Source organism: Canis aureus, chromosome 26 (assembly GCF_053574225.1).
Source record: "Canis aureus isolate CA01 chromosome 26, VMU_Caureus_v.1.0, whole genome shotgun sequence".
Taxonomy (NCBI): domain Eukaryota; kingdom Metazoa; phylum Chordata; class Mammalia; order Carnivora; family Canidae; genus Canis; species Canis aureus.
In genome coordinates, this window is record NC_135636.1 from 27,444,480 (window position 1) to 27,875,100 (window position 430,621).

The 430,621-nt window shown below is 48.4% G+C and overlaps 9 protein-coding genes, 4 long non-coding RNA genes and 1 pseudogene across 40 annotated transcripts in view; 9 read left to right on the plus strand and 5 right to left on the minus strand.

Annotated features, from left to right (window-relative positions):
- Positions 1 to 4,696, plus strand: part of LOC144298182 (uncharacterized) — a 10,669-nt gene extending 5,973 nt beyond the window's left edge. The window contains exon 3 of the long non-coding RNA XR_013365152.1: positions 3,926 to 4,696. This is a non-coding gene — a long non-coding RNA (uncharacterized LOC144298182). The remainder of the gene's footprint in view (positions 1 to 3,925) is intronic.
- A 14,478-nt stretch (positions 4,697 to 19,174) lies between these two features.
- On the plus strand, positions 19,175 to 26,568 carry LOC144298183 (uncharacterized). Its single transcript, XR_013365153.1, has 4 exons — positions 19,175 to 19,614; positions 20,771 to 20,846; positions 25,899 to 26,000; positions 26,438 to 26,568. It is a non-coding gene; the product is annotated as an uncharacterized LOC144298183 (long non-coding RNA).
- A 7,440-nt stretch (positions 26,569 to 34,008) lies between these two features.
- COMMD7 (COMM domain containing 7) lies at positions 34,009 to 126,891 on the minus strand. Of its 3 annotated transcripts, XM_077872734.1 has the most exons (10): positions 126,647 to 126,891; positions 118,474 to 118,639; positions 96,274 to 96,327; positions 96,077 to 96,179; positions 86,303 to 86,359; positions 86,183 to 86,220; positions 85,644 to 85,734; positions 85,262 to 85,311; positions 84,438 to 84,486; positions 83,179 to 83,907 (listed from the first exon to the last, which is right to left on the minus strand). In XM_077872734.1, the coding sequence occupies exons 1-10, from the start codon at positions 126,739 to 126,741 to the stop codon at positions 83,831 to 83,833; spliced, it is 780 nt and encodes a 259-aa protein (XP_077728860.1). In that variant the 5' UTR covers positions 126,742 to 126,891; the 3' UTR covers positions 83,179 to 83,830. The 3 variants fall into 3 exon arrangements, with proteins under 3 accessions (XP_077728861.1, XP_077728860.1, XP_077728862.1); XM_077872735.1 differs by lacking the exons at positions 83,179 to 83,907; positions 84,438 to 84,486; positions 118,474 to 118,639; positions 126,647 to 126,891 and adding exons at positions 34,009 to 34,256; positions 34,487 to 34,561; positions 105,024 to 105,174; XM_077872736.1 differs by lacking the exons at positions 118,474 to 118,639; positions 126,647 to 126,891 and adding an exon at positions 105,024 to 105,174.
- Positions 126,060 to 170,664, plus strand: DNMT3B (DNA methyltransferase 3 beta). Of its 12 annotated transcripts, XM_077872722.1 has the most exons (23): positions 133,786 to 133,930; positions 134,134 to 134,256; positions 143,781 to 143,943; positions 144,890 to 144,951; positions 147,329 to 147,436; positions 148,566 to 148,691; positions 149,363 to 149,572; positions 150,316 to 150,474; positions 152,909 to 153,016; positions 153,920 to 154,064; positions 155,713 to 155,892; positions 156,011 to 156,055; positions 158,062 to 158,141; positions 158,431 to 158,543; positions 158,963 to 159,146; positions 159,754 to 159,838; positions 160,851 to 160,996; positions 161,878 to 161,968; positions 162,309 to 162,457; positions 163,560 to 163,645; positions 166,539 to 166,608; positions 167,335 to 167,453; positions 169,048 to 170,664. In XM_077872722.1, exons 3-23 carry the CDS (start codon positions 143,787 to 143,789, stop codon positions 169,187 to 169,189), a joined length of 2,565 nt encoding a protein of 854 aa, XP_077728848.1. In that variant the 5' UTR covers positions 133,786 to 133,930; positions 134,134 to 134,256; positions 143,781 to 143,786; the 3' UTR covers positions 169,190 to 170,664. The 12 variants fall into 12 exon arrangements, 11 of the variants coding, with proteins under 11 accessions (XP_077728847.1, XP_077728848.1, XP_077728846.1 ...); XM_077872721.1 differs by lacking the exons at positions 133,786 to 133,930; positions 134,134 to 134,256 and adding an exon at positions 126,060 to 126,202; XM_077872720.1 differs by lacking the exons at positions 133,786 to 133,930; positions 134,134 to 134,256 and adding an exon at positions 140,369 to 140,521.
- A 6,667-nt stretch (positions 170,665 to 177,331) lies between these two features.
- MAPRE1 (microtubule associated protein RP/EB family member 1) lies at positions 177,332 to 211,164 on the plus strand. Of its 2 annotated transcripts, none has more exons than XM_077872733.1 (7): positions 177,332 to 177,481; positions 182,170 to 182,293; positions 194,518 to 194,663; positions 197,735 to 197,942; positions 201,708 to 201,829; positions 207,505 to 207,657; positions 209,424 to 211,164. In XM_077872733.1, exons 2-7 carry the CDS (start codon positions 182,173 to 182,175, stop codon positions 209,478 to 209,480), a joined length of 807 nt encoding a protein of 268 aa, XP_077728859.1. In that variant the 5' UTR covers positions 177,332 to 177,481; positions 182,170 to 182,172; the 3' UTR covers positions 209,481 to 211,164. The 2 variants fall into 2 exon arrangements, with proteins under 2 accessions (XP_077728859.1, XP_077728858.1); XM_077872732.1 differs by lacking the exon at positions 177,332 to 177,481 and adding an exon at positions 177,906 to 178,048.
- Positions 194,212 to 194,415, minus strand: LOC144298189 (copper transport protein ATOX1 pseudogene; annotated as a pseudogene).
- Positions 211,165 to 211,312: 148 nt separating the features above from the next.
- EFCAB8 (EF-hand calcium binding domain 8) lies at positions 211,313 to 286,462 on the plus strand. 13 transcript variants are annotated; one of them, XM_077872705.1, is made up of 27 exons: positions 211,313 to 218,800; positions 223,415 to 223,466; positions 225,731 to 225,884; positions 233,354 to 233,472; positions 234,885 to 234,988; positions 237,280 to 237,415; positions 240,549 to 240,654; positions 240,876 to 240,960; positions 241,895 to 242,019; positions 244,449 to 244,522; positions 246,923 to 247,053; positions 251,827 to 251,894; positions 252,236 to 252,387; positions 253,735 to 253,872; positions 254,347 to 254,460; positions 255,619 to 255,846; positions 256,766 to 256,836; positions 257,781 to 257,985; positions 258,794 to 259,027; positions 260,166 to 260,300; positions 268,170 to 268,391; positions 268,926 to 269,063; positions 275,800 to 275,968; positions 281,799 to 281,931; positions 283,135 to 283,339; positions 283,423 to 283,521; positions 284,438 to 286,462. In XM_077872705.1, the coding sequence occupies exons 1-27, from the start codon at positions 218,712 to 218,714 to the stop codon at positions 284,843 to 284,845; spliced, it is 3,894 nt and encodes a 1,297-aa protein (XP_077728831.1). In that variant the 5' UTR covers positions 211,313 to 218,711; the 3' UTR covers positions 284,846 to 286,462. The 13 variants fall into 13 exon arrangements, with proteins under 13 accessions (XP_077728831.1, XP_077728832.1, XP_077728833.1 ...); XM_077872706.1 differs by having other exon boundaries at positions 258,794 to 259,018; XM_077872707.1 differs by having other exon boundaries at positions 258,794 to 259,006.
- A 15,775-nt stretch (positions 286,463 to 302,237) lies between these two features.
- Positions 302,238 to 318,615, minus strand: SUN5 (Sad1 and UNC84 domain containing 5). The gene is made up of 13 exons (XM_077872738.1): positions 318,415 to 318,615; positions 317,050 to 317,108; positions 316,675 to 316,833; positions 315,675 to 315,741; positions 314,697 to 314,758; positions 311,709 to 311,758; positions 310,347 to 310,381; positions 309,649 to 309,757; positions 305,528 to 305,606; positions 304,623 to 304,738; positions 303,934 to 304,101; positions 303,360 to 303,446; positions 302,238 to 302,423 (listed from the first exon to the last, which is right to left on the minus strand). Exons 1-13 carry the CDS (start codon positions 318,477 to 318,479, stop codon positions 302,298 to 302,300), a joined length of 1,182 nt encoding a protein of 393 aa, XP_077728864.1. The 5' UTR covers positions 318,480 to 318,615; the 3' UTR covers positions 302,238 to 302,297.
- Positions 318,616 to 321,300: 2,685 nt separating this feature from the next.
- On the plus strand, positions 321,301 to 340,726 carry BPIFB2 (BPI fold containing family B member 2). Its single transcript, XM_077874080.1, has 16 exons — positions 321,301 to 321,403; positions 322,175 to 322,318; positions 324,605 to 324,698; positions 326,496 to 326,600; positions 327,462 to 327,608; positions 329,367 to 329,427; positions 330,904 to 330,964; positions 335,269 to 335,360; positions 335,608 to 335,793; positions 336,015 to 336,068; positions 336,639 to 336,809; positions 337,377 to 337,444; positions 337,647 to 337,692; positions 338,387 to 338,450; positions 338,774 to 338,850; positions 340,382 to 340,726. The coding sequence occupies exons 2-16, from the start codon at positions 322,204 to 322,206 to the stop codon at positions 340,421 to 340,423; spliced, it is 1,383 nt and encodes a 460-aa protein (XP_077730206.1). The 5' UTR covers positions 321,301 to 321,403; positions 322,175 to 322,203; the 3' UTR covers positions 340,424 to 340,726.
- Positions 340,727 to 347,546: 6,820 nt separating this feature from the next.
- BPIFB6 (BPI fold containing family B member 6) lies at positions 347,547 to 360,091 on the plus strand. Its single transcript, XM_077874081.1, has 15 exons — positions 347,547 to 347,646; positions 348,949 to 349,033; positions 350,128 to 350,232; positions 350,740 to 350,889; positions 351,038 to 351,101; positions 351,554 to 351,614; positions 352,391 to 352,482; positions 353,288 to 353,464; positions 354,544 to 354,597; positions 355,117 to 355,290; positions 356,076 to 356,143; positions 357,581 to 357,626; positions 358,495 to 358,558; positions 359,164 to 359,240; positions 359,876 to 360,091. The coding sequence occupies exons 1-15, from the start codon at positions 347,547 to 347,549 to the stop codon at positions 359,906 to 359,908; spliced, it is 1,350 nt and encodes a 449-aa protein (XP_077730207.1). The 3' UTR covers positions 359,909 to 360,091.
- Positions 360,092 to 367,710: 7,619 nt separating this feature from the next.
- BPIFB3 (BPI fold containing family B member 3) lies at positions 367,711 to 384,199 on the plus strand. The gene is made up of 15 exons (XM_077874082.1): positions 367,711 to 367,825; positions 368,560 to 368,716; positions 370,144 to 370,248; positions 370,686 to 370,826; positions 372,792 to 372,855; positions 374,646 to 374,706; positions 375,462 to 375,553; positions 375,673 to 375,870; positions 377,556 to 377,609; positions 379,515 to 379,685; positions 380,516 to 380,583; positions 381,794 to 381,836; positions 382,540 to 382,603; positions 383,102 to 383,178; positions 383,954 to 384,199. The coding sequence occupies exons 1-15, from the start codon at positions 367,711 to 367,713 to the stop codon at positions 383,981 to 383,983; spliced, it is 1,440 nt and encodes a 479-aa protein (XP_077730208.1). The 3' UTR covers positions 383,984 to 384,199.
- A 5,289-nt stretch (positions 384,200 to 389,488) lies between these two features.
- Positions 389,489 to 417,875, plus strand: BPIFB4 (BPI fold containing family B member 4). Of its 2 annotated transcripts, none has more exons than XM_077872739.1 (17): positions 389,489 to 389,600; positions 391,154 to 391,277; positions 392,151 to 392,213; positions 392,991 to 393,510; positions 394,449 to 394,553; positions 395,360 to 395,503; positions 396,825 to 396,888; positions 397,339 to 397,399; positions 398,595 to 398,686; positions 400,266 to 400,469; positions 401,942 to 401,995; positions 404,779 to 404,949; positions 406,822 to 406,889; positions 408,203 to 408,245; positions 409,978 to 410,041; positions 412,174 to 412,250; positions 415,968 to 417,875. In XM_077872739.1, exons 2-17 carry the CDS (start codon positions 391,172 to 391,174, stop codon positions 415,989 to 415,991), a joined length of 1,860 nt encoding a protein of 619 aa, XP_077728865.1. In that variant the 5' UTR covers positions 389,489 to 389,600; positions 391,154 to 391,171; the 3' UTR covers positions 415,992 to 417,875. The 2 variants fall into 2 exon arrangements, with proteins under 2 accessions (XP_077728865.1, XP_077728866.1); XM_077872740.1 differs by having other exon boundaries at positions 389,503 to 389,600; positions 391,157 to 391,277.
- On the minus strand, positions 412,565 to 419,532 carry LOC144298193 (uncharacterized). The gene is made up of 4 exons (XR_013365156.1): positions 419,049 to 419,532; positions 417,220 to 417,462; positions 415,885 to 415,987; positions 412,565 to 412,744 (listed from the first exon to the last, which is right to left on the minus strand). It is a non-coding gene; the product is annotated as an uncharacterized LOC144298193 (long non-coding RNA).
- A 223-nt stretch (positions 419,533 to 419,755) lies between these two features.
- On the minus strand, positions 419,756 to 421,808 carry LOC144298192 (uncharacterized). The gene is made up of 2 exons (XR_013365155.1): positions 420,789 to 421,808; positions 419,756 to 420,130 (listed from the first exon to the last, which is right to left on the minus strand). It is a non-coding gene; the product is annotated as an uncharacterized LOC144298192 (long non-coding RNA).
- Positions 421,809 to 430,621: the final 8,813 nt, after the last annotated feature.

The following is a 430,621-nucleotide window of genomic DNA, read 5'->3' on the forward strand; positions in this document are numbered from 1 at the left end:
CAAAAAGCCTAGAGTCACCCTTACCTTCCCCCTCCTGTCCCTTGCCCTGCCACCAGATCTGTCAGCAGATCCCTTCAGCTCCACCTTCAAAATATAAGCAGAGTCTGACCACACCTGTCCTGGCCCTGCTGCTGCCCACACCAGCACAAGGATGGCTACACCCACCTCTCCCCGCCCCCACCCTGGCCCACAGCGTACCCTCCATAAGACAGCTGGAGGGAAACCATCCCTCCCCTGCTCCGAAGCCTCTAGTGGCTCCCCACCTAGGCTCTGAGTGAAGTCCTGACCTTGACCCTGGAGGCCTTCATGCCCTGGCCTCCCCGTGCCTGTCCGGCCCCCTGGCCCCCAGAGTGTCACTGAGCCGATGTTCATGCGTCACATCATTCGCACATGCTATACCCTTCCCAGGATTCTGCAGGGCCAGCTCCACCACCCGCTCCAGGTCATCAGATGTCACCTTCTCAGGAGGCCTCCTGTGACCACTCTATTTAAAAATGACAACCCCTTTCCCACCTCACACACATCTCTTTCTCAGCTTCGTTTTCCCTGTAATTCACCTCACTTTCTAAGCCACTGTTTGGTTGCCCTACCCTACTGCTCGTTCTCCGCCTTCTGGACGGTCTCACCCCACATCAGGGCTTCGGCTTCCCCAGGGCAAGAGTCCTGGAATCACCAGCGGTGTCCGGGCCACCGCGATTAGATTCGTGGGGTTCTAACAAGGTGAGAGGCCGCCTTAACCTCCTGTCACAGGTTGAGGAGACGGAGGCTCAGGACCGAGCTGGCCCAGGTCACGAGGCCGGGACACCGTGGGGCTGGGACCCCTGCGCCTCGGGCTGGGCGCGGGCTGGGAGCCGGCGGCGGGGGAGCAGCTCCCGCCAGCCCCCTGCGGTCTCGGCCCCCCCCAGGAGCCCCGCGCCCGCCCGGCAGGGAGAAGGCTCCAGGACGGTGGTGTAAGAGGGGCATTGAGAAAGGCCCAGGGGCACCAGGTCCATTCTACGGTTGCCCAGTCCTCGGCGCCTGAACGGCCATGAGTGAGAAAGGAAGTCAGCAGGATCCAAAATAGGTCTGTGTTTTGGGAAGTGAAACTGGGTGCTGGGGACACTCGGGCCAGGGGAAGACCTGGGCCTCCTGGGTTGAGGCTGTCGGGGTTGAGTCTTCTCCTGCCTCTTCAGCCCAGGAAATGGCTCAGGCCCCTCTCCCAAGCATGTGACCCTGGACCTGTCACAGTTCTCTGATCCTCACTCTTCTCATCTCTAAAATGGGACTAAGGTAATGGGGACTGGAAAGGTACTGTAAGACCATGTCCTGAAGCCCGAGGCTGTTGCTCTAAAGATGGCCGGTATTCCAGATGCATCTCAGTGCCTCCTCCTCCAGGAAGCTGCCCCGGATCCTTAGGTCAGAATGAATCTCTTCTTCTCATTAACTTCTGTGTTTCTGTTCACATGATCTTTTCCACCAGAGGAGGTGAGGACCCCATCTGAGTCCTCTTAGTGGTCGGTCCCCAGTGCTCAGGACAGGGTCTGGCACATAGGAGATGCCACAGCCTGGGATTGAGTGGGGGGGACCAGGGCAGAGGCTTCTCTATGCCCTTGAGGGTCTGATATCTGCACCCGAAGAGCCAGCAGCTCAGGGTGGCCCGAGAGTTGTGGCAAGAGGAGGGCTCTGAAAAAAAAAAAAAAAAAGAGGAGGGCTCTGAGGGTAAGGTGAGTTATGTTTCCTCTGAGGCTCAGTTTACTCATCCATAAAATGAGGACACTTGGAAAATAGGCCCCACAACTTCTCTGTCCTGGATCAATGAAACACAGGCCAACACCTCAGAGCTGCCCCAAAGTGGGATCCTTCAGGCCCAGGGTGCCTTGCATTCTGCTGGCTCTGGAGAGAAGCAGGCCTTCGAAGCTGAAAAACTCCTCAGGTGCAGCTGGAGATTTGCCAGCTAATGAAATTGGGAAGCTCTAAATGGTGATGGAGTCATCAGTCTGCAGGAACACTTATATCATCCAGGTTCTACAGCTAAGGCCCAGAGAGGTTAGGCTACTAGTTCAAGGCCACACAGCAAATGAGATCAGAGCAGGTAGGTACCCTGCCTGCCTGAATTCCGGTCCCAGGATTCAGTCAGCACATGTTATGGTCCCCGCATCTCTATAAGGCAAGAGTCCGGCCACCCATCCTATAGACAAAGACCTCAGGCTTCGAGAAGTAAAACCATCCGTCCCCTGCTCCAAAGCCTCTAGTGGCTCCTAGAGGTCTTTCCCCCAAAGGCTCCACCCTTGGAGCTTCTTAAAGGCCCTCGGGTCCCTTGAAGGCTGTGCCTTCAAACCCAGGGATGATCCAGGAGCTGAGCTTGTCCGGGAAGGACCCCAAAGGGTCTGTGTGGCCCTGAGTTTCCCATCAGCCCTCTTGCCCTACTAGGCTCACCCGTGAGCCAGCTGCTGGTGCATATTTCTGGGTAGAAGTCCCACTGTGCTTCCAGCCAGCCAGACCCAGAGTAATGAGGGCCGACACACTACTTGGCATTTATTGGGTGCTAGGCCCTCTTCGAAGGGCTTTACCTACCTCTACTCATTTGAGTGTCAATGACTCAGTGAGGTCAGCACCATGTCCCATTTTACGCTTGGGAAAACCCGTGCACCTCCCAGACTGAACCCAGCAGCTTCTGAAAACCTGCTTCTCTCCCAGTCCCCAGCCCTGGGAGAAGCCGCTCTTTCAGCTTCGTTTTCTCCATAATTCTGCTCTGGGTGCCAGAGTCACTCCTGACACCTCCTGCTGCCCCTTCTTCAACCTCACATCAAACCTACCTCCTAACCCAGCCACTAACCTGCTCTGTGAGCTGTTTCTAATGACTGAACCTCTTTGAGCCTTATCTGTCAAGTAGGATAACAGCCCGACCTATCAAGGGGAAGGCAGAGTTGTGGAGATTCGCCATCTCTCCTAGCTGTGTGACCTGGGCCAGGGCAACCAACCCTCTCTGGGCTGCAGTTCCCACACCTGTAAAGCGGAAAGGGTAGCATCGCTCATCTCCTGGGGTCGGCGGGATGATTCGGGGATGTGTCCCCTCTATGTTCCCGGAGATCCTGCTCCAGCAACTCTCCCCTCTTAGAACTCATCAGCATTTCCCTCTCTGCCCACTCAACCCAGGCAACACACCAACCGAGTCACACGATCTGCTGGGTTTTCTCTTGGAGCCCACACTGCCTCCCCTGCAGTTCCCGCCCCCTCCCACGGGAGCTCCTTGAAAGTGTGTCTTTCCTGCCGGCCCCTTCTCCTCCCTCGAACTCGCTCCCCTCAGCCTTTCACCTCCCCTCCCAGGAGACCAAGGACCTCGATGTGGCTAAACCAGTGCCTTCACTCAGCCCTCGCTGCCCAGGACCGGCCAGCAGCAGCCGACGAGGCCAAACCTCCTTCACCGCTTTACTTGCTGGCAGTCGGAATGTTCTATCTGCCTCCTACTTCCTTGGCTGCTCCTCCTCGGCCCTTTTGCTGCTTCTTTTGCCATCTGCCCCCCACCTCTGTGGGTGGAGGGCCCCGGTCAGGCTTCTTCCATCCACCTTCCCGGGCTTCTCTGCGGGCGACCCCCACGCCGAGACTGCCCACCTGGGCATCTCCCCGGAGCCCCGCAGCTCCTCGGTGCCTCTCTAGCTGACTTGGTTCCCGTCCGATCTCCTGACATCTGCACATTGACCTGTTCCACCTGCAACTTTCCTCACCCCAGTGAATGGCAACTCCAGCCTTCCCACGGCCCACGCCAAACGCTGGCTGACATCCTGAACTCCTTCCTCCCGGACTCGGGCTCTGGCTCCATCTGCGTGTGTGCATGCGCGTGTGCGTGAGTGTGTGTGTGTGTGTGTGTGTGTGTGTGTGTGACCCCACATGGGCAGCACCAGCAGGTCCTGCTGGCTCCAATTTCTCGATTCATCTCTGTTTCCAGCACTCCTCGCCAGCCCCTCACCTCCCCCTGGCCCAGCCTCATCCGGATCTTCCCCCCGCCAGCCGCCTTGCTGTTGGCCTGCTCCTGTCCTGCTGCCTGCAGTCTATTCTCCACGTGGCAGCCAGAGGGACCCTGCTCCAAGGAGAGTCCCACAGAGCCTCGGGAGCTCGCTGCCCCACAGTGGCCGGGCACGCAGACAAGCCCCAGTCCTCATGAAGACCTTCAGGCCCTGCAAGCTGTGCGGCCCTCGGGCCGTCTCCCTCCTCTCGCCCAGGTCTGCCCCACTCCAGCTCCTGCTGCTGGGTGTTTGCTTCCTGGAACATTCCTCCCGTGGCAGCAGGCAGCATTCACGCAGGCAGAAGTCTCCTTCTGGGGAGGCCTTCCCTGGGGCCCTAGCCACAATCTCGACCTGCCACCTGCCACTCCCTTCTCCTCCACATTTTCTCTCTCTCCCCTTAGTACTTACCACAGTCTCACAGACTGTGCACTTTACTTACTGTGTTTATAGCCGTCCCCTCCCAGGTGGGCAGGGATTTGTCCTGGGCTCAGACGCTCCTGAGGCCTCCTTTGGGTCTCGAACAGGGTCTGGCCAGGCGGTCAGAAGGGCTTTAAAAAGCCTGGATCTAGGGATGCCTGGGTTGCTCAGTGGTTGAGTCCTGGCCTTCAGCTCAGGTCTTGACCCTGGGGTCCTGGGATGGAGTCCCACATTGGGCTCCCCACAGGAAACCTGCTTCTCCCTCTGCCTGTGTCTCTGCTTCTCTCTGTGTGTCTCTCGTGAATAAATGAATAAAATCTTTGAAAAAAAAAGAAATCAAAAGCTTGGATCTAATCATGTCATCTACTCACCCAAAACTTCAACGGCCGCCCTTGGCCCTCAGGATAATGTCCCCATTCCCTGCATGGCACAGAAGACCCCTGAAGACTAGCCCCGGCCACCAGCCTGCCTCTTCCTTCCCTGCTGGCTCTCACCACCTCTTTGTGCCCACAGACAGGTTCTCCAGCCGGCTCCTCCTGTACCGGGGCCATCAGACCCCTGTGTGGGCCAGGGGCTCCCCAGCAGAGCACATTCCTTCAGCTACTCGCCGTGACAGCAACGCCAGGCTTCCGTTAAGCACCTACTGTGTGCGAGGTGCCAAGAACAGAGCTATGGTGAAGATATGCCTCCTCAGGGGCCTTCGCCCCCACATCTTTCCCACAGATTGCAGACCCTGCCTCTCCTTCAGGTCCTGCTCCTATCTCTGTGAGTCCCCTGCCCCCGAATTCCCCACCCTCTCACCACTTTCTTTGTCTTTGTGTCACCTGCTAGAATTGTACCCTCTGGGAAGGGTAGGCAGTGATTGCCCTCTGCTCTCTCCCCAGCACCTAGGACAGTGCCAGGCACAGAGGAAATATGCGTTGAATGAAGGAGTACAATCTAGAAGGAGTAGGAGCACATCAAGCACCACAGGGATACAGAGTAATGGGGTGGCTCTGTTTTGGCTGGAGTGGTCCCGGAGGCCTCTTTGAGGAGGCAGCAAGAGCAGAGACTCAAGATATGAAGACTGAGCCTGAGGAAGAATGTTTCAGGTGGAGAAAGCAGTGAATTGCAAAGGCCCCCAGACAGGCTGAGCTCCAGGTGTCACCAAGAAGCAGGTGAAGCCAGAGCTGAGTGAGCCAGAGAGTGGGCTGGGCAGGGGCCTGAGGAGAAGCCTTCCTACACCCTTTTCCAGGAGGCTCAGCGGAGGCTCAGGGAAGCTAAGTGACTTATCCAAGGCCACAACACAAGGAAGTGCCAAAGGTGGCACTGGATTCAGGCCTGCTGGGATGTGGGGTCCCCTCCCCAGGTGGGGCTCCTCTCGGTCACTCCTGGGGCTCACCTGTGCTCTGCTCATTAATAGCTAACCCAGGTGGGGCCCTGTTGGGTCAGGAGCCAAGAGGTGTTGGCTCAACCCAGCAGCCTCCGGGGCCAAGCTTAATGGGTGAGCAACCAAACAAGGGGCCCACTGTGGGGGCAGCTGGAGCCATTGTCCCCTGCCCCATGGAGAGGCCCAACTTGCTGGAGTCGAGGGTGACTGGCTGGGACAGGAGACATCACAGCCAGGACTTGAGACTGCAGAAGTCAGACCAGGTGGCCCCAGCTCAGAACCTTCCTGGGGCGGGTACACCTGCAGGGCACTGTGGGACTGTCTCCCGTCCCCTTGCCTCGGCAGTTATGTCCTGCTGGCCACTGGGGCCTTCTTGCTCCTCCCGGACAGCAGAGGCCATACTCATGCACCACCCCCACAGTCCCCCTGCCAGGGATTCTCTTCCCCCTAGTGCTGCATGGCTGGCTCTTACTCCACCTGGGGCCTCAGCTCAAGTGTCACCTCAGAGGCCTTCTCTGACCCCCTGTCTGAAGCAGGTCAGCCCCCACTCCCTCTTACCCTCCATTAGAGGGCACATTTAGGTCTTTCACGGCACTTAACAAAAATGGCAGCCAGCCCAGGTGCTGTTCCCTCCTATTGTCAGTGTCCTCATCCCGACACTGGGGTGTGAACTCCCCCCCACCCCTGGTATCGTGTTCCCTGGAGTCTCCTCCCTGCCATAAGGCCTGGTGCACAATAGACAATCAATAAATATTTATGGAATGAGAATCTACCCCCCTCATTGTACAGAGGCAGCAACTGAGGTTCAGAGAAGGTGAGTCATTTGCCCAAGGTCACACAGCAAATCAGAGGCAGAACTAAGGCAGGACCCCAGCTTGGCTCACCTGACGCTGTGTCCCCTCTCCAGCCTGCACCAGAGCTAGCACTCAAGGATCAGGTCGTGGCCCAGCCTCTCATATAGGACCTCTGTCCCTCCCCACTACCTTTTGGTTCCGGGGAGAAGGGAGAAGTGAGTAGAAAGGGTGGAAGGGAGCAAGCAGGGAAGTGAGTGTCTAAGAAGAATGGGCCTTCGGGAGTTACCTAGTCCCACCTGATGGGGTCCGGTAAGGCTGAGCGTCTGGCCAGGGCCTGTGGGCCCACAGTCCACTCTTGTCCTTGCCTGCCTGAGCTGGAAGGGGTTAAATTTTGTGCTGCCTCCTGGCTCACTTGGACTGTGCCTGGGACAGAACATCTGTCTGTTGCTATGGTTGCCGTACATTTGAAGGGGATGGCTGGATAATTATGGCAAGCGAGGCCGAGTGAGTGAGCAGGTGCCCAGAAGTGGCTCAGGACCCCTGCCTGCCCAGCATGGGCGGCTGCAGGCCCCGCGCCTGGTCAGCTCACCGTCAGCCCTGTCCCCAGGTTTCAGCTCCTAGGCCGGGTGTGGGGAGTCAGCCAGAGCCACCTTGGCCTTTGCACAATGAATAGGCTAGGCCATGGGGCTTCTGGGAACCCCGGAACAGGGCAGGCACTGGGAGCCTGAGGGCAGTCGGCCAGCCAGCATGAGTGGTGGGCTGTGATAAGGCCCAATGCCTCTGTGTCCTGGGGAGGAGCCCTGTCATCTGTCCCTGTCCCCGTGTGTCCCTGGGAGACTGCTCTGCTGAGGCCCACTGGCTTTTCTGAGCCTCAGTTCCCCTCTGCCTATGGAGGATAAGAGGCTAAGGAGCTCAATGTGGGACAGGGCCTGGGCAGAGGTGGCTCTGGGACAGGAAATGGTTGCCCCACCGGCCTGCTCAGGTAGCTGGTGAACGTCAGCTACTGCGGATTTATCACCTGCAAAGTGTGGTCTCACGCCAAGGCTGGAGGCTGCTCAGCAGTGACCAGTTGCGTGATTTGCCCTTGGATCCAACCCTGGCCCTGATGAGCTGTGGACAGGGCAGACGGGCTTTTGCCAGGAAGGGCCCTTCCCAGACTCCCTCACTCTATCCTGTCCCCAAGGCAGGGATCTCAGCTTCCTGCAGACTCTGTGCAGACTCAGTCCAGCAGACCCCAGAGGCCCGAGAGCTACTGCCTCTAACTTCCTCTGCGCCAGCCGGAGACAGAGGATAGACGTCTTCCCCAAGGTCACCCTTACAGGTTCCTGGCTCTCCCTTTGCCACTGCCCCTCCTCCTGGCAACTTCTCCCCTCTCCCCCATCTGCTTCCCTCACATAACAATTGCAATAATAAGAACTGCCATTGTGCAGGTGCCGGGCTCTCCGTGCATTTGCTTATTTACTTCTTTCAACACCTGTAAGGAAGATGTCATTTCGAATGCTGTTTTCAGATCGGGAATATCGACACAGAGCAGTAAAGTGATCTTCCCAAGTTCCCCTGGCTGGCAGTAGGATAACCCAGGAGGTCAAAACGGGGCCACTCTGGGCACCGCCTCTTCTTCTGTCTCCCCTCCCCCTGAGGATGACCTCTTGATGTCAGAGATGGGTCTGGTGCTTCAGTTTTGCCAGCTCTGTGCATACTTTCTTGTTCATTCATTTACGCATGCATGCATTCATTCACTATGCCCTGAGCACCCCTTATGTGCCACGCCCTGTGCTGGGTGAATAGATGGATCCCCTTCCTCACATTGGCCAATCCTGAGGTCCCCAAGGACATCTGACCTCAGTGCACAGAAACTAATTCAAATGAAGGATCAGTTCGGGCAGCCTGGAAGCTCCCACTGGCCGGAGGGAGGCAGAGCAGTGGCCCTGGGCTCACAGCTGTGGAGATGGAAGAGGATCTGCCCAAGGTCACACTTGCCCCAGGTGGGGAAGCCCCTAGGACCCAGGAATCTGCACCCCACAGAGCTATCAGCATGGGGATTGCTCTGGCCTTGATAGAGTGCTCTAATAGAGTGACCAACTTGTCCTAGTTTACCCCCTTGGCCTCAGGCAAACTGGACAGTAAGTCACCCTTGCCCAGGACCTCCTAGGTGCCAGGGACCCAAGCTTTGGAGTGCAATTGCCTGGTCTGGAATCCAGGCTCCCTTCCTTCCTGGGGGTCTGATCCTGGGAAAAGGAAGGCCCTTTTGAGCTGGGGGTGCCTCCCAGGTACCCAGGGACCTGTGGTCCCCCTCCAGACTGCCGTAACAGGTTGGAGCCACTAGGTCTACCCCAGGGAGACACCAGGCCTGCCTGGTTCCTGTCCTCAGGGAATGCTGGTTGGGTTGGGAGGCCCAAGCCCTCCTTAAAGAGACAGGCGCAGGCCATAGCCAAGCTCTGCATATTTAACAGGCAGCTCTTGTGAGCCATGAATCAGCATCCCAGGGGCCTTCTGGGCATCACAGAAGCATTTTCCTAGTCAGGCCCCTCCTGCAGCCATTGGGGTGGGTAAGGGGTGGGACAAGGAGGCTGCAAGGAGGGGCCTGTGGGCCCAGGAAGGTTACTTCCTCCCAGCTGCGGGGCCTCTTTAGCGATTAACAGGTCCCAGGCAGGACTTCTAGGAGACCTGTGAAGGGGCTGTGGTGGGAGGCATGGGGGCTCTCTGGTTCCAGGCCCTATCCTCCTGCTTCTTAGCCGTGTAACCATGGACGGGGACCTGAGCTTCTCCTGGCCACGATGCTCCTGGAACAAGGGCATCGGGCCTCTGACCTCTCTGGCCCCTTCCAGCCTTGCTAAGATTCTCTAACTGAAACCAGACTTCCGGATTCCCAGTGAGAGTTGGATGAAGGCTGGGCTTTCTGATACCTCAGTCTGATACACAGTGGGTGCTGAGAAGCACAGAATAGAAAGATGGATGGGTGATGGATGTGTGAATGGGTGAATGGATGGATGAATGGATGGATGGGCAGGTGGATGGATGATGGTTGGATGAGTGGGTAGTTGGATGGATGGATGATGGATAGATGGATGGATAAGTGGATTCATGGATGAACAGATGGAGAGAGGGACCCCTGGGCCAGCAGACTCCTCAGTACCCAACAAAGGACAACTCAGTGGGTGAATGAATGCTTGACTTCTCCCTTGGTCTTAGCCTTGCATTCACTCTACCTTCAGGGCCATCCATTTAACCTCTAACTTTCTTTTCATCTCCCCTGCTACCTCCTGGCTAAGGACACTATCCTCTTTATCCTGGACAACCATAGCACAGTTCTCACTGGGCTCCCTGCTGCCTCCCTCACCTCTTTACCCCTTTCAGCTCATTCTCCAAGAGCAAGAAGAGCCAGGATAGAAGTTAGCTCCCACTACCCCCTGCCTCAACTCTCCCCCTGCCCTCCTCACCCTGGTCCACAGGCCTCACATGATTGAGCTCCCAGTCACCTCTGGACCTCACCTCCTGCCCCCGCCACACACACCTCCCAATCTCTCCATGCTCTTCCACACTGACTGGGCTCCAGTCCACTGTCCAGCCCCTTAATCACAGCACCCACACTCACTTCACCAGCTTACCTCCTACTCCCTTCCAAATCTCAGCTAAGCAGCCGCTTCCTCAAAGAAGCCCTCCTGGACCCCAGCCGGTGCCAGGCACTCCCCTGTATACTCCCACAGCTCCCGAACCTTGAGTTTACAGTTCCCCTTCCAGCTGCAGGAATGTGCTTGTGTGACTAATACCATCTGTCCTCAGTGGACCTGAGTGGGTGGGGCCCTGTCTCATTCCCTCCTGGGCCCCCTGCACTCAGCACAGGGGCTGGCACATAGGTAAGACTTACTGAGGATTTTCTGAATGAACAAATAAATAGATGGAAGGAAGAAGGGATGGGAGGAAGATGGGCAAATGGAGTCAGAATATAAAGGTTGAAGTCACAGCTGTTTAGACAGTGCAGTTGGGGGCCAAGGAAGCCTTGGTAAGGAGGTAATGTATGGGAAGGGTCACAAAAACAGGGAAGCATCTAAGCAGAGGGATGAGCATTGCCACCTCCCCCCCCCCCCCCCAGGAGAGGCCAGCACCAGCACACCCTGCCCTGCCCCAGTGTGTTCCAAGGCCATGAGAGTGAGAAGGAGCACAGGACCAGAAAGAGTGGTGAGGGGCCAGGCAGGGCCTGTGGACTCTGCAGCTTGTCCCAAGTGTGATGGGGGGAGCCTTTTGTGCCCTGAACAGAGCGTGGCTTTGTCCACTTGTTCCTTCCCCCTCTGCCCCCCGCAGGGGAATATAGGCCCAGTGAGGGCAGGCCCGGGTCTGCCCTGCTTGCTGCTGTGTATGTGGCACCTGTGGCCACTCACAGGACTAGCTGTGGGCTGGGGGAGCAGCTGAGTTGTCCTTATGCAGGCATCTAAGGAGACATCCGCCATCTCTCGCCCTGATACAGCCCATTTTCCACCTAGTCAGGTCATACCTTCCTTCTGCTTAAAACCCTCCCTCGGCTTCCAGATCACTTGGAGCAAAAGCCAAAGGCTTTGCAGTGGCCCAGCAGGGCTTCTCCAATAGGCACTAGTGATGTTGGGAGTCTGGTCACTCCTTTTTTTTTCTAAGACTTTATTTATTCATGAGAGACACAGAGAGAGAGAGACAGAGAGAGAGAGAGACAGAGAGAGAGAGAGGCAGAGACATAGGAAGGGGAAAAAGCAGGCTCCTCGCAGGGAGCCTGATGCGGGACCTGATCCCCGAGACTGGGATCACGCCCTGGGCTGAAGGAGACGCCCGACCGCTGAGCCACCCAGGGATCCCTCAGTCACCCCTTTGTTTCAGGGCTGCCCCGTGGGCCCCAGGATGTCAGCAGCACCCACCCACCAGGGCGACAACCCCAAATCTCTGGACGCTGTCAAATGTCTGTTTCCGGGGAGTGAGGGGCAAGATCTTCCCTGCTGGGGTTGGGGATCTGCCTTGTTGCCCCACCCACACTGTCCAGGATGTCCTTCTGAATATAACCTGTCCAGCACTTCTCATCCCTACCCCGGCCTTATTTTCAGCACTCACTAGCATTCAACATTTCTCTAGCTCACTCGTGTGGTGCTGGCTCGGGATCTCAGTGGCTAGCACGATGTGGTCTATGTATTTGTTGAGTGCATATCTGAATTCAGACCATCGGCCCCTGATTTTGGGATGAGAAAACTGGATCAGGAAAAAATAAAAAGGAACTGGATCAGAGAGGTTTTGTGACTTACTTCAGGTCACTCAGCTAAGTCTGTGATGCCAGGATAATCCAAGGCCTCTGCCGCTAAATCTGGGCTTATTTTACTGTGTGTGTGCCTTCGATGCCTGGGACAGGGTAGGCAATGCAGAGGGAGGCCAGAGTAGCTGCGTCCCAGGAAACAGGACTCCCCTGGGGCTTGAACCCAAAACCACCTGGCTATGAACCCCATATGTGATCTCCCTACCAGGTGTCACAGTGTGGGGCCGAGGGAAAGGGGGCATTGCTGGGTCGGGGGATGATTAATTCATCCTAATTGATGGGGTTTTATTGAATTCCTAAAAGGCCCCAGGCTGGACATTTCAAAAAATATGGTTGCAGTGACTCCCTGGGAAATGTCCTCCAATATCAGGCAGAAAAGCAGACGCACTTTAAGATAAAAGTTTGTTGCCTTTACCCAGTAAACATTCCAGTTTGGGGTGGGGGGAGGCGGTGCTGAGAAGGGGGTGTGATTTCCTGAAGAAGGGAATGCACTTTTCATAAATTACCAGGAGGAAAATTGTATGTGTTGGAATAAACTCTGTCAAGAAATATAGCTGGGCTGCCTGATAGTTAATAATTCAGAGCTGTTCCCCAGCACGACGCAAGATTTTAAAAATATTTCCTTGGGATCGTTGTTTAAAAATACTGTTAATGGCTGGGAACCTTCTCCTTGCATTAGATGGCCATAATGGGCCAGGCTGGGTGGCGTTCCCAGTGGACAGAGGACAGGGACCCATTGTGGCGTGAGTCAAGCTGCGCTCCCCGGGAAGGTGCCATGGACACCCGTCTCACTTTCCTCACCCTCCCTCACAGGATGGAAGGTGAGCTGGGGCTCAGAGAGGGCAAGAGGCCAACCTGGACCACACAGCTGGGAAATGGAGGAGGGATTCGGAGCAGAACCTGGGTTGGGGTGAATGAACTGCAGTGGCTCCCCACTGGCTTTGGCCAAGGGATTTCCCTCCTCCATGCTTCCATCTCCTCCTCTGTAAAATGGGGATCTGTTTCTTCACCAGACAACTGTAGTTGCTAAGCATTTGTTAAAGTCCAAGTGTTGGCTTAGCGTTTGACCAAGACAGACCCAGTGCCCCACTCCGTGGAGCCTGGTCAGGTAGAAGAATCAGATGCTGAGCAATTACATCCCACCACAAATGGTAATCAATGCTATCAAAAAGAAAGGGGAGTGAAGGGATAGGGTGGGAGAGTGGATGCTTTGGTTAGGATGATTGGGAAGAACTCTCTGGGTAGGTGCTAATTGAGTAGAGACCTGAAAAGAGAGAGAGAGAGAATTTGTGGAGGCAGAGAGCAAAGAGAACAGCAAGTGCAAAGGCCCTGGGGTAGGACTGTGCCTGCCACATTGGAGGAACAGTGAAGAGGCCACAGTGCCTGGGGCAGAGTGAGTCAGTTGGGGGGAGAAGGTGTCAAGGTTAGAGATGCTGACTGTGGCCAGATCACAGAGCACCCTGTGGAAGTCTGGATTTTATTCTGAGAATGCTAGGGATCCACCAGAGGGCTGGTTTGCAGGGGAGGGACCAGTTGAACTATTTTTAAAAGACCCTTGAAAAATCTCCAAATTGATTGTCAAGTAAAAAAACAGCTTAGGGCAGAGCCATGTCCATGGTATGTTACTGTCTGCTTAAAAACAAAAACAACACAAAAAAAAACAAAACAAAAAAACGGAGATTAAGATTTGCATTCGCTTTTATATGCATAAAATTATCTGTGGCATGATAGATGAAAATAGGAGGAAACAGCGCCTGCCTCTGGGGAGGAGTTCTGGCTGGCTGGGACTGGGTGGGAGGGATACTTTCTTCTTTCTACATTTTTTCTTGCACCTTTCCAATTTTGAGCCGTGCAAATTTGTCACCTATTCAAAAAATAAATACTTTTTTGGAAGTGAAAGAAAGAGGGAAAAAGAAAAAGAAAGGCCCCTCTGGCTGCCATGTGGATAATGGATTTTAGGTGTGTCCAGATGATGGTGGCCCAGAGCTGAGGAGGAGGCCAGGTGGGGCCCCTTGTCAGGATGTTTGGCTCCCCTTTACTGTGAGGACCGTGGAGCTCAAGGGGGCAAGCGCTGAGCCCCCAAGGCACACAGCTAGGAAGTGGAAGATGGCCCCAGATGAGAAGCCATGCCTGGGTTCCCTGGGATTCCTCTCTGCCTCCTTCTGTTCTCTGCTTTTGGATCAGTGGCCCTGTGATGTCCTCCTCAGGGTCGGGTGTGAGGGCTTTGGTTCCCAGGCCCTGTAGCGATGGCATGATCTTGCCCAAGTACATGCCCATAAATATTTGCTGAGTGATGAATTCCATCTCTTGTTCATTCGCTCATTCATTCATTCGACAATCGTATCGAGTGCCTTCTCTGTGCCAGGCACTGCGCTAGGCCCCAGGATTCAGCCATGAGTGAGACAGGCCCTCACCGCGGTGACACTGGTGTTCTTGGGGGGCAGGGTGCGGGGAGGCAGGCGATTACATGGAGCTATGTATAATAAACGCACTAGGAAGAAAACTAGGGAAAATAGTGGGGAGGCACCCTTAGATGGTCACCAAGGGCTCCTCTGAGGAGGGGGCATTGGAGCAGAGGCTTCGAGGGCATGCAGGAGTTCGTAGGGACCTGGGGGAAGAGCACTGGAGGCAGACGGAACAGTCAGTGCAAAGGAGTGAGAGGGGCTGCTTGGGGCGTCTGAGGGACGCAGACAGGGTGGAGCAGAGTGGGCCCGAGGGAGGGGTAGCCGTGCAAAGCTTGCAGGAGCTGAGTGACTCCTGATGACAGAGCCATCTTGGAAGTTGCTGAGTGGGGACTTGACATGCTCCAAGTGGGTTTTGCAATATATGCAGTTGTCCCCTCTGTACTGTTTGTGGGATGGGGATGGTGTGGCCTCAGCTGCCCGGCCCATCTTATAAGAGACTCTGGGAGAAGAAAATCCCAGAGTGGTGAGGCCAGAAGGGATTGTCGCATCCCTCGAGGATTCTGGGTTGTGCTGGAAAGGGCCAGGTCTTATGGACAGAAGCCAGTGACGTTCCTGGGGACTCAGCTGTCTGCCTTGTCGCAGGGAGACTAGGTCACAGAGGAAGAGGGTCTCCTGAAGGCTGGTGAGATCAGCGCCACGATCAGCAGTGTGACCACCACCGGGAAAGACTGACCTGGGCAGCTGAGGCTCCGCCAGGAGGAGGGGAGGGCCTGGAGGCTGAGGGCACCCCTCGGCCACCTCGGTGGCCCGTCCCACTGCAGTCCTGGCTCTGGCTCGGGAGACCCGGGTCTGGCCTCCCGTGCTGTTGCCATCTGTGCGCCACGGCTGGCCAGGCGTGCCCTGCTCTGGGGTGCCCATCTGGACGCCAAGCTGACAGCACATCCGGCGCAGGCAGGGCCTCTTACAAACAATCATTCCCAGACTCATCAGGCTTCCAGGGACTCTGTGTTGTCTTGCATTTTGGCCCCTCTCCTCTCCTGGTTGTACGGCTGGGGAATGGGAGGGGACACAGGGCTCACACTCCGGTCTGCTCCGGGCAGAAGCCGGCTGGCCTGGCCATTCATCATCTCACCCTGTCCTCTACCAACCCCCCTCTACAGGTGTAGAAACTGAGGCCCAGAGAAAATGGTGGCTTGTCCAAGGCCACCCAAGTGTTCAAAGCAAAGCCGGGAATTCTACCTCAGGCGACTAGATTCCAGACCAGCACTTTCTACCAAGTCCTGGTTCCTCACTGGCAGCAGACACATGGAAGGGGCTCAGGGTGTGGGTTGGGGGTTGACAAAGCATGGCCTTCATCCCAGATTCTGGGCCAGGGAAGGCCCCGGGCCATGACTCCTCTGAGTTATGAGGAAGCCAGCCAGCTAGCTGGCTGTGTGGGAACAGGCTCACTCCTCCCCATAGAGCAGCCACGACCTGGGCTCAGGTGACACGGCACCTGCAGCTCGAGCCACCGCCTACTTGGCCTACCGGCTACAATATTCCCAGAGCAGCGGGCAGGCGGCCCAAGGGCTTCAGTTCACTGGCCCAGCCTCAGGAAGCCCAAAGAGGGAGGTCAGGAATGCCGTTGTTGGGCTTCCAGAAGCTTCTCCAATTTCTGTAGCTGCAGCAACCTCTGGAATGGACCCAGGGTGGTCTGACCCCTGTGCAGACCCCTCCTAAATGCGGGTTCCCAGGAGCACACTCAAGGGTCACTACCACCCAAGCATGGTGCCTTGTGCCCTTGGCCTGTTAGGGGCCTTGGAGACTCTGGGGCAAACCCCAGTGGTGGCCCTATGCCTGAAACACTACCATCAGCCAGCATCACTTTAGGTTAAGAAATGCCTTGTCCCAGCCACCTTTAGAGAAAAAAATCCACCTGTAATCTCACAAGGCAGAGAATGCCAACTCTTGTACATATTAGTGAAATAGTAACCGGCCAGAGGGGAGGCAAGAGCACCAACTTCAGGTTAGGCTCATCACACTTGGTCTAGCCACGAGCCATGCCTACGTGCCAGGGGCCTCTCTCTGCTCACCTGGCCTCACCTCTGCCCTTGGGCCTTCCTCAAAGGCCTCCCTCTGTCCTGCCCCAGGGCCCCGCTGTGGATGAAGCCCTCACCATCCCTCATTTGCACTGCGGTAGCAGCCTCTCAGCCAGGCTCGGTGGCTCTATCTACCCTCCCCAGAGGCCACAGAGTCTTCCCTCTGAAACAAAGCTCCAACCCTCTCTCACCCCATCTCCAAGTCCCATTGTGGCTCTCCACAAGCGCCAGGACTGAGTCCTGATGTTAGCTTGGCCTTCAGGGCCTTTTATGACCCAGCGAGGATCATCAGGCCAACCCCACCCCTGAGTGCTAGAGGGCATGGGTTCGGCTTGGCTGTGTGACCTTAACAGGCAAGTAACCTGACTTGTCTGAACCTCGATTCTTCATTCTGAAAGGTGAACCAGGCCTCTGCCACAAAGGGAGCCAGGTTTAAACTGTGTGATCCCCCGTGAGCTCATGTCTGTGGCCGGGGACTAGACATATAGGAGTGCCCTGTAAAGGCAACTATCCTTATTTATCACTGGCCCTATGAAAATACTTAAAAAAAAAAAAAAAAAAAAACCCACCATGCTGTGCTGTTTCCTGTTTCTGAGCCTGTGCAGATGCTGTGTCCTCTGCCTTGGCAACATAGTGAACTCCTATTGATCCTTCAACACCCCTCTCAGACAGTGCCCTGACCAGTTTCAACTCCTCCTTTCCCAAAATACTCTTCCATATTGTCAAAGCAACTGATCTGGAATTTTTCTATTTTTTTTTTTTTTGCTGATCCTTCACCATATGACCATGGGCTCCCAGGGCAGCAGCTGACAAATAACTGAACTGAACCAGCAAGGAAGGGCTGAGGTAATGATGGGAGGAGGAGGGGGAGAGGGGGAAGGTGAAAAGAGAGGGTCTCTGTGGTCGGCCAAGGCAAAATAAAACTTCCATTCATTTAATCACACATTAATTCACTCATCCATTAACAAATATAGACTGATCTCCTTCTCTGACTAAAACCACGTGCTAACTTTCTACAGCTTCTAGAATCACATCCAAAAACTCTCCTCCACAGCCCATGAAGCCCTGGAGATCCAGCCCCGTGTGACCTTCCTGACCTCAGTTTTCCTGTCCTTCTCTGCTCCAGAGCTCTGCCCCCTGCCCCCATTCAGTTCCTCAAGCAAGGCCATGTTCTAAAACATCCTCTTCCTGCCCCCTCCAGCCTGGCCCCCAGGAGAGGCCATCCCTGCTCGTGCTGTGTAAATAGGGTCTCAGCCCTGCACAGTGTGCCCCATCTAAGCCCCATGTGTCTCCTTCCTCACACTCACAGCCCACACCCCAGACACACTTGTGGGATTAGGCGATTAGCACCCGCCTCCTCACTAGGCTGTGAACTCCCCACTTCCCAGCCCGCTCATCCTCTCTGCTGCCTGCCAGGGAGGCCTCGCCTTCAGAAAGCTGCCTGGAGAGCCCCGGAAGGCCGCAGCCAAAAGGGGCTTTGGTGAGAGTGTAGGTCCACCTCCTCATGTTGTAACAATAATAAAAATAATCATAATTCCAACAATAACAACAGCTAACACTTCCCACGTGCCAGGCGCTGCTCTTTCCATGCACTGTTTTCTTTGATCCGTGCACCAACCCCATAAGCGAAGGTTCATTATATCCCCACTTCACAGAGGAGAAAGCCGAGGCTGGGAGAGGTTGACTCACATCACCCCCCCCCTTCCCCGCCCAGGCCAGAGTCTGCACTCTTAGCTAACCATCGGGCTACTCCGCCAGATGACAGCGGGTTGGGGAATAGCCATAGCAAATGCCACAGCCATGGCAGGGCAGTGACAGGACTGGACTGGGTTGAGAGTCCGTGTTTTTAGCTGTGTGACCTTAGACAGGCCACATAACCTCTCTGGCTTCGGCTTCTCCATCTGTAAAACGGAGGTAAACGCTGCCCCTTTCATCAGAGCAAACGTTCTCAGGAGGGAGACCTACAGAACCTTTACTGTTGAGCAGAGGGGGCTGGGTGCCATGGGGGCAGGATTCTAGGGGTCCCGGAGAATTCCCCTGGGCCCCCCCAGGCAACCTCACACAAAGCCAGTCCTGCCCCAGGCAGCAGGGACGGCGGGACTGGAGTCATAAACACCCCCCCACGGGCGCCCAGTGACCACGCACTAGCCCCGGAGAGGGGAGGCGACGTGGGGGGCGGATCACACCCAAGGGGCCCGGGCGTCGGCGGGGGGTGGCAGCCCCACGCCCCGAGTGCATCCCTGAGCCACAGGGACCCCCCTGCGCCCCCGGCCCCGACACCTGCGCCCCGTGCCCCACGGGGCCTGGCAGCGGATCCCGCGTCTGCTGCGCGCTCCCCGGGGGCGTGCCCAGCTCCCTGCGCCCAGGCCTCCGGGGAGGGGGCAGGCGGCAGAGGAGCCAACAAAGCTGCCCGCGGGGCTCGCCGGCCCGGGGCCCGCGCCCCTCCCCGACCTGCCCGGGCGCCGCGCCCCCTCCCGCCTGGGCCGCGGCCGGGGCGCCGGCACCGTTGCTATGGCGGCAGCGCCGGGAAGCTGCAGCTGGGTAATTATTGCGAACATCCATCCTGCCTCCTGCCCGCCCGGGGGAGCAGGGGAGCCACCGCCGGGCCAGGGCAGCCGCTCGCCAGCCCCTCCTCGCGCCGGCCGCACCCCGGCCTGGCACGCCGCCGCGGGGGGGGGGGGGGGGGGGCAGGGGCTCTCCCGCCGCCCCTCGCTCGCCCCCGCCCGCGCCTGCGGCCCACCCTTGGAGCGACCGGCCAGCCCGGAACTTGTTTTTTCTAACTATAAACACACCCCGCGTACAGCACCAGCCAGAGAGCCTCCTTTGTTCAAACAGAATCTTTCCTTGGCCTTTTTTGGGGGCAGTGGGAGCCGACAGCGCCCGGTCTGGGTTACGGCCTCTTGCACAGGGACCGTCCCCCTAGATGAGGAGGTGCCCCTGGGGCCCCCGCTGTGGGCTCCGCCGCCTCGGGCCCAGAAGCTCCCCCTGGCCCCGGTGTCTAAATATAGCTCAGCCTGGCTGAGCCTGGGCTCATCCACACTCCCAGCCGCCGGGGTGGCCACGCGCAGGGCGGCCAGGGACGTCCGCTCGTCTGGGCATCAGACGCACATTTCAGGAGCCAGACAGTGCTGGGCTCAGAAGGCCAGCCCGAGGCCGTGTGCCTTTCCCTCCGGGCTCATGGAACCCTTAGGGAGACCTGCAGCCAGGGCAGGAGGAGCTCCCTCTGTCGACCCGGTCTGGGTCCCCTCGCACAGGCTGGAGGCAGCATGGGAAGACGGCCTGAGGGGGGCTGGATGCAGGTGAGGAGATGGCAGGTGTGAGGGGAGGGATGGGGTCCAGGCCCGCTGCACCTGGGACGGCCTCCTGTGGGCCGGAGTGTGGGGTGCGTCCCAGTCATGGCCCAGGGCCCAGGAGCAGTGGGAGGCCACTCCAGCAGGCCAAGGGGTGGCAGGCTACAGAGCATAGGGACACTCTTCCTCTCCTTTGGGCCCTGTTGCCCCTGGGGCTCGACACCAGCCAGGACGCTTGGCAGAGGGCACCGAGCAGGAGACACCTGCCTGAGTCCTTGACTTCCAGAGGTCTCTGGTGGCAAGAGTGGAAATGGAGGGGACGTGCGGGAGGTGGGGAAGCTGGCAGGGGGCCCTAGGTAGGGCAAGTCCCACCCGGGATAGCAGGTTAGAGGAGAAAAGGGAGATTTTTCTCTTGGGGCTTGGCCTGCCTCTCCAGGCTTATCCAGGGGTTTCAGCTGCCTGTGTATCTTCTCCAGACCTGGGCCATCTAGGTGCTAACCCTGCATGGGGGATGCACATACCAAAATAAGAGGCGAAATGTTGGTTGAAGGAGCCCAGTCCCGGCTGGCGGGCTGGCGTGCCACCAGATGCCAGGGCCCTGGGGAGAGGGTTGTCTGCTCCTTCATCACTGATGGAGGGAAAGAGGCCTGGGCTCCAGCACAGCCTTCTGGGTAGGGGCCATCAGGCCCCAATGGCCTTTGGACCTCACACTTACAGTCGCAGCAATAAATCTTCCCAGTGGGCCAAATTTTCCATCTGCAAAGCTCTTTCCCATCCGGTGCCTTACACTGGCTTCAAACAGCCCTGGTGCTAGGCCGGGCAGGGAGGAACAGCCATTGCAGATGTCCAGAGACGGAGGCCTGGAGAAAGGACTTGCTCTGCCCGGACAGGGAAAGGAGGGATGGCGATGTCAAGTGCTCCCTGAGTGGTGGGCACCTGGCACACTCAGGCTGCAGCGACAAGGCATTTGGAACAGAGCTTGAGCTTATGGCTGACCCTTTGGTCCAGAGCTGCTCTGTCCTCCTGAGACTGAGGCTTAGCAAGGGTCTGAGCCAGGGCCAGGCTGTTTTCTGAGACTAGAAGCCGGAGGAGCAGGGGCCCAAGACAAGCACAAACACCAAGAGCAATTGTACAGTCTGACAGTGAATACTTCTATCTTACACAGGAGGAAACTGGGGTCCTGGCTCGGGCCAGACCCAAAGAGCCTACTGTTTTCCAGATCCTGGAGTAGCTGGAACTGGGTGGGTAAATCCCATGGATTTCCAGAGCTCTGCGGAATCCAGTGGTCCAGCAGCGCTTGCATGTGGAGTGTGGGAGAAAGAACTCTGGATGCAAATTCAGGAGAGAGAGTTCTGGGCCAGCCTTGCAGCAATATCAGCCCTGGGGATGCACAGGTCACTGGGTTCAAGCAGCTCAGGTCAGGAGGGCTGAGATGGGCCCACCACAGCCAGCACCATCCAGTTCAGAAACCTAGACAGTTCAAGCAGCGATGATGGTAGGGTCGGGGGCCCCACGTCCCTCATCCTTCACCCCTCCACCTGCTTTCCTCCTTCCCTTCCCCCTTCCTCTCCTCCAGGAGGGCAGGTCCAGGGCTGGGTGCAGGGCATCCCAGGGTAAGTCAGCAGCCCTGATCCTGCCCCCCTGAGCCTCCCTAGTCAGTTTCCTCATCTGTGAAATGGGCACCATGGTGGCCATGGCCTGGAATTGTTGGAAGAATCAGCTGACACATGGACGGCCAGCGTGATAGCAGCTGTCTTGGTGCTGGAGATGTCACTGACCATAGATAACAGGGACGGTGGCAATTAGTTATAAGCCCACTCCCTGCCTGGCATCAGGGCCCTCGGGGCAGGCCTGGCCTCTCGCAACTTCCAGCTCGCACCTCACACGATGACCCAGACCAGGCCTTTCTACCATCAGCATGCCAGGTGTCCTCCTGCCTTGGGCTGTTGTCCAGACTGTCAACTCAGCTGGTAGGCCCTTCCCCTCCCTCCCAAATCCCACTCATCTCTCCAGATCCCTTTCCTCACCAACACACACACATATACACACGCTTCTCCAGCCTTCATTTATCTCGGGCTCCCCAGGGAGTCAGTACCAGTACCTTCTGGCATACATTTTGGCACCTTGCCATCACAGGACCTGGGCTGCATAGGCCCGAGTTCAACTCCTGCTCCCCTTCCCTCCGAGCCTCAGCTCCCTCATTTGCAAGGCTGGGAAAATTGCAGCACCCACTGCAGAGCGTGTGCCAGGCTGGGTGTGGTGCCAGGGGCAGGGGAGGCACTTTGTAAGAAATAGGCCATTAGTATGGTTCTATTTCTTTTGCCCCCCACCCCTCATGCTTTCTACCTCCCAAACCCACCCCTCTTTGTGCCTTGCTGCCTATGTGGCAGGAAGCCTTTGGAAAAAGAGTTCACAAAGGGAGGCAGGGCCTTCGAGAGCCTCTTCCTTTAAATGGGGGAGAAATTTGGGGACTGGGGAATTTCCCCTTCTCCCTAAAATCACCCCAGGTGGGAAGTCACTCAGTAGCAGGACAAACCAAGAAGGCTGGGAAGTTCCTGTAATGCACATTTCAAAACCATTCCAGGTGGAATGATTGGAGGCTTGGGAGGTGAGGATTATGCTGGGGGGGAGACGGTCTGATATAGAGATGTGACACACTGGGCAGCTCAGTGCTGGCGGTGTGCACAGAAACAGGTGGTCTATGTCCTTGGCTGGGAGTGTGGTTAGCTCGGCTTCCCCGGGCTGCACTTTGTTAGTACCTCGTGAAAAGTCGGGACCCAGCCCCAGCACCCAGCCCCTCTGTCAGTACCTCACGGCAAATGCAGTACCCAGCTCCCTCAGTAGTGCTGGGAGGCGAGCCAGGTGCCTATCCTGGAGAAATCGGTCAGTGCATGATAAGGCCTGCCCAGGGCTTTGATCTTGCAGAAGCAAAACAATAGAAACCATTTAAATGTCCAATAGGGGACTGGACAGAGAAATGAGGGGCCAGCTCATGTGCTGGAATACTGCTCAGCTGTTAAAAGGAGGTGGTTGTATATGTACTGACCCAAAACAATGTCCATGATACATTCAGTGAAAAATAAGGCACCTGGAATGTTACAGAATGTTACCATTTACGTGAGGAGCACACACACCTCTACTTACACGGTTACATATACAGTTGGCACAGATCAGATAAAGGGGTAGTTACAGACAGAAGGGTACGGATAGAGGACTAGATACAGATACACACGCATGATGGTAAAAGGTTCAAAATAATACCCACTAACTGCCAGTCATGTTTGAGGGGAATGTGGTGCAGGAAATGCAGAGGAATTACTCGGGCTTTTATTTGCTACATTTTATTAATGTTTGAGATATTACAGTGAGAACATTTTTCTGAAATATGTGCATAATGCTAAAAAATTAAAAGAAAAGAGCCTGGCCACATGTCTAGAAGCTCAAGGCAGGGACCCCTGGGTGGCTCAGTGGTTGAGCATCTGCCTTCAGCCCAGGGTGTGATCCTGGAGTCCTGGGATCAAGTCCCGCATCGGGCTCCCTGCATGGAGCCTGCTTCTCCCTTTGCCTGTGTCTCTGCCTCTCTCTTTCTCTCTCTCTCTCTCTCTCTCTCTCATGAATACATAAATAATACATAAATAAAATCTTTAAAAAAAAATAGAAGCTCAAGGCAGGGCTGGACTGGGAACTCAGGGGAGGCTGGTCAGCGGGGGGTCGGGCCCGCTGGGTAGTCTCAGGCTGAGCCTAGAACCTCTTCCTAAACCAGCCGTGGCCCTTTCTCCCCAAGGCCAGAGGCAGAAAGAACTGGCTATAGTGGCTGCAGCAGCAGATGTGGGTTCCCTAGTCTGGAAGTATGTGAGACCTGAGCCATTTAGCCTGCAAGATGGGCTTTCCTCAATCCCAAGAGGCAGGGAAAGGCCCTGGAACGGGCACACGGTGACTTTGGACACGCATGCACAGAAGTGGGTGAGGTTCCCGTGGGCCCCAGGCCTGCAGGCAGGCTGCCTCATGGAGCCCACACGTGTCTTCCCAAACTACACTTGCACCTGAGCCCCTAGAAAATGGTGCCCCTTGCACACTCAGCCCAGTGGTCAACGAGCTCACAGGTGGGAGAAGGGAGAAGGCCATTCAGGCACCTCCTGGGTGTGGGACCCTGAGTTAGGCACTTTTCCTACTCTGCATTTTGGGCCTTTTCATGGTTTAGAATAGTTTTGGGGTTTTTTGTGTGTGTGTTTTAAATCTGGACACACAGAAGTTGAGACAGTTTTTCAACCTGATAATGACAGCAAAAGGTTAATCTAATTCCAACAACGCAAAAGGATATAGACTGAAAAAGCAGATCTTTCCCCCACCTTTTCTCCCCAGCCCCTAGTTCGCTCCCCAGAGAATCCACACACACGTGAGCATGTGTGTGTCTGTTCATACCCCTCCTTCGATTCTGGTGGAAGCACTCCACACAAAATGTTCTGTACCTTGCTTTTCTCACTGAGAATATGTATCGTAGAGCTTCTTCCACAGCAGTACCTGGGAGCTGGCTCCTTCTTTCTCATGACTGGACTCCCATTGCACACAGAATTCTTCAATATTCATGTAATCGATCCTAGAATTCCTCTCCCCTGGTTCTCTGACTTTCCTATGGGTGTGCTTCTGTTCTGCACAACAGCCACAGGAGGCAGGTGGTTCCCCGGGTGACAGATGAGGAAACACCCATCCCTGTTTGCCTGGGACTGTCCCCATAACACTAGAATCCCATATCCTGGGAAAACCCTCCTTCCTAGGCAAACCAAGATGGTGTTCACCGTAAAGGAGATTGAAGCTCAGAGGGGTAGGAACGTTCTCCAAGACCTGACGGTAACGATGCTGTAGGAGGGTAGTGACAGCGGCTTCTGCTTGGGAAGTGTCCCCTGTGTGCCAGCACCTCCTGCGGTCCCACAGCAGCCTGTGCGGTGGCCTGCAGGGCATCATGAATGGAACCTGTGGCTGCCAGACCCAGGTTCCATCTCGGCTGCAGGGCTTGCTTGCGTGAGTGACCGTGCTGGTCAGCTCCCTCTCAGCTTCCGATCCTGAGCCCAGAACAGTCAACAAGTGTAAAGTGAAGGAGAAAATGAATGACTGAATGAATGAATGAAGTACTAGAATTTGTCATCCACATTTTATAGATAGAAAAAACATTTTTTAATATTTTATTTATTTATTAATGAGAGACAGAGAGGGAGAGAGAGGCAGAGACACAGGCAGAGGGAGAAGCAGGCCCCATGCAGGAAGCCCAATGTGGGACTCGATCCCAGACCCCGGGATCACGCCCTGAACCAAAGGCAGATGCTCAACTGCTGAGCCACCCACGCATCCCTTTATAGATGGAAAAATTGAGACACAGAGAAGCTAAGTCAGTAGCTCAGGGTCACACAGCTCCTAGGCAGCAGAGTCAGGATTTGAATCCAGACACAGGGCTCCAGAGTGCATGAAACCTTGCCCTCTTCTGGAATGTTCTTGCCTGAATTACCCTGCACAGCACTGCCCGGGCCCCTGCTTCCTTCCAGCTTCCTTTCACAAGAGCCCTGCTTCCCCTCTTCCTTGCTCCTGGCTCAGGGGCCCTGCTCTATGGTGTCCCCCTAGACTGGATGCTCCTCTGAAGTCCAGCGTCTGCGCTTTAGCCTCCCCCATGGACTTTGCTTCATTTGTTCAAATCATTTGTCCAACTCTCCGTTCCTTTGCTCAACAAACATTTACTGAAACCAAAAGCAGCCAGCTCAACCCCCTGATACTAGAAATTCAGAGATGAATGCAGCTTGGGCCTTGTTCTCAGGGGACAAGGAAAACCAGACAAAGGAGTAGTTCTTGTAACCCAGCGAGAAAGCACCGGGAAGGAGGTGGCCCAGGCACGGCCGCTGAGGGCATGGCAGCAGGGGCTCAGAAAGCTGCCTGGAGAAGGTTATGTGGGCATCTGGAAAGATGAGGAAGAGTTAGCAAGACAGAGAAAACAGGGAAGAGAGAAAGCTGGGGGCGGGAGTTTATAACACCCGGACAAACTGGCCTGGAGGTAGGAGAGAGCATGAGGCATTCAGAAAGTGCAAGTTGTTCCTTCCAGCTGGGGCCCAGGCTGTCCTCAGGTGGGGGCATGTGCCCCGGGAAACCCACCCCCTCTCCCGGTTACCCAGCCAGCTCTGCACTGAGCAGGGCTTCCAAGAATCTCATGTCTAGGAATGGTCAGAAGGAAACCCAAAATAATCAGCGATGTGGACATGGAGTTGTGGATGGATGGGGGCTGTTAATCACGGTGTTCTCTGTCACAGCAGACAAGTGCAAACAGCATCAGTGGCAGGGGCCAGCCAGGAGAATCACCACGTTAGCCAAGAAGCTACCACTGGCTGGAGTCATCCAAACGGCTTAGAAATCAGGTTAGCAGAGACTATTTAATGGCCCTAGAAAAATGCATCTGATGTAATGTTAAGTAAAAAACACCAACATGTAGGGGCCCCTGGCTGGCTCAGTCAGGGGAGCATGTGCCTCTTGATCTAGGGGTTATGAGTTCAAGCTCCATGTTGGGGCTGGAGGTTACTTAAAAAGTAAAATCTCTAAAAAAAAAAAAAAAAAAAAAAAATCACAAGGGATGCCTGGGTGGCTCAGTGGCTGAATGTCTACCTTTGGCTCAGGGCGTGATCCTGGTCTGGGGATTGAGTCCTACTTGGGCTCCCCATAGGGAGCCTGCTTCTCCCTCTGCCTATATCTCTGCCTCTCTCTCTGTCTCTTATGAATAAATAAATAAAATATTTAAAAAAATAAAACAATGGGGCACCTGGGTGGCTCAGTGGTTAAGCATCTGCTTTTGGCTCAGGTCGTGATCCTGGACACCCCAGATCGAGTCCCGCATCGGGCTCTCTGCTGGAAGCCTGCTTCTCCCTCTGCCTATGTCTGTCTCTCTCTCTGTGTCTCTCATGAATAAATAAATAAAATCTTAAAACAAACAAACAAACAAACAAACAAGGGTGCTTGGATGGCTCAGTTGGTTAAGTGCTCTGCTTTCAGTTTGGGTCATGATCCCAGGGTCCTGAGATCAAGTCCCATGTCGGGCTCCCTGCTCAGCAGGGGTCCTGCTTCTCCCTCTCCTTCTGCCCCTCCCCTCTGCGTGTGCTTGCTTGCTCTCTTAAATAAATAAAATCTTTAAAAACATACACACAAAAAAAAACCCAACAAGATGCAAACTATTTTATTATTCTAAGTTATGAGATATATATATATATCCATACATATCCAAGTATATGAAGATATTAGGAAGAAATGCATCAAATACTTCACAGTGGTTATCTCTGGTGATGGGCTAACCTAGGGGGTTGTATTTCCTTTTTTAAAATAATTTCCTGTGTTCTCTGATTTTGCAACAGTGGGCCAGTCTCACTTTTATTTTCAGAGACCGATTCAAGGAGACAAGGTTCACGAGGCCACAACTTCCCTTTTCAGCCTCTTTCCAACCCTCCACTGAGCCACACAGAACGACCTGTTGCCTCAACATCCCTGCACACCCAGGCTCCGGGTTTTTGCCTCTGCTGCTCCTCTGTCTGAGTGCTCTTCCCTTTCTCCTCCATCCTGCACAACTCCCCTGGCCTCCCAGGCCTGCCTCGAGGTCCTTCCTCTGAGGACCTCGCACACACAGAGCACCCATGCCAGCTTGAGCTGCTGGAGGGAAGGACGTTGCCTCATCCATGCTCTCCCTGGATGCTTTATACGTGGCCAAGAATTAATTTTTATTTATTCCTCCCCATGATGTTTTTTGAAAATGTCTGAACCTACAGAAAAGAATGCAACAAACACCCACATATACCTTTTCCATAGATTCTCCACTACTTGCTCTATAATTCTCTCCCTGTCTGGCTGACCCAGTGCAGACATCAGTGCTCACCAGAATGAAGGAAAGAAAGGACAAGGACATGGTATTGCTCTTTCTCTAGCCTCTGCCTTGGGGAGAAACCTTGCACAGTGAAGCACAGTTCTTGCTACAACACAGATACAGTTACCCACCGGCTCGGTGGCCTGCTGCCCGAGGTCAATGCAGCCCCCTCACAGATGCCCTGAGACCCCGTCATCCCTTCCCACCCATTGCCCACTGACCCTGGGAGGCAGCATTGTCCTCATACCTGCAGCCCCCACATGCGGTGCATTTGGGCTTTGGAGCCTCTGCCTTCCTAGTTCACGTGGCAAGGGCACCCAGCTTCTCCCTTCCTGGTCCCTCACAAGAGTCCCATCCTCAGAGAAGCAAGTGGATGCTTCTGCTGACCTTTCCTTGGGCCCCTGGGATGAGGGCAGTCGGTGAGAGGATGACCACTCGTTCTGGTTTGCACAAGACTTTCCGATTTAGCGCTGAAAGGCCCAAGTCTCGAGAACACCTCCGTCTGGGGCAGACCCTGTGACTCTTCCAGGGTGGGTGAGTGTGTTCCCAGCCCACTGCTGGGAGACACCCACCTGAGAGCCGCTCAGGGCAAGTCCACCTGCCCCCACCCACCTGGCCAAGGCCACAGAACAGGCCCAGGGAAATGTTTGCTGACTGCCTGGAGCCTGGAGGAAGGAAGGAAGGAAGGAAGGAAGGAAGGAAGGAAGGAAGGAAGGAAGGAGGGAGGGAAGGAGTGAATGAACAAATAACTTCACCTCCTTGAACTTTTTGCTCAGATGTCCCCTTCTCCATGGCCTTCCCTGGCTGCCCTGTCTCAAATGACAACCTCTCCGGCACCCTCCCTGGTGTTTTTGTGGCATTTATCACAAGCCAGCATTCTCCACGTGTCATGTCACTATTTGCTTCCTTTGGGGTCTGTCTCCCACACCAGAGTGCCAGGGCTCCCGGGGCAGTGGTTCTGCTGTTTGCTGCTGTGTCCCCATGGCCCCGCACAGCAGCTGCTCAGCAGATATTAGTTGAATAAATGAATGAATGATGGCTGAATGAGTGGACCTTGTATTTTCCCGCCAAAGGTGGAGCCTCTTGGCCTTCTTTTTCTGCATCTTGTCTTTTGTTTCATTTGTTCAACAGACATCAGCAGCCACCACATCTGTGCTGGTTGGGGGGAGGCTTGCCAAGCAGAGTGCCCAGTCCAACGGGCTGCTGGGGGGTGGGGCAGAGGCCAGGCTGGATGGGAGACCACGGATCTGGCTTTGGGGAAGGGGTCTCTGGGGCAGGACGTTTTGGGCCTAAAGGGCCAAGATCATAGGGGCCAACAGATCTTGATCACATGCTATGTCTCATCCACTGTTCTGAGCACTTGACAGGTATTTTCTCAGTGAATTCTCAAATCTCTGAGGTGTGGTTATTGTTCCTGTTTTGCAGATGATGAAACTGAGGCTAGGGAGGCAGTAAGTGGGACAGGCAGGCGGAATCAGGCCCTAGAGTCAGCTGCTAGCCCTGGTGCTACAGGGAAGGAAGGAGGCTCCGAGAGGTGGAGTCTCTGAGGTCAGGTTGCTGCTCAGAGGCAGGGCTGGGCTCTGGGCTCCGCAGCATGTCCACGGGACTCCACAGGCAGCTCAGGTCTCAGTGGGTGGCTGTCCTGGAGTTGGTGCTGAAGGCGACCAAAGGGAGATGGGCAGGAGGGCAGGAATCAGGGGACGATCACAGAGACCAGGCCAGGCCGGGTGGGATCGCTGTTCAAGAGGTGCAGAGCAACCACCAAGGACAGCGGGACGGGGGGACCTGGCCTGGCTGCGGAGATGGGGGCAGAAACACCAGCATGGGCAGCGGCCCCCACCCCGGGCTACTCCTCCTGGGCTTCCTGCATCGGTCCACTGACTCACCCTGCTGACACCAAAGCTCACCCCATGTCAGGAGTGACTCCAGGAACTCTAACTTATTCCATGCTTACACCCACCTATTACAGGGAAATCAAGTTCACAGTGGGGTTACTGCCCACGTCACCAGCAAAGTGGGGGCTCCAACCGTGACTGTCTGGTTCCAGAGCCTGTGCCCCTCACCACCACCCCCAGGAGTATGGCCCTGGCTCACCCTGGCTGCCACCCCGCCAGCCTGTGCATTCAAGCAAAACCACATTTAAGCCCCTACTGTGTCCCCACAGCCCAGCAGAGGGCTTAGGGCAAGTAGCCACACGTGAACACATCTTTATGATTTGAAACCTAGGAGCAGTGATAGGGTACCTGGGTGGCTCAGTCAAGCATCCAACTCTTGATTTTGTTCAGGTCATGATCTCAGGGTCGCAGAATTGAGCCCCGTGTCTACTTGTCCCTCTCCCTTTGCTTCTCCACCACTGCCCTCCGCCCCGCACTCGCTCTCTCTTTCTCTCAAATAAATAATAAAATCTTAAGAAAGAAAGAAAGATAAATAAATAGATAAATAAATAAATAAATAAATAAATAAATCCAGGAGCAGTGACTACCCCCTTTGGTACCTACACTCCAGGTCTGGGAAATAATAACCCGAATCCCTCATTTGGAGAAGATTCAAGACTTTTCAAAGCTGTACCCTCCTCGGAGGACAGAAAAGCAAGGACACTGACTTTCAACCAGACAAAACTGGAAATGGAACCTAGCTCCACCCTCAGCTGTTTGCAAAGGGCAGGTGATGGCACCTCCCAGAGCCTCAGTTTCTCTATCTGTCATATGGGGCCAATAATATCATTGTGAGGAAAAAACAAAACAAAACAAAACAAAACAGGAGCTTAGGCCAGGCACACAGTAGGTATGTGGGAGGGTAGCTTCTTTCCATTGAGGGTCACGACAACCTCCAGGGTCTGTCCCTGATCCCCCTGCCTGCTTGTAAATGGTAGATATTTTATTTTTTAGTATTTTCCTTCGATTTTATTTATTTATTCATGAGAGACACACACAGAGAGGCAGACACAGACAGAGGGAGAAGCAGGCTCCCTGTGGGACTGATGTGGGTCTCAGTCCCAGGACCCTGGGGTCACAACCTGAGCCAAAGGCAGACACTCAACCACTGAGCCACCCAGGTGCCCCACCATGGCTGTTTTAAACCATGATATATTAGAAACGTACAGAAGAGCACAGAAATGAGTTGAGCCTGGTGGGAGTGTTCGAGACGGGCAAGAATGTAATCCAGACAGGGCCTCCACCTTCAGAGCATTTCCCTTAGGCTGGTATCTGCACTGCATGCCTTAGGGATGCCATCTCCCTCTGGTCCTCATGGCTTCCCCTGGAGACGGGTCCTTGGGTTACCCCACTTTACAGATGGAGAGAGCCAGGGTCTGAGAGCTGAGGCGGCTTACCCACGCCCACAGCCAGTAAAGGGTGGAAGCAGATTTTGGCTTTATGTCCAGGTAGGTTTACTGACATGCAGAGATGTTTACTATGTGTTATTAAATGAAAAAGCAGCATGTAGGGCAACAGAGTATAATTTGGGAGCGTGTCACTAAAGCATAACAGGGGTTGTCTCTAGGTGATAGGATGATGAACCTTAACATTTTTTTCCTTTGGCTTATCTATACTTCCTAACTTTTTTTTTTTTTTTTTTTTACTTCCTAACTTTTTATAGCAGCCTTAGGGAGATAGAATTCACACAGCATACAATTCACTCATTTAGTGTTCAATTCGATGGTTCCTAGCATATTCGAGGAGTTGTGCAACCATTACCATGCTTGCTAATATGGTCACCATTCCAACCCCACAAAACCCTACTCATTGGCACTCCCCATTTCTCCAGACCCCCACCCCCAGCTCTTCTTATCTTGTCTTCTCGTCCCTACAGATGTGCCCATTCTGGACATTTCACAGAAGTGGATTCCTATAGTACGTGGTCTCTGTGTCTGACTTCTTGCACTTAGCCCATCTTCCGGGTGTATCCATGTTCTAGCAGGTGTCGGGACTTCATTCCTTTTAATGGCTAAATAACATCCTATATTGTGTTTCTCAGTGCATCAGTTGAAAGACATTTAGGTTGTTTCTACTTGTTGGCTGTTGTGAATAATGATCCTAATAACAGCTGTGTAATATTTGTGTGTGGACATGGGTTTTCTTTTTTTAAAAAATTTATTTATTTATTTAAAAGAGAGAGAACGCAAGCATGAGCAGGGGGACGGGCAGAGAGAGAGAGGGAGGAGCAGACTCCATACTGGGCAGGGAGCCCCACAAGGGGCTTGATCTCGGGACCCTGTGATCCCAGGACCTTGAGGTCATGACCTGAGCTGAAGTCAGATGCTTAGCCGACTGAACCACCCATGCACCCCGGACATGTGTTTTCAAGTCTCCTGGGTAAATGCCTAGGAGTGGAATTGCTGGGTCCTGTGGTAACGCTGTGTTTAAACTTTTGAGGAACTGCTAGTTTGTTCACCAAAACAACTGCGCCATTTTATGGTGCCACCAGCAGAGCATGAAGGCCACAATTTCTCTACATCCTTGCCAACCTTGTTATTATCTGTCTTTTTGATTAAAGCCATCCTAGTGGCTATGAAGTGATAACTCATGTGATTTTGATTTGCATTCCCCTGATGGCTAATAATGCTCAGCATCTTTCATGTCTTATTGGCTCTTTGCATATCTTCTTTGGAGAAATGTCTATTCAGATCTTTTGCACATTTAGAAAATTGTGTCATTGGTGTCTTTATTATTAAATTATTGAAGTAGGATTTGAACCCAGGTCCTGCTCTGCTGTCAAGCAATAGATCCTGCATGCAGTCATGCACCCCTGCCTCCAAGGAGATCTGGAAACACCCGGGAGTCCTGCCTACCCTCCAGGCACGTGAGGGCCAGCCCAGCTGGGGCAGGCCCACAACAGGTGTCCAGTGTCTGTGGATGGACAGGTAGACACACAAGTCCATCTCTAGGAATTGGTGAACCAAAGGAGAGGAAAAAACACCCAGAACAAAAAGTCCACACTGCAGAAGGAGGAAATGGCCGAGGCCCTACTCCAGGAGTTGGAAATAAAACCTGGTGGCCTAGAAGCCTCCATGGCAACTTCTTCTTGGTGGTGGTGAGCTATCTGCCTGTTTTTATGCTACTAACTGTTGGCCTGTATAAGGCTGAGAAGGGGAGGCCGAGCAACATTAGCATATCTGGAAAGCATATCTGTCTGGAGGGGGACTGTCATGGACCTGCAGGGGCCATGGCATGTCAGAGGAGCCCAGGGCCCTGGTGGGGTGTGGTCCTGCAGCTGTGCCACTGCCCTGGCCCCAGAAACCCACCGCTTCATCACGAAAAGCACCTGACTCCCCAACACCCAGCTCTGGAACCCAACTTCAGGGTTGGAACCCCAGCTTTACCATCTCCTTGCTGGGTGACTGGGGCAACTACTTCCCATCTCTGAGTCTTGGTTCCCCTCTGAGCCTCTCCTGTAAGAATGAAGAGAACCAGGGTGTGGATAAAATGAGACCATAACACAGCCTCCTGGTGGGGAAGCTGTGGACTGCAGGGCTCCTCCACTGGGCGCCCCCAGGGGTCGTCCTACGAAATGGGAACCAGATACTCTCCCAAGAACACTGAGGAGCAGCCACGTGCAGGAAGTTTAAGGGCCAGACAGGAGCTCCAGCATGTGGCTGCTGAGTGAGGGCTGTGTCACCAGCCCAGCCTCATGTGAAGGCAGGCCATGCAGGGATTACGAGTGTAGCCCCTCACTCGGGCAGCCTGAGTTCACATCCCACTTAAAGTTGTGAACTGTGGGGAAGGGTCTGCCTCTCTGTGCCTCTGTTTACCCTCTGGAGAATGAAGATGACAGCAATGTTTACCCTACAGAATGGCTGTGAAGATTATATGGGTCGATGCAGTAAAATACAGATTAAAATCTCAGCTTCATTCTTTCTTAATTTATTTTTAAACAATCTCTATACTCAATGTGGGGCTTGAACTCAGGAACCCGAGATCAAGATGCTCCTACTGACTGAGTCCCCCAGGTGCCCCAAAGTCTTAGCTTTAAAATAAAGGTTAGTGGGGTGCCTGGGTGGGTTAGTTGATTAAGCGTCTGCCTTCAGCTCAAGTCAGGGTCCTGGGATGATCACCACATCCGGCTCCCTGCTAAGTGGGGAATCTGCTTCTCCCTCTTCCTCCACCCCTCCCACCCCCACTTACATACTCTCTCTCTCTCTCTCTCTCTCTCTCTCTAGCTCAGATAAACAAAATCTGTCTCAAATAAACAAAATCTTTTAAAAATAAAATAAAATAATGGGCAGCCTGGGTGGCTTAGTGGTTTAGCGCCACCTTCAGCCCAGGGCGTGATCCTGGAGACCCGGGATTGAGTCCCACATCAGGCTCCCTGCATGGGGCCTGCTTCTCCCTCTGCCTGTGTCTCTGCCTCTCTCTCTCTCTCTCTCTCTGTGTCTCTCATGAAAAAATAAATAAAATCTTAAAAAAATAAAATAAAGGTTAGAGGGGAGCCTATCACTTAAGTATCTAACTTTTTTTTAAATAAGAAGGCAATTGTTTTTTTTTTTAAGATTTTTATTTATTTATTTATTCATGAGAGACACACAGAGAGAGAGAGAGAGGCAGAGACACAGGCAGAGGGAGTAGCAGGCTCCACGCAGGGAGCCCAACGTGGGTCTCAATCCCGGGACTCCAGGATCACGCCCTGAGCCAAAGGCAGATGCTCAACCGTTGAGCCACCCAGGCGTCCCAGTATCTAACTCTTGATCTCAGCTCAGGTCTTGGTCTCAGGGTCCTGAGTACAAGCCCCGCATCGAACCCCACACTGGGCTCCGTGCTGGGTGTTGAGCCTGCTGGATAGATAGATGATATATAAGATAAAGGTTAGTGCATCCTCCAAGTCCTTTCAACTTATTTGGCCCCCATATTCCCCTCGTGGTCTCCAGAGTCCCCAAGGTTCCTCCAGCTTCCTTAGGTGGAGGAGTGTGAGGTTTTCAACCATTTTTGCATTTCCCAAAGTGAATTCCATAGCTCTCTAAACTCACAAGATGTTTTTTGAAAAGATAATTGAAAAGAACCTCACCGTCCAACAGGCCTGGTTGCTGGGTAGATAGAGCCAGTGCCCTTCACCAAAGTGCAGGAACGGATCCGAGAAACCCTGCAGTGAGGAAACCCAGCGGATGTTCATGTTGGTGTTTTCCCAAATTTATTTGACCACGAATGCCCTTTTCTGCCCAATATCAATTTAGCATCTTCCTGGAAAAACACTGATGATCAAGGTCATTTCTAGCTCACAGCTTCCACCTTACAGAAAAGACAGAAGGTTTTCTAAAAATCATCATCCCTGCATTTGGGGAGCCCCTTCCAGGTTCTCAAGCACTGTCACACCGCCTCACAGGAGAGTGCCACCCTGCCATGTGTTCTCGGTCCTGCTCCATGGGTCAGGGAGGGTCAGAGCGTGAAGACCCCTCAGGGATGCCCAGCAAGGACTGACCCAGCTCCCTTTGACTCGCTGCAGCACCCTTGGCTCTTACAGACCACACACAATGCCCAGACGTTGTCGGGACAGAGGCAGCATCTTCCAGGAGTCTTCTAGAAAAAGGAGCTGCCAAAAAGAAGCCTCTGTGTGTTGGGCAAGCCCAGCCTCAGATAAGAGAGAGGTGTCTTGGCCCAGGAGTCTCCTGGCCCCTGTGGAGGAGGCCCTGGGCCACCAGGCTCCAGTAGCAGGGACAGCACCACTTGCAAACCGTCTCTTCCACCGCCCTGTAAATGTTCCAGTAATTCTAACATTTGGCAACTAAAGTACATATCCCAGACGGCCGTGTGAACACAGGACAAGCACCAAAGTTTGTCTCAAGGCCCTGTAGGGTTTCAAAAACAAGATTACTCAGCTAGTCAGTGGAGGAGAGTAACATTTATTGAGCACTTACTACCGATTGTACATTGTGTCAGAAGCTCTATTTTTAAAAAATATTTATTTATTTGACAGAGAGCGAGAAAGAGAGAGCAAGAAAAAGCAGGGGGGAGGGTCAGAGAGAGAGGGAGAAGCAGGCTTCCCATAGAGCAGGGAGCCCGATGCAGGGCTCAATCCCAGGACCCTGGATCATGACCTGAGCCGAAGGCAGATGCTTAGCTGACTGAGCCACCCAAGCATCCCAAAGAAGCTCCTTTTTTTTTTCCAGCTTTTTTTTTTTAAATGTATTTATTTGAGAGAAAGAGAGTAAGCACGAGCAAGGGGTAGGAGTAGCTGGAGAGGGAGAAGCAGGCTCCCTGCAGGGAGCCTGATGCGCAGCAGCTCGATTGCAGGACCCAGAGATGAATTGCATGACCTGAGCTGAAGGCAGAGGCATAACCGCCTGAACCACCCAGGTGCCCTACAAAAGCTCTGACTTTATGATGAAATTCCAGTTCTGATAACAACCCCATTTTACAGATGGGGAAACTGAGGCTCACAGTGATGCATTAACAAACCCAGGGGCATGGTAGAGCTGGAGTCAAATCTGAGCCTGGTTTTGCCCCCATGGTCCCAGCACTCCCCACTCCGCGGTGCTGTTCTGCGCCAGACTGGCTGGCACCCCTCCAAGACCTGGTCTATGCCTTGACCTCAGGGCCCCTTTCTCATTACTAACCCCTGTTCCCTCGGCCTGCGAGGAGGGGAATCCGACGGGACACTAATGTAGTCTGGCCCCTATCGGTCTGGCCCACATTGTGGGCGACAGAACCGGCATGTGGGTTCAACAATCTGATCACCCTTGAGGGGCAGGGCAGATAGATAAATCAGTTTCCTGAGCCTGTCTAGCTGAAGCCCAGCCACCAGCCTGAGGTGACCTTGCCAACGTGAAGACCCCCAGGAACCCGGCCCAAGTTGGCACATGGGCTAAGCCCCTTACCTTTCTGTCATTGTTGCCTGCCCCTGGCTGTAGCCTCCTCCCCTGCATCCTGCCCCAGCCCCCCACTCACCTTGCAGGTGCTGGCACCCAGCCTGGGGGTTGGGGGAGGCATCACATGAACCTTTGGGAAACCCCTCTCCCGTCTCCTGACTCCCCAGAATTCCTGGGTCAGCAGCATGACGGCATGTGGCATGCCCATATCGGGAGGTAGGGGAGAGAACTCCCCCCATCCCTCTCCAGGGCAGGCCCCCTGCTGTGTCTGCCTGGCTGCAGAGAAGGAAGGCCCCCCCTGAGCACCCTGAGACACCCTCCTGGCTGCGCCCTTCCTCCTGTACCTCATGGGAAGTGGCCACTGGCGAAGGGGTAAGAGTGGTGCCTGGAGTGTGCCCGCACCAGACCTCTCCCACTGCTCACACTCATCCTCCAGCCATCCCAGAGGCAGGCTTCCTTCTCTCTGTCCTTGGTGGGGGCCAGGTCGCAGGGAGGAGTGACTTGCCCGAGGCCGTGTAGCCAGGCAGAGGTGGGCATCACTCCCGGGTCTGAGGAGTGAGACTGCCGGACTCAGGTCCTGGCTCTAGAATCTGCTCACTGGGTCACCTGGGGCTGGTTACACGACCTCGCTGTGCCTCAGTATCCTCATCTGTACAATGCTGTCAGGGAATCCCTAAGTCTGAGCCCTGAGTGAGCTGTGCGGCCGTGGGTGAGTGACTTAACCTGCTTGTGCCTCAGTTTATTCTGACTTAAAATAGCTTGATATACATACAGCAAGGGCTGGTATGAGGATTAAAAAATACTACTGTGCATCTAGAGCTTTCTGGCTGGTGGTGCCATGGCGCCTGCTGATTGTTTGCCGATGTTATGGTCAAGGTGCTACCATCTAGACCAGCTCTGGAAGGATAACAGGGAAAGGTCTTAGAGGGTACCTCTGGGGAGGAAAAGTGGGTGGTCGGGGACCCAAATTGACCCTATATATTATTTTGTACTTTCAGAATTTTGTATTGCATACATGTGGTATTACTATTACAAAGCGGATTACATAACTATCATACAAAGGTGCTGCCTTGCCCTGACACGTGGTCTCATGGCGGCCAGAGACCATATCTGCTGGGTGCCCCTAGTCCCAGCTTCCCCAACCCTCCATAGCCACACTCAGGCCTTGCCCAGGCCCTGCCTGTTAGCCCACTCCAAGTCTCCCAGCAAGACCCCAGCACAACCTTAAGGTTGTGCCAGGAGGTGTCTCCTTCCAAGCACAGGCCTGTGACATGGGCCAAGTCTTCACTCCTCCACTGGTCCACTGGCTCACCTGTAAGTGAGGTGACCACACTGCTCTCACAGGGTAACTGTAAGGACTAAAATGAGGTACTAGAGTGGTGCCTGGCTGGTGCAGTCAGTGGAGCATGTGACTTGATCTCAGGGTCATGAATTCAAGCCCCATGTTGGACATAGAGCTTATTTAAAAAAAAAAAAAAAAAAAAAAAGGTACTAGAGTGCTAAGTACAGATCCTTGCAGAGTCTCCTACCTTCCTGTCCTCTGAAAGGGCAAAATGATGATGTTGAAGGGAAGCTGCATCCTCCTCTGGGCTCATCTCCCCCACAGAATCTCTCCCACCCTGCTAGTAGACTGCAAACCTACCAAGGCAATGGTTGCCTCTGAGCCTTTGCACTTGCTGGTCCCATCTGGGCAGGCCCTTCCCTCATCTCTCTGCGGTTGGCTCTTTCCCATCAGTCAGTTTCTCCCAAGAGTCACCTCCTCACAGAGGCCCTCCTAGACCACTTCATCTAAAGTGGTCCCCATACCCCCATCTATCTTACTCCTGTTTGTTTTCTGCATAGTACTTACTATTACTTGAAATTAAGTTGTTTAAATTATTTATTTATTTTTAAAAAGATTTTATTTATTTATTCATGGGAGACATAGAAAGAGAGAGAGAGACACAGGCAGAGGGAGAAGCGGGCTCCATGCAGGAGCCCAAAGTGGGACTCAATCCTGGAACTATGGAATCACGTCCTGAGCCGAAGGCAGATGCTCAACCACTAAGCCATCCCAATGTCCCTGAAATTATGTTTTTTTAAATAAACTTTTTTGGGGGGTAGGGGGTGCAGTTTTAGATTCACAAAAAAAGTTTCAAAGACAGTACAGAGGGTTCCTGTACACACTTCATCCAGTTTTCCTCATGTCGCCGTGTCTCCTCTCCTGTCCATGGTACATTTGTCAAAACTAAGAAATTAACCCGGTACATTACCATTAACTAAACTTTGTTCAGATGAAATTGTACTTTTCCTTAATTTATTTACTGGCTTTCAACTGCTTCTGCCCCTAGAAGGAAGACTCTGAAAGGTGGGGAGGTTGCCATACTTACTCACCACCAAGCCCCTCATACCTGGCCATAAATATTGATCGGTAAAAGGAGGAGAAGTATTGGTAAAAATAGCCAGTGATTGCTAAGGACTCCCTCTGCCGTGCAGCATTCTGAGTGCATGAAACACTGTAAATCATTTAATCCTCAGGACAGCCCACAAGGCTACTAATTATGGGGAAACTGAGGCACAGTACAGTTCAGGGCCTAGCTGAGGCCACACAAATGGTGTGGATGGACTCTAGCACTTCCCTCAGTATCAGAATAAGTGCCAATCCTTCCGTGTCCTTGGTCCACGCCAGAGCAGGGGGCCAGACCCTTCCCTGAGCAGGACGCGGAGGCCCCAGTGCAGCTGATTTGCCTGAAGCCACAGGATGGACGGGCTCAGGGCTGGGATGGAACCTGAGCCTCCTGCCTCCAGCTGGCTGCCCCGAGGCGGTGGCTCCCTGGCTCTGCCCGGAAGCATGTGAGGCACCGTTCCCAGGGCGGCCGGCTCCACCCTGCTGGGGGGACAGAGGGCAGGTGGTTCGGCCATAGTCTGGGGCTCTCTCCTGGGCCCCCGACTTCCCAGAGCGGGGCTGAGATCCCCCACCACCTCCCTTTGCCCAGAGCCTTACCGCCGCCTCCAGGATCTGACCCCGGGGAGGCAGGGGTGGAAGGGGGTGCCTCTCCATCCCAGAGGCTGCTGCCTTCCGGGCATTGCTGGGCTCTGGGACAGGGAAGACAGGGTCATCCCTGTCTGGATGGGGGCGGGGGCAGTGGAGCAACAGGGAGGATTATTAGGCTTCTCCCAACACCCTGGGACCAGCTGGAGAGGTGTCGGGGCACCTCCCAAGGGAGCACTTGGACAGGACGGAGGCCGCCCCCATCCCGCCTGGGTTCCGCCCAGCGCCAGGCTGGCGCAGACTCCAAGCCCTAATAATGTTTGCTGGATGCTTTGAATACAAGCGTCAGTGCCCAGAATCTCCTTGAGGTTTCAGCCAGGCGTGCCGCCCCATCCCCCCTTCTGGGGAGCAGAAGAAGTATGGGGGGGTGACAGGGGACACCGCGAGGTGGAGGCAGCCTCCGTGAGAGAGGCGGGCTGCTCCACCCAGAGCTGGGGGGTAGGGGAGCCTTGTGCGCGGCTAATTAAACAGTGACTGTGATGAATCGGGGAGAGGCTGCTGCTTGCTAATTAAAGGTACGGGCGGGCGGCTTGCCTGCCAAGGAGGGAAGGCAGGAGCAGTTCTGGAACAATGTCAAGAGGCCAGGCCAGCAAGGACAGCACTGGCTCTGGGCATCTCTTTCTTCCCTGGGCCCTCCCGGCAGGGCCCTGTGACCCCCTCCCCACTTCCCTATCTCTCCTACCCACCTTGCCAGAGCCTGGGGCCTTGGACTTCCCCTCCCCACCAACCCAAATTGCTTTCCTGATAAGGGCCCAGCATGGGGGAGGAGGAGCCTGCTGGCGTCCCAGGTCTGGGCTGGTGGGTGGGCATCATTTTGAACCTCTGAGCTACTTCCTTTCACCCCACTCCCAAGAATCTGGGTGTTTGGCAAATGAGCTACATCAAGATGGGAGGTTAGGGACACCTGGGTGGCTCAGTGACTGAGCATCTATCTGCCTTTGGCTCAGTGACTGAGCATGGAACCCCTGGATCCAGTCCCACAGCTGCCTCTCCACGGGGAGCCTGCTTCTCCCTCTGCCTTTGTCTCTGCATCTCTCTCTGTGTCTCTCATGAATAAATAAATGAATCTTAAAAAAAAAAAAAAATGGGAAGTTGGCTGGTGTGAATGAGTGAATGAGGCCCCCAAGATGACTTTTAGAATTAGAGATTCTGAGACTCATCGGGGCTTTGAGCATTACTCAATCTTCTTGCTGTAACAACACCTGATATTAGCTGTGGTCCTGTTCTGGCCCCACATGCTCTGGGGTGCTTGTGAGAGATTGAGAGACAGTGCTCCTCTCTGGTCTCCATACGCACATCTAGAAAAGAGAAGATGGAAACCAAGGATCTCTGGTCCTCAGAGATTCCTAGATAATGGACAAGACCCCAAACTGCCTATCCCTGCTCCACATCTACTCAAGGCAGGGAGTGGTTCAGTGGCTAGGGACCTCCAGGCACCAGAGGTCCAAGCCCCAGCCCCACCACTGCCTACTGGGTGACCTTGGGCGAGGTAGGTAATTGCTCCATGCTTCCGTTTCCTCATCTGCAAAGCTGAGGATAGTAATGCTGTCTACTCAAAGGGTCACTGAGGGGACTGAGAGAGATAATCCAGGTGAGGTACTTAGTGCAATGTCTGCTCCATGGAACAGGCCCAGAGAATGTCAGCCATTATTATGTGAAAACTCGGGGGACTTGGGTAGGTGTGGCCCAGTGCCCACCCCTCTTCCATGTGACCTCCTTATTGACGCCACAGCTGCAGCCCTCTCAGGACAATCTTATCAGACTCAGGGAGAGCATGTCACCCTTCATACCAGGGCTCTCACACCCTCTCTGACCCCCATAACCTTTTGGGTGAAGTAGAAGAGCAAAGAAGCAAACTAAGTGGATGCTCAAAAAGCTAAGTGATCTGCCTGAAGTCATACAGCTCAGAAAGGGGGCAGAGACAGCCCTGGTCCCTTGAGCCGGAGCAGAAGATGGGATCACGGTTCCCATGGTAACATGTTGAGCTTCTCCTGAATGCCAAGTCCTGAATCAGCAACCCTGGAGGGGATCTAGGGGAACTGGACACTCACTCTGCCCTCAAGAGGATCCAGTCTTGGGATCCCTGGATGGCTCAGCGGTTTAGCGCCGCCTTCAGCCCAGGGTGTGATCCTGGAGACCCGGGATCGAATCCCATGTCGGGCTTCCTGCATGGAGCCTGTGTCTCTGCCTCTCTCTTTCTCTCTGTGTGTCTCTCATGAATAAATAAATAAAATTTTTTTTTTTCCAAAAAAGGGGGGATCCAGTCTGGAAGGAAGGAAAACACACAGGTAACAGAAATGCAAGGCAAAGGTGGCAGGCATCTGGGTGGGCAGGTGCTCCTGTGCCTACCCATGCAAGGAGTGAGAGCTCCTTTGACTTGGAGCTCAATTTGAAAGCAAAGATTCTGTTTCTATCAGAAGAGTAAAATCAGCATGGGGGAGCTTGGAGAGGGCTGATAGAGCCCCTCTGGTGCTCCCTGGAGAGTCCTTCACAAAGGGGGTCAGATATTCTGCTCTGGGAAGTGCCAGATGGTCCCTGGCGCCTATGGTGCCTACTTCTGAGGTCTGGGGTCTGTCACGTGAGGTATCTGGGGGTCCCGGATGATGTAGTTACAGTATCTGCAACTATACCTCCAGGGACCCCCAGCAAGAATCCATCCATGTCCTAAAGGGGCTGTAATGTGTCCCTTCTAGGTGGCCAGGCTCTCACCAGGATGGAGGCTTTCTACTGCCATACAATGCTGTAGAAGGATGCAGTGCCCATAAGGGGCCCAGAGACAGCAGAAACCTTTCTAGGGTGAGATACTCAAGGCTGTTGGCCCTGATGCTGGACACCTGGACTTTAGGCAGCCAACCCAAAGCAAGCAGGAATGAGCACAAGGTCACTGGCCTCGGGGGGAGGGGGGGTGATGTCTCCATCTTCCCTCCTCAGAGATTAAGACTCAGCCAGAGAAATGGGGCAAAGGGCCTGGGCAGATCTCGCTACAAGGAAGCCTGTGCAAGCAAAGCTAGCAGCTCCTTAAAAACACACCCTGCCTCTTAACCCTCCCCAGGGCCCCTTGTGCCCTAGCTGGGCCAAATGCTGGTCTGGGGCGCCCTCTGGTGGCCAATTAGGGCAGTGGCAGAAGCAGCTGTGGGTTTAAGGGTGGATGGTTAGTTAGACTTGGAGACTTCAGAGTGGACCACTTCTCCCACTGCCCAGACAGGAAAAGGCCTGGGGGCTGTGGAAGATGGGGAGGGAGTAAGCTGCCCAAGGTCATGCAAGTAACTTGCCCAAGTCAGTGGCCAAGTCCAGAACAGAACCCAGACCTCCTTCTGCACCTGTGGTCACTCTTGATGTGTCTTCCCTTCCTGATGGGGTAGAGAAGACTAAGTGTCCAGAAGGCTCACTCCCCAGTGACCATGGACAATTGGATGGTAGGCAGCTGAGCAGCTATGTGATGAGGTACACAGCACTTCCTCTCTCTGGCCTTGGGCTCCTCACCTCTAAAACCTGGAGCTACTGTCAAGGGCTATGGGGACTGGAGTCCTTCTTATACACTGCTAGTAGTGAGGCTATAACCAACCAACCTTTCAGGAAATCCTAAACTGAGCCTTCCTACAGTGGCTATTCGGTATCATACTAATGGTGAAAGACTGGGTGCTTTCCCCCTGAGATTAGGAAGAAGATAATAACGTCCACTCTTGCCACTTCTATTCAACATTGTATTGGAAGTCCCAGCCAGGGCACTCAGACAAGAAAAAAAAAAAAAAGGCATCCAGATTGCAAAGGAAGGAGTAAAACTACCTCTATTTTCAGATGACATGATCTTATAAATATAAAATCCTGAAGAATCCACACACAAAAAGTTAGAACTAATAAATGAGTTCAGAAAGGCAGGATACAAGATGAATATACAAAAGTCAATTGTATCTCTGTGCACTTTGCAATGAACACTTCAAAAATGTAATTAAGAACATCATTCCAGGGATGCCTGGGTGGCTCAGCAGTTGAGGGTCGACCTTCAGCTCAGGGCATGATCCGAGGATCCTGGGATTGAGTCCTGAATCGGGCTCCCCATGAGGAGCCTGCTTCTCCCTCTATCTGTGTCTCTGCCTCTCTCTGTGTGTGTCTCTCATGAATAAATAAACAAAATCTTTTTTAGAGAAAAGAAAGAAAATAATTCCATTTATATTGCAATCAAAGAGAATAAAATGCTTACAAATAATTTAAAAAGTATAAAATTTTTACTTTTAAGATTACAAAATATTGTTGAAAGAAATTAAAGGAGGGACACTTAGATGACTCAGTCAGTTAAACATCTACCTTCAGCTCAGGTCATGATCCTGGTGTCCTGACACAGAGCCCCACATTGGGCTATCTGTTCCACGGGGAGTCTGCTTCTCCCCCTTCCTCTCCCTCTCCCTCTGTGTGCTCTCTCTCCCTCAAATAAATAAATCTTAAAAAAAAAAAAAGGTAAGAAAATAAAAGAAAGAAATTAAAGACCTAAATATATGGAAAAACATCCCATGTTCATGGATCTGAAGACCCAATATTGTTAAGATGGCAAGATTCTCAAAATTGATCTTCAGATTCAACACCATCCCCATCAAAATTCCAATTTGCTTCTTTGCAGGAATTGACAAGCTGATCTTAAAATTCTTATGGAAATTCAACTGACCACAAATAGCCAAAACGTATTGAAAAAAGAGGGATATTATTAGAGGACCCAGAGGAAGCTTTCTACAAAGTTACAGTAATTAAGACAGTGTGGTACCGGCATAGGGATAGACATGGAGTTAATGGAATAAAAGCCCAAAAATAAACCCTCACACTTATAGTTAATTGATCTTCAACAAGAGTGCCCAGGCAATTCAGTAGGGAAAGGACAGGCTTTTCAACAAATGGTGCTGGGGCAACTAGATATCCACATGCAAAAAAAGGAGGCTGGCGGGGGTGGAGGGGTAACTGGGTGGTTCAGTTGTTTGGGTGTCTGCCTTCAGCTCAGGTCATGATCCTGGAGTCCTGGGATCAAGACCTGTTGGTAGGTCAAGCTCCCTGCTCAGTGGGGAGTCTGCTTCTCCCCCTCCCCATTCATGTTCTTTCTCTGTCTAAAATAAATAAATAAAACCTAAAAAAAAAAAAGTAGGCTAGGCACTTTCCTCACATCCAACACGAAAATTAACTCAAAATGAATCTCGGATCCAAATATAAGTGTTAAAATTATAAAACTGACGCCTGGGTGGCTCAGTGGTTGAGTGTCTGCCTTTGGACTTGATCGCAGAGTCCTGGGATCAAGTCCCACATCAGGTTCCCTTTAGGGAGCCTGTTTCTTCCTCTGCCTATGTCTCTCTCTGTGTGTCTCTCATGAATAAATAAATAAAATCCTTTTTAAAAAAAACAAAAAAGGGATGCTTGGGTGGCTCAGCAGTTTAGCACCTGCCTTCGGCCCAGGGTGTGATCCTGAAGTCCTGGGATCGAGTCCCATGTTGGGCTCCCTGCATGGAGCCTGCTTCTCCCTCTGCCTGTGTCTCTGCCTGCCACGCCCCCCCTCCGTGTCTCTCATGAATAAATAAATAACATCTTTAAAAATAATTAAAAAATAAAAAGACAAAAAAACTGGGACGCCTGGGTGGCTCAGCGGTTGAGCATCTGCCTTTGGCTCCCGGCGTGATCCCGGGGTCCTTGCAGGGAGCCTGCTTCTCCCTCTGCCTGAGTCTCTGCCTCTCTCTGTGTCTTTCATGAATAAGTAAATAAAATCTTATAAAAAAAACAAACAAACAAACTATAAACTCTTAGAAGAAAGCATAGGCCTAAATCTTCATGACCTAGGATCAGTCAATAATATGACACAAAATCATGGTAACAAAAGAAAAAATAGGTAAATTGGACATCATCAAAATAACAAACTTCTGTGATGCAAAATACATTGTTAAGAAAGTGAAAAGACAGGGCCCCTAGTGGCTCAGTTGGTGAAGCATGTGACTCTTGATCTCAGGGTTGTGAGTTCAAGCCCCATATTGGGTGTAGAGCTTACTTAAAATCGTAAAAAAAAAAAAAAAAGGAAGTGAAAAGACACAGAATGGGAGGAAATATTTGCAAATCACACACTAGGTTTGCTATCATCAAAAAAGACAATAACAAATGTTGGCAAGGATGTAATGAAGTCATCCGCTCACACACTACTGGTAGGAATATTAATGGTGCAGCCACCTTGAAAAACTCTGTTCCCCAAAAGTAAATAGAATTACCAGGTGACCCAGCAGTTCCACACCTGGGAGGCAGAGATCCAAGAGAAATTAAATATGTTTACCCCAAAATTTACATGAATGTTCACAGATACATTATTCATAATAGCCAAAGAAAGTAAAAAACCCAAATGCCCATCAACTGATGAATGGATAAATAAAATGTGGTCTATCCATCCACACACAGAAATATTATTCAGCAATAAAAAGGAATTAAATACTGGGGCATCTGCCAGCATCCTGGGATGGAGCCCCAGGTTGAGCTCCCTGCTCAGTGGGGAGTCTGCTTCTCCCTTTCCCCCCACCCCCTGCTCGCCTTTTCTCTCTCTGTCTCAAACAAATAAAGAAATTTTTTTAAAAAAGGAATTAAATACCGATACATGCTATAACATGGATAAAGCTATTAAAAATGTGCTAAGTGAGGGAAGTCAGTCAAAAGACTACATATTGTATGATTTCATTTTTTTAAAGATTTTATTTATTCATGAGAGACAGAGAGGCAGAGACACAGGCAGAGGGAGAAGTGTGCTCCTTGCAAGGAGCACGATGTGGGACTCGATCCCAGATCCCGGGATCACGCCCTGAGCCGAAGGCAGATGCTCAACCCCTGAGCCACACTGGTGTCCCTGTATGATTTCATTTATATGAGAATTCCATAATGCTTAAACCTATACAGACAGTAAGAAGACTCCTTTATAGCAGTGGTTGCCTAGAGCTGGAGAGGGGGGCCACTAGGGAGAAATGGGGGTGGGGTTCTATAATGCTGAAAATGTCCTAAAATTGATTGTGGTGATGATTGCACAACTCTGACTATACTAAAAACTACTGAATTGTATGCTTTGAATGGCTGAACTGTATGGCAAGTGAATCATATCTCAATAAAGCTGTTTAAAAAAAACCTGGCACCTGGGTAGCTCAGTTGGTTAAGCGTCTACTTTTGGCTCAGGCCCTGATCTCAGGGTCCTGGGATTGAGGCCTCCCAACCCTCACTGGGCTCCTTGCTCAGCAAGGAGTATGCTGTCCTTCTCCCTCTTCCCCCCCCAACTCATGCTCTATCTCTCCCTCAAATAAATAAAATTTAAAAAATAAGTTAATTAGAGGCACCTAGGTGTCTCAGTTGGTTAAGCATCTGCCTTCTGCTCAGGGCATGATCCCAAGGTCATGGGATGGAGCCCCGCACTGGGCTCCCTGCTCAGCTTCTCCTTCTCCCTCTGCTGCTCCCCCTGTTTGTTCTGTCTCTCTCTGTCAAATAAATAAAATCTCTTAAAAATGTAAATTAATTATTTTTTAAAATCTTATTTATTTATTCATGAGAGACACACACACACAGAGAAGCAGAGACATAGGCAGAGAGAGAAGTAGGTTCCATACAAGGAGATCGATGTGGAACTGGATCCCGGGACTCCAGGATCACGCCCTGGGCTAAAGGCAGATGCTCAATTCCTGAGCCACCCAGGTGTCCCAATTAATTATTTATTTAACAAAAAACATTCTTCGGTCCCATGATGCTACTTCTAGAAATTTCTTCTAGGAATTACTGAAGCGCATAAAAACATATGTATAGGGCAGCCCAGGTGCCTCAGCGGTTTAGCGCCGCCTTCAGCCCGGGGTGTGATGCTGGAGTCCTGGGATGGAGTCCCACATCGGGCTCCCTGCATGGAGCCTGCTTCTCCCTCTGCCTGTGTCTCTGCCTCTCTCTCTCTCTCTCTCTGTGTGTGCGTGTGTCTCTCATGAATAAATAAATAAAATCTGGGATCCCTGGGTGGCGCAGCGGTTTAGCACCTGCCTTTGGCCCAGGGCGCGATCCTGGAGACCTGGGATCGAATCCCACATCGGGCTCCCGGTGCATGGAGCCTGCTTCTCCCTCTGCCTATGTCTCTGTCTCTCTCTCTCTCTCTCTCTCTCTCTCAATCTGTGACTATCATAAATTTTTAAAAAATTAGAAAAAATAAATAAAATCTTAAAAACAAAAACAAAAAACATATGTATAAAAATTTCCATCACAGTATTGTTTATAATAGCAAAAGTGTGAGAATAACCTAAGTGTCCATTGGTAGGGGAACCAGTCATTTATGTTCAAACCTGGAATCATTTACAAAAGATTAAAAATGAAAAGCACATTTACAAACATGGACAAGGTCTGGGATACATTGCCACATTAAAGAATAAATCTATAGATTAAAAGGGTCTTAAAAGACAGATTTTTTTTTTAAGACAGATTTTTTTAAGGACAAAATTATAGTATCTAGGGATTCACACTAGGTGATAACTAGCAAGAAAGTAATGACCTTGTAAGTCTCAATAACAGTAGGGCACCTGCGGGCTCAGTCCGTAGAGCATGTGACTCTTGATCTTAGTGTCATGAGTTCATGCCCCATGTTGAGTAGAGACTTTTTTTTTAAAGGAAAAAAAAAGTCAGGAGAACAGTAACCTTTCTTGGGGAAGTAGGAGGAGGGGGCACACCGAGAGCTTCTAGGTTCTGGCAGAGTTCTTCACTGGGCAGTGGTTCCAAGAGTGTTTGCCTTATAATAATATGTCAAACTGAACAATTGTTTTATATGGTCTTTCCGTGTCATATTTTGTAACAAAAAAGTTAAAAATCGGGCAGCCCCGGTGGCGCAGTGGTTTAGCGCCGCCTGCAGCCCAGGGCGTGATCCTGGAGACCCTGGATTGAGTCCCACGTCAGGCTCCCGGCATGGAGCCTGCTTCTCCCTCTGCCTGTGTCTCTGCCTCTCTCTCTCTCCTGTGTTTCTCATGAATTAATAAATAAAATCTTTAAAAAAAAAAAAAAAAACACTAAAAAAAAAAAGTTAAAAATCAAGTATACTCATTTTCATTTTTTTTTAAGATTTTATTTATTCATGAGCGACACAGAGGGGGCGGGGGGCAGAAACATAGGCAGAGGGAGACGCAGGCTCCATGCAGGAAGCCCGATATGGGACTCGATCCCAGGACTCCAGGATCATGCCTTGGGCCCTTTGGCAGGCACCAAACCGCTGAGCCACCCAGGGAGCCCTCATTTTAATTTTTAAAGCAAGTATCATAAGATTCCATTCTTGTAAAAACAATCTACTTCTATATGTGTATATGCACAAAAATACCTGGAAGTTTAGGATTTGGGGTGCTTTAATTTATATATTTCACAATTTTTGCATTTTTTTTCTGCGATGAACAAGAAATACTTTTACAGCCAGAAAAAACAACAACAACAACAACAACAATAAAGCTATGTGCTGTGTTTTGGGGCACTTCCTTGGAGCTCTGACATTGTGTGGGCAGAATGGTAGACTTGGGGCATTGGGAGATGGCACAAGGGCACGTTCCAGACCAGGATTCATCGTCTGCTCAGCCACCCAGAGCTTACCAAAACCCCGAGGCCCAGCCTCCATCGAAGCTTCCTGGAGACTCGGCCGGTCAGGTAGCTGGTGGCAGCTGCTGCACAGCTGTCCCACCCCGTGCTCCAGACACTGGGAATGCGGTTCTGACCTGGTAAAACTTGATGCGGGTAACTCTGTTCCCAAGCACACAAGCCTCCTATGGCAGACCTGAGGGAGAAGCCCTGGGCAAGGGGCTTGGGGGTAGGGGCCGGGTCTCACCCCAACTAGCTTTGCTACTAGCAGCACAAAACCCTGTAGTAAGGAGCTAAGAAGCACTTTTTATATGCTAGCCACTTGCACAGGTGGGTTATGTGGTTGGTTTTATGGAACCATCCCAATGACCTGAAACCATGGGTATGATCATCTTCATAGTACAGATGGGCAAACTGAGGTCCAGGGAGCCTAGGTGACAGGGCCCAAGTGCTGGGAAGCCCAGGTGCCTGGGGCAGTCACTACAGCTGAGGCTAGACTTCACAGGCATAGCCTTAGGGGCTTCTCCCAGGAATCCAGGAGGGTGGCTGCCCTCATTTTGTGGATGAGGACACTGAGGCTGAGACAGAGGAGTCACCTGTCCATGTTCCACAACGACTATGTGGCAGGGCCAGATACAAAGCCAGAGACACTCAGCAGCTCTGCCAGGTAGCCCCTCCCAGCGCGAGAGCCCATGGCACACTCCACTCCGTGGACTGGCTCTTCATAAAGTTAGTAGTTACCGTACTTGGGAGCATGCATGGCAGAGGCAAAGTGTGTCATTTAACTTCTCTTCTCCTCAAACCTGTAAATCTTCAGTCTGACTGTTCTCCCCTTTTTAAAGCCTGGGGGCTGGAGGCCCAGAGAGAGCTGAGTGATAGGTAGAGAGGGCACGGAGGGCCTCCACTGCACAGTCCAGGGCAGCCTAGTGTGAAAGCTCTCCTGGCAGTGCAGCCAGCTCCTCTTCCCATCACAGGGGCGCCAGGAGAGCAACTCTCCGGAGAGCAGTGGGCCTGCCCCAGCAGAGCCCGCTCCCCACACCCCCCCCCCATCCCCCAGCTATAGTATGTGCCTTCCCAGCAGGGAAAAGACACTGAATGACAGCCAAGGGCAAAATGCCAGGGACAGCGGCTGGGGTCTCAGGGGATCTGTAACCCTCACTGCCTCCCGCGGTAGCCCCAGCCCAAGACTATCCCATGCCTCTCCGACAGTCAAGTGGTCAGCTAGCTCATGTCGGAGCGCACATTGTGGACAGAGGGCCAGGCCACTGGCAACACGAGGGGCTGCTTCTTCAGGTACCCCCCACCTGCCAGGCACCAGCTATGCTATGTAATCTAGCACTAAGCCTCACAAAGCCCTTTCAATACATCATATCTGCTTCTTTTTACAGAAGAGGCAATGGGGCTCAGAGAGGTAGAGTGACTTGTCCAAAATCACACAGCCAGGAAGTCTCAGAGGTTCCTGGTGGCCAATTTCAACCAAGGAGGGACAGAGGAAGGGATCATCCAGGACCCTTCAGAGGGAGGGAAAGGACCTACTTTGGAGGGGATGTGGGGAGAAGCGAGAGCCTGCATCATGAGCTGTGACTCTCGAGGGACGTGACTTATTCACCAATCCATTTGTTCTGTTTGTGCATTTATGCCAGTGTCTTTGCTGGGCATTGAGGACTCAAGTAAACCAGGCTCATCTGTGTTCTCACAGAACTCATGGCCAAGCAGAAGAGAAAGGCAAAATGAGGCAGGAAGAGGCCACCACTTGCCTGGGTGTGCTAGTATTTACTAAGCGCCTACTGTGGGCCAGGCCCAGTGAGGAGAACTGAGGGCAGCAAGTAAATACAAAGCACAAGGCTCGTGCCCTTCAGAAGCATAAGTTCTAGGGGTTTCTGGCCCCAAACCTCCAGAAACCCAGCCTGCACACCCCTAGAACCCTGAACACGATGGGACGTTTCTCTAGGGGTACACCAGAGTCATACTTGGCCTGGTTCTGGGCTGCTCAGCAGGGATCCAGAAATGGCAGGAAATCTCAATCAGTACCTTCCCTAGGAACTAAATCAAGGCCCCGGGCAGGCCAGAGTTGTTCAGAGGGGTCTGCAGTCATCCAGTCTGAACAACTAGAAGGCAAACAAGGGCCACCCATGCAGGCTGTAGCCACAAACCCCTGGGGCTGGGGACACAATGACTCTCGCTGAATGGACGATACTTGCCCAAGGCCACCTGGGCCTTACTCTATCTTTGTTCCTTTGCTCCCCACTGAAAGACATCGATCCTGGTTCAGAGGCAGCGTCATGGCATTGGGTCCCAGCCGCTGCAACATCAGGTCCATTTCATAGCCTAGGAAATGGAGAAACGGGGCAGTGGGAGGACTCGTCCAAGATTCCACTAGCTCATGGCATAGGCAAAATGTGAACTAGGGACTGCAGGCCTCTCCACCAGCTCACACGGCAGAATGCCACCCGCAAGGATGTACACACTGACACCCAGGCTGGCGATGCTGGATGTCTCCAACGGGGGCACCGCATGAGCTGCAGGCAGAGGATAGCTCCTTTCCTAAGCGACCCTCTTGGTTCCTGTTTTTGTGTTTGTGTTTCTAAATGCTCGACCTTTGCTATCACCTGGAGCTGTTAAACAGAGGCGCCCCTCTCAGTGTGAATGGCAGAGAGCATATGCCAGAACTGCTCCATTTCAGCAGCCAAAAAGTTGGATTTATATTTTTAAGTGGAATTTTAAATGTTCAGGGTCTTTTTTTGAAGGAGAGCCAGAGCCAGAGAGAGCATGCAGTGGGGAGGGCAGAGAGAGAAGGAGAATCCTAAGCAGGTGCCACACACAGTGTGGAGCCTGATGCAGGGCTTCGTCTCACGACCCTCAGATCATGACCTGAGCAGAAATCAAGAGTTGGATGCTCAACCCACTGCGCCACCCAGATGTCCCTAAGTGGAATTTTAAAAACTGCCAAATCCCCTTATTAAAAAAGAGAGAGAGAGGAGATCCCTGGGTGGCTCAGCGGTTTAGCCCCTGCCTTTGGCCCAGGGCATGATCCTGGAGTCGCAGGGTCAAGTCCCACATCAGGCTCCCTGCATGGAGCCTGCTTCTCCCTCTGCCTATGTCTCTGCCTCTCTCTCTCTCTCTCTCTCTCTCTGTCTCTCATGGATGAATAAATAAAAAATCTTGGGTGGGGGTGACTGGGTGGCGGGCACTGAGGTGGGCACTTGATGGGATGAGCACTGGGTGTTATTCTGTTTTTTGGCAAATTGAACACCAATAAAAAATAAATTTATTATTATAAATAAATAAATAAATAAATGATCTTTTAAAATTTTTTTAAAAAAAGAGATAAAGCTAAATAAAATAGGAGAATGGAAAAAAAGTAGGAAAATGGCTAAGTAAATTATTAAGACAATATTACAAAGCCATTAACTTTAAAGAAAATTTGAACGTTGTGAGATAATATTCACCATATAATGAAAGGTGAGGGGGAGCCAGTTACAGAGTATTATTACAACAAAAATATACACTTAAATAATAAATAAAATACAATATACACTTATATGCATATGTATGATTGATATAGAAGAATGAAACTGAAGGGAAATACAACAAAACAGTAGTGACATTTATCTTTGGGCAGCGAGATAATAGACGACTTTCATTTTCTCCTTTGTACCTTTCTGTAGTTTCCAAATTTTACAATGAGTATGAATTGCTTTTATAATTAGATATAAAATAGAAAGGCGGGGTTGCCCTTGGCTCAGGCTCATCCCCCACCACCTCCACACACCCTCCACACAGAGCTGAGCCGCCTCTGTGCTCTGTCCTCACTGCCCAGCCCAGCACCAGCAGAGCTGAGGGACCCTGGCCAGGCCACTGGATGCTGAGGACAGCCAGTATGGAGGTCGTGGGATTCACGGGCCATCTCTGCCCATGGAGAAGCCAGCAAGGGGACACTGCCCTGCAAGGGTCAATGGCAGGCTGTAAATTTCCTGGCCAGGGACACTAGGATTTGATGCTCTTGGGGGCTGAGAATCAGAACATTCATTATCTGCTGTATGAGAGCAGTCATCTTTGTTCCTTGCATTTCTTTCAGAGCTGCTGAGTGCAGCAGGAAAGCTGGAGGAGAGCTGACCTTTGTCACCCTCCCACGGCGGGCTTAGGCAGGCTCTCGGCTTCCCAGCATGGGACCGGAGTGCCTGGCCCAACTGGTCTCCCTGGGCCCTTCTAACCTCCAGGCCTGGGATTTCTTCTAACCTGAGGAGTAGGTAAAGCCCAAGGTGCAGGCCTGTGTTCACCCACCACCGGGGTTTCTGTGCTCCAGGAACCACTAGCTCCACCTCCTGCCCCACCCCATTCTCACCCACAGGGGCTGGACTAAGGCAGAGTTTCCAGAGAAAGGCCTCCCTGCTCCCTGGAGCTGTGGATTTGGGCAGGTTCCAAAAATGGTGCCCTCACTTCCTTCCAGCTGAGATCCTAGCCGCCCCCTCTCTGTTCTGGAAGCTTCCGCCCTCCTCCTGGGCTATTTTAGCAATCAGGTCACCCGTTGGCTCACTCTGAGTTTGCGGTCAATTAAAACCCACAGGCCCTTTTCACAGAGATGGTGATATCTCTTCCTCTTCCAGATGCTGCCGAAGTCGGGGTCCTCAGGGTGAAAACACACGAGGTGATGGCTTGGTGATCCTCTTTAGCAGAGGGGCACTTACTCAGGAGCTGAGGCCGTGCATTATTTCCATCGCCACGGTGGCCAGTGCCTTGCAAAGGTGGCTGACAGTACAAAGGGGGAGCTGGTCACAAGGACGTTCAGATGGCCTGAATACTATGTGTCCCCGTGCTGTACCCTGCTGATGCTAGACACACAGCCCTCGCTCTGGTCCTCCCAGGCTCTCGGCAGGGAGCCAATCCCCACTGAGCAACCTCTGAAGGTCATCGTATGGTAAGCAGGAAGGCTGAGACGGACTCTGGGGTGCCCCAGCAAAGGCCAAATCCACCTCAGCTGTGCTGGCACTTCCCCTGGCACGCATGGTCGCTGACCCAGGGCTTCACATCCCTGGTCCTACTGACACAGCAGGCTCCCAAAACCTCACACAAAGCCCAAAGCCCCTCTCTTATAGTCCATGTGTGTTATGCCCGAAGCCTCTGAGGGTTCTGATCACGTGCTTCAGCTATAGCCTTATTAGCAGCGTGTGGACCCCTCTGGCTGAAGACCCCTCCCGTAGCTGCAGGCTGAGAAACGTGGCCTGGTTCCCAACCTTCCCTCCCCCGGGCATCTGATTGAGCACAGGCTCTTCCTGGCTAGCCCAGGGTCAGGTGCTAAACCAAGAGCACCGGGGGACTGCCACTCTACCTGGGGAAGAAAGGCAGCAAACAAGAGAGAGATTGCAGCTATGGTGGGGCACTGAGAGCAGGGGTGGGGGGGCGGGGGACATAGGCCCTGCCCACCTGAGGCTGAGAAGAGCTTGGGGCAGTCCAGGACCAGAGGGAAGCAGGTGTGGGGCTGCAGCAGCACTGTCCAGTGGGAATAAAATGCAAGCCACGCACAGAATTGACAATTTTCTACTAGTCATGACAAAAAAAGATAGAAGTGAAATTAATTTTAATAATGTATTTTATTTAACCCAATATATAAAAAATGTTATCATTTCAACATATAATCAATATAAAATTGTTAATGAGATATTTCACACCCTCTTTTGGACTACAGCTTCAAGAGCCAGTGTGTATTTTATTTTATTTTATTTTTAAGATTGTATTTATTTATTTGAGAGAGAGAGAGAGAGAGAGAACACAAGCAGAAGGAGGGGCAGAGGGAGAGGAGAAGAAGGATCCCCTCTGAGGGCAGAGCCCAATGTGGGCCTGGAGGCAGGGCTGGATCACAGGACCTTGAGATCATGACCTGAGCTGAAGTCAGGCAATAAACAGACTGAGCCACCCAGGCACCCCGCCTGTGTATATTTTATATGGACAAGCACATCTCAATTTGGACTGGCCACATTTCAAGTGCTCAGCAGCCCCATATGGCTAGTGGCCACTGGCTGGGACAGCACAGCTGGGCTACAGGGTGCTGAGTGAAGGGGAGGTGTGAGATGAAATCAGAGAGGTGGGCAGGGGTCACACTGGGTTTTATTCACAGAGCTCTGAGAAGCCACAGGAGGGCTTTAAGCAGGTGTGTAATGTGATCCATTGCTGTCTTTAGAAGCTGACTCTAGCCATGTGGAATGCTGCAGAGCAGATGAGATTGGCTCAGAGAAATGCCCAGGTCAGGGCCAAAGGTGGCCTGTACTTTGGTGAGGGCAGCCACAGGGGAGCTTCAGGGAACACAGAAGAGGCCATGGAGAGGCAGCGAGACAGGAGATAGGCCTTACCACCTGCTTTTTTTTCCTCCCTCTCTGCCAAAATTCTTCCCAAGTAATCCTGTCTCAACAGTTGCTTCCTTTCCAAGAAGAGATATGCATGGTTGCTACTTAACAAAGCCTAAAGGAACTCAACCAGAAACATTTTGCCCAGGGCCCGGAATTGAAATGGCTGCCACTTTCTGTATTTCATTCATAGAATCGTTCAAGAAAAGATAAACCTTCTAGATGCTCAGTATCATATGGCAATTAGGTGTCTGGGCTTGAACTGCTTGGGTTTGAATCCCTGCTACCCTCTAACTACCTGTGTGACCTCTGCTAGATACTTGACCCCTCTGGGCTTCTGTTTCCTCATCACACACTGGCTATGTGAATAATCTCTATCTCTGGGGGCAACCGGGAGGAGTTAATGGGTTTATACCCTATAAAAGTGCTTAGAAAAATAAAAATAAAAATAAAAAATAAATAAATAAAAGTGCTTAGAACGGTGCCTGACACATAGGAGGCGCTCATAACATGTTATCCTATTATTGTTGTCGTTGTTGTCATTGTTGTTAATGGATGAGACAATAAGGCACAGGGACAGGAAGGGACCTGCTCAATGTCACGCAGCTAACCTAAGGCAGAGCAGGAAGCAGAATCTAAATTTTCTAATCTCTGGCTCTTAGAGCTGCCTCACAATTGAAATTGCTCGTTATTCCTTCATTCGGACACTTACCAGGTTCTCTTCATGTGCCAGACGCGGTGCTGGCAGCTTGAGGGAGACACTAAGATGGTACAAGCCTGGGCAGCCCAGGTGACTCAGCAGTTTAGCGCCGCCTTCAGCCCAAGGCGTGACCTGGAGACCTGGGATCGAGTCCCATGTCAGGCTCCCTGCATGGAGCCTGCTTCTCCCTCTGCCTGTGTCTCTGCCTCTCTCTCAGTCTCTGTGTCTCTCATGAATAAATAAATAAAATTAAAGAAAAAAAAGAGAGAATTTCTTGGGATGCCTGGGTGGCTCAGCGGTTGAGTGTCTGCCTTTGGCTCAGGGCGTGATCCTGGATTCCCGGGATCGAGTCTCACATCCGGCTTCTTGCATGGAGCCTGCTTCTCCTCCCTCTGCCTCTCTTTCTGTGTCTCTCATGAATAAATAAATAAATAAAATCGTAAAAAAAAAAAAAAAATGGTACAAGCCTCATTTCTCCAAAATCAAGGCTTTCGCATTCGGAAAGAAAAAGCTCTTTTTCAATCACTCTGGCCCACGGGAGAAATTTTATTTAATACAGGCAGAGCCACATGCATTTACAGTATAGTCGAAACAGTGCTGGGGTAGCCCCGGTGGCGCAGTGGTTTAGCGCCGCCTGCAGCCCAGGGCGTGATCCTGGAGACCCAGGATGGAGTCCCATGTCAGGCTCTCTGCATGGAGCCTGCTTCTCCCTCTGCCTGTGTCTCTGCCTCTCTCTCTGTCTCTATGAGTAAATAAATAAAATCTTAAAAAAAATAAAAATAAAAATCTGTTTTTAAATAAAAAGAAAAGAGGGATCCCTGGGTGGCGCAGCGGTTTGGCGCCTGCCTTTGGCCCAGGGCACGATCCCGGAGACCCGGGATCGAATCCCACATCGGGTTCCCAGTGCATGGAGCCTGCTTCTCCCTCTGCCTGTGTCTCTGCCTCTCTCTCTGTGACTATCATAAATAAATAAATAAATAAATAAATAAATAAATAAATAAATAAATAAAAAAGAAAAGAAAAGAAAAAGGAAACAGTGCTGGCCTGAGAACTAGGAGAGCCTGGGCCGAGCCCACTTGGGCCTGCCTTGCTCCATGACGTGGGCCTCTCTGATCTAAGCATTCCTGGCTGCACGGAAGTGAACAAATGTTAACTGAGCACCTACCCTGTGAAGTCCCCACTCTAAAGTGTGGAAAAGGAACCAATTGCCGGGGCAGGCCAGGATGTGGCGTCCAAGGACATGAACCCTATAACCCAGATTTTCTGGAGCTTTCTTGACTGACCCATTCATCTCATAAGAGCTATGTGCATACTGGACTACACATCCTAACTTTTACACTATAACTGGACATTACAACAAAGTTATGAGGGTCTGGTTCACAGGATTTCACAGACCAGTAACATTTCTAAAGAAACAATGGGGAACATTTGTTATTCTGCCAAGGAAGGCCCTTAAAACCAAATAAATGGTGTTGGGAAAACCAGGTATCCACATGCAAAAGAATGAAACTGGGCCCTTATGTAACCACACACAAAAATCAACTCAACATGGGACGCCTGAGTGGTTCAGTTGGTTGAGCGTCTGACTCTTGATTAATTTTTTTTAAGATTTTATTTATTTATTCATGAGAGACACAAAGAGAGAGAGAGAGAGAGAGGCAGAGACACAGGCAGAGGAAGAAGCAGTCTCCATGCAGGGAGCCAGATGTGGGACTCGATCCTGGGACTCCAGGATCATACCCTGGGCCGAACGCAGGTGCTCAACTGCTGAACCACTCAGGCATCCCATGACTCTTGATTTTTGGCTCAAGTCATGATCTCAGGGTTGTGAGATGAAGCCCTGCATTGGGCTCCACAGTGAGTATGGAGCCTGCCTAAGATTCTATCTCCCTCTGACCCTCCCTCTGCTGTTCTATCTCAAAAAAAAAAAAAAAAAAAAAAATCAACTCAACATGGATTGAAGACTTAAATGTAGCACTTGATACTATAAAATCCTAGAAGAACACATAAAAGAAAAGCCTCAGGGGCACCTGGGTGGCTCAGTTAAGTGTCTACCTTCAGCTCAGGTCATGATCTCAGGGTCCTGGGATCAAGCCCTGCGTCGGGCTCTCTGCTCACCTGGGGGGAGTCTGCTTCACCATCTCTCTCTCAAATAAATAAAATCTTTAAAAAAGAAAGAAAGATGGGACACCTGGGTGGCTCAGGGGTTGAGTGTCTGCCTTCAGCCCAGGGTGTGATCCCAGAGTCCTGGTATAAAGTCCCACATTGGGCTACCTGTGTGGAACCTGCAACCTGTGTCTCTATCTCTCTCTCTCTGTGTCTCTCATGAATAAATAACTTAAAAATTTTAAAAAGAAAGAAGAAAGACAGAAAGAAAGAAAGAAAGAAAGAAAGAAAGAAAGAAAGAAAGAAGAAAGAAAGAAAAAGAAAGAGCTTCCTAACACTGGTGTTGGTAATGATTTCTTGGATATGACACCAAAAGTACAGACAACAAAAGCAAAAATAGACAAGTGGGATTACATCAAACTAAAAAGCTCCTACCAGGCAAAAGAAACAATCAGCTGGGGGGTATCTGGCTGGCTCAGTCAGTAGAGCATGTGACCCTTGATCTTGGGGTCATAAGTTCAAACCCCACCTTGGATGTAAGGCTTACTTTAGAAAAAAAATTAAAGGGCAGCCTGGGTGGTGCAGCGGTTTAGCGCCGCCTTCAGCCCAGGGCCTGATCCTGGAGACCTGGGGTCGAGTCCCACGTCGGGCTCCCTGCATGGAGCCTGCTTCTCCCTCTGCCTGTGTCCCTGCCTCTCTCTCTCTTGGTGTGTGTCTCTCATGAATGAATAAAATCTTTTAAAAAAATTTAAGAAAAAGAATCAACAAAATAAAAAGACAACCTACAGAATGAGAGAAAATATTTGCAGATCATATATCTGGTGTTTGGTTGATATCCAAAATATATAAGGAACTCCTATCAACTCAATAGCAAAACAAACAAAAAACCTGATTAAAGAATGGGCAAAGGGGGCAGCCCCAGTGGCGCAGTGGTTTAGCGCCGCCTGCAGCCCAGGGCCTGATCCTGGAGACCCTGGATCGAGTCCCATGTCAGGCTCCCTGCGTGGAGCCTGCTTCTCCCTCTGTCTGTGTCTCTGCCTCACTCTCTCTCTCCATGTCTCTATGAATAAATAAATAAAGTCTTTAAAAAAAAAAAAAAAAAAGGAATGGGCAAAGGGAGGGATGCCTGAGTGGCTCAGTAGGTTAAGCACCAGACTCTTGATTTCAGCCCAGGTCATGATCTCAGGGTTATGAGATTGAGCCCCATGTGGGGCTCCAAGCTTAGTGCAGAGTCTGCTTGTCCCTCTCCCTCTTCCCCTCCCCCTACTTGCTCTCTCTCTCAAATAAATAAAATCTTTTTAAAAAATGGACAAAGGACCTGAATAGACATTTCTCCAAAGAAGACGTATGAGTGGTACATGAAAAGATGTTCAACATCTCTAATCATCAGGAAAATAGATATCAAACCCCAATGAGATATCACCTCACACATGTTAGATGGCTATTATCAAAAAGACAAGAGACAAGTGTTGGAGGATGTAGAGAAAAAAGAAACCTTGTGCACTGCTGGTGGGAATGTAAAATGGTGCAGCTGCTAGGGAAAACAGTATGGGAGTTCTTCAAAAAAATTATAAATAGGGGCGCCTGGGTGGCTCAGTCTCTTAAATGTCTGACTCTTGATTTTAGCTCAGGTCATGAACTCAGAGTAGTGAGATGGAGCCCCGTATCGGGCTCCACACTGATGCTTTCTCTCCTTCTCCCTCTGCCTCTCCCCCCCACCCTATTTTCTTCTCTTAAAAAAATACAAATAGGGGATCCCTGGGTGGCTCAGTGGTTTAGCGTCTGCCTTTGGCCCTGGGGCGTGATCCTGGAGTCCCGGGATTGAGTCCTGGGATCAAGTCCCAGGATGGAGTCCCACATCGGGCTCCCTGCGCAGAACCTGCTTCTCCCTCTCCCTGTGTCACTGCGTCTCTCTCTCTTTGTGTCTCTCATGAATAAATAAAATCTTTAAAAAAAAAACAAAAAAACAAAACTAGAACTACCATATGATCCAACCATCCCACTTTTGGTATTTATCCAAAAGAATTGTAATAAGGAAGGATCTCAAAGAGGTATATTCCCTCTCATGTTCATTGCAGCATTATTCACAATAGCCAAGAGGTGGAAACAAAAAAAAAAAAAAAGAGGTGGAAACAACGTACCTGCCCACTGACACATGAATGGATAATGAAAATGTGGTCTATCCATACAATGGAATATAATTTGGCCATAAAAAAAGAAGGAAATCGGGACGGCTGAGTGGCTCAGTGGTTGAGTGTCTGCCTTTGGCTCAGGGCATGATCCTGGAGTTCCTGGATCTGACTCTCTTTCTGGTCTCTGACTCTCTTTCTGTGTCTCTCATAAATAAATAAATAAAATCTTTATTTATTAAGATTTTATTTATTTATTTTTAAATTTTATTTACTTATTCATGAGAGACACAGAGAGAGGGAGAAGCAGAGACACAGGCAAAGGGAGAAGCAGGCTCCACACAGGGAGCCCGACGTGGGACTCAAACCCGGTCCCAGGATCAGGCCCTGGGCTGAAGACAGAGCTAAACCACTGAGCCACCGGGGCTGCCCAGATAAAATCTTAAAAAAAAAAAAAAGAAAGAAAGAAAGAAAGAAAGAAAGAAAGAAAGAAAGAAAAAGAAATCTCATCACATGCTACAACATGGATGAATCTTAAGGATATTATGCTAAGTGAAATAAGCCAGTCACAGGACAAATACTACATGATCCCACTTATAGGAGGTATCTAAAGTGGTCAGACTCAAATTCACAGAAACGGAAAGTAGAGTAGTGGTTCTCAGGGACTCAGGGGAAGAGGAATGGGTACAGAGTTTCAGTTACAGGAGATGAGTATGTACTAGGGATCTGCTGTACAACATTGGACATTTAGTTAGCAGTACTGTACCATACACTTAAAAATTTGTTAAGAGGGCAGATCTCATCTCATGTTGTATGCTTTTTGCCACAAAAAACCCACCGCAGGGGGATCCCTGGGTGGCGCAGCGGTTTGGCGCCTGCCTTTGGCCCAGGGCGTGATCCTGGAGACCTGGGATCGAATCCCACGTCAGTCTCCCGGTGCATGGAGCCTGCTTCTCCCTCTGCCTATGTCTCTGCCTCTCTCTCTCTTTGTGTGACTATCATAAATAAATAAAAATTAAAAAAAAAAAACCCACCGCAAAAAAAAACGAAAAACAAACAAACAAACAAAAAAGCAAAGTACCTCTTGGAAAAGACATTAAAATACAAAAGAAGGGATCCCTGGGTGGCGCAGCGGTTTGGCGCCTGCCTTTGGCCCAGGGCGTGATCCTGGAGACCCGAGATCGAATCCCACGTCAGGCTCCCGGTGCATGGAGCCTGCTTCTCCCTCTGCCTGTGTCTCTGCCTCTCTCTCTCTCTCTCTCTCTGTGACTATCATAAATAAATAAAAATTTTTAAAAAAAAGGACAAAGTTTAAAAAAATTAAAATAAAAATTAAAATAAAAAATAAAATACAAAAGAATAAGGTCATCGTCGGAGACGTCTGGGTGGTTCAGGGGTTAAGTGTCTGCCTTGGGCTCAGGGCGTGATCCCGGAGTCCCTGGATCAAGTCCCACATTGGGCTCCCTGCATGGAGCCTGCTTCTCCCTCTGCCTATGTCTCTGTCTCTCTCTCTCTCATGAATAAAACCTTAAAAAAAAAAGATCATCTCAGAATAAAGAATAGTCCTTCAAATTAAATAGCTTTTAAATAAGCATAATATGTGTGTGTGTCTCGATCTATTGCTCTCTTTCTCTTCATATTGTCCCATCAACAATTTCTCAGCACACCAGGCCTTCTATTTGGAAATCCCAGGGAGGAAGCCATGGACTCTGACCACTACCCCTCCCTCCCCTTCTTCCCCCAAGCCCACGGCCCTCTGCACACACTGTTGCAGAAAACTGCTTCTCTTGCTCACTCAGGCCTGGCTCTGCTGTCTGTTCACTCGGCTGTGAGCTCCAGCGGGCAGGGCAGGGGGTGTCCCACTCTCTGTACCCCTCATCTACCCAGAACCGGCAGCGGGGATGAGCCTGCAAACACTGCTGGTGGGAGGTGGACTTTCACGGAGAGATTGGGGAGGCGAAGCCGGCATCGGCGGGAGACCACGAAAGGACCCGAGGAGGGGAAGAGCAACCAGCAGGGACCGAAAGGGAGTGTCCATAAAAGAAGCCGGCTGCCCCACACCCCTCCGTAGTGAGGAGTCCCGCCTCACAACCTGGGGGGAAGGTGGGGAAGGGAGGTGGGGAGAGTGGGAAGGTGCCCTCCTGACCGGACCCACGGCCAGGACAGAGGGCACTAAGGGGCTGACGTGGGCCCTCAGGACCACAAATTGGGAGGTGGGAGGCCCTGGGCGCCTCCCGGGCCAGTGGGCTGCTCCTCCAGCTCCCCTCCACGCCGCCCGAGATGCCTCAGCCCCACCAGCCAACCACATGGAGAGCAAAGGGCGGAAGTGGCTAGGAAGACCTAGCTAGCTGCCGGAGATGGGCCCAACGGCCATGTGCCCCCACACCGGGGGAGCCCGGCCACAACAGGTCCCGTGGGCCCGGGCGGGGGGGGGGCTCCAGGGGACATGCGAGGGCCAGGGAGACTCAGACAGCAACTTCAAAAACACACGGTGATCTTTCTGCTCACCCTTTCCCTCAGCCACCCACCCCTGCTGAAAACCCCTCAGGGTCACCTTGTGCTCAGAGGCTGTGCTGGGCCGACTGCAGGCCCCTTCCTCACTCTGCACTCATCTGTGCCTCTTGCTCTGGCCCTGTGGCTCTGTTTGCAATTATATGCTTCTCTGTGAGATTCTTCAAATTTGCATGGATGCATCTGCTTTTGCTCCCTGTGGGACCCCAACAGGAAGCAGAGAGCCAGGTCATCTTAGCCACTTAGATCTGTTTGTTGGTGGCATGAATGAAGGGGAGGGCAAGGAGGGAGCAGGGGCAGCAAAGGGTTTGGAGATCAGACAGGTCTGGGAAGCAGAGCCAGCTGAGACCCACTAGCCATGTGACCTTGGGCAGGTCACTGCCTGGCAAGCCTTTGCCAGGGGCCATTCCCCCAGCCTTTGCCTGCTCAGCTGCCCGTGGGTCTAACACGCCTGCCTCTTGAGCATAAGCAGGAGCCATGCTGTCCAAAGAAGACTGGTTCCTTTATTTTTTTAATCTACCTTTTCGGGATCCCTGGGTGGCACAGTGGTTTAGCGCCTGCCTTTGGCCCAGGGCGCCATCCTGGAGACCCGGGATCGAATCCCATATCGGGCTCCTGGTGCATGGAGCCTGCTTCTGCCTCTCTCTCTCTGTGACTATCATAAAAAAAATTAAAAAAAAAAAAAACACCTTTTCGTTTTATGGTCAGGAAACTTCAGGGAAGTGATCTACCCAGTCTCATCTTATTTATGTTTAAATGAAACCAAAAAGGGAGTGCAAACTGATGCAAACATTTTTGGAAAAAGGCTTAGGTGTAACTTGCCTACGTGTAAAATGCTCGTTTCCACCAATCCCGCCCTTGTTTTTCTAGGAATTTATCCCCTAGAAAATATGTTTTTTTGTTTGTTTTTTGTTTGTTTGTTTTGCTTTGTTTTTAAAGATTTTATTTATTCATGAGAGACCCAGAGAGAGAGGGAGAGAGAGAGGCAGAGAGAGAAGCAGGCTCCATGGAAGGAGCCCGACATGGGACTCAATCCCGGGACTCCAGAATCGCGCCCTGGGCCGAAGGCAGGCGCTAAACTGCTGAGCCACCCAGGGATCCCCTATAAAATATGTTGTATTTGGATTTATTTGTTTGGGACTCAGGAAGAAAATACAGTGCATTGTTATAATAAGGGAGAAAAGGCAAGCCAGAAAACATTAAGTGCTTTTAGAACCAACCACCAGGAGGCACCTCTGGGTCAGGGGGATCTGGTCAGGTTAGCCCACAGCGCCCAGACTTAAATGACAAAAACAAATGACAATACCCAGACCTTCTCAAAAAACAGGCCAGTCTTGCTTCATCTCATCCTCAGAGCTTTTGTTATTGACAGTACCTACATGTCCTCTCCATCCTTCCTCACAATGTCCCTTACCCTAAACAAACAGAAAGCAATTCTAACTCTTCTATTCTTCTATTGTACTGCTGGGATTATTTCTGTCCAGGCCTCCATCTCTCAAAACTCCTTGGTCAGGGGGTGCCCAGCTGGCTCAGTCAGTAAAGCACGTGACTCTTGATCTCAGGGTTGTGAGTTCAAGCCTCACATTGGGCCTAGAGCTTACTTAAAAACAAAATAAAACAAAAAACTCCTCGGTCAGAATTCACTTCATAAGAATTTGGAACTTGACTTGCACAAGGTCTTTCATGGATTTGGAGACAAACAGATGCTATAAATCTGATTTCTATGAACAGGTGGGGAAACCACGGCCCTGCACAATGGCCGAGAGGAGAGGATGTGGGGCCCCATAGTAATCTAGACTATGGACTTAGACTCTGGGTGCATCCTCAACCCTTGAACCTCTCCTGCTGCCTCCCCTGCTCCCTGTATTTTCGCCGTTTCCATGTCTGGTAATGCAATCTTGTCTTCTAGTCCTGTGGGAACTTGCCTTTTATCCTTCTCCCTGGGGTGAAAGTGTCTGTGCATTTGCTGTCTGCCTCAGGTGGGGGCGCCCTCTCAATGGGCTACAGTTCCCATCACCTTGCCCCTAACTGCACACATCACTGTGTCTCTACCTTAAGGAGTCCAGGCAAAGATTCCTTGCCTCCCTCAGAAACATCGAGATAAAATCACCAGCCAACAGGTTCCTTCCTACCCCTGTACCCTCTGCTGCAAACCCTCCCCACTGCACAGCCCCAGTTCCCTGGGCTCAGAGATGAGCTAGCAGACAATGGGGCCTGCTGCTTGCCTTGGGAATCTGTCTTATCCCCACCAGTGACAGGAGCAGGGGTGCCCCCTCTCAGGACCCAATCTCCCACAAGATACTCCTTCTGAGTTTCTGGGGAGCCCCTGGGTTTTCCTCCCACCCCTCTCTCTCCCCTACTGCAAAGACTCCTCTTGTGCTTCCGACAGCACCTTCCCTTCCAGTTTGGGCCAGACTGCTCCACGGGAGAACATTCACTACATTCACTTTTCTGCTGCACTGGGCATCAAGCTCTGTCCCAAGAGGCACAGGGATTCTCCGGCTCTTGGGGTGTCTCTCTCTGGGCCCTGGCCCCCAGTCCTGAGGACCCTATGCCCCTCTTAGCTCAGGCATGCCTTATTCTTCCCTCCCCCCATACAGCAGTGTTACATGATGCTAAACTTTTTTTTTTTTTTTTTTTTTTTTACTTTTAAGTAAACTTTTAAGGAGGAAAAAAAAATAATAATCTTTCTTGTTCCTGGCCTCTAGGCTGTTTGTAATGACAGTTCATGAGGAACTGGGCTCGGAGCTGAAAACACTCCATTTTGGAAGGAGTGAGACTTGAAGGGGAGGGAGTTCAGAGAGGAAAGAGGCTGCGACAGCCTCTATTCTGGTCTCCTGCCTCCCTCTCTCCTCACCCCTCATGGAGGCGTGACAGGAAGGCCTTTTGACAAAAAAAAAAAAAAAAAATCCTTCCAGCCTTTTCACCCTCAGGAGCAGTACTTGGTGTAGTGAGCAAGGCCCACCTGCTCGTTCACTCGTTCATTCATTCATTCATTCATTCATCAACTATGTATTCAGCACCAAGTCCTGGGCTGAGGAAAGAGAGACAGTAAAAGGTGCAAACACATCAATGTATTGTTGTATCTGATGTCAAAGGTCACAAAGAGCCATGGAGAATAGGAGATGTGGAGGCCTCCTGGAGGAGAGGACACTTGAGCTGACACCTGCCTAAGAAGGAGGTTAACTAGCCTGAGGGGCCACAGGACACCAGGGCAGCAGAGAGGGTGACGGAGAGGCTGGCAGGACAGGAGGCAAGAGGAGAAGCAGGTGCCTGGGGAAGAAAACCCCAGCCATGAACATGTATCCAGCAACCACATATCAAGCACCTCCTCGGTTTGGGGCCTTCTAGGATGCTGGGGGGCTGTGACGGGGAGTGGCTCTGGGCATCCCCACAGGCCCGTTTATCAGCTCTCACAGAGGGACAGAAACCCCCAATTCAGGATGTGGCAGGTGTGACTGTAAGAGGAAGTGCATGATCTGCAGCCTGGCTCCTTCCCAAGGCAGTCTGGGTGATATTCTGCTTCTCCTGGTGCCAGGGCTTTCTGAAATGAGCACATCAGCCCCACACTCCCAAGGGGGAACTCAGGAAAGTGAGGGGATGCATAGAGTAGTACCCCAAGGCTCAGAAGCAGGGGGAAAGAGCCCTGCCTCCCCTCCTCCCCCTGCAGACTGTCAAAGCATCCATCCAACAGTAATGGGTGTCAGCAGTGGGGAGCATAGCCCGAGGATTACAGGAGTTCACTGTCAAGTTGGGAGACAGATGCAGAAGGAAGCAAGTACAGGGCAGTTGCTCCAGTGGAAGTCTCAACAGGGTGGTGTTGAGGGGACAAAGACGATAGTCACATCCATCCGGGGACAGTGTCCAGTGTAATGGGAGGGCTGGGCTGGGCAGGTGTCCCGCCAACAAGAACAGCCACCCTCAGCAGCGATGGCTGTCACTGACTGGCTCACTGTGGGTGCCAAGAACACACACCCGGCTTATTTACTTTCCCAACAGCCCCAAAGTAGGAACTGCTCCCATTTTATTTATTTATTTTTTTATTTCATTTTTTAAAAGTAAGCTCTATGAGGGCACTTGGGTGACTCAGTCAGTTAAGCATCTGCTTTTGGCTCAGGTCACGATCCTAGCACCTGAGATCCCAGGACCTGGGATCAAGCCCCATGTTGGGCTCCCTGCTCAGAGGAGAACGTGCTTCTCCCTCTCCCTCTGCTGCTCCCCTGCTTGTGTGTGTGTTCTCTCTGTGTGTCAAATAAATAAATGAAATCTTAAAAAAAAAATTTTTTTTAAAGTAAGCTCTATGTCCAAGGCGGGGCTTGAACTCATGACCCTGAGATCGAGTCATATGCTCCACTGACTGAGCCAGCCAGTGGAGTCATTTCCATTTTAGACATGGACACACATTGAGGCACACAGAGGAGAGAGCAACTTGCCCATGGGGCCCCAGGCAGTAAGGACAGGCCTGGAAGGAGGAAGCCGGCATGCTGGTTCCAGAGATGTTTCCCCAAGGTACAGCCCCACTGACAGGGGCTTCCGGGAAGCAGATACGTTTAAACTTGCCAACTTGTTCATCTTGTTTCCAGCATCACTAGCCACCCTGGCCACTTCCAAGGCCTCTCAGCTAGTAGGGTGGGGCCTCTTTCCAGGGGTGTACCACCAAGACCAGGATGAAGGGGCAGGCCTGGGAGAAGACCTTGACCCAGATGCTCCTCAGCAACTAGATTTTCGAGGCCCTCAAGAGGCTCCCCCCCCCCCAACTGCCTGCAGCCGGCTGCAAATTGCTTCCAAATGTTGATAATTACAGCAGGCCCAATCTAATCAACACCTGAGAGGGAGGAACCAGGGGCTCCTCCTTCCAGAGTGTCCCAGAGCATTTGGCATCCTTATCTCCCCTGAGCTTTAGGTCGGAGGCAGGATGTGGGTCATGGACCCCATTCTCTGGTACAGGCTCAGTGACTTAACCAAGGTCATACAGACCTTTCAGGCAAAGGGGGTCTTAGACCTCAGCTTCCGCTTGCCAGCAATGTCTTTCCTTTCCTGAGCTGAACAAGCCTTGGAGAAAGAGTGGAAAACCCACAGGAAAGGACTCTGGTAGCCAGTCAGGACTCTTAGGCAAGCCAGTGTCCAGCCCTCTGCAAAGCTCTGGGCCTTGGAGGAGTGATTTCAAAAGGAAAATGTTTGGCACCAACAGAGATCTCAATAGCATCTAGTTTAAACCATTTCTGAGGGATGCCTGGGTGGCTCAGCGGTTTGGGGCCTGCCTTTGGCCCAGGGCATGATCCTGGAGTCCCGCATCAGGCTCCTTGCATGGAGCCTGCTTACCCCTCTGCCTGTCTCTGCCTCTCTCTCCCTGTGTCTCTCATGAATAAATAAAATCTTAAAAAATAAAAGAGAAAATAAACTGTTTCTGGTACAGGTGAGGTAATGGAGGAGCAGAAAGAGGGCACACTTTGCCCAAGACCACATAGCAAGTTAGATACAGATGGCGGACTGCCCCACCCCATCCTCTGTGGCACCCGGTAAGAGGGGCTCTTCCTCCAAATTTACCTTCTGCACAGGTTTCCCCTCCCAGAGGGAGTGCAGTGTGAGGAGTGGCTTTGGGGCTAGGCAGACTAGACTGGTTTGAAGCCTCACTCTCCTGCTCAATTCCAGTGTGTCTTTGGGCACATGAATTCCCCTCTCTGAGCCTGTTTCCTCATTTGTAAAATGGGGATAATAATAACTGCTTCTTTTTTTTTTTAAGATTTTATTTATTTATTCATGAGAGACATAGAGAGAGAGAGGCACAGACACAGGCAGAGGGAGAGGCAGGCTCCATGCAGGGAGCCCGACATGGAACTCGATCCCGGGTTTTCAGGATCACACCCTGGGCCAAAGGCAGACTCCAAACTGCTGAGCCACCCAGGGATCTCCTAATAACTGCTTTTAAAAAATTATTTATTTATTCATGACAGAGAGAGAGAGAGAGAGAGAGAGGCAGAGACACAGGCAGAGGGAGAAGCAGGCTCCATGCAGGGAGCCCGACATGGGACTCGATCCCGGGTCTCTGAGATCACACCCTGGGCCAAAGGCAGGCTCCAAACTGCTGAGCCACCCAGGGATCTCCTAATAACTGCTTCTTAATGTTGTAGTAAGAAATCAATGAAATAAGGTGTCCACAGGATGGAATGTTCCACCTGGCTCCTGGCAGTCCCTCCTGGTGCCTAATAGTGTGCCCTTCCCCCCTCCCTCCCTCACTACCCCAAGCTCAGAGACCCACATCTTCAGCTCAGGCTCTGAGGCAGGCTTGAAAATCCTCCCACGCTGGCCACAAGCACAGGGCTTCTCTCTGACCCCAGGGAGATGACAGAGCCAGTCAGGGGATCTCTGGGGAGAAAGCTCCCCACTCTGTGTCCTTGGGTCCCTGAGAGTTCAGCAACACCTGCCCCCCCCCCCCCCCCCCCCGCCCCGGTCCCCTCAAGAACCTCCTGGCTGCAGAGGCCTGCTGGGCAGAGGGGCCGCCCTCTCCGACCCCCTGCCCCCCTGCCCTGCCGCCCACAGGCACGAGGCTGCTGAGAGCTGCAACGGAGTGAGGCGGGCACTGGAGCTGAAAGCTGCTGACAGCAGGCCTCTGAGGAGCAGCACACGGGGAGGAGCGGGGAGGGGTGGCGAGGGGGGTTAGGGGGAGGAAGAGAAAGGAGGAGGGGAGAGGCCTGGTGGGTCCTGCTGCTCCCCCCCGCGGGCACGCACTGGACAAGCTAAGAAAAGCTCTGGGGAAGAAAAACCGCCAAAGATGCACAGTTGCCCTCCCCACCGAGCGGGAGGGCCCTTCCTTCCCTGGAGCCAGCTGCCCCAGGCAGATTAGTATTGGGCTCCGGAAAAGCAGGCCCCACACACCAGCCTGCGGGAGGCTGCCAGCTGAGTCAGCCTCTCTACCTGTCAGGAAATCATTCATAAAAAATGACACCTTCCCAGCGCCCAGCTCCTGGCCTCACCCCAACCACTCTCCCCGAGCCAGCTACACAGCACAACGACGTTGCTTCCAGCCCCCTTCCTCCTGCCTCTCTCCCACCCACTTTACACGTTCCTCCTGGGATAGAGAGGAATGAGACCAACATGAAATAACGCCAGCTCAGCCTGGTAAATCAGTATTTACTGGCTGCTTGCCCTGGGGACAACAGCACAGTCAGGAACAGCAAGGACTTCACTCAATTATGAACAAACGTCAGCGACATGGCTTCCAAAAGGTTTTCACTGTCACGGCCACACCGGTGGTGGACACTTCCTTATCTTCAGTTTCTCCTGGGACACCTTGATAGATGTAGGTCACTGGGCCAGCCCTCCCACAAAGGAAACTGAGGTCCACTGTGGGGACTTGCCCTGGGTCACACACACGCTCAGACTTTAAGCCCATGTCCCTCAAATGGAGAGGATATTCCAGGTTGTTGTTCTTACTTCCCATCACTTAAACCCCGATGTACTCTTACCTGGGACATAAAACCCAGGTTGGTCTCCTGAAGAATTGAATTACTTATCACAGCTCTGTGTGCCTGGGCCCTGCTAACCTCTGCTCTCATTACGTTCCCTCTTACTCTCCTCCAGCCACCCCAGCCTTCTAGTTTCTCAAACACACCAAGCATGCCTCAGGTCCTTTGCATAGGTCACCGCTTCTATCAAAGGTTGCTTCTAGCAAAGGTTACTTGCCAGGTTCCTTAACATCCTCCAGAACTAGGTTACTTGTCACCTTCTCAAAGAGACCTTCCCTGACCACCATAAGAAGCTCCCCCCAAGGGCAGCCCCGGTGGTGCAGCGGTTTAGCGCCGCCTGCAGCCCAGGGTGTGATCCTGGGGACCCTGGATTGAGTCCCACGTCAGGCTCTCTGTATGGAGCCTACTTCTCCCTCTGCCTGTGCCTCTGCCTCTCTCTCTGTGTCTCTATGAATAAATAAATAAAATCTTAAAAAAAAAAAAGAAGCTCCCCCCAAGACACACACACACACACACATTATTCCCTATCCTTGCCTGAAAATGGTTCCTAATCCATATTACAAAGTACTTCTTTACCTGTCTCCACATATAGAGAAACCTATAAGGTTGGTTTTGCTCACCATGATGTCCCCATGCCTGATGTAAAGCAGCCCCTCGGTAAATATTCGTTATATGAGTAGCTGAATGACTTATTGTATGTGATCAGAACTCCTCAGGCTGTCATTTTTGAGGGACATGGGCTTAAAGTCCATGCCACCAAGTTGACCAGTTAGATGATCACAACATGTCCATCTCATTCATTTGTTCTTGTTTTCTTAATCTTGATTTTTTTAAAAAGATTTTATTTACTCATGAGAGACAGAGGGAGAGAGAGGCAGAGACACAAGCAGAGGGAGAAGCAGGTTCCGTGCAGGGAGCCCGATGCGGGACTCCATCTCAGATCCCAGGATCATGCCCTGAGCCGAAAGGCAGACATTCAACCACTGAGCCACCCAGGCATCCCCCAATCTTGATTTTTTAAAAACTTATTTATTTAAGTAGTCTCTATACCCAACCTGGGGCTCTGAACTCAACAGGCTCGAACTCACTCAACAACAGGAGATCAAGAATTGCATCCTCTTCCAACCTAACCAGCCAGGCGCAGCCCCCACTCCCCTCCATTGTTCTTGTTTGACCTTCATGAGAGTGAGGCTCAAAAGAGCATTGGAGGGTGGGGGTGGAGCCTGAAGCCCACGTGCCAGGCTACTCTGACCCACAGGCTCAGACAAATGCCCTGGACGGCAGGGCCTGGTGGATGATGGTATGCGAGAGTATTCAGTCAGACACTCAGCAAATGGCCTTATTCTATTCTCTGTGGCCCCAAGAGGGGCAGAGCGTCGTCAAACACTCACAGCTTCATGAGAGTTTTTTTTTTTTGTTTAAGATGTTATTTATGTATTCATGAGAGACACAGAGAGAGAGGCAGAGGGAGAAGCAGGCTCCACTCAGGGAGCCCGATGTGAGACTGGATCCCGGGACTCCAGGATCACGCCCTGGGCTGAAGGCAGTGCTAAACCGCTGAGCCACCCGGGCTGCCCTCATGAAAAGAGTTTTGAGCTGGTCAACCTCTAATCCACTAGGACCCAGATCTATGGTAGAAGCCAAAGCAAATATATCCAAATGTAGGATCAAGGGTTCTGAACATTGTACATACATGAGAATCACCCAGGGAGTCTGTTAAAAACGAGGATACCTCAATCGCTCCCCATCCCATCCCACGCTAATTTCACAAGTCTGGGCTGGGCAAGGCAAATGCCCAGGGGGATTCTGATGCACACCAAAGACTCTAAGTGTTTCCAAACCCTGGGCATGCACTGGTACTACCTCCTGAGGAGCTTCTGAAAACACTGCTGCCAGGCCTGTCTGCTGCCAGAGATCCTGCCTCAAGGGCTGGGGACCTGCCATTGGTGTTTTCAAACATTCCTCAGATGATTCTGTGGTGCAGCCAGGGTTAAGAACTACTGCCTAGGGCAGCCCAGGTGGCTCAGCGGTTTAGTGCCGCCTTCAGCCCAGGGCGTGATCCTGGAGACCCCGGATTGAGTCCCACATCGGGCTCCCTGCATGGAGCCTGTTTCTCCCTCTGCCTGTGTCTCTCATGAATAAATAAATAAAATCTTTTACAAAAAACAAATACTACTGCCTAGATGCTTGTTTTCTAGATGTGTTCTAGCTGACCCAAGCCAGAGGACCCTGGGTCATCTTGTGGGAAGTGGATGTTCAGGGTGAAGACCACCCAACTGCTGTGCCCAGCACTCATGGTAACACGGAACACTTACTACGGCCCGGCCCGTGCTAGACACATCCCCTGCCCTGAGGCCTTTACTCTCATGCAAGCCAGGAGGCAACGAGGAGAAGGGCAAGACCAGAAGGCAGGATACAGATGCTCCTGTCACTCTCCTGCATAACATCTGGCCATGACTACCATTAGGACCAAGTCCTAAGGTTGGCCCGGTAGGATCTGGCCCCTTACTATCTTCCCAGCCCAACATTAACCCTGAGTCTCTGTCATTTTAAACTGTGTCTAGCTCTCCACAAGTGCCAGGCCCCTTCCCACCCCCCCTACAAAGGTGACACTGTTCCCCTCAGCAGTACCATCACTCCACCTTGCTGGCTTGCCTGGCTCCTGCTGGTGCCTCTCCCCAGTCTGAGTCAGACATGTCTCCTTGGGGTCCTAGGGCGTGCCCCGCAAGTTTCTCCAGTGGGCATCTGTGACACTGCCTGGAGTCACTGTCCCTAAGAGCAAAGTTGGGAATTCCCAGCATCCAACCCAGGCACCTAGGGGCCTGGAGAAGCAGAGGGTAAGCAGGGGCAGTAGATATGGCTTCAGGCTACTTTGGCCAGGTTCTTAGAGGACAGAGAGCCTCAGGCAGGGCAATCAGAGAGGAGACTATTCTGTACCAACCCAAAAAGTAGAAGGTTGCCGTAAGAATGGAAATCTATAAATTGACAGGCTAGGAATGACCAATTACTTTATCACCTGGTTAAAATCCAGATTTTGTACTAGCTGTGGGCCTTTGGGCAAGCTATTTAACCTCTCTGAATCTCAGTCTTCTCATCTGTACAATGGAGATCATTATAGCTCTAAGTCAGGTTTGCTTAAAAACAGTAAAACAGGGCAGCCCAGGTGGCTCAGCGGTTTAGCGCCGCCTTCAGCCCAGGGCGTGATCCTGGAGTCTGGAGATGGAGTCCCACATTGGGCTCCCTGCATGGAGCCTGCTTCTCCCTCTGCCTGTGTCTCTGCCTCTCTCCCTGTGTCTCTCATGAATAAATAAATAAAATCTTAAAAAAAAGAAAGCAGTAAAACAAGCTAATGTATATAAAGCACTTAAGGCAGTGCCTGGCATAAAGAACCACTCAGTAAATATGGGTAATTATTATTGTTATTATTACTCATGGAACACTCATGCTGAAAGGCCTTTAGAGATCATCTAAATGAACTCCTACATTTTATAGTTGGAACTGAGGCGGGGAAGGTCTCACTGGAGCTCTGTCTAGCCCTCGTGTACCCAGAGCAGGACCAGGTCGACAGGATCCCCTTCCAGGCCACTGGGGAGAGCTGGTGGGGGCTGCTGGGAATCAGCTGATATGCTGGCAGGATCCCAGCCTGGACTTTCCAATGACTTGGAGCCCAAAAGAGTCCCAACATCTTGGCTCTGTTTCCGGCAAAATCATTGAGCATATTTTAGGATCAGCAAAAACCCACAATGCCTTTGGCTGAGCACTTTTCCTCTTCTTGTTGAAGCCCAGGGGTATTTTCTAGGAAATTGAGTCCATCTGTTTCTGATTCATTTGTACTTAACTCATCACCAAGCTGTTTTGTAAGAGCCCTTTGATGTGAAAGCCGCCTTATCCCATAAGCCTCTGTAAGCCTTTATTTAGTCAACAGTAGGTAAATGGTCTCTCTGAAGAGGCCAGAGGCAGCTTCTTCATCTCCTTCAACACACTGGCCACAGAGGCAGCTTCTTGATCTCCCCCAACACACTAGCCAGGAGAAGGGAAAGTGTGGCCCTGGCACTCCCCTTCTTTGGGTCTGTCAGGGTCAAGTGACACCTCCTAACTCCGGTCCAGCCTGCAGTGAGGCCTCCCCAACCACCTACCTCTCCTCTGGGGCTGAGACTCCTCTTTGTCCACTGTGCACAGCCTGTCCACGTGGATTTACGATTTCCTGAGTTTACGACTATCTGAGTTTCTTGAACTTGATTTCAAGTTCCTCAAAGATGAGAGGCCAGGTCTCCTAATTCACCATGTCCCTGCCATCTCAGCATCATGTCTTGTACACAGTTATAGAGACCATTACTTCCAAACCAAAAATCTATGGAAAAGATCTCACAAGCTTAAGGGTTCCCAAAGGGACAAGGGGTCAGAATTTTGAAACTGGGCCTGCAGTATACACAGCAAGCAGCTCAAAGAACCATCGATTGAACTGAACATAGAAGAGTATAAAGGGAAGAATCTGTCTCCCCTTCTCTCTGACATCCAGACAAAGCACTCCACAGTCTCAAATCTCCTCTGTTTCATATAGCAGGATGAAAAAAAAATTGAACCCCCTAATCCAATAGATGAAACTATTCACTAAATTTAAGGGTGACTGAGTTATAAGGTACTCCTGGGAGAAGCCAAGCAAGGTGTTTTTTTTTGTTGTTTTTTTTTTTTAAGATTTTATTTATTCTTTCATGAGAGACACAGAGAGAGAGAGGCAGAGACACAGGCAGAGGGAGAAGCAGGCTCCATGCAGGGAGCCCGATGCGGGACTCGATCCTGGGACTCCAGGATCACGCCCTGAGCTGAAGGCAGGCGCTAAACCGCTGAGGACCCAGGGATCCCCCTAAGGGATATCTCTAAATTTCAAGGCTCCACAACCAATGTTCCAGAGGCATCTCTGTCAGAGGTAGGATCTCGGCGGGATCCCCACTGGGCTGGTCATCTTCTGTCATCTTTATTAAAGATGTATTTAGGGGTCTCTCAAAGGCAGGGGATGGTATATGCAATCCATGGTTCTTGAATTGGAGTATATATCATAATCACACTCTGACGGCTGGTTAAAACACAGATCACTAGGTCCCATCCCAGAGTTCCCGACTCAGTAAGTCTAGAGTGGGGGGTAAGATTGTATTCCTATCAAGTTTCCAGGTATTGCTGATGCTATTGGTCTAGGGACCACACTTCGAGAACCACTGGTCTATTCCTTCAGTCTGAGGATGAAAATTTTAGGGGAGGGGTGTAGCTACCCAGTGCCAATGATTTTGCTTTATTTCCCTTTTCCTCTGAATGCTAACAACCCAAAGACGGCTGATAGTGGTGACAGTGCACCAACCACTCTGAAGTAGGCACTGTGCTTGGTGTCTACTTCATTCAATTCTTGCAATTACCCTGTAGGTGGACACTCTCAATTTTACAGATGAACCCAAACGTGCACATAGGGGAAGCAAACATCCTCAAGGTCACCCGCACTTAGCACCTGAGCTGGTGCACAGCAGGTGGCCAGCATATTCTCACCAAACAAGTGTATCCATGAATACAGATGGTAAGAGGCAGATCTGAATCCAAGTCGGACTCCAAAGATCCAATTCATTCCACCACGTCAGCCGGAAGCATTTAAAGGTCATACAAGTTCTGTGAAGCAAAGGACTAAAGCTTTGTCTTTGTGTCTTTACCCTTCTCTGTCCCACTTTTTTTTTTCTCTCTTTCCCTCCCTTCCTTCTAGATTTTATTAACAGTAGTGTTACACGAAAGCTGTTCTGAATCGAATGTACTGTCAAGATGTTCAGAGTTCGGGGTGTCTGGGTGGCTCAGCCAGTTACATGTCACCTCTTGGTTTTTAGCTCAGGTCATGATCTCAGGGTCCTGATATTGAGCCCCAAGTCGGGCTCCACACTCAACCCAGAGTCTGCTTGTTCCTCTCCCTTCCCTCAGGTTCACGCTCTCTAAAATACATACATACATACTTAAAAAGAAAAGTTCAGGGCTGGAGGCAGCCCCGGTGGTGCAGTGGTTTAGCACCGCCTGCAGCCCAGGGTGTGATCCTGGGGACCCGGGATCGAGTCCCACATCGGGCTTCCTGCATGGAGCCTACTTCTCCCTCTGCCTGTGTCTCTGCCTCTCTCTGATGAATAAATAAATAAATCTTAAAAAAAAAAAAAGTTCAGGGCTGGATCTAGGGGAGTGACAATGGAAAGAAATAGTAAGGAGCTGGTTCTAGAGGGGCCATGGGAGAGAAGTGGGACTATCAGCTAGAAGAAAGGAAGATCCCCAGGTTATGGGTTCACCAGCCTGGAGAACCATCATGGAATTATTAGGGACAAGGCACTGAGAATTAATTCAGATGGTTGGCATGGCGAAAGTTCAACTGTTTTGGTTGGAACATTTTTTACAAAAATAATAGATATTCAGAGCAATCTGGGGGGCAAGGAAGAGAACTGTTTTTAATTTTCACCACTTTCAGCTGTTTGAACTTTCAACTGTACACCTTTCATGTTATTATCTGTATAAATAGAACACACTAATTTGTTTATATTGAAAAACTTAGAAACTACAAATAAGCAAAATAAAACTTAAAAACCTGTAATTCTATGTAAACATTTTTTTTAAAGACTTTATTTATTCATGAAAGACACAGAGAGAGAGAGGCAGAAACACAGGCAGAGGGAGAAGCAGGCTCCATGTAGGGATCCCAAAATGCGACTCGATCCCAGGTCTCCAGGATCACACCCTGGGCTGAAGGCGGCACTAAACCGCTAAGCCACCCAGGCTGCCCACTATGTAAACATTTTTTATGGGACCCCTGGGTGGCTCAGGGGTTGAGCATCTGCCTTTGGCTCAGGGCAGGATCCCGGATTCCCGGGATCAAGTCCCATATCGGACTCTTTGCATGGAGCTTGCTTCTCCCTCTGCCTATGTCTCTGTCTCTCTCTCTGTGTGTCTCTCATGAATAAATAAAATATTTTTTAAAAAATAAACATTTTTTATAAGAGTTCCCTTTGCTCTGTTTTGTAACTTGATTTTTTTTTGTCTATACATCATGACCATGATCCCTTTCATAATATTGTCTTCTTTAATGTCAGCTTCAGTGGCTGCATGCTATCACATTCTATACCTATACCATAATGTATATAACTGATCCTCTATTATCTAATTTTTAAAAAAGATTTTATTTATTTATTCATAAGAGACACACAGAGGGAGAGAGGCAGAGACACAGGCAGAGAGAGAAGCAGGCTCCATGTAGGGAGCCTGACGTGAGACTCCGGGTCTCCAGGATCAGGCCCTGGGATGAAGGCAGCGCTAAACTGCTGAGCCACCCAGGCTGCCCTCTATTACTTATTCTAATTTGTTCTCAATTAGTTGCTATTATGAATTTCAGTTTATTTTTGGACTATTACCTTTTAGTCATAATAGGATCACTCATGGTTTAAGAAAACCCAATTGGGAAAAAAATTGTTTAAAGATTCTTCCCAGGCAGCCCTGGTGGCTCAGCGGTTAAGTGCCGCCTTCAGCCTAAGGTGTGATCCTAGAGACCAGGGATCAAGTCCCATGTCTGGCTCCCTGCATGGAGCCTGCTTCTCCCTCTGCCTGTGTCTTTGCCTCTCTCTCTGTGTCTCTCATGAATAAATAAATAAAATTTATAAATAAATAATGATTCTTCCCACTTTATCACAGAATAAGAAATAAATACTGGGGAGATGCCTGGGTGGCTCAGTGATTGAGCATCTGCCTTTGGCTCAGGGTGTGATCCCAGGTTCTAGGATCAAGTCCTGCATCGGGCTCCCCGCATGGAGCCTGCTTCTCCCTCTGCCTGTGTCTCTGCCTCTCTTTTTCTGTGTCTCTCATCAATACATAAATAAAATCTTAAGAAAAAAATCTTTAGGGTCTCCCCGGTGGTCAGCGGTTTAGCGCCGCCTTCGGCCCAGGGCCTGATCCTGGAGACCCAGGATTGAGTCCTGCATCAAGCTCCTTCCGGGAAGCCTGCTTCTCCCTCTGCCTGTGTTGTGTCTCCTCTGTGTGTGTCAATCATGAATAAATAAATAAAATCTTTTTTTTTAATTTTTATTTATTTATGATAGTCACACAGAGAGAGAGAGAGAAAGAGGCTGAGACATAGGCAGAGGGAGAAGCAGGCTCCATGCACCGGGAGCCCGACAGGGGATTCAATCCTGGGTCTCCAGGATCACGCCCCGGGCCAAAGGCAGGCGCTAAACCGCTGCGCCACCCAGGGATCCCAATAAATAAAATCTTAAAAAAAAAAAAGAAAAAGAAAAAAATCGTTTTGTTTTTTTTTTAAGATTTTTATTTATTTATTCATGAGAAACACAGAGAAAGAGGCACAGACAGAGGCAGAGGGAGAAGCAGGCTCCATGCAGGGAGCCTGATGTGGGACTTGATCCCGGGTCCCCAGGATCACGCCCTGGGCTGAAGGGGGCGCTAAACCGCTGAGCCACCGGGGATAGCCCCAGAAAAAAATCTTAAAATAAATATTGGGGTACCTGGTGGCTTAGTCCATTAAGCATCTATCTGCCTTCAGCTCAAGTCAGGATCCTAGGGTACTGGGATCAAGTCCCACATAGGGCTCCCTGCTCAGCGGGGAGTCTCCTTCTCCCTGTTGCTCCCCCTGCTTGTGCTCTCTATCAAATAAATAAAATATTTTTTAAAAAGGAAATAAAATATTATTGGAGATGTTTCAGTAGGAATTAGCTTGTATAATACTTCCTAGTTTATGTAAGTTCTGTTAAAAGCTTTCCAATTTTATGGAATGTGGATTCTCTCTTAATAACAAACAAAAATCCTTTCTAGCTGGGAGTTAGATGACCCAGGCTCCAAATATTGCCCTGGGACCTCATGCAAGCATAACCTTTCAGGAGTCCTTCTCAGACCTGGTGTAACAACTCCCAGTTCTGAAAGGTGTCCTGGGCTTCAGATGAGATGATGGACAGGAAGGAATGAATACTGGAAACTATATTACTGTTCTTCATTCATAATCATCAATGCAGGAAACAACCCATTCCATGGGTCAGCAGTAAAAGGACAAAAATGAAACAGAACACCTGGATGTAGGCGTACAATGAAATATAAGTCAGGCATAAAAAGGAAAAAACTACTGATGGTCAATAACACAGGCAAATCTTTTATATATATATATTTATATATATAATTTTTTAAAGATTTTATTTATTCATCAGAGACACACACAGAGAGAGAGGCAGAGACACAGGCAGAGGGGAAGCAGGCTCCACTCAGGGAACCTGACGTGGGACTCGATCCCGGGACTCCAGGATCAGGCCCTGGGCTGAAGGCGGCGCTAAACCACTGAGCCATCTGGGCTGCCCAACACAGACAACTCTGAAAAACATTATGCTAAGCAGAAGAAGGTGGGCACAAGAGTTCATACTGAATGATTCTATTTATATTCTGGAAAATGCAAAAACTATGGGGACAGCAATCAGGCCAGTGGTTGAACAAAACTAGGGGTAAAGGGAGGGGACTGCCCTTTAAGAACATGGGGGAACTTTTTGGGGAGATGGAAATATTCTGTATCTTGACTGTGGTAATGGTTACACGACTATATACATTTATCAAAACTCATTGAGCTGCACACTTAAGAAGAGTGAGTTTTTAAAAAGATTTAATTCATTTGAGAGAGAGTATGAGAGAGAGAGAGCACAAGTGGGGTGACTGAGTCACCCAGGTGCCCCAAAGAGATTTTTTTTTAAGATTTTATTTATTTATTCATGAGAGACACAGAGAGAGAGAGGCAGAGACACAGGCAGAGGGAGAAGCAGGCTCCCTGCAGGGAGCCCCATGTGGGACTGGATCCTGGGACTCTAGGATCACGCCCTGGGCCCAAGGCAGGTGCTAAACCACTGAGCCACCCAGGATGCCCACCAAAAAGAGTTTTACTGCATGTAAGTTATGCCTTAAAAAACCTGATTCCCCTCAAAAAAGAAAAAAAAAAAAGGAAAAAAGAGGCAACACAAAACTATAGTACCATCCAAATACAAGGTTTCATCCATCAGACATTATCTGTAATGCTTTTCATAGAAATTCTGAATTATCTTTGTGAAATATAACAAATGCAAAAAAAAAATGCAATCCAGAAAAGACTAAATATGCTTTAGTTAAAAGATATCTGTTAAAAAAAAAAAAGGGGGGGGATCCCTGGGTGGCGCAGCGGTTTGGCGCCTGCCTTTGGCCCAGGGCACGATCCTGGAGACCCGGGATCGAATCCCACGTCGGGCTCCCGGTACATGGAGCCTGCTTCTCCCTCTGCCTGTGTCTCTGCCTCTCTCTCTCTCTCTCTGTGTGACTATCATAAATAAATAAAAATTTTAAAAATATTAAAAAAAGGAAGATATCTATTGTTGGGTTATCTGCCCTTTGGAAAGGCCATTTCTACACTCTAGCAAATGTTCCTGTGTGAGGCAGCTGCTCCCACTGTGGAGCAGCTGACCACTTGGACTGTTTGGGGATTTTCCTGGTCATCACCAGTTTGGTTTTGTTGTTGTTGTTTAAATCACCAGAATAAAAAGAAACTCTGTCAGATCCAAGTTGTAAATATTTCTTCTACCCCAGGACAGTCCTTTTTCCTCCAGGGAAAGAACACAAGTATTTCTGGTTGATCTTCTCTTGGTCTGACCATTGCCATCTTAATGAACACTGTGCTCCAAAAGCAAATAAAATACAAAATAAGAATGACCTGCAGCCAAAAACTAGGCTAACAGACAGATTTCGAGGCTGAATAGGAACAAGAGTGAATCGATGCGAAGATGAAGTGCTCATGCTAAGGAAGACCCTGCTCAAATCCCCCAGCATTGCAGCAAAATCCCTACCTAACCATCTAAAGGCCCTGATCAATACCCGTGATTCAATAGATTATATTTGTGACAAGATTCCAATACAATAAAAGTGACTGGAGGGGTTCCTGGAGTTCATAATGAAATCTGAACCAGTGCAAATGGGAGTGAGGATATACTCTCTTTTTGCACAGAAATAGAGGTGCTGAAAAGATAAAGTGTCAGTTATCTGTGCACGCAGTTTATCGCCCCACTCCCACAGGAACAGAGCTCTGGCACAAGAGCGTTTGTGGAATCACAGACCAAAGAACTCAGCTGCTGGTGGAAGATGGCTTTTGGAAGATGGGTGCTCAGAGTGGCTGGCTGCCTTATACTCAAGATTTACCTGTATGATCTCTGTTAAAACTAACCAATGATCAAACTGACTTCCCCAGATGTACTCTAAAGCTAGGTAGATGCGTTAACAGTCCTGCCATGGAGGATCTACACACGGCCTCATTTCATTTCATTGGTCAACAGGACCAGTGACCAGGTGGGGGTGGGGAGTAGTGGAGCTTATTGATGCCAAGTGTTAGGGTTACTGAGCTGAAAAACAAATCTTATCAAGAAGCTCACAGCCTATGGGGGAAGGGAATCCTGGAAAGAAATAATGACAATTTGATAATGAATAGCTCACTTAGTTGAGCAGGCATCCGGATCTGCCCAATAGCCCTGTGAGGCAAGAAATATACCCATTTCACAAATGAGGAAACTTAAGTTCTGAGAGGTCAGGAACTTGCCTGGGGTCACACAGTTGGAAATCAGAGGAGGCAGGACTAGAACCCAGCATTTTGACTCCAGAGCCTCACTCTCGGGTTCTGTAGCAGATGTATTAATTGAGGCCAGATCTCCTTATCATGGCCTGGAGATGTCAGGGGAGGCCCTCAGAAGTGCTCTGGATGCTACATTTTTTTTTTTTTTTTTTTTAAGATTTTATTTATGGGCAGCCCTGGTGGCTCAGCGGTTTAGCGCCGCCTTCAGCCTGGGGTATGATCCTGGAGATCCAGGATTGAGTCCCATGTCAGGCTCCCTGCATGGAGCCTCCTTCTCCCTCTGCCTGTGTCTCTCATGAATAAATAGAATCTTAAAAAAATAAAAAAAGATTTTATTTATTTATTCATGATAGACACACACACACACAGAGGCAGAGGGAGGTTTGAGCTTTACCCTAGATATCATGCAGAGTTATGAGCATTTGGATCTGTCTGCTCACATGAGACTTGCCCATAAGAATGCTCCCACAGGAAACAGGTCAGATTGCAGAAGCTATGAGGTTGAAGATGGGTGGGGCCATCAGGAAGCCACTGTTGTGACCCAGGCGGGGCTGGAAGGCCTGAATTGGGCAGGGAAAGGAGCTCTTTCATCAGAATCTGTCTAGTGGGGACGCCTGGGTGGCTCAGTGGTTGAGCATCTGCCTTTGGCTCAGGGCATGATCCCGGAATTCTGGGATCGGGATAGAGTCCCACATCGGGCTCCCTGCTTCTCCCTCTGCCTATGTCTCTGCCTCTCTCTTTCTGTGTGTCTCTCATGAATAAATAAATAAAATCTTAAAAAAACAAAAACAATGCACCTTTTGAGCCATGGGCATGTATTATCTATTCAAAAGTTTTAAAAATTCCTGAGGAGGAGGGAAGAGGTAAGAGGAGTAGAAATCACATGCTAGGTGGGGGCCTAAAGTCATAGGAACACGAAGCATTCATATGCTATGCTTTTCATGACTTTTTTAAAAATTTTTTTTTATTTTTATTTTTTTGAATTTTTTTGAAGACTTTTTTTTAAAGATTATTTATTTATTTATTTGTTCATTCATTCATTCATTCATTCATTCATTCATTCATTCGAGGCACACAGAGAAGGCAGAGACACAGGCAGAGGGAGAAGCAGGCTCCATGCAGGGAGCCTGACATGGGACTCAATCCCAGGTCTCCAGGATCCAGCCCTGGGCTGAAGGCAGCGCTAAACCGCTGAGCCACCAGGGCTGCCCTTTTCATGATGTTTTAACCTGAATCTGCCCTGAACTGCTCTTGCAAGTTCTATCTTTGGACCACAGCTAATTTCACTCAAAACTCAGGGCCTTCACCAAAACCAGGAAAATAATTGTTGGAAGATTAGAGGACTAGCACTTTGCAAAGGGATGACTCTTTCATGCACTGAGACAACTGGATTCAGACCTTTTCTTTAGAACCTTTTTTATTCATCATCTGACCAACAGAGAAGGTCAGCCTGAACCCAAACAAGTGAAAATAGCCTCATTACAACACAACACAGGGCACAACCCAAAATGAGAAGAGGTTGGCCTCAGTTCTTTTCAGAACAGAGGAAGCAAGTATTTATACACAGGTGCCCCATTAAAAGCTGATTAGCAATGCACCACCACCACCACCACCACCACCACAAACGCAGAGGGCGTAGAAAAATCGCTGGGGGCTCCCCACGTGTGTCAGCCATAAATAAGTCTTTCCCTTTTTGAGGGGAGGGTGATCAGCGTGCATCTTGAGTGATGGCACCATCTGTTTACTCTGAAATTTTGATGGGGAGGTAACCTCTGAATTTCCTCCCCTGAATTTGAGATGCAACAACAGCCTGTCTGAATAGCTAAGAAGCATCCTGGGAGATAGGTGGTGGAGGTTCCCCTAAACAAAGAATTCACAGAGTAATTGTGTGGGGCTCCTTAAGTACTTAATCCTGTTGTTTTCCAGAAACCTTTGCACCTGGGCTCCCAAGAAGCAAGCAGGCCCCATATCAGCACCCCACAGGCCTGTGAGTGAGGCGCCTCTCTGAGGAGCCACCATGGAAGAGAAGGGAGCAGGGAAGGGGCCAGGAATCAGCTCAAACACTCCATGCTGGTTTTGACTCGCTCCATCTCGTGCAGGAAGCTGTAGAACTGAGGCAAGGTTAATTCTGGGGAGAGAAAATTCAGCTTCAGGTAAATGTTTCCAACTCCACAGAATCATCCAAGAAAATGAATTTCCACCCAGAGATTTTTTTTTTTTCTTTTTTGACTTCGTACATCTAAGCAGCTCTTGATGGGTAATTGACCATAATAAAGAACTGAAAGCCTTGAACATAGAAAGGTTCTCGGCTCCATACAAAAGCGGAAAATTTAAAAATGGCATAACTCCACAGCACAAAGACATGAAAGGGCATTATTCAGGATGTTCAGCACGACTTTTGCAGCAAGAGCTGCTTGCTCTTCAGTCTTCGTCATCCCTTCTCCCTGAGCTTTCCGTTTTCAAAGAGGCTCTTCAACTGTGGGGTCTCTAGCCTGCTGATGGCTTATTATTTATGAGAGGAGAGGCAGTGGAATGGCTACTCCACAGCTCAGGTATGACTTATTTCCCAGAAAAAAATGATTTGTGGTGCTTCACAAGCCCACTGACTAAAGAGAACATGGAAAAAGTGAAAAGGTTCCAGTGGGAATTCAGACTCACCTATGTACAAATTTTCAGTTTGATTTCCTTTCTTAACCACCAACTTTAACTGATTAAAAAAAACAAAGGAAATAAAAAAATTTAATTAAAATGATGACAACTGGGCAAAGAAATTCTCAAAATCCTTTCACTTAAACATCAAAGCATCCAGCTTCTGACTTGAGATTCAAACAGGAGGGATCCCTGGGTGGCTCAGTGGTTTTAGCACCTGCCTTTGGCCCAGGGCGTGGTCCTGGAATTGGAGGATGGAGTCCCACATGGGGCTCTCTGCATGGAGCCTGCTTCTCTCTCTGCCTCTCTCTATGTCTCTCATGAATAAATAAATAAAATCTTACATATACACACACACAAATAGGTTTTTTGGTTCTGGATCCACAATCACCAAAACTTCTAACTATCTGCATGATTACAGAACAATCTAGCTTTTAAGAACAATATCAGGGGGATCCCTGGGTGGCTCAGCAGTTTGGCACCTGCCCTAGGCCCAGGGCGTGGTCCTGGAAACCCGCGATCCAGTCCCACATAGGGCTCCCTGCATGGAGCCTGCTTCTCCCTCTGCCTGTGTCTCTGCCTCTCTCTCTCTGTGTTTCTCATGAATAAATAAATAAAATCTTAAAAAAAAAAAAAAGAACAATATCAGGATCCTATTAAACTGAGAGCAGGTGTGTTAGTGACCACATTTTTGGCTGACAACACTGCTCTGAGATACACAAGGCATTTCAGTGAACATCCACTAAATTGGGTATTCAAAAAAATCCAATGTTGATTTAATAATTTTTAACCAAGTCAAAACTCTACCCATTTTCACAGATCAGGAGACTTACTTGTAAAAAAATACTTCCCACTTTCTCCAGTTCACTGCTTCCGGATGTCACTGTGACACAAAAGAGAAAAGGGGCGGGTTGACAATGGACCTATTCTGAACACCCCAATCTTGCAGGCTGTCCAGCAGAAGCCATGTAGAGATGAGTATGAGGACAGCAAAACATGCTCTTCAGGAAGTCAACTTACAGGGAGCCTTAGATAGAAATGAGCTGCCAAATGCCAGCGGCAATACAGAGAGGCAGCAGTTGTTGGTCCCAACAGCCTGTGAGGACTCAGGACATGTCCTCCCTATGGAAACTATGCAACATGTCCTCCCTATGGAAAGCCTCTGCAATCCCACCCTATCTCCCAAATGACCCAGGACTGGCTCTAACTAGTTACCTCCAAATTTCCACTCCATATCTATAAGCTGGTTAATCATCAGAGTCTGTCCTATGGCCCATCGAGCAAGGGTTGGGGCATTCTGCTTCCACTGAAACAAAAGCAAAAAGCCAAAGTCATAACAATGGGGGAAATACCCCCTCTTCATTCTGCCCCCAACACAGCAATGTTCAGTATTTATACAGACAAGGGGAAGAATGCACAGCTGAGCGCTTGGCCTATATGTACAGATCTGGGGGATGAGGGCTGTAAAGAGGGGTAGAAGATGATATCAACGTTTTCTTTCATTCCAAGATTTAGTCCCAGGTTGGGACAAAAACTGTGTGGTGATTAAAGTCCATCAAATCAGAGGCAAAAACTCAAAGATGCACTAAATAGTGCAATTTAAATGCTGTATGTATGTCATTTGCATGAAAGCTATTAAGCTGGGGAAATGACATAGAATTATTGATGGTTTTCCTTAGTCGGCATTCTCATTTGTTTCTTTTCATGAAATAAAAGCAAACAATCTTAACCTTGATTAAGAGGAATTATGATACCTTTTCAGAAAAGTAAGTGGCTTTCTCCTCACTAAGACCTGTAAGAGAACAAAAAGAGACTTTAACATAATAAAAAAGTTGCCAGGCCTGTCACCCCGAGCAACCTTGGTGATGACCTACCAAGAGTTATGAAATCAGCCCGGACCTGATCAGCTGTGAGACTCTTCTTCAAGGCACCTGGGAAACAGGGGAGTAATCAGTTAAAAAGGCAGTATCAGTTAATCAACTGGCAGTAAGTATCAATAGACACAACTGATATGACAGAGAGGGCAAAGGGGATGATACACAAAAGACTTGGCTAGCTCCAGGAAAAATCTCAATCCAGCTATGGAGAAAAGGCCCATAGGGAACAACTGGAGAATGGGACAGCATGCTTTATTTATTGTACAACACAAGTGTTTACCCTTCCAGAAAGGATGAAAGAAGTCAGAGAGCAGAAAGGACTTTATGGACTTGGGGTTGGGGGTACCTGATGTGAGAAAAGAATAAGGCCACGGATTCCTGGAGCAGAGTGGGGGAGCTCAATGTCAGGCTGGGCATAAGGGCAACAGCTTGGAGCTGCACTGGGCAATACATAACCACTTAAGAGGTGTGGTTATTTAAACTTTATTTTTCTCCTGGCACTCCCTTATATATATCTATCTATATATTTTTTAAGATTTTATTTATTTATTCATGAGAGATACGGGGGGGGGCGGGGGGGGCAGAGATCAGGCAGAGGGAGAAACAAGCTCTATGCAGGAGGCCTGATGTGGGACTTGATCCTGGGACCCCAGGATCACACCCCGGGCCGAAGGCAGGGGTTAAACCGCTGAGCCACCCAGGCTGCCCACTCCCTTATATTTTAATTCATTAAAATCAAACAAAATTTGGGCCACCTGGGTGGCTCAGTGGTTATGAGTCTGCCTTCAGCTCAGAGCTAATCCCAGGATCTGGGATTGAGTCCCACATCGGGCTCCTTGCAGGGAGCCTGCCTCTCCCTCTGCCTGCATCTCTGCCTCCCTCTGTGTCTCTCATTAATAAATAAATAAAATATAAAAAAAAAATCAAACAAAATTTAAAATTCTGTTCCTCAGTGGCACCGTTTCAAGTCGATAGCCCCATGGGTCCACTGGCCAGGGTACTGGATCAGAGACCACCTCCACCATTTAGATAGTTCTATTGGACAGCGGTGCCAGAGAATCAGCTTTCAGGAAGTAAATGAAGGATGCTAACAGTTGGCCTCTACAATTCACAAGTCACTTCCAGAGGAGTCTAGTAAAGCTTCCCCTTGCAAGCCCCAAGAGCACACCCCGTGGGGGCTGCTTTGTTCTGTTTCCCTGAGGTCCAATTCCTGAAAACAAAGTGTTGCCAGCAATCTGGGCTTTTCAACATTTAACATCAGGCTACAGCCCAGAATCACAATTTGGCAAGTGCTTTAAAATTTTCCACTTCTTAGTCTTCCAGAAGATGACTAATTAAAGAATAAGGAGACCTTTACCACCATCCAGGGAGGGCCCTGGAGTAATATGCTAAAGACCAACTCCCCACCCCAGCTCACTCCTGAAAAACAATCCTAAAGGCTGGCTGTCCCCTGCAAAATAAACCATGTCAACAAAGGGAGGAAATCTTTTATCGCCAAAATCAGACTGAGCAAGGAAGCCATAGGGAAATAAAAAAAAGGCAAGACACCAGGAAACCTTGGCCATGAAGGCCCTCCAAGAGCCACTTCCTAGCCAATTCAATTAATTCATAACTACCACATTTACATCTAGCTCAAATCTGATATTTTGCTTGATGATCCCAAAATACTCTGAAGTGGGGATTACTATTGAAACCTTTAATTTACCAGGAAACTAAAGATCAGAAAGATTAAGCTTTTGGGGAGAGAATATGGCAAAGCCACATAGTCAACAACTGCACTGCCAAAAGTCACCCAACAGATATGCTCCCAAGAGCACACTGAAATATCCATAGGAAGCTTTTTAGCAATGTCGGTACTAAAGATAAAATGTCAGGTACAGTGCACTGGTTTGGTGCATCCACACAACAGCCTGGGTGCCAAGGTGATTTTGTTAAAACTTAAGTCAGACCATGCATGTCTCTGCCCTGCTCAAAACCTTCTAATAGCTTCAGCTTCACTCACAATAATATCCAAAGCTCTTATAATGCCCTGCAGGAACTGGCCGCCTCTAGAACCCCTAAACTCTTCTCTGTCTTGCTTACTTGGCTTTTCCTATATGCCAGGCAGGTTCCTATCTCCTGATATTTGCCCTTCCAATTCCCTCTGCTAGGGACACTCTTCCTCAAATCTGCATGTGGCCTTCATATCATTCCAGCCTCTCCTTGAATCTTGCCTCGAAAAGGAACCCTGGCTACCCTATTTCAAGTGGAGTTGCTCTTCACTGGCACCCTTCTACTGCTGTATTTTTCTGCAATGCATTTTTAACCATCCAACTTCATGTTATGTATTTATTGTTGATTTTTCCACTAGAATATCAGTTTTATGAGAATAAGGACTTGGTCTGTTTTGCCCATTGTTGTTCCCAAGCCATATTTTATTTATTGTTTTAAAGATTTATTTATTCATGAGAGACACAGAGAGAGAGAAGCAGAGACACAGGCAGAGGGAGAAGCAGGCTCCATGCAGAAGCCCGATGTGGGACTCGATCCAGAGACCGAGGGATCATGACCTGAGCCAAAGGCAGACACTTAACTGCTGAGCCACTTAGGCATCCCCCCAAAGCCGTATATTTTTTTATTTTTATTTTTTTAAAATATTTTATTTATTTATTAATGAGACACACACACACAGAGAGAGAGAGAGAGAGAGAGAGAGAGGGGCAGGGACACAGGCAGAGGGAGAAGCAGGCTCCATGCAGGGAGCCCGATGTGGGACTCGATCCCGGGTCTCCAGGATCACACCCTGGGCTGAAGGCGGCGCTAAACCCCTTAGCCACCCGGGCTACCCCCAAAGCCGTATTTTAAAAATATATTTACATCATGCTAGGCTTCAAGCCCTTAATTTATTAATCTTCCCTTCTTTTTATTAAGATATAACTGGGATGCCTGGGTGGCTTAGCAGTTGAGCGTCTGCCTTCGGCTCAAGGTGTGATCCCAGGTCCAGAGATCGAGTCCCATATCGGGCTCCCTGTGAGGAGCCACTTCTCCCTCTATGTCTAACTCTCTGTGTCTCTCATGAATAAATAAATAAAATCTTAAAAAAAAATAAAGATATAATTGACATATGGATGCCTGGGTAGCTCAGTTGGTTGGGCAGCTCAGGTCATGATCTCCAGGTCCTGGGATTGAGCCCTCTGGCTCTACACTTAGTGGGGCATCGGTTTCAGATCCTCTCTCGCCCTCTGCCCCTCCCCCGCTTATGAGCACCCATAACATTGTGCAAGTTTAAGGTGTACAATATGTTGATTTGATACATTTATATCTTTTTTTTTTAAGATTTAATTTATTTATTCATGAGAATACACAGAGAGGAGAGAGAGGAGAGAGGCAGAGACACAGGCAGAGGGAGAAACAGGCACCATGTAGGAAGCCCGACATGGGATTCGATCCTGGGTCTCAGAATCAGGCCCCAGGCTGTAGGCGGCGTTAAACCCGATGAGCCACCAGGGCTGCCCTGATACATTTATATCTGACAATTGATTGACATTGTAGCACTAGCTAATACGTCTATCACATGACATAATTATCATTTCTTTCTGTGTTAGAACCTTTAAGATCTAAGCTCTTAGCAATTCTGAAGTTTACATATACTGCATTGTTAACTATAGCTCTTCTTTTTTAGCTTTCTGTTTTGGTGATTCCTTTGTCCTTTTTTTTTTTTTTTTTTTTGATTCCTTTGTCCTAAGTACAAGATAGGCCTGAAGCCTTGACTCTATGTCAGACAGAAAGAGAACTGTAAATCCAGGGCTGGAGTCCCTAGAATATGCCACTTAGGGAAATTTGAGGATGTCCTTCTTTAAACACGGATAAGCATCTGACAAGGTTTATAAAGTCCTTGAGCACTAACTCTCACTGAACAGTTGCCTTAGGCAAACCCTTATTGCCATCAAATAGTATGGGGAACAACACAAAGGTGTATGTCCAGGGTGAGGGTTTTACTTTTGCCAGAAAAGTTGGAAAATTAGCATATTGTTTTTCCAGCCAAAAAATCTTATCTTCTAGCCAAAGCTTCATCAGTGTTATAAGGGAAACCCAAGGAACATAACTAAGCATTGGTTAAAACTCCAGGAAAAGAAAGCAGGTGGTTGAGAGGGTAAGCCACATTCAGTCAGCGATCACTGACCCTGAAGGCTGCCCTGCTGGATCCACTCCTCTGAGGCTCATGTAAAGATAGAAGTCACAGTCACTGGACATGCATTTACTGAGGACCTGCTAGGTGCCAGCACGATGCTTGATGCTGGGAAACATCAATGAACACACAACAATGTCTGCCCTCATGAGGCTTACATTCTATTCGAGAAGCAAAAGACCACACCAAGCAGGTAACAAGGAAGGGAGCCATATGGAGAATGACTGAAAAGCTCCACAGAGAGAAGAGAGTGGGGTGAGGCTGGGAATCCTAGGGAACTCAGTTCAACAGCTGATTAAATACCATTTGTGACTACTGTTCAGTTCTGATTACTCTGTTTTTGCCCAGCCAGAAAGAACTTCTTTGGGAGAGGAGAAGGGGAGTTAGCAGCTTTTCTTAAAGAACAATCAGTTACTGAGGACCTACAGGGGCCAGATATCTTGTTAAGTATTAAAATAAAACCAGGCTTTCAGCCATTAGAAACGACAAATACCCACCATTTGCTTCAACGTGGATGGAACTGGAGGGTATTATGCTGAGTGAAGTAAGTCAATCGGAGAAGGACAAACATTGTATGTTCTCATTCATTTGGGGAATATAAATAATAGTGAAAGGGAATATAAGGGAAGGGAGAAGAAATGTGTGGGAAATATCAGGAAGGGAGACAGAACATAAAGACTCCTAACTCTGGGAAAAGAACTAGGGGTGGTGGAAGGGGAGGAGAGCGGGGGGTGGGGGTGAATGGGTGACGGGCACTGAGGGGGGCACTTGACGGGATGAGCACTGGGTGTTATTCTGTATGCTGGTAAATTGAACACCAATAAAAAATAAATTTATTATAAAAAAATAAAAATAAAAAATAAATAAAACCAGGCTTAAATAGTAGCCCTACAGTCAAGTTATCTGCAATCTAGGAATTATCTGTATCTAGCAAACAATCATAGTATTAGCAGCAGTGTACTGCTCACTGAAGTATTTCACATTCAATATCTTTCTCTATTCTTATAATGATGTATGAACTCCTGTTCAGTAACTTGGCTCTAAGATCTCAAAGCTGTTAAGTAGCCATGGTGACAAGTATGCAAACAAGGCCATCCAGCAACCAAATGCAATGTGAGGGCCCTCCCTGGATCCTGATGAGAGCAACCAGCTATAGACAAACAAAATGCATGAGACAATGGGGACATGTGAACACTGCATATTTTAATTTTAGATATGATAATGGCATTGTGGTTTGATAAGGGGGAAAAAGGGCCTTTATCTTTCAGAGATAATGACTAGGTATTCAGAAATGAAATGAATGACCTCTGAGATTTGCTTTAAAATAATCCAGTTTGGGACGCCTGGGTGGCTCAGCAGTTGAGCATCTGCCTTCGGCTCAGGGCGTGATCCCAGGATCCTGGGATGATCGAGTCCACATTGGGCTCCTCGCAAGGAGCCTGCCTTCTCCCTCTGCCTGTGTTTCTGCCTCTCTCTGTGTCTCTCATGAATAAATAAATAAAATATTAAAAAATAAATAAATAAACTTAAATAAAATAATCCAGTTTGGACACCAGTGAAAAGTGGGAGAGGTATAGATGAAACAATCTGTCTATGGGTTAACAAATGAAGTCATGTGTTTTTAAGAATTACATACTAAATAGTGAAAGAAAAACATTAAAAAACAAAAACAAGTTACTGGGCTCTACGCCAACCAAGAGAGGTACTGGTCCCAGCTTTTCCACTAAGATCCTAAGCAAGTCACTTCCCTCTCTAGGGCTCTGTCTCTATCGGTAAGACAAAGATTAGACTAGGTCAGAACTTACAAAAAGCTTTTACCTGATCCTCTCCCTGAAAAAGGAGGAGGAGGTGGGGAAAAAGGAGGGGGAAGAGGAGGAGAAGGAGGACAAGGAAGAGGAGAAGGAGAAGGGTTTCATGGTTAACTGTTTCTCAGATACTAGATAAGCAGGTCTTTATTGCGGCACTTTACAGAGCCTGAGATATGCTAATAAGTATGTCTCTCCAAGATTCCAAAGCTGGGGAGAGAGAAGGGGCAGTATTTCTTGCTTCTGGTTGACCACAGAAGCCTTTCCTGGATAAAAACACCAATTTGAGGACAACTGATCTGAAGGGATGAGGCTCCTCCAGCTCTAACAAACTGTACTTCTACAAGGAGGTCTTCTGGCAAGGCAAGTCCAGGATGAGGGACAAGGAAGTGGGTGAAGACCTGGAGGTCTTTACATTTCAGATGAGATTGGGAAAGGCTTGAATGCCACACTGAGGATTATGGACCTCACCATGCAGAGTAAATAGTTATTAAGTGCATCATGATGCTAGCTGTGCTGTAGAAGTGTACTCCAGGCCAGGCTGTAACCAGGGATGGAAGAGTAAAGGTGGAGGGGCACCTGGGTGCCTCAGCGGTTAAGCATCTGCCTTTTTGGCTCAGGGCCTGATCCTGGGATCTTGGGATCAAGTCCCACATCAGGCTTCCCGCAGGAGTCTACTTCTCCCTCTGCCTCTCTTGTTCTGTCTCTCATGAATAAATAAATAAAATCTTAAAAAAAAAAAAAAAAGGAGAGTAAAGGTGGAGATAGTACTGTCACAATTAGGCAGGAAGTACTAAGAACTTGTTCTGGGCTGAGGAAAAGAACAAGTGACTTATGAGCTATACCCTCAGATGCTTATTCCTCATAATCTGAGAAGGCACTTGACTACAACTAACTGAACTATCGATACATAAAACTAAAGTTTAGCCAACACTGTATTAAGTACTTTGTATATATTAACTTATTCATTCCTAAAGCCACAACCATATTGCTCTTACAATTCTGTTTTTCAGATAAGAAACTGAGGCTAATTCTTTTTTTTTTTAAGATTTTATTTATTTATTCATGAGAGACACACAGAGAGAGAGAGAGACAGCGACACAGGCAGAGGGAGAAGCAGGCTCCATGCAGGAAGTCCGACGTGGGACTCGATCCCAGGTCCTCAGGATCACACCCGGAGCCCAAGGCAGATGCTCAACCGCTGAGCCACCCAGGCGTCCCACTGAGGCTAATTCTGATTTGTCCAAGGCTGAAGAGCTACAAAGGTGATATGACTAACACTCAAATCCATGTGAGCCTGCAAAGCCCACCTCTTAAATGGTATGCTATGAGTTCCTCCTCAGGGTTCTCTGCACCTATAGAAAATGATCTGCTATAAACAATGACAATCAATCCTGCCTGAAAAATATATACCCAACGTCCCCTGAGAGGGTCACAGGATCTTCCAAGTTCCGTTCAACTCATGCAGCATGTACTAAGCATCTGCTTTATGTCATTACTTAACTTGTAACCTTGGCTCAGGAAAGAAGTATAAGATCCTCCCTTGACTTCAAAGAACAAGCTCTCTGTTAAAGCCACAAAAGAGACACATGTAAAACAGCATGAACAATAGCAAACTGTAAACCATTACAGGCCAAAATGATAACTGCAGATAAAAACCATCTCTTGGGAGCTGAGAGGAAGGGAGGTCACTGCAGATTGAAGTGATTTAGGAAGGCTTTCTGAAAGATAGCACAGGGGTCCAAGTGTCCTGGCTGGGGAGGACTGAGGCAGTTTGACAGGATTGAGGGGGGTGGAGAGCAGAGCTAGGGAAGACAGGAAAGAAGGGAGGCAGGGGTACCGGGAGACAGAAGCCACCTAGAAAATCAGTGCCCACAACAGCTATTGGGTAGACAGGTCTTCCCCCACTGACAAACCCATCTCCACAGGTGTTAAGCTAGAGAATGAGAGAGAAGACTCTGGATCTACATTCCGGGCACCTAGCCTACAGAAATGCTCACAGCAGGGAGCACACAGTGTCCCAAGGACGTCCACTGCGGCACTGTTTCTAAGAGTGAAAGGTTACGAGTAAGACGTACAACAACAGGAAACAGATGACTAACTGAAGAGACATCCAGTCCATGGCCCATTACAGCCCTCAGAAGAATGAAGTCGCTGTGGAGAAATCTCCACAACGTACCATGTGTGAAAAAATACAAGCCACAAGAGCACTTTTATGGTTTACTGCCATTTATGAAAAACAGAACTACATGAAGGCCTATGTGCATATCTGCCAGTGTATGCGAAAATACAAAAGGACATACACCAAAAGAAAAATGTGATGGTGTCTGGAGACAAGAGTGGCGTGAGGGTAGAAGAAGATGTTTCACTTCTGGCTCTCCAATTGCTCTGTACTGTTGTAGCTTTGCAATGAGTATTTATTCCCGTGTTACAAAGACTGCACATTCTCTTCCAGCCTTTGGTTTACAAGCTTTTAACCCTCCACGAGGGTAACAAATGCAAGAATTACCTAAAGGGGTGAGAAAATTTCACAGTTGGAAACCTCGGGATGTTCTGATGCAAGCCCCCAGAACATCAAGAGCATAGACACTCAAAGGAAAGGACCTGCATTAAGATGTGGGAAGGCACCCAACAGGAACAAACAAATTAAGCCCCCAACTTTCAGCGCACCACTGGGTGAGAGCTTGGGAAAATCAGCCTACTGCTAATTTGTAAATGTGCAAACCACACTACTCAGCAAGTGACAGACCCACATCTACCTAACTTAGGACCATGAATTTTTGACCATGATCTTACCCTGTAAAAACAGACCATAGTGCATTATACTAATCTCTAACCACTGGGCAATTTGTTTCTGATTTTTCTATGTCATCAAAATAGTGCTACAATGGATATCCCTATAGCTAAGCTTTTGTGCTCACCTTCCTCCTGGCTAGAACTTTTCCTGATTACTCTAGGCAAATTACTTCCTGAAACTATCTACAGTGAAAGACTTTTTAAAATTTCAATCCATTGTGGACTGATATTTTTATAAAATACGATGAAAAAAATTTAAAAACTGCATACAAAATATAAGCCCCAAATGGTCAAAATGGTAAATTTTACATTATGTATGCTTTACCACATTAAAAAAATATATATATAAGCCCATGGGGTGCCTGGCTGGCTCAGTCGGTAGAACATGAAACTCCTGATTTCAGGGTTGTGAGTTTGAGCCACACATTGGGTGCAGAGATTACTTAAAAATAAAATCTTAAAAAAAAAAAAAATACAGGGACACCTGGGTGGTTCAGTGGTTGAATGTCTGCCTGTGGCTCAGGTCTTGATCCCAGGGTCCTGGGATCGAGTCCTCCACCAGGCTTCACAGGAAGCCTGTTTCTCCCTCTGCCTATGTCTCTGCCTTTCTCTGTGTGTCTCTCTTGAATAAATAAAATCTTAAAAAAAAAAAAAATACAAGCCCCATTAAAAAAATCAGTGGATTCAAAAGATTTTGCCAAATTGCTATAAAAGCTTCTAAATGCTTACTCTTGATTTCTGTAATTACCATGCAGAGGACCAGATAGCAGTTTGGGAACCGAAGCTGGGATGCAGACTGTACTTTGAGCTGCACCCCTATTACATTCTACTGCAGTTATCTGTGTACCTGGCTTCCCTCCCTAGACTGAGAGTCCTGCCCACGTCTGGTCTGGTTTTCTACTGAATGTGCTGGCTCAGTGCCCAGAGCATGCTTGCTGACTCTGTGGACTGGAAGAATTCAAGTAACATCTCTGGCCTCAATTGCTAAGAAAGGCTACTCACCATTTGGAACCAGAAGGAGGCTTTTTACGATGCTTCTGAGGGGGGCAAGACTGATCTGGTTGGTGGTGGCAAACTCAGAGAGCTGAGCCAGAAACCTTTCCACCTGCAGAGAGGGAACAAACCAGGCCTTCAGTTCCTTAGCATCTCAGGGCTGTAGACCCACACTCGGGAACTTTCCTTATCTTAAGGTACTTTACCTCTTTTGGCTCAGTTAGGAAGTGGAAAAGCACTTCTGTCAAGGCCGAGAACTGCTGTAAAGAGAACAACACAGAATATCAGTAAAATTCTATTCCTGGGTCTGTGTTCCCACATCCCATCCAACTATAGACCCTTAAGAGAGAACACACAAGCATGGATACCTGTTTGATCATCTTAAGGTTCAAATATTCACAGCACCTACTACTCAGTATCAATATATCAGTATCACCATATTGTCTGAAAAACTCATATATTTTATTGGAACACATATGTGGGGATACATATTGAGACATTGCAAGTATATATATCTGAAGGGTCCAAGTACACACACACACACACATATACACACGGCCTGAGAGGAAAATCCCTGGAAGATTAATAGTAGTTGCTTTTTTCTTTTTGCTTATATATCCACATACTTATTATTTAAATTTAAGCCAACCCAAATATGTGATTTCTTTTTTTCTGCCCCACATAAATGTTAACATATTATATATAAACTTTTTCTCTACCTTGTCTTTTTTTTTATGATTTTATTTATTGGGCACCTGGGTGGCTCAGCAGTTGAACATCTGCCTTTGGCTCAGGTCATGATCCCAGGGTCCCGGGATTGAGCCTCGCATCAGGCTTCCCCTCGAGAAGCCTCCTTCCCCCTCTGCCTATGTCTCTGCCTCTCTCTCCATGTCTCTCATGAATAAATAATTAAAAATCTTTAGGGGATCTCTGCCTCTCTCTCTCTCTCTGTGTCTCATGAATAAATAAAATCTTTAAAAATAAAAATCTTTAAAAAAATATTTTTTGGGATCCCTGGGTGGCGCAGCGGTTTGGTGCCTGCCTTTGGCCCAGGGCGCGATCCTGGAGACCCGGGATTGAATCCCACGTCGGGCTCCCGGTGCATGGAGCCTGCTTCTCCCTCTGCCTGTATCTCTGCCTCTCTCTCTCTCTCTGTTACTATCATAAATAAATAAATATTTAAAAAAATATTTTTAAAATTTATTTGACAGTGAGAGAGAGCATAAGCAGGAGAAACAGCAGACAGAGGGAGAGGGAGAAGCAGGCTTCCTACTAAGCAGGGAGCTGGATTCCACTGGGGGTTCCATCCCAAAACCCTGGGATTATGACCTGAGCCAAAGGCAGACGCTCAACCATCTGAGCCACCCAGGCAGCCCTCTAACTTTTTTTTTTTAACTTGTCTTTTTTTATATAAGATTTTATTTATTTATTCATGAGAAACACAGAAAGAGAGGCAGAGACACAGGCGGAGGGAGAAGCAGGCTCCATGGAGGGAGCCCGACATGGGACTCGATCCTGGGACTCCAGGATTATGCCCTGGGCTGAAGGCAGGTGCTAAACTGCTAAGCCACCTAGGGATCCCCAGATTTTTATTTTCTTCTATCTATATTTTCTGGGTTTCTCTCCTACAATAAAATCTTATTATGTATATGACAAAACAGTAAAGTTTACACTTTATTATCTACTGTTCAAGAACAATCTCTTGGGCAGCCCAGTGGTGCAGCGGTTTGGCGCCGCCTTCAGCCTGGGCTGTGATCTTGGAGACCCGGGATCGAGTCCCACGCTGGGCTCCCTGCATGGAGCCTGCTTCTCCCTCTGCCTGTGTCTCTGCCTCTCTCTGTGTCTATGAATAAATAAATAAAATCTTAAAAAAAAAAAAAAAGAGAACAATCTCTTATTTTTAAAATTTTTATTTTTTTAAAGTTTTTTTTTTTTTTTTAAGTAATAAATGATTCTTCCTGCTCGCCCCCCTCAATATCAGTTGGAGGTGTCCACAGGTGGTTACTGCTAACACCTTTGTGGCCTTTCCAGAATTGTATTTGAATTTACTTTCTTTTAAATACAAACAAGATGATAGCGAACCTACACCCTTGGGGCTTGAGCTCACAACCTTGAAATCAAGAGTAGCAGGCTCCTCTGCCAAGCCAGCCAGGAACCCCCTACCCAATTCTTTTAACAACTGTACAGCATTCAGCTGTATTGACTTAGTGTAATTCGGCTCCCTAGAGATACATTAGCATGTGTGCGAGCTTTGTTGTTATTCTAAATAATACTGCAATGAATATCCTTCCACATATCTCTTTGTGACATGTATGTCTATAACATACATTTCTAAAATGTATCTTAGGTCAGGGGCACCTGGGTGGCTCAGTGTATTAAGCATCTGCCTTCAGTTCAGGTCAGGATCAGAGGTCCTGGGAATAAACCCAGCAGGGAGCCTGCTTCTCCTTCTCCCTCTCCCTCTTCCTCTGGTTGTGCATGGTCACTCTCTCTCTAATAAATACATAAAATCTTTTTTTAAAAATGTATCTTAGGTCAAATAATATATGCATTTTAAATTCTGAGAAAATGTTGCCAAACTGCCTTGCAAAGAAATTGCATGGATTTATACTCCCACCTGCCAATGGCATAGAGGTATCTACTTTCTCAAAAGTTCATGGATATTCCCTGGAAACATTTTAACCGAGGTTGATCCTGGGGTTGTCTTTCTGCAGTACTCATGATATTAGGTGTCATAAGATATAGGGTATCAGCCTTGCATAATTGCTGATTCTATATAGTAAAAACAAGAAAAGTGAGGGACTAGTTTCAGACTGTATCCTCAAACTGAGCTTTCTTTTACTTCATTTCTTTTTTTTCCCCCTGAAATCTGCAGACCATCAGATCTTTGGCTAAGTGTATTTCCTATGTCACCTTGGGTCCTTTCAGAAATGGAACAGCTAAGGAGGCTTCCAGTGGCTTTTCCATTTTCAAGCCTCAGCCTAGCATTCAGGCTCAATCTCCCCGTGAGGCCTCATCCCCCTATGTCTCCTCTCAAGAGGGGCCTCAACTTAATCTGGTCTGCAGGCCATGATGAGCCCCATCCCTATCTCCTTTTCCTTTTTTTTTTTTTTTTTAATATGTGGGAGATCCTGGGACCACAGGATCACACCCTGAGCTGAAGGCAGATGCTCAATACTGAGCCACCCAGGCGTCCCTATCTCAATTTTTCCAACCCACCCTTTATCCTTTAAAGCCCTGCTGCCAAGACTCCATGACCCTCCCAACAAGAAAGTGACCTACCCAGATTCTTAACTTCTGAGGCTCCCTCTTGGAACCTTGCCTGAGGGCACTTAGAATTTTAAATCTTGATAAGAAATACGGACTTGTCTTAGCAGAGAAGGTTCCTTGTACGCCTTTGTATGGTCACAGAGACCTGGTTATTGTCACGTGTGCAGTTAAGTATTTGTTGAATAAATCTTCCCTTAACACCTTCCCCATTCTTCGCCTTTGTATCTGGATAGCTGTCTTTCCCTGGAATGCTCACCTGCCCATCATCATCCATGAAACCAAAATCTTAACTATGCTCACCAATAAATATTTGGAAAGATGTTCAAGATCATTCCAGACGAGAAATGCAAATCAGCAAAATAAGGAAATACCACTTTTTAACTGATCAGATCTTCTAAAACAAAAGTTTGATGATACCAGTGCTGGTGAAAGTACCAGGAAACAGACATGCTTACACTGTTGATGAGAGGATAAATTGGAGCAACCTTTCCAGATGGCAATTCGATAGTCCTATCTAATTTTTTAAATGCTCGTATCTCTTGACCTAGTAATTCCATTGCAGGAAGTATACCCTTCAGATACGTTCTAAAAAGTAAACCAGACATATTTACACAAAGCATTGTTCATAACAACAAAAAACTGAAAGCAACTTAAGTGTCTATTAATATAGGGCTGGTTAATAAATTATGGTAAATCCATTTCAAGTAATACCATGCAATCCCTTCTGTGTAAAAAAAAATTCTAGGGGGATCCCTGGGTGGCTCAGCCGTTTAGTGCCTGCCTTCAGGCCACGGCATGATCCTGAAGTCCTGGAATCAAGTCCCACATTAGTCTCCCTGCATGGAGCCTGCTTCTCCCTCTGCCTGTGTCTCTGCCTCTCTCTGTGTCTCTCATGAATAAATAAAATCTTAAAAAATAAATAAATAAAATCTTAAAAATTCTAACAGATACTCATATATATACAGGCAAATGCAGACTTTTTTTTTCCTATTGAGAACACAAGAAATTATTAAAATGACAATTTCTAGGGCAGCCCAGGTGGCTCAGTGGTTTAGCGCCGCCTTTAGCCCAGGGTGTGATCCTGGAGTCCTGGGATCGAGTCCCACATCGGGCTCCCTGCATGGAGCCTGCTTCTCCCTCTGCCTGTGTCTCTGCCTCTTGTGAATGAATAAATAAAATCTTTAAAAAAAATGACAATTTCTGCAGATAAGCAAAATAGGTATTTTAATTTTATACCTTTGAATACTGTTTGAATTTTCTAACTGTATGTGTTGCTTTCATTTACAGTTAGGTGAAAAGACTGTAGACCATTTGTTTTCTTCTTTATATTTTTCTGAATTTCCTCTCTCATACCCATTCTAAAAATTGTTGTTTTTTAAATTCTACTCTTAAGGATGCACATTACCCAGGACTGGCCACAGGCATCAGAGAACACTTCTAGGTACACTGTGCTAGTACTGTGCTGGATCTCCATTTTCTGACCTGTTCTAGCAGATCACAACTTATCCAGCATAAGAGACTGTGTCCATCAAGCCTTTGTATACCTCACTGGGTTTAGTGGCTATTTGGTGTAGAGTAGGGATTCAGGAAAATAGACACTGAGTGAGCAATAAATGGTGATGCTCACATTGATACAATGATTCTTTTTCTCCTTGATGCCTAGGCCTCAGACTTCAAAATAAATTTAGCTAATAGAGTGGGTATTTGGAGAAATCCGATCATCCAAATGAAAGGGAGGGAAAGGACTCTGGTAAATTGCTCACCAGGCAAAAGCTTTCTGTGTTAAAAACAAAGGAAAGGAGCACCTGGTTGGCTCAGTCTTCAAAGCATGCAACTCTTGATCTCAGGGTTGTAAGTCTGAGCCTCACAATGGGTGTATGGAGTACTATAAATAAACAAACAAACAAACTTTAAAAAAAAAGGTAAAGATCTCATAGTGTTGTTTTGTTTTGTTTTGAAGTAGGCTCCATGTCCAACGTGGAGCCCAACACAGGCCTAAGTCACAACTCTGAGATCAAGACCTGACTTGAGATCCAAAGTCAGGTGCTCCTGGGATGCCTGGGTGGCTCAGAGGTTGAGCATCTGCCTTTGGCCCAGGGCCTGATCCCAGGGTCTGGGATCAAGTTCCGCATCACGTTTCCCTGCATGGAGCCTGCTTCTCCCTCTGCCTATGTCTGTCTCTGTGTGTCTGTCATGAGTAAATAAATAAAATCTTTAAAAAAAATTAAAAAAGTCAGGCGCCCAACTGACTGAGGCACCTGGTGCCCCCAGAGTGTGTGTGTGTTTGTTTTTTCCCAGAGTGTGTTTCAAAGTTAGAATATGAAGGCAAGATCTTATTATAAAGGATGTGGTTTATATTTTTTCCATGAATACCAAGTTGGAGGTAACCTTAGAGATCCTATCATCCTGTAGCTTCAAAAAAGATTTTTAGCAGTAGAATCTTTTTTATTCTCCAAATGAAAATCTTCCAGAAAATCTCACCACATAAACAAGTGAAAGCTAAGCTACCTACCTGGGGAGAACATCTACAAAGCTCTACTCTGTATGTTTCACTCCCCAGAATCTGAAGTCAAGCATCTGGTCCTGAATTCCTGGCTCCACAACTTCCTGACTGCCTAATCTTAAACACATCAATTTCTTTATCTGTAAAATGGGAATAATAACAGCACCTACCTTTTAAGGGTGCTACACATAAAGCACGGAAAACAGTGCCTACCACACGGTACATTCTCAATAAACAACAGCTACTTTTGTTTAACCACTCCGTGACTCTGTTTCCTTAATCTACAAAATGGGGATAATAATAACACCTACCTCCTAAGGTGGTTCTAAGGACTCAATGACTTAATAATATACATAAAAGCACTTAGAATTGCTGTATGATAAACAGTGGCCACTAGCCATATGTAGCTATTAAACACTTGAAAAAGTCTATTCTGATTTGAGATGTGCTATAAATGTAAAATGTGCGAAAAAATCAGAAAAGATATTATCATGGCACCTACGTGGCTTAGTCAGTTAAGCATCTGCCTTCAACTCAGGTCATGATCCCAGAGTCTTGGGATTGAGCCCTGCATTGGGCTCCCTTCTCAATGGAGAGCCTACTTCTCCCTCTTCCTCTGCCCACCCCTCTGCTCCTTATGTATGATCTCTCTTGCTCTACCTTAATAAAATCTTTTCTTAAAAAAAAGAAAGAAAAATTAGTATCAAAAAGTAAAATATCAGGACACACTCAAGTGGTTGAGTGTCTGCCTTCCACTCAGGGCGTGATCCCGGGGTCCTGGGAAAGAGTCCCACGTCGGGCTCCCTCCATGGAGCCTGCTTCTCCCTCTGCCTCTCTCCCTCTGTGTCTCTCATGAATAAATAAAAAAAATATTAAAAAAAAAGTAAATTAGGGGATCCCTGGGTGGCTCGGCGGTTTAGCGTCTGCCTTTGGCCCAGGGCGTGATCCTGGAGTCCCGGGATCGAGTCCCACATCAGGTTCCTGGCGTGGGCCTGCTTCTCCCTCCTCCTGTGTCTCTGCCTCTCTCTCTCTATGTCTATCATAAATAAATAAATCTTTAAAAATTAAATAAATAAATAATAAATTAAATACATTTATATTTTTGTATCAATTACATGTTGAAATGATATTTTAATATAGATTAAAGAAAACATTAATTTTGTTTCTTTATTATTTTATTTACTTAAAAAAATCTTTATTGGGATGCCTGGGTGGCTCAGCGGTTGAGCATCTGCCTTCGGCTCAGGGCGTGATCCCAGGGTCCCGAGATCGAATCTCACATGGGGCTCCCTGCATGGATTCTGCTTATACCTCTGCCTGCGTCTCTGCCTCTCTCTCTGTGTCTCTAATGAATAAATAAGTAAGATATTTTAAAATTTTATTTATTTATTTATTAGAGAAAGAGAAAGCACAAGTGGTTGAGTGGAGAGGCAGAGGGAGAAGCAGACTTCCTGCTGAGCAGGGAGCCCTATCTGGGACTGGATCCCAGGACCCTGAGATGAGGACCTGGGTTAAAAGCAGACGCTATTAAAAAAAAAAAAAAAAGGAAGGGCAGCCCAGGTGGCTCAGTGGTTTAGTGCCGCCTTCAGCCCAGGGCCTGATCCTGGGGACCCGGGATCGAGTCCCATGTTGGGCTCCCTGCATGGAGCCTGCTTCTCCCTCTGCCTGTGTCTCTGCCTCTCTCTCTCTCTCTCTGTGTGTCTCTCATGAATAAATAAATAAATCTTTAAATAAAAAGAAAAGAAAAGAAAAATAAAAAAGAGGATCCCTGGGTGTCTCAACAGTTTAGTGCCTGCCTTCAGCCCAGGGTGTGATCCTGGAGTCCCGGGATCGAGTCCCACATCAGGCTCCCTGTGGACAGTTTGCTTCTCTGTCTGCCTGTGTCTCTCTCTCTCTCTCTCTCTGGGTCTCTCATGAACAAATAAATAAAATCTTTAAAAAAAAATAAAATAAAATAAAAAAGAAAGAAAGCAGACACTGAATGGACTGAGCCACATAGGCACCCTTTTATTTACTTTTTAAAGATGATATTTTCAAGTAATCTCTATATCCAATGTGGAACTCAAACTCATGACCTCAAAGTCCAGCATTGCAGCTAGGCGCCTCTCTTTTTGATTTTCATTTATTTTATTTTATTTTATTTATTTTTAATTTATTCATGATAGACACAGAGAGAGAGAAAGAGACATAGAGACACAGGCAGAAGCAGACTCCATGCAGGGAGCCCTGATGTGGGACTTGATCCTGGGACTCCAGGATCAGGCCCTGGGCTGAAGGCAGTGCTAAACCACTGAGCCACCAGGGCTGCCCTCTTTTTGATCTTTAAATGAGACCACTAGAAAATGTAGAATAACACGTGTGACTTTCAGTTTATTTATTTCTATGTGACAAAGGGGCTTTCAGAATATGTCAGTTAGTGAGAAAACAGTAAGTTGTGGGGGATGCTGAGATGAAGGAGAAGGACCCCACCTCCTGGGAAGTCACAACCCAGTGGTGAGAATCAGCTGCACCTTTACCATGGTGGTGAGAAGTGTCATTTTAACCTATTTATTCTGGCTGCCTTGGGTGCTTTGAAAAGGGCATCCCAACCAGCACAGGGGCAGGAAGTTGGCAGGCTGGCATTTGCTGCTGGAATGAACAAAAAAAGGCTTTGCCAGCAGCTCCCCTACTATCAAGGGGTGTGTGTGCGGAGGGGGGCCCAACACTGCGAAGGGTACATGGCTCGCTTTTTGGAGGGCTCCCAGGTACTCCCCTTAGTTAGGGGCCCCCACAGCCCCCCCACCCCGGCCTGGCCACCCTGGGTCACCTGCCCCCACTGGACGCCAAGACCCCCCGCAGCCTCCCCCGCAGCCTCGCTGCGGAACATCTCCGGCCCGGCCTGGCCCACCGATCCCACAGCTCCCCAAACTCCCACTAGTGCCTCAGCTCCCCCAAACTCCCTTCAGCCCTGGGGAGACTCCTCCCAGTTCGTCTGCTAAGGCACCTCAATTTCTCCTGGTTCCAGGACTAGCCCTTAGTCCCGCCGCTGAGCCCCCCACGCGCCCCGCAGGCCCCCGAGCCCCCCGCCCGTCCCGGCCCCACCGCCCGCGCCCCGCCGCGGGCCCCACGCCCCACGCCCGTCGGCCCTCGGCCCAGTCCCTCCCTCGGCCCGCGCCCCCCGCGCCCTGAGCCCTCGGGGCCCACCTGCGCGCCCAGCTGGTTCAGCTGCTGCATGTCGCCGCCCACGGCCTCGGGCACGGGGTCCTGCGTGCAGTGCAGGCGGCCCATGGCGTCCGCTCGGCCCGCAGCGCCCGCCGCCTCCCCGCCTCCCCCCTCGCCGCCGCCCGCCGCCCGCCTCGCCGCGCTTCCGCAGCCGCACTTTCGCCACGGGCCGCCGCCGCCGCCGCCGCGCTCCTCCCCCCGCCAGCCCGGGGGCGGGGCGGGGCGCCCTCGCGGAGTCGCGGACGCGCGCGGACCCCCGGCGGGGGGGGGGGGGGCGCCCTCGCAGCGCCGCGCAGGCGCGTGCCGCTGCCACCGCTGGAGAGCCCGGCGGAGCCCAGCTGCCCAACGTGGGATTCCCTAGGGGATCCCCTCTGGGTGACCCCACAACACCGGGCGTGGCCTCCCTGAGCCTCAGTTTCGCTCTCTGTAAAATGATCCCGGGGGTGGCTGCTTAACTGAGAAGGTAGCCTGACACGCGGGGGTCCTCAGCCAACGGCTAGCCGCCAGGAACGTAGTATGAGGCACTCAGCAGACACTGCACACCTACTACGCCAGCCCTGGGGATACAGAAGTGAACATCGCAGGCCAAACGTCCCTAGGAGAGCTTACATTCAGAGCAGAGCAGGAAGGACGCAAACTTGGGCTTGCATTAGCATCTTCTTGGAGATCTTGCTGGGCCCCACCCCCAGAGTATCTGATCTAGAAGGGTCTAGGGTAGAGCCTGAGAATTTGCATTTTCAACGAGTTCTTAGGGACCACACTCTGAGAACCTCTGACCCAAAGAAGTGTGAGGACAGGGATAGTCATGGAGGGTGGTGCTCCGATCCATGCAGGGAGATTATCAGGACAGTGATGATCACTTTAACCTGAAACACCCCTGTATTGTCTTTTCCAAGGACCTCTCACAGCCCCAGGGTAACCATTACCCTGATCCCCACTGAACAGATGAGAAAACAGAGGTACTCCATGGAATCTAGGACATGACCCCCCCAGCCCAAAAGCTTCACCTACCCCACACTTAGCCTTGAGGGTGGGGAGGGGGTGCCTAGAAACCTGGGGTGGGGGATTGTGGAAAGGATTGGTTGGCTTTTCCCTACCAGGCTTTCTTTTCTACCCTTCATTAAAGATCCCTCTGGGGGCAGCTGGGTGCCTCAGTGGTTGAGCATCTGCCTTCAGCTCAGGTCATGATCCCTGAGTTCTAGAATCCAGTCCCCCATCAGGCTCCCTGCAGGGAGCCTGCTTCTCCATCTGCCTAGGTCTCTGCCTCTCTCATGAATAAAAAAAAAAAAAAAAAAAAAAATCCCTCTGGAAGTGTATGAACAAAATGTCTTCTACCTAGAGGCCAAACGCCTCTCCTTTGGTGATTATTTCATTCATGTACTAATTCAACAGATAATATCAAGTGGATACCATACTAGGTGCTGGGACGCCACAGGACAACTGGATGCAGTGCCTGGCATCCAGGGGGGAAAGTCAAGTTTAGTAAAGATGGCAGACACACGCATGTGAAATTCACATGCTTGTAAAATTATTAACTGATGTCAAGAAGTACAAAGTGCAGGACACCTGGGTGGTACAGCGATTGAGCATCGGCCTTCCGCTCGGGTCAGGGTCCCAGGTCCTGGGAGTCCCTCATTGGGCTCACCAAGGGGAGCCTGTTTCTCTGCCTCTCTCTCTGTGTCTCATGAATAAATGAATAAATATATATAAAAGAAGAATAAGAAGAAGAAGAAGAAGAAGAAGAAGAAGAAGAAGAAGAAGAAGAAGAACAAAGTACTTGGAAAATGTATGCAGGGCACTTGGCCAAGTCCAGGGTACCTGGAAGAGAGTAAGTCTTCTGACAGTGACTGAACTCAGACCCCCTGATTCACCATCCAGGACATTTTTAATTTAAAAAATGTATTTTTAAAGAATTTGGGGGATCCCTGGGTGGCGCAGCGGTTTGGCGCCTGCCTTTGGCCCAGGGCGCGATCCTGGAGACCTGGGATCGAATCCCACGTCGGGCTCCCGGTGCATGGAGCCTGCTTCTCCCTCTGCCTGTGTCTCTGCCTCTCTCTCTCTCTGTGTGTGACTATCATAAATAAATAAAAATTTTTTAAAAATTTAAAAAAAATTTAAAGAATTTGGGACGACTGGGTGGTTCAGTGGTTTAGCGCCTGCCTTTGGCCCAGGCATGATTCCAGAGTCCCTGGATGGAGTCCCACGTCAGACTCCCTGCATGGAATCTGCTTCTCCCAGTGTCTCTGCCTCTCTCTCTCTCTCTCTCTCTGTCTCTCATGAATAAATAAATAAAATCTAAAAAAAAAAGTGTGTTTCTTTAAATTATTTTTAACACTAAAAAAAAAAATCCTAGAGGAAACCACTGGATTTCCTTAATCTCTGCTCCCACAGTGCCTGGTGCTGAAGCACACAATAAATATTTGCGGAAGTGAGTTAGTCCATGTGACAGAAGAGAGAGAAAGAGAGAGAAATTCACTGGAAGCTGCTGTCCAACACTGTAGTAACACAGTAGCTGTCTTGCCTTCTAGTTTTCTTCCAAGTCACAGGTCTTTGGGGGTTGTGTGATTTGTTTTGTTTTTACATATTCAGAACTTCCTCCTTCCCCACCCTGTTTAATCTCTGATAATCAAAGTGTGGTCCTTGAAGGAATCTGGGAATTTGTTAGAAATGCAGACTTGTAGCTCCCTCCCACCCACCCAGACCTGCTGATTCAGGATCTACATTTTAACAATCTCCAGGTGACTCCTGGGTTTGAGGTATAAATGATAACAAGCATTTTTAGATGCTTACCATGTGCCAGACTTTATTTGAAGCACCTGAATAGACAATATGTATAATAATAATACTTTGCACTGTCTATTGTCGCTCATATTATTTCTATTTTAATGTTTATCACATTGTGTTATTGCTGTCATTTGCACATCTGTCTCCCTCACTAATAATGTTGTCTTGGGCAAATTACTAAGCTTTTTGTGCCTCCATTTCTTTTTTCATTTGTAAAAATGGAGACAATAATAGAACCTACTTGAAAGGATGAAATGAGACAATGCTCATAAAATACCACAGCAACTAGCCCATTGTAAGTGCTCAGTAAATGCTTGTTATTATTACGCCAATTTTTCAATCTTATGTTGAGAATATGGCAATAAGCATCCCAGTACACATTTTTCCCCCACATCTGATGATTTCTTTATGGGAAATTCCTAGAAGGGTCAAGGAATGTCATGTTCAGACTAACTGGGTTCTAAATAGCAAGAATGGCCAACCTTCCTAGGTAGGGATGATTGATCATTCTGAGAACAACCAGAAATTAGCATTTCACCCTGAATAGAGATCTGGTGGCAGGTTCATTTCCCATGATGACGCTCTTGAAAGCATCTCCCTCTCTTTCCTTTTTTTTTTTTTTTTTTAAGATTCTATCTATTTATTCATGAGAGACACAGAGAGAGGAAGAGACATAGGCAGAGGGAGAAGCAGGCTCCACGCACGGAGCCCGAATGTGGGACCGATCCTGGAACTCCAGGATCACGCCCTTAGCCTGAGCCGAAGGCAGACGCTTAACCGCGGAGCCACCCAGGCGTCCCTCCCCCTCTCCTTCCAACCTAGCTCTTCTCAACCTTGAGGACAATCCCAAGTCCTCTAAAGGAAACCTCAAAATCTCAGACAATGCCATTCTTGGCTTCAACTATAAATGCTATGTAAACATGATCATAAGACGCTACTATTCTACTGGCAAGAATATAATGCTCATAACTAATCCCCATGGTTGCCTATTTAGGTCTTTACAGTTTTTCAGTTTTTATTAAGAACTTGTCTGTTGGGGATCCCTGGGCGGCGCAGCGGTTTAGCGCCTGCCTTTGGCCCAGGGCGCGATCCTGGAGACCCGGGATCGAATCCCACATTGGGCTCCCTGTGCATGGAGCCTGCTTCTCCCTCTGCCTGTGTCTCTGCCTCTCTCTCTCTCTCTCTCTGTGACTATCATAAGTAAATTAAAAAAAAAAAATAAAAAAAAAAGAACTTGTCTGTTAACGAAAACAATAGGTAAAAAACGGTCTTTCCAATGTTTTCCTTCACAGTCCATTCTAGGATGAAGGAAGGGGGGTGATTATTGTTAATGTGATAACTTTGTCGCAGGAAATGCAGACCTGAGGCCAGACCGCCTTTCTAGAGAACCCCCCCTCCCCGCCCCCAGCAGCTCCCATTTCAGCCTTAATGAGGGACCTTGCTCCCTTCATTCACTTTAAAATGTCCCTGCGGAGGGCAAAGGAGGCGCCCCTCCCCCCACCCCTGCAAGTGAAAGGAGCTCATTAAGAAGTCCTTTCTCAGGCATGAGGATTCCCGCTGGGAATTTCACCTTGGGGCCAGGTTCTTCCTCCGAGAAAGGTTGACCCTTCTGCTCTGAAATACCAAAAAGCATTTTTTAAGTTAAATTTTTAATTTTGAGGTAATTGTAGGTTCATGTGCAGTTGTAAGAAATAATATAAAGAGATCCCCTGATGTACAGATCTCATCTTGCAAAATGAGATGCTGATATTGATGAGATACTGATATTGATACAAGATGCAGAACGTTTCCATCATCCCAAGTATCTAATGTGTGGCCCAAAGGCATTATAACAAAAGAGATAGATTCTAGATCCTCCTTCTACCAAATACTGGAGGAAAAAATACTACAGACATTTTCCTGTTTCTGTTTATTAAGATCCTCATCATACCTTCAATACTAGCTCCTTTATTATAAAATCACATCGCCAAATGCAAAGTTACAGTTGGCCTACACTTTTCAAAACACCTATGTCATAAAAGTAATCAACAAAGGAAGGCTGGGGAATTGTTCCAGATTAAAAGAAAGTAAAACAGACAAGATAACTAAATGCAATGTGTGGTCTTGGATGGAGGTAAACAGTTGCCATAAAATATGTTGTTGGCACAACAACGTGAATGTGTTTAACACTACTGAACTGTATGCTTAGAAATGGTAAAGACGGTAAATTTTATGTTATGTGAGTTTTTTTAACCACAATTTTTAAAAAGGATATTATTGGGACAGGTTTTTTTTTTTCAGGTTTTTAAAAAAAAGATTTTATTTATTTATTTGAAAGAAAGAGTGAATGAGTGAAAGAGAGAGAGAGCATGAGTAGGTAGGAGCAGAGGGAGAGAAAAGCTGATTCCCTTGCCAAGCAGGAAGCCCCACTTGGGGCTCCATCCTAGGACCCTGGGATCACAACCTGAGCTGAAGGCAGATGCTCAACTGACTGAGCCACCCAGGTGCCCTATTATGGGGACAATTGATGAAATTTGAACATGACTGTAAACTAAATAATAATATTGTATCGATGTTCAATTTCCTGAATTTGATAGTTGTACTTTTGCTTATGTAGGAGAATGTCTTTGTTCTTCAGAATTACAAGCTGAAAGTATTTAAGGTAAAAGGGGATGAAATCATTCTAGAAAAAAAAAAATGAAGAGGAGTTAAATAGCACAAACATGGCAAAGGTTAACAATTATTAACTCAGGGTAGAGTATATGGCTATTCTTGAAACTCTTTCGTAAACTTGAGTTTATTTACAGAATAAAGTGGTGAAAAGAAGTTAAATGATCTTTGTTCCCATCCCGTCACCAGGGAAATAAATTTCTATTTTAATATATCTTTGAGTACTGACTCTAGGAGAGGTGTTGAGCATTTACATGCATTTTCTTCCTTAATCCTCTCAGTAATTCCACCAGGAGGTCTTAACTCTTATCCTTGTTTTTTTGTGGGAGCAGGGGGATGGGTTTGAAAGAGGAAAGGTGCTATCCAAGGTCTCACACTGGTTAGGGGCAAAACTGAGATTGGAACTTCCCAGGATCATTCTAGAATGGCCTACACATCTTTTTCTGTGTTATTATTTTCCTCCAAACCATGGACTCCTGTATACACTTTTACACTATTTAGCATCTTGCTTTTTCACATACATAGTTATCTGTGTATACATGTATCTTATGAATGGTGTTATTAGGTCTTAGAATGGAATTGTTTGTTCATTGGCACCTTTCATGTGGGTAGGAGTTGCCAAATTGCCCAAGATTTGAAGTCAACCCTGTAGATATATTTGTGCATTCACGCAACATGTCTTTATTGAGCATCATGATGGGTGCTGGGACAGAGCAGTGAACCAGACAAAAACTCCCCTGTTGGGAGGCTGTTACTGGCTGAAGAAATGAGCCACCTAACGTAGGAGGATTAAAAAAAAAAAAAAAAAAAAAAAAGGTAAATCAGGACCAGGTAGGGTGCAAACTCATCAACATATGGAGCAGTGGGGGAGATTATTGATTTTCAAATAGGCTCTGAGCTTGCTGGAAGCCATGAGGAGTCCATTTCTCTTTTAGTTTTCTACCCTTGTATCTGCACATTAATGTAAACATCTCTCTGTTGCACTCCTAGGACAATTCCAGTTTTCTGATTTTTGTATGGGAGGTGGTGAAAAGAACCGGCTTCCTTGTTCAAAATCTTCCTTAATCTCGAGATTTTTCTTTGACAAAAATTCTAGAAGTGGAATTCCTAAGGCTAAGATCCTTGGCCTAAGCTCCAACAGACTTTTAAACTGCCCCCTCTGAAATTTGTTTTTTAAATGGCCCTTTGAGCAATTCCTAGTTTTGAGGGTGGGGATGATAATGCCTCCACCTTTGGGGATTCTCACCCCTTATTTCAAATTCAGGGTAGGAATCTCTTTGGCTGAAAAAATGAGGCCTCGGATCTCTATTGTCTGTTTTGTTTTTCTCCTCAGGACAATTATAAAATGAATGCCTGGCCTAGCCCAGTTTTAGGACTGCAATGCAAATTGCCCCAAGGCACTGAGAAGCGACCTGGGTGTAACCTGGGAGGGGCTGCCAGGGGAACTTTCTCTTCTAGACCACTTTACTTATCTGAAAGATGGAAAAATCCATTCAGTCATTTGGACAGCAGATATTTATTGACCACATTCTATATATGCCAGGCACCATGCTAGGTGCTGGGGCCATAGACATGAACCAAGACAGATTACTGCTCCGCCCCCGTGCAGGTCGAAATCTGATGAGACACACTGGATTTGTAGAGTCAAGAAAGGACATTGTGAAGCTAGGAAGGAGGGGGAGGTGGTGAGCAGGTTCAGTGCAGGTGAACCCTCTGGTGGGGGTAAGCCAACTGTGGGCAGACGTGAAAGATGAATGGAAGTTAGGTGGACTAAGTCGTCCACCTCTGACTGGCCATGGGCATCAACGTAACAATCAAGGGGAAGCCTTGGGATTTTGGGCTTGTCACCCTGCCTTCTCCCACTATTCCCCAGGTCAGCATGACTCAGGAATCACTTTCCAAAGCCTAGCCTGAGGACAGGGTTATCTGCAGGCTGTGTATAAGGACTTCCTGAAGCTTGGAAGGAGAGGGTCTGCCCAGAGAAGATAAGGACAGGTCTGGACAGGTCTGTTTATCCCAAAACAAAAGAGGAGGCAGAGTCCAGATCCAGAGCAAATCCAGGAAGTAGAATCCTTCTTTCCCAGTCCCTAGCAGCGGTTACTATTACTGTATCAGACACTGTATGAAGCACTTTCCTCGTGGCTTTTGTATAACCTTCAGGAAGCTTCTGAAGCAGGTACTAGAAGGGCCAGGGATCCTTGGGGCAGGTCACTCAGGTGTCAGAAGCCGGTGCCCTAAGCTACAGGGCCTCTGTACTCTCAGCCAAGCAGCACCCTATAACATGTGTTTCCTGTACCATTTAACTTTTTACAATAACACGATGAGGAAAACACTGGGAGCCTTTTTGGGGGGGAGGAATCCAAGCTTTAGAAAAGATCATAGCTAGAGGTAAGTCCCAAGCCCATGTTCCCTGACTCACCAAACAAATATTATTCAGCACCTACCGTGAGGTAGGCCCTTTTGCAGGTGCACAGTGAACAAAATATAGCAGCAATCAAAACAGATAGATGAGCTGTCCCTCATGGAGCTTACATTCTAGTTAGATAGGCAGGCAGGAATAAGTAAGTCAATACACAGAAGATTGAGGTGATGTTAAGGAGAGATGGAGAGTGCTAGAGGAAGAAAGTGGAGACCTGCTCTTTAATACGCAGGCAACAGAAGGCATCTTTAATAAAGTGTCATCTGAGCAAAGACCTGAAGGAAGTAAAGAAATGAGCCATGAAAAATATCTGGGAGAAAGAATTCCAGGTAGATGGGAAATTAACTACAGAGGACCTGGGGTCAGAGTCTGCTTGGCATGTTCAAGGAAAAGCAGAGGTCACTGTGGTGAGAGCTGAAGAAGGTAGAAGGTGGGATTGGGTCATGGGGGCCCTTGTGGGCCATAGGAAAGACTTTGGCTTTTGCCCTGAGTGAGATGGGGAGTCATGGGAGGGCTTTGAACAAAGGCCAGTCTGCTCTGGAAGAGGCAGGTGTGGGCAAGGGTGGAAGCTGAGAGCCCAGTAAGTGGGGTTGGTGCAAGATTCCAGTGGAGGAAAGATGGTATCTTGTACCAGGGTAATGAATGGAATGGAATGGTGGTGAGGGTCAGATTTGGGATCAGAGTTGAAGGAAAAACTATCAGCTGTGCTGATAGAAAACTGTGTGGAAGCATGAAGGAAGTAAAAAATGACACTAAGGTTGTTGGCCCCATATTCCACCCCGTACTCTCTTCCTCATTTGAGAATGTGGGAAGGGATCCCTGGGTGGCACAGCAGTTTGGCGCCTGCCTTTGGCCCAGGGCGTGATCCTGGAGACCCTGGATCGAGTCCCACGTCGGGTTCCTGGTGCATGGAGCCTGCTTCTCCCTCTGCCTGTGTCTCTGCCTCTCTCTCTCTCTCTCTCTGTGTGTGTGACTATCATAAATAAATAAAAATTAAAAAAAAAAAAAAGAGAGAATGTGGGAAGCCAGTGCCCAAACTGGGAAAAATATCTGGACAGGGTCACTCAGTGGTTGATGGAAGAATGAGATTGGGTTGCTGACCTTCTTCCCTTTACCATCCTAGCTCTCTTGGGAGTCAAACCTAAACGTCCAAAATTAAAGGAAGGCCCAAGGGTAGTTTATGGTTTGTCTAAAAGTGAGAGAAAGAGAGTAAGTCAGGGTTTCTTTTTTTTTTTTTTTAAGATTTTATTTATTTATTCATAGACACAGAGAGAAAGAGGCAGAGACACAGGCAGAGGGAGAAGCAGGCTCCACGCAGGGAGCCCGATGTGGAACTCGATCCTGGGTCCCCAGGATCACACCCCAGGCTGCAGGCAGCGCCAAACCACTGCGCCACCAGGGCTGCCCTAAGTCAGGGTTTCAAGAGAACAGATATTTATTGGGCATCTATTGTGGGGATAAATGTGGTCTCTGCATTCAGGTAGCTCAGAGCCAAAATACATGTGTCCCAGGGAATGAAAAGTTAATTTCTGGGATCCCTGGGTGGCGCAGCGGTTTAGCGCCTGCCTTTGGCCCAGGGTGCGATCCTGGAGACCCGGGATCGAATCCCACGTCAGGCTCTCGGCGCATGGAGCCTGCTTCTCCCTCTGCCTGTGTCTCTGCCTCTCTCTCTCTCTCTGACTATCATAAATAAATAAAAATTAAAAAAAAAAAAAAAAAAAAAGAAAAGTTAATTTCTTATTGGAACTCAAAGGAGGAATAGAACTTACCTGGCCAGGAAGAAATAAATTCCCTTAGGCATTGGAGAGGAGGTGCGTTTTTTTTTTTTTTTTCTCTCCCATTAAAATAAAAGAAGGTAGAAAAAAATGTGTATGTGGGGAGTCTCCTCTCCCCACCCCCCCATTAAAAAATATAAAGGTCTAGGGGCACTTAGGTGGCTAAGTGGTTGAATACCTGCCTTTGGCTCAGGTCATGATTCTGGGATCTAGTCCCATATGGAGCTCCCCTACGGGGAGCCTGCTTTTCCCTCTGCCTATGTCCCTGCCTCTCTCTGTGTGTCTCTCATGAATAAATAAATAAAATTCTTTTTTTTAAAGGTTTTATTTAATAAATAAAACCTTTAAAAAAAAGAATTAAAAAAATATAAAGGTCTAGAATAGGCAGTCAATGGTGGAAAAAATTAGAACACCAGTTTTCTCTGTAGGAGTTGGGGCAGAAATTACCTGGAAGGGACAAAAGAATGTTCCAGGGTGAGGATGATTTCCTATATCTTGATAGGGGTTTGGGTTACACAAGCACACACATATGTATATGTGCATACGAATGTTCAGCAAATGTAACCTTAAGATACAAATCTTTTATGTAAATTTTACCTTGAAGATAAAAATGTATAAACAAATATTAAATTCTAGCTAATGAAATGCATGTTGAAATGTTTGGAGGGAAGTATACTGATGTCTGCAGTTTACCTTGAAATGCTTCAGAAGATAAGATGGATAGATGGACAGATGCACAAAATGTTAACAGCAAAATCTGGGTGGTAGGGGTAAGAGGGTTCCCCATAAATTCTTTCAACTTGGCTGAATGTTAGGGTATTTTCCACAATATGGACGCCTGGGTGGCTCCATTGAGTGTCTGCCTTTGGCTCAGGGTGTAGTCCCTGGGTCCTGGAATCGAGTTCCGCATCAGGCTTTCCACAGGGAGCCTTCTTCTCCCTCTTCCTGTGTCTCTGCCTCTCTTTGTGTGTCTCTCATGGGTTAAAAAAAGAAAAAAAAAAGAATAGTAAACTGTAACTAGAAATGTATATACATGTGAGGAGGAATGTAGGACACCTGGGTGGTTCAGTTGGTTGATCATCACAAAAATTTGGAGGAGGGGGACCTGACTGGCTCAGTCAGAAGAGCATGCAACTCTTGTTCTCAGGGTCAAGTTCAAGCCTCATATTGGGTATAGCGATTACTTAAATAAAATCTTAAAAATAAATAAATAAATAAAATCTTAAAAAAAAAAAAAAGGAGGGATATTCTCTCAAGAATAACGCATTCTGGGGATCCCTGGGTGGCTCAGTGGTTTGGTGCCTGCCTTTGGCCCAGGATGCAATCCTGGAGTCCCGGGATCGAGTCCCACATTGGGCTCCCGGTATGGAGCCTGCTTCTCCCTCCGCCTGTCTCTGCCTCTCTCTCTCTGTGTTTCTCGTGAATAAATAAATAAAATCTTAAAAAATAAAAAAATAAAAATTATGTCCAGGGTGCCTGTCTGGCTCAGTTGGTTAAGCCTATGACTCTTGATTTCCTTTTTTTAAAATTTTTTTAAAATTTTAAATTTAATTTAAGTTTATTTTTTGACTCTTGATTTTCAGCTCAGATTATGATCTCAGGGTCGTGAGATGGAGCCTGCATCCAACTCCCTGCTCAGAGGGACATCTGTATCTCCCTCTCCCCTGCCCCTTCCTGTGTCCCTGTGTACATGCACGCGCGCGCGCACACACACACACACACACACTCATCTTTCTCTCTCTCTCTCTCTCTCTCTTTCAAATAAATATATCATTAAAAAATTATCTCTCTAAGCAATTCAGGGGAAGCAAATTAGGAGTAATAGTATTATGAATAATAATGATAATAAATAACTTGAACATTCATTCCCTTGATGTCTGGAGAAATTAGGATAAAACATTATCTATAGATACAGAAACTATTCCAGAATGAAGGGAAGGCTTTTTTTGTTTTTTGTCTTCTATCAGCTACCATTGTGCTAGACACTATGCAAAATGCTTTATTTACATTTCATCACCTTACTAACCTGTCTGCTGAAAAACCTTAAATGACTTCATTTCTTAAGGTCTTATGACCTTAAGAAATGACCTGGGCCCTGCCTTCTGCAACAGATTCTTTCTCTCCACCTGCATGCTCCAGCCTCACAGGCCTCCCCCTCAGTTCCTTATGGTCCAGGACCTTAGCAAGTGGTATTCCACTTCCTAGAACACACTTCCCTCCACCCTGTAGCCTGTGTCCCTTTAGAGCTCTGTTGGACCATTACTTTCTCAGGGAAGATTTCTCAGGCTCCATGACCTAAAACACTTCCTCTTATTTACCCTGTCCTTGTCTCCTTAGCAATTAACATAACTGAAACCTCATAATTGCTCATGAAATCAATTTAATTAGTATCTGTTTCCCTACTCAGTTGTAAGCTCCAGGAGGGCAGACCAAGGTCTGAGTCCTTTTTTGCTGTCTGTCTTATCCCCAGTCCATACCATAGCACCTGGAAGGTGGTTCAATAAATTCAATAAATATCCAGGCCTTCCTCCACTAAGGCATCCTCTTCAGGGTCAGTAGCAAGGAAAGAACTGCGTCTTTTTTTTTTTTTTTTTTTTTAAGATTTTATTTATTCATGAGAGACACATACAGAGAGAGGCACAGACACAGGCAGAGGGAGAAACAGGCTCCACACAGGGAGCCTGACGTGGGACTGATACTGGATCTCCAGGATCACGCCCTGGGCTGAAGGTGACGCTAAACTGCTGAGCCACCTGGGCTGCCAGGAACTGCTTCTGTAGGGGATGGAGAGAGGCACAGGACCAGGAGAAGGCTAGCCTACTTCCTATCCTAACTTCCATGTCCACCCCAGGGCATTTCTCTATTGTTCCCTACCCCAGGGAGAGAAAGGAGAAGATGGAAGATGCCAGGAGCAAAGCCTCGGGATAGAGTTTTCCTGACTCAGAGGGTAGGGGCATACTCACCTCCCCAGGCAAAGGAAAGTCAGTGGGACTGTGCAGTGAGCAAAGGACTCTTAGGGAGATGTAGGATCCACAGAGGGCTTACTAGGGTCACCTCCTAGGAAACATGCTAAACCTTTTACAGGGTAGCAAAGTGGTTAAGACCATGGCTTAGAATTTAATCCTAGCTCTCAGCACACTTCCTGACAGTATGACTTCGAATAATTATTCTGCCTCTGTGAGCCTGTTTCCCCATGTGTAAAATGGAGATAACAGTCCTTTCTACTTCATAAGCTACCGCAAGAATCAGTGCGTAGTATGTGTAAAACGCTCAGCAGAGTGTCTGGTCCATGGTTATTCTCTTGATGGCTGCTACTAACATGCTTATTTAATAATAACTAATGAATAATACCTGGCCACACTCTGAGTACTTGTCTAGGCAGGTATATTTAAAGCAGATCTTTCAATGGCCCCTTTTTAGGTTTAAAAAGGCATAAAAGAAATAAAAGGCATAAAAGAATTCCTTCTATGGGTGGACTAGGGTTGAGTGGTCTGGGTGTTCCTGTTGAAAATGAAAGGTGAGGAACCCACTTTGCAAATGAACGTGGCCTCCAATGACACTGAAATGAAGAAAGAGTACTTTACAATAGGGTTCTTTCACATACACGAGCTCTGCGGATCCCTGCAGTCACTCCCGGAAGTAGGCATTACTATTATTATTATTCCAATCAGACTGGGAGTTGACTGAGGCTCAAACTCCTTAGCATAGCACACGCCGAATGGGGGTGGGGTGGGGGTCGAGTTGGGAGTCTAGTTGCTGCTCTGCCACCAACCTACAGTAATGGCTTTCAGGCAAACCTCCTTACCTTGCACAGCCTCAGTTTCCTTGACTGTAAAATGGGGCTCATCATCCTAGATGCTGCTTGTAAATCCAGAGGTGAACTGGGCTTGCCTTGGCAGCCAGGAGCCCAAGGGCCAGGGTTCTGTGATGCTGAGGGGCAGCGGGGTGCTCCTCTCCACACCTGCCAACAGCTGAGACAGCCAGGGAGGAAAGCAGCATGAATTCATTATTAATAATAACGTATATATATATGTATATATATTTTAATAATAATGTATTTTTTAATTAATAATAACGTATTTTTTAAAAAGTTCTTATTTCAGTAATCTCTTTGCCCAACATGGGACCTGAACTCATAATCCTGAGATCAAGAGTCGCAGGTTCTTTCAGCTGAGCCAGCCAGGCACCCAGTAACAATTTTTAAAAATTTAATAAGCACTTTTATGGTTGTCATGATTCAAAATGCTCTAAATGTATTAACTCATGCGATTCTCACAACAATCCTATGAAGTAAGTACTCTTACTACCTCCATTTTATAGGTGATGAAATCGAGGCATAGAAAGATGAAATCACCTGCTCATAAAAATACCTACCACATACGAGGTACTTATTATGCAACAAGCACACAGCTTAGCACTTTGCACATTATTAAAGCCTGTAGCTGCTCTGAGAGCTGAAAAAATGGTGGTGGAATTCAACACGAATGTTTAACCAAGACGTGGATAGAAGTCCATTGATGTGTTGACTGGCACAAAGGCATGAAGGATGTATATATTTATAGTTTTTTAATATTTATTTTTTTTAAGAATTTATTTATTCATGAGAGACAAAGAGAGAGGCAGAGACACAGACAGAGGGAGAAGCAGGCTCCATGCAGGGAGCCCAACGTGGGACTCGATCCCGGGACTCGGGGACCACACTCTGAGCCAAAGGCAGATGCTCAACTGCCTAGCCACACAGGCATCCCTGTTTATGTTTTTTTTTTCTTTCTTTTTTTTTTAATTTGTTTTATTTTATTTTTTTTTAAGGATTTTATTTATTTATTCATGAGAGACAGAGAGAGAGAGGCAGAGACACAGGCAGAGGAAGAAGCAGGCTCCATGCAGGGAGCCCGATGTGGGACTGGATCCCGGGACTCCAGGATCACACCCTGGGCCAAAGGCAGGTCTCAACAGCTGAGCCACCCAGGCATCCCTTTAGGTTTTATTTTTAAGTAATTTCTATACCCAGTGGGGGACTTGAACGTACAACTCTAAGATCAAGAGTTGCATGCTCTACTTACTAAGCCAGCCAGGAACCCCTTAATTTTTTTTTTTTAATTTTTAGTATTTTAATTAACTAGTTAACTAGTATGCACCATGCCTGGTGTAGAGCCCAGTGTAGGGCTTGACCTCACCACCCTGAGATGAAGACCTGAGCTAAAATCAAAAGTCAGACGCTTAATCAACTGAACCTCCCAGGTACCCCTAAAACTTTAAGTAGGCTCCATGCCCAATGTGGGGCTCAAGTACATGCTCTGCTGACTGAGCCAGCCAGGTGCCCCTGTGTGGTTTATTTTTTTAATATTATTTGGGGGGGGGGCTTTTTAAATTTGATATTACCCCTTGTTTATAGAAGAGTTGTAAGACTAGTAGGAGGAACTCATGAATGAATGTCTTTTTAACCAGATTTTCCTTTTATTTACATTTTGCGGGCAGTCCGGGTGGCTCAGCGGTTTAGTACTGCCTTCCGCCCAGGGCGTGATCCTGGAGACCTGGGATCGAGTCCCATGTCGGGCTCCCTGCATGGATCCTGCTTCTCCCTCTGCTTGTGTCTCTGCCTCTCTCTCTCTCTCTCTATCATGAATAAGTAAATAAAATCTTTAAAAAAATTTAAAAAAAATATTTACGTTTTGCTCCATTTGTTTTACACTTTTCTTCTTTTTTAAATTTTTATTTATTCATGAGAGACACAGAGAGAGGCGGAGACACAGGCAGAGGGAGAAGCAGGCTCCATTCAGGGAGCCTGATCTGAGACTTGAACCCAGGACTCCGGAATCATGTCCTGAGCCAAAGGCAGATGCTCAACCTCTGAGCCTTCCAGGCATCTCTGCTTTACATTCCCCATCTCATTTAAGTACACTTATTATTGTTTTGGAATCATTTAAGGGCAAATTGGTGGGTGTTTGAGTGGCTTAGTGATTGAGCATCTGCCTTTGGCTTAGGTCATGATCCTGGGGTCCTGGAATCAAGTCCTACATCAGGCTCCCCAATAAGGAGCCTGCTTCTTCCTCTGCCAGTGTCTCTGCCTCTCTCTGTGTGTCTCTCATGAATAAATAAAAACTAAAAAAAAAAAAAAACCCTTTAAAAAAAAAAAGGGCAAATTGGTGACAGTGTGCCCCTTTACCTCTAAATACTTTAGTGTTTATTTCCTAAGAGCAAGGACATTCCCTTATCTATGTTTTTTTTTTTCAGATGACGAAACAAATGACCTTTAATCACAGAATTTTTGTTGTCTCTTTAATAAACATTGATTATCATCATGAGTAGAATGATTATGATCTGTTATGATAATTTTTTATTTTTACTTATTTTTTAATTTTAATTTTTAATTTTTATTTTAAAAGATTTTTATTTTTTTATTCATGAGAGACAGAGAGATGCAGAGACATAGGCAGAGGGAAAAACAGGTTCCTCACAGGGAACCCAATGTGGGACTTGATCCATGGACTCAGGATCACATCCTGAGCCCAAGGCAGATGCTCAACCACTGAGCCACCTAAGTGTCCCTATTATTTACTTTTAAAGATTTTATTTTGTTGTTGTTGCTGTTATTACTATATAAGGCTTTATTTTATTTTATTTTATTTTATTTTTTAAGGCTTTATTTTAAAATAATCTCTATACTCAATGTTTGCCTTGAACTCACAATCCGGAGATCAAGAGTCCCACACTCTACTGACTGAGCTAGCTAGGCACCCCTGTTATAATAAATTTTTAAGCAAACACTGTTGCACTTCTTTTTTTTTTTTTTAAGATTTTATTTATTTATTCATGAGACATACACACACACACACACACACAGGCAGAGGGAGAAGCAGGATCCATGCAAGGAGCCTGATGTGGGACTCGATCCCAGGTCTCCAGGGTCACACCCTGAGCTGCAGGCAGCACTAAACCGCTGCGCCACCTGGGCTGCCCCACTGTTGCACTTCTGTGCAACCATGGGAAGACTTGAAATCAATCTAGAAACATAGGTTCTCTTTCTAACCTTCCATGTTCTCCACTGCCTTTGTGTGTTTGTGTGTTTAGTAACAGCTATATGGTTTTTCATTTATTTTTTATTTTTATCAAGTAAGCTCTATACCTACCAACATGGGGCTTGAACTCAAGACCTGCAGATCAAGAGTTGTACTATTGACTGAGCTAGACAGGTGCCTGGGCTATATGGTTTTTTAGACACCAAAAAGCAAAATCTTGGGGAGTACGGGCGGGGGGGAAGCCAAAATCTTTCATTCAAATATTTATTTGGGGGCTGGAGCCTTGTCTGCCTATCTGGGTAATCCAACACTAGTGTTTTCATGGTTCATTCATTGTTCCCAGTGGCAATGAAGTATTCTTTCTGTCTGGTTGAGGAAACTGAGGCTTAGAGACACTAGGTGATTTATCTGATTTACTCAATCTTGGAGGGGGTATTCAAACTACAGTGTCAGATGAAAAGTCCCTTTCTAGGACATGGGGTCCTTTCCTCTGAGAATGAGTACTAGAGGAGGGAATGCGGTATGGAAGATGTAGATGGCATGGTCTACCACCCAGACAGTGAGAGGAACACTGGACAGAGTCAGGGGACCTAGGTACCAGCCCAGACCACAGTGTGACTCCACATTCATGTGACCAAGGCAGCACCTGCTGAGCTCCTCTCCAAATCCACATTGCGTAAACTTTTCTCATTTAGGTAAATGCACCACCCTTCACCCAGGTGCTCAGGCTAAAATTCTAGGGGCCATCCTTGATGCCATCCCTTCCTTTACCCCTAGAGCCATTGGCACCACAAGGCCCAATCTCCACAATGTATTCTATATTCAGTCACTTTCTTCCTCTCCTGCTCCCACCATGGTCCAGGCTACCATCCTCAATTTTCCAGATTAGATCCTGCCTCCCTGTTTGGATCTGTTTTAACATCTGAGTCATCTCCCTCTGCCTATGTCTCTGCCTCTCTCTCTCTCTCTCTCTCTCTGTGACTATCATAAATAAAATTAAAAAAAAAAAAAAGATACAAAGTTTAGGGATCCCTGGGTGGCGCAGCGGTTTAGCGCCTGCCTTTGGCCCAGGGCGCGATCCTGGAGACCCGGGATCGAATCCCACGTCGGGCTCCCGGTGCATGGAGTCTGCTTCTCCCTCTGCCTATGTCTCTGCCTCTCTCTCTCTCTCTCTCTCTCTCTCTCTGTGACTATCATAAATAAAATTAAAAAAAAAAAAAAAGATAACATCTGAGTCAAATCATGGCTTAAATGGTGACATCCGAAATCCCTGCCATGGCCCTCTATTATTTATTTCTCCCCTCCTCAGTTGCTCTGCTCTGGCCACACTAGTGTCTTGGCTGTCCCTACTACACGCCATCCACAAGCTGAATCCTGACCGAGGTCTTTGCCTGGCTGCATCAATCCTGTCTCCATTTTATCTTCTTCCCTGATTGATCCACACCTGATACTCTTTTTTTTTTTTTTTAAGGATTTTTATTTATTTATTCATGAGAGAGGGAAGCAGAGACACAGGCAGAGGGAGGAAGCAGGCTCCCTATAGGGAACCCGATGTGGGACTCGATTCTAGGATCCTGGGATCACTCCCTGAGCCAAAGGCAGATGTTTCATCCACTAGGCCACCTAGGTGTCCCCACCCGTTATTCTCCTATTTGCTTATTTGACATCACACCATTTTTCTTTCACCCATTCTCCTGGCATTCACCCTCCTTGCCAAATGATAGGACTCAAGAACACTTGTTCATTGAGACCCTCTCCTTTTTCTTCCTGAAATTCAGTGGTCTGTTGTCCCCAGAAACATCTGCCATGTCCAAGGAAACCCAACCCTTTGGCATCTGAACTAGGCCTTCCAGGCATTCCCAGTGATACAGACATCTTTTGCCACGTGGCAGGTCTTGGCTTATGGATCAGAAAACAGGCCCAGCAGCTTACATATTTCTTTCCCCTAAAGGCATATCTCAGATTATGGGGACAAGCCACAGGCCCTCTTGAGAGATCCCCTTCTTCCTACATGGACTGACAGGGACCTAATTTTGGATGTTTGTGGCAGAGGCCAAGAAGTTTGCACTGCTCATTCACAGAAGGCTCTCCCTTCTCACTTTCATATTTCCTTAACTTCCATCCAGGTTCCTAGGTAGAGCAAGTTCCAATAGGTTTAGAAATGTTTGCAGTGGGGTTTAGAAATGTTTGCAGTGGTCAGTTGAGTGTCAGCCTCCTGCTCAGGTCATGATTCAGGGGTCTTCAGATCAAGCCCTGCCTCAGGCTCCTTGGTCCATGGGGAGCCTGTTTCTCCCTCTCCCTTCCCCTGCTTCTGCTCTTTCTCTCTCTCACTCTCTCTCAAATAAATAATAATATTAAAAAAATGTTTGCAACTTCCAGAGAATTTGCCATTTAGTTATTTGCAAATACCTGGTAGGAGATGAAGGGAGAAAGCTATTATTCTGAGTGCTGGAGCCCTGGAGGCAGGAAATCTGTGTTCATTCATTCATTCATTCATTCATTCAACAGACTTGTATTGAACTCCTATGGGCACTGAAAATACAGCTTGGAACAAGATAGATGTGGTTTCTGCCCTTATGGAATATGGTTTATAGTGTATGTGTAACAAGAAAGAAAAAAAAAGAAGAAAAATAAAGATGTAAACAAGGAAATATCCCAAATAATTTGAAATAGCTCTGCATAGGTTGTTGGTGTGGCTTAGTTGGTTAAGCATTTGCCTTTGGCTCAGGTCATGATCTTGGGGTCCTGGGATGGAGCCCTATATCTGGCTGAGTCAGCTTCTCCCTCTCCCTTTGCCTCTCCTCCCGCCTCATGCTCTCACTCCCTCTCTCAAATAAAGAAATAAAATCTTTTTTTTTTCTTAAGATTTTATTTACTTATTCACGAGAGACACAGAGAGAGAGGCAGAGACACAGGCAGAGGGAGAAGCAGGCTCCACGCAGGGAGCCCGACCTGGGACTCTGTCCTGGGTCTCCAGGATCAGGCCCTGGGCTGAAGGCAGGCGCTAAACCGCTGAGCCACCCGGGCTGCCCCAAGAATAAAATCTTTTAAAAAATGAGATAGCTCTGCAGGCTGCACAGGGAATGACATCAGGAGGGATGGAGGGGGAGGACTATTAGGTGGGGTGAGGAAAAGCATCTCTAGACAGTGACGTTTTGGGAGAGAACAGAAGGATGAGAGACTGGCCAAGCAGAGTTCTCCGGACGAGGAGCGTCAAGGAACACGCTGGATGGGTTTCAGGAACAGCAGAGGGGAGAAGATGGAGTGAAGTGGGGGAGGGAGGAGGATGGGAAATGCCTAGAAGGGTAGACGGAGCCAGCTCCTATAGGGCCTTGCGGGCCATCCCGTCCTCATTCATTTGTTCTTTCATTCATTCCCCCAGCAAGTGTTTGTTAGGCATCTCCTGTGTGCTGAGATACACCGAGGCCCTGCGCTCAGGCTCATGTGCGGAAGACACGCAATAAGCGGACAAAAGGACACGAATATATGTGCCAAGTAGGAGAAGTAGTGGGCAGCGCGGTTCAAGTAGTTCAGCGCTCTTGGAGCGCAGAGGCCGCGACACCCAGAGCCCCCGGGCTTGTCCCGCTGCGGGACCTGCCGCCGGACCCCGGAGCCCGGGCGGCCAAGAACCGCCGCCGCCCCCGCTCCGGGCGCTCTCCCGGCCCCTCAAGATGGAGGACAAAGGCCCTGAGGGTGGGGGGAAGGGCCGCTCCGAGGGTCCGGGGGCGCGGAGTGGCTGGGCCGCCGCGCCGGGTGGGAGCAGCGGGGAGGCGCGGCCGCCGCGTGGCTCGGGTGGGGGCGCTTCCCTGTCGGCCGCGCACCCGGGCCCGGGGTGTGCGAGCGGGGCCCGCGGGCGGGGGCGGGGGCGGGGGCGGGGGCTCCCCCCGCGTGGGTGTGCGCAGGGGGCACGGCGGCGAGCACCCCGAGCAGCCCCCGGGGCCGGTTAGCCGCGGGCGTACCTCGGCGGGCGGCGGGCGGCGGGCGGCGGGCGGCGGGCGGCGGGGCACGGGGGCGGCGCCCGCGGAGGAGGGGCGGGGAGGTCCGGGGCGATTTCAAATTTCCCTCGTCCCCACCCGCCGCCCCCCCGCGCCCGGGGCCCGCGCTGAGTGGCTGCGGCGGGGGCGCCCCCGGCTGGGGGCGGGGCGAGAGCGGGGCCGGGGCTACAAGGGGCCTCGGCGCCGCCCCCTCCCCACCCGCTCGCTGCCCGGGCCGGCCTGCGCTGCCCTCGCCCTCCGCGCGGCAGCCGCCCCCTCCCCGCGCCGCGGCCGCCGCCCGCGTGGACGCCCCGAGCGCCCCCCGACGGACGCCACCGGCCCGCTGGCAGGCCAGAGAGCGGGCGGCCGCCGCGCCCGGCCGGCAGCGCGGGGGTTAAGCGGCCCAAGTAAACGTAGCGCGGCGATCGGCGCCGGAGATTCGCGAGCCGAGCGCCCCGCGCGGCCGCCCGCCGGCCCCCCGCCAGCCTGCAGCGGCCCGCGGCCCGACCGCGGAGCGGCGCCCGAGCCAGGCTCTCGGCAGGTGAGCGCCCCGCGGCCCCGGGGAGGCTCGGGCGTGCGGAGTCCGGGGCCTGGTGGGGGAGGGGGCGGCCGCGGGCTGCCGGGAGGGACCCTCTGCCTGGGACGTCAGGGGCCGCGGCTCCCCCCCGGCCGGAGAGCGGCTCGCCTGGGGAGGAGCGGCGCGCGGACCCCGCGGCGGGGACGGGGACGGGGACGGGGGCGGGGGCGGGGGCGGGACGGGACGGGACGGGCGCACGCGACCTGCGGGGGCACGAGTGGGAGGGAGACCCGCGGTAGCCCCAGCAGCCCCACCAGGGAGAGGGGTGCGTCCCCAGGGAGGAAGACCGGTGGGACCGGTGGCCTTCGCGGGGTCTGGGGTCTGGGGTCCGGGGTCCAGGGCAGGACGTGTCCCTCTTGGACGGAAGGGAAGCGGGAAGGTGTTTGGCTCCATCGCAGGGGTCCTTACCTGGCCTCGCGCTCGCAGGGAGCCTCCGAAGAGGCGGGGGAAGCTGGTGTCCGTCCCTTAGGACTTGGACCCGTGGGTTTCAAGCGAGGGACCATTTGCCCCGTTCTCGGGGCGAGAGGAGGACGACCGGACGTGGGTGCGGGCGAGCGGGTGGGCCGGGGCGCCCCCAGAGCGGGGTCTCGGGGTCTCCCGTAGAGGAGGTGCCCCAGCGAGGCACAGCGGGGCTGCCAGGACCCCCTCGGAGCGGCTGGCTTCTCCCGGTGCACACCTGGCCGGGGAGGAGCCGGGTCGAGGTGGCGCCGCCCTGTCGCGGTCACGCTGCCTGCCCTGGGGGCTCACTTGCCATTTTCCCCCCTCTTCCGGGATGAAGCTGGTCCCACTTTCCAAACTCCACAAACTGAGGTCTCGACCTGTAGCGAGCGCCACCTCCCAGAAGCACCGCTTCCTTGCCCCTGTGATTGTTGGAGGGTAGATGCTGAGTCCCACTTGGCAGGACTAAAAGTTGGAAGCCGGGACAGACTCCGGGGCGGACGTGGCGAGTTCGCGGCCAGGAGCCGCTCGTGGGCTCCGGCTTTCCCCGCTGGGTTCACTCACCTGTGGCAGAGAAGGGCAGCCGTCTGCGCCCAGCCCCACGCCTGTGCTTCTACCTCCAGCTTGCCTTTCCCCCCTTATCCCCTGGCCTGAGAGACAGGGCCCTTGGGCTTCCCGGTGACCCCCCCCCCCCCCCAAGCTGAGAGGGTGCATGAAATAGAGAATTAAGGACAGAGGATGAATTTTGAACTGCATCCTGATTTCTGGGTTTCGTGGGTTTGGACTGTGGTAGGTTTCCCGGAGAGGGATATCTCTCCACCTGAGGGCTCGGGACACTGAGCCTACCTCTGCCCTCCTCCCCAGCACCTGCTGTGGCTTCTTGAGCCCCCACCATTGGGGTACCAAGGCCGCCATAATTTTTCCAGGGTGGAGAGGATGGTAACTATTTTATAGGGCTGGTATACAGTATAATCACTCAATAAAGTCGGCCACTGTTGGCATCCTTGGGAGGTAAGGTGGCTGCCCTGTTCCGAGCACCCACAGGTCTTTGCATGTATTTCAATCTGTCCCAGCAAGTCCATTTCTCTCTATGCCTTAGTTATTACATCTGTGAAATAGGAATGATTTACTAATAACCCCAGTTGTATAAAAATGCAATCAGTTTTATGCATGATTTAACCTCTAATGTTCCATGTTCCTTAGATGTGTGATGGGTATAAAAAGGCCCCTACCAGACTAGGTTTGGGTAAGGGCTTGATAAGATAATGCCTGGCATAGCAGGTGATGAATGTTGACCTCTGTATTAGTTTACCAATAGCCCCTCTGTTTAGGATAGCCATTAATGAGAACTAGGGATGAAGGGAGAGACTGCTGCTGCCCTGCCTATCCTGCCTTCCTCCTAGGTATTCTATCCCTCTCAGTATGAACGCATTTCCAAATCATTGTCCTCCACTTGGGAGTTGGCAGGAAGGAGCGCCTTTGTTCCATTTTGAAAGGATCCAGGGTTATTCTTTTATGGGATGGGGCCGTTTTTACCTCCCACAGCCCCAGAAGCTTGATGTCTACCTTGGAGGCATGCTTGCAGAGCTAAGTGAGGTCATTACCTTTCTTTGTTGGGGTGGAGGGGGCTCAGACAAAGGCATTGGGACTGGCTGCATCCTGTTCCTTAAAGTCCGTCATGCCCCCCACCCCCAAAAGCTAGGAGGGGAGGAGAGTATCTGAGAGCTGCAGGGGGTGAAAGGGAGGAGCAAGGGAGGTGGGTTTGGGGGAAGCTACTTCCCTTCCAGTCCTTCCTCAGCCACGTGGGACTTGCAACCCAATGATGCCTGTCACCCTTCATTGCAGCCCAGGGACCTGCTTCTTATTTGGGGTTTGAGCAAGTTCTCCTTCCTGGAAAACTTACCTTAGGATTTCTTTGTCTCAGACCAGATCTCATGCCAGCTCTCCTGCCTTCAGGCCCAGAAACCTTGTCCAATTTCATCAGAGCTGGTCCTTATTAAATCTCTTAACTCCTCTTGGGTCCTATATACCATGACAAGTAATCCTATCCTCCTCCAGCCCTTAATAGGTACAGGGTCACAGCTCTGGATAGAATCCTTGTGTTAGTGAGGTTGTTTTATTTTTTAAAAGATTTTATTTATTTATTTATTCATGAGAGACACAGAGAGAGAGGCAGAGGCACAGGCAGAGGGAGAAGCAGGCTCCATGCAGGGAGCCCGACGTGAGACTCGATCTTGGGTCTCCAGGATAAGGCCCGGGGCTGCAGGGGGCGCCAAACCGCTGCGCCACCAGGGCTGTCCAGTAAGGTTTTAAATCATGAGTTGAGGTTGATTTCTAAGTTTCTTGGTGGACCAGAGAAGTACTGAATTGCTCATTTCATTTGGAGACCATCCTTTTCTTTGTAAAGTGATGTGCAGATTTGTCTCCCTTCTTGTGGGGGAGGATATCTTTTTTAGTTGATGGGACTGAGGTGCTGGGCAAGTTAAGTTGCTTCTGTACCTTGGCGGGTAGGGCTTTTCAGAACACTGCGCATCTGCCACCATCCTAGGACAGTTCTTCCCTCCAGAGGGGAAGAACCCTTCTGCAGGGGTTCTGTGGCTGTGGCTGCTGGAAGTGGCCTGGTGAATCCAGAGGGATCCTGAATGTGGATCACGTTTCCTGGAGATCCTCGTTCCTTCCCATCTGTGAAGTGGGCAAAAGTCCACGCCTACCCAGTATAGTTGTCATCAGGACTAAATGGAATCCAGATCCTTTTAGTATGGTTGTTCATTCACAAAATAAATAGGTGGGGGCCCTAAAGTTGACTCTTTAACAATGCAGGGTTTAGGGGCATTGATCTACCCCCCACACTTGAAAATCCAGTTTAACAGAACTCCCCCAAAACTTAGTAGTCTACTGTCTCCAAATGAAATGAGTGGCCAGAAACCTTACAGAAACCTTAACAGGGACACCTGGGTGGCTCAGTTGGTGAGCTTTTGCCTTTGGCTCAGGGTGTGATCCCAGGGTCCTGGGATCCAGTCTGGCATCGGGCTCCCTGCAGGGAGCCTGCTTCTCCCTCTGCCACCTCTGCCACTCTCTCTGTGTCTCTCATGAATAAATAATATATTAAAAAAAAAGAAACCTTAAAGATAAGATAAACAGCCTATTAACATTGTGCATGTTCTATGTATTCTATGATTTATTCTAAGAATACCTAACCTTTTTATAATAATACCAATTTATATTATTTTATTTTATAATACCAATTTATAATAATACCAAATTTTCTTTTGGTATTTCTAGGCTATATAGAACATCTGAGTTTTTTCAAATTGTTGCAAGTCTCCAAAATATTCAATATATTTGTTAAAAAATCAACATCTAGGGGCAGCCCAGGTGGCTCAGCAGTTTAGCGCCGCCTTCAGCCCGGGGCCTGATCTTGGAGACCAGGGATCGAGTCCCATGTCAGGCTCCCTGCATGGAGCCTGCTTCTCCCTCTGCCTGTGTCTCTGCCTCTTTCTCTCACTGTGTGTCTCATGAATAAATAAATAAAATCTTTTATTTTTTATTTTTTTAATAAATAAAATCTTTAAGAAAAAAATCAACATCTAAGACACCTGTAGTTAAAATCCCTATTGTAAAATAAAATAAAATAAAATAAAATCCCTATTGTTTAGGGTCAACTGGATTGTAAAGAACTTGTTATCCACTGGGTTATATTACCGTCTGAGGCAAAAAAAGGGGCTTGGGCATTAGAATCAAGCCTGGAAAAAAAAAAAAAAAAAAGAATCAAGCCTGGATTTACATACTTAATTCACTCCATTTATTTATTTATTTTTTTTAAATTTTTATTTATTTATGATAGTCACACACAGAGAGAGGCAGAGACACAGGCAGAGGGAGAAGCAGGCCCCATGCACCGAGAGCCCGACGTGGCACTCGATCCCGGGTCTCCACGACCGCGCCCTGGGCCAAAGGCAGGCGCCAAACCGCTGCGCCACCCAGGGATCCCTCACTCCATTTATAAATCACTGGCTTGATCCTCAGTTGCTCCATTTGTACAATAGGCCAATGATGATTGGCCAATTGCAGGGGGGGTTTATGTCAGTAGAGTTGGTATAGATTAAAAAATTCAGTAAATGTTGCATGTTATGGGGAAGAGCGGGGACTTTTTTTTTTCTTTTCTCAGATATTATTCATGAGAATACACAGAGGAGAGGGGCAGAGACCCAGGCAGAGGGAGAAACAGGCTCCATGCAGGGAGCCCGACCTGGGACTCAATCCCAGGTTTACAGGATCAGGCCCTGGGCTGAAGGCAGGCGTTAAACCGCTGAGCCACCCGGGCTGCCTTGGAGCATGGGACTCTTGATCTCAGGTTGAGTTCAAACCCCATGTTGGGTGTAGAGATTATTTAAAAGACACACACATTAAAAACTAATTTTGCATGTTATAAACTAAACACTAAAATATTGGCAAGTGGTTATTTACTTCCTGAGCAAAACACAATCCCAGTTACCATTCCTGAGTTTTTTCCAGGGAATAAGCAAAGAATGAGGATGGCCATTTATTTTTGTGTAGGGAATTGAAATATTTCAAGAAATGTCATTCAAAAAAAATTTTTTTTCAAAAAAATGTTTGATGTAAGGCAAAATCAAATTTACCATCTTCAGATGCCAAGAAGAAACTAGTTATCACCTGCAATTTCACTGTCGCAAGGTAATGTTTTGCTTTCAGTTTGGGGCCTCCATTTCTATGTAGACAGGAGGAGGAGGCCTTTCTAAGAAAAGGGACCGGAACCCAAGGGGAGTAGTGTGGCAAGGAAAGGTGACTCAGTTGGTGAAGTCCTTTGAGAGCATTGTGGTCACTCCTTAGAGAGCATTGTGGTCACCCCTGGGCCTGGCTTCTCAAGCAGCTGTAGAGCAGTGGGAAGAGATCCTCTGGAATCTGCCACCATTGACTTCTGTTATTTTTTTTACCAGCTTGCCTGATCAAAGTTGTTTCTCACTTCCCCTTGAAGAGATTTTCATTCATTAAAACCTTACCATCTATGGCTCTGCCTTAGTGCAAACCCCTGCCTGACCTCTACTTTCTCTTTCTTTTAAGCTTTAGTTTGGTCTCAGGGATCAAACTCAAAAATTTTCAGTAAATCATCTTATTTATTTTTAAAAAGATTTTATTTGAGCAAGAGCACAAGAGGGGAGAGGGGCAAGAGGGAAGGAGAAAAGCATACTCTTGAGTATAGAGCCTGATGCAGAGGTTGATCCCACGACCCTGAGATCATGACCTGAGCTGCAGTCACACTTAACTGACTGAGCCACCCAAGCGCCCCCAAAATTCTTTTTTTTTTTAAATTGTCTTTGTAGTCTTGGAAATGTATGGGAGACAATGGTAGCCATTGTAAGACTGGAAGGAGATTAGAAATGGATTTCCACAATTGAGAATTGATGGGTTTGAGAGTCATCTGTGGGTCAAGGTTTTTTTTTTTTTTAATAAAGATTTTTAAAATTAATTTACTCATGAGAAATAGAGAGGCAGAGAAACAGGCAGAGGGAGAAGCAGGCTCCATTCAGGGAGCCTGATGTGGGACTCTCTCTGTCTCTCATGAATAAAAAAAAAAACAAAACTCCAGGATCACAGGATCACCTCCTGAGCCAAAGGCAGATGCTCAACTGCTGAGCCACCCAGGTGTCCCTTGTTGGTTTTGAAGAGTTCTTGTCCCAGAAATTCTATGTGCAATTGTGTCCTCCTCTTGTTTTTTTTTTTTTTTTTTTTTTTTGATACATCTACGTGAGGCTATTTTTGTTTAGTGCTCAAACCAATATTTCTGAGGGTGTTTTTTTTTGTTTTGTTTTGTTTTTTACTGTTTTCATTTTAAATAGTTTTGAACATGATCTTCATGATTGAGAAGAAGCATCAAAACTCTGGGTATTGGGCAGCCCCGGTGGTGCAGCGGTTTAGCACTGCCTGCAGCCCGGGGTGTGATCCTGAAGACCCAGGATTGAGTCCCACATCGGGCTCTTTACATGGAGCCTGCTTCTCCCTCTGCCTGTGTCTCTACCTCTGTGTGTGTGTGTTTCTCATGAATAAATAAATAAATCTTAAAAAAAAAAAAAACTTTGGGTATTGAACTGGAACTTTTCTTTGTGGGATAGCGACTCATACTTTGAGCCTCGCTAAAGCTGAAGGATGTTCTCTACATTTGGGTCTGTCTTATTCCCTAGAGCAGGGGGATCTTCCAGTGTCCTGCCTGGGAGGTAGAGGCCTGGCTGCAGGGAAAGGGTACTGGAGAGTTTGCAGGATCAGGCAGGTATCCTCCTCTAGCCAGACTGCAACACAGGAGTGGGGGCCTCTAGAAGAGACTAACCTGTTCTTTCCTGTCTACTCTGTAGCCCCACCTTCTGAGGTTAATTGAGTCTCTTTCGAAGCAGCATTTGTTTGCTGTTGCAAGTGGACCTGCTTGGGCCACAGCTGGGGCTGAAACACAGGTCTCCAGCTCCTGGAAAGGGATGGTGCCCTTTTGGTTGGCTGGTATTCCTGCCAGCGCAGTACTGGCTGCTGGCATCCTGGCTCCATGAATGAGTGCTGTATAGCTTGACTAAGGCATTGGTCTGCCTGAGTTCTATAGCTGTGGCTCTACAACCTGGAGACCTTGAAGGGGTGCGTGGCAGAAGGAAGCCTACTTACCTGGGCTGTGATAAGAAATGCGGTTAGGGATGCCTGGGTGGCTCAGCGGTTTAGCACCTGCCTTCAGCCCAGGGTGTGATCCTGGAGTCCCAGGATGGAGGATCAAGTCCCATGTCAGGCTGCCTGCATGGAGCCTGCTTCTCCCTCTGCTTCTGTCTCTGCCTCTCTTTCTCTGTGTGTGTCTCACAAATAAATAAAATCTTAAAAGAAAAAAAATGAAGTCTTCAGGCTAGATGCCTGAAAGGTCAGGTGCTGTGGCAGGGATTTTCTGGGTCCTGGGTTATGTGGGAGACAGTGTACAACAACTGGATGATAGGGTTCAGAAAATTCTGAACAAATGTGCACAGTAACATGGCAAAATACTGTCCTATTGAACTCCTGGCAAAAGGGTCTCTATAGTGGAAGAGCAATTTAGCTTTTGGGATAAACTAACCTTGTTGTTGTCTTTCACCTAGCTTTTTCTCTATCACCCTCCTAAACCAGCTGGCAGCTCCATGAGCACAGGCTGTCTGGCCTTTGTCTGCCCGGGATTCTCTGTGCTGAGCATGGCTCCTAAAGAAAGCATAGCGGGAAGTCCTTTCTGATGCATGGGTAAGAGTGGCCTTTGCCAGTGTCCTGATGTGTCCTAGGATGTTATATGTTAAGCTATAAGCAGAGTACAGAGTAGTTGCTCAGTATTAGATAGGATTGTTGCCATTATCTAAGGCCATGCATCTAAGCAAGGAGTAGAATGTGGATTGAAATGCTGTTATATTTCTTGGAGACATTTGTTCCCACCTGACTTGGACCCACAGAAGTGGCAGGATGTATAGACCTGTTGGGTTAAGACACTCCAGAGGATCTGCTTGTGCCGACTACTTTGTCTGCAGACTTGCTTCATCATCCTGTTGAGATGGGCAGACTCCAACCCATACCAGGTAATTATAGCTAGTTTTTTTTTTTTTAAAGATTTTATTTATTCACGAGAGACATAGAGAGAGGCAGAGACACAGGCAGAGGGAGAAGCAGGCTCCATGCAGGGAGCCCGACGTGGGACTCGATCCCGGGTCTCCAGGATCATGCCCTTGGCTGAAAGCGGTGCTAAACCGCTGAGCCACCTGGGCTGCCCAATTATAGCTAGTTTTTAAAAAAGTGGTTTATGGGAGATAGTAGCTCTTTTAAAAAGCTAATTTCAGGGTGCAATTTCTTTATTTTTATAGGTAACACCTAGTTACAATTTATTTCTTGACATGAGAACTTTTAAGATCTGCGGTCTGCAACTTCCAAAATATACAATAGTTCAGTCACCATGTTGTACATTACCTCCTTAGGATTTACCTATCTTATAACCAGGAGTTTGTACCTTTCAAACCGATTTATCCTACTTTTTTACCCATTTATCCTACTTGCTATTTAAGTGATCTGTACACCCATTTATCCTACTTGCTATTTAAGTGATCTGTACACCCAATGTAGGGCTCACTCAACCCTGAGATCAAGAGCCACATGTTCTTCTGCCTAAGCCAGCCAGGTGCTCCACAAAATTTGTCTTTTTGTTTGAAGATTTTATTTGAGAACAAGAGAGCACCAGCCAGTGGAGAGGCAGAGGGAGAAGCAGATTCCCAACCCAGCAGCCCTCCCAGTAGGGAGCCTGATACAGGTCTCTGTCCCATGACCCTGGAATCATGACCTGAAGCAAAGGCAGACATCCAGGCAATTTAGCCACCCAGGCACTCCCCATTTTTTTCTATTAAAAAATAAGTTTAAAAAAGGAGTTTCTGATTATGGTGGAGGTAACCTGTAAATCCTCTCATCTTGAATCAAATATAAATGCTATCTAAATTTATTTATTTATTTATTTTTAAAAGGTTTTGTTTATTTATTCATGAGAAATAGAGAGAGGCAGAGACACAGGCAAAGGGAGAAACAGGCTCCATGCAGGGAGCCCAACGTGGGACTTAAACCCGGGTCTCCAGGATCAGGCCCTGGGCTGAAGGTGGCACTAAACCGCTGGGCCACTGGGCTGCCCTCTAAATTTATTTGAATGCAGAGTTAACTCCCTAGGAAAATCTGGGGGCTAGAAGAGGGAACCAGAAATGAGAAAAGGTGTGAACTAAGGGATGTTCAAGACCTTTAAGAAGAAAATTGATGAAACTTTAAAGTAAGGATAGATGAATACTTACTTATGCTAGAACTATGATGATTAAAAGTGGTGCTAAGGGATAAATACCAAAAGGAAAAGAGTACCCAGAAGCATTTTACATATATAGGAGAATTTTATAAAACGAGTGGAGTTTGGACATAGTCTTCATTAAGTGTTTGGCTTTCCTTATAGGGAGAAAATGAGATCCCTACCTCTTACCATATACAAGTATCTATTTACAAAATATTTTTAAATTTTTTTCTAAAGATTTTTATTTCACGAGAGACAAAAAGAGAGGCAGAGACATAGGCAGAGGGAGAAGCAGGCTCCATGCAGGGAGCCCGACGTGGGAATTGATCCCCAGACTCCGGGATCATGCTCTGAGCCAAAGGCAGATGCTCAACAACTGAGCCACCCAGGGGTCCGTCCCTATAAAAATTTTATTTCTTTGAGAGAGTACAAATGGGGGTAGTGGCAGAGAGAGAGGGAAAAGCAGGCTCCCTATCCAGCAGGGATCCTGGGGTCATGACCTCAGCCAAAGGTAGACCCCTAACCAACTGATCCTACCCAGGTGCCCCCATTTTTTTTTTAAGATTTTGAGGGCGGCCCAGGTGGCTTAGTGGTTTAACGTCGTTAGTGTTGCCTTCGGCCCAGGGCCTGATCCTGGAGATCCGGGATCGAGCCCTACGGCAGGCTCCCTGCATGGATCTTGCTTCTCCCTCTGCCTGTGTGTCTGTGCTTTCTGTCTTTAATTAATAAACAAATAAAATTAAAAAAAAAAAAAAAGATTTTGAGGGCAGCCCGGGTGGCTCAGTGCTTTAGTGTCCTTAGCATCGCCTTCGGCCCAGGGCCTGATCCTGGAGACTGGGGATTGAGTCCCAAGTCGGGATCCCTGCATGGATCCTGCTTCTCCCTCTGCCTGTGTCTCTGTGCTTTCTCTCTCTCTCTCTCTGTGTTTGTTTCATGAATAAATAAATAAAATCTTAAAAATAAAAAAGATTTTGAGACAGAGAGAGAGCAAGCAGAGGGAGGGGCACAGAGAGGAAGAAGAAGAGGGAGATGGAGAGGGATAAGAAGAAGCAGACTCCCTGCTAAGGATGGAGCCTGACACAGGACTCAACCCCAGGACCCTGGGATCCAAAGGCAGGTGCTTCACCCAGGCGCCTCTGCAAGTAACTTTAGGTTGACAAAACTTGAATGGCTATTTTGTTTTTTAAAGATTTTATTTATCTATTCATAGAGATGCAGAAAGAGTAGCAGAGACCCAGGCAGAGGGAGAAGCAGGCTCCATGCAGAGAGCCTGATGTGGGACTCCATCCAGGGTCTCCAGGATCACGCCCTGGGTTGCTGGTGGCGCTAAACCACTGTGCCACCAGGGCTGTCCTTGAATGGCTATTTTCAAAGGAGGAAATGCTTCTTGAACAGCTTCTGACTGTAAACGTAAATGGGCTTGTCATAGTTGACTCACAAGCTATGCTCCTGAGAGAACTGACTTTACAGTTTGAAAGAACTGCTGGAGAAACCTGGCTTAATGCCTATTTTAACATATTAACAACTGAGATTGTGTTATTGTACAGACTTTCACTTGAAGACAGCTTCATCTCCCTAGTCCATACCTCATTCACCACTTCTCAACCAGGATCCTGAAGTATGGCTGCATGGGATTTAGCCAGTTTCTTTTGATGGTCATTTGTTTGCATCTTTTGCCATGATAAGCAGGATAGCAGTGATCATCCTTGCATGTAGTTGTTAAGAGCTTTACCAACTGGGGTCGATTCCTAGCACTAGAATCCTATGTAACACGATATGGACACTTGGCATTTTCAATCATACTGTAGGTTTGCCATCTTAAAGGATGAATCTGTCTCCACTGCTTCCCTATGTAGAGAGTTGAGGTTTAAGGCACTGGCTGTAAAAAATAAATAAGTAAAAAAATAAAAAAAGGCCTGGCTGTAACAACAGGAATCCCCTGCCATGAGGGGCAGCACCAAGACTGGCTAAACAGAAAATGGTCTCTCTTCCCTTACCCTCTAGGGGAGAGGGCAGAGGGCTGATCGACTCCAGCTTTGCTAAGGGACACTGGCCACAGGAGTAAGTATGGCAGCTATTAATAATAATAATAATAATATTTTATTTATGCATTCATAGAGACACAGAGAGAGAGGCAGAGACATAGGCAGAGGGAGAAGCAGGCTCCATGCAGGCAGCCTGACATGGGACTCAATCCCAGGTCTCCAGAATCACACCCCAGTGTGCCCGCTGCGCCACCAGGGCTGCCCAGTATGGCAGCTCTTAGAATCCTCAGATTCTTTTTGATCGATCATTCGATCGATCGATCTATCTATCTATTTATTTATTTATTTTAAAAGATTTTATTTATTTATTCATAGAGAGAGAGAGAGACAGAGACACAGGCAGAGGGAGAAGCAGGCTCCAGGCACCGGGAGCCCGACCTGGGACTTGATCCCAGGTCTCCAGGATCACGCCCTGGGCCAAAGGCAGGCGCCAAACCGCTGCACCACCCAGGGATCCCTAAAGATTTTATTTATTCACGAGAGGAACATACCCAGAAAGGTAGAGACACAGGCAGAGGGAGAAGCAGTCTTCCCACAAGGAGCCCGATGCAGGACTCTATCCTGGATCCTGGATACTGGCCTCACGCCCTGAGCCAAAGGTAGATGCTCAACCTCTGAGCCACCCAGTTGTCCAGAATCCTCAGCTCCTTGTTCTGCCCCACCCATCATTGTCTGAGTTACCAGTGTCTTCCTCTGCATATTTGCACACCCTTCCAAGAGTTACCCAAATAACTATAGGGGAAGCGGGCTCATTGCTTCCATTTGTTTATTGGGCAAAAAGCTTTACTCTAAACTTCAGTTTAAATTCCTGTGCCTTTGCAGATCTTTCTGTAAATTCCTGGTTTTTCTTTTATTATTTTTTAAGATTTTATTTTTTAGCAGTCTACACCCAAAGTGGGTCTCAGACTCACAACCCTGAGATCAAGAGTCACACGCTCCACTAATGGAGGCAGGTGGGCGCCCCAGCCTTTTCTTTTTCTATGAATTATCTATAAAGGGTACAATTTCAATACACTAGGAATGTCTAGGTGTTTATTAGTATTTTACTAATAGGAACAATGGTGCATGGAACAAGTTCCTATAGCCAGTATCTTGCACTTATCCCAGCTTGGATCAATTGTTTTGAAAATTCTGATAGATATCGCAGAACCCAGTTATTCACTGAACAAGGACAGAGTGGTGCAGGTAGCCATGGCCTAGGGCCACTGAGCAATCCCCCACACACTTTCTGAATCACTTCCCTTTGTGAGGCAGAACTGAGAAGTCTGGCAAGATGGCACATGAAAATGTGGATGCTCCAGGTTTTTAGGGTTTTGTTCTGTACTTTGGGATCCCTAGCACCAACCACCCAGGGAATGAGGTAGGGTTCTTAATTCACAAATGCTATGACTTGGGTTTGAGGAAGACATGGAGAGCTTTTTCTTTTTCTTTTTTTCTTTTTCTTTAAGATTTTATTTATTCATGAGAGACTCACAGAGAGAGGCAGAGACACAGGCAGAGGGAGAAGCAGGCTCCATGCGGAGAGCCGGATGTGGGTCTCATCCGGGGTCTCCAGGATCGCGCCCTGGCTGAAGGCGGTGCTCAACCGCTGAGCCACCCTGGCTGCCCATGGAGGGCTCTCATTCCAGCTTTCCTGTGAATCTGGCTGTCTCTGGAATTTAGCAAAGATTCCTAAAGATCGGGCAAAAGGCCCTGAACTCTGGGACCTGGTGCTCTGCCACCAGCCAGGTAGGCAGCCTCTTTCCAGCCCCCTAACCTTTGTACTTACTGTTTCCACTATCTGGATACCACCCCTTCTCTTTGCTCATCCGGGTGAACTGTCCCTTCCTAGCCTTCACTTTTATAACTGCACTTAGCATATTAGTTTGAAAATGCCTTTAAGATCTGGCTTGTGGATTAGGCCTAAATGTACATCACTTAGTTACTGTGCAGGCCTGGACAAGGGATCTGCCCATCGGCTTCCTCTGAGCTTCAGTTTACTCATATACAAAATGGGGGATCCTAAGAGTAAGCTCTCTCTCTCTTTTGAATGAGATACATAGTAATTACTCCATCTCAACTATTTTCAAATTTTGGACAATAGAACAGCTAAAAAAGACTTGAGCATAAATTCAACACCAATAAAAAATAAATTCATTATAAAAGAAAAGAAAGACTTGAGCAGTTGAAATGGGGAGGGTTCAGTAGTCTAGATTTCCCTTCCACAAGAAGGGCTTTATTAAGAAGGGGAGGTGGGAAGATCTTTCAATCTCCTTTTGTATTGTACCAAATCTCTAAGGCCTGGGGGATTCAGGGAAGGTCAGGGATGCCCATGTGCCTTCCACCCACTTCCATCATGTCCTTTATCCCCTTTCTGTATTGTGCATTTAATTAACAATTAATATTTACAAGGAGCTGTGAAATAGCTCTGCTGCTGGTGCCAGCCTGGAGGAAATGAATGACATCACTTCTCAGCTTTATAGCTGGGTTGGTGTGAGGGGGGCAAGTTCCTGTGCCTCCTCCCTGAGTCTAATTGGGGGTGCCACCCATCCTTCTGTCTGCCACATTGCATTTGGACACGTCTGACCTGGTTCAGTTGGGACACAGGCACCCTGCACTAATGAGGCAAAGCCTCACAGGGAGAAACTTGTGGCTGAGCCCATCCCACACTGCTGCCTGCCCCTAAATCACATGCTGGACCCCAGCCTCTGGGAAAGGGTCATAGTTCACCTCACATCACAAGGTTAGACCATCACCTCTTGTGAAGGTAAACACTCAGCTGGTGGATCATGTCCCTGAGCCATAAAGTTCCTATAGCCCCTGGGATGGGTTATGCATTGTTCTTAACTAGAATTCTCTGGCTGCCCGTCTCAGGCATGGCAGTTAAGGCACGTGCCCTGGATTGCCTAGGCATGAGTCTTGGCACTGCCACCTTGTTGGGTGACTTAATTAACTCATCTGAGCGGGTTGAAAACTGATTGATAAGAGGACCTGCCTCAGGATCGGGTGAGGATTAAGAGTGGTTTGTGCTGCCTTTAGCTTATGGGAGGGACTCAGGAACAGTTAAAACAGTGGAGTGGCAAAGCAACTGCTCTGGAAAAATCCGTCAATAAGGTGCCACCTCTTTCAGGGAAGATAACCCAGCTAAGTTTATCTTCCAGTGCTGGAATGATCACAGGCACTGGTGGGAAGCGAGGTGAGGGTGATTTGTTCCTACTGTTACACACCAATTTCAGGAGCTCATTTCCTCCTGTTGTCAACTGTGTGTAGTTAAGTTAGTGTGTTCTTGCTTTTCCTGGACTTGAACAACTTTAATTAGCTATACTGGTCCAGTGTATTATGTTCCTTAACCTATTTGTACTTCCGTTTGTCCATGTAAAATAGGGATCATATGTGCTACATACAAAGATTAAATGAGTTAATACAGGTAAGGCACAGAAGACTGTTGGATATATAGTAGTAAGCATTGAAAAATAATGTATCATTAGGTGAGAGGATTTGTGTACCTATGTGAGGAGGGCCAGTTTCTTTTTGGAGCAGAAGTGTTTTTGAGAGAAAGAAGCCTTCCTGATTTGAACTAGATGCTTTTTAGTGACGGGGAGGTATATGGTATGGATGGGGAGGGCTTCCAGGCTGAGGGGTTGGCAGCAGCAGCCATGTCTGGAGGCTGGCTTTATTTATTCACACTGTGTGTAAAGTGGGATCAAGGTAGATTGTGGTCTGGTCCAGGGGAGAGGAACTGCACTGGGTATCTTAAAGTGGGCTCAGGTTCTGTACGCTGGTCTGTGTTGTGGCAGTAAGTCAGCAAGGGAAGTTAATGTCAACACAAACTCAGGGTGATGAAGACTACAGAGAATGAGCTGTGTATGAAATCCCATAAATTGAATTAGGCAATTAGAAGGGGTTTTTTTAGCTGCCCAGGTAGCCCAGGATGCTTAGATTTCCTTGCCTGAACCTTCCTCCAGTGTCCATGCCTCTAGTTCCTAGAGTTAGGGGATTTTCCCGAGCGTTTCCATCTGGCTTTGAGAAGGTGCTCTGCTCACGTATCTGGCTGGTAGACGGGTGGCCAGGTTGGCACTGCTGAGGCCTTGGGAGAAGGCCTGGGGTAGTTAATCATTGTTCACTTGGGCCTGTCTAGGAGGAGGGCTCCTGACTGACAAAGTTACGGGCTATCTGAGCGAATCCTGGGCCCTACATGATGAGTGGGAAATGTGATCATTTCAGCCTCTGACCTGTTTACTACTAGCTCCTGGCTGGAAGCCCTGAACTTTCTCTCCCAAGCTTCTGTGGTGGATATGTAGTGTCTCTCACCCTGTGACCAGTCTCCCACCCTGTTAGGCCACCCAGGTTACTTAGTTCACTTATTTGGCCTAAGCCAGACACTGGGAATTAATAATTACTTTGAATCACACTCCAGCAGTTATCCTGGGATTTTTGTGGCTGCTTGTCCTCACAGAAACTGGCCATTGGTTAGCCAGCCTGTTCTTCCGGGTCAGGGCTGGGCAGTGAGAGGGGCTGAGAAACAGCAAATCGGTTAGGTCAGGTATTCCTCTTTTCCCTGGAGCTGGTGAGGTGTGTGACCACACAGACCAACAAGTGTGAACCTGCACACCTGGGCCATATGGGGATAGATGGCACACTATGCTATGGATCAGTATGCATTTAGAACCAGAACAGTGCTGCTTTAGATTGCATATTATAATCCCCCAGGGATCTTTTGCAAATGTTGGTCTTGACTGAGTAGGCCTATGGCCATGTGTGAGATTTTGTAGCTCTTACCAGGTCCCAGGTTATTTGCAAAGGTACTGGTCCCTGGACCTTATGGGGAATGTTGCAGAGGTTTAGCTGTCCCCCTCACAGGCCTGGGGGATGGACAGGTGGAAAGGATGGAGTTGGGACCCCAGGTGACCTCACATATCCACCTGGGGGCGCTACCTTAAGTTTAGACTGAGCCTCACATCGCCCCCTGGTGGACATGATGCCACATCACCACGGGAGTTGGCTTCTAGAAGGTACCCCGGGAGGCTACTAGTGTGGATCATCTGGTACAGAGTGGTGAATTCCCAGAATGGGGTGGAGGGGCTGGGAGTGCTCAGTGGTGATAGGCAACCCTTTGCTGTGAAAGTCTTCCCAAGACAGGGTCCAGAACCACCAGGGTGTGGCACCACGTAGTTCTGGAGCAGTTTGGGGCACTCTAAGGAATGGGAGTCTGGTGGGCCTCTCCTTGTACCTAGGCTCTATTTTTGCCGTGGCCTCTTACATGTCATTTTTTGACCCTGGAGACTCAAGGCTGTGTGTCAATTTTCCTTTTCTGTAGAATGAGCCCATGATCACATTAGGAGGAATAAGGAAGAGAAATGTGCAGGTTCTTGCAGCCAACATATGTTGCAGGCCAGGTCGAAATCCCACAGCCCAAGAGCCCATCAGTGAACACCCAACCTGAGCTGTTCTTAGCTGACTAGCCTGGTGATAATGCAGTTAGCAGTAGTGGAAGCAGTGGGGACACTAAGGCCCAGAGGTGGGCGAGGCTGGAGCAGATGGGGAGCATGCCCTTGGTAGCTTGCCCTGGTCCCTTTCCTGTGCTCCTACATCCTTTCCCTCCTTGGGAACTTGGGACTCTGAGCCCCAGCTGGTGAGAGAGGAGGGGTGTGAGTGACAGGCCAACAGACCAATGGGCCCCTGAGGTTGGGGTGGGGCGGGGCTTGCGCTGCCATGGAGAGGAGAGAAGCTGTTCTGTGGGGGAGGAGGGGGCGGTGGGAAGAGGACCTGGAGATTGAGGGAAGGGAGAGAGCAAACAAAGGGGTCAGGAGGGAAAATAATGCACTGGCTTCCTGAGGCCCTGCGGAGGCTGGGCAGGGAGAGGGGGCCAGGGGCAGAGGGGACCAAGGCTGTCGGGAGGCAGGCAGGGGCAGGCAGGGGCAGGCGGTCCTAAATGGCATTGTTTGAAGTGGCCGGCTAATTGCACCGAACAGCCTAAGCCTCAGACCACAGCCCAACCCCCTCCTCTGTCCTGGGTGCTGGTATCTGAGTCTTCAGGCGCCTGGCCACATGGAACCAAGCCCTGAGCCTCCGAGTTTGGTGAGGGGGGGGGTGGGCTCTGTGGGGCAGCCTGGAGGGCGTTCCTGGGGCAGGAGGATCCCCCGGAAAATCTGTCAAGGGACCTTTTTGGGCCTGAGGGCATAGAGCTATTGGCGGAGGATTGGGCTGTGCCGCCCCCTTATGCCCCTGCTTCCCGGCTACCCTACCCATTCTGGCCCTCCTGCAGGAAACAATGAAGGGAGACACCAGACAGCTCAACAGAGAGGAGGACGCCAGCGGGAGGGAAGACTCCATCATCACTAACGGGGTCTGCAGCGACCAGTCATCTGACTCCAAGGATGCACCCTCACCCCCCATCCTGGAGGCCATCAGCACCCCGGAGATCAGAGGTGGCCGGGCCAGTGGGGAGGAGGGGTGGGGCAGACTCTGCAGACAGCAGCTGGGACTTGAGCCTCCCAGCAGGCTCAAGGCAGGTTGTGGGGAGAGGGGTCTGGTCTCTGACAGGCTCCGCCACACCTCCCAGGGAAGGGAAATGGATGTAGGCAGAGCCCAGCCCCCTTCTCATCCCTGTCCATGGGCCCTGGCCCCCCGACTGCCCACAGCACCTCCCACAGCACCTCCGCTGGGACTTTTAAGGTAGCCCCAAGGTGATGACCCTAGTCAGACTCCACCATGATGGGGTTGGTTGCAGCATAGGCTGGGGTCTTTGGCCCTTCTGAGGTGGGACCCCATTTCCCTTGCAGCTGGGTTTGTGATTAAGTGGGAAGAAGATACTCCACTGGGGAGGGTGGGGGTCATGTTTCCATTCCCATCCTTCCCTTTCCCTCCTCTCCCCTGGACAGTTCAGGATCACATCACCTGGGGAACTGCCCACTGAGATTTTTCTTAACCCAGCTATTTTGGAAACCCCTGTATTGTCTCCTCCTGTTGTTGAAATCCCCTGGAGCTGTGCTGTCCAATAGAACTTTCAGCAAGGGCGAAAATGTTGTGTTTTCTGCATTGTTTGCTATCATAGCACATGTGAGAACTTGAAATGTGGCTGATATGGCTGTCACTGGATTGTTCATTAATTGTAGTTTGGTAGCTACAATTCTGGAAAGAATTGTCTGATGATGTGCCTTTTAGCTCTGTGCCCTGTGCCTTACGAATAGATTGACAGGACCATAGATCCTGAGGGGCTAGGAGTTAACCCCTGAGGATGCCAGTGGGTTTAGAGAGATCCCAGCCCACAGCCTCGAGGAGACTCTAGGGGACAGCAGGTCAGCAAGGGAAGGCACACTGCTATCCAGCCTGGAGACTGCCCCATCTTCAAAACTTTGGTTCTTTTTTCTCCAGGCCGCAGATCAAGCTCACGATTGTCCAAGAGGGAGGTTTCCAGTCTGCTAAGTTATACTCAGGTATGTGCTCTACTGCCCCCTTTTCAGGGTTCCAGGGAAATTCCCTTGAACTTTATTATTATTATTATTTTTTCCCTTGAACTTTAAATGGGGAACTTGAGGCTCATCTAAACTAGTACCCAATAAATATTTTTTGAAAGATGAATTTGAATGGTAAGCACACAGGGCTCTGAAAAATTCATGTATGATGGCATTTTCTGTTATGTGCCAAGTCATTCAAATCATAAATATTCATTTTATTAAATTATGAAGTTTTTTACTCAATGCTTCCCAGCATATATATTTTAAGATTTTACAGAGATAGAGAGAGGCAGAGACACAGGCAGAGGTCGAAGCAGGCTCCATGCAGGGAGCCCGATGTGGGACTCAATCCCGGGTCTCCAGGATCTCGCTCTGGGCCAAAGGCAGGCGCTCAACTGCTGGGCCATCCAGGGATTCCCCCAGCATATTTTTTGAAATTCTCTTTTTCTCAGTGGGTGATCAGTTATACTAATGAATTTCTAATGTAGTAAACTGTCTTTTTTATTCCTAGAATGAGCCCAACTTGGTTGTGGTATGTTTCAAATTTAATTTACTTTTAGCATCTATTGATGAATAAAATGGGTATATGATTTTATTTCTTATAATATATTACTAATATATTTGTGTTTGGTTTTGGTACCATGGTTAGGTGGCCTCTTTTCAATATGGAAAATACTTGCCTGGTTCGTTTTAGGGATTTTAAACCATCTTTGCAATATCTTTTCCTGCATGTGTTAAGGTTTCTACTTGGTCAGTTTTTTTTTTTCCAGTTTAAAGGTTTCCATGATTTTGTTTTTTTTATTCCTTACATCATTTATGCCCACTGGGTCCTTTTTTTTAATTTTAAGATTTTATTTATTCATGAGAGACGGGGAAAGAGAGAGAAAGACACAGACACAGGGAGAGGGAGAAGCAGGCTCGTAGGGAACCCGATGTGGGACTCGACCTTGGATCCCTGGATCACGCCCAGAACTGAAGGCAGATGCTTAACCACTGAGCCACCCAGGCATCCCCCACTGTATCCTTATTAATCAGAGTAGAGCTTTTTCAATTTTTTTTCAAAAAAAATTTTTTAAAGATTTTATTTACTTATTCATAGAGACCCACACACTCTCTCTGAGAGTGAGAGAGAGGCGAGACACAGGCAGAGGGAGAAGCAGGCTCCACGCAGGGAGCCCGACATGGGACTGGATCCTGGGTCTCCAGGATCACATCCCAGGCTGCAGGTGACACCGAACCACTGTGCCACGGGGGCTGCCCATGGTTACTTTTTTCAAAGAACCAGTGATAGGCACCAGTTACAGACAAATGAAAACCTCCATCCACATAGCTTCTGTTCTGCTGGAGAGCAAGCAGTGGGCACCCAGATGGTGAGAGAAAAAGCTGTGGCTATTTGAGACCATGTGTTGAGGACAGCTATTTGAGTTCTGGTGGACCATTACCAGTAATGCGAATGGAAACTCCTTTCTGAACATTTCCCTCTGAGCTTGGCTTTGTTCAAGGCATGCATTAGTCTATTCTCATTATCACCCTGTTGTGCTACAAGGAAAGTACTGTTATGGTTTTAAATAGAAGCGTGGACTCGCTCAAGGCCACAAGATTGGCAAGGGAAAAATCCAATCCCCAGCTGGGCCACAGGCTGCTCACCACTGCTCTAGTTTTTATCCCCAGTTTTTTGGATTTTGCTGTGTGGCCTAGGATATGCACTAGGGTTTCTTCATGACTTGACACAGAATTGATGCAATTTCTTCCTGGTCATCATATCAAGAAGCATCTCCCTTGAGCCTTACTTAGATTTCTTCCAGACACTTGATTGGGCAAATTGACCAGCTCTCCCTGCTGTGCATATCCAAACCCATCTGATGTGGTATAGATACAGGAGTCTTTTTTTTTTTTTTTTTTGAAATTTATTTACTCATGAGAGACACAGAGAGACAGAGACATAGGCAGAGGGAGAAGCAGGCTCCATGAGGGGAGCCCAATGTGGGACTCAATCCCAGGACCCGAAGATCACACCCTGAGCCTAAGGCTGATTGCTCAACCACTGAGCCACCCAGGCGTCCCTGGATACAGGTGTCTGGACAATGCATATTGCACCCAGACCATATTGTAGAATTTTTGATTCCACTTGGGTTTTATTTTTTAATCATATCTTGAATCTGTGGTCCTCATGGTAAGCTGCTGTTAAGTTGTTTTGGAACAAAATGTGGTGGTTGAAAAAATATTTTCAGGTCACTTGGGCCAATGTGAATGATTTTTTCAATATGATTGACTCTACATTCTTTTTTTTTTAACTCTTCATTCTTGATCTTTTAATGACATTCTTTTAACATTCATATTTGCTTCATTTGTAAAGGATCTGACGGGTGACGGAGATGGTGAAGGGGAAGATGGGGATGGCTCTGACACCCCAGTGATGCCCAAACTCTTCCGTGAAACCAGGACTCGGTCTGAAAGCCCAGCAGTAAGTCCCCCATCCCTGGGCTAGGGCATTTCCAAGCATTCATAGGCTTGCATGGAAAAAAGCTCTTGGAGCATCCTTTCTCCTTGGAACTTTGGAGAGTGACGTTACCAAAACATTTTGAAAGTGGAAAATGACATCAAAGTTAATGAACTACCATTATGAAGGCTTTCTTTCACAAGGCAGGGTTTCAGCTCTTTTTGGGCACCCCTGTCTTTAAGTTCCCAAGAGTGATCATTTTAGGTGAATGATTCCATTGTCAATCACCTTTGGGAGTTGGTTTTTCTGTAAGTAGATTCTGTGACTTAACAGAGCAAGGAAATGAGAAGGCAGTCTTTGCTAGTGGTCACCCCGTCTATGAGCAGCCAGACACTTGACCATTGCTGGTCTAGTTTTATAATCTCACCTAGCATTATATGATGCACCTTTTTACAGATGAGTGAAGATTCCAGGATTAAACAGGAAGTCTTTTAAAATCTATTTTTCCCTAAGATTGAATTATTTTAGGTGCTAGTAAGCTAATAGGGGGAGGGGCAGAGGGAGAGAGAATCCTGAAGCAAATTCCCAGTTGAGCACGGAGCCTTACCTACCTGGGGATTGATCCCAGGACCCTGAGGTCATGACCTGAGCGGAGAAACCAAGTCAGCCGCTCAACCGATTGAGCCACCCAGATGCCCCATAAACAGTAATTCTTGTGTGCAGGAGTTGAATACAGATGCACAACCCCCAAGTTCATGTCATTTTGAGAAAGGAGCATAAGGGCTTCTCCTCTATCTTGATAATCCAGTGCCTTCCAGAAGAAGGCAACCCAATGCTTTTGGGGGAAAAATGTTTGGTTTGGGCTAACTTGGATTTTAGTTTTCCCTTCAATCTGCAGGTGCCAGCTGACAGATAGCATGGGATCTGCTGCCGAGTGTTGGCAGCTCTGCTGACACCCTACCTCTTTCTCCCATTACCTGGGGAGATTCTGGGGGGGGGCCATTGCTGATCCAGAGCTCTTCCCTAGCTTAACCACCTCATTCACTTCTGTTGATGGGAGGTGATTTCTCAAGTCTACTTCTCTTGGCCCTTGGTCTGAAACCCTATGCCTCTTGTCACCAAAGGCCATGTGCTTATCCTCTCTTGCTTCCAGGTCCGAACCCGAAATAACACCAGTGCCTCCAGCCGGGAGAGGCACAGGCCCTCCCTACGTGCCACCCGAGGCCGGCAGGGCCGCAATCACGTGGATGAGTCCCCCGTGGAGTTATCAGCTACCAGGGTTGGTTCCCCAGATAAACCCCAGTCTCTTAAGTGGAAGATCTACCTCTCTCTCACTGTGCCACCAAGAGTAGCTGGTGTATAACCTCCATCCGATCTTCACTCTTATCACCTTTTTAGGATCTTGCCTTTCCTTTCTCTCCTGGGTGCCTGGTAAGCCTCTCTTAAGTCTGATGACCTCTCTCCTGGCCTGATCCTGGATGGAATTCGGGTGGGAATCTGCAAATTCCTTGCTGACTGGGTTCCTGCTCCTCGGGAATGAGCTGGAAACTACCAACTACTCAACTGTTTTGTCTCCCTGGTATCTTCTTTGAACTGTCTTGAGGCAACCCCAGTGGTTACTGCAATTCTCCACTCCTGTGGCAAGGCTGGGCACACAGTAAGCATATAGGGAAACCAGCGGCCTTCTCTGAGCTTGGAGCAGCTTGGCATCCCTCATCGTTATTCTGCCTTTGTCCTCAATTCTGCCGCTGTTCTGATGAAAGTTGCTTTTTCCCACCACTTGAGGGATACTCTTCGTTCCTGGAAAACCATCTTTGCTGGTCTCCGTTCTATTCAACTTAACATCGCTACTGTTTCTGCTTGCCTGGGAAGCAACTAGGGGGGTTCCACTAGTCTCTGGTCACCTAGCTGGTTTGCTGTGGCTTACGTTCTGTGTCCTTCTGTTCACAGTCCCTGAGGCGGCGTACAGTATCCTTGGCAGGCACACCGTGGCCATCCCCAGGCAGCCCCTACCTCACCATTGACCTCACAGATGACGATGTGGTGCCCCAGAGCAGCAGCACCCCCTATACCCGCCTAGCCCAGGACAGCCAGCAGGAGGGCTTGGAGTCCCCGCAGGTGGATGCAGAGGGTAGAGATGCTGACAGCGCGGAGTATCAGGTACTACTAGGAACAGCTAAATAATAAGGAAGAAGTGGGTATTCCTCCTTTTGGGGAAGGGTCACTATTATAAAAGATTCTGTTCATCATATGTTACATACAGTTGTAGACTAGCTATTTTTATTAGGAACTAGAGTTGCTTCACTTATGTCTATAATCCACTGTATTACATAATCCATATTGTGTATTGTTCATGATTAGCCAATTGGGTGTGCTTGCTTTACTCCAGCTTTCTTGCATATGTATGTATAATGTATGTATGTATGTTAAGTATGTATCACCTAGAAATCTTTTCCTACTTACTGTAGTTCTATGTTAACAACTTGTTTTTTCATGGGCATCTCCTATATTATGGCAAGCTTTTTGTGTTCAAATGTCCAAAATTTCTTTTTTGCTTTTAAATCTTTTTGGAATGACCTGTTTGGCTTTGTGGTGGGAGTACCCAGGTGATTGTCGTTATGTTATTTGATCTTATTTCCTGTGAGTTTTTTGTTTATATTGTTCACTCTCAGATACTAAGTTAAATGTTACAGGTGAAATGTTACAAATCCCATAAAATCCCATATTTCTATCAAAAAACCAAGCTGATCCCTTATATTCAAGGTGTCCTTACTCATGGTTTTTATTATGTTAAAGTAATGCCCCAAGTTTAACCCTGAGGCATTGGGGTATGGAGGATTTTTTTCTTGCTTGGTTCAGGCCATCCATCTCATTGGGATTCCTTCATGTGGTTTTTCTTCCAGGATGGGAAGGAGTTTGGAATAGGGGACCTCGTATGGGGAAAGATCAAGGGCTTCTCCTGGTGGCCTGCCATGGTCGTGTCATGGAAGGCTACCTCCAAGCGCCAGGCCATGTCTGGCATGCGGTGGGTCCAGTGGTTTGGTGATGGCAAGTTCTCTGAGGTGAGTCCAGGGCAAGTCAGGCTCTCATGGCGCACAGACCCACAGTGTTTTGTACCCTTCCTTTTACACTTGACTCTTTAAGGTGAACAGCCTGTGACTGCTTTCTCTAGATGTTTGAGGCTGTTTGAATCCTATCTACAGAGGACAAAAATTTGTTGCTCTCATGGGGCACAGACCCACAGTGTTTTGTACCCTTCCTTTTACACTTGACTCTTTAAGATGAACAGCCTGTGACTGCTTTCTCTAGATGTTTGAGGCTATTTGAATCCTATCTACAGAGGACAAAAATTTGTTAACTGGCTTAAACTGATACATAGTCTCAGGCCCAGATATCAATCTATCCTTATAGGAGACAAATGGCTGGAAAGTTCTCTGAAGCCACTTGTCGCCACTTGTGCTCTGTTGGTTTTTCCTTCTCTGGCGCAGTCCCCAGAAGGAATTCCTGAGCAGTCAGGAACAGTCATGAGGACTCAAAAACAAAAAACAAAAAACAACAAAAACAGTCAAACAGACTCAAAGATCCTCCTTGGAGACAGATAGGATTGTATCTGCCTCTGAGAGATGTGGGGAGGGGGTCATGCCTGGCAGACCTATGGCCACTTGGTGATAGTTACGAAAAAAAAAAAAGTTCAATGGAGTACTGATTTCAAAGTCTGTTGATTATTTGTATTAACCTTTCTATTTATTAAGATATATTTATGGGGGGACAGGTCAGAGGAAGAGAGAGCCTACGCAGATTCTGTGCAGAAAGCCTGACACAGGGCTCAATCTCATGACCCTGAGATAACCTGAGTCAAAACAGTGTCAGATGAGTAACTAACTAGGCTACCCAGGTTTTACAACCTTTTCTTTTGATATTAACCATTTTGATTTCTTTCTTGAGTGTACGGAGTAGGAGTTCTGTTTGTTGGGCATGAATCTGGCGGTTTGATTCTGACACCCTATCCATGGAACATTCTGAGATATCAGCTTTTGTGCTAAGAACATATGCAGGCAATACTTTGCCTGTGATGGTTTCTTTTTGAAATGCTAGTCCAACCTTCCACAGGCCCTGAGGTTTGACGAAGAACAGCAGCAAGATGGTTTGGGATATAGGCCTACCCAGTACATCTGTGGGATTTGGCCTTCAATCAAGGTTCATTCTTTTCCATGATTTGAGCTTCCTCAGTGTCATTTGCTGTATATACGCTGAAATTCCCAAAGGGTGAGTGAGATAAATGGAACCTGGAGTCAGCATGGTAGGTGAATCAGATGGATATACTCTTCTTTTTGGCCAGCAGAGGGAGTAGGATGACAAATGTCCTGGGCCTTTGCTTTCTCTGCAGCATCTAACTGCAGGGATGTAGGCCCTGAGTTCTGTGAAATGAAGGAACATGAATTGTTTTTAATTGCTTTGGCCCAGTGAGACCTAAAATGAACTGGGTCTGATGAAGTGTGTGGCTGTTACCGTAAGAGGATGGGATTGCATTGCAGGTCCTGGTGCTTGGCTACAACACTGCATTAGAGCAGTTTAGTGCTGGGAATGGAACTCACATTTCAGTGTACAACCATGCTGATCCCCAGTTTCTTATAAACGGTGGCAACAGCCCCTTGAGGTGCAAAACAGGTTGGCATTAGAATAAGCATGCAGTGTTGAGAAGACATCATATGTCTTTTCAGAGTTAAATCAGCACCCTCCAACACTAGTTTCATCTACTGGCAGGCTGATTTGTTAATATATGGCCAAGGGACATGGGGCCTGAGACTTGTGGAGATGGGTACTGAGCGCCAATGGAAGGCACATACCAACAAATCCTAATAACTAAAAGTTGATTACTCTGGGCCAAGCATTATTCTCTAAACATATTCATTAAATATGTTCTGTTAATGGCACCTGGGTGGCTCAGTGATGGAGTGTTGAGTGTCTGTCTTTGGCTCAGATCATGATCCTGGAATCCTGGGAGCAAGTTCTGCATCAGGCTCCTCCAGGAAGCCTGCTTCTTCCTCTATGTCTCTGCCTTTCTCTGTGTATCTCTTGTGAATAAATAAATAAAAGCTTAAAAAAGATAATTCTGTTCATAGAAGGTTAAATCACAGTCCTACTCATGAGGGAGGAAAGAACCTGTGCAAAAGCATCCATGTCAGGGCGTCTACTCTGAATTTTAAAATGGGCCCACACCAGGGACCATGTGGGTCATTTGTACTTTTAGAAAATAACACAAATACAGGGTGTAGTTGATTGCATCTTTTTGGAGTATTCTATTTTCTCACATTTGAACTATCATATTCACCATACGTCTGGTATAAGGTTTGTCAGGTGGGGCATTTCTGTTTTCTACTTACTCTTCCTATCTTTTTAGTCTGTGAACTTGAACTCCAGGAATAAACCTGGGAGAGGCACTAGGTGTTCAGACACCAGCTGTAAATGGATGCTGATGATGGCTGTCTCTTTTAGGTGTCTGCAGATAAGCTGGTCGCCCTGGGGCTGTTCAGCCAGCACTTTAACCTGGCAACCTTCAATAAGCTGGTGTCTTACAGGAAAGCCATGTACCATGCATTGGAGGTAACACTGTAGTAGGTGGGGAGGGCTTTGCCACAAGAACAGAATTAGAGCAGAAGCCAGCTCAGGCTACAGTGTGGGCAATGATAGCACAGGGAATCCTCCAGGGAGGAAGTATATGCAAACATGACAAGAACCCATGGACTAGGAAATGAAAGGAAGGTGTTTGAGACTTTCCTGGAGGAATTTCCATGGCTACTGTAAGGGAAGAGGAGTATTGGAAGGCAGGAGTCAATATATTCAGATTTGTAAGTGAGCTTCTTCAGAGCCTCATAGTCTTTTCCTTTTCGAGTGATGTGATTTGAGGTCAAGAGTGGAGAGGGCAGAGGCCAACTGGCTCCTCATTGTCTGGGGTTCCATCAGGCTCCATCACTCCCTCTACGTTGATTTGGAGATGAAATGGTCTGTGGCCTTGTTGCAGTATTTATGAGCCTTCCTTGGTGTTCAGTTAGACACATGAAACTTCCTGGTCCTCTGTAATCACGCCCCCCCGCCCCGCCGGGCCTGCCCCACTATCATTGGGTAAATAAAACCAGAAATCTGAAGCTTCTCATAGGCAGTGATGGTGGCTTTGGTGCTGGCTGATGGTTTCTCCAAATCTAAAAGTTAGAGCTAATAGAGCTAATGCTGATCCTCTGCTCTTTGAGAGGGGGCTGAGCCCTCAAGTCCCTACAGGAAAGAGATTTGGTATCTCCATGGGGAGACGTAATTCCCCCTCCTTGGCCGCCTGCCTATGTCTCTAGACTCAGGCCCCTCCTCCTGTCACATACCAGAGCTCAGGACAGCTGCTGGGCTCTGAAAGGGACCAGTGTAAGGAAGAATGCAGGCCCCAGCTGCGGGAAGCCCTAGGTGTGGTCTGGCAAGCACCCGTCCCTCCTATTCATTATAGCCTGTCTATCTCCACAGAAAGCCAGGGTACGGGCTGGCAAAACCTTCCCCAGCAACCCTGGAGACTCGTTGGAGGACCAGCTGAAGCCCATGTTAGAGTGGGCCCACGGGGGTTTTAAGCCCACTGGGATCGAGGGCCTCAAGCCCAACAACAAGCAACCAGGTGGGACTGGGACCCCGGGCAGCAACCACAGTCCACTGCTGGTGGGGGGACCTCTTGGTAGATGCAGCTACCCCCTGCTGATGCCCACCCTACCCCAGCATTCCAGCAATCTGTCAGCTCTGGAGCTCTTCCACAGTGAACCCTCAAGGATGCTGGAAAAGCAAACAGCCCAGCCTTTTCCAGGTCCCCTGGTCACTTTTCCTGCTAAAGGTCAAGTACATGTCATTGGGACTCAATCTGTTGTGAAAACTTAAGTAAACACAAGGCCAAGATGGAATCTTGACTAGTACCCCCCCCCCCGCCTTTTTTTAAAGGAAAAGATAATTAAGCTATGCTCATTGGAGAAAACCTGGAAAGTATTAAACCCTCTCCAAACCCCAGAAACCATTTCCATTGGGAAGGAGGTATCATCCATTCTAATGGGTTTTACCAGGACTATATTTTCTCTATTATAAAGAGAAGTGTAGTTTCTTCACATTGTCCCTGTGGAAATCCCAGGTGCCTGAATTCCAGGATTTGTCTTAACAATTCACACATTTAACATAGTATTTTTCTGTTTCTGTTTTGTTTCCCTTCTTCACCCACAAATAAGTGGTTAATAAGTCGAAGGTGCGTCGTACAGGCAGTGGGAACTTAGAATCAAGGAAATACGGTATTCCCTTCCCATATTTTGACTCTGCACTATTTTCTCTGCACTTTCTTTCGATTTCTTACATAGACAGTGGTCACTGGGAAAGAATCCAATCTGTTAAAAAGTGAACTTGAGCCCTCACCCACCCCTTCACTCCCAACCCTCACAATGACCCCTCAGGTTAACATTGCTGGTGTGCACATCCTTCCAGTATTTTCTCTACACTAGTTGGATTCTTGCTTTCCCTTTTTCAATTCTAATACCGTATGCGCTGTCAAATGTAATATGTCACTAAAGGGTCCTTATGATTTCTAATGTTTTTAATTTTCTTTAACCATGTTCCTATGACATTTACAGAATGATTAAAAGTAGTGGGAAGTTATAGAAATAGATAAACAGTGGTCACGTTTTAACTTTTTTTCTGGTAACAACATTAAAAAGTACTGAAAAATAGGTGAAATTAGTATAAGTTATATATTTAACTTCATCCAATATTTCCATCCTTTTAGCATTTCTAACAGCCTGTATGCAAATTATGAGATTTTTACATTTTCTTTTTAGAGGAGTTTTCAGAATCTGTCTTTCAACATGTCTTAGGATGTCTAAATTTTGATGCTAAATTTTCATTAGAAATATTGGATATCTATTTTTATAGATGTCCCAAGTTCCAAATGAGCCAGTGGATTGGCTCCATTTGCAGTTTTTGAGTTTACATCTAGGTTAAATGTAAAATGCAGTCATCTGGTTACACAAGTCACATTTCAAGTGCTCAGTCACAACACATGGCTCTCAGCTTGCGTGCTGGGCATCATAGACCAAGCTTATTCTAATTTTCCTTGTGACGGGTCTATGAGGATGTATTCTTTTGCACCCATCACTGTTTAAAACCCCTAGCGTGGGATTGTGAAATCAGTCACCATCAGAGTTGTCCCAAAAGAGGCTGTAGGACAACCAGTGTGGATTTATGTTAGGGTACAGGTGCAGCTGGCCCCTGGTCATGGCCTTGTCCTCTCCTAGGCTCCTGTTTTCCCCGTACCCCTGCCCCCGCTGCCATCTCCTTACCTTCCACAGAGAACAAGACTCGAAGACGCACAGCTGACGACTCAACTGCCTCAGACTATTGCCCCCCACCCAAGCGCCTGAAGACAAACTGCTATAATAACGGCAAAGATCGAGGAGAGGAGGACCAGAGTCGAGGTGATCATTGGGGCAGTGAGGAGGCTGGAGGAATGATGCCACCAGCTATCGGGCAGGGTGTGTGGCATTCCTGATGAGTATGTCTAACCCCCTGTCACACCTTCTCTTTTCTCAACAGAACAAATGGCTTTGGATGTTAGCAACAACAAGAGTAACCTGGAAGGTAACATGGTCTCCCTTGTATTCAGTCTCTGCTGCTTATCTTTTTTCTTTTTTTAATATTTCTATTTTATTTATTCATGAAAGACACAGGGAAGGGGGGGTCTGAGACACAGGCAGAGGGAGAAGCAGGCTCCCCAACGCGGGTCCCGGGACTCCAGGATCACGCCCTGGGTCAAAGGCAGGCGCTAAACTGCTGAACCACCCAGGGATCCCTCTGCTACTTATCTTGAGGGTTGCTCAAACTTTGCCTTGGCCTGCTTGTCTGCCCCATGGGAGTTTAACCCACAGCTCTGTGCCATGGCCTTGGGCTAGGCTGTGGATATCTTAGTTGTTACATTTAATAGAATGGGTTGTCTGGTTTTCACTGAGGCTGATCCTGCCTCTGTGAATGAGCAAGTGGGGTTGGGGAGGCTTGGCCCCAGAATACCCCAAACCTGAAACCACGATCTCTTACAACTTGAGCCTTCCTCAGACAAGTGGAACAGGCTTTGGGGAGCAAGGTAGACACACTTCACCACTGTTACTCTGTTAAGTGAACCTTCGTATGTTTGTACTGGGTGGTAATTAGCCACCGGAATGGAGATTCTGCCTGGAACGTGTATCACGGAATTCAGAATGTGTAAGGACAGATGGACTCTCCCTTGCTTCCTCAGCCTGATGTCCTTTAGTTAACAAATATTTATCAAGAGGTTATCTCAGTGCTGGGTAGGAAAACAGCATAGCTCCTAGCACAGGGAACTTTGGAGAAAGCTCATGTTTAGAGAAGTCCCTGTTGGACCTGAAAGCCTTGACCCATAATCCTCCCATTTCCCAAGACTGTCATCCATCTGTTTTTCCTGGCTTGGGAGAATTGATCTCAGACATTTTTAAAAATTAATTAATTTTTAAAGATTTTACTTATTTGAAACAGAGGGAATGAGAGAGAGCATGCCAGAATGAGAGGGAGAAGCAGATTCTCTGCTGAGCAGGGAGACTCAGATGGGTGCTTGATCCCAGTGAGGTCCCTGGAATCATAGCCCGAGCCACAGGCAGACACCCAACTGACCAAGCCACTCAGGTGCCCCTTAGGTATTTTTTTAAAAAAGATTTTGTTTATTTATTCATGAGAGACAGAGAGAGAGAGAGAGAGGCAGAGACACACACAGGCAGAGGGAGAAGCAGGTTCCCTGCAGGGAGCCCGATGTGGGACTCGATCCCAGGTCTCCAGGATCAGGCCCTGGGCTGAAGGCGGGTGCTAAACTGCTGAGCCATCCGGGGTGCCCCACTTAGGCATTTTTAAAATAAGATTTATTGATGTGTTTTGGAGAGAGCCAGAGAGGGGAAGCGAGGGTCCCAGTGAGAGAGCAAGAGGGAGAGTGAATCTCCAGCAGACTCTGCTGAGAGTAGAGCTTGACAAAGGCCTCTATTCCACAACCCGGAGATCACATGACCTGAGCCAAAACCAAGAGTTGAGCTTAACCGACTGCCACCCAGGCACCTGGATCTCAGGTTTCTCAATGGCCCTACCCACATGATCAGTGCTGTGGCTCAGTCCTGACCTGCTAGTGTCAGTTCAAGACTATACTAATAGGAAGGGACCTGTGTTCTCAAATTGCATTCAACTGCTATGAGTAAGGTTGGTGCAGGCAACTCTTAATCACGAGGACACCAGCAAATTGGCATCACCAGAAATTTTCCACGTCTATCTCAAAGATTTTCATACCAGGTCCTCTGGAGCTTATCCCTGGGCTAGGTGGCACTTGCTCAGTGTCCTGCCCTGTGTTTTCCTAGTTGGCCATGCCTTCTTATTGGACCATGCGTTTGCCTATCTTGCGGGACCTCTTGCCCTGGGCTCTCTTTTGGCCTTTCTATCTATCTGGATGAAGCATTGCTGAAAGGAACAAAGTGTGAGGAATCCTTGTTATTTTGCCAGCTTCCAATAACTATTCAAAAGCAGTTAGACTCAAAGTTTCAGCCCTAGTGTTGTGGTCATAATTGTTGCAAGCTGTATCCCTATCTTTCTTACAGATAGCTGTTTGTCCTGTGGTAGGAAAAACCCCGTGTCCTTCCACCCTCTCTTTGAGGGTGGCCTCTGCCAGACATGCCGGGTAAGTGGTAATCCCGCCCTGGGCTTTCCTGCCCTTTCCCTGTACTCCCCTGTACTTTTCCCCAGAAAAAGGCACCCATGTGTATGTCATTTGTCCCTGCCCGGGCAGGCGCAAGTGGAGTGCTGAGGCCCGGGAGCTGGACTGGGGAGGCCATCCTACAGTGGGAAGCAGAGCCCAGCTGGGGGCCCTGGCAAGGGTCAGTGGCTGCATCCTTGGGCATAGCCAGTGAGGTGCTGGTCCCTGCAGGTCCCTGTCTCTGATTTCTCGGGTGTTTCTCTTGGGCTGCCAGGACCGGTTCCTCGAGCTGTTCTACATGTATGATGATGATGGTTATCAGTCCTATTGCACCGTGTGCTGTGAAGGTCGTGAGCTGCTCCTCTGCAGCAACACTAGCTGTTGCCGGTGAGCATGGGTGTGGGCCCCGTGGGCCAGATCTGCTGCCGAGAGGGATCCCAGGCATGGAGCTGGGTCCAAGCCAGTATTCCCCAGGGCTGAGGTCCTCGAGTACTTAAAATGGAACTGGGATGTAGGGATGGACTTAAAACTTAGGTCCCTGAGGGCAGGGAAGGACCCCTAAAGATGGTCAGATTCTGGGGATGCTTTGGGAAACTTGTCTGTGCCACAGCATGGGCTGAGGGCCCTTTGGTATCCAAGCAAGAGATTAGTGTCCCCCAAATCCCGACACAGGGCCTTCCAGTCCATGGTGAGGAGCAATTGGGACCTGAAGGTTTGTTAACAGTCTGTTGACATCTGTGTCATTGGTGGGGGTGGCAGGGGAGCTGCTTGACTGAGGCGACCCTCTTCCTTGCTCCCGAGTGCAGGTGCTTCTGTGTGGAGTGCCTGGAGGTCTTGGTGGGCACCGGCACGGCAGCAGATGCCAAGCTGCAGGAGCCCTGGAGCTGCTACATGTGCCTCCCGCAGCGCTGTCATGGTGTCCTGCGGCGCCGGAAGGACTGGAACGTGCGCTTGCAGGCCTTCTTCACCAGCGACATGGGGCTCGAATACGTAAGCCACAGGCTTCTTTCTCCCAGCACCACCTACCCCCAGAACTTCCGGGGTCTGGAGCATGCTGGATGTGTTGGAGTTAATGGAAAAGATCCATTGTACAAATGAGCATCTGAGAGCCTCAGACCACATCCTCTGTATGGTGTCAGGCCTCTCCAGTATTCTTCCTCTCCTTTGTGGCCTCTCATTATATTGGATTTTCAAGGGCCTTTTTGAGAAAATGGTTATAGAACTAAACTAAGCCTTAGCCTTAGGGGAACCGAAGAGGAAAAGGAAGCCTGTGGCTTATTCTTAAATCTTGGTGGGAGTGGATTTTCCTGAGCTCCTGCCTGCAGTTGTTGGAGGGAGGCTCCAGGTCATTCCTGAGTAGGGTATTGTGTTTTTGTGTGTGTGTGCGCGCATCTGTATCAAAGTTGCATCTGTGTTCACGTCTAAGGGTAAAATGGCCATTCTGTGCCGGAGCTCTCCAGGGGATCCTAGCTAGGAAGTTGCAGAGCACAGGGTTTGTGACCCTCAGGAAGATCAGCCCACCCCACCTCCCCTCCTCCAGGGGTTGAGTCTACCCCCTGCACCTTGACCTCCATGACCTCCTTCTTTAACCTGGCAGGAAGCCCCCAAGTTATACCCTGCGATTCCCGCAGCCCGAAGGCGGCCCATTCGAGTCTTATCCCTGTTTGATGGAATTGCAACAGGTGAGTTTGGAGTTCACCTAGGGATGCTCGCTCACCTGCTCCAGGTGTCCTGTCATCAAAGCCAGGAAAGACTCCTGGGATGACCTCTTGGTCACTTGTTCTGAGAACACCACTGCCTCCTTGTTTCTTTCCTGAATCCTCTCCACCATTTCACCTACCTGGCCCTCTTTTGGGGCCTTTTAAAAGACAGGTATATTTTAGCTGTGTTATACTTTTTATTAGGTGCAAGTATCTTAGGAAATTATTTTCCTGTTCTATAAGCCTAGATCCATTGGAGCTGAATTAGGCAGCTCTAATCTGGTTTCCTCCCATTTCCCTCAGGTCCCCAGGTAGTGAATAAGCATAGTCAACATGCATGCTGCCTCTGGGGGATTTGTCTGATATAACTCATTTACCCCTCACAACTACTCTGTAATGTATCGTTAGGAACATCTCTATTACCAGAGCAGGAAGCAGTAGAATGAGGTGCTCTGCACTTCGCAGCATTTGTACTTAATGTGTATACTTTGGCGTCTCCATTCCTAAATCCCTGACAGCCTTAATGGCTCTTCCATATCATTACTGATAGCTTGTTTTCCCCCACTCTGTTGGGTCTTAAAGACCTACTTGTGTTGGTGAAGATCACACATAGTAGGACTGAGCCTTGTCCATGCCACTAGGCTTTGAGGTTGTTTTCTAAACATGTTTTTGGTGAAGATTCCTGTCTGTGTGTCTGTGTTTGACTGTGCTGGGTGGTAGGTGCTGGGGCCTTGGCTATGTGCCTGTCCATTTTACTAGATCCTGGTAGTCAGTTTTACTGGTTATCCATATATTTTGTTGATGAAACTCTGCAATCCTGGGGGCCTAGTGTACTCAGCAAACGATTTCTGTGCTATCTGCATGGGTTCCCTTGAGGATGACCATGTCCTTGGTGGGTCTGCTTTGAGCTCTGGAGATGGCTTAGAATCAATGGAAGTAGCGTGTCCAGGGAGGACAATCCTGATGCACATTCTGTCCCCTGAACCCCCTATAGGGTACTTGGTCCTCAAAGAATTGGGCATCAAAGTGGAGAAATACGTCGCTTCCGAAGTGTGTGAAGAATCCATCGCTGTTGGAACTGTGAAGCATGAGGGCAACATCAAATATGTGAATGACGTCAGGAATATCACGAAGAGAAATGTGAGGCAGCCTGCACTCCCGCTCACTCTTCCCTCATGCATGCCCTCACCCCACCCCCACACATTCCCATAGCCATGTGGTCCCCTTCCCCATGCCCAGGGCTGTGGTAGAAGAGCAACCTGGGTTTCATCCAGCTGTAGTGCCACAATCCACAATTAAGTAAATTATTCAGAATGATTTAGATCTTCTAGAATCTGGAGCATTGGGTTGTCTTGGGTCAGCAGTGAAATTGTGGAGACTTGAGTAACCAATTGAGATTCTATAAGAGCATCCTCTTTGGGATCCCTGGGTGGCTCAGCGGTTTAATGCCACCTTCAGCCCAGGTCATGATCCTGGAGCCCTGGGATCGAGTCCCCCGTCGGGCCTCCTGCATGGAGCCTGCTTCTCCCTCTGCCTGTGTCTCTGCATCTCTCTCTCTCTCTCTGTCTCTCTCTCTGTCTCTCTCTCTCTCTCGAATAAATAAGATCTTTAAAAAAAAAAAACAAACTTTTTTTTTCTCCTTTAAAGTAGGCTTCACACCCAACCTGGGGCATGTACTCACCATCTTGAGGCTGAGTTTTATATTCTACCACCTGAGCTCTAGAAGTGGGTTTTCTTTTTTTTTTTTTCTTAAAAAAAAGATTTCATTTATTCATGAAAGACACCAAGAGGCAGAGACATAGGCAGAGGAAGGAGCAGATTTTCTGCAGGGACCCTGCTATGGGACTCCATCCTAGGGCTCTTAGATCATTCCCTGAGCTTAAAGCAGGCATTCAACCACTAAGCTACGCAGGTGTCCCGAAGTGGGTTTTCTTGATAGGTATCTGTGACCTAGGCTGTATTCCTTTATTGTCACCCCACTCAGAGTGCCTTCCCTAAGAGTGACTGTTTTTCTCTCACAGATTGAAGAATGGGGCCCCTTTGACTTGGTGATTGGTGGAAGCCCATGCAATGATCTCTCAAATGTGAACCCTGCCAGGAAAGGCCTGTATGGTGAGCATCCCTTCTTTCTGGTGGCCCTAAGAGCTCCTATGTCACCTGAGTCCTGAGGAGGCCTGATCTGAGAAGGAAGTATGTTTCTGACAATGTAACCTGATGGTTCTACCCTTGTCCATTTTAAATCCTGTCCCCAGAAATACTAATAAATTCTGCACTGCTGATGCCTTTGTCCTTTGTCACTCCAGAGGACTACAAGAAGGACTGTAGGATGTCAGCTTAGTAGAGTGTCAGCTGTAGTCAGGTGATCACTGGGAACCCATTGGTCTCAATATGGAGGGGTGGACTGAATGAAGGGTCTTAACTTGTCTTTGCCAATCTTCTTTTGTGTGCTCAGAGGGTACAGGCCGGCTCTTCTTTGAGTTCTACCACCTGCTGAATTACACACGCCCCAAGGAGGGTGATGACCGGCCCTTTTTCTGGATGTTTGAGAATGTGGTAGCCATGAAGGTGGGCGACAAGAGGGACATCTCTCGCTTCCTGGAGGTGAGGGGACCTAGGGTCCTGCTTGTAATGGATGGGAAGGCCCTGTTGGCACTGGGGCATGATTGGATGTTTCATCCTTTGGATGTGATTTCTGAGGTCTTAATGGAGGTTACGTCTAAACTCCAAACACATGCAGTCATATGGGTGTTTGTATGTATGTATGTATGTATGTATTATTTGTTTAGTTTTTAATGGTTGATTGTTTTTAGTGTATGGATAATATTTGATGTCTAACCTCACCCTGAACCCACTGAAGTCAGATGGTGAAATCCTCATCTACTTTTGGGGCTTTAGGAGATTTGTCCAAACTTTTACTCTAGGGAGGTTTTGTTTTTTTGTTTTTATTCACATCCCTGTGATGAGAACCGCTGCTTAGGGGCTGCAGTCGATTCATTATGAAGCATTATCATCAAGCTTTATTAGTAAATACTTTTTCTACATTTCACTCATTTTTTTCGAAACTTAAATACCTAAGTTCTGTTAGAGAGGTTATGGAACAGACTGTGTGAACCTGGCAGATGGCTGTCAGAAGCCACATTTTGTCAACACTACATTTCTGCCGCCAGGATTCCCAACTTGCCAGATTTCAATTCTGAACTGCTTTTTACTACCTGTATATAGCACATTGTAATTATCTGTCAGGTCTGAGGATATATCTTCTCTCAGAACCTGCAGGTCCAATCTTATCTCTAACACACCATTAATATCAGGGTACTAGCTGTATCTTATAGCCAGATTCCTTTTTTTCTAAAAAGATTTTATTTATTCATGACAGAGTGAGAGAGAGAGTGAGAGGCAGAGACACAGGCAGAAGAAGAAGCAGGCTTCATGCAGGGAGTCCGACCTGGGACTCGATCCTGGGTCTACCAGGATCATATACCAGGCCAAAGGCAACGCCAAACCGCTGGGCCATCGGGGCTGCCCTATAGCCAGATTCCTGATGCGGATTGGTCTGGTCTGTCTTCTTGCTGGCAGAAACCATACCTCCTCTATTGCCAGGGGATCGCTGTGTCACCTATATACCCAGGTCAAGCCCCACTGTTACTGGCTTCCGTGTGAATTTTGATGTGTGCTCCCAGCAGGTGTCCTTCTTTCTCTGCAGTGTAACCCAGTGATGATCGATGCCATCAAAGTGTCTGCTGCTCACAGGGCCCGCTACTTCTGGGGCAACCTGCCGGGAATGAACAGGTAACAAGGGGCACAAGGTGGGACAGGTAATAGCCAAGTCTAATGATGTGAGCCCTAACTGAAGTCTTGTGGGCCTCTTATGACTCAGAGGCCCACTGGCTTTTCTGGGAAATGGCCCCACCAGGGATTCAGACCAATTCCTGGTGTCATGGTTGAAGCCTTTTGAGAAGTACAGCAGCAACCTGATGGTCAGAGTCCAGCATTCCTTATTCTTATCTGACTTGTTCCCATTCTGCCCATGGGCCAGGTTCTCAAAAGTGCTTCTAGCATCTTCTCCCCTCTGTTCACACTTTGCTAAATGCTAGAACAGAGTATATGGAGTACTGATGCTTCTGTACTCCACCTCTTTTCCCTGCTGCTGTCCATTGGGAAATACAAGTGATTTTTAGATGAAGTAATCCCTGGCTGAGGCCTGTGGTGATGACCAGTCTAGTAACAGAGCTGAGATAACCTTCCCCCATTGGATTTTATTTATTTATTCATTCATTTATTTGTTTATTTATTCATTTATTTATTTATTTAAATATTTGTGGAGCTGTGTAGCAGAGGCTGGTTTTACTGTGCTACTTTTTTTTTTTTTTTTAATGATAGTCACACACAGAGAGAGAGGCAGAGACATAGGCAGAGGGAGAAGCAGGCTCCATGCACCGGGAGCCCGGCGTGGAATTTGAACCCGGGTCTCCAGGATCGCACCCTGGGCCAAAGGCAGGCGCCAAACCGCTGCGCCACCCAGGGATCCCTTGCATTTTCTTTAGCCAAGAACTTTTCCCACCTTTTTTCTTTCCATGTTCAAAGCCACAAAGTAAGTGGCTTAGCAAAGGATTCATTGTCTCCTCCATGTGGTTTCTGGGGGATACAAACTGCTAATTAAGATACAAAATATGATGGTAATGTGACATTCTAAACTTACAAATGAGTTAAACTTAAAAAAAATTCCTCCTTTAGAAGGAAGTGCTGGAAGCATAATAACTTTCAGGCATTTAGCAAAGTGTGAACAGAGGGGAGAAGATGCTAGAATATCTTAAAGCATTTCTTTTGGGTGTGTTGCAGTTTTATTTGGCTAATCAGCCAGTGAAATGGAAAATGTCTATGTCTGGATGAAGTGGACTCTTCACTCAACACTTGAGCACTCACACTGTGCCAGGCATTGCTGTCCGTGTTGCCAGTTGAGTGGGGAACACATTAGATGTTAGCCTTGGCTCTCATGGGGTTGACATGCTAATGGGGGATGGGCAGAGAAGACCCTAAATTATTTCATAATCATGGCTGGAGGTTCGGGGCATTGGAGGAATTAATGGAGAGGCTTCTCATTCCTTAAATAAAGGAAATGAGCTGCTCAGTTATTTTAGGGAGGAATGAACCTTCCAGGCAGAAGGAATAGGGGAAATGGTGATGTGAACAGTGAATTGGAAGACCCAGTGTTCCAGGCACTACAATGGCTAGGAGGGTAAGACAGAGGACTCAGAAGTATGGGCCAAGTTGTACTGCACATGTGGGTCATCGCGTGGGAACTCCTGAGCCATTGTAAGGGGTGAGGGTTGTATCTCATGTTCATGGTGTTTGCTCATAGAAAGATAGACAAGGGCAAGGTGAGGGCAGCAAGGAGGAGGCCCGGGAGGGTGCCTATTCAGAGTGCCCCAGGAGGCACCATTCATACATATTCAACACAATACAAGTGTGGCTCTGGGGGTTTGGCAGCTTAGGAGTTCTACTGAATCAGATTGTAGGTAATGTGAGGGTGGGACTAACAGGATTTGCTGATGCCTTGGATGTAGGGTATCCGATGAACGGAGGAGTATTCAGAACCTTCAGAGTTCTCTGCCTGAATTGTGAGAATAACTGGGTGGCTACAACTTGGCCCTGCAGGGTTCTAGGATGGTTGACGCCACCATCACCTGATCTGAAATACTGTCGTTAGATCAGATATCTGGGTTGTGTAGATCTCAGTCCTGCAATTATATCACTGGGTAGGGCTGCACTGTGTCTCCCAGTTCCCTTGGGTTCATGGAAGATTCAAGATTGGGGATAGGCAGGCATTGGAAGCCCAGAAGGTGAGGTCAGGGAAATCCTTGACAGAATCTAGGGGAATGTTTTGTGTGATTCAGTCAGTGGCCTCTCTTGTAGGTCATCACATTCATTCTTCAATCTGATTTCCTTTTGCCCTTGGTGTTACTTACACAGGAGTTGCTGTGGTGTTCATCAACTCTGTGCATTCAGACCTTTTGCTGGTTTTCTGCTCTGGAATGCTTAACCACTTGGTTCCTTGAGTTCTAGCCCTTTCCCTTCTCAGGCATCTGTCTGCCTCTGCGTTTGCAGGTTTCAATGGTGAAAGTTATAAGGGTAATTGTAGTTTTGTCAACCATCTCCTGTCCTTCTTGCCTGTACCTCCTGAAACCCTCTGGAGGCCACATGCCTACATCCCCAGCTGTAAGCCACCGAATCATGGGTTTGATGTGCTAGTTGCAGCAAATAAATCCACAAAGACCTAATTAATCCAAGCTCTTGAGGCCAAGAGAGGTGGCCTGACTTGCTCAAGGTCACTCAGTCAGTGAGTGGTGGGGTTGGACTAAAGGGGTCTCCTGACTCCTGCCAGTGTGCTTTTTCCCCTTCATTCTGATCTCAGTAGGAGAGCTCATACTAAAATTAAAATTTGGGAAGGGAGAGCATTCACTCCTGGACTTTGGGCTTGCCCCTTTAAAGGGGCAAGTCTGTCTTTGTCTTTGGCACATAGTATGATCCTGCGAGGCTCACTTTTTTTTTTAATCAGGTAATTGTAACAAGGTCAGTGCCAGAGCACATTTTGCAGTCTTCGGCCCTCATTCCCACGTTGGGAAGTGCCTAGCCGAGGCCCCTTTATAGTTGGTAGAAAGTAATGGGTTTTGGATGTTCCCAGGCCCGTGATAGCATCAAAGAATGATAAACTCGAGCTGCAGGACTGCCTGGAGTTCAATAGGACAGCAAAGGTAAGACGTGCTACCAAATGGTCTCTGGAAATGCACTTGGTGACCTCCAAGCGAGGAGTTGACCTTGGTGTCCAGTTTTTTCTGCCCCTTCCCTGCCACATGACTCCCTGGTGTTGGCCCTCTTTCCCCACTTTATTATTCTGTCCCATCTTAGAGCAGAGCAGGAGAGGTTCTTGAGACACAAATACTCACTGTGAGAAAAGGTGACTAGTCATTCCAATTGTGAATGCAAACTCTGTAGACACAGATAATTTCAGCTCATCTTCCAGTAACAAAGGAGTAATTTTACTTTTGCCACAAAAATTATCATAGATAATGAAGACTTCCATGACCTGAATGTTTACTTCAGGTTAGGTTTCATTCATTCACAACCCCAGTGGGCCATCCTCAAAATCCGGGTGGGTTTTTTTTACTTTTGCTTAATCCTGCTTGATCAATAACTCTGGTGTTTTCTTGGCCCCTCCACGTGATCTTACTCATGGTCACTTTTTTTATCTGTTGTTCTCTGTGAGGCTGGTCCTTCCTGCTCATTAACTTCTTGGTGTTTGTGGGAAGCACAAAATGTTCTCGCCATCCAGTTCTCCTCATTCCCTCTGTGAGCCCAACCCTGCCTCCCCCTCTTCCCACCTGCCCTCCCTTCTCCATCCTCCCTAGGTGCTTATGAGCTTTGACTTGACCCAGACCCTTCATCCTGTGCTCACTCCATGATGTCGTTTTGTTCTCCAGTTAAAGAAAGTACAGACAATAACCACCAAGTCGAACTCGATCAGACAGGGGAAAAACCAACTTTTCCCTGTTGTCATGAATGGCAAAGAAGATGTTTTGTGGTGCACTGAGCTAGAAAGGTGAGCAGGGCTGCACGTGAAGAGGGAAATCACACAGCCAGTACAAGTGGGCAGCTGCTTGCCTCAATTCTGTGTGGTCTTAAATGACCAATGTTAGCAGAGCTGGGAGTAATGCCTTTTCAGAGTCAGTGCTCATTTTCCTGATATAAATGATAGAAGGGTGGTGGCAGTGAGGAATCTGAAACGTGAGGTCGTTGGACCGACTGCATCATCTCCCCGTTTCTGCTCTGCTTCCCTTGCATTGACCTGCCCCAGCATACTGGGCCTCCAGGGCATATGAGGAACCAGCAAAAGACCATCCTACTGCCTTTGCCGTTGGTCTTTCTCAGAAGATTCCCTCCAAGCCAATTCCCTCCAATCCCAGCCAAGTTGCTGGTCCAAAGCTGGTTCCTACTTAGCCACAGTCTGTCTTCTTCTATTTATTTGGCTAAGTTGGTAGTTTAACTGTTTTGTTTCAAAGAACCAGCTCTTGGATTTCAAGGTTCCTTTTCTGGTTTCATTTTTTATTTTACATTTTTCTTGTTTATTTTGTTCTCGTTAGAAATGAAGGCAGGGCTATGAATATTCCTCTTTACATTTTTGGCTGCGTCTCAATGGATTTGATAAGAGCATTTTCTTTCCAGATATTTCAGTCCCTACAACTGGTTTTATTTCTCTGATTTGACAGTACTTTTCTTAGTCTAAAAGGAAGTTCTGATTCATAGAAACTGGCAGGAAACCTTGCCTGTTCATCTTGTGGATTATTCTGTATTTTGAAACCTAAGCCTAATATGCTAGGCTGGCCCTGTGACACTAGGTGGGTGCAGATGGCTGTCAATATATATAGGCAAAACAAGACACTGGCCTATGGTGTTACATCTTTGGCATGTTTCTTAATACTCATTTTTAGTCATTGGCCTATTGGTGTGCTTTTTAGTATTAGATTACAAACCCAGGAAAGCCTGAGGGTTAGTGTATCTATAGCCTCTTACCAGGCCTGGTGGAATCCCATGGAGGAAGCTCTTGTTATATTTGGTTGCCATCTGCCATTAAGTCCAGCTTGGCCCTTGATCTAACAACTGGCTTTTAAGATTGATAGAAAATGCAGGCTACATCAGTGTACTTAAGGTTAATTATCTGAGCATCTAATGATCCATTTCTACAAATGCTCTTATTTCTTATTTAGAAAATTGCCTAACTTTTCTCCTCTTGTTGTTTGAAAGCAGATACATGTCTGTTTGCTTGCTGTCTGGGTTTCTTGGCCTTCATTTCATTCGTTCATTCACTCACTCAAATGGGGAATATCCACTGAGCTCTAGCTATGTGCCAGGAGCATAGTGCTAGTGCTTGGAGATGCACAAAACGGGCATCCTCATAGAGGAACAATGCCCTCTTGATTGTCACTTGTGTTCTGAAGAACCTGTTCATCTGACCTCTGGGGGTCAAGAGAGGGCTCATGTGAAGGCCCGGTTGGCATGATGGAAAGGATGGGACAAAGGGCAGAAAGAGCAGTGCCATGCTGTTTATCTGAGGATCTCCCAGAGGCCCTAAGCATGCTGGAAGGGGCACTTCTGACTCCCTGTCTTTTTTATTCTGGTGCCCTCCAACCCACCAGGATCTTCGGCTTTCCTGTACACTACACGGATGTGTCCAACATGGGCCGTGGTGCCCGCCAGAAGCTGCTTGGGAGGTCCTGGAGTGTGCCTGTCATCCGACACCTCTTCGCCCCCCTGAAGGACTACTTTGCCTGTGAATAACCCCCCAGGCACCCAGAGCCCAGTAGCACTGGGGTATGTGGGGCAGAGCCAGGACCCAATAGGTACAGCCCAAGCTCTGCCCTTCCTCTGCTCAACATTGTGGGGTCATGCCAGATAACTTTGGCGGACAGTGCCGCGTGACCCCCCTCCTGGCAGGGGCAGCCTGAGGTGCCACCTCCTTGTGCACAATTCAGACCTGGCTGCTAGGAGCGGCCAAACACGGTGCTCATTTTGTCTAATCCGAAAACTTTTAAAACTTGAAGTAGGTAGTAAGATGGCTTTTTTTTTTTTTTCCCTCCTGGGTTTATGGCTCAGAGAAACAATGGCTAAGATACCAAAACCACAGTGCCGACAGCTCTCCAATACTCAGGTTAATGCTGAAAAATCATCTAAGACAGTTACTGCAAGACTTTGATTTTTTAAAAACATCTGCAGCTCCTCTTTTCCAGGAGCATGCAGTGGTAGACATGTAGCTAAGGGACATTTTAAGAGCCCTGGGTATTTTTTTCCTCTCAGGCTAGCAGAAGAGGAAAGGATGCCTATGTCTTTCTTGAATTTTTATCTAGCAAGCACATTCCTCTGGCCTCAGCATAAAGGGCTGGGACCCACTACCGGGTTCCATGTAGAGTATTTTCCATGATGATGATTTCAGCAGGGATGACCTCATCATCACATTCAGGGCTATTCCCACCCCCACCCCACCCCACCACAAACCCAAGGGGGCAGACACCCTTAGCTAAATCCCCTCCCAGTGACTGCAATAGAACCCTCTGGGGAACTCAGGACCTCAGGACTGGGTGGGCTGGGTTATCTGCTGCCTTGTGTTATGCAGGTGTGGCTTCTCTCAGTCTCCCTCTTCCTCATGTGAAGGGAGCAAAGGAGGAAGCTAAGGGAAGATACCCTCCTCTGCCCTCAAAACGGACCCTACAGACTACTCTGCAGGCACAAGTCCCCAGTCGAGAAGTAGGACACCCCAAATCCTCAGCCTTTTCCTAAACTGAGCAGCAGTGACAGCTGGGGCAAAGCACATTCCCCACACTTGCCCCTCATCTCAGAGACTGCAGGGGAAAACTGCAATAACAGCTCGACTCTCCCTCCAGTGATTTTAAAGTCCTTTTGTATCCCATGAGAGAAGTTTTTAGGGGGAGTGGGAGGTCGGGAAAGCTGCATTTCAGAAATGCTGTCGTAATGGTTTTTAACAACTTTTATTCTTCTTACTGGTGCTATTTTGTAGAATCAGGATCAATGTTGACAGGTTTTGTGGGGATTGTTTTATACACTTTTTTTTTAAATCACAGACTTCTATTTTTATGTTTTAACATTTTCATAAAAAAAATTTTTTTTTAACTGGAGCCACATAACAAGTATGGGGAAAATTGTGCCTTGTTTCAACAGTTTCGCTAATTCTTAGGCTGAAAGATGACAGATGCCTAGAGTTTACCTTATGTTGAATTAAAATCAGTATTTCTCTAACAGCATGGTGTCCCTTTCCTTCTTTCTGGGTCAGTTGGGTGGGGTGTGGGAGGGCCTGGGAGTTGGAGGTATTGGTTCCTGCAGCAAGCATTTTGCCAGTTACCTGGGTGACCCCAGGGATCTTAAGGTCTTGTTCACTAGCCCTCAAACTCCAGTGTACCAGCCTCCCCTGTGAGGCTCATTAAAGCAGAGCTTTCTGGGCTCCACCCTGTTTCTGATTTTGTTGTCTGGAGTAGAATCCAAGAATTCTATGCTGCTGGTCCAGGGACTGGGCTAGTGAATGAGTTTCTAAGCCTTGGATCTCAAATCAAGGGACTGGAGCCTTTGAGTTCACTTAAGGCTTGAGGTCTGAAACAGCCACTTGACAGCTCTTGGGGAGTTGATCAAGATGGCTGACTCCAGAATGCCAGGGTTGCTTCTCCCAGTTCTCCACACCTTTGGATTCCCTTGCACCTGGTTCCACTGTCCCCAGTTGTCCTGTCTCAATTAAGTTGGGACTGGTTGGAGTGACCCCATGATTTTTTTTTTAAAGATTTTATTTATTTATTCATGACAGACACAGAGACAGAGGCAAAGACAGGCAGAGGGAGAAGCAGGCTCCATGCAGGGAGTCGGACGCGGGACTCGATCCCCGGTCTCCAGGATCACGCCCTGGGCCAAAGACATGGCCCCATGATTCTAATCTAGCTCCCTGTGGCGACAGCTCTTTGGGTGGGGCATATACCCATTGCTGTGCAGTTAACTTGCGCCAGCTAGGCAGGTGCCAAATCCCCTGCCCCAACCCATCCTGCCATAGTCCTGTCGCTAGGTCTAGCATTTGGTCAGGGACAAGGAGGCAATGAAGATGTCCATGCCTCTCCAGAGGTTCATACTGGTCAGCTGATGCAGACAGAGGGAAAAGGTTGTGGGAAAAAGTATGCACATGTGATGGGTTGCTTGGAGTTAAAATAGATACAGCAACTACATGTGCCTCAGTTCTTTCAAATTGTTAAGAAAGGCTCTAACACTGGCCACCTCCATGACAATAGTTGTGTACCTTATTAGATACTGGAGTGGAGGATGAGAAACTCTTCTTCACGTTCCAGTTGCCATGGTGAGACTGTTGGCAATTAGCAAGTGGGTTGGCACTCCTATGAGGTGTTTGGGCCCCAGGGACCTCAACTGTCCTATTAAGCCATCTTGGGTACAGTGGCTCACCAAATACCAGGACAAGATGAAGCAAAATAAACAGCCCCGGCCTCGAAACCCCAAGAGAGGAGGTGGACTATCTCTCCAGGTGAGGGGATCTTGGGTGTCTCAGTCTGTGAGGCAGGCCCAGGGTTGACTTTGGAGGGGCTGTCAAGGCAGCTCTTTGTTTTTGCAAGATGGGAGTTTGGATCTACATGATCCCAGGTACAATGCAATAGGGAGGACATGAATCCTCCCTATTCTTAACTTGTGGATGAGGTTAGGTAGGCCTTTTCTGAATCAGTCTTCTATAGCCTGGGGCTGTAGTCGGGGAGATTTGCATCTCTAACAGGTAATGACTTCAGGTCCTGCCTGTTTCCTAGGGCTGCTGTGAAGGTTCAGGGCATGAAGTGGGTAAAGAGCTTTGCCTGGTGCATGGCATGCCATAAACCCTCATGTCTTCTATGGCATTGTGCTAACAAAAGCCATTAGTCAATGCTGTGTTAATGCTTGGGTGCTGGTGGTGGTGGCATCCAGTGTTTATTCATGTTTAATAACATCTTGAAGGGCAGCACAATAATCTCTCAGGTGTCTCCCTGTAGCTGGGCTGATGCCAACTGTAGCAACAACAGCATCTGATGTGTTCATCATTGCACCCCATGTCCTGTTGGGGTCTCCTTGGTCCTTGATAGGGAGACTGGGTGGGTGTGGCTTTGGCATTTGCCACCCCCAGAGGCCTGTAGAAGGCATCTTGGTGGGACTGGTCCACAGCTGTTTGGCGGGCGGGAGTGGGGGGCAGGGTGGGTTGGGCAGTCAGTGTTAGCTGTACAGGGTCTCCTACCCTACCTTTGTCCCTCTAGTTTACCAGCTAATTTTTTTTTTTAAGATTTTATTTACTCATGAGAGACACAGAGAAGCTGAGACACAGGCAGAGGGAGAAGCAGGCTCCATGCAGGGAGCCCAATGCAGGACTTGATCCCAGGATCCTGGGATCACGCCCTGAGCCAAAGGCAGACGCTCAACCACTGAGCCACCAGGCATCCCAGCCAATTGCTTTTTGAATGATCCAGTGTTCAAGGCCTGTACCTGGTCCTTGATGACTCTTTGCACCCCTGCTGGGGGTCTGCCCACTAACTTGTGACCTTGGGGGTGCTCCATATCCACTCGGTGCCTCAGTTTGCCAAGTGTGAAATGAGGATGATAATATCAACCTCCTAAGGCTGACCTGTGGATCAAATGATTCAAGGCATGTGAAGCATGTGGAAAAGTGCTTGTAGGTAGCAAGTCTTGAGTAAATGGTAGCTGCTCTGTTGTTACTGGTGGAGAAGCTTCCTAGCAACCCCGAAGTGAAGCCCTGATTACCATGATTTCTAGGAAGGGAACTAAGACTCCGAGAGGTCCCATAACTTATCCAAGGCCACCCAGTCAGTGGTAAAGGAGCTGTAAGTCGGAATCTGTTCTGTGAATCCGAAGTAGTCTATTTCTTCTTGGTCCCAGCTGCACCTATTTATTTTGGTGTGTATGTTTGTGTATGTGTGTTCTGCTGGAGTTTGTTTTTGTTCTGCTAGAGCTTGAAATTATCTGCTGCCCTTTGCAGCCTGGGGTACAATTTGCCTACCTTACTTGCTCTCCCTAATTACCTTCTTCCAACCTACCCCCCATCTCCTTCCTTCCTTTCTGCCTTTTCTCCTTTTTTCTCCTTTCTGAGATTTTTTAGTGTAAAATTTCAGATTTACCAAAAAATTGCGAGGATAGTACAAAGAATTCCTAAATACCTATCACCCAAATTCCTCAAATGCTAACATTTTGCCACATGTATTTTGTCATCTTTTTTTTTTTTTTCTGAATCATTTGATAGCAGGTTAAGGAGATGATGTCTCTTTTGCCTTTAAATCCTTCAGTGTGGGATCCCTGGGTGACTCAGGGGTTTGGTGCCTGCCTTTGGCCCCGATCGACTGGGCCTGCTTCTCCCTCTGCCTGTGTCTCCGCCTCTCTCCCTGTGTCTCTCATGAATAAATAAATAAAATCTTAAAAAAATAAAATAAATCCTTCAGTGTGTATTTCCTAAAAACCAAAGCATTCTTTTACATGACTACAGTACATGTATCACAACAGGGAATGAACATTCATTTACTTCTTACCTAATCTGTAGACTATAAGTTTTTTTTTTAATTTTTTTTATTTATTCATGATAATCACACAGAGAGACAGAGGCAGAGACACAGGCAGAGGGAGAAGCAGGCTCCATGCACTGGGAGCCCGACGTGGGACTCGATCCCGGGTCTCCAGGATCACGCCCTGGGCTAAAGGCAGGCGCCAAGCCGCTGCGCCACCCAGGGATCCCTATAAGTTTTTTTTAAAATATTTTATTTATTTATTCATGAGAGACACAGAGAGAATGGCAGAGACACAGGCAAGGGAGAAGCAGGCTCCATGCAGGGACCCCGATGTGGGACTTGATCCAGGGACTCTAGGATCATGGCTGGAGCCAAAGGCTGACCCTCAACCACCGAGTCACCCAGACGTCCCTGTAGACCGTAGTTAGATTTTGCCAGTTCAAGATGTCCTTATTGAGGAAGAGAAATAAAGATCTATGTTTTCTAGTCTGGTTTCCATTCCAGAACCACACATTGCACTTGGTTATATTTAATTTTAATTATTATTTTTAATTTTTTTATATTTAATTTTTAAAACTTAATTGCGAGGGGCACCTGGGTGGCTCAGTGGTTGAGCATCTGCCTTTGGCTCAGGTTGTGATCCCCGGGGTCCTGGGATGAAGTCCCACATTAGGCTCTTCATGGGGTACCTGCTTCTCCCTCTGCGTATGTCTCTGCCTCTCTCTTTGTGTCCCTTATGGATAAAAAAAATATAATCTTAAAAAAAAAAAAGTCTTCACAGCTATTTCTCCTGCTGGGTAGAAACTTACTACTCTCCGGCCTTTTGCAGTCAAGGCCTTTTGCTAGATAACCTTGGCTAGCCCCCTCCTGAAGAAGGAAAGTAGACTCTAAGCAGATCACGTGCCCCTTTCCCATCTCTTTGGGAGCAGATCCTGGGAGGGAAATGAGTTTTATTTTGGAGACTCTTACTCAGAAAACTTAGGTGACACCCTATATTCCCAGAATCAGGTCCAAACTCTAGTCTGGCACTTGAGACTCTACTTGGCTTGGCTTTCTTTATTTGTCTCATCCCCCCACACTAAGGCTCCCCGCCCCCCAACCAAAATGGCCTTTAGGTAGTGCTGTCAACTAACTGACATTATTGAAATATTGACATTAATCGAAAGAGATTCAGAAACCACTAATATTTATTGAGCACCTACTATGTGCTAGGAGTGGTCTAAGAACTTTATATACATCTCATGTGATTCTAACTCCTAGCAGGGTCAGGATTTGAACCCAGACTTGCTGGCTTTGTTACTAATGAAATTCACCTAGCCTGTTGCAAATTTTATGTCCTCCTATATAAAATGGGGGTACTTTACATTGCCACAAAGCACTGGTGAATATTTTTACTCAGTTACCCATTCTTCCTATCAATTCCCTCTGATGCTGATACTACTATTATTGCTGTAACCATTAGGCTATTGGGTTCTTTGCTGTATCCTCTTGTTTGCCCTTTCCTACTCTAAACAGAGTTAGTTGTTGGGTTAACATTTCACCTTTTAGGGCAGCTTTCTTCCTTTCTTTCTCTTTCTTTCTTTTTTTTCTTTTTAAGATTTTATATATTTATTCATGAGTGACAGAGAGGCAGAGACATAAGCAGGCTCCATGTAGGGAGCCCGATGTGGGACTTGATCCCGAGACTCCAGGATCATGCCCTGAGCCAAAGGCAGATAGATGCTCAACCGCTGAGCCACCCAGGCATCCCAGGCAAGTTTCATCTTTGGGAAGCCTTCTCACACTGCTCAGGGTTCCTTATGATGTACTCTTAGAGCACTACATTGGAGACAAGTAGCATTCTGGTGGTTAAAATATTGAAATGCCACCAGACTGATTGATAACTCCTGCTCCCCGTGGACTTTGACAACCAATTGGGTAAGACTTCCATCTGGAAGGAGGCCTCCAGGACCCTATTTCATTCAATGTAGGTGCTGTCACCCCTGCCACACATTGCTCCTGCCTAGCACTAAATCTGATTCATAACTTTCTTTTTAATATTTTATTTATTTATGAGAGACACATAGAGAGAGGCAGAGACACAAGTAGGCTCCATGCAGGGAGCCCGATGTGGGACTCCATCCCCAGACTCTGGGATCACATCCTGAGCTGAAGGCAGACGCTCAACCACTGAGCCACCCAGGGATCCCAGTCTGATTCATAATTAAACAGTAATTGGAGCCATCGGTTTTGTCCTCTGCCTCCCCTGCCAGACTGGAAACTTTTGTTTATTTTTATTTACTTTTTAAAGAAGATTTTATTTATTTTGTAGAGAGAAAGAGAGGGAGCACAAGCAGGGAGAGCAGCAAGAGGGAGACGGAGAAGCAGGCTCTCTACTGAGCGGGGAGCCAGATTCGGGTCTCCTTCCCAGGACTCTGGGATCATGACCCGGGCTGAAGGCAGTTGCTTAGCCGACTGAGCTACCCAGGTACCCTTATTTATTTTTAACTGCTTATTTTTTAGGATTTTTACTTTTAAGTAATCCCCTATACTCAACATGGGGCTTGAACTTAATAACCCTGAGATCAACAGTTGCAGGCCCTATCAATGAGCCAGCCAGGCACCCCCTATACTGGAAATTTTAAAAGCTGAGAGGCTCTGGGCGCCCGGCTGGCTCAGAGGGTACAGCATGTGACTTTGATGTCGGCTGGGGAGACCCATGTTGGGGGTGTAGAGCTTACTTAGGACACACACACACAAGCTAGAGGCTATGTCTGATTTTTGCTCACTATCAAATCCCTAGATTCTGATTGACCAGGGGAAATAAATCTTTGTGGAACACATGAATAAATGACATCTAGACAAAGACCCCGCTCAAGACCTTGGTCTGCTGTGATGCTGGGCAAGTCAGTTGACCTCTCTGAGCCTCAGCTTCCTTTTCTGAAAAGTGGGTGTAACCATTCTTTCAGCAAGTCGGGCAGTGGGACACAGGACTGAGAAGATCCTCGCTTCTGCGAGACTTAAGGCCGACAATAAAGCCATAGACGGATAAACAAGATGACTTCACAGGTACTAAGAGGAAACTAAACAGATGACGAGGTCATTACGGCGTGGTCACAGAATGTGCCTCTAAGGTGACTTTTAAGTCTTTCCTCAGAGCGCCTATCAAGTATCTTTATTATCCAATAAACCCTTTTTTGTAGAAGTTCATTGCACAGCCCATTTTCCTGGCTCCTGAGGTGGAGATTTTGCAGCGGGACCCCGCCCTGTAGGAGGAGTCACAGCCGGCCTGGGGCGGGATCTCGTTGGCTTCCGCAGGCCACGTGGTTGGGCTCCTCAGCCGTCGATCATTGGCCGGGCCCCGCCCCCGGCGCGCGGCGAGTCCCTCTCTATAAAAGGAGCCGGCGCGGAATGACGAGCCCGTACGTCGGCGCGTAACGGGGGGGTGCGTGTGAGGTCATCGCGCGGGCGGGCGGGCGGGGTCGGGCGGTTTGAACGAGACGAAGACGGAATCGAAGCCGGGCACAGGCAGTGGACGCGGTCCCGCCGAGAGCCGGTAAGCCGGCCAGCGGGCACGGGGCGGCGGCCGGGGGGACGGCCGGGTGGGCCTCGGGCCGGGCGGGCGCCTGCGGGCCTCGCGGGCCGTGCCCGGGCCGCTTCCCACGGCCGTGCGGATCGGGCCGGGTGGGGGAAGGGCGGGGCCGTGACCCGGCGCGCGCGGGCTGGGCTGGGCTGGGCTGGGCTGGGGGCGCGCGCTCAGTCCTGCCGGGGGCGGGGCTTGGGGCCGGAAGTGGGGGCTGCCCCTGGGCGGCGTGGGGCTTCAGGGCCGCGGCCTGGGTGCGGGGCTCGGACGGCGGTGGCTGGAGGTTCCGGGTTGGTCGGGCCCGGGTGGTGGGTGTGTGTGGTTGAAGTGAGAGCTGCCGAGAGCTCTGGGGATCCCCACTGTAGGAGGCGGTGTCGCCTGATGGTCAAGAGTTTGTGGTTTTGAATTCAGGCCTGTGTTCATTCCATGCTGTGCGACCTTGGGCAGGTGCTTGAACCTCTCGGCCTCTGTTTCTTCATCTGTAGAACGGGGACGGTGGTAGGACTGCAGGAAGCTCTTATCACAGCACGTGGCAAGAAAGTAAGCCGGCTCAGTGGACTGCTTCCTTTCTTCGCTGGGTATTCGTTGAGCGCATAAATGCTGGGCGCTGTGCTGAGCAAAGGCCTGTCTCCATGCATCTGCATTGTGGTGAGGAGACAGATAGGAACTAAGACAATGAATACCTGGGCAAGATAATTTCGTATAATTACTACGAAGACAATATAACAGGGTGATATGAACAGTGCTTTTCCCATCCCTGCTTCCAGCTCCCCTGAGGTGCTTCAGGGCAGAGTTTGGTCTCTCCCCCATTTTAAGGATGAGGATCCTGAGGCCCTTTGAAGGGAAGGTACACCAGGCCTGGCATTCACTTCCCTGTTGGGGCGCTGTAAGATAATAATAGCAGTTCTTTGCTAATTGGGCACTTGCTCTGTGTCAGGCACTGTGTTAAGTGCTTGATGTGGCATTGTATCATTTAATACTACACTATCTCTAGGAGATCCTATCCTCATTTTACAAATGAGGCACTGAGACTCTGAGAAGTTATGTGATTTGCTTCATGCTGTTCAGCATTTGGCTGAAGCCACATCTGTGTTCTGAGTCCAGGCTTTTTTTTTTTTTTTTAAAGAATTTATTTATTTATTCATGAGAGACACAGAGGCAGAGACACAGGCAGAGGGAGAAGCAGGCTCCATGCAGGGAGTGCGACATGAGAGTCAATCCCAGGACTCCAGGATTACACCAACCGCTGAGCACCTAGGCTGCCTCTGAGTCCAGGCTATTAACGTCTGTATTATGCTGCCTTTCTTGAGAGCTAGTGTGTTTCATACCAATCTGCCTTTGGTGGTGGTGTGTCAAAGTGCTTAGCACAGTTTCTTGCACATAGAGAGGCTTCAGACATGATGTGCTTTTCACTGACGTGTTTTCACTTAGATTCTCATTTAATCCTCACCACCGCCTTGTGTGGAGTATATTGTTCACCTTTTACAGGTGAGCTATTTATGATCCAGAAAGGTGAGGTGTTTACTCAGGGTCACATGGCTTTTTTTTTTTTTTTTTTTTTTTTTTTGGTGGTATCTCCCGCTCTATTTTTCCATAGGTATCAGTATGGTGCCTAGAAAGTAATAGGGTGCCTCTCAGCCAGCATTCAATCATAGTGGGTTTGAGAACATGCTAGGAGAACTGCTGAAGGAGGAGAGATACCTGGGGAGGTAGGTAAGAGAGCTTTTTTAAAGGCAATTGAAACCTGGATCACAGAGCCTTTTATACACACAAATGTGTGCTTGCATAGTTGGCATGGGTCTTCCGTTGAGGTCAAGCAATGGAATCTTTATGAAGGAGGAGTAAGCTGTAGCTTGCTGTAGCTTTGAGAACTAGACTGTTTTGACTGCCTGGAAGAGCCAATTAATTGGTTGAGTCAGTGGATGTTTATTGCATATCCACAGGGTGTCTAACCCCATGTCTTCAGTGGCTGCAGAGTTTGCGGAGCACAAGGGACCAGGTATTAATGTACTGCTAATGAAAGAGTTTTAAATTATATGATGATGAAAGGCCATTAACGTTTTCTGAGCTGGGGTGTGGTCAGGAGACACACGTGGCTTAACCAGCTGCTTACATTTTATGGTAGCATGACCCATACAATACCCAGTGTATGTACGAATGTCACCAAAATAGATTACAAGAGCTGAGCCTGGAGCGTGTTTTTTGTTTGGATATGTCTCTCCTTGGTACCTGGTAATAGTGTTTTTCTTTTCTTTTTTTTTTTTTTTTGGTAATAGTGTTTTATACGCAATATGCATTTCATTTATTCATTGAGGGGTTTTAAGCAAGGGAGACTTGATCTGATTTGTGATTCAGAAAATTCTTGTGGTTGCTGTGTAAGGATAGTTTGAAGCACCGAGATTAATTTGAAGGCTGCTGCAGTGGGTCTGGATGATACAGCAGGTCTTGGGCACTGTTTTTGGTACTGGAGATAGAAGGATGAGTGGTACTAGGTCCCTCCCTGCCCTGGATCATGTTTGTTTAATGATACCACACCAGGTATTTCATGTGCCTTATCTCATTTAAACCTCACCTAATAATTTTTTTTTTTAAAGATTTTATTTATTCATTCATGAGAGACACAGAGAGAGGCAGAGACACAGGCAGAGGGAGAAGCAGGCTCCATGCACTGGGAGCCCGACATGGGACTCGATCCCACGTCTCCAGGGTCGCGCCCTGGGCCAAAGGCAGGCGCCAAACCGCTGCGCCACCCAGGGATCCCTCACCTAATAATTTTTAATAGGTAGCATTAACTCATAAGATGACTGAGGTATACTCAAGTAACTTGCCCAGGGTCATACAGTGAAAGAGTGACAGCCTCACACTCAAACCGGGTTGTCTTGGCTTGAAATCCTCAGCTTTTTTCATAGAGCAAATTGCCTCCTGGCCCAAAACTGGTCTGGGAATGATTCAGAAATGAGAGATAATGACAATCCAGTGTGATAATGCCTATCTAGAGGTTTGAATGAAGTGCTGTGGGAACAATTAATTTCCCAGTGGAGTCAGGAACTAAATTGTGTTGGCTTCTTGTATGAAATGGTTTTATCATCTGAGTTTAAAAATGTAAGAGTGTTGTTGGTTTGCTTTCTGAAAAACGCTTATATAGATATAGTTTTTCTGTCTTTGACAGTATCCTGCCAACTGGAAAACAAATAGCTTTTACCCACTATGTGCAAGGCACTGTGCCATGTGCTGTGGGGGGGATGGGTGAATGTGGGATGTGAGGGCATAGACCTGATAAGTTATTTATCTTGCCAGCCCTCAGTCATCCCACTTATAAAAAGATTGGTTGGGTAGATCTGTCTCTTCCAGCCCTCACATTCTGTATGACTCATGAGGCTTGCAGGAGATGGGTGTGGGAAGACCAATTCATGTACTAGACACTACGTGGATGGAAGGAAGTGCCACAAGAGTGATATCTCATGATGGCTCCAAATCCTAACATGATCTGGTGGCTTCTTTTCCTACTTCTGTTCCTGCTCTCCTCTTGCTTATTGGGCTTACAGCTACCTTTCACATCTTCATGTGGCTGCTTCTTTCTGATTGTTAAGGTCAGATGTCAACCCAAACTTTACCACATTCCCCACCTCCCCATTTCCTAAATGGTTGATATGAAATGATATTTGTTTGTTCATTTGACCCATGTCAGCCTTCCATTACTAGAATATGAGCTACCTGTGGACAGGCAACTTGTCTCTTTTGCTTAACCATTTCCTTGGCCCTACAACAGTGCTTGATAAACATTTATTGACTGAATGAGGATGATGATGGCATCCACATTTAATAGCATTTTAAGCTACTGTGTTTCTCTGTGTTTTGAATTTGCAAGCCTAGCAGAACAGTGAGGGGCAGCATTTTCTAGTGGCAGGGAAAGAAAGTGGCTGGCGAGGCTGAGCAGGTTTGGATGCCAGTCCTAGGCAGGGCTTCTAGGTTGAGCTTCTCTTTCCTCACCTCTCATTCTCAATGAGGAGAATGAGGTGAACCTTGTGGAGAGTTGTCAGGGTAAATGACAAGTGTCTGTAAAGCTCCTCGGATGTCTTCCTGTTCCCAGGTGGTTCAGGAGACCATTATTAGTACCAAGGACCCTTCACTGTAAGGTCATTTCCCACCATGTTCGTACTTAGGTTTTTGAAAGCTTATTTACTATTTTGATTTTAAAAGTGGATATAGTCTTTAAAAAAAAAGTTGGAAAATAGTGGAAAATATAAAGAGGAATTAATAAAAGCCCACCATCTGAAGGAAATTCTTGTGAACATTTTGACATGTCAACGGATAAGTTTTATGAACAGAGAACATGTTTGTGTGTTGGCCTCCTTCATAGAGCATTGAGTCATCTCTTTACATAGTGTCTCTGATACCTTAAAATTTAATACTAATCATATTAGAATGGGGCTAATTTTTAGGCTGGCAGGGGTTGGGCCATTCAGTTAGGGTCATGCTTATGTGTGGCAATCCAAGCTCATGACTGGAATCCTAGTGATTTGGCCTCTTGGGGGTAGAAAGTAAGCGTTTAAAAATTGAGCCTACTACAGGTTTGTTCTGGGTTACTGACTCCAGGAAATGTTTCCTCTCCCTTGCATGCCTAATAATGTGAGCCCTTCTCTTTTCCTCACATGCTGTAGAAGATGGCAGTGAACGTATACTCAACGTCCGTCACCAGTGATAACCTAAGTCGACATGATATGCTGGCCTGGATCAATGAGTCTCTGCAGCTGAATCTGACAAAGATTGAACAGTTGTGCTCAGGTAAGAGAAATCCACTAGATCATTTTTCCAGGAAAGCCTGTAGGTTTTTCAGGAATGCACAGGCCTGTATCTGACTGCAGAGGCCACTGGTTTAGGTTCTGTGTCAAGGCTGCCTCATTTCCTTCTTTCAGCCTCGCACCAGTTCCTCTTCTGGAAGGAACTATGCTAAGAGAGTGTGCTTCTGGCCCACGTACCACCATCTTTAAATTCTGAGGCCTGCCGCTTAGCCCAGTTTCTCCATCTGCACTCTTGTGCATCCAGATTTTTCTTTTTTTTTTTTTTTCAGATTTTTCTTTTTTTTAAAGATTTTATTTATTTATTCATGAGAGACATGCAGAGGGAGAAAGCAGGCTCCATTCAGGGAGCCTGATGTGGGATTTGATCCTGGGACTCCAGAATCACCCCCTGGGCTGAAGGCAAGTGCTAAAGGGCTGAGCCACCCAGGGATCTGGAGTGCATCCAGATTTGAAATGTTTTATTTGAGGATGACAGTTGTAACAATTCTAGATTTATTTATTTATTTATTTTCTGTTCTAGTTTTATATTAGTTTTATCAGTGGCATGTTTTATTCCCAAGTAGGACAAGACCAAAGTCAGGCAAATGCCATGTCAGCCACAATTTTATTGAACTGTTTTTTTTTTTTTTAAGATTTTATTTATTAAAAAAAAAAAAAAAGATTTTATTTATTCATGAGAGACACAGAGAGAGAGGCAGAGACACAGGCAGAGGGAGAAGCAGGCTCCACACAGGGAGCCTGACGTGGGACTCGATCCTGGGTCTCCAGGATCATGCCCTGGGCTGAAGGCGGCACCAAACCGCTGAGCCACTGGGGCTGCCCTGAACTCTTGTTTAATAAGAATTTAGAGAGGTAATGACTTAAAACAAAAACAAACTTTTTTTTTTCTGTGTATACGAATTGATATTTAAAAAGTTAGGAAGAAGAAAATAAGAATTGTTGGTAGTTCTAGTATTCAGAGAAAGCTGCTGTTGGGATATTTTCTTTCACTTTTCTGTGCACATATATATTTCTGTATATCCCAGCTTTTTTCACTTAACTATATTGTGAATATTCTCTAGTGTCATTCACTATCATAAAAATAACTTATTTTTAATGGCTATGTGCTATTTCTGTGGATATGCTGGAGTTGTTTATTAATCTTCCTGATTTGGGGACATTTATGTGGTTTCTAATTTTTCCATAGTGATTTCTAGAATAGAAATGGAGTTACTAGGTCAAGGAGTATGAATTTTAGGTTCTTGATAATTATTTTTCATAAAGATGTTACTGGTTTCTATTTCCTCTAAAGACTTCTTGTCTCACCTTTTGCGGGTTCTGCTGACTGTCTTAACATGATAAGGATTGTGTTGGGATTACCAAAACTGGGTCTACCACAGATAGAGGTGGGGTCAAGAATATACCAGAAGGATGAGATATGTATCCTGCTGCTACTTCAATTCTTCTCTTGTCTGTGAGAGAGAATTAGAATTGTTCCTGGGTGTAGCAATAATGGTCATTTAATTGAACACTTAGGTACCAGGGTCATGTAAATACTTTTCCAATATGGCTTCATGCAATTCTTACTATATACCTACATGAGGTAGAGATGTTTATTAACCCTAGTTTACAGATGAGGAAACGGGCTTAGAGAAATTGAGTAACAAGTTCCGGGCTATACAACCAAGAACAGAATTGAGACTTGAACCTTTGTACAGATCAGCAGCTGATGTTCTTCAGTTCCCATGCCTTACTCGCTCTCCACGCTATTCCTTTACTGGTGCCATTTGGATTTATTTATTTATTTACTAATGATTTTATTTATTTATTTTGAAAGATTTATTTGAGAGAGAGAGTGGGGATGAGCAAGGGGGAGGGGCAGAGGGAGAGGAGGGGAGAGAAAAAGAGAAAGAGAGAAAGACTCTCTGCTGAGTGGGGGGCCAGACAATGAAGCTTCATCCCAGGACCCTGGGATCATGACTGGAGCCAAAGGCAGATACTTAACTGAGCTACCCAGGTGCCCCTCTGATTTTATTTTGTCTTATTTTATTTATTTATTTTTAGAGATTTATTTATTTATTCATGAGAGACACAGAGAGAGGCAGAGACAGACAGAGGGAGAAGCAGGCTCCACGCAGGGAGCCCGATGTGGGATTCAGTCCCAGTACCCTGGGATCATGCCCTGAGCCAAAGGCAGATGCTCAACTGCTCAACCAGGTGCCCCTATTTTATTTTATTTTTTATTTATTTATTTAAGATAGGGCGAGTAAGAGAGAGACAACATCAGCTTGGGGGAGTGGGCAGAGGGAGAAGCAGTCTCTCTACTGAGCAAGGAGCCTGATGCAGGGCTCAATCCCAGGACCATGGGATCATGAACTGAACTGAAGGCAGACAGCTAACTGAGCCACCCAGGCCCCCATACTTCCTTTTTTTTTTTTTTTTTTTTTTTTTTTTACTTCCTTATTTTATAGCTGGGTCCTAGTCTTGCTCTTCGTTTCATTTGGTCATCTTGTTATATCCCCTGTGAGGTTTAATCTCCACTTGCAGATGGTCATGGGGAGGCTCCATGCGAAGTTGTATAGTGAAACTATGGTGCCCATGTGTCATGATAGTTTCTCATTAGTTTAATTGTAGCAGGGCACAGGTTAGTTGTAGGCACAGGTTGTTAGCCTTAGATTTGTGCTGCCTTCCCCCAGTTTGTTTCCTCAGTCCCATCATTACATCCCCATTTGTTTGAGGCTCTTAAAGCACTTGTTTGCCCTGTGATTTGTGACTAATACGGGGATGAGGTCATCTCACTTTTCATTGGAGCTAGCTTTTTCACCAGTTTTTTCCCTAAAATTTGCCTCTTCCATAAATATACTCTGAAATATATTTTACTTAATTGCCAAATTAGACTTTTTTTTAAGATTTATTTATTTTTAGAGAGAAAGGGAAAGAGCTTGTTGGGAGTAGGTGGGGGAGGGGCAGAGGAGAGGGAGAGAGAGAAAGACAATCTCCAGTAGACTCGCCACCAGGCTTCATCTCTTGAGATCATGACCGGAGCTAAAATCAAGCATTGGGTGCTGACTGAGCCATCTAGGTTCCCCTAAATCTCTTCAAGTGTAGATAAGTGGTAATGTGTATGATCTGGCTCCAGATTTAGCTCAGACAGGGAGCTATTGTGGATAGTCAGGACTGGGCATGGAGAGGCTTCAGTCTGCTCTGAGCCATGTGATTTTAGATGAGTCCCTTAATGTTCTAGTTTCTCTTCTGTAAACTGGGGTAGTAGGACTAAGCCTATCTGTTAAAAAAAAAAAAAAAGCTCTCAGATATTGATTCTGTGCCAGACCCTGGAAATGAGTATAGATCTCTCAGGGAAGTGTGCAAATGCTCATTTTACAGATGGGGAGACTGCTTGTGGGGCACAGCTTATGCATTACAGAGCCTGGTTTTGAACCCAGATCTTTCTAACAACAGAACCTACACTTTTTCTGCTGCATACATGCTCTATCTTTTTTTCTCATGTCATATCTTTTTATTTATTTTTTATTTAAAGATTTTTATTTATTTATTCATGAGAGACCCAGAGAGAGAGAGAGAGAGAGGCAGAGACATAGGCAGAGGGAGAAGCAGGCTCCATGCAGGGAGCCTGATGTGGGACTTGATCCTGGGTCTCCAGGATCCGGCCCTGGGCTGATGGCGGTGCTAAACTGCTGAGCCACCCGGGCTGCCCATGTCATATCTTTTTAAAAGAAGCATTTGGAAGAGAGTTAAACAGATGTAAATTACATACAATTAAATACAATGATATTGTCTCATTAAAAATCCCTGTGAAGAATTTCAGCCTTGCAAGCTGCCTGCCATTTTTCTTATCTCGGATAAAGTGCTTTTCTCCTGCAGGACACTTAACTGTGATTTGTAAGCAAACTTTTATTCATTCATAGCTAGTTTTCCTCTGAGAGTTGTACGTGACTTCTCTCCAGGTATGTAGATGGTTGTGTTATGTCTCACATTGATGTTTAGAAAACTAGGTCTCCATTTTCTGTATGAGACCAAACAGGATGAGCTGCAGACACTATGTCCCTGGAGAAGGCCTGCTGCCAGGGGATTGGAGTCCTAGAGAAGGTGAGGTTCCTCAGATCCTTGCATTTTCTGAGGCCTAAGCAGCATCCCAGTAGCCTTTAACACTGGTGCCTGGTTCCTCCCGGTCTTACCTCTGATGAGCAGAGGATCAAGCTGACTAGAATTTTCTTTTTTTTTTTTTTTCTTTCTTTTTTTTTTTAATTTTTATTTATTTATGATAGTCACAGAGAGAGAGAGAGGCAGAGACACAGGCAGAGGGAGAAGCAGGCTCCATGCACCGGGAGCCCGACGTGGGATTCGATCCCGGGTCTCCAGGATCACGCCCTGGGCCAAAGGCAGGCGCCAAACCGCTGCGCCACCCAGGGATCCCTGACTAGAATTTTCTATGATACATGAGTCTTGAAGGATAGGAATAGGTTTTTCACTTGTAAGAGTGATGCTCTGAGGTCCTACACTATTAATGTGCTGGTTGCCTATGAAACGGCTGAGTTTTGTCAGCATTGTGAACCTTCCCAGTCCCGCCCAGGTCTGCACGCCCCAAAAGTAAAACAAGCCTTTGCTTGGCTTTTGTGAGGTAAGGTGAGGATAACTTTCAGTGACAAGTTGGCAGTTTGTTTCAAGATTCATTTCCATTCCATAGTCTCCCTGTTTTTGAGAGCTAGTCATCGAGTATTTTGGAACGGTAGTCTGAAGGAAAAAACCCTCTCATTTGGATGAGAGATTGCTTGTATCAGAAAAGGGATGTGGTTGCTTTTTGTTGACCAGTCTCTATTCCCTCAGTTCCATTTCATATTCAGGCCCTCTGTGTGTTTCCAAGGGCCCAGCACGGTACTTTCAACCTGTAGAGTGGCCCTCACTGTGTGTTCTTAGCTCTCCCTTGTCTTCTTGTCTTCTCCCCTCCAGCCTGGCCTTCATAGTTCCTGTGCTGCACAGAATAAGAGAGGTGTGTAGTGTGCAGACACTTCGCTGGCAAATGCTAGATTTCCTCTTTCCTCAGCTTGTTGTAGGAGCCCTTGAGTCAGTCTTGCTCGTGCTGTTCTGAGTGTGGCCACATCTCTAGCCAGGCCTCCTCTGCTTCATTTTCTTCTCAGGTTGTTACCTCCCTTTTCCAGATACTCCATTTTGGGCCATGATTCCACAATTCTTTCAGTGTTGCAGGCTCCTAAAGAGACTAATTCACCAAGCTCTATATGTCTTCTGATGGGTGTTTTGGATCTAGCCCTTTCTCCATTTGCTCACTGCTGGCACAGCGGTTGCCTCACCAGGCACGGGTTCGTTCCCCTGTCCCCACTCTCTGGCACCACAGTAGTATGCAGCCTTTCTTTCTTTTTTTAAATGTTTTTTTTTTTTTTTAATATTTATTTATGATAGTCACACACACACACAGCGGGGGGGGGGGGGGGGCAGAGACACAGGCAGAGGGAGAAGCAGGCTCCATGCACCGGGAGCCCAACGTGGGATTCGATCCCGGGTCTCCAGGATCGCTCCCTGGGCCAAAGGCAGGCGCTAAACCGCTGCGCCACCCAGGGATCCCAGTATGCAGCCTTTCTTAGAGACCATTTTTATTGAGTTACTCTTCCCAAAGAAGGATCTCTTCCAACTTTACCTGACTCTTAAAGCACCTCCTTGGTTTTTCTTTGCCTTAGTTAAAACAAAACAAAAGACAAGGAACTTTTTTTCTAATTATAAGTTATTAGGATTTACAAAGCATATTAAGAAAACCATAGTCTGCTCTAATATCACAGTTTTGTGGGAGTTGTTATCTTTTAGATGTATTTTGTCCCCTAATTATAGCTTTATTTATTGAGTATTTATCATAGGCCAGTTGCTTTCCAAAGTGCTTTACATATATAACCTGGAAGGTAAGGACTGTCATTTCCATTTTATAGATGGAGAAACTGAGGCATAGGGAGGTTAAACAACTTGCCCAAGGTCATTTCTTTCAGCTGTACTTTGAGTATTTAGCTATAATTGTTAGATATAATTGACATATGCTGTATATACAATTCTTATTTTTGAATATATTGAACTAACTGAAGGTCTGAAAATGGTTTAAAATTCAAAAGGAACAAAAAGATAAACAGTGAAAAATTTCCTCCTTAACCCTGTCAGCCAGCCACCCAGTTTCCTGCTCCAGAGAGAGCGTATGTATAAGCAAAAACATCCATCCATATTTTGTGTTCTTTTTTCCCCTTTTTTACACAGATAGTAGCATTTTTAATATGCCAGTGGGTGTTTCATATCAGTGTATCAGATGCCACTTTCCTTTCTTTTTTTAGGCTATGTAGATTCTAATTTCCTTGGAGAGCAGTCCCCTATGTGGACATTTGATTTCTTTCCAGTTTGTTGCTCTTATAGATCGTTAGGTTAAGTAACAAGCACATGTATGTGCCTGGCAGTTTTGTTTCTTGCTTTTTTAAAAAATTTTATTCATGAGAAAGAGAGAGAGAGAGAGAGAGGCAGAGACATAGGCAGAGGGAGAGGCAGGCTTCTTGGGAATCCCAATGAGAGACTCAGTCCTGGGACCCCGGGATCACACCTTGAGCCGAGGGCAAATGCTCAACCATTGAGCCACCCAGGCATCCCTGTTTCCTGCTTTTAAAAAATTGGAATGGGGGCACCTAGGTGGCTCAGTGGTTGAGCATCTGCCTTTAGCTCAGGTCATGATCTTGAGATCTGGGGATCAAGTCCCGTGTTGGGCTCCCTGCAGGAAGTCTGCTTCTGTCTCTGCCTCTCTGTCTCTCATGAATAAAAAAATCTTAAAAAAAAAAATAAGAGTAGGGATTATTTTTCCCATGTTAAAACATCTTGAGGCTGATTTCAATTTATTTTTTGAAAGAGAGAGCATGAGTAGGGGGAGTGGTAGGGGGAGTAGCAGATTCCCTGCTGAGCAGGGAACTGGGTGTGGGACTCAATTCCAGGACTCTGGGATCACTACCTGAGCAGAAGGCAGACGCCTAGCCAACTGAGCCACTCAGGCAACCCTTGAGGCTGATTTTTAATGACTGCATTAGTGATTCCTCATAGCTCTCTATTTCCAAATTTTATTCATCTTTTAAGATGACTCAAGCCTCACCTATTCCCTAAAGTCTGAACATGCTCACATTTTTTTTTTTTTAAATTTTTATTTATTTATGATAGTCACACAGAGAGAGAGAGAGAGAGGCAGAGACACAGGCAGAGGGAGAAGCAGGCTCCATGCACTGGGAGCCCGACGTGGGATTCGATCCCGGGTCTCCAGGATCACGCCCTGGGCCAAAAGCAGGTGCTAAACCGCTGCACCACCCAGGGATCCCCATGCTCACATTTAATAGTCAGTGTGTTTCCTGTGTGTTGTGTTAGAACTTGAGAGCTCTACACCTGGAGTCTTCTGATGGGGAAGTGTCTCTTATGTGTAGAATGTTGGCTACAGCTTTCATCTAATTCTCAGGGGTCTTTTGACCTGAAAGAGTTGAGTGCCAGGGCACTTGGGGTATTGTAAGCTTTTGGAGCAGGGGTTGCATTATGCCCTTGCAGCACAGAATTTGGTAAGGCGGGGCCACAGCAGTCAGTGAGGCTTGGTAGGTGATCAGTAACATACAACTGGTCCTGCCCTGCATCTGTCTGCATCCTCAGGCCACGGATTATGTGGGCCCATTCTGCCACAGATCATTGGGTCAGCAGCCATCTGAGAGGAACCCTGCTTGTGTTGTCAGCCTTTGTTATTAAGGCAGACTGGAAGGCAGGCCCCTTTTTAACCTATTCTGTAACTAGTTGGGACATTTATAGGAGTTTTCAGCCCTTTTGTGAAAAGCAGCTGATAGATTTTTTTCATTTCTTTTTTTCTTTTAAGGATTTTATTTGAGATCGTGTGTGTGTGTGTGTGTGTGTGTGTGTGTGTGAGAGAGAGAGAGAGAGAGAGCACAGGGGAGAGGGAGAAGCCGACTCCTTGCTGAGCAGGGAGCCTGATGTGTGGGGTTCAATTCCAGACCCTGAGATCATGACCTGAGCTGAAGGTAGATGCTTAACTGACTGAGCCACCCAGGTGCCCCAGATTTTTTTCTTTTCAACATTTGCTTTTTTTTGTGAGTGTTCTGATTTTTTTTTTTTTTTTAAGATTTTATTTATTTATTCATGAGAGACACGGAGAGAGAGAGAGGAGCAGAGACATAGGCAGAAGGAGGAGAAGCAGGCTCCATGCAAGGAGCCCGATGTGGGACTAGATCCTGGGACTCCGGGATCACATCCTGAGCCAAAGGCAGATGCTCAACTGCTGAGCCACCCACCCAGGTGTCCCTTTTCTGTGTTCTGATTTTTTCTTTTTTTTAAGATTTTATTTATTTATTCATGAGAGATGCAGTGAGAGAGAGAGAGAGAGGCAGAGACACAGTCAGAGGGAGAAGCAGGCCCCATGCAGGGAGCCTGATGTGTGGGACTTGATCCCAGGTCCCCAGGATCAGGCCCTGGGCTAAAGACAGCACTAAACCGCTGAGCCACCAGGGCTGCCCTATAGATAGTAAAATGGCTATTTTTATATTTATATGAAGATATTTAATTAATTAATTAATTTTTAAAAACTTTGACAGATGTCCATTTCTTCTTTTTTTTTTTTTTTTAAGATTTTATTTATTTATTCATGCGAGAAAGAGAGAGGCAGAGACATAGGCAGAGGGAGAAGCAGGTTCCATGTAGGGAGCCTGATGCGGGGCTTGATTCCGGGACTCTGGGATCACGCCCTGAGCTAAAGGCAGACACTCAACCGCTGAGCCACCCAGGTGTCCCAAGAACTGTGGTGATTCTTTTTTTTTTTTTTTTTTTTTTTTAAGAATTGTGGTGATTCTTAAAGCAAGCTTTTTTACTGAGAAGCAGATGACTGCTGTTTTTAAGTGGCTTTGATTGACTTTTGCTGGAATTCAATGGATGGCTTGAGAATAGTGTGTATTTAGTAAATGCACATTATTTTGCTGTTCCAGAAAAACATCCTTCATGTGTAAAGCAGTGCTGTGGGTATAGATGCCTAATAGATTATCATCTGTGTATGCACGTACACATGTTTTGAATTGATTTGTACACATCAGGATCCAAATGAGCTATACATTACAATTAATAAATTATGACTTTAAAATCTCTTTTAAAATATAACGGGAGGGGATCCCTGGGTGGCGCAGCGGTTTGGCGCCTGCCTTTGGCCCAGGGCGTGATCCTGGAGACCCGGGATCGAATCCCACATCGGGCTCCTGGTGCGTGGAGCCTGCTTCTCCCTCTGCCTGTGTCTCTGCCTCTCTCTCTTTCTCTCTGTGTGACTATCATAAATAAATAAAAATTTAAAAAAAAAAATTAAAAAAAAAATATAACAGGGGGGATGCCTGGGTGGTTCAGCAGTAGAGTGTCTGTCTTTGGCTCAGTGTGCGATCCTGGGGTTCCGGAATTGAGTTCTGCATCGAGTTCCCTGTGAGGAGCCTGCTTCTCCCTCTGCCTGTGTCTCTGCGCCCCCCCTCCCCGCCCCGTGGCTCTTCACGCCCCAGACCAAAGTTAGACGCTCAACTGCTGAGCCACCCAGGTGTCCCACAAACTACCCTTTAAAAAGATATTTTATATATTAGAGAGAGAGAGAGAGAATGAGTTGGGGGATGGGGAGAGGGAGAAGCGGACTCCCCGCTGAGCAGGGAGCCCTGATGCAGGGTTCAGTCCCTGTTAGTTTGTTAGAGAAACTGGGTCATTGTCCTCTAGAATTTAGGAAGCTATTAGTGTCCCTCTCTATCTATCTATCTATCTATCTATCTATCTTTATTTATTTATTTATTTATTTATTTATTTATTTATTTAATTTATTTAATTTATTTTAAAGGTTTTATTTATTCATAAGAGACATGGAGAGAGAGGCAGAGAGACAGGCAGAGGGAGAAGCAGGCTCCACGCAGGGAGCCCGATGTGGGACTTGATCCCAGGACCCCGGGAAAAATGCCCTGAGCCAAAGGCAGATGCTCAACCGCTGAGCCACTCAGGCATCCCAGTATCCCTATTTTAAAAATATAAATATTGCTAATTCAGTGCCTGGTACTTAGAATTTTTTCAGTATATTTTTGTTGGGTGAGGAAGTAAATCAGGCACCTCAAAAACCAGGCTTCTACTTTCTGATGCTTCTTTCTACTCAGAATGTTTTTGATCATTGAAGTGCTTCTGCTCTTTGCATTTTTCCAAAAATAATGATAATGGCACTGTTTATGCTAGAACTGGCAGGGAGCCAGATTGGTTTGATTTAAATTAAATTGAATATGCATATGATGGCAGTCTCATTCTACAGAACACCTTTTGCTTAGTCACTGGATTTCTTGCCTCCTTCCCTGGCTGTTTCCTTTGGCACATTAGCCCTGCAAGGGCAGTAAGTGCAGTGAAGCCTGCCCTGTATTAGGAGACTGTAGTTCAGTAGGCATTAGAGAAATAACATTCATGGAAATTTTAAACACCAAGAAAATACTTCTTAGGAACGGAGATGGGGAAAAAATGGGCTAGTGCGGGGAGGGAATGGAATTGGAAAGCAAATGGGATGAGATATATGTGATAATTTTCTATAGTTGCCTTTAAAATAAAATTAAATGGAGGAACACAAAAATTTCTTCTGTTTAACTTTGTTTATAAACTGATAGGTTAAGTTTATTTAGACGTGTAAAACCTCAGGGAGACAGACATCTAAGAAAAACATTTATTTAACCTCGGTCAGAGGATAGATCTTTGAAATACTTGGGAAATCCCTACTGCCAGTGGGCAAGAGGATGTGTCCTTGCAAAAAATCAGACGAAGTCACTTGTTTCCCTTTTTTCTCTTCTAGGGGTTTTTCTTCATAGTGATTTTACTGTCATGCTAGTTTCTTACAAAGTTTAAAAATTTCCTAGAAACATTTCTTCTCTCCTCATCACAGGCTTCCAAATTGGAGGTATGTTAGATTTAGCTGAAACCAGTCTTGTTATAGATTTTGAGAAATGATTTTGACATTAAGTGGTAATGAAGCTTTGGGTTTTATAGGTCCACATTATTATTATTTTTAATTTGTTGTTGTTTTAAGTAAACTCTGCCCCCAACATGGGGCTGAAACTCATGAGACAAAGATCAAGAGTCGCATGCTTGGGAGGCCTGGGTGGTTCAGCGGTTGAGCATTTGCCTTTGGCTTAGGTCATGATCCTGTGGTACCGGGATAGAGTCCCGAATCAGGCTCCTCGTGGGGAGCCTGCTTCTCCCTCTGCCTATGTTTTTGTGCACCTCTCTCTCTCTCTCTCTCTCTTCCTCTGTCTCTCATGAATAAAAAAATAAAATCTTTAAAAAAAAAAAGAGTCCCATGCTCTACTGATTGAGCCAGCCAGGTGTCCCAGTATAGGTCCACTTTACAACATTTTATATTCTATGTGGGTTAAGTAGGTTTGGGTAGAAGTTCATCCTGCTTTATTTATTTTAAAGATATTTATTTACTTTGGAGAGAGAGTGCAGGGCTGGGGAGAAGCAGGGAGAGGGATAGAAAGAATCTCAAGCCAACTCTGTGCTGAGTGTGGAGCCTGACTGAGGTTTGCTCTGTCTCATGACCCTCAGATCATGACCTGAGCTGAAATCATGAGTGAGATGCTCAGAGCCACCCAAGCACCCCAGTTCATCCTGCTTTTTTAATAATAGTATGTATGTATGTATGTATGTATGTATTTATTATTTCCAGCAAAAGTGGCTCAACTTTATTACAGGGAAGCTAGGGAGGAGCAGGGCAAGTGAGGGTCTCTGTTAGGAACTGCCATCCTGAGCAGGACTGCCAGGCTCCAGGTCTGTCTGGAAGGCAGGAGAGGATCAGCGTCCTGCTTCCTTTGGTCCATCATGGGCCCAGGGGTCCAGGCCCTCACTACTTGGGGCCAAGGTAGGAAACGGCCTTTCCTGTTTTCTCCAGGGTTTCCAGCAGAATGTCCATGCTGTGCTCAAGAGTTGATGCAGACCTTCTTGTTGGACAGGTCAATGTCAAACCCACCTCCTCCCAACTTGTTGAGCACCCGACTGACTGCGTTAGAGCATCCTTCACATGTCCACAGAGAACTTGTGCTTCGGCATGACTGTGGATGGCTGGTGGTGGTGGTAGTGGCTATAGCGGCGACGCTTCTAATAATAGTTTTTAATGTCCTAAGTGTGTGTATTATTCTCTTGTTCATTCAGGGGCTGCCTATTGTCAGTTTATGGACATGCTATTCCCTGGCTCCATTGCCTTGAAGAAAGTGAAATTCCAGGCTAAACTAGAGCATGAATACATCCAGAACTTCAAAATACTACAAGCAGGTTTTAAGAGAATGGGTGTTGACAAAGTAAGTAAATTTTATTCTTTCCTTTGGTTGTTTCTTAATTAGTAACTGTTACTAAGGATGTAGATGCTGGCTTGTAATTTTGGACATTTTCTACCCCCTGCCTCACCAAGTTATATCATTATCTTTTCTCCAGGTAAAATAGAATTTACTGGGAGCAGCATTTCCCTGTACCCTCCAACCCCCAGTTCCCTTGCTGTCTTCTTCCTTTATTTTGAAGTTACTAGTATCTGGAGGAATCAGCCTGTAAAACTATACTCACAATTTTTCTTTTAAAAATAATGTTTGACGTTTATTAATTTGAGATCCAATCCTTCTTATCTCTGGATTTACTTCTGTAAAGCATACCATATGGTAGAATAAGTAGTTCTAATAGAGAAGATTCTAAATACTTGATTTTTATAGTAGGGTTCAAGGAAGATCCCTTATGTGTGCTGGCAAATTCCCTTTTGCCACTAACGGTATTTGAAAATACCAGAAACATAGTCTACCAAGCTTCATTAGGACAAATACTATCTTTGATTTATTTATTTATTTATTTATTTATTTATTTATTTATTTAAATTTTTATTTATTTATGATAGTCACAGAGAGAGAGAGAGAGAGAGGCAGAGACACAGGCAGAGGGAGAAGCAGGCTCCATGCACCGGGAGCCCGATGTGGGATTCGATCCCGGGTCTCCAGGATCGCGCCCTGGGCCAAAGGCAGGCGCTAAACCGCTGCGCCACCCAGGGATCCCTTATCTTTGTTTTAGTAAATAATGTATTATGCAAAATTAAGTATTTCCCCACCCTATTAGAATGGTTTCTATTTTTTTTTTTTTTAATTTTTTTTCTTTCTTTTTTTTTTTTTAAATTTATTTATTCATGATAGTCACACGGAGAGAGAGAGAGAGAGGCAGAGACACAGGCAGAGGGAGAAGCAGGCTCCATGCACCGGGAGCCTGATGTGGGATTTGATCCCGGGTCTCCAGGATCGCGCCCTGGGCCAAAGGCAGGCGCCAAACCGCTGCGCCACCCAGGGATCCCTTTTTTTTTTTTTTTTAAAGATTTTATTTATTTATTAAGAGTGAGAAGCGTATGAAGGGGAGGAGGAGCAGAGAATCTCAAGCCAATTCCATGCCGAGTGTAAGAGCATGATGTGGGGCTCAATCTCAGGACCCTGAGATCATAACCTGACTCAGAATCAAGAGTTGGATGCTTAGCTGATTGAACCAGCCATGTGCCCCAGAATAGTTTATTCTTTTTTTTTTTTTTTTTAGATTTTATTTGAGAGAAAGCACGAGCGCAGGGGGTGGGGGAGAGGGAGAAGCAGGCTCCTGGCTGAGCAGAGAGCTCGATGCAGGGCTGAATCCTAGGACCCTGGGATTATGACCTGAGCCAAAAGCAAGACACTTAACTGAGTAAGCCACTTGGGTGCCCCCAAAATGGTTTATTCTTTTAAGCCATTTATTGGGGAAAACGTTTTTTAGTAAAGCTTGTAATCACCCCTAAGTTATCTTGCTGGTGTATCTGGTCTTTATTTACTTTATTTAGTCTTTTATTTTAGTCTGTATAATATATGAAATATGCTTTTGTATTGAACGAATATCATTTAGGCACCAGTCATAGTTTAAATTAGATATAGTTTATGTGCAGTACTTTTTCTTTTTATAGAATTGTATTTTATTTTAAGAACAAGGAAAATTTATAAAGCATACAAGAGCAAATAGTGTGGTGATCCTTTATGTACCGTAAGGATTATCAAAGCATGACCAGTTTTTTTCCATTTCCCTTAACCTTATCTGTTGTACTCCCAGATTATTGAGAAGTGAGTTCCAGATAACATTTTGTTAATAAGCATTTCAGTATCATACAAAATAATTTCTTAAAATTGTATTTATTTGCTCCAAGGGGTGGATATAGTTCAGAATATTACATATATATATATATTTTTAAAACATTCATGACTATATTTTCTTTTTTTTTTTTTTAAGATTTTATTTATTTATTCATGAAAGACACACAGAGAGACACAGGCAGAGACACAGGCAGAGGGAGAAGCAGGCTCCATGCAAGGAGCCCGATGTGGGACTCGATCCCGGGTCTCCAGGATCACACCTCGGGCTGCAGGTGGCGCTAAACCGCTGTGCCACTGGGGTTGCCCCACATATATTCTTTTTTATAAAAATACCATTGCAGTTAGAATCCTAGAAGAGTTAAAGATAGTTAAATTCTGGTGAACAGTCCAATAATTTGAGGTAATACCTGATAACAGGTATCCTTGTACAATAAAAAAGTTGACAGGGTTGTATTTTAATGGGATTGGAAGTACTTGAAAAACATACCATTTTGTAGAAATCTGGGACAGGTTTATGTATCTTGACCTGTTTTTTTATTTTTAAGATTATTTATTTATGCATGAGAGACAGAGGCAGAGACACAGGCAGAGGGAGAAACAGGCTACATGCAAGGAGGCCGATATGGGACTCAATTCTGTTCTGGGACTCTAGGATCATGCCCTGAGTCAGAAGGCAGACGCTCAACCACTGAGCCACCCAGGCGTCCCTTGACCTATTTTTAAGACAGAATTTTTTTCCCCTTTTTTTTTTTTTCTGGATGAATTTTTTCCCCCAGCTTTATTGGAATGTGATTGACAAGACAGATACCTGGGATTGGTTTGTGCTCTGGGCTTCATTCTTTGTGACAGGCACTATGGCAGTGTAGGTTGCATGTGAGATTTCCTCTTTATAGTGGAATGACATGTCTTACCATGTGTTTGGATGTGTGTATGTGACTAATATATGATACTTGTTCTTTTGCATTTCTGATTCCTTTTGATGGACTGGGAGGGGGGTTGACAGGTCTAAGTACTGTGTGGAAAGCAAATGAATGAAACTTGCTCTATAAACTTTCAGGGGCTTACTTAGCACTAAGTTCTTGCCTCTAAAATTTTTTTTCTCCTTTTGGCAGAGCTTTTTTTTTTTTTTTTTTTTTTTTTTTGGCAGAGCTTTATACTGATTTGATGCATGGACACGTATGATGCTTGCCACAACCTCTTGCTTTGGGCTAAATAGTCTTGATATTTTTCTGCAGATAATTCCTGTGGACAAATTAGTAAAAGGAAAGTTTCAGGACAATTTTGAATTTGTTCAGTGGTTCAAGAAGTTTTTTGATGCAAACTATGATGGAAAAGACTATGACCCTGTAGCTGCCAGACAAGGTCAAGAAACTGCAGTGGCTCCCTCCCTTGTTGCTCCAGCTCTGAACAAACCGAAGAAACCTCTCAGCTCTAGCAGTGCAGGTAAAACAACAAAACAAAAACACCATTTCCAAATAATAGTATTCTGAGTATTCATTCAGTCATTTGTGCATTCAGCCTTCATCTGGAGGTTTTTTGAGCAGCCATAGGCTTAGGGAGATGAAGGAGCACAATCCCAGCCATGTGGCAGGAGCATGGGTTGTGGCATCAGGCAGACCTGTGTTTGTTCTTAGGTCTTTGTAGCCCTGTGTAAGTACTTCATCTCTTCTCCAGTTTCTTCCTCTGTGAAATGGGAATTTCAGTACTTTGCCCAGAGGGGGGGTTCTTGAGGCCTAAATGAATTACTTATGTAATTTAATTTTGCCAGTACTCTTTAGTTGTATGGGATAGAAATTCCTCAGCTTGCAAAAGAGAGCTTTAGTTTGAACGCAAAGACTTTTCACAGGGCCCTGAGATGGGAAGTTACAACCAGACCTGAACCCCCAGGAACTGAAGGAGCTTTCTAGGTCTCTTAGCTAGGACTATGCTTGGCCCTCTGCATCATCATCCTGTCTGCAGACCAGCTTCTTGTGCTTACTATGGCTTCTCTGCCCTCCCTAGAATTTGAGATGCTTAGAAGTGGCTTTGGCTTGCTGTGATGCCAGCAGAATCTGGGAGGCAGTTTTTAGAGACTGTCTCTAAAAGGTTTTGGCTTCGGGATACCTGGGTGGCTCAGCGGTTTAGTGCCTGCCTTCAGCCCAGGGCATGATCCTGGAGATCCGGGATCGAGTCCCATTTTGGGCTCCCTGCATGGAGCCTGTTTCTCCCTCTGCCTGTGTCTCTGCCTCTCTCTCTGTATCTCTCATGTATAAATAAATAACATCTTTTAAAAAAAAAAAGGTTTTGGCCTTGTACATTTCCCAAAACCTCTTTGCAGTTGTGTATTCATAGAACGTATGTATACTTAGGGGCAGGGCAGATGTTCTGCAGATGTTAACTCCTCCTTTTCCAGAAGTTGCAAAGAATATAGTTAAGATCCCATAGTAGTCTGCTAGGTAGAGAGAGACATTGCATAGTTTTTAATTTTCATTCTTTTTTTTTTTTTTTTTAAGATTTTATTTATTTATTCATGAGAGACACACACACAGAGAGATAGGCAGCGACACAGGCAGAGGGAGAAACAGGCTCCACGCAGGGAGCCCGACCTGGGACTCGTTCCTGGGTCTCTAGGATCACGCCCTAGGCTGTAGGCGGCGCTAAACCGCTGAGCCACCAGGGCTGCCTTGCATAGTTTTTAATTTTCATAACTTTATTGAGATGTGGCTCCTTCCCAAGCCAAGGGGTTGAGGTATGATTCACTTGCTGTATAATTCATTCATTTAAAATGTACAGTTGATTCTTTATAATATATTCACAGATATGTTCAACTAGCACCACAACCAAAATAATTTTTAAATTAAAAAAAATTTTTTTAAAGATTTTATTTATTCATAGAGAGAGAGAGGCAGAGACACAGGCAGAGAGAGAGGCAGGCTCCATGCAGGGAGCCCGACATGGGACTCGATCCTGGGTCTCCAGGATCATGCCCTGGGCTGAAGGCGGCGCTAAACTGCTGAGCCACCCGGGCTGCCCTAAATTTTTAAAATTTTAAAAGATTTTATTTATTTATTCCCGAGAGACTCAGAGAGGCAGAAACATAGGCAGAAGGAGAAGCAGGCTCCCTGCAGGGAGCTTGATGCAGGACTTGATCCCAGGATCCTGAGATCACACCCTGAGCCAAAGGCAGATGCTTAACCACTGAACCACCCAGACACCTCACCATGACCAATTTTAGAATGTTTTTATTAGTTCCTAAAAGAAACTTTTATGTGCCCCAAAGTGGTCACTTCCCATTTTCCCTCAGCTCCCCCTATCCCCCAACACTGGGCAACCACTAATCCACTTTATTTGGAGATTTACCTATTCTGAACATTTCACACAAATGAAATCATAGAATGTGTGGTCTTTGTATCTGGCTTCTTTTATTTAGCGTATTTTTTTTTTTTTAAGATTTTATTTATTTATTCATGAGAGACACAGAGAGAGGCAAAGACATAGGCAGAGGGAGAAGCAGGCTCTATGCAGGGAGCCCAACATGGGACTCGATCCTGGGTCTCCAGGATCGGGCCCTGGGCTGAAGGTGGTGCTAAACCGCTGAGCCACCCGGGCTCCCCTAGCATAATGTTTTTAAGGTTCATCCATGTTGTAGTACGCGTCAGTACTTCATTTTTTTTTCTTTTTTTTTCTTTTCTTTTTTTTTTTTTTAGTACTTCATTTTTTTTAATGGCTAAATAATACTCCATTGTACAACTATACCATGTTTTATTTTTTTATTTTAATTTTTAATGGGGGGGTGGGGACAGAAGGAGAGGGAGAGAAAGAGGGAAAGAATCTTAAGCAGCCTCCATGCCCAGTGCAGAGCCTGATGTGGGGATTGATCTCACAACCCTGAGATCATGACCTGAACTGAAATTAAGAGCTGGACACTTAACTGGCTGAGCCACCCAGGCATCCCTATATTGTATTTATTCATCAGTTGATGATGATCATTTGGGTTGTTTCCCCTCCTGAGCTGTTATGAATAATGCTACTTTGAACATTCCTGTACAAGTGTTTGTGTGGGCCTGTTTTCATTTCTCTTGGGCATAAATCCAAAGGGTATATGCTGTAGAGCACAATTCTTGGGTTGTATATGGTTCCTCTCTTTAACCTTTTGCAGAACCACCAGACTGTTTTCTAAAGTGGCTGCACCGTTACACATTCCCATCAGCAGCATGTATGAGAGTTCTGATTTCACCAATTATTGAGTGCTTAGCTTCCTAGAATGGGGATCTGTGTAGATAACCCTATGTATTTCATATTTCAGATGCTGATAACAGGCAAGTGGAGACTTGCACTAAGCATTTGGTTTTGGGGATGAACGTATACTAGAGATCATCCAGGAGAAGTGCCTGTACTTGGGGGTGAAAGGCCTTATGGTTATTGAACTGTTTGGGGTGTCAGAAAGATCAGATATTTCTAAACTTGGCATAATATATGGCTTTACAAAATAATTGCTAAATAAATGATTAAAATCATGAACGATAAATTTACCTCAAGATAGCCCATTCTTAATTATTCTTGATTGTTTTAACTTTACTCCTTTTTCCTTAACTTTGTCAGCTTTTGGCTCTGCTCACAGAGAAGTCTGTAAGTCCTAGTCAGGGCGCTGCTTTCCTCTCCTAACCCTCCTAAACACCTTCTAAAAGGTGAGCAATATGCGGGTTTTGAGGTAATTAGTGGTAAGAGCAGTCTCTACCACCCTTCTCTTCCCAAGCCAAGGAGTTTGAGGTTCTAAGATGGGGGGCATCTTACTTTCCAGATGGGAAACCTTGGGTACCTGGCAGCATCTGGGACCGTGAGCTCGCTCCTGGCATGAAGTTTGCCTTTGCTTCATGAAGTTGCCCTGTTTGTGGATTTGGTTGGAGCTAGGTTAAGATGGTCTTCGCCAGAATGACTGCGTCTCTTTCAGATGGTAGTCTTCTTTACCCCAGCGGAAAAAAGACCTCACAGAGGGAGTCCTTTCCAGCACAAAAGATGGTGGCTAAAATTGGTACTTAACTCTGCTGCCAGGTTAAAAACCACTTTGGGCAAACATGGGAATGTTGTCTTGCATGCTGGGCTCTCTACAGGAGGTCTCTTCACTGCATAGCTGTGGAGGGCAGTTGGTCACAGCCTCCTCTTGTCTGGTGGGGTTTTTTTTTTGTCTTGAAATTTCTCCTCTTAAAGAAAGCTCTGCTCCTCTCTCAGCTCCACAGAGGCCCATTGCAACACACAGAACTACTGCAACCCCTAAGGCTGGCCCGGGTGTGGTGCGAAAGAATCCTGGTGTGGGCAACGGGGATGATGAAGCAGCTGAATTGATGCAGCAGGTAGGCACCTCCTCTGTCTAAGATCAAAGACTGAAGTTTCTTCAGGAGAAAGAATGCTTGACAACACTGTTGCAGGGAAGGCCTGCCTGTCTTTTTGTAGGAAGGCCTGCCTTGTCCCTCTGCTGAAGCGGTCCTCATTATGTGTGAGCACTTTGAGTGCTGTGTGGGGAGTGGGAATGTGGAAGTGCAGGTGGAAGAGAGGGATCAGGTGTTTCTAAGATCTATTAGTGTGACAGAAACCAATGTCTTTGGAAACCCACCCATAGTAGAACCCTGTTGAAGGTCTCTGAAACACTGTCAGGGTTCTGTGGGATTCAGAGAGTGTCTCTTGACGTTTGTCTCTGACAAAAGATAAAGAAAAGTTCCTTTCTAAATAGTAAGGAAAAAAGAAGATTCCATAGTTTCTGTACTGAAATTGTGGGTCATTGGAGATGCAAGTTAGAGTGGAACTGGCATGGAAAGCCTGTTATTGATCTTCTGTTCTTACTAGTTCAGTCATTTGAAACATACTCTTTAGAATTAATTAAATATCCTGATGGTACACATCAGAGGTTTCTATGGATCCGAACAAAATTTAGACTTTATTTTTTTCTTAAAGATTTTATTTACTTGACAGAGCACAAGCAGAGGGAAGTGGCAGGCAGAGGGAGAGGAAGAAGCAGGCTGTCTGCATAGCATGGTGCCTGATGTGGGGCTTAATCCCAGGACGCTGGGATCATGACCTGGGCCGAAGGTAGACACACAACTGACTGAGCCACCCAGGCACCCAAAATTTAGACATTTTTGCACCAGTCCTTATAGTTTTGTTCTTTTGCTTTTAGGTGATTCTCTTGATTAATACCAGGTTTTTTTGTTTGTTTTTGTTTTTTTTTGTTTTTGTTTTTGTTTTTTTTAATTTTTGTTTTTTATTTATTTATGATAGTCACATAGAGAGAGAGAGAGAGAGAGAGAGGCAGAGACATAAGCAGAGGGAGAAGCAGGCTCCATGCACCGGGAGCCTGACGTGGGATTCGATCCCGGGTCTCCAGGATCGCGCCCTGGGCCAAAGGCAGGCACCAAACCGCTGCGCCACCCAGGGATCCCTGTTTTTGTTTTTTAAGATTTTATTCATGAGAGACACAGAGAGAGGCAGAGACACAGGCAGAGGGAGAAGCAGGCTCCATGCAGGGAACCTGATGTGGGACTCAATCCTGGGTCTCCAGGATCATGCCCTAGGCTGAAGGCGGCCCTAAACCACTAAACAGCCGGGCTGCCCCTAATTCCAGTTCTTTTTTATTTTATTTTATTTCTTCATGAGAGACACAGAGCACGAGAGAGAGAGGCAGAGACACAGGCAGAGGGAGAAGCAGGCTCTATGCGGGGAGCCAGACATGGGACTTGATCCCGGATCTCCAGGGTCACAACCTGGGCTGAAGGCGGCACTAAACCTCTGAGCTACCTGGGCTGCCCCTAATTCCAGTTTTAAAATGGGGGATGCTCTATGATTTCTGTGTGTTTGGGTTTGAATCCTTTAACTTTCTTGAAAACCAAGTCCTAAAACCTGGGGGCAGAGGCCTCACTTGAACCTGGAACCTCTCATAACAACCCAAGCCCTACTCCTCAGAGATCAGGATATAAGAGCCTTGCCAGAGATCACGGTTTTTTTTGTTTTTGTTTTTCCCAATTTTTGATTTGTGTGTGCCCTGTGATTCTAGGTGTCGTGGGGATGTCAGGTGACTGGGTCATCATCCCTATTAGTGTGGCTGCCTTGCGTACCCTCTTAGAACTGTCACTGTGAAGTACAGAAGTCCTGGAGAATAAGGAGACTTCCCTGTTAACTGTTGGTTTCTAGACAAGGATGTACACAGGAAGCAGTCTCAGGGAAAAACAGTGTTGCCAATGCCAGGGCTGGGTGGCTAGCCCAGGGTTGATTTTGGAATCTCTGGGAAAAGATGTGGCAGATTCTTTGGGACTGCTGTTCTTGGCACAGGTAGTGTCCTGTGTGATGGGGCACAAGCTTTGGGTTGTATAGATTTGGGGACTTTCCTAGCTCTGCCACTTCTACTTGGGGCAAGTCAGTTAACCTCTCTAAACTTACTGTGTTGTGTGAAGTTGAGCAGATTATATGAGCTAGTGTTATTTGGGTCCCTGGAGTGGTGTCTAGGATAAATGGTGAAAATAGCAATGGATAAAAGACAGTTGTGATTATTATAGTTCTTGTCCATGGTCTTAATAGAGCAAAATAGATTCTGCAGTGTCTTTTTGAAAGCTCACAGGTGTCAGATTGTCTTGACAAATGTTAATAAAAACAAAAATAACTGACATTTTTAGAGTGGTTTGCCATAGCTTTAGTGAGTACTTCAATTTCACTTTTACATTAGTCTGTGAGGTCTCACAGATAGTGACAGTGTGCTGGGGGAGGTTAAATGACCTGCCCTGAGAGTTGAGTCAGCTGCCCCCGTCCTGCTCTCTGGAGTACTTGGGCTTGTGCAGGGTTTCCATTTTGTTTTCTCTTTAATATGAAGGATTTTTTAAGTCCTCTCCAGGTTGCCAGAATTCTTACCTATAACACCCTGTTACTAACTTCCTTGGCTTATTTACCTGATCTGTCTGGCCCCTTGGAAGTATTTGAATTTGTGGCCCTTAGCAAAGGTGTGGAGGTCTAGGGAACATGACTGCAATGTGGGAAATAGAGCCAGACAGGCTTCTTGGGGCAAGAGGACAGCAGTGTATTCTCACAGATTACCTACTGGTATCCATTTCTTTAGGAGATCTGCAACAATTCTGCATTCCTAACACATCCTGGAGAAGTTTACTTTTAGTTGATTTGAGTCCAGAGCAGTTCAAAAGAGAACGTAAACCAGAGATATGAGGCACATACATAATTTAAATTTTTTTAGTAGGGATGTTAAAACAGTGAAAAGAAACACATGAAATTTCTTCTAATAACCCATTACGTGTATCCAAAGTGTTACCATTTTAACATGTAATCAATACAAATAATCATCAATGAGATATTTTACGTTTGAAGACCGTACTAGGTCGTTGAAATCCTGTGTGTATTTAATATTTACTGCCTGTCTCAATTACATTGGCCACTTTTCAAGTACTCAAATACCCATTTGTATGGGCCAGTGCAGGTCCAAAGCATTCTTCTTGGGTTTCCTAAGTTATAGCTATTACTTTACTGCAAGAGAAGTTTTAAGAGTGACATTGATTACTAGCCACAGAGTTTTAATAACCTCAAAGGGTAAACAAGCGGGGAGTGAAAGCCAGTGACTTCATAGTGTGTACTAATTATTTCCTGTGGATACCTACTTAATGAGTTATGTCATGGAGGAATGCTGCTTTGGCCTCACAGGGAGGCCCAAAAGGCTGGGTTCTGGTGCCTTTGATGATGTGTAGGTCCAAGAAAGTTTGACTTGGTTTGTGAGGGAGGCACTAGTGAGCCATGGGTGATGGACTCCAAGGTGTAGCATACCTTTTGAAGCTCTTTTGACTTCCTTTCCCTCCTGAGTCACTAATGTGATTAGAAGGCCTCTTCCCTAGCTCTTGGGTCTTAGAACTGAAGATTTAAGGCAACTTCCTACTGCTGGGGTCAGTCAGCTCTTGTCCATCCCCCCCCTCCCCTTTTTTTAAATTTTTAAATTTTATTTTTTAAAAAGATTTTATTTATTCATAGAAACACACACACACACACACACACACACACACACACACAGACAGACAGACAGAGAAGCAGGCTCCATACAGGAAGCCCGACGTGGGACTCAATCCCGGGTCTCCAGGATCACACCCCAGGCTGCAGGTGGTGCTAAACTGCTGCGCCACGGGGGCTGCCCCCCTTCCCCCTTTTTTAAAGAGTTACTTGTTTTAGTGAGAGAGAAAATGTGAGCTGCTAAGTGTGGAACCTGACTGGGGGTGGCTCCATCTCACGTCCCTGAGACCATGACCTGAGCTGAAATCAAGAGTCAAACACTTAATTGAACCACCCAGGTGCCCTAGGTTTTCCCTTTCCATCCCCTCGTCCACTTTGGGGCCGAGAGTTTAAAGAAGCAACAGCAGCAGTAAAATCAGGTTTGGGGAGAAGGAGAGGCAATAGATGATTTAGCTTTGCTGGCTACTAGGTGATGCTAGTATTTCATTGAAATTCTCAGTTATTTTTAAAAGTGATTTCTGTGGGGTATGCTTGGGTGGTTCAGTGGTTGAGCGTCTGCCTTTGGCTCAGGTTGTGATCCTGGAATCGAGTCCTGCATCAGGCTCCCCATAGGGAACCTGGTTCTCCCTCTGCCTATGTCTCTGCCTCTGTCTCCCGTAAATAAAATCTTAAAAAAAAAAAAAATGATTTCTGTGGTTGATAAAGGAATAATTGAAAGACTGTTTTCATCAGGCCTTTGATGATGAACATTGAAATTAAGTAATTGACAGAATGGTCCTTGTGGTTCTGGACACCTTTTCTCATTTCTGGATGCTTCTCGACTACAACTTATGAAGGGGGAGTTTTCCACCTTGGGACAGGACTTGATCCCTTTGGGTATATCTGGCTTCTTTGCGAGTCCGTGGGGGAACTAAAGAAGCTATTTGCTTCAGTTTTTGCCTTTAGTTCAGACGGCTGGACTTACATGTCTGTGGTGCCTCTCAGGCACTCAGAATTCCCTACTGCCTGAATTGTTCTCAGTAGCTGCACTTTTGATTTCCTTCCTTGGCCTTGCCTGTGGCCCCAGCCTGTGTGTCCCATGAGTATTTTATGCTGCGTGGTATGCCATGTAATTTGCATTTGTAATTGAGAGTTAAATTAAATTCACATGTCATAGAGTTGAATGTCTTGGAATGAAGATGTGCACTATGCTTAAAATGGCCATGAGAAGTCTTAGGACATTTATTAATCTTGGCTAGATAGAGACCCGGCCTAAGCACTGAGATTTATTTCCTTTTGGCCTTTTGTGAGAATTAGAGCCCCTCAGCAGGATGCCTGGAGAATCCTGCAGCACATGTGGTGAGCTGGCGAAATGCTTGCTGGAGCTAGCAGTGGAACGTGCTGTGCTAGGTCTGCTCCCTGCTTCTGTGTCTTCTCTCCCTTTTGAAACTCTCTTGGGAGAGAGACAGGTGCCAAGACTCTTTCCTCTCCTTTTGAATAATGAATTGCTCCTCCCATCCCTAGCATATGGTAGCCTCTGGAGAATCATTGAGTTCTCCATGCTTGGGCCACTGTCACTTCTAGCTGTTTTTGACTAGCGTAGTCTTTTTAGTCAGTAGTCTTCTTCTGCCTTGCCATTTCTGCCTTGCTTCTCTGGACCAGACCCTTTTTTTCCATTGACCACCACGTGTAGAAAGACCTGGATTTCACAGACCAGTGCCCTGGTGAAAACTCAGTTGATGCTTGTCAGCCACTTTGCTGGGCAGGTTGTGGATTCTGCTTCTTTATTTGTCTCAGGATCCCAGAGTTTCTTTCCTTGATCTATTCTTAGTTCCTCATGATTTCTGGTGTAACCTGCCTCTTCCTGGGAGATGTTATAGTCAAGGTGGCCACGTTATTTATCTGGAGCGAAAGAAGACTGGTATTAAACTAAAGTGGGTTTTGGTCCATGTTAGTGAGTGTGATGGAAGACCATGTCTCCTCTCAGCTTAGCAGTTTGTCTGATATGTTGTTGGTACATGAATGCTTAGTATCTTATCCTTTTTAATGTCTTACGCAGGTCAATGTATTGAAACTTACCGTCGAAGACTTGGAGAAAGAGAGAGATTTCTACTTTGGAAAGCTAAGAAACATTGAATTGATTTGCCAGGAGAACGAAGGGGAAAACAACCCTGTATTGCAGAGGATCGTGGACATTCTCTATGCCACAGATGTATGTGTTGCCATTTTGCCATCTAAGACAAAGTAAATTTTATCTGGTTGGTTTCAGCGCTCAGTGCTGGTGCTCCTCATGTTCTAGGATAGCATTCATCAAAAAGACTTTGACTTCTGAAAGTCAGCCAGAAGGCACCTCTGCTCAGCCTCAGCCTCTGCCTTGAGGCCTGTGAGCCTTTGAGGCAGGAATAGGACAAGGAGGTGGCTGGCTTGCACTGCTTCTGTGGTTTATGGCCACTGATAAGTGATGAGTGCCACCAAATGCTCTTAACCCCACCATCCCTCTCCACCCCTGCAACTTGGACCCCTCAGCCTGATGTGCTGTCTCCCATTTTATCAGGGCCCCAGGCATGATATGGCCCCTTTCGGATGTCCCCTGCCCATGGCTGTATCTCTGTTCCTCCTCCTCAGGAGTGTGCCTGGTTCCCATTTCTTCATAGTACTTTATGGTCAAGTTTCTTGGGATCCATGTATGTTATTACACAGCAGAATCTGGTGATACTAATCATGACATGCTAGCTGATCAGGGAAGACTAATTTTTTTCCTACATTTAGGATTTGGTATCTTTCTATGTCCAATATTTAATGGCTTTACTTATTTATAAATCTGCATACCTAATAAGGTCTGTACCATCAAGTTGCAGTGTATGTCTGTTTTATAGTGTGTATAGCAGTATACAAATACAAGGTAATATTAATATTGGCATTAACACTGTTCTCTAAATCTACCAAGTAAATTTCAGGGAATGAAGACAGATGACTGAAGAGATGATACTTTGTTCCATAAATTCTTATTCTGGGCTTGCTTTATGCTAGCTTCAGTGAAAACAAAGATGATGAAGATGCAGAGGCCCTTGGTCTAGTCTGAGTATTATCTTAATGGAGTCTTAAGTAAATTCAGCTGTGGAGATTTAGTTAAAAATAAGATGGTGATTGAAGGAGAAGTCTGATTTTTATGGTGATCTAGCCATTATTATGCAAGAATGCCCTGGAGTGAGCATTAGTGGGAACCTCAAATCTGCTGTATTTCCATGCCACTAATGTTGGGTCAGTCTTGGAGGTTACTATAGGTATTGTGAGTGTTTTCGGTAAACCCACAACACCCACAATGACATGCATGGTCCTGAAGTGCTGTCAAAGAAATGCATAAAGGAAAAGTTGGCTGCATAGACAGCTTATTGAGAAGAGATGATATGGTACTGAACTTTCATGGTGACATCAGGGGTTTTTGAGGGTACATTTTCTTTTTTTTAAACAAACTTACTGAGATAGAATTGACATAATGGACTGTACACATTTAAGTACAATATGATATGTGATATCATCACCATAATGAAGACATAATTAAGAAATCAACTTGTGCTCAGTTGTTTTTTTTTTAATATTTTATTTATTTATTCATAGAGACAGAGAGAGAGAGAGGCAGAGACACAGGCAGAGGGAGAAGCAGGCATCATACAGAGAGCCTGACATGGGACTCGATCCCAGGTCTCCAGGATCATGCCCTGGGCTGCAGGTGGCACTAAACCACTGCACCACCAGGGCTGCCCTTGTGCTCAGTTTTTGACTGTTGTGAGATGTGTTTCCACTGTCTAATAAAGTAGTGGTCATGTGGCCTTGTACTATTAAACGATAAGGGTGTGGTAGAGATGGGAAGAGTCACTGACTTGAAGAGACTGTTAATATGAGACAAGTGACATCACAGTAACTGATCCTTCATTTGGTGCTGAGTAATAGCTTTCCCCTCTCGTTTTCCCATTTTAGGAAGGCTTTGTGATACCTGATGAAGGGGGCCCACAGGAGGAACAAGAAGAGTATTAACAGCCTGGACCAGCAAAGCAACATCCGAATTCTTCACTCCAAATCATGTGCTTAACTGTAAAATATCCCCTTTTATTATTCTTAGAGGACTCACTGGTTTCTTTTCATGAGCAAACAGTACCTCTTCTTAAAGTGCACTTTGCAGAAGTTTCACCCCTTTTCCAATGAGTTTGAGTTAGGAGCTTTTACCCTGTAGCAGAGCAGTATTAACATCTAGTTGGGTCACCTGGGGAACAGAGAGGCTGACCATGGGGCTCACTGTGTGGATGCTGGTAACACTCACTGCTGGAGAAGGTGCTTTTATGTCATACACTGAGGTGGAGTCCTCAGTAGAGAAATGTAAAGACTGATTTGAATTTTAAGCTAATGTGAAATCTTGGCAGAGAACGTTTTAATAAATAAATGCCTTAAGAGTATTTAAAATATGCTTCCATATTTCAAAATATAAAATGTACCATGACAGGAGAATTTTACATGTTTGACAGGGTGTCTGGGAAGGAAGGGCCAGACCTCTGGACCTTTGGAATCTGCTGTTCACAGGCCTTGCAGGGCTGCTTGAATCCTCAAAGACCTAGACCTTGGCTCAAAAGGGAAATTTAAAAAGTTGCTCTGTAAAGCCATTTGGTGTCCTTGACCAATCGTATCCCTCCTCTAAGAAGCAAGAGGCATTGTTGCCTGGATGAATAGAGGGCACGTTTCAGCCCTGAGATGTTGAAGAGCTTGAATTTCCTTGAACATTTCTCTGACGATTTTTCCAGTTATCCCTGAAATTTCTATGTATTGTGTTTTTGGGAAATGAGGTGTGTCCAGTTTCTAAATCTAACAACTACTTTTGGGGACTTGCCCACATCTCTGGGATTTGAATGGGGGTCATGTCCCATTTTACTGTCTTTTAAGTTTACATTGAACATGTTTCTCTTCTCTGCTCCCTGTGCCCACTGGGGACTCCTCTTTGGCTCCTTAAAGTTTGCTGCTTAGAGTGTAAGTTCAGCAGGCAGGTGGTCACGCTGCAAGTCTTTCTAGACCTCTGGCAAAGGGAGTGACCAGTGAAGGCCATCGCTACCTTAGGATCTGCAAGGCTGGGTGTTCTCGGTACCTGCTGTCCACCACCCTCCACTGTTATCGGAATACTTTGCCAGTGCACTAATCTCTTTGGAGATAAAATTCGTTAGCGTGTTACTAAATGTTAATTTTCTTTTGCAGAAGATACAGTACCGTGTCTGAATTAATTATTAATATTTAAAATATTTCATTCCTTAACTCTTCCTCATTGCTTTGCCCCTAGCCTATTCAGTTCCTTTGTTTGGCAGAATTCTGCAAAATGTGTGTCACCCACTACTGAGATTGTTCAGCCCCTGATGTATTTGTATTGATTTGTTCCTGGTGGTAGCTTGTCCTAAAATGTGTGTAGAAAGCAGATATTTTATGATAAAATTGTTGTGTAGTGCATGCTCTGTGTGGAATTCAGAGGAAAACCCAGATTCAGTGATTAACAATGCCAAAAAATGCAAGTAACTAGCCATTGTTCAAATAACAGTGGTGCTATTTCTCTTTTGTGGCCTTTTAGACTTTTGTTGCCCTAAAATACCATTTTATTGGGAACCCATTTTCCACCTGGTCTTTCTTGACAGGGTTTTTTTCTACTTTAAACAGTTTCTAAATAAAATTCTGTATTTCAAGAGTGTCATGTCTTCTGAAATTTGTCTTGCCCTGGGTATATTCTTTTAGGTTCAAATGGTAAGGTACTGATTCTTCTCTCTTAAATTCAGACTGATCTTTTCATCTTTCACTTTTTTTTTTTAATGTACTTATTTCTAAGCCCATTCCTTTTTTCTCTGTTCTTCATATTTCATTTCTCAGCCTCCTGCTGTTAGATGTTCTCATGTTACTGTGAGAGGTCTTTGAGAAGTCTAAGGCTTGGCCCCGCAGCCTTGAAGCCTTTTCAGGTGGCTTCCTCCTGAGAACTACAGCAGGACAGTGCTTGCTGGATACCATGGGGAGATAGTCCCCCCCCACCCCCAAAAGTATGTTTCAAAGGCAGTTAATAGTCTGACACTATGAAATAACCTGAAATTACCATCTTCCCCTCCCTTTTAAAATTCTATGCCGTAAGAAATGAGTTCAAAAGGAGACTTGCTGCCATTTTCAGTATGAAAAGAAGTTAAATGGGTAGGAATTGGTTTTCTATATAATTTTTTAGGGTTCTTATTACAATTATGGATACTCTGTAAACCCAACTTGATTTTTGCCTAGGGTTAAATCCACAAAACTTCCTCTAGAAATTAATGGTACTATACCTTCCGTGAAGTGTTGTGCACCTTCAGAAGGAATTTGACACCCCATGTGTTGGTGATCTACAGAGGATACACCTCCAGGCGTGCTTGGAGTTGGTGAAGATACCATGGAGTAATGTCACCTGAAAAATTACCTTGGAAGGAGTGAAGCTGATCCTGTGTGTACTTCTTAAGTCTATTGACCTTGTTCTTTAGGCTGAGCCCTATAAAGTCTTGATAAGACTAGTTCAGGGTAGGTCACTGGTGCACTTAACTTGAGGAAGCTTCTTGGTTTGCTTGGCAAGTTCTCTGTTGCTTGAGGAGTGGTAAACATGGGTCTTCTGGCTGGATTGGGATTTACGGTTCAGTCAGGCTGGTGTTCCTCAAGCTATTGGGCTTTAGAATCACCTGGGGAACTTGACTGACATAATCTATTTCTAAAGTCCATCTCTAGAAATTGAGTCAGGGGATTGAAAATCTGCATTTTACTTTGTAGCTCAGGTGACCTGGGCTTAATGTAACCCTCATACTTGTACTTCGGCCTTAACATACATGCCTGCATGTTCAAGTCTAATTCTGATGGGGAAACATCAGATTTGAGTTCTTGCAGGTCCATCCTAACTTTGACTTCCAAGCTATGTGATCTCTCTTGTTCTGAGCTGCCAAATGGGGATGATGCTGCCTGAAGTGCCTCCCTCACTGGGTACTTGTGATCAGAGTGAGCTGATAGAAAAAGCAGCCACAATGTTAGGAAGCCGAGCATAAGTTCTTCAGATCCAGTGGACATTCTCTAGAATTTCTAGATCAGAAGAGTTTAGAAACAGAGTTTTTGTATGGACCTCTGGCAAAGGGAGTGACCAGTGAAGGCCATCACTACCTTAGGATCTGCAAGGCTGGGTGTTCTCGGTGCCTGCTGTCCACCATGCAGGAGGGTATGCATAAGATAGGCTTCCAGTACTTTGTAAAATAAGTAACAAGTTCTTTTATTGTTTCTTTTTCAGCTTGGTGGTGGTATTGAGTCTAGCTCTTTGAGGTTTTCAGACTATGATTTTCATCCAGTTTCCTGAGTGAAATTGAAGTATAAATGCACGTTTCACCATTTTCTTTGAAATGAAAATTCAGTGATTCAGTAACTCAAATTCATTGATTTAAAAACTTGTATTTTCTTCAAGGTGTACTCTCTAGAAAATAATATGGTGTTGGGCAGGAAGCAGCTTTGTTATAACAGAGTGACTCTATAGAGTTTTTCTTTAAGTAGTATTTTACAAGGTTTGATATGAGGAGCTCCTTTTGTGATGTTTACTGCAGTTCACCACAGTACACAAACACAGCCTAGTCTTTAAGCCTGATGAACCTAATGAGATTAGTGCAGGTGATCCAAATCTAGCTGATGTCAACAGAGAGTGGAACTCGAAGTAATCACTCTGAACCACACTGACCCTGAGCTGTGGTCAGTATTGATGTAAAATTTAGGATGATGTCATACTTTTGACATACTTTCACACAGTGCAGATTAGCCATCAAAGGCTAGAACTTTGTAGATGGTATCGAGAGAGAGATTTAGAACTGCATAGTGATCTGTCAGCAGCTTGCAGGTCTGTCAGATGTCTTACCTTAAAAATTTTTAAAAATTCCCCCCTTATGCTGATTTATTGGAGTTATTTTCCTTAGTCTACAGGCATTGTTGGTAAGTAAGGGTAGGCTGCGTGCAAGCAGGAGGAAGAGGAGGAAGAGGAATTTATTTACTGAGGTCTTCAACTTTCAGTTCTGGTTGTAGAATGAGATTTGGGAAGTGCGATTTAGCCCATCTGGGTAAGTCTTAACAGAGCTGGCTTTATGGTTCTAGCTTTCAGAGGGGGCAGAGATGAGGTTCTAAGATTCAGTCTTAATGCATGACTCATTGCAGTGTAGACTATTAAGTCCAGGGTCAAGCATACAAGTGGGTAGACTGAATGTATGAAGGGGGTGTGTGGCTAGAGTCTTCTGACCTTTACCAAAATGAATGAAGGAGTTAGTGCTGTGGTCAGGAGGCCAGGGACCAGGAGTCGAGACCACCGTCCTCCTCCATGCCCTGTGTCCTGGGTTTGCAGAGTAGTTTTTCATTGGCTCATTGGGGAGTGGAGCAGGGATGGTTTCCCCAAGATCTCTTCTGGACCAGAGAGAGTTACTTAGGTCTGTGAAAAGCTGATCTACTGGATCTGAAAAGAATGTAGGAATGCTTCTTTCTGGCAAATAATGCCCCTGGGGCCAGGACAGGGATAGCTTTGATTCAGGGAGAAGCACAGTGTTTCTCAGCATCAGCGACATACATTTTGCATGTGAAAGTTTGAAAAAATTCTCAATAATGATGAAATTGTAAAGTGTACAACTTCTGTGCTCTAAGATAATTTTTGACTCTAGAGGTGCCAGGGTGGCTGAGTTGGTTAAGCAACCAACCTCTGACTTCAGCTCAGGTCTTTTTCTTTTTTTTAAGAGAGGGGGAGAGAGAACTATGGGGAGGGGGTGGAGGGAGAGGGAGAGAATCCCAAGCAGGTTCTATGCCCAGTGTGGAGCCCATTGTGGAGCCCAACATGGGGCTCCATCTCACAACGCTGAGATCATGACCTGAACCAAAACCAAGAGTTGGACCTAACTGACTGAGTCACCCAAGTGCCCCTCAGCTCAGGTATTGATCTCAGGGTTGCCTACTTAAAAAATTTTGACTCTTGGGCAGCCCGGGTGGCTCAGCAGTTTAGCTCTGCCTTCAGCCCAGGGCCTGATCCTGGAGACCTGGGATCGAGTCCCACATTGGGCTCCCTGCATGGAGCCTGCTTCTCCCTCTGCCTGTGTCTCTGCCTCTCACTCTCTCTGTCTCTCATGAATAAATAAAATCTTGAAAAAAATTTTTTTTGACTCTAAAAGAAGGAGTTTGACAGAAGACCAAGTGGTTCAACCTGTGTCTGGCTGCAAGCTGCAAGGAGAGCTTTGGTTATAGAGTAGTCCCCCTTTACCTGCAGATGATACATTTCCAGGGCCCACAGTGGGTGCCTGGAACAGTGGCTCGTACCGATCCCTAGATATACTACGTTTTTTCCTATATAGACATACTTACAATAAAATAATTTGTAATTAGGCATAGTAAGAAATTAGCAACAACTGAAAACAGAATAATTGGAACAGTATAAATCCTAAAAGTTCAATGAATGTGGCCTCTCAGTATCTTAATGTACGATATTCCTCCTCCTCTTGATGTGATGATGAAATGCCTACGTGTGGAGGTGAAGTCAGATGAATGATGTGGGCACTGTGACCTAGTGTTAGGCTCCTGTTGACCTGCACATACATCAGGAGGTGGAGCATTTGCTTCTGGGCCGCAGAGACTGCAGAGTGAATCCCAGGGAAGGGGGCCTGCTGTAGCCATGTGGACAAGACTCGACACGTCGCACTGGGATCATCCGTGGCTTACCCTATTGGGGCTTGAGTGACCTGTGGGTTCCTTTCTGCCCTTGCTTGCTTGCCAGTAGTTTTATCATGTTCCTATTATTCATAGTTCTCATAGTGGGGCCCCATTGATAGATTTTGAAGTAGTTCCAGTGCTTTTAAGGTCTGTCATACTTTATGGTTATTTGGATTTTAGCATTCTAAAGGTTTATAATCCAATACTGCCTTTTTGGGGGCATTTTACGTTTTTCTACAAAATGATGTGAGTTAAACATGTAATTATATATATAGACTGCTGTTTTTAGCTTAAAATTTAAATTCTGCATGGTGGAATGAACTATTTGTGTTTTTTATAGGTAGCTGTGGGCTATCCTAGCTTCCTCTATGTGCACCTCCCTCCCTATTAATTTTAAAGGCTGAGAGAAGAAATGATTCAATGTTGAATGAAATAAAAAAATTTTTAAATTTCCTCAGGATTTCTAATTCTGTGATTTACTATTTCCCCCCTAGTTTTGTTTTGTTTTTTAGATTTTATTTATTTATGAGAATACACAGAGAGGAGAGAGTCAGAGACGCAGGCAGAGGGAGAAGCAGGCTCCATGCAGGGAGCTCGACGTGGGACTCGATCCCGGTGCCCCGGGATCGCGCCCTGGGCTGAAGGTGGCGCTAAACCGCCGAGCCACCCAGGCTGCCCTCCTCCCTAGTTTTTAAGAAGTATTTCTGTTTTGAGAGAGGAGGTGGGTAAGTAGTAACTGACCACATTGCGAATCTGTCTTTTTTCTTGAAACATGGTATTCTGAAGTCTTTGGCATTTGAAGCTGCTTTCTCTTAGTGTGGTATGGATAGGAAGAGCATTGTTTTATTTATTTTTAAACTTATTTTAAAGATTTATTTATTTTAGGGATACCTGGGTGCTCTGTGGTTGGTTGACCATCTGCCTTCGGCTCAGGGCGTGATCCTGGGATCCGGGATCAAGTACCCCCTAGGCTGTCTTGTGGGGAGCTTGCTTCTCCCTCTGCCTATGTCTGTCTGTCTGTCTCTCTCTGTCTCATGAATAAATAAATCTTTTTAAAAAAAGATTTATTTATTTTAGAGTGTGAGAGGGTGGAGAGGAGTCACAAGGAGAGAACTCTAAGCTGACCCCTTGCTAAGATCGCTTCAGGACTCGCCACAGGGCTCAACGGGGGCTTTGATCTCAAGACCCATGAGATCATGACCAGAGCTGAATCAAAGAGTTGGATGCTTAACTGAGCCACCCAGGCACCCCAGGAAGAGCATTGTTTGCAATGTCACATCAGTGGGAGGAGTAGTTGACCTCAGATGAAAGTATGATCTTGATACTAATCTTTAGGGTCCTCTCCAGTTTGAGCATTCACTGACTTCCCTCTTTTTAATTCATGTTTGAAAAGGAAAAGCCTCTCTTGGCTGTCAATTTGCATCTGAAAATTGTTGACAAATTATATAAAGCTGAGAAGGATACAAGTTGTGGTTTTTCTTTATTGAGGAATAATTGACACATATAATTAGAATAGAAGTTTTAATGTTTTATTTATTTATTTATTTATTTATTTATTTTAAATTTTTATTTATTTATGATAGGCACACAGTGAGAGAGAGAGAGGCAGAGACACAGGCAGAGGGAGAAGCAGGCTCCATGCACTGGGAGCCCGACGTGGGATTCGATCCCGGGTCTCCAGGATCGCGCCCTGGGCCAAAGGCAGGCACCAAACCGCTGCGCCACCCAGGGATCCCAGTTTTAATGTTTTAAAACCCACAATGGTAGAACTAGAGAGGACACTGTTGACTTCGCTGCTGAGTGGAATGGAGGTGCCATCCCTGGAGCAGTTTTCTTGATCCGTCATTGCAGCCCTGGCTCCTTCTGGCAGCATCCCTGGCATCTCTTGCTGTTAGGGACCAGAAACTCCTTAGGATTGACAGGGCATGCTGAACTAGTCTCAGGTAGGAGGACTTGAGCTTTTTTCCATGTATTTGTACAGAGGTTGGTCTAAGATTTTACTTTAATTTTTATTTTTTTTTTTAGATTTTATTAGAGCACCCATGAGCTCGTGCAAGCATGAGCAGAGTGGGGAGGGGCAGAGGGAGAGGGAGGACCAGACTCCCTGCTGAGCGGGGAGCTCCACTTGGGGGCTGGATCCCAGGGTCCTGGGATCATGACCTGAACCGAAGGCAGATGCTTCACTGAATGAGTCACCCAGGCACACCCCTAGGATATTTTACTTCGGAACATCTCTCCCACTTGTTTTTAGTTTTTTGGGTTTGTTTTGTTTTGTCTTGGTTGAGTAGATGGTTATATTTTCACTTTTTTTAGGTGGGAGTTTTCTGAATCTTCTTTACCAAAAGAGTGGATTGCATCTTAATATTTCCCTCTTTTTCTCATGTTTCTTCCTGGGGAAGGAGAAATATATTTATTATGACAGAATTTAGCATTTTTTTAGGCCCATATCGGAAAACTGACAAGTGTAGGAACTGCTATATGTAGAAATGGTAACATTGGTTTGGAAAATGAAAGCCAAAAAATGAGTGGGAAACAGATGAGGGGTCATTAGCCTTGTTTTCTTTTTCCAGTAAATCCTTCTAGTATTAATACCTAGTTTAAAAAATACCTAGTTTAATAAAACTGATTTTAAAGATCTGCACCTTTTATGACATTTCATTGAACCACTTTTATGACATTTTATGACATTTCATTGAACCACTTTTTGTTGTGGCAAAAGTGTGTCTCCATTACTGATGAAATGGGAGCAGACTTTTTTGTATGTTGTCTTTGTGGTACAGATCTGGGGAGAATGTTTGGTGGTAACATTTTAGTAACCTCTAGGTCATGAAATATGATTTAGTTTGGGTATCTTTAAAGCTGGAATCTATATCCCTGGTTGAAATCTTCCTAAGAGATTTACCTTTGACCAGGTCAGCCTGTTGTGTTGTGCCATAGACCAAGATGAACAGTGCTGCATCTAGTCCAGGCCTTTCTGAGGTTAGATTGAAGGACCCCCATCCACAATGCTCTTAGAGCCTTTCTCTTTTCACAGAATTGGAGTTTACATGGAGGACAGGGTAGAGAGCTGCTGTGCTTTCCTATTTCCCAACTGTCGGGGCCAGTTGGCCTTTTGTTTTTTTTTTGTTGGTGCTGACACCCTTTTTTGGTTTTGGTGAATCCTGCTTTTTCATAAAGCTCCCTGGCATTTTCTACAGTTTGTGTGAGAGATGGGCACTGTGCTATATATGTCTTATGGGCCATTTTGTACTCATACGTGTCCTGGCTGTGTGTGCTGTAGCTCCTGTCATCGCTGTAAGTTCAACTTTGTCAATAAAGAGAATGTCTCAAATTGGATGAAAGATGGCTGTGTGGTATGGTTTGTGGGATGGATTCTGATGTTCTGTTTTGTGTTCTGCACATGGAATTATATCTCATTTTCCTCATTCTAAACTTGGCCAACTGACTAGTCAGGTGGAAGCCCTTGGAGTTCCACAGTGACTTCATAGAGGAGCTAGTTTGGACTCAGGGACACCTGTCAAGATGTCTCAGTTGAGATGGAAGTCGAAAACCAATATATTTCTGTCAAAAATAGCCAGCAAGGTTACTTGGGAAGAACAACTTGGGTCAGGGTGAGTGAGGGTTTTGGGTTAAAGTTGTCTCCCCAAGATTGGACATGTGGGTCCTGAGATACATTTGCCTGCAACCAAAGGCTGAACAAGAGGGCATTCTAGCACAGCTGGAATGCGTTTGGTCTTAAGTCATCTGCCCATGATTTCTTACAAACTAATTCCTCAAACCAGTGACTCTCTTCCCATCCCTAGCATGCTCCCCTAGTGGCTGTTCCATCCCCCTTTGCCTGTTTCCAGGTTTGTGTCCTGCCCCACCCCTCCACTTCCCCCAGAACCAGTAAATGTGAGGGAGTAGATAAAGGCCAATGGGGATGATGTCTCCCGATCTTAACCTGTTCTCTAATGCTAAATAGAAATTTAATTTTTTTCTAAGATTTTATTTATTCATGAGCGAGCACGAGCAGGGGGGAACGGCAGAGGGAGAAGCAGAGTCCCCACCAGACAGGGAGCCCGATGTGAGACTCGATCCCAACACCCTGAGATCATGGTCTTAGCTGAAGGCAGACAGTTAACCATCTGAGCCACCCAGGTGCCCCTAGAAATTTAATTCTACATCTCAGTTTTTCCCCCCCTTCAGGAGTAGAGGGCCAATACGTTTCTCTGCTTCTTATTCTTACTCTTGGCTCTTTCTTGGGTGTCCCGTCCTCAACCAGTATTTTTTTTTTTTTTTAATTTTTATTTATTTATGATAGTCACAGAGAGAGAGAGAGAAAGGCAGAGACACAGGCAGAGGGAGAAGCAGGCTCCATGCACCGGGAGCCTGACGTGGGATTCGATCCCGGGTCTCCAGGATCGCGCCCTGGGCCAAAGGCAGGCACTAAACCACTGCGCCACCCAGGGATCCCCTCAACCAATATTTTTAAACTTGTTTCAGTCCATAGACGTACACAGAGAAGTATGTTTTGATAGATACATACTTATCACTTATGAAACTTAGTAATTTGAAATAATTAAAAATATTTAAGTAGTTTTAGGAATAATTATAAAGAACTCCCCTTTGTCCAGATTGACTAATTGTAAACACTTTGCTTTATCATTCTATATGTGTGTTGAACATCTGGGAATAAATTATGTCATGCCTCTTTGCCCTGAAATACTCGTGTGTATTTCCTAAGAACAAGGACGTTCTCATGGGACTCCTGGGTGGCTCAGTGGTTGGGTCTGCCTTTGGCTCAGGTCATGATCCTGGGGTTCCATCCTGGGGTTCCCGGATCCAGTCCTGCATCAGGCCCCCCCCATGGGGAGCCGCCTTCTCCCTCTGCTGATGTCTCTGCCTCTCTCTCTCTGCCTCTCATGAATAAATGGTAAAATCTTAAAAAAACAAAAACAAGGACCTTCTCTCTTAAAACCACAGTACAGTAGTCAAAGCAGGAAACAACATTAATCCAATTATTAACTAAGAATATAGAGTCCAGGGATCCCTGGGTGGCGCAGCGGTTTGGCGCCTGCCTTTGGCCCAGGGCGCGATCCTGGAGACCCGGGATCGAGTCCCACATCGGGCTCCCAGTGCATGGAGCCTGCTTCTCCCTCTGCCTGTGTCTCTGCCTCTCTCTCTCTGTGTGACTATCATAAATAAATAAATAAATAAATAAATAAATAAATCTTTAAAAAAAAAAAGAATATAGAGTCCATGTTCATATTTCACCAGTGGTCCTACTAATAGCCCTTAGAGCCCCCTCTTCTCCTAGCTCCCACAGCTCTAAATCCTGGAGTTCTCCTGCCCAAAGTGCTTTGAATCTGATTCTCTGTGGCCTGTTGCCCAGTGCATCATTTTTGAGGGCAGCCCACTAGGTTTGAGGTGGCCATGGAACAGTGGAGGTAAGGTGTCTTGTTGACTTGCCACCAGCCACAAGCCACTTAACCAGGGTGAGTCAGGTGTGCTGGGCGGGCAGAGGACTTGGGGGCTGGCTCTTTCCGCACTGTCAAATTCTGGCACTTAGCTGAGAAGTTAAGGAATTCTAAATCTGAACTTGGTTTTCCAGGTTGTTATGGAATGTATTTGTCAAGGTAGCAGAATAGATTGTGTTTTATTTAATAGTATATTGATTTCTAAGTACTTAAAAAGACTTGCTGTGTGGACCTATATTCTCTCTCTCTTTTTTTTTTATTATTCTCAGCCCCATAATCGTTAAATGTAGTCCTGTTTACAATTATGTGTATGTATGTGTGTATACATTCACACATGTTCTTGTGTGTGTAAATACATACCTATCTGTCATTTGTTCATAAAAATTGTTATCATACTGTGCACTCTTTTTTGCGTCTTATTAATATTTATTAGTACCTTATGGAAATCCCTGCTAGTCATCTGCTAAAGGCAAGATTCATCCTTTTGGGTGCTTGGGGGGATGTTCTGAGTGTAGGTGTATTGATGCACTCATCCATTCCTCTTCCATAGCCATTTACCTTATTTTTTTTTCTGCTATGAATGATGCTGCAGCAACCACTCCTGCCCAGTGGTCTTTCACAGAAGAGTGATGTAAATCGCTAACCACCACTTGATCTACTCCACCAAAATAAATCCTAAGGATTGCCATGAGTGTTTTCTTAATTAAAAACGGAGCAACGGGGCAGCCCAGGCTCAGTGGTTTAGCGCCGCCTTCAGCCCAGGGTGTGATTCTGGAGACCTGGGATCGAGTCCCACGTCAGGCTACCTGCGTGAGGCCTGCTTATCCCTCTGCTTGTGTCTCTGCCTCTCTCTCTCTCTCTCCCCCTCTGTGTCTCTCATGAATAAATAAGTAAAAAAAAAGAAAAAAATAGCAATGTAGGGCACTTGGGTGGCTCAGTCAGTTAAGTGCCTTTGGCTCAGGTCATGATCCCAGGGTTTGGGGATTGAGCCCTGCATCAGGCTCCTTGCATAGCAGGGGTCTGCCTCTCCCTCTTTCTCTCTCTCTCTCTCTCTCCATCTAAAATACACAAAATAAATAAATATCTTTTAAAAAATTGGAGAAATGCATAATTTAGACTATAAAAATCCCCCATAATCTCACCTACTCGAGATATCCACCATTAAATTTGGAGTGCATTTTTCCAGACATCTTTCTATGTCTGTGCCAACATATACATACATAATATTCTTAACAAGCAGACCTGTCAGTCCATTCCTGCAGCCTTTTTCCTCTGTGACCTTTAATGGCCATGTTTAGGGACCTTGTCTTTTTCTTACCATCTTGGTCCACTCTGAGGCATCTCTTCCTCCTGTCTTTTGTGTGTTTCCCCTCTTTCTATTCCCTAAATGTAGCCAATTGTCAGTTTCAGACCCCCATATTTCCTGGTATTTGTTTCTCCTTTTTCATTGGACAGCCCAGCATCACATGCATGAAGCCACTTTCTCTACTTGCTGCCTTTCCTGGAAATGTTCTTGGCATTTCCCCTAGTTACCCTGGTTCTTGAATTTCAAATCTCCTTTCCTTTGGCTCTTTTCTCTCCTTTGCTTTTTATATCTGAGCAGTTGCCAAGACAACTTAGGTTGGGACACTGTTGGCCAGTCTTCAATCTTCCCTCCACTTATGCGATGAATTTCCATAATTGCCCTTCATCCTGCTCAGACTCCCTGGCGAAATACTGGAGATTCTACATTTCTTTTTTTTTTTTAAGATTTTATTTATTCATTTGACACACACAGAGTACAAGCAGGGAGAATGATGGAGGGAGAGGGAGAAGCAGACTCCTTGCTGAGCAGGGATCCTGACACGGGGCTCCATCTCAGCATCCTGGGATCGTGATCCAAGCTGAAGGCAGATGTTCAAACTACTGAGCCACCCAGGCGCCCTGAGATTGTACATTTTGCTTCCATTTTTCTTTCATCTCTTCTCTCCCACTATTCCTCTCCTCCACGCACCTCTAGGAGCCCTTTGTCAAGCCAAGCGGGTTCATTGGCTGATGAACTGAGCCTGTTGGGGCTTGACTCTATCCTGGTCATTCCCCTGCCATCCTAAAGTGCTCTTTGGATTCTTGCTGGCTAGGCAGTTTGACACTCCAGTAATCCTAACAAAGTGCTAGCTTCCATCTTACATGGAGGAGCCACTGACCCAGCAGAAATCCGCCCTTTCTAACCTCAGAGGAGGCCTCCGTGGGCCAGACCTGTCCCATACTCTCATGTGATGCCATATTGCAGTGAGGAGGGTTCTGTCCTCCCTCCAGGCACACTGGAGGGCAGGTTGGGGGTGTATACAGTGCCAAGTGGGGCCAGCCTTCCCCACCTCTGGACTTTGTGTCTGACTCCGTGGACATGTGCCTGCCCGATATGTGAACTGTAGTAGATCTTCTAACTGCATGGCCTCCTAAGCCCCTTCGAATTTTGTACAAAGTGTGGCCTGCTTTAGGAAGCCTCTGACATTCACTTGAGAGGCCTCAGGGCTTCAGTAGGACAACTCCTCCTCATCAGGGAAATGAAGGCTCACAGGGACTGGCTTGGGAAACCTTCCTGGGGAGGAGCTCCTAGGGGAAAAGGGTTGCTTGTCAAATGCGTGCTGGGGGTATCTGTGGGTCAAGGCAGCACCCCCCTACCCGACCCTGACTTCTTTTCCACCCTCTTGGGAGGGACCTAGCTAGCTCAGCCTCTCATATGTTCGTAGAAGGTTGGAGTAAAGTGATCATGATTCCCTATTCTAGGTCAAAACCATCATCTTCTGAGGACTTAAGAGAGAGCCCTCAGTCTCAAGAGGTAAGAAAACCATTAGAGGTTGGTGAAGGGGAGGGGCGTTCCAGAGCTGCCCAGATGTCGCTCATCAGCTCAAAAGTCTTATCAGTTATCAGTCTCTGCGCCAGGGTAACAAACTCAGATATTCACAAGGCCACGTAGGTAACTTACCTGTGCATGGCAGCAGGCAGGTTTTCCCTTTTAAAGCAGTATATTGGCCAGGTACAACAAATCTGAGGCTACCAATTTGCAGTCTCTATAGGGACTATCCTTAATTTTGTCCAGCTAAGTTGTGGCAGTGGTGGGATAGGCTGTACAAATTACCATCATGCCTGAGATAAGTATTTAGTGTTTGTTGTATGCTTGAGGCTGGGAATAGAGGGATTATTAATACAAATTAAGATTAAATTAAGATAAATTAAATAATGCCCTTGCCTTCAAAGAGCTTACTAGGAGACCAGAGTAAACACAAGAGCCATCATTTAGTGTGTAACTACAGCCTGTGGAGCCTGCCAGTATATTTGGGGGTCATTTAGATACCACTGCAACTCTGCAAGGTGGGCACTACGGGTCTCTGTTTTGCAGATGAGAAACGCGGCTCAGAGAAGTGATATGATATGCCCAAGGTAAATTAGCTTGGAAGTAGGGAGCCAGGCAGAATTCTAACCCAGAACTCTTTACAGCCATGTGTTTCCCATCACACTGTTCTGTCTACACGTACAGACTGACATTCATGCATGTATGGCAGATGTGAACAGAGTTTAGGAGCATGGAGTTGGCAAGGATGATGGTCCCCTGAAAGTTATGGAAAAACTCCTTAAAGGAAGTGTCATTTGAGCCAGGCTTTGAAGAGTGGGTAGGAGTTCACATCAAGGGGAAGTGGTCTGCATTGCATAGAGGGAACATGTGAGTAAGAGTGGAATGCTTGCTGTGTTTGGGGAGGGTGGAGAGCATTTGGTGTGCCCAGACCATGGTGTGTGCAGTGAAACTAGAAAGATCAGGGTTACGATGCAAAGGGTTTTGAATGCTACACTCAAGAGTAGGGTGTGGCGGTAGTTGCCTGAAAAGTGTCAGAGGTGGGGTAAAGATATAATCAGATTTGCCTCCCAGAGGGTGATTGATCTCAATGTGGGGAGGTAGAGTGGAAAAGAAGGCCAAACTCTAGTCCCAGTTTGGGAACATCCTTGTACTTGTTCCAGCACAAGGCCAGTGTTTGCGGTGGACCAGGAATGTAGGGGAGCACGGCTTATGTGTAGGAGAAGTATCACAGTAAGAATCAGCAGGAGGGACAGTAAGAATGCATAGGAGAAGGGAAGAGCCAAAGATGGTACTGAGATGTCTAACCTGGGGCCTGCGTGGCTGCAGGAGTACAGACTAGCTCATATACTGGGCTCCGGGAAGGCCAGTCTTCACTATATTCACTCGTGTATCCACAGTCTGTGGCACTCAACAAATGTGTGCAGACCATAAGAGAATGAATAGAATTCACTCACATGAGGATGAGCACGTTTGCTCATTTAGTGGGGTTGGAGTGGGGAGAGTGAGCCACCCAACTTCCGCCTTGGTTTTGGCTTTTTGAACTAGTCTTTTTGAATGCCTGAGACTCAGTGCAGCGCATTTCAGTGAGCAACAAACACTCAATGGTTATCCCATGGTCCTTTAGAGGAAAGCAGCTTTTGATGACCTGAGCTTTTGGTGACCTGAAGAAGCATTGTGCTAAGTGTACGTAGGGCTACTGAGAGGAGGCATTCATTGTTGAGGTTGGGATAGGCTATGTGGGGGGTGTAGGGAGACAAGTGGGAAGAGGAAGCGGAATGTCCCTGTCAGGAGCTTTGATATGTGTGCAGATGATCTGATCTGACCCTGACTTAGGTAGGGGTCTGGGATGCTCCTGGCTAAATCAAACTGGCTGGAGAAGATGGAGCTGGATTCCTTAGGGTCTTGAATTATCAGCGCTGAAGACTGAAACAATATAGTTATAAATGGAAGCACCTTATAAATTGGAGTCCTGGTCTGTGTGAGATGAGACCTTGGCTGTGTCTGCTAATCTCGCTGAGCCTCAGTCATGGCATCTGCAAAAGGGGAACAGTAGCTCCCCAAAGTCAGGAGAGCTTTCTTGGTCTTCCTAGGTCTAAAAGTGGTTAAGATTTATTTGTTTGCCTCACTGTAACCCTGCATACCCTGTCCTCCCCCAAAGAGTCTTTATTTCAATAAGATGTGCTTAGAAGTGTTTAGCTCAGGAAATCAACCCTCTCCCTCCCCAGTTTTTGAAGTCTTCTTTGTTTCAGGCATCCACCCCAGGTGGATTCCAGAAGAATGAGGAGGTTCTTAGCTCCCCAGCATCAACTGTCACTCTTAGCCATCATGAGTCTCAACTGTTTACCCAGCTACACATGGTCAAGATGGAGAAAATGTTTGAGGATGATGTTGACTCGACTGGAGGTAAAGCTGCCTTGCAGGCTTAGTTTCTGGTTTTGGCACAGGGTAGGAACCAAAACCTGGGTGTGTGGAGGGTTCAGATTTGGCAACCAGTTTTTCATCCGGTGTCTTTAAAATTTTAAGACTTTCTGTCATTATGTATATTGTAAGCATATCAGAAGCTATTTCATATCTAGAGAAACAATACCCCTAATCTAAGCACCCAGATGTAACCACTGTTAGCATTTCGGTATATTTTCTTCCAAACAACTTCATATGTATGGTTATCTATTGCTGTGTGACAATATTATTGTACACTTAGTGGCTTAAACCACACATTGATTATCTCATAGTTTCGGTGGGCCAGGCATCTGGGCAAGGTTTAGCTGGTTCCTCTGCTTAAGGGTCTCACTAGGCTGAGTCTGTGGTATCATCTGCGGCTTGCCAGGGAAAGGATTGCTCCCAAGTCCACTCAGGTTGTCGGCAAGATTCAGTTCTTTGCAGCTGCAGGACTGAGGCTTCTGTTTCTTCCTGGCCTTTGGCTGGTGACTGCTTTCAGCTCCTACAGCTGCCCACTGTTCCTGGCCACATGGGACTCACCAACATGGTGGATTTCAAGGCTCAGAGTAGCCATGAGATAGCAGCTCCAGCAAGATGTGTGCTACAATTTTGTAAGTATGTAGTTATGTACACGTAACCCCATTCATCCTGTCACCTTTGCCATATTCTCTTGGTTAGAAGCGAGTCACGGGTTCTCCAGTCAGGAGGAGGGGATCACAGGAGGGCATGAACAGCAGGAGGCGGACACCACCTTAAGTATGTCTGCCACAGGTGGCTGTGTGTTTTCACATGTTTGTAATTGCCTTACACAGGTAACTTCAGATCCTTCTCTTCTTAATGTATAATACCTTAAGGGCTTTTACATATTGCTGTGTTATCTTCCAAACCATCATTACTAATGAATGCAAGTATTCTACTTGGGGACTGAGCCATTCCCCTATAGTTGGATATTTAGGTTTTACTGCGTTTATTTTTTTAAAAGATTTTGTCTGTCTATCTATCTATCTATCTATCTATCTATCTATCTATCTATCTATCACATAGAAAGAGAGAGGCAGAGACATAGGCAGAGGGAGAAGCAGGCTTCATGCAGGGAGCCTGACTGGGACTCTATCCCAGAACTCCAGGATCACGCCCTGAGCCGAAGACAGACGCTCAACCGCTGAGCCACCCAGGAATCCAGGTTTTACTGCTTTAAATAACATGATGATGAATATCCTTTGTACATCAAACTTTTTCTGTCTTTTAGAGCTTAATTTTTTTCTTGGGGATGGTACACATAAAGCCAAATAATAGGAATACTTAAAGGCATCTTTGTTTATATCCAGCAGACTGAGTACCAGCTCTGGGGCATAGCTCCTTGTCACATTAATTTGAATTTTACAACCATACTGTGATGTGGGCTGGAAAGGATAACAAATCCTCAGTTCACAGATGAACAAAGTGAGGGCAAGAAGGGATGGTGTGTGTCTGAAGATCAGATGGCTCCTAACTAAAGTTATTTGGTATTGGTGTTTGACACCTGGGAGTCTTGGAGGACCCCAGATGTACCAGTTGTGGCCACAATTTTTATTGTGTTTAAGTTTTGAGTAGGCAGTGTATTCAGGCAGTTCAAAAGTCAAAAGGTACTTTTCCCATGATACTTTTTTGATAGAGCAAATGTCTCCTTCAGCCCAACCCTAGCTGCCCAGTTCCATTTCTTCAAGTGGTTACTTACTGCTTTTAGTCATCTGTGATCTGGAGAAACACAGACACACATGTGGTCACTTCCCTTTTGTATGCAGTGGCAGCCTGCCATCTGCACTGTTCTGTGCCTTGCTTTCTTTTCCTCAGCTTTATTGAGCTATAGTTGACAAGTAAATGTGTAACCATGCTGATTCGATGTCTGTATACGTTTAGAATGGATCCCCACAATTGTCTACTCCTGCTTTTAAGAAAAATAATTTTTATCAAGTTTCCCCTTTTGATTTTTTACCTAATTTGTCCTGAAACCTTTTCAGATCAATATAAAAAGAGCTTCCTCGTTAAAACAAACAAACAACAAGCCAGATTTTAAATGGAGGAAAGGAAAATTTACTATGTATTTTTGGTACATTGGTACTTTTTCAAAAATCTTTTGAAGATGTGGATCATGGGGGTATCTGGGTGGCTCAGTCGGTTAAGCATCTAGCTCGTGGTTTTCAGGTTGTTGATCTCAGGGTTGTGGGATTGAGCTCTGCATTGGGTTCCACACTCAGTGAGGACTCTGCTTGAGATACTCCCTCTCTGTCTGCTCCTCCTGCTTATACTCTTTCTCTTTCTTTCTCTCTCAAATCAATCAGTCTTTTTAAAAAAGAAGTGGATCACAAACATGGGCTCTATAGCATTTCTTGGGAACCTTGACCTGACTCCTCATCAGTGCCTGTCTCAGAGGGAAGAGGGGAGATACCAGAGTTCTCCTCTCTGTTCTACAAGTTCTCTTTCAGGGCCTTAGTTGTTTTATTATTATTATTATTATTATTATTATTATTATTATTTGTTTATTTGAGGAAGGTCCATGTTGTTGGGTTTGGTTTTTTTAGATTTTATTTTTAAGTAATCTCCACACCTAAAGTGGGGCTCTAACTCACAACCCTGAGATCAAGCGTTGCATGCTCCACCAGCTGAGCCAGCCAGGTGCCCTGAGGGTTGACCCTTCCTTCCTTCTTTCCTTCCTTCCTTCCTTCCTTCCTTCCTTCCTTCCTTCCTTCCTTCCTCCCTTCCTCCCTTCCTCCCTTCCTCCCTTCCTCCCTTCCTCCCTTCCTCCCTTCCTCCCTTCCTCCTTTCCTCCCCTCCTTCCTTCCTCCCTTCCCTTTCCCCCTTCCCTTTCCCTTTTTCCCTTCCTTTTTCCTTTCCTTTCCTAGGCAGAGGCACAGGAGGAAAGAGTACTAAGCAGACTCTGTGCTGAGTGTGGAGCTGGATGCAGGGCTCCACCTCCCAACCTGAGGTCATGCCTTAAGCTGAAAGCAAGAGTTGGATGCACAATTGACTATGTCACCCAGGTGCCCCTGGGTCTGTGTTTTTTTTTTTTTTTGAAGGGATGGGTCTCTGGTTCTTAAAGGGGAGTGCCCATGCATCTCCTGTGAGGACTTAAAAGTGTCCATGTGCCCTAGTCCCCACCTCTGGGGCCTGTGTGTGGGAGCTTGTGGAGGACTGGGGTGGGGATCAAGAGAGAGCCACTGAGCTGGAGGCCCTGTAGCCTCAAGCCTGCAAGCCATTGTAGCACTGACCTTCTATGCAGATACTCCTGAGGCGACATGAGGGGCTCACATACCAAGTGTGCCCCTACTTTTGCCAACTGACATTTCATCCGGCGCTGCTGGGCATGGTAAGAATCAGTATTGGTACAGAGTTTCATGTGTTACCAAGCCCTCTGTCAGATTTGATTCAGTTGTTATGAAGCCCTGTGGCTTTCCGTGTGACTTTACACAGGAAGGGCCAGACACTAACAACAGGCCCAAATGCAGTGATCAGGTGTCCCGACATGGAAACTGTACTTCTGTGGGCACCCCACACCAAGTGTAGCACTTCAGATGCAAAGTAAATTAAAGAAGGCCCTTTCTGGGTGAGCCGGGGGCATGACCATGCAGTGCTCATGCTTGATCAAGCCTGTGCTCTAGGAAGGCAAGCACTGTAGGGCACACACATACTCCTACCCCTAAATGGCAGAGGGGAGGCTAGGAAACATTTTCTTCATAAATATTTTAAATATTGCATTTATTTAAAAAATACTTACAAGTCTTTGGGGATGCCTGGGTGTCTCAGTGGTTGAGCAACTGCATTTGGCTCAGGTCATGATCTGGGGGTCATGGGATCGAGTCCTGCATCGGGCTCCCCACAGGGAGCCTGCTTCTCCCTCTGTCTCTGCCTCTCTTTCTATGTCTCTCATGAATAAATAAAATCTTAAAAAAACATACTTAAAAGTCTTTTAAAAAAATAGAGATAAATAGTCCATAATCCTACCTCTTGGTGTTACAAAGAAAGAGAAAGGTAAAGTGGGAGTTTCCCAGAAGGGGGAGGGCAGTTCTTAACAGGGGATGGCAGAGGAGAGGTATACTGGGCCTTGCTGCGTTGGGGGAGCAAGGGGTGTCCTGGGGCAAGGCTGGTGGGGAGGTGACCACAGAGGATGGGGTGCACTCGGGTCAGGGGGTGCCCTGAGACCCAGCAGTGGGGCTGACAGGGAGGTGACACATCTAGAGCTGCTAAAGAAAGGGAAGTGTTTTGGCCAGGAGGGGATTGGCTCCTCCCATGACCAGTCACCCTACAGAGGTTGGTGAACAGTATAACGGAGATGAAGGAAGCCTTCTGGTTTCAAATCCTCCTGGTGCCATTGTGTGTTCTTGGGCAAACCACGAAGCCTCTCTGTGCCTCTCTGTCCTTATCTGTAAGATGGGGAGAATGACAGTACCCATCCTCTAGGACCACAGGGTTCTTGTGAGGATTCAGGAGGGAGGGCATTGGAAACCCCCTTCAGGTCTTCAGCCTGGATGACTGGCTGGAGGTGATGCTATTAGCAGAGATGGTGAACACAGGAAAGGCCAGCATGTATTGGAATAAAGATAATAAACCGGATTTTATTTTATTTAGTATTATTTTTAAGATTTTATTTATTCATGAGACACACACACACACACACACACACACACACACACACACACACATACACAGAGGGGGAGGTAAACACAAGCAGAGGGAGAAGCAGGCTCCATGCAAGGAGCCTGACGTGGTCTCCAGGATCAGGCTCTGGGCCAAAGGCGGCACTAAACCGCTGAGCCACCGGGCTGCCCTAAACCAGATTTTAAACATGCTGAGTTGAAGGAGCCAGGGGAATGGGAACACTTGGGAACAGTCAGAGACACAGGAGAGGTATTCTCTCCTGAGATGCAGAGATAGGTGAAGAGGTGAGGTCACTCAAGCAGAGAGTCAGAAAAGCAAGGGGACCATGATGAGGAGAGCTGAGGCAAATGCCAAATGACAGGGCAGGGTAGACAGTGGAGCCTGGAGGAGACCGGAGTGACCTGTGGGGTCACTGCTTGAAGGCAGGAGACCCCAAGGACAAGGAAGGGCACCATGAGATGTGGTCTGATGTCTCTGGTGGCTGAGGAGAGTGGGTGGGCACAAGTAAGGGAATGGTGGGTGGAGGTGCGTCCAATGCTGGGTGCTGAAGGGAACGTGCCAGTGGGGCAGGCAGAAGAAAGAAAGGCAGGAGTGAGGATGGACCTTCATCCCTCAAGGAAAGAAAGGGCCCAGGACCACCCAGGCAGGGGAGAGTTGGCTGTCAGAACACCCCTCTTACCATCTGAGCTGGAAGGGCTGGCAATCAAGCGTTATGAGATTGAGTCCCACATCAAGATCCACACTAGGTGTGGAGCCTGCCTAAGAATCTCTCCCTCTCCCTCTGTACACTCCCCTCTCCTGCTGACCTGTGTTCTCTCTCTCTTAAAAAAAAAAAAAAAAAAAAGGTGAGAGAGCTGGCTAAGCTCAGAGGCGCAGGAAAAAGCGGTTAGAAAGTTCACTTGGAGTGTAATTTAGAAGTAAAATAGGCACTTTTACAGTGAGGCATAATTTACCTCCCATAAAATGCATGGGTATTGGGGCCCAGCTCAAGGAATCACATGCATACATTCATGTAACTACCAGATCAAGTTATAAAACATTTCCTGCCCCCCCAAGAAAGTGTCCTCCTGCCTGATCCTGCTTGTGATCCCCCCTCCCCCCTCAAGGAAGTGATATATCACTTTGAGTGGTTAATTAACCATCTGGCTAGAGGTGGGTGAGAGTTGTTTTTTAGAGGGGAAAGGGGCCCTGCCTGGACCCCACAGTGTATGTTTCCTTTCCAAAATACCTTTGTGTCTATTCTCTTGCAATTTTCAAAAAAGTGTTTGGTAAACTTAATAAAAAATGTATTAAAATAACATGGTGACAAATAATCTATATGACTTCTTAGACAGCCAGCTCCTTTCTTGGGTGAGAAAGGAGCTGGTTGATCCCTGTAGTGCTCTCAAGAGGGATTTGTTCATTCATCGCTACACAAAGGCTCTTTGGCTCCTGGCTCCCTCCCAAGGGAAGACTCTGTGTCATGATGGCCATCTGACTGACACCCAACTCATACATGGAAGGATCAGATTGTGAGGGTCAGCCTCAGGCACCACCCCGTGACCCTGGACACATGACCTCACCTCTGCGTCCCACAGTTTTCTCATGAGTCTCTCTCATTAAATGGTCAGTGTGAATAAACACAGAGAAGCACCCAATATCGTCATGGCCACATCCTAGTGCCAACAGCAAAACTCGGGAACAAGTGTGTGTAGTGTGCCAAGAAACCAGTCACAGAGGGCACAGGCTCATCCTGTACTCGTGGAACTCATGGGCTAGAGCAGTGATGAGGAAAGTTGAGGAGGGGGGCAGTGGAGCTGGGTGCTGGGAGTAGAGGGCCTCCCTAGATAGTTCTCAGGAAGGCTTCCTCGTGAAGGGGCCCAGATGGTGCAAAGGCCTTGAGGTGGGAGTATGCTTGGTGGTGTGAGAAACAGCGTGGGGACATTATGGCTGGAGCCAGGAATGTAGGGGATGGTAGTGGGAGGTGAGGTCTGAGCGGAGCCAGAAAATGCACTGCCTTCAGATTGTGGTGAGGGTTCCAGATATTTGGAGGGAACTCTAGAAGCACTTTTTATAGACTATGATTATTAAAAAAAAATCTACGGGATATTGGCACATTGGCAGACAGATTCCCTTATAGTCACAAAACCCAGTGTGGAGAGAGTATTTTATCCCTACCCTCTCTTCCTCTCCTCTCCAGCTTTGCCTCTAGCCAAAGTTGGCATTTTAATTGCCTTTAAGAGACGCACTTCACCTCTTTATTTGTATATTTGAATTAATTTGTGTCTCTTTTTTTGCCATCATTAGTTTTCTCTTTCTTTCTTTTTCTTTTTTCTTTCTTTTTTGAATTTTCACCAGTTTTTTTTTTTAAGATTTTATTTATTCATGAGAGACACAGAGAGAGAGAGAGAGGTAGAGACATAGGCAGAGGGAGAAGAAGGCTCCCCATGGGGAGCCTGATACAGGACTCAATCCTAGGACCCCAGGATTATCTGAAGGCAGATGCTCAACCACTGAGCCATTCAGGCATCCCTCATCAATTTTCTTTGTCTCAGTGCCTGGCCTGTCTTAGAAATGGGATCTGATCTTTTTTTAGTATCCCCTCACCCAGCAGTGCTGTGGGGCCCACACAGTCCTCTGGCGTGAAAGGTGTGCACTGAATCAGGTGGGCTGATTGCTGAACAGATAGAGGAGATTCAAGGGACAGCAAACATTCTCTGTGTCCTCCCTCAGCACCCAGACATCCAAGGGCACCGTGGCTGCTGACAGGCCCAGTGATTTGCCATGGAGTGGATGATGTTTTTTCTTCTCTTTTGAAGCCCTGGACATGAAGACTTTCATTAAGGCCATAAAGAAGATTCTGAGCAATGCGTCAGATGAGATGCTAGAGGCGCTGTTTTTGAAGGTGGACACAGACTGTAATGGCTCCATTACCTGGGTGAGGAGGGTGCCTCTGCTGCCTCAGGTAGCTGGAGGGAGCCTGAGGGATCCAGGTGTGGCTGACCTGTAGAACATGTGGAGGGTTGAAGATGGGGAGGTGGTCAAGCCATCAGAAAGCCTCCTGTGGATTCTGGGGTGCTTGCTGGGTAGAGGGAACCTTTCTAAGACTTCTGTAAGTGGGGCTACTTGCAGCTCATTCTTCTCCTAGGGAATGGGAGGGTGTATGACAAATGTTAGTAACTTTTGCCTGAGGCCTCCCAGCACACAGGGAAGCAGCAAGGGTACCACCCACCTGCCAGGTGGCTCTCCTGCACACCAGCCCCCATTCAGTTCTGGAAGATGCCACAACCACCATAATAGACGGTTTCTGATCACTCAGCCAACAGACAGACCTGTGGCTGTTCAATCCCAAAATGTCAGGGTTCTAGAGCATTACCCCCCTCGATTCTATATGTTCTATGATGAGTAGATGTACCATTTAAAAATATGAAATACAGAAGGATACAGCAAAGTGCAAAAAATTAGTCTGACGTATTGACATAGCAATGCTGACAATGATAACTAGCCTTGATGCCAAGCACTGTGCTAAGCACTTTATGTATTATTTTACTTAAACTTTGCAGGAATTGTACAGGGTGGGTGTTGGTATTTGCCTTAATTTGACAGATTGTGAAACTGAGGCATGAAGACGTTAAGAAACTTGCCCAGAGTTACAGAGCTAGTTAGCAGCTGAGCTAGTCTTCAGACCTGAGGAGTTTGCTTCAGGAAGCCTGTGTGTTAACTACTCTGTCATTCCTCCCCCCGGCTCAGGCAAACATGCTGTTTTGTTTTTTTCTTTCATTTCTCTTAATACTCTTTTTATTCTTAATAAACGTGTTTCCAGAATTCTTTGCTATCTACACAATGATCTTAATAACTCCCTCTTTCTTTATAGGTTCACGTGGTGGTCTGTTTTGGCCTTCATGAGGCATCAGTAGATTCTAGAGTTGCCGTAGTTGCCTGGCTTCTGGTCTTTCCCTGCTGTTAACTTGTTATATGAGCTGGGACAACTCATCTCTATTTTTATGGGCTCAGTCCTATTATCCATAAAATGTGGGTGAAAAAAGAGATTCAAACAAGATGCTGGATGTGGAGATGATGCAGACACGTATTTAGCATTACAGAAACGCGTTAAGGAGGGCGGTGCTGCTATGTACTTGTTGCTAGGCCCTTCACACGTCCCAGATCCCAGAACAGCTCAGTTGCTTGGCTACTCTCTTTGGCCAGCCCCAGGAAGCAGCAACCAGAGAGCCCCTTAGAAGAGGCTAGGAAAGATGAGGGAAGAACTGGAAGCCAGGCATGGGTTCCCAAAGCCCAGTGCTCTGATGGCTCAGCCAACACTTTCCTGTCTTGTGTTACTTCCCGAGGCAGCAGGAGTACGTGGATTACGTGATGCGGGAGTTACAGAGAAGGGAGAGGATGAGAACAAGCCAGTACCGCCTGCACTTCCACCTTCCCATGAGGATCATTCCCCTGTAAGGAGTGTTTCCCTGGACTGAAGGGGTGTGTACAAACAAGAACAAGGTAGGGACAGGCTCTGTAGTGAGTGCCCCTCCCTAAATCCCTGAGTCACTCCTTGTGGGGCCACCAGGGGTCTGGCACTCACTTCAGCCACTCAACCCTGTAGGCAAGCCTGAGCATTAAGGTAACCGTGTCCCCACTTTACAGACAAGGAAACAGGTTTGGAGAGGTCAAAATGAAAGTGGTGGGGTTGCCCTGTTTGACTCTCCCTGTCCCTGCAGCATATTCTGCTCCCCCTGCTTGCTTCCTCCCATTGCTGGTGCTAAGTGGGTCTGGGGGTTTCATCCAGAGTGCAGATGGCTCACATGGCAAGGAGTAAAAGCCATCACAGGAAATTGCTCCTGGAGGCTGCAGTGGGCCATAGGTCCCTCCTGGAGCATGTGGCTCTGCCTTTGCCTTGATTTCCTCCTCTCCCTGCCTGCTTGCTCCTCCTCATGGCTCTTCTCCACTGTGCCCTCTGGACCTTCATGTAGTCTCCTTTCTGTGCATGGTTCTGTCTACCCCCACCCCTCTGAACTTCCTAAGAAAAAGCAGCCCTCCAGTGGATTCTGGCCAGTGGCCCAGGCCTGTTCCCGGAGTTCCTTTCCCAGAGATCACTGGGAGTTTGCACACCTCCTGCCAGGTGCAGGCAGCTGAGGCCAGGGAGCCAGGTCCTGTGATCCAATGCTTGGTGGCCTGCAATTGTGGCCTGGTTAGGAGGGGCTGTGGCTGGGTCTGTCCTTGGGACCAGCCCCAGAGCAGGCTGTGGGGAAGACTGTAAACCTGAAGCAGTCTGCCCTGGAGCACCTGGAGATTCAGAGAGATGATATAATGAAAACCAGGAAAGGGCAACTAAAACAATTTTGGTCAATATTTAATTGAGGCCAATATATATGAAAGATGAAGGATTTTATAACCATACATTTTGACCTAAAAACTTCGCTTGACATAGCTGAGCCCTCACAGGTCTTTCTATTATTTCCTTGGAACATTTAGATTTCCAAGGGTGCTTAAAGAGCCAGAACCAAAAATGTCAAGAAGCCTGTTCCTTTCTTGTCCTTTTTATTTGTTCAACCTTCAAACCCGGAGAGCATTTCCAGCTTGGCAGAGAAAATAGCCAAATAATACTCAATTACCTTCATGAAAGGGTCATCTTAAAAGTTGGCTTCCCTTTCCTGATCCTGGGCCAAGATCATTGAACGACCCTCTCCGGGATCTGCTGCAGTCCAGCAGGTGGAGGCGCTGGCCTTCTGGGATAACACCTCCCGAGGGCTCCTCTCACTTTTCATGGCTTTCACCTTTCACCCCTCAGACCTGTGGCCCTGACTTGAGAGGTGGCAGTGGGAGAGGGGAGGGAGGGTAGAGAGAGGAGCCATGTTCAGACATACTGTCACCCTCTCTTCTGCTGAGACTGTTTCGAGGTAGAATTTCACAGTGATGTGGGTTAGCCTTCAGCCACAGGTCACACAGTGTCCACAGTGACATTTGGAAAAGGTTCTGGTTGGAGTAGGGATCGAAGTGCCTAGGTTCTAGTTTATGGACAGAACTCCAGGCAAATGCTTCTCCCTGGGTCCCTGTGAAGTGAGGTAACACTACTGGCCCTGGTGGGGCCTGAAGGTGTGGGAACATCAGGTGGGGGAGCATGTGCCATGCTGTGTCCAGAAATCAAAATGGTGCTGCCCTGTAGTAGCCAGCCAGCCAGCTTAGCCAACTTGGAGCAGGAAAGAAACCACTGGAATGCATCACTGTAGCTTGCTGGGAAGGCCACAGGAGCCGTTTCCTATGCTCAGGGCATGGCCTTGTTGATGAGGAGGCAGGTACATGGGGCTCTCTGTTGGATACATTGCCCCTTGTCCACTTTTATCTCATGCTTGCATTATACTCCCTTCTCCGAGTTGTCAGAAACTGTTATCATGAAGTTTTCAGTTGCAAGCCACCCCTCCAGTCACCACCTTCTGTAAGAAGAACTTAAAAGAAGGTTTGCAAAAGACCTCCATTCCCTGCCTCCTCTGACCCCATCCCATCACGAGGAAGTGTACTGGCTGTGTGATGGGAGAAGCCCATGGCTGTGGAACCCTATCTCATACCAGCGGCCTACTGGGGGAGCTTTCTTTCGGCCACAGCTGCTAATGGTAGAAAACTGCTTGGCAGAGTCATGCATCGTGTGCTTGCTAGTGGAGCCCCCCTTGCTTGCTTTGTCTTTCCTCCTCTGTGCTCCTCATTCCGGATTCGTTTGAATCCTTCTCTCTCCTGTCCCCTTCCTCAGGAACCATGGATGCGAGATTGTGAAGGTGCAGTTCTTAACTCAGCGGTTCAAGAAGATGGGGCACCTTCTGACTGTCACCAAGGACGGGATCTTGCAGATCTGGTCTGAATCCTTCTCGCTGCTTAACTCCTTTAGGGTGAGGGGGGCCCCACCTGTGGAGCACATATGGGGTGGTCGGAGCACCTTTGCCTTTGTACCCAAATAGTGAAGGTGACCCGGATCCAAAGTGTGCTTATTCTTGGGGTTCCTGGTCTAAGCACCCCGCATGTGCAGTCACTGCTTCTGAGGCCAGGATTCTGGCTTCACTGTGGGACGGAGACCCTTACAGTTCTCTTCTGTAAGCAGGATGACATCTCAAAGTTGCATTCTACTTCGATGTCTAACAGAGACACCTTATACCCATTTTGTCCAAATAGAATGTCACTGGAGCCCTCCCTGGCCGCCAGGCTTCCCTCTCCTGGGCCCCAGGTCATCACCCACCAAGGTTTCTGGGTTAGAGATCAGTTCCCTGACCTTTTCCTGCCACAACGGCTCCATCACCAAGCACCACTGATTTGAATCCTTCCCTGGTACCGGGCAGGAAATCACAGCAGTTGTGAGTGTGGGCTCTGGAGCCCATCTTAGAAACTGTGCCACCTTCCAGCTCTGTGACCTTGGATAGTTAGTATATAGCCCTCCATGCCTCAGTTTCCTCATCTATCAAATGGGGTCATGTAACCCCCTCAGGCTGTTGGGAGGATTTAATGACATAACAATGCCCATATGGCAGTCAGAGTAGGGTAAGGCTCACAGCAAGTACCAGACAAATTCAAGCTGACATCATCATTGTCTTTGTGCGGTCACTTCCTGACCAAAAGCAGTAAGTGAGAAAATGTTCAGGAAAGCTGGCTGTGTACTTAGTGTTGCCAGGCTAGTCCAGAATTGTCCAAAAAATGAAGGCACAGCTCCCCCGAGAAGGAAGGCTTACTGAGAAGGCTGCCAGCAGGAGGAAGGCTTTCATAAGCCTGTGAAACAGCAGTGTTTTGTAGATGCATTGGAGGGGGGGGGGTGGGGGGGTGGGGCGGGATCTGTATCCCAGGGGGCCAGACGGCTCTGGTTGGTCCCTTTTCAGTTGCCTAGGGAGACAACTCAGGTCCGTGGAGGCCCAGTGACTCTCATGGGTGGACTTGGTAGCCAGGACCAAGGCAGACTCACACCTGAGGTCCCGAGGCTAGGGTTTCTGGTTTCACCCTCTTTTTCTCTGTGCATTTCTTTTGGTATTGAGGGGGCACATTATAGCCTGAACTCCTGGTTGTGGCTGCTACTCGGTCACCTTGGTGCCCCTCAGAGGCCAAGTCTGAGAGAGTTGAGGACAGAGGGAGGCTTCCTGGACGGCCCAGCATTCCTCCTTGAGGGGCTCCTTGGGCAAGTGGTTGTTGGCAGGAGCGATCTAGCAAGCACCTTCCGTGAGCACCCACTGCATGCAGATGGAAAACCCTGGAATCTGGGGGAAGAGGGGCTGGGCTTCGTTTCCCAGCTGTGCGACCTTGGACAAATCACTAGAACTCCTTGGGGCTCTGGGCTTCTCAGAGGAACATGGAGGCAGTGGCCTTACCACCCCCTCTCTTGTGTGTGGGTTAGAGGCCCATTGTCTTCACTGCACAGCCACCAGCACAGGCCTCTATGTTCTTGGTGTCTCTGAGTTGTGATGGAAAGGTCCACTTCCTGCTCCTGCCTCTGCACACCCATCTGGAGGAGCTGCCCTAAAGGTCCCCTTCCTTTCTGTGTCACACTGTACTCTTCTCTGCTTTCTTCAGTTCGGAGTCCGTGGCCTAATTTGGGGAGTAAACTACAAGTTCCTTAGCTGGCCAACCCTACCTCAGCTCTCGTCCTCTCTGACCCTGAGCCTGTTGGGCTGGCCTCCTGTTTCCTTGGCTTCCTCTTTCCCCCAAGCCCGCTACTGCTGACAGGCGTCTCTGTGTGGCCTCCCCCACCTGGAGTGCTGCTCCAATTCTGTCTGCATGGCTGTTATGTGAGCACGGAAAGGCACCTCACAACCTGGCGGGACGATTTCTTGTTCAAGCCACTTGAACCAGGCGACACCTGCAGATGGTAGACAAGATTCAGACAAAACAAAAACAAATACAATGTTATATGTCCCTTATATCTCAATAAAACTAGGGTGGGGGAAAGATTCAGACCCACAGAGGGACAATGGAAAGTCCATTGCCCAGACCCTAATTCTATCCTGAGAGACAACTGCTATGACCAGTTTTGGGGTGCTTTCCCATGGTTAGCCTGTATGTACATCTCCCACCCCCTCTTTTAAAATATACACATGATAGTGCTGCATTTTTTTATTTAATGATAGATCCTGGTGACTATTCTCTATGGCAGGTGCACACCTCCCTCATATGTAATGTCTGGGTGGAGATCTGTGGTGTGGATTTATATCAGCTCTCCTTTGCAGTCAGTCCATGTCCTGTTGCTATCCTAGCAGTGTGGCAGGCCCCGTCCTCACACACACTTCTTTGTGAGTATGTGTGAACACATCCATAGATATGGCTTGGAAATAGATCCTGGGATCATAAGCCATGCACATTTAAATCTTTGATGAGTGGGGCACCTAGGTGGCTTAGTTGGTTAAGCCCCTCACTTCAGCTCAGGTCATGATCTGAGGGTCCTGGAACTGAACCCTATGTTGGGGTTGGCTCCATGCCCAGAGGGGAGCCTGCTTCTCCCTCTGCAACCCCCTCCCCCACTTGTCTTCTCTCTCTCAAATAAGTAACTAAAATCTTTTAAAAAATACTTAAAATTTTTAAGTATTTAAAAATTTAAATACTGCAGCCCTGGTGGCGCAGTGGTTTGGCGCTGCCTGCAGCCTGGGGTGTGATCCTGGAGACCCAGAATCGAGTCCCACGTCGGGCTCCCTGCGTGGAACCTGCTTCTCCCTCTGCCTCTCTCTCTCTCTCTGTCTATGAATAAATAAATAAAATCTTAAAAAAATAAAAATAAACGTTAAAAAATACTTAAAACTTTGTCATATGGCTCTAAAAAGGGTTTGTAAGGATGAGTGTTGTTTAAGCCCATTTTACAGATGTGGAAACTGAGACTCAGGTTAGGGAACTTACCCAAGGCCCCATTGGTAGTTGGAAGGGGCGCTGGGCTCCATACCAGGTTTATGGCTGGCTCCAGGCCCTTGGGTGGCAGGAGAGGGTTCATGGGATCCTGGTGTGTTCTGCTCGCCAAGCCTCTCTGGCCCAGATCTCCTCTGCCTTTCCTCTGGCCAGCTTAACCAGATCCATCAGCCCTATAACCAGCAGATGTGGGTCACTGATATGGTGTGTCTCCATAACATGAACCTGATTGCGATTGCATCAACTGACCAGAAAATAGGTGAGTCCTTGACAGCTCCCTAGGCCTGCTCTTGGCCATTGGAGGGCACGTACTTGCACTTGGAGAGAGACCTGTCACCAAGCCAACTACGGGCATGGGTTAGAGTCCTCTGGGGGTACTGCAGCTGGGAAGCAGATGCTGCATGTTGTCACCAGAGACCCCCAAGACTTGGGACATGGGCTTGGGTTCCATGGATGCCTCCCTTTCTGTCTCTTCCCCAGAGTTCTTTGATATTACCAACCATAATTGTGCCCGGGCCTTCACCTTCATTGATCTGGACAGCTGTGTCCTGACCATGGACTATTGGTGAGTCTCAGGGGAGATTGGTACAGTCTTGGCAGCCACATCACCCAGCAGCGTTGGGACTCCCAGAAAGACTCTTTGGAAACAGCCCAGGAAGGGTTCCCACCCAGTGTGCCTATGTCCTCTTTACCAAACTGACTCTCCTAGGAGGTCACTTGGTCATTGGTCCCTCTCTCTCCCATGACCTGACCAAGTCAGCCATCAAATCCTGGCAGAAACTTGTCCCTCCAGGGCCAAGGACTCTGGGAATAGCACATCCATCGGTAAGGGTGAGTTGATAATGAGCATCTGGAAGACCAGGGTTTCATTTGTTTTGGTTTTATTTACTTATTTATTTTTAAAAATATTTTATTTATTTATTCATGAGAGGCAGAGAGAGAGGCAGAGACATAGGCAAAGGGAGAAGCAGGCTCCCCATGGGGAGCCCTATGCAGGACTCAATCCTAGGATCCCCAGGTCATGACCTGAGCCGAAGGCAGAGCTCAACCACTGAGCCACCAGCTGCTCCCATTTGTTTTGGCTTATTTATTTTTTAATTTTTAAAAAGATTTTATTTATTCATAGACACAGAGAGAGAGAGACAGAGACAGAGACACAGGCAGAGGGAGAAGCAGGCTCCATGCAGGGAGCCTGACGTGGGACTCTATCCAGGGTCTCCAGGATCACACCCTGGGCTGCAGGCGGCGCTAAACCGCTGTGCCACCGGGGCTGCCCATGTTTTGGTTTAAAAAAAATTCATGATTGCTTTTGGACCTGGTTCCCCGATGATCTGGATCAGGGTGTTTAGGCCCATGTTTGTCAGTTGGTGAGGGCAAGGCTGGAAAGTTGTGCGGGAACTGCTCTGGCTCCCGGGTGGAGGAAGGTTGTTGGAGACTGGGAGCGTGGAGGGTTGTAGCTGGTGCACCCAAGCTGGCCTCTCTGTCTCCCCTTCCCTCAGGTCCGACTATCACAGAGGTGTATTCTGCTACGGGGACACCAAAGGCAATGTCATTGTCTTCACCTCTGACAATGTGACCCACGGGCTGTTCAACCCTCGAATCCTTCCCAGGACCTCCAAATGGGGTAGCTAAGATGCTGGGGAACTGGGGGAGGGGGAGGAGATGGCTCTGGGCCCAGGAGCACTTCTTTCTCCTGTCTCTCAGTGCAGGAGCCCCTGGCCTCTTCAGAAGCCCAGGCAGCAGTTTACCCATATGCTCAGCTTAGAGTGGCCTGGGGGACGGGGGGTGGTAAGGTTACAGAGGAGCCAGAGGGGGCTCAGGAAAAAGGCAAGCTCTCTGAAGGTGAGAGGTGACATGGTTGAGGGTGAGGGTGAGGAGGGGAGAGGCTTCAGGGCCCACTCCATTCCAGCAAGAAAGAATTTGTGCCAGCTGTGTGATCCTGGGGAAGTCGCTCACCCACTCTGGGTCTTGGGATGACAGCACTATCTATTTCCATGGTGGTGAGGAGGGTTCTGCTCTCCTTGTGGGGAGGGGGCACTGCCTTTGTGCGCGTGGGTGGGAGTGCTCCGTGAGGCCCAAGGGAGAGGCTGGTTCAACGTGGATATAAACATGCATAAGCACAGTGACATTTCTGGAACACTTGTGTGCTGAGTGCTTTGGGCACATCACCCCCACCCATGGCCAGGAGGGAGCTGCTGCTGTTACAGCCCATTAAGAGGAGAGGAAGGGTACTTTAGGAGGTGAAGCACTTGCATAGGCCCCACAGGGTAAGCCGCCTGATGAAGCAGGCAGTCTGCCCCAGAGTCTGAACCTTAGCTCCTCGCTGGGCTGTACCCCAGGGTACTGTTCGGGGCTGCTCTGCCAAGGGCCCTAGATCCCAGCTCTGGGGCCTGGGGCTCTCGGGGCCTTGGCTGAGCTGGACCGCATCTAGAACCGAGACTTTGGTGTATACTGTCAGTCCTCTAGGTTGCATCACATCCATCTCGAGGAGGCCCTGGGCTACCAGGGGACCCAGCCCATGGGGACACTGACTCCCCTTCTATCCAGGACGCCAGAGCAGCCCCTTTGACTTCCAGTCAGAGTTTCTGAGCAGGACACTCTCCAGGGGTTCCCAGGCCTTGGTGATACCTCCTGCCAAGCTTGACAGGGCAACATTCCCCCCGACTGGCCAGATGGAATATGGATCCAGCCCCGGACACAGCAGTGGGCTGGCACCCGGTACATTCCTGCCTCATCAGCCTCTGCCCCTGGTGCTTGCCCTGACCCAACCAGGTTGGCTGCCTGGCTGTGGTCATGCTGCACCGCCCTGGGAATTGGCATGGGAGGTGGTGGTGGTCTTGGAGCTGAGTGTTAGACAGGAGATTGGAGCAGGTACAAAGGAAGCTGGAGTGTAGGATGGGAGTCCTTCCATGCCACATGCTGCCTGAAGGCTGCGATACACACCAAGGGGGCCATCAGTGTGCTGACTTAGGAGGAGCTGGACAGACCAGCTCTGTGTGACCTGAAGCCAGTTGCTTAACCTCTCTGTACCTCAGTTCCCTTATTAAACAAGGATGAGCATCCTCAATTCATGGCTTTTCTATAGGGTGGAAGGAGAGCCTGCAGGGTAAGGCATGCAGTAAGGACACAGTGACTACCTCCTCTGACCTCCCGGGGCTCAACCAGCCTCATGGGAGAAGCAGACAGGCAAACCTGCCTGCAGGCAGCCCGGCTAAGCTTCCTCCCTCCTGCACCCACAGAGCCTGCCCCACTTCAGCAACATTCCACCCCTTGGGGCTTCCTTTCCAAGCTTCTTCCTGCCCCTACAAGGTGGGGCTGGTGAGTTTGCAGCAGTGAAATGCTTGTCACAAGCCCCCAGGCCCCTGTTTCTTTATTCCATTTTACCTGGGAGTTTCTAAGACTTGAGCCCAGACTGTCTCAGTCCTGATCAACCTCTTTAAGCCCGCTCTGCAGGTTGACCTATACTTGTCCCTGTCACTGCTGGCTCTGTCCATTTCAACCCTTCCCGCTTGCACCGGGGGCCTTTCCTTGGAGGATCCTGGGCCTGTCCGTTGGCCATGAGTGGTTTCTTAGGTGCTTAGGGCGGTTGTTCCAGGCATGCTTGCTGGATGCTTCTCTTGGAACGTGTGTTTGCTGGACAAGGTGGGACGTATGTTTTGAAGTGTGATAGTAAACTTCCAGATGATCCTTTTGAGAACAAATAGAGCCTAGGGTCTCAGTTTGTTCTCCACTCTAGTAGAGTTGGAGCTCCTTAAATGAGAATCAACTTGTGTAGATCACAGTACACAGGGGAGAGTGAGGAGCCCGAGATACGGGACCAGCTTTGTGCACACTGGCAGAGGAGCTCTGGGCAGCAGTGCTTATCTGCCTGGGTCTGTGTTCTGGGTGTCAAGTTCCCCCCACTCAACCCACCAGAACACGGTGAAGCTTGAACGAGCATTTGAATGGAAAAGACTTTTGAGACATACAGGAGCTGCAAACCAACTCAAGGTGTCCTCTGGGGTTTTGCTGCCTGGCAAAGGCAGGGTGGACCTTGGTCTTCTCTCCTATCAGATCACTGGACCAAAGTTTCTACACGGAAGCTTCTAAATGAGAAGTCTCCTTTGTACAGGAGTTATTGGCTAAAGGTAAGTTGTATCTTTGCTTGGCCCCTTACCATGGTAGTTATGTGGACATACACACACCCTTCAAAAATCAATACAGAAAAAGGATTTGCCCCCTGGGTTCAGTCTTAGGACATGGGGCTTGGTCACTGTGAGGGAGGGAGGCAGCTGTTGGATCCTGTGGCTCTCTCTACAGAGAACATAGATATCCTTGGCATGGCTTGTCTCTCTCCCCACCTCGGTTGCTCCAGCCTGGTCCTGGCAGACTCCACCTCTCTGTTTCCTGGATAGCTGCAGTGGGTTGTCCCTTGTGGCTGGTTCTGCACTTCCCTTTTCCATGCAGTGCTTCTCTCCCTCCATTCAGCAGCCAGAGGAATCATGAGCTAGAACCAGCCTTGTTACTCCTTTGCTCAACCGCACCCTCCACCCCTCACCACTGCCGCCCCAGTAGCTTCTCATTGTGTTCAAACAGGATCTCAAGTGCTTACTGTGACCATCAGGATGTGAAGTGATCCGACCCCTGGCCTGTTGCCCATTTTGCTTCTTCGTATTTGCACCACCGCAGAATGCAAGTGACCTTGCTGGTCTCTCTGAACACGCCAAGCCTTTCCCACCTCAAGGCCTTGTTACAGTCTATCCTTCAGCTGCTGTGCTCTTCTCTGGGTCCCTGCACCCCCCTTTCTCTGCTTCCTCCGGGGCCCTCAGCAGCCAGCCTGGACCAGGCCTGTGTCCCTCCACGCAGCAGTGCTTCTAGGATTCTGACACTAATACCCAAGTGCTTTTCCCATACCACCATGCAGTTCTTGGACTTCAGCTGGGTGACCTCCAATTCAGCTCAGTTCTGACACTGTCTACCTGGAGATAGCATCAGAGCCTACAGGTTGAGGGGTGTCCCACAAGACTGCCCTTCTGCCTCGCAGGCCAGTCACACGTTCAGGATGTCACCTGGGCTTCTGACCCATTGGTCATAGATCAGAGGTTTGCATGAGCCTCTCTTTGGGTTTGATTAACTTGGTAGAGTGGCTCACAGAACTCAGGGAAATGTTTTACTCACGAGATCGCTGGTTTATTATAAAAGGAAACAACTCAGAACAGCCAGATGGAAGAGATGTGTAGGGCAAGGTATGGGGAAGTGGGGACAGAGCTTCCCTGCCCTCTCTGGGTACAGGGCTCGCCCCTCCACATGTTCACCAGCCTGAGGCTCTCTGCACTCTGTCCTTTTGGGTTTTTAGGAGTGGCATTACATAGGAACGGCTGATTAAATCATTGTCCATTGGCAGTCAATTCAATGTCTAGCTCCTCTTCTCTCCCGGGTCAGGAGGGTGGGACTGAAAGGTCGAACCCTCCAATCTCATGGTCGGTTCCCCTGGCAACCAGTCCTCATCCTCAGGGACTTTCCAAAAGTCACCTCATTAATGTCAACTCAAGTGTGGTCAAAAGAGTTTGTTATGAATATTAAGATACCTTTGTCTCATCACTAGGAAATTTCAAGGGTTTTAGGAGCTCTGTGCCAGAAATGGGCATGAAGACCAAATATATATATATTCCTTACTGTAAATCACACTATCACAGCTTACCAACCTCCCAACTTTGTATCGTCCACCTATTGCTTCCTTGTCTGGTCACCCTCATGGGAGTGGCAGCTCCTAAGGACGGGCACTTAGGGTCTCCCTGGGACCCTCTCGGGTACAGAAGCATAGAAGCTGGCACATAGTGTATGAGTACCTTCTTTTCCATCTTCTGTAGGAATCTCATCTTGGGCTTGGTTTTCCACCCCAGGTACATGTCCCATGTTCTGTTAGGTGCCCTGGATTCGGTGTCTTCACTGTGATAGACCCTCGGTGAGGCAGTGCATGCAAAATCTAGCTCAGTGCCTAACAACCTCCTCCACGCTTGTCTTGAAAAGGAGACTCCCTGGATTGGGAGGCCAAGCACAGGGCTAAACCGCAGAGCCGGAGCTAGAGAATTGAGAGCCTATGCAGTCAGGCCACCTCCTTTATTGCTGGGCCTCAGCCTTTTGTTGCTCAAGTTGTACCAGAACACATTCACACATCAGGTCCTGAAGCACAGTGGGCAGCAGTGGGCAGGGAAGCACCTGCTCCCCCATGGTGGGGCTCCCTGTGGATAAGAGGGACTGTGGCCCCGGCTGACTCCAATCCATCCTTTCTCCTGTGTGGGATGGGGTGACAGGCAGTGATGTCACATGGGCCTGACCTTGCCTGTCCTCTAACTTATAAACAAGAGTTCACATGCTAGCAGACTTGGCGCTTTTCACCTATCTCACTGACAAGTGATGGGTCAGGACTGGGCTGGGACCGGGAGTGGGGGGGCATGTCGCTGTGTTAGAACTGTGATCACTAGAGAGCATTAGACATGCTGACCTCCTGGCCTTGCCAGCCTCTACCGCTGCCACTCTCTTTCTAGGCTCTCCATCCCAACTGGTGCCAACAGGTCAAGTTCATTCCTCAGCTGAACACAGTGGCCTCCTGTTCGGCCATTGAGAAGTCCTCTCTGGTGCTAATAGCATTGCCATCTAAAGCCCCAGAGAGCCCCAAGTAAGGAGCACCTCTCTCTGGGCTGAGTTGGGAGGGGGAGCATTTAGGAGAGGGGGGATGTGATGGTACAGTGACGGAGGCTCTGGCTTCATCTGAGCCACATGTGGCCACCCCTGCTGAGAGTGGGCCCACCTCCAGGACAGCAGCATCCTGTGGATCTCGGTGGGTCCGAGGAAGCAGCAGTTGTCCTGTGGGCCAACAGTGTGGTATGGTGGTTCACACCTGGGCTCTGCAGTCTTTTTCTTTTTTTAAATTAAGATATAATTGACATATAACATTGTATTAGTTTCAGATGTGCTATATAATGATTTGGTTGGTATTTGTATATATTGGGAAATAATCACCACAATAATAGTTAACAACCATCCGCACACAGTTACATTTTCTTTTCCTGTGACAAGAACTTTTACAGAGTCTGGTTTTAATCATCACCACCAGCAGCAAAAATATAACAAGCCTCTTTTATCTACCAATACATACGTAAGTAAAACTCAGCACAGAAGCTGGCACATAGTGTAAAGCAGGCAGTCAGAAAAGTATTTTCTGGATGGAGGAATGAATGTAAGTTGCTTTATGTCTGTGCCCCTCAATGTCCTCGTCTGTAGAAGGGGGTGATAGCAGTGTTTCTTTCCCTTATCCCAGGGCTTACTTGAGTGACTGCTGTTTGTGGTATATGGTCAATAATTGGCAGCATTTACTCTTTGGAGATGGTTCTAATCTCTTTCCTTTATTCCGAGTTCCTCTACCACAAGATGGATTTTTTTCCATCTTTCCTCCTTGCTTCCCTCCCTTCCCTCCCTTTCCTTCCATCCCTCCTTCCCTCTCTCCTTCCTTTCTTGCCTCCCTCCCTTCCTTCTGTTCCTCCTTCCTTCCTTCAATCTGTCCTCCTTCCCTCCCTTCTTCCTTCCATCTGTCTTCCCTCCCTCCCTCCTTCCTTACTTGTCAGTGATTAGTCACACTAGTAAGTCCATGTACATGGGTTGACTCTGTAAAAAATAAAACATAAATAAAGCTCAAGCCTTCTTGCCCAATCCCCACTGTCTCACTCTGTTCTCAAGTGTCTTACTTCTATCATTTTCATGTGTACCTTTTTAAAAGTTATTTTTAAATTTTTTGGGGCACCTGGGTGGCTCTGTCATCGGTTAAACATCTGCCTTTGGCTCGGATCATGATCCACAGGGTCTTGGGATGGAGCCCTGCTCAGCTGAGAGCCTGCTTCTCCCTCTTGCTCTGTTGCTCACCCTGCTGGTGTGCTTGCTGTCTCTTGTGTGCTCTCTGTCTCTCTCTCTCCTCCCCCCACCCCTTCTCTCTCTCTCTCTGTCATAAAATCTTTAAAGAAAACAAAATTATTTTGATTTATTTATTTGTTTTAGAGAGAGAGGATGGGCAAGGGCAGAGGGAAAGGGAGAGAGAGAAGCTTAAGCAGGTTCCACATCAATGCAAGGCTCAATCTCATGACCCCAAGATCATGATCTGAGCTGAAATCAAGAGTCTGATGCTTAACGACTGAGCCACCCGGGTGCCTCTTATGTGTATCTTTCACTGTGCATTTCACAGTAGATATTTTCTCCTGAGGGATTCCCGCCCCCCCCTTGCCTTTGCTGTTTTCCTGTTTTCCTCCTGAGGCAGGTCTTTACCCCCTGGGCCCTTTGGGTCTGTGACATTTTGTTCCTGGGCAGGTTGAACCGTGAGCTGCACCCCGTCTTCTCTGGAGAGCAGCAGGAGATTGGATGCCTGTGTTGGGGGAGCAGCTGAATGAGACACAGCAGGACGACTGAGGCCATTTTGGCCCTGTCTCTGTCTGTTCCTTCCTGCCCTGGTTGTTTTCCAGAGGGAAATTCAATCCTGGGACGATAGGGCTAATTCATTCCAACTCCTCGTTTTACAGATCGGAAACTTGAGACTCGGGGGTGGGGTGGGGGGAGGAAGTGCCTGTGTTAGAGCAAAGGTTTGAATCGGGGAGCCTCATGGTTACCCAGAGTGCTCTGCACACATCCCCCTGCCAAGCCCTGGCACCAGTTGCTGGTTGGAGGGGGCCCCAGTGAAGGCCTGATGCAGTGAGGGAGCTTCAGCCTTGGCTTCTGTGCCTTGGGTGAGGCTGTGTGCTGCGATTTTACTTGGAGTTGATTTGCAGCAGGGCTCATGTCTTTGACTTTGATACCTCACGTCTGTGATATGTGTTTCATTGAGCTTCTTGTTTTATTTATGTATTGGGTCTCAGTGGCAGGTGGTTATCACAGGATCACCTCCTCCTGGCCATGAGGGTCTCCATTATCTGTCCCTGCTGCTCTCCTCATCTCACCTCTTCTACCTTCCTACTCCAGCCACACTGGTCAGCCACCTTGTGGTTTGGGCACGCTCCTGCCCCAGGGCCTTTGAATTGTTCCTTCCTGCCTGGTATGCCCTTGTTTCTTATTTGTTTTTACTTTTTAAACATTCTCATTACTAAAATTTTAAACACAGAGAAGTAGAGAAAATACTATAATACTTTAATGTCACTAGTACTGAGTCCAAGTTAATCTTCCCCCGGTTGACTCAAGCATATTTTTTTATAATTATGTTGTAAGAGATATAAACAAGTCTTTAGGTTTGGAGTACAGGAATGGCATGGTCTGATGTGCAGGAGCATCCTTCTGGCTGTTCGGCTGCAAGTGGAGTGGTCAGGTGCTGAGACGGGGGACCCCAGTGATGACGCCATTGTAACAATTCAGGCCACCTATGCTGATGGCCTGGAATCAGCCAGTGGGGTGGAGATGGAGGGATTTGAGATGCATTTGGGGGACAGGTTGGAGAATGTATTTATACACATGCAAGCATGCATGCCCTTGGGGTTGTCTGCACGCAGTACACTTGCCAGCTGGCACCACTGACTGCTTGCTGCCCTCTAGTGCCAGGCCAGGACTTCTCAGCTCAGCCTCCATGGGTGGGGTCTGGCATTGTCACCCCAAACTCTGCCTCTAGAGTCAGACTCAGCCTCCAAGGCACTGTGGGCCTGAGAGCTTAGCTCCCTGGCAGCCAGCCCGAGCTAAATTTTCAGGCGCTTGCAGCCAGCAGTGAATCTGAGCAGAGGAGCAGGGTGGAGTTGTAGGAAACCTGTGCTGGGTGTGTGGACTGACTTATAGCATGTCCCCTGCTTTCCCCCTCTTCTCTTATTTCTGCCCCCACCACCAAGTCAAAGCCACCTGAACTGCTTGCCATGGCCTTCTTCCCTCTGACCTTCTGGTCCCTTCTCTGCACAGCAGCCATCTGCATACTGGTCCCCTAAAGCGACCCTGTCAAAGCAACCTGTTTATTTCCCTGCAGGACCTGCCACAATCTGTAAATGTCCGTCTCCTTTTCTCTCTGTTTATTTACTTGTTCCTGCTGTTTCTCTCTGGAAGGAAAACTCCATGAAGGCAGGGACATCTCATTTATGCCCCTGGTAATCTGGAAGGGTGTAGATGCCAGGAAATCTTTGTTGCATGAGTGAGTGAATCAGCCTGAAGTAATTCCTAGTGACATTTTGGTGACCATTCTTCCAGAAGATTTCTCTGTGCATAGATGCATGGAAGGAGATGTATCTAGTTTGACAATAAATGAAATACATGTGTTTGATGTGTTCCTCTTGAAGTTTCAGTTTTTCGAGGAATCCTTCTTGTTATGGAAGGGAGAGCAGATTTGCAGTGGGAGCGTGACTGGAGGTTGAGAGACCTGCTGGGAGGCTGATGCAGACATGAAGGGGGCCTGACCTGAGCAAAGGCCAGGGCCCTGGTGGGACAAGGGCAATGAGGGTTGGGCTTAGCTGGATAATGGGAATGCTGGCGAGGGAGCCTCCAGGATGACCCCAGGCAACCAGGTTAGGCCCCCAGGGAGTGGCAGAGGAGCCAGTTCAGGGGCAATTCAGTGGAGGGCATACTGCATTAGAGGGCTGGGGAACCCTACAATGAGGGCCTCTGAGTTGAGTTTTGAAGGGTAAATTTGAGTAGAAGGAGCTGACAGGTCAGGATGTATGGATAAGAGGGAACAGCATGTGCAAAGGCACAGAGCTTCCAGTACTCTTAGGCCTGACCTTCCTAAAACCCCTGCCTGGGTCACCCTGGCCCTTCTGAGCCCCATTTGGATGTACCTATTCCTTCCAGATGGAAAGGATGCACCTATTCTTTTCCTGGACCACTGGTGACTGAGCCCCCTGCCTCTTCCTGCCATGCCCACCCTGGGTCTGAATCTAGATGCCCCATGCCTTTCTGCTTTCCGTATTCTCACTGTGGCATAGGGCTGATGACACTCTCTAGGGTTATGGGAGGAGTCCAGGTGATGCACGAGACAGCACCCAGCACAGAAACCAGCACAGAACAGCCAGGGGCACAGCACCTGGGAACTTCCCCTCCTCTGGCCCTTCTTTTTAAAAAGTTCGTATCATAGGTAGGAGGACGCATATCTCAGTATGGTTGAAGTGAGGATTAAGAGCACCCTTGGGATGAGGCAGATGTATTATAGTTGTCAGGAGTTGCTGCTGCTTTGGGGGTGCTCTCACCTACAGGGGAGAGGTGGGCATCTCCTCCATGGGCTTCTGGTTTTGGGCTGAGCTCCATGGCGGCCGCCCTGCCTCTGGTGCTCAGCCCTGACCCTTCTCCGGCTGCCCTGCTTGGGTGCTGCTTCTCTCCCTGAGTGGAAACGTAATGGCTTCTCCCTGGCCTCCCTGTGGCCCTGACTCCAGCTCCTCTCACTCCAGCCTCGCAGGCTTCCCTGTGGCCCTCCATCCCAGCCTCCAGCCCGACCCCTTTGTTGTTGTAGGTTTTCAGTGCTGAACTTAAGAAAAGGGATTCTTTGCTTCGATTACTGCCCAGACAAGAACTTAGTGGGTAAGCGATCTTCATATTCTGCAGAAGCCGCTGCAGAAGGTGAAGGCTGCCAGGGTCATGGGGATGAATAGAGCTGAGGAGGGGGCCCTGCAGTATCCAGCCTCTGTCCGGGCTCCGCTCCTGCCACTCTGGTCCCTGCCCATAGGTAGGTGCCTGGGGCAGTGTGGTGACATGGGCTCTGCTTGGCATGATGGTATAGGCTGTGGGGGAAGGAGCAGCAAAGGGGCAGGTTAGAACCCTAACTCCCCACCTGCCACACTTGCTTGGGGCTCAAGGCCCGGTCCTAGGAGAAGGTCCCAGCACCCACCCCCTAGTGGTTGACACCCATCTTTTGACCTCAGTGACCGGTGGCTATGACCCCCTCATCCGCCTGTGGAACCCCTTCTTCTCAAAAAAGCCTGTGTGGATGATGAAGGGGCATCAGACTTCCGTGACGCACATCCTCGTGAACAGCAAGAACAGCAGCATCCTCCTCAGCATCTCCAAGGACAAGGTGCTGCTCTCTGGAGCCGGGCTCTCCCACTCCCACTGGCTCCTGTTCCCGGCAGAGGCGCTGGCCCCGGGGTAATAATGCAGTTCGGCCAAGCCAGGCGCTGGTGTTGGCAGCAGCCTGTAGCCCAGGCGGGTGGTGTGACCTCCTGGCCCCAGGAGGTCCTGGCCTAGGCACAGAGGGAGCTGCCCCAGGTGGAGTCCTGCACCCCACTGTGAGCGGTCCAGCAGAGCTGGGTTCCCATAGAACCCAGACTGGCTTCTTACCCCGTGGGCCTTTTCTGAGCCTCAGTCCCTTCATCCACAGGATGGGGGTTGAGAGGTTTAGAGGAGAACTGGGCGGTAAAGCAGCAGTGTCGCGTCTGGCACATAGGAGGTATACAATACGTGTGAGGCACTCCCCTGCCCTCCCCCTTCCCCCAGACCCAAACTCGCACCTCAGCTTTCCTGGTGACCCTTCTCCGGCTGCCCTTGCTCTCAGGGCCTGACTAGACCTTCTCTCAGTGCCCGGGGCTCCCAAGTTCAGGGCCTGTCACTTTGCTCATAGGCATTGATTGGTTCAGGGTACCACCCCATCTGCTGGGCTGCTCGAGTGTTCTGGCCAACGTGGTGATGCAGGCCAACAGCTCAAGGTTCGCTCCTTCAGGGCACATTTTTGTGTCTTTTGGGACTCAGTAGGTTGAAAGTTGTCAGGACCCTTAGGTCACTGATGCCATGTTCCCTGACACAGCACACACTTGCTATTATCTGGAACTTTCCTGGTAGCCCCAAGAATTGGGCGTCATGGCCTTTGCTGCAGGAGCCGAGGCTGGAGGGGTGGGGGACCGGGATGGGCTGGCCCAAATCCTCACAGTAATGATAGGCAGAGGCAGGGTATGGATCAGAGTCTGGTCGATTCCAGTCCAGGCCGTTCCCTGCTTACTGCTGATGTTTCCAAGCAATGAGCATCCTGGAGGGACTTCAACTTGGGCTGAACTCAAGGAGGCTGCAACTCTGTTGGTAGCCACTGTGTGCTATGGCTAGCTTTAGTTGAGGTAGGCTGCAGGAGGAGCCTATGAGGGTCTGCAGGGGCTCATGCTGTCTTGCTTGGTCTTCGTCCTCAGGCATCGAGAGGCAGCTGCTCCAGGAGGAGGCCCTGGGGGAAGGCTCTGAATAGGGGATGCCTCAGTTTCCTCTCTGAGTATAAGAAGAGCATCTCTATTGTACGGTTGGGACGTGTGCAGTAGGCATATGTCGAAGTTCTTGTGCCAGGTGCCACTGGCCCTACTCACATCCTAAGGCATCAGGTGCCCTCTGCATCCCTGAGCACCCACTCTTAGCCTCTTTGCCTGTTTCTCACCACCTTCCCTAGAATATCCGTGTGTGGGACATGCAGGACTACATATGCCTCCAGTCCTTTTCCGGGAAGCTTTTTGCCCTGGGAAACTGCCCCATCACCAGTGTCTACTTCCACAAGAATGAAGACAGTCTCATCTGTAGCACCTTTTCAGTGAGTGCTGTGTGCGAGGGAGCAAGCCCCTGCTCCTGGGCAGGAGCAGGGAGTGTATTAATTAGACATTGCCTCATCCCTCAAGGAACCTAGGAGGTAGAAGAAGAACAGAGAATGTCAGAAGAAAATCCTCCATATTGTGATGGAGATTTATGTCAGGTGCTTCTCAGAGCGCAGAGATCCTTAGCCTAGCTTTAGGCAGGGCTTGGTCAGAGAAGGCTCACTGGAGGAGGGGTCACCAGATTGAGGCTGTAAGCTTCCCAGAAGTTATGAGGGTACCTTGGATTTCCATGGAGTAGGGTTGAGAGGTATCAGTAAGCAGGCTGACAAACCAAGAGGCCTCGCTGGGGTCAGGTCCATGCGCAGTCAGGATGTCTTGATGTTGCAATTTATTGGAAGTTTTTCCCCTGGGGCCAGTCATTGGGGGCGAGCTCTTCCAACTGCCCAGCTGTCTGCCCCTCTCCTCACCTACAGATTGGGATCCTAAAAGGGTACTTGGAGACTGAGGGGCCTGGGAAACCAAGGGAGAGGACCACAACTTATAGCACACCCCTGTGCGCTGTTCTCTACAGCAAGATTTTTAAGCAGGTGAGTGGGCTGGGGCTGGTGGTCTCTCAGGTTGACAGGAGTGCCGGGTGACATAGGGCAGGACTCAGACCTCCCGATGTGTCCAGAGCTGCATCTAAGGAGCAGTCAGCACAGTGGCAGGGTAGGGGTAGGATTTATAGCTTTGAAGGTGGTGTGGGGCAGTGGCCTATGGATGAGAAGCAGCCCTGCAGAGGGGTCAGCGGCATGAGGTGGGGTGGGAGCTCCACCACTTGGCCAGAGGATCACCTTACTCCTCTGAGCCTGTGTGCTCCTGCCCCTGCCTCAGCTCAGTGCTGGACACACAGTCTTCTGTACACAGAGGGTGAGAGGGAGCACCGGGTAAGGGCTGGTGTGAGATTCTCAGTGTGGGTGCTGTTCCTGGATGTCATTAAACAGGAAAGCCCCAGTCCAGGGAAGATCGGCACCCTGGTCCTGAGTAGAGATCTCTGGGTGGGGTGGAACAACCGAGTACATGGTATGGTCCCAGAGGGGGCTCCCCTTCCCTCTTCCCACTTCCATGGGGACCCCTTTTCTGGCCTGGGCTCTGGGCAGGACAGGCTGTATCTGCTGCGGGGTGGCACGAGGCCATTTACCTCTCTGCTCTCCTCTCTCAGGCCTGCTCCTGGCACCACCATCCTGCATACCTTAGGGATCTGGGATGCTTTCAAACACTTAAAATCCCCAGCTTTTCTAGATTATTCTCAGGAGGGTTGGTCTGAAATAGGCCCACCTGTTCCTGTTGCACTGACGTGGAGTGGCCTTCCCTTGTTCTCAAGTTTCTTTCTTGGGGACAATGAGTGGCTTTCCTATTGTCACCGCCACCCCAGTATTAATGATGCTTCAGTAAATATCTTTTCTGAAGTAGAGATTATTTTCTATGGAGATTCTGATAAATGCCATTTCTGAGTTAAAGGGGATTTCACCAATATGGTTACTTCTAAAAGAGTTGCGCCAGCTGACACTGGCCTCTGCTAAAGAGCCGAGGAAGGCCTGTCTTCAAGGGCTCTTCTGGCAGCAGAAAGGCCCCAGATGCCTGTCCTCAAAGTGCTTGGTGGGGAGGTGGGGGACTGGGCTAGCTCCAGTCACGACAGGTGGACGCCACCATCAGGAGTGAGGATGCTCTCACTCTAGGAGCCCCGGCTGTGTGCTCCCCCGCAGGTGGTAAGCGGCTGCCTGAGCAGCTTGGTGAGTGTGTGGGAGATCAAGACAGGCAAGAGGATGATGGAGTTCTCTGTGACTGGCGACCAGCAAGTGGAGCTGACCACCATGTGCCTGGATGAATCCGAGCGGTGCCTGCTCACGGGTTTGCGCGACGGCACCATAAAGATGTGGAACTACACTGTGGGTGAATGCCTGCTGACCTTCCCCAACCCGGACCAGCTGGAGGTCCGTCTGGTCTGTCAGCCGGGGCCAGGGGTGCTGTGTGAGAAGTGAGGCACAGCTCTCAAGGCTCTAGGCCTCCCTTGAAGGCTGTGACCATACACTGCTTGGCTTCAGGCTTTCCTGAGCCTTTGTGTTCTCCCCTATAAAGTGAAGATAGCCAAAAGTGCCTGGCTTTATTAAGGATGAGTGCTAGCTACTCTTGTCCTTTCAGTTTGTTAGCAAGCCTTACCCCGGGTATGAGAGCTTCAGATGGGATTTTTTTTTTCTTTTTTAAAGATTTTATTTATTTATTCATGAGAGACACACAGAGAGAGGTGGAGACATAGGCAGAGGGAGAAGCAGGCTCCATGCAGCCCAATTCGGGACATGATACCAGGACCCCCGGGACCATGCCCTGAACTGAAGGCAGATGCTCAACCATTGAGCCATCCTGAATGGCATTTCTAGCAGTGGGGCCAGGTGAACCACATACTCACTCCTTTTTGGGAAATGTCTGAGAGCATCATAGGGATGTGTGTCTGTGGGGGTGGCTCAAAGCAAAGCCTATAGTTCCACTTTGGACCTAAGCCCCTTACTAACTCTTATGAAAGTCCTTTAACCAACTCCAAAGGAGCCCTTGGCCAAGTTGCTAGGGATCTGAGTACTGGTCCAGGTCCTATCACTTAGTTATTTGACCTTCTAGGTCAGTAGGTATCTGCATATTAAGTGGACATGGATACCTACCCTCTCTTCCTCCTCCAAGTCTATCAAATGGGATATTGTGAGCACATTCTGAAAAATATATGGTGGTATCGCTTCTAGGGAACTCTTATCATTATGGAGAGGTTTGACTTCTTGCTTGGTATGATTAGGAAGACATGCGGGACCCAGAGCCATTTCCTCTGAGGTGCCTTAGGGCTCTGTTTTCTTTCATCTTCACTAGATTAGCGGGATTGTCCATATGAACAAAGTGTTCTACGTGACTGGATGGAGTAAGAGAATCACCTGTTTCATGTGAGTAGCAAGGGCAGCTGACTGTTCTCTACTTCACATGGGGTCCTCCATTCCTAGCTCCCCTAGTGGTTGGAAGACCAAGCAAGAAATTCATGGTGAATAACATTCAGTGCTTCATCTGCTTACCCATCCATTCCTTCATCAGTCCGTGAGGCTACCATGTTCTAGATTTTGTGCTATGTGCTGGAGATGGGTATAAACAAGAATGATGGGGTTTCTATCCTCCTAGGGGGAGGCAGATGCTAATCAAATGACTTCATTTATGATGATAAAGTCTTTTTTAAAAAAGATTTTATTTATTTATTCATGAGAGACAGAGAGAGAGAGGCAGAGATATAGGCAGGGGGAGAAGCAGTCTCTGTGGGGGACCTGATGCAGAACTCGATCCCAGGACCCTGGGATCATGCCCTGAGCTGAAGGTATATGCTCAACCACTGAGCCACCAGTGCATCCCGATGATAAAGTCTTTTGAGTGCTGTGGGGAAAAAAACGTACAACTTTCTATGGGGAGGGGATGGAAATCTGATTTAGTCTCAGGGGCAGTCCGGAAAGGCTCATCTGAGGATGTAGTGGGTGGAGTGGGATCTTCTCAGTGAAGCAGCAAAGGGCTTGGGGTAGGAGGGACATTCTAGGCAGAGGGAACAGAATGTGCAAGGCCTCTTCCTTTTTAGAGGGCTTTGTTAGGGCCATGGCTTCTCTCCTTTAATCCTTACTCAGATGTCTGAACAGGGCAATTCTGGAAGATTAGTTTATATAAAGTCCCTGGGACAGAGCCTTTGTAGTTGGCACATAGTAGGTGCTTAGTAAATGAGGTCAGTGGGGCAGAGCTTCAACCTGACTGCCTTCTCCCAAGTTGCCTCCCAGAATCAAAAGGCCTTGGTGTTTCCTTCCTGTGGAGCACTGAAGGCCAAGTTCCCTGCCCTCCCCGTTCTGGCCCTCTGTAGGCTCCATAAGACCAAGCCAGTCCTCCTGTGCTACCAATGGCAGAGCTTCCACAAGGAAGATGTTCTGAGCATGGCCAAGTACCAAAACCAGTTCCTTGGGACCTCTTCCTACAATGGAGATATTCTCTTCTGGAACATCAACCTGTTCAAGCCCATCCTCAATTTCAATGCTTCTAAGAGCCCCTGGCCTTTGCTGCCCAAGAAGGTATGGTCTGTCTCGGCTATGGGTGAGAATCAGCTGGAGGGCCTAGGGCGGGCAGGAAGCATTCCTGGGAAGGGGAGGGCACGTGATGACTTTGGAGGCAGTTGGAAGCTAGATAGTTGGGTGCTAGTTTCTATAATTATTCTTGTTTGACAGACAAGGAAACTGAGGCACAGGGAGGTTAAGCATCTTGCCTGAGGTTGCACAGCTAAGAAGTGATAGATCCAGACCCAGGCAATCTGACTGCAGAGGCTGTGCTGCTGGTCGTGTTCCTCTGTCTCTCCTTGAAGGCGGTTCCTATCTTACTCATACTGTTAATCCGGGCTCACTGAGCTCATGGGAGGGATCTAGGAAACCCACATTATCTCTGAATTATGCTATCTTTGCAGATGAAAGCTGGAAGGGGCCTTCAGGGTCACCTCATCCAGTGACTTTCCAAACATGTTGGGGAGAGATGCTCAGAGGCTACTGTAGCAGCTTCCCCTAGAGTAGTTGGGCTTTTTACCTATTTTATACTTCGGAACTTCCCTTAAGATTAAAAATGACCTCACAAATATTTGGAAACCATTGTCCATTTTACAGATGGAGAGACCTAGTCCCTCATGAGAATAGTATCTGCCTGTGGGTACTCAGGGCATTCATGGTTGGCCCCGGGACAGGGTTATGAGCTCCTGTTTGATGACTGTAAGGGTACTCGGTTTCTAGGGAGCAAGCCCTGGGGCACCTGGAGGGCCCTTACTGGGCTGAGGAGGCCCTGCATTTCTCTCTGGGACATTACAGTGTCACAGGGGTGGTTGTCTCCCTGGCATAGATCCAAGAAGTGGACAACTCCCTGGCTGAGAGCCTCCAGTCCAGCAAGCTTTGTGTGAAACATAAGGAGTGGGCGTACAAACCATCAACGCAGCCCCTGGGGCCCAGAGCCAGGGCTGTAGCCAATGCCAACCTGCAACGGAACCTGATGTCAGCTCCCCCAGTGATGAAGCGCCCCAGAGACAAGGAGCCAGAAAAGCCCATGCCCACGCAGGTGGGAGCGGAGGTGAGGCAGGTGACTACCCTCATTTGCTAGCTACCTGTGTGCCTATTGTGTGTTTGTGTCCTTATATGGAGCAGTTGATGGAGGGTTCATCAACTTGCTTTGAGCCTTGCAGTGAGGCAGGCCACCTCCCTGGTTAGATTCACCATATGCACCCCACTCTGCTGCCTCAAGCCTGGGCATGCTCCTTTCTTAGAGCATGGCCAGTACCAGACTGCAGTATTTACAAGCTCAGGGGCCAGACCTGGAGGGCAGACCACCCAAAGAACCTGGAATCAACCATAGGCTAGTTGCTGGGGCTACTTTTTCAGTCTCCCAGCAGGTGTGACTTGGCGCAGATGAGCCACTGGGGCCTGCCTACTTCTGCCGCTGAGCCTCATCTCTCTGGAAACCAGGCTTCAGGGGTCTGAGGCCCAAGTAGAGGCAAACTACTTCCCTTTCCCTCTGACCTCTCATCTCTGCCCCAGGATTAATGCTGGGGCAGCCTTGACTGATGATCCCATTGTGAGGGGGTAGGGAGAGAGGGGGATTTGGCTTCTGCAGTGAGTACAATATCTCTTGTGTGGGGCCAGGGGAGCCCATCAGACTGCTTCAGCCCTTGAAGCCTGATTCCCATTCCTGGAAACTGAGGTTTGAAAGAGAGTTCCCTCCCCTGCCCCCCACACCCTTCCACCAACACATGACACTTGTCAGGAGTAGGCAGAGTAGACCTGGAGCCCACGTGGCCTGCTCCAGCAGGTTCTACTCTAAGGTGCTCACACTACACTACTACAGGATGCTCGGAGCACCTCTGGAGTATCGGGGCTGCACCACTGCACTAACATCTTCTAGAGCAACCCTAACCCTCTCCTTTGACCAGCGGTCTCTTCCAGGACAAGGCTGGGGTGGGGGTGTACTCTAAAGGCAAACTCAAGTCTCTACCCTGAGAATGGAAGCTTCTGGTTACTTAAAATGGAGACTCCCCAGCGCTGGAGTGTCTTTACTGCAGAATCCTTTACATACTTGGCTGGGCCTTTTGCAGGGCAGTGGATCTACTGAGGAGGGCTGGGCTGGCTGTACTTCCAGCATCTGCCTCTGGTCTCTGTTCCCCCACAGGGTAGGGAGACACTCCCTCACCATGATGATCTGGGAGGCCCATTTTTCTTTCCAGAAACATGTCAGTTCACAAAGCCCCAAGCTGTTAAGAATGCCCCATGGCAAACAGTCCATCATCAGAGACGCTCAAAGGAAAAGAGGGGAATTCCAGAAGAAGATACTACTGCAATCCAACACATCGGTGGAGAAGGTGAACCACGTGTAGGCAGGGTCTGGTCTGTGAGCTGGGCATGAACAGTCGGGTTGGGCTGGGAAGGGCAGGGCCGACAAGCCTAGGGGGCCAGCCTGATTCTCCCCAGGACCTGGAGAGGCGTAGTGGAGGTGAAGGTACCATTCAGGATTCTGGCTTGAGGGCTGCTGTGGTGGGGGTGTGGGGAAGCTCCTTGGGTGTGCATGGAGGGCTGTCAAGAGTCCACTTCTGGTTGGTGGGCTGGACTGGGAAGTAGGAGAAACAGCATTGCCAGAACCCACTATTAAAATGCCCTTCTGAGCTCTAGTAGGGTGTTTTGTACAGCATGTGAGTAGGGATTGGGTCATCTCTGTTCTCCCTCTTGCACCTTTCCCCTCGCTGACCCTGGGTGCCCCACACTGTGTTGTCACCACTAGATGAAGTCATCACTAAGGTCCCTTCTAGTTTTTATCCACAAAGATAACAGTAATTCAGAGACTACTTGGGTTCCCTAAGTCCCTACCAGGGGCCTAGTGAAAATACACATCATAGTTGTGTCAGGGTGTGGCAGGACTGCCCCCTTTCCCAGCTCTAGGACACTGGGGACCTAGGAATAGGGGAGCAGTGCCCTGCAGAGCTGGGTCCTGCAGTGGTGGAGTGGAGAGCTGTGAGTGGTTGGACTGTCTGTCCTCCAGATTCTGAACGTACTTCTGTCTCTTTTAGAAACTGCCTTGGGGTGCCTGCCTGGCTCAGTTGGAAGAGCATGCAATTTTTGATCTCGGGTTGTTAGTTCGAGTCTCACATGAGATGTAGAGATTACTTAAAAAAAAAAAAAAGCCTTAAAAGAAAAAAAAATTTCAAAGTAGTAACACTAGTTGGTTAAAAAAAAGAAAATAAAAGAAATGTGTATAAAGCAAAATATAAAGGTCCTAAACATGTCTCATTCACCCCACCCCACCCAATAAAACAGTAGCAGCCACAGTCACTTCTAGTGGATTGGTGAACTGGGTTTGCCTTTATCCTTTTTATTTTTAGACCAGTGATATGAAATTATAGTTATGTCCTACCATGTACTTTTTAGAAATTTAACTATGTGGCATGGAGATGTTTTCATATCAGTAATTTAGATTCATCTTATTCTTTTGTTGACTTGTCTTATTCTTTGTAATAATTGCAGAGTGCCCGTAGTTTGAATGTGTCACAAACGATTAAGCCAGCCTTCTCTTGATAGACATGTAGGTTAATTCCAATTAACTTTGATGAGCAGCTCTGCATTGAATGTCCTTGTATATATGCTTCTGTGCACTTTTGTAAGTGCACTGAAAGGATGGATTCCTGGAAACAATTGCTCAAAAGATCCTATCCCTTTCAGCCTCTGAGTCTGACCAAAGTAGATGACTCAAAGTCTGACCTTTGGCTGTGACCTAGTCCCATCAGGGCACAGACAGTTATTCATTGAGTGTTTACCACATGCCAGGCTCTGGGGGTGGCAGCAGGGAATAAAAGAAACAAAAACCTGTGCCCTGATGGAGCTGACTTCTAGTTGGGGTGAGACAATTAACCAGCAAGTAAAATAAACGGTAGGTCATGGGTGAGTAAATACAGTGGAGATCCAGAAAACTGAGGCTAGAGTAGGGAGGATGGCAAGGGAGATGGAGAGGTGTGGCTGTTTGCATAGGGTGGTCAGGGAGGGCTTCACAGAGGAGGTGGCATTTTCAGAGTTTGAAGCTCTAGTTATTTGGAAGGATGGTGAAGCAGGCAGAGGGAGCAGCGGGTGCAAAGGCCTCACAGGAGAGCTTATTTGAAATGTTCAATAAAGAGCACTTCTCTCTCTCTCTCTAATTAGAATATGGTACATGTCCTTCATTAAAACTGAAAACTTCAAGCCTTACAGGAGTGTATAAAATAAAAGAATGACTTGCCTTCTTCCTCAATCTCCAGGGGTAACTAGTTTTAAGGCATGTGGTATCCTCATAGATGCCTTTCTGTGCATACACAAGTACATACATATATGAAAGTATATGTGTTCCTATAAATATTTTTTAGCCAAATAGTATCCTCTTATTTATACGCTACTCTGCAGGTTGCTCTTTTTCATCGACACCTCATGACATCTCTTCCTGCAGTATCTGTGGAGCCCTGGCCTCTCTTTTACTAGCTACATGGCATTTTGGTATATGCTATGCCTGACCTGTCCAGGCTGGCCCACTGTTTCTGCTAGAGGGGTCGATTTATAGGCTCTGCCTTTATAGCAACATTGGATCCTTTATAGCTTAAACATTTACATGAATTATTTTTCTTTCTCAAACAGCCCTGGTGGGTACGTATTATTACTATTCCCATTTTATAGATAGAGACTGGGGCTCAATGAGGTGAAGTGACTTGTGCAAGATTCTCATTGTCAGAAAATAATTGAGCCAAGGCCTGATTCCAGATCTGTTGGTTTTCAAAGTCTGTGTCCTTGACTCTTTGTCCTGCTACCATTGGGAATTCCTTGGGCTTTTTATCTGGACTGGTGATCTGTGTGTAATATACATATTTCTAAAGATTTTATTTATTTATTCATGAGAGACACAGAGAGAGAGAAAGAGAGAGAGGCAGAGACATAGGCAGAGGGAGAAGCAGGCTCCCCATGGTAAGCCTGATGTGGGACTTGATCCCAGGACCCCAGGATTACACCCTGAGCCAAAGGCAGATGCTCAACCACTGAGCCACCTAGTGCCCCAATCTGTGTGTAATATGATTTGTGTCATGAACCTTGACAAGAATCTTTGGAGATTGCATGCAAAGGGCTGAATGTCTATTGGTGAAATTTCAGGCACTGTGGTTTGTGTGTGTGCACATGTCCTGTGCAAGGCTGGTCCACATCTGATGTTGACCTTGCTTCCTGGCTTCTAAGTGCTCTGTCTTGTACCTCCACTGTTTATGAAACAGCAAAGTCCTTTCCCTCTGGGGAATTGGGTGGCAGACAGAGTGGAATGTCTCAGGATGGTGCCCTGGAGAGGGTCCCGCTTGGTCCAAGCCTTTCCCTAGTGGATGAAAGTCAGGTGGACGGGGTAAAATGGGGAGTTTTACCTGGCAGGCTTCCTGCAACCATTTCTGTCTGGCCCTTGGAGGGAGATAAGGACATAGATCCAGGTGCAGCTGTGTCTCTTATGGTCTGTAGATAAAGGCCCAGTCCTTGACCCTCTCCTTTGCAGTGAGGGACGAGATGGGTGGGGAGTAGCAAACCCCTCCTAGAGGCATGAAGCCCAGCCCAGGTGTAGCTTGAGCTTCTTCTGCAGGGGTCCCAGGTAGACCTTTAGTTGCCCTGCTATTGAGAGCTGTCTGGGACCCCTGGGATGGGTGAGGCTGGAACACCAACCTCAATCCAGAAGCTCTTTCCAAATTGGGCAGGAGACTCTCTTCAAAGTCTCCGGGGCCACGTGCAGAGCACAAAAAGAATAGTGTTGCTTACCTGCCTTCCAACCCCACGGATCCTGCTCAGTCCTGCCCAGGGCAGGGCATCCTACTGTGTCCACTCCAGACACTGGCCACAGCCCTGACTATGTCCTCCTGCAGACCCATGGCCCTCTCTGAGCCTGCAGCAGTCTCTGGCCATCATGTACCTTCAGTCTGCCTGTTCAAGCTGTCCCAGGGGTGGTGCAGGAAGGATTGGGAAGGAAGCCTCAACTTTCCCCAATTCAGAAATGGGAGATCTTGGTGGCACATCATTTTGGTGAATCCTGTGTTGGTATGAGGAATCACATTTTATGAGAATACTTAATGATCTGGAGTCACCTTATGACAAAATTATCTTTTTTTTAAAATTTTTATTTATTTATGATAGAGAGAGAGAGAGAGAGAGGCAGAGACACAGGCAGAGGGAGAAGCAGGCTCCATGCACTGGGAGCCCGACGTGGGATTCGATCCCGGGTCTCCAGGATCGCGCCCTGGGCCAAAGGCAGGCGCCAAACCGCTGTGCCACCCAGGGATCCCCAAAATTATCTTTAAAAATGATAAATAGGGGATCCCTGGGTGGCTCAGCAGTTTAGCGCCTGCCTTTGGCCCAGGGCGCGATCCTGGAGTCCCGGGATGGAGTCCCACGTCGGGCTCCCGGCATGGAGCCTGCCTCTCCCTCCTCCTGTGTCTCTGCCTCTCTCTCTCTCTCTCTCTCTCTTTATGTCTATCATAAATAAATAAATATTTAAAAAAATAAAAATAAAAATGATAAATAATGATTACAATAAAAAATTAAGTGTGCCTGTTTGAGATTTATTTTTATATGCTTATTTGCTATATATACACACAGGTGTGTATGGGTTTTTTTTTTTTAAGATTTTATTTACTTATTCATGAGAGACACAGAGAGATAGAGAGGCACAGACACAGGCAGAGGGAGAAGCAGGCTCCATGCAGGCAGCCCGACGCGGGACTCGATCCCTGGTCTCCAGGATCACACCCCAGGGCCAAAGGCAGCGCTAAACCTCTGAGCCACCCGGGCTGCCTGTGGTTTTGGTTTTTAAACAAGATTGAGAACATTTGAGACTACAATCCAGCTATTTGCTTTTTTATTTTTTAAACCTAGCAGTGTAGAGCGGACAACTTTTCCTCTCTGTACTTATAAATCTATCTACTCCATTCTTATTAATGGCTTTATACAGAGGGCCAATCTTTGCTTTTTTGAACCTAAAACTTGTATAACTTGGTAGGCATACCTTATGAAAAATAACACAAAATTATGAATAAAAAACTCGATACAAAGGTGAAAATTTATTTAGAATGAGAAAAAAAATGACAATTCTAAAACTTATAGCTGACAATTATAACAGTCATCACATGTTGCTAATCCCTCCCTTGGAAGGGCTTTGAACTTGAGCTTGAGTTTTGCCTTAAGCTTTATGAACTTCACTGGCAGCCTACCCCTGGCTTCAGTACTTTTCTTTGGATTTGCCATGACTTATTTAATGAATGCCCAAATGATAGACATTTAACTTGTTCTTAGTTTTTTGCTATTATAAACAATGGTGCAACTGAGATCCTCATAGATTTGTCTATGCAGTTATGCTAGATTTTCCAGAAGTGGGATTGATGGATCACCAAATGAGCACAATTTATATTTTGATGGATGAAGCCAGTTTGGTCTCTAAGAAGGCCGTGATGAACTGCCCTCCCTCCAATAGTGTGTGCATCTACCTTTGTCCTTACACTAAGTCAGTAATGGATACTAGCCTTTTCTTAATTTCTGCCAGTCTGGTAGGTAGAAATTTTTCTAAAAAATATCTCTTTATTTGTAATACTGAGCTTTCTATATGTTTGTTAGACATTTATCTTTTCTTTCTTCCTTCCTTCCTTCCTTCCTTCCTTCCTTCCTTCCTTCCTTCCTTCCTTCCTTCTTTCAGAGAGTGTGGGCATGTGCATGAGTGTGGGGGGCAGGGGCAAAAGGGGAGGCAGAGAGAGAGAGTGGTTTTTTTTTTTTTAAAGATTTTATTTATTTATTCATGAGACACACACACACAGAGGCAGAGACAGACAGAGGGAGAAGCAGGATCCATGCAGGGAGCCCGATGTGGGACTTGATCCTGGGTCTCTAGGATCACGCCCTGGGCTGAAGGCAGATGCCCAACCGCTGAGCCACCCAGGCGTCCCAAGAGAGTTTTAAGCAGACTCCATGCCGAGCACAGAACCCACCCCGGGGCTTGATCCCATGACCCTGAGATCATAACCTGAGCCGAAATCAAGAGTCGGACATTTAACCAACTGAGCCACCCAGGTGCCCCTAGACATTTGTATTTTTTCAATAAATTAAACATTCACTCATATCCTTTGTCCGTTGTTTTTCACATTAATTTCCTAGAGCTCCTTAAATGCTTTGGAAATGAATCCTTTGCTTGTTGTGTGTGTGTGTGTGTGTGTGTGTGTGTGTGTGTGTGTGTATATATATATTTTTTTTGCCTGTTGTATATTTGCAGATACTTTTACCTCATCTGCCTTTGTGCTATCACACTGAGGTTTTAGTTTTTATCTAGCTTTCTTTATTATTTTCCTTTGTGACACTAGAAAAAGTCATTGTTTATCTCAAGATCACAGAAAAGTTTGTTATTTTTTCTCCTGGATACTTTTTTTAAAAAAAGATTTTATTTATTTATTCATGAGAGACACACACACACAGAGAAACAGAGACATAGGCAGAGGGAGAAGCAGGCTCCACGCGGGGAGCCCGATGTGGGACTCGATCCCCAGGACTCCAGCATCACGCCCTGAGCCAGAAGGCAGACGCTTAACCGCTGAGCCACCCAGGCGTCCCTCTCCTGGATACTTTTAAAAAGATTTTATTTATTTACTCATGAGAGACACAGAGAAGCAGACATAGGCAGAGGGAGAAGCAGGCTCCCTGCGGGGAGCCCGATATGGGACTTTATCCCAGGGTCCTGAGATCATGCCTGAGCCAAGAGGCAGATGCTCAACCACTGAGCCACCCAGGTACCCCCTCTCCTGGACATTTATAATTGTGTCTCTATTGAGTCATCTTTCTGTCCCATCTGAGTAGTTTTGTGTATGGCGTGATGTATGAATCCAAAAATTTTTTTCTAAATTAATAGCCAGTTTTTCAAATGCCATTTATGGCGTAGTTTCTCTTTTCTCCACTGACTTGAGAGTCTATCATTCTTATATAGTATTAGAGTCTTCTATAATCTGTTTCTGGGATCTCTCTTCTTCCATGAGTATTTTTGTCTATTCTTGCATGTATATTTCATAATTTAAAAAATTTTTTATTTAAATTCAGTTTGCCAACATATAACACCCAGTGCTCATCTCATCTTGTGCCCTCCTTAGTGCCCTTCACCTAGTTACCCTATCCTCTCACTTACTTCCCCTTCTGTGTATTTCATAATTTTAAAGTGATAAAAGTCTTTATAGACAATGCATTAAAATCTTCATGGAGATTATTTCTGGGTATTGGGATTCTGTGGATGATTTTAATTTCTTCTCATCTGTCTGTGCTATCCACATTTTGCACTGCATGCAAGTATACTTGCATAAAGTGGGGAAATGCCTGCCCTTTGTCTTTGGTTTAGAGACTCCTGGTTCTGTGGCCCTGGCACCTGGGCCAACAGGAAGCAGGTTAATTTTGTTTTGGACATGTATGATGATAGAGGGATAATCAAGAGTTTTTGTTGTAGGTGAAGTGTTTTGGAACACATAAGCCACCACACTGTAATTTTTTTAAGCTTTATTTGTTTAGGAGAGAACGAGCAAGCAGGGAGAGAGGAACAGAGAGAGTCTGAAGCAGACTCCTTGCTGAGCACAGAGCCCAAAGTGGGTCTTGATTTTACAACATTGAGATTATGACACTGTGAGATCACAACCTGAGCCAAAACCAAGAATTGGTTGCTTAGCCCGCTGCACCACCCAGGCACCCCAAACCACACTGTAATTTCTGACATAGCAGGAATGGGGCAGAAGGGGAGAGCCTCAAGTGGATTCCCCGCTGATCATGGAGCCTGACTCAGAGCTCAATCTCAAGATCCTGAGATCATGACCTGAGCCAATATCATGAGGCCACTTAACCAACTAAGCCACCCAGGTGCCCCTTGTATGTCTTTTTTCAATGAACATTCACTGATCATGTACCACATGTCAGGCGCCATTACAGTTACTGAGGATAAAATAATGAACAAAAAAAGACACAAATCCTTGTGCTCATGAAGCTCATAGTGCACCAGAGCATTCCTTGGTTTCAGCTAGGAAGGAAGAGTGGTAGATGGTCAGCATTCTCACCGGGCATCTAGGAAAGTGCGGAACTGGGAGGGGGTGGTGACCTACCCAGGGCCCTCGGCACCACATGACAGTGGCCAGGGCGAGTCCCAGCTCACAGCACTGCTGAGTGGGCCTGCTTCTTTCCCACAGATAATCTTCCTGCAGACCAGGCCTCGCCTGCCACACATAGCTGCCCTGCTGAGCAGCTGCATCGATGGCTACATCTATGCCTGGTCCATCCACGGGAGCGGAGGCCTGTTGGGGAAGTTCCCTGTGGACTTCAAAAACCAGGGGGATGTGGGTGTGGGTGCCATGGCCACGGATGAGAAAGACTTGATCCTTGTCACAGGAGATTGTAAAGGGCACATCAAGGTGAGGAAGAACTGGTTTGAGATTGAGGGGCTGGCACCAGCCAAACTGTGGCCACATCTTTGCTGCATGTGGCGCCAGCCTAGTCCCTACTTCCCTGGGTACTGGTTTCATTCATACAACAGTGGACAGTAGAAGTCCTCTTCTGCTCTGGTGAGCCCAGGAAATGAGTGAGGACATGGCTCCAAAGGGCCCTCCAACAAGCCTCTCCCAGTGGGTCCCCTGCAAAATTGTTCTCTTCCTGCAACCCCTCACCCCCAGCTGTGCATCTCTGCAATTAGGTGTCTCAGGAGCTGACTTCATGCGTCGTGGTGAGACGTGAGGCTAGAGTGTCTTGTCATATCCTCTCTGCATGCCCGCAAAGGGGTCTGGCCTAGGAGATGCCCAGGGCCCCTTCTGACCCTGAGCATCTGGGTATTTCAGAGGTGTGAATGTTCACACCTCAGAGTGAAGAGAAATAGAGTGGGAGGGGCCCACAGTGTGAGTTGGTGTTGGGGTCATGGGGCGTTGGGCCACTAACCCCCACTTTATGCCTAGATTTGGGACATCGAGGATTATTGCATGTTCACCGACAAGACACCACTTCAACCCAGAGGGACAAACAAGTTCCAATTCTTAATTCCTGAGCAGGTCCAGATCAACCTGCCACACTACATCCCCTTGAAGGAGAAGGAGGTAGGAAGATTACCAGGGGAATTGGAGCCACACTATTGAGCTGGGGCCAAGGTTCTCTCCCTGAGGTTCTGAGTCTTTCATGTTTCCTGTTCAAGGTAGTCTGGTTGATGTAGAAAAGCTTTTAGCCAGAAGTCACCATTAACCAGTAAAACACAAGTATACACACACCAAATATACCCACGTGAATACACACACACATGTAGCCATGTATCCCTAGCCACCCCTTCCGTGGGCTTTAATTTTTCCAATGAGGGTCCTGAGGTCATGAATTCTTTTTAAAATAAAGAAAATATTTGGGATACCTGGCTGGCTTAGTCAGTACAGCATGTGACTCTTGATCTCAGGGTGGTGAGTTTGAGCCTCACATTAGGTGTAGAGATTACTTAAAAAATAAAATCCTTTAAAAAATAATGAAAATACATATATATTTTGTTGAGTAGGTAATATATTTACGTAGTCCAAAAATCACTTAATATTTCCCTAATAACGAATGAAGTCGAGCACCTTTTCCTTGGTTATCAGGAAAATGCAAATTAAGACCATAGTGTGATACCACTACACACCCACCAGAATGACTAAGACTAAAAACATAGGCAATACCAAATGTTGGCAAGGATCAACTGGAATTTCCACTGCTGGCAGGAATGTAGATTGGCATAATCCTTTTGGGGAACTGTTGGGCAGTAACTGCTAGACCTGAATATATGTCTACACTATGATCCATCAATTCCACTTTTAGGTTTATACCTAAGAGAAGCCTCTGCTCTGAAAGATAATGAATAAGAACATTTGATAGAATTACCATTTGTAATAACTCTACATTTGCAACAACCCACATGCCCATCAGTGGAAACTGAAAAAATAAATTGCACTGTACATACTGTATGGAACAATATCCAGCATTAGAAATGAATTATTTGCAACTTATTACAAAGTGGGTTATTATTTGAACAATATAAGTGAAAGAAGACAGAAGAGAAGACATATTGTAAGTTTTATAGTTCCATCTATATAAAATACAAAAAACAGATAAAACAGACGTACCCTATTAGAAATGATTATTTTTGTGTGGGGCATGGAGTAGCTGGAAGGAGTCAGGTGGGGGGCTTTGTGGACTGACGATGCTCTGTTGCATAATCTGGGTCTGGTCATGCAGTTGTGTTCAGTTTGTAAAAATTTACTCTGGCATTTTTCTGTATGTATATTATATATCGATGAAGATTTTAAAACTCAGGAGATGCAAAAAGGCTTATAGTGAGAACACTTACTCTTGCTTCTGCCCGACCCCCCAAAATAGTTCTTGTTTCACTTCTATTAATTTTTTGTTATTCCTCCAGTATTTATTTATGCAAACAGAAGTGCAGAAAGTCCTTTCCTCCTTATTTTTATGTAATGGTAGCAGGTCATATGCACTGGTACTCATCTTGCTTTTCTTATTCCATAATGTATCTTGGAAATCTTTGCATATGATTACACTATTCTCTATAGCTGTGTAATAAGCCATAGGATATATTAATTATATAATTCCCTTTGAAGGGAAACTGAGGTTGTTTTCAATCTTTTGTTCTTAAATGAAAGTGAGTAGTGCATGTTATTTCATATGCGTGAAAAATATGTCTGAAGGATAAACTCCTGGAAGTGAGATTTCTAGGTCAGAGAGTTGTATGTGTTTGCAGTTTTGAAAGCCATCTTACAGTCTTATGTGCCTTTTGAATCTCTGCACAAAGATATTATGTCTGGTCTGGTTTTAGTAAGAAGGAAATTTCACTGCATTCAAATCTGTTGGCAACCAGTCACTCATAGGTTCAATATATGAGGCATCTGTAATATTAATGCAATCATTTTAGTAACAGCAAGAAGTGTCATTTATTTATTGCTTACTGTGTCTCAAGAATTGTGATAAGTACTTTCATGTATTCTCTCACTGACTCTCCATAATAGCTCTGTGAGGGAGTTGTTACTTTTCAGATAAGGAAGATAAAACTGAAGACCTGGGTAAGTTCACATGACTGTCAGTGCTGGACCTGGGAGTAAACCCAAGTAAACTCAAGAACTTGTGCTCCTGACCATGTTAGAATATATTTTAAACATATTTGGATTATATTGTATGTAACTAGAATTTCTTCTAGTTAATTCTAGATTCTAGAATCTAATTCTAATCCTATCTAATTCTAGATAATTCTTCTAGAATTATCAAACATTCTTAAAATCAGACTTTCTAATGGTTAAGTCATATTTCACTTTAGAGAGGTACAATCATTTATTTAACTTATTGTCGGACATTAGAACAGTTTTAAATTTTTTATTAGCAAAAAAGTTGTCAGAAAATGGATTAATTCTTAGAAAGATATGAACTACCAGAGTGCGCTCAAAGAGAAATAGAAAATCTAAAGAAATTGAAAATTTGAATATTGTCTATAAAGAGATTGAATTAGTAATAAAACTTTCCACAAAGAAAAGCCCAGGTACAGATGGTTGTATTGGTGAATTCTACCAAGTAATTAAAGCGGAATCATTGTCAATTCTTTAAGAAGTCTTGCCAGAGTTTTCCAAGAGGCCAATATTATCTTGATTCTCTAACAAGACAAGGACATCACAAGAAAATAAAACTACATCTCTTATTAATATAGATGCAAATATCATCAATAAAATACTAGCAAATTGAATCCAGCAACATATGAAAAGGATTACACATCTTGACCAAGTGAGACTTCCCAAGAATGCAAGGTTGATTTAATACCCCAAATCAATTAATGTAACACATTTTATTACATGAATAAAGAATAAAAGACACAATCATCTTGATAGATGCAGAAATAGCACTTGACAAAATCCAACATCCTTTCCTGATAAAAACATTCAATTAACAAGGAGTAGAAGGGGGCAGCCCCAGTGGCTCAGTGGTTTAGTGCCGCCTTCAGCCCGGGGTGTGACCGGGGATCGAGTCCCGCGTTGGGCTCCCTGCGTGGAGTCTGCTTCTCCCTCTGCCTGTGTGGGTCTGTGCCTCCCTCTCTCTGTGTGTGTGTCTCTCGTGAATAAATAAATAAAATCTTAAAAAAAAAAAAACAAGGAGTAAAAGGAAACTTTCTCAACTTGACAAATTCCACCTGCAAAAAACAGCTACTATCATACTTAATGATGAAAGATTAAACTCTTTCCTCCTAAGATCAGGAACAAGACAAGGATGTCTGCCCTTGCCACTATTACTAATGTTTTACTGGAAGGTGAATTTGGCAAGAAAATGAAATAAAAGGCATCCAGCTTACAATAGCATCAAAAAATTATTTAGGAATGAATTTACAAAAGTCATGTAAAATTTGTACTGTGAAAACTTCAAAACACTGTTGTTAGGTCAATGAAATACAATTAGGAGTGGAAAAATAACTCTCACATTTCTGGTCAATTGATTTTCGATAAAGGTGCCAAATCAAATGAAGGGAAGAATAGTCCTTTTAAACAAATGATGCTGGGAAAACTGAATATCCACATCAAAAGAATGAACATATAACACAGAGAAAAACATATCTTATAGCATACACAAAAATTAACTTCAGTGGTCATGGACCTAAATGGAAGAGTTAAAATTATAAAACTCTTAGAAGGAAGCATAGGGAGAAATTTGCATGACTCTGAGTTAGGCAGTATTTCTTAAGTATGACACCAAAACCACAAGCAACAAAAGGAACAAATAAATTGAATTTTGTCAAATTTAAAAACTTTCAGCCTGCAAAAGATTCCATTAAGAAAGGGAAAAGATGACATATAGAATGGGAGAAAACATTTGCAAATCATATGTGTGATAGGGGACTAGTATCCAGACTATTCAAAGAATTCTTACACATCGACCATAAAAAGACAAATAACCCAATTAAAAATGGGCAAAAGGGGCAGCCCCGGTGGCGCAGCGGTTTAGTGCCGCCTGCAGCCTGAGGTGTGATCCTGGAGACCCGGGATGGAGTCCCGCATCGGGCTTCCGGCATGGGGCCTGCTTCTCCCTCTGCCTGTGCCTCTTTCTCGCTCTCTCTGAATGAATAAATAAATAAATCTTAAAAAAAAAAAAACGGGCAAAGGATCTACATAGACATTTCTTCAAGAAGATATGCAAATCCCAATAAGTATATGAAAAGATGCTGAACATCACTAGCCATTAGGGAAATTCATATCAAAACCATAATGAGATCCCATGAGTGTGAACTCATTAGAATGTTTGTAGATAATAAATGTTGGCTAAGATGTGGGTAAATTGGAACTCTCGTACATTGCTGGTAAGGACACGGTGCTACAGCCGCTTTGGAAAACAGTTTAACAGTTAAAGTTAAACGTAGAGTTACCGCATGACCCAGCAATTTCACCTCTAAACATACAACCAAGAGAAATGAAGATATGTCCACACAAAATCTTATATACAGATGCTTATAGCAGCATTCATTGGAATAGCCAAGAAGTGAAAACTACCACATGTTCACAATGGATGAATGGAATAAAGTAATGAAGTACTGATACAGGCTACAACATGATATACCTTGAAAACATGCTAAGTGAAAGAAGCCAGTCACAAAAGACCGCATATTGTCTGATACCATTTACACCAACTGTGGGGTGATGAAATCGTGTAAAATTGATCATGGTGGTGGTTGCAAACTCTATGAATATACGAAAAACCACTGAAGTGAGCACTGTAAGTGGGTAAATTGTATGTGACTTATATTGCAATAAAGCTGTGTTTAAAAGCTGTAAAAATGATAGAGCACTTTTTTCCCCTACAAATCTTTTTGTTGTTGTTGTTTGTAGTTCTTTATCTGCATGTCTGGTAACTTGTCTCATGGAAATAGTATGTAAAACAATATAAATCTTTCCAAGGCCTTTAATGTATACTGCAAAACTGCACTCCAGGAAGCTTATAGAGTTTTGCACTTCTAATATTTTGCTTTATCCTTGCCAGGATAAAATATTTATTATTAGCAGTATTCATCTGAGTGGGGGTTCCTGGGGTTGATAGAATGCCTTGCTCATAGAAGGCATTAAATAGATAAATATTTGAAGTGAAAAAAAACTTTTGGCTGATTTTTAGATGCAAATTATTTCCTTTGATTTTAATGAAGATATCTTTGCTTATTAGTGATGTTGACATCTTATTTTATTGGCCATGTATAGTTTTGTGAATGATCTCTTCATGTCCTCTGCCTATTTTTCTTTTGTCATAACTATCTTTTGTAAGTAATGTATGATCACTTTAAAACATATTTAAAATATTAAATTATCATATGTATTGCCGATATTGCCCCCCAACAGGTCATTTGCCTTTTAATTTTATTTATGACTATTTTGAAATTGCAACTTTATTTTGTGTCAATTTTTCTTCCCATTGTGGTATTTCCCATTTCTCTCACTTTCTTATTAAGAGGTAAGCTAAATGTTCATTCACATTTTCTTTTAGATGTTTTACATTTCGTTAAAAAGAATTCTTTGACCCTTTTAGTGTTTCTTTAGTTGTTTTTTTTTTAGGTAAAATTTTTTTTTATACTGGAGGGTATTATGCTGAATGAAATAAGTCAATCAGAAGGACAAAAATTATATGGTCTCATTCATTTGGGGAATATAAAAAATAGTGAAAGGGAATAAAGGGGAAAGGAGAGAAAATGAGTGGGAAATATCAGAGAGGGAGACAGAACATGAGAGACTTCTAACTCTGGGAAATGAGCAAGAGATGGTGGAAAGGGAGGTGGGCGGGGGGTGTGGGTGACTGGGTGACAGGCACTGAGGGGGGCACTTGATGGGATGAGCACTGGGTGTTATGGTATATGTTAGCAAATTGAACTCCAATAAATAATAAATAAATAAATAAATAAATAAATAAATAAATAAATAAATAAATAAATAAATAAGATTAAACAAAGGAGGCTCCATGCCCAACATGGGGCTCGAACTCCAGACCCTGAAATCAAGAGTCACATGTTCTGCCAAATGAGCCAGCCAGGCACCCTAGTGTTTCTTTATTTTTAAGAAACACAACAATGATTTAAGTTTCTCTTGATAGTTTATCAGATATTCCAGCACTGTTTATGAGTCATCTCTCTATTACCACAGGTTTTCCTGCCACTCTTACATACCAATGTTTTTTATATAAATGTCTGTTGGTTTCCAAGCTTTTTTTCTATTATCTCCCATTGCTCTGTTTAAAGTTGTTATATTGTTTCTTAACATACTTGAGTATGGTAAAATACAACTCCTTTCAATACTGTTTTATTTAAAATAGTCCTGGTTATTTTTACTCATTTTCCAGTTAAGTAGAGTTCATCCTTTCATAGTGTAATGTGATCTATCACTCCCTTGCTCACCCTGTTCTATTCCCAGTGCCCAGCTGAATAACTTTAGAAGAAGACCTGGTTCTTGTCCTAGCCTCACCACTTTCTAGCTATGTGGCTTTGGGCTCACTTTTCTCGTCTGTGAAATGGTGAGACTCATACACATCCCATAAGGTTGTTATGATGTTCAAATGGAATAATCTGTATAGATGCAGTTGGTAAACAACATAGCAATAAACAAATGCTTTTTAAAAAATGATTATACCAAAGGAGCCAGTGAGTGCCAGAGAAGTGCCAGGACTTACTTAAGTTAATGTGGGAACATGTCTAGAACTAGAACCTTCCAGAAGGCTCTGCTGCCTCCAGTCCTGGGTGCCCTCTGATGAAACTGTGTCTTGGTGTAAGTAGTTCTCCTGTGCTGTCCCCTGTAGGTCATGGCTGGCCAGACCATTTCCCTGGTTCCCCCCAAGCTTCTGAATGCCTGGAAGGGCCATTTGGATAGTGTGGCAGACATCCTGTATGTGGATAGCTTCCAGCTGATTATCAGTGCTGGCCACGATTGTGACGTCAAGGCTTGGAAACTCTCCGGTGACACCATTGGTATGGGTCCTGCTGAAGCTCAGCCATGCCACATGGCCCATCATGGCCCTGTCCCTGTTAGAACATAAGCTGGCATAAACATTATATCTTGTGGGGTAGGGTTTCAGAACACAGCTACTTTCTTTGCTCAAATAGTATCACAGGATGTGAGTCTTTCCAATTGTCCATTCAATAGTCTGTCCATTTATCCATCAACTGTCTCTCCACCCACTCACGCACCCAAAATCATTTGCCTGTGTATATTTTTGCAAATCCTATATCTGAGGAGGCACACTCATTTTTCTTTTCAAAAATAAACTTGCTTGTTGAGTTATACATAAAGAAAAGCACACAAACCGAAAGGGTTCAGCTTGGTGAGTTTTCAGAAAGTAATCATATACCTATATAGCCATCATATAAAAAGCATCTTATGTGTTCTTACACTTAGTACTTGCATGGCCTATCTTGGCGATCCGCTGGCCAGCAACCTTCATTGTACTGCCACCATGTACCCTGTGGAGACCTGACGGAAGGATTGGTGGGTAGCTGCAGACTTGCCCTGTGGCTGGAACATCCTGTATTATAATCTGTCATGTCATGGAAGGCAGTTAAAAGTTCATGAATGACTCATCTGGTTTCCTCTCTTCATGGAGGGTTCATACTCCTCTCATTATTCTGTCAGGGTTGAAAGCAGCCTTGGTCTCTTGTCTCTTATCAAAGGCTTATTCCTTTCTGAATTTTCACTTAGGTTTCCTTGCATTTTCAGCTCTTCAAAAACTTATTGACTATTTTTAAATTTGTCCTGTTCTATGATGAAATTCCTCATTTTTAATTTATTCCTATTCTATGATGAAATTCCTCATTTTATACTTTATGTTCTTGAACATTTTGATCAAAGTTATTTTAAAATTTTGATATTTCTAACACCTGGTTCTCTTCTGGGTCTGTTTCTATTGCCTATCATTTCTTTTGGTTCCAAACATGACAGAGTAACGGGGACTGGATTTACATTCCCATTTTTTAAAAAGATTTTATTTATTCATGAGAGACACAGAGAGACCGAGACATAGGAAGAGGGAGAAGCAGGCTCCCTGTGGGGAGTCTGATGTGGGACTTGATCCCAGGGCCCCGGGGATCACGACTTGAGCCAAAGGCAGATGCTCAACCACTAAGCCACCCAGGTGCCCCTATGTTCCCACTTAAGACAACTAAAAGCACTAACAAAATATATGTAACAGTTTCCAGACAACAGATACTAGGCAGCAAAGAATAGTAATCCCTGAGGTATAATTTACAACATAATATATTAGTATATACTCTATATATACCATACACATATAATTATATATAATATTATATACTGTATAAGTACATTTGTAATATTATAAATTATATGTAATATAGTAGAAATAGATATAATATAATCTATAATGTATATAAATATTATGATTATATTTCATAATATGTTACAAAACGTAGAAGAAAATGTAGCATGTTAAAGAGAGAACTGAATATATGTAAAAAGACCCAAATAAATTAGAAATTAAAAACAATAATATCAGAGATAAAAATACACTAGATAGGATTAATAGCAGATTAGATACTACAGAAGAAAAGAGTAGTGACTATGAAGACATAGTAATAGAAACAGAAAAAAAGACCATGTACACTGACATTTTAAGTATATGACATGATGATTTGGTATATGCGTACATTGTGAAATGATTACTACAATCAAGATAATTAATATGTCTATCACCTTACATAAGTCACTGGTTTGTTTTTTGGTGGTGAGAATGCTTAATATCTACTCTCTCAGCAAATTTCAAGTATGAAATATAGTATTGTTAACTGTAGTCACCATGCTGTACATTAGATTCCCCAGAACTTAATTCATCTTATAATTGAAAGTTTGTACCCTTTGCCAACATGACTTTTCAACCTATCTCCATCCTTATATTTAAATGTGACTCTTTTTAAAGACATTGTATTGAGTCTTATTTTTTTCATCTTGACAATCTTTGCCTTTTAATTGAATATTTAGTCCATTCAAATATTAATGAAATCACTTATACAGTTGAAGTCTGTCATCTTGATATTTTTTTTCTGTTCTTTGTTCCTTTATTCCTCCTTTTCTGCCTTCTTTTGGATTAATCAAATATTTAGAACAATTATCTTGTTTAATTCCTCTATTTGCTTTTTAACTGTATGTTTTGATATTATTCTTTAGTGGTTATCCTAGAGATTGTAATATGCACTCCTTATCTGATGCTTGTGCAAGAATCTTACTTTCTTCTTCTCACTGTTTATGCTATTGCTAGGATATATTTTACTTCTACATGTGTTATGTATTCCCACAAATCATTTTTATTAATGTTACTGTAAGCAGCCTGTTTCTTTTTTGTATTTACCCATATTTACCATTTTTCTGATGCTCTTCATTCCTTCCTGAAATACTAGGGTTCTTTTTTTTTAAGATTTTATTCATTTATTCATGAGAGACAGAGAGAGAGAGAGAGAGAGAGAGAGGTGCAGAGACACAGGCAGAGGGAATAGCAGGCTCCATGCAGGGAGCCCGATGTGGGACTCGATCTCAGGTCCCCAGGATCATGCCCTGGACCAAAGGCAGCGCTAAACCACTGAGCCACCCAGGCTGCCTGAAATACTAGGGTTCTATCTGCAATCATTTTCCTTCAGTCTGAAGAACTTCCTTTATTTTTTCTTTTAGAGTGGGTCTGCTAGTGATTAATTCTTTAAAAAAATATTTATTTTGAAAGAGAGAGAGAGAATAAGGGCAGAGGGAGAGAGAGAATCTTGAGCAAACTCCCTGCTGAGTGTGGAGCCCGATGTGAGACTCAATCCCATGACCCTGAGATCATGACTTGAGCCAAAATCAAGAGCTGGACACTTGAGGTGCCTGGGTGGCTCAGCTGATTGAGTGATCAACTCCTGGTTTTGGCTCAGATTATTATCTCAGGGTCCTGGTACCAAGCCCCATGTGGGGCTCAGTGCTCAGTGCAGAGTCTGCTTGTCCTTCCCCTTCCCCCTCTGCTTCTTCCCTTGCTCACATTCTCTCTCTTAAATAAATAAATAAAATCTTTAAAAAAAGTCAATTGCTTAACTGACTAAGCCACCCAGGCATCCCTGATAGTGATTAATTCTTTAAGCTTTTATTTACCTGAAAACATCTTTATTTTGCCCTATAATGTTAAGATTATTTTATTGAGCATAGAATTATCAGCTTGAGGCTTATTTTCCTTCAGTATTTAAAAAAAAAAAAGATTTTCACATCATCTCTGACTTCTGTGTTTTCTCTTGAAAAGTCAATTTTAAGATGATACTTTTTTTTTTTTTTAAAGAGAGAGTGTGAGTGGGGTTGGGGGGCAGAGGGAGAGAGGAGAGAGGAGAATCTCAAGCAGACTCCATTCTGAGTGCAGAGCCTGTCACGGTGCTTGATCTCCTGAGATCATGACCTGAGTTGAAATCAAGAGTCTACGGTTTAGCCAGCTGAGCCACCAGACACCCCATAAGTTGATACTTTGAAGGTAATTTTTCTTTTTTCTCTGACTGCTTTTGGTTTTCAGCAGTTAGGCTATGATGTGCCTTAGTGTGGTTTTATTTGTGTTCATCCTGCTTAGAGTTCACTGATCTTTTTCAACCCTTGGGTTGGTATTTTTCATCAGTTTTGAAAAGTTGTCAAACATTATCTATTCAGTAGTGCTTTTCCCCATTCTCTCTCTCCTCCCATTGTGAGGTTCCAATTACATGTATGTTAGATCATTTGACTCTGTCCCCTATATCTCTCTATTCTATTCTCTCCATGTTTTTTTTTTTTTTTTTTCAATTTCTGCATTCCAGTTTGGATATTTTCTGCTGACCTGCCTTCCAATTCATTAATCCTGTTTTCTTCTCTATGCAGCTGGCTATTAAATCCATTCAGTTAATTCTTAATTTTGTATTTTTTTTTTAGTTCTCAACTACTCATTTGGTTCTTTCCTATAGAACCCAATTCATTGTTGAAATTCTCCTTCTTTTCCTTCATTTTGTTCATATTTTCCTTTATTTTATTAAACTATTTACAATAGTTATTTTAAGATTTATCTACCATTTCCAATGTCAGAATTACCTATAGTCTGATTCTAATGCTTATTTCTTCCTTTTATTATTGGTTATATTTACCTGTCTTTTTACATATCATATGCATAAAAAGATCCACTCTGGGGTGCCTGGTGGCTCTGTTAATTAAGCGTCTGCCTTCAGGTCAGGTCATGATTCCAGGGTCCTGGGTTGGAGCCCTGTGTTGGGCTCCTTGCTCAGTGAGGAGTCTGCTTCTCCCTCCCTTTACCTGCTGCTCCATCTGCTTGTGTTCTCTCTCTTTCTGTCAAATAAATAAAATCTTTAAAAATTTTAAAATAAAAGATCCACCCCTCCAAAACCCCCCAAAACAAAAACAACCCCCCAACCAAAACCAAAACCAAAACCAAAACTAAAACCAAATCCAAAACTAAACCCAAGACTTGTCTAGAGTTTGTATAAAAGAACTACAGAGACTAAAATTGGTCTGATTTTCTTCCAGTTTATGTGCTCATTCCTGTGTACAGGGCTGTTCATCTCATTGCAGTCAAGAGCTGAACTGGGTTGGGTCTAGACTGAAGCATTAGGTAGAGAGACTCAGCTTGCTTCTGTCTTCCATTGTGAAATCTGTCTCAAGGGCAAGGTCTGTGAAAGGCTTCTTCCTTGGGGGATCCCTAGGTGGCTCAGCAGTTTAGCGCCTGCCTTCCGCCCAGGGCGTGACCCTGGAGTCCCGGGATTGAGTCCCACGTTGGGCTCCCTGCATGGAGCCTGCTTCTCCCTCTGCCTGTGTCTCTGCCTGTCTCTCTCTCTCTGTGTCTCTCATGAATAAATAAATAAATAAATAAATAAATAAATAAATAAATAATCTTTTTTTAAAAAAAAGGCTTCTTCCTCTTTGTCTCCCAACAATCTTGTTCTATCTGTCTAGCTCAACTTCCAGGCCCTCAGCTCTCCCAGGGCTTAGCAAATGTCCTGTGGAGAACACAGCCATGCATGTGGAACTCCACTAGCTTGATCCATCCTGCCAGCCAGAATGGCTGTCAGAAGCTCTTATGTTTTCTTTTTCTTCCAGTAGCTTCTCTCTGCCTAAGCAGAGCCTGATGCTCACCCAGCCTGTGCCCAGAGTCAGAGAATGCTCCCAGAGAAGGAAGCAGCTCTCAATTTTAGTTCTTCTAAGAAGGAATCTTTTCTTTCTGTAATTTCAGTTCATCTTCTCCTTTTTCGCTTCTGCAGCTCTCTAATTACTTTTTAAAATGGGATTTTTTTTTTACTATATATATCTTTTAATTTTTAAAAAAATTCTGCAGCAGGAGAATGGCCTACTCCTTGCTCTGCCCTGCCCCAAAGCAGGACTCATGTTTCTCTACTCACCCTACCTGCTTTCTCTTCCAGCCCTGTTCCTCCCCAGTGCCACCCCAACCTCACAGCTGATGGACACCTGATCATTTTGTGTCATTGCTACTTTATACATGAGCTATATAAGCCCACCTGAGGATCTCTTAGTCATCACCACAGCACTCGTTCCATCTCAGCCTACATGTGGGGCAGGATTCATTGGCCTGAGCTCCAAGCATTTTTCTAGGGCTAGTGTCTGGTTCTTTCAGGTATTTGTAGAGTAGTCAGCATAATGCCTGGCATGTGGTAAGCATCATGAGGTGCAGGCCAAGGGTAAAGGGTTGCTAGCTGACTCTTGAGGGTGGAGGGTACAGGGCAGAAGGTTCAGAGGAGGGGAGGTAGACTGGTTCTTGTTACTGAGATGGATCTGGTTAAATCACAGGGACGTTTGGCGTGAGTGTTTGGAAAGGGTTGCAGGATATTCAGACGGTTGGTGATCTTGCACTAAGAAAAAGCTCAGAGGAGGAGGCTGACTCTATAGATGCTGCCCAGAAGGCCTTCCGTCCAGAGCTGCAGTGAGTTATCACAGCCTACCTGGTCTTTGCTGGCTCAAGGAGGGGGGATGTTGCAAGCCTCTCTAGGTCCTGGGAAGCCTCATCTGGGTTGGGTAGTGCTGGGCATCTTCGGGGAGGGCCTTCAGAAGGCCAGAGGCTTGGGACCTGCAGGAAACTTGACTGTACAGGTGGCAGTGGTGGCCTAGTGGAGCCCAGTTCAGCTGGAAGTTTGAGTGGTACAAACCAGCAGAAAATATACAAATGCAAGCCCTTAGATGATCCCCTGCCCCAGAGCCAGGTTCAGATTAGCCAGGGCTGGCTTCCCTGTGGAGGCCATTTCTATGTGGCTAGAGGTCCCTGGTAGGAGAGTGCCCAGGGTCCTGGTCCTGAACAGATGCTTGTCCATTTTCCTGATTCATGGGGAAGTCAGGCTGCTCACTACCTCTTTCCTCTACAAGTTCCTCTCCGCCCACATTCCACTCTTATTCCTGACCAAGTCTCAGATAATTTGAGGTCATTCCAAAAAAATTTTTATTGAGGTCTTGCTGACTGCCAGACTCTGTGCTAGGTTATAGAGATTCAAAGCACAGGTCCTGCCTCAGAGAACTTACGGCCCTCTTGTGGAGATGGATGTGTGAACTCGTGGCTGCCATTTTATGTGACAACTGATGGGACCATTAAAAGCAGGAAAGGCTTAAAGGACAGTCACCTCCTTGGGTGGATCAAGTGAAAAAAACTTCATAGGAGAAGAGATTTTGGAGTTGGGTTTTGATATGCAAGTAGGAGTTTTCTGGGCACCTACGGTCCTTGTGGCTCCACTCTTGTCAAGGCATACATCTTTACAGTCCTGTGTGGGGTTCACAAATGAGGCAAGGACAGGGGTTCCCTGGGGGGGAGAGGATGTTTAAATATTCCACAAGGGAAAAAAATATTCCACAAGGGGAGGCCCAGGTAAGATCAAGATGGGGTGTCAGGCCTCCATGGGGAAGAGCAGAGGGAGGTAGGAAAGGTCACAGGACTTGTTGGGGGTCAGTTTAATCTGGACTTTGCTAACATTCACTGGACACTTGTTTAATGGTGGGTCCTGGGCAGTATGGCCTCAGGGGAGGGATAAAGTTGAGAGAGGGTCGGGCCCAGAAGGGAGAAACCCTCTTGGGCTCCATGGGAAGGCCACCCCATTTTGTGGTGCAAGGGCATCTTATGAAGGAAAGCCCCTCACATCAGGGAGGAGCGGGCTCTTGCCGAGGCCCTGGTGTACCAGCGGCGGGAGCAGGTGGCACTCATGGCTCTCCTGAATGGGAAGGCAGACGCGGAGGCTGAGGCTTGGGGTAAGCTGCAGAGGATAACCCAGACGTCCCCATGGGCTGGAGAGCACTACTCAGAAGACGTTGAGCACAGCTGGCTCGAGTGGGAGTCCAAGGGCAAGCAGGTGAGGCTGCATGGGGGGTCCAGGGGCATAGAGGGGCCCGCAGCTGTCTGCCCAAGGCTTCACGCTTGCTGCGACTCCTGCAGGTGAGCAAAATCGTGGGAGGAGCATACAAGGCCAAGGACCGGTCTCGGAGTCCCGGAGTCCTGTCCACTAATGTGCAGTATGGCTGGATGAAGCACCAGGTGAGGCAGGGTGGTGCTTGCTCCCTGAGATGCTGGGGCTGGAGGCTGGGGAGCCCATCTCCATCAACAGCCACCCTTGTGCCCTCAGGGCCCCCTGGCGGGGGGTCAAGGGAGCATCAGTCCTTTGACCGAATTCTGGGGCCCCAGGCAGTTCTGGGATGAAGCTGGTCTGGCTGGTTTGTTTGCACAGCCGTGGTTAAGGCCATGGACACAGGTTTTGTCTTTGAGGACACACCTCATTGGGCCATGGGAGGAGGTTCTCTGTGGGCCTGGTGCTTCTGATAGACTTCAAAAAATTCCCAGAGTCTGTGGCTATTCCTTGGGCTGTTTGTCTTCATACTGTGGGCTGCTCCAGAGTGGACACAAGGTCTCATGGTGCCATGTAAGAGATGGAGGGAATGGAAGGGGGCTCTGCTTGGGGAAAGAAAAAGGGAGCCGGGGATTGTGCAGAACAGCTTTGAGCCCAATCCTGCCTCTCACTTGGGCAGACTCTGGCCTCTTGCAGAGGCATCTGCCATAGGGGGCATTTATGAGAGCTTTCTCCCTCTGCGGAGAGCACTTGAAGTGAGAGCACCCCTCTGTCCGAAGATGGGAGCACTCTCGCCTCTTAGAAATGGGCCTCAAAATGCAGCCTGATGAGTGCCTGGGAGAGATGGGGGGCCCCCCTCGGATCCAGCTTGAGGCCTCACTCTGAGATAGGGGCAGTCCCGTGCTGACCACAAAGTGTTGTTGGAGAGGGGCTAGATGCCAGGCCTGGCACACAGCGGCTTGCAGCTCCAGTGGGCTGTGGTTATCGGTGAAAACCATGGTACTCTGGAGACTTCTTTTATACAGGAAGACCCCAGGGCCCCTCCTTCTGTGAGCCTGCTCTTGGTCCTGGGTGAACCCCTGAACTCCCCTGCTCTATTCCCCGCAGATTTCACCTCAGATCTACCAAAGCCTGCACTTCAACCAGCTGTCACCCACCCACACACCTGACTTCCTGGTGCACAATATCCTAGGGCATCACGGCCAGCACATCTACCTGGTGACCCACAATAGCCAAAAGGACCTGGATCCCGAAGAGACCAACTCGTCTACTGCCTCTGTCTCCCCCAGCGACACCCTCACCCCGAAAGCCTCAGGCTCCGGGTTCCTGGAGTCCGCCTTGTCCACCTCCCCGTACCTCCAGCCCTCCCTCTCCCTCCTGTCCCAGCCATCCAGGTATGTCACGCAGAGGTCGGCGCCCCCCATGCCTGTTGCCTCATCTATCAAACTGCTCTCAAGACCTCTGAAGGCCGCCCTTTCATCCTCCATGAAGAAGAGCCACGGCGTCAGGTTCTGAGGTGGCCTGGCCTCTCTCCAGTCCTGCAGCACAACGCCCAGGCCCACGGGGGTCCTGTCTGTCCCTGGCTTATTACAAATGCTGCCAGACCCACAGGCTATAGCCTTTCTCCTATGGACCTCCTTCTTCACCGGAGCCCCAGAGAAGAAAATAAATATTTGCTGATATCTGAGTCCCATAGGCCAGGAGGTTGGGTTTTGTGTCCCTTGCCCCCTTAGATACCAGGCTGTGTCTGAGATTGAGCCATGTTCCCCTCAATGGGGCCCCGGCTGGATGCAGGGGAGAGTCCCCTCCCCCAGGACACCTGGTGCAGCTGTCTGGCAGTGAAGCACAGGCCCAGGGCCTCGAAGGTTCCTTGGTGATGTGGATGTGGCTGGTGGGTGGTGCTGCTGGGATGAGCTGTTTGCTTCTGAAACTTGGTTCAGCCTCATGGCTGGAGTGAGGCCCAGCAGCCATCTGAGCTGGTAGCGGCTGTATGTCTCCTGCCCTGCTGCGTGCCTGTCCTCCTCTGCCATCAGGCACTCAATAGAGGAAATCCAGAATTTACAGACTGTTCTGTCCCTCATGCAAGGGAGGCTCAGAACCATGGTGGAGGGCACTTCGGCCTGGCCCTGCCACTGGCACTCTGGACCTGGGTTCTCCAGAGCCAAAGCCTCTTGATCCTTCCACTATGTGCTGCTCTGGGCAGTGTCTTGGGTGTAGAACTCAGGGTGGCGAGGGCAGTGGTAAAAGCAGTGGCCCAGAGGTGGAGAGAGAGGGGTGGGGATGGGATGTTACAATTACCAGGGCTCAGGGGATTTTCTTAAAGGCCTCTGTGGAGCCCTTGCCTGGAGGGAGATTCAGGTCCCCTTTAGGATCTGAGATTCTGCATTCGGGGCCATCTGGCTGGACACTGGGGGTCAGGACAGGTCAACCTCGGGAAGCTTCCTTCTGACTCTGTGTGAGGCCTCCCTTCCCCTCGAGGACCTGGCCCCGTTACAGCAACATTTTCCTGCCTCTGCCCACACATTTTGGTTTAGGCGCATGGTAGGTACCCAAGAAAGTCTGAGTCCTACCTCCTACTCCAGCAGCAGCTAACCATGGGGATCTGTCTCTGCCGAGGGAGCCTGCGGGCGGCCCCTCTGACTGGCAGGCACCCCTGGCACAGAATCCCAGGCCCAGAAGGCACCGCCACGGTGATGTGAGCCACCCTTTGTCTCTCCTACTGCTCACACTGGCCCCTCCTGGTCAGAGCCCTAGATGGGGTATGGGACTGATTATCCTGGAGCATCAAGGTCAGAAGGAGCTTAGAACCCAGCTGAGGAACTGGAGGTCAGTGTCACATAGAGTTGGTGAGTGGGTAAGCTGGGTTGGTGGCCTGGGGTCCTGTCTCCTGGTCACTTGTGCTTGCCTGAGCCCCACAGCATCCCCCTCCTCTCCCCAGGCCCAGGCGCCGCCGGCACAACCACCCCAGTCTCTTCTCTGCCTGCTATCTGCCTTCTGCATCAATGGCCTTAAAAAAAAAAACAAAACTTATATTTAGCTCTCTTCTGATTCTAAAAGTAGCACAGGCCGAGTACAGAAAAATCAAAAAAATACCGAAAAGCATAAAAGCCAATAAAAACCATCTGGATTCCATCTCCCAGAGATCAGTTTGGTGTATTTTCCTCTAAATGGTTTCCTGTCTTTGCACACACATGTGCTGACCTCACATACAACACATGCACTCATGCCCTCGAGTCCCTCACACTCATTCACTCCTCATACTCTCACACCCACACAGCCCATGACCTGGGCGTCCGAGCTTTGAATGCAGCCTTCCTCACGTGATGGGCAAGTGACCCTTGCTGCTGTTCCCCATGGCCCCCCAGTGATCGCTGTGTCCAGCCCCTCCCTGGTTCGCCTTCTGCAGGATGGAGGGCCGCTGCCAAAGCCGCTCTTGACGGGAGCAGGAGGGCACAGAAAGAGGCTGAGGAGTCATGCCCCCCCACTGGCAGACTGAGGGTGGATGTCCCCCCCCAGGAGATGGGGCCCAAGGGCACGGGGGCGGGGAAGTGTGGGGACAGCCTTGTTCTCAGAGAAGAGCCATCACTGACCTTGTTTCTGTCATCACTTCCCTATTTCACGCTTGTTCGACACTTGCTGAGCGCCCACTGCGTGCCAGGCACCGCCCTGGCCGCTGGGAACGCGAGAATGAGGAACGCGCAGCCTTCGCCTACTGGGGACACAGGCCGCTCCTCGTAGTGTGAGTGCATCTCCTCGCTGGTTTATCCCACAGCGTATCTTACTGAGCACAAGCATCGGGCATCCAGGGGGAGGCAGGTGGAGCTCATGGGACAGTGTGCAGATGCAGTGTGGACCAGGAGAAGCAATCTGAAGTGGCTTCCTGGACAAGGGGGCCTTTAGCCCAGAGCCAGCCAGGACCTTTGTGTTTGCTGACTTCTCTGCCCGAGAAGGGCTTCTGTTGGATCAAAGGACCTTGCCTTCAGGCGCCCCTCATATATCCCTTCAGTGCCTGAAACCCCGGCCCTCTCTACCCTGCCCTGCTCTATTCTCCCCGCAGTATTTCTTTGTGTGTCTATTTACTACTGTGCCCCCCGCCCTGGGCAGGGCCATGTCTATCTTGCTCCCAGTTCCCACGCCTGGCGCAGAGGGCAGCGGACCCCGACAGCCGGGAGATGGCGGTGGGAGGTCTGAGGTGGGCGGGAGAGGAGCTCTGGGCTGCTTGGCGTTGCTTTTCCTTCAAAACCTTTTTTTCCCCTTTTTACTTCAAGAGCTTTTATTTTTATTATTATTTTAAAGATTTTATTTATTTATTCATGAGAGACAGAGAGAGGCAGACACAGCGGAGGGAGAAGCAGGCTCCCTGCAGGAAGGCCAATGTGGTACTCGATCCTGGGACCTTGGGACCGTCCTGGGCCAAAGACAGATGCTCAATCACTGAGCCGCCCGCGTGCCCCTCTTCAGGAGCTTTTAAAAACTATCATATTTCCTCCATTCTCAGACAAAATTAAAAAATCGTATTAAACAGTTTTAAAAAGGTTTCAGTGATGGGGATGTGTGTCAAAATTGCACGATTTTTTCCCTTTGGAAAGCTGTTGGCACCACCCATAGGGACAAGGCGGTGAGGACACGCCTGCTGGGGATGGAGCGCCCCCTGGTGGAATGAGATCCCGTCACAGCCCTGAGCCAGGGTCTAGTTCTTGCAGCCGGGTGAGCAGAGGTGACAACGGGGCTAAAAAACTTTCCAATTTGCCAGATGTTTTACATGTTCTTACAAAGTCCCTATGCAGCAGGCCATTTATCCTCATTTTACAGACGAGAAAACAGAGGCTCACACAGGAGGCTGAGTTGCCCAGGGTCACCCAGCCAGGAAACATCAGAGCTAGGTTTCCAATTGGGGATTTCAGGTGTTCCTGCCCCTTCCTGGCCAAAATGCTCAGGATTCGGGGGTTCCGCATTTGGGAGGGGGCTGTCCCTTGAACACTGGAGACAGAAAAGTGGTAGAAAGATTCCTTGTGACAGGAGACCCCCACCTCATGTGGCAGGCAAGGTCAAGAGTCAGGAAAGGGAGTGTCCCGCTGCCTGGACACGCTGTTCAAACTTTCCAGCGTGCTGGGTGAGCAAGTCACTCACTTTCTCTGAGAGAGCATTTTGTCTGTCCTCCTCACCTGTAGGCTGGGGCACATACCTTGGGGTGCGGGGCTGGTAGGGAGTGGGGTCACGGGAAGTCTTGGTAGCTGGAGACGCTGTCCCATGAGTCATTTCCCTTAGCGGAAGGGCAGCAGGGCTCTGAGTCCCACTAGTTTAGTGAGCACATCACCACTACGATGCTGGAACTCAGCCCCCCTGGCGCGGGATACAATGTGCCTCTGTCGTGGGAATTCAATGAGATGATCACCGGGCCTGGCCTGGAAGAGTAACCACTTTTTATTGAGTAGTTATTTTGCCCCAGGCATGACCACATATGATCGTTGTGGTGATGGGACTCAGAGAAGTTGAGTAACTGGCTAAGGTCACACAGCCAGGAAGTAGCTATATTCCTAAGCAGCCCTCCGTCTCACCTCCGCCTTAACAAGAATGACTGACATTTATTGAGCACTTAGCATGTGCCAGGCACTGTTCAAAAGACAGTTCTGTTTACTTTTAATCCTCACCACAATTCAAACAACTGGCTACTGATATTAACCCAATCTGCCAGATAAGGAAACCAAGGCCCAGAGAGACACAGAGAAGTGTCTTCCTGGTTAATGGTGGGGTTGGGTTTTGAACCTGGGAAGAAGCCTGGCTGCAGAGCCTGTTTTTTTGTCTTTGTTTTTCCTCTTCTCTCTCTCTCTTTTAAATTTTTAAAGATTTTATTTATTTGAGAGAGAGAAAGAGCAAGCAAAGGAGCACGAGCAGGAGGGAAGGGCAGAGGGAGAGGGAGAAGCAGGCTCCCCTGATGAGCGGGGAGCCTGACCTGGGGCTCGATCCCAGGACCCTGTGATCATGACCTGAGGCCGAAGGCAGATGCTTAACTGACTGAGCCCTCCAGGCGCCCCTTTCCCTTTTCTTTTTACAGAGCCGATGTTTTTCATCAGTACTTTATCTCAAGTGTCTCTGGAGGTACTTGATGCCCAGGACTGGTGAGCTATTGTTGCTGTTGCTGTTACGACAGGCCCACGCTGGAGGCCAGGGGAGAGGGGTGCAGTGACCCCACGGCCCCTGCCCAGTGAAAGCAGCATCGGGTGCCTGGGCGGAAGATGGTCCCCGGCTCAGGGCCGATGGACTTACCAGCTCCTCTACGTGGCTGGTGGAGGAGCCACATCCTTTTTGGAAAGAATTCCATCAAGATAGGGAGAATAAACAGGGACGTGGCACTGGACCCATGCCAGAGCTGGACCCACGAGGGCATGAAATCGACATGGGGGACACCTGCCAACGCCCCTCTGACATTTGTTGAGAACACTGTACCTCCTCACACGGCCTCAGGGCCGCAGTCTGGTCTGAGCCTCAGAACAGCGCATGCCAGGCAAAAGTGACTGCTCCATTTTATGGATTAGGAAACTGAGGCTCAGAGAGGAATTTGACTTGTCCAGTGACACTCTGGCTCCCTGCCCTGATCTCCACCCTCAGGCTGGAATGGAAAGCTCACATACCCAACGTGGGGTACAGTTACTCCGATCTCACAGGCCTGGGGTACGCAGGGGCCTGGGTCATTGCCTCCGGTGCAACCAGTTAGTTTTGAGGCCCAGACAGGGTTTGGCTGTCAGCGCCTTGCACGGTCAGTTGCCAGACTTCTTAAATCTTTATCCCCGTGGTAGAATCATAGGAAGAAAGGGCCCAAGGAGGTCTGGCTTCATGTCCAGGTTTGCCAGACATGCTGGGTGTCCTCAGACATGCTCTGTGCCTCTCTTCGCTTCAGTTTACCACGTGGGGCTTGGGTTAGATTCTGGTTTCTCAAAGGGAGGACCTTGAACCATCTATGGTATGTGAGATGGTTTTAGGTGGATGTGAGGTTAAGTAACAGTCGATGTACAGTTAGAACACATATTTTGCTTTTTAGTTTTCTCATTTAAAAGATTTGCATAGAATTGGTATGTCTTTTCTTTCTTATTAAGGTTTTTATTTTAATTCCAGTATAATAACATACAGTGTTCTATTAGTTGCAGGTATATAATATAGTGATTCTACACATCTATACATTTCTCAGTACTCATCATGATAAGTGCCCCCTTAATCCCCTTCACCTGCCCCCCCCACTCCCCCCACTCTGGTGACCATCAATTTGTTCTCTAGAGTTAAGAGCTTGTTTCTTGGTTTGTCTATCTATCTCCTTTTTTCCCCCTTTGCTTGCCTTTGTTTCCTTTCTTAAATTTCACATATGAGCGATATCAAAAGGTATTTGTCTTTCTCGGCTGACTTATTTCACTTAGCATTATACTCTCTGCATCCATCTATGTTGTGCAAATGGCAAGATTTCCTTCTTTTTCTGGCTGAATAATATTTCATTTATATAGATACTGCATTTTTAAAAAATTATCTTTTTTAAAAAGTTTATTTTTGCTTCTGTTTCCCTTGCCTCAGGAGACATATCTAGAAAGATGTTGCTATAGCCAATATCAGAGAAATTACTGTCTGTGCTCTCTTCCGGGATTTTTATAGTTTCACGTCTCGTATTTAGGTTGTTTAATCCATTTTGAGTTTATTTTTGTTTTTGGTGAAACAAAGTGGTCGTCCAGTTTCAATCTTTTGCATGTAGCTGTTCAGTTTTCCCAACACCATTTATTGAAGAGACTTTTTCTCATTGCATATACTTGCCTCCTTTGTCAAAGACTGATTGACCATATAACCGTGACTTTATTTCTGAGTTTTCTATTCTGTTCCATTGACCTATGTGTCTATTTTTACATGGCACTGTTTTGATTATGACAGTTTTGTAACACAACCTGAAGTCTGGAATTGTGATATCTCTGGTTTTGCTTTTCTTTTTCAAGATGTTTTAGCTATTCGGGGTCTTTTGTGGTTCTATACAAATTGTAGGATTGTTTGTTCTAGTTCTGTGAAAAATGCTGTTGGTATATTGATAGGGATTGCATTAAATCTAAAGATTGCTTTAGGTAGTGTGGACATTTTAACAATATTTGTTCTTTGAAAGCATGACCATGGAGTATCTTTCCATTTCTTTGCATCTCGAATATCTTTCATCAATATTTTATAGTTTTCAGAATACGGGTCTTTCATCTGTTCAGTTATTTATTCCTAGATATTTTATTGTTTTTGGTGCAATTGTAAATGGGATTATTTTCTTAATTTCTCTTTCTGCTGCTTCATTATTAGTGTATAGAAATGCAATGGATTTCTGTACATTGATTTTGAATCCTACAACTTTACTGAATTCATTTATCAGTTCTAGTAGTTTTTTGGTGGAGTCTTTAGAGTTTTCTATATATGGTATCATGTCATCTGCAAATAGTGAAAGTTTTACTTCTTCCTTACCAATTTGAATGCCTTTTATTTCTTTTTCTTGTCTAATGGCCATGGCTGGGACTTCCAGTACTCTGTTGAATAAAAGTGGTGAGAGTGGATATCCTTGTCTCATTCCTGATCTCAGTTTTTCACCGTTGAGTATGATGTTAGCTGTGGGTTTTTCATATAAGGCCTTTATTATGTTGAGGTATGTTCCCTCTAAGCCTACTTTGTTGAGGGTTTTTCATCATGAATGGATGTTGTTAGAATTGGTATTTCTTCCTTAAATGTTTGATACATTTCACCAGTGAAAACATTTGGACTTGAAATTTAATTTCTTTGATAAATGACCATTTAAAATTTCTATTTCTTCTTAAATCAGTTTTGGTCATTTATACTCTTGAAATTTGTCCGTTTCATCTAAGTTATTGAATTTATTATCATAAAATTGTTTGTGATATTCCCTTATTTTCCTTTTCATGTGTGTAAGATTTAAATTTAAATATTGAAATTTTTATATTGGTAATTTGTATTTTCTTTTTTCCCCTTGATCAAAAGAGTTAGAGTTATTCATTTTCAATTTTCCTTTAATCCTTTTCATGAAATTGAAAAGATAGTTTATATTTGGTGCTGACAATACTTAAAAATAGTTCTGATGTTCACTACTTACCTTTAAAGGAGAGATGGAGGGAGGGAGGGAGCAGGGGAGGAAGGGGGAGTGAACAAGGGAGGGAGAGAATGAGAGCAAGCAGGTCAGGGTCTTTAGCATCCAGCCACAGTTTGATTACATTTTAATAATGTTTATTAACTTTTCAGTTGTTTTGTCTCTGGAGAATTCTAATTTTCCATTCATAGTAGGCAGCTATAGTTCCCTTAAAAATAAATTTATTTAAGTAAAAAAGGGAAACATTCAATATAAAAAAACCCCTAGTAAGTTAGCAAGACGAGAGCTCACAGACTTGCCCCAAGGAATTGCTGCAGTAGGGCCCACAAGTCAGATGGCCTTACTAGCCAGAGCCAGGAGTCATCGCAGCTGGGCACCCTGTCTCCCACCTGGGAAAGGGCAGGATGTGGGTTTGCACCAGGAGACCCTGAGCCCTGAAGACAGTGACATCAGCTTGTCCCCAATAGTATCTTCAGGATGTTCTCTGCCTTGGTAAGTGGGTACTGGGCCCCTGCCTGAGGGGTTAGGAAGAGGTGAAAGGTTTGTGGGAGTCTAGAGGGTGAGGTGATGATGGGAGAGGTAGTTCCAGGTGTGAGAGAATCCCAAGAAGGGACGTCATTAGGGGAGAAAAACCCACCTGTTATTCTTGACTGAGCACACTACTTGGACTCTACTTTCATGGATGTTTTTATGCTCCCTATTCTTCAGATGAGGAAACAGACTATGAGGGGTTATATAGGTTTTGTCTGGCTCTCGAACACATTAGAGGTGCTGAGGGTGAGGGAGAGGGAGGTGGGGTCTCAGGATTGAGTTGGTGTTCCACAGAATGTGGGCTGTAGAGCTGGCCCAACTTGGGTTCAGATCTTAGCTTCTCTACCCATTCCTGTAGACTCTGGGTGTGACTCTGGGCAAGTGTCTGAACCTCTCAGAGCCTCCATTTTCCATCTTTATAAAATGGGGATAAATGTTTGGTGGTTGGATCCCTGGAGGGCGGAGGACATGGCCTGGCAACTGAGCCTCTAGATTCTTACAGAACTTGAAGGTGGCAGTTGGTGGCCCTTGGTGCCCTTTATGTCCGCTGTGGGACTTTGCTGCTGAGGTGGATCCTGCAGGAGGAGAGTTGGTTGATGGTGAAGATATGCGCCCTTGGGAAGCCACTGCTGAGTGCTAGTGCTTGCCATTCCCACTGCTCAGACACCAGGTGGCGAGGGATGCACAGGGCACCCAGTCTCCTGCTCCTTCCCTCCCCATCCTTGCCTCAGTGGCCCTTAGGAAAGGTACTGCTGGGCTCTTCCCCACTGAGGTGTGAGGTACTGAGAGCAGCACGGAGCAGGCACAGGGAGCTGCACTTCCCAGAAGATCGCAGGCAATCCCACAGGGGCTGGGGCTGGAGGGGCCCTGGGGGGTGGGGGCATCACGGTGGAGCCTCTCTGCCTGGCCCTGCCCTCTCCTGCAGGACCTGGTTCTCCAAGTCATGTGTACGGTTTATGGGCACAAACTCATGGTCACTAGGGACATGTCCGTTTCCAGACCTGCCTCCTGCCTGCCCCCTCACTGCCTGAGTCCCAGGCAACTGGGACTTAGGAGGAGCCATGTGTCCTTCCAAACCTGCTGAGAATGGGGATCCACTGCAGGGTATCAACACTTCAGGAATGCAGGGTCCCATCTTGATGCCACTCACAAAGTTTTGGTGGGGGTGGCTGGCTTTGGGTCCTTCTGTGGCTTAAGAACACAGGCTTTGGGGCCTGCATGACCGAGGTCCAAATCCGGAGTTGCTATGTGACATGGGAAACTTACTGCCTTTCTATGGACCTCAGTGGCCTCAGCTGTCAAGGGAAGAAAAGCAGAAGTGTCCACCTCCTGGAGCGGGAGCTAAGGCAGGTGATAGGCTTGGCATGTCACAGTGGCAGCCACTCATTGTCAAGAGCTGGGCAGGGCATTGTCAAGAGCCTGGTTCCACCGGCACCAACACCCCACCTTTGCAGGCTGCCTGATGCCAGGGATCCTTCTGGCCCATGTCCTGGGTATGGAGCTGGCGGTGTCACCAGGAAGATTATCCAAATGAGCCCCCTTGGCATGGGCACCCCCCGACTCCTGGCCTGCTTGCGTGGAGCTGTCCTGGGGCCCTGGCTGTCCTGGGGCCCTGGCCTGCTGTGCCTGGGTCCTCCTGAGTGAGAAGTGGTAGCACTTTGTGTCTCCAAAGGCCCTGCCTACCTCTCATCAACCAGAGGAGGCCAAAGGGCAGGGAGAGGCATGCCCATCTGCAGGTGTGGGGACTGAGGCCCCCAGAGGGACACGGCTGGACCCCCGGCCTCTCACTCTCCTGACCTTGTCCGTTTGCAGTGAGTGCCCTGTTCTGCAGGGAATGCTACTGGCTTGACCCTTCCCCTAGACTTGGTGAAGACCCTCAAGGATGCGCCTTTGAGACCTGGGGGCGGCCAGGAGGTGCCAACCCTGCCCATGAGACATCAGTGCCCTGTTATAAGTAAATGCCCTTGTTTGCTCCCTGATTCCCAGAATCTGGGTGGTGCAGGATGTCAGCACCCACCCCGTGTACGGTTCACTCCTCCAGGCTTTGCTTCTGGAGCACCTACTGTGTCAAGGCTTTGTGCTGAGCTCAGGGACACAGAGGGGAGAGGACCAGCAGGAACCCCCACCCCCCACCCCCGCCGCCATGCAGCAAACAAGGGAGAACAGTAAAAATGATCAAATAATGTAGAAGCCAATAAAGCAAGGGGTGGGAAAGACAGTGTGAGGTGGAGGTGATGTAGAGTTCATTTGGACGCGTGATCAGGGAAGGCCTCTCAGAGCAGCTGAGCAGCAGCCTCCAGGCCTGAGGATCCAGCTGGGTGGGCTTTCAGGGAAAAGTTTCAGGCAGGGGCACAGCTCATGCAGAGTGAGTGGGAGGGGGAGGGGCAGGCCGGGAGAGGAGGTCAGCTGAGCAGGCAAGGCCCCAAAGATCAGGAAAAGGAGGTCACTCCAAGTAGGAGGGGTTTGGAGCTGGATTTGGTCTGTTTAAAGCAGAGCCAGGGAGGAGGCTTCTAGGAGAAGGGAAGGTGCGGAGGGGAGGGGAGTGGGGGGTATTCAGAAGCTGGAGGTGGGTTGTACCTGTTTTTGGGAGTGAAGGGTGGGGAAGGGAGGCATCTCACTCACATCCCTGGTGTTTGTCCTGAGGCCTGGTGCACTGCAAACCCCACTGAACTCTGAGAGGTAGGTGGTTGTTCCCCCATTTTAGAGAAGAGATTAGAGGCTCAGAGAGGGAAAGTGACTTGCCAAGGACACCCAGCACAGACGCCAGAGCAAGATTTGCACCCAGGCCAGACCAACCTGTACACCTGACTCCCTACTCCTATAGCCCTGCTGGGTGCCTTCCTGGTTCCCCTGGTTAGGGCACCATGGGCCAGTGGCTAAATCTCTTTAGCCACTGGAGAGTGAGGCAGCCACTCTTGGTGATTCAAATAAGAAACATCAACATCCCAGTGGGTGGCACTTGACAGTCCAGGGCTGAGGGCCCTTCAGGAAGGAGGAGGAAGGAGCCACATCTAAAACCAGGTTTGAGAATCCACAGAGTTCTGGGCTCCTGAGTATACCCACCTCACCTGGGCTTGCACACCTCCCGGGACAGGGGGCTCAGTCCTTCAGAGTTGGACTGTTCAAAAATCCTTCCGTGGGGCACCCACTTCCACCTCCTGCTCTGGCCCAGTTCTGTCCAGGAGGGTGATGCGAGGTGGGGACATTCCCTCAGTTTCTCACAGAGGCGGCAGGAGAAACCTAGTCATGCCAGCTTTTAGGGGCCCTAGCCCCGCCTGCCTCACCCTCCCTGTGGACCCACAGTCACAGGCCACCTACCCCTTCCAACTCTCCTTTCCCAGACATGCCACCAGCAGTGACTCTGAAGTTAGTCAGCCAGCCTTGAACTCCAGCTCTGCAGCTCACAAGTGACCACATGGCAAGCCACTCCGACTGTACCTCCCTCATGTGGTTGGGAGAGGTGGATGTGGGGATATAGAGCAAGAGCCCAGCTCCAGGCCCAGCAGAGCCAGCCCTCCATGAAGGGTGCTTAGTATTTGTCATTTGTATCACTCACCCACCCTTGCAAAGCACAGGGGCTTGGAGCCTCCTGGGGTGACACCTGGCATGTCTGTGCTAATTGGAAAGGACCACTTGGGAACTCCTGTCCTGTCCCGGCGGCCTTCTGGAGGTCATGCCATCACTTGGGTACATGGCTGGCTGGTAGCAATGATGGTGGATAAGCTGGCAAGGAAAGAGAGGAGAGGTCCCTGGGGAGCTTTGCTCTTCTGAGCCCTGGGATGGACCAGGCCTCCCCCTCCTCCCCTTTCCCACCTCAGACCCACTGCAAAGCTGAGGGCTGAGCAGACTCAGGGCTGTGTGTTGGGGACGGGAGCTCACTGATCCCGGGGGGTTGGCCTAGCTCCTCCTTCCCCTGGTCAGACCCCTCCCGGAGCCCAGCCCCTGAGAACGGAACAGAGCCCCTGGGAACTGCCCCTGAGAACAGAATAGAGCAGGAGGTGTTTTGCCACCATTGAGGAAGCAGCTTCTGTGTGTCCGTAGACCAGGAGGGTGTACAGATTCTGGGGGCCCCAGAGTCCAGGTGAGCCTGCCAGGCTACTCCAAGCTTCCCATAGGCCCTTGGGCCCCATGGGTGAGAAGAAGGGTACATGGGGGTGCTTCCTTCTAGGCTCCCGGCCTGTGACCACAGTGCATGGTGACTAGCAGCACTGGCTCTTCCTCTTTACCGCTAAATCATCCCAGAGCCCTGGGAGAGTGAGAGTGACCTGAAAGATGACCGTGGTGGGCCTGCCTTGCCTGGGGGCTTGAAGCTGGATTTGACTTGAGGAAATAATGGGTTACTTCCCTCCCTCTGGATGTGAGGGGTTCATACTCATCACCGCAGTCAACAAGGTCTTTCACACCAGCATTTTGGGGACCTCTGTCCACCACTGGGAGGGAGGAGGTAGACTAGCATCTCATGGGTACATATGGGGAAACTGAGGGTGACTTCCTCTAAGCCACACACTGAGGGAGCACAAGGCAAGGGTGGGGTCCAGGGCTTTGTCTTATCACTGGTCCAGGGGTCTCTGGGTCTCAGAGAAGCCGAGGCCCCTCCCATCTGCCCTACCTAGCCTGCTGTCCAAAGATTAGTAGGATTAGCTTAAATCCTAGGGCTTGAGCTAGGCTTATCGGAGGCGCCACTCTGGGGGCCTTAGGGGGTGGTTTGGCACTCTGTACCTCCGGTCTGCCTTGGTCGCCACAGAGAGCTGACTCCCACCTTGGCTGGCCACCCACTCCTCTGCTCCAGCCCCTGGGTGGGCCGAGGGGCGGGCGGGCAGCCAGCCTTGTGCATTGTGGACCTGGACGGAAGGGGAGGTGCAGGAGGCCTAGAGGTAGCTTTTGTTCCCCTGCAGGGTGATGCCACAGCAGGGAGCCCCCCAGGGAAGGAACAGCCCCTGGCCCCCTGCTGGGCTGAATAGGTGTCCATTGTGGGGCTTGGATGAGACTGGGACGCGGGTCCCTCTTATCTGTGCAGAGGACTGTTCGAGTTCACTGTGGACTGTAGCACCCAGCCTGCGGCCTGTTGACCTTGGAGGATGGGCTGTGGAGCCAGTGAAGGGGAGACCCCTGGTGAATGAAGGAGCCTGGTCATCTGGGCAGGAGGCTAAGCTGAAGTAGCGGGTTCATGAAAAAGAAGACTCTCCAGGGATTGAGCACCTTAGGTGCGCTCTCTGTGCCGTCTGTGTCACTGTCTCCGGGGGCCTGGGCAGGCTGCTCACAGGGCCCAGGTGGGACAAAACCCAGGACTCTGGCTCTCTACCCGGGGTTCCAGAGTCAGTCCACCCAAACCTGCTGGAATTAAAAATGCCTGTGGGAGGGGCTGAGGGGAGAGCAAGCCCCCTGGAGCCTGTGGGTCGGGTTGATGTTGCAGCTCCACTATGACTCACTGTGTGACCTCAGGAAGTCTCTCTGCGTTTCTCTGCATCTCCTGTGTCTGTTTCCTCATCTGGGGGGATGCTGCGGGGAGGAGAGGAGGTGGCGGTATGAGCACATCTGTGCATTCATTACGGAACGCTTGTGGGTGATGGGACAGTCTGTCTAGAACAGTGGGGAGAATTTACATGAGTCCTCCAGAGGGTAGGGACCCGGAGGGTCAAGTGCCACATGAGTGTCAAGCAGCAGGAGTTTCTTCCATAGCTACTCGAACCATAGAAAATGTCCCTGAGGGGAAAGATCCCATTTGTAATCGCCCTACCACTGGTAAGATAGCCAGGATTTAATCTGACAAGAAAGCGCAGAATTCGTGCGAAGAAAGCAATGATGCTTTACCAATAGCTGTCGAAGGAAAACTTGAAGACACAGAGAGAAGACTCGATGTTCCAGGAAGAGAAGAACTGACCTGGCCAAGAGATTTATTCTTTATACATGAATCCATAAAACCCCCACAAGTCCAGCTGTGAAAAAATGCAACTTGATTGACATAAGCTGATTGGAAAGTTTGCCTGGCAGAGAAAGTGTACGAGAAACACAAATGAAGAGCGTGCTCACCACAGCCCACACCAACACGTATTCCAAAGCTAACGTGACTCAAAGGATAGCGTGTTGGTACAGGACGAGGCAGGGGGCTCAGTGAAGTGAGAAAGAGACCAGAAGCTGTGTGTTGACTCTGTTTCCAAGCTACAGAGGAAAGATGGCCTATGCAGTAGTGGTTCTGTACTGTGGCCTTTGAGTAGTAACTTAACAAAAATTAAACTAGATCCCTGCCCCACATCATGCACAAAAATAAGTTTTAGATGCATTAAAGAGCTTTTATCTATCTGAATCTTGTGTGTGTGCACTAAAGAGCATATCCATCATCTATCACATTTCTATCCACTCTTATATACGTTTTATATATATATATATATAATCAGTAGAAATGTAGGAGCATATTGCTATAATCTTGGAACTGGGCAGGTCCTTCCTGAAATGCATACAACTTAGAATCTATAAAGTAAAAGATGATTTAACTACATAAAATTTTGCAAAATACCTGCTGAACAAAGTTTTATGTAGTTAAACAAAGTTAAAAGACAAATTACAAGAACATGTAGAACAGCTGAGTGAGGCTGGGGTGGGCATTTGTGGGGAGGAAATGTGGTGGCTCTGCTTTTCATCAAATCTCTGTATGGTGTGACTTTTTAACAACAAGAATGGTTCTTATAAAATCTACAGAAATAATGCCGAGTTGGCTACATGTGGCTCCCAGGCCCATGGATTGCTGGTGGCAGACAGGGAGTGGCAAGAGTATTAGGTGACCCCTGAAGCCCATCCCACTATGGAGACCATGGGAGGGCAGGTCCTGGGGCCAGGTGCTGGTGAGGAGCCTGGCAGATGGCCAGAGGGACAGATTCTGCAACAGAACAGGTGCAGTCCAGGGTGCCCTCCCACAAAACAAACATATTTCTGACTTATCCATCCTAATGCCCAGCTGGGCCCTTGCCAGCCTCTAGACCTGCCTGCCCTTTCCTGTAGGAGTTCCTTCCCTCATAAGCTCCATTCCCTGGGTCCTTTACAGTTTGGCCAGCCTGTACCCCTTCAGGGCACTGCTTAGGGGTGGTGTCGCCCCCCACCCCCCACGCACTCAGAGGCCTAGGCCTTCTATTACCTGCCTGGGGATGGAGGTTGACAATCACCTTGGTGTTCACCTACCAGCGCCTACTGTGTGCCATGCTCTGCGCTGAGAGCTCTGTGGATGGTGTCATGGTAGACCCTGGCACTACATACATTTCTAGCACTCCTGTAAGCTCTTGAGTAAAATACTAAACAGGTGGGACTCTGCTAAGGCAAAGATTGTGCATACAAAATATGAGTGACTGCTTTACGGGATAGGGACTTCAAAAACTTTACATCTGCATTTCTAATAGTATACAGTCATGATGGACCGTGCTATCAGAATTTAGAGGATTTTCTTACATTGCTAAAGTATCTCAAATTTTCTCCTTTAAAGGATTTAAGGTATTTTGTAGCTTTTTTTTCCTTCAGATTTTTATTGTGGTAAAATACATATAACATAAAATTTACCGTCTGAACTATTTTAAAGTTTACAGTTCCGTGGTATTAACTATATTCATTTTCATGTGCAACCATCACCACCTGCCATCTCCATAGCCCATTTCATTTTGTAAAATTGAAACTGTCTACAGTGAAACAATTAGCTCCCCATTCTCCCCTGCCCCAGCCCCTGGCAACCAGGCTACTTCCTGTCTCTATTAATTTGGCTACTCTAAGCATGTCATATAAGGGGAATCAGACCGTGTTTGTCCTTTTGTGACTGCCTTATTTCGTTTAGCGTAATGTCCTCAAGGTTCATCTGTGTCGTAGCATATTGCAGAACCTCCTTCCTTTTACAAGCTGAATGGGATTCCTTTGTATGCATCTGTCCTATTCTGTTTCTCTGTTCACCTGTTGTTGGATACTTGGGTTGCCTCCGTGCTTTAGCTATTGTGAACAATGCTGCTGTGAGCATGGGCATTCAAATGCCTCTTTGAGACCCTGCTTCAGTTCTTTTGGGCACGTACCCAGAAGTGGGATTGCTGGATCATATGGCAATTCTATTTTTAATATTTTGAGGAACCACTGTGCTGTTTTCCACAGTGACTGTATCATCTCACATTCCCACCAACAATGCACAGCGTTCTGATTTCTTCATATCCTCATCAAACTATTATTATTATTTTATTTTATTATTTTTTATTTTTTTAAATATTTTTTATTATTATTTTATAGTAGCCATCCTAATGGATGTGAGGTGGTATCTCATTGGAGTTTTGATTTGCATTTCTCTAATGATTAGTGGTCTTGAGTGTGCTTATTGGCCATTTGTATATTTCTTTTTTTAAAAAACACAACATTTATTTATTCATGGGAAATACACACACACACACACACACACACACACACACACACACAGAGGCAGAGACATAGGCAGAGGGAGAAGCAGGCTCCATGGAGGGAGCCCGACGTGGGACTCGACCCCGGGTCTCCAGGATCACGCCCTGGGCCGAAGACAGGCGCTAAACCACTGAGCCACCTGGGCTGGCCCATTTGTATATTTCTTAGGAGAAAGTCTTTTGCCCATTTTTGAATTGTTTTATTTTTGTTGTTGTGATGGTTGTGATTGAGTTTTAGGAGTCTCTATATATTCCGCACATTAATCTTTTATTAGATATATTATTTGCAAATATTTTTTCCCATTCTGTGGGTTAGCTTCTTACTTTGTTTACTTATCATCTTTGGAGACACAACATGGAATCAATATGTGATACCTGGAAAAAATGAGGTCCAGAGAGGGTGTGTGTCCTGTCTAATGTCACACAGTAAATGGTCTGTGCGATGTTGAAACACTCTGTAATGGGCAGAGATGGGACTTCTCATCCCCCACCTCATCTAATACAACAGCCACAATCTTGTTCTGTTGTATAGAAGGGGATACTGAGGCCGCAGGAAGGCTGGCTCTTGCCCAAAGTCACACCTGGGTCAGGGGCAGAGCGTGATGTCAAGCTAGGGAGATGGCTTATGTGCAGGTGTGAGACTGCCTAGGTTTGAATCTTGGTGCTGCACTTGTGAGCTGTGACCTCTGGCAAGTTTTTGCTCAGAGCCTTCACAGTCCCCATCTGTGAAGTGGGGCCTCATGGAGCTATTGAGAGGGTGCCTGGATACTCGGACACGATTGAGAATTGCTAACCCCAGACACCACCTGCTAGCTCACTCTCACTCTTTGGAGCAAAAAACCACTCAGACTTGGGATGGGCTGTGAAGAATAAACTTTAATCTCTTTTGGGGTAGGGGGTCTAGATAGGCTGCTCTCTAGGGCTGTCTCGGTGGGGTCACAGAGCCGTGCACACGCACTCGGTACAGGCAGGTAAAGCGTGGGTTCCCCCAGTTGCTCGATATCTTCACCTTGACAGCACCAAAAGCTCGGGCAGGCTGGTTCTGGAAGAGAGTTACCTTCCCATTTCACAGGTGGATAAACTGAGGCTCGGAGGGGGAATGGACTGTCCCGAGGCCACACGGGAAGTTGATATTCAGGGACTGGGATGGAAAGCACTGAGGCCAGGACAGATATACTGTGATTGGGAAAGTGACCCAGGCTTGGGGCCCTGGCACATGTGGCTGTGGGACCCCAGGGCAGATCATTGCCCCTCTTGGGGCCTCAGTGACCCCTCTCTGTATGATGGGAGGGGTAATAATATCTGCTTCCCAGGTTTGCTGTGAGCATGAAACAAGAGCCTGGAGCGAGCTGGCCCACGGGCACCTGGCACATGGGAGATGCACAGTGAGCACTGGGTCCTCTGCTTTTTGCTGCTAGAGCCCCGTGCAAAAGTCGGGCCTTGGCCTGTGTGATCTCACTAGATGCTTTTAACCTTCCCGGGAAATACCAAGGGCTTGGGTCATCATCAGCCTGATTCCCAAGCTTAGACATTCCCCTGAGTCTCAGGGCCGTTCTAGCGGCCACCCCTTAAGGTCCTGCTTCTGTCTCCAACTTCTGTCCAGTCAGGCCTCAGATCAGGTGCTGCTAACAGGGCCTCCCAGGTTGGAGACGGGAAGTTGGAAGCCAGCAAGCCTGGCCGAGCAGGCCCCTGCTGTTCAGTGTTCACTGTCCCTGGGGGGAGCTGCAGCGGGAGGGCTCCTGGGCAGGCCAGGGAGATGATGTAATCCTAGAAGCTGGATGGATCTCCTCGAGGTCCCACTTTTGGCCCTGGGCGGTGGCTCCAGACTCCCGAGCCTCAGTTTCCTCATTTGTCAAGTGAGCCAGTGATGATTATGCACCCCGGGGCTATTGGGGGATGAAACGGAGTTCCCTGGGGAAAGCCCTGCACGTGGAGTACATTCACTATGTGCTTAACATGAGCAGCTTTTTTCAGGTACCTGGAGCTGGAACATCTGAATGATGTTCTCTGGCTGAAACTGAAATGCCCCCAGGAACACCTCCTCCCTGGGAGAGCCTTCCATGCCCTGTAGAGTCAGAACCAAGAAGGAAGTATCAGGTATGGATAGGGTCTTCAGAGGGTGCTGCCCCTCCCCAGCTGAGACTTGCATACCTCCCAAGATGGGACACTCCTTCCCATTTGGGCATCATTCCATTGCAACACAGAATAATGGATTAGAGAGAGCACTCAACTGGGAATCAAAAGCTTGAGGGTCTTCTTCTGTCACTGACTTGTAGGATTTGGGTGTTTCCCTGACTCCTTTCTGGACCTCAGTTTCCTTATCACTGTCTCTGAAGACCAAACTGGCTCTGAAAAACTTGGGTTGAAATAAAGTAGCTGTTTCTCTCCCATCTTCAAAGGCTATGATCAACTCTGAACCTGGTCATCCTCAGCCTTAACAAAGCCTCATCCAGCCCCTCTAGCCTGTTGGGCTGTGTAGACAGAGGGCCCAGAATCCCACCATGTGAGCTGTCCCATTCGTTAAGCATTGCTCCCTGCTGGGGTGTGCTCACATAAACGACGAAGTCTTTGGGAGCAGTGTCCAGGCTGCCCGACAGTGAGATGGTCTTGGGGATGTGCTGCAGTGTCAGGTTGGACAGGTAGACCTTCTGGGCCATTCGGATGGTCACCTGGCCTCGGTCACCCGAGAAGGCCCAGCAGTTGCCAGGCGTCATGTTGGGCTGGAAGGGGCAGGTGCAACGGGGACCATGCTGGGTGGGTGATGAAGATAAATTCCTTCTCCCACTCTGGCTCCCCTAGACCTCCTGTGCCTCCTGGATGAGCCAGATCCTTCCATCTACAAAGCTTGGTTCAACCAACTCCAGGAAGCTCCCCTGACTGCCAGTGGCAAGAATGAACCTTCCCCTCAGCCCAGTACAGGGAGGGCAGTGAAACAGAGAGGGCCCCCTGCTTGGGTCCATGAGGGTTTGTTGACCTTCAAGGCTTGAGGGGCATGGGTGGGGGGTCCCTTCCAGTGCCAAAGCAGGCTGTCCCTTCCCTGTGCCTGCCCCAGCTCCTGCCCAGCCTCTGCTGTCTATTCCTGTCTCCTGCCCCTGCCCTGTCTATCTCCTGTTCCTACCTCCAACCCCACCCTGGGCCCCCACCTACTCTGTGCATACCCCCAGTGTCTGCTTCCAGGTCCTGCTCCCAGATCCCTGGCCACATCCCTGCCACTCTCTCCTTGTCCCCCCACTCCTCCTACCTCGAGGATCACGTCTGGGGGCTGCGCATAGTTCCAAAGCCGGATCCAGTTCCAGTAGGAGCGAGCCTTGTCGTGGTTGTATGTGGCTGATGTTTGCTCAAAGTCGATGGAGGCCCCTGTATGGGAGGAGGGTGTCTGGCTGGGCACTGACTATGTGCAAGGTGAGCACTTTGGGTGAGAAACTGGCCCTCTCTGGACTTCAGTGTTCTCTGGGAAATGGGAGTGAGAATACCAGCAACAATAGTAATGCTAACACCCACCTCACAGGATTGCTGTGAGGTGGAAATGAATTAATACACCACCTGCTTCCCGTCCTTCCCGCAGCACTTCATTTACTTCAGCCTCATAAGTATTCCCCTGGCTATTTGTTACACCTATTTCACAGGGGAGGGCACTCCTGCCCTGACAGCTTAAGCCCTCTGACCCCACATGCCCAGCTGGGGTACGTTCACAGGGGCTCCCCTGGGTCCAGAATACTATTCCCTTCTGGCCAGGTCTCAACTCCAATGTCCTCCCGCACACCCCTCTGCCTGGATTCCCCTCTCTCCCAGCCACCTCCTTTGGTTTTCCGCAGCACTGATTCCCACCTTCAGTTGGGCCTTGTTGGTTTTTATGTGGTCAGTCTCCCTGATGTGGGGCAGGTGCAGCTCTGCTGGCCTCTGGGTCTGGAGGGTGGTGAGTGGGTGAAGGGGCAGTAGGGGGCCTCCTCTCCCTGCCTCAGCCCCCTTTTTTGAGACAACAGAAAATTGTAGCAAGAAAACCACCTGGGGGGCAGAGGTTAGCTCTGACCGTGAACTTCCCAGTAGCAGAGAGTACATCAGGCCAGAATTGAAATCCATCCTCTGAAGAGTTTCTGGGGAAACTTGATGTGGGCAGATTATTGGGGTGTGGGAGGAGCCACTTACCTATAGACTTTAGGGCAAAGTCTGGCTTTTCAATGTAATCTCCTTGTATCATCTTCATTATTTTCTGGGCCATTTTTTGCTGAGAAGGTGGAAAACACAAGCTGTGTGCTGATGTGTTCTTACAGACCATGTTCACGTGTGTGTTCACAGCAGCTAACAGGTGGCTGCAGATATCCTCTTGTCCTTGACTGTTTACCCCTGCCTGTGGAGACCGTGGCTGGTCCTGGCACAAGACCACCCAGTCGCCATACTGTGAGGAGGCCCAGGTGACACAGAGCCACCCGTACCCCACCCACTGGCTTTACTCAGTGCTTCCGCATGGACTGTGACAGAGTATCCCACATGGGACAGGAGCCTTTGTGAAGTTAAGAGGCAGGGGTCTGGAGTCAGACAGACTTTTACTGCTGTGGGCCTTTGGGCTGGTTACCGCCCCTTTGAATCTTTGCCTTCTTGTCTGTAACATGGGGATGATAATCATGTCCCCTTCCTGCTGCTGTGAGGATAGAGCCAAGACTTGTAAAGCTGATACTGTGTGCCAGGATTGTCCTCAGTGTCACATACGTTCACTCTTATTCCCTCACAGCAGCTCTAGGAAGTATGTGCTAGGATCACCTCCATTTTAAAGATTTGGGGCACCTAGATGGTTCAGTCAGTTAAGCATCTTCTTCTGGCTCAAATCATGATCTCAGAGTCCTGGGATCGAGCCCCATGGCAGGCTCCCTGCTCAGTGGGGAACCTGCTTCTCCCTTTTCCTCTGCCCCTCCCCTCCACTTGTGCTTTTTCTCTCTCTAGTCTGTCCTCTCTCTCAAATAAATAAATAAAATCTTAAAAAAAATAAAGATAAGAATAGTAAGGCAGAAAAGGGAGTGTGTGCAAGGTCACACAGTTGGTAAGAGGCAGAACCAGGCAATTTGGTGGCAGTGTTTGGGCTTTTAGCTACTACACTCTCCTGCCAGATAAAAACTGCAAAGCACTTAGCATGGTTGGTACTCAGTAAATGCTGGCTATTATTTTTATTAGACTCTTCAAAACTGTGGCAGATTGTACTTCCCCAAAATGGCTACAACAAAGTATCCTGTTCCACACTCTTCTTTTAATATGACTGACACTCATTCTGTTGAGAAGTGGAGCTAAAGTCCCCTTCCATCAGTCTGCGTGGGCCTGTGGCTATAGCAGAGGTGATGCTGCGTGACTTCTGGGCTAAGCCCAAAAGAGGATACAGCTCTATTTGGTTCTCTGGGGATGCTCACTCTTGAAAGCCAGCTGCCATGCTGTGAGAAAGCCCACATAACACTGAGAGCCCATGTATGGGTGCTTTAGTCAATAGCCCTGAGTTCCCAGCTGATAACCAATATCAACTTCTAGCCATGTGAGTGAAGACACTTCCAGATGCTTCCAGACACAGTTCCCAAGTCACTCCCAGCCTTCAAGTCTTCCCAGGTGAGGCCTCAGACATTGTGGAACAATGAGAAACCATCCCATTGTATCCTGTTTGTATCCTTGACCCACAGAATCTCTGAGCATAATAAAATGATTGTTTTGCACCACCAAGTTTTGAAGTGGTTTACTGTGTGGCAGTAGTAGCTAGACTAGCCACAGTGTTACAGAGTAGTATTTATGATTTGTTTTGTTGATGTGGAAACTCAGAAAGTTTGATGATCTGCTTAAGCTCCAAAAGGTAAGAAAATATATTGCATCAAAAAAACAAGAATAGAAATCAATGAAAAGGAACAGCCAGAAAGCAAAAAAGAAAATTTTAGGAATTCAAAATCTATTAGCAGAAATGAAAAACCCAGTAGAAATTTTGATAGCTAAAGCTAAGATTATATTCTCAATTTCAAAACAAACAGAGGAGAAAACAGAGAGAAATGAAAAAAATAAAGGATTAGTTCAGGAATTTAACGCCCAAATAATAGGAGTTTCGAAAATGAGAATAAAGCAAATATGGCTGGGGGGAAAACATCCATTTAATCACACAAGTAAAGAGCACGTGTTAGGACTAAAAGACATGAGTTTCCAGACTGTAAAACCCCCCAGGGTAGCCAGCCCATAGGCAAATTATCGTGACATTTAAGATGTAAGGTAAACTGAGCTATAAGAGCAATGAGGATTGGATAGATTAAAATTCCAGAGAGGAGAGAACCATTCTGAAATTCACTGACAATTTTTTGATCCATGGGAGCATTTGATGATTCCGGGCATGGGCTGAAGGCATGGGCTTGGGCTGAACAGGGGCTGCTACTGGTGAAAGAGAAAGCAAAGATTTTAATAATAACACAGGACTAAAAGGACAAAATTGGAGACTTGATGAGCCTCAAACCTGAACAGTTTTCCCTGTAAGATGTTAACTGAAACCCAGAACTATGAAAGAGGCTAAAGAGCTACCTTGAAAACTTCTGAGAGACAGAGTAAAACTTTCCAGCCTCATAATGCTTGGGAAACCAAATCTCTTTCAGTGAGAATTCCCCAAAACAAAATAAGCAAGAGATTAAAGCCCTACAAACATCTTAGTATATGTCAATCATTTGGAGGGCTTGTCAAAAAACAGATGGTTGGTTCCCATCTTCAGTAGGTCTGAGGGCAGCGGGCCACTAATTTGAATTTCTAACATTTTCTCAGGTAATGCTGATGCTGCTGGTATGAGGGCCAGATTCTGAGAACCACTGCCCTAGAAGGAGTGGTGAATCAATACTGAGAAGCTATAGCTGCACCTGCAGGCACTAAACAAATTATGGGCACAATTAGAGTCTGAGAACCCAAGCTTGTCCCTGGCAGAGAAGGTTACCCCTGGGGATGGAGATCTTGCATTGATGCAGGGCTGAAAGACAAAACTGCAAACTTGGGAAGCCTCAGACATATGGTCAGTATTTCCCATCAAGACATCTACCAAAAGTTTGAAGCTGTCTGAGCAGGAGGCTAAGGGTTAAGCTGAAAATCTCTGACTAAATCTTATACAAATTGCAATCCAGTCCTGAACCAGTTCAATGAAGGTCTACATAGAAGTGATCAGTATACTCAACTTCCTTACAAAGAAAAAGGAGAACTCTCTCTGGTTGAAGTTATAATTATCTGGAGCATACAGTTTTTTTGTATACAATGTCCAGAAAAACACTAAAAAATTACTGGACACGAAGAGACAAGACCCTGTGATTGATACTCCAAAGGAAAACAGACAATTGAAAAAGACCATAGATGATCCAAATTTTGGATTTAACAGAAAAGGTCTCAAAAATAACTGTGACAAAAAAAGAAAAAAATAACTATGACAATATGTTAAATAAAAGAAAAAAAAGGACATCATAGATGGAATGTTGGAGAACTTCACCACAGAATTAAAATTTAGTAAAAAGAATCAAATATATATTCTAGAACTAAACAAGGCAACATATGAACTTAAAAACTTAATGGACAAATTTAATTATAGATTGGACAGAACAGAATACAGGATCATTGATGAACCTGAAGAAATGTGAATAGAAAATATCAAAAACTTAAGCACATAGAGAAAAAGAATGAAAAATCAAACACACCAGCATAGGAATCATGCAGAACACACCCTGAAAGTCTAGCATAGATGTAATTGGAGTCCCAGGAGAGGAGATAGAAAATGGGGAAGAAACAATATTTTAAGAAATAATAGCTAAGAAATTTTAAAAACTATGGAAAAACATCAACCTATAGACTCAATAAGGTCAGCACCCCCCCCCCCAAGCAGGTTAAATATAGAACATTGGAAATAAAAACAACCCTCCAAACTCCCAGAGATAAAAAACAAAAACAAAAACAAAAACAGACCATACACAAAGGGCCAATAAAGCACAATTAGACTTCTCAACAGCAACAGTGTAACTTAGAACTACAGTAGTGTAATTCTTTCAAAATTTTCAGGGGAAACTTTCCTATCTAATTCTATACCCAGCCAAACTATCAATCAAATGCAGGGTAAAATAAAGATATTTTCAAATGTGCGAGTTCTAAACAAATCAATATGCCTCCTATTTTACTCTCTTCCAGGAAGTTATTAGGGGAATGTGCTCCACCCAAAACTTGAAAAATAGGAAACAGGGCATTAAACAAAGGGAGAAGTCAGATGTTTGGGAGCAGAATGGCCAGTATCTTACCTCGTCTGACATGGCTTCCATCAACTGGAGCTTGGCAATGAGCAGGGTCATGTTACCTCGGAGGTCCTGGATTTCCCCAGTGTGATGCCGCACCTTTTCCTGGTACATTCTTACAAAGAAGGAGCAAACACATGTACTGACTGATTTGTGATACTGCTATTGTCAACCTCAGCTTCTACCTTTGTCAGTCAGCCCACAAATAACTAGCCTCACAATTTTTCACTGTCTTGGGCTCATTTCTGGCCCTATCCAGCAGGTTCTTATCTCTAAAATATTACTCATGTTCTTCCTCCTACTTGGAATATTTTTAAATTCAACTTACTTCTTCCAAATATTCCTGACTATTTTGTTTGCAATTAAGGATGCTGCCACCAGGTGGTATCTTGTTGGTTAAAATTTCTACTCAGCTACCATTTGCTGAGGGCTAACCATAGGCCAGGAATTATTCAGGACAGTTTACATTTTCTTTAATATTCATAATTACCCAGAGCAAGGTGGGTGTTATGTCTCATCTCATAAATGAGAAATCAAAGGCCCAGAGAGGTGAAGTAACTTGCAAAAGTTTAACCAGGAAGTATGGGACCTGGGATTTAAACCTAGGTTGGTCTGACTGCAGAGCCCACATTCTTAGCCAATACATCACAGGCCCTAGATATATTTCTAGGTGATAATAAGACTATTTAGCAAATTCTTCTTACCTCAAGCTCTGCAGTGGACTATTTATGCTGTCATCCTGGTAGGGTGTTGAGGAAAGCAAGGGATCTTTTTCAGATGGCCTAATCTGGGCCCAATAGAACTTCATTCATCCATTTTCCCACAGTCTATAAATTCATCCATTCATCCACCTTCCCATTTACTCTTCCATCTATTTGCCCAAAAATACAATATGCCCTCCATTTCAAATCCATCCATCCATATCCACATCTATCCACCCTTCCACCCATCCACCATCCCATCCAACCACCCTTTCCACCCATCTACTCCTCCATTTATCCAACCTTCCTCACCCATCCATCCTCCTATCCATCCTTATATATGGACCATTTCACCAATCCATTCCCCATCCACTTCCCCATCTATCCAATCTCTCATCAACCAACCATCCATCCATCCATCCATCCATCCATCCATCCATCCATCCATTTATCTACCCATATATCCCATCTGCTCTCCCATCTGTCCATTTTCTAATCTACCTGGTCTTCCATTCATCTGTCCATCTGTCCACCTAACCATTTCCCCACATCCCTGCATCCATCACTGCTGTTGGACTGCCCATTATCCTTCCATTCTACATTTCCACCTGATCATCCAGTCAACCAACACTGAGAGAGACAACCCTGTGCCCAACCCTCAGGTATACATTGCTGGAGTGAATCAGACCTGTTTCTGTCTTCAAGAGCTTCCAGTACAGTTGAGAAAATAGTCATGATTACAGAAGATTGCATTTATGATTACAGAAAATTGTGGGAGGAGAGGGGAATGCCATCAGCCCCATCTGGTTTTTCTGAGGGAAGTGACACTTTAGGTGGATCTTGAAGTATACAAAGGAGTTTATAAGGGGAGAAGAAGAGAGGTAAGGATAATCTCATCAGATCCTCTTTCTCTTTAAGCCTTCTGAGACTCTTTACTGTCCTCTGACAGGGACCTCTGGCCACTGATTTCTTCCTCCTTCCTCCCTAGGAACTACAAAGCAAATGGTCTCATTTCACTTGAGCAGAAGAACAAACTGCCTTGAGTAGAGAGAGAATTATGTTCCATCCTCATCTTCCCACTTTAGGAAGGAGACTTGGTAGAGGAAAGATGAGTCACCTCTGGGTGTGAGTGACAGGAGAGTCCTTCTGTAAGAGGATTATTACATCTATTTTTTTAAACTCATATTCTGGTGGGGGACAAGGGTTCCAGGTGAGTGGCATGGCAAAGGCAGATATTTGGGGCTGGGATGAGTCAGGAACTGATCAGGGTCCAAATGTGGTGAGTGAGAGAAGCAGATAGAGGCAACATTGCCTAGGTGAGGTGAGGTTAGTCAGTGTTGGGGCCTGAGCAGAACACATACTCACCTGCCAGACTTCCATTTTGGATGGTAAGTGCATAGAAAACACCCAGAATCCTGTGGGGCCAGGAGAACGAGAGTGAGTCATTTAAGATGAAAGGTTAAAAGCTTAGGCTCTGGCATTAAAGCATCTGGGTTCAATTTATAGCTTTGACACTTACTAACATTGTGCAACTTTGGAAGAATTTACATAATCTCTCCATACTTCAATTTCCTCCTCTGTAAAATGGGAATAACAGTAATATCCACTTCATGATCAAATGATATCACATATGCAAAGTGTCTCACATAAACCAAATAATCCATGTCCCCTCTCCCTCCCCTGTTCTAATTCTACTAGGGATACTGATGAAGAGAAGAAAATGAGATGATCTCTGCATTTCATGATCTCTCTGCTGCCTGAAATCCTACCATTCAAGCCTTATTAAGAGTCTTTAAAATGCATTCATGTTCATGATAAAACAATCAACAAACCAGGAATATAACGAAACTCCCTCAATCTGATAAAGTCCATTTATGAAAAACTCACAGCTAATAACATACTTAATGGTAAAAGACTAGATGCTTTCTTCCTAAACTAAGGAACAAGACAAGTATGTCTATTCTTGCTATTTCTATTTAACATTGTCCTGGAGGTTCTAGCCAGGTCAATTAGTCAAGAAAAAGAAATAAAAGGCAGATGACATAACTTTGCATACAGAATCCTAAAGTATCTAAGACTGGATGTCTTGTCCAGTGTCAGAAATAATGAGTTCTCTAAGGTTGCAGGATACAAGATCAGTATACGAAAATCAATTATATTTCTAAATACAAGCAATAAACAATCTGAAAATAAAATTAAGAAAACAATTCCATTTATAATAACACCTCAAAGAATAAAATACTTGGAATAAATTTAACAGAAGTGCAAACCTTGCACTTCGAAAAGCATAAAACATCACTGGAAGAAATTAAAGATATAATATAATGGAAAGACAGCCCATGTTCATGGATTGAAAAACTTAATATTTTTAAGATGACACTACTCCTTAAATTCATCTGTGAATCAATGCAATCTCTCTCAAGATCCCAGGAGCCAGTTTTTAAGAAATGGAAAAGTTGATCCTAAAATTCATATGGAAATGTAAGGGACCTAAATAGCCAAAACAATTTAAAAAGAACAAAGTCCGAGAACTCACACTTCTGGATTTCAAAACTTCCTACAAAATTATAGCAATCAATCCATGGTAGTACTGGTGAGTAGACATATAGATCAATGGAATAAAATTAACACTCCAGAAATAAACCCTCACATTTATGATCAATTGATTTTCAATAAGGGTGCCAGATAATTCAATAAGGGAAAGAAGAGTCTTTTCAATAAATGGAACTAGATATCTACATTCAAAAGAATGGAGTTGAACCCTTACCTTACATCATATGCAAAAATTAACTCAAAAATGGATCATGGACTTAAATGTAAGGGCTAAAACTATACAAATCTTAGAAGAAAAAGAGGGAACAACTCTTAGGTTAGGCAATAGTTTCTTGCATCTGACATTAAAGCACATATGATAAAAGAAAATATAGATAAATTGGACTTCATCAAAATTTCTAAAATTTGTGTCACAAAGGACACCATATCAAGAAAGTGAAAAGACATCCCACAGAATGGGGGAAAATACTTGCAAATTGTGTCTCTGATAAGGAACTTATATCCAGAGTATAAGGAAATTTACAACTCAATAATTAAAAGACAATGAATTTAAAAATGGGTCTAGATCTAAATAGACATTTCTCCAAAGAAGATCTACAAATGACCAATAAGCACATGGAAAGATGCTCAATATCATTAGTCATTATGGAAATGAAATAAAAACCACAATGAGATACCACTTCACCCACCCCCCCTCTAAGATGGCTAAAATAAAAGACAGATAATAACCAGTGTTGGTGAGGATGTGGAGAAATTGGAATCTTCATACATGCTGGTGGGAATGTAAAATGGTGCAGCCACTTTGGAAAAAAGTTTGGCAATTCCCCGGATAGCTAAGCATAGAGTTGCTGCATGACACAGCAATTCCACTTCTAAATATATGCCCAAGAGAATTTAAAACACATGTCCACACAAACATTTTACAGGAGCATTATTAATGGTAGTCAAAAAGTGGAAACAACTATAATATCTACCAGCCAATAAATGGACAAACAAAACGTGGCATATCCATACAATGAAATACTTTCATTGCCATAAAAAAGGGTAAAGTGCTGCTGTATGCTACACCATGGATGAACTTTGAGAACACAATGACAAGTGAAAGAAGCCACAAAGACCACATATTATAGCAGTTGGTTGCCTAGGTCTGGGCTGAGGGGGAATGGGGAAGGCTGTTAGGGACTAGGGAATTTCTTTTTGGGGTAGTGAAAATACTGGAATTTGACAGCAGTGATGGGTGCACAACTTGGTGAATATACAAAAAACCACTGAATTATACACTTGAAAACAGTGATCATTATGGTATGCAAACTATATTTCAATAAAGCCGTTATTAAAAAAATATTTATTGGGTTAAGTTTCCTAGGAATTTCTAATTTCCTAGGAAATTCTCTCACCCTTCCCCCTCCTGCCCCCAGCCTCCCTAGGCCAGTATGCTTGAGTGGAGGGAGGAGATCCCTTTACTTGAGAAAGTAAAGCTGTGATGTGGGAGGTGGTGGCAGTGGTTGGAAGGAAGCCACAGAAAACTCAAAAACAAGCAAAAATGATCACACCGTGGTTAAAGGAGAACCCTACAGTTTTCAAGGCTTTTCTTAGCTTTCAAAATTTTTCTTTGGTCATCAGTTAATTTCCTCACAGCAACACTCATTAGACAGATGGGGAAACTGAGGCTCATAGAGAATCAATGTCTTGCCCAGTGTCACACAGTCAGCATCAGAGCCTTCACTCTTTCCCTCCCCAGATTGGGCAACAGCTCAGGAATATCTCCACCTGGGATGGGGCAGTGCCCTGGAGACATACCAAAAGCACAGAGGACCAGAACACCTGTCTTTTCCATGAGCTTCTGGAAGAGCAGCTTGCATCTGGAAGACAGAGAAACAGCAGTCAAAATGAAGCAGGGCTTTGCACAGACTAGCAAGTCCTGGCCTGGCCCTCGCCCTTTCCCCACCTTGAGGGGCAGCATCCTCCCGGGCGGTGAGACACCTCTCCAAGATGCCGACAGAGTCCTGTGGCTGCACAGTGTCACAGAGAAAAGAAAGCTCTTACCCCAGTAACCAGGGCCATCAGAGATCTACTCACAGTGATCACCCACATCCTCTGCATGCCCTTTCTCTATCTACGAACTGTCTGGTCCCTCCCTTCTGTCCTGAGGAGCACATCCTTCAGAATTCAGCTCAAAAAACATCCCTACCTCCTACTACCTCTGGAATCAACACCACCCTCCTCCCCTTACCACTGGTTTTGGTGTCTGCCTACTTTCGCCCCACTGGGAGCTCAGGAGTGATGAGGGTCAAAGCTGGGCCCAGAGAAGGCATAAAGATATTTAGAATGTAAACTCTAAGTGAATGAAGGAGGTGGAAAGTTCTGCAGGAATTCTGAGGAGTTTGCATGGACCAAAAGGGTGAAGGGAAAGGATGGCACAGACATTCCAGGCAGGAAAAACAGCATGTGCCAAGGTACTAGGGCAGAAATAGGAATAGTCTATTCAGGGCATGAGAACCCTAGCCCTGCTGGCCTAATGGGTCCACAGCAGGACACAGAGTGAGGCAGCTTGGAAAGGAAGCAGGAGACAGGACTCCAGATGGCTGCGGGTGAAAGTGCTGGAGCACTGGGGAAACACAGTGGGTTCTGAGGCAAGGGATTTGTTAAAAGCCAGCTTTGGGCTGGCTTATCTGGTCCAGTGATCAAGGGGAGGTTCAAACCAGTGAGGGGGCTGCCATGGGAACAAACTGCATATTCTCAGCCCTCATCACCCTCCCCTTGCTCACCGCTGCTCACCTGCAGGTGTTGAACAGAACCTGGTGAGCCTGAGTCCTCAGGAAGCAGGCCAGGCAGGTGATCCAGGCTGCAGAGGAGGCAGGAAAGCGATCAGTAGCTGCACTCAGGTTCTTATCCTATAAAGTCTTGCAGGGGGCGAAGCCCTATTGCTGGGAGACCCTCTCAATTTTCTAATTGAGCCCAGGGTAATCCTGCTCTGCTTACGGATAAGCACCAGCTCAGAGGGAGGACATGTCCTAGAGGGGAACACTGCTTGCAATGGAAGTTAATAGCTGCCTAACAGTGACTGGGGAGCACAAATAGTCTGGTATTTCAGATCGTACCCATTCCCAGAACTGGGAGCTTCTCAAGGGCAGGCTCCTTGTCTGGTTTATCTCTGGGGGCCCAATGTTGCCCAGTATGGAGCAAGATAAAAAGTTGGGGTTCAGGAAAGATAAGTAGGTGGAAGGATATGTGAACGGACAGAAGAATGGCAAGAGAATGGCTTGGAAGGTGGATGAATAAGAAAATGGATGGGCGGATGGAAGAATGGATAGAAGATGGATGGGTGGATGGCTGGGTGAGTGTGAATATTAACAGATAAAGGTAGGGGTGACTTGATGGTTGACCCAGTGAATGGCTGGCCGAATAATGGGGGGCATGGATATTACAACAGATGGATATGTGGACAGATGGTCTGAGAAAGGACTGAGTGATGAATAAGTGGAAGGGCAGGGGGATGAACACAGAAGTAGAAGACCGATCTTTAGGATGTGGTCAGACCGTGTCCCCGAAGTGCGTGCACTGCATCAACCTGTTGTCATGACTTCACCACTGGCCTCCTGGCCCAGGAGCTGGGCTGGTGGTAGAGTAGGGGAGGGCTGACGGTTAACTCCTCTTCCGAACCTCCCTCCTACTCCCTCTCTCCAACCACCAAAGAGATCCTGGCTGCAATGACACCCCTGACAGCCTTTAATGGGAAGAGTTCCCTCCCTCCCCTGCAGCCCAACATAGGCCTTACCCCCCCAGGTCAGCCTGGCCTGAGGCTGGGCCCTCTGCCCAGGCCCACGGTGACGGCCAGGGCGGGTCTTCCGTATATACCTACATATACATGCCAGGATGCACTGGGTCAGGCCCGGGGCCGGGGGATGGATGCGGATAGGCAACACGAAGGCATCATCTGCAGAGAGCATGGGGCTATCAGGTCAGTGCCAGCCTCAGGGCCATGGTGCCCTGCAGACACAAGGCCAGGGCAGCACCCTCAGCTTGGTGCGGCCAACCCTGCTCCCTACCCACCCCTTGCTGGGTGACCCTGGGTTGCCCATCTGACGTCTCTGAGCCTCGGCCCCTGGCTGTTCACGAAGACCCCAGGGCTCCCCTTCCCTTCCCTGCTCACTCGAGTTTGACAAAGCATCCTCCGTTATCCTGCAGGTGTTCCGGCTTCTTGGGATGACCCTGGGGATAACAAGATTCACAATTGCATTTTATAATTTTCAAGAAACGTGATGTCCTCATGTTCCAGATTGAGAGACTGAGTTGCAGCAAAGTTTGCCCAAGACCACCGGTCTGTGAATCAGGGACACCGATGTCTGATTGCCCCCAAACCCAAGTCTCTTTTGAGGAAGGGACTCCGTTTGCTGTGACAGTCACTGGTGGTGATCGCCCAAAAGCTGATCCCTCCCCTCGCTGGCAGGAGGCTGATTTTGCTCCCTCGTCTCCTCCTACCCCATGTGATTTTGGATAATCCTGATTGCTCTAAGCCTGCTCCAGTACTCCCAGTGCCTTTGCTGTGGTGGGCTGGGTGGGGGCGGGGAGGAGGGGGTCCACAAGGGTGTGGGGTGCGGGCTGGGGGTGGACTGGGTATAGGGGTCTGGCCCTTGCGGAAAAGGCTTTCTCTTCACTAACATGAGACCTGCAAAGCAATGGCCACTCTTCCTGCACCTATACAGCCATGCCGCTCCGTGCCCCTGGAGCTGTGGTAGCCTCTGTGACAGCGAGGAGGCCAACAGGCAAGAGGCGGCTGGGACCTGGATCTTAGGGAACGTGGAATTGATGTGCTCGGCGCCACCCACCTCTTGGGACCTCTGGGCACATGAGATAACCAATTTTCTTTCTTCCTTAAGATAACGGTCTCCAAACATTTATTATTATACCCCCCAATGTATTTACGTTTACTTATTAAGAAATTATATATATAATATCACATATATGGTATGGGATATATATCGCCAAATGTGCTAGTATATTGTTTACTCTTTCAAATGTGCGAACTTATTTATACATCCTGAGTAATAGAAATTAAAAGAGGATGAGCTAAAAATATATTCACTAAAGTTCCAATAATTTCTCCCCTCACCCCAGGGGATTGTTCTGTGTACCCTCTTGGGATGTACACCCTGTTTTGGGGGGCCCAGAGGTAGGCAGGTGGATGGCAGAGGGCCGTGTTTCCTCACTTCCCGTCTGTCTCCCTCACTAGGCTGTGACCTCCACAGGGGCAGGGTGGCCTAGTGTGGCCTGTGTCCCTGGAGCCCCGCCAGTGCCTGCACACAGTAGGTGCTCAATAAACACGTGCTGAAAGGATGACTGCCCCCCATGTCCGAGGCTGGGGGATTTTAGGAAAGCCACGGTCAAACCCCCTGACGTCAGGGGCTGCCTCTGTGAAGTGCAGTCGTCACGCCTGCTGGCCTCCAGGGAGAGGGCCGAGGGCCGGCGTTTGGTAAAGTGCAAAGAAGCACGTAGAGGGAGGGGCCTCCGTCCTCACCTCCTGGGCCTGGCATCCTCAGGCAGGTCACACTGGTCCACGGGGCTCCTCGAGGACCGTGGCATCGATTTTTTTTTTCTCTAGGAAATCTAGGGGGAATGGTGCTGGGGCTCTCTGAGAGTTGGCAAGGGGGAAGCAGCTGCCACCCCTGCCACCTTCTAGCATTCCCTGGAAGGTGGCATGCAGGCTCTAGCCGGGTCCAGTGGAGCTGTGGGCACTGTGACCTCACAGAGCGGGGAGAGGGCGGGGGTCTCTGTCCAGTCTCCAGCCTGGCCCTGCAACTGCCCCCTTGGATGAACCCATTCTGACCCACTTCCCACTTTTAAGATAAGGAAATTGAGGCCCCAAGACAGGGAGGGCCGTGCCAGGCTCTCAGGGCCCAGGCAGGGGGTAGAGCTGAGGCTTCAATATCCAGGCCATGCTTTCTCTTGCCCCCAGACCCTTTGCTGCTCCAGGCTTTCTAGACTCGCCACCTGCTTAGGCCGTACGTGAGGACATTTTATAACCCAGGTCCTCTTGCTGGTGGATGTTTCGTATAACACAAAATAATGTATGTGTTGTTGTTTTAACAAAGTTCTGCATAAATAAAAGCATAACAGAGCGGAAATGTCTGACTACGTTTTTTTCTCTGACAGCCCTGCCTGTGTAGAATTTATGTGGACTGTGAAGCGAAAAGAACTTGTTCTGCCCCTTGGAGGCAAATTGTTGATCAAATTGTAGGCTGAGTTGGGTGGTAAGCAGAAGAGCGCCGCTCAATTAGGCCTGCACGCCGAAACCTGAACGTGTGACCGTGTTAGGTTACAGAACAAAGGTGACTTGAAGCCTGCAGTTGGGATGAAGGTTGCTGATCAGCTGACCTTGAGATAGAAGAGTATCGCAGTCTATCCAGGCGGGCCTTGTGTCAACAGGTTCCTGTAGATGGAGGAGGGACGTGGAAGGGACACACAGGTGGCAGCAGGAAGAGCCTTCGGCCCGACTTGCTGGTTGGAAGGTGAAGAGGCCCTAAGGCATGCAGTGAAAGCAGCCTCTGGAAACCAGAAAAAACAGGGAAACGAATCCTCCCCTAGAGTTTCTAGAAAGGATCAAAGCCCTGCCAACACCTTGATTTCAGCCAAGCAACATCCATTTTGGACTACTAACTTCCAGAAATACATTTGTGTTTTTAAGTCACTACATTTGTAGTAATTTGTTATAGCAGCAATAGAAAACTAATACAGTCCCCTTGAGAATATTCAGCGAAGGAAAAGCCCTGAAATGCTGTCACTGGAATTGTTACAAGGGTCTTTCACTTGTCCATTCATTAATTAATTCATTCAACAAATGTTTATTGAGCACCTGGTATGTTCCAGGCACTGGCTACAGAGGTAAGCAGACCCCTGGGGTTGAGGGCAGAGGGCCTTGCACGCAGCAGGTGCTCACCCAACCCTGCCTGCCGTTGAGGCAGGGAGACGGGGCCTCTGAGAATCTCCCACCATTGTGTCCACTGGTTGTCACTCGATCTCCCCCACACTGGATATGTCGAGGAAGAGGAAGTGTTCATGCCAAGAGCAAACACTGAGAGTGGCTTTGGTCAATATTTGTGACCCTTTCTACTGAGTCTGCTGTTTGCCCTGGCTACGGTGAGCGCCAGGAGGCCGTAAGTAGGATGTTAGGGACCTTGCAACTGGCATTTGAATAGGGCAGGGGAACTCTGCACTCTCAGGGGAGGGGTTGCTGGTGTCTGTGGTCCCTATCAGTTCTGTGGGCACTAGTGGCGATCCAGTACAGGGTGGGCTTGGGCTCTGGGCCTGATATTTGGACCGGTGTGGAGTTGGTGGGAGCCATGAAGGGTGTTGGAGTGGGGGAAGGCCCCAGGTCCCTTTGTGCCTATATTCTAGCTGAGCCATGCAGAGGGACAGACAGGCTTTCCCTGCAGTTATGCTATCAATTTCCATGCACATTATATGCACGAACACATACACACCTCCCCCAGGCCAGGAAGCAGTCAACTATTCACCTATACACATACACACACGCACCTAACACCATACACGCAGACACACTCAGGGTACCAAGCCCACACATACATACCGTACCCAAAACTCCCACACCTGCACTCATGCAGGTTCATGTACACAGGCAGGTCACATCATAAACGGTGCTGCCAACATGCCCATCATGCCCATTCCATGGACACACTCACACACACACTTTCCTCTGATGCTAGTAATTATTACCTAGTGGACACGTGTATGCATGACTACACACTCACAACCACATACCCCTCATACACACATATATACAAACTTCTCTTGTGCACACACAGCTCCTTGGGCCCCAGGTAGCTGAGGGGAACCTGCAGCTGCTAATGCAGAAAGAGACTATGGGCTGCATCTGTTGTGAGTGCAATACGCATTTGGAGGGAGCCGGTGGTGTTAAGTAGCAGGGACTGGGTCATCCACACACCCTCTCCTCTCTTGTCCTTTGAGTCGGGGTTCAATGTGTGTCCAGGAGCAGAGCTGAGTCAGTGACTGGGGCTAGGGCTCAGGGAGCCTCCGGCTCCTCCTAAAAGGGTCATGTTGTTGAGAGAGCTTGGAGGCACTAGGCCCAAGAGGTTAGTGAGTCCTCTCCCTGACTTGGGGCATCCACATCCTCCTGGGCCTGGCCAGGCCTGGCTGGGACGACGAGGGGGCCCTCCTAAGAGCAGTCCTCTTTCCAGAGATCTCCTGGCCTAAAAGGCCCCAGAGCAGCCCATCCCCAGGGTCTTGTAGCAGCTGGCAGCAGCCTGGTTACGTGGCAGCCCCACCACACACATAGGATGAAACATTTTGGCAAAGGCCATGTTTGCAGGGAAAACACATCACTGCAAGCAAACCTGCCCCTCCCTGGGTCCCTTCGCAGTGGGTCCTGCACACCTGGGAGCCTCATAAAACAGCTTCTGCACCTGTCAAGGGACTCAGGAGGCCTTGGTCAGGGCTGAGAATCCAGTTGTCCCAGGAAACCACCCCAGGTAGGAATGGGGATAGGGCTGGCATTCCTCCAGGGAGGAGCCTCGACTTCCCTATCTGTTCAACAGGAGTACTATTTCCAATGGCCTTCTATGGAAGGGTCCATCCCCAGTCTTGTTTTGGGAATTTGGGCAAGTGCCACTTTGCTGGGCCTCCATTAGCCCATCTCAGCAGTGGCCTCTCAGTCCTGAGTTAGACACAGATCCGTCCACTTGGCTGGGCTGGGTCGGGAGGGGTTAGGGGGCCATGCAAAGACCTGCTTTAAATGTACCTGGTACAGGATGAGATGAGGATAGGAGCCACCCTGGGTCCTTCCCTGGATGTGTTCATAGAGCTAGGACACTAGGATGGGTTGTCACACTGGGCTAGACTCCTGGCACCAGAAAACACAGCCCTGGGCCTTGGAGTGGTGGGCCTGGGCTCTGCCCTTGGGGCAGGAAGCTGCTCTGTCTCCCTACCCATGAACCTCATCCCCTTCCTCTGGCATGGCTTGGGTCCTACGGTTAACCCCAGTTTGCTGTGTGGCCTTAGGCAAGGCTATGTCTTCTCTGGGTTTGGGGGCCCACCTCCAGGCCAAATCTCCCTGTGGTTCCTGAGGAAGCAGGCTGGGCAGGTGATTCTTCCCAATGCAGACAGGTAGAACTGATGTATGGGGGTCTCGGGTAGGGCTGGGATTACCATGCAGGGCTTGCAACCTCTAGGCTGGGTGGGGTTCAAGCAGGCCAGAAGGGGCATGCTCTGGACAAGCTCTCTGATGCCTGTCCCCACCCCAGCCCACAGATCTTGGGGGGCAGTGGCCAGGATGGCCATGGCTCAGGCATACAGGCTGGATCTGCTGCTAGCGCTGCTGCTGCCTGTGGTCGGCGCCTTGATGCCGGGCACCGTGGTCAGACTCAACGAGGCCGTGCTGAGCTATGGTAAGAGATGTGCTGCTGGCCTATCCTGTGCGTGTCTGCACACGTGCATGTGCACGGTCCCATGTGTGTGCGTATGTGTGTGTCTGTGTGTGTCTGTGTGTGGCTGTGAACTCAAAAGCCTCATGAGGACCTGGATTTTTATCTCACGTGCCACCGTGTCCCCAGTTCCCAGACAATGTCTGACAAAGTGCTGCTCAGCAAACACTTATGGAGTGAATGCACGAGTAGGAATGTGGTCAAATCTAACATGCACACAGGCATGCATGATTGTGCTTTCAGTGCCCCCAGGGTGAGAGCACGGTTGGTTTGAGTGACTACTTTTGCTTGTGTGTGTCTGTGTGTAAGTCTGAAAATTCATGGAGAGGTGACTGTGTGTGTACTTGAGTGTCGGGGAGGATCTCTAACCACGGCCATGCATACAGGTGTCATGGTATGTGCCTGGGTGTGTGTATGCAGGGGTGGCTGCACACCCTGGGTGTACATGCATGTGCACAGGGTGGGGGGGTGTGCACACGCATGCTGGGGGAAGGCATGTCTGGCACAGTATTGGAGGGAGCGTCCCGGAGCTATATCTCTGTGGGGTGCACAGTGAGAAGACCAGCCCTGCTCTGGGCCCCTCGGGCAAGGTGTCTATCCTATGACATTGTCCCACCCTTCTAAGACCTGCCCCATCCCCTGAGAAAGGCATAATGAGAAAACTAGACCAAGGGAGGGACAAAAGCTTCTCCCCAGAGGCCTCCCCAGTCCCATCAAAGCTGGGTCAAGGGCGAGAAATCAGAAGTCATTTCCCTCAAGACCAGAACAAAGTCAGATTATAGTGTCAGGCACTCAAGTCAGACAGTAGAAGCACTGAGGCAGCAGGGTCCCCGTGGTGCACACACAGGCTTCCAGGACCTTGCATCCGGGCAGATAGGCAGGCAGTGAAAGGGGTCAGTGACCCATGTTAGTCTGTGTCTGGCACCTGGAGCCATGCACGGAAGCTACAGGCTGGGACATGAGGTCTGCTACCTTCCGCTGACCATCCTCCCTCTACCTGTCCTGTGTGAGGCTCCTTTGTCCCCAGAGAGCCATCCCAGGTGCACCTGCCTACGTTCTTGGGGGACATTCAGCGGGAGGTCCAGGCTGCACACACCTCTTTCTAGGGTCAGGCTGGGTGGCTTTCTAATAGTGTTTTCCTAATCCCATCTCACAAGCCCCAAAGTTTAAGCCCTGTGTTGGGGGAGCACTGTGGATGGAGTCCAGGGGCCTGGGTGTGAGTCTTGGCTCAGCCACAGACTCAGAGGGCCGGGCTGGAGAGGGGTATCGAGAACACAGGGACCACTGGCTCCCTACTCCAGGTCTGAGGAAACGAAAGCCCAGAGTGAGTGGTGCAGTGACTTCCCAGTCCCCACAGTGAGTCTGTGTGAAGTTTGGGCCTCTCGACTCCAGCAGAGGCCTTGCTCCCTTCCAGCACCGCGACCTCTCATCTTCGTTCCACTCATGTTGAATTGTTTACCTAGCACCTCCCTTGCCTGGCAGCCCAGGTGTGTGAGAAGTCCAGGGGCTTGGGAGCCAGGTGCCTCAGCTGATCCAACTTCCCCTTGCCAGAGGTCTTCGCTTCTCGGTAAACCTGGCACAGTGTAGCACCTGCGTCACTCAGAACAGTGCTTGGCACAAAGGGAGCGCCAGAGAAGTGACAGCCATGATCATTACACAAATAAATGGCAACAGTAAGAGCTAACATTTCCTGTGCCCTGAGGCTTTACTGGGACACTATGTGAAGGTACCATTATAATCATTGCAAGTTTACAGAGGGGGAAACTGAGGCACAGAACAGCCACATCGATAGTGAATAGCATACCTGGGGATTTGTATCCAGAATCTGAGGGACTCAAGAACCCTCAGCCTCCAGTCCCCGGAACAGCACCCCACCTTCTGTCTCGCTCTACTGGGAAATTCTCCTTCGGCTTGGAGACTTGGAAAAGGCTCCAGAAGAGATGGGATCTGATCTGATCAAAGGGCAAAAAGGATGTTCTTGTTTTTGAGGAGTGAGGCAGACAAGATCTGGAAAGGCAGAAGCAAGAGAGGAAAGGCATGCCTTGCAGGGCCTGGTGTGAGGGTGGAACCCAGGGCAGGCTCAGGGGGACCCAGCTGCAAGCCCCGCCCCTGCCCCTGCCCGTGGGCAAGTGCGACCCTGCCCGCCTCTGAGTCCTCTCTGCTCAACCCGTGGGGTGGAGGGTGGTGGTGGTATGGTCTTGCTTGGTGGCTCCAAGGGCAGCCTGACGTCACCCTGCTCTGGCCCCACAGTGTCGGAAATCGGGACAGCCCCTCTCCAGCAGGCCCTGCGGGTCACAGTCCCATATTTCTTGGACTGGAATGAAGAGGTGCATCAGCCCACCAGGTGCGTGCTCCCACCTACTGAGAAAAATGCTTCAGCCCACTCAATGAGTGGTAGGTGAGCCCCACGTATAGGTGAGTGCTCCCCACCAGCTAGATGAGTGCTGTCCTCACCTCACCTCACTCATAAGTGAGCTGTCCCAAGGTGATTGAGGGGGTGAGACGGAGGTGGAGATACGGGGCCGGCTGGTGCCTCCGAATTCCTAGATTTCTGCCCTCCAGGGGCCAAGACTGCTGCTTCTGGGTCCCCAGGGCTGGCAGGACCCTTGGCTACTTTCCCCAAAAATGAGACACTGAATTTAGACACAAGTCTGAGCCTAAGTACCCCCACACCCCTGTGATGAATCGTGACTCAAAGGCAGAGAGACGGAGGCCATCTCAAACTCCGATCCGGGGGCCGGGCCAATTGTCCCCAACCCCGCGGGAACACTCACTATTGCCAGATCCCTGGCTCCCCAAGAGAAGTCATATATATATTTAAAATCTATCAAGTTTTGAATGATGGCAATTACTTAAAAAACATTGAAAACTTTGAAACACTGGATGGACAAACCAGTAGCTGGTGTGGAGGCCCCCATTTCGAGGCCCATAGGGAAGGGCTGGTGTAGGGTGGACTGGGAAGGGCACTGACACACCCAACAGTCAGGATTCCTCAGTGTTCTGTGGTCGGCCACATGTGGCTGTTTGCCAACAGCACCGAGTGTCCTTGTTTGCCGAAGTGGGGAGACATCCAGGGTGCTTGTCGAGTGAAAAGGAGAGGTTTCGGGGCGCCTGGGGGGCTCAGTCGGTGAAGCGTCTGCCTTCAGCTCAGGTCATGATCCTAGGGTCCTGGGATCGAGCCCCATGTCTGAGCTCCCTGCTCCGTGGGGAGTCTGGTTCTCCCTCTGCCTCTGCTGCTGCTCCTCCTGCTTGTGTTCTCTCTCTCTCTCTCTCCTGCTCTCTCTCTGTGTGAAATAAATAAAATTTAAAAAAAGAAAGAAAAGAAAAGAATTAGATTCTAGGTCAGTCTGTGTCCCAGAGAGAGTCACAGAAGTCCACTAAGTGCCAACAGTGAGAGTGCTGGGGAGTGGAGGTTTTTATTTTTAAATTTTATTTATTTATTCATGAGAGACACAGGCAGAGAGAGGCAGAGACACAGGCAGAGGGAGAAGCAGGCTCCATGCAGGAGCCCGATGTGGGCTCAATCCCAGGACCTTGGGATCACGACCTGAGCCAAAGGCAGACACTCAACCACTGAGCCATCCAGGTGCCCTGAGGGTGGAGTTTTGATGTAACTTTTCAAATTCATATCATTTTCCAGTGTCTGAATTCCCACCTCCAACTACAGTGTAGGGGAAAAAATGACTCATTCAGGAAAAAGAAAAAGTTAGAAAAGTGCTTAGCAATCAGAACAGGCAGCTTTGAAGGGAATGAGTTTCCCGTCCCTGAAGGGCTACCAGCCAAAGCGGTTGACTAGAGTGCTGCAGAGGGGATCCCTGACCTTCTGGGGATCCCACCTTCCAAGCTTTCCCAACCTCTGTCAGAAACTAAAAATCCCCCAAGTCCTGAACAATCATCTCCCTCAATTCCTGTCCCCGGATGGGAATCCTCTCGGCATCCTTTCCCTACCAGCTAGTTGTCCAACAACGGCTTGCATGCCCCCCAGGGTGGAGAACTCTCCACCCCTTCCTCATACCATGGTTCCAGTAGTCAGAAAGTTCTTTATAACCTCAGTAGTGTGGCTATGGCTCATAACACCCACCACAGAGTTGATTCCAGGGTTTAATGGGGGCCCCCCGTCATCTCCATTCCCACTCTGCAGGATCCAGACTTTGAATGTCCACGTGCCCCACTTCCACCTGAAGTTCATTGCCGATTTTGGGGTGCGCATGTTGGTAGCAGCCAATTTTACTTTCAAAGTCTTTCGGTGAGTGGCTCTCCTGGAGGACGGGGGTAGCGGTGGGCAGAAGGATTTTCAGGGACGCTCTGAGGGGCAGAGTGAGGGGAGGGGGGCTAGCAATTGCCAGGTCCTGTGCTCGAGTCTTCCACTCCCTGTCCAGTGCTCTTTCCCACCCTTCCGCGGGGGAGCGAGACAGTGAGAATTTGAGAACCTGGGTCCTGTTCCGCAGCTGTGTAAGCTGGCAGCCGGTTCACCCCTGCAGCCCTCAGTCTCCCGCTCTGTGAAATGGGATGAAACTCTGCAGCACGGCTTTGAGGGATGCAGTGAACAGCTCCACTGCTGGAATTAAAATCACACCTCCCCTTGCACAGTGCAAGGCACAGAGTAGGTGCTCAGTAAATGTAGCTGTTGGAATTATTTCTATGTATCAGCTACTTTGTATGTGTTTGATTTCCAAACTACTGGCTGGGCACTCAGAGGGATCTCTTATTGGAACTCCTCTGTGCTGACACTACCATTGTGTGAGTGCTCACGGGGGGGTGGGGGTGAGGGTGGGGGGCAGGCTCCACGCAGGGCATTTTCACACGGCTACCTCACAGACAGCTCAGCACAGCCTCGAGAGATAGGTGCCGTCACTCTTATGTCCATCTGACAGAAGAGGATACTGAGGCCTAGTATGGGGAGTGACCGGCCCAGGGCCTCAGAGAGAGAGGGGGCTGGGATCCAGACTTCACACCCATCTGCTGCAATGTCTGTGAGCCCGAGTGGAGTTTAGAGGGCCCTGAGCCTGTCCCAGGGGTGCCCAGTGGGGAGCAGGCTCGGGCTGGGGGTTTGCAGGGTAGGCTGTGCTGGGCGGTGCCGCCGGGGCTCAGGAATGGTGTCGCGCAGAGTCCCGGAGCCCCTGAAGCTGGTGCTGCCCGTGGTACTGCTGGCCGACGCCCAGGTGGCCCAGGGCTCCATCCGGACCCCCGTGGTCAGCATCTCTGCCTGCTTCGCACTCTTCAACAGTGCCGCGGTGCTGGATGGCAGTACCAGGTGAGTGCCTGGCGAGGGCTGGGCTGCAGAGTCCGCCACCGAGGCTCTGGGGCCTCTTCTTGAGCTTCCCACTCAAGCTTTCACCCAGTTGCCACAAGGGGCCCAAGAGACACCCGTTTTATGGCTGAGGACACTGAGATTCAGGGAAGGGGAGAATGTGCAGCCAGGCCATGTCCCTCTACTGCATCCCGCCCCCCTGCAGCACATGATGACGTGTGCCAGCCGTTACTACTGTACTCAGGGAGGCCTGATGTGGCTATCCTGGGCCTCGGAGGGCTGTCCCCCGCTGCAGAGACGGGGATCCTGAGGTCCAGGGGGCTGGGAGCCGTCAACCTCACTGTGAGTGGGGGCTGCCTCCAAAGCTGCCGGCGGCTCCCACCTCCAGAGCACCTGCTGTGTGCAGGGCAGCCTCCAAGCCCTTTACTACATCACAGCGGCCCAGCCAGGAAGGCGTAAGTATTCCCTCCATTTTCCAAGGGGCACAGAACAGTTAAGTGACTTGCTTAAGTTGACACAGCTGACAAACGGTCGGGGGGAGGTTCAACCCCTGTAGCCTGACTCACGTCCTGCATTATGTCTACCTTCTCATACTTGAGCTAGGTGGGCATTTGGAACTGGCCTTTTTCCCTCAGAGGGGACTGGGCATAAAGCCATTCACGCTTGTGTCCAGCAGTCGTCACGAGTTACACATGACTCCTCACCGTTCCCATGGGCTGTGGCTGCTCACAGGAAGGAAAGCCCAGGAGTTAATGGCATTAAAACACAGCTGCCATCCACCTACCTCCCCTGAGAGGCAATTCAGTGAGCTTGGGCTGCGACTTGGATCAACATTTATGAATAGATGAAGAAGAGGTGATGCACACACACACACACACACGAATATTACTCAACCATAAAAAAGAATGAAATCTTACCATTTGCAGGATGGAGCTAGAGAGTACAATGCTAAACGAAATAAGTCACTCAGAAAAAGACAAATATCCTATGATTTCACTCATATGTGGAATTTAAAAAACAAATCAGCAAGTGGAAAAAAAAAGAGAGAGAGAGGCAAACCAAGAAACAGACTCTTAACTATAGAAAACTGAAGGTCACCAGAGGGGAGGGGTGGGGGATGGCTGAACTGGGTGATGGGATTAAAGAGTGCACTTGTCGTGATGAGCACTGGGTGATGCATGGAAGTGCTGAATCACTATATTGTACACCTGAAACTAATATTACACTGTAGGCTAACTAACTGAAATTTAAATAACAACTTAAAGAAACCCCAAGGAACCATGGTTTCCTATGGATCCCTGCTGAGAAACAACTTAGACCCATCTTCCATCGTTCAGAGGGGAAACTGAGGCACAGAATGAGGAAGGAACTTTACTAGGTGTGTCACAGAGAATTGGAGCCCAAGCAGGAAGCACCCCCAGCTTCCTGGGTTCAGAGTGACCATGAAGCCAGCTGGCCAACAATGTGGCTGAGTCTTGGCTTTTGCAGGGTCTTCTCTGTCTCCCCCAAGCCTGGCCTCAGTAGCATGTTTTGGCCACTTCCAAACCTCAAAACCAGTGACCTCTTCTTTGAGGCTCGGTTTCCTCATCTGTGGGGACAATGGTGCTGGCACCGTGTCTGGCACACGGCAAGGGGTGGAATGGGACTCACTGGCCCCCGGCTCATAGGAGACACTTCTCTCTCAGACAGTGGCTCTGCAGGAGAAACGGGCCCGAATGCACGAGCCGGAGCTCAGGAGCGCTTTCTCTCTCTCTTTCTCAGCGTGGCCCCTGGGCTGCTGGTCCTGGTGCAGAATCATATTAAAGCTGTCCTGCGGAACAAGGTACAGGACCCCCTACCAGGTCTCCCAGGAAGGAGGGCCTTGCTAACCTCAGTAGACATGCTGAATGAAAGGAGTATTGCGGGCGTGGGAGAGATTGGGATTCTTACTGCTTTTTAATTTTTTTTTTAAAAAAAGATTTAATTTATTTATTTGAGAAAGAGAGCACAAGCAGGGGGAGGGGCAGAATGAGAGGGTGAAGCAGACTCTCTGCTGAGCAGGGAGCCTGACTCGGGGCTTGATCCCAGGACTCTGGGATCATGACCTGAGCTAAAGGCAGATGCTTAACTGACTGAGCCACCCAGGTGCCCCTGTTATTGTTTTTTGTTTGTTTGTTTGTTTGTTTGTTTTAATAGAAGACTGTTCATGGGGCTTCTCCATTCTCCCACGAGGCAGGAGGAGCCTGGGGTGATGGTCCAGGACAATAATGGAGAAGCCTAATAAGGGTGGGCTCAGGGGGTTGCTCTTGAGCCAGCCCCAGTCCATGCTGGAGCATGGGGAGGAGACAGTGCTTTCAAGGGCCACGTGGCTTATGAAAAAGAGACAAAATGAAAGTGGACAAGAGCATGGGCACTGGCTTCAATCCTGGTCCTCTCCTTCCTAGCTGTGGCACTTGGATGAATCACCTAACCTCCGTCTGCCCCCAATTCCACACCTGTAATACAGAGGGTAAACCTCTCTCGGAGTTGTTTGTGGGGGTTGAGCACATTAACATCCATAAGGAGTTTAGAACAGTTTTGGCGGAGTGGGCACTGTGATTGCTGTTGCTATCTCAGCTCTTGTCATTAGCAGCCTGTGGCCGACCTGGTGAGAGATGGTTTCCTCCGGGCCTAGGGTCCCACAGCCAAGGGGGAGCCACTTCTCCATCTCTGCCCTTTTACACTCCACCCCATCTCCTGATCTGGTCCCTACAACCCCAGATCAACCCACTCGATGCCGTCCCACCCAGCAGAGGTGGGCCCCAGCATTTCCATCTTGCAGATGAGGAGACTGAGGCCCGAGGCTGAAGGCAGTACAGCCTGACCTGGCCCTCCACCGGCCCAGCCTCCTCAGCTCCGCCTGGACCAAGCTTTGACTACCCTTAGCCTTGTGGTCTCTCCTCTGCCCCACCTTCGATCCCACTGACCCCAGCTTAATACACTTCTTGGGCTTCCCACTGCACCCAGGGGAACTCCAGGCTTCCTCGCTGACCACCGCCTGTCTTCACCACATGTAGTGCCCATCCCTACCCCACCCCCGCCCCTGCTGGCCCTCTCCTGTTCTTTCCTTGATGCCCATGGGCCCTAGCTTCTCCTCCGAATCCTCAGTGCCCCGGAGAGGAGCCAGAAGATGCCCACTGGTAGGTAGAGGAAAGGTGGGACTCCAGGCCGCGGCATGCAGGCTGGAGGAGGCTTCCAGACTGGGACCCTAGAGTCTCACGGTCTCATCCCTTCAGCCCCAGCACCCTCTTCACCAGCCTCCGCCTCTGTTTTGCCGCAGCTATGCCTGAGCATCTCCAACCTGGTGCAGGGCCTCAACGTGCACCTGGGCACTTTAATTGGTAAGATCTGGGAGCCCAGGGGGAGGGGACTGGGGCCTCTGAGCTCCACTGGGGCCCCCAAGATCCTTTAAAGATCAACCTCCGGTCAGGGTTGACTCTGGGAGATCAATCATAGGATGACTGAATAGGTACTGATGAACTCAGGGAATCTCCAAATTCTAGAATCAAGTCTTTGAATGTTTAGTGTGTGTGTGTGCAAGTGTGCAAGTGTGTATGCATGTATGCGGAGGGGAGGCAGAGTACATTCAGTTTGCGGTTGTCTCCTCCCCTGCCTGGAGACTCAGAGACCCCATCCTCCTCTGGTTTTGCTCCCACATCTCCCACATTCTTTGGCGGACTCTCCCCGCTGGCACATTGTGGCTTGGGCCATTCTATTCCATTTCCTCTGGACACCTCCTCCTGGAGGTCTCACGGGCTCTGACTCAGCACATCCCCAGCAGAACTCAAGCACTTCTGCTCACAAGTGCCCTCACCCCTGCTTCCGTTCTCTGGGGCCATTCACCCACCTGGAGGCAAGCCTCCCTCTCCCCTGTCCTTAGAGGCTTGTTCATCTCTGATTTTTCTGGGGCTCCTCATACTCAGGGTACTAGGAGTGTACTATGAGAAAGTCCCGTAGGCTGACCTCCCCACAAGCAGACCCTAAGATGTTAGGGTAAGTGGCTTGAATGGGGTGAGTCCCCAGGGTGCTGGTGGGGAAGGGGGGCAGCAACGCAGGGGAGGAAGGGGTGTTCTTGAGCAGGCACTGCTGTGGGCAGCTGGGGCTCACTGCCACCCAGGGGCTCTTGGAGACTGCGGAGTAGGTGCCTGCGTCCTCCCCGTACACCACTCCCGGTCACCGCCCCACTGCCCGCTGCGCCTTCTCCACCACTGCAGGCGGGCACCCAGGGCTCGCAGCCACCGTGCACGGTCCACACAGAAGCGTGGCCACGGTGGTGGCCTCTGCGAGGCTCCATCAGGACTTCATCTTACACTACGAAGCTAAAAGCTATGAGAGCCAGCCAGCCTCATCCTGTTTTCAGTAGTATTTATCAACATTAATAACAACCTGCCTATCCCCAGACTGGCCAAAAATGTATCCTTTGTTAATTTGGGGGGTGATATGTTCTCGGGGATCCCTGAGCAAAATCCAGGGTTCCCTCTGTTTTCCCACAGACCTGTTTTGAAGATGCTCCTGTGTGAAGCACCTTCTTCTATCTAGTGGCTTTGCCTGGGATTCTAGGGCCTCCCTCAGGTCACCGTCATTGACTTTGTAAAATCCCGAGCTGTTGACTGTGGTCAGCTACACTCTGCAATTGGTTGGCCTTGCTCTGACTTAGGGGTTTACATCTAATGGTCACAGGGTGTGGGGTAGGTGTGTGGGAGTGGGTGTGCTGGGACAGGAGGCAGGGCAGCATGTTGAGTCCATGTTTATCTGTGGTGGGTTCTTTTTTTTTTTAAGATTTTATTTATTTACTTGACAGAGAGCACAAGCAGGGGGAGGGGGAGAAGCAGACTCCCTACAGAGCAGGGAGCCCGATGCAGGACTCCATCCCTGGACCCTGGGATCCTGACCTGAGTTCAAGGCAGACACTTAACCGACTGAGCCACTCAGATGGCTAAACCCCCCTGTGGTGGGTTCTTTAGTGAATATCTTCATATCAAGCTAGCTTTGGCTTTCTTGTGCAAACTTTTAACAACAGTCCTACAAGGTGGCATTAGTATCCCCGGTTTATAGATGAGGAATTGGAGGCTCTGAGTCTCAAATCCATAGTGTGGTCATGAACTGATCACAGTTCAGTTCAGTTCAGAAGGTCATGAACTGACTCATGCTGGCTTTCTCCTCTTTACATGTGACCCACTGCTCTGCCTCTACTTCATGGCCCAGCTCACAGTTCCTCAGGGAACATTCCTGGATTACGCCCACCCCCCTCTTCACCATAACTCCCATATTACCTTAACAGAAGGCACCAAAAAGGCAAGGAAACGCGACCTGGAATAAAACAACATGAAGTTAAATTCTGGTTTTGTTGCTCCAATGCTGTGTGACCTTACGGAAGTCACGCCATCTCTCTGAGTCTAAATATTTCAATCCCCCCCCAAAACCCCACAAAACAATGGGGCTCAGAATTCCTGCTTCTCCCCTGTGCTGCTAGCAGACCGCATAGGCTAAGTGCCTGGTGGATGACAGGCTCAGTCAACATTCATCCTTCCCTTCTTCCTCAGTGGGGTTCTCTCCATCAAGACGCCTTGGAATTGGGTTCATAGCAAAGACCGGCTCTTGTCCTTTGCTTTGAGGAATTAAAAAAAAATCTAGTAAAGGAAATCTAAGCATTCAGGCCTAGGGGACTGTTTACATGAGTCATGTGTGCCTACAGTGTGGGGTGACAGGAGCCACTAAAACGCACAGCTTACAGGGGCATTTTAATCACCTGGCAACATGCCTGGCAAAATGCTGTATAATAAAAGCTAATAGGGCTGTCTGGGTGGCTCAGTGGTTGAGCATCTGCCTTTAGCTCATGTCATGATCCCAGGTGATCCCAGGATCCTGGGATTGAGTCCCGCATTGGGCTCCCCACAGGGGGCCTACTTCTCCCTCTGCCTATGTCTCTGCCTCTCTCTTTGTGTTTCTCATGAATAAATAAATAAAAATCTTAAAAAAAAGCTAATATTTACTGTAGCATTCTTAGCTCCATTTTACAGATGAAGAAATGGAGGCAGTCTGCCTTGAGGGCTGTGCCCTTACCTAGGCTATAATGACACTCCGTAAAGACCACAGAGAAGGGCACGAAGCTACTGAGCTTCACCACAGCTTTGCTGAGGGAGGGACAGATGGGGGGCTGTTTGTCTCTACAGAAGAAAATTCCGAAAGAAATGCACTTGAGGTTCTGAGCTATGTATTTTTTTCATCTTTCAAAAATGTCTATATGTCCACAGGGAATATGAATTATTTTACATTTTTCATGTTTTTAGTCATCTTAAAAACATATAGTAATTTATTCTTTTTAGTGTCCTGTCCTCTGAGTTTTGATGAATGTATACAGTTGTGTGACCACCACCAAACTCGAAATACAGAACATCTCTCCAGCTTCTCAAATCCCTCTGAGCTTCTCCCCTCCTGCCACCTCGATCTGAGCTGTAGAATTGGAATCATACTATATCGCTTTTACAATTGCAAGAGATTTCCAAAACATTGGAGGAAATAAAATGATTATTATTACTTTATTTATTTTTTTAGATTTTATTTATTTATTCATGAGAGACACAGAGAGAGAGGCAGAGACATAGGCAGAGGGAGAAGTAGGCTCCATGCAGGGAGCCCAATGCGGGACTCGATCCCGGGTCTCCAGGATCACACCCTGAGCCAAAGGCAGATGCTCAGCCACTGAGGCATCCAGGTGTCCCAAAGAAATAAAATTAAATCCAGAAGAGACATTAGAAAATCAGACAGAAATCTAACATGTGTGCATGTGTACATGCACGTGTACACGCACACACCCTTGGTCATCCAGAGCTTTTGAAGACCTATTGCTAAAAGCTGGGCTTTCCTGACAGTGGGGGTGAGCCTTCCCCGGCTGTGCCGGCTAGCCTAGCTGCATCTAGAGATGTGACTCACCCTTTGCAACCTTCTCAATCAGAATATTCTGAGCTCTGGAGAAACTTGCCACATAGGAACTGAACTCTCCTCTGTGCCTCCCTGGAGGCTCCCTGAGGGTCCTGTGCTCCTGCACAGCATGGCTCCAGGGGCGCTTGCCTTTTGAGTTTCTGTAAGAGGCTGTGTGATGAGGTGGAGAGAAAGCGTGACTTTACAGCTGGACAGGCCAGGTATACAATCCTGGGCACAACTGCACTCATCAAACTGTGCTCATGTATGTGTGTGTGTAAAATGGGTTCCTAATCTTATAGGATTGTGGTGATGATTGAACGAGACAGTGTAAATCAAACGTCTGGACCTGGATGAATGTGAGCCCCATTCTTTTTCTGTAGTTCCCTCTTGCTTTTTTCAGGGGCTATTTGTGCCTAGAGTGACCCTTCTCCTTCCTTCTAACTTAGGGTTTCTAGTCTTCCATTAATTCGGAAGGCAGAAACCCAAATTGTCAGAACTGTGTCTAAACTAACAGTCAATAAGCCATGAGTAGCTGAATCTTGGGTGTGTGCGTTTTGCAACTGGGGTTCACTTACTCAGAGACCTTTTGTCTTCCCCTTTCTGTTTCTTGTCCTGGGTCTGGCTAACCGAAGTCGTCAGATGATTGAGTTTTCTGAATAGATGAGGCATGGTGGATAAGGCTAAGTGTGCCGTATTTTCTTTTTTCTTCTGCTTTTGTTAGGCCTCAACCCTGTGGGTCCAGAGTCCCAGATCCGCTACTCCATGACCAATGCGCCCAACATCACTAAGGACTACATTTCCTTGGATATCAGCGTAAGTGCTCCCTTGTCAGCCCTGAGCTGGGGGCTTATTGCCTCTGAGGTCCGTGGGGTCCTGGGACATTCCTAAAAGAGCAGGGATGTTGAAGGGAGAGGAGCCAGAAGGGCATTTAGGGTGTGAGGCTGGACAACATGTGGCATGTGGGGGTGGATGGCATCTGAGAGCCCAGGTTCTATGATGGAACCACCATCCTACTGGGGCACTCCTGCTTTTCTCCTCTCACCACCCACCAACCCCGTAGGCCATTCTTTTCCTACTGGGCAAGCCCATCGTCCTGCCTGTGGATGTCACCCACTTTGTGCTGCCGCCTAACGTGGGTGCTGATGGTGCCATGGCAACCGTGGGCCTCTCCCAGGACCTGTTTGACTCCGTCCTCCTGCTGCTGCAGAAAGCTGGTGCCCTCAACCTGGACATCACAGGGCAGCTGGTGAGGCTCGGACCTGCCGCCAGAGCCTGTGGGACAGGCATGCCCTGCGGCCCAGCCTGGGGAGGCCCCGCAAAGGCCAAATTGTGGGTGGGGCAGCCCAAGTTTTGCGGCTACAGGGTGGCTGTTGCAAAGGTTCAAAGGCGGTTGTGGGGAGGCAACAGGTGGTCTAGCTTGAGGAGTGGCTGCCCTAAAACCTGCCATGACGTGGGGGCTAATTTCAGAAGTCTGAGGACAACCTGCTGAACACCTCTGTGCTGGGCCAGCTCATCCCCGAGGTTGGTGACATTTTTAATCATTTCAGGGACTGAGACCTGGGATCGAGGTGGGAGGTTCTCTGGCTGAGGGACCTCTGCTGGCTCTTATCAGTCCCCTGGGGGCTTCGGCATGTGTCCTGACCTCTGCGCCTCCTCCACGTTAGGGGTGGCCCCTTCTCTGCCAGATGTTATGCTCTCTCCCTCCTGTGCCTTTGTGCAGCTGCTGCCCTCTGCCTGGAGGGCCTTCTCTGCTTCCTTTTCTCTTGTGCATCTTCAAGTCCAAGCTTGGGGGTTGCCTCCTAGGGAAGGACCTCATCCCCCATCTGGTCCAGGAGACTCCTTGAACTCCCACGGCCCCTTAGCGCCCATCCCTCCTGGCACCAATCGCACAGGCTGTGCCCATCTTCATGCCTACCACCCCCTGCAGGCAGGGCATCCCCGAGGGCAGGGGCCTGGGGTGGCTGCACCTCTGTGGCCCAGTCACGGACGAACAGTGGCTTGATCAGGAGCGCCTGAAGCCTGATGAGTGGAGAGCCCACCCAGCCTTTGCCCCTAGGTGCCCTCCTCCTTCTCTCCCTCTCCACTCCCCAGGTGGCCCGCCGGTTCCCCGAGCCCATGCCTGTGACTCTCAAGGTGCGGCTGGGTGCCACGCCCGTGGCCACACTCCGTACCAACAATGCCACGCTTCAGCTGCAGCCCTTTGTGGAAGTCCAGGCTGTGACCTCCAACTCAGCTTTCCAGTCCCTCTTCTCCTTTGATGTGGTGAGTGAGGTGGGCTGGTGGGGCTGCCTGGGAGGGTGGCAACTCCCAAGATCTCACTTCCTGCCCCACTTTCCCCAGTTGCTCTGCTCTATCCATGGTGGTCTCCCTGCTGTTCCTTCACTGTGCCATGACATTCCTGCCGTAGGCCCTTTGCACGTGCTGTCGGGCACTGTGCCTGGGACACTCTTCCCCTTGCCCTCAGCACGGCTAGCTTCTCCTCATCTTTCAGGTCTCAGCTCAGATGTTGTCGCCTTTCTCAGGCAGTCTTCTTAGACCACCCTGAGAAAGATGGTCCCCATCAGCCCTCTCCCTGCTGCCACTCTGCCGTCCTGGCACCTGCTATTAAGGACCCTGGTTACTTTGGCCATTGTTCACCTCCTCCCCCAGCCTCTGAGGGTTCCTAAGGGCAGAGACCTGGTGTTTGTTCCCTGAGCTGTGTGCAGGGTCTGGTGCATATGGGTGCTCCGCGAACACCTGAGTCAGGCGGGGAGTGGATGGAAGCTGGTGGCCACCGGAACCTCCTCTGTGGTTCTGTGCTCTTTGACCTTGCTCTCTCTTCGTGCCCAGGTTGTGAACCTGGACCTCCAGCTCTCTGTGTCCAAGGTGAAGCTTCAGGGCACCACATCTGTGCTGGGGTAAGCAAGGACAACCTGCTGAACACCTCCGGATCCAGCCACCTCAGTGTGTTCCTCTGCAATGGGCCTGCAGCCACTTTATCACAATGTCACCCATTACAGCGTCAGTCAGAGGAGGCTGGGTTGTAGCACATGCGGTATGGTGGGAGGAGGGATCTAGGGGGATATAGGCCTAGTCCTGGCCCTCCTTCGTTTCTTTCAGGGATATCCAGCTCACCGTGCGCTCCTCCAATGTGGGCTTCGTTGATGTGAGTGTGGGGCTGGGGTCTCTAGAGACCCCTCACAGGGTGGGGCAGGTCTTGAGTCCGTGTGCTTGCACGCAAGTGCACCTGTACGTGCCACTGTGATTGGGCTTCCACCCAGGGTGCCTGGGGACGTGGCCAGGCGGAGGGCCTACCCATCAGACAATCTGTCCTCGGGCCATCCGGCCGTCAGTCAGCCAGTCAGTCAGCCTTGGTTGTTCAGTAGGGTCAGTCCGCCAAGTGTCGCAGCCAGGTGGCTGAGGACCGGTGGGTCTGAGAATCGCTGGCAGGCCAGTGTCAGATGGCGCTGGCTGCTTCTTCGGCCCCGTGAGGCAGCTGGGTCCCTAGCCACCGTGCTCCATTGGCGGGCCTGTCAGCCAACACGGCCCGCCAGCCTACCCACCAGCGGTCGGTCACCCGCGCTCAGCACCGATGGGCAGCTGGTCACCCGGCATGAGGCAGTCTGTCAGCCGCCCGTTGGCCACGCAGTGGCAGCCAGGAGCGCGTCTAGGGTCCTCTCAGGGGGCGGTTTCTGGGGACCAGATGCTCTGATGGCTGACTGGGGTGTCCTGCCCCCCCCGCCTCTGCTCTCTGTGTCTGTCTGTGTCTGCTGTGTTACGTGCGGCCCACCTGTCCGTCTCTCCCTGCCCCTCGCTGGGGCGGGCCCACGGCCCCTGGCTCCCTGACTACATGGCTGCAGACAAATCAGATGCGCCCACTCATGGACACCGTGTTCAAGAGGCCCCTGCTGGATCACCTCAATGGTGAGCCCTGCCCCCCGCGCCAGGTGGCCCCGTGGCCCCCTCCTGACCCACACCTGCTCCAGGCTCCCTTCCGGCCATCCTCCGTGCTGCCCGGGCTCTGAGGTTAAGAGGGTTCCCACTCTCTTAGCTTTTCAGTTCTTATTCCTCCCCAAGACTGTTTTCCCTTCTGTAAAGCGAGTACAGTAATATTGGCTCCCACCCCCGGCCGTCTGTGGGACTCCGTGTCATGATGCGCACGAGGAGCTCAGCATGGCGTGGGCCTCCCATGGTGCTCCACTGAGGCCCCCCCATAATGAACTTGGTTTCTCCTTCCCCTCCTGCAGCTCTCTTGGGCATGGGGATCACCCTCCCCAGCATGGTCAACCTGTACTACATCAACCCTGAGGTCTTTGTCTATGAGGTAAGAGCCTATGGGTGTGACCACATGGGCTTCCTCCATCCTTCCTCCCCCTCGTCGTCCCTCCCTGCTGGTACACACAGTGGGGTCTCAGGGTCAGCCAGGCCTGGGGGTGTCCCCTGTTCCTGCTGAGACCAGGCCATGACTCCTTAGCTGTCATGAGATGGAAAATTTAGGATGTGCAGAGACACTGGTGCAAAGGTCTCACCCACCCTTTAGTCCTCATCAGGTATCATGCCAGGCCATAATCGGGGGGTTCAGTCATCCCATGATCTGGGCCTTGGGGTGCCCTTTGGTGTCTGAGGAAGATGACAGAGGAACTTCCAGTTTTGTACAAAACCTCTGCAGGCTGGACAAGGGAAGAAGGCTTCCCGACCCTTCTAAAGTCACTTTCCCTGATGAGAAATTGTGGGCCTAGGGTGAGACCCTACAACTTCTCTCTGTTTCACCTGGGATATACAATGATAATATTCTTTCTATTCACTCAACAAGGCGTGTAGGACAGAAAGCTTAGCCCAGGTCTCTGCAGCCTAACATCTGTGTGTTATTCATATTCCCTGAGTGGGACCCACTAATGTTTTCCCAGGGATGACGCCTTTGTTGCTGAAGAACTATGGTCCCAAGGCATTTGAGTGATCCACCCTCCACCCTCCAAAAAAGGAACAATAGGCTCATGTTGGAGCATGGGCTCTTAGTGGGAACTTCCCCCCGAGACTCTCCCAAACAGGCACCGTCAGTGGCTGACTCACCCTGGTACTCACAAATCCAGTCAACTGGGTCCAAAGTCAAGCGTCCCTAGACCAGCACTGCCCAGAACAATGTGGGAGAGTTCTGGGAGCCTGCAGTGTCCAACACAGTAGCAACTGTGGGCCACTGGGCACATCTGGTTCTTGGGCACTTGAAATGTGGCTAGCGCAACCAAGGAACTGAATTGCAAATTTTATTTAATTCTAATTGGCTTTAGTTTAATAATGGCTACTGTACTGGGGCATGTATGAGCTACGCATGGGCAGGGCCTGGGTCTGCTTTGTCCCCAGCATGTGGCACAAGGCGTGGATTAGAGCAGAGGCTCCGTGAAGATCTGTTGAATGAATAAGTGAATGAAGGAATGACCAGCAGGCTCTGAGCACATTTCTGCAGTGCAGTGTAGACGGCAGAGGATATATGGGAGGTTCCTGGCTCTGCTGGGGAGCCTTGGACCCGGAGAAGATGCTCTGTGTTTGGACGCCCTGTCCTAATTAATACAGCGCTGGTCCCAACCATGCCCACAAGCGCACATCAATCCCCAGCCCCATGCAGGGGCTCTGCCCACGTGCTCTGGCTGCATCCTCATTGTAAGTTTGCAGGGTGGGTGCTGTTAACACTCTCAAGTGACAGCAGGAAACTGAGGCCCAGAGAAGCAAAGAACTGTCCTCAGGACACAGCCAGCAAGAGTGGCAGAGCCTGAGCTCAAAGCCAGGCTGATGGGGCCGCTGGGGTCCTATCAGTCCTCGTGTGGCCTCTGACCTGGCCCATGGTGTTCCTTACCCTTCAGGGCTATGTCGTGATATCCAGTGGACTCTTATACCAGCGCTGAGGTGGGACCACCAGGAGACCTAGGAGTGGGCCAGCTCCCTGCTTCAGGGACTCTCTTGCCTCAAGCCACTTGGGAAACTGAGGCAAAGCCACACTTACCATCAGCAGCAAGCTGGATGATCCAGCCAGGCTGTTTAATCTTCTCTGCGTGATTGAGCTCCCCTCCCTCCTTTCCCCTCCTCTCCCTCTGTCCCTCCCGTCTCCTTCCCCCTCCATGTGAGCAGCATACCCCTCTTCCAGGCTGTACCAACGTGTCCCCTCTCACATTAAACATTTTCTCTTGAGCTGCAACTTCCAGCCAGGCCTGGTGAACTCTGTGCAAACCTGAGGCTAGCTGCTTACATCCCGTTCTTGGATCCTGTTTGTCCCTGGAGCCACCAAAGCCACCTGGAAGAAGATGAGGATGTGACCATGTCTCTGTTGACTGTATCTGTTGACTCCCTCACTTCCTTGACCAGGGAAGTTCAGAGTTTGAAAGGGGACCCTGGCGAGCAGCATGACGGCTAGAAGTTACCACGGTGGCACTTTATACACTGTGTCCTCGGCTGGTGGTGTTTCCCCTCTACAGTCCTAGGACCTCAGAGGAACTTTACAAGGCAGGCAGGCAGGCTGGTGGGGTTCCATTTGACAGATTTGGGGACTGAGGCCTACAAGGAGAGAAATGTGCTGAATCTCAGAGCAGGATGGCAGCAGTTGCCAAGGACCGTGCCCTCTTCCTGGGCTCCAGGACTAAGATTTCCAGTTCCTTCTTCCACTCACCCCCACCCCATCTGAGGTGTGCCCTTGGGTCACAAGCCTCAGGTGACAGGGAGTGCTTTGCCTTCTCAGGCAGTGTCTCTGTCTCGGGCTTCCTGGGACCACAGGCAAGTGTCTGTTAGAAGGAGGGGACCTGCCTTCTGGGCCTGTGGCCTCAGGATTGTGTCTTAGTCCTTTGCCTCTGAAAGCTCTTTGAACCCAGCAGGTCACGCACATGACAAGATGGCCTAGGGAAGACAGAGGGCCGTTAGCTCCCATGAGCCAAAGCTGTGTGGTTTTCTTCCCTTGATGAGCCAAGCTCTAAGCTCTTAGCCAGTGTGCCTTCCTGCCTCGATATACATGGTTCGCAGCATTCTGTTTATGTTTCTCTGGGGGTAAAAGGTGCCTGAATTCCCGCCATCCACATGCAAGGCCTTTGATATGGTGTGACACTAGCCTCTCTCCTTCTAAGAGTTACAGATTCACCTCAAAGTCTCAGTGTGACAGGCTGAGGGGCCTGTAGCAAGCCCAGAGTTTGGGCGGTGGGGAGGGGGTACAAATGGCATGAAGGGAAGGGTCTGGCCATAACATTCAACCTGTCGACTGTGCTCAGGACAGCACGGCTCTGATTTCATTTGGTTGCTTAGTCAATTCATTCATTAATCCTACTTTTATTGGAACTTAATATAGGCTGAACCCAAGGCTAGGCGATGTGGAATATGAGAAAGACAAACATTTTAAGATACAGACCCAGCCAGGAGAGAAAGCAAGTGACTTAGGAAGACTGTGGGCTCAGGATACAGGGTCCTTCTATTTAGTGGTCAGTCCAGGGAAACAATCAGTCTTCCTTCCTTTCCCTCTCCCTGCCTTCCATCCATCTATCCATCCATCCAACCATCCATCCGTCCATCCATCCATCCATCCATCCATCCATCCATCCATCCATTCGTCCATCCATCCGTTCACCCACACATCCACTCATTCATCTGATTAGCTTTTCCAACCAGTTCAGTCCTTGTCTGTCTCCATGATGGGCATATGTTCTTTCAAGAGGAGTGGGCCAGGCACCGGGGACAGGTGGGGGTCGTAGCTAGCAACAGGCTGCTCTCTAGACCACAGGCGGCTGCGTGCAGACCACATGGAGTACTTCCAGAGGGGTCCACACAGTGGGCAAGGGGAGAGGCTGTCAGAGTGGAGGGGCCCGAGGGGTAAGAGGTGAGGAGAGGTCTCTGGTTTGTTTAAGGGGCATGGATAGCCTGTCCCAGGTGGAAGCTGCAGGGTGGCAGAGGGGTCACATGCCCAGGCTGTGGTTGGGACAGGCTTCACTGTTGTTCTCACAGCCGTATGACTAACCTTGACCCTACAGGAAACCCCGCAGGAAGCGCCTCTGGAGCCTGCAACTGAGAAGGGTTAGCATCCCACTCACCCTGAAGGGGAAATGCTGATAAGAATTTCCTCATTTATCATAGGATGAGAGGGGAGGATGCATTCAGAGCAGAGGGGCAGTCACAAGGCCTGCCTCCTCACACCTCTGGCTCCTTCACAGATACCCACCCCTACCTGGCCACACACACCTTGCACACTTCCTCTCTAAGCCTTTGTCCTTGCTCTTTCTGCCCAGGACACCTGAACCTGAACCAGGTTTGCGTCTGTCCACCAGCTCAGATGCTGCCTCCCCTGGCCACACCCAAACCCCTCTGCCCTGGTGAATCTGATGTCCTTTAATTTCAGACCCTGGTTGCTGGCTTCTGGGGTTTCCCTCACAGAGCCCAGCACATGGCAAGTGCACATAAATAAATGTGTGGTTAGTGAGTAGCTCACACGTGGCCCCAGGAAGACATGTGGAGACCAATCCCTGTAGACAGGTGTGGGTGTCACCTTTGCTGGGTCCCCAAAGCATCTGTAAGGAAGGGTAAAGATGGCCCTGAGCTTTAGGACCCAAATCTTCAGTGTCAGAGAGGCAGAAGGACGAGGGGGACAGGAGGGTTCCCTGGGGGAAGCAGCCACAGTGGGTCCCAGAGAATGGCCCAATTTGTAGCAGTGGTGGGGTAGATGTTGTAGGGGACCAGGTGGGGCAATGCCAGGGTGTGGGGTAGGGAGGTCAGGTGGGCAGGCGCGAGCCCTCTTGGGTATGCTTTAACAAGTCCTGGCCTGGGATCTGGAGTCCCCGAGATCCAGATTCAGCTCCTGGTGGTACCATCTCTTGCTGTATGATCTTGAGCAAGTGACTCGACCTTCAGCCTCAGTTTCTCTACCTGTAAAATGGAGAAGATTGTCAAAGTGTCCATCTCATATGGCAGTCCTGAGGTTTAAATACTCTAGTGCAGATCAAACACTTAGCTCGATGCCGTACTCGGGGTACGGACACAGTAAATGGGCCCTCTTACTGCTATTATTAGCAGCAGAACCATAGCTGGGTCAGAGGTGCTTTCAGCAGTTCCAGCCACAAGCTTGCAGGACCAGTCTTCCCCTGGGAACCCTGAAGCCATGTGGTGACCCAAGGCTGCAGGAAAGATTCTCTGTTTTCTTAGAGTAAATTTATTTTGGGGGAGCTTGCCTCCTATCTGGCCATTAGAACTTGGTTACGACCAATTTACTTTGAACTTAGGGCAACAGGCAACATGAATGTCCTTTTCCCTCTCAGAAAGCCTGTTGTTATTCTCCCTCATTAGAGAGAGGATAAAGCAGCAGCTCAGGGTCATACAGCTTGTGAGGTGGCTGGCACGCCGGCCCAGATCGCTGGACCCAGGCAAGGGGGTTTCTCCAGCCGCCCCCATCGTGTCCTTCCTGCCTCCCTGCTCTCTCCACAGTACCCAGGGTGGCCCCGGGGGAGGCAGGGAGGGCCAGGTGACTTGAGGCACACTGGAGCAGATTTGCACTCGGGAGGAGGAGGTGAGATTTGTCTGTCCCTCTGTCTGTCGGGGGTGGAGCAGCAGGGATAAAACGATGCTATCTGTAGGCTGGCTCCTCCAGCTCAGGGCTCAGATCAGGATGGAGCCTGGCTGGGCCAACCTCTCCCCTTCTCTCCTCCTGTCCCAGCCTGGCTTCACTCCCGCTTACCTGAGGCAGGCTCTTGCCCTGTCTGGCCTCAATGGCCCCAGGTACACACTGGGCACAGTAGCTTCCTCCATCTTCCAGACCTGTGGGCTTCCTGTGGACTGGAGGAGGAAAACCTCAGTCCTCAGCAGCCCCCTGGGATTCTCCATCACTCTCAAGTTGCACCTAGCCAGGCCTCCTAGGGCATCATGAAAAGCACTCCAGAGGCTAGACACCAAGCCCCTGCTTTATGGCCAGCTTGGGTGTGGCCCTGGGATCACCCAGCCTTCATTGTTTTCTAGGTTCAGACCTTGAGAGAAGCTCACCTGGTATTTACTAGCTCCTGGCATTTCCTCCAGGAGGGTTCCTCTGATGATCCCCGATGGGGCCACTAGCTCCTGGCCCCCTCTGTGTGTCTCAGATGGTCCAGCAATGTCTGCTGGGCTTTTGCACTTGCCGGCACTGGCCTGAAACACCTTTCCAACTGCCTTGCAGAGCTGCTCACCCCTCAGCTCCAACACCCTTTGCCCCAGGAGTCTTCAGCTCTAATGTCAACCACTGTCTTCCCTTCTTAACCCATCCCTCCAGCTCAGCAGTTTCCACCCACCTCACCTCCCCAGGAATGACCTGGCTCTGTGATTGTTGATTTGTGGCATGCCCATCTCCCCCACTGAAGGCTCCCAACAGCGTAGCTCAATGCAATACTCCTAGCATCCTACACAGGCCTGGCACACAATAGGTTCTCAATAAATGTTTGTGGAAGAAACCGATGAGTGCCAGCTATGTGTCCAGCCTCATGGGAGGTGCTGAGCCTAGGAGAGGGGGCGGTGTGAGCCCTATGCCTGCTAAGGCCACCGCATCATCCCCTCCCCAGCGCCTACCCCCGTGTAGCCACCCAGGCTCCCCAGCTACCCTCCTCCTCTGTGTTATTTACATTGGAACAGACTGAAACATCACGTGAGCATCAGAGCTCCTGTTCTTTGGGCCTCTAGATAATTATCTGGGCCTTATTAAACCCTTAATTACCCAAACAGCTAATCAGATTCTTGAATATAAGGACTTTCTCGTCCCAGGGTTAGAAGGTAGAGGTCAGTCATCTGCAGGATATCCCTGGGCTCAGCAAGGTAAGGACAGGCCCCATCCGTGTAACTCCCCCCAGACTGTCTTCTCCAGCCCCGTCATTTTACAGATGAGAACTGTGAGGCCCAGAGAGCAGAATGGACTTGCCTGAGATCACAAGCAAGTGGGTGGCAAGGTCAGGGCTTGGATCTATGTCCCGACCCCTGCCTGGTGCTCCTCACCTGACAGGAAGCTACTGAACATTGAAATCTTCAGATGCTGCAGGACTTAGGCCAGAAGATCTGAGGGGCCTCCTTGGGTTCCAGCTGAGGCTGAGGGAAGACCATGGAGATCCTGCTTTGCAGGAGCTCAGGGCTGAGCTGGGGTGACAGGGTAGGGAATGAGGATCTAGGCATTTTCCAGGCAGAGACTTCTGATCAAGGAAGATGTGTGAGCAAAGGATGAGCTGGGGACATCAGAAGACACTCATCTTGGGTGGGATGGATTAAGAATACAGTGAAGTTCAAGCTGTGATCTTTGGGACTGGGGGTGGTTGCGGATTGAGGGAAGGCTTCCTGGTGGAGGAGGCAAAGGCTGAAATTAGGACTTGAGGGATCAGCAGGCTGTGGATGGGTAAGAGTGTGGGGAGGGCATTCTAAGAAGGAGGGACAGCCCAGACAAAGGACAAGCAAAGCCAGAAACAAAACCCTGGCATTGACTGTCCCAGAAACACTTACATGACCCTGTAACCCCAGGCTGCTTAGTATACTAAAAGGGAAAAAAAAAATTGTGCAGGAGTAGCCTTAACAGCTGGCAATAGTTCTGGCCTGGGACTGGAGAGACTGAGGTGATGCTGTTTTGGGGCTGGAAGATAGGGCTGGGGCTGGAAGAGACCTTACCAAGCCCCTTCCATCTCTGTCACCCTGGCACTGAACTTCTTCACACGACCTCTGGACATTTTCAAAGAGGTCTGGCCTTGGGCATGCACGAACCCCACACATGCCCATGGTGCATGAATGTGTGTGTTCATAGGGTTTGAGAAAACACTAAGACTGATTGTGTTTAACCCCAGACAGATCTTTAAAAATTGAATGGGATAAGAGAGAAAGAGATCCCGCTTTCATTTAGCAAAATATGGATTGTAGGCCTCAGTGGTCTCCCTCTTCTCATCCTTCAGGTCTCAGCCTTAAATGTCAGACCACACCACCTGACATGCCCTAGGTGAGCATGCAGGTGCTCACGCACGTGCACACACACACACACACACACACACACACTTTATCCCACTCTATTGCCTCTCTAAGATTTAGGAGGAGCAGGACTATCTCTGCCATGTGTACTTTGCGGCCCAGTCTGCCGGGCACATAGTAGGCACTCAATAAGTGTGAGGTGAATGAATGAATGCAGGTATGGGCTCTGGCCAGGGAGGCGGCCCCAGTAGGTACCCATCTCTGTGGGTCCATAGAGCCCTCAGTGGCCAAGCCTGCTGTTAGCAGGAGCCCAGCTGGAACTCCCCTTCTCTGGGTGACAGTGGCCAGGGCAGGCCCTGTGGTCCCTCCTTAATTCTTTTCAGCCACAGCTCAAACCTGCAATAAACACCTGGCCTCTGCTTGGGAGAATTTCAGGTTTTGGTAAGTAGGAGAGATGGATTTCTGGAGTCCAGGGATGGGGTGAGGTTTTTCTGGATACTTGAAGGGCCCGGGGAGGTCCTTATTCTGCTTTCTACTCACTGCCTATGAGACCTTGGGGGTGTGCTTCAGTTTCCCTTCTGGTGTGGCAATCTCAAGGGACCTTCAGGAGCTGTTAGCTGACATTTCTGGAAGTGAGACTGAGCGAACAAAGGGGTAGATGCCCTTGGCTGTAGTGTCAGCGTGGGGGAAGCAGAGGTCTCCCCCATTCCCATACTGTCATGGGAGTTCCCAGTCCCCTGCGCAGCCCCAGCATTGTCTGGCACGGAGCTGCACTTGAACTTATGAAAAACTGCAGCTGAACGTCCCACCAACCCCATAATGGAGGCTGGTCAGAATGCATGATGTTTACAGATGGGGAAACTGAGGCTTAGACCTGGAAGCGACCTTCCTGGGGTGCCCTGGAGGCCCTGTGGTTAATCTGGACATTCTTTGACCCCTCTGGAAGTCAGTAGTGAGGTTTGCTGAACTGGCTGGGGGTCAGAGGCTCCTGGATCCCCAAGAGAACAGGAGGCCTGTTCTCCTCTGGAGCATGGGAGGTCCCCAGGGCAACCAGGGTCTAGGAGGCACTGCACCCAATTCTGGCCCCACAGTACAGGTGGAGCCATGCTGTGGATCCTGTTTCTGGCACTCTGTGGCCTGCTGACCCACACCCGAGCTGATCCCGGGGCATTGCTGAGGCTGGGCATGGACGTCATGAACCACGGTGAGTTGGTGGGCCTGGGTGTGGGGTTGGGGGCAGGTAGCATGTGGTGCCCACTCCTGTTCGCATGGCCTTGAGCATCCCATGATCCTCAAAGTTAGCAGAAATGATACTATTCCTCCAATTTTACAGAGGAGGAACCCGAGGCCCAGAGAAATTGGGGTGACTTGTCCAAGGTCCCTCTACAAGCTGGAAACAGAGCTGGAAATCCTGCTTCCCTGGAGCCTCTCCTGGCCCTGACAGTGGGCCTGGTGGCCATAAATGGGCTGTGGGGGAGACAGACAAGAGCCAAATCCCAGCTCTGCTAACAATGTGCTGTGTGACCTCAGGCAAGATGTTACTGCTCTGTGTTACTGTTGGCTCTTCTGTAAATGTAAAATGTAAAGAAATGTCAAATAGGGTGATTCGTCCTTGCCTGGGCAGATCAAATGAAATGCGAGATTAAAATCTCCTGGAGGGACTTGAGTAAAAGTTCTTTGCCACCACCTAGCTCGATGACTGCAAGGGACACGAGGTCACAAGCAAGTGCCAAGGGCTGACTCCAGCCTGGTATTTGGCCTCTCTGGGAATCAGCCTATATGGTTGTGCAGGTGTCTCTGGCATGGTGCCACTCGGGGTTGGGGCCTCCAGGCCCCGGCAACCAGCAGAATCTGCATCTTCAATAAGCTCTCAGATGAGTTCCCTAGTTGTGCAGCCCTGAGAGTGGCTTGGCCACAGGATAAAGTCGACACTACAGCTTGGGTTTCAGTCCCCCAGGAAACACCCCCTGCAGACTGCTCCAGTCTCTGTCTTGTCCCTCCTGCCCTCCAGCCATGCTGAATTTCTCACTCTTGACTCACCATGCCACCTTCTTCCCACTTCTCCACTTTTGCATTTTTTGTGCCCTCTGCCTGGAGTAGCCTTCTTTATGTCTTTGCTTCCTGGTGAAAATTCCTATCCCTCCTTCAAGGACCAACTGGAATGGCACCTCCTCCTGGAAGCCTTCCCTAGCTCTTCTCTTCCTGGCCCGAAGCTCTCCTGTGGCTCCTCCAGCTGTCTCTGTATTATGGTTCTTGTCACTTGTTACTGTTATTGCTGGTGACTGTCTCCCTCATGAGGCTGGAGGAAGGCAGGAGCTGGGCATGTCTCCTCTCTGGGTCTCCGGCTCACCCAGCCTGGGGCGGGGGGCGGTGCGCAATGACTATGGGCACAGAGTACTGCCACATGTGAGAGGCCTGTGCCTGGGATGCCAGAAAGGTTGGCCCAGGACAGGAAAGCCATGGGGAGCCCAGCTAAGTATCTCTCTGGGCACTGCCCCCCTTCCAGAGGTGCAGAGCGCCATGGATGAGAGCCACATCCTGGAAAAGATGGCAGCTGATGCAGGGATGAAACCCATCAAGGGCATCACCAAGTGAGCAGGAGAGGGGCTTCGGGGGTGGCAGGGTGAATGCTGTACCCAGGACCTAAGATGGCAGGAGGGAGAGCTGGGGCAGGGTTGGGGGCAGGGCCTGGGGTCTCTTCCTTGCTTTGCTATTGGCTTGCTGTGTGACCTCGGGTAGGTCACTGCTCCTGCCTGGACCTCAGTCATCCACTGGAGACAATTCCTGCCTCTTATGAGCAGGGTCATTGGGAAGAGGAAGTGAGGTTGAGAAGTCAAACTCCAACTCCCTGAGTGCAGCAGGGGCTCACTGAATGCATGTGAAACTGAATGAAAAGTTCTCAAATGACAGAGCCAGAAAGGTATCAACCACCACCTAATGCTGAGGCAAATTGGTTCCATTGCAAGTTCCCAGTGGGATTGATTGGTAGAGGCTGCCTGGAATGACATGCAGGGGAGGGTGGGCTCTGAGCACTCTGCATTGAACAGACATAGATATAGACTGTGGCCTATTAATAATGTCTGCTGAGAGCTCAGGAATGGGGATGGGGTGGGATTTAGATGTGCCATATTTTTGTTATTCTGGATCTCAACTGGTGGTTCTCAACCAGGGGTGACTTTGCCTCCAAGGGACACTCAGCAATGTCTGGAAACATTTTCGGTTATCAGAGCTTGCTGGAGTGGGTGGGTGGAGGTGAATCTTGTGCCTCTCATGGGTAGAGGCCAGGGATATTGCTAAGCATCCTGCAAGACACAGGATAGCCCCCACGACAAAGAATTATTCTGTCCAAGATGTCAACAGTGGTACTGTTGACAAACCCTGATCTAAGCAAATCTCCCCATTTGGCAATGGGGAAACTGAGGCCCATAGAGGGGAAGGGCGAAGCCCAAGGTCACACAGCCAAGTGTCCCGACTCACACATGTATTTCTGACAAGTAATTCTGTGTACAAGCTGGTTCGTGTCCAGCCTTTGTGTTTCACAGTGGCCCGACAAGGCAGGCTTATCCCTGTGACATGGGATGGGAAATTTGCCCAAGAGTTCCCAACAAGGTGGTGGAGAAATGGGTTAAGGGCCTGGGTCTCAACAATCTGGTTCTCACTGCTGTGGATCTCTATCCCTTCCCAGTGTGAAAGTGAAGGATGTGCAGCTGCCTGTCATCACATTGAACTTCATCCCTGGGGTGGGCATCTTCCAGTGTGTGTCCACGGGCATGACCATCACTGGCAAGAGGTGAGTATGGCAGAGGAGGGGAGGAGGGGAGGAGGATGACCTTGTCTTACACAATGCGCACACTCATTGAGTACCTACTGTGAACCAGCTGCGTGCTGTGTTCTGAGAAGGTCCATATTTGGTTCCTCCATTTGGTGGGAACCAGACCTGAGCACAGATGATCACAGACTGGTGATTCACGTAGGACAGAGGAAGCACTAGCAGTGTGTGGGGAATCAGAAAAGGCTTTGGGAAAAAAAAAAAAAAAAGAAAGAAAGAAAAGGCTTTGGGGAGATAATGAGAGCTGAATAGGGTTTTAAAGGACGTGTAGGAGTTCACCAAAGCAAGAGGGAACAAGAAAGACTGCTTTGGTGCCCTTGGGCAGCTCCCATCCTCTTCTCTGCCTGTGGGGGTGGTGCCTCACCCTTTCCCCTTCCCAGAGCTGCTGAGACCCAGAGCAAAGAGGAGGTAGGGATAGTGGCCACAGTGGCAAAGGTGTCCATGATGCCTGCTTGCCCTCCCCTCCAGCTTCATGGGTGGGAACATGGAGATCATCGTGGTTCTGAACATCACAGCCACCAACCGGCTTCTGCAGGATGAGGAAACGGGCCTCCCTATGTTTAAGAGCGAGGGCTGTGAGATCATCCTGGTCAGCGTGAAGACCAACCTGCCTAGCAAGTGAGGGGCTCTGGGTTGGGGGTGGGGTGGGAGCCACCCCTGCCCAGCAGCCCACTTCCTGAGCCACTGTACTTCCTTAGTCACGTCCCCATATGTCCTGAGCCTAACTGCCTGCCATCTGTGCCCTGTCCCCATCTTCTGTGTCCAGCATGCTGCCTAAGGTAGTCAACAAGTTCCTGGATAGCACCCTACACAAGGTTCTTCCCAGCATGGTGAGTGCCCAAAGCAAGCCTCTACCCACGTCCATGGGGGTGCTCAGCCCCGGGGCTGGCAAGTGTGTCTTCTTGTGGGTGTGACCCTCACTGACTGGCCATAGCGGAGGAGGATTCTGAGGCTGTGGCTGGCTCAGGAGGAGAAAGTGCCTTGATCATCTAGTGATGTCTGCCATGAGCACCGAAGGAGGACATAGTGGCCTGCACACCACAGCTTGTCCACCTGCCTTGATTACCATTTGCTGGGGAACACGAGTCCCCGCTGATTTTACAGGCTGTGGTCAGGAGCTCTGGGCTCTGCCCCTGACTCCCTGTGTGACTCGTGGGCTCGGTTCCTCTCTAGTCCTTGTCCCTCCAGGGCTCTTGGGTCTCCCCATGGAGTATCATTCAGCTGTGAGGAGTGAGGCCCTCCACCAGGGGCCCCCTCAGCCCAGCACCTTCTCTGCTTCCAGATGTGTCCAGCCATTGACGCGGTCCTGGTGTATGTGAACAAGAAGTGGGCCAACCTGAATGGTGAGTAGCGCTAGCCGTGCCTCGCTCCCACATGGAGAACATCAGGATGGCTGAGTTTTGAAGCCCCCGCTCCCCATTCAAGCACCTGCTCCAGGCCCAGCCTTGGGACTGAGGAGGTCTAAGGTCACAGTGTCTGTCTATCCCCTGACTTTCCAGATGGGAAGCCTGGGGTTCTTGTCTTAGTCCTCTACCCAATCTTCTATCCATGATCACCCAGACTCCAAGGACAGCAGCCATGATGGGCTCACCCGCAGACCTTCCACCCTGAATAGTAATCCTATAGTGATGACACCTGACTCTTTTCTTTGCCAAAGGGATCTACCGCCTCTGTTATCTCGAGGTTTAGAGTGTTCCCTAGTGGGGTGACAGGAAAGCGCAATGGCTGGGAAAGAAGAAAACTGGCTCATGAGCTCAGCAGTGTGGCCTGGGACATTTTACTCCTCTGAGCCTCAGTCTGTGCATCTGTCAAACAGAGCTGAGAATCCTGATCACACCAGTCTATTGGGGGGACTGAGCCGCAACGCCCCTTAGGAAACTCTCAAGCTCTGTGCCTGCAGAGCAGTTCGGGGGAGTGGGATTCGCAGGCCAGGCACTATTGCCTCCATTCCACAGATGAAATTGTTGAGGCCCAGAGATGCTGAGCAGCTTGCCTTGGGTCACACAGAGGGCCAGGGTTCCTGGAACCCCAGCCAGCTCATGTGTCAGATGGTTGGTGGCAGTGTCTAGGACCTGTCCCCAAGTGGCCACCTCTTTGAGTAGAACCTCCTCTTGAACAGCCCCCATGCCCGTGGGTCAGATGGGCAGTGTCAAATATGTCCTGATGTCCATACCGACCACCACGGCCAGCTACATCCAAGTGGACTTCAGCGTAAGTGCCAGGGGGGCCACTGGGGAACTGGGGTCTCACCAGCCTGCTTCTGCCAAGGAAGTGGCTGGACTGTGGTGTGGAGGGGGGGAGGTCCTTCAGGCCCTGGCAGACCGGGCCCACCATGAGAGTGTTCTCTGACACCAAAGCCTTCTCCCTCTGTCTGCTCTCAACATGAATCCTGAGTTCTGAGCTGACTTCCAGGACCTCTGACCCCACACTCACACCTTCTCTAAGGTGTGCTTCTCCCAATGAGTGGTCACCAGTTGTACAGATGGGAACACTGGGGCTCAGGGGAGGCAGGACTTGGCTAGGGTCTCACTGTGAGTTGGTTGCAGAGTTGGGTCTTCAGCCTTTCTCACCCAGGTCTCCAGAACTCCAGGTCACTAGATGAGATGCCTCTTCCAGGAATGGGCAGAAAATTCCCACAATACCAACTCCCTGTGAAGTCTTCCTCCAGTGTGGTTGGTCTTCCCCCACGTTGTTTGCCATTTACCTCCTTCTGAGAATAATCAGAAAACACCTCTTTGTAATGAGCACTCTAACTCAACAGTCAGATTAACTGGGGTTACTTAAACAATCCCATGAGCAACCACCCATGGCATAGTAACTGATTCTCTTATCCTCATGGCCTTCAGTTACCCCTCTGTACACTGAGAGGATAGCCTGCTCTTGGCTCTACCATCTAGTGACTTGCTGACCTGGGGGCTGGTTTGAGTGCCGCTTAATTTGGAGGACAGAGTCTTGCCCCCAGCCACAGTCCTTCATGGCCAAGGCTGAGCATCTCTTTCCCTGCTCCCTCCCACAGCCTGTGGTGCAGCAGCAAGAGGGTAACACCATCCAGCTTGCTGATGATGGGGAGGTCTTTGAGTTCCCCGAGGACTATGCTGAAGGTTCCTCACAGCTGCTGCTTTCGGCCACCTTCCTCACCGCAGAGCTGGCCCTTCTGCAGAAGTCTTTGGATGTTTATGTCCAGGATACGAAGGTGAGCTGCCCTGTAATTAAAGTCCCTGCCTGGTGGATCTGTTCTGAGAATTATCCTGGGGTTCTGGGCAGCGCCAAGACTCGGAGATCCAGGACTTATTTGGGTTTATATCATCAGGTTGCCCCAACACCCACCATCTCTCTGTCCATGTAACCACCATCTACTCATTCATCCATCCAACTGTCCATGCAAGCAGATATTTATCCATCAGCCTACAACTCTCATGCACTGGCCATCAATCCATCTTCTTTTTATCCAGTCATCAGTCACTCATCCATTCATCTCGCTATCATGTATTCATGCCCTAGACTCTATCCTTCAGCTAGCATCCATCCACCCTTAATATCATCCACATCTAGAACAGGATCTGATTCTACTGAATAAGTAAGTCTGTACATCTGTTCTTAACTACCTACTCATCTACCCAGCCAACTCTCCATTATCCTTCCTCCTACTCCTCTATCCATTCATCCATCCTTCCATCCATCATCACTGATCCATCCATTCATCCTCCCATTCATGCACCCACCATCCATCCATGTACTTTCTGATCCATCCTTCCACCTATCAATCCATTCTTTATACACTTTCCCATCCATTTATCAGACCATTCCACATCTTCCCATCCCACTCATCTTCCCATCCATCATTCCTTTGATACCTCCACCCATCTGTCCACCTGCCCATCTATTACTTGTTCTCCCACATAAGTGCTCATCCAACCATTCATACATCCACTCAGCACTCATTTGTTGATCCATTTCTCCATTCATCTATCCACTCCCAAATCCATCTGCCCACACTCCTCTCATACATCACATTCATCCATTCTCCCATCTGTATGCCACTTTTTCATCCAACATTTCCTCAGCATCTGACTTTGTCCTAAGAGCCATGGACATTGGGATATGTAAGCCACAGTCTGGTCTACCCAGGAGTTCCTTATCTACTTAATCACAGAGTGATAATATGATGATGGAGGGAACCTCAGAGTGCTTACCTCATAGAGTCAGAGGAGGTGTCTGTTAGAATGGGTGGGGGAAGTCTTCAGAAATCCTAATCTTGCTTTTATTTTACAGATTGGTCAGCTGCCCCCACAAACCACAAAGACACTGGCTGCCTTCATCCCTAAAGTGAGTGCCCTGACTCCCTATGATCACCACACCTCCCCTGCCCCATTCTCCTGTTGAAGGGACAAGGGATTTGAAAGGCAGCTTTTCAAGGCCACGTTTCCCTTGTCTGGTGTGAAATCATCCTGACTTCTCCATAAAGTACTCTTTGGGTCCAGCATAGAAACAGTTCAGCTTTTGTGAGTTGTACTTTCTGTGTCTGATAAGAGCCAGACTGCTTGTTTTGCCTCTTTTATTTCCTGATAGACACATCCCAGCCCTTGCAGGTCATGTTTCCTGTGTCCAAGGTAGCAATCACCTATTTCATGATGGACTGATAAGATGTCTGTCTGTCATGATGTCTGATAAGAGCCAGACTGCTTGTTTTGCCTCTTTTATTTCCTGATAGACACATCCCAGCCCTTGCAGGTCATGTTTCCTGTGTCCAAGGTAGCAATCACCTATTTCATTATGGACTCCTGGTTTCAACAGACACCCCTCGTCTGAGGGTGGGCCTTGAGGAGAGTGTCCTGGTTTCTGTAGGTAGCTAAAGCCTATCCCAAGCCAAAGCCGTTGATGACTCAGATCAGGATAAACAAGCCCCCCAAGGTCACCATGAAGACAGGAAACAGCCATCTGCACCTCCATGGCACCCTGGAGATGTTTGCTGCTCGGCGGCGGGACAAGGCCTCTGTATCCCTCTTTCTCCTGGAAACTGTGAGTAGAATCTGTTTCCCATTTAGGCCCTACCTTCTGGATATTCAAAGCTGGAATGTAGGATTTTAGTTGATAGCCAAGTAATGGATTAAAAGATCCTTAATTAATCCCAATTATGTGATCCTGATCCTGGGAGGTGTCACCTGATGTCTGATCCTTGGCTCTGCCACCTAACCTTTGAATGGCTAGAAAGATCAACAAACTGAGAGTCAATAGTTGAATCCTTTCTTTCTCTCTCCTCCCTCCCTCCCTTTCTTCTTCTTCCTCCCTTCTCTTTCCCCTTTCCTCCCTCCAACATTCATTAGCATCTACAAAGACTGAGAAGAGTTCACCCAGGGCAATATGGGAACCTAGAAAGATCCCAAATCTAGATGAGGAAATCACAGAGGACTTCCCAGAGCAGGAGTTGCCTGAGCTATGTTTTGAAGGTTGAACAGGAGCTGGCCAGGGAAAGGGTTGATGCTGGGGAGGCTGCTAATGGAAGACACTCCAGGTAGAGATCACAGGATGTACAAAGGCTGGAGCAGTAACATGGCGTGCACAAGGACCAGTAATGTGCCAGATATTTTTGAGATTCCTGTCCTGGGGCAGGTACAGAGAAGATGGGGAGCCTGGGCTGGGGGCACGAGGAGACTACTGGACTCCGTTCTTGAAGGTGGGCTGGGCAGAGAGGAGGACCACTGGTTTGCCATGGGGTGGTGCTGTGAAGGTGATAGAGCCCCTGGTTTTACCAGCCCTTATCCCACTGCCTTCTTTCTGCTCTTGCCCCATCCACCTCCTGCCAGCACTTCAACCTGAAAATCCAGTACTCAGTTCATGAGAACCGGCTGCAGATGGTCACCTCTCTGGACAGGTAGGAGTCTGCTGCCCATCCTGGTGCGCCTGTTCCTGCATGGGCATCACCAACAGCACTTGGTTTTCTGCTCTAGGTTCTTCCTGGCACCGGTTCCAGAACCATTCGGGTTCATCCAGCATGGTCCACACTGCCAGGCTGCTCTGGCCATATGCCTTTTCTAGAATCCCCTAAGCTCCCCCTCATCTGCACGATCTTTTCTCAAATCTTAGCTTGGCACTCAAGGCCCTTATCAAACTCTCCCACCTCTGCTCCCCCTGTTCCACTAGGCTCTTGCACAGTGAGTCTGATCATGGGTCCCTATCTCCTCTTCCACTGATAGACTTTTGCCTGTGTCATCCAAATGCCACCTGCCACTAAGCACCCCCCTCAAATGCCACCTCCTTCTGGAAACCTGTCCTTCTACTAATAACAGCTAGCATTTATAGAGCTGTCTATATGTGAGGCACTGGCTCCATACATTATATTCATTATCCTACTTCAACATCATGCTTTCACATCCAGTTACTCATTACTTTTTATATTTGTCTTAATCTTTGAGCTGACTTGTCTCAGTCTAGGATTCTTTTAGCACAAGGAACAATTCCAACTTAACTTGGAATTCCCCAAAAGGGAATCTTTGGGCTCACATAACTGAAAACTCTAGGGGTATATCTTAATTTCAGACATGGCTGGATCTTAGGTGCACAAAGTCCTCAGGATATCCCTCCTCCTTTGGTCTTTGCTGTCCAGTTTGTTGGCTAAATTCTCTTGCCAGGTGGTGGCAAAGGGACCCCAGCACCAAGAGAGGCCTCTTGTCCAATAGTTCTCACTGTTATGAAGGCTCTTCTCATTGGTTTAGCAGGGATCACATGATTCCTAAACTAATCACTGACTCCAGAGATGGAATGCTCTGATTGGCCAGGTCTGGGGCTCTGCATGTCTTGGCATGAGAGTGGAAATGGGAAGATCTGCTACTGGTATAGAGAACAGAATTTGAGACGATAAAGTTGCCAGATGACCATCACATTGCCTGTTGTGATGCCATCATGTATTAGTGCTTACTGGAGGCTGCGCAGGGGAGGAGGGTAGTTACATGAAGAGTCCTAATCCTGTGTCCTGCAAGGATATGAGGCTGACTCGTTGGGCAGCAAACCTCTGCATACCTGGCCTTGGCCAACAGCACAGATATGGCTGGCGGTCTCAGAGGGGAGAGTCAGGAACAATGAGAAAAGGAAATGTTTTGAGCCGTGAAACAAAATGGGCTGTGATGAAAGGTGATGAGTGTCTGTCATAGGGACCATCCAAGCAGGGGTTTATGAGCACCTGGTCTGAAGGCCGTACTGGAACTTCTGCACCAGGGAGGGGTTGTAGGTGTTTGAGATCCCCTTTATCCAGGGCCATGAGTGTGGCTTTGACTGTCCTGCCCGCTCTTTGTCCCCCCACAACCCCATGCAGATTACTGAGCCTATCGCGGAAGTCCTCATCGATTGGTGCTTTCAATGTAAGTATCTCAAGTGCTTCTTTTCTGGTCTGGTTTGAGGGCATGACTGTGCCTATTCTTACTTGCCACTGCAGGGGTGAGCCCTGAAAAGGAGGTCAAGTGAATAAAGCAGCTCACTGTAGGACTTGGGGCAGCTGATTTGCTGTGTCACTCTGGGAAAGTCATTTAGCCTCTCTAAGTTCATCTTCTTCTCTGGATAGACTCTGGACATCTCCCTGGATTTATTTTATTTTATTTTATTTTATTTTATTTTATTTTATTTTATTTTATTTTATTTTATTATTTTTCCTGGATTGATTTTAATAACACTGTCATGCATAGTAGCAGCCTGGACTGGCTTGGTTGGCCCAGCTATCATTTTTATTAGTCTCTGTAGCCTCAGGACCCAAGACAGAGCCTGACCAGTAGGCACCGAGAATAATAATAACAACAATAGCACTTCCTGGGCACTTCCGCTGTGCTTACCCAAACTTGCTAAATCCTTCTGCATAGGTACTATTATATTCCACTTTCACAGATGGGAAAACTGAGGTACAGAGAAGTAGTGAATGAATGACTGATTGTAACTGCTGAGTTTTCTGTAGGAGCAAAATGGGGTCCATAGGTCACCCACTGTGTCCCAAATTCCTCCGTGCCTGCACCATGACCCAAGGCCCATATGTCACTCAATAGGGACTAAGTGGAGATGTAGGTCCTCAGCCTACAGTCAGACAGGGTCCAGTGCAGTTTTGATGCTAGGTGGACAATCTGATGTCTCTATATTCATTCCTGTGGTCTCCAGACCCAGCTGAAGTGAGGGCTGCAAAACTCTGTTGAATTGAATTGAACAATGGGATGTGGGTATGCTCGCCTTCCCTCTTACCCCCAGGAGAAGAAACTGACTGACTTCATTACTGACTATCTCCGAGAAGCGTACGTCCCAGTCGTCAACGGTGAGGGCTCAAGTAGGCTTTGATTTTGTTGGTGGCAAGAAGCGCTGCAAACGGGAGGGGATGCCACCTGGGTGGTCTCAAAGCACCTTCATTGATCCCAGATACAGGAGGCGAAGAGGGAGTGGGTGGTCATTGCTGGGTCTTTGATGTCTCAATGTCACCTGCTTGGGGCCAAAGGCCCCTCCCACAGTTTGGGACCCTTGGCTTTTTTTTTCCTTTTATTTATTTATTCATGAGAGACAAACACAGAGAGACACAGGCAGAGGGAGAAGCAGGCTCCTCGAGGGGAGCTCAATGTGGGACTCGATCCCAGGACCCCAGGATCACGACCTGAGCCGAAGGCAGCTGCTCAACCACTGAGCCACCCACGCGTCCAGAATCCTGGGCTCTTGACCCCATACCATGAGTCAGATCTTGGTCCAGACCTGGAATGTGAATATGTGGAGATCAGGCTCCTGTTCTCTATGCCTGGGCAGCTGGCAGATGTCATGAATGAGTCCCTGTGCTCTTTCCCCGCTGCTCTGTTCTGGGCGGCCAAGGAGTGGCTTAAAGGAGTAATCAGTCAACTGCAGAGCAGCCACCTAAAATGACTCTGTGCTTCTCAGATGTGCTCCAAGTCGGGTTCCCACTTCCGGACTTTCTGGACATGGATTACAACCTGGCAGAGCTGGACCTAGTGGAGGTGAGGAAAGGAGCCAAGGAAAGGAGTCAGTCAGTATCTTTGGCCAATGAGTGATGAGCCAGAGCCTGCCTCTCACAGCCTAGAGGGAGGAGCCTTGAGAAGGGCAGGGGCCATCAGTTCAATCCTGCCACTCCCTTGAGCAAGACCCTGCCCCTCAGAACCTGGGCCTCCTTTGGCCAGGGGCTCCCTGGGTGGAAACCTGAATTCGGCTACTTTCCTTTTCTGGCACCCCAGGCAAATAACATGACTTTTATCTGTTGCTTAAAATAAGGATGTTAATATCTGTGTATCCACCTCAGAGAGCTATTGAGATAATTTACCTAAAGTCATACAGTAAGTGTGTAATGAATATTAGCTTTTCGTCGCATGCCACGTATTGTGCTGGGGGTGTTAAATGTACATTTTTCTCGTTTGATCTCTCCACTCTGGGAGGTAGGGATGCTGTCCCTACCTGACCGTCGAGAAAACTGACGTTAGAGACATGAAGGGCCACACGCAGGTCTAGTTTATCCTCTGCTCCTACACACCACCCTGGCTTCCATTTCCCGGCCACTGACCTGAGCCATCACTTCCTGTGTGGAGGGTAGCCCCTGCCCATAGTCCCTCACCCCACCTGGCCCTTTGTTTCCTTCCAGAATGCTCTGGTCCTGAAGTTGAAGCTGAACTGACCAGGGCAGGATTTGTCTGCCAGCTGCCCACACACCACCACCCAGCTGCGCCCTCTGGAGGAGCCCCATCTGGAGCCCGTGGGCCCGGCCCCCTACGGCCAGTGGCCTCCTCCTTTGATAAGGAGTGAGCAGGAAAGGCCTGGGCTGGGCCTTGGCAATAAACAGGAGAAAGATCTTCATGAACATCTGATGGTTCGATCTCTTTATTTGTAGTAAATTGACATCTGCCTCAAACTTGCCCTTCAGTAAATTTTGGGGTATCAGACCAGCTTGGGGTCTGAAGGATGCTGGTCACAACCTGGGGGGCAGGCATGGGCATATATGAAGTGCTTGCTGAATGCCATGCTCTGGGCTTTACTTGTACTATCTCATTTCGTCCACTGAATCACTCACGCAACCATGGCCGTTCCCACTTTACAGATGAGGAAGTAGAGGCGCAGGGCTAACTCCCTTCACCAGGTCACACAGCTAGCAAGCGGCGGAGCTCCTCTCAGCCCATCTCAGCTGCTTGCCCCACATCTTGTGTTTAGGATGGCCTGTACACAGGGAGCCCGCAGAAGCCCAGTGTGTTTCCTGGAACTCTCCTGAGTCAGCCAATCCAGTCCTCACAACACTTGAGGAAATGTGAGGACTGTACCCATTTCATGGATGAGGAGACTGAGGCTCAGAGAAGTAGAACATCTGGCCCAAGGCTACCTGGCAAGTTAGGGGACAGGGCTGGCATTGGAATTTGGGTTCTTGGGCCAGTCCGCCTGGGTTCAAATCCTGGCTTTACCTCCTCACTACTATGTGCCCTGGGCAAGTCCCTTCGCTTCTCTGTTTTCTCACCTGTAAAATGAGAATGATGACAGTACCAACTTCTGTGGCGTTGTCTTAGGGTTTTAATAAATCAAATGATAAAAAGTGCTCATTAGCGCAGTGCCTGGCACACAGTAAGTGCTCAATAAATGTTAGTCTTGATGAGTTTTTGAGGCTGAGAGAAATGTGAACAAGTGTGTGTGGTCGAAGTTGGGGAGAAGGTGCTAATTGTGCATGATCAAGTGCAAGCTCAGGTGTCTGTGAGCACCTGTCAATGTATAAACATTGTATAAGCAGCCAATGGATCAGGGCAGGCCGGGGCATGTATGCAGACGGGAGGGTCCAGTCATAGAGGTTCGTGTGTGAAAAGATCTCTGGTGTTCACCCGTGTGTGTGTGTCTGTGTGTTTCTGTATATGGAGCCTGTGCCAGGGGCATTTCCGCGTCTCACAGACATTCTTGTGTGAGGACCAGCTCCCAGTATTTGTCATATCTTCCCTTAGAAGCAATCACTGCTTCTAAGATTGGCACCGCTATTTGTTCCCTAAATTGACTCCTTTTAAAAGCAAATGTACACTTTCAATTTCCACAAGGTTATATGTCAAGTATATTTCAATTAAAAATAAAGAAATAAGAAATAAAAGTAAATGTATGCTTATACATAATAAAATGAATAATACATATTAAAATAAGTCTATTCTACATGGACCCTAAAAATCAGTGTCATTTGCTAGAATGTAAAAAAGAAAAACCCCATAACTTTGAAAAAAAAATGTACATAAGGGGTGATCAACTGGCGCTCCAGTCCTGGAAATGACTGGGTTGGTAGCCGTGTGTCTGTTAGAGAGTCCTAGTCTCCCGGGGAGCGAGTCTTTGTATGTGGGGGGTCTGGGTGGGTCTGTGAAGGTGGGGCTCCATGTCTGTGGGTGGTATGGTGTGGCCAGAGGTCTGGTCGGGAAGCCAGCACTCCCAGAGCCTGTGGGGCCCTGGCAGGTTTGCCCTGGGCCCAGCCTGGCCCAGACCCATGCCACAGAGAAGGGCGGGCCCTCCCTTGCAGTGGCCCAGATACCAGAGCTGTCTCCCTGGCCCCCGCCGCAGGCGTAATCCCATCACCCATCATTTCTCCAGTGCTGGTACAATGGCAGCATTGAGGCAGGCCTGGCAGATAGAGAGGCCTGGGCGATCTGGGGGTGGCTGAATGCCTACCCTGGGCATGCCAGAGACGCCCCTCCACTCCCCCAGTCCCGCCCTCGGATGTTCCTACAGTATGCTTATGGCCATCTGAAGCCTCGCTGCCAACCTCCCCAGGCCAGTGCTCAGATGGAGAAACCAAGGCACAAATCTGTGAGAGTCAGCAGGCCTGGGCTCTCACCTTGGTATGACCAGGGACACAGTGCATGGCCTTGGACAAACGACAGCTCTTCTGTGGACCTCGGTCTTCCCATCTGGGGAATGAAAGGGCTCAGATGCTCTCACCTCTAATCTGATTTCAACATTTTCTGAGCGGTCAGTTACCCGCAATCCCTGGGGGAAATGGGGGCTGGGCTGGCAAGGGAAGCCCTGTGCCCATAAATACTGCTCACCCTCTGTTCTCTCCTAGCCTTTTTTATTTTTTATTTATTTTATTTATTTTTTATTTATTTTTGTTTTTTTTTAAAGATTTTATTTATTCATGAGAGACACACACACACACACACACAGAGAGAGAGAGAGAGAGAGAGGCAGAGACACAGGCAGAGAAAGAAGCAGGCTCCATGCCGGGAGCCTGACGTGGGACTTGATCCTGGGACTTCAGGAGCACACCCTGGGCCGAAGGCAGGCGCTTAACCCCTGAGCCACTCAGGGATCCCCCATCTCTCCCAGCCTTGCATGAAGAACTGGAAGCTCAGAGAGGTGAAGTGACTGGCCTAAGGGCACACAGGCATGCAGATGGAATATGAACCCTGTCTGCCTGAGTCTGAGTTTCCTCCTTCCCTGTCCTCCACAGTCAGCAGCAGGATGCATCATCCTCCTATAAAGAAGCCAAGGTCTGAGGGCACCTGGGTGGCTCAATGGTAGAGCATCTGCCTTTGGCTCAGGTTGTGATCCTGGGGTCCTGGGATCGAGTCCCACATCAGTGCCCCCACAAGGAGCCTACTTTTCCCTCTATGTCTCTGCCTCTCTCTCTGTCTCTTTCATGAATAAATAAAATCTAGAAAGAAAGGAAGAAAGGAAAGAACCAAGATCCAGAGAAGGTGTGTGATTGGCTTGAGGTCACAGAATGAGAAGGAAGAGGGTCTTTGATTCAGGTTTCTGAACCTGGGCCCACAGCTATTGATTCCGAGGCCTGCCATGTAGCCCAGCCCTGGGAAGATGAACACCACACAATGTTCCCCAAATCTGTGTCCACCTCAGTCACCACTCATCCTGCCTTCTCTTGTCCCAACCCACTCTCACCTCTGAGAAGACCTCCCGGGATTTTTGCCATCATCTCAGGTACCTCGAGCACCCTTTCTTAATGTCTTAAAGTCCATTTTCAGGATATTTGTCCTCAGAGTCAGATGGCTCAGGTGAGGGTCGGCACCTAATTTGCAGATGGGGAAATTGCAGCTCTGTAAGGGAAGTCACTTGACAGTGAGTAACAGAGTTGGGGTTTGAACCCTGGAATTCTGGCTCCAGCCTGCACTCTAGGAGCAAATGCCTTTGGGGTATTTGTCCTTTGCAAGTCCCTCCCCTGCTCTAATCCCTTCCTTGGCTCCCCATCACCTTCAGCAAAGCTCTTCATATGGCTGCACATCAGATTGCCCCCAGAGGCTTATTAAACCTGCCAGTTCCCAGGCCCCTCACCCCTGGCCTCCTAGGTCACGGTGGTAAGGTGGGGCCTGGAGATATGTATTTCAGTTCCCATGGGCAGAACCAATCTCTGACTTGACTTGGGAGCCTGGGCCCCAGCTTGCAGGTGTCTGGGGGTGTTGGTGGTGATTGGAGTCTTCTCTGGGGCAGAGTCTAGAAGGAAGGTTGGCAGATAAGGCAAGTCAGACTAGATAGCACTTTTCTCTCATCCAAGGGGCCAGGCTGGTTAAAACGGGGAGTGTTAGTCAGATGGCCTTGCTGGCCTCCTGGTAAGCTCTGGCCATTGGCTTCCCCTTCAGGGCTGTGGCTCCCTGAGTATAGGACAGGGAGGAATGAGAATGTTGATCCCACGGGCCATTGGGGAAGATTTGATGGGTTCACACTTCAGTGTCTTGCACATAGCGAGTGCTGGCTTTGCCTCCTCTTCCTTCAGATAAGTGTCTTACAAACGCTGGAGATGCCCAGGCGAGGACATGGAGCAGCAGTGCCCTCCCAGACTGCCGGCGGGAGCACCCGATGGCAGAGCCACCTTGGAGAGCCCTGGCGGTATCTGGGGAAGCTACTCTTGCGCACACACCACTGCGCTCCAGAAATCCCACTCCTGGCTAGTTACCTGAGAGAAATGAAAAATAAAAACATAGGCCCACACGAAGACTTGACAAGAATGTTCCAAGCAGCTTTATTCATAATCAGCAACAACTGGAAAGCCCAGGCGCCTCTAGCAGGAGAATGGATAAGCAAACTGCGGTGTGTTCACGTGCCGGAGCAGTATACAGCAAAGAAGAGCACATCATCACATCTCACGACATGAGTGGATTTCAAAGACACGGAGCCTGAAGGAAGCCACACACAAAACGGTATCCATGTGCGACTCCACGCACGTCCCCTGAAGAGCCCCTGGAGCTCATCCCTCATGTTGGAGGTCAGGACCGTGGTTATCCTCAATGGGCAATGACTCGGAGGGGACACAAGGGGCTTCTGGAATACTCAGTTTGTAAATATTCATCAAGCTGTAACTTAGATCTGGGCCCTTCTCCATCTGTGCTTTCTATTTGAATAAAAAGTTCGTTGTTAAAAAGTGATGTGATTGAGTCACCTGGCTCAGCAACCAAAGTGATAAGGATGAAGACTGTAAGAGCAGGGGTTCTGAGGTTATCGGGTGAATGAGGCAAAGACCATCCCTCCTCCCCATCTCACCAGGCTGAGGTTCCGGGCCCCAGGCAGGAGACAGAGCCACGAACATCCAGAAACAAGGCAATAGACCTCCATGTCACGGACCCTGACAGAGGGAATCCCAGGGGGCTGTGAATCACAGCCAGCTTGGGAGTCCGGAAGGCTTCCTGGAGGAGGGGATGCCTGAGCCAGTACCTGCAGAAGAATGGCAAACAAAAGCCAAAGTCTCTAAATCCATACAGTAACGTTCGAGCCCCATCACCTCCTGGGGCACATGTTCCCCGCTGCCCTTCCCTCTGCCTGGTGGGCTCTTCCCCAGAGATCTACCCAGCCCACGCCCTCTCCGCTGCAGGTCAAAGGCACACCTGCTCTCATCCGATGCCTCCTCTGACCACCAGATTGAAAATTGCACCCACCCCTGCTTTATTTTTGTCATTAGCCTCTGACTTATTATGTCATGGCTTTATCTGGTCCCTTCAGAGCTGCACAGTCCAATAGGATGACAATAGCCCTACAAGACAATTGAGCGCTTAAAATGTAGTGAGTCTAGATTTGGTGTGCTGTCAGTAGATTTTGCAGACACAGTGTGAGAAAAAGAACATAAATCATCTTATTAATAATTGTATATTGATTAAATGTTAAATGATAATATTTTGGATATATTGGGTTAAATAAACTGTATCATTAAAGTGAATTCACTTGTTTCTTTTTACCTTTTTTTTTTTTTAAAATGTGGCTACTAGAGCATGTAAAATTGCACTATAGTTCTATTGATCATCTCCTTTGGGGTGGGGGTTTGTTCCTTCTGTTTATTGCTGTATCCCCAACACCTAACAAATAATAGGTACTCCAAGAACACCTGCTGAAGGGTGTGTGAAATAATGTATGAATGGATGGATGGGTGGATGAATGGATGGATGGATGGACGGATGATGGATGAAAGAATGAACTTCTCTTCACCATCATTGGCACCAGCCTCAGGAAGGGGAGAACCTGTTCTGGAGCCTGGGAGACACTGGGTCTTGGGAGGTGGGGGGTGGAGTTGGTGCTCAGAGTTCCTCTCTCCAGGACCCATGGCCATCTCCATGGCCCTTTCCTTGCCAGGCCGGGGATAGGGTGGCAGAGGGTCTTCCTTTCTTCTCTCCCTGGACTAGGTGAGAGGCAGGACAGATTCTGCATCATCAGGGTGGCCCTTGGGGAACCCTGGAGGGAGACTCCATAGGTGAATGCCCCATCCTGTCCCCAGCTCTGGGAGGAGGTGGCTGCCTCTGCAGCCCCACACCTTCACTCCCGCCCCCAGGGCACTAACCCCAGCCCCCACCCACTCTCCCTCCTCTCTCCCCCCAGAAGGAAGGCTTAGCCCAGGCCCACAGGAAAAACCACAATTTGCTTCTGACATAACACATTGACGGATTTCTGGCTGCTGTGCCCCCTTTGTGTACTCAGAGCCGTTGTGGACATATAAGGGCTGCCCCCAGGCCCAAGAGGGTGGAGGAACCGGCAAGAGGCTGGGAACCTCCACCCACCCCTCGTGGAGCTGCAGGTGTGGGTAAGGCAGCCTGTGGCAGCCCCAGCCTTATTCTGGTCCCTAACTATTGACCCTGCAACCATCCTGCTGTCCCATCTGAATAATGGGCACAGAAAGAATGTACTGAAGAGGGCACTAGGGCTACCTGGAGGGTGATGGGAGAAAAAGCCCATTTTACAGATGGGAAATTGGGGCTCAGGCAGGGGCAAAGGCAGGGATGGGTGGGCTGAGGACAGAACGGTCCTACGAACAAGGCTTAAGGGGTGCCCATTTTTCTTTAGGCCATAGAAACCAACTGGTTTCCCATTGTGGGAATGTTTCCTTCTGTTAGGAACCCTTCCATAAGGTTACAGGGAGCCTCTCTGGGACAAGTTTTGGAGAAAGAAGACAGACACTGCTGAGATTCTATAGTGCATATGGCACCCACAGGTACCTTTGTGCAAGTGAGGAAAAGTGCCCCTCAGGGCAGACACATCCTGTGTCAAGCCAAATGGTTGGCTACTGAAGCTCAGCTGGATTTCCACCCACTCTGGCCCCCTCAGCAAGCACCCATCCAGCACACAATCATGCATGGAGGCCCCAGACACAGTCCCTGACGTCGTGGAGTTTACAGAGATGGCAAGCAAGGACACAAACACATAATATATTTTGTAAATTGTCATAGCCCCTTAAAATAAATATTCTGAGTGATGTTTAGCAGCTAACAAACTTCTTTAGATAAAGGAAAGGAGGGAGGCCTTTTCAAGCTGGTGACATTTATTCAGAACCTGAGATGAGGAGTCAGTTGTGCAAAGAACCAGGGAAAGAGTCTTCCTCATGGAAAGAACAGCATGTGCAAAGGACCTGAGGTGGAAAGGGACTTGGCATGTTTAAGCTCAAGGAGGTCGAAAAGGCAGGCAGGGATTTAGTGGGTAATGGCAAGAAGCTTAGGTTCTATCCCAAGGGCAGTGGGGAGCAGGATTTATGTAGAGGTTACATGAGGGGTTAGATGGGTATGTGAGCTGTCTTGGCAGTCACTCCATAGAGATAAGTTCCATCCTATGAAATTGGTAAGTTAGCAATGTTCTTGCCTTCCATCTCCTTCCTTCCAACATGGAAAGATAGTGGGAAAGGAAATGGGACATGTTAAATAGTGGGTCTCCAATCAGCCACACCTTCTAAAACGGCCTCAGGAGCCAATGGGAAAGCAGGGTCAGGAAGCGAAACTCCCATCCTGCTGTCCCAGAAAGGAAGGCTCCTCTGTCACTCTCCTTCAGAGATCTAGCAGGTCCAGGTTCAGAGGGGATCCAGAGGACTAGGACTTTTAAGTCAGGCACGTGAGCCACTGCTGTCCTGGGAGTGAGGCTGGACGGAGCCGGGCCAGGCAGGCGGGCAGGCCTCAGGCTGGTGATGGGGCACAGGGGTCAGGCGGGGTCTTGGGCATGAGGAATGCCTCAGGGTTCCTGCTTCTGCCCCTGACAGGTGTGCCGTCGATGACTTTGGGCATGTGGTCCTTGCTTCTCCTCTGGGGGCTGGTGACCCCTTGCCAGGGGCTTCTTGAGAAGGTGGGCACGCTCGCCCGGATCGACAAGGATGAGCTTGGCAAAGGTGAGCCTGAGGTGGGCAGTCTGTGAGGGGTCCAGCTGCGTAGACATCCGCGTTGATATGCCTAGGGTGACTGCTTTAAGGAAGCGCTGGAAACAAGCTGCGGTTCTCATCTACTCAGAGAGCTCCAGGGCTAAAGGTTTGCTTGCTGGCTCCCATGGGTGATCAGTTCACCTCCTCCTGAGAGGTGGACTGGGTGAGGTGGACTTCAGCCCTGTGGGGGCTGTGTCTGCCTCAGGGATGGGGCTGAGTGGGAGGGAGGAGGTGAAGAGGAGGGTGCTGGCTGAGCCAGAGTCTTTGCCCCTGTTTCCAGGGAGGGAGGACTCAACTAGGCATCGGGTGCTCTAGGGCCCAACGGCTCAGGGTGACAGTCTCAGGGGTAGAGCAGGGCAGTGGTGGACAGGAAATGCTCCAGGAAATTGGCCCGGCCTGCCCCAGCCTCCCCAAAGAGGACCCTTCTGTCTTGCCTTTCTCATAATCCGCAGAGTCAGGCCAGGGGTGCCCAGAAAGAGCAGCGGTCACCTCCCCCAGCTTGGTCAAGAGCTGGTGGCTATGCGCTCCCTTCTTTGCTTCTGCCCTTTCTTTTGGTGCCATAGGGTGGCCCAGAACCAAGGAGCTCTCCATACTTTTGGCCCCAAACCTGATTTGCTGTGTGACTTTGGGCAAGTATCTGCCTTTCTCTGGGCCCTACTTCCTCTTCTATAAAATGAACTTTCCTCCCTTAACTCTCCCGGCAGCCATCCAGAACTCGCTGGTTGGGGGGCCCATTCTGCAGAACGTGCTGGGAACAGTCACATCTGTAAACCAGGGCCTCCTGGGCTCTGGGGGACTACTCGGAGGAGGCGGCCTGCTGGGCTATGGAGGGGTTTTTGACGTTGTGGAAGAGCTTTCTGGGTGAGTTCTCATAGGGCGGCCTCTCAACTGCCCACCTACTCTGAGCATTACAAGAAGGCTAGTCTTTTCTTTGCTCCAGGGAAGTGAGAAGAGATTGACTGTCTTCAGTTTGTTGACAGGCAGTAGGGGTGATGTGAGAAGCCCAGGGCCTGAATCAGAAAATAATGAGCCTGCTGTGTATCAGGAAACACAGGAATGGCAGCATGTTTCTATAGTTGAGGGTTCCAGTTATGGGGTTGACTCCAGTTACTCACTGTGTGAGCTAGGGCAAGTTGCTTAGTCTCTCTGGGCTGATCCAGGTATCTGCCTGGCTGCCTCTCATCTCCTTTGGGTGTCTACTCCAAAGAACTGTGCTCTGACCAGCCCCTCTTTGTCCTCTCCCCTGCTTTCATGTTCTTCAGAAGATGTCTCATTCCCTTGCACCCCATATGTTTTACTGGTTTGTTTCTTGCCTCCCCTGCTAGGTTATAAACCCTATAGGGGTAGGACTTTGGTTTGGTTTGTTTATTGCCATGTCCCCAATATCATTAATAGTGTTTGATACACAATGGGTGTTCAAAACATTTTTTGAATGAATGAATGAAATTACATAATAGCTAATATTTATAACTTAATCACCACCTAGTCAGGATTTTCTGTGTAACTAGCACTGTGCTAAACACTGTAAATTAATTATCCCAAGGAATCCAGAGGTAGGACTATTATCAATGGCATTTAACAGGTGAGATTGAGGCCCCCGGCTATGAAGGGACCTGCCCAAGCTCACCTAACCAGAGTGGTGGTGGAGGTGTGTGGGCATTAATCACAGGCCTTACTGCCTGCCCCAGGTGGGTGGGAACCATTCCATGCTTGATGGTGAATCAGGGGAAGGTCAATCTGGATAGCCAAGAGGAATCAGCTAGCCGAAGGTGGATGCAGAATGGAAGGAAAGTCAAGGGAAAGGTATTCCAGACAGAGGGAACAGCCTGGAAAAAGGCCCAGAGGATAAAGAAAGCAATGAGCTGTTGGGAGCTATATTTGAGAACTCAGCTGAATTGCATGTGCATGAGTCTGGGGGGTGGGAGTGGGGAGACAATGATCCAGGTCAGAGACTGAACCAGGTCGGAGGCCATGGGGGTGGGGTGGGGAGAACACTTTAATTCACTGAGCCTCCAATGAGGATATTACCTTTATTGAACACATGTACCATTTGCAACATTTGAGGTGGGTACCAATATCGGCCCGCTTTACAGATGAAGAAACTGAGGCCCAGTGAGGTAAAGTAACTGGGCCCTCAGTTGGCTTTATGGGTTACAAATGGGATGTGGGACATAGCCCAGAGAGGCTCCAGGCACCACCTGGTCTGAGATGGCCCAGGTACTAAGAGACTGACACTGGGGGTGGAGGGGTCTGGGAGTGAGTGGCCCTCCCTTTGATGCCCATCCCAGCCTGAAGATTGAGGAACTCACACTGCCGAAGGTGTCACTGAAGCTGCTGCCTGGGTTTGGGGTGCAGCTGAGCCTGCACACCAAGGTGGGCCTGCATGGCTCTGGGTGAGTATGTCCCTGGGAACCTCTACCTGACTGCTCCCCACCCCAGTCCACTGTTCCCAGAGTCTACCTGGACTCTGTTGCCTCCTCACCCCCATTTCACTGACCCTCCCCCCATTTCCTCCCACTATACTTCCTCTCCATACTGGTCCCTTCCTGGATCCCGCCCCAATATCCTCCCCAGGAACTTCCATGTCTGTCTGTCTGTCTGTCTCTCTCCCTAGACAGCCCTGCCCCATTGCCCAGGGCTCACTGGACGGGGTGGGGGAAGACAATGCAGGAACATGCCCCCTGGGGCAGGGGGCAGCGAGTGACAGGAAGGCATGGGGCGCCCCCATCCGCCCCAGCCCCGCCCCTCAGGGCCCCTGGGCCCGGGGGTGGGGTGGGGAGGGGGGCCTGGCCGCCTGGCCACGCGCCCAGCGCGGGTCTGGGTCTCGCAGCCCCCTGGGGGGCCTCCTGCAGCTGGCTGCCGAGGTGAACGTGTCTTCACGGGTGGCGCTGGGCGTGAGCTCGCGGGGCACGCCCATCCTCGTCCTCAAGCGCTGCAGCACGCTCCTGGGCCACATCAGCCTGCTCTCGGGGTGAGTCCCGGTGTGTGTGTGTGTGTGTGTGTGTGTGTGTGTGTGTGTGTGTGTGTGTGTGGAGGCGCGCGCTTCCATCTCGGGCATGCGCCCTGGGGCGTCTCCCGGGAGGGGCCGGCTGGGCGGAGCCTGACTTCACCCAGCGGCGGTGGGTCCCGCCTGTTCTACCCGCGACTGAGACCCACCACGGACAGGGACTCGGGCCCGGCCCATAGCAGTCACCCCCCGCTCCTGGGCGCCCCCCTTCTCTGCCCTGCCGCCGCCTGCCCGAGATCCAGCTGCCCCCTCCGCCAGAGCACACCCGGCCGTCCCAGTTCCCCAGCTCGGCACGTCAGAGACCCCGCTCCGCCCCCGAGGAGCCCTGGCCTCTGTCTGGACTCCATTGCCACTATCTGTAATGAGGACCTAAATTTGATGGTCCAGAAGGCTCTGGCACTTTTCCATCCGTCTCTTTCCCCAGCTGTTCAGGACACAGTGGCCCTCCCTACACTTGTGTTGAACCATCACTCCTGCGGGACAGCTGAGGCCCAAAGAGGGCAAGAGACTAGACTTGCCAAGATCACACACAGGTTGTGGCAAGGATGGAGATGGGCTGCTCTCTGGACCCATACCCAGGGCTTTTCCCCAGGGCTCTGCACCCACCCCCTGGGGCACCTGCCCCTCTGCTGCCTTACACTTTGCATCTCCCCATTGGTTTCTACACTCCAGGCCAAACCCCACACCCCCAGCCCATCTTTGTGGGGTAGCTCTGAGCAGTAAGGGGTCATCACACAGCTCTGGTAGCTCGCAGGAATAGAGCGAACCAGGGTTGCTCCTGTCTCCAGAAGGGCTTTCCAGGGTTTCCAGGTGGGGGTCTTTGGGCTCCTTTTTTTTTTTTTTTTAAGATTTTTATTTATTTATTCATGAGACACACACACACACACACACACAAAGAGAGAGAGAGAGAAAGAGAGAGAGAGAGGCAGAGACACAGGCAGAGGGAGAAGCAGGCTCCACGCAGGGAGCCCAATGCGGGACTCTATCCCAGGTCTCCAGGATCAGGCCTTGGGTTGAAGGCGGCGCTAAATCCCTGAACCACCTGGTCTGCCCGTCTTTGGACTCCTTAAATCCAGGTGGCTCCATCCTGCTCCTTTGGGCTAGATGGGGCTTTGGAGAGAGTAGAGACCAGATGGTGTTGGTGTCCTGTGGTTCTGTGCTTGCCATCCCTCCTCCCCAGACTCCCCTAGTCTCCAAACAGGCCTGAGCCCACCTACACTCACTTCTCATCCTCAAGACTCCTTCTTGATCCAGCAAATATTCATTCATTCACTCAACAGATGTTTATTGAACTCTCACTCTAAGCCAGGCACTGTTCTGTGTACCAGTCCCGTGGAATCCTGGCAGCAACAATTTTTTTTTAATTTTATTTATATTCAATTAACATACAGTGTGTTATTAGTTTCAGTGGTAGACATCAGTGACTCATCAGTTGCATATAACACCCAGTGCTCATTATATCACATGCCCTCCTAATGCCCATCACCCAGTTAGCCCACCCTCCAGCAACCTTCAGTTTGCTTCCTAGAGTTAAGTGTGTCTCATGATTTGTTTCCCTCTCTGATTTCATTTTATTTTATTTTCCCTTCCCTTCCCCTATGATCCTGTCTTGTTTCTTAAATTCCACAAGGAGTGAAATCATATAACTGTCTTTCTCTGATTGACTTATTCCTTCTAATTCCGTCCACGTCGAGCAACAATTCTTTAAGGTGGGCATTGGACAGATGGGGAAATTGGGGTCATCCCCGTTTTCCACAGCAAGGCAGAGCCAAGATTTAAACCCGGGTCTCCAGAGCCTGAGTCAACCCCACCCCCTCCTCCAGGAGAGGAGACGGGAGATAGCCAGAGCCCCCTGTGACTGCTCTGCCCGTCACCCCAGTTGGCCACCCTGCATGGTGGCCACGCCTTCACACTTCACTCTCTGCACAGGCTGCTGCCCGCTCCGCTCTTTGGGGTCGTGGAGCAGACACTCTTCAAGGTGCTGCCAGGACTGGTGAGTGTGTGGGTCACAGGCCAGGCACGCCCGCCCCTCCCTTCCCTTCCGTCTCTCCTTCCTCAGCTTTGAGTAAATCTGGGCGCCAGGTAGGCTTAGGCTGTTCTTCCCTTGCACGCCCACTAGGTAATCCCATCCTGGCCTGCCCACCAGCGTCTGGGGTGCCGCCAGCCAGTCTGTAGGCCTGGCACCATCCATCCCCAGTCTTCCGGATCCTGAGTCCCCGGCTCCCAAATCCAAGTCCCTCTCTTGCCCCCTGCTCTGTCTTTGCCTCCTGTATGATTAGTAACTTGATACTTTTCTTTAGCTTTGAATTAAAATAGAGTCACTCAGTTTTAAACTGAATGAATGCTGAGCTCTGGGCTTGGCAAACATGTCCAGGAAACCGCCTGCATATGTATTAATGCATCGTGAGTCAAACACGTTGTGATTAGGCTGCTCCAGGATACTGGTGCATGGCCTGCTGGAGGAGTCCTGGGTTCCTCCAGGGGACATGAAGCACACCTGAGAAAAGCTGGTCTGTCCAAAGCCCCATTTCATGGAGGCCAGTGAGGGGATGATCTTGCCGCCAGCAAAGGACAGCCAGGCCTCCTGCCCCCCAGTCCTGGCAGGACCTCCATTGTGAGTCCTTGTGAAGAATACCTGAGGGAGCCCGTGGTTAGCAAAACTGCTGTGAGCTTGAAGCCGATTGGAAATGAAGCTCTGCGGGAGAAGGGAGGCTCGCAGCAGCAGCAAGGAGGCCAACCCAGGCCATCTCCGGCGGATTTCAACAAGGGGGAGTGGGTGGACTTAAATCACAGCCCCTAACCAGGGTCCCCAGGACAACTGATTCAAGGCAGGATTTGTGTGACTCAAAGAGGTTTTAAAATCAGGGTTAGTTACTAGCATTTAGAGATTGGAGGTTTCTCATAACAATCCAATTTCTGGCTCCCCTGGTGCAGTCAGCCACCACAGCTGCAGTCCCTCGTTCCTGCAGGTTACACGTGGGTAAGGGAGGAGTTGGGTGTTCCTCCTACCCGGCAGGGCCCCTCTGGTCTCCTCTTATTTACGTGACACAGCTGACCCCAGAAGCCCTGGGGTTGGGGGCCCTGAGTGTAAATGAAAAGGCAGTCCTCTCTTGTCTCTTTGAGAACAGCTATGACCTTGGAGAGGTCACCTTTCTTCTATCCCAGCAGTAGAATGAAGCAGCTGAGGGTCTGAAGGTTTGGACTGCGTCCCCTCTGGGCTTCCTGCTTCCGTGGACTCATATTCTGTGACTCCCAGACCCGGAATTCTGGAAGCCAGACCACGTGTCCTCATAGCCCAGGGGTTTTCAGTGAATGTGCGGTGGTGTAGTGTGTACAGTGGACGTGGCTCAGGCCTGACTCTCTGGGTGGAAGAGGGGGTTGCCCCTTTCTGTGTCTGAATTCTAGGTTGCCCAGTGCCCACCTGGATAGCAGGAGGGGCCTGAGACCTTGGAGGGGGCAGCTGCCTTTGTCTCCCTAGGGGAGAGCTGTGTCCCCACACCCCTCTGGCCTCTGAAATGTGCCTCCCCCATTCCCTGCACATCCTTTGAGGTTTTCTCAGGGGCCCACATAACTGGCCCTCTGCACCATCCACTCTGCTCTCTGACAACAAGTTCCGGCCCCTGCTCTGCCTCCCACCTGCATGTCCTCCAATCCAGCTGCACACTCTGACTTGCTTTGGTCCCCAGGACCACAGAGCAAATGATTTAGAGAAAATGCGGCTGTCCCCTGTGACCAGCTGGGGCCACTTCTATTTCCTGTAACACCTGTCTCCTCTGGATACAGCTGTGCCCCATGGTGGACAGTGTGCTGGGCGTGGTAAACGAGCTCCTGGGGACCGCGCTGAGTAAGCTGGGGCCCTGCCCCCCTTCCTTGACCCTTCCCCCTCCCTCCCGTTATCCCAGTGGTGGTGGGGGGAGGGTACCAAGGGAAGAGGAAGGTGCAGAATCCTGGGGCCTTCACTTCCTCCTCAGACTGAGGAGGCCGCCACATGGAGGAGGTCTAATGGTGGGGTTCTGGGCTGAGGCCGGTTCTGCGGGGCCTGGAGGCTTGGAGCCAGCCAGGTCTCCCCCTGTGAGGGGCTACGGGCCACTTGTCCAGCACTGGCAGGGTGTCCGGCACTGTCAGAAGCATGAGATATTATCTGGACAGACTAGATGACTGAGGCCTAGAGCTTAAGTCAGGAACCCAAAGTCTCCCTCCCCCCCCGCCCCCCCGCCACCATGGCCTCCAATCTCTCTGAGCCTATAGATACATGGATGCCTTTGAAAAATATATAAAGATATAATCAAGATAAGGATAGAAAACTTAGGGGCACGTATGTCTCTATATGTGGTGTTATGTGAGAGAGGCAGGGCAGTGTCGTGGTTAGTGAAATCCGCTCTGGAAAACAAAAACCTTGGCTTTGTCATTCTGTGGCTTGTGTGACCCTGGGCTGGTGGCTTCCTCTGTCTGAGCCTCAGTTTCTTCATCTATAAAATGCAACGACTATAGTGCCCAAGAGAATACTTAGTGGAATGCTAGGTATTGGATAAATAGAAGGTGGGCTTGTTATTACTGGGGGCTGGACTCATGGGGTCTTTCTCCCTCCTCCCTGTGCAGGCCTGGTGCCCCTGGGGGCTCTTGGGTCCGTGGAATTTACTCTGGCCACACTGCCTCTTATCTCTAACCAGTACATAGAGTTGGACATTAACGTGAGTGCCCACCAAGGCTCTGCCCACAGCTGGGGGTGGGGCGGGGTGCTGGCAGCAGCTGGGTAGGGGATGCTGGGTCAAAGCAAGGTGGATGAGCCAGGCTGTCTCCTCTCCTACAGCCCATTGTGAAAAACATAGCTGGTGACGTCATCGACTTTCCCAAGCCGCCCAAGCCACCCAATCCCCCCAAACCCATCAAAGTGCCCCCCAAGGAAGACCACACATCCCAGGTGGTTGTGCCTCTGTACCTCTTCAACACTGTCTTTGGGCTCCTGCAGACTAACGGTGCCCTTGATATAGACATCACCCCCGAGCTGGTAAGTGTGGCACCCTGCCCCACTGTGGCTTGACAGTGCTAGTGATGAGCTAGTCACATCATCAGGGGTCAGCCTTGACTAGCCGTCTTCTCTAACTAGAGAGGGTTGGACAAGTTTATAGCATAGATATGCCCACTCTTGTCCTTGTGGCAGATATGCCTAATTAATAATGGCCTTCTCCTTGGCTAAATCCGAATGGGACCTCTGAATGCTTCTCTATATGGCTCTCCAGGAAGTTACTTTCAAATAGCCAAAATTGGCATATGAAATGTAGCTAGTTTTCCATCCCCGTACCATATGAATCCTTCTGGAGTCAGAGTCCAATTTTATACTGAAGTATGAATGGTTAACATTTCCACTGCTTTCTCAAGAGCAGATTTGAGTTGGAGAGAAGAAAACAAGGGTTGGACTATACCTAAAGTTGCTTAGATATTTGTTCTAAAGCTTCTGGGACCTCTCTCCTTCCTTTCTGGCCCTTCTCATACCCTTACTGATGCCTGGAAGCCCCCCAGGAGCCTCACCCAGAGACATTTTTCTTAGACTCACCCTTTCCAAAGGCAGTGAGTCTGAGCCACCTGGGGCCTCTGCCTGCACTCAGGCCCAAGCAGCAAGGGTTGATCACTCATTTCCTGATAGTGGGGTCCAGAGAGCACTATGAAGGCCCATGGGAGGTAGAAATAGGGCCGTGGGCTGGGAGGCAATGTCTTATAGCTGGAGGAAGGAGATAAGGAAGGCCAGGCAGAGACTATGAGTGAAAGAATGAGTGTGTCTGAGCAGCCTGTGGGTATGTATGTGTGTGTGTGTCAGGAGAAAGGGATCTCAGTGAGCATGTCCTGGTTCAGTACACCCCCATGGGGTGATAACCGTGTGTTGGGTGAGTGTCTGGGAATCCTCTGACCAGGAGAGAATGTGTGTTTGTATGCTTATCCTGTGCGAAAAGTGACATAGGATATCCCACTGAAAAGTGGACATGTGTAGCGCAGAGACCTCAAACATCGGAGCTGGGGGGCCTGGGTCATTATCGATGAAAGTGGGCCTGATAGGACTGTAGTGAACCAGAGAGCCTGTGCCCCATTTCTCTGGCACCTGCCACTTAGCTTCCCCAAGGGGATGGGGTACAGGCCCAGTGTGACCAGGTTTTCCAAATTTTTAGCTAGAGCCTGGCAAATTTGTATGAAATTTCCTGATTCATAAATACTGGAAGCAAATTCATAGCTTTTGAAAATACTATTTGGGTAAAGAGCAGAAATGCCTGGGATCAGATCCTTGGGCCTTCAGATTGTAAGTTCTGGCAGAGTAGTTTAAGAGTTCTCGAGTCAGCCTTCCCAGGTCAAATCCTGAGGCACAACTCACCAGCTTATGACCTTGGGCAGGAACATCAGGTCTCCCAACTGTACAATGGACAATGGGAGTCATCATAGCACCCGCCTTTCTGAGCTAATGTAATGCTGAAATGGCAAAGGCACACAAAACTCTTAGCACGTGCCTGGCAAGTGGTAAACACTCATCATTGGCCCAGAGAAGGAACATGAGTGTCTGTAGGGATGTGTGTGTGTGTGTGTGTGTGTGTGTGTGTGTGTGATTGGCAGGGGTGGGGGGCTGTGGGCAAAACTACTTTGTGTATGCTGAAGAATTCCTGTCCTATCTCTGTGTTCACCCCACACCCCATTTGGTCTGGGGTCCAGGTTCCCAGCAATGTGCCATTGACAACTACCGACCTGGCGTCTTTAGTCCCTGAGGTGAGTGAGTGACCCTCTCCTGGGATTTGATCATTGTCCCTCTTTCCTGATAAACCTGAGTGAACTCCAGAATCTTCCTCAGTACAGCTCTCCAGACAGTTGCAATTGAATATTGAGTCCAAATTCACACTAAAGTTTAAATGACTAACACTTAAACTTTCCTGACAACAGATTTTTCTTGAAGAGGAAAGGATCAGAGTTTAACGGCCCATAAGTCAGCTGGGCATTTGTCCTGTGGCTGTTCTTCCCCTCCTTCCTGACTTCCACCTGCCTGACTTCATCTTGGTCTTGAACTTCTCTGCCCCCAGGAAGAAGATTCTGGGTGCTTGTCTTGAGGAGGGAAGGGAAAGGAGAGGATTCAGGGAAGTTTGACTAGTGGGCATAAATCAATATGTGACTCCAGGGCCTGGCTTCAGCTTTCCTGACTGTTCAGCAGGGGCTGGACCAGCTAGTTTCCAGCTATGGGAATCTGAATTCATACTGAAGTTGAAATGACTACTACAAGGTCCATATGTAATAGCAGATTCTGGTAGAGGTTGGAATGAGGCCCAGAAGGTCTGGATTTCTACTGGGGAAGATGGAGGGGACAGCTGACTTTGGGGGCACAAAAGGCAAACTTTGAGGATGGTGATTCGCATCAGCCTTAGTGGGCATGGTTGGGGCCTCTGCTTCTTGGAGTCCTTGGCTAAAGGGCATAGGAGTCTTAGGCAAAGGAGGAGATGGGGCCAGACATGCAGAGGAACCTTCCAAGAGCAGGAGTTGTAAGACGCAGAGGGACTTGCAGGAGGCAGAGGTGGCAAGAGCGGGGACCATGCCTGCAGCGAGCCGGGCCATGTCCCTCCAGCGTGGGGAGGCTGGACCTATCTCTAAAGGCAGAAGCCTTTGTTCTTGTAGTGTCAGAGCCCATGGCTCTGCTCTGAGTCTAGTTCTGTGGCTTCAGAATCTGTGGACACATAAGGATGGCACCTGGTGATTCCCTGTCATTATAACCCTGCAACTTTGGGAGTCAGGGCTGGATTGGTCCCTAGGTTCCAACCTTCAAATGATTCTAAACCTCTGTGATTCTGTGGTTTCCAGCACTTCTACAGTTCTATGATGACATGATTGTGAAACTTGGAATCTTCTGATTGTGTGATTCATTCATTCAGTCAGCACTATTCACTGAGTACCTACTATGTCCCAGGCCCTGTACTAGGTGCTGGGAATGCAGAAGGAGCTAAAAATGAAAAGCAGGCCAAAGCCTCTGGGCTTCAGGAGCTGCCATCGTGGTAGGGGTGACAGACATTGAACAAATAAATAAGTAGAATATACACAGCGTCAGAAGGTGGAAGAGGATGGGGTGGTGAAGGCAGATTAGGAAGGGAGGGTGGTGCTTTTCAACAAGGTGCTTTGCAAAGGCCTCACTGAGGATGTGACATTTGAACAGTAGGCTGAAGGAGCAGAGGGTGGGGAGCACGCAAGTATCTGGGGAAGACATCTCCAGCCAGCTGCAGAAACAGGAAGTGCAAAGGCCCTGAGGTGGGAGTGTGCCTAGGAGGTTGGAGGAACAGCAAAGTGGCCAGTGAGTCTGGAGAGAATGAGGGGCCAGTGGTACAGGGAAGATGAAGAGGAGGCCAGAGGATGGGTCACATGGGCCTATGGGTCTTGCAGGGGATTTTGCCTGTGAGTGAGACAGGAGCCTGATTCAGTTGTTTCATGGGTTGACATCTCCCAACTTGAATGTCAGTCTGGGGTGGGGAGGGGAAGGGGGCCATAAACAGGATGGTCTGGTTCAGGTAACCTTAGCACCCAGCATGGTGCCTGGTGCCCATTAGGTGCTCAGTGGGTGTTTGTTGACTGGCTGATTCTATTATTGGAGCATTGGAGCTGCCATCATGCCCAGGCCCTGCCCCTCCTTCTCTCCAGGCCCTGGGAAATTTGCCCCCAGGCCAGCAGCTCCTGCTCTCGATGCGGGTGAAAGAAGCACCCTCAGTCACACTCCAGAACAAGAAGGCCACCATCTCTATCCCAGCTAACATCCATGTGCTGTCCTACCACCCTAAAGGGACCAATGAAGCCCTCTTTGAGCTGAATGCGGTGAGTGGCCGAGGTAATGGGAGCCTGGCACTGGGGTTCTGAGAGGGGCCGCCCTGTCCAGGGCGTTGGAGGTGCCTTCCCCCTGATTTCTGGATGGGAGGCTGGGCAGTGTGGCACGACACAGGAAGTCCCCTTCCCCCATTGTCATCATCTGAGCTGAGGCCCAGGTGCCCACTTAGACTCCTGCCCACTCCATCATCACAAATCTGTCCCAGCCCAAGTCCTGTCTGCTCTGCTTTCCTCAGATCTCAGGAATGACACCCCCTCCCCCTGCCCAGATATCACCCCAATGACTCCCCCTACCCCCTGCTCAGATATCTCTCCAATGACCCTCCAGCTTGCTCCTGGCCTCCACCTCTGCTGGTTTTCCCAAACACATAGCTGGTCGGAGGCAGATCCCTTCTCTGCTTGCTCTGTGCTCTGGCCCCGCAGGATCAAGCATCTTTGCCTGGTATTCAGTGCCCTCCACCCTCTGCTTTTCCCCTCCTTCTCCCCAAGCCTCAGCTACTCAGGGCTACCAGGTCCCACCTCTTCGCCTTCACTGGGCAGGGCCCACCACCTGCACCTGCAGTGCTATCTCCCCTCCCCACCTTGGCTAACTCTTCATCTTTCAGGATTCTGCTCAGGTGTCACCTCACTGGGGACGCCTTTCCTCGCCCCCCTGTATGCTGGATTGAGGGTTTCTCCAAGCTCCCAGGGGCCCCAGAACTTCCTTTCATACAACATTCCGAGGTGCCCTCGGTACTCTGCTTCTGTTGGCTAAAGCGGACCTGTCTGCAAGCTCCACCCGCCAGGTCATGGCTAGTCTCTGCCTGCTTTTCTCCGTGCAGGTTTTGACTTTGAATGCCCAGCTGGCTCCCTCGGCTACCAAGCTGCACCTCTCACTGTCGCTGGAACGGTAACGTGGGTGGGGTCCCGGGCCTTGTCCTTATGAACAAGAATTAGGGACAGACTAGAACCACCACCCATTCACCGAGCATCAGTTAAGTTGCCCCTGTTCTACCAGCCACCTCCTTGCCTCCAGGACCTGCCAGAGAGGGGTCTGTATTAGCCCATTTAACAAATGAGACAACCGGGGCTCAGCGAAGCAGGATCCAGAGCAGGCTTCTTCCACTGCCCGTACTTGAAACCTGGCCTGGGAGATAAACCTGCTGCTGGGACACAGAGTCCAAATGTCTGAGTTATCAGCCCCAGAGACTAGCCACGGAGATAACTGTAAAATGCTTTGTCATTCCTGTGGACTAGTTATTTCTCTAATCTCTCCAACCCCTGTGGTAACTAAGCCCCATGATAAGCATAAACCCCAAGATGGTGATGTCGATGACAATCCTTCCTGACCCATGCAAAGCTCAGGCTCGCACAGTAGGTTGTCCCTGGAAGCAGGTCTGCGGTCTGGGCCTCCACTCTGCAGGCCCAGTGATGTCACCATGGCCTGAAGCCTGGAGACCCACCTGTCCCTCCCCTAGATGTGGGGGCTTTCGCAGAGGTCTCTGGGATCTGCCTGTCCTGAGCCATAGGCACCCAGTGCTCACCTGACCCCATACTAGTGTCCCCCGCAGGCCCATCAGGTTGCCGCTCCTCCCTGCAAGGCCGCATTGCCACCCCATTTCTAACCTTGCCCCCTGCCTGGGTTTGCTTCCCTTTCCTGGTGGCAGTTCACGCCTTAGCCCTTCAGGAAGTAGAGGTGTGTCTCCATGCTCTGGCCCTGGCCCTGTATCTGGGTTGCGGATGGATGCTTGAGTGCGTGCCTGCTGGATGCAGAGAACCCTGTATCTAGTGCTTAGTCTATGGGGGTGCCACCTCTTAGGGAGGTTCAGCCATTTGCCCAGGTCCAAACAACTTTGGGAGTGAGACTTAGGCTCCAGGGCCATAGAGTCAGAGGTAGCAGTCATCTCAGAAGAAGGTTAGATCCCTACAGGTCCATACAGGTGGAAAAACTGAGTGCCCTGAGTTGAGGCTGAAGAGAGGCAGAGTTGGGGCTGTAACCCTGTTTCCTGTTCCTGGAGAGCTAGGGGCGGGGCATGCTGGGAGTGGGGTGGGCAGAGCAGTGCTCAGCAGGTGGTGTGGAGGGGGCTGGGTCCCCTCAATCTCTCTCTTCTCTCCACCAGGCTCAGTGTCAAGCTGGCCTCCTCCTTTGCCCACGCCTTTGATGTAAGTTCCTGGGAGGGTGCGCAGCTGGCCAGTGGTGGGGGTCTTCAAGTGGGGGGTGGCAAGAGGCAGGGAGAGTCACGGGCTGACCTCAGTGTGGGCTCTGCCCCAACAAGCCAGAGTGGGCAAACCTCATAGCAAGTGTGCGTGTGTGTATGTGTGTGTAAAATAGTCACCATCTTAGGAAAGTGAATTTCATGATCTTCCAAAGTCTTGGAACCTCACAAAGTTGTAAGCCTTTAGAATTTCACAAGGGCTCAAAATTCTGGAACCTCACACAGGTAATAACATTCCTGAACTCATAAAGTTCTAACATTTCGGAGCTCCACAGAGCCCTTGATATCCTGCTTCTCAGAATTCTGAGTCTGGAGCCCCACATGGTCTCTAGATTCTAGAACATTCTAAGGGTCCCTGAATGGAGAGGAATCAAAGTTCTACTGGAGCTGCGCATGTTTTCTGCTCTTTCTCAGACACCGCACCTTTCTCTAGGAAGGCAACTCTTCCAAGTTCATGAGGCCTGCATGAAGCTGTCCTAAATCAGAGTGCCCTTTGGGATCATTGATGAACAGCCACCCCAGGGGGCCCTGTGCCCACCAGGAACTGTGTCCTCAGGCTTGGTTGGGGGAGGCTCAGCAGCTGGACCTCTGGATTCCCTGCTGCTCCCCGTGAAGCCACACCTCCCAGCCTTCTCCGTGCTCTGTTGCAGGCATCCCGTTTAGAAGAATGGCTCAGTCAAGTAATCCGGGTGGCATACGTGCCGAAGCTCAATGGTATGGATGGACTTTGCTACCTTCTTGGAAACAGGGAGTGTCCGAACTCAGGACTGTCCAGTGCTCTGATAGAGACACTGAGGCTAGAGAGGGGTTGATATCCATTTCTAAGACGTAGAAACTGAAGCACTGGTGTTTCCATTCAAACCACATTGGTTAGCATCTCCATCACACCAGACCCTGGGCTCCAAAAGCTGTCTGACCAGTGTCCTTGTCCTCAAGCTCACAATCCAGAGGGAGATAGTCATATAAACAAATGATTAGAATGTAGATGACTCAGAGTGTGCAAAGAACTGACAGGACCTCACACTGACAGAACCTGAGGGGAGCCACTGATGACAGTACAGAAAAGGACCAATTTTGTTTGGGTTTAGTAGGATGAGTAGGAGTCTGCCAATAAGGGAAACTGAGTCCTCAAGAAGAGAAATGGCTGGCTGACTCAAGGAAACTGGTCCCAGCCCCCATATACCTTTGCTCTCAACCATTTCCTTCTCACAGTGAACCTGGATGTTGGAATTCCCCTGCCGAAGGTTCTCAACGTCAATTTTGCCAATGCAGCCCTGGAGATCATCGAGGTGAGCTTCCCCCACAGGTATAGCCTAGATAAGCCTTAGGATCACCCTAAGGGGAATGCCCTGCCTCTTCTGTCCCTGCATCATTCCCTAAGTTGCTCAGGGCATTATAAGTTGCTTCACCTGGGAATGGCAAACAGACCACATGGGCTAGAACCCCTTCCTCATTCTCCCAGGGCAGACATTGCCAGTCGATCACCGCGTCCTGTCCTGTTGAATTGCAGGCACATGTCTGACCTATAGGATGGGATCTCTGATTCACTCACAGAGTCACAGCTCCCCTGGCCCAGGGGTAGCAAATCCAGGTCCCGTCTCTCCTTTATCCTGCGCCTGCGACAGGCATGGCTCATGGATCGTGACGCTTTTTCTTACTGAATATCAACACAGTCCCATGATCCTTTTCTGTTGGGTACCATTTTGAGTCTTAGACTGGCTCCGGGAGGTGGGCAGAGCAGGGACCTATGTTTCTCATTGGACGCTCAGGGATGAAGGAGGTCAGATTTCTGGCCCAAGGCCACACAGTAAATTAGCATGAGAAGTGGCACTTGAACTTGGTCTCCTGACTCGGGTTGGGAAGTCAGTGACCCCTCCCACACTGGGTGTCATTCATTTGTCAGCCACTCACTTGTTCCTTCATTCAGTTAACGAGTCCCTGCTGGGTTCCAGGTTCGTGCTAACCCCAGGGCATGGGGCCAGGGAGTGGCAGGAGGATTAGAGATGGCAGCAGGAGTGGAGGGTACCATGGGTGGGCTAACGGAGAACCGTTGCTCCTTTGCAGAATGCCATCGTGCTGACCGTGGCATCCTGAAGCTGAGCATGGCCACCCGCCCTCCCTGTTGAGGACCAGAGTCTGTGCACCTGCCCACCTGTCTCAGTCTCCCTCCCAGCCTCTAGCCTGTGTTGGTGACAGTGTTAGTGTCCCTTATCCACCCAGGACCACCCAGGCGCTCTGCCCCCAGTCTGGGGTGGGGACTGCTGGCCACAGGACTCTGCTGCGAAGAGTGCTTTGGTCTCAGTGGAGAGTTCTGAGCTTTCAATAAAGCACTCCTCTATCTCAGCACCTCCCGCCTGGTTTGTTCCTCAGGCACACAGGGGCCTCTGTTTCTCGGACCCTTGCCAGCTCCAGGCCAGGCCTCCTGGAGGGTGACGGACGTGAGGCTTGGTCATTATAACTTTGCCTCCCAAACTTACCTGGTTGGCCTGGGAAGCCCCTGTGTCTTGTCCTATCTTCCTTCACCTCTGCCTTGGGCTCCTCGTGTCCCCCTCCCCTGGCCTCCACTTCCCTTCACTCTCTCAATTTTTCTTTCTTCTTTATTTTTCTCTTTCTTTCTTTCTAAATTTTATTTATTTATTTGAGAGATAGAACAGAGATAGCAAGAGAGAGTGCAAGAGGGGAGGAGAGGGAGAAGCAGGCTCCCTGCTGAGCAGGGAGCTGATACAGGGCTTGATCCCAGGACCCCAGGATCATGACCAGAGCCAAAAGCAGATGTGTAACTGACTGAGCCACCCAAGTGCCACCTCTAAGTAACTGTGTCTTTCACTTTGTCCCTGAGTCTGTCTGATTCTGTGTCTGTCCATCTCTGTCTGACTTTGGGACACTTCTCAGAAGTGATTCTGAGCTGAAGGGTGAATAGGAATTTTTCTGGGAGAAAAGGAGCCAGCATTCCTGGACGCAAGGATGACCTGGTCCTGCCCCCAGAGGGATCCCTACTGGCTGCACAGCAGTGGTAGACTTCCCTTAGGATAGGTCTCAGAACAAACTACACCGAATCCTTACAGTGTGGATGGGGAAACTGATGCCAGAGAGGGGCCTGGCTGGCCCAAGACCACACCGCGGCAGAGTTGGTCCTGGGCTCTTCCCTGCTGCTCAGGTTGGGCTTCCTGGGTGGGTTCTGGGGAATGGCCTCAAGCTGGCACTGCTGGGTAGGCTTGAATGAAGAGGTACCAAAGAAGTTTTGGGGAGTGGCTCAGGATTTGGGGAGACAGGAGAATCGGAGCCCATCTGAATGTTTGTGCATTAATAAGAATGACCCTGTGACCACCCATCCATCCACCCTCCCACCTCCTTTCCCTTTCTTCCTCCCTCTCCACCACATCCACTCACCCTACAGTTGTCGGCCCATATTGGCATTGATGCCATGCCCAGTGCTAAGTGACATGTTGGGATTTATCTTTGACCCTTTTCTCACTCCCCTTGTCTTGCAACTCCCACGAGGCAGGGGTTAAATGAGTGGCCCAAGTCAGCTCTCTGTTCATATCCCATCCCAGCTGCCCATTAGCCACATGGCTTTGGGCAAGTCATTCAATCTCTTTGACTCTCGATTTCTTCATCAGTAACTTGGGGATGAGAGTGATAAGATTTCGAGGGTTACCCAGCACTGAGGATGGTGAGCTCATGCTAGCTACGTGGCTCTGCCTTCTTCCCACACTTCATCTGCTCCCTCCCTCCGCCCTCCTATCCCATCCTCCTCCAGCCCTTCCTTGACCTCATTTGACCATCTCACCACCGCTGACAGCCTGCCATCGTCTGGATTCTCACTGCCAGCAGGAGAGCGTCCCAGATCCCAGCTTGGCATTCAAAGCTGCCCATGACCTGGCCTCAGCCAATTCCCCTGGGAACATGGAGAAGGCATGGAGTGACCTCTGGGCCTCAGGCTCCTCATCTGTGAAATGGGAACACTCTAGGACTCACTCACAGGTCGTTTGAGGATTACATGAGCAAATCTTTCTGGAGCACAGGGAAGAGTGCCTGGCACATGGTAAATGCGCATGACGTGTAGCCAGGCCCTCACATGGCTCTTCCCTCTTCCGGGAGCATCACCCCTCCCCAGGTGTGCCTGACAAACTTGCCGGCCCTCCATAGCAGGGCTCTGCAGCCTTCAGCCTCTCTGTGCCATGGGCAGGGCCCATTATTGTGCCCATCACACTGGACTGTTACTCCTTGGTCCCGTTTTCCCACTTGACCAGGAGGGCTGCAAGGTCTGGGACAGTATCTGCTTCATCCAGGTGAGTCCTGAGGCTTCAGAGAGTAGCCCCGAAAGCAGCTTACCTCCACTGAGCGCTTGCTGTATATCAGTCTTGTGTTACATGCTTAACACTCCTTACCTTAGTTAATTTTCACAGCGACCATAATCAGTGGGTGTGACTGCTCTATTTTACATAGGAAGAAACTGAACCTCGGAGAAATGGAACGGGCCAGCGCCTAAGTGGTAGAGCCGGGATTTGAACCAGATCCTTCTGATCTGAAAAACTTGGGCTTTTCCTTGCTATGCTGTAAAAGTCAATGTGCGCTCCATTTATTATATGTTTCATGTTCCAAGTGCTTTAGATACATTATGTTTTTGACTCCTTGAATCAACCCTGCTTTCTAGGAATTGTTTTTATCCTCAATCTATAGTTGAGGAGCCTGAGGCACAGAGAGGTTAAGTGGCCTCCGGCCACACAGCTAGGAAGCGACAAGGCCAGGCAGGATTTGAACCCAGGCCCCCTGACTCCAGAGCCCAGGCTCTGCACCTCTGCACTTAGAGCAGGGGGATGAAATAAGATGTGCAGAGAGGCCCCTCCATGGGCAGCCCCCTTGCACCCCCTGCAGCTGACAGTTCATGAGACAGACCTGGTTGAAGGAGGGGCAGTAGCGGAACTGGTTCTGTTTCCTGGTTCCTCAGCCCCCGGCACGAGCCCTCCACGTGGCCCCCTGTGTGACTGAGTCACCTTTGGGTGAGTCACCTCCTGGGGGCTGGTTGCTTCAGCCACAGACAAAGGTGCCTTTTGGACACTAATCCCAGGTGATCTCCCTGGCGCCAAAGTTGTACTTAATCCTATTGAGGCTCCAGGGGACAAGCCAGACTCATGGCCACCAGGGCCTGGCCTGAGGACCAAGGAGGGCACGGAGCCTCAGGTGACTGGCAGTAGCCAATCACCTTCCTGGGTGCACTGCCCTCTACAGTTTATAGGGTACACTGGTCCCTGTGGGGACGGGGGAGCACCCAGTGTGCCACTCTTGCATTGTATTTCAATTTTAAAAGGAAATATATGTATTTAACAAGCATTTATATCACACTAAATGCCAGACAATGCGGAGCCAAAAGGGGGGCTGCTGTTTACTGAGCCCCTTTGAGGCTTTGGGCACACTCCAGACACCTGCTGCAAAATCCCACAAACCCACTGAGGGAAGGGCAGTTATGTGTATTTCTCAGCTGGCCCGGCTGATGCACCAGAGAGGGGTTGTCCAGGGTGGAGAGAGCAGAGAGGACATAGGGGGCACACAGGTATGTGTGGCTCTCGAGGTCCCTGCCCTAGAGCCCTTGCAGACCCCACAAATGATAAGGTAGCTCAGGGCTGGGGCTTATGCCCCTCCTCACACTGCTTGAGGCTTTTTCAGATTTGCTGCCATGAGGAACCAGCAGGGACCCGGGTGATGAAGACAAAAATGCCACCTGTGGATCATTACCTCCCATGTGTCGGGTCCTGTTCTCTGTGATTAAGTCCCTTAATCCTCACAACACCCTTCTGAGGTGGACCCATTCCAGTCACCATCCCAAAACCAAAGAAACAGAGGCTTGGAGAGAAGTGGAAGCAGAATTCGAATCCAGCCTCTAGCTCCAGAGCCTGGTTATTGATGCACCCGCTCTAAATGAGGAAACTGAGTCCCAGAGTGGGGCTGGCCCAGAGGCCAGTGATGACAATGAACTTGGCAGGACTCCATGCCCCCACTGTGTCCAGGGAGGGAGCAGGAAGCAATCTCCGTGCAGAATTCAGGGAAACATACTCATTCTCAGCTCGACTTGAGAGCAGGCCTTGATGGGGAGATAGAAGTGCCTCCTCACCCCTGAAGAGCTCCTGGTGGGGGCAAGGAGGAGGTGGCATCAATGAAACACATGGAAACACGGAGGCAGGACCCTGGCAGGGGGTGGGGGGTGGGAATCCAGGACTCGGAGAGCTCCTCACCCAGTGGAGAGTGAGAGCACGTGTTCATTCATTCCTTACACTGGCATCTGCGCCCATGCTGGCTGGGAGTGGGGTACAGGCCTGGTTTGCCCAGAGCAACACCACCTCCTGTGGGCTGCAGAGGGCCCTGGGTGGTCCAGAGGAAGGGTCAGGGCTGAGGCTGTCACAGAAAGCTGTCCAGAGCAGTTGGCATTTCTGGATGATTATGACCAATGGAGTCTGGAGAAGGGTACTCAGTGGCAAATATTGCACATGCAAAGACTCAGAGACAGGGAATGGGGTGGGGGTAGGGGGTGGAATGAGCAGCAGGCTGTACAAAGAGGAGGACTATGTGAAGCAGATCCACCCTGGAGGCAAAGGAAGGCGCCTGGGATGTGTCCTAGCAGGTGTTGGAGGGGCAGTGGCCCCTCTGAGGCATTGACTGGGAACGGGCAGGAGGGAACATTCTGGGGTGATGGGAATGTTCTATACTGAGATAAGAGTGTGGGCTACATGGTTGAATAAAATTGTCAAAATTCAACAAATAAAACACTCAACATTGGTGCATTTCACTGTATGTAAACTTTACAGCCACAGAAAACAGTCACACTGACATCCAACTCGAAGTGTTTAAAAGGAAATGGACAGTTCTCTGCACGTTAATTTGAAACACATTTTTAAAGAAGACAGATTACTGGATGCACGGATGAATATGTGATGGAGCAAGTGTAACAGCATGTTAATGGTAAATGTAGCCGGTGGGGGTAAGGTGACAAGTGTGTGGGTCTTCAGTGTACAATTCTTTCAACTTTGCTATATGTGTGGACATTTCAGAATGAAATATTGGGAGAAAAATCTTCTGCAGGTCAAAAGAAGTCCATCTACTTGTTTTCTTCACCAGCCCCTAGTTTGAAGAATCAGACCTATATGCATCTCCCTGAATCTTCGAATCAGTCCTGTGAGGCATTTAATAGATGGAAATGATGAGAGGCACAGAGGAGGAAAGCAGCTGGCCCAAGTTCACACAGCGAGTCGGGGGTTGAGCTGAGTTGGAACCCCAGTCACCCTGATGCTGAATGCAGTTCCGGGGGACTTCTGGCTGCCCAGGCCATCTGGAGGAGGCAATGCCTGGCTTAGAGCTGAAAACCAGATGCATCTGTTGATGTTTCTAGTTCTCCCATCTGGGGGCCAAGCTGGAGTCTCCAGTAATGTGCCTAGACCAGGGGCTGATAAACTTCAGCTCATGTGACACCATCCGGGGCTGAACATAGCTCTCAGAATTAGCCACAAACCGCAAACGTTTGTGGTTTTAGGGCTCAATGCCTAATTTGCAGAGCACATCTGGATTCCGATCTCTTGTAATTACATGGTGTTTCCCTCTCTAGGTCTGGGCTCCAACCCAGCTGCTATATAAGGCTGGCCTGTAACTAGACTCAGCCAAAAGCAGAGGGCCCCGTGAACAGGACCTCTCAAGTCTGAGCTGCAGGGACCTTGCAGGGGTAAGGAGGGGCCCCTTCCCTATTTAGTGTCTGGGCAGGGGGAGGCTGAGGCCTCAGGAGGCAATGAGGAGGGTCTCAGACTGGAGACCTGCCAGGGTGACCCCGCTCTGATCCTCTGTTGTCTTGCCTATAATATGGACATAGTCAGGAGAGTCTCTCAGGGACCAACAAAAGGGTCTGAGTCACACCAGTTACATGAGTTAACAGAGCTGCACTTAACATTTCCCAGGGATTTGGGGTACCTGATACCTTTACTTTTTTGAGCCCCCTCAGCTGCTTGCCAGAAATCCCTCCACTGGAGCCCATCTTTTTAACTGAAGGTGGTGATCCATCTTTGAACACAGAACTTTCTAGATAGTGGGTTAGAATGAGGTAAGGAACCAGAAAAAAAATTGTGTACATATTAGTCCTTCATATTCTAGTATAAATGAGTGCTTCCAATATTCTGGGAGTAGATGGGAGTGGGGGAAAACTTGGGGGCTTTGTGAACTTCAAGAGAAGTAGAACCTGGGAAAAGGAAGAGGGTACATAAGTGAAGGGAGCTGAAGCCAGTGATTTCACAATTTGGCCCAGAGGGAAGTCGATGATCCTGGGAAGCTGATAACTGCATAGACTGAGTTCAGGGAGTGAGAGAAGTGGGTGAGGGCATGGAGACACCAAAATAAAGTTTCTTAGAGGCTGAGGAGCTCACCCCTAAATGCATGCTTCTTCACCTCCAATGTCATAACACTCCACACCCACTTCTTAGGGTTCTGAAATAATAGTACCAAGACAATAACAACAGCTGCAGTTTATTGAGCTTCTACTGCATACCAAACACAATGTGTTAGTGGTTAGGAGGCAGATTCAAAAAGGTAAAGTCTCTTGTCTATGGATTAGAATCCGGATAGCTCTGATACAGAGCCCTTAATATTAACTACGTGGTGGAGAACTGTCTCCTCCAAAGACGTAGGAGTGTTTTCTGGCTGGCTGGATGCATTGAAAAAAATGACTAGATGAATGTGTTGACAGGTTGATGAACTGATAGAAGGATGGATGGATGGATGGATGGATGGATGAGAGGATAGGGGGATGGGATGGATGGATGGAAGGATGGATAGATAAATGGATGGACAGATGGAAAGATGAGTGGATGGAAGGATGGATGGATGGGAGGATGGATGGATTGGTGGGTAAACAGAGGGGTAGATGCTGGAGAGATCTCTAGAACCTGTCTGCCTCTAGTTTGCTATTTTGGTTGGAATCCTCATGACCCCTCTCCCTGTTGTTCCATTTGGAAATGTCATCTTGGGAGATAATCAGATGTCCATGGCTCTAGAATAGTTTGGTTAATGAATCTGCTTTATGTATCCAGATTCATTGCATTTTGAAAAACTTAGAAGATGGTATTGGGAATTCTGGACCTGCCTTATATGTGACCTCAGTACATTTCCCAGTCTCTGGGCCTCAGGATCTTAATATGACTCTGGGGTGGGGGTGGGGGGTGCCTAGCTCCATCTGCTGGCCAGGGTGGTGACTCCCTGCCACAGCCACCTGATGCACTGTCCCCTCAGCAGAAAAGCTGCGCCAGCATGTGGACGGCCTGGTGTGTGGCTGCTCTGTGTGTGGCAGCTGTCTGTGGCACCCTCCAAGAGACAAACACTGTCCTCAGGGTTACCAAAGATGTGCTGAGCAATGGTGAGTCCAAGCCTGCAGGGGGTTAGAGGTGACATGGGGTGGGCAGGGCTGTCCAGCCAACTCTGAAGTTCCCAAGGACCCTCTTCCTCACTGGCAGATTCTGCATCAGGTGAATGGGTAAATTATTCCCCCCTTTGCTTTTGGCTACCATTTCCTGAGCACTTATGGTGTGCAAGACACCATGTTCAGGACTTTACCTCCGAGGCAGTAGACTGCAGTGACTAAGAGCTTGGGTCCTGGAGTCAGCTTTCCTGGGGCTCAAATACTGACTGTGTGACATTAAGTCCAAGACTTGAATTCTCTGAGCCTCAGTTCCCTTATCTGCAAAATCGATGTGATTTTGGCTGCATTGCAGAGGACAGAGATGAGGATGAATGAAAAAGCCTTTTGAAAACTTAGCACAGTTCCTGCTACATGGGAGGCCCTAAATGTGGGAGCTGTAATTATTCCTGTATTTAATTCTTGACAAAAATGACCTCATTTTTGTCATCTGGCAAATGAAGACAAGCCCTGCTTCAATTCCTGTTTTAGCAGGTTTATAAGCTCTAAAGTATGGAACACTCGAAAGGAAGGATGAAGAAGAAAATCTAAAAAAAAAAAAAAAAAAAAAAGAAGAAGAAAATCTTTCCAGGTTTGGTGAATGATACAGAAATCTAGTTAAAGTGTGTGCAGGTCAAGGTCTGCACTAGCTGTGCAAATACAGCTAGTGAGATTGCCACGATGTCAGGGCTGGATTGGCCTGGAGGTGTCTTCCCATTCAACCCCGACATTTTACCAATGGGAAAAGTGGGGCCAGAGATCTGAGCAGTGCTCCAAAGCTGGCACCTGCGGGCTGTGGGAGAAAGCCCTGACTGAACTTTTGCTTCTCTGCAGCCATTTCGGGCACCCTACAGCAGAGTGATGCTCTCCGCTCAGCCCTGAGAGAGGTGCCCATGGGTAAAGCTGGTGGTGATGGTGGCGGACCTTTCCTGGGGGGTCTGCTTGGTGGAAGTGGAGGTGGAGGTGGTGGGGGTGGTGGTCTTCTAGGGGGCCTGCTTGGTGGTGGGGGCGGAGGGAGTGGTGGCGACCTGTTGGGCGGAGTTGGGGGAGGCTTATTGGGTGGTGGTGGCAGCAGTGGTGGTGGGCTCCTGGGTGGTAGTGGTGGGGGGCTCCTGGGTGGTGGAAGTAGTAGCAGTGGTGGGGGGCTATTGGGTGGCAGTGGTGGGGGGCTGTTGGGTGGCGGAGGCAGCAGTGGTGGTGGGCTCCTGGGTGGTGGAAGTAGTAGCAGCGGTGGAGGGCTATTGGGTGGCAGTGGTGGGGGGCTGTTGGGTGGCAGTGGTGGGGGGCTGTTGGGTGGCGGAGGCAGCAGGGGTGAGGGGCTGTTGGGTGGCGGAGGCAGCAGGGGTGAGGCGCTGTGGGGTGGCGGAAGCAGCAGTGGTGGGGGGCTGTTGGGTGGCGGAAGCAGCAGTGGTGGGGGGCTGTTGGGTGGCAGTGGTGGAGGGCTATTGGGTGGTAGTGGTGGTGGTAAGGGCGGTGGTCTCCTGGGGGGCCTGCTTGGTGGAAGGGGTGGAGGGGGTGAAGACGGAGTTGGGGGAGGTTTATTAGGTGGTGGTGGCAGCAGTGGTAGGGGGCTGTTGGGTGGCAGTGGTGGTGGTTTGCTGGGTGGCGGTGGTGGTCTCTTGGGCAGTGGCCGACACCATTACAATGACTACAGACGCGTTGAATTCTCCCGAGGTGTCAGTGGCGTTCCCTACAACGATTTCCATGTCCGAGAGCGCCCCCCAAAATATACCAATGGCAACCAGCTTGGCGGTAATTACAAGTATGGTCACATCGAGACCAATGACAACACCGCTCAGCTGGGGGGCAAATACAGATACGGTGAGATCCTTGAGTCAGATGGAAGCATCAGGGACCTCAGACACGGCGACTACCGCAATGCCGAGAATGCATACGGGGGCCACAGGGGCCCCGGGCGGTACAGGTCCGCCGAAGGTGCGGCAGCCTTGGGCCGGCGTCACCGGAGAGAGCTGCGGCCTGGAGAGATCCCGCCCGGTGTAGCCACGGGGGCACTGGGCCCAGGTGGTTTGCTGGGCACTGGGGGCATGCTGGCAGCCGATGGCATCCTGTCGGGCCAAGGTGGCCTGCTCGGTGGAGGTGGTCTCCTTGGTGATGGAGGACTTCTCGGAGGAGGCGGAGTCCTGGGCGTGCTCGGCGAGGGCGGCATCCTCAGCACGGTGCAGGGCATCACTGGGTAAGGAGGGGCCCGGCTCTCCCTATCAAGTCCAGATGATGAACCTACAAACGAGGTGACCCCAGGGCCCTGGAGTGGGAGCCCCGTGCTCGTCAAGGCTTGGTGTCAGGACTGGACATCTTCAGAGTTCCAAGTTCTATGGCTTGGGTCTTGTCCTTAAGCAGTCCTGAATTTGAGTCTCAGCTCACCTTTTTATGTATGTGTGTGACTCTAGGCCACTCTTTTCATTGCTCTGAGTCTCAATTTCCTCATCTGTAAAATGGTCATATCATAGTTAAAGTGGAAAACACACACGGCTTTAAAATTACACATATATGATTTCAAGTATGGCCAGTCTCCTCATATTCACTATTTAATTCAACAAATACTTAGCGCCCCTCCTATGTGCAGGCCACTGTGTCAGCACTGGGCATGCGGCCACGTGGTTAGCCTAAAAGACACATCTCTTGTCCTCATGGAGCTTGTAGGCTGATGGGGTATATGGGCTTTGATAAAGACACCCGAAAATAATCATACAGTTATAACACTGGTAACCAGTTCATGGGGAAATGAGGATATGTATAATGGGCGAGGTCAGGGAAGGCTTCCTGGAGGAAGAGGATCTTAAATTGACACCTGGGAATTTGTAGGAAGGAACCAGGCAAAGAGGGGGCAGGTACAAGCAGAGGAAATGGCATCTTTATAAGAAAAGAAGATTCAAAGGAAATGCATAGAGATGTAAACAGTGGGTCTCCAAGCAATAGGAGCATGGGCCATGGCATTCTTTCCCTTTCACTTCTCTGTGTTTTCCAAGTTCTATCCACAAACCTCAGGTCTCTTTAGAGCCAGGAGGAATGAATGCAGCACAGAGAAGGAGGTGGTGCGAGACGGGACATTCCTAGTAAGGGGTGGCGGGCAGTGGGGGTGACCAGCATCTCACCACCCTGGGTCCTCGGCAGGCTGCGCATCGTGGAGTTGACCCTACCCCGGGTGTCGGTACGGCTCCTGCCTGGCGTGGGCGTCTACCTGAGCTTGTATACCCGTGTGGCCATCAACGGGAAGAGGTGCGTACCCTCGGCCCTAGAGGGGTCTCCGTCACCCTATGTCCTGGCTGGGAGATCTTGGGCAGGTCATTTCCCCCTCTCTGCACCTCAGCCTCTTCATCCATCATGTGGGGGAATAGTAAGACCTAATGAGTTACCAGTACTCTCGGTCTCAGGTCATCTCGTGGTCCCCATCAGCAGTGAAGGTAGCCTACGTGGTTGTGAAACTCTGGGAGGCTGGAGACAAGTGACAGCTCGAGTTTGAATCCTTACCCTCTTTTAAGCTGTGTGACTTCGGGTCGGCCCCCTAATGTCATTGAGCCTTAGTGTCTTCACCTGCAATGGGCGATTTGACACCTCCTTTTCCAAGTGGCTGTGGCCACAGGTGGGGAAAGACAAGCAAATGCTTCCCTGAATAATGCCTGCCACAAAGTATGTGCTTATCAAAGGACCTTAGGGAGTGGACTTTTGCACTGATTTCTCCCTATGGGACGGGGTCATGTCTGTAAAACTAGGTCAATGGGTGGTCACCATGGAAACCAGAATTTATGTTATGGAATTCATATATTCACCCCTGTTCCTAGCCTTGGAAGCTCTCATAGACTAAGGGGGAGACAGATTTGTTCACAGATGTAGAGGGACCGGGGAAGCCTTTCAGTTTGGGACACCTAGAGATGAGCAAGGTGCATAATAGATGCACAAAAGCAAGAAGCAGGGATAGCAAGGATGGAGCCCAAGGGGCAAGGTGCTGGGTAGAACTGAATGAAGCTGAGCTGCCTGGAGTTGAGGTTGACTCACCATCTCCCTGGCCCCATGATCTCCTCTAGTCTCATTGGCTTCCTGGACATCGCCGTGGAAGTGAACATAACGGCCAAGGTGCGGTTGACCATGGACCGCACAGGCTACCCTCGGCTAGTTATTGAGCGATGTGACACCCTCCTGGGAGGTATTAAAGTCAAGCTGCTTCGAGGGTGAGTACCAGTGGGCAGCGGCGTGCCTGGGGGGAAGGTGCAGTGGTCTGTCTTTGACAAACCAGATGGTCATGAGCAAAGGCTCTAGAAGCAGCCTGCAGTTCAAACCTCGCCTCCACTGTTCCTTGAGCACCTCTGTTTATTGATCCGGTCCACTGGTGTGGGGACATTGCAATTTGTCTAATCTTCGGCTCTGACCAGCAGGTTACAATGAATAACCATTAATGTGCATTTTAAATGTGGACCGATGTATCTGCTGGATAATTTCCCAGAAAGAGAAAAACAGTCTGTGCCCTGAATGTACACAGATTAAATTCAAATTATCTCTCGCCCCCACATGTATGTACATACATGCACCCATGTGTGGATAAACGTGCATGTGCTTCTCAAGGGCCCTATCACCCAATGAGAATTGGAACCAAGGCAAGGCCCCATAAGGTGTGAATCCACTTAAAAAGGAGACCAAAACACAGGGCAGTGTTCAGTGGGGGCGGGGAGGATGGATCTTTAAGCGACCAAGCTGTCGGTGACACCTTGTGTTGGGATAGCCACCTTCTCATCACTGCAGGGCCTCAGGAAACAAAGTCTTGCTTTAAAAGTCTGTCTGTCTGTCCATCTACATGTCTTGTCTCTGAATCAATACTATGATCTTTTGCCTCCCTCTGCCCTTAACTTGTTGGTTAGGACAGTTAGTTTATAGCTGGGTGATGCACTTAAACTTGCCCTGTACCACTTCTCTGGACCTGTTTCCTTGTTGGTAGAACCCACCCTATATCCCAAACTTTTCAACATCAACGATTCATTTCCTCTTGTGGACCAAATGAGCACATTTTGCCGGCCAGGGTTTCTCCTCCCCTCCCTTGCACATATGCTTATTGAGCACCTACTATGCACCAGATATGGTGCTAGGTGCTTGGATAAAGTAAGAGGTTCATTTCTCTTTGGACAGACTGCACAAAGCTGTGGCAAGCAGCCCTCTAGAGGGGCAGATGAGCAGGAGGGAGCACCTTTTGCACTCATAACTCAGGAACATGCTGGCCTGGGCCTGGCCCATTGCAGAGTTCCAGGAGCATTTGTTTGTTGGATGGATGGATGGATGGGTGGATGGATGGATGGATGGATGGATGGATGGACAGATGAGTGAATGAATTGAATGAAAAGTCAAACTATTTGCTGGGGTAGCCTGTCCAGTCAGGTCCAGCCACCATCCTTCTGGCTTTCAAAACAAATTTCTAGTTCTTGCTGTTCAGGGCCTGGCTAGGGGCCCTGAGTGTAGACAAGCTTGGTGAGCTCCCTCCTCCTCCCACTCCTCTCTTCTCAGGCTTCTCCCCAACCTCGTGGACAACTTAGTGAACCGAGTCTTGGCCAACGTCCTCCCTGACTTGGTAAGAACCCGCCCCAAGACAGGAAGCAAGAAGCACAAACTTTCCCCAGACTGAGGGACCACAGTCCAGCCTCCATCCCTGTGGGCGTGCAGGTGACCCAGAGGGATGGAGGAAGCCAGAAGCTGGGACATGTTCTTGGAAGTCTGGGGAGGACGGAGAGGAATATGGAGGGACTAATTAGTGAAGGGATAGGGAAGTGGAGACTAAAAGTCATGCAGTTTCTAGTTTGACTCTCAGCTCGGGCACTTCCAAACTGTGTGACAATCATATCCCCTCTCTGAGTCTTGGTTTTACCATCTATAAAATGGGGATTATGAGAGAGCCTTCCCCCTGGGAAAGGTCAGTGCCCAGCATGGAGCCCATGGTGGTAAATGTTAGCTATGATCATTATTCATGCACTCTCTCCCCCACCCCAGCCCCATCACATGCTCATGCCATCTCCCCCTACAGCTCTGCCCCATTGTGGACGTGGTCCTGGGTCTTGTCAATGACCAGCTGGGTCTCGTGGATTGTAAGTGCTTCCTGCTTTGCTTCATTCAGCCAACATTTACCAGCCCTGATCTGGGTCCAGCCATGAAAGGCACTGGGGACATAGAGTGTCTGGGAAGAGGTTCCAATATGGTGGGAACAGTAGAGCTCTCATAGGCCCATGGAGCGTGGTGTGGTTGATGCCACAAGAGAGAGGCTACCTGGCCTTTCCCCTTGGTGTCAGACATCCCCCCGGGAGGAGGAGCTTCCCACTTGGGCCGGAAGCTAATACTCTGGACTGGGACTGGGCGGCTGGCTTTGAGCCCTGGCTCTGCCCCGACAACTGCGTGGACTTGGAAGGACTTTCCAGTTTCCTCATCTCTAAAATGGGGGGGTTGGCTTCAGCCCACAGAAGATTTAGAGAGCAAATAGCAGGAGACACCATGGAGACTGTCCAGGTCCTCAGTACCAGGCTCCAGTACCACTCCATGATCCAAGATTTCTTTCTCTTTTTTATTTTTTTTTTGTATATTTTTTTTATTGGAGTTCGATTTGCCAACATATAGTGTAACACCTAGTGCTCATCCTGTCAAGTTGATGCAAGATTTCTGAGTGAACACTCCTGAAGGCAAGCCTGCCCCATAGTTCATGCACAGCTTGGTTCCAGGGATCTCCTTTCATATGGGCCAACATAATGGAGACACCTAACTTATGAGGTGTTATAGTTTCTATAGTCATGCAGCGAGGCCCCCTTAGGTTGTGATCCCATTTCTTGGGGACCCTAGGCAGTTTGAGGATGGCTTTCGCAGGTAGGTAAAATTCTCTCCCTTTGTGGCCAGGAACAAGGGAGGAAGAGCCCAAAAGATGGGGCTATTGGTCACAAGCAGTCAGAGAAATCCTAGCTTCAACTAAGCACCATATTGTGGAACCTTAAAACTTTTTCCCTGGTCATGGTACTTCACAGTTTACAAAGCTTATCCATATCCAGAATCTCAAGTCCAAAGAGTTATATTAAGCCTATTTTACAGAGGAGGAAATTGGAGTTCAGGGAGGTAAAGCGTCTTGCCTGAGTTCACACAGCAAGGAAGAGGCAGAGCTGGAATGTGAACCCAGAACTCTTGCTCTTTTCATGCTGTCTGGAGCTGGAACCTTGCTGCACTGCCTGCTTTGGGGCACAAGGAGGGAAGGCATCTTGGAGGGTCAAGGGGACTCCCTGTGACCTCTATCTTTCCCTACAGCTTTGGTTCCTCTGGGGATATTGGGAAGTGTCCAGTATACCTTCTCCAGCCTCCCGCTTGTGACTGGTGAATTTCTGGAGCTGGACCTCAATGTGAGTGCCGGGGCTTGGGGCAAGGGGAGGTGGGCCCGGGTGTGAGCGTCAGGCTCATGGGCTTCTACTCAGTTTATGGGAAACAATGTTCGAACAGAGCCCTCATTTGATGACTTGAGGACCTCCTAGGAGCCACATCAGGAAACAATCACAGCCAACACTTACTGCTTGCCAGGCACATTATAAGTGCTTTATGTAGATTAACTCAGGCTATCCTCATAGCAACCGTATGACTTAATAAGGTGAACTTTTATTGAGGAAACTGAGGCACAGAAGTTAAGCCACTTGTCTAAGGTCATACAGTGAATAGATGCGAGCCTGGGATCTAAGCCCAGGCAATCTACCTTCTGCTACTATGGGATTGGGTTTCCAGGAGGAATGAATCTGGCCAGTAGTGATAAGTACTAACATCTGGCTCTCCATGATTAAAAAAAGTCCCAATTTGTAGCATTTGCTGATTTCCATGATCTAAATACTGCTACTGTGGCCAATTTCAAGCTACCAACTTGATATCACTGAATGAAGTGTTGGGAAGACATGCATAGAATGTCACAGCTTCTGAGCTGGCATGAGCTGGTTCCAGCACACCACTGAATCTGGCTCCTAACTGTGCATGGGACACACGCATGTGTACCTCCCCTGGGCTGTACCAGCATGAGTGCTTCTCCCCTTGCTCCATCAGTTACAGACCTGCATATGCACACCCATGCTGCCACATACACAGCATTCTTGTGCACCTATATACATCACACCTAGTATATTCATAAACAATAGTTATTCAAGAGATGTTTGTTGGATACCTGCTGTTTGCCAGATTCTGGGCTGGGGCTGGAGGTGCAATGGTGAGCAAGATAAAATCTTGGCCTTCATGGAGCTTACAATCTATTGGAGAGGATAAGCCATCCAAGAGTCACTCAAACGAATACACAATTAAAGATCATGAGTGTGGTGAAAGAGGGTCCCAGGATATCAGAGCCTAAAACAAGGAGATATGATGTACCCAGGGAGGTCATGGAGGGCTTCATGGAGGAAGTGACACTTAAGCTAAGACCTGCCACAGAAGTGGGCCATAACAAGAGAAGAGTGTGGGGGATGGGAATAGTGTGTGGGAAGGTGCCACGGTGGGGGTAGTGAGATGGTGGCAGGGACTGCCCAGGGCAGGAGGGACAGAGTGGCTCTCTGTGAAGTGGTGAAATCCCTTGGGGGTCAGATCACACAATACCTGTAGTCCATGGAAAGTTCTGGTCTTTAGAGAGCAGATACGCCATGGCATTTTGCAGATCCGTAAACATGCTGACTCGTTTTAGCAGGACTGAGGGAGGAAGAATCTATGTCACACATGTATTTAAAGCAAAGGATGTATTTATTATTAGTGGTCGTAAAGTGAGAACTGCAAGAGGTTCCATTCCATCACAAATGAAGAAGACATGGGGGTCATAAAAGAAAACTCAGACCCAGTGGGTTCAATCGAGGAAGGCTGCCTGGAGGCAGATTCGGGACCTTACCCCAGTCTCAGCCTCTTCTTCCACTCATCTCCCTGTACCCTCCCCTGTGACCCCTTCCTTCTTTGCTTCCCCAGACTCTGGTTGGGGAGGCTGGAGGAGAGCTCATTGACTACCCTCTGGGGCGGCCAGCCATGAGTCCCAGACAAAAGATGCCAGACTTGCCCCCCATGGGCGACAACACCAACTCACAACTGGCCATTTCTGCCAACTTCCTGGGCTCGGTGTTGGCCCTCCTGCAGAAGCAAGGGGCACTGGATATTGACATCACCAACGGCATGGTGAGTCATGGCGCCATCGAGAGGTGGGCTGGGCTGGGCAGCAGACAGCTCCCTGTTGATCCTGTCTAGTTCCCACAGGCTTGGGGAAATTGCTTTAAAGCAGCAACAGTAGTAGACAGTCCATTCCCCACTCATAGATCGACTATGTCAGTGTTTACCAAAGCATGGTGCCTACAGTGATGTTAGCTGATTCACACCCACGGCATGAAGTAATGTCAAATCATATGATGAGAAAGTTGCTCCCTATTCAGTTCTATTTAATTTTATGCCAATCTTTTTTTAAAAGCACAATATATATTCCTATATATGTATCCCAATATAAGTGCTTAAAATGGTAAACATTGATAAATTGGTAAACATTGATATTAAAAAATGAAATGACATGTAAGAATAAGGTATAATCTAGAATAATTTTCTTTCCAAATCTTTTCTTATGAAAATTTCAAGCCTTCAGTAAAGTTACAATTAATGCCCAAATATCCTTCACCCAGATTCACCAGTCATTTTGCCATATTTGCTTCCTATATACCAATCCATCCATCTGCTTACTCACCCATTTACCCACCTACTTATCCATCCATCCATCCATCCATCCACCCATTTATCCTTCTCTCTGTCCATCTTCTCATCCATCCATCCTTTCATTCATCCGCCTATCTAACCTATCTATCATCTAGTTAGCTACCTAGCTATTGTTGAGCAATTTATGTTTTTGGAAGCATGACATTTCACTCCATAAATTTGTGTGTATCTGCTAAGAATAATATGTTCTCCAAAAAAACAGCATATGAATTGTGCCCATCTTGATTCCATCAAGAGGAAAGTCTCCATTTGGTGCTAGTATATAATTAACCTTCTCTTGCACTTTCAAGTGTCCCCTTTTTAACTCAAGAGAGAACAGAACTCACACCCCTAGCCCTAGCCCTCCACAGACAATGATATCCAAGCAGAATGCAATGGTGTTATTTTGCTTTTATTGTATTCACTCTTCCAGTTGCCATTTCTTTCTGTCAGATGGTACTGGCTTTCCATGTTTTAGTATTTGAGGTTTTCAAAAGCACGTCAGTTGAAAGAAAACGTTAAGGAAATAATAGTATAGGTTCTCCAGAGCTATGGCAGAATGATGCATTTAGTGGACACTGGGTTATGCACATGGACTCACTGAGGCTCACCTTGTTTTAATCAATAATTACGTTTAGAGGACAAAGAGTCAGGTCTTCCCTCCTGCTCTGTAAAGTCATGTCTGTGGTGAGCTTAAGTAGCTGGCCCTGTCCACTCAACCACAGAAGACCTACCGTGATCAGTATGGTGGTGGTTGTTGGACTTGCAGTGCCTCCTAAGGGGTCTTTAAGGGGAAGACGATGCCCCCAGGGGTTGTTTGAGGGTGTGTAGAAGTTTAAGAAGTTGCTGCATTAGCAACTCCTATCTGTCTCCATAGCCTCAGGGTTCACATGACCCTTCTTGTCTTGCAGTTTGAAGAGCTTCCTCCTCTCACCACGTCCACGCTGGGTGCTCTGATTCCCAAGGTATGTGAGGCAGCAGCTGTATCCCCTTGTCTTCAGCCCTACCCTCATTCTAGCTGTCCCAGGAACTGGGTCAGAAGAGGAGACACTCAGCACTAGGGTGGGTAGTGACAAAGATATGGTGCCCAAATCCCTATGAAGTGGGGGGCATGGAGGGTTGAGATGGAAAGACTCAGAGCTCTAGCAGTGGACTAGCCTGCACAGGTCTAATCCTAGCCTGGCTACTTTGTTGCTGTGTATCTTCAGGCAAGAGTCTTTATATCTCTGAGCTTTGGCTTCCTCATCTGTCAAAAAAGGATGCTAGTGATTATTCCACAGCTTGGTCTAGGAGAGTAAGGGAGATGAAGGTGATAATTCATGTAAAGATGCAGATACAGAGCACATTCAGGTGCACGATGGCTTAGATGGGAAGAGCCAGGGATGCCTGAGCAGTTCAGTGGTTGAGTGTTCTGCCTTTGGCTCAGGGTGTGATCTCAGGGTCCTGGGATCGAGTCCTGCTTCGGGTTCCCCACAGGGAGCCTGCTTCTCTCTCTGCCTGTGTCTCTGCCTCTCTCTGTGTCTCTCATGAATAAATAAATAAAATCTTTAAAAAAAAAGATGGGAAGAACCAGGTTTTGGAGGCAGAAAAAGATGAATTTGAATTCTAGCTTAGCAGGTCTCAACCACACTATCGTAGGCAAAGGACTTCTCTCTGGGCCTCAGCTTTCTCATCTGGAAAACGGGAATAACAACACCCACTTCATTGTGTGATTTGAACCTGGGATTTGAATGTAGGCACAGAGCTGGCACTTGATAAATGCTCACTATTATTGTTCTTGTTAATAGTAACAAAATCTTTTTAAAAGGGATGGGGGCAAATGTGCTCCGGTCAGATTAGTAGTTGTGTACAGCTGGAATTTTATTCTTGTCCCAGCGCTGGTCCCAAGCCTGTTACCCTGCACCTGGCAGCAAAGAGCTTCTTACGTAGTAAGTGTCACGCAGGTTCAAAGGATTGCTGTAATCTACAACCATTTTAGACATTTCGCTGTTCTACCTGTTTCTGGTAGTAATTCAGGAAGGGAGACCCAACTCAACAAATGGTCACTATCGCCCTCATGTGGTTAGAAGCTGAATGGCCGAACTCTGTGATCTAACGTCATAAACAGTGGCAGCCCTGGGAGGCAGGCGGGGAGAGCCCTCAGCCAACTGGACCTTTTATTTATTCGGCCACTTCTTACGTGCACTGCACTTTAGAGCTTATTTAAAAAGTTAATAATACACTTTTTTATTTGGTTTTGATTACCACCCCACCCCCGCTCTTAGTGTGGCCAGAAAAGAGGATCAATCCATTTTACAGACAGGGCAACAGAGGCTCAGAGAGGTCACACAATGTGGCAGTGGCAGAGCCAGGCTAGAGCAGGGACTCAGACCTTGACTTGGGGCTGAGTCTGTAGCAAGGGGACTCAGACTAGGGGCGGAGTCACCAGGAGGGTCTTCATCAGAGCTGGGAGGGGCATCCTGGGTCTCCTGCTGCAGGGGGCAGAGTTTGAGGTAACCTCTCCACTGTTGCTAATTGTTGGAAACAGTGTATGTTGGGCTAGGCCCCTCCAGCTATCCTGAAAATCCCTTTGTGAAAAGACAAGTCACCAAATTATTGATTTGTCAAAAGCCCTTTTACCAAAGGGTGACTTCACTGAGTGGTTATTTGACTGAATTTACCCGATTGGCCAACAGACCAATCAAAAGGCTTTGTTCAAAAGAATTTCACCTTGAATGTGTTCAAGAAAATGAATAGTCTTCTCAAGACCAGGATTCACACTGCCTCATTGCACACGGAAGTTTCCATTTATATGAATTTCTTTTTAAAGTAACTGTGTAGTTTTTCCCATATATTTATGTTCATTTAATATATTTAAGAAAAGTGTTTCTTGGGGACGCCTGGTTGGCTCAGTCAGAAGCATGTGACTCTTGACCTTGAGTTGTAAGTTCGAGCACCATTTTGGGTGTAGAGATTACTTAAAAATAAAATCTTAAAAAAAAAAAAAAAGAGTGTTCCTTAAAGTAAATTTTTTGGTAAAGCAATTATTTAGCAAATATGGGAACTGATTGTCTGATGAATTATTCCTTTAGCTAATTAGCTTTTGGGGAGTCCATTTGCAGCAAACAGGCTCAGGTTCTTCCTGTAGTGGGTCTCCTGAGACCCCAGCAAATCCAGGTAGGTTACACCTTGCTCTGAGACTTCACTGTGAGGCACCCCAAACTGTGGACTTTCTGTTCCAAGTGGGGTATCCAGAGGGAGCAGGAGGGGAGGGAGGCCCTGAGCTTCTGAGTGACATACTCCTGTGTGGGAACCTCAGCTCTCCTGGTAGCCTTGGACAATTTGCTTGAGCCTCAGTTTTTTGATCAGTTTTTTACAATTTTTAAATCTGTAACATGGAGAAAAAATACCCTGTGGAACTGTTGCAATGATTTGATACAATCATGAATGTCCAGGTGAACACATCTTGCTCGGCAGCAGATTCTAGCATTTGCAGGCATCAGACGTTGAGCTCAGAGCTTTGCTGTCACCCCCACAGTTAATTCTCCCAGTAACCCTATGTGAGAGGCTCAGAGAGGGCAGCCCCCTGCCCAAACCCAGCAGCAGGTAAGAGTCTTTGCATGTGGTGTGTAGGGCTGGAGCAGTGCTGTTGGATCTGAAGGTGCCCGATGTGAGACCCTGTGCCATGTGTTTAGAGATTGGCCGATGACCCACCAGGCACCCTCACTACCCGGGGCCCCACTCACTCAGGCCTGCTGTCCACCCCTAGGTGTTCCAGCAGTACCCTGAGTCCTGCCCACTCACCATCAGGATCCAGGTGCCAAACCCACCTTCGGTGACGCTGCAGAAGGACAAGGCACTGGTGAAGGTGTTTGCCACCTCTGAGGTCATGGTCTCCCAGCCCAATGACGTTGAGACCACTATCTGCCTCATTGATGTGGTGAGTGTCGGGGGGAGGGGGGGGGTGCCATGTGATTTTCTTGAGTCCCCAGATCCCTTCAAATCTCCATGATACCAACCATAGTGACTACAAGTGCAACACGGGGCCAAATGATCTGATTGAAATCCAGTCTTTAGCACTTCTAGCTGTGTGAACTTTGGTGGATCACTCCCTCTCTCTGGGCTTGATTTTCTCCTCTACTTTGTGGGGATGGCAGCAGGGCATTAGTAAGATACTTGGAGAAGAACCTGTCATGCCATAAGTTTCTCATGTCCCTGGTACCTAGCAGGAGACAAATACAAATACAATAATCTCCAGTTATTTCATAGAGAAGAATCCTCTTAAAATCATGTGGCTCCTTTTCTCAAAATATTTCCTTTCAACCCTGAAACAAAAATCAATCCCCTAACAATAACCCATAAAATTCTTCTAGATCATCCCTGGTTACCTTTCAGCTCCTCGCTATTTCACCAACATGCCAGGTGGAGCTCCACCCCGGGGCCTTTGCATATGCTGTTTCCTCCACTTGGAATGCTCTTTCCCCAGGTCTCTTCATTACTCACTTCCCATTTCCTTTAGGTCTCTGTTCAAATGTCACCTCCCCAGAGAGGTTTTCACAAGACCAATTATCTAAAATACCCCCTCTCCTCCCCTCCCCTTCCCTCCCATCTCTCTCTCTCTCTCTCTCTCCTACCCTTGCTTTACTTGGTTCTTAACCTGTCACTATACAATGTGTTTGTTAGTTTATTGCTGGGCAGAGAGGCAAATTGTCTTATTCACTACAGGATCCTCAGAGCCTAGCATAGGGTCCCACACACAGTAGATGCTCAGTAAATACTTGTTGAAACAATGTGCTGTATTAAATGCCATTTCCCCTTCAGTGGTTAAACCTTTAGATTCAGACACTTGGGGTTCTGTTCCCTCTGCTATGTTTTCTCAGTCTCTCTTCCCAGTGCTCAAGACTAAATGAGCCACCTCTAATCTGGGAAGTGGGTATTCTTGGCTAGAGCATGCCAAGTTACGGTGTGTTGGGGGTCATTTTTGGGCATCATCAGATGCCAGATTAAAAGGGTTGGTTCTCATCCAGGGAATGGAAATGGCTGCCCCTTGTTGATTAGTCCCTACGGTGTGAAAATTTTTCTATCAATCGCCCAAATGTTGTATGATTGAGCTCAGAGCCCTGCCATGACTCTCCAGTGCCCCTAAGATGCAGCCATGACTTTTCTCCAGCCCTGCCTGGTCTGGCCCCTTCCCACTCCATCATCCCAATAATTGTTACTATTAGCAGTAACATCACCTGAATGTGTTGGAGCTTCCTTTTTTTCATTAGACTAATTTACTTTATTTTATGTTTTTGGTGGGGGAAGGAGTTAAGCAAAGAGGGACTTTCCTATAATAAGGCTTCTGCTGGAGAGGGGTTGAGTCTGGACCTTTTATGCCCTCTGCTGGGGGTGGTGAGGGGTAGTTGTGCTTGACACTGGGGATGCCCAATCCCATCTGCATTGGCTCATCTGGAGCAGGTTTCATAGGCTGCAGGCCTCTCCACCCGCTCTGAGACAGCTCAGACACCGCCACCAGCCAAGCAATCGCTGCTCCCTGCGATAGTATCTTTCTGAGGAATGTTCACTTGGCTCTGCTGACTTACTTGAAAGCAACCCACGTGTCAGCAAACATAGGCAATTTATTATTCTCAACCCTTCCCTCCAGAGGGGGGCTATCCATTATTTAGAGAGCATTACTGGGGTCTCAACTCGTAAAAGGAGGTTTGACCAAGATCCCGGGGGACAACTGTGTTCATGCAGCTCCTAGCCAGCTCCTGGCACACAGAGTCTGCCCAGCAGTGGTGCCTCATTCTCCTCTCCTTTCCTCCAGGACACAGAACTCTTGGCCATGTTCTCCGTAGAGGGAGATAAGCTCATGATCGACGCCAAGCTGGACAAGTAAGGAGGTTTGCAGACTCAGGCTCCTGCTGCTCAGAAAGTTCTCTTTGGTGCTGCCGTGCCTGGTGCCGGCTCCTGAAGGGATGCCCGGGAGGACACCAGAGGTCCCCTTGCATGGCTGTCAGGGCTGGGTAAATCTGAGAGTCTGCAAGGATGAAACTGGGCTGTGACTGCTAAGACCGCTGGTGAGATCTGGGCAGGGTGGGTGATGCCGTGAGCTGAATAGAAAGGACCTACCGCCAACAACTACTATATCAATAATAATAATAGCGATGGATGTGATGATGATGACGTGCCCAGCTTTGCACTTGGTATTTATAGGCATTGTCTTGTTTAGCCTTGCAATGGCCTTGCAGATTTGGGATTATTATTCTCCCATCTTACAGAGGAAACAACTAGGGCTTGGAGAGGTGGGTTTGCTGCCTCAGGGCCTTGTGTACAGCAGTCCTTCCTTATCCATGGGGGATATGTTCCAAGACCCCCAGTGGATGCCTGAAGGATCAGCTGGTACCACCCCCTGGCTACACAGTGTTTTTCTACTCAGACATACCTGAGTATGTCTTATAAATGTATAAATTAGGTGCAGTTAGAGATTAACAACAATAACTTGTAATAAAACAATTATACCAATATACTATAATAAAAGTTATGTGAATGTTGTTTCTCTCAAAATACTGTACTATACTCATCCTTTTTTTTTTTTTAAGATTTTATTTATTTATTTGAGAGAGAGAGAGAGAGAGCACAAGCTGAGGGAGGAGCAGAGGGAGAAGGAAAAACAGGCTCCATGCTCAGTGCAGGGCCCAACACAGGGCTCGATCTCACCACCCTGATCATGACCTGAGCTGAAATCAAGAGTTGGATGCTTAATTGATTGAGCCACCCAGGCACCCCTATACTCACCCTTCTTCTTGTGATGGTGTAAGATGATAAAATGCCCACGTGATGAGATGAAGTCAAGTGAATGACGTAGGCACTGTAATGAAATGTCAGGCTAGTATTGACCTTTGGACAACACGTCAGAAGGGAGATTGTCTCTGGAGGCTGCCCCTGAGCGCGGGTCATTGAAGCCAGGGACAATGAAATCTCAGATAAGGTGGCTACTGTGTATGATATAAAAGCCTCAGCATCACATCCAGTACATAGTGCTCAATATGCGGAGCTCAACATTGATCTCATTAACTGCCTCCGGGGTCAGGTGAGGTCTTTGAGAGATGTTGGTGGAGGGGGGCTTCTGATAGTTGATTGAAATACAAGCTCTTATGATTCTCAGGCAATCACTACTTCTAACGGGCTGTTTGCTTTACTGGCAGGACTCACCTCAACCTCAGAACCTCAAACGTAGGCAACTTTGATGTAAGTACTAAGCTCAGAGGAAGGGAATGGCATCCCTTTCTGGGATGCTGGCTGGGGCCCAGGGAGTCTGCGGATGCCAAAGCATTGGCATCATCTCTGTCAAGCCTCATTTACAGGTGGGGAAACTGAGGCCCACAAAGGCAGGGAGGGGACAGAGTTACTGACTCACAGCTCCAACTCTGCCTGCGAGGCTGCTCCGTTTTACTGACTATTCCCATGGAGACAACTTGGCCCAAATCCCTCCATTCCAGGGAGGGGAGGTGATAGGGTCAGTCATGTCCCATGGGAGACCCCTGCCTCTCTGGATGGGGGGCGTGGCACACGGGGTGGGGGTTGGTTTTGCCACTCCCATGTAATCTTGAGCAATGCCAACCCACTCTGAGCCTTAGCAAGCAGGCTGGGTTTATTTCTAACCACACTTTACCACCACGCTCTGGAATTCTGCTTTTCTAATCGGAGATGCTCAGCTTCTAGGGTTTGGTCCTGTTTCATCATCTCTTTGTTTATTCTTGGGTCCCCCACACCACCGAAATCTCTAGAAATGTCCCCTCTTTTCTTTACAAATTGACGACTAACAGAGGCTTGCTTTCCCAAATGAGCTTGGGTGAGATTTCCACATGGGCAAAGGAACTCAAATATCTATTGTGTTGCCTATTTTTGAGTTTTTCTGACCCCGGCCTCTACAACCCATGGAGTTGGTGTCACCAGTTTCATTCTATAGATGGAGAAACTGGGCCCCAGGGCTGGGCACTGACAAGCCTCACAGCTGGTTGTTGGGGCAAAGCTGGGACCAAAACGGAAATCTCTGGAGTCCAAGCAGCAAAAGAAACTCACATAGTGTGAAATTAGAGAATATTTCTGGGACAACAGAGACTGGCCCTGGGCACCAAATTAAGCCTTTTTTTTTTTTTTTAAACAAATTTCTCTTATTTAATCCTCCCAACAAACTTATGATTTGGGTACAATTATTAACCCATTTTCCAAATAAGGCAGCCAAATGCAGAGAAGTTGGGTGACTTGTCCAAGGTCACAGCGCTAGGATAAAAGTCCCCTGCTCCTGTCACTGTCCTACCATGTGGTACTACCCCAAGGCAGGTGCTTTACATAGAGGAGTTTACATTTGGCTTTTACAACCACTATACAAGGGAAGTATTATTTCCTCCTGTTTTCAGAGGTGGAAACCTATGCTTAGGGAAGTTAGGAGTGCACACACATGAAAAGTCTCAAGGCTGGGCATTTTACCTGACCCACCTGTACCCCTTGCTGCATCCTTGCAAGCTGGGCTTGCCGGCCCATTTTACAGCTGAGGAAGCTGAAGGTCTGAGAGGTGAGGGAAACTTACCAGAGGCCTGTAGAGACTGAACCAGGCTGGGAACCTGGAGCGTTGGCTACACAACCCAAGCCCAAGGGCCTTGCATGACACCATGGTGGCTGCAGAGTGAGCTACCAGAGACTACGTGCCCTGGGCCTCCCCCAGTCCCTGCCTCACCATAAGTCTTGGACTGGAGCTTGCCCTGCTCTGGATCTCAGTCTCCTCAACTGCACAGACAGCAGGTGGACAGATGTGCCTTGCTGCTGTCCAACTGGGTGGTTCTGGAGTCACAGCAGCTGCCAGATTTTCCCTGAGCAGCTCCACGCCTCCTGCTTGGGCCACAGCGCAGGGCCTCAAGGAGCCCTGGGGATCGGAGCAAGTGAACCCCTGCCTGGGCTGAGTTCTCCTTCTTTCCTGCAGGTTGGCCTCCTGGAGGTGCTGGTTGGGAAGATCTTTGACCTGGCGTTTCTGCCTGCCATGAACGGTGAGAGCTTAGGAACGTGTGTGACTTGGGGACCTGGCGGCTGCTGGTTTGTTGGGCATATCTGACACACAACCATTCTGCCTCAACAGTATTTCTGAGACCTTCATTTTAAGCTTATTTATTTAGCCCTCTGAATGCAAATGTTGTCTGGGTCCATCAACTTCCTTGTTTGCTGCTTCTGCTGTGTTCTTCTCCTTCTTCTTTTCCTCCTTCTCCCCCTCTTCTTCTCCTCCTCCCCCTTCTTCCTTCTCCGGCCGATTGTTTTGTTTTTCTGGTTATCTATGTAAACTTCTGATTACATATGAAAATGATATGTGTGTAAGTTATAGAAAGCCCAGAACAGCTTAGAAAGTAACATCTCACCTCCCAGAGGCAATTAATCTCAACATCTGGTTATACTTTCTTCTAAACTCCTTTTTTCTCCATTAAAGAAAAAATATAATCTAAGGTATTTCCTGATGTTTTTTAGTGTTTATTTTTAGTTGTGGTGAAACACATATAACATGAAATTTACCTTCTTACCTGTTTTTAGGTACAAGCTTAATATTGCTAGGTATATTCACATTGTTGGGTCCCTGATTGATTCTTAATCATGTATTTAATTTTACTTATACAGGGACTATATGAATACATTATTGTTGTAAAAAATGTTCATTCAGTACAGGTAAAGCTAAAGTTGCTCTGACAAAGCCTTCTAACCCAGCATCTGACCTATAGGCAGCCACGTTATCAGTGAGAGGGTATTCTTTGCCCAGCTTCACAAAAGGATGGGACTGAGCATGATTCCTCCTCTCTGTGGTACCTCAGGGATGTTATCAGGAAGCTTCCTGAACTCGGGGGCTACTGGAGGCTAGGAGAGCTGAACCCCATTGTACCTGGAAACCTTACCCCCACCACTTCCGCCAATGCACCCCCACCCTCCCTTTCCCCACTTTCACTTTCTAGAGAAGAGGATGGAGAGGGCCTGGTATCAGCTCTACCAGCCGGGGTGCATTTGGGGAGCTCTCTGTGTCAAACAGAAGTTTATCCTGGAAGCTGTCACCAGAGGAGGCTGAATTGGAATCACAGGAAAGCCCTGGTCACCAAGGCCATGCATGTTCCCTGGCGGGAGAGGATGATGTCAGGAGCCAGGCTGAGCTGGGCTGACCTTTGAGGCAAGAGGTAGAGACTCTCCACCCAGCTTGGTCACCAAGAGGTGGTATGAATCTGGCAGCAAGTCCCTCATTCTCACTCCAACGAAGTTTACCATTCTCAAAAGTGAGATATTGGATCAGGGTCATGATTCAAAAGTGGGTTCCATGAAAAATTAGTCCTAAGGTACTCTTAAGAAGAGGGTTCCATGGCCAAGCCAGTTTGGGAAATTCTGAATATTTTGCTCTGGGTTAGATTCGCAATGTCCTTCATTATCTGAAAAGTCCTGTTGGAGGCAGAAAATCTGTTTATTTATTTATATTTATTTATTTATTTATTTATTTAAGCAAATCTGTTTAACTTCACTTGAGTCAGTTACCCTCACCTACCCTTTCATCCTTCCTTTCCACCCTGCCTCCTTCCCTTCTTCCTTCCTTCCTTCCTTCCTTCCTTCCTTCCTTCCTTCCTTCCTTCTTTCCTTCTTTCCCAGAACATGAAACAAAATGAATCTGTGTAAGTTCTGACAATCTAAAAGCAAATGATACACCCATGGCGGTCACTTGTTGGGCTCCATGTACAGATGCTTCCATTCACCTGTCCTCTCCTCTGTGCCCAGTGCAGGGCTGGGTGATGCTGGGGACATAGTCCTTGCCTGCAAAAAAACTCACAATCTGGGTAGAAGCGACAGATAGGGAAACAGAGAACTAATTTCTGTAAAGATAGGGGGCAGTTCAAGGGAATGGCAGGAGCCCAGGGTTGCTTGGTCTGGGGTGGGGGAAACCTCACAGAAGAGGTGACATCCAGAGTCTCCTGGAAAGTTCAGAAACTGGGCAGGCAGGCAAGGGTGAGGGAGTGTGCTCGGAGCAGAAGCACCTGCTAGGACAAAGGCCTAGAGATGGAAAAGAAATGGCTGGTCTCCTTGAAAATACCCGTGGCCTCCTGTAATGCCTCTTGGCCATGCTGACTATGCCTGACCCTTTGGCTGTTGTTTCATTTCACAGCTGTGCTGGGCTCTGGTGTCCCTCTCCCCAAAATCCTCAACATTGACTTCAGCAATGCAGACATCGACGTCTTGGAGGTAGGGGAGAAGCATTCTGTTCTGCTCTTGGCTCCATGCCCAGGAGTTGGGAGGAGGAGGAGAAGGGAGTGGAAGGGTGGGGCATCAGGGGCCTCTTCCTTCAAAGGGGGGCGCTAAGGGAACAAGAAACAAGGCTGAAGAACCCTTAAGAACCCTTTCCCCATCCACCATACCTTTCATCCTTATGACAGACGTCATTGCTCCCATATTGCAGATGGGACTATTGAGGCTCAGAGCAGTAAGGGGCTTGGCCACAGTGTAAGTGCCATGTAGTTCATTGGAAAAACTTTTATTGAGTGCCAGACGATGTGCAAAGAGGTGGGAATACAGCAGAGAATAAAATGTACAGTCCTGGCCCCTGCAGATCTCTCCCAGACAGTGGGACGATGGGCCTTTGGATAAATATTCCTAAAGTAATATAATCTTGGTAGGTGCCTTGACATTCAAATGCAGAAGGTCTTTTTGCCACTATGAAAGCCACATGTGCTCATTACCTGAAATTCGGAAAATACAGGAAAGATTAAACAAACACATTTATCCTCCTGGATACATATTTGCAACCTAAAAATGACCACTTAGCTCTTTTTCATTCCAATCTTTCTGGAGGTTTATTTTTAAATATGACTTTGCTCAGTAGGGCATTAGTGTTAAAGAATGTGGCCTGGGTTCCAATTCTGATTCTGCTGAGCGACCCTGAACAAGCCACTTAACGTCTCAGTTTTTATCTCTGTAAAGGGGTTAATCATAGCACCTCCCCACAGGGCTGCTTTTAGAATAAAGTGAGATTCTACTGTAAAGTGCCTTATACAGCCCCAGGCACATAAAAAACATCCTAGAAGTGTCCGTCATTATCAGTGTCTTCGTTATGATAAGGAATCCTGTTGTGAACATCCTGGTTCACAAACCTGTTTCTGGATTCAGGATTCAATATGTTCCTTAGAACATACTCCTAGAAATGGAAAGAATGGGCCTTTGCTCCAGAATGACAATTTCCTTTCAAAAGGTGGCCGCATCCATACTGCGTCCAGTGGTATGCAGAGAGCCCAGCTCCTCACACAACTGCCAGGCTTGGGTCTCAGCCCAGGGGTGTCACCCTACTGCCTCAGGGGGGCAGTGAGGGGAGGTGGGCAGTGACCTTGGAGGGGCAGTGTGGGCAGGGGTCAGATGTAGGACAGTGCTCGTGGGTGGTCCCATCTCTTGAGCTCTTGTAGGACCTCAGCAATGCTCTGAGCCTCAGTCTCATCTGAAAATGGGGAAAAATAATGTCCACTCATCAAGTTTGAAATTAAATGAGATACAGCATTTTAATGCTGTTATTCATTTTTAAAACGGGGCAGGGAAATATAGATGGGATTGGGACAAGTTTATCATGACCACAACAACACTACCACAACCACCACCACCACCATCATCATCATCCCATTTCCCAAGCATGTACTTTGCCCCATGCACTGTTTTACATACATTTGGGCCTCAGCATGGCCTGGTCACTGCTTGCCCACACATCATAGATGAAGGACCCGAGTATCAGAAAAGGTAGGCCATTTGCCCAAGGTCACTCAGCTGGTGAGAAGTCGGTTTTGTACTGGAATAATAGACGCAGTTCCAACCAGTGGTCCTCGACTGGGGCTGTATTGCAAGCCCCCTCCCAATGTAAGGGCCTTTTTTAAATCAGTGGGAATGATTTTATTTCTTTATATTCCAGCAAGGGATGTAAGTAGATTATATAGATTATGAATTTCATTTCAGAATATTAAAGGAGACAACACAAATACCTGTGATAAAATGTAAACGAGGGTGCTGGATCTGAAAGGTGCAGAACCACTGAGATCCAGCTTTGGGGCACCGGGGTGGCTCAGTCTGTAGAGCATGTGAGTTGTGGTCATGAGTTCGAGCCCCATACTGGCTGCAGAGATTACTTAAATAAATAAGCTTAAAAAAAAAAAGACCCAGCCCAGTCTTGATCTTGTACAGCCTCCATAAGTGATAACTACTTTTTTCTCCTTCTTCTTTTTAAATATTTATTTATTTATTTATTTATTTATTTATTTATTTGAGAGAAAGAGAGTGTGTGCACGTGCACATGGTGGGAGGAGCAGGGGCAGAGGGAGAGAGAACCTCAAGCAGACTCCCTGCTGAGCACAGAGTAGGGCTCATCTCCTGACCTAGAGATCATGACCTGAGCTGAAACCAAGAGTCAGGCGCTCAACCAACTGAGCTACTTAGATGCCTTCCCCTTCTTTTCTTTCTTCTTCCTCCCCCTCTTCCTCCTCCTCTTCTCCTTCTCATCATTATTATATGGATCTAACGTTTTATTTTAACTTTATCTTTTTAAAGATTTTCATTTATTTATTTGTTTTTGTGTGAGAGAGAGACCATGAGCAGAGGGTGAGATAGAGAGAGAGAGAGAGAGGCAGACTCCCTGCTGAGCAGGGAGCCCAATGTGGGGTTCAATCCTAGGACCCTAGGATCATGACCTGAGCTGAAGGCAGATGCTTAACTGACTGAGACACCGAAGCACCCCTTAACTTTTCATTTAAAAACAATTTTAGACTTATAGGAGAGTTGCAAAAATAGTACAGAGAGTACTAGAATACTCTTCACTCAGTTTCTTGTGTGGCACTAGCATCTTATATAACCAGAGTATAATGATCAAAATCAGGAAGTTCACATTGATATAAAACTATTAACTAATCTACAGACCTTTCTCAATGGTTTTCCCACTACTGTACTTTGTCTGGTTCAGGATCCATGATCCTGCTTTGCACTTGGCTGTCGATCCAAATATGCAACAGTGTCCTCTGATGTGTGAGAGTTCCTAAATTTTCCTTGTATTTTATGACCTTGACATTTCTGATGAGTCTGGCCCATTGTGTGGGATGTCCTACAACTTGGATTTGACCAATGTTTTCTCGTGATTAGATTGAGGTTATTTATTTTTGGCAAGAACGCCACTGAAGGGATGCTGTGCCCCTCTCAGCGCACCACATGGGGGGCATGCAATGTCAGTGTCTTATTCCTGGGGATACTGACTTTGATCATGTGGTCAAGGAAGTCCCTGCCAGTTTTCCCACTTAAGTTACTATTTTTCCCATTGTAACTGATAAATATCTCATGAGGAGATAGTTGGAGACAACTACCCAAATATCCTATTTCTCACCACACTTTCTCCCACTCATTTTGCCATTCTTTGATGGTTCTTGTCTGCAACAGTTATTATTGTGGAATCTGCCTAATGGAGACTTTCTATTGCTATCACTCCTTCCACATTTATTAGTTGAAATTTTTCTACAAGTAAGAGCCATCCCTTCTCCTCCATTAGTTTATTTACCCAATGATTTATATCAGTACAGACTTATGGGTATTTATTTCATTCTATGGGTTAACTCCATTATTTACTTTGTTGTAGATGTTTTTAGTTATGAAAATTGATTTTGGAAGAATGTGGACTGAGGCTCAAGACTGGTTCCCTTATTTGGGGGAAGAAGGAGATGAGAGGCAGGGAGGGAAGGGTCTTGCCTTAGGTCTCCTGTACTGGGCAAGCTAATGACATGGCCAGGGTGCTCCTCGGGTCCCTTTAATCCCAATAAATCTTCATTGTTCACGGTTGCTTGCTCCCGGAAATGTGCCTTACCCAATCCACAGACAGCTGACTGCTGAAGTTCTAAGCAGAAGCCATCTCCTCCACTAACTGGGTTCTCTGTTCTGACCTCCAAGGACCTTCTGGTGCTGAGTGCCTGAATGACAGAGGCAGAGATGCTACTGCAGCCCCAGAAGAAACCAGAGCTAGCCCTGGAAAGGCTCTGCCTGACACAGTCTCCAGCTCTGATTCCCTTCCACCCCAAACAACAAATCCCTCCCAAGCTTCCCAACCCTCTTCCCACCTGCCCCCAACCCAAGAAGGTAACCAACCAGTGACTCTTCTGGCAAATAATCTTATGGGCAGCCCCTGCATTGGGAGGGAGGTCCCCTGGTGGATTGAGACCTCTTGGACTCCATGCCAGACTCCACACTGCGCACTTTACACTTTCAATAAAAGATGCCAATTTCCCTGCAGTTGGGGCAAGTCTCCACAGAGGACCCTCCCTCAGGGTCTGGGTGTTTCTTCCCTCCATGGCTGCACTGGGGGCACCTGGCAGTTGTAGCTACGAGCTGATGGAGGATGGTTCAACTCATGACTGAAAAATATCAGACACCTCTGAGGACCCTACAGATGGACAGGAAGAGATTTAATTCAGTTCTCACTGCCTTGGTTCAGGGCTCAGTTTAGCTGATTCCTCTTGCCTCAGTTTTCTCATCACACCTCAGCACATGGGGGGGGGGCAGACTCAGAAGCAACAAGGTCAGAATCCTCAGGCTTCACACTGCCAGAGGCATTGCCTTATAGCCAGCCTAGCTCCTGTGTGCCATGATGACAAGGGTCTTCACTCTTTTCTTGGCTTCCAGCTGCCCCTCTCTATCCTCTCCTTTTCTGTGTTCCCAACATGACTTGCTCAGGTCCAGAAAGGTGGACAGGTGTATCCCAGGTCCCAGGGGAGAGGTTAAAGGGACCCAAAAAAAAGACTCTCTGTCCCATCTTTCTGAGAGCACATGTTCATCAAGGGCTTTCTACCTGCTGAGCCCTGTACTCGGGCTTTGTGACTTGATCTCATTTAACCTCATGAGAGCACCATAAGGTAGGTCCCTATTTTGCAGGTGGGGAAATCGAGACACCAAGAAATGCAGGGACTTGCCCAAGGTCACACAGCTGCAAAGTGGCAGAGCTGGAGTTGGAACCTGATGATTTAGCTCCAGAGCCCATGCTTTAACCACCCACCACACTGCGCCTGTTCATAAGCTACAGGGAGAAGTTCCAGGCTAAATTTGGCCCTAAAGGTGTGCAGTTCTCAGCAGAAAGAAAGCATAGAGTCACACCCCAGCACTACTTCAGTGCATCTACTAAGAAGAGAGGCACATCACTTCCACTTACGTTTCATTAGCTGCAGCAGGTCACATGACTCTGCCTGACCTTCAGGAGGAGGGAAGTGTGATCCTTTCTTATAGTGAGGAAAGGGAGGAAAACCAGATATATTGGTGAGCACAAGTAATGTCTTCCACACTCTCCTGTGTCCTCCTGAGAAGATGAGACTGGAGACATAGCTGGGGCAGGGGAATAGTGAAACTTCTGTTGCATAGAGAGTCTACAGAAATGCAAGGCATCTCATGCCTTCAGCTGCAAACAAAGGAGGCACAGATGCAGCAACAGCCCAGAAAATGAGCAAGGAGGCTCAAAAGCCTGGTTCTTTACAAGCATGCCCTTGGTTTCTAGAAATAAAGCCCAATGATGATGAGAGCTTCAATGAAACCTAGCCCCTGCCCATGTATTGTCCTCTCAGAGCACCTGTTCCTCTAACCCCCACCCAAAGGCTCCTGGAAAACCTGTCTGCCAGACAGTGAGAGGAAGAGCCAGTGTCTTCACATTAAAAACCATCACGCTGCATTCTACAGAGAGGTTCCCCTGCCACAGGACAGCTTTATGCATCACTAAGCTCAACTCTGGCATCAGGAGGTCATTAGAGAACAAGAATCTTGGGGGCCCCTGGGTGGCTCAGTCAGTTAAGTGTCTGCCTTCAGCTCAGGTCATGATCCCAGGGTGCTGGGATTGAGCCCTGCATCAGGCTCCCTGCCCAGTGGAGAGTCTGCTTCTCCCTCCTCCCACACCCACCCCCCCCCCCCCGCTTACGATCATTCTCTCACTCTCTGTCAAATAAATAAATAAAATCTAAAAAAAAAAAAAAAAAGAATAAGAATCTTGGAATTGGGAGGATGAGGCTCAACTTCGACCTCTGTCACTTTGTTGACTTGGTGAGGCCCTCAGCCTTCTGAACTTTAGTTCTCCCGTCTGTAGAGTGGATATTGATAATCATTATCACACTCTAAGTGTGCAGCTATCTAAATGAGATTTTTTTCCCATGAGGTGCTTAGCACTGAGGCAGGCACACAGTAAGTGCTCAATCTGTGCTTGCTGTGGTTAGTGCTGGTTTCTAAAGTGTGGGCACTCCAGAACCCTTGGCTCTGATCAGGGCTCAGTTGAAGACAAGGAAGGGCGCTTGACATGCTGGCAAGAGAGTGTCCAAGGAACCCCTCCCAGAGCAAGGCAGAGGCTGCTCTCCCAAACAGCTCTGGATATGTTTAGAGCCATAGGGCACATTTAGAGCAGTTTCAGCTTCTAGCCCTGAGAGGGCACAGAAACATTGAAGCCCCTTTTAGCATAATTGAAATAGTTTTGCCTCGCAGTCATCTTTTGAAAAAGATTTTATTTATTATGTGTAGAAGAAAGAGAGAGAGAGGGCATGAGTGGGGAGGCAGGGACAAGCAGATTTCCCGCTGAGCAGGGAGCCGGAGGCAGGGCTCATCCCAGGACCCCGAGATCATGACCTAAGCCCAAGGCAGTCTCTTTACCAACTGAGCCATCCAGGCGCCCCCCGTGACTTTTTTTTAAAGACTTTTTTTCTCATTAGGTTTATTCCTAATAGTTTATTATAACTCAATATTATGTTGGGTTTATTCCTGGCTGCATCATTCATTCATTCATTCATTCATTCAATCGCTGCTTCTCTGAGTGCCCATTCTGCCCTCCTGAAGCTTAGATTCTAGTCCTTACATGATAAGGCTTAATAAACAATGATATTTGAACAAGTAAATTAAAGGTTATTTTGAGATTGTCTTGAGGGCCATAGAAGGAGGGAATAAACAGGGACAAATATCAAGGAGGGAAGGGGAGGAAGAAGCAGCATTGGGTGGTCAAGGAAGATCCACCTTTCTGGGGAATAAACACATCATCATCAGAGACCCCTGTGGGCGCCTTCACAGCCCATCACTCCTCCCCTGTCTCCGTTCCCGTGTCCTTGGTAACGCCCAAATCCCAGCTCCTGAAATCGAGGGGAGGGGACTCGGAGAGGAGTGGGGCGGGACTTCCTGTCCAGGCTGCTCCGGGAAAGGCTAGAGCGGAGGAAGTCCCGCCTCGGGGGGCGGTGCCTGGAGAGAACCCGGAACTTGATTCCCCCGCAGGTGGATCCTGCGTCCCTAATTGCCGCCCTGTTAGAACCGCCTCCTGTCAATCCTCACGAATCCATTTGTTTCTATTTCTGCGTGCGCCGTGGGTCCTCCCGTTCTTTCTCCTCTGAACCACTGCTCGAGCCTCCTCACTGGTCTCCTCTCTTCCAGTCTGGCACTACTCTCCGTAGCCAGAGGGTTTCTTAAACTGCACGCGTGCAAACACCGCCCTGCCCTGCTTCGAGCCTTTCCGTGACATCCAGAGCCAAATCCAGGTCCCCCAGCGCCGCCCACAAGGCCCTGCAGGTCTGCCCCACCCCCTTCTCCAGCGCCATCCCCTGCAGGAGGGCCCCGAAGCCCTCCGTAGGTCCCGCACACCTTCCTCAGACGTTAAAGCACACCCGCATGCTCCAAGTTTAACTCCCTCTGCGATTTAATTTTCTAGGTTTTTTTTTTTTTTTTTTTAAGACTTTTGGGGGAAACTTTTGGGTTAGAAAGAACTCGTTTCATTTTCCGTTGGCTACGGTTTCTCAACCTTCAAAGGGCACGCTCGGGCATTCTTTAGAAATAGGAAAATGGAAAGATTTGGAAGAATAGGGAAGGAGGAAGAGACGAGGTCGGATCAGATCAGAATTTGAGCAGCACAGCATGGGGTTGAGAGTCCAAATTAGAATGCATGGTCCAGAATGCTTTGGATTTCTGGGGAAGCGAGAGGAGCCAGGCATGGTGGGTCAGTGCAGCTGACAGGAGAGGATCTTCCCACCCAGCCCGATGGTTCAGGGCTTGACTAATCTGCCCCCTCCTCCTTCAGCTTGTGATGAACTTGATCAAATCACCACCGCATCCTGAGTTGACAATGACAAAACCAAATGAACTGTTGTTTTACTTTTAAAAGAAAGAGTTTTATTTTTTAAGTACTCTCCATACCCAATGTAAGGCTCGAACCCACAACACCAAGATCCAGGGTCACACATCCCATTGACGGAGTCAGCTAAGTGTCTCCAAGCTGTAGTTTTAAATTTAAAAGTGAGAAAAGCCTCTACTGTGCATTTCCACAAGCTTTGGATGATACTGAGGTTTCATTGGTAAACCAAGGATGCCCCTCAGCATTGCATTCCAGCTCTGGGCATGTGAGCGAGGGAGGCGGGGGGGGGGGGGGGTCCTTGAACAGATTCATAGCAGGACCTGCAGTGAGACTTCTCCCATGACTTCATGGATGCTCTACCTCAGTTGTAGTTGACAAATAGCAAATTCTATTTGTCAACCCCACCCCCACGAAGCCCCCCACGAAGAACTCCCTTAGTAGTTTTAACTACTATTCCTGAGTAACAGGCCATCTCAAAACTTGGTGGCATAAAACATAATTTTCGTTTCTTCACAGATTCTGTGGGTCACGACAGCTTATCTCTGCTCCAAGCTGTCTGGGACCTCAAGCTGGGAAGAACAGCTTGGGGGTGACTTCAGAACTGGGGGCTTGAATCTTTTGGAGGCTTCTTCATTCACCTGTCTGGTGGTCGATGGTGGCTGTCAGCCGGAACACCTACACATGTCCTGTCCATGTGCTTGCTGGGTTTACTCCCAAGATGGCAAAACGGAAGCTGTATGGCATTTTATAATCTTGTTCTGGAAGTCACATAGTTTCACTTCTGTGATACTCATTTAGTCAAAGCAGTCACAAAGGCCCTTCCAGGTTCATCAAAATGGCTATTTTGTCACAATGCCATGGAAACCTGTGAGCAATCCTACTGCCTCTGAAATTCACTGTATTCCCCCCTACCTTCACCACCCTGATCTCCGATCCCACACCTACTGTCTCAGTTGTGTAGGTCCCCTACTAGAAGGAGTCCTGTTGTAGTCCAGTCCTTCCACTTTTCAGTTGAGCCAAGTGAGGCTCAGAAATGAGAAGGCATCCCCCAGACTGAAGTAGTGCACACAGCACAGGATGGCGGTGTGTTTAATAAAATTGCCTTTGAGGATGGTAATTCCTAGGAAATACCTAGGAATATATTCTTAGGAAATACCTATGACTGCATCACAGACCACTCCCAAACTTAATGGCTTAAAAAAAAACTCAACAATTTATTATTTGTCATGCTTCTGTGGGTTAACTGGGCTGTTCTTCTGCCACATGTGATGTTAATGGGATGGAGGCCAGGTCCAGTCCTCAAACCCGAGGACTTCCCTTCCACCTGCTTGCTTTGTTTAGCATGCATCCAAAGAGAAGCTTGGTTTCTGCCAGCGTCCTTCTGTAGAGCCTGTTGATCCCAGGCTTTCTAGCCTGGCATTTGTCTGATGCCCTTGCAAGCCTTGCCAGTTTCTGGTTGAACCCAGGTCCCATCTGGGGCTGGAGTGCCAAGATCCTATCACCAATCCCAGTGAGGGGCATTCCCCATGTAAGCAGAGGGTTCTGATCTAGAAGCACTGTGAAGGGGACCATAGCTCTGAAGGCCACTAGGCCACTCCTTGGCTCCCAGGCTGAGCCCATCTGGTCTGTACTGTGCAGCCTGGGCCTTTTTCTGATAATCTGAGAAGGTAAGTCCTTTGAATCAACAAAGGGGAACCATCACCATCATCAATGCCATCACCATAACAACAGCCACTTATTGAGCACTTACTATGTACTGGGTACTGTGCTGAGCTCACAACTACCATCATACAAGTATGAACCCTCATCCTTCTCATTACACAGATGAGACTGTGTAGGCTTTGAGAAGCTAACTTCCCATTGTCCCACAGTGTGTAGGTGGCAGTGCTGGGGTTCTTTCCTAGATCAATAACATTCTGAAGCTCGCACCCTGCTCTCAAATTAAAACCCCAAAATACTGACACATGGATCATAATGAGGTTTACATTGGTGTAGCCATCTAATCTATTATATGAACTGGGAGAGGTTTTTTTTTTAAGATTTTATTTATTTGAAAGAGAGAGCACATGAGCAGGGAGAAGGGCAGAGGGAGAAGCAGACTCCTCACTGAGTACAGAGCCAGACTCGGGGATCAACCCTGGGATCAGTACCTGAGCTGAAGTCAGATGCTTAGCTGACGGAGCCCCCCAGGTGCCTCTCAAACTGAGACAGTTTTGTGAGTAGAAAGGGACACTAGTAATAAGGCATAAGCTGGGCCTGTTCTTTGCAGAAGGGATGTAAAGTCACCTTAGTAAACATGCACCGAGTGGATACCCAGTCCTGAGCCAGGCACAGAGAGGACATTCATTTAACCTACAGCTTGTCACTCCCAAACATGACCAGAGTCCCACATCAGCCAACCACCTCCTGCCACCCCAACATGAGTCTTTGGGGTAGAACGGTGTCAACATTGGTTCTTTGTCAACGATCATGTGTGTAATGGGAAGGATTTTTCTGAGGAGCAGTTATAAGGACTTTTGGTTAATCAAACATGATTGTTTTAGAATCTGTCAAAATTAGAGATTTTGTACATCCCTAGGCAAGCTGATGCTTGGATTCCTTTTTATCACAATCAGATGAATTTATAGGACCCTAGGAGAGAGAAGCCAGCCATGGAGATTTATGGACTTTTATTCCCCATTAAATATGGTGCCAGGAAGACCCAGGGGCTATTTACAAGACTCCTGCCTTTTGCCTAAAGCCAGCATCCTCAGATTTTGAGATACCCAGGCCCCAGAACCAACTCAATTCCCTTAGATTTGGGGAAAGATGAGAGCTGCTATCGGCCATTGTACTTGCTTGGTAACCCTCAGCCAGTGGATGGAGGGGGGAGGTGCTCTGATCCCTTCAGCTGAGTTCCTCAGAACAGAATCTGTGGCCCATGGTGACACCCCATCCTCCTCTGTTAACTCATTTAGGACATTAAGAGGCATAGTGGGATTCCTGGTCTTCATTAGAAACATTAAAATCTGACAAGCAAAACTCCCGGACAGATAAGAATGTTCTGTAGGGAACGTGTGCATGTCCCACGTTCTCGTTCCTTATCTCTGACACAGAGGGGAATTTAACACATGAGTGCAGCATGGCCTGGAGCAAGGTTACCTGGTCTAATCCTGCCATCCACAGCTTGTGGCCACAGGCAGGCACCTTAACCTCTCCACAGCTTTGTAAGGGTTGAATGAGTGGCCATGGAGAGACTGCTCAGAACTGTGCTAAGTGCCACACAAGTTTTGCTCATTTATCATGGGGAAAGAGGTGCCTGGATGATTGCAGGAGTGGCATGAGGACAGTAGACAATCCGCTGGTAGCAGTGGTGGCGGTGATCTTATGAGGGGCAACAAGGAGTTGGCACAGCACACACACACGCACACACAAATGGCTGAAAGGACCAGGGAGAGAGATTGAGAAAGAGACCCCATGTGTGCTTCTCTGTGTGCTGGCTTTGCCTGGAGGTGGTGATCATCTCTGTTGTCCAGTGGTCCGTTTGGTGGGACACCCATGTTGGGTCTCCTGGAAGGGTTGCTCACAAGATGATCATGTCATCTGAAAAGCAACAAACCACATGATGAACCACACTCCCTGGCCCATGGCCTGTGGCTCCCACACTCTCCACTGCTGAATCATTTCTGCTGTGAGTGTGGCCCTCCCCTGTGCCAGCACCATCCCAAATGAGAGAGCCTCTTCTTTGAATACAAACTCCCAAGAATCCTTCTGCCCTGTCCATCCCCACAATTCTGGTCATGGTCTTCTCAAAGCCACTTCTTTGAAACCACTTTCTTTGTCAACAAAGAGAGAATACAAGGGGAAGGAGCCACCATTTATTAAGTGTCTAGCAAGTTCTAGGAGCAGTGACAGGCATCTCCTACCCATTATCTTGCAAAATCCTTGAAGCTGTTCTGGGAGAAGAAGGGTATTATCCTCACTTCACAGATGAGGATGTGATGCTCAGAGAGGTTAAGTAACTTGCCCAAGTCCACACAGCAAGTGAGCAGAGGAACTGGAATGTGGCCCAGGTTTGACTTCAGAACCTGGTCTCTTTCACTTCATCAAAGAGGGCAGAAGCACAGGAGGAAAGCCCAGAGCATCTGGGGAATAGAGAAATGACTAGTCTGATCAGAGCAGATGATTAGTAAAAGATGGAGCTGGTAAGTGGGCACCGAATTGTGGAGGCCTGGACGTTCGGCTGAAGGGTTTGGATTTCCTCCTATGGACAGTGGGGAGCTATAGTTCTCGAGGAGGAGAGGAACCTAATGTTGCCATGGGCTATGCTGAGATGGACGAGGTAGACCATAGCAGGAAAGGCTGGAGTCTTAGTCAGAGCCTGGTGAACATGGAATCCCCAGGGCAGCGTGTAAAAATGCAGGTCACCAGGCATCCCCCTCCTCAGCGCTTCTGATTCCATAACTTCGAGATGGGGAACTGGAATCTGAATTTAATTAACTTCACGGGTGGATTGGGTAAAAGATCTGGAGAAACATTGTTTTAGTCAACTAGCTTAATTGTGCAATCAGGGAAACTGAGGCTGGGAGAGAGCAAGGGGCACATAGCAAGCAGGTGACAGTAGATTTTGGGACCCAGGTATTTGATGCCCAGCCCTGAACCCCACCGGGCCTGACTTACTTGAGGGTGTTGTTTTGTGTGGGGGGGTTTTTTTAAAGATTTTATTTATTTATTCATGAGAGACACACAGAGAGAGGCAGAGACACAGGCAGAGGGAGGAACCTGTGGGGAGCCCAATGCGGGACTCAATCCCAGGACCCCGGGATCACAACCTGAGCCAAAGGCAGATGCTCAACTACTGAACCACCCAGGTGCCCACTTGAGGGCGTTTTAAGTGATCCCCTAAGTCCCGGGAGTCTGGCCCTCTCCCCTGCGTAGAGGTAACCACAACAGGGAGTCCACTCAACTGTCAACTCCTGGCCCCAGTTGCTTTCCAGGCAAAAGGTGACTCGGAAAAGGGCAAATGCAGAAACTGGCATGGCCTGGGCTTGATAAAAACAAGTCAGGCAGTTGCCCTAGGGGAGCCACAGGGCTCAGCTCTAAGGAGCCCTTGTTGTCAATGCTGAGCTGACCGTCCCTGGCCCTGCTGCCCCCGCCCCATCTCCTCTGCAGGCTAGCACCAGTCACCTGCCCCCCTGGGGAATTCTGCATCTCCCCCATCCTGCCTGGCGGGCTGCATCCTAAGAGCCCTCTCTGTCCTCACTCTACCTGCCATCCTCCCTCCTCCAAGACTTGCCACAGCCACCCTTTCCAAGTTGCCTGGATCATTCAAGCCACTTGTCACTGTCCTGGTTCAGGACCTCATTTCCTGGTTTCTGCACCAGAAAAGTCTCCCTGCTCCTGTCCCTGCCCAGATCTACCCTAGCATGGGCCACACATCTGATTCTTCATCTAATAACCATTTATTGAGCAACTACTATGTTCTGGGGTGCAAGATGAGTAAGACAGCCTCCCTTCCCTACTGCCCTTTGAATTTAGGCATCTGTACTGTTTGAGGGGCCAAGTTTGAGTTTGGAAATCTTTGCCAGGGCTGCAAGTGCTGGGACCTTGGCCCCTACGCAGCCTCTGAATGCTGGGTTCCTATCATCTCTCCACGGCACTGCCAGAGAGCCAGAGACAGACCCCAGGGCCCCTTCCCAGTCTTGGGCAGACCCTCCCCAGCTGGAAGGTTACAAAGTACATCATAGTTGTGATTCATTTGACTCTCATCTGGGGTCTGGGAGGCAAAGCTGGGGTTGGGATTCCCATTTCACAGATGGCATGGGAACGGTGTGACCTACCAAGGAAAAGGCAGGGCTCAATGACAACCCAGGTCTCCTGATACTGCGCACAAGGCTCTGTGCCCTCATCCTAACAGCAGCCTTGGCTCAGGTTTGCTTGGTGCCTGGCATCAAGATGAGTTCTTGGCAGGTGATTCACCCAGCCATCACAACAGCCCTTCACAGTAGGTACAAGCCGTGACTCCATCTGACAGATGAGGACACAGAGGCTCAGAGGCATAGCTTGAGGTTACCTCAAGAGCAGAAGAGCAGAGCTAAGATTCAACAGCAGGCTGTCCTAGCTTCAGAGCACGTGCTTCTAACCTAAGCCACAGAGATTATGGGGCGACATTTAAACCGAGCCAAACATGGGGTCATGCAAAGTGCCTAGAGGAGGGGCATGTAAGGGTGAGAATCAGCAGTCCTTATCACCGGAGTGTTCAGACTGAGCTCTTTGGTCAAATGAGGGTTTCTGGGCAGGGTGATAGAAAAGCAGCTCTTGGGGAGGGGGAGATGCTTGAGTTGCAGGAGAGTGGGTTTCAGAGGCTCTGCCCTTCCAGCCTTTCTCACTCCCAAGATAGCCTCTAATTGATGAGTATAATAATGATAAAGTAATATCATTTTCACAGAAGCAGCTAAGATTCTCTGAGCACTTGCCACATGCCAGCTGCCATATTTCCTTATTCTTGTCCCCATTTATAGATGAGGAAATTGAGGCTTAGTTGAGCTAGTTAACTAATATGAGAACCTGCTGATAGTGAAGGGAAGACTCAGGATTTCATTCCAGAGCCCACAGATGCACTGCCATACCGAGTCCAATGGGATGGAGCAGAGACCCAAGAGAACTTTCCATGGGTTCATCTGTGGGACTCTTTATGGGACTCTATTTGCCCATTTCCTGATCCCCAATGTTTCTGTGTTCTCTCAAGAACATTCCTCTCAGGAATGGCTCCTCTCACAAAGCTTCCCACCTTCCCTGTACAAACATTCCTTCTCCCTCCTTATGAAAGATATTTCTCTCTCCCTACTCCAGTCCCCAGTCCCTACTCAAGGGCATGGGCTCGGAGCCTCACCTTCCAGGCCTCTAAACAAAGGGGCTGTGGTGACCCACCACTGTCTGGGAAGCAAGCCAGATGGCTTTCAGTTTGCTTTCAACAAGAGTGTTATTTCTGCTACCAGTCTTAATCTACTTAGAATTATTGAGAAACAATCACAATCTTTGATCACACACCATCTCATGATTTTTGGCATACATGTTGGAAGCAGTTCTAAGAATTGAGCAACACTGCCTTAATGAAACTCCCTGTGTCCACCCATTTGCCAAACAAATAAACAACAATTTTTTGTAGTGCTTAGTTCTCCAAAATTGAAAATTAAGTCTCTTCTGGGTCACTGAATCATGCCTCCTTCTTACTCATGACTGAATTAATTCACAGATAAAAGAACAAATTGAGAAAAATCACTGTTCATTGCCTTAAAACGTCCAAATCGGAATCAATATTAGTTTGTACTCAATTATTATTAATAGACTATACATGAATGTTAGTTATAATGAAAGCAATGTAAAAGATTATCTTAAATACTTAGTGCCTTGAGGTAAAAAAAAATTTGAAAAACTTTTAAGCAAGATACATATTTTTGGTGCAGTGAAGTACACTTCCCTCTTTGCCTGGATCCCCATCCCCTGTCCCACTTGTTAGCTTTGCAACAGCTTTGCTGACCTCCTAACTATTCCTCTAACACACTAGCACCTTTCCCATCCCCAGGGCCTTTGCACATGCTGTCCCCTCTGCCCCGATTGCTCATCCCCTAGGTATAATTATGGCTTCCTTCCCCACCTCCTGCTGTCTTTGCTCTAAGTCACCTTCTCAGTGAGGCCTTCTCTGACCTCTATATCAAAAATTTCTCCCCTTCATCTCAACCCCTCACACTCCCTTGCCTCATCTTTTCCCCTCTGAGCACCAATCTCCTTGTAAGTACACTGGTCAGATTGGATTAGGGCTGACCCTCATGACCCCATTCTAACTGAATTACCTCTTTAAAAACTCTCTCCAAATGAAGTCACATTCTAGACCCTGGGAGTTGGGATTTCAACCTATCAATTTAGGAGGTTGTCACAAGTCAGCCTGTAACATGGGAAGCTTCACTTTACACTAATTCCTCTAGCTCTGTGCTTAGGATTTGTGCACTTTATGTATGTATGTTCTGCTTCAATAAAGAGGATGCAAGAGGCACAGGGTTGTTTTTTTTTTTAATTCTATTAGCACAAACAAAAAGATTTGGAGTCTACTCAGAGGAGGTTATTCCAACTAAAAATCATTGTGTGTCTTCCAGGGTTCTAGAGTGACACCCCATAGAAATCCCCGGGGCTGTGAACAGACAGAGAGAGGGACAGCCCACCAGATTCCACATCCATACTCTAGGGAAGAGCCGGCTGCAGGTTAGGGGTGAGGCTGGTTGGGATGGTTTGTCCCATCCTCAGTAGATAAACCCCCTGCCAGGCTCCCCAGATGGAGGTCTCCAGACCCCCATATGCCTATTTTACAGATGGTACAAACTGAGGCCTTGACAGAGGGAACTTACCCAAGGGGCACCCTGGCTCTTTGGTTCTGAGGCCTTCAGCCCTGCCTGAGTATGGCCACATTGTCCCATCCCTCAGTCCTGGCATCGTCCCACCATTATCTTCCTCCTGCTGAGTGAGGTGTGAAATGGGCCAAGATCCTGCAGGCAGGGTAGGAGGCCAGCCAGCTCTTGCCAGGCAGCCTGCCCAGCCCAGGTGTCCTTTGGCCAGGCTACCTTATGACTGACTCCAGATGCCCACACCAGTGACACCCTGAGGGCACTGGGTACAGCCTGGGTGCCTGGGAGGGATGAGGAAGTGGGATTAAGAGAGGCCTGTGGAGATCCGGGGACCTGGGTCCCTTCTTGCGCAGCACTGACTTGTTGTATGACCTTGTTGAACCCCTCTGCCTCTCTGGGCCAAGACCTCCTCTCCTCTGACATTCCTCTCACCCCAGGAGGGACCCAGGAAAAATACGCTGAGGATGAGTGAATGGCAACAGCAAGACCCACCATCCTCGTGGCTATAACAGCCCTTCCATGGCACCACCCTTTAGAGCATGCAAGCCACCCTTCCTGACCACCAGAGAAGCGCTGCTATGGCCAGTGCCTAGGGGGAAATCGAAGACCCGGGAAGGGAAGTGACACATTCAAGGTTCAACAATCGGCCAATGGCAGAGCTGGGACCTGCCCCTAAAGCCCCATGCCGACTCCAGGTCCAACCTGGGGGCTCTGATGCCCCTCTGGTGACCCTTGGCAGGAGGAAGCATTTTAGCATGAGTATTGGCATTTCCAGAGGAATTGGCATACTTCTCTCCATCAGAATTGGAATTGTCCCAGGAATACCGAAATTCCTTAGGAACATTGACAAATCCTTGGAATTCCCACAGGATTAGCGCAGCTCCCTCAGGGACACTATACTCTGATGGAACACTGGTTTTCTGAGGAAACACTGAGTTGTCATTAGAATTCTTTTAGAAACAAATAGGGGCGCCTGGGCAGCTCTGTCAGTTAGGGGACTGACTCTTGATTTCAGCTCGGATCATGATCTTGGGGTCGTGGGATTGAGCTACACAGTGGGCTCCAGCACATAGTCAACTTGTCTCTCTCCCCCTGCTCCTCCTCATATTCTCTCTCTCTCTGGAACAAATAAATAAAATCTTTTTTTAAAAAAATAATTTTTTTAGAACCAAAGTATCTCAGAAATAGATTTCTCAAGGAAAGGTTAGCATTTCTCAAGAATCCAGTTGTCCTCCCAGAAATGTGAGTTTCCTTTCAAACTTAGAGCTTTCTGACATCCACAGGAGGGCAGACAGTCTTCCCCACATCAGTGATTTTCCTCGAGAAAACCAAGAGACTCCACAGGAAGTCACCTTAAAATAGAAGCTAACTTCTGGAGTGCTTAGGGGGCCTCAGGGAATCAGGTGGAAACTGTGACCTCTTCCCAGAACTTGGCAGATGCACACACAGACACATGGACACCTGCAGAGAGCCCCTCCAGACACAGGCCCACATGCGCAGATCGCATACATGACACAACACACACACACACACACACACACACACACACACACTCAGATACACATGCATGGATTTGTGGTGGTTTCAGGAAATGATAGCTCCCTGCCCAAGTTGGCGGCCCAGATGGCCTCATGGCCTCATCTCCTCAGGCCTCCTGGGCTGAGCCTTTGCCCTGCTCTCCACCAGCCCTCCCCCTCTGTTCTGGTATCAGCCAGAAGTGGCCAGTCTTCCAAGAGCCCGGCTCAGGTCCCCCAGGGCATCTGCCCGCCCCCTCCACCCACCTGCTACTTAAGCTTTTCTCCACCTCTGGCCCTCACTCCAGGAGCAGGTGGCTGAGATCCGAAGGTCCTAGGTGAAGGGAGCCATAACCCAGGTAAGGAGCTGGAGCCCTGGGTTCTGGTGTCAGCTCTGACACTCACCCACCCCAGTGACTCTGAGGCCTCAGAGTATCCAGATCTGCAAAATGGGGACCCTCCACCTTTGGTATATGATGTCTGTCAAATAGCCAACACCACACCTATGGGTAATTCAAAGCCCACTCATCCAAAGACCAAAAACGTGTGGGCTTATGGACATGCTGTGTTGACTTTGCT

Excerpts from the sequence above, each read along its gene's own strand:
- BPIFB3 (XM_077874082.1), top strand. The coding sequence starts at position 367,711 with ATGACTTTGGGCATGTGGTCCTTGCTTCTCCTCTGGGGGCTGGTGACC. Across the intron at positions 367,826-368,559 it reads CAAGGATGAGCTTGGCAAAG|CCATCCAGAACTCGCTGGTT; the intron begins GTGAGCCTGAGG and ends CTCTCCCGGCAG. Across the intron at positions 379,686-380,515 it reads CCCTCTTTGAGCTGAATGCG|GTTTTGACTTTGAATGCCCA; the intron begins GTGAGTGGCCGA and ends TTCTCCGTGCAG.
- SUN5 (XM_077872738.1), bottom strand. The coding sequence starts at position 318,479 with ATGCCACGGTCCTCGAGGAGCCCCGTGGACCAGTGTGACCTGCCTGAG. Across the intron at positions 304,739-305,527 it reads CTTTGCCCTAAAGTCTATAG|GGGCCTCCATCGACTTTGAG; the intron begins GTAAGTGGCTCC and ends CCTCCCATACAG. Across the intron at positions 304,102-304,622 it reads CCCCAGACGTGATCCTCGAG|CCCAACATGACGCCTGGCAA; the intron begins GTAGGAGGAGTG and ends TGCCCCTTCCAG.
- MAPRE1 (XM_077872732.1), top strand. The coding sequence starts at position 177,935 with ATGCTGTGCGACCTTGGGCAGGTGCTTGAACCTCTCGGCCTCTGTTTC. Across the intron at positions 178,049-182,169 it reads TCACAGCACGTGGCAAGAAA|AAGATGGCAGTGAACGTATA; the intron begins GTAAGCCGGCTC and ends CACATGCTGTAG. Across the intron at positions 201,830-207,504 it reads CAGCTGAATTGATGCAGCAG|GTCAATGTATTGAAACTTAC; the intron begins GTAGGCACCTCC and ends TGTCTTACGCAG.
- BPIFB2 (XM_077874080.1), top strand. The coding sequence starts at position 322,204 with ATGGCCATGGCTCAGGCATACAGGCTGGATCTGCTGCTAGCGCTGCTG. Across the intron at positions 327,609-329,366 it reads GTGCTGGATGGCAGTACCAG|CGTGGCCCCTGGGCTGCTGG; the intron begins GTGAGTGCCTGG and ends TCTCTTTCTCAG. Across the intron at positions 336,069-336,638 it reads TGGGCCAGCTCATCCCCGAG|GTGGCCCGCCGGTTCCCCGA; the intron begins GTTGGTGACATT and ends TCCACTCCCCAG.
- COMMD7 (XM_077872734.1), bottom strand. The coding sequence starts at position 126,741 with ATGGTCCCTCGCTTGAAACCCACGGGTCCAAGTCCTAAGGGACGGACA. Across the intron at positions 118,640-126,646 it reads CCCTGCGAGCGCGAGGCCAG|CTGTTGGCAGGTGTGGAGAG; the intron begins GTAAGGACCCCT and ends TGGCTGTCTCAG. Across the intron at positions 86,360-96,076 it reads CCTCCTTCTGGTTCCAAATG|GTGCCTTGAAGAAGAGTCTC; the intron begins GTGAGTAGCCTT and ends CCTGTTTCCCAG.
- BPIFB6 (XM_077874081.1), top strand. The coding sequence starts at position 347,547 with ATGCTGTGGATCCTGTTTCTGGCACTCTGTGGCCTGCTGACCCACACC. Across the intron at positions 350,233-350,739 it reads ATGACCATCACTGGCAAGAG|CTTCATGGGTGGGAACATGG; the intron begins GTGAGTATGGCA and ends CCTCCCCTCCAG. Across the intron at positions 351,102-351,553 it reads ACAAGGTTCTTCCCAGCATG|ATGTGTCCAGCCATTGACGC; the intron begins GTGAGTGCCCAA and ends CTCTGCTTCCAG.
- EFCAB8 (XM_077872705.1), top strand. The coding sequence starts at position 218,712 with ATGTCTCAGTTGAGATGGAAGTCGAAAACCAATATATTTCTGTCAAAA. Across the intron at positions 259,028-260,165 it reads TGGGAGCGGAGGTGAGGCAG|AAACATGTCAGTTCACAAAG; the intron begins GTGACTACCCTC and ends TTTTCTTTCCAG. Across the intron at positions 269,064-275,799 it reads TCCCCTTGAAGGAGAAGGAG|GTCATGGCTGGCCAGACCAT; the intron begins GTAGGAAGATTA and ends TGTCCCCTGTAG.
- DNMT3B (XM_077872721.1), top strand. The coding sequence starts at position 143,787 with ATGAAGGGAGACACCAGACAGCTCAACAGAGAGGAGGACGCCAGCGGG. Across the intron at positions 159,147-159,753 it reads GCGACATGGGGCTCGAATAC|GAAGCCCCCAAGTTATACCC; the intron begins GTAAGCCACAGG and ends TTAACCTGGCAG. Across the intron at positions 166,609-167,334 it reads AGTTCAATAGGACAGCAAAG|TTAAAGAAAGTACAGACAAT; the intron begins GTAAGACGTGCT and ends TTTGTTCTCCAG.
- BPIFB4 (XM_077872739.1), top strand. The coding sequence starts at position 391,172 with ATGTGGACGGCCTGGTGTGTGGCTGCTCTGTGTGTGGCAGCTGTCTGT. Across the intron at positions 400,470-401,941 it reads TTGACATCACCAACGGCATG|TTTGAAGAGCTTCCTCCTCT; the intron begins GTGAGTCATGGC and ends CTTGTCTTGCAG. Across the intron at positions 404,950-406,821 it reads CTATCTGCCTCATTGATGTG|GACACAGAACTCTTGGCCAT; the intron begins GTGAGTGTCGGG and ends CCTTTCCTCCAG.